The sequence below is a fragment of the Ranitomeya variabilis genome, chromosome 5 (genome assembly GCF_051348905.1).
Source record: "Ranitomeya variabilis isolate aRanVar5 chromosome 5, aRanVar5.hap1, whole genome shotgun sequence".
NCBI lineage: Eukaryota > Metazoa > Chordata > Amphibia > Anura > Dendrobatidae > Ranitomeya > Ranitomeya variabilis.
Genome location: NC_135236.1, coordinates 688382925 through 688936095, shown reverse-complemented (window position 1 = coordinate 688936095; position 553171 = coordinate 688382925). Strand labels below are relative to the sequence as shown.

Sequence of the window (553171 nt, the reverse complement as noted above, 5' to 3'; positions counted from 1 at the left end):
AGTGAGAGTGGAAGGGGGAGAGGAGGAGGGAGAAGAGTGAGAGTGGAAGGGGGAGAGCAGGGGAGAAGAGTAAGAGTGGAAGGGGGAGAGGAGGAGGAGGAAGAAGAGTGAGAGTGGAAGGGGGAAAGGAGGGGGGAGAAGAGTAAGAGTAGAAGGGGGAGAGGAGGTGGAGAAGAGTAAGAGTGGAAGGGGGAGAGGAGGGGGAGAAGAGTGAGAGTGGAAGAGGGAAAGGAGGGGGAGAAGAGTGAGAGTGGAAGGGGGAGAGGAGGGGGAGAATAGTAAAAGTGGAAGGGGGAGAGGAGGGGGAGAAGAGTAAGAGTGGAAGGGGAGAGGAGGCGGAGAAGAGTGAGAGTGGAAGGGGGAGAGGAGGGGGAGAAGAGTGAGAGTGGAAGGGGGAAAGGAGGGGGGAGAAGAGTAAGAGTAGAAGGGGAGAGGAGGCGGAGAAAAGTAAGAGTGGAAGGGGGAGATGAGGGGGAGAAGAGTGAGTGGAAGGGGGCGAGGAGGGGGAGAAGAGTGAGAGTGGAAGGGGCGAGGAGGGAGAGAGAAGAGAGTGGAAGGGGGAGAGGAAGGGGGAGAAGAGTAAGAGTGGAAGGGGGAGAGGAGGGGGGGAAGAGTAAGAGTGGAAGGGGAGAGGAGGCGGAGAAGAGTAAGAGTGGAAGGGGGAGAGGAGGAGGGAGAAGAGTGAGTGAAAGGGGGAGAGGAGGGGAAGAAGAGTAAGAGTGGAAGGGGAGAGGAGGGGGAGAAGAGTAAGAGTGGAAGGGGGAGAGGAGGGGAGAAGAGTGAGAGTGGAAGGGGGAGAGGAGGAGGGAGAAGAGTGAGTGGAAGGGGAAGAGGAGGGGGGAGAAGAGTAAGAGTGGAAGGGGGAGAGGAGGCGGGAGAAGAGTAAGAGTGGAAGGGGGAGAGGAGGGAGAGAGAAGAGAGAGTGGAAGGGGGAGAGGAGGTGGAGAAGAGTAAGAGTGGAAGGGGGAGAGGAGGGGGAGAAGAGTGAGAGTGGAAGAGGGAAAGGAGGGGGAGAAGAGTGAGAGTGGAAGGGGGAGAGGAGGGGGAGAATAGTAAAAGTGGAAGGGGGAGAGGAGGGGGGAGAAGAGTAAGAGTGGAAGGGGAGAGGAGGCGGAGAAGAGTGAGAGTGGAAGGGGGAGAGGAGGGGGAGAAGAGTGAGAGTGGAAGGGGGAAAGGAGGGGGGAGAAGAGTAAGAGTAGAAGGGGAGAGGAGGCGGAGAAAAGTAAGAGTGGAAGGGGGAGATGAGGGGGAGAAGAGTGAGTGGAAGGGGGCGAGGAGGGGGAGAAGAGTGAGAGTGGAAGGGGCGAGGAGGGAGAGAGAAGAGAGTGGAAGGGGGAGAGGAAGGGGGAGAAGAGTAAGAGTGGAAGGGGGAGAGGAGGGGGGAGAAGAGTAAGAGTGGAAGGGGAAAGGAGGCGGAGAAGAGTAAGAGTGGAAGGGGGAGAGGAGGAGGGAGAAGAGTGAGTGAAAGGGGAAGAGGAGGGGGGAGAAGAGTAAGAGTGGAAGGGGGAGAGGAGGCGGGAGAAGAGTAAGAGTGGAAGGGGGAGAGGAGGGAGAGAGAAGAGAGAGTGGAAGGGGGAGAGGAGGGGAGAAGAGTAAGAGTGGAAGGGGGAGAGGAGGGGGAGAAGAGTGAGAGTGGAAGGGGGAGAGGAGGAGGGAGAAGAGTGAGTGAAAGGGGCGAGGAGGGAAGGAGAAGAGAGAGTGAAAGGGGGACAGGAAGGGGGAGAAGAGTAAGAGTGGAAGGGAGAGAGGAGGGGGAGAAGAGTAAGAGTGGAAGGGGGGAGAGGAGGGGGAGAAGAGTAAGAGTGGAAGGGGGAGAGGAGGGGGAGAAGAGTAAGAGTGGAAGGGGGAGAGGAGGGGGGAGAAGAGTGAGAGTGGAAGGGGGAGAGGAGGGAGAGAGAAGAGAGTGGAAGGGGGAGAGGAGGGGGAGAAGAGTAAGAGTGGAAGGGGGAGAGGAGGGGGAAGAAGAGTGAGAGTGGAAGGGGGAGAGGAGGGGGAGAGAGAGGATGGAGATGGGGAGAGGAGGGTGATGGGGAGGGAGAGAAGAGGGGGTAGGGTGAGGGGGAGAAAAGGGAAAGGAGGAGGGGGGAGAAGAAGTAAAGGGGAGAATAAGGAAGGGGGAGAAGAGGGAGAGTGGGAGAAGAGGAGTAGAGGGGGAGAAGAGGGGGGAGAAAAGAGAAGAGAAAAAAGCAGGAGAAGAAGAGGGGAAAAGGGAAGCGAAGAGGAGACTAGAGGGGAAGAGGAGACTAGAGGCGAGAGAAGAGGGGAAGAGGAGACTAGAGGAGAGAGAAGAGGGGAAGAGGAGAGGAGAAGGAAGAGGAAAGAAGAGAAGAGGGAAGAGGAGAAGAGGAGAAAAGATGATAAGAGAAGAAAAGAGGGAGGAGGAGAAGAAGAGAAGAGGACAAGGTAAGAGAAGAGAATATGTAAACATGTACGTGGATGCAACAGTGCAGACAATGACGAGAAAGTGGTTCTTAATCCAACAACTATTTATTCAACTAACACAACTAAAGGGGCGACTACAGCACAATACCGGGGGTAACGCAAACAGTGAGAAAGAAACAGGTTAGGTTATAGTACAGTAGTTCTGATGAGCAGGATATTGACACAATGTTATTTACACGCGGTTTTGCGATCACCATTAAATAACTTCTATCATCAGTGATGTCTTCAAAGACGTACTGAAAGGGAATATAGATTGTGAGCCCCATTGGGGACAGCAATGATAATGTATGTAAAGCGCTGTGGAATAAGATAGCGCTAAATAAAAATAAATGTATTATACCCCAATCTAAAGGGCGTCACTGTCATAACATCTGTAGGCGTCACATGGGAGTTAATGATACTACCAACTTGACCGTAAGTCCCAGGTTGGTGAGTTACTCGCCCACTCGTCACATTGGCCACCTTCGCTACCTGAATCATGGCCCTGATCCCCACTTTGTACCGTACGTCTACACCAGAAGCGATGGCTCACACAAATATCCCACCACTGCGGCCTAGTCATGTCTTGCAGCTCAGACTCTGCTCACTCGGCTTAGCTGTCCCAGATCTGGTCCCTCTTGGCCCTTTACTTGGATCTGGTCTCTCTCAGTGTCACGGAGTTACTGCGACAGTGTGGAGCCAGAAGACTGCAGCATCTGATTGCTCCTACTCCGGCGCTGAGAACAAGCACTTCTTCATTTTAAATGTGTTTATTTCTTCTGGCAGAACAGGGGTTAATTGGCCATGTTGGAAATCCCTGTGCTCACAGTCGAGCTCAGGTAGCCACTCGTTTTCCCTTTATAATCTGGGCTCTGTTACTAATTCTCGCCAGAGCTAGCATTTGCTGCATGGCTAAGAATGGAGAGGAATTCATATGAGAAGGAGAGTTGGAGGAGTTATCAGTAACTGTTGCTTGGTTTGTATGTGCGGTAATGCCTTATCCTTCTATATTATCTCAAAACACTCTTTTTCGGTGATTACCTGTCACGACAATATGAATAAGCCAGGTTTTGAGTATATACCTAAAGGGTCCATGGCTTTTTATACACATGCTGTGGGCTTTTCCGACCCCCCCCCTTCAGCTCTGCCTAGAAAGTTCTTCTCCTCTTTCTGCCTGCAGGCAACTCGCTCCCCCCCTGCTATATAGTGTAATGTGAGACCAGCCAGCACATTCACTGAAGAATTCATATTGCTTTGTGCTGCGAAAGCCAGGGTTCTTAAACTCTTTATTCCCCCCTCCCACCTAATACCAGCCAAAACTGGTACAGAAACTGCATGGGACTCTTTGTTCTTTTAAAGTTATGTATAATGGTACCGACCAGGGCTAGAGATATAAGGATTATATATTCCAGATGTCCATCGAGAGATCTATAACTCACTTAAATTGCTAGGCGCTAAACCCAACGAATGCAAGGATCGGGTCATGTAACTACGCCATGTTTATACTTAAAAGAATGCCCTGATGTGGTGAACATCCTGATCATGGTGTCGTTCGTATATGAGGTTCATACAGCAAGTAAGAAAGGGGAGGATTCAGCCTCTTAGTGAGGTCACCACAGGGGGAGTGCCTTGGTTTTGGGCTGGGAGATAACTGAGTGGGACATCAGTCTTCACGTGTCTTTTGTCCGGGTTCTATCTGCTATACAGATGTGTGATGCATCTTGATGTGTCCCCTGAGCACAAGGTCAGCCAGGAGATGAAATGATCTAAACAAAATGTGTTTTTTCAACTTTAAAACCATTTTATTTGTAATTGTACTGTACATACGATACTTGTCTTCTTTATATCTTTTTATACGTCTGTAAATATTGCCTACCTTTTTTGGAGTAAAAAATTAAATTAAAGACTCCAGTAGCGCTTCAGAAACTGTGAATCCTGCAGCAGATACAAATACAGTGCCACCCTTCTGTATTAGTAGCTATAAACAGGTATATATATAAAAATGATCCGCGCTGGGTTCTCCAGTTTTGTAGCCACTAGATACCTCCAAAAAACAATAAGTATTTGCACCTTTTATATGACTTTAAAAACTATTAAAAAATATATTTGTGTTGTGTTTTAAAATAACTCCACCGTGGAGCACGACATTACCATAAGAAAATTCTGGTATGGTACCATACCAGAATTTTCTTATGGTAATGTCGTGCTCCACGGTGGAGTTATTTTAAAACACAACACAAATATATTTTTTAATAGTTTTTAAAGTCATATAAAAGGTGCAAATACTTATTGTTTTTTGGAGGTATCTAGTGGCTACAAAACTGGAGAACCCAGCGCGGATCATTTTTATATAAAAAATTAAATTACTAGCTTTGTCTCTCCTTGCTCTATAACGTACTGTCAGGTCCTCTGAAGTGAATTATGCTACTAATTTGGGTGGGCTCCGGACCCATTATTAAGAAATTGGAGCTGGTGGCAGTGGATTTGTCTGCTTTGTAGTGACTGGCGGCGTTGATAATTATTGTTCCCGCCTGAGTGGGAGTAGTTATATCGTCCTCGCTGCAGTGTGCCCATTAGCCAGTACAAAGTAAGGCAGCCTTTCTGTTGACTAATTATCCTAGGTGCAGTACCCTGTCTGACCTGAGGTAAGGGGGCGCCAGAGAGTTTCAAGTTCCGAACTGGAACTGGGAAGTGGGATATAGATAAATCCCCTTCAGAAAGAACCAGGGGCAACCAAACAACCCCGGTTCATGATAAATTGGTGTGAGTGGCGGGGATGATCAAAGGTATCCTCCCCGGGAACCGTGACATTACCGTATATACTCGAGTATAAGCCGACCCAAGTATAAGCCGAGAACCCTAAACTTTGCCACAAAAAACTTGGAAAACTTAATGACTCGAGTATAAGCCTAAGGTGGGAAATGCAGCAGCTAATGGTACATTTCAAAAATAAAAATAGATACCAATAAAAGTAAAATTAACTGAGACATCAGTAGGTTAAGTGTTTTTGAATATCCATATTGAATCATGAGCCCCATATCATGCTCCATACAAAGTCCACCCCATATAACGCTCCATAAAGTTTATGATGGGCCCCATAAGATGCTCCATACAAAATTCACCCCATATAATGCTCCATAAAGTTTATAATGGGCCCCATAAGATGCTTCATACAAAAATATGCCCCATATAATGCTTCATAAAGGTTGATTATGGCCCCATAAGATGCTCCATAGAAAATGTGCCCCATATAATGCTGCATAAAGGTTGATTATAGCCCCATAAGATGTTCCATAGAAATATTTGCCCCATATAATGCTGCACAAAGGTTGATTATGGCCCCATAAGATGCTCCACAGAAACATTTGCCCCATACAATGCTGCATAAAGGTTGATTATGGCCCCATAAGATGCTCCATAGAATATTGCGCCCCATATAATGCTGCACAAAGGTTGATTATGGCCCCATAATATGCTCCATAGCAGGGGTGTCAAACTGCATTCCTCAAGGGCTGCAAACAGGTCATGTTTTCAGGATTTCCTTGTATTGCACAGGTGATCATTTAATCACCTGCACAGAATGATTCCAGCACCTTGTGCAATGAGAAGGAAATCTTGAAAACACGCATGGTTTGAGGCCCTCGAGGAATGCAGTTTGACACCCCTGCTCCATAGAAACATTTGCCCCATATGCTGCCGCTGGAAATTTTAAAAAAATGACATACTTACCTCTTGTCCTGAGCAGGCGGAGACACCGGCACTTGCGATATTCACCTGTCCCCATTCCACCGCCGCGCACTGCTATGTCTTCCAGGTCTCTGCAGTGACTGTTCAGGCAGAGGGCGCTCACTAACCACGTCATCACACCCTCTGACCTGAACGTCACAGCCAGAGGACGCGGAAGACGGAGCCCAGTGGAGGAACGGGAACAGGTGAATATCGTAATGCTCACCCTCCCCCATCATACTCACCCTCTTGGTGTGGTCTGCATGTTCCTGCTTCTCCGATGCGATGATCTCTGGTGCCGGCAGCTTTTTCCTGTGTTCAGCAGTCACTGGTACCGCTCATTAAAGTAATGAATATGCGCTCCACCCCTATGGGAGTGGAGTCGCGTCCATATTCATTACTTTAACGAGCGGTACCATGTGACCGCTGAACACAGGAACAAGCTGTCGGCGCCAGAGACCATCGCAGAAGCTGCCAAGGACCGCGCCGGGAGCAGGTGAGGATGATGTTACAGAGAGATGGCCGGGGGAGAGGGGAGACAGACCGGAGGGGGTGACTCAAGTATAAGCCTAGAGGGGCACTTTCAGCCTAAAAAAAGGGCTGAAAATCTCAGCTTATACTAGAGTATATACGGTACTTTGTATCTCCGTTCATACTGCACCCACACACACAAATGATATACCATTTGAAAGGTAAAGTTGCCCCCTTCAGCAAGAAAATAGCCAAACAAACTACACATTCACGACGTGATCACAAAATACATTTTAAACATTAATTTTCATAAATCTGCAGTAAGGAAAAATGAAATGCAGGTGGCACCACACTACCCCAAAGTATACTAACACAAAGCTGAAACAAATCCTAACATTTGCCTTGGGGGCTTTCCAGCTTGTCGAACTCGTTTCCCAGCCGATTTCAGACAGGTACATATAAAATATTTTGCTAAATGTGGAAGTAGAATAAAAGTAAAACTTTACCTGTTTAAGACTTCAGCTTTAAAACTGAAGATATAAATGAAAGCAGCCTAAAAGGGACCGGACATTTTCTGAACCATGAGATTTTCCGTATTATTGGACAGTCATTGATAGTCTATCTTCCTTCTAAGGTTGCAGCTTATTGGTGACCTGGAGTCACCTCTGGTTCCAAGTAAAAAACTGCAGCGTTGACATAACTCAAAAACTGTACATTGTTTCCCGATGGGAGAGATTGGTGGAAACAACCTTACAAAAATTGAAAAAACAATCCAACTGTAGGGAAAAAAAGGTAAAATAATCTGCAGATATTCCCAATTATTATACAACTAGATGGTGGCCCGATTCTAACGCATCGGGTATTCTAAAATATGCATGTCCACGTGGTATATTGCCCAGTGATGTAGTATATTGCCCAGCCACGTAGTATATTGCCCAGTCACATAGTATATTGCCCAGTGACGTACTATACAGCACAGAGCCACGTAGTATATTGCCCAGTCTGTTGTGGTCTGGTGATTAAGGAGCGACATGCGACTAGCTCTGAGCAGGTGGTAACTATACTGACCGCAGTTCCTAATCTTAACACAGACACTAGCAGTAGCCGTGGGATGTTCCTGTCACTCCCTGGACATCTCGTCACAGCCGGAGATCTAGCTACCCCTAAAGGTAGAAACAAGAAAGCTATCTTGCCTCAGAGAAAATCCCCAAAGGATAGGACAGCCCCCAACAAATAATGACTGTGAGAGGAGAAGGAAATGACATACGTAGTATGAAACAAGATATAGCAAAGGAGGCCACTACTAGCTAGACAGAATTAGTAAAGAACAGAAAACTGTGCGGTCAGTAATAAAAACTAGAAAAAGTCCACCGCAGAGAAATGCAAAAATCTCTACACCTGACTAAAGGTGTGGAGGGCAAACTCTGCTGCCCAGAGCTTCCAGCTTAGCTCTGCTGAAATGGTCAGTGGCAGGGAAATCCTCAGAGAGCCATGACTCCAGGCTCAACAATTGACAACTGGCATTGAATTAGGGATAAGGCCAGACTAATATAGCCGAGCCAGAAAGATGATCAGTGAGAACAGCTGCTGATGCTAAATCCAAGAAGCAGCCATACCACTCAAAACCACAGGAGGGAGCCCAAGAGCAGAATTCACAAAAATGCTACTTATAACCACCGGAGGGAGCCCAAGAGCGGAATTCACAACAGTACCCCCCCTTGAGGAGGGGTCACCAAACCCTCACCAGAGCCCCAGGCCGATCAGGACGAGCCAAATGGAAAGCACGAACCAAATCGGCGGCATGGACATCGGAGGCAACCACCCAAGAATTATCCTCCTGGCCATAACCCTTCCACTTGACAAGATTGTAGCAATATGTTATATGTTCATGTGGCCTCTAGGGGTCTCACTACTTTTATGTGTGTTCTATATTCGTTTTTTGGAACTTGTTGGATGTTGTTGTACACTGGATTCTTGTAATGGAGGTTGAGACATGATGTGAATAAAGAGCCTGGAGATACTCAAAGAGTGTGATTCATGACAGGATTCATCAAACAGAACATGGTGGCAGCCGGGCACAGAACCTGCAAATTCTCAGAGCTTATATGAGGCTGGAACTGCACAGATCACTGCAACTGTAAGTACAGATTCCCTGACAGTACAGCAAAATGGAGACTGGTCTGAAGCCCCCTCAGAGACTGGATGTCACTTCATGTAATCTGTCCCAGACTTGGAGACATTGGAAGGAAGAGTTTACACTGTATGTGGATCTGACTGTGGGCCCCACTGACGACAAACGGAAAGTAAAGCTGTTTTATTACCTAATTGGGGAAAATGGCAGAGAATTAGCCCACACCTTGCTCCCAGACACAGACAACCTCCTCCTAGCAGACATTGTGCAGGCATTTGATAAACACTGTGACCCAAAGAAGAATGAGACAGTGGAAAGATATAAGTTTTTCACAAGACATCAGGAGGATGGTGAAAATGTGGACAGATATCTGACAGAGCTGAGGAGACTTGCAGAAACATGTGGCTTTGGAGAGATCAGGGACAGTCTAATCAAGGACAGAATGGTGTGTGGCATAACGGACAGTCATCTCAAAGAAAGATTACTGAGAGAGGAAGGCATGACTTTAGAGAAATGTATGCAAATCTGCAGGGCTGCGGAGCTCACACAGCACAGCCTGAAGATGATGGCAGGCACCAGTGAGAATGATGATGACAAGGTACATGCAGTATCTATGAAAGGAAAGACAGGACCAGACTACCCTATAAACACTGTCCACTGCAAGTATTGTGGGAAAAGACATGAGAGAGACAAAACCAAGTGTCCAGCATATGGGGAAACCTGCAGGTCATGTGGCAAGAAGAATCATTACACTGCTGTCTGCAGGCAGGGAAGAGGCAAACAGTACAGACAGCTCCACACTGTGACACCAGACACTGACAGTGCAGAGGACATTACATGGCTACAAATGCAGTCTACAACAGAGAGAGTCAATGTAGTCGGGCAGTCAGTAGTGAAGGATGCCAAGCAGCTTTATGCAACATTCCTGTTGGATGAGAAGCCCATTAGATTTCAGCTGGATTGTGGAGCAAGCAGCAATGTAATTTCATTTGATCTGCTAAACAAACAGGTTTCTATTGAGCCAACTGACAAGGTACTGGTGATGTACAACAAAAGTGTTCTGAAACCAATGGGGACATGTAAGCTAAAAATACGAAACCCATGTAACAGAAAGAGTTATAGAGTTGAATTTACCGTGTTACGGGGTGGTAACCATGTACCATTACTGGGAGTAAAAGCAGTTCAGGCAATGGACTTAATAAAAGTACAGTCTCAGAACATTATGTCTGTTGAAGTTGCCCAGGATATACAAAATCCAAAACTAAATGCAGAGCACAACTTGGACATGCAGAAAATAAAAGCAGAGTATGCCGATGTATTTGAAGGTGATGGGTGCTTTGAAGGTAAATATAGGCTACAAATTGACAACACAGTGCAGCCCACCAGATTACCCACAAGAAGAGTGCCTGTAGCTTTAATGCAACCGCTCAAAGTAGAACTGCAAGATCTACAGAGAAGAGGCATGATAGCACCAGTCCATAAGAGCACAGATTGGATCAGCAGTTTGGTCATAGTGCAGAAACCATCGGGCAAGTTAAGAATATGTATTGATCCTAAGCCACTCAACAAGGCGCTGAAACAAAACCATTACCCAATGCATGCCAACATTAGATGATGTCCCACCAGATTTTTCAAAGGCTAAAATATTTTCTGTATGTGATGTAAAAAATGGATTCTGGCATGTGGCCCTGACTGAAGATTCAAGTTTATTGACAACATTTTCTTCACCATTTGGACGCTTTAAATGGCTGAAAATGCCCATGGGACTAAAACCTGCTCCAGAGATATTCCAGCAGAAATTGATGCAGGCTTTGGAAGGACTTACTGGAGTGAAGACAATAGCGGATGATATCCTGGTAGTGGGAGAAGGTGAAAATATGGAATCTGCAGTCAAGGATCACGATCAGAAGATGATTCAATTTTTGGTCAGATGCAGAGAAAAAAACATAAAGCTGAATTTGGACAAATTCAAATTGAAAATGACAGAAGTGGCCTATATTGGTCATCGACTGACTTCAAATGGGGTCAGAGTGGATCCTGAAAAGGTGAGAGCAATACAAGATTTGCCTACCCCTACTGATGTTTCTGGAGTACAACGATTTTTGGGCATGGTGAATTGTCTCTCAAAATTTTTCAGACATCTGTCAGACATGTGTGAGCCACTGAGACAGCTAACCCACAAAGATGTGCGCTGGGAATGGACAGAAAGCCAGGAGACTGCTTTCCGAGCAGTAAAGAATGCCATTGCAGATACAGCAACCCTAAAGTATTTCGATCCAGATCGGGAAGTGGTGGTACAATGTGATGCTTCGGAAAAAGGCCTTGGAGCCACATTAATGCAGAACAAACAGCCAATTACATTTGCAAGCAGAGCCCTTACAACAACAGAGCAGGGATATGCGCAGATTGAGAAGGAACTACTGGCTGTGGTATTTGGGATGGAGAAGTTTCACCAGTACACCTATGGTCGACGGGTAACAGTGCAATCGGATCACAAACCATTGGAGAGCATTACAAAGAAACCATTACTAAATGCCCCAAAGAGACTACAGCGCATGCTGTTGCGACTTCAGAAATATGATGTTGACATCGGGTACTGTCCAGGAAGAGACTTACTGATTGCAGATACGCTAAGCAGAGCTTACCTTCCTAGCACAAATGAGGAGGAGGAAGACATTGATACCATCAATATGTGTAACTACCTTGCAGTGTCAAAAGAAAAGGTCAAGCAAATCCAGATTTTTACAGAGAAGGATAAAAGTCTCCAGAGTTTAAAGACTGTCATCTTGCAGGGCTGGCCAAAATACAAGCAGCATGCTCCGAGGGAAGTCTCACCATTCTAACACATAAGAGATGAATTGTCAGTGCAGCAAGGAATCATCTTTAAAGGAGACAGGGCTGTTATACCTGAAGTTCTCAGAAGAGGCATATTGAAAACATTGCACTCTTCTCACTTAGGCATGGAAGGATGCCTACGTCGTACACGAGAATCAGATTATTGCCCAGGAATGAATGACCACATAAAAAATTACATAGCACAATGTGAAATACAGTATGTGCATCCTGCAATGATAAGCAACCAAAGGAGACATTGCAACCTCATGAAATTCCACATAGGCCTTGGTCAAAAATAGGAACAGACTTGTTCACATGGAATGACAAAGAATACCTGATTACAGTGGACTATTTCTCTAACTTCTGGGAGGTTGATTTGGTGCAGGACACAAGGGCGAGAACAGTGATTAAAAAACTCAAGGCCCATTTTGCCAGGTATGGCATTCCAGATATCGTTTTCTCTGACAATGCGGCACAGTTTACGTCGGAAGAATTCAAAACTTTCAGTAAGAAATGGGAATTTGAACACCAGACGTCTTCTCCGAGATATCCTCAGAGTAATGGGAAAGCAGAGTCAGCAGTAAAAACGGCCAAAAGACTCATGCAGAAAGCTAACCAGGCGGGTGCTGATGTATATCTGTCTATACTGGATCATAGAAACACACCCACCCAAGGCCTAGACAGCAGTCCGGCACAGAGGCTCATGAGTAGGCGTACAAAGACACTCGTACCAACTGCGTGTCATCTGTTAGAGCCAAAGCTGCTGGGAAACATCGAAGCCAAATTACAGAAGAATCAAGCGAGGCAAGCTTTCTATTACAATAAATCTGCAAAGGATCTGCCTGAGCTCCAGAGAAATGACAACATTCGGCTGCAGCCAAGCAGCACATTTGACACACACTGGCAAAAGGCAAAGGTTGTCCAGAAACTGGGACCTCGGTCCTACGAAATTCTAACAGACGACGGAAGAAGACTAAGGAGGAATCGGAGATATTTGAGGAAAACGCGAGAAAGAGATGATTCATGGCCTTTTGAACAGTATCCAGACACCCAAGACAACGAGGCAGAAAGTACAAGTCAGGCACCAACAGTGACAGCTGACCATCAGGGTGAGGACTCTGGCCAGAGACAGACAATATCAGAAGAACTACCAGATGTACCAGATGTAGAAAGGGACACATCTTATATTACCAGAGCTGGCAGAATTAGCAAAAAGCCGGCGCACCTCAAGGATTATATCTAACTGGACGTACTAGGTTAATTTCTAACTTTGTCATAGTATACATTAGTTTAGTATCTTTTATTGTTCCTCCAGTTAAAAGAGAAAGGATGTAGCAATATGTTATATGTTCATGTGGCCTCTAGGGGTCTCACTACTTTTATGTGTGTTCTATATTCTTTGTTTGGAACTTGTTGGATGTTGTTGTACACTGGATTCTTGTAATGGAGGTTGAGACATGATGTGAATAAAGAGCCTGGAGATACTCAAAGAGTGTGATTCATGACAGGATTCATCAAACAGAACAAAGATACTGAAGCCTCCGCCTCGAAAAACGAGAATACAAAATTTTCTCAACCACATATTCCAACTCCCCCTCAACCAACACCAGGGCAGGAGGATCAACAGATGGAACAACGGGTACCACATATCTCCGCAACAAAGATCTATGGAAAACATTGTGGATGGCAAAAGAGGCTGGAAGGGCCAAACGAAAAGAGACTGGATTGATAATCTCAGAAATCCTATAAGGACCAATAAACCGAGGCTTAAACTTAGGGGAAGAAACCTTCATAGGAACATGACGAGAGGATAACCAGACCAAATCCCCCACACGAAGCCGAGGACCAACACAACGACGGTGGTTAGCAAAACGCTGAGCCTTTTCCTGGGACAATGTCAAATTGTCTACTACATGAGTCCAAATCTGCTGCAACCTGTCCATCACAGAATCCACACCAGGACAATCAGAAGGCTCAACCTGCCCTGAAGAAAAACGAGGATGGAAACCAAAATTACAAAAGAAAGGCGAAACCAAAAGTAGCCGAACTGGCCCGATTATTAAGGGCAAACTCGGCCAACGGCAAGAAAGCCACCCAAATCATCCTGATCAGCAGACACAAAGCATCTCAAATAGGTTTCCAAGGTTTAATTAGTTCGCTCAGTTTGGCCATTTGTCTGAGGATGGAACGCCGGAGAAAAAGACAAATTAATGCCCATCTTAGCACAAAAGGCCCGCCAAAACCTGGAAACAAACTGGGAACCTCTGTCAGACACAATATTTTCTGGAATGCCATGCAAACGAACCACATGCTGAAAAAATAATGGAACCAAATCAGAGGAGGAAGGCAATTTAGGCAAAGGTACCAAATGGACCATTTTAGAGAACCGGTCACAAACCACCCAGATAACAGACATCCTCTGGGACACAGGAAGATCCGAAATAAAATCCATGGAAATATGCGTCCAAGGCCTCTCCGGGACAGGCAAAGGCAAAAGCAACCCACTAGCACGGGAACAGCAAGGCTTAGCCTGGGCACAAGTCCCACAGGACTGCACAAAAGAACGCACATCCCGCGACAAGGAAGGCCACCAAAAGGACCTAGCAACCAAATCTCTGGTACCAAAAATCCCAGGATGACCGGCCAACACAGAACAATGGACCTCAGAAATTACCTTACTTTTGTCCATCTATCAGGAACAAACAGCTTTCCCACAGGACAGCGGTCAGGTTTATCAGCCTGAAATTCCTGAATCGCCCGCCGCAAATCAGGGGAGATGGCAGACAGAATCACCCCTTCCCTAAGAATGCCAACCGGCTCAAGGACTCCAGGAGAATCAGGCAAAAAACTCCTAGAGAGGGCATCCGCCTTAACATTCTTAGATCTTGGAAGATATGAGACCACAAAATCAAAACGGGAGAAAAACAGGGACCACCGAGCCTGTCTAGGGTTCAGCCGCTTGGCCGACTCGAGGTAAATCAGATTCTTATGATCGGTCAAGACCACAATGCAGTGCTTGGCTCCCTCAAGCCAATGTCGCCACTCCTCAAATGCCCACTTCATAGCCAACAACTCCCGATTGCCGACATCATAATTGCGTTCCGCAGGCGAAAACTTTCGGGAAAAGAAGGCACATGGCTTCATCAAGGAACCATCAGAATTCCTCTGTGACAAAACGGCCCCTGCCCCAATCTCAGAAGTGTCAACCTCAACCTGAAAAGGAAGAGAAACATCCGGCTGATGCAAGACAGGGGCAGAAGTAAATCGGCGTTTAAGCTCCTGAAAGGCCTCAACAGCCTCAGAGGACCAATTAGTCACATCAGCGCCTTTCTTCGTCAAATCGGTCAGGGGTTTAACCACACTAGAGAAGTTGGCAATGAAACGGCGATAAAAATTAGCAAAGCCCAAAAATTTCTGAAGGCTCTTCACAGATGTGGGTTGAATCCAGTCATGAATGGCTTGGACCTTAACAGGATCCATTTCTATAGACGAAGGAGAAAAAATAAACCCCAAAAAAGAGACCTTCTGAACTCCAAATAGGCACTTAGATCCCTTCACAAATAGAGCATTATCACGAAGGATCTGGAATACCATCCTGACCTGCTTCACATGAGATTCCCAATCATTGGAAAAAATCAAAATATCATCCAAATACACAATCAAGAATTTGTCAAGATAATTGCGGAAAATATCATGCATAAAGGACTGAAATACAGAAGGAGCATTAGAAAGCCCGAAAGGCATCACCAGGTATTCAAAATGGCCTTCGGGCGTATTAAGTGCAGTTTTCCATTCGTCACCCTGTTTAATACGAACAAGATTATATGCCCCTCGAAGGTCAATCTTGGTAAACCAACTAGCCCCCTTAATCCGAGCAAACAAATCAGAGAGCAAAGGTAAAGGGTATTGGAATTTGACCGTGATCTTATTAAGAAGGCGATAATCAATACAGGGTCTCAAGGAGCCATCCTTCTTGGCAACAAAAAAGAATCCCGCTCCCAATGGTGACGAAGACGGCCGAATATGCCCCTTCTCTAAAGACTCTTTAACATAGCTCCGCATAGCGGCATGCTCTGGCACAGACAGGTTGAAGAGTCGGCCCTTAGGGAACTTACAGCCAGGAACCAAGTCGATAGCACAATCACAGTCCCTATGAGGAGGAAGGGAACTGGACTTGGGCTCATCGAATACATCCTGGAAATCTGACAAAAATTCAGGAACATCAGAAGAGGGGGAAGAGGAAATTGACATTAAAGGAACGTCACTATGTACCCCTTGACAACCCCAACTAGTCACAGACATAGATTTCCAATCCAGCACCGGATTATGTTCCTGTAACCATGGAAAACCCAGTACAACAACATCATGTAAATTATGCAACACCAGAAAACGACAATCTTCCTGATGTGCTGGAGCCATGCACATAGTCAGCTGAGTCCAATACTGAGGTTTATTCTTGGCCAAAGGTGTAGCATCAATACCCCTTAAGGGTATGGGACTCTACAAAGGCTGCAAAGAAAAACCACAGCGCCTGGCGAATTCTAAGTCCATTAAGTTCAGAGCAGCGCTCGAATCCACAAATGCCATGACAGAAAAAGATGACAATGAGCAAATCAGGGTCACAGACAGGAGAAACTTAGGCTGCACAGTACTAATGGTAACAGATCTAGCGACCCTCTTAATACGCTTAGGGCAATCAGAAATAGCATGAGCAGAATCCCCACAGTAAAAACACAGCCCATTCTGACATCTGTATCCCCTCTGTTCCGCTCTAGTCAGAATCCTATCACATTGCATAGGCTCAGGATTCTGTTCAGAGGACGCTGCCATATGGTGCACCACTTTGCGTTCGCGCAGGCGCCGATCAATCTGAATGGCTAGAGACATAGACTCGCTCAAACCAACAGGCATGGGGAACCCCACCATAACATCTTTAAGGGCTTCAGAAAGACCATTTCTGAAAATTGGTGCCAGAGCGTCCTCATTCCATTTAGTGAGCACAGACCATTTTCTAAATTTCTGGCAGTATAATTCTGCCGCTTCCTGACCCTGACACAGGGCCAACAGTGTTTTCTCAGCATGCTCTACAGAGTTAGGTTCATCATACAATAATCCGAGTGATTGAAAAAATGCATCTACATTAAGCAATGCCGGATCCCCTGACTCAAGGGAGAATGCCCAGTCCTGAGGGTCACCACGCAGCAGAGAAATAACTATTTATACTTGCTGAATGGGGTCACCAGAGGAACGGGGTTTCAGAGCAAAAAACAATTTGCAGTTATTTTTAAAGTTCAAAAACTTAGTTCTATCCCCGTAAAACAAATCTGGAGTAGGAATTCTAGGCTCTAAGGCTGGAGTCTGAACAACATAATCTTGGATACTCTGAACTCTTGCAGCAAGCTGATCCACATGAGAAAACAACCCCTGAACATCCATGTCCACGCCCAAATCCACCCAGAGATTAAGAGGAAGGAAAACGACAAAATAGGCTAAAGAAAAAAAAATGGCTCAGAACTCTTTTTCTTTTCCTTATTTTGAGATGCATTCAGCTCATTTTTGGCCAGTTGTACTGTTGTGGTCTGGTGATTAAGGAGCGACATGCGACTAGCTCTGAGCAGGTGGTAACTATACTGACCGCAGTTCCTAATCTTAACACAAACACTAGAAGTAGCCGTGGGATGTTCCTGTCACTCCCTGGACATCTCGTCACAGCCGGAGATCTAGCTACCCCTAAAGGTAGAAACAGGAAAGCTATCTTGCCTCAGAGAAAATCCCCAAAGGATAGGACAGCCCCCCACAAATATTGACTGTGAGAGGAGAAGGAAATGACATACGTAGTATGAAACAAGATATAGCAAAGGAGGCCACTTCTAGCTAGAAAGAATTAGTACAGGACAGAACACTGTGCAGTCAGTTATAAAAACTAGAAAAAGTCCACCGCAGAGAAATGCAAAAATCTCCACACCTGACTAAAGGTGTGGAGTGCAAACTCTGCTGCCCAGAGCTTCCAGCTTAGCTCTGCTGAAATGGTCAGAGTGGCAGGGAAATCCTCAGAGAGCCGCGACTGGGCGTAGCAAACGCACAATGTTAGAATTTTCTTGGCGTCAAATTTCCGCCGACATACGCATGCGGATGCTTGCTGAAGGAATGCATCAAAAAAACGCATTAGTCTATGAGAACGCATAGGAATGCAAGGACATGCATTCGCTTGCGTTTGCACAAGGGTCTATATGCAGAAATCCCATGAGCTATGCCCATTAGGTGCGGCTTGTGTCCAAGAAATTCTCCTTGAAACATTTTTTCATAACAAACACATGCACATAAACAACATGAACGCATGCAAAAATGCATGCAAACACATGTAAACATTGCGTTTTTTATCAGTCATGCGTAAGTTGATGCGTATAATAAAATGCAACGTTATCATGCGTTTTGCCATGCGTTTGCGGTTGTGTACGAAACGCTGAGGACTCAACAGCAAGTGTGAACCTAACTTAAGTGCGCCAGTCCTCGGATGAGAAAGACTTTATCTCTAAATGCTCCTCGGGGGTGGTCCCAGGGTTGCTAGTGTCCCAGCACATTTTTGTGTCACATGCATTATGTAATGCCAAATAGTCATCCTCCTCGTACCTTGTGGGTGGGACACCAGCATTGGCAGGCTTAGTTCTGCAAGGCCCCTCTTGGTTAGTCTCTTCAGGAACACTCGGGCCTTCTGGTTCAGACTCTGACCTATTCTCTGGATCAGAGTGGAGTGGTAGTGTTGTTTCCCTTGGCACTGCAGATACTACCCACCATTCACCCTCATCCTCTGCAAGCCTCCGTGATGCAGAGTTCCTCTGTAATTTCGGGGGTTTAGGCACTCTCTCCCCTTCAGACACACGGGGATGAAGTATGTTGCTGTGTCACACTCTTCTTGGTGCCCCTTTTTCTTCCTCTGGTTGAACCTTATACATCAGATTCTTAGGGTGTACTCATCTCATAACTAGGGTTGAGCGAAACGGATCGGTCATTTTCATAAGTCACCGACTTTTGGCAAAGTCGGGTTTCATGAAACCCGACCCGATCCCAGCGTGGGATCGGCCATGCGGTACACGATCTTCGCGCCAAAGTCGTGTTTCATATGACGCTTAAAGCGCCATTTTTCAGCCAATGAAGGTGCACGCAGAGTGTGGGCAGCGTGATGACATAGGTCCTGGTCCCCACCATCTTAGAGAAGGGCATGGCAGTGATTGGCTTGCTTTCTGCGGCGTCACAGGGGCTATAAAGGGGCGTTCCCGCCGACCGCCATCTTACTGCTGCTGATCTGAGCGTAGGGAGAGGTTGCTGCCGCTTCGTCAGAAGCAGGGAGAGCGTTAGGCAGGGTCCACTAACCACCAAACTGCTTGTGCTGTAGCGATTTCCACTGTCCAACACCACCTTTTCTTTGCAGGGACAGTGGAGGCTCGATTTCTGTGCAACAGCTCTGTAGCTTATAAGGCTCCCTGATAGCTGCGTTGCTGTGTGTACGCCACTGTGCAAACCAACTGCTTTTTTCAAAGCACAAATCCTGTAGCTCCTTCCGTTCTGCACAGCTATCTTGTTTGTTTGTCCACACTTTTGACTTTTGTGTGCAGCACTCCATTTTATTGCTGCCTGACATACTTTTCTGAGATTACTGTAGGGAGATAGTAATTGTAGTACTTTTTTTTTTTTTTGTTATATCTCTTCAAGTCACTTTCTGCCACAGAAAATATACTCTAATACAGTGGCCCCGATTTATTCACAATTCTCCCAGAAAAAAAAAATAAAAGTGGGAGATTAAGATTGGCAAATCTGCATTAGTGCCAGTCCTGTGTGTGGCATCTGTCTTTTTTTTTCTGCCACAGAAAACCTACTGTGCAGCAGTGGGCCTGATTTCTTCACAATCTAATATATAAAGCTGAATGTATGTATGTATGGATGTATGTATGTGTGTATGTCCGGGATTGGCATCTGCACCGTTGCAGCTACAGCCACAAAATTTTGCACAGTCACACGTCTGGACCCCGAGAGCGTCATAGGCTATATTGTGAGGTGAAATTTTAACCCCGCGCTTTCCAATTCACCAAACAATTTTGCCCCTATCTACATAATGGGGAAAAAGTGAAAGGAAAAGTGTTGGAGGCAAATTAACAGCTGCCAGATGTGAACAAGGGGGACTTAAAGAATGACAGCGATGGCGCCAAACAGTATATACTGTACAGTTGCTAAGGTGGGGCCCCAACATGGGATAATCACCACACCACCACGGGGATATGAACACACACACAAAATGCGCCACACACTACCACGTGCTCGAACACATATACCACCCTCAGCGCACATTTCACCACACATACACCAACCTCGCCACATAAAAGTTGAAACACAAAAGTCGCTGCTCAAAACTCGCCACGCGCAAAACTCTCCACATGCAAAACTCGCCACACGTGCAAAACTCACCTCATGGAAAACTCGCCACACGCAAAACTTGCACACGCGGAAAAATTGCCACATGCACAAAAGTTGCAACACATGCAAAAGTTGCCTCACACAAAACTTGCACATACTCAAAAGGCACCACACATAAAACTCGCCACACGCAAAACTCGCCATTCGCAAAACTTGCTGCACACAACTTGCTACACTAACCTGTGACATGCAACTCGACACACAAAAAGTTGCTACACGCATGTCGCCACACAAAACTCATCTCACAAAAGTCGCTACATGCATATCGCCACACGCAACTCAACACACACAACGTGACACATGAAACTCGCCCTAAAACAAACACAAGTCTGGTATTATCCTTCAAAAATAAAAATCTGATTAATAAGCTGACAAACTACAAGAGCAACAAATGTACCATATAGGAATCCGGCAGCTGTCAGTCACATGACCAGTCTATTATGTGTATGTGTGAGCTAATATATACTGCCAGGGGGACGGCTTACTGTTGGCTGGGGATTTATCAGGCTGCCAATTTAGCTTACAAATACTGAGGTAAAAATACTGACCAAATAACGTGTGAACGAGGTCTAATACAGGAGGAGATGACATACAGCTATATACTATATACAGGAGGAGATGACACAGGTATATACTATTTACAGGGGAGATGACACAGGTATATACTATATACAGGAGATGACACAGATATATACTATATACAGGAGAGATGACACACAGGTATATACTATATAGAGGAGGAGATGACATACAGGTATATACTATATACAGGAGGAGATGACACACAGGTATATACTATATACAGAAGGAGATGACACACAGGTATATACTATATACAGGAGCAGATTACCTACAGGTATATAGTATATACAGGAGGAGATGACATACAGGTATATGCTATGTATAGGAGGAGATGACATACAGGTATATACTATATACAGGAGGAGATTACATACAGGTATATACTATATATAGGAGATGACATACAGGTATATACTATATACAGAGGAGATGACACACAGCAGGTATATACTATATACAGGGGAGATGACATACAGGTATATACTATATACAGGAGATGACATACAGGTGTATACTATATATAAGGGAGATGACAAACATGTATATACTGAGGTGAAAATGAGAGGTGTGAGGTGAAAATGACAAGGTGTGAGTGCAAAATGAGAGGAGTGAGGGGAAATAGTGGAGTCATCGGAAAATGACAGATGTGAGGTCGAAATGACAAGTGTTAGGGGGGAATGAGAGGAGTGAGGGGGAAAATAAGAGGAGTGAGGGGGAAAATGAGAGGTGTGAGGGAGAAAATGAGAGATGTGAGGGGGAAAATGAAAGATGTGATGGGGAAAATGGGAGGCGTGATGGGAAAATAAGAGAAGTGAGGTGCTATAACTAACCACAGATATTTACTATGCCCAGGCAACGCCGGGCTCTTCAGCTAGCTTAGATTTACAATCTCCATGCTTTTCTCATGGACAACTTTATGTGGCCTGTTCAAGAATTGGAACAGCCAAAAATCTGTTTGTCTTTGCACCTGAAGGAAAAACTAAGAATGTCGTTTATCAAAAGGCTCTCGAATAAGTAGTAGAAGATTACTTCACATTACTTGGCCAATTTAGTTAAATCTGTGTGGAATATCTCTGGTGTTGAAATATATGTTGTAAAATGCTTCTATTAGCTTAGTTTTTGCCTTTTAATAATTACATTTCTATCTATTTGTTTTGTGGTTTTTTTGTGCAGAATAAATTTTTGTTAACACATTCTATTTTGCTAACAGCAGTCATTAACCCGGGCGAAGCCGGGTAGTACAGCTAGTTATCCCATAAAACAAAAAAAAAAGTGGGAGATTAAGACTGGCAAATCTGCATTAGTGCCAGTCCTGTGTGTGGCTTCTGTCTTTTTTTTCTGCGACAGAAAACCTACTGTATAACAGTGGGCCAGATTAAATCACTTGTCTCACATATCCCCCCAAAAAATTAAAATAAAGGGAGAATAATCTTGCCAAACCTGTGCATCTGTGCGAGTGCTGTCTGTGGTATCTGTCAGTCATTTTGTGCCACAGGAACTATACCGTGATATAGTGGGCCTGATTCAATCCCTTGTCTCCCATATAAAAAAAGAAGGGACATTTCTTTTGCCAGTGTGTGCATCTGCGTCACTCCTGTTAGTGCCTGTGATGCAGTGACCCCTGTAACAGGTAGGGGGCGCTGCATGGTCTCCCCGGGATGTGCACGGAGTTGTATTGAGGCCGTGAGAATCGACCTGCAGTGATGTCAGGATCACGTGACCAGTCCATGTGATCCATTACTGTGGGTGTGGTTTCAGGTACTTAACGTGACCAGGGTGTGGGTCACGTGGTTCCTATGTGGTTCCAGTGTTTGGATCTGATTGGTCCAAGTGCAAGGTCCTGGAAGCCTGTGTAGGAAGACCTGGGAGGAGGCTTCCTGGAAAGCACATGGTTTGGACCTGGTGGCCTGGGTGTTGGACTAAGTCCTGAATAGCACCCAGACAGGCCACATGCCTCTGTCTTGGACGGTCCCAGGTGGGATGGACGTTCTGAAGACCACAGTGTGATCATGGTCCTGGACAGTCTGTGTTAGAAGCTCCTGTGAGTGTAGTCTTCTTGGTGCACCTGAGAGACTGTGGACCTGGATGATCGGTGTTGGGGAAGCTACCGGCCTTCGGTGGCTCTGGACTGACTGACGTGTGCCGGCCAGGCAAGTTGGTGAACTCCGTAAGGCAGTTTCCCCAGGAGAGAGGACTGACAAGGAGTCAGCAGACGGAGCAGGAGCTCCCATAAGGTACCTCCATAAACTGTTGGTGCTTGTAATGTGAACTGTGTGGTAACCCACGGCAACTGGTCAGTGAGGACCAGCGTGTTTAGTTGCCACAGAGCAAGGGTCTGAAACTTAAAGTGATGTCCGGGTTCAGAATGTAAATGGACTGCTCATGGTATGGTTTATGAGGCATAATAAACCGCATGGACTGTTTTGTTTTAAAAACCCGTGCCCGCGTGCTGAATACCGCGGCCAAGTGAGTGTCCCCCAATACACTCAGTAAGAATAGTCTTACATGCCATATCTGCCAGCCTCTTTATGCCAATCAAACAGTGTAGTGTAACACAGTGGGCCTGATTTTTCCCTGCATTCTCCCACACATAAAGAGGGACATTTCTATTGGCAGAGATTTGATCTGCGTCAGTCCTGTTAGTGCCATATCTGCCAGCCTCTTTCTGCCAATCAAACTGTGTAGTGTAATACAGTGGCCCTGATTTTTCACTGCATTCTCCCACAAAGAGGGACATTTCTATTGCCAGTGTTTTTATCTGCGTCACTCCTGTGAGTGCCATATCTGCCAGCCTCTTTCTGCTAATCAAACTGTCTAGTGTAACACAGTGGGCCTCATTTTTCACTGCATTCTCCCACACATAAAAAAGGGAGATTTACATTCCCAACAAGTTCACGCACACCTTGTACCTGGTTTTACAGGACCACATAACGGTTGTTAGTTTGGTAACATTTTTCCAAGAATGAGTAAGTCTGGTGGAAGAGGTCGTGGCCATGGCCGGTCATTGCCAGCTGGTAATGATGGTAATGGTGGTGGTCGTGGAGCATCAGGTGGTCGTGAGAAAAGCAGTATAGCCCCTAAGTCTCGAGTTGTTGAGCCAGCGTCATCGTCTGGCTGCACAAGGCCTCGAAGGCTCCCTTTTCTGGGAGTAGGAAAACCGCTTTTGAAGCCGGAGCAGCAGGAACAAGTATTGGCTTTCATTGCTGACTCTGCCTCTAGCTCTTTCGCCTCCTCCTCGGAAAGTGCCAAATGTCAGAGCAGTGCGTCGTCAGTGGATGCTCCCGGTCAGGAACAAGTCGCTTCCTTGTGTCCTTCACCCAGAACAACAGTGAAGGATGCGTCAGGCGACACAACTGGTTACTCCATGGAGCTATTTACACATACCGTGCCTGGGTTAGAAAGTGAAATTGTTAACAGGCCATGCCCATTACAAGATGAATCGGACATGGAGTGCACAGATGCACAGCCACAGCCAGATTATTATGCTGTTCCTTTGACTCAGATCAGAACATTGCCCTTGCAGTGTACTGATCCAGAATCTGACCCCGATGAGACTATGGAGCCCCGTCACGAACGCTATAGCACCGGCTTACACGGTGACCCAGAGGAAGGTGCACAGAACATAGAAGAGGAGGTCATAGATGACCCAGTTGTTGACCCCGATTGGCAGCCATTGGGGGACCAGGGTGCAGGCGGCAGTAGCTCTGAAGCGGAGGAGGAGGAGCCGCAGCAGGCATCAACATCGCAACAGGTTCCATCTGGCAGGCCCGTATCTGGCCAAAAACGTGTGGCAAAACCAAAACCAGTTGTAGGACAGCGTGGCCATCAGGTTAAAGTAGCTCAGTGTGCAATGCCTGAAAAGGTATCCGATAGGAAGAGTGCAGTCTGGAATTTTTTTAACCAAGATCCCAATGATCAGCGCAAAGTCATCTGTAAGAAATGCTCCAGGACCTTCAGCAGAGGTCAGAATGTTAAAAATTTAAATACAAGTTGCATGCATAGACATTTAACCACCATGCACTTGCAAGCCTGGACAAACTACCAAACGTCCCTTAACGTTGTAGCACACTCTCACAATGAAGCTAATCAGCAAGGCGACATCCCTTCCCTCACTGTAAGCCCACCGTTTACCACACCACCTGCAGGTAATGTTGCGGTTTCGTCGCAAGGCCAAAGCAGTCAGGGAATCACCAGGTTCGTGGTCGGAAAAACTGTATGTAGGGCACCATCAAGAATACCATCACCAACCCTCTCTCTGTCACCCATGTCCACCACCACCCCTCTAGATCCACCATATGCAGCTCTCCAGTCCAGCTCACCCTACATGAGACTCTCGTTAGGAAAAGGAAGTACTCATCCTCGCATCCGCGTACACAGGGTTTGAACGCCCACATTGCTAGACTAATCTCGTTAGAGGTGATGCCCTACCGGTTAGTTGAAACCGAAGCTTTCAAAGCCCTGATGGACTACGTTGTACCATGCTACGAGCTACCCAGTCGACACTTCTTTTCGAGAAAAGCCATCCCAGCCCTCCACCAGCATGTAAAAGACCGCACTGTCCATGCCCTCAGGCAATCTGTGAGTAGAAAGGTGCACCTGACAACAGATGCATGGACCAGTGGGCATGGCCAGGGGCATTACGTCTCCATCACGGCACATTGGATTAATGTGGTGGATGCAGGGTCCACAGGGGACAGTAATATTGGGACAGTTCTGCCTAGCCCACGGTCTAGGAAACAGTTGGCTGTAGGCGTTCGTTCCCCCTCCTCCTCCTCATCCTCCAGCAGAAGCGAGAGCTCGTCCACAGACCGCAGTCGCACATCCACTCCATCCGCAGCTGCCACTGTTGCACACGAGGTGTCCAATTATGGAGCAGCTAGTGGCAAGCGTCAGCAGGCTGTATTGGCAATGAAGTGTTTGGGCGACAACAGACACACTGCGGAAGTTCTGTCCGAGTTCTTGCAGCAAGAAACTCGGTCATGGCTGGGCACTGTACATCTTGACGCAGGCAAGGTAGTGAGTGATAACGGAAGGAATTTTATGGCTGCCATAGCCCTTTCACAACTGAAACACATTCCTTGCCTGGCTCACACCTTAAACCTGGTGGTGCAGTGCTTCCTGAAAAGTTATCCGGGGTTACCCAACCTGCTGCTGAAAGTGTGCAGACTTTGCTCTCACATCCGCCGTTCGCCCGTACACTCCAGCCGTATGCTCAACCATCAGCGATCGCTGAATCTTCCCCAGCACCGCCTAATAATCGATGTTGCAACAAGGCGGAACTCCACACTGCACATGCTTCATAGACTGTGCGAACAGAGGCATGCTGTTCGGCTACGTTCACACTAGCGTTGTGCGCCGTTGCGTCGGCGACGCAACGCACAACGCACGCAAAAACGCGTCAAAACGCACGCAAAAACGCTGCGTTTTGCGACGCATGCGTCGGTTTTTGCCGAAAATCGGACGCAAGAAAAATGCAACTTGTTGCGTATTCTTGGTCCGACGCTTGCGGCAAAAAAGACGCATGTGTCGCACAACGCAACAAAAAAAAACGCATGCGTCCCCCATGTTAAGTATAGGGGCGCATGACGCATGCGTCGCCGCTGCGTCGCCGACGCAAACCCTAACCCTAAGCTTAACGCTAATGTGAACGTAGCCTTCTGTATTTGTGGGAGGATGCACATACACGGGCAGGCAGTTGGATGGCAGACATGGAGTTGTCAGCTGTGCAGTGGTCGAAGCTCCAAGACCTATGTCAAGTCCTTCAGTGTTTTGAGGAATGCACACGGCTGGTTAGTGCAGACAACACCATAAAAAGCATGAGCATCCCCCTAATGCGTCTGCTGATGCAAAGTTTGACGCACATAAAGGAACAGGCGTCTGCAGCTGAGGACGAGGGAAGCCTAGATGACAGTCAGCCATTGTCTGCTCAGGGAAGTCTACAGGACGAGGTGGCGGGCGAAGAGGATGAGGAGGATGATGGGGATGACTATTTTTTGGATGAGGAAGCTTCTCAGGGGGCAATAGAAACTGCTGGCGGTGGAAGGCCGGGTTCAGGGTTTTTGAGGGAGACAAGTGACGTTGATTTGCCAGAAAGTGCTCCTCAACCCAGCATATGCACTGACTTGACAACTGGAACATTGGCCCACATGGCGGATTATGCCTTACGTATCCTCAAAAGGGACCCACGCATTATAAAAATTATGACAGATGACGATTACTGGTTGGCCTGCCTCCTTGATCCTCGCTATAAAGGCAAATTGCAAAATATCATGCCACATGAGAACCTCAAACAGATATTGGCAACCAAACAAGCTACTCTTGTAGACCGTTTGATTCAGGCATTCCCAGCACACAGCGGCGGTGATGGTTCTCACACGAGCTGTAGGGGGCAACAGGGCAGAGGTGTTAGAGGTGCACAGATCAGAAGTGGCGTAGGACAAAGGGGTTTTCTGACCAGGTTGTGGAGTGATTTCGCAATGACCGCAGACATGACAGGTACAGCAGCATCCATTCAAAGTGACAGGAGACAACATTTGTCCAGTATGGTTACTAACTATTTTTCCTCCATTACCGATGTTCTCCCCCAACCTTCATTCCCCTTTGATTACTGGGCATCCAAATTAGACACCTGGCCTGAATTGGCCGAATATGCATTGCAGGAGCTTGCTTGCCCTGCTGCTAGTGTGCTATCAGAAAGAGTATTCAGTGCTGCTGGTTCAATACTGACCGAAAAAAGGACTCGTCTGGCTACCCAAAATGTGGATGATCTAACCTTCATTAAAATGAACAACTCCTGGATTTCAAATTATTTTGCCCCACCTTTCCCGGCTGACACCTAGCTTTCCTGTAAAAAGGTCTTGCTTTGGGACTGGTGTTACTGACTGTTCCAATCTCGTAATTTGCAGCTGCTGTTTGTCCAGCATACGACATCTTTACACCTCCCTAAATGCCCTAACTCCCCCCACGGGGCCGTGGTCTCGCCACTTGTGGCAAGCACCCGTCAGAGTGCCGTTTGTCTGAAGAGGTGGGTGTGCCCACTTTTGGTCGACGGCACTGGGTCCCTCATAGTACAATGAAGGGTCTCTGGCGGGGGTGGCGCGCAACCAACGTCAGACACACCGTTGTAACATGAGGAGCCCTGGGCTTGTACCGCCGGCCAGGAGAGAGTGTCCCACCACAAGGTCAAACAGTGCTCTACCACTGGCTAAATTATCTGTCGCTGCTTCACCACTGTTTAGTCTATGCGCTGAAATCCTTCCATGCCTGGCACAGACAATAACAATTTGTTGACATGTATGATGCTAGTTAAAATAGTCGGGGGCCCTGTCCTACATTTACACCAGTAAATACTTTGCGCCAAATTACAATGTCTGAAAGTCAGCATAGGAGCACACCCCTGTACCTAAGTATGCCACCCTTTTTTTTTTTTTTTTTGGGGGGGGGGTTGGGGAGACATTAACATCTAGTTTGTTTTTGGGAGTACTTACTGTCAGACAGTCCTTCCAATTGTCCTCCACGGACCACACCAATGCTGCCTGTGTACCCCTGTAACCAATTTAAAATTGCATAGAGCCTATTTTATTATTTGAGGCCTAGGAAGCCTGTCTGCGGTCCCTCCTTCCAATTGTCCTCCACTGACCACACCAATGCTACCTGTGTACCCCTGTAACCAATTTAAAACGGCATAGAGCCAACTTTTTCAGTTAACACATACTACCTTTGTCTGTCTGCGCCACTAAATCACGCTGTCCTCCACTGAAAAAGCTGAGCTTCAACCTTCAGGCTCTCATTAAGTATTTTTAAATGTAACACTGCAATTGCCCTACTACTTGGGTTGGGGCCTAGTATCGGTGTCTGCCGCTCCTTGGTGTTCTCCTCCTCCCTGGTGTTCTCCTCCAGGTTTCCTTGTCTGAGCTTCAACCTTCAGGCTCTCATTAAGAATTTTTAAATGTAACACTGCAGTTGCCCTACTACTTGGGTTGGGGCCTAGTAACGGTGTCTACCGCTCCTTGCTGTTCTCCTCCACTGAACAAAGCAGTGCCACCTGTTTCCTACTGTTAGCAATTTAGAACTGCATTTAGCCTAGTTACTTATTTGGCCCTACTCACTGTGTCAGCCTCTCATTACAGTTGTCCTCCACTGAACAAAGCAATGCCGCCTGGTTAGTCCGGTTACCAATTTTGAACTGCATTTAGGCCACTTTATTATTTGGGCCTAGATCTGTGTTTCCTCCTCATCCTGCCCATTGCCCAGCCACTGCTAGATTAGCCCGCTGGTACATTGACCCAGACCACTACATTCCCCTTGCACTCTACACAGCCTGAATCTGACCCTGCTGAAAGTCTGGTTCCTCTTCCCGCATGTTATACCACCTTACACGGGGACAAAGAGGAAGGTGCAGGTGAAAGTGCAGGTTCCTTCATCAGGTGGGGGGGCATACTCGTTGGCGACGTCACTGGCACAGGGCTCCTCATAGTACGCAAAAGTGTCACTGCCGGTGGGAGGTGCCCCCGCCATGCAAACACACCGCCGTACTGTGAGGGGCCCTGTGCCAGTGCCAATGCGAACGAGTGGGACCCCCTGCTTGCTCAGGATCACAGCACTTGCAACGTTGCAATACTTACCTCTAACTGCTCCACCGCCGTGACGTAGTCCACGTTTCCTGGGCCCACTAAAAACTTGAACCAGCCCTATCCCCCACAACTTTAGCCAAATGACCCCCCAATTTTCAATGGCTACCTATTATTGTAAGGTAAATTAAGATTGACAAGCTTAAGTAATAAGAATTGATGTTTTTGGCATTAAAATGGGCACTGTAGGTGTTTTCCTGGCCTCCACTCACTGCCAACTATGCTTCCCCATTGACTTGCATTGGGTTTCGTGTTTCGGCGGAACAACGACCCCGACTTTTCAAGAAGATCGGCCGATTTCACTCGACTCGACTTTTGACAAAGTCGGGTTTCGCAAAACCCGACTCGACCCCCAAAAAGTAAAAGTCGCTCAACCCTACTCATAACCCATTGGGGAGTTGCCTCCCATCTGTAATTCCAACTTGTCCCTATGGTGCGTTATTTGTCTCAGCATTTGATTTCTGGGTTGTAGTTTTGTCTCCTGTATCACAGTCACACCTGGATGGCTCATCTGGAATTTCTGTTCAATGAGCCTTCTCAGCGTCTGCAGTTGATGCTGATGTTCCTGCACGTAGGTGGACAAAGATCCTGGTGTAATCTTCTTCTGAGTCAGGTTATAGCTCAGTTATTTCACAGCCATTACAGCCAAACAGCAATGTGTAGGGCGTGTTGTGGCATGAGCTCGATTGTTGTACAGCCACTCTAATTCAAGAACAAATTCAGGCCACCTCATTTTACGATCCTCTTCCAATGTCTTTAGGATCTGTAATGTTCAGCTGAAGTGTTCAGAGGCTTCATTTCCTAAGGGTGATAGGGCGTCATCCTGAACTTCTCGATGCCATAGAGTTGGTGCAACTTTTCCATGACTCTCTCCTGGAAGCATGCCCCTTGATAGGAGTGAATCCTCTTCAGGCACCCATATACCCAGATGAAGTACCAACAGATGGCATGGGCTGCTGATTCAGCCATCTGGTTCCAAATCGGGGTTACGACTGTGAACTTGGCGAAGTGGCCCATCATCACCAGGCAATACTCACAGCCATTATAAGATGGGCTAACTATGAGGTAATCACCATTAATACTTCCAGTGACTCAGATGACCGTATGACTTGTGTGGGTGCCCTCTGGAGGCTTAGTCAATTCACACTGACAGAATTTCCAACAAACTTCTTCCACCACCCGTTATAGTTGTGGCCAATACACGAGCCATTGCAGCCATTGGAAGTGTTGAAGTGCCTTCTGGAATCACTACTTGCTACATAGTCCAGAACTCTCTGGGTAACTGTATCCACCTGTATAACAAGCCATTCTTCATACAGAGTTGCTCCCATTATCTTAGCATTTGTAAGGCACTGATAGACAAGGGTACCCTCTCTTTTCTGTTGGGCTTCTGGCCTAAGATCACCCACCTCCGTAACTTTGATAGCTCTGGATCTGATCGTTACAGCTGCACCCCTTCATCTTGTGAGAGTCCCAGCACTCATTTTGGTCTTTATTCTTCCCCCGAATATTGAGAGGCCACAAGATCTGTTGCAAAGTGCCTGAAATCTATAACTCTTCATCAACAGCCAGGGCCAGGTGATCATGGGTGTGATGGGGTTTGCGACAGAGCAGAAAGAGACACCAGGCCGATAGACAATCCAACAAGATTTATTGGAACAGGGAACTAGGATAACACAAATGAAAGTAGTTGTGCAGCGTCCATAAGTAGTCCACAATGAGTCCACAATGAATCCACACAAAGGGAGCAGATCCGGGGGCGCCACCCGGCAATCCGACGCCAGGGAAATAGAAATAGTCCTTTAGTGAATTCAATGGCTCCAGCAGATGAGGGACACAACACAGTCCAACGTGGCAGCTTTTTACCCTCCACACTCTGGCACCAGGATCTCACCTCAGCATAAGGCTGGTTTCACACTTGCGTTTTGATCTGCGTTTTTTTAAAAAACGCATGTGGTGAAAAAACGCATGAAAACGCATGCAAACGGTGCATTTCTTTTTGACGCATGCGTTTTTGCGCCAAAAAAAAAAATTGCGGCAAAACGCGGCGTTTTCCCGCGTTTACATGCGTTCTTTCCCGCGTTTGCGTTTTTGAAACGCATGCTGAGAAGTGTGTGACAGCTGCCAAACATCAAAATCAACTAGAAAACACACTATTAATAGAATTAGCTAGGGTTAGGGTTAGGATCCCTAGGGTTAGGGTTAGGGGTAGCTTTTTATTAGAATGTCCTGGTCACAAGGTCACTGATAAGCCACCCCCACCACCATCAAGGTGATAAAGGGATCCAAACCCTAACCCTAACCCTACCCCTAACCCTAAGGGTTAGGATCCTAACCCTAAGGGTTAGGGTTAGGATCCCTAGGGCTAGGGTTAGGATTCCTAGGGTTACTAGGGATCCTAACCATAACCCTAACTGTTACCCTAGGGATCCTAACCCTAACCCTAAGGGTTAGGATCCTAACCCTAACGGTTAGGATTAGGATCCCTATGGTTAGGGTTAGGATCCCTAGGGTTACTAGGGATCCTAACCTTAGAGTTAGGATCCCTATGGTTAGGGTTAGGGTTTTCTTGTTTTTTTGTGTGTTTTCTTGTGTTTTTCTAGAAAAACGCATGCGTTTTTAACGCAAATAAACGCATGTGCTTAAAAACGCCGCTAGAAATTACTACAGGTTGCATTTCTGCAAAAGAACACACGCGTCAAAAAACGCATGCGTTGCTGAAAACGCGTCAAAACGCATGCGGAAAAACGCATGCGTTTTTAATGTTAAGTATAGGAAAAAAACGCATGCGTTTTTTTGCGTTTTTTAGCGCTAAAACGCAGCTTACAAAAACGCAAGTGTGAAACCAGCTTAAGATCCCAGCCCTTCCCAAGTCACCTCACAACTACAGTCTTCAGATTCGGTCCTTAAATCCAGTAGGGTGGTGAGACCTCACAATTCCATGTGGCAAAATGATCTCCAATCTCCATACACGATACCAGGATCCAGCTGCAGCAGCAGATCCTTGCCCTTCAAAGCACACAGCATCGACTAACTGAACATGTGGCTTGTTGTCCTACCACTCTTAGTATCTCTGCCCTACAAAGGGGCTGACCCCAACACCCACCCCCTTAAACATAGTTCCAAGGATTAAGAAAGTTCCAGAAACCCTGTCTGCAGCCTCTCTACAGGTTTGTGTATTGGAGATGCCCCTTGCAGAGGGGAACAAAGACAAGCATGCCCCCATCAGATACAGGGCAAGGAATGCTAATGTAAGCCTGATTAAAGTATGGTCCATGTGTACAGGCTGGGGGGACACTCTGTTACAATGGGTCTCTCTGGAGAGTGCATCCGAATGGGTGTTTTGAGCTTGAGTGTATGTGCACACGTCCGGATTTCTTGCAGAAATTTCCTGAAGAAAAACGGAAATTTTCTGCAAGAAATCCACATTTTTTTTTTTCGCGTTTTTTTAGCATTCTGCAAGCGTAATTAACTTGCAGAATGCTAAAGTTTTCCAAGCGATCTGTAGCATCGCTTGGAAAACTGACTGACAGGTTGGTCACACTTGTCAAACATACTGTTTGACAAGTGTGACCATCTTTTTACTATAGATGCAGCCTATGCAGCATCTATAGTAAAAGATAGAATGTTTAAAAATAATAAAAAAAATAAAAAAATGGTTATACTCACCTGCAGGCGTCCGTTCCTTTGGGGTGGGCAGGAGCCGTTCCCTCTCCTCTGTTACAACTTGGGTATGTTCCCCTTTATATTGGTTATGCAATACACGCTGCATATGTATATTTATGTTAACATTTCTTTACCTAGATGGCGTAGTAGATTCCATTTCCATATATTGGGTTTGGGATATACAGTATATTGGGTACTTCATGTCTCTATATATATTGCATTGTGCTATATGAGGAGTGGCGTTCGTGTCTCCCTGCGGTCCATGGTGGCCATTGGCTGTTTTATCTCTCACTGTCAGTTTCCTTTGTTACATTGGTTATCTATTTAATAAAGTTTATACTTTTTCATTATATGGATTCTCTGCACCATTTTTCCGCATTGGTTGTTTTAGGCGTCCATTCCTATAGATGGCGCTGTGGTTCAGGACCTTCCATGACGTCGCGGTCAGGTGAGCGGTCACATGACCGGTCTCGACCAATCACAAGACCGTGACATCATCGCAGGTCCTTCACCGCACACCAGCTATAGAAACCGAAGCGGCAGCGTGCAGTGGAGAGGCGGGAAGACATCGAAGGTGAGTATAGGACTATTTTTTATTTTAATTCTTTTTTTTACCACTTATATGGTGCCCAGTCCGTGGAGGAGAGTCTCCTCTCCTCCACCCTGGGTACCAACCGCACATAATCTGCTTACTTCCCGCATGGTGTGCACAGCCCCGTGCGGGAAGTAAGCAGATCAATGCACTCCTAGGTGTGCGGAATCCCCTGCAATTCCGCATTTTAATGAACATGTTGCTTTTTTTTCCACGATGCGTTTTTTTCTCGGAAAAAAAGGCTACATTTGCACAAAAAATGCGGAATACACTGAAAATAATGGGAGGCATATGTTAGCGTTTTTTTTTCGCGTTTTTATAGCAAAAAAACGCGAAAAATACTGAACGTGTGCACATGGCCTTAGCCCGAGAGGCTATCTTGTACCTGTAATAAACATTGTTGGGTGTGGACCCACTATGCCATGAACCTGGAGGGGTGTGACTAAGGCTAAGTTCACACTAGCGTTGTGCGCCGCTGCGTCGGCGACGCAACGCACAACGCACGCAAAAACGCGGCAAAACGCACGCAAAAACGCTGCGTTTTGCGACGCATGCGTCGGTTTTTGCCGAAAATCGGACGCAAGAAAAATGCAACTTGCTGCGTTTTCTTGGTCCGACGCTTGCGGCAAAAAAGACGCAAGTGTCGCACAACGCAACACAAAAAAACGCATGCGTCCCCCATGTTAAGTATAGGGGCGCATGACGCATGCGTCGCCGCTGCGTCGCCGACGCAAACCCGACGCAAATTAGCTTAACGCTAATGTGAACGTAGCCTAAGCGGCTACCTGATTTTTGCTAGAGCCTCTGTTGGTTAGGTTAGGCTTAGCTGCAGGTAGTCACCAGATACCACTCCAGTCCCCGAGACTGCAGCAGCTGACCGGAGGGACAGACGTACGGGTACATGATACAGGAGGGCAAAGACAAGACGTAGTCAATGAGCCTATTCAGCGTCTGCAGTCGATGCAGTCAAAAGGACTGAGGTCAGGCCAGGCAGCACAGTGTCAGTAAGGGTAGCTGAGATCAGCAGTGGAAAGGTCAGGTAGGGCAGGAAAACTAGCCAGGTCAGTAGCCGGCAGTGGATTACAAATGCAAACATAAACGTAGACAAACAAGGTAGAAACCAATGTTCGAGAGAGAAGTAGAAGTCAGCTGCATAATAAAGACACTGCTCGCATGGGATTGACTGGGAGAGCTGGACCTCATAATTATCTCCCAGAAGGTCCAGGATGATGGCAAGGGCATGGTGGCCCTGGGATCCAGTCATTTGGTGTTCTCACCAGCGAGTACTGGGAGGGAGACACGCCTAGTTTGTGCTTATGGTCCAGTCTGTTGAAGGAAGCTGTATCTTGACATGGTGGTGTGTATTCTGTTGGCCAGCACAGGAAACCTCAAATGCAAATTGGGCCACTGCTAGCCACAGGGATGGATAACCTGCAGACTTTGTCATTAGACCTTGCCCTCCTTTCACCTGATTTAGGAGCTACTGTTACGCCGGCCACTTATACGCCTTTAAAGTGCCATCCTACTGTGTGTTTTGCTCGGTTCTACCCAGTACCTGATTACCACTCTGAGCAGCCTTATGCTGGTTATGAGTCATATGGCGGCGCATCTGAACTCTGCAGGAATTTATATCAACTCGGTCTTGCAGCGATCGGCTTCCCGAACCTAACACCTGCTATTAGGTGATATATCAGGCAACTACACCCTCCATTGGATCCCAACCTGCTAGTACCCGTTTATGCCTTTCAGTTTTTGGTCTCCCATTATTGACCCAGCCTGTTTACCCACTCAGTTTGACTTCTCCATCCCTGACTCCGAATTTGTTTTGTGAACCCATGCTGCCTGCTCTCACCTGACTACGTTTTTGACTGTCCCTCCTGTACCTTGTACCCATGCCTCTGCCTATTTGGTCAGCTATTGCAGTCCCAGGGACTGCCCTGGAGTGGCACCTGGGGTCTATCAGCAGCCCAGCCTATCCTTGCCATCAGAGGCCTTAGCTAAGACCCAAGGAAGTCTGTCTCTTGCATTTTTTTCTCCAAACGGGGTTTTAGCCAGCTGAGAAAAATTATACTATTGGAGATCATGAGCTTCTGGTTATCAAAATGGCACTCATCTATTGGAGGGTGCCAGCTTTCCGGTACTAATATACATGGACCAAAAAAATGTGACTTTCCTCCAGTCCACCCAGCGGTTGAATCATTGTCAAGCCAGGTGAACATCGTCTTCACTCATTTTAACTTTCAATTATACTTACATCTTGCGGAGAAGAATGTCAAAGGTGATGCCCTGTCTCGATCCTTTGATATGACTGATTCTATGGAGGAGGAGCCTAAGCACATCATTGACCTGACCAGGAGTATTGAAGAAGCCTCAGTCCTTTTAAGAGACTTTTGTCCCTGCTGCCGGCCGCTGCCATATCAGTACTGGGTCAGAGCGGTCCAAGTGCTGGTCGAGTACGACAACGGGCGCGTACTAGTCTTTAGCAATTGTGGGGTCAATAATAAAAATAATTAAAAGGTTTGTGACGCCAGTTGGGATGTTTGGCCTGGTATAGCCGGACTGGATCCCAGGGGAGTTGGAGCAGGAATGGTGCAGCAGAGAATAATCAGCACTAGACAGGATAATGATCAGTTTGTACCTTTTCCTGAAATTCTGCAAACAGTCCCAGAAGCTTCCATACAATTCACATACAGGGTTTTAGTCAGGCCTGCGTGGTGAGAGTTCAGCTTCTCTGCTGTGTAGCCTGCCTGCTGCTAATCGTACCTCTGGTAAACGATTCCTTGTGCACCCAAGGGTCTAGGTAAACAGTTGCTGAATCCATGATCCCTTCCCGCAAGCAAGCAGCTCGAATCCTATGGAAAACATTTTCACTTGCAGCAGTGTCCCTGATTCTATGCACTGCTGAGCTCCTGGGCAAAAGCATACTACTGCTCGTTATGTGAAAAGCCAGCAGTCTTTCAGTTTAGCACAGACTCTGGAAGTCTCTGTGCTCTAGGGACTGAAACCCTGCCTCATGCAGCTTGTCCTGGCAGGGACTCGAGCATGCTCCTCTCCTCTGCCTGCGGACCCCCATGTTCCTACCTTTTCCTACATCTTCACTGCTCTGCACATGGCAACCTCTCAGAAGCACCTCCTCTCCCCTCTCTGGGATCCTGCACACTTCCTGGTTCAGGCAAAAGTGCAAAATATTCCAGTTAGGGATTGGGTAAAATGTGTGGATGGATTTTTTTCCCAGCAGAGAAACCAGCCCTCACCATAGCTGGCAGTACAGATAAATTATATTACACAAGCAGGCATTTTGTGGCACTACAGACACGGGCACCGCAAAGGGGAATTCTGTCATGGGGTCACGAATTCAAGTTGACTGGTCATATGGGCATTTGCAAGTCCACTGAGGTGATTTCTGATCACTTCTGGTGGCCCTTGCTGGTCAAAGATGTCTGAGACTTTGAAAACACCTGTTCACAGTGCCCCAGAAACAAGTCTTCCATGGACAAGCCTGCTGGCTTCATTTTCAGCCGATTGCTTCAGTGGCAAAATATTGCTATGGACATCACGGAAATGCTTCTCTCTGAGGGTTGAGACACCTTCTGGGTTGTGGTAGATCGTTCTCTAAGTTGGCTCATTTCATATACCTATGGCCAGTTTTCCTCCACTCCTAAGCTGGCCACACAGTTCTTCCAGCATGTAGTTTGTCTTTCTCTCCACATAATCTCTGATCAAGGAGTCCAATTCACTTCAGAGTTTTGGATAGTTCTGTGCAAGCTGCCGAATGTCCGGCTGGACTTTTCCTTCGCATACCATCCGTAGACCAATGGGCAAGTAGAACGGGTTAATCAGATTCTTAAGAACTGTCAGGATAACTGGGTACAACTATTCGCCTGGGCGGAGTTTTACTACCATAAGGACATTAGGGAGTCTTCTGGAGCATTTCCATTCTTCCATTCTTTGTGGTATACTCCTAGCCTCAAGTGCCCTTTCTTATGTCTGCTTCCTCAGGGGTACCAGCAGCTGATACTATGTATGCTGACTTTCTACTGATCTGGCAACAGACACACATACCTCCCAACTTTTGAAGATGGGAAAGAGGGAGAAAGTTTGCGGCGCGCAGCGCGGCAAATTTTAGGCCACGCCTCTGTCCACACCCATTCATAATTAGCCACACCCATATCCACGTCCCAACCACACCCATTCAGCACTGCTGATCACACTGTTTCATATACAATAATTATAAACAAAAAACCTATGGCCACACAGTGCTCCATACTGTATAATGACCGCACATGATGCTCCATACTGTATAATGACCGCACATGATGCTCCATACTGTATAATGACCGCACATGATGCTCCATACTGTATAATGGCCACACATGACGCTCCATACTGTATATTGACTGCACATGATGCTCCATACTGTATAATGACCGCACATGATGCTCCATACTGTATATTGACTGCACATGATGCTCCATACTGTATAATGACCACACATGATGCTCCATACTGTATAATGACCGCACATGATGCTCCATACTGTATATTGACTGCACATGATGCTCCATACTGTATATTGACCGCACATGATGCTCAATACTGTATAATGGCCACACATGACGCTCCATACTGTATATTGACTGCACATGATGCTCCATACTGTATAATGACCGCACATGATGCTCCATACTGTATAATGGCCACACATGATGCTCCATACTGTATAATGGCCACACATGATGCTCCATACTGTATAATGACCGCACATGATGCTCAATACTGTATAATGGCTACATGATGCTCCATACTGTATAATGGCCGCACATGATGCTCCATACTGTATAATGACCGCACATGATGCTCCATACTGTATAATGACCGCACATGATGCTCCATACTGTATAATGACCACACATGATGCTCCATACTGTATAATGGCCACACATGATTCTCCATACTGTATAATGACCGCACATGATGCTCAATACTGTATATTGGCCGCACATGATACTTCGTACCATATAATGGCCACACATAGCTACTCCTACACAAAGGGCTGCGCTCCGTACACTTTGCACACGGCTCCGCTCCGTACACCTTGTACACACACGGCTCCGCTCTGTACACCTCGCACACACACGGCTCCGCTCCGCACACCTCGCGCACACACACGGGTCTGCTCCGCACACCTCGCGCACACACACGGCTCCGCTCTGCACACCTTGTACACACGCGGCTCCGCTCCGCACACCTTGTACACACGCGGCTCCGCTCCGCACACCTCGTACACACGCGGCTCCGCTCCGCACACCTCGTACACACGCGGCTCCGCTCCGCACACCTCGCGCACACACACGGGTCCGCTCCGCACACCTCGCGCACACACACGGCTCCGCTCTGCACACCTCGTACACACGCGGCTCCGCTCCGCACACCTTGTACACACGCGGCTCCGCTCCGCACACCTCGTACACACGTGGCTCCGCTCCGCACACCTCGTACACACGCGGCTCCGCTCCGCACACACGCAGCTCCGCTCCGCACACCTCGTACACACGCGGCTCCGCTTCGCACACCTCGTACACACGCGGCTCCGCTCCGCACACCTCGTACACACGCGGCTCCGCTCCGCACACCTCGTACACACGCGGCTCTGCTACATCCACACTGTACACCTCCTGACCCCATACAAGGCATTACTTACCTCCTGCAAGACCATGTGGCAAGGTGGCAGCAAGTCCTGCAATCCATGGAGGTCCCGATCTGCCGATCATGTGACCCCTGACTCCTCCCCTCCTGTGACCTCATCACAGGTCCTGTGCTCAGAAAGCGGGCAGCCATACAAAGGGGTAAGGGCCCGGGGCATGGTTTAACTATACAAGGGGGCGTGTCGGTCCTGCTGTCTGCGTCGCGGGATTAGAACGTCCCATGCGGGAGTGCGGGGCAGAGGCTGAAAACCAGGACAATCCCGCACAATGAGGGACGGTTGGGAGCTATGGACACAGGTTTCCCCCTTTAAGGCCGTGTCTCAGATGAAGACTCCTGCAGAACAGAGGAGAGGTTTGCTGCCTCAGTATCTTTTTGGAGATCAAGTCTGGCATATTTGCCTGAAGGTGGCTTCGAACAAGTTTGCTCCCCTACCTTCGGTCCGTCCAAAATCCTCAGGCACCCTAATCCGGTGACTTACTGTCTTCAACTACCTTCGAATCTACAGATCCAAATGCCTTTCATGTCCCACACCTGAAACCAGTGGTCTTAAATCGCTTCTCGAAGCCCCATGCTATTTCTGCTACTGCTGGTCCTGAGGATTCCCAGGATGTCTTAAAAACCCTCCGTCAGGAACAATGGATCTGACAGGCGCAGCTCTTCTACTTTCATTTCTCCCTTCTCAGCAGATTTTCAGGAAACCCCCTCCCTCTAGATAGTCTCCTGGCTCTAGCTGCTGTGTGATACCACAGTTGGTCTGCAGAGCTTCAGGAAGGAAGATAAAGCTGTGTGGCTTCTCAGGCTCATTGGTCCCGAACACATCGCACTTTATAAGGTTGGTATGTAATGTTTTTAGTCATTACTATTGTTTATATAGCTTGTTTTATGAATGGATAGAGAAAGGTTTGTGGATATTTCATATAAATAAGGCAGATTTTCTTACAAATGAAAGCGTGCTTGGTGGGAGTTTTGAAATTTGTGTATATCAAAGTTATTACTTTTATGTTGAGTAAATGGGTTTGTTTTGCACCTGATAATGTGTAGTCTCTTTTATTACATCCCTATGAAGGTCTCTGATCACTTTTAGATCACTGAAATTGAGAAAATTAGATATTCTAGGCATTTTTCTAGCCTGCGCTTGACAGGCATATTGTTCCATTACGAGGTAGTGCGAATATTGTTCCTGACGGAGGGATTTATGATAAAGGCATCCTGGATTCTAAAAAGGTTCTTGGGAGGACCTTGTATTTGGTGGACTGGAAGGGATTTGGACCTGAGGAGTGTTCCTGGGAACCTATCGAGAATATCTGTTCCCCTGTCATCTTGAAAAGGTTTCTATGTCGGTAAGACCAAAAAAGGAGGAGGCGTAAAGGGGGGGAGGTACTTCTATGTCAGCGACTCTCATGCCGTCTAAGCGCCACCCTACTCGCTGTGTGTTTCGCTCTACTCCACCCAGTACCTGACCATTGCCCAGTGTTGCCTCATATGTTGGCGCAGCCGAACTCTGCAGTAATTTGTATACACTCTGTCCTGCAGAGATCTGCATCCCCGACCTATCACCGGGTAATATATTAGCTGATATATCAGACAGTTCCACCTTCCATCCCTTGCCTGAACATTGGTACCTAACCTGCTAGCACCTGTTTGTGCATTTCAAAGTTTTCTGTTTTGCACCATCAATTCGACCTGTTTACCCACCCAGTTTGACTTCTCCATCCCTGACTCCGGCTTTGTTTTGTGAATCAGGGCTGCCTACCCTGACCTCAGACTGGCTGACTATGCTTTTGACTCGCTTTCCTGTACCTCATATCCACACCTCTGACCCTACCTACAGTCAACTGCTGCCGTCCCTGGGACGGCCCTGGAGTGGAAGCTGGTGTCCACTTTTGGTCCAGCCCTTCCTCACCATCAGAGGCCCTAGTTAAGACCCAGTAGACACCTAGTCATGTCCCTCCAGGGTAGGCCTGGCCCGTGGCACATTGGGTCCACACTCACCAGTGTTTCAGCCAAATTGCATAATGCCTACATCTTTACTGCACAGACAGAGCATTAAAGTTTTATGGTCACAGCTGGTTAACTCCCTCCCACTCACAGACACCTATCCAATCTCCAAACTGTTGTGGTCTCTGCTTTGAGGATAGCCCAATGCAGAAGTCTTAATCCATATCTCCTACGCTCCACTGCCATCTTCTGGAGTGTTACAGTAACACCGACATAATCTTGTGGAAACACAAGCTCTGTATTCTACCAACCTGCACAACAGCCTCGCTCTCATCTACTATGGTCCTTTTCACACTCTGAACATGTTATATACCTTCTTGCTAATTAGACGGGACCTCTATGCCATAAACGTAAAACTTCTTTCACTACTGTGAAAAATCAGCAGATACTAAAAAGCTGAGGCCCATAAACCTCCTAACTCAGTAATATCTCTATCCCCAATTCCTCCACGATCTCCAAACGAATACCCCAAAAAGATGCCCCGACCGCTGACATGGAAAGCGAGGAGGAAGATGCCATAACATCCGATCTCTAGTCTCCAGATCGTGGTCCTGGAGGACCTAGCGGAAATCAAGAGAGCTCTGCATCTAGTCAGACACAGACGAGAAGCTCTTGAGGAACCACATGAACTTCTTGCTTTTGCCAGCCCAGCTTCAGATGCCATACAGAGCTGCCAACACCACTTAATCTGTACAGTTACTCAGATGATCAGCACTTTGTGAGTTTCCGTAGCATGCCAGAAGCCATGATAACTGGGGCTTCGACAATGCAAACCTGATGGTAACTGAACACGTACACACACAGGGCCCTTCACCCAGCTCCAAAGCCTGGGGGTCCTCCTAGAAACATCATCTGCAAATTGACAGCTAACCACACTGCCTTTTTCTGGCTTTTGCCGCTTATACTTTTCATCTGCACCAGCCACAGAATCAGGATCAGAAACTTCAAAGATGTCAATGAAGTCTACAATCTCTGGAGCATGCCAGACCTTCAAATTCCTGACTATTCTGCCACCAACAACTAGCCTCGGCTTTCGAAGATCCCCCCAAGATACATTGGAAAGAAGAAGCCCATTCCAGGAATGTTGTGCAGATGACCCCAAAGCGGATCATCATAGCCGCTGATTGACTTCTAGTCATTCTCCACTTCTACAATCACAGGGTGACCCTGTCCAAGAAGATCACCTCTCCCCAATCACGGTACCAGAGTCTGCAGACACGGGGCATCACACTCTCATCTACCCCAAGATGATAAGAATGGGTTTGTAAAGGCAGTTCTTCTTGTTACACAATTGGACAATTGGTGTGTGCTTGATGAGACTTCTGAAGGATTCTAGCTGGCCGGTGCACACTGTGCTGCCATCCACTGCCATTCATAGTGCTCCCCTCATCCACCTACAGCCCATTTATATGTTATTCCTTGATATTTCTCTACCATTATGATTAATTCTGATACGTGCTTGTACCCGCACCTAGCACTATCCTCCCCCGCAGACACAGGACTTTCAGTCTCACCACGCTCAGTCTTCTGCGGCCCCACAATAGTGATCCTTACCTATAGCACTGAAGGCTGAACGCCCCTGCAAAAAGAGACCAAACACATTACCACCTCAACAAAGATTCACATATTTACGCTCAGAGGCCCATATCAATGGTCATCAACACCCAACCTCTCCAGGCCATAGCACCTCATGTCCTCCGTGTCAGCCGTACTCTTTCGGCATTTCTCACTTCGTACGCAGTACCAGAAGAGTGTACAATAGTCAGAGACTCTATCTGAACTGCTCTCCATCAGTAATGGGCCCCACCAGGGGCTGCACTATCCCACCTCCTACATCATTACGTTAGAAACCCTGATGCAATCCATCAGGCAGAACCCCCAATTCAGGCATCACCTGTAAAACCAACGCTCACAAAACCACTGAGGCATTTGCTCATCCCTAAACCAGACGCTGCCGTTTTGGAGTTTTTATGCTAATTCTACTCCTCCAGTCAATGGTCCAATAACAGATTCCAAGCCCTCAATGTCATTGTACCCCCTAAATGCCAAAAAGCACCTAAAAATCCCACCCTTTTCACTGGCCTCAAGATGCCATCTGATTTCTGGGAGGGAACATATCTCCCCAAAATAGACAACTATTCAACCTCAACTATCAGCCCTGCACAGCCTCCATACTGGCCTCCGCAGCTCAGTCTCTTTCCTTCTTATCTTGGTTGGGAAGGAAAAACATGTCTAACTCACTAATAATCCTGAAACAAACCAGTCTCCCACAGGTCCGACCCATCCACCTTCCCAAGAAATTCTCCCATAATTTTGGAATATCTACAGTGATTACATCTGGACCAGCACAAAATCTGGCCTGTCTTATCAAATCCTCCAACGTCCATCTGACAGAGGAGGAATCGATTCTCCTTCATTGGTGAAGTTTATTCTTAAGAATCCTGAACACTCAGACAACCATCCCATGAGCTCACACAGAATCCTCTCCAGATGGCATTGTCCTCTGTTCTAAGTAACCCATGCGTAGAAGTCTCTGAACAACATCTGATGGAGATGCAGACCTCTTATAGGAGTGTTCTCACACACAACAGTGTTTCTCCCCCATCCAATCCTTCTGGCTCCAAATATACAAACATGTCGAATCAGCTTGTAAAGGGCTCCCTGTTCCCCACAGAAATGATCCTCTTATTCTCGTTACCTCCCAAGCTGTGACACAGCGTCTCAACATTGGTCACCATGCTCTTAGCAGCTGATTGTTGTCCAATCCTAACGTATTGGAAATCACAAAATTATCCCCCCATCTAGAGGATTAATAGTCAGTCAACTATCAAGACTGGAAGAAATCGGGAACAGAGAACACCGTACAAATACCAGAGGTTCCGGGACCATGTCCTCTATGAAAAGGAGATCTACGCCCTGAAGTCAGTACATATGAACCAGAGTCACCAGCACTACATAACCCCCACATTTCCCACCATCTGCCCCCACGTCACCAGACCGCCCCCCATTTAGACGCCTTTCCAATACACACGTGCTCCACAGCTCAGAAAACCGCAACCAGGACACCATGGTTCCAGCCAGAGGGATACAGATTTGAGACACTCTACAGGAAGTTAGCTTAAGGGACCATAGCCCCAGCTGGAGGAATACAGACCTGATCGATTAACCATCACTGAACCCATGGAGATGTTTGGAGAAGCCAGGTTGGAACCATCCGATCACCTGGCCCAATGGAGATATTCAGAGATGCCAGCTTCAAACAATCAGGTCACCTGGCCATGTACCTCAGTAGACTGTCAGCTTCCTAAGCTTGTTGTTACCTTCTCTCTGTGTGTACCTACCAAATGCAGGGTACCATTGTTGGGGGGCTGTTGGCACTGGAAGCCCCAAAGTTGCAACTGCTCTAATCCTGGCGAGCCAGCGGAAGGGTGAGACTCTAATTTGCACCATCTTGGGTATTTTGCTGGGACTGTTCTATATGTTGTGTGTTGGTGGTTCTACAAAGTATTGCCGCACTGCTTTATACTCAAACAGTTATCTGAGTAGTAGTATACCCACAGGGAAGGTGAGCAGGCGTTCATTGGGATGAGCAATGATCCATGCGGCCTTTCTAAAGAGAGCTGGGCCAGCGGAAGAGAGCAACCACTGACCCCCATATCTCTACACTTGGTGGCAGCAGTGGGATATTACTCAACCAGGTGGATCCGGGAGAGCTGCAGGGGACTGGTGTTTGGAGATACCGGACAAGGACTCCACAACCAGGGAGGCAGATAGTCCCAGCAGACCATATGTAAGGCATACATAGCAGGTTTTGGACGCCACAATGTCCCACCCCACCAGCTCGACCTTGAGAAAAGGACCGGAGTGGATATACAGCCTCAACAGGAAACAGCAACTACAGCAGTTGTTCCAGGTTTGACATATCGAATACAGGCCCACTGACGCTCGGTCGGATTTGATACAGGAATTGGTCCTTTGGGATTCCCAGAACATCATGGAGAATGATAAGTTTGACCAAGTAGAATTGAACTGCCTGCCAAATCTAGGATCCAGCGGCAGTCTGAAATCAAATACCCAGTTCCAAGTAGCCCGAACCCAGGAGTTGTTGGTCGCATTAGGACCCAAAGCCTTAAGCATGAGAAAGAGCTGGAGGAGTTGTTTTATTGGTACAGGCCGAACCATACCATTGAGGTGAAGAATTGTGGGGGAGGTGGTGCTACACTTATCACCTTCATCAGCTTCCAGGAACCAAGGGATGCAGAGGACGCAATGTGTGGATACGAGTTCAAATCTCACCTATTATGTGAGGAGTTACCCAGAAAAAGCCTGGGACCAGGAGAAAGATGATCGGAATCCTATCACATCTGGCTAATTAAGATGGGGGAGGACTGAGATGACATAGCATTTATTCTTAATTAAGCCATATTTTTCAGAAGGTCAAGAAACAAAGACTATTGTTCATATGAGTCTGAACGTTGACTGTTGTTGTAGATTTAATTGATGATTGTGAATTGTTGAATGGCTGCTGTTTATCTCTTATATCAGCTCCTACAGTTTATTGTGCTGCTATTTTTGGAGGACAGGGACGCAGGATTATTGAACAATCGATGTTTGCCAATATTTTGATTACCCATTATATAAGTACATGTAACTTGTTGATCTGCAAACAATGAAGGACAAACTGTGCAGATTGATTAAATACTCAAACAATGAAAGTGGACCTCATCCCACCTTCCCCCTGACCCATGGATGTTTGTCTGGAGGACAGATGTGGGTTAAAAAAGGGACCTTTATCCTTCTATAGAGAGACTCTACAGAACAGCAGTCAGAACACATGGCTCCAACAGGAGAGATACAGATTTGAGACACTCTACAGATGAGCTTAAGGGACCAAAGCCCCAGCTGGAGGAATACTGATATGATCCATTGACCATCACTGAACCCATGAAGATATTTGGAGAAGCCAGGTTGGGACCATCTCAGGTCATTCCTGAGTGTGATATGAGGCTCCTCCTGTCACGCTGGGTGAAGGATAAGTGTCATGGTTAGGACATGGTTAATGTCCTGTTCTCGCAGGGTTAATTTTGCTGGCCTCTCTTTCTATTTGGGAGTGGCAGTTATACTCACTTGAGATTAGAATTCGTTGTCAACTATACTTTCTGTTCTAGTCTGTGTGCCTGACCCCTGGAGTGTGTGCCCGGTTTGCATTTGTTTTCCTTGCTCTCAGTGCTTTACTCTGTTTGTGCTTCTGGATTTCTGACCTCTGGCTTCACTTATGACAATCCCTTGTCTCACCCCTTTGGTACTGTGATCTCCTGGCTCCGATCTTAGCTTGTTAGACAACTCTCTTGTGTTTATCCCTTCTCTGCACCCCACCATCTGGCTCTGCCCCAACCACCTCCCACTCTGTCACAAGGTTCAGGTCCTGTTTGTAACCTGGATTGTAACCCGGCATTTTGCTGAGCTCCCTTGCTGCTGTGTACAACATTTCACACAGCAGTATAACCCAAGAGTCGTGACACTATAGCTGACCCTACAGTCTTTTCCCTGGTGGGGGGGTGTTGTATGCCATGGATCCGGTACAGGCTGTCAGATCTTTTGGAACTCCTAAAGTGAACCCGCAGAACTACGACAACGAACCTCCCAAGGGTGAGCTGGCCTGGTGGACCACCCCCAATACAGGGAGTGTTAACGGCAGCCCAAGGGAGACTATTGCTGCAGAAGATGATACCCGGGGACAGGAAGTAGGAGCGGAAAAGACGCTGAACTTGCTATGACGGAGACCCAGGACAAACTGGCAATGACTGGCAGGATATGGCGGATGCTGTTATGGTCCTGGTGGTTAGGAACACATGAAATGACCTGATAGGTAAACCAGAAATAAGGACAAGCTGTGGAATAAGGACAAGCTCTGGGAATGTGGGAACTTTACTGACCGCAATCCTGATCCTATCCAAACACACTATAGGCAGCCGTGGAGCGTTCCTGACTCTGCCTAGACGCCTCTTCACAGCCTGAGAGCTAGCTTCCCCTAGAGAGAAACAAAGCCTCACTTGCCTCAGAGAAATTTCCCCCAAAGTTTAGACAACCCCCCACAAATAATAACGGTGAGTTAAGGGGAAAACACAAACATAGAAATGAAAACAGGTTTTAGCAAATGAGGCCCGCTAATAACTAAATAGTCAGAAGATAGCAAGGAATCTGTGCGGTCAGTATAAAATACTACAAAAATTATCCACGCAGAGAGTACAAAAAGACCCCCACACTGACTCACGATGTGAGGGGCGCAACTCTGCACCCCAGAGCTTCCAGCTAGCAAGAAAATAGCATATAAGCAAGCTGGACTGAACTCATCATATACTGAGAAACATTTTCAAAAAAGCAATGAGCAAAAATGAACCAGCATGAACTTAGCTTCTCCTGGAGGAGACAGGTCACAAGGGAAGTCCAGAGAGATCTGAACCAGTACTGAATACAACGACAGCTGGCAACAAGTAAAGGTCCAGGTGGAGTTAAATAGGCAGCCAGCATAGCAGAAAACGAGGCAGCTGGAGCCAGCTACAGACCAGCCGTATCACTCAAAGCCACCAGAGGGAGCCCATGAACAGAACTCACAAAGAACCACTCATGACCACAGGAGGGAGCCCGAGAACGGAACTCACAACAGGATGCCCAGGACAGACTGGATATGGCGGATGCCCAAGACAGACTGGATATGGTGGAGACACAGGTCAGGCAGGGTATGGCGGAAACAGAGGACAGGCAGGGTATGACGGACGCACAGGACAGAGCAAGGTATGAAGGGACCTGGGTCAAATGAGGATAAATGACAATCAGGCAAGGAGGCAGAGGAAGAGTTACCTTAAATAGAAGAGACGCAGAAGGACTTCTGGGTCAGGATCCTCCAGGGTCAAAGAGAGGAGAAGCGGCGCACCAGTATATCAAAAGGAGAAGTGTGCGTACGCAGAGGGAGCTGGAGTGCGAGGTGCACACACGCAGCCAGCGGAATTCCAGAAGCTGCGGTGAGTCATGAAGAGGAGAAGGAAGAACGTGCACCTGCAGGGGGAGTGCGCTGAAGCAGGTAAGTATGCCGGTGAGCGGAGAAGGGAGCGAGGGGCAGAGCAGCAGGCAGGGCAGCTGGAGCGGCGGCGCAGAGCGGCGCCGTGACAGTACCCCCCCTTACTCCCCCTCTTTCTAAGACCTGAAAGAAATCTAGCTAAAATCTGACGAGCCTGTATGTTCTCACGGGGCTCCCAAGACCTCTCCTCGGGACCAAAACCCTTCCAATCAACCAAAAAGAGGGTTCTACCTCTAGACCTTTTTATGGCAAGAATATCTTTAACCTCAAAAACATCCGGGTTGGAAACAGGCAAAGGAGTTAGAGCAGGGGAAACATGGAACTGATTGAAAACGACAGGTTTAAGAAGGGAAACATGAAAAGAGTTGGGTATGCAAAGTGAAGCAGGCAACTTCAACTTGTAGGAAATATCGTTGATACGAGCCAAATGCTCAAAGGGACCTATGTACCGTGGACCCAAGTTATATGAGGGGATCTTAAGATGAATGAACCTGGAAGACAAACATACCTTATCATCTGGCCGATAAAATGGAGGATCCAGGCGTCTCTTATCGGCATATCTCTTAATCCTGACCTGTGCCTGTTCAAGAGCGATTTTGGCCTCCTGCCAGACCCTGGTGAACTCCTCGGACAGAAGATCGGCCGCTGGCACACCCGAGACAGGAAGCACCGGCAGAGGAACTCCAGGATGTTGCCCATAAACGATGAAGGGAGATTTGGAAGAAGAGTCATTGATATGGTTATTGTACGTGAACTCGGCCCACGGAACCAAATCAGCCCAGTTATTATGATGACTATTGGAAAAATGATGGAGATAGGTCATTAGAATTTTGTTAGTGTGCTCAGCTTGTCCGTTGGTCTGGATGGTAAGCAGTAGAGAAATCCAAAGTAACATTCATCAGCTTGCATAGAGCGCGCCAGAATGGAGAGGTGAACTGGACTCCTCTATCAGAGACTATGTGTAGAGGAAAACGGTGAATCCGGAAGATGTGAGTTATAAAGATTCTTGCCAACACTGGAGTGGAAGGTAAACCAGGCAAAGGGACAAAATGAGCCATCTTGGAAAATCGATCCAAGACTACAAAAATGACCAAATGTCCAGAAGAGCGAGGAAGATCAGTAATAAAATCCATGGCGATGTGTTGCCAGGGAGCCGAAGGAACTGGAAGCGGATGCAAGAGACCAGAAGGCAGATGTCTAGGAACCTTGTTCCTTGCACAAGAAGGACATGAGGTGACAAAACTTCGGACGTCTTGTAGGAGAGATGGCCACCAATAATAGCATAGAAAAAGAAAACAAAAAGCAGCACCAAAAGAAAACAAAGGGTGCAAAAAATCCTTCCAGGTATGTATATACCAAACCTCATGCTATTGTCCAGAAAAATTAAGGCAGCACTCCAATAGAAAAAATAAAAGTGGGTTATTGGCCCATGTGCGACATTTCAGTCCAGGATGTGGACCTTTCTCAAGCAGCTGAGTGGAACCCTGTGTTAACATTTCCTCATGCAGCTGAGTGCTTCTATATAGGTCCATCAGTTTGTTTAGATCTATCGGTTAAAATCTTAGCAATGTAAAGACTTGCGCTAACATTATCTTATGTGGTGAAGTCGTGATTGATGGTCTGTTGACAAGTAATCGTTTTATTGTCAGTTTGCATCTATGTCTGCCGACCCATCATGTGTAGATTCGCTGGCGTTGGATTTAGTTAGATATACATGATAGCCAGGTGCGTTAGTGTATAGGGGGCATTACTCCACTGAGAAGGCACCACTATGTTATGTCACAATAGTGATGTGTGGTGGAGCATTTAGATGCATATGTGGTGTTATTCCTGATAGGCGGTGGATGTACATTGTTTCCTCCACTGGGTTGTATAGGGGGTGTTCCCCCGTAGAGGAGGCATTACTATGTAGCGTGACATTGGTGGCGTGTGATTGGGCGCCTGTACGCATGCGCGGTGATGCGGCGGTGGGCGTGCATTGTTTCCCTCACTGAGTAGCATCACGTGGTGATGACGTCCCGGTGGGCGGAGCCTTGGGCACCTGCACACGAGCATGGAGTACCAGATGCTGAGCTTTGAAGGGAGGTAGATCTGTCAACCCTGTTCATTGGTGAGGATACATGTGCTTTTGTCGAGCGCCCATGAGAAGCAGCTCATCTATTGGCTGGGCCGATTGTTTTGTAAACAATACATGGGTCATATTTAGTGATTGGTATGTTTAAGACATGAGGCATTGTGGGTGTGGAGATTGGTGGGCACGTATGAGGCACACATTGGTAGAATATACACATGTGGGGTAATAGGGTTGTAAACTGAACCTGATTAGCTGTGAAGTAGTGCGTTAAATGTAATATGCACTGTGATTGGTGCTTTGTTGCTATGGACACCTGGACAAGATCGCAAGTTGTTCCTCTAAAAGGAACTATATAAATTATTGATGTATTTGTAAAGAATTTTTTTACTTTACCTTGATATTTGATATGTGTATAATATGGACTTTATCTGTATGTATTTATGTGTTGTTTTAAATTATATATACTATATGGGCGGTTACTGTATGGGGATTGGTGGATGCTAATCCACTTCCTATATAAGTCCACCATTACCAATGTATTGTAAGCTTGAAAAAGACCTTGTGGTTAAACCTTGCATTTGGCAAATAAAGAAATCTTTTTTTAATATTTCACCTGGATTGGATGCTGTCCTTCATTACTTCTTTACTTTATCCGGATCCATCCGTAAGCCTGAGTCAGAGATGACATAGCCAAGGAACGGTAACGAAGATTGTTCAAAGACACAATTCTCGAGTTTGGCATAAAGATGATTCTGTCTAAGACGAGATAGGACTTGGCGGACATCTCTCCTGTGGGAAGCAAGATCCGAGGAAAACACAAGAATGTCGTCCAAATATACCACCACGCAGGAGTAGAGTAGAACCCGGAAGACATCATTCACAAACTCCTGGAACACTGCTGGAGCATTACAAAGGCCGAAAGGCATTACTAGATACTCATAGTGGCCGTCTCAGGTGTTAAAGGCGGTTTTCCACTCGCCTCCAGAACGAATACGGATTAGGTTGTAAGCTCCGCGAAGATCCAATTTCGTGAAAATTAGTGCTCCCCTAAGGCGATCAAACAACTCTGGAATAAGAGGTAGAGGATACTTGTTTTTGATCGTGAGATTGTTGAGGCTTCGGTAGTCAATACATGGACGGAGAGATCCATCCTTCTTTTTAACGAAGAAAAAACCAGCACCTGCAGGAGAGGAGGACATGCGAATAAAGCCTTAAGCCAAATTTACCTGGACATATTCAGCCATGGCCTGGGTCTCGGTTGGAGACAACAGATAGATATGACCCCGGGGTGGAGTGGAGCCTGGTACAAGATCGATTGGGCAGTCGTATGGTCGATGTGGAGGCAGGATCTCTGCTTCTTTTTTGTCGAAGACATCCAAGAAAGACAAATATGAGGAAGATAAGTTAGCAGGCACAGAAATTGGACGAGGAGGTTTTCTTGGCTAAACAGGGAGCTGGCAGTTACTCTGACAGAAGACTCCCCAGTGCAGGATTTCACCAGACCGCCAGTCAAGACAAGGCTTGTGAGTCCTCAACCAAGGAAGACCAATCAAAATAGTATGGTACAAGGAGGGCAGCACATAGAAGACGATCTTCTCCCGGTGCAGGATTCCAATTTGGAGTTCCAACTCTTCAGTAACCAAGATAAAGGACTCCTGCAGAGGTTGACCATCGACCGACGCAATCTGTCGAGGAGTCTCCAGGGATCTGACCGGAATCCGCAACCTTCTAACTGCCTCGAGTTGGGTGAAATTCCCGGCCGCCCTGGAATCTATGTAAGCAAAATCAGAAAAATGCTTATTACCCAGATGCAAAAGAACTGAAAGAGTGAGGGATTGAGAGGGTTCAGGGATACCTAGGGAGACCTCTTTTACCTGTCCTAGGTTGAGGCATTTCCCGGCCTCAAAGGACAGGAATGCAAAAGATGAGCCACACTGCCACAATAGAAATAGAGACCTTGAGCCAGTCTCTCCTTCCGGCGCTGTTCCGCCGGTTTGAGACGATCCACCTGCATGGGCTCTGGGACAGAAACAGCAGAAGTCGTCACAGGATGTGGACGGGAAGGACTCAGAGTAGCCAAAGGAAGATGAGGAACTCTCCTCTACCTAGTGGATTCTCGGGTAAGCTCTTGGAAACGTAAGTCTATGCGAGTTGCCAGGGATATAAGATCTTCCAAGGAAGTCGGAGTATCCCGGCCCGCCAATTCGTTCTTAATTCGAGACGAGAGCCCTCGCCAAAAGGCTCCCACCAATGCCTCATTGTTCCATCCTAATTCAGACGAAAGTGTGCGAAACCGAATGGCATATTGACCCACAGAAAGAGACCCCTGGTGAAGGTTAAAAAGAGACTCGTTGGTAGAGGCCAAATGACCCGGTTCATCGAATACTTTACGAAAAGTATCTAAAAAGATGGATAGTTGAGAGACAAGAGGGTCATCTCGCTCCCAGAGGCGGTTTACCCAAGCTAAAGCCTCTCCCTCTAAGTGGGAAATTACAAAGGCCACCTTTGCTCTGTCAGTAGGGTACTGCATAGGGAGCAACTCAAAATGGAGTTGGCACTGGTTCAGAAACCCCCTACATAATTTAGGATCCCCCCTGTAACAAGGTGGTTTAGCTGGCGAGGCGGTGGGTGAGAGGCTGAGGACTTAGAGGAAACAGGAGCAGGAGACTGGAGGACACGAAGACGATCATCCACGGATGCCATGAAACTAAGGATGTGGACTTGAGTGTCACGCTGCTGAGCAAGCTCCTGTTGGAGGCCTGCCAGCTGCGGAGCACTCCCAGGGTCGGAGGCCTGCAGAGACAAGACTCCATGGATTTCAACAAGGACAAGATCCTGTCCAGCTTCACCAAACTCGTAAAAAAGAGTTTTCTTTATTCACAAAACTTTTAATCATAGAGGATACAGACTTCAGCACGAGCCATATGGGTAAGAATCTCAACGCTTTTCAGGAAACTGAGCTCCCTTAAAGAGAATGCCAAGAGTGTGCAAAGCAGTCATCAAAGCAAAAGGTGGCTACTTTGAAGAACCTAGAATATAGGACATAATTTCAGTTGTTTCACACTTTTTTGTTAAGTATATAATTCCACATATGGTAATTCATAGTTTTGATGCCCTCAGTGTGAATGTACAATTTTCATAGTCATGAAAATACAGAAAAATCTTTAAATGAGAAGTTGTAATACTATTGTAGGAACTCGAGGATTCTGGTAGCGTGGGGCAATGAACAGACAGAGATGGGTTTCTTTAGTGCAAAAAGTGTATTTGTACAACAGCAGATAACACACAAAACAATATACCATAACCCGCTGTGACCTGCAATGAAACAAGTCCTTGAAACATATACAGCAAAACGGCAGAGTTCTTAAGACAGTGTCCTCAGCAAGATGATCAAAAGGTGAGTGTGGCTAGTGATGTGGTGCGGATCAAAACACTGGCGCTGCAGAAAGAGTCAAATCCTGGTATGTAGTAAATACAGGGAAGTCCAGAACAAGTCCTCAGGTTAATCCCAGGTATGACATGAACACGGGTAAGTCCAGAAATTAATTCATAAGCTGATCTCAGATGTGGCAGGAACACGGGTAAGTCCAGAAACAGGTTCACATTAAAGTATTATACTGGTGTTGGTTCCAGCAGCTCCCACCGGGGGGAGTAATGAAGGATTAAGTAGCAACACACAGTCCAGAGACACAGTTCAGAAACACAGTTCAAAAACACAGTTCTTACCAGGAGGAGTGAACCAAAGGTTAAGTTCCAAAGTCAACAGACTAAAGTTAACATGCAGAGAATGTCGAGAGCCATGGGTAGAAGCACACTAAGAATAAGCAGCTGAGCTGAAGGGGAACAGAAGCAGAATACTCCAGCAAGGAAGCTGACACCTGAGCCGGGTTTTAAACAAACGAGCAGGAAGTAGGGCAGACAAAAACAGCAAACTCCATCTTAACAAAGGGCAAGATCATTCACAAGGTGACTTGGAAAACCCGGAATAGTGACAGAAGGTGCGTCCAAACTGTTGGTCTGTATTGTATGTAATCAACTCACTGGGGCCAAATGGTTTTTTAAGCTTGACGTACGAGGGGCTTATAACCTTATAAGGATTCGAGATGGAGATGAATGGAAAACAGCATTCCTGACAACCGAGGGCTTGTTTGAAAATTTGGTTAAGCCCTTCCGTCTCACTAACACCTCTGTGTTTTCCAGAATTTCATTATTGTTGTTTTATCTGACCTGATTGGGCACTATATGGTCATTTAACTGGATGACATCTTGATATACTCACAGAACACTCAGTAACACTTACACCATCTACGTACGGATCTTATGAAACTCAGGGAGAACCATTTATACGCTAAGCTGGAGAAGTGTTCATTCTTCATGAAAGAACTGTCTTTTCTGGGTTTAATTGTATCAGGGGAGGGATTCCGCATGGATCCGGGAAGGTTCAGGCCATTTCTGATTGGGTGCAACCTTATGACCTGAAGGGACTGCAATGTTTCCTGGGCTTCGCTAATAATTATAGGAAGTTCAATAAAGGGTTTTCGCAGGTGGTGAAACTCTTGACGGACCTCACTCTCAAAGGGGCGGATATAAAAAATTGGTCCCTGGCCGCAAAAAATTCCTTCCAGATACTGAAGAAATGTTTTACTTCAGCACCTGTGTTGATACAACCCGATCCGTCAAGACCTTTTATCGTAGAGGTCAACGCTTCGGAGGTGAGGGTGGCAGCAGTGTTGTCCCAGGGTCCGTCCACCCTTACTAACCTTAAACCATGTGGCTTTTTCTCTAAAAAATTCTCTGCGGCCGAGAGAAATTATGATGTCCGCAACGGGGAATTGTTGGCAGTTAAATTGGCCTTCGAAGAATGGAGGCATTTTCTGGAGGGGGCTGTTCATCCCGTTACGGTCATTACTGATCATTAAAACCTGGCCTATATCTAGTCTGCTAAGAGATTGACCCCCAGACAGGCTCGGTGAGCACTTTTTTTTTCTCGGTTTCATTTTACCATTACATTCCAACCAGGGTCTAAAAATGTAAAGGCAGATGCCTTATCCCGAAATTTTGATTCTGTGTCCCCACCAGAACCCCCTTCCTTCATTCTTCAACTGGGAGAGATTGTGGCAGAAGTCTTATCTGAGTTAGAGAGAGATTTTGGAAGCACAAGCTCCCAGGAATAAACCCCTAGGTAAATTGTTTGTACCTGAACATTTCCATCTCACACTCCTGCAAGAATTTCATGATTCTGTGTTGAGCGCACATCCTGGGATTGCAGCTACCCAGGGGGCAGTAGCTAGGAGTTTTTGGTGGCCCTCTATGGGTATGTGTCCACGTTCAGGATTGCATCAGGATTTGGTCAGGATCTTTCATCAGTTTTTGTAAGCCAAAACCAGGAGTGGGACAATTAAAGGAAAAGTATAACAGTAACATATGCACCACTTCTGCATTTATCACCCACTCCTGGTTTTGGCTTACAAATACTGATGAAAAATCCTGACCAAATCCTGATGCAATCCTGAACGTGGACACATACCCTATGGGTACTGATATCAAAAGGTTTGTAAATACTTGTGGGGTGTGTGCTCCCTCCACGTTCAGGATTGCATCAGGATTTGGTCAGGATTTTTCATCAGTATGTGTAAGCCAAAACCAGGAGTGGAACAATTAGAGGAAAAGTATAATAGAAACATATGCTCCACTTCTGTATTTATCACCCACTCCTGGTTTTGGCTTACAAATACTGAGGTAAAATCCTGACCAAATCCTGATGCAATCCTGAACGTGGACACATACCCTAAGGGTATGTTTCCACGTTCAGGAAACGCTGCGTTTTTGACGCTGCGTTTTTCTGCTGCGTCAAAAACGCAGCGTCCAGATGTTACAGCATAGTGGATGGGATTTTATGAAATCCAGACTCCACTATGCGTTTAAAAACGCATGCGTTTTTGCCGCGAAAACGCATGCGTTGTGCGTTTTTTCAAAACGCTGCATGTTGCTACTATGAGCAAAACACGCAGGTACACCACAGGTGACCTGCCAGTGACCTCAGGTGCAGTTTTGGTCAGGATTTTACTTGCATGAAATCCTGACCAAAGACTGATGCAATCCTGAACGTGGAGACATACCCTAAGAGCTCTCTGGTCCGGCTGGCCGGGGAATTGGTACATTTGCCAATTCCAAATAAAAGGAATATAAAACAGCTCACCCGTGATGCATAAGCTGAGTTTCGGGAGCACGGACCCGCTGTGTCTAGGCGTGTAGAATCCAAGAAAAGAAAATGTCCAGCTTCACCGAATCCGTGAAAAAACGTTTTCTTTATTCACAAACTTAAACATGGAGGATACAAACTTCAGCACAAACCATATGGGTAAGAATCTCAATGCGTTTCTGGAGACTAGGCTCCTCCTTCTCCAGCCACCAGAGGGCACTGTACTCTCAGAAGGTCATTCCTGGGTGTGGTATGAGGCTCCTCCTTCTCCGGCCACCAGAGGGCACTGTACTCTCAGAAGGTCATTCCTGGGTGTGGTATGAGGCTCCTCCTCCGGCCACCAGAGGGCACTGTACTCTCAGAAGGTCATTCCTGGGTGTGATATGAGGCTCCTCCTTCTCTGGCCACCAGAGGGCACTGTGCTCTCAGAAGGTCATTCCTGGGTGTGGTATGAGGCTCCTCCTTCTCCGGCCACCAGAGTGCACTGTGCTCTCAGAAGGTCATTCCTGGGTGTGATATGAGGCTCCTCCTTCTCCTGCCACCACAGGGCACTGTACTCTCAGAAGGTCATTCCTGGGTGTGGTATGAGGCTCCTCCTTCTCCGGCCACCAGAGGGCACTGTACTCTCAGGAGGTCATTCCTGGGTGTGGTATGAGGCTCCTCCTTCTCACGCCACCAGAGGGCACTGTGCTCTCAGAAGGTCATTCCTGGGTGTGGTATGAGGCTCCTCCTTCTCCAGCCACCAGAGGGCACTGTACTCTCAGAAGGTCATTCCTGGGTGTGGTATAAGGCTCCTCCTTCTCCAGCCACCAGAGGGCACTGTGCTCTCAGAAGGTCATTCCTGGGTGTGGTATGAGGCTCCTCCTTCTCCGGCCACCAGAGGGCACTGTGCTCTCAGAAGGTCATTCCTGGGTGTGGTATGAGGCTCCTCCTTCTCCTGCCACCACAGGGCACTGTACTCTCAGAAGGTCATTCCTGGGTGTGATATGAGGCTCCTCCTTCTCCTGCCACCACAGGGCACTGTACTCTCAGAAGGTCATTCCTGGGTGTGGTATGAGGCTTCTCCTTCTCCGGCCACCAGAGGGCACTGTACTCTCAGGAGGTCATTCCTGGGTGTGGTATGAGGCTCCTCCTTCTCACGCCACCAGAGGGCCCAGTACTCTCAGAAGGTCATTCCTGGGTGTGGTATGAGGCTCCTCCTTCTCCGGCCACCAGAGGGCCCAGTGCTCTCAGAAGGTCATTCCTGGGTGTGGTATAAGGCTCCTCCTTCTCCAGCCACCAGAGGGCACTGTGCTCTCAGAAGGTCATTCCTGGGTGTGGTATGAGGCTCCTCCTTCTCTGAGCACCAGAGGGAACTGTGCTCTCAGAAGGTCATTCCTGGGTGTGGTATGAGGCTCCTCCTTCTCCGGCCACCAGAGGGCACTGTGCTCTCAGAAGGTCATTCCTGGGTGTGATATGAGGCTCCTCCTTCTCCAGCCACCAGAGGGCACTGTGCTCTCAGAAGGTCATTCCTGGGTGTGGTATGAGGCTCCTCCTCCCGCCACCAGAGGACACTGTGCTCTCAGAAGGTCATTCCTGGGTGTGGTATGAAACTCCTCCTTCTCCAGCCACCAGAGGACACTGTACTCTCAGAATGTCATTCCTGGTTTGTTATGAGGCTCCTCCTTCTCCGGCCACCAGAGGGCACTGAGCTCTCAGAAGGTCATTCCTGGGTGTGATATGACGCTCCTCCTTCTCCAGCCACCAGAGGGCACTGTGCTCTCAGAAGGTCATTCCTGGGTGTGGTATGAGGCTCCTTCTTCTCCGGCCACCAGAGGGCACTGTGCTCTCAGAAGGTCATTCCTGGGTGTGGTATGAGGCTCCTCCTTCTCCGGCCACTAGAGGGCACTGTGCTCTCAGAAGGTCATTCCTGGGTGTGGTATGAGGCTCCTCCTTCTCCAGCCACCAGAGGGCACTGTGCTCTCAGAAGGTCATTCCTGGGTGTGGTATAAGGCTCCTCCTTCTCCAGCCACCAGAGGGCACTGTGCTCTCAGAAGGTCATTCCTGGGTGTGGTATGAGGCTCCTCCTTCTCCGGTCACCAGAGGGCACTGTGCTCTCAGAAGGTCATTCCAGGGTGTGGTATGAGGCTCCTTCTCAGGCCACCAGAGGGCACTGTGCTCTCAGAAGGTCATTCCTGGGTGTGGTACGAGGCTCCTCCTTCTCCGGCCACCAGAGTGCACTGTGCTCTTAGGGGGTCATTCCTGGGTGTGGTATGAGGCTCCTCCTTCTCTGGCCACCACAGGGCACTGTACTCTCAGAAGGTCATTCCTGGGTGTGGTATGAGGCTCCTCCTTCTCCGGCCACCAGAGGGCACTGTGCTCTCAGGAGGTCATTCCTGGGTGTGGTATGAGGCTCCTCCACCTCCGGTCACCAGAGGGCACGGTGCTCTCAGAAGGTCATTCCTGGTTGTGGTATGAGGCTCCTCCTTCTTCAGCCACCAGAGGGCACTGTGCTCTTAGGAGGTCATTCCTGGGTGTGGTATGAGGCTCCTCCTTCTCCGGCCAACACAGGGCACTGTACTCTCAGAAGGTCATTCCTGGGTGTGGTATGAGGCTCCTCCTTCTCCGGCCACCAGAGGGCACTGTACTCTAAGAAGGTCATTCCTGGGTGTGGTATGAGGCTCCTCCTTCTCCGGCCACCAGAGGGCACTGTGCTCTCAGGAGGTCATACCTGGGTGTGGTATGAGGCTCCTCCTTCTCCGGCCACCACAGGGCACTGTACTCTCAGAAGGTCATTCCTGGGTGTGGTATGAGGCTCCTCCTTCTCTGGCCACCAGAGGGCACTGTGCTCTCAGGAGGTCATTCCTGGGTGTGGTATGAGGCTCCTCCACCTCCGGTCACCAGAGGGCACTGTGCTCTCAGAAGGTCATTCCTGGGTGTGATATGAGGCTCCTCCTTCTCCGGCCACCAGAGGGCACTGTACTCTCAGGAGGTCATTCCTGGGTGTGCTATGAGGCTCCTCCTTCTCCGGCCACCAGAGGGCACTGTACTCTCAGAAGGTCTTTCCTGGGTGTGGTATAAGGCTACTCCTTCTCCGGCCACCAGAGGGCACTGTGCTCTCAGAAGGTCATTCCTGGGTGTGGTATGAGGCTCCTCCTCCAGCCACTAGAGGCACTGTGCTCTCAGGAGGTCATTCCTGGGTGTGATATGATGCTCCTCCTTCTCCAGCCACCAGAGGACACTGTGCTCTCAGAAGGTCATTCCTGGGTGTGGTATGAGGCTCCTCCTTCTCCGGCCAACAAAGGGGCACTGTGCTCTCAGAAGGTCATTCCTGGGTGTGATATGAGGCTCCTCCTTCTCTGGCCAACAGAGGGCACTGTGCTCTCAGAAGGTCATTCCTGGGTGTGATATGAGGCTCCTCCTCCGGCCACTAGAGGCACTGTGCTCTCAGAAGGTCATTCCTGGGTGTGGTATGAGGCTCCTCCTTCTCCAGCCACTAGAGGCACTGTACTCTCAGGAGGTCATTCCTGGGTGTGGAATGAGGCTCCTCCTTCTCCGGCCACTAGAGGTACTGTGCTCTCAGAAGGTCATTCCTGGGTGTGGTATGAGGCTCCTCCTTCTCCAGCCACTAGAGGCACTGTACTCTCAGAAGGTCATTCCTGGGTGTGGAATGAGGCTCCACCTTCTCCGGCCACTAGAGGCACTGTGCTCTCAAAAGGTCATTCCTGGGTGTGGAATGAGGCTCCTCCTTCTCCGGCCACCAGAGGGCACTGTACTCTCAGAAGGTCATTCCTGGGTGTGGAATGAGGCTCCTCCTTCTCCGGCCAGTAGAGGCACTGTGCTCTCAGAAGGTCATTCCTGGGTGTGGAATGAGGCTCCTTTTTCTCCGGCCACCAGAGGGCACTGTACTCTCAGAAGGTCATTCCTGGGTGTGGAATGAGGCTCCTCCTTCTCCGGCCACTAGAGGCACTGTGCTCTCAGAAGGTCATTCCTGGGTGTGATATGAGGCTCCTCCTTCTTCGGCCATCAGAGGGCACTGTGCTCTCAGAAGGTCATTCCTGGGTGTGATATGATGCTAATCCTTCTCCGGCCACTAGAGGCCACTGTACTCTCAGGAGGTCATTCATGGGTGTGGTATGAGGCTCCTCCTTCTCCAGCCACTAGAGGCACTGTACTCTCAGAAGGTCATTCCTGGGTGTGGAATGAGGCTCCTCCTTCTCCAGCCACTAGAGGCACTGTGCTCTCAGAAGGTCATTCCTGGGTGTGGAATGAGGCTCCTCCTTCTCCAGCCACCAGAGGGCACTGTACTCTCAGAAGGTCATTCCTGGGTGTGGAATGAGGCTCCTCCTTCTCCAGCCACTAGAGGCACTGTGCTCTCAGAAGGTCATTCCTGGGTGTGGAATGAGGCTCCTCCTTCTCCAGCCACTAGAGGCACTGTGCTCTCAGAAGGTCATTCCTGGGTGTGATATGATTCTCCTCCTTCTACAGCCACTAGAGGCACTGTGCTCTCAGAAGGTCATTCCTGGGTGTGGAATGAGGCTCCTCCTTCTCCAGCCACTAGAGGCACTGTGCTCTCAGAAGGTCATTCCTGGGTGTGGAATGAGGCTCCACCTTCTCCAGCCACCAGAGGGCACTGTACTCTCAGAAGGTCATTACTGGGTGTGATATGATTCTCCTCCTTCTACAGCCACTAGAGGCACTGTACTCTCAGAAGGTCATTCCTGGGTGTGGAATGAGGGTCCTCCTTCTCCAGCCACCAGAGGGCACTGTGCTCTCAGAAGGTCATTCCTGGGTGTGGAATGAGGCTCCTCTTTCTCCGGCCACCACAGGGCACTGTACTCTCAGAAGGTCATTCCTGGGTGTGATATGAGACTCCTACACCTCCGGTCACTAGAGGGCACTGTGCTCTCAGGAGGTCATTCCTGGGTTTGATATGAGGCTCCTCCTTCTCTGGCCACCAGAGGGCACTGTGCTCTCAGAAGTTCATTCCTGGGTGTGATATGATGCTCCTCCTTCTCCGGCCAATAGAGGCCACTGTACTCTCAGGAGGTCATTCATGGGTGTGGTATGAGGCTCCTCCTTCTCCAGCCACTAGAGGCACTGTACTCTCAGAAGGTCATTCCTGGGTGTGGAATGAGGCTCCTCCTTCTCCAGCCACTAGAGGCACTGTGCTCTCAGAAGGTCATTCCTGGGTGTGGAATGAGGCTCCTCCTTCTCCAGCCACCAGAGGGCACTGTACTCTCAGAAGGTCATTCCTGGGTGTGGTATGAGTCTCCTCCTTCTCCAGCCACCAGAGGGCACTGTACTCTCAGAAGGTCATTCCTGGGTGTGGTATGAGGCTCCTCCTTTTCCAGCCACCAGAGGGCACTGTACTCTCAGAAGGTCATTCCTGGGTGTGGAATGAGGCTCCTCCTTCTCCAGCCACCAGAGGGCTCTGTGCTCTCAGAAGGTCATTCCTGGGTGTGGAATGAGGCTCCTCCTTTTCCAGCCACCAGAGGGCACTGTACTCTCAGAAGGTCATTCCTGGGTGTGGAATGAGGCTCCTCCTTCTCCAGCCACTAGAGGCACTGTGCTCTCAGAAGGTCATTCCTGGGTGTGGAATGAGGCTCCTCCTTCTCCAGCCACTAGAGGCACTGTGCTCTCAGAAGGTCATTCCTGGGTGTGGAATGAGGCTCCTCCTTCTCCGGCCACCAGAGGGCACTGTGCTCTCAGAAGGTCATTCCTGGGTGTGGAATGAGGCTCCTCCTTCTCCAGCCACCAGAGGGCACTGTGCTCTCAGAAGGTCATTCCTGGGTGTGATATGAGGCTCCTCCTCCGGCCACTAGAGGCACTGTACTCTCAGGAGGTCATTCCTGGGTGTGGAATGAGGCTCCTCCTTCTCCGGCCACTAGAGGCACTGTGCTCTCAGAAGGTCATTCCTGGGTGTGGAATGAGGCTCCTCCTTCTCCGGCCACCAGAGGGCACTGTACTCTCAGAAGGTTATTCCTGGGTGTGGAATGAGGCTCCTCCTTCTCCAGCCACCAGAGGGCACTGTACTCTCAGAAGGTCATTCCTGGGTGTGGTATGAGGCTCCTCCTTCTCCAGCCACCAGAGGGCACTGTGCTCTCAGAAGGTCATTCCTGGGTGTGGTATAAGGCTCCTCCTTCTCCAGCCACCAGAGGGCACTGTGCTCTCAGAAGGTCATTCCTGGGTGTGGTATGAGGCTCCTCCTCCGGCCACCAGAGGGCACTGTGCTCTCAGAAGGTCATTCCTGGGTGTGGTATGAGGCTCCTCCTTCTCCGGCCACCAGATGGCACTGTGCTCTTAGGGGGTCATTCCTGGGTGTGGTATGAAGCTCCTCCTTCTCCGGCCACCACAAAGCACTGTACTCTCAGAAGGTCATTCCTGGGTGTGTTATGAGGCTCCTCCTTCTCCGGCCACCAGAGGGCACTGTGCTCTCAGAAGGTCATTCCTGGTTGTGGTATGAGGCTCCTCCTTCTCCAGCCACCAGAGGGCACTGTGCTCTTAGGAGGTTATTCCTGGGTGTGGTATGAGGCTCCTCCACCTCCGGTCACCAGAGGGCACTGTGCTCTCAGAAGGTCATTCCTGGTTGTGATATGAGGCTCCTCCTTCTCCAGCCACCAGAGGGCACTGTGCTCTTAGGAGGTCATTCCTGGGTGTGGTATGAGGCTCCTCCTTCTCCGGCCACCACAGGGCACTGTACTTTCAGAAGGTCATTCCTGGGTGTGGTATGAGGCTCCTCCTCCGGCCACCAGAGGGCACTGTACTCTCAGAAGGTCATTCCTGGGTGTGGTATGAGGCTCCTCCTTCTCCGGCCACCAGAGGGCACTGTGCTCTCAGGAGGTCATACCTGGGTGTGGTATGAGGCTCCTCCTTCTCCGGCCACCAGAGGGCACTGTGCTCTCAGAAGGTCATTCCTGGGTGTGGTATGAGGCTCCTCCTTCTCCGGCCACCAGAGGGCACTGTGCTCTCAGGAGGTCATTCCTGGGTGTGGTATGAGACTCCTCCACCTCCGGTCACTAGAGGGCACTGTGCTCTCAGAAGGTCATTCCTGGGTGTGATATGAGGCTCCTCCTTCTCCGGCCACCAGAGAGCACTGTACTCTCAGAAATTCATTCCTGGGTGTGATATGATGCTCCTCCTTCTCCGGCCACTAGAGGCCACTGTACTCTCAGGAGGTCATTCATGGGTGTGGTATGAGGCTCCTCCTTCTCCAGCCACTAGAGGCACTGTACTCTCAGAAGGTCATTCCTGGGTGTGGAATGAGGCTCCTCCTTCTCCAGCCACTAGAGGCACTGTGCTCTCAGAAGGTCATTCCTGGGTGTGGAATGAGGCTCCTCCTTCTCCAGCCACCAGAGGGCACTGTGCTCTCAGAAGGTCATTCCTGGGTGTGGAATGAGGCTCCTCCTTTTCCAGCCACCAGAGGGCACTGTACTCTCAGAAGGTCATTCCTGGGTGTGGAATGAGGCTCCTCCTTCTCCAGCCACTAGAGGCACTGTGCTCTCAGATGGCCATTCCTGGGTGTGGAATGAGGCTCCTCCTTCTCCAGCCACTAGAGGCACTGTGCTCTCAGAAGGTCATTCCTGGGTGTGGAATGAGGCTCCTCCTTCTCCAGCCACCAGAGGGCACTGTACTCTCAGAAGGTTATTCCTGGGTGTGGAATGAGGCTCCTCCTTCTCCAGCCACTAGAGGCACTGTGCTCTCAGAAGGTCATTCCTGGGTGTGGAATGAGGCTCCTCCTTCTCCAGCCACCAGAGGGCACTGTACTCTCAGAAAGTCATTCCTGGGTGTGGAATGAGGCTCCTCCTTCTCCAGCCACCAGAGGGCTCTGTGCTCTCAGAAGGTCATTCCTGGGTGTGGAATGAGGCTCCTCCTTTTCCAGCCACCAGAGGGCACTGTACTCTCAGAAGGTCATTCCTGGGTGTGGAATGAGGCTCCTCCTTCTCCAGCCACTAGAGGCACTGTGCTCTCAGAAGGTCATTCCTCGGTGTGGAATGAGGCTCCTCCTTCTCCAGCCACCAGAGGGCACTGTGCTCTCAGAAGGTCATTCCTGGGTGTGGAATGAGGCTCCTCCTTCTCCAGCCACCAGAGGGCACTGTACTCTCAGAAGGTCATTCCTGGGTGTGATATGAGGCTCCTCCTTCTACAGCCACTAGAGGCACTGTGCTCTCAGAAGGTCATTCCTGGGTGTGGAATGAGGCTCCTCCTTCTCCAGCCACCAGAGGGCACTGTGCTCTCAGAAGGTCATTCCTGGGTGTGATATGAGGCTCCTCCTCCGGCCACTAGAGGCACTGTACTCTCAGGAGGTCATTCCTGGGTGTGGAATGAGGCTCCTCCTTCTCCGGCCACTATAGGCACTGTGCTCTCAGAAGGTCATTCCTGGGTGTGGAATGAGGCTCCTCCTTCTCCGGCCACCAGAGGGCACTGTACTCTCAGAAGGTCATTCCTGGGTGTGGTATGAGGCTCCTCCTTCTCCAGCCACCAGAGGGCACTGTGCTCTCAGAAGGTCATTCCTGGGTGTGGTATAAGGCTCCTCCTTCTCCAGCCACCAGAGGGCACTGTGCTCTCAGAAGGTCATTCCTGGGTGTGGTATGAGGCTCCTCCTCCGGCCACCAGAGGGCACTGTGCTCTCAGAAGGTCATTCCTGGGTGTGGTATGAGGCTCCTCCTTCTCCGGCCACCAGAGGGGACTGTGCTCTTAGGGGGTCATTCCTGGGTGTGGTATGAAGCTCCTCCTTCTCCGGCCACCACAAAGCACTGTACTCTCAGAAGGTCATTCCTGGGTGTGTTATGAGGCTCCTCCTTCTCCGGCCACCAGAGGGCACTGTGCTCTTAGGAGGTCATTCCTGGGTGTGGTATGAGGCTCCTCCACCTCCGGTCACCAGAGGGCACTGTGCTCTCAGAAGGTCATTCCTGGTTGTGGTATGAGGCTCCTCCTTCTCCAGCCACCAGAGGGCACTGTGCTCTTAGGAGGTCATTCCTGGGTGTGGTATGAGGCTCCTCCTTCTCCGGCCACCACAGGGCACTGTACTTTCAGAAGGTCATTCCTGGGTGTGGTATGAGGCTCCTCCTCCGGCCACCAGAGGGCACTGTACTCTCAGAAGGTCATTCCTGGGTGTGGTATGAGGCTTCTCCTTCTCCGGCCACCAGAGGGCACTGTGCTCTCAGGAGGTCATACCTGGGTGTGGTATGAGGCTCCTCCTTCTCCGGCCACCACAGGGCACTGTACTCTCAGAAGGTCATTCCTGGGTGTGGTATGAGGCTCCTCCTTCTCCGGCCACCAGAGGGCACTGTGCTCTCAGGAGGTCATTCCTGGGTGTGGTATGAGACTCCTCCACCTCCGGTCACTAGAGGGCACTGTGCTCTCAGAAGGTCATTCCTGGGTGTGATATGAGGCTCCTCCTTCTCTGGCCACCAGAGGGCACTGTACTCTCAGAAGTTCATTCCTGGGTGTGATATGATGCTCCTCCTTCTCCGGCCACTAGAGGCCACTGTACTCTCAGGAGGTCATTCATGGGTGTGGTATGAGGCTCCTCCTTCTCCAGCCACTAGAGGCACTGTGCTCTCAGAAGGTCATTCCTGGGTGTGGAATGAGGCTCCTCCTTCTCCAGCCACCAGAGGGCACTGTGCTCTCAGAAGGTCATTCCTGGGTGTGGAATGAGGCTCCTCCTTTTCCAGCCACCAGAGGGCACTGTACTCTCAGAAGGTCATTCCTGGGTGTGGAATGAGGCTCCTCCTTCTCCAGCCACTAGAGGCACTGTGCTCTCAGATGGTCATTCCTGGGTGTGGAATGAGGCTCCTCCTTCTCCAGCCACTAGAGGCACTGTGCTCTCAGAAGGTCATTCCTGGGTGTGGAATGAGGCTCCTCCTTCTCCAGCCACCAGAGGGCACTGTGCTCTCAGAAGGTCATTCCTGGGTGTGGAATGAGGCTCCTCCTTCTCCAGCCACCAGAGGGCACTGTACTCTCAGAAGGTCATTCCTGGGTGTGATATGAGGCTCCTCCTTCTCCAGCCACTAGAGGCACTGTGCTCTCAGAAGGTCATTCCTGGGTGTGGAATGAGGCTCCTCTTTCTCCGGCCACCAGAGGGCTCTATGCTCTCAGAATGTCATTCCTGGGTGTGGAATGAGGCTCCTCCTTCTCTGGCCACCAGAGGGCACTGTACTCTCAGAAGGTTATTCCTGGGTGTGGAATGAGGCTCCTCCTTCTCCGGCCACTAAAGGCACTGTGCTCTCAGAAGGTCTTTCCTGAGTGTGGTATGAGGCTCCTCCTTCTCCAGCCACTAGAGGCACTGTACTCTCAGGAGGTCACTCCTGGGTGTGGTATGAGGCTCCTCCTTCTCCAGCCACCAGAGGGCACTGTACTCTCAGAAGGTCATTCCTGGGTGTAGTATGAGGCTCCTCCTTCTCCAGCCACTAGAGGCCACTGTACTCTCAGGAGGTCATTCATGGGTGTGGTATGAGGCTCCTCCTTCTCCAGCCACTAGAGGCACTGTGCTCTCAGAAGGTCATTCCTGGGTGTGGAATGAGGCTCCTCCTTCTCCAGCCACCAGAGGGCACTGTGCTCTCAGAAGGTCATTCCTGGGTGTGGAATGAGGCTCCTCCTTTTCCAGCCACCAGAGGGCACTGTACTCTCAGAAGGTCATTCCTGGGTGTGGAATGAGGCTCCTCCTTCTCCAGCCACTAGAGGCACTGTGCTCTCAGATGGTCATTCCTGGGTGTGGAATGAGGCTCCTCCTTCTCCAGCCACTAGAGGCACTGTGCTCTCAGAAGGTCATTCCTGGGTGTGGAATGAGGCTCCTCCTTCTCCAGCCACCAGAGGGCACTGTGCTCTCAGAAGGTCATTCCTGGGTGTGGAATGAGGCTCCTCCTTCTCCAGCCACCAGAGGGCACTGTACTCTCAGAAGGTCATTCCTGGGTGTGATATGAGGCTCCTCCTTCTCCAGCCACTAGAGGCACTGTGCTCTCAGAAGGTCATTCCTGGGTGTGGAATGAGGCTCCTCTTTCTCCGGCCACCAGAGGGCTCTATGCTCTCAGAATGTCATTCCTGGGTGTGGAATGAGGCTCCTCCTTCTCTGGCCACCAGAGGGCACTGTACTCTCAGAAGGTTATTCCTGGGTGTGGAATGAGGCTCCTCCTTCTCCGGCCACTAAAGGCACTGTGCTCTCAGAAGGTCTTTCCTGAGTGTGGTATGAGGCTCCTCCTTCTCCAGCCACTAGAGGCACTGTACTCTCAGGAGGTCACTCCTGGGTGTGGTATGAGGCTCCTCCTTCTCCAGCCACCAGAGGGCACTGTACTCTCAGAAGGTCATTCCTGGGTGTAGTATGAGGCTCCTCCTTCTCCAGCCACTAGAGGCCACTGTACTCTCAGAAGGTCATTCCTGGGTGTGGTATGAGTCTCCTCCTTCTCCAGCCACCAGAGGGCACTGTACTCTCAGAAGGTCTTTCCTGGGCGTGGTATGAGGCTCCTCCTTCTCCGGCCACTAAAGGCACTGTGCTCTCAGAAGGTCTTTCCTGAGTGTGGTATGAGGCTCCTCCTTCTCCAGCCACTAGAGGCACTGTACTCTCAGGAGGTCACTCCTGGGTGTGGTATAAGGCTCCTCCTTCTCCGGCCACCAGAGGGCACTGTACTCTCAGGAGGTCATTCCTGGGTGTGGTATGAGGCTCCTCCTTCTCCAGCCACCAGAGGGCACTGTGCTCTCAGGAGGTCATTCCTGGGTGTGGTATGAGGCTCCTCCTTCTCCAGCCACCAGAGGGCACTGTGCTCTCAGAAGGTCATTCCTGGGTGTGTTATGAGGCTCCTCCTTCTCCGGCCACCAGAGGGCCCTGTACTCTCAAGGTCATTCCTGGGTGTGTTATGAGGCTCCTCCTTTTCCGGCCACCAGAGGGCACTGTACTCTCAGAAGGTCTTTCCTGGGTGTGGTATGAGGCTCCTCCTTCTCCGGCCACCAGAGGGCACTGTACTCTCAGGAGGTCATTCCTGGGTGTAGTATGAGGCTCCTCCTTCTCCGGCCACCAGAGGGCACTGTGCTCTCAGAAGGTCATTCCTGGGTGTGACATGAGGCTCCTCCTCCGGCCACCAGAGGGCACTGTACTCTCAGAAGGTCATTCCTGGGTGTGGTATGAGGCTCCTCCTTCTCCAGCCACTAGAGGCACTGTGCTCTCAGAAGGTCATTCCTGGATGTGGTATGAGGCTCCTCCTTCTCCAGCCACTAGAGGCCACTGTACTCTCAGAAGGTCATTCCTGGGTGTGGATATGAGGCTCCTCCTTCTCCGGCCACCAGAGGGCACTATGCTCTCAGAAGGTCATTCCGGTGTGTGATACGAGGCTCCTCCTTCTCTGGCCACAAGAGGGCACTGTGCTCTCAGAAGGTCATTCCTGGGTGTGATATGAGGCTCCTCCTTCTCCGGCCACCAGAGGGCACTGTACTCTCAGGAGGTCATTCCTGTGTGTGATATGACGCTCCTCCTTCTCCGGCCACCAGAGGGCACTGTGCTCTCAGGAGGTCATTCCTGTGTGTGATATGACGCTCCTCCTTCTCCGGCCACCAGAGGGCACTGTGCTCTCAGAAGGTCATTCCTGTGTGTGATATGACGCTCCTCCTTCTCCGGCCACCAGAGGGCACTGTGCTCTCAGAAGGTCATTCCTGTGTGTGATATGACGCTCCTCCTTCTCCGGCCACCAGAGGGCAATGTGCTGTCAGAAGGTCATTCCTGTGTGTGATATGACGCTCCTCCTTCTCCGGCCACCAGAGGGCAATGTGCTCTCAGGAGGTCATTCCTGGGTGTGATATGAGGCTCCTCCTTCTCCTGCCACTAGAGGCACTGTGCTCTCAGAAGGTCATTTCTGGGTGTGGTATGAGGCTCCTCCTTCTCCGGCCACCAGAGGGCAATGTGCTCTCAGGAGGTCATTCCTGGGTGTGATATGAGGCTCCTCCTTCTCCTGCCACCAGAGGGCACTGTGCTCTCAGAAGGTCATTCCTGGATGTGATATGAGGCTCCTCCTTCTCCTGCCACTAGAGGCACTGTGCTCTCAGAAGGTCATTCCTGGGTGTGGTATGAGGCTCCTCCTTCTCCAGCCACTAGAGGCCACTGTACTCTCAGAAGGTCATTCCTGGATGTGATATGAGGCTCCTCCTTCTCCGGCCACCAGAGGGCACTGTGCTCTCAGAAGGTCATTCCTGGGTGTGATATGAGGCTCCTCCTTCTCCAGACTCCAGAGGGCACTGTACTCTCAGAAGGTAATTCCTGGGTGCGGAATAAGGCTCCTCCTTCTCCAGCCACTAGAGGCACTGTGCTCTCAGAAGGTCATTCCTGGGTGTGGAATGAGGCTCCTCCTTCTCCAGCCTCCAGAGGGCACTGTACTCTCAGAAGGTAATTCCTGGGTGCGGAATGAGGCTCCTCCTTCTCCAGCCACTAGAGGCCACTGTACTCTCAGGAGGTCATTCCTGGGTGTGATATGAGGCTCCTCCTTCTCCTGCCACCAGAGGGCACTGTGCTCTCAGAAGGTCATTCCTGGATGTGATATGAGGCTCCTCCTTCTCCTGCCACTAGAGGCACTGTGCTCTCAGAAGGTCATTCCTGGGTGTGGTATGAGGCTCCTCCTTCTCCGGCCACTAGAGGCACTGTGCTCTCAGAAGGTCATTCCTGGGTGTGGTATGAGGCTCCTCCTTCTCCAGCCACTAGAGGCCACTGTACTCTCAGAAGGTCATTCCTGGATGTGATATGAGGCTCCTCCTTCTCCGGCCACCAGAGGGCACTGTGCTCTCAGAAGGTCATTCCTGGGTGTGATATGAGGCTCCTCCTTCTCCAGACTCCAGAGGGCACTGTACTCTCAGAAGGTAATTCCTGGGTGCGGAATAAGGCTCCTCCTTCTCCAGCCACTAGAGGCACTGTGCTCTCAGAAGGTCATTCCTGGGTGTGGAATGAGGCTCCTCGTTCTCCAGCCTCCAGAGGGCACTGTACTCTCAGAAGGTAATTCCTGGGTGCGGAATGAGGCTCCTCCTTCTCCAGCCACTAGAGGCACTGTGCTCTCAGAAGGTCATTCCTGGGTGTGATATGAGGCTCCTCCTTCTTCGGCCACCAGAGGGCACTGTACTCTCAGAAGGTAATTCCTGGGTGTGATATGAGGCTCCTCCATCTTCGGCCACCAGAGGGCACTGTACTCTCAGAAGGTAATTCCTGGGTGTGATATGAGACTCCTCCTTCTCCGGCCATCAGAGGGCACTGTGCTCTCAGAAGGTCATTTCTGGGTGTGGTATGAGGCTCCTCCTTCTCCGGCCACCAGAGGGCACTGTGCTCTTAGGAGGTCATTCCTGGGTGTGATATGACGCTCCTCCTTCTCCGGCCACTAGAGGCCACTGTACTCACAGGAGCTCATTCCTGGGTGTTGTATGAGGCTCCTCCTTCTCCAGCCACCAGAGGGCACTGTACTCTCAGAAGGTCATTCCTAGGTGTGATATGAGGCTCCTCCTTCTCTGGCCACCAGAGGGCACTGTGCTCTCAGAAGGTCATTCCTGGGTGTGATATGAGGCTCCTCCTTCTCCGGCCACCAGAGACCACTGTACTCTCAGAAGGTCATTCCTGGGTGTGATATGAGGCTCCTTCTCCAGCCACTAGAGGCACTGTGCTCTCAGAAGGTCATTCCTGGGTGTGATATGAGGCTCCTCCTCCGGCCACCAGAGGGCACTGTGCTCTCAGAAGGTCATTCCTGGGTGTGGAATGAGGCTTCTCCTTCTCCAGCCACCAGAGGGCTCTGTGCTCTCAGAAGGTCATTCCTGGGTGTGGTATGAGGCTCCTCCTTCTCCGGCCACCAGAGGGCACTGTACTCTCAGAAGGTCATTCCTGGGTGTGATATGAGGCTCCTCCTTCTCTGGCCACCAGAGGGCACTGTACTCTCAGGAGGTCATTCCTGGGTGTGGAATGAGGCTTCTCCTTCTCCAGCCACCAGAGGGCACTGTGCTCTCAGAAGGTCATTCCTGGGTGTGGTATGAGGCTCCTCCTTCTCCGGCCTCCAGAGGGCACTGTACTCTCAGAAGGTCATTCCTGGGTGTGGTATGAGGCTCCTCCTTCTACGGCCACCAGAGGGCACTGTGCTCTCAGAAGGTCATTCCTGGGTGTGGTATGAGGCTCCTCCTCCGGCCACCAGAGGGCACTGTACTCTCAGAAGGTCATTCCTGGGTGTGATATGAGGCTCCTCCTTCTCTGGCTACTAGAGGGCACTGTGCTCTCAGAAGGTCATTCCTGGGTATGGTATGAGGCTCCTCCTTCTCCGGCCACCAGAGGGCACTGTACTCTCAGAAGGTCTTTCCTGGGTGTGGTATGAGGCTCCTCCTTCTCCGGCCACCAGAGGGCACTGTACTCTCAGGAGGTCATTCCTGGGTGTAGTATGAGGCTCCTCCTTCTCCGGCCACCAGAGGGCTCTGTGCTTTCAGAAAGTCATTCCTGGGTGTGATATGAGGCTCCTCCATCTCCGGCCACCAGAGGGCACTGTACTCTCAGAAGGTCATTCCTGGGTGTGGAATGAGGCTCCTCCTTCTCCGGCCACTAGAGGCACTGTGCTCTCAGAAGGTCATTCCTGGGTGTGATATGAGGCTCCTCCTCCGGCCACCAGAGGGCACTGTACTCTCAGAAGGTCATTCCGGTGTGTGGTATGAGGCTCCTCCTTCTCTGGCCACAAGAGGGCACTGTGCTCTCAGAAGGTCATTCCTGGGTGTGATATGAGGCTCCTCCTTCTCCGGCCACCAGAGGGCGCTGTGCTCTCAGAAGGTCATTCCTGTGTATGATATGACGCTCCTCCTCCGGCCACCAGAGGGCACTGTGCTCTCAGGAGGTCATTCCTGGGTGTGATATGAGGCTCCTCCTTCTCCTGCCACTACAGGCACTGTGCTCTCAGAAGGTCATTCCTGGGTGTGGTATGAGGCTCCTCCTTCTCCAGCCACTAGAGGCACTGTACTCTCAGGAGGTCATTACTGGATGTATTATAAGGCTCCTCCTTCTCCAGCCGCCAGAGGGCACTGTACTCTCAGAAGGTCATACCTGGGTGTGGAATGAGGCTCCTCCTTCTCCGGCCACTAGAGGCACTGTACTCTCAGAAGGTAATTCCTGGGTGTGATATGAGGCTCCTCCTTCTCCGGCCATCACAGGGTACTGTGCTCTCAGAAGGTCATTCCTGGGTGTGGTATGAGGCTCCTCCTTCTCCGGCCACCAGAGGGCACTGTGCTCTTAGGAGGTCATTCCTGGGTGTGATATGACGCTCCTCCTTCTCCGGCCACTAGAGGCCACTGTACTCACAGGAGGTCATTCCTGGGTGTGGTATGAGGCTCCTCCTTCTCCAGCCACTAGAGGCCACTGAACTCACACAAGGTCATTCCTGGGTGTGATATGAGGCTCCTCCTTCTCCAGCCACTAGAGGCACTGTGCTCTCAGATGGTCATTCATGGGTGTGGTATGAGGCTCCTCTTTCTCCGGCCATCAGAGGGCTCTGTGCTCTCAGAAGGTCATTCCTGGGTGTGGTATGAGGCTCCTCCTTCTCCGGCCACCAGAGTGCACTGTACTCTCAGAAGGTCATTCCTGGGTGTGATATGAGGCTCCTCCTTCTCTGGCCACCAGAGGGCACTGTGCTCTCAGAAGGTCATTCCTGGGTGTGATATGAGGCTCCTCCTTCTCCGGCCACCAGAGGCCACTGTACTCTCAGAAGGTAATTCCTGGGTGTGATATGAGGCTCCTCCTTCTCCGGCCACAAGAGGGCACTGTGCTCTCAGAAGGTCATTCCTGGGTGTGATATGAAGCTCCTCCTTCTCCGGCCACCAGAGGCCACTGTACTCTCCGAAGGTCATTCCTGGGTGTGGTATGAGGCTCCTCCTTCTCCAGCCACTAGAGGCACTGTACTCTCAGAAGGTCATTCCTGGGTGTGGTATGAGGCTCCTCCTTCTCCAGCCACCAGAGGGCACTGTACTCTCAGAAGGTCATTCCTGGGTGTGGTATGAGGCTCCTCCTTCTCCAGCCACCAGAGGGCACTGTGCTCTCAGAAGGTCATTCCTGGGTGTGATATGAGGCTCCTCCTTCTCCGGCCACCAGAGGGCACTGTACTCTCAGAAGGTCATTCCTGGGTGTGGTATGAGGCTCCTTCTTCTCCAGCCACCAGAGGGCACTGTACTCTCAGAAGGTCATTCCTGGGTGTGGTATGAGGCTCCTCCTTCTCTGGCCACCAGAGGGCACTGTGCTCTCAGAAGGTCATTCCTGGGTGTGGAATGAGGCTTCTCTTTCTCCAGCCACCAGAGGGCACTGTGCTCTCAGAAGGTCATTCCTGGGTGTGATATGAGGCTCCTCCTTCTCTGGCCACCAGAGGGCACTGTGCTCTCAGAAGGTCATTCCTGGGTGTGATATGAGGCTCCTCCTTCTCCGGCCACCAGAGGCCACTGTACTCTCAGAAGGTAATTCCTGGGTGTGATATGAGGCTCCTCCTTCTCCGGCCACCAGAGGGCACTGTGCTCTCAGAAGGTCATTCCTGGGTGTGATATGAAGCTCCTCCTTCTCCGGCCACCAGAGGCCACTGTACTCTCCGAAGGTCATTCCTGGGTGTGGTATGAGGCTCCTCCTTCTCCAGCCACTAGAGGCACTGTACTCTCAGAAGGTCATTCCTGGGTGTGGTATGAGGCTCCTCCTTCTCCAGCCACCAGAGGGCACTGTACTCTCAGAAGGTCATTCCTGGGTGTGGTATGAGGCTCCTCCTTCTCCAGCCACCAGAGGGCACTGTGCTCTCAGAAGGTCATTCCTGGGTGTGATATGAGGCTCCTCCTTCTCCGGCCACCAGAGGGCACTGTGCTCTCAGAAGGTCATTCCTGGGTGTGGAATGAGGCTTCTCTTTCCCCAGCCACCAGAGGGCACTGTGCTCTCAGAAGGTCATTCCTGGGTGTGATATGAGGCTCCTCCTTCTCCGGCCACCAGAGGGCACTGTACTCTCAGAAGGTCATTCCTGGGTGTGATATGAGGCTCCTCCTTCTCTGGCCACCAGAGCGCACTGTACTCTCAGGAGGTCATTCCTGGGTGTGGTATGAGGCTCCTCCTTCTCCAGCCACCAGACGGCACTGTGCTCTCAGAAGGTCATTCCTGGGTGTGGTATGAGGCTCCTCCTCCGGCCACCAGAGGGCACTGTACTCTTAGAAGGTCATTCCTGGGTGTGATATGAGGCTCCTCCTTCTCTGGCCACCAGAGGGCACTGTGCTCTCAGAAGGTCATTCCTGGGTGTGATATGAGGCTCCTCCTTCTCCAGCCACTAGAGGCTCTGTGCTCTCAGAAGGTCATTCCTGGGTGTGGTATGAGGCTCCTCCTTCTCCGGTCACCAGAGGGCACTGTACTCTCAGAAGGTCATTCCTGGGTGTGATATGAGGCTCCTCCTTCTCCAGCCACTAGAGGCTCTGTGCTCTCAGAAGGTCATTCCTGGGTGTGGTATGAGGCTCCTCCTTCTCCGGTCACCAGAGGGCACTGTACTCTCAGAAGGTCATTCCTGGGTGTGGTATGAGGCTCTTCCTCCGGCCTCCAGAGGACACTGTACTCTCAGAAGGTCATTCCTGGGTGTGATATGAGGCTCCTCCTTCTCTGGCCACCAGAGGGCACTGTGCTCTCAGATGGTCATTCCTGGGTGTGGTATGAGGCTCCTCCTCCGGCCACCAGAGGGCACTGTACTCTCAGAAGGTCATTCCTGGGTGTGATATGAGGCTCCTCCTTCTCTGGCTACCAGAGGGCACTGTACTCTCAGGAGGTCATTCCTGGGTGTGATATGAGGCTCCTCCTTCTCCAGCCACCAGAGGGCACTGTGCTCTCAGAAGGTCATTCCTAGGTGTGTTATGAGGCTCCTCCTTCTCCAGCCACCAGAGGGCACTGTACTCTCAGAAGGTCATTCGTGGGTGTGGTATGAGGCTCCTCCTTCTCCGGCCACCAGAGGGCACTGTACTCTCAGAAGGTCATTCCTGGGTGTGATATGAGGCTCCTCCTTCTCTGGCCACCAGAGGGCACTGTACTCTCAGAAGGTCATTCCTGGGTGTGGTATGAGGCTCCTCCTTCTCTGGCCACCAGAGGGCACTGTACTCCCAGAAGGTCATTCCTGGGTGTGATATGAGGCTCCTCATTCTCCAGCCACCAGAGGGCACTGTGCTCTCAGGAGGTCATTCCTGGGTGTGGTATGAGGCTTCTCCTTCTCTGGCCACCAGAGGGCACTGTGCTCTCAGGAGGTCATTCCTGGGTGTGGTATGAGGCTCCTCCTTCTCCGGCCACCAGAGGACACTGTACTCTCAGAAGGTCATTCCTGGGTGTAATATGAGGCTCCTCCTTCTCCGGCCACCAGAGGACACCGTAATCTCAGAAGGTCATTCCTGGGTGTGGTATGAGGCTCCTCCTTCTCCAGCCACCAGAGGGCACTGTACTCTCAGGAGGTCATTCCTGGGTGTGGTATGAGGCTCCTCCTTCTCCGGCCACCAGAGGGCACTGTACTCTCAGGAGGTCATTCCTGCGTGTGGTATGAGGCTCCTCCTTCTCCAGCCACCAGAGGGCACTGTACTCTCAGGAGGTCATTCCTGGGTGTGGTATGAGACTCCTCTTCCCCTGGCCACCAGAGGGCACTGTGCTCTCCGAAGGTCATTCCTGGGTGTGATATGAGGCTCCTCCTTCTCCAGCCACCAGAGGGCACTGTGCTCTCAGGAGGTCATTCCTGGGTGTGGTATGAGGCTCCTCCATCTCCGGCCACCAGAGGGCACTGTGCTCTCAGGAGGTCATTCCTGGGTGTGGTATGAGACTCCTCCTCCCCTGGCCACCAGAGGGCACTGTGCTCTCCGAAGGTCATTCCTGGGTGTGGTATGAGGCTCCTCCTTCTCCAGCCACTAGAGGCTCTGTGCTCTCAGAAGGTCATTCCTGGGTATGGTATGAGGCTCCTCCTTCTCCGGTCACCAGAGGGCACTGTACTCTCAGAAGGTCATTCCTGGGTGTGATATGAGGCTCCTCCTTCTCCAGCCACTAGAGGCTCTGTGCTCTCAGAAGGTCATTCCTGGGTGTGGTATGAGGCTCCTCCTTCTCCGGTCACCAGAGGGCACTGTACTCTCAGAAGGTCATTCCTGGGTGTGGTATGAGGCTCCTCCTCCGGCCACCAGAGGACACTGTACTCTCAGAAGGTCATTCCTGGGTGTGATATGAGGCTCCTCCTTCTCTGGCCACCAGAGGGCACTGTGCTCTCAGAAGGTCATTCCTGGGTGTGATATGAGGCTCCTCCTTCTCCAGCCATCAGAGGGCACTGTGCTCTCAGATGGTCATTCCTGGGTGTGGTATGAGGCTCCTCCTCCGGCCACCAGAGGGCACTGTACTCTCAGAAGGTCATTCCTGGGTGTGATATGAGGCTCCTCCTTCTCTGGCTACCAGAGGGCACTGTACTCTCAGGAGGTCATTCCTGGGTGTGATATGAGGCTCCTCCTTCTCCAGCCACCAGAGGGCACTGTGCTCTCAGAAGGTCATTCCTAGGTGTGTTATGAGGCTCCTCCTTCTCCAGCCACCACAGGGCACTGTACTCTCAGAAGGTCATTCGTGGGTGTGGTATGAGGCTCCTCCTTCTCCGGCCACCAGAGGGCACTGTACTCTCAGAAGGTCATTCCTGGGTGTGATATGAGGCTCCTCCTTCTCTGGCCACCAGAGGGCACTGTACTCTCAGAAGGTCATTCCTGGGTGTGGTATGAGGCTCCTCCTTCTCCGGCCACCAGAGGGCACTGTACTCCCAGAAGGTCATTCCTGGGTGTGATATGAGGCTCCTCATTCTCCAGCCACCAGAGGGCACTGTGCTCTCAGAAGGTCATTCCTGGGTGTGGTATGAGGCTCCTCCTTCTCCAGCCACCAGAGGGCACTGTGCTCTCAGGAGGTCATTCCTGGGTGTGGTATGAGGCTTCTCCTTCTCTGGCCACCAGAGGGCACTGTGCTCTCAGGAGGTCATTCCTGGGTGTGGTATGAGGCTCCTCCTTCTCCTGCCACCAGAGGACACTGTACTCTCAGAAGGTCATTCCTGGGTGTAATATGAGGCTCCTCCTTCTCCGGCCACCAGAGGACACCGTACTCTCAGAAGGTCATTCCTGGGTGTGGTATGAGGCTCCTCCTTCTCCAGCCACCAGAGGGCACTGTACTCTCAGGAGGTCATTCCTGGGTGTGGTATGAGGCTCCTCCTTCTCCGGCCACCAGAGGGCACTGTACTCTCAGGAGGTCATTCCTGGGTGTGGTATGAGGCTCCTCCTTCTCCAGCCACCAGAGGGCACTGTACTCTCAGGAGGTCATTCCTGGGTGTGGTATGAGACTCCTCCTCCCCTGGCCACCAGAGGGCACTGTGCTCTCCGAAGGTCATTCCTGGGTGTGATATGAGGCTCCTCCTTCTCCAGCCACCAGAGGGCACTGTGCTCTCAGGAGGTCATTCCTGGGTGTGGTATGAGGCTCCTCCTTCTCCGGCCACCAGAGGGCACTGTGCTCTCAGGAGGTCATTCCTGGGTGTGGTATGAGACTCCTCCTCCCCTGGCCACCAGAGGGCACTGTGCTCTCCGAAGGTCATTCCTGGGTGTGGTATGAGGCTCCTCCTTCTCCGGCCACCAGAGGGCACTGTGCTCTCCGAAGGTCATTCCTGGGTGTGGTGTGAGGCTCCTCCTTCTCCGGCCACCAGAGGGCACTGTGCTCTCAGGAGGTCATTCCTGCTTGTGGTATGAGGCTCCTCCTTCTCCAGCCACCAGATGGCACTGTGCTCTCAGAAGGTCGTTCCTGGGTGTGGTATGAGGCTCCTCCTTCTCCGGCCACCAGAGGGCACTGTACTCTCAGGAGGTCATTCCTGCTTGTGGTATGAGGCTCCTCCTTCTCCAGCCACCAGATGGCACTGTGCTCTCAGAAGGTCGTTCCTGGGTGTGGTATGAGGCTCCTCCTTCTCCAGCCACTAGAGGCACGGTACTCTCAGGAGGTCATTCCTGGGTGTGATATGAGGCTCCTCCAGCCACCAGAGGGCACTGTGCTCTCAGAAGGTCATTCCTGGGTGTGGTATGAGGCTCCTCCACCTCCGGCCACCAGAGGGCACTGTACTCTCAGAAGGTCATTCCTGGGTGTGATATGAGGCTCCTCCAGCCACCAGAGGGCACTGTACTCTCAGAAGGTCATTCCTTGTTGTGGTATGAGGCTCCTCCACCTCCGGCCACCAGAGGGCTCTGTGCTCTCAGGAGGTCATTCCTGGGTGTGGTATGAGGCTCCTCCACCTCCGGCCACCAGAGGGCACTGTACTCTGAGAAGGTCATTCCTGGGTGTGATATGATGCTCCTCCACCTCCGGCCACCAGAGGGCACTGTACTCTCAGAAGGTCATTCCTGGGTGTGGTATGAGGCTCCTCCTTCTCCAGCCACCAGAGGACACTGTGCTCTCAGAAGGTCATTGCTGGGTGTGGTATGAGGCTCCTCCTTCTCCGGCCACCAGAGGGCACTGTACTCTCAGAAGGTCATTCCTGGGTGTGATATGAGGCTCCTCCACCTCCAGCCACCAGAGGGCTCTGTGCTCTCAGGAGGTCATTCCTGGGTGTGGTATGAGGCTCCTCCACCTCCGTCCACCAGAGGACACTGTGCTCTCAGGAGGTCATTCCTGGGTGTGGTTTGAGGCTCCTCCTTCTCCAGCCACCAGAGGGCACTGTACTCTCAGAAGGTCATTCCTGGGTGTGGTTTGAGGCTCCTCCTTCTCCGGCCACCAGAGGGCACTGTACTCTCAGAAGGTCATTCCTGGGTGTGATATGAGGCTCCTCCACCTCCGGCCACTAGAGGGCACTGTGCTCTCAGGAGGTCATTCCTGGGTGTGGTTTGAGGCTCCTCCTTCTCCAGCCACCAGAGGGCACTGTACTCTCAGAAGGTCATTCCTGGGTGTGATATGAGGCTCTTCCTTCTCTGGCCACCAGAGGGCACTGTACTCTCAGGAGGTCATTCCTGGGTGTGGTATGAGGCTCCTCCTTCTCCAGCCACCAGAGGGCACTGTACTCTCAGGAGGTCATTCCTGGGTGTGATATGAGGCTCCTCCACCTCCGGCCACCAGAGGGCACTGTGCTCTCAGGAGGTCATTCCTGGGTGTGGTATGAGGCTCCTCCTTCTCTGGCCACCAGAGGGCACTGTACTCTCAGAAGGTCATTCCTGGGTGTGATATGAGGCTCCTCCTTCTCTGGCCACCAGAGGGCACTGTACTCTCAGGAGGTCATTCCTGGGTGTGGTATGAGGCTCCTCCACCTCCGGCCACCAGAGGGCACTGTGCTCTCAGAAGGTAATTCCTGGGTGTGATATGAGGCTCCTCCTTCTCTGGCCACCAGAGGGCACTGTACTCTCAGGAGGTCATTCCTGGGTGTGGTATGAGGCTCCTCCACCTCCGGCCACCAGAGGGAACTGTGCTCTCAGAAGGTCATTCCTGGGTGTGATATGAGGCTCCTCCTTCTCTGGCCACCAGAGGGCACTGTACTCTCAGAAGGTCATTCCTGGGTGTGATATGAGGCTCCTCCTTCTCTGGCCACCAGAGGGCACTGTACTCTCAGGAGGTCATTCCTGGGTGTGGTATGAGGCTCCTCCTTCTTTGGCCACCAGAGGGCACTGTACTCTCAGGAGGTCATTCCTGGGTGTGGTATGAGGCTCCTCCTTCTCCGGCCACCAGAGGGCACTGTGCTCTCAGAAGGTCATTCCTGGGTGTGATATGAGTCTCCTCCTTCTCCAGCCACCAGAGGGCACTGTGCTCTCAGGAGGTCATTCCTGGGTGTGGTATGAGGCTCCTCCTTCTCCGGCCACCAGAGGGCACTGTACTCTCAGGAGGTCATTCCTGGGTGTGATATGAGTCTCCTCCTTCTCCAGCCACCAGAGGGCACTGTGCTCTCAGGAGGTCATTCCTGGGTGTGGTATGAGGCTCCTCCTTCTCCGGCCACCAGAGGGCACTGTACTCTCAGGAGGTCATTCCTGGGTGTGGTATGAGGCTCCTCCACCTCCGGCCACCAGAGGGCACTGTACTCTCAGGAGGTCATTCCTGGGTGTGGTATGAGGCTCCTCCTTCTCCGGCCACCAGAGGGCACTGTGCTCTCAGGAGGTCATTCCTGGGTGTGATATGAGGCTCCTCCACCTCCGGCCACCAGAGGGCACTGTACTCTCAGAAGGTCATTCCTGGGTGTGGTATGAGGCTCCTCCTTCTCCGGCCACTAGAGGCACTGTGCTCTCAGGAGGTCATTCCTGGGTGCGGTATGAGGCTCCTCCACCTCCGGCCACCAGAGGGCACTGTACTCTCAGAAGGTCATTCCTGGGTGTGATATGAGGCTCCTCCTTCTCTGGCCACCAGAGGGCACTGTGCTCTCAGAAGGTCATTCCTGGGTGTGATATGAGGCTCCTCCTTCTCCGGCCACCAGAGGGCACTGTACTCTCAGAAGATCATTCCTGGGTGTGGTATGAGGCTCCTCCTTCTCCGTCCACCAGAGTGCACTGTGCTCTTAGGAGGTCATTCCTGGGTGTTGTATGAGGCTCCTCCTTCTCCGTCCACCAGAGGGCACTGTACTCTCAGAAGGTCATTCCTGGGTGTGGTATGAGGCTCCTCCTACCCTGGCCACCAGAGTGCACTGTGCTCTCAGGAGGTCATTCCTGGGTGTGGTATGAGGCTCCTCCTCCCCTGGGCACCAGAGGGCACTGTGCTCTCAGAAGGTCATTCCTGGGTGTGGTATGAGGCTCCTCCTTCTCTGGCCACAAGAGGGCACTGTACTCTCAGAAGGTCATTCCTGGGTGTGGTATGAGGCTCCTCCTTCTCTGGCCACCAGAGGGCACTGTGCTCTTAGGAGGTCATTCCTGGGTGTGGTATGAGGCTCCTCCTTCTCTGGCCACCAGAGGGCACTGTGCTCTTAGGAGGTCATTCCTGGGTGTGATATGAGGCTCCTCCTTCTCTGGCCACCAGAGGGCACTGTGCTCTCAGGAGGTCATTCCTGGGTGTGGTATGAGGCTCCTCCTCCCCTGGCCACCAGAGGGCGCCTTATTATAAATTATTATTATTACATTTATCCTAAGTCATATTGCACGACTCGTTAAAGGGTTGATTGTGACTTGTAGGATCGCTACCTCCATCCGGTGGCGCTAGAGATCAAGTCTTCTTTTTCTCTGAACCCGTGTTCCTGGCTCGCTCCGGCTCCATGTGTCGCGGCCGTGTGACACAGCACATACATGGAGAGCCTATTTGTTGTGACAGCTGACTATCGGGAGTGCGCCAGGTGTCCGGGTTCCCCAGGCAGCTATTCGGTAAGTTATAGAACTTGCTGAATAAGGAGGGAGCCGACCATGTTCTCTAGTACAATCACTTGTCCCGGGTCGTGTCTCCCTCCGTTGCTCTTCCTGAGTATTGCAGGTGGCGATACGGCTTTTCTTATCTGTGCAGGTGGAGCAGACTTTTGTGCGAGCACATTCTTCAGGCTTCACGCGTGATTGCAGGAAGGTCATTCACCTGACAGAAGACCAGAGGCCGAAGAAGGGATCCTCCTCCCTCTAAGGAAAGGCAAATATTAGTCCCGGAAACACCTGATAGTCAGGTACAGAGCTGAGTGACGGGTGACATGCCGCCATCCCCCGCTGTCAGCGCACCGCATGCTCCGTATTGCCGGGCGGAGAACTCCTCTCCTTATCGAAGATAAATAAAAGCGAGAAAACAGTAGGACGAAAGGAACTGCACAGAAAGCGGGCGAGGAGAGGAAGCACCGGAGACGGGTAACATGACGTGTCTATATATATAATCTGTGTACAAACCAAAGGTCGTGTGTGGTATTATATGGGCACATATAAAGTATCCCCCCGTACACCGTACGCTGCCCCTATCCCCTCCACATAGACCGTACTCTGCCCCATATCCCTCCACATAGACCGTACGCTGCCCCTATCCCCTCCACAGACCATACTCTGCCCCGTCTCCCCTCCACATAGACCGTACACTGCCCCGTCTCCCCTCCACATAGACCGTACTCTGCCCCATATCCCTCCACATAGACCGTACGCTGCCCCTATCCCCTCCACAGACCGTACTCTGCCCCGTCTCCCCTCCACAGACCGTATGCTGCCCCTATCCCCTCCACATAGACCGTACTCTGCCCCATATCCCTCCACATAGACCGTACACTGCCCCATATCCCCTCCACATAGACCGTACGCTGCCCCTATCCCCTCCACAGACCGTACTCTGCCCCGTCTCCCCTCCACAGACCGTACGCTGCCCCTATCCCCTCCACATAGACCGTACTCTGCCCCTATCCCCTCCAAATAGACCGTACACTGCCCCGTATCCCCTCCACATAGACCGTACGATGCCCCTATCCCCTCCACAGACCGTACTCTGCCCCGTCTCCCCTCCACAGACCGTACCCTGCCCCATATCCCTCCACATAGACCGTACCCTGCCCGTATCCCCTCCACAGACCGTACCCTGCCCCATATCCCTCCACATAGACCGTACCCTGCCCGTATCCCCTCCACAGACCGTACACTGCCCCGTCTCCCTCCACATAGACCGTACGCTGCCCCATATCCCTCCACATAGACCGTACTCTGCCCAATATCCCCTCCACAGACCGTACACTGCCCCGTCTCCCCTCCACATAGACCGTACACTGCCCCGTCTCCCCTCCACATAGACCGTACACTGTCTGTATCCCCCCCGTAGACCGTACACTGCCCCATATCTCTCCACATAGACCGTACTCTGCCCCATATCCCTCCACATAGACCGTACTCTGCCCCATATCCCCTCCACAGACCGTACACTGCCCCGTCTCCCCTCCACATAGACCGTACACTGCCCCGTCTCCCCTCCACATAGACCGTACGCTGTCCGTATCCCGTCTGTATAAACCGTACTCTGCCCCGTCTCCCCTCCACATAGACCGTACACTGCCCCGTCTCCCCTCCACATAGACCGTACGCTGTCCGTCTCCCCTCCACATAGCCCGTACCCTGCCCCGTCTCCCCTCCACACAGACCATACACTGCCCCGTCTCCCCTCCACATAGACCGTACACTGCCCCGTCTCCCCTCCACATAGACCGTACACTGTCTGTATCCCCCCCGTAGACCGTACACTGCCCCATATCTCTCCACATAGACCGTACTCTGCCCCATATCCCCTCCACAGACCGTACACTGCCCCGTCTCCCCTCCACATAGACCGTACACTGCCCCGTCTCCCCTCCACATAGACCGTACGCTGTCCGTATCCCGTCTGTATAAACCGTACTCTGCCCCGTCTCCCCTCCACATAGACCATACACTGCCCCGTCTCCCCTCCACATAGACCGTACGCTGTCCGTCTCCCCTCCACATAGCCCGTACCCTGCCCCGTCTCCCCTCCACATAGCCCGTACCCTGCCCCGTCTCCCCTCCACATAGACCGTACACTGCCCCGTCTCCCCTCCACATAGACCGTACGCTGTCCGTATCCCCTCCACAGACCGTACCCTGCCCCATATCCCTCCACATAGACCGTACCCTGCCCGTATCCCCTCCACAGACCGTACACTGCCCCGTCTCGCCTCCACATAGACCGTACACTGCCCCGTCTCCCCTCCACATAGACCGTACCCTGCCCGTATCCCCTCCACAGACCGTACGCTGTCCGTATCCCCTCCACATAGACCGTACCCTGCCCCGTCTCCCCTCCACATAGACCGTACACTGCCCCGTCTCCCTTCCACATAGACCGTACGCTGTCCGTATCCCGTCTGTATAAACCGTACTCTGCCCCGTCTCCCCTCCACATAGACCGTACACTGCCCCGTCTCCCCTCCACATAGACCGTACGCTGTCCGTCTCCCCTCCACATAGCCCGTACCCTGCCCCGTCTCCCCTCCACATAGACCGTACACTGCCCCGTCTCCCCTCCACATAGACCGTACGCTGTCCGTATCCCCTCCACAGACCGTACCCTGCCCCATATCCCTCCACATAGACCGTACCCTGCCCGTATCCCCTCCACAGACCGTACACTGCCCCGTCTCCCCTCCACATAGACCGTACACTGCCCTGTCTCCCCTCCACATAGACCGTACCCTGCCCGTATCCCCTCCACAGACCGTACGCTGTCCGTATCCCCTCCACATAGACCGTACCCTGCCCCGTCTCCCCTCCACATAGACCGTACACTGCCCCGTCTCCCCTCCACATAGACCGTACGCTGTCCGTATCCCCTCCACAGACCGTACACTGCCCCGTATCCCCTCTGTATAGACCGTACGCTGTCCGTATCTGTGAAGGAAGCCCCTGTTCCTCCCACGTCACCAATCCGTGACGTCACTACACAGGCACAGCTCTCCGGCGCCCCCTTTGTCTCTCAGGTCAGTAAGGGAACTGCACCTAGAGCAAATGGCCGCCGGGGAGACTGCCCTGTTACCCACGCTGGGTATTCTAGGATTCGCAATCAGAGTAAAAGGATCAGCCCAAAATTAATTTATGATTTAATTGCCTTAAGGGTGCACTAGGTAATTACAAGAAATATACAATCACAATATATCAAGAGTTACAGTCAGAGTACAATATAACAACAATGATACAAGGCTTAAGGTATAAAGCTGGAGGTCACTTTACCAGGTTAGACGTCGCTTGTGGAAGCCGGGGGGCGCAGCGTTCCGCAGGTCCAAAACTTTAGTTGCCGGGCAGCCCCCAGAAAGCGTGTGCTTGCCCCCCTCTGGCTGGCATGCCCTGTTTCTTAAGTGGTCATCTTCTGTCACCCGCTCTCCACATGTTCCAGCTCTTAACCCTGCCGTGTCCCTCCCCCTGTAGCTGGGTGGGCTTAGCAATCTCCACCCCTCTGCCTCCCTGCAAGATTTATTCCAATATCTAATAAATGAGATAACTTCTCTCAGGATGATCGGATCAGCACACGGGCAGTACCAGCGCCTGTGGTTTGTTCTGCCGGTCGTACAGGGATCAAACCTGGACCCATTCGGTCCCTGTGGGAGGCTGATCTCTATATCTCGGGTTTCAGACCTCCCACAGACACAGGAGTCGCACTATTAGATGCACAATTTCTTTAGGACGAGGGGAATATTTTTATGAGCCGGTACCTCGGATTATGCGTCCATAATTCATGATTCCCTGTTGTAGACATTTTGACTGGACAGCCATAAGAGATGTGTATCCAGTGGCCACTTGACATGCGTGGTTTAATTAAGCCCCCAGGCATTTCCAAGCCCCCTGCTGATGTGGCTTCCTCCCTGAGCTTTGAAGTACCTTCTGTCATCTACACTGAGCTCAGCCGATTACCATACTAATAGGCACTATGTTCATTAGAAAAGGTGGGGGCCAGGAGCACTCCTCTCTGCAGACCTGTGACCAGGAGACAAAATGGAGTCACGCCAATCTGTGTTAGTATGCCCGTCCAAGATGGCGGCTGTTCCCTCATCACACCTCCCTGCTTTAGAGGGCGCTAGGGGGCATCACATTCCTGTGTTCCCCCGTGCGCCCTTCCGCACCTTCTCCTGGCCGGGACAACCCGTCAGCATTACCATGGTCTCTGCCCCCTCCTCTGTCTCTCCCCGAGGCTGTCTCTGCCTCCTCCTCTGTCTCTCTGAGGCAGTCTCTGCCTCCTCCTCTGTCTCTCTTTGAGGCTGTCTCTGCCCCCTCCTCTCTCTGTCTGAGGCTGTCTCTGCCCCCTCCTCCTCCTCTCTCTGAGGCTGCCTCTGTCTCCTCCTCCCTCTGTCTGAGGCTGTCTCTGCCTCCTCCTCTGTCTCTGAAGCTGTCCCTGCCTCCTCCTCTGTCCCTCTCTGAGGCCGTCTCTGCCTCTCCCTCTCTCTTTCTGAGGCTGTCCCTGCCTCCTCCTCTGTCTCTCTCTGAGGCTGTCTCTGCCTCCTTTTCTCTTTCCCTGAGGCTGTCCCTGCCTCCTCCTCTGTCCCTCTCTGAGGCTGTCTCTGCCTCTCCCTCTCTCTTTCTGAGGCTGTCCCTGCCTCCTCCTCTGTCTCTCTCTGAGGCTGTCTCTGCCTCCTCCTCTCTGTCTCTGAGGCTGTCCCTGCCTCCTCCTCTGTCCCTCTCTGAGGCTGTCTCTGCCTCCTTCTCTCTTTCCCTGAGGCTGTCCCTGCCTCCTCCTCTGTCCCTCTCTGAGGCTGTCTCTGCCTCTCCCTCTCTCTTTCTGAGGCTGTCCCTGCCTCCTCCTCTGTCTCTCTCTGAGGCTGTCTCTGCCTCCTCCTCTCTGTCTCTGAGGCTGTCCCTGCCTCCTCCTCTGTCCCTCTCTGAGGCTGTCTCTGCCTCCTTCTCTCTTTCCCTGAGGCTGTCCCTGCCTCCTCCTCTGTCCCTCTCTGAGGCTGTCTCTGCCTCTCCCTCTCTCTCTGAGGCTGTCTCTGCCTCTCCCTCTCTCTTTCTGAGGCTGTCCCTGCCCCCTCCTCTCTCTCTCTCTGAGGCTGTCTCTGCCTCTCCCTCTCTCTCTGAGGCTGTCTCTGCCTCTCCCTCTCTCTTTCTGAGGCTGTCCCTGCCCCCTCCTCTCTCTCTCTCTCTGAGGCTGTCTCTGCCTCCTCCTCTCTGTCTCTGAGGCTGTCCCTGCCTCCTCCTCTGTCCCTCTCTGAGGCTGTCTCTGCCTCCTTCTCTCTTTCCCTGAGGCTGTCCCTGCCTCCTCCTCTGTCCCTCTCTGAGGCTGTCTCTGCCTCTCCCTCTCTCTCTGAGGCTGTCTCTGCCTCTCCCTCTCTCTTTCTGAGGCTGTCCCTGCCCCCTCCTCTCTCTCTCTCTGAGGCTGTCTCTGCCTCCTCCTCTCTGTCTCTGAGGCTGTCCCTGCCTCCTCCTCTGTTTCTGAGCGGATAGGGTACCCCTAACTGTCGGTCCCTGGGCCACGCCTCCGGTGAACCCTGCTGGACCGTTACCTGGAACAGCCATCCCTGGTCCTAGACCACCCGCTCGCGGTCTGACTCCCCAGGAGGCTGTGCCGCCTGCTCCTTGAGAGCTTTCAGGCTAGCATCAGCTTCCAACGCTGCCTGAAATCCCTGACTCGATGTGGCGAGAATGGACGACACTGCCACATCCGCTGTCAGCTCCCTGGGATCTGCCTCCTGGCCGCTGTCTGACTCGGCAGCCACTTGGTCAGAGAGGGGGAAGCCTTCGGACCTCTGCAAGGCTCCTTGGGCTCCGGCGCTCCCACTCCTGGTGACAGCGGCCACGACCGCTGTGCCCACGGGTAGCGCCTGCTTCCCTCCGGCTCCTGACCAAGCCGCCGGGTCAGGCAGACTTCCCTGCCATCCTGACATCCCGGGTGTGGGGGACTCCTGCCCTGGGGTCTTACCTGGAGGCCCCTCTCCCAGGATGCCCCCTCCCCCCATGGCCTGTTCCTCTTCCTGCAGGGGCCCTAGACTCAGCAGGCTGGATTCACTTAGGGGCCCTACACTGCCCATAGCAGCCCCTCCCTCCACCTCTGAGCTCTCCCCTACAGTCTCCTCACCTGTCCTCCCTGTGAGCCCTGTGTGTGTGGTGTCAGTGTATGGATTACCCTCAGGTTTCAATCCCTCCTCCACTGTTGGAGGCACATTCAACACATCAACATTCACAGTAGAGTCATGACATTCTTGGGGAGCCGAACTTGGGGGTTCAGTGGCCACATACTGAGACACTATCCGCCCCAAATCGGTCCCAAGTAATACATTGGCAGGAATATTTGACGTTACTCCCACCTCCCGCATTCCCCTCCCGGCGCCCCAGTCCAAAAACACCTTGGCGACAGGCAGCGCCGGTTCCACGCCTCCAATTCCGGAGACTGAAAGGGTTTTTCCCGGTACCAAGTCTTGAGGGGACACCACCTCAGGACGTACCAGGGTTCGTTCAGCGCCTGTGTCCCGCAGTCCTATGACCGCTGTGCGGCCGATAGTGACGGGTTGGTAATTGTCCAGGGACCTCCCACCACCCCCTCCCACACATAAAACAGTGGACGGTTTCAGGGACAGGGATGGGGCCTTAAGACGCTGGGGACATGCAGACTTGAAGTGTCCCAGCTGGTTGCAGTGATGACAATGTCTGGGTTCTGCGCCTGGCCTGGAGAGGGCAGCAGGGGGGTACACCCCTTGCACTCTGGGGGCTGGGGAAACAGGGGCAGGATTGGGCTTACCCCCTCTCCAGGTGCAGCTGGCAGGCTTCTTCGGCTCAGGCGCCCTGTTATTGGCATACTCATCTGCCAGGGCGGCTGTAGCAGAAGCCCCCTTTGGTTTCCGGTCACGAAGGAACTGCTGGAGGTCCTCTGAGCAGTTCCACAAGAACTGCTCCGTGACGAACAGTTCCTGGACCTCCTGGCGGGTGGTGAGCGCTAGACCCGAGGTCCAGTGCTCTGCAGCTCGCAGCAACGCCCGCATGTGGTCGGTCCAGGTGTCCTTTGGGCCCCGCTGCAGGCTCCGGAACTTCTTGCGGTAGGACTCCGGGGTGAGGTTGTAGTGCTGGATCAGGGCCCGCTTGATGCTGCTGTAGTCCTGCTCCGCCCCGGCAGGTAAGTCCCCCAAAATGTCCAGGGACTTACCCCTCAAACGGGGGGTCAGGTATCTTGCCCACTGAGCCGGGGCCAGATTGTGTTGAAGGCAGGTCCTTTCAAAGGCCAGCAAGAAGGAATCCAGGTCTCCATCCTTCTCAAGCAGAGGGAAGTCCTCGGCCCGGACTTTGGAAACCCTGGACTCTGGTGGTGCTGGGGCGTCCAGCGGGAGCCCGTGTTGAGCCATCTCCAGTCGGTGCTGGCGCTCCGCTGCTCTCTCTGCCGCTGCTTGCTCTGCTGCCCGCTCTGCAGCTTTCTCTGCCCGCTCTGCAGCTTTCTCGGCCCGCTCCGCTGCCTCACGGCGTTCTGCACGCTCTTGCTCCGCCGCTTCACGGCGTTCTGCACGCTCGGCCTCCGCTGCCTTCTCTGCAGCTGCCATGAGTCTCATATAGGCGTCTTCATTACCCGCCTCGAGACGTGCCACTGCCGCTGCAACAAGGGCCTCTGATGTGGACAGGCTGGGGCGGGTAGGTGGTGGGTATTCCCTTGCCGGACTAAGCACAGGTGGCTGGCTCCTTGGGGAGTCTGGGCTGAGCTCCCCCTCGCCTTGAACAGTAAAGTCCACCACCACCTCCTCATCGACCATAGCACTGGCCTGCGCCCTCACTGCACTCCTGGTGCCCTCTGCCATCTTTGGAACCTCTGGTTACTGACACAGCTGTAACCCTGACCTTGCACACAACTTATTATATTTACACTCTGACCGTCTAGTGCTGGGCTGACCTTAAGACCCCAGCAGTGAAAGTTACCACTGGTAGCCTTTAGTGTCTGGGAGTAGGGGTCCCACGCACACTATTACTCTGATCCCACCGCTGCCACCACTGTGAAGGAAGCCCCTGTTCCTCCCACGTCACCAATCCGTGACGTCACTACACAGGCACAGCTCTCCGGCGCCCCCTTTGTCTCTCAGGTCAGTAAGGGAACTGCAGTATAGAAAACCAGCTAGAATATTGAAAGGATATATTAAATTGAATAACCAGAAAAAACGTACTATCCTTTAAAACGATATTTTATTACTATTAACTTATCTAAAATTCCAATAAATAAAACTCAATTGTATGCAATCAACATCAGCCAACTGGGTTGGGTAGGCTAGAAAAATAGGGAGAAATTAGCAAATATGCCTGACACAGTCCCTGTAGGTGGCCCTAAAGTGTCTTAAACCTACCTACCAGCGGAGGTTGGCACCCTAGAATTCGATATGGCGCCCCCGCTCACCGTCGACTGTCCCTTCTCACCCTAGTAGGGTCCTACTTGCTACCCACACCCAGGTACCCACAGACATACACACACAAATTGACCAATAGGTCACACTAACCAAAAAACGTGAAAAAGTGAAAAAGTGAAAGAAAAATTCTAAAACCACTGCAGACATTGCTGCATAATTACACTAAATAGCATGTACCCCACAGTTACCTCAAAAAAGTTTTTCGAGAAACAAAGAAAAAAAATTTTTTGGATAGTGCAGAGTTATGGGGTACAGCGGGGCACAGTTGGAGTGTGCTTAGTTAACTATTCAGAGGTCATGAGTAGTGAAGCCTCTAATAGATGTAACAGTAGGTCACTGTCTTAGTTAGTGATTGATGACCTGAAAATCATAGACAGACCAATAAGACTAATGTACAGAGTGGATCCCTAGGCAAGATAGCACCCCTCCGAAAAGGTTATCAGATATATGAGTACACTCAATGGATGTAAGTATTTTGTTGGGTGATATAGATAATACACCCTAGATTGTCCAAAAAATAAAGCAAAATATTCAACAAAGACAAAAAAAACCAACAAAATAGACCCAAATGAAAAAATTATCTGCCTTATAGGGTATCACATATAGTATTTCTCATTTAGTTTAAGGGCTAATGCACACCAGAATACAGAGATGACTGAGAACCATCCCTCATTACTCACTCTATATTAGATGATCTGATAAGCTCATATTGCTATAAGTAGCATATTTGTCTGCACTCTAGATGCCATACGAGTTCCGCATCTTATAACATAGAAAAAATCAGCAAAACATTAAACAAAATCAAAAGAAAGAAAGAAACACAACACAAATTGGTATCACATATAGTGTCTCTCAATTGCGTTAGATTAGTGCATCTATAAGCCCAAAATATCTGAGGCCAATCCCTTATAGGATATCGCATATAGTATTTCTCATTTAGTTTAAGGGCTAATGCACATCAGAGTACAGAAACAGCTGAGAACCATCTCTCATTACCCTCTCTATAATAGATAGTCTGATACACTTTTATTGCTGTCAGTAACACATTAGTCTGCACTCTAGATGCCATACGAGTTCCGCATCTTATACCATAGAAAAACTTAGCAAAAAAAAGAAAAACACAAAACAAATAGGTATCACAAAGTGTCTCTCAATATTGAGAGACACTTTGTGATACCTATTTGTTTTGTGTTTTTCTTTTTTTCTGACTTTGTTTAATATTTTGCTAAGTTTTTCTATGGTATCAGTCATCTCTGTATTCTGGTGTGCATTAGCCCTTAAACTAAATGAGAAATACTATATGTGATACCCTATAAGGCAGATAATTTTTTCATTTGGGTCTATTTTGTTGGTTTTTTTTGTCTTTGTTGAATATTTTGCTTTATTTTTTGGACAATCTAGGGTGTATTATCTATATCACCCAACAAAATACTTACATCCATTGAGTGTACTCATATATCTGATAACCTTTTCGGAGGGGTGCTATCTTGCCTAGGGATCCACTCTGTACATTAGTCTTATTGGTCTGTCTATGATTTTCAGGTCATCAATCACTAACTAAGACAGTGACCTACTGTTACATCTATTAGAGGCTTCACTACTCATGACCTCTGAATAGTTAACTAAGCACACTCCAACTGTGCCCCGCTGTACCCCATAACTCTGCACTATCCAAAAAATTTTTTTTCTTTGTTTCTCGAAAAACTTTTTTGAGGTAACTGTGGGGTACATGCTATTTAGTGTAATTATGCAGCAATGTCTGCAGTGGTTTTAGAATTTTTCTTTCACTTTTTCACTTTTTCACGTTTTTTGGTTAGTGTGACCTATTGGTCAATTTGTGTGTGTATGTCTGTGGGTACCTGGGTGTGGGTAGCAAGTAGGACCCTACTAGGGTGAGAAGGGACAGTCGACGGTGAGCGGGGGCGCCATATCGAATTCTAGGGTGCCAACCTCCGCTGGTAGGTAGGTTTAAGACACTTTAGGGCCACCTACAGGGACTGTGTCAGGCATATTTGCTAATTTCTCCCTATTTTTCTAGCCTACCCAACCCAGTTGGCTGATGTTGATTGCATACAATTGAGTTTTATTTATTGGAATTTTAGATAAGTTAATAGTAATAAAATATCGTTTTAAAGGATAGTACGTTTTTTCTGGTTATTCAGTAAGGGAACTGCACCTAGAGCAAATGGCCGCCGGGGAGACTGCCCTGTTACCCACACTGGGTATTCTAGGATTCGCAATCAGAGTAAAAGGATCAGCCCAAAATTAATTTATGATTTAATTGCCTTAAGGGCGCACTAGGTAATTACAAGAAATATACAATCACAATATATCAAGAGTTACAGTCAGAGTACAATATAACAACAATGATACAAGGCTTAAGGTATAAAGCTGGAGGTCACTTTATCAGGTTAGAGGTCGCTTGTGGAAGCCGGGGGGCGCAGCGTTCCGCAGGTCCAAAACTTTAGTTGCCGGGCAGCCCCCAGAAAGCGTGTGCTTGCCCCCCTCTGGCTGGCATGCCCTGTTTCTTAAGTGGTCATCTTCTGTCACCCGCTCTCCACATGTTCCAGCTCTTAACCCTGCCGTGTCCCTCCCCCTGTAGCTGGGTGGGCTTAGCAATCTCCACCCCTCTGCCTCCCTGCAAGATTTATTCCAATATCTAATAAATGGGATAACTTCTCTCAGGATGATCGGATCAGTACCCGGGCAGTACCAGCGCCTGTGGTTTGTTCTGCCGGTCGTACAGGGATCAAACCTGGACCCATTCGGTCCCTGTGGGAGGCTGATCTCTATATCTCGGGTTTCAGACCTCCCACAGACACAGGAGTCGCACTATTAGATGCACAATTTCTTTAGGACGAGGGGAATATTTTTTATGAGCCGGTACCTCGGACGATGCGTCCATAATTCACGATTCCATGTTTGAGACGGTTTGACTGGACAGCCATAAGAGATGTGTATCCAGTGGCCACTTGACATGCGTGGTTTAATTAAGCCCCCAGGCATTTCCAAGCCCCCTGCTGGTGTGGCTTCCTCCCTGAGCTTTGAAGTACCTTCTGCAATCTACACTGAGCTCAGCCGATTACCATACTAATAGGCACTATGTTCATTAGAAAAGGTGGGGGCCAGGAGCACTCCTCTCTGCAGACCTGTGACCAGGAGACAACATGGAGTCACGCCAATCTGTGTTAGTATGCCCGTCCAAGATGGTGGCTGTTCCCTCATCACAGTATCCCTTCTGTATAAACCGTACTCTGCCCCGTCTCCCCTCCACATAGACCGTACACTGCCCCGTCTCCCCTCCACATAGACCGTACGCTGTCCGTATCCCCTCCACATAGACCATACGCTGTCCGTCTCCCCTCCACATAGACCGTACTCTGCCCCGTCTCCCCTCCACATAGACCGTACACTGTCCGTATCCCCTCCACAGACCGTACGCTGCCTCTATCCCCTCCACATAGACCGTACACTAACCTGTATTCCCTACACATACACGTACGCTGCCCCGTATCCCCTCCACATAGACCGTACACTGCCTGTATCCCCTCCACATAGACCGTGCGCTGCCCCGTATCCCCTCCACATAGACTGTACACTTATCTGTATCCCCTCTGTATAGACTGTACGCTGCCCCGTATCCCCTCCACATAGACCGTACACTTACCTGTATCCCCTCTGTATAGACTGTACGCTGCCCTGTATCCCCTCCACAGACCGTACACAGACCCATATCTCCTTTGTATAGACCGTACACTGCATAGTTCCTGCCCAGCTTCATTCATACTATGTAACGGTTCACACCGTGCTGCCAACACTATGTCACGGATCCCAGCAGTATGTCAGGGATCTCCGGGGAGAATACCTTTATCATCCCCACAACTCACACCAATTTGTCACGAACCAGGGTTGTTTATTTGCCCCTAGTTCTTTCTGAAGGGGATTTATCTATATCCCACTTCCCAGTTCCGGGTTAGAACTTGCAGCTCTCTGGCGCCTCCTTACTCTCAGGTCAGACTAGGTACTGCACCTAGGGTAATTAGTCGCCAGCAAGGCTGCCTGCTATGTACTGCACGATGCAGCGAGGGCGATATAACTACTCCCACACAGGCGGGAACAATAATTATATTATCAACACCACGGGTTGCTGCAGTGATGCCCGATTGCACAGGACAAGGTATGCCGCCACCGGCTCCGATTGCACCAGAAGTTAACGGGTCCAGAGCCAACCCAAATCAGTAGCGTAATTCACCTCAGAGGACACAGTTCGTATAGAGCAGAACAGACAAGCTTAGTAAAATTATATATTTTACTCCGTAAAAGATAGGCAGTATTTACAAAAATATTAAAAGATATTATAAAGAAGACGAAACATGTATATTACAATTACAAATAAAAAAGGATCAACGGTGAAAATTGGACTTACGATTCTTTCATATCGTTCAATGGTACGCAGTGTGCTGGCTGGGGGAGAAGACCTTCCCCACTTATTCTCAGGTCAGATTGCACAGCCTGACTGCAGCTGAATCCCCCGGGAAAAAGACACTGCTGGAATGTGGTCTTACCAAGTTATTCTCACCCCAATCCCAGGCACTCCCCCTGTAGTGACCTCACTTAGAAGCTGAAACCTCCTCTTACTTACAATATGAAAACCATCTTTTACCCATATCTCACTGTGTGAACCTCACATAAGTACGAAACAATGCTCATGATGTTCCCCACGTCAGGGGCATTCTTTTAAGTGTAAACATGGAACCAATACATGAACTGCTTGAGGAGAAATCCACACTTTGCACTCACTGCGCCTAGCTGCTCGCGCTTTCAGTGGATGATAGGTCTACTGGTGGACATCTGAAATATGAAACTCGTGTATTTCTAGCCCAAATCAGTGCCACAATATATCAATATAATAGAACAAAGAAATCCCTGCCGTTTTTTTTGAGGGACTATACCGTTTCAGCTGGTACTAGATGGGGGAATAGTCTACTGCAGCTACAAGGGCCATAAACATTCTTTTGGGAAGAGGAAATGAGGGGTTTAAGATTCACACACACACATATCAGCAGGCAGAAGAGCTAGACAGGGGGGTCGGAGCTCGCAGCGTGTGTCTTATACAGCTATGCAGATACTCAAACAAGAAATATTCACACTATCGTGACTCCTCCCCTTTTGGAATGCGCTACAGAGGCAGAACCTCTTGGTACTCCATGCGCACCTCAGCAGGTTCACCCCGGCGGGATAACCCCTCTGCATTGCCATGCTCCCTGCTTGTTTTGTGGTGAAGTCAAACTGCTGGAGGGCAAGGCTCCAGTGTAGCAACCTTCCGTTGGTTCCACACATGGCGTTAAGCTGGCGCAGAGGGTTGTGGTCGGTCAACACCGTGAAGGGGCAACCATTACCGTGCAAGATTTGCAGGGCCCAGACTATGGCAAGGCATTTCGTCTTGACGGTGGAGTAGGCCACTTCCCTCGGCAGAAGTTTCCTGCTCAGGTACAACACAGGGTGTTCTTGGTCCTGCGAGTCAACCTGGCTGAGCACAGCACCGAGGCCAAACTCGCTGGCGTCAGACTGCACCAAGAACAGCCGACTACTGTCGACTGCTTTGAATACAGGAGCGTTGCACAGGGCTCTATTTAACGCCTGGAAGGCCCACTAACAGCCGTCGGTCCAGTCGACAATTTGGGGTAACTTCTTCCTGGTGAGGTCCGTCAAGGGTTTTGCCAGGCTACTATACACCATGTTCCAAATTATTATGCAAATGATATTTTTCTATGATTTTCCTAAATGGTCGGTGCAAATGACAAATGACAATCGGTCTAATAAAAGTCATCACCAATTAGAGTTTACATCAAATGTTATTGAAGAAACCTCCCAACGATAACACTATAATTTGCAAAATGAACAAAAACTCAAAATGCACTGTTCCAAATTATTAGGCACAGTAGAATTTCTAAACATTTGATATGTTTTAAAGAACTGAAAATGCTCATTTGTGGAATTTGCAGCATTAGGAGGTCACATTCACTGAACAAAAAAAGCTATTTAACTCCAAAACATCCCAACAGGCCAAGTTACATGGTAACATAGGACCCTTTTTTGTTGTCACCTTCACAATTCTTGCATCCATTAAACTTGTGAGTTTTTGGAGAGTTTCTGCTTGTATTTCTTTGCATGAAGTCAGGATAGCCTCCCAGAGCTGCTGTTTTGATGTGAACGTCCTCCCACCCTCATAGATCTTTTGCTTGATGATACTCCAAAGGTTCTCTATAGGGTTGAGGTCAGGGGAAGATGATGGCCACACCATTAGTTTATCTCCTTTAATGCCCATAACAGCCAATGACTCGGAGGGATTCTTTGCAGCAAGAGATGGTGCATTGTCATGAATGAAGATTTTGCTCCTGAAGGCACGTTTCTGCTATTTAAACCATGGAAGAAAGTTGTCAGTCAGAAACTCTATATACTTTACAGAGGTCATTTTCACACCTTTAGGAACCTTTAAGGGCCCTACCAGCTGTTTCTCCATTATTCCGGCCCAAAACATGACTCCTCCACCTCATTGCTGACATCGCAGCCTTGTTGGGACATGGTGGCCATCCACCTCGACACTCATCATCAGTAAACAAGACTGTTTGAAAATTAGTCTTCATGTATGTCTGGGCCCACTGCAACCGTTTCGGCTTGTAAACACTGTTTAGAGGTGGCCAAATAGTAGGTTTATGCACCACAGAAAGCCTTTGAAGGAGCCTACACCTTGAGGTTCGAGGGACTCCAGAGGCACCAGCAGCTTCAAATAACTGTTTGCTGCTTTGTAATGTATTTTGGCAGCTCTCTTAATCCAATGAATTTGTCTGGCAGAAACCTTCCTCATTATGCCTTTATTTGCATGAACTCTGTCTGTGCTCTGTTTCAGTCACAAATCTCTTCATAGTATGATGATCACTCTTAAGTTTTCTTGAACTATCTAATATTTTCATGCCTTGTCCAAGGCCTTGCACTATTTAACGCTTTTCAGCAGCAGAGAGATCATTTTTATTTCCCATATTGCTTGAAACCAGTGGCCTGCTTAATAATGTGGAACATCATTTTTTAAGTAGTTTTCCTTTAATTAGAATCACCTGGAAAACTAATTATCACATGATCCATTGAGCCCTGAGACACAATACCATCCACGAGTTTATTTGAAAAACAAAACAATTAAATCTTTATGACACTTAAATCCAAGTTGCATAATAATTTGGAACACAGTGTAGTTCTGTACGAAGCGCCTATAGTACCCTGCAGTGCCCAGGAAGGACATTACCTGCTTCTTGGTCCTGGGGGTGGGCCAGGACACAATGGCATCCACTTTCCCAGGCTCTGGTTTTATGGACTTCCCACCTACCCGGTGCCCCAGGTAGTGGACCTCTCTCATGCCCATCTGGCACTTTCACAGCTTGATGATCAGACCGGCTTGGTGAATTCGCCTGAGCACCTCCTGGAGATGCTGCAGGTGTTCATCCCAGGAGGAACTGAAGATAGCTATGTCATCCAAGTACGCCACCGCATACTTCTCCAGTCCCTGAAGCAGGTGGTTGACCATCCGCTGGAAAGTGGCAGGGGCATGCTTAATGCTGAAGGGCATGACCATGGACTCACACAGTCCAAAGGGTGTGATAAAGGCAGACCTCTCTTGCGTCTCGTGGCTCAGGGGAATCTGCCAGTATCCTCGACTCAGATCAATCATGGTCAGATATTTTGCGCCAGCTAACCGCTCAAGCAGCTCCTCGATGCATGGCATTGGGTGCACGTCAGGGGCTGTGATGGCGTTGAGCCCCCTGTAGTCCACACAGAACCGGGTTGTCCGATCCTTCTTTGACACGAGAACTACAGGTAAGGCCCAAGCGTTCTTTGAACTTTGAATCACCCCCAGCTGTAACATCTCATCGATCTCCTGGCGCATAACTTGCTGCACCTCATCGGAGATCCGATAGGGTGTTTGCCGTAGTGGGGCATGATTCCCGGTGTTCACCTCGTGGACCGCTAACATAGTCCTTCCAGCTTGGTTGGAGAACACAACCTGGAAGGGTTCCAGTGTGGTCCACAACTGCGACCGCTGGGATTCAGTTAACAAGGCACTTACCTTCACGTCCTCGATAGACCCACCGGCCTTGGCTTGGGCCAGCATGTCCAGGGGGGTCATCCTCCCCTTCTTCGGGCAGGCTGCAGACCGTTAAAACGTAAACTTCACGTTCGTGATGAGCCTTCATCATGTTGACATGAAAGGCCTTTCGCCTACCCTGAGCATGGTCAAGCGTGACCACGTAGGTGACTGGGTTGAGCTGTTGGTGGACGAAGTACGGGCCTTCCCAGGCTGCCTGAAGCTTATACTTTGGTATGGGGACCAGCACCCACACCTTTTGACCCACGTGGTAGATCCGCTCCCGGGCATTCTTGTCGTACCAGTGCTTCTGCTCATCCTGAGCCTGCGTCATGTTGTCATGTACCAACTGCGTCAAGGTCTGCATTTTGTCATGAAAGCGCATGACATACTCCACTATGGACACTTCAGAAGGGTTCGGCTCCTCTTCCTAGGATTCCCTAACCAACCCAAGGGGTCCCCGGACTCATCTGCGGTACAAGAGCTCAAAAGGGGAGAACCCCTCAATAAGCGCATAGCATGTGTGGGAGGTACCGCTCCCAGTCACTTCCTTGGGTCTCAACCAGCATGCTTAGCATCTGTTTGAGGGTATCATTGAAGCGCTCACACAAGCCATGGTCTGTGTATGATATGCACTCGATACCAGACGCTTCACCTGCATTTTCTTACAGGGAGACTCCATTTGGCGAGACATGAATTGGGTCCCTTGATCGGTAAGCATCTACCTGGGAAATCCTACACGTGAAAAGATGGCCAACAGTGCATCCCTAGTTGAGGACAGAGCCACTGCCTCTGGGTACCGGGTAGCATAGTCTACCACAGTGAGAACGTATTGCTTTCCAGAGCTGTTGGGGATGGCCAGCAGGCCCACAATGTCCACCGCGATCATCTGGAAAGGCTCCTCTATCACTGGCAAAGGGATCAGGGGAGCCTTAAGAGCAGGCCCCGCCTTCCCCAATCTTTGGCAGGTGATACAGGAGCGGCAGTAGTTTGTCACATCTGTCCCCATCTTGGGCCAATAGAAGTGTTGAGACAGCCGGGCCTTAGTTTTGCTGATCCCCAAATGTCCAGCGAGCGGGATCTCATGGGAAATCCACAACAACTCACTCCTGAATTGGTGCGGGACGACCAGCTGTCTTTCCCTCAACTACTCCTTTTGCGATTTTCCTGGTACTGTCTTCTGGTACAACTTCCCTCGTCGCCAGAACACCCTCTCCTTATCAGTCACGGAGGTGGGCGTCTCGGCAAGGTGTCTCAAATTCTCCAGGCTGGCATCTGAGTGCAGAGCGGCCTGGAACTCCTGACTAGGGGCAGCCACAAGTGACGTCAGGGTCCCTTCTCCACGGGAACCCTCTGGGACCTGCTCTGGGTCCATCTCTGGTTCAGTCATGTCTGTGACCGAGGAGGGTTCAGAAGGCAGAACGTTCTACGTTCCAGGCACTCTGACTGCGGGTGACAGCAGCTACGTAGGCTGTCTCCCCGGGGATTTCCACAGACCCTTCAGCCGTTGCTGCTATGGGTACTACCTCCCCATCCACCCCCAACATTCCAGGAGCAGTGCTACTTATGGGTCAGTTACCTTCCGCTGTGGCACCGGTCAGTTGCACAGCATCACCTTCCTCACGGTTCCCATGCATCTTTCCATTTCCCTGAGCACCATTGCTTGCTCCTGTTAGGGGTTCCTCAGCCATCCCACTCCGCGGAGTGACGTGGCTGAGCACTCCTGCACCTGTGAATACATCATTCTTAGGAAATAAATGATTATCAGGTAAAACATGAATATTTTCATCATCAGCATTATCGGTATTACCCTCGGCATTTTCAGAAACATGATTATCAGGTAGCACATGCAATTTCCCATCGCTATAGTCAGCATTCGATCGGGGAGGGGAGTCAGGGATATAGTATGCAACCATCCTCCCTAAATCAGCCCCGAATAAAACATCAGTGGGCAAGTTATCGGGTAGCTCCACTTCCTTCACCCCGCTCCCGACACCCCAATCTATATACACCCGGGCTATTGGCAGCAGACAGCTGATACCTCCAATCCCGGTGTCAGGGTTTTCCCCACAATAATCTCTTCAGGGGCCGCCAGTTTGGGTCGGATGAGGGTTCGTTCAGCCCCGGTGTCCTTGAGGCGTTGAGCAACATGGCTCCCCACGGTGATGTGCTGCACATTGTCAAACACCCTCCTATCCACCCTACCCACCAAAAGAACTGCTGCTTTAGGCCCTGGGGCCTTGGCTGGGAGGTTCCTCTGCTTCTCCTGACAGTGGGCGCTGATGTGACCAGTCCGCTTGCAGAAAAAACACTGGCGAGGGTCTGTGGTAGGTCTGATGCTGTTGGCAATGGAGACAGGGCCTCTGGTAAGTTGGCTGGCAGGGGTACTGGCATTGGTTGCAGGCTTACCCCTCTCCAGCTGGCAGTGACTGGCTTCCGCACTTCCAATCTAGGTTGGCCTCATAGGCGCTGCTTATTCACGTCTGTGGGCTCTCTGTTCATCATGAACTGTCGCACCTCAGCTGGGCACAGATGTAGAAATTGGTCTTTGATCATCAGGTCCCGCAGCTGTGCAAAGGTGGTCACTGACAGTCCTTGGGTCCACTGGTCAAAGTGGGTCCTGAGTCCATGCGCCACATCGCTGTAACTGTCATTTTGGCCACGTTGGAGGTTCCGGAACTTTCTACGGTAAACCTCAGGTGTAAGCTGGTACTTGGTTATCAGGGCCTGCTTGATGGCCTCATAGTCGTCATCTTGGTCTTGAGGAAGAGAAGCAAATGCCTCCAGAGCTTTGCCTCTTAGCCCTGGGGTCAGGTATCGGGCCCATTGGTCCCCAGGCAGCCGATACAGTCTGCAGGCTTTCTCAAATGCCCGCAGAAAAGTGTCCAAGTCCCTGTCCTTTTCCATCACAGGAAAGTGCTCCTACCGGGGTTTAGGGGTGTGAGCGCTGTTGTGCTCACCGCTGGACTGGGACAAACTCAGCCCCTGGAGTTGGGCTAACTCCAGCTGGTACTCCTGCTCCACTTGCCACTCGGCTATCTCCTGGTATTGCTGGATCAGCTGCAGACGTCCATCACAGTCGCTGGCGAGGAGTTGTTCCAAGGCTGCCGGCAGTTTGGGGTCCAATCCATCCTGATTGCAAGTAGGGCCAACATTCAGTGGTTGGACCTTTGCTCCAGCACCATTTTCGCTTATGCTGGCTTCTCCGGTCACTGGGCTCTGAGACCGTGCTTGGTCTGCTTCAAATTGTACCAGTTCTGTGACCAATTGAGCCTTGGTTTTGCCCTGAGGGTCTAGGCCGTGGTACGTGCATACTTCAACAAGAGTGTCCCTCTTCTGCTGGGTGTACCAGGCTTCTCCTTTTGTGGCCATCATTGCCAGACAAAGGATAGGATAGTGTTAAATATTAATTAATTGACTTATTCTTGGTCTTGATGCAGTATAGAGCACATTGTTTCATGCTGACGTTACAAAAGCTATTTATGTATATAGGAGCTCAGAGCATAAGTCCACTCCATATACAGGGCAACACGTGATCTGTAGAGAAGAGATATAAGTGTCTCTTAGGAGGGTGTGGGGGTCTTTTGTCACGTGGGACTGTCACCTCCCATCTTCACCTCATTCTCTCCATGGATGTCTGACGAGGAACAACAGCTGGTAGCTGCAGCCATGATGACCTTCAAACTTCAGACACACAGACCGATGGTTTCCATTCAGGACTTGGGAAAGAGGGGTAACTAATGATGATCTCTACACATGGACAATCTGTTCGTAACTATTTTCATCTGTTTTACGTTTTTGCTGCAACCTGATTTTTCTGTGGACAATTCAATAAACTACTATACTTTTTAAGTGAATATGACGACATTTTTCTTTTAAGAATAACGCACCTGGTTAAGTCCTGATTTAAATGAATGTGCAGAATAAGAATATTTAACAGATAGAAAAATGATGAGGTGGGTAGGGGGTAATCGCAAGTACACACAATTGTCTCATGACTAGTAAACACAGCTTGTTCTCCAAAACTTATTTGCGCAGATTCCTCTCCAGAACTGTGCAAGTTTTTAGTGAAAGGAATGATTGCTCAAGCCCAATCACTAATCCTCTATTATCCCACCGATCTGCCACCAATATGTCATATATCCCACTGGGATCCCACCAATCTGTCACGGTTCACGAGGAAGATACCTTTATCACCCCCACCACTCACACCAATTTGTCACAAACAGGGGTTGTTTGGTTGCCCCTGGTTCCTTCTGAAGGGGATTTATCTATATCCCACTTCCCAGTTCCGGTTTGGAACTTGCAGCTCTCTGGCACCCCCCTTACCCTCAGGTTAGTCAGGGTACTGCACCTAGGGTAATTAGTCACCAGAAGGGCTGCCTGCTATGTTCTGGCTATTGGGCACACTGCAGTGAGTGCAATGTAACTACTCCCACTCAGGCGGGAACAATAATTATCAATGCCGCCGTCGCTACAAAGCCTCCTAAACACACAGGACAAAGTATGCTGCCACCAGCTCTGATTTTCCAAAGATTATCGTGTCCGGCGCCAACCCAAATCAGTAACATAATTCACTTCAAAGGATGCGACAGTTCGTTATAGAACAAGGAGAGACAAGCTAGTAAATTGTATATTTTACTCCAAAAAACGGTAGGCAGTGTTTACAAAGTATAAAAAGATATTCTAAAGAAGACAATATCATATGTACAATACAAATTACAAATAAAATGGGATTAAAATTGAAAAGATGTCAGAACTGGTCTTTGATCATCAGGTGCCGCAGCTGTGCTAAGGTGGTCACTGACAGTCCTTGGGTCCACTGGTTAAAATTGGTCACAAGTCCATGCCCCACATCGCCGTAGCTGTCGTGTTGGCCACGTTGGAGGTTCCGGAACTTTCTATGGTAAACCTCAGGTGTAAGCTGGTACTTTGTTATCAAGGCCTGCTTGATGGCCTCATAGTCTTCATTTTGGTCTGGCGGGAGAGCAGCAAATGCCTCCAGAGCGCTGCCTCTTAGCCCTGGGGTCAGGTATTGGCCCATTCATCATTCGGCAGCCAATACTGTCTGCAGGCCTTCTCAAAGGCCCTCAAAAAAATGTCCAAGTCCTTGTCCTTTTCCATCACAGGAAAGTGCTCTGGCTGGGATTAGGGGACGGAGCGTTGCTGGACTCACTGCCCCGCATGGTAGATGGTATGGCTCTGAGTTCAGCCAGCCACAGTTCATGGTTTGTATGGGCTTGGGCCTCCCACTCTGCTCTCTTTTCCGCTTTCTTGTGGTATTGCTGGATCAGCTGCAGACATCCATCACGGTCGTCGGCGGGGAGTTGTTCCAAGGCCGCCTGCAGGTGGGGGTCCAATCCACCCCAGTTGACAGTAGGGCCAGCATTCAGTGGTTGGACCTCTGCTGCAGCACCTTTTTCACTTGTGCTGGCTTCTGCATGCACTGCGCTCTGAGAGCGGTCTTGAGCGGCTTCCCATTGCACCAGATCTGTGACCAGTTGGCTTTTGTTTTTGCCCGCAGAGTCAATCTGCTTCGACATGCACAAGGCAATAAGAGTGTCCTTGGTCTGCTTCTTATAAAAGGCCTCTCCCAGCATAGCCATGGTTGCCAATTAAAAGATAGGACAGAAAAACGAAGAGAAGGGAGGGGGTAATTGCTATACACACAATTGTCTCAGGACTAGTAAACACTGAGTTCGTTCTCCAAAACTTTTTTGCTCAAAGTCCTTGCAAGAACTGTGCAAGTTTTTAGTGAGAGGAATGATTGCTCAAACCTGATCACTAATGCTCTATTATCCCACCGCGCTGCCACGATCACCGGGGATGATACCGTTAATCATCCCCACCGCTCCCACCAATTTTTCATGAACCGGGGTTGTTTGGTTGCCCCTGGTTCTTTCTGAAGGGGATTTCTCTATATCCCACTTCCCAGTTCCGGTTTGGAACTGGCAGCTCTCTGGTCAGAAAGGGAACTGCACCTAGGATAGTTAGTCGCCAGAAAGGCTGCCTTATTTTGTACTGGCTAATGGGCACACTACAGCGAGGACAATATAGCTACTCCAACTCAGGCAGGAACAATAATTATTAATGCCGCCGATCGCTACAAAGCCTCCCCAAATGCACAGAACAAATCCGCTGCCACCAGCTCCGATTTCTTATGTAGTAATGGGTCCGGAGCCAACCCAAATTAGTAGCGTAATTCAATTCAGAGGATGTGACAGTTTGTTATAGAGCAAGGAGAAACAAGCTAGTAATTTTTGTATTTTACTCCAAAAAAAGGTAGACAGTGTTTACAAAAGGTAAAAAGATATTATAAAGAAGACAAGTCGTATATAATAATAATAATCTTTATTTATATAGCGCTAACATATTCCGCAGCACTTTACAGTTTAACAGTTTCAAACACAACAGTCATAGGTAACAACGTTAGCAATACAATAATAAAGCAAAATAAGACAACCCTGCTCGTGAGAGCTTACAATCTACAATGAGGTGGGGGAGATACAAAGTACAGGTGTGTATTTACAATGATGTATTTACAATGATGGTCCAGCCATCTTCAGGGGGTGGGGGATAGATGGAGATAGTGAATGGGCTACGCACACACAAACATAAAATGACTTTGATTAGTTAACGTGGTAGGCCTCTCTGAACAAATATGTTTTGAGCGAGCGTCTATAACTATGCAAGTTATGGATGGTCCTAATATCTTGGGGTAGAGCATTCCAGAGGATTGGCGCAGCACGGGAGAAGTCTTGGAGTCGGGAGTGGGAGGTACGGATTAGTGCAGAGGTTAGTCGAAAGTCATTTGCAGAGCGCAGCGGTCGGTTAGGCCGATAGACAGAAATGAGGGAGGAGATGTAAGGGGGTGCCGCACTGTGGAGAGCTTTGTGGGTGAGAACAAGTGCTTTGAATTGTATCCTGTAATGAATGGGCAGCCAGTGTAGTGACTGGTGAAGAGCGGATGCATCTGAGTAACAATTAGCCATATGGACAACCCTGGCTGCCGCATTAAGGATAGACTGGAGAGGGGAAAGTCGAGTAAGGGGGAGGCCAATTAATAGAGCATTGCAGTAGTCCAGGTGGGAGTGGATTAGGGTGTCAGTGAGGTTTTTTGTTGTCTCCATGGTGAGAAAAGGGTGGATTCTAGAGATGTTCTTTAGGTGTAAGCGGCACGAGCGGGCAAGAGATTGTATGTGGGAGGTGAAGGAGAGATCGGAGTCAAACATAACACCCAGACAGCGTGCCTGCTGCCAGGGTGTTATTATGGTGCCACCCACGGAGAGGGAAATGCCAGATTTAGGGAGGTTAGTAGAAGGCGGGAGCAGAAGAAGTCCAGTTTTGGAGAGGTTGAGTTTCAGATAGAGAGCGGACATGATATTGGAGACTGCAGACAAACAGTCAGTGGCTTTCTGTAGTACGGCGGGGGTAAGGTCAGGGAATGACGTGTATAGTTGTGTGTCATCAGCATAAAAATGATACTGAAAGCCAAATCTGCTGATGGTCTGTCCAATTGGGGCTGTGTAGAGAAGAGAAGGGGGCCAAGGACTGAGCCCTGAGGTACCCCAACAGTGAGAGGAAGAGGAGATGAAGTGGAGCCAGAGAACAGAACACTGAAGGAGCGGTCAGAAAGGTAGGAGGAGAACCAGGAGAGAGCAGTGTCCTTAATGCCTAGAGACTGGAGCCTAGAGAGTAGGAGAGGGTGGTCAACAGTGTCGAAAGCTGCAGAAAGGTCGAGGAGAATAAGCAGAGAGTGGTCACCGTTACATTTTGCTGTCAGAAGGTCATTGGTCACCTTGATGAGTGCAGTTTCTGTGGAATGTAGGGGGCGGAAACCGGACTGTGAAGGGTCTAGGAGGGAATGAATGGAGAGGTAACTGGTAAGGCGGGAGTAGATCAGGCGCTCCAAGAGTTTTGAGATGAAGGGGAGATTGGAGACCGGTCTGTAGTTTGTGCAGCATGGGTCGAGGGTGGTTTTTTTTAGTAATGGAGTAATGATAGAGTGTTTGAAGGAGGAGGGGAAAATGCCAGAGTGTCATGTCGGACACTGTCCAGACCAGGTCGTCTGACAGACAGCGGTAATTCCGCGTTTGACCACTGTTTGCTCATTGGCGTCGGCTAGTTTTCATCTGGCTGCTCTGGGGTTAATTTATCTGATCCTCGGATTGGAAGCTGAACTGTTATGATCCTTAGTGGCTGAGGATCACGAATAGACCAGCAAGTAAATAAACTAAGGACAAGCTCTAGGGAGATGGTAACTGGACTGATCGCAAATCTGAACCTATGCAACACAACTAGAGGTAGCCGGTGAACGTGCCTAAAAATTTCCTAGACGTCTCGAGCCAGCCTGAGGAACTAGCTACCCCTAAAGAGAAAGAGAGACCTCGCTTGCCTCCAGAGAAATAATCCCCAAAGATATAGAAGCCCCCAACAAATATTAACGGTGAAGTAAGAAGAAGGCACATACGTAGGGATGAAATCAGATTCAGCAAAAGAGGCCCACTAGTACTAAAAAGCAGAAAATAGAGCAGGGGTCTATGCGATCAATAAAAAACCCTTACAAAATATCCATCCTGAGATTTCAAGAACCCACGCACCAACTAATGGTGTGTGGGGAGAAACTCAGTCCACTAGAGCATCCAGCAAGCAAGGGAATCACATTTTAGCAAGCTGGACAAGACAACATGATAAACACTGCTGATCAAAAAATGAGCAAACAAAACTTAGCTTGTCCTGGATGGACTGGGAGCAAGGTAGTCAGAAGGAATCTGAGTAGCACTGATTACATCGACAGCCGGCAACAAGTGAAAGTAAAACAGAGCTAAATAGGAACCTCCCAGAGGATAACGAACCAGCTGATAGCCAGAGACCAGCAGGATAACAAACAAAGCCACCAGGGGGAGCCCAAAGCAAAAGTCACACCATACCACCAGTGACCACAAGAGGGAGCCTGAAAACAGAGTTCACAACAGTACCCCCCCCCTTAAGGAGGGGTCACCGAACCCTCATGAAAACCCCCAGGGCGATCAGGATGAGCCACATGGAAGGCACGAACCAAATCGGCCGCATGAACATCAGAGGCGACAACCCAAGAATTATCCTCCTGACCATAGCCCTTCCACTTGACCAAATACTGGAGCCTCCGTCTAGAAACACGAGAATCCAAGATCTTCTCCACCACATATTCCAATTCTCCCTCAACCAGCACCGGGGCAGGAGGCTCAACCGGAGGAACCACAGGTACCACATACCTCCGCAACAACGAGCGATGGAACACATTATGAATAGCAAATGATGCCGGGAGGTCCAGACGGAATGACACAGGGCCAAGGACTTCCAGAATCTTATAAGGACCGATAAACCGAGGCTTGAACTTAGGAGAGGAGACCTTCATAGGAACGAAGCGAGAAGACAACCACACCAAGTCCCCAACGCGAAGTCGGGGACCCACACAGCGACGGCGGTTGGCAAAGAGCTGAGCCTTCTCTTGTGACAACTTCAAATTGTCCACCACATGATTCCAAATCTGATGCAACCTATCCACCACAACATCCACTCCAGGACAGTCAGAAGGCTCCACCTGACCCGAGGAAAAACGAGGATGAAACCCCGAATTACAAAAAAAAGGAGAAACCAAAGTAGCAGAACTAGCCCGATTATTAAGGGCAAACTCGGCCAACGGCAAAAAAGTAACCCAGTCGTCCTGGTCAGCAGAAACAAAACATCTTAAATAAGTCTCCAAGGTCTGATTAGTTCGCTCGGTTTGGCCATTCGTCTGAGGATGGAAGGCCGACGAAAAAGACAATTCAATGCCCAACTTAGCACAAAAGGTCCGCCAAAATCTAGACACAAACTGGGATCCTCTGTCAGAAACAATGTTCTCATGAATCCCGTGCAAACGAACCACATTTTGAAAAAACAGTGGAACCAACTCGGAGGAGGAAGGCAACTTAGGCAGGGGCACCAAATGGACCATCTTAGAAAAACGATCACACACCACCCAGATGACAGACATTCTCTGAGAGACACTGAGATCTGAAATAAAATCCATGGAAATGTGCGTCCAAGGCCTCTTCGGGACAGGCAAAGGTAACAGCAAACCATTGGCACGAGAACAGCAAGGCTTCGCCCGAGCACAAATTCCACAAGACTGCACAAAGGAACGCACATCCCGCGACAAGGAAGGCCACCAAAAAGACCTGGCCACCAAGTCTCTGGTACCAAATATTCCAGGATGGCCCGCCAACACCGAAGAATGAACCTCGGAGATGACTCTGTTGGTCCATCTATCCGGGACAAACAGTCTCTCCGGTGGACAGCGGTCAGGTCTATCCCCCTGAAACTCTTGCAGCACACGTCGCAAATCTGGGGAGATGGCAGACAAAATCACCCCTTCTCTAAGGATACCAGCCGGCTCTGAATCTCCAGGAGAGTCAGGCACAAAACTCCTAGAAAGAGCATCAGCCTTCACATTCTTCGAACCCGGCAGGTACGAGACCATGAAATCAAAACGAGAGAAAAACAACGACCAACGAGCCTGTCTGGGATTCAGCCGCTTGGCCGACTCGAGATAAATCAAATTCTTGTGATCAGTCAAGACCACCACACGATGTTTAGCTCCCTCTAGCCAATGTCACCACTCCTCAAATGCCCACTTCATAGCCAACAGCTCCCAATTACCGACATCATAATTCCGCTCGGCAGGCAAAAACTTTCTTGAAAAGAAAGCACATGGCTTCATCACAAAGCCATCGGGGCTTCTCTGCGACAAAACAGCCCCCGCTCCAATCTCGGAAGCATCAACCTCCACCTGGAAGGGAAGTGAGACATCTGGCTGACATAAGACCGGAGCCGAAGAAAACCGACGCTTCAGCTCCCGAAAAGCCTCCACAGCCACAGAAGACCAATTAGTCACATCAGAACCCTTCTTGGTCAAATCCGTCAAAGGCTTAACAACGCCAGAAAAATTAGCTATGAAGCGACGGTAAAAATTAGCAAAACCCAAGAACTTCTGAAGACTCTTAACAGATGTAGGCTGTGTCCAGTCATGAATAGCCTGAACCTTGACTGGGTCCATCTCAATAGTAGAAGGAGAAAAAATGAAACCCAAAAAAGAAATCTTCTGAACTCCAAAAAGACATTTTGAGCCCTTCACAAATAAAGCATTGTCACGCAGGACCTGAAAGACCATCCTGACCTGCTTAACATGAGACTCCCAATCATCTGAAAAAACCAGAATATCATCCAGATACACAATCATAAACTTATCCAGATATGCACGGAAGATGTCATGCATAAAGGACTGAAAGACTGAAGGAGCATTAGAAAGTCCAAAAGGCATCACCAAGTACTCAAAATGGCCTTCAGGCGTATTAAATGCAGTTTTCCATTCATCACCCTGTTTTATACGCACAAGGTTATACGCACCAAGAAGATCTATCTTGGTGAACCAACTAGACCCCCTAATGCGAGCAAACAGATCAGTTAACAATGGCAAAGGATACTGAAATTTGACCGTGATTTTATTCAAAAGGCGATAATCAATACAGGGTCTCAGGGAACCATCCTTTTTAGCCACAAAAAAGAATCCTGCACCAAGAGGGGATGAGGACGGGCGAATATGTCCCTTCTCTAAAGACTCCTTTATATAACTCCGCATGGCAGCATGCTCCGGCACAGATAAATTGAAAAGTCGTCCCTTAGGAAACTTACTACCAGGAATCAAATTTATAGCACAATCACAGTCCCTATGAGGAGGTAGAGAATTGAGTTTGGGCTCCTCAAATACATCCTGGTAGTCTGACAAAAACGCAGGGACCTCAGAAGGAGTGGACGAAGCAATTGACACCACAGGAGCGTCACCATGAATTCCCTGACAACCCCAACTTGACACCGACATAGCTTTCCAATCCAGGACTGGATTATGAGTCTGCAACCATGGTAGACCCAACACGACGACATCATGCAAATTATGCAGTACAAGAAAGCGAATCACCTCCTGATGAACAGGAGTCATGCACATGATCACTTGTGTCCAGTACTGAGGTCTATTCGTAGCCAATGGTGTAGAATCAATTCCCCTTAGTGGAATAGGGAATTTTAAAGGCTCCAAATCAAAACCACAGCGCCTGGCAAATGACCAATCCATCAGACTCAGGGCGGCACCTGAATCTACAAAAGCATTAACCGGGTAAGATGACAGGGAACAAATCAGGGTAACAGACAAAATGAACTTAGGCTGTAAAGTACCAATGGTGACAGATTTATCAACCTTTTTTTTGCGCTTAGAGCATGCTGAGATTACATGAGCTGAGTCACCACAGTAAAAGCACAACCCATTTTGCCGTCTATAATTTTGCCGTTCACTTCTGGTCAGAATTCTGTCACATTGCATAGATTCAGGTGTCTGTTCAGAAGACACCGCCAAATGGTGCACAGGTTTGCGCTCCCGCAAACGCCGATCAATCTGAATGGCCAGAGTCATTGACTCATTCAGACCTGCAGGCGTAGGGAACCCCACCATGACATTCTTAATGGCTTCAGAAAGACCTTCTCTGAAATTTGCAGCCAGGGCACACTCATTCCACTGAGTAAGCACCGACCATTTCCGAAATTTCTGGCAGTACACCTCTGCTTCATCTTGCCCCTGCGAGAGGGCCAATAACGTTTTTTCAGCCTGGTTCTCAAGATTAGGTTCCTCATAGAGCAATCCAAGGGCTAGAAAAAACGCATCTACACTAAGCAATGCAGGATCCCCTGGCGCCAATGCGAAGGCCCAATCTTGAGGGTCGCCGCGCAAGAAAGAAATAATAATCTTAACTTGCTGAACGGAATCACCAGAGGAACGAGGTTTCAAAGAAAGAAACAATTTACAATTGTTCTTAAAATTCAGGAACCTAGATCTATCTCCAGAAAACAACTCCGGAATAGGTATTCTAGGCTCTGACATAGGACTGTGAACAACAAAATCCTGAATACTTTGAACCCTAGCAGCAAGATGATCCAGACTGGAAGCCAAGCTCTGGACATCCATGTCAGCAGCTGAACTCAGAGCCACACCAAGATTAAGAGGAGGAGAGAAGCTAGCCACAGCAGCTAGACACACAGCAAAAAAAAAAAATTCTCAAGGCTTCTTTTCTCCTGCTTCTGCCATGCAATTAACACTTTAAGGGCCGGCTGTACTGTTATGATCCTTAGTGGCTGAGGATCACGAATAGACCAGCAAGTAAATAAACTAAGGACAAGCTCTAGGGAGATGGTAACTGGACTGATCGCAAATCTGAACCTATGCAACACAACTAGAGGTAGCCGGTGAACGTGCCTAAAAATTTCCTAGACGTCTCGAGCCAGCCTGAGGAACTAGCTACCCCTAAAGAGAAAGAGAGACCTCGCTTGCCTCCAGAGAAATAATCCCCAAAGATATAGAAGCCCCCAACAAATATTAACGGTGAAGTAAGAAGAAGGCACATACGTAGGGATGAAATCAGATTCAGCAAAAGAGGCCCACTAGTACTAGAAAGCAGAAAATAGAGCAGGGGTCTATGCGATCAATAAAAAACCCTTACAAAATATCCATCCTGAGATTTCAAGAACTCACGCACCAACTAATGGTGTGTGGGGAGAAACTCAGTCCACTAGAGCATCCAGCAAGCGAGGGAATCACATTTTAGCAAGCTGGACAAGACAACATGATAAACACTGCTGATCAAAACATGAGCAAACAAAACTTAGCTTGTCCTGGATGGACTGGGAGCAAGGTAGTCAGAAGGAATCTGAGTAGCACTGATTACATCGACAGCCGGCAACAAGTGAAAGTAAAACAGAGCTAAATAGGAACCTCCCAGAGGATAACGAACCAGCTGATAGCCAGAGACCAGCAGGATAACAAACAAAGCCACCAGGGGGAGCCCAAAGCAAAAGTCACACCATACCACCAATGACCACAAGAGGGAGCCTGAAAACAGAGTTCACAACACTGGGCCATGCCCATTTCCTTTAAATGGTTCTCCTGATCTTTGGGCATCGCCGATTATAGCTTCTGTCTTATCCGTAGTTATCTCAGTCCGGAGTGGAGAGCTGGTTGTTAAGAATCGTACCCCTGTACTCAGGAAGCAGGGAGCCTGTTTTTTCTGTGGTAAAACTGGTCATTTTATTAATATCTGTCCTCTGCTGTTAAAGAAAAACGCAACGGCGGAAAACTTCTGAGCTCAGAGGGTGTGGAGGAGTCCAATCTGAGCTTATGTATATCCTCCTTGATGATTTCTCAGTGCATGCTCCCTGCCAAAGTTGTTGTCGCTGGCAGAGAGATACCAATCGCTATTTTTGTGGATAGTGGTTCCGCCACAAATCTCATTGATGAGGAGTTTGCACGCACAGCTGGTTTTAAGATTGAAAAACTGCCTCATCCTATCCGTGTGGTCACCATCAATTCTGCTCCTCTTCCACAGGGGGAGATTACTGAGTTCGTGGCTGAGGTTAAACTCCACATTGGGGTTCTTCATTTCGAGCAGGTCACATGTAAGGTGCTCAAGAGTCTTCCGGCACAATTGGTTCTGGGTTTTCCATGGTTGTCTACACACAACCCGGTGATTGACTGGAAAACTCAGGACATAACCCAGTGGAGTGATTTCTGTCAGGAGAATTGCCTGGCCACATGTGTGTCCGCTGTTACTTCAAGCGTTCCTGAGTCACTTCAGGATTATGTGGATGTGTTCTCTGAGAAGGGTTGTTCAGAGTTGCCGCCATACCGCTCCTATGACTGTTCTATCAGGTTTAAACCAGGGGCCAAGTTGCCTAAAGCAAGGATGTTCAACATCTCCGGTCCGGAGAGACAAGCGCTCAAGGATTACATTTCTGAAAGTTTGAGCAAAGGGTATATCAGGCCGTCATCCTCGCCGGTGGCAGCAGGGTTCTTCTTCGTGAAGAAGAAAGATGGCGGATTACGCCCGTGTTTGGATTTCAGGGAGTTGAACCAGATTACGGTTCGTGATCCATACCCTATGCCACTGATACCTGACTTGTTCAACCAGGTGGCAGGTGCTAAGTGGTTTACCAAGCTTGACCTCAGGGGGGCGTATAACCTCATAGGAGTCCGTCAAGGTGATGAGTGGAAGACGGCTTTTAATACCCCTGAGGGTCATTTTGAAAATTTGGTGATGCCTTTTGGGTTAACTAACGCACCTGCAGTGTTCCAACATTTCATCAATGATGTGTTCTCGCATGTTTTGGGGAAATTCGTTATCGTGTACCTAGATGACATTCTCATATATTCTTGCGACCGTGATGCTCATTTAGATCATGTCAGGCAGGTGTTACAGCTTCTCAGAGAGAATAAGCTGTATGCTAAACTTGAGAAATGTGTATTTTTTGCTCAAGAGTTGCCGTTCTTGGGTTATATTGTGTCTGCTTCTGGTTTTAAAATGGACGCCGCTAAGGTGCAAGCGGTGATGCATTGGGAATGTCCTGATAACCTGAAAGCACTTCAGCGGTTCCTTGGGTTTTCTAACTACTATAGGAAATTTATCAAGGATTTTTCTATCATTGCTAAACCGCTAACTGACATGACTAAAAAGGGTACCAATTTCTCCGTTTGGCCTGAGGCTGCTGTTCGCGCATTTGAATTTCTCAAGAACAGTTTTGTTTCAGCCCCCATTCTTGTGCAGCCAGACGTATCTAAACCCTTTGTCATGGAAGTCGATGCGTCTGAGGTTGGTGTGGGGGCGGTACTATCTCAAGGCTCATCCTTGAGTGGTTTGCGTCCGTGCGCCTATTTCTCCAAAAAACTGTCGTTCGCTGAACGTAACTACGATATCGGCAACAGGGAGTTGTTGGCTATTAAGTTGGCCTTTGAGGAATGGCGACATTTCTTGGAGGGGTCGGTACATCAGGTCACTGTTATTACTGACCATAAGAATCTGCTGTATTTGGAGTCTGCCAAGCGTCTGTCTCCCAGGCAGGCTCGCTGGGCATTGTTTTTCACGCCGTTCAACTTTCTTGTCACTTACAGACCAGGGTCTAAAAACACTAAGGTGGATGCTCTGTCCAGGTGTTTTCCGGGGGGAGAACCTCAGGAAGATCCAGTACCCATCCTCCAAAAGGGTGTTGTGGTTTCGGCTCTCACTACCGAGGTTGAGGCTGAGATTGCCGAGGCTCAGGAGGAGGTACCATCTGAGCTTCCCATCAACAAATCTTTTGTACCGCTTCATCTCCGCCTAAAGGTGTTGGTGGAGCATCATGATACTGTCCTGGCTGGCCACCCAGGGGTTAGAGGTACTTTGGAGTTGGTGTCACGTCGGTTTTGGTGGCCCAAAATCCGACAGGACGTGGTCTCATATGTGTCAGCTTGCACCACGTGCGCTAGGGCGAAGACACCCCGCTCCCGTCCTGTTGACACACTACTTCCTCTGGAGGTACCTAGTAAGCCATGGACGGAAATCTCCATGGATTTCATCATTGATTTGCCTCCCTCAGCTGGGAACACGGTCATTTTGGTGATTGTGGATCGGTTTTCTAAAATGTCGCACTTTGTGATTTTGCCTTCTTTACCTAACGCTAAGACTCTTGCTCAGGTGTTTGTGCAGGAGGTGGTCAGGCTTCATGGAGTTCCATCTGACATCGTGTCAGATAGGGGTACTCAGTTTGTAGCAAAATTTTGGAAAGCATTTTGCTCACGGCTGGGGATCAAGTTGTCTCATTCGTCTGCGTTTCATCCCCAGTCAAATGGTCAGACCGAGCGTATGAACCAAAATTTGGAGCAGTACTTGCGCTGCTTTGTCTCTGATAATCAGGAGGAGTGGTCTACCTTTCTTCCTTTGGCTGAGTTTGCCATCAATAATCACCGCCAGGAGTCGTCTGGGGAGTCTCCATTTTTTTGTGTTTACGGGCTACATCCTCAGTTTTGCACGTTGAGTCAGAGAGGCTCTTCCGGCGTTCCGGAGGAGGACCAGTTAGGAGCACAATTGTCATCAGTCTGGAGGAGAGTTAAACAGCGCCTGTTGAGTGTGGGTGCTAGGTACAAACGTGTGGCTGACAGTAGGCGTGTGCCAGGTCCGGACCTGAGTGTGGATGACTGGGTGTGGTTATCCACAAAAAACATAAGACTCAAGATACCATCCCTTAAATTGGGTCCACGGTTTATTGGTCCATTTAGGGTCACCGCCGTCATTAACCCAGTAGCGTACTGACTGGAGCTCCCTACGGTGTATAAAATACACAACGTGTTCCACAGGTCTCTTCTTAAGAAGGTGGTGGGTTCTGTGGACGCGGCGCCTATGCCACCTCCAGTCTTGGTGGATGGTAACCTAGAATTTGAAGTCTCCAGGGTGGTTGACTCTCGTGTGGTGCGCCGCACTTTACAATATTTGGTACACTGGCGTGGTTATGGGCCTGAGGAGAGGTCCTGGGTACCAGCCTCGGACATTCATGCGGATCGGCTGGTCAGGTGTTTTCATCGTCGCCATCCGGACAAGCCGGGTCCTGTAAGCCGTGAGGGCCCTGGGGTCCCTCGTAGAAGGTGGGGTACTGTCATGTCGGACACTGTCCAGACCAGGTCGTCTGACAGACAGCGGTAATTCCGCATTTGAACACTGTTTGCTCATTGGCGTCGGCTAGTTTTCGTCTGGCTGCTCCGGGGTTAATTTATCTGATCCTCGGAGTGGAAGCTGGGCCATGCCCATTTCCTTTAAATGGTTCTCCTGATCTTTGGGCATCGCCGATTATAGCTTCTGTCTTATCCGTAGTTATCTCGGTCCGGAGTGGAGAGCTGGTTGTTGGAGATTCGTTGCTGGTGGTGTATTTTCCTTTGTCTTATTTACTCCTTCCTATATTTGTATTTATTTTGCCCTGCACCTTTATAGTGTATTCCTGATTGACTGCAGTGTGGTGTATATTTTCCTTTATCCTTGTTTGTTATAACTGTGGGTATTGGTCTATTGCATTCACAGGGTGGTGGGTGGAGGCGTTCAGTCTAGGGCTGGATCAGGAGTCAGGGTGAGGGTGGAGGCCTGGACATGCACACCTTCAGTGTAAACTTCAGGTAGAGGGTCAGACAGGGTTTCCCTAGTCTGAGGGAAATTGCAGGGGCCCGGGTTATTAGCTCTCACCCTCCTTGTATCCCCGTGACACAGAGGAGAGGGAGAGATTAAAAATTGTAGTTAGGTGAGTTGTGACGACTGGAGAGAGAGACTGAAGGAGGTGTGAGTGAATGGGGTCGGTGGTGTATGTAGTCGGACGAGAAGAGGAGAGGATCTTGGAGACTTCTTCTGTGATGGGATCAAATGTGGAGAGTGAGCCAGGGGAGATGCAGGGAGGGATGGGAGTCATTGCACTTGGTGTCTGGGAGCGGATTTCCTGACGGATATTGTCTATTTTCTCTATAAAGTGGGAAGCCAGGTCATCAGCACAAATGTCTGTGATAGGATCTTGTGCTTTTGGCCTGAGGAGGGAGTGAAAGGTGTTAAAAAGTTTCTTGGGGTTGTTGGATAGTGAGGAGATCAGGGTGGTGTAGTAGGACTGTTTGGCGAGGTGAAGGGCAGAGTTATAGGTCCTTAACATAAATTTGAAGTGTGTGTGAAGTCTTCTGGGGTGCGAGTTTTCCTTCATAAGCGTTCAGCACACCTAGAGCATCGCTGGAGAAATCAGGTTTGCGATGTAAGCGAGGACTGTTTCACTCTGTGTTTGGAGGTTCTGAGAAGGGTTGTTCAGAGTTGCCGCCATACCGCTCCTATGACTGTTCTATCAGGTTTAAACCAGGGGCCAAGTTGCCTAAAGCAAGGATGTTCAACATCTCCGGTCCGGAGAGACAAGCGCTCAAGGATTACATTTCTGAAAGTTTGAGCAAAGGGTATATCAGGCCGTCATCCTCGCCGGTGGCAGCAGGGTTCTTCTTCGTGAAGAAGAAAGATGGCGGATTACGCCCGTGTTTGGATTTCAGGGAGTTGAACCAGATTACGGTTCGTGATCCATACCCTATGCCACTGATACCTGACTTGTTCAACCAGGTGGCAGGTGCTAAGTGGTTTACCAAGCTTGACCTCAGGGGGGCGTATAACCTCATAGGAGTCCGTCAAGGTGATGAGTGGAAGACGGCTTTTAATACCCCTGAGGGTCATTTTGAAAATTTGGTGATGCCTTTTGGGTTAACTAACGCACCTGCAGTGTTCCAACATTTCATCAATGATGTGTTCTCGCATGTTTTGGGGAAATTCGTTATCGTGTACCTAGATGACATTCTCATATATTCTTGCGACCGTGATGCTCATTTAGATCATGTCAGGCAGGTGTTACAGCTTCTCAGAGAGAATAAGCTGTATGCTAAACTTGAGAAATGTGTATTTTTTGCTCAAGAGTTGCCGTTCTTGGGTTATATTGTGTCTGCTTCTGGTTTTAAAATGGACGCCGCTAAGGTGCAAGCGGTGATGCATTGGGAATGTCCTGATAACCTGAAAGCACTTCAGCGGTTCCTTGGGTTTTCTAACTACTATAGGAAATTTATCAAGGATTTTTCTATCATTGCTAAACCGCTAACTGACATGACTAAAAAGGGTACCAATTTCTCCGTTTGGCCTGAGGCTGCTGTTCGCGCATTTGAATTTCTCAAGAACAGTTTTGTTTCAGCCCCCATTCTTGTGCAGCCAGACGTATCTAAACCCTTTGTCATGGAAGTCGATGCGTCTGAGGTTGGTGTGGGGGCGGTACTATCTCAAGGCTCATCCTTGAGTGGTTTGCGTCCGTGCGCCTATTTCTCCAAAAAACTGTCGTTCGCTGAACGTAACTACGATATCGGCAACAGGGAGTTGTTGGCTATTAAGTTGGCCTTTGAGGAATGGCGACATTTCTTGGAGGGGTCGGTACATCAGGTCACTGTTATTACTGACCATAAGAATCTGCTGTATTTGGAGTCTGCCAAGCGTCTGTCTCCCAGGCAGGCTCGCTGGGCATTGTTTTTCACGCCGTTCAACTTTCTTGTCACTTACAGACCAGGGTCTAAAAACACTAAGGTGGATGCTCTGTCCAGGTGTTTTCCGGGGGGAGAACCTCAGGAAGATCCAGTACCCATCCTCCAAAAGGGTGTTGTGGTTTCGGCTCTCACTACCGAGGTTGAGGCTGAGATTGCCGAGGCTCAGGAGGAGGTACCATCTGAGCTTCCCATCAACAAATCTTTTGTACCGCTTCATCTCCGCCTAAAGGTGTTGGTGGAGCATCATGATACTGTCCTGGCTGGCCACCCAGGGGTTAGAGGTACTTTGGAGTTGGTGTCACGTCGGTTTTGGTGGCCCAAAATCCGACAGGACGTGGTCTCATATGTGTCAGCTTGCACCACGTGCGCTAGGGCGAAGACACCCCGCTCCCGTCCTGTTGACACACTACTTCCTCTGGAGGTACCTAGTAAGCCATGGACGGAAATCTCCATGGATTTCATCATTGATTTGCCTCCCTCAGCTGGGAACACGGTCATTTTGGTGATTGTGGATCGGTTTTCTAAAATGTCGCACTTTGTGATTTTGCCTTCTTTACCTAACGCTAAGACTCTTGCTCAGGTGTTTGTGCAGGAGGTGGTCAGGCTTCATGGAGTTCCATCTGACATCGTGTCAGATAGGGGTACTCAGTTTGTAGCAAAATTTTGGAAAGCATTTTGCTCACGGCTGGGGATCAAGTTGTCTCATTCGTCTGCGTTTCATCCCCAGTCAAATGGTCAGACCGAGCGTATGAACCAAAATTTGGAGCAGTACTTGCGCTGCTTTGTCTCTGATAATCAGGAGGAGTGGTCTACCTTTCTTCCTTTGGCTGAGTTTGCCATCAATAATCACCGCCAGGAGTCGTCTGGGGAGTCTCCATTTTTTTGTGTTTACGGGCTACATCCTCAGTTTTGCACGTTGAGTCAGAGAGGCTCTTCCGGCGTTCCGGAGGAGGACCAGTTAGGAGCACAATTGTCATCAGTCTGGAGGAGAGTTAAACAGCGCCTGTTGAGTGTGGGTGCTAGGTACAAACGTGTGGCTGACAGTAGGCGTGTGCCAGGTCCGGACCTGAGTGTGGATGACTGGGTGTGGTTATCCACAAAAAACATAAGACTCAAGATACCATCCCTTAAATTGGGTCCACGGTTTATTGGTCCATTTAGGGTCACCGCCGTCATTAACCCAGTAGCGTACTGACTGGAGCTCCCTACGGTGTATAAAATACACAACGTGTTCCACAGGTCTCTTCTTAAGAAGGTGGTGGGTTCTGTGGACGCGGCGCCTATGCCACCTCCAGTCTTGGTGGATGGTAACCTAGAATTTGAAGTCTCCAGGGTGGTTGACTCTCGTGTGGTGCGCCGCACTTTACAATATTTGGTACACTGGCGTGGTTATGGGCCTGAGGAGAGGTCCTGGGTACCAGCCTCGGACATTCATGCGGATCGGCTGGTCAGGTGTTTTCATCGTCGCCATCCGGACAAGCCGGGTCCTGTAAGCCGTGAGGGCCCTGGGGTCCCTCGTAGAAGGTGGGGTACTGTCATGTCGGACACTGTCCAGACCAGGTCGTCTGACAGACAGCGGTAATTCCGCATTTGAACACTGTTTGCTCATTGGCGTCGGCTAGTTTTCGTCTGGCTGCTCCGGGGTTAATTTATCTGATCCTCGGAGTGGAAGCTGGGCCATGCCCATTTCCTTTAAATGGTTCTCCTGATCTTTGGGCATCGCCGATTATAGCTTCTGTCTTATCCGTAGTTATCTCGGTCCGGAGTGGAGAGCTGGTTGTTGGAGATTCGTTGCTGGTGGTGTATTTTCCTTTGTCTTATTTACTCCTTCCTATATTTGTATTTATTTTGCCCTGCACCTTTATAGTGTATTCCTGATTGACTGCAGTGTGGTGTATATTTTCCTTTATCCTTGTTTGTTATAACTGTGGGTATTGGTCTATTGCATTCACAGGGTGGTGGGTGGAGGCGTTCAGTCTAGGGCTGGATCAGGAGTCAGGGTGAGGGTGGAGGCCTGGACATGCACACCTTCAGTGTAAACTTCAGGTAGAGGGTCAGACAGGGTTTCCCTAGTCTGAGGGAAATTGCAGGGGCCCGGGTTATTAGCTCTCACCCTCCTTGTATCCCCGTGACACAGAGGAGAGGGAGAGATTAAAAATTGTAGTTAGGTGAGTTGTGACGACTGGAGAGAGAGACTGAAGGAGGTGTGAGTGAATGGGGTCGGTGGTGTATGTAGTCGGACGAGAAGAGGAGAGGATCTTGGAGACTTCTTCTGTGATGGGATCAAATGTGGAGAGTGAGCCAGGGGAGATGCAGGGAGGGATGGGAGTCATTGCACTTGGTGTCTGGGAGCGGATTTCCTGACGGATATTGTCTATTTTCTCTATAAAGTGGGAAGCCAGGTCATCAGCACAAATGTCTGTGATAGGATCTTGTGCTTTTGGCCTGAGGAGGGAGTGAAAGGTGTTAAAAAGTTTCTTGGGGTTGTTGGATAGTGAGGAGATCAGGGTGGTGTAGTAGGACTGTTTGGCGAGGTGAAGGGCAGAGTTATAGGTCCTTAACATAAATTTGAAGTGTGTGTGAAGTCTTCTGGGGTGCGAGTTTTCCTTCATAAGCGTTCAGCACACCTAGAGCATCGCTGGAGAAATCAGGTTTGCGATGTAAGCGAGGACTGTTTCACTCTGTGTTTGGAGGTTCTGAGAAGGGTTGTTCAGAGTTGCCGCCATACCGCTCCTATGACTGTTCTATCAGGTTTAAACCAGGGGCCAAGTTGCCTAAAGCAAGGATGTTCAACATCTCCGGTCCGGAGAGACAAGCGCTCAAGGATTACATTTCTGAAAGTTTGAGCAAAGGGTATATCAGGCCGTCATCCTCGCCGGTGGCAGCAGGGTTCTTCTTCGTGAAGAAGAAAGATGGCGGATTACGCCCGTGTTTGGATTTCAGGGAGTTGAACCAGATTACGGTTCGTGATCCATACCCTATGCCACTGATACCTGACTTGTTCAACCAGGTGGCAGGTGCTAAGTGGTTTACCAAGCTTGACCTCAGGGGGGCGTATAACCTCATAGGAGTCCGTCAAGGTGATGAGTGGAAGACGGCTTTTAATACCCCTGAGGGTCATTTTGAAAATTTGGTGATGCCTTTTGGGTTAACTAACGCACCTGCAGTGTTCCAACATTTCATCAATGATGTGTTCTCGCATGTTTTGGGGAAATTCGTTATCGTGTACCTAGATGACATTCTCATATATTCTTGCGACCGTGATGCTCATTTAGATCATGTCAGGCAGGTGTTACAGCTTCTCAGAGAGAATAAGCTGTATGCTAAACTTGAGAAATGTGTATTTTTTGCTCAAGAGTTGCCGTTCTTGGGTTATATTGTGTCTGCTTCTGGTTTTAAAATGGACGCCGCTAAGGTGCAAGCGGTGATGCATTGGGAATGTCCTGATAACCTGAAAGCACTTCAGCGGTTCCTTGGGTTTTCTAACTACTATAGGAAATTTATCAAGGATTTTTCTATCATTGCTAAACCGCTAACTGACATGACTAAAAAGGGTACCAATTTCTCCGTTTGGCCTGAGGCTGCTGTTCGCGCATTTGAATTTCTCAAGAACAGTTTTGTTTCAGCCCCCATTCTTGTGCAGCCAGACGTATCTAAACCCTTTGTCATGGAAGTCGATGCGTCTGAGGTTGGTGTGGGGGCGGTACTATCTCAAGGCTCATCCTTGAGTGGTTTGCGTCCGTGCGCCTATTTCTCCAAAAAACTGTCGTTCGCTGAACGTAACTACGATATCGGCAACAGGGAGTTGTTGGCTATTAAGTTGGCCTTTGAGGAATGGCGACATTTCTTGGAGGGGTCGGTACATCAGGTCACTGTTATTACTGACCATAAGAATCTGCTGTATTTGGAGTCTGCCAAGCGTCTGTCTCCCAGGCAGGCTCGCTGGGCATTGTTTTTCACGCCGTTCAACTTTCTTGTCACTTACAGACCAGGGTCTAAAAACACTAAGGTGGATGCTCTGTCCAGGTGTTTTCCGGGGGGAGAACCTCAGGAAGATCCAGTACCCATCCTCCAAAAGGGTGTTGTGGTTTCGGCTCTCACTACCGAGGTTGAGGCTGAGATTGCCGAGGCTCAGGAGGAGGTACCATCTGAGCTTCCCATCAACAAATCTTTTGTACCGCTTCATCTCCGCCTAAAGGTGTTGGTGGAGCATCATGATACTGTCCTGGCTGGCCACCCAGGGGTTAGAGGTACTTTGGAGTTGGTGTCACGTCGGTTTTGGTGGCCCAAAATCCGACAGGACGTGGTCTCATATGTGTCAGCTTGCACCACGTGCGCTAGGGCGAAGACACCCCGCTCCCGTCCTGTTGACACACTACTTCCTCTGGAGGTACCTAGTAAGCCATGGACGGAAATCTCCATGGATTTCATCATTGATTTGCCTCCCTCAGCTGGGAACACGGTCATTTTGGTGATTGTGGATCGGTTTTCTAAAATGTCGCACTTTGTGATTTTGCCTTCTTTACCTAACGCTAAGACTCTTGCTCAGGTGTTTGTGCAGGAGGTGGTCAGGCTTCATGGAGTTCCATCTGACATCGTGTCAGATAGGGGTACTCAGTTTGTAGCAAAATTTTGGAAAGCATTTTGCTCACGGCTGGGGATCAAGTTGTCTCATTCGTCTGCGTTTCATCCCCAGTCAAATGGTCAGACCGAGCGTATGAACCAAAATTTGGAGCAGTACTTGCGCTGCTTTGTCTCTGATAATCAGGAGGAGTGGTCTACCTTTCTTCCTTTGGCTGAGTTTGCCATCAATAATCACCGCCAGGAGTCGTCTGGGGAGTCTCCATTTTTTTGTGTTTACGGGCTACATCCTCAGTTTTGCACGTTGAGTCAGAGAGGCTCTTCCGGCGTTCCGGAGGAGGACCAGTTAGGAGCACAATTGTCATCAGTCTGGAGGAGAGTTAAACAGCGCCTGTTGAGTGTGGGTGCTAGGTACAAACGTGTGGCTGACAGTAGGCGTGTGCCAGGTCCGGACCTGAGTGTGGATGACTGGGTGTGGTTATCCACAAAAAACATAAGACTCAAGATACCATCCCTTAAATTGGGTCCACGGTTTATTGGTCCATTTAGGGTCACCGCCGTCATTAACCCAGTAGCGTACTGACTGGAGCTCCCTACGGTGTATAAAATACACAACGTGTTCCACAGGTCTCTTCTTAAGAAGGTGGTGGGTTCTGTGGACGCGGCGCCTATGCCACCTCCAGTCTTGGTGGATGGTAACCTAGAATTTGAAGTCTCCAGGGTGGTTGACTCTCGTGTGGTGCGCCGCACTTTACAATATTTGGTACACTGGCGTGGTTATGGGCCTGAGGAGAGGTCCTGGGTACCAGCCTCGGACATTCATGCGGATCGGCTGGTCAGGTGTTTTCATCGTCGCCATCCGGACAAGCCGGGTCCTGTAAGCCGTGAGGGCCCTGGGGTCCCTCGTAGAAGGTGGGGTACTGTCATGTCGGACACTGTCCAGACCAGGTCGTCTGACAGACAGCGGTAATTCCGCATTTGAACACTGTTTGCTCATTGGCGTCGGCTAGTTTTCGTCTGGCTGCTCCGGGGTTAATTTATCTGATCCTCGGAGTGGAAGCTGGGCCATGCCCATTTCCTTTAAATGGTTCTCCTGATCTTTGGGCATCGCCGATTATAGCTTCTGTCTTATCCGTAGTTATCTCGGTCCGGAGTGGAGAGCTGGTTGTTGGAGATTCGTTGCTGGTGGTGTATTTTCCTTTGTCTTATTTACTCCTTCCTATATTTGTATTTATTTTGCCCTGCACCTTTATAGTGTATTCCTGATTGACTGCAGTGTGGTGTATATTTTCCTTTATCCTTGTTTGTTATAACTGTGGGTATTGGTCTATTGCATTCACAGGGTGGTGGGTGGAGGCGTTCAGTCTAGGGCTGGATCAGGAGTCAGGGTGAGGGTGGAGGCCTGGACATGCACACCTTCAGTGTAAACTTCAGGTAGAGGGTCAGACAGGGTTTCCCTAGTCTGAGGGAAATTGCAGGGGCCCGGGTTATTAGCTCTCACCCTCCTTGTATCCCCGTGACACAGAGGAGAGGGAGAGATTAAAAATTGTAGTTAGGTGAGTTGTGACGACTGGAGAGAGAGACTGAAGGAGGTGTGAGTGAATGGGGTCGGTGGTGTATGTAGTCGGACGAGAAGAGGAGAGGATCTTGGAGACTTCTTCTGTGATGGGATCAAATGTGGAGAGTGAGCCAGGGGAGATGCAGGGAGGGATGGGAGTCATTGCACTTGGTGTCTGGGAGCGGATTTCCTGACGGATATTGTCTATTTTCTCTATAAAGTGGGAAGCCAGGTCATCAGCACAAATGTCTGTGATAGGATCTTGTGCTTTTGGCCTGAGGAGGGAGTGAAAGGTGTTAAAAAGTTTCTTGGGGTTGTTGGATAGTGAGGAGATCAGGGTGGTGTAGTAGGACTGTTTGGCGAGGTGAAGGGCAGAGTTATAGGTCCTTAACATAAATTTGAAGTGTGTGTGAAGTCTTCTGGGGTGCGAGTTTTCCTTCATAAGCGTTCAGCACACCTAGAGCATCGCTGGAGAAATCAGGTTTGCGATGTAAGCGAGGACTGTTTCACTCTGTGTTTGGAGGTTCTGAGGGTGAGGGGAGCTACTTGGTCTAGGGTGCTTCTAAGAGTGTCATTGTAGTGATGTACAGCCAGATCAGGACATGAAAAAGAAGAGATTGGGGACAACGATGAGTGTAGGGAGTCTGAAAGTGTATGAGGGTTAATGGCATGTAGATTTCTGAATGTGTGGTAGGTAGGAGAGTGCTTAATGGGGATGTTGAAGTCTCCCAGGAGAAGGGTTGGGAGTTCTGAGGACATGGAGTGCGGCAGCCAGGCAGAGAAATGGTCCAGGAAGTTGGTGGGTGAGCCTGGGGGCCGGTATATGACTGCTACTCTGAGGGAGAGGGGATGATAGAGCCTGATGGTGTGGACCTCAAAAGAAGGGAATGAGAGTGATGGAACTGGGGGTATAACCTGGAACGTGCATTGTGGGGACAAGAGTATGCCCACTCCACCACCAGGTCTGTTTGTGGGTCTTGGGGAATAGGAGAATTGTAAGCCACCATGGGAAATGGCAGCAGGGGAGACAGTGTCAGAGTCCTGGATCCAGGTTTAAGTGAGGGCCAACAGATTCAGAAAGTTGTTCAGAAAGTTGTTGTGCAGGAAAGGAAGCTTGTTACATACAGACCGTGGATTCCAAAGGGCACAATTGAAAGAGAGAGATAAGGGAATGCAAGTAATATTAATAAGGTTAGTATGGTTTTGATATGAGGTAGGGTAGCGGTTGAGGATGGGGGACCGGGGTTGGGGGAGATGTCCCCCGAAATCAGTAGGAGTAGGAAGATAAAAAGCAAGTAGTTTTTGGAAGTGTATGAAGTTTTTTTGTGCAGTGTGTTTGGGCAAGATGGGCTGAGGGTTTTCAGGAAGGTGAGAAGTGCATGGGAGCTGTACATGGGAGAGGGAAGGAGAGAGGAGCTGATGTATATGAGTAGTGGTGGAGGGGGGATTGGGCGGTGAATGTGGATTGCAAGGGAACATAGGAGGATAGGAATAAAGCACATGGATAGAAGGGAGAGTAGAGAGTGGGTTACCTGACTCCTGCCCTGACTAACTGCCATGGAATAACTGCTGTTTTACGACGCTTATCTTCGTGACGCTTTCCTTCTGGGATGCTTGCGTGCACCCCGACATGCGTGCACCCCTAAGGATGTTTCTAAATTTATAGTCCAGACTGCTGGGTCAGAAGAGATGGATTGTGGGACCAGGGTGGGGATAATTTGGCAGCTGGGGCCAGCACACCAGGGGGTGGTTAAATTATCAAACACATTGTGGCTGACAACATCTATATGCTATAACACCTTGAACAAGATATCTAGAGTGACCACAGTCATGGATATACATCAAACAGTGAGTAAAACGTACAATGCAACAAATGAATTATACCAATCATTAAGCAGGCACATTAAAATATGTTGCTAGATGCTAGAGTGGCAGATGACAGACAGCAGACAGCAAGCAGAGGGAGTTTATACCATTATAGTCTATTGCAGCAGATGAGACAGCTATCAGAGGTAGGAAGTTGCACCATTTGAATGTATTGCAGGAGACAGCAAGCAGAGGGAATTTATACCTGTGTGAAGAGAGAAGATGGATGTTAGTTCTGTGCCATGGAATAACTGCTGTATCACCACGCTTATCTTCGTGACGCTTTCCTTCTGGGACGCTTGCGTGCACCCCCACATGCGATATACAGTATAATTACAGTATACAGTACGATACGATTACGATATACACTACGATTGCAAATAAAATGGGATTAAAGTTGAAAAGAACACTTACATTATGTCATATCACCTCATGGCTGACCGTGTGCTGTGGGGGAAGGGCGAGCATATATCCAGATGCATCACCTCTGTATAGCAGCTAGACCCTGGACAAAAAACACACTCACAACTCAGCAGGGTTAAGAAATGCCCTCTCGTCGTTATATCACTGAGTGGGCTAAGTTATGAAATGCACTCCTCTTTTCTCAGAGGTATGACAAACCATTTTTTGACATGGCTCACTGTATGAACCTCGTATACGGACTACACAATGATCAGGAGGTGCACCACATTGGAGGAATTAATTTAAATGTAAACACAGCATAGTAACATGACCCACTTATGGAGAAACCCGCTCCTTGCACTCGTTGGGTTTAGCTTCTAGGGATTTCAGGGAGTTATAGATCTCTCGATGGACTTCCGGAATATATAATCCTTATATCTCTAACCCTGATCGGTGCCCATAAATACAACTTTAAAATAACAATAGAATCCCATGCTTTATGAACCAGTTTTAACCAGTATCAGGAGGGAGGGGGGAATGAGTAGTGCAGGGAGAGCCTGTCTGTCGCAGCTCAAAGCTATAAAAATTCTTGAGAGAGGGGGAACTAATGGGTTTAAGATTACACTCGCAGACACAGGAAACTGCAGCTGAGATCTCTGTATATGTAATTCAAGAAGTCAGAACTTCTTCCTATTTCCTGACACATATTATAACGTATGTACAACAGAACAAATACCTACTGGTCCCACTGCCTTACGTCCATGGAGGCAGGCGACCAGAGGGTCCCATTGCTGGCACCCATAAACGTAACTATGGGGCTCAGGCAACCGGTGGGTCCAAATCCTGACTACCCCAAAAGTATCCATGGATTTGCGATGGTCAATGGAGCAGATCTGCATTCTTTCTGCTAGTGCTTTGGTCCCCTAAGCAGGCACCCTGTAGAATGACAAATCTATGTACCTCGTGATGGAACCATGATGTCTTGGCTGCTGTCCTGTAGAGAGTCTATTGTTCTTTGGATGTCTGGATTTATTGGATGTCTGGAGGTATCTATGATTTTAATACTTAACAAATGTTCTTCAAGTCAGCATTCACAGGTAAAGGGGAAGAATAGTGAGGAAATCAACTCGCAATGTTTGATTATGTTATCTGTTTGCAGAGTTTTTCCTCTTCTGTTTTGCAAGTCAACAAACTGGCTGGCCTGGACAATTTGTAATCAGCATATCAGCAGACATCACTAGTCATCCAGGATAACAACGCAATATGGTACAGCAAATGTCAATTTACAAGTCAATATTACAGGCTTATACGAACAGAAGTCTGTCTTTTCTTGGCCAACCCCAAAGAAACACATATATTCCAGTCAACATATAGATAACATTTGTTTCCTCCTGGCTTGCTGAAAATATACATCTGGCAAATTAAGATACAATGCTAGGTCTTCACAATTGCTATGGGACACCAATTCTCAATGCGTGACGGATCCTTACCCTTTGACAAAATGTTGAAAGCTGACCTTCTTAATGATCTCGGCAGAGTGCCCGAGAAGAGACACTCATTAAACACCTGAGTCAAGAGGGAGAACAAGGAGTCCTTAAAGGTCTTAAAGAACTAGGATATTAAGCCATCTGTACATGGCGATTTTTTGGGCCTGAGCCCATTGATCACCAGTCTCACTTCCTCTTCTTTGATTGCTTCTGTCAAACAGCCCAGCGAGAGGTCAGATATCCCATTACGATCCAGTTCCCTCCAGCACAAGAGGTGCGAGTAGTATGAAATGACAACTTCCAAGATTCCTGATCTGGACCTTCTCAGGGATCTCATACTATCTATCAGCCCCGTAACTATCTTACTATTCACTGACATCTTGCAGCTTCTGTAAGGTCGGGTGAGTAGTACTTCCCATAGTCCCTCTCAAAAAGCAAACTTTCACACCTAACGTACTGACACCTCTTCAGCAAGGACTTCACACCAAAGATCTCCTTGCCGCTACCTCCAGTCGATACAAGATGCTCGAGTTTCCTCCTCAGGCTTTGATACAGGTTCAGGCTTCTGAGGTTCGAGAGTTGCCGGAAGAATCTCACCACCCAGTGTTTGAACATCTCCCACCACTCTGAGTTAGTGTTACTTAGGCCCAGTAGCGGTACCTGGCTCTGAAGAAATTCCTCAAGGGACCATCTTCCAGCTTGTTCCTCAAGCAGTGACAAATTCAGCTTCCAATAACCTCTTCCCATCCGAGGAGTCTCTAATGTTCAGAGAACACATAATCAAACAGTGATCGGAGAACTCCACCTCTACAACCGATAATGGGGAGGAGACGGCCTCCTCCTTCAAATAAAACCTGTCTATCCTAGACCTGCACTGACTACCTCTAAAAAAAGGTGAATCCCATGTGGCCTGTGTTGTGCCGGATGTGGACATCCACCAGGCGTGCCTCACTTACTATCCTGTTTAGCACAATGCAATTGTAAGCCAGCCGCTCCCCGTAACCTCCCCTATCACAGGATCTCGTGACATTGTTGAAATCCCCTTAAAGACCACCTTCTAACTTAAAAATACCAAAAGTTTGATCTTCATGAAAAGACATTTGTGGTTCCACTTGGACTTTGGATCATATATGCTAATGAGCTGAATCTCCTGTCCCCCCATAGAGACATCTAGGATCAGACATCTCCCCATTTCTAATTCGATTAATCATCTGCATTCAACCGCAGAAGTCATAAAAAGGACCGCCACCCGCTATACGGCTCGGCTGCAAGAGACCAGTAGGAGAGCCCATGCCTCAGCTCCGGCCTTGCTTTTTGCATGGTTGATAGGCCAATCAACCTGGTATCCTGCAAAAACAAAATGTCGGCATCAAGTTGAAAATGAAAGGCCGTGTACCTTGCCGCTTCTGTCTTTATGCTGGAAAAATTAATGGTTGCCAGCGTCAACGGGGTGAGTGCCGCCATCATGATTGATTGAATTAGATAGCCTTTTTCTTCCCACCCCCAACAGTTTCACCCTCTTCGTCTGACAATGATGAGCTTTTAGTGCCCTTAAGATAAACAGACTCATCCATTCTCTCCTTACATACAATCTGGCCCTTGTCTGGTGGTCCTGAGTTACTTCCTCCCAGAGGGCCTTTTATTTGTCCCCTGAGAAGAAGACCCAGCGACCTCCTGAGCCTCAACAACCTTGTCTGCAACCTCTGGGTCCCCATTCTCTCCCTCTGGAGGGGAGTCCAGGATGGCCCAGGATCGGTTAGAGAGATCCACAAGAGGGGAGGTGGCTGGACCTTCCAATGACACCTGGATCAGGGCTAGAGAGTCACAGGGGTCGCACTCCAAGTAGGAGGCTCGAGACCCGGATCTGTATCGTCCAACCCAGGTGATGTTCACACAGGAAAGTGACTCGTTACTGGTCAAAACGGTCACCTTCCTGACTGAGTTCTGGCAGGATATCGCAACAGGGAAGAAACCCTGCCATTCGGGGCGACCCCGAGCCAGCTCATGGCGAGACCAGAAAAGCTCAAGGCCCTCCGGTCTCACGAAGCTGAGATCGAAGTAGGAGGTCCCATAGGGATGGATCAAGGCGAAGATGTCATATGCCACGAAGCCCATCCCCAGCAGGAGCTCAGCAACCTTTGACCGATCAGGACAGGCATCCTTGCTTACCCACTGGAGACGGGCCACGTTCCTACGGTTACTCCTCTGCCCCGGTGTCGGCAGAGACCAGACAGTCTCTGCCCCTCTATCTCGGAAGGCGGAAAGACCGTGTCTCTCTATCCAGAAAGACAGATCAACCTCCCTCCCCTCTACATTGATGGAACTCTCCCCTCTCCTCAGGGCGTCCAGGAAGCGCTGTTGCAAGTCACCATTCTCAGGGTCACCAGACAAGGGCGCACTACTACCCCCAGCAGTGACAGCTGCTGAATAGCTTGGGGCTGAAGCCCCCGCCACCGCTGGGGGGGCAGCGGGACCACCACCTGCTTCCCCTCCACCAACACCAGTAATGCTCTCCTCATTCACTCCACCACTACTCCCATCATTTGCAACATCACTACTCCCACCATTCACTCCACCACTACTCCCACCATTCACTCCACCACTACTCCCATCATTCCCCTCACCACTTCCCATCACTTTATTACCAGTATTCTCACCACCATTTGTCCCAGTGTTCTCTGCACCTTCCACAGTAACATCCATTCCTTCCTCACTTGTGTCTGGCTTCTCTGTACTCACACCTGCTGGACCGGGGGAGGGGTGCAGAACCACACCCGTTTTCCCTTGATTGGTGCTCTGTTGTGTCTCTGGAGCTCCTTGCCCCCCTACTGCAGCAGTTTGTATTTTATTATTCTGGGCCTGCTGCTTGTTAGGGGGCGCCGCCTGCCCCGCACCCACAGACTTCGGGGTCCCGGTGTTACATTTGGGTGCTGGAGCACTCTGTCCTCCCGTCGCAGCAGGGCGCCCAGTGTTCCCTGCAGATGATTTTTCCTGCTTTTTTTTCTTTTTGGACACGCTGCTCCCCTGTCGCAGCTGCGTGCCTCTTCTCTGTTGAGGCGCACCGCGCCCCTGTCACAACAGTGCGCCCCCCTTTCGCCGCACCATGTTCCTCGGACCTGCCCCCCACAGCCCCGGCGTCGGCCGGCTCAGCCGTAGTGAGCAGGGATGGAGTCTGCCCACACCGTTCCCCTTTCGCAACGGCATGGACATCCCCCTCGCCCCCCTCAGCCCCGGTGATAACCGGCTTAGCCGCAGAGGGCAGGGAGGGAAACTCCTCGGGGTCCCCTATGTCCGGCGCCGTGAGTACCTCCACAGCCTCGGCCCCTGCACTGTTCCCTGCACAGACGGCAGCACCGCCGGACGTCCTCCTCCTCTCCCCACCTTGCCTATGCCCCGGACCCACTGCAGAGCCCGTGCCTTTAGGTTTGGTGGGGAGGGAGTACTAGATTGTAGTCTCCTGCCCCTGGTGGTGGCTGATCCCAGAGAGCAGTAGCCTCCGCAGCTGTCGCTCGCAGTGATATCTGATCTCTGGGCATCTGATGTTCCTATAATAAGCCATACAGAGGCGTCCAAGCGGCGGTGGCAGAGGAGAGTTAACGTCCAGCGTTGGAGGACAGTTAACAAATGGCGGCGGAGGAGAGGTAACGAGCGACAGCTCCGGGGTCACACGACACCACAATCCCCGCATAGAACAATAACTTTACATGGCGCCAGCACGTTCCACAGAGCAGTACACACATAAAGTACGATCCGCACCCACCTCCCCCGAATACTGGGTCCACGGGGCGAGCCCATAATCCTGCCACCTGCAGACACTCAGACTCTTGTAGACTGGTGTGTGATGTCGCCCTCGCTGCAGCTTTCTGTGTGTTCTGAGCTGAGCTCTCACATTATGGTTTAAATATAGAGAAAACAGCGGCTGCACCTGACACCACTGACAGATCAACCCTGAGGGCGAGCGCTCCACTGCCACCACCCCCATGTCATACACTCTGCTGTTACATCGCGTCTTATCCTCCAGTCACCTCCAGAGCTGCACTCACTATTCTGCTGTTACATTGTGTCTTCTCCTCCAGTCACCTCCAGAGCTGCACTCACTATTCTGCTGTTACATTGCGTCTTATCCTCCAGTCACCCCTAGAGCTGCACTCACTATTCTGCTGTTACATCGCGTCTTATCCTCCAGTCACCTCCAGAGCTGCACTCACTATTCTGCTGTTACATTGCGTCTTATCCTCCAGTCACCTCCAGAGTTGTGGCTGGTGTCTATAGTGATGGGGGAGGGGCATGTGATATTTTATTTTGGTCCTTGTAACTCCTCCTTGTTTCTGTCTTTTGCAGATTTTTTGCTCTATTTATGGATCAGCCAATAAACATCGGTTTTTCAGATCATGTGATGAACATCTGTTCAGTGGCTGAAGCCCCACAATTCCCTGCTCCTCCTGGTTTTCATCATGTGCCTGTGAATTTTTTAAATGAACCCGTTCCACCTAGGATGTATGGCACCACCCCTTCTGAGTTGTATGGCTCTGATGTGCATGGCCCCTCCCCTGCTGAGGTGTATGGCCCCTCCCCTCCTCAAACGTATGGCACCACCCCTTCTGAGTTGTATGGCTCTGATGTTTATGGCCCCTCCCCTGCTGAGGTGTATGGCCCATCCCCTGCAGATGTATATGGGCTCTCCTCTGCGGGGGTGTATGGTCCCTCCCTTCCTGAGGTGTATGGTTCCTTCTGTCCTGATTTGTATGGCCGCTCCCCTGCTGACATGTATGACCCCGCCCCTGCTGATGTATATGACCCTGCCCCTGCTGAGGTATATGGCCCCACCCCTGCTGAGCTATATGACCCTGCCCCTTCTGCTTCCTCGCTTATCTCGGTGGTGCCAGCTCCTTACGGGTTCATCACTGATAACTGGGTGGAGGAGCGGTTGTCGTGGTTTCCCCGGCCGCCATCTTTACGTGGTGAGGACACTGCTGAGGATGCGGCACCGGTCACTGGAGGCTACTGGATTGGTTTTGAGAATTGCGGGGACCTGAGCGATCCGGGCGTCCATCACATCCACAGTATCGGGGAGCACGGCCCGGCCAGGAGTGACACGTGGAGCCGTGGGAGGAGCCACACAATGGATGCCACCGCCTGGCCAGGAGAGGGGCCGTACACAGACCCCAGTGCCACGAGACGACGCTCCTTGTATGACGCTCACATGGGTGCAGCACACAGACGCGGTCAGGAGCCTCTGGTCAGTGCCAGGGAAAACACTGCTCGCTCTGGGGTTGCCATGGTAAGAGTGCAGAGTGCATGATCACATGTTACCATGGCAACTTCAGAGCAACTTAGAAGTATGGCGGTGCCGGTCATGTGACCCCTCTTTCTTTTGTTTCCTCAGACGACTGACTGGAGAATAAAGCTGCGGGAGGCTCCAGGGCGGCGGGAGCCCGAGGTCGCTGCGTTCTGTGATGCCGTCTGCCGGTACGTCTGTGTGTAAAGTTCTGGGGCGGAGTTCTCGCAGTCACGTGACAGTTGTTTCCCCGCCCTCTCTTCCAGCGTAAGGCAGGGGTTCCCCGCCTCTGACCGATCCTCCAACTCCGGGAGAATCTGGAGCGCGGCTGTTCCCTTCCCAGAAAATGTCAGCGACTCCGAGGTCGAGATCTCCATCACCGGCGCTGAACTCCACCCTGCGCTGCACATTGTCCAGAGAGGTGAGAGCGGCATGTGGGGGAGCTCTGCAGACGGGGGTGCTACGCTGTGTGTGTATATTTATCATCAGCGTCTATGCTCTATATGCGCTGTAACATACAAACATAGTCTGTTGTGAATTTGGATTCTGGGCTCCCCCGGTGGCCGCTTGTGGTATTGGACTTGTCATCCTCTTTCCTGTTTCACCTGGTTCCATCAGTAGTGGGTGTCGCTATTTAAGCTCATTTCTCTGGTGGTTTCTTGCCGGTCAACAATGTTATCTGATGCCTCTCAGTGCTTGTTCCTGCTTCTAGACAACTACTAGATAAGTTGGACTTTTGTCCATGTTTCGTTTTGCCTATTTGTTCCAGTTCACAGCTGAAGTTTTGTTACTGTGTCTGGAAAGCTCTCGTTGATCAGGGATTGCTACTCTGGCGTTATGAGTTAATGCCAGAGTTTAAGGTAATCTCTGGATGGTGTTTTATTAGTGTTTTTCTGCTGACCATGAAAGTATACTATCTGTCTTCTGCTATCTAGTAAGCGGACCTCAAATTTGCTAAGACTATTTTCCTGCTGCGTTTGTTGTTTCATCTGAACTCACCGTCATTATATGTGGGGGGCTACTGTCTTCTTTGGAATATTTCTCTAGAGGTGAGCCAGGTCTTATATTTCCCTCTGCTAGCTATTTAGGTCTTAGGCCAGAGCTGGGCATCTAGCGATAAATAGGAAATGCTACCTGGCTATTTCTAGTTGCGCGGCAGGCTTAGTTCATGGTCAGTATAGTTCCATCTTCCGAGAGCTTGTCCCTCTATAGGCTTGCTATGATCTCTGCCTGCAGAGATCACGACAGTTTGACCGGCCAAGTGTTAAAGACCCAGGTTGAGAAAGGAGAGTTATAAGAAGTCTGCTGGAATTTTTTTTTTTTTTTTTTTTTTTTTCCTCCAGTTTGCCTTGCTGCAGTCTTTTTTCTCTCTCTCCTCCTAATCTCTGTATGACTCTGTGTGCACCTGACAATAATGGATCTTCAGAGTGTAACTGCGGGTTTGAATAATCTCATCACGAAAGTACAAAATTTACAAGATTTTGTGGTACATGCTCCGGTATCTGAGCCGAGAATTCCTTTGCCGGAGTTCTTCACAGGGAATAGAGCTAGCTTCCAGAATTTCCGAAATAATTGTAAGCTTTATTTGTCCCTGAAGTCTCGTTCAGCTGGAGACCCTGCTCAGCAGGTTAGGATTGTGATTTCCTTGCTCAGGGGTGACCCTCAAGATTGGGCCTTCTCATTGCCAGCAGGGGATCCTGCGTTGCGCGATGTGGATGCGTTTTTTCTGGCCTTGGGCTTGCTTTATGAGGAACCTCATTTGGAACTTCAGGCAGAAAAAACTTTGATGGCACTATCTCAGGGGCAAGACGAAGCTGAAGTTTACTGCCAAAAATTCCGTAAATGGTCTGTGCTTACTCAGTGGAATGAGTGCGCCTTGGCGGCAACTTTCAGAGAAGGTCTCTCTGATGCCGTTAAGGATGTTATGGTGGGGTTCCCTGTGCCTGCAGGTCTGAATGAGTCCATGACAATGGCTATTCAGATTGATAGGCGTCTGCGGGAGCGCAAACCGGTGCACCATCTGGCGGTGTCTATGGAAAAGACGCCAGAAAGTATGCAGTGTGATAGAATTCTGTCCAGGAGCGAGCGACAGAATTTTAGACGGAAGAATGGATTGTGCTTCTATTGTGGGGATTCTACTCATGTTATATCAGCATGCTCTAGGCGTACAAAGAAGCTTGATAAGTCTGTTTCCATTGGCACCATTCAGTCTAAGTTTATTTTGTCTGTAACCCTGATTTGCTCTTTGTCATCCATTGCCACGGACGCCTATGTTGACTCTGGCGCCGCTCTGAGTCTTATGGATTGGTCCTTTGCCAATCGTTGTGGTTTTGATTTAGAGCCTTTGGAGACTCTTATTCCTCTGAAGGGGATTGACTCCACCCCATTGGCTAATAATAAACCACAATACTGGACACAAGTAACCATGCGTATCAATCCGGATCACCAGGAGATTATTCGTTTCCTGGTGCTGTATAATTTACATGACGATTTGGTACTGGGATTGCCATGGTTGCAGTCTCACAATCCAGTCTTGGACTGGAGAGCAATGTCTGTGTTGAGCTGGGGATGTAAGGGTATTCATGGGGACTTCCCTTTGGTTTCTATTTCGTCGTCCATTCCCTCTGAAGTCCCTGAGTTCCTCTCTGATTATCAAGACGTCTTTGACGAACCCAAGCTTGGGTCGTTACCTCCGCACCGTGAGTGCGATTGTGCCATAGATTTGATACCGGGTTGCAAATATCCAAAGGGTCGTTTGTTTAATCTGTCTGTGCCGGAACATGCTGCTATGCGGGAATATATAAAGGAGTCTTTGGAAAAGGGACATATTCGTCCATCTTCTTCTCCCTTGGGAGCTGGGTTTTTCTTTGTCTCAAAAAAGGACGGCTCTTTGAGACCATGTATTGATTATCGGCTTCTGAATAAGATCACTGTTAAGTATCAATACCCATTGCCATTGCTTACTGATTTGTTTGCTCGTATAGAGGGTGCTAAGTGGTTCTCTAAAATTGATCTTCGTGGGGCGTATAATTTGGTGCGGATCAGGCAGGGGGATGAGTGGAAGACCGCATTTAATACGCCCGAGGGCCACTTTGAGTATTTGGTCATGCCTTTTGGTCTTTCTAATGCCCCTTCAGTTTTCCAGTCTTTTATGCATGATATTTTCCGCGATTTTCTGGATAAATTTATGATAATATATCTGGATGATATTCTGATTTTTTCTGATGACTGGGACTCTCATGTCCAGCAGGTCAGGAGAGTTTTTCAGGTTCTGCGGTCTAATTCTTTATGTGTGAAGGGGTCTAAGTGCGTTTTTGGGGTCCAGAAAATTTCCTTTTTGGGGTATATTTTTTCTCCCTCTTCCATTGAGATGGATCCCGTCAAGGTGCAAGCTATTTGTGACTGGACTCAGCCCTCCTCTCTTAAGGGTCTTCAGAGATTTTTGGGCTTTGCCAACTTTTACCGCCGATTTATTGCTGGTTTTTCGGATGTCGTTAAACCACTGACTGATTTGACCAGACAAGGCGCTGATGTTGCTAATTGGTCCCCTCATGCTGTAGAGGCCTTTCAGGAGCTTAAGCACCGTTTTGCCTCTGCCCCTGTGTTGCGTCAGCCTGATGTGAATCTGCCTTTTCAGGTTGAGGTTGACGCTTCGGAGATCGGAGCTGGGGCAGTGTTGTCGCAGAAAGGTTCCGACTGCTCCGTCATTAGGCCTTGTGCCTTCTTTTCTCGCAAATTTTCGCCCGCAGAGCGGAATTATGATGTTGGGAATCGGGAGCTTTTGGCCATGAAGTGGGCGTTTGAGGAGTGGCGCCATTGGCTAGAGGGGGCTAAGCATCAGGTGGTGGTATTGACTGACCACAAAAATTTGATTTATCTTGAGACTGCCAGGCGCCTGAATCCTAGACAGGCGCGCTGGTCTTTATTTTTTTCTCGCTTTAATTTTGTGGTGTCATACCTACCGGGTTCTAAGAATGTTAAGGCAGATGCCCTTTCTAGGAGTTTTGACCCGGACTCTCCTGGTAATTCTGAACCCACAGGTATCCTTAGGGAGGGAGTAATTTTGTCGGCCGTTTCTCCTGATCTGCGGCGGTCCTTGCAAGAGTTTCAGGCGGATAGACCGGATCGTTGTCCGCCTGATAGACTGTTTGTTCCGGATGATTGGACCAGTAGAGTCATCTCTGAGGTACATTCTTCTGCATTGGCAGGTCATCCCGGAATTTTTGGTACCAGGGATTTGGTGGCAAGATCCTTCTGGTGGCCTTCCCTGTCACGAGATGTGCGAGTCTTTGTGCAGTCATGTGACATTTGTGCTCGGGCCAAGTCTTGTAGTTCTCGGGCTAGCGGACTGCTGTTGCCCTTGCCTATTCCTAAGAGGCCTTGGACACACATCTCGATGGATTTTATTTCAGATCTGCCTGTTTCCCAGAAGATGTCTGTCATCTGGGTGGTCTGTGACCGTTTCTCTAAAATGGTCCATTTGGTTCCTCTGCCCAAGTTGCCTTCTTCTTCTGAGTTGGTTCCTCTGTTTTTTCAGAATGTTGTCCGATTGCACGGTATTCCTGAGAATATTGTTTCTGACAGAGGTACCCAATTTGTGTCTAGATTTTGGCGGGCATTCTGTGCTAGGATGGGCATAGATTTGTCTTTTTCATCTGCTTTTCACCCTCAGACTAATGGCCAGACCGAGCGGACTAATCAGACCCTGGAGACATATCTGAGGTGTTTTGTCTCTGCTGACCAGGATGATTGGGTTGCTTTTTTGCCATTGGCAGAGTTCGCCCTCAATAATCGGGCCAGCTCTTCCACCTTGGTGTCCCCGTTTTTCTGTAATTCGGGGTTTCACCCTCGATTTTCCTCCGGTCAGGTGGAATCCTCGGATTGTCCTGGAGTGGATGCGGTGGTGGAGAGATTGCATCACATCTGGGGGCAGGTTATGGACAATTTGAAGTTGTCCCAGGAGAAGACTCAGCGTTTTGCCAACCGTCATCGTCGTGTTGGTTCTCGGCTTTGTGTTGGAGATTTGGTGTGGTTGTCTTCTCGTTTTGTCCCTATGAGGGTCTCTTCTCCTAAGTTTAAACCTCGGTTCATCGGCCCTTATAGAATATTGGAGATTCTTAATCCTGTTTCTTTCCGTTTGGACCTCCCTGCGTCCTTTTCCATTCATAACGTTTTTCATCGGTCGTTATTGCGCAGGTATGAGGTACCTGTTGTACCTTCAGTTGAGCCTCCTGCTCCGGTGTTGGTTGAGGGTGAATTGGAGTACGTTGTGGAGAAAATTTTGGACTCTCGTGTTTCCAGACGGAGACTCCAGTATCTGGTCAACTGGAAGGGTTACGGCCAGGAGGATAATTCTTGGGTCAATGCATCTGATGTTCATGCTTCTGATCTTGTTCGTGCCTTCCATAGGGCTCATCCTGGTCGCCCTGGTGGATCTGGTGAGGGTTCGGTGCCCCCTCCTTGAGGGGGGGGTACTGTTGTGAATTTGGATTCTGGGCTCCCCCGGTGGCCGCTTGTGGTATTGGACTTGTCATCCTCTTTCCTGTTTCACCTGGTTCCATCAGTAGTGGGTGTCGCTATTTAAGCTCATTTCTCTGGTGGTTTCTTGCCGGTCAACAATGTTATCTGATGCCTCTCAGTGCTTGTTCCTGCTTCTAGACAACTACTAGATAAGTTGGACTTTTGTCCATGTTTCGTTTTGCCTATTTGTTCCAGTTCACAGCTGAAGTTTTGTTACTGTGTCTGGAAAGCTCTCGTTGATCAGGGATTGCTACTCTGGCGTTATGAGTTAATGCCAGAGTTTAAGGTAATCTCTGGATGGTGTTTTATTAGTGTTTTTCTGCTGACCATGAAAGTATACTATCTGTCTTCTGCTATCTAGTAAGCGGACCTCAAATTTGCTAAGACTATTTTCCTGCTGCGTTTGTTGTTTCATCTGAACTCACCGTCATTATATGTGGGGGGCTACTGTCTTCTTTGGAATATTTCTCTAGAGGTGAGCCAGGTCTTATATTTCCCTCTGCTAGCTATTTAGGTCTTAGGCCAGAGCTGGGCATCTAGCGATAAATAGGAAATGCTACCTGGCTATTTCTAGTTGCGCGGCAGGCTTAGTTCATGGTCAGTATAGTTCCATCTTCCGAGAGCTTGTCCCTCTATAGGCTTGCTATGATCTCTGCCTGCAGAGATCACGACAATAGTCTAAGTTCATGCACACACCTTCTGCCCTTTGTATACAGACACTCACTGTCTGCCCTCCATATACACGCACCCACTGTCTACTCTCCGAATACATGCACACACTGCTCTCCGCATACATGCACACACTGTCTGCTCTCCGCATACATGCCCCCACTGTCTGCCCTCCTAATACATGCACACAATCTGTCCTCCGTATACACACAACCACTGTCTGCCCTCCGTATACACGCACCCACTGTCTGCCCTCCAAATACATGCACACACTGTCTGCTCTCCGCATACATGCACACAATCTGCCCTCCGTATACATGCACCCACTGTCTACCCTCCGAATACATGCACACACTGTCTGCTCTCCGCATACATGCCCCCACTGTCTGCCCTCCAAATACATGCACACAATCTGCCCTCCGTATACACGCAACCACTGTCTACCCTCCGAATACATGCACACTGTCTGCTCTCCGCATACATGCACACACTGTCTGCTCTCCACATACATGCCCCCACTGTCTGCCCTCCAAATACATTCACACAATCTGCCCTCCGTAAACACGCACCCACTGTCTACCCTCCGAATACAAGCACACAATGTCTGCCCTCCGTATTCAGGCACCCACTGTCTGCCCACCAAATACATGCCCACACTGTCTGCTCTCCAAGTACATGCACACACAGTCTGCTCTCTGCATACAAGCACCCACTGTCTGACCTCCATATACATGCACTCACTGTCTGCCCTCCGTATACACGCACCCACTGTCTGCCTTTCATATACACGCACCCACTGTCTGCCCTCCGTATACACACACACTGTCTGCCCTCAGGATACACACACTGCCTGCCCTCCGAATACACGCACACATTGTCTGCCCTCCGAATACATGCACACACTATCTGCCCTCCGTATACCTGCACACACCGTCTACCCTCCGAATACATGCACACACTGTCTGCCCTCAGTATTCACTCACAAAGCGTCTGCGCTCTGTATACATGCGCACAGCATCTGACCTCCGAAAACATGCACACTCCATCTGCCCTCAGTATACACTCCCACACCGTCTACCCTCTGTATACACTCGCACATCGTCTGCCCCCACATAGACGTGCGCACCATGTGCCCTCCGCATAGACATGTGCACGTCTCCCTCCACATAGACATGCGCAGTGATATACACGGTGTAGTATAGTGGTAGTGTATATAGTAGTGATATACACGGTGTAGTATAGTGGTAGTGTATATAGTAGTGATATACACGGTGTAGTATAGTGGTAGTGTATATAGTAGTGATATACACGGTGTAGTATAGTGGTAGTGTATATAGTAGTGATATACATGGTGTAGTATAGTGGTAGTATATATAGTAGTGATATACATGGTGTAGTATAGTGGTAGTGTATATAGTAGTGATATACATGGTGTAGTATAGTGGTAGTGTATATAGTAGTGATATACACGGTGTAGTATAGTGGTAGTGTATATAGTAGTGATATACACGGTGTAGTATAGTGGTAGTGTATATAGTAGTGATATACATGGTGTAGTATAGTGGTAGTGTATATATAGTAGTAATATACATGGTGTAATATAGTGGTAGTGTATATAGTAGTGATATACATGGTGTAGTATAGTGGTAGTGTATATATAGTAGTGATATACACGGTGTAGTATAGTGGTAGTGTATATATAGTAGTAATATACATGGTGTAGTATAGTGGTGGTGTAGTATAGTGGTAGTGTATATAGTAGTGATATACATGGTGTAGTATAGTGGTAGTATATATAGTAGTGATATACATGGTGTAGTATAGTGGTAGTGTATATAGTAGTGATATACATGGTGTAGTATAGTGGTAGTGTATATAGTAGTGATATACACGGTGTAGTATAGTGGTAGTGTATATAGTAGTGATATACACGGTGTAGTATAGTGGTAGTGTATATAGTAGTGATATACATGGTGTAGTATAGTGGTAGTGTATATATAGTAGTAATATACATGGTGTAATATAGTGGTAGTGTATATAGTAGTGATATACATGGTGTAGTATAGTGGTAGTGTATATATAGTAGTGATATACACGGTGTAGTATAGTGGTAGTGTATATATAGTAGTAATATACATGGTGTAGTATAGTGGTAGTGTATATAGTAGTGATATACATGGTGTAGTATAGTGGTAGTGTATATAGTAGTGATATACACGGTGTAGTATAGTGGTAGTGTATATAGTAGTGATATACATGGTGTAGTATAGTGGTAGTGTATATATAGTAGTGATATACATGGTGTAGTATAGTGGTAGTGTATATAGTAGTGATATACACGGTGTAGTATAGTGGTAGTGTATATATAGTAGTAATATACATGGTGTAGTATAGTGGTAGTGTATATAGTAGTGATATACATGGTGTAGTATAGTGGTAGTGTATATAGTAGTGATATACACGGTGTAGTATAATGGTAGTGTATATATAGTAGTAATATACATGGTGTAGTATAGTGGTAGTGTATATATAGTAGTGATATACATGGTGTAGTATAGTGGTAGTGTATATAGTAGTGATATACACGGTGTAGTATAGTGGTAGTGTATATAGTAGTGATATACACGGTGTAGTATAGTGGTAGTGTATATAGTAGTGATATACATGGTGTAGTATAGTGGTAGTGTATATAGTAGTGATATACAAAGATTCAAAGAAGCTTTATTGGCAGGACCAAATACACATCAGTTTTGCCAAAGCAAGTGTATAAAGGCAATAGGGATAGGGACTGTGGAGATGTTGGGTAGGAGCTGTAGGGGAGGTGGATGGGGGCAGATCCAGGGTGGGGGCTATAGTCCATGGCATAGGGGAGGTGGATGGGGGCAGATCCAGGGTGGGGGCTATAGTCCATGGCATAGGGGAGGTGGATGGGGGCAGATCCAGGGTGGGGGCTATAGTCCATGGCATAGGGGAGGTGGATGGGGGCAGATCCAGGGTGGGGGCTATAGTCCATGGCATAGGGAAGGTGGATGATGGCAGATCCATTGTGGGGGCTATAGTCCATGGCATAGGGGAGGAGGATGGGGGCAGATCCAGGGTGGGGCTATAGTCCATGGCATAGGGGAGGTGGATGGGGGTTAGATCCATTGTGGGGGCTATAGTCCATGGCATAGTGGAGGTGGATGGGGGCAGATCCAGGGTGGGGGCTATAGTCCATGGCATAGGGAAGGTGGATGGGGGCAGATCCATTGTGGGGGCTATAGTCCATGGCATAGGGGAGGAGGATGGGGGCAGATCCAGGGTGGGGGCTATAGTCCATGGCATAGGGGAGGTGGATGGGGGCAGATCCAGGGTAGGGGCTATAGTCCATGGCATAGGGGAGGTGGATGGGGGCAGATCCATGGTGGGGGCTATAGTCCATGGCATAGGGGAGGTGGATGGGGGCAGATCCAGGGTGGGGGCTATAGTCCATGGTATAGTGGAGGTGGATGGGGGCAGATCCATTGTGGGGGCTATAGTCCATGGCATAGGGAAGGTGGATGGGGGCAGATCCAGGGTGGGGGCTATAGTCCATGGCATAGGGGAGGTGGATGGGGCAGATCCAGGGTGGGGGCTATAGTCCATGGCATAGGGGAGGTGGATGGGGGCAGACCCAGGGTGGAGGCTATAGTCCATGGCATAGGGGAGGTGGATGGGGGCAGATCCAGGGTGGGGGCTATAGTCCATGGCATAGGGAAGGTGGATGGGGGCAGATCCATTGTGGGGGCTATAGTCCATGGCATCATGGCTGTCTTTCTCGCAGTCTATGACATTCGCTCACATACTGCGCTGCTATCTCCACTGCTCTCTCTTCTTCTCCCAGCAGGATATATGTCTTCTCTTCCTCCTTCATGGTGATGAAGTCCGGGAAGAGATGTGAGAGTCTCCTGAAGTGAGTGTCCCTCACTGCTGAGTATTTGGAGCAGTGTAGCAGGAAGTGGGTTTCGTCCTCTATGGCCTCCTGATCACAGTGTTGGCACAGTCTTTCCTCCCTGGGCTTGTAGTTCTGCCTGTGTCGGCCACATTCGATGGCCAGACTGTGGGCACTGAGTCTATATCGGCTCAGGATCTTGCGATCTGCGGGGTCCGGGAGTTTCTCCAGATATGGGGCCAGTCTGTAGTCTCTCTGTAGACTCCGGTACGTGTTCAGTTTCTGTGAGTTGTTGATATCATTCTTCCAGACACTGACATACCTCTCCTGGCCTTCTTCTGCCATCTTCCTGATTCCGGCTTTTGTCAGGTTGTTATGATTGGTGTTCTGGTCCGGTTGGGTTTGGCTGGGCTGTTCCGAGGGTTCTGGTTTTTCTGTTTCACCTACATGTATCAGGGCTTTATGGTGATGGGAGCTTGGATTGCTCCTATGCAGGTGAGCCCGGAATGACAGCGCCCTCTTTAGAACTGTTAGGTGTAGAGGGAATCTGCCCAGCTCGGCCCGACAAGCACTGTTGGAGGTGCTCCGATGGACCTGGAGAAGGTGCTTGCAGAATTCCAGGTGGAATATTTCTGTTGGACTGGAATCCCACCTTGACCAGTCTGGGTAGGTGTGGGGACCCCAGATTTCGCTGCCATACAGAAGGATTGGGGCGATGATGGAGTCGAAGATTTTTAGCCAGACCCTCACTGGTGGCTTCAGATGGTAGAGTTTCCTTTGGATGGCATAGAAGGTTTTGCAGGCCTTGTCTTTCAGGGTCTCTATGGCTTGTTTGAAGCTCCCTGACCGGTGAATCTCTAGGCCCAGGTAGGTATATTTGTCCGTTCCTGTGAGGTCGCAGTTGTTGAGGACAAATGATGGGTGCTGGTCTGATTTTCTCTTTCTCCTCTGGAACACCATGGTGTTGGTTTTCTTTAGGTTGACCGGTAGAGCCCAGGTGGAGCTGAATTTCTCTAGGATTTTCAGGTTGTCCTGGAGGCCTTTCTCGGTTGGTGACAGCAGCAGCAGGTCATCTGCATACAGCAGGAATTTCACCTGAGCGTCGTGGAGGGTGAGACCTGGTGCTGAGGATGATTTCAGGGCGGTAGCCAGCTCATTGATGTAAATGTTGAAGAGTGTTGGACTTAGGCTGCAGCCTTGTCTGACCCCGCGGCTCTGCTGGAAATAAGCCGTTCTTCTGCCGTTCACACTCACGCTGCAGCGGTTCTCGGTGTAGGAGCTTTTGATGACATCGTAGGTCTTTCCTCCTATTCCGCTCTCCAGCAGTTTCAGGAATAAGCCCAGGTGCCACACTGAATCAAAGGCCTTTTTAAAGTCCACAAAGCAGGCGTATATCTTCCCATTCTTTGTATTGTAGACGTGTCTCTGAATGAGGCTGTGCAGAGTGTAGATGTGGTCGGTGGTTCGGCATGAACCCTGCTTGGCTCTTGCTGAGGACATTGTACTCGGTGAGGAAGGTGAGGATCCTCTTGTTCAGGATACTGTTGAACAGTTTTCCCAGGTTGCTGCTGACACATATGCCTCTGTAGTTGGCTGGGTCATACCTGTCCCCACTCTTGTGGATGGGTGTGATGAGGCCTTGGTTCCATTTACAAGGGAAGTAGCCGGCACTCAGCACAATATTGAAGAGTTTGACCATTGCAGCCTGTATTTCTGGTGGGCTGTACTTCAGCATTTCTGGTAGGATTCCATCCAGGCCACCGGCTTTTCTACATCTTATGGAGGAGAGTCTCTCGGCTACTTCCTGTAGTGTTATAGGTGTATCCACCGGATTTTGGAAGTTTTTGATTTTTTCCTCCATTGCTTTTAGTTTCGCCATTATGTTTTCCTGCTCTTGGCTTAGTTCTTCCTTTGGAATGTCTTTATAGAGGTCTCTGAAGTATTGGAGCCAGAGGTTGCCATTTTGGATATGGGTGTTGTTTTTCTTGTCTTTGGTGCCCATGTGGTTCCATAGTTCCCAGAAGGAGTTGTCTTGGAGGGCGTCTCGGAGTTGGTTAAGCTTGGTAGAGATGTAACTCTGCTTCTTCCTCCTGAGGATGGTTTTGTACTGCCTTTGTATGAAGTCATAGCCTTCCCCCAGACCCAGGTGGTTGGGGTCTCTGTGTTTCTTGTTGGAGGCTGTTCTCAGGGTCTTCCGTACAGCTTTACATTCTTTGTCAAACCAGCCATTGACCTGTGCTTCTTTTGGTCTCTTGTAGTAGACTTTTGGTAGTGTATATACTAGTGATATACATGGTGTAGTATAGTGGTAGTGTATATAGTAGTGATATACATGGTGTAGTATGATGGAAGTATATATAGTAGTGATATACATGGTGTAGTATAGTGGTAGTGTATATAGTAGTGATATACAGGTCCTTCTCAAAAAATTAGCATATAGTGTTAAATTTCATTATTTACCATAATGTAATGATTACAATTAAACTTTCATATATTATAGATTCATTATCCACCAACTGAAATTTGTCAGGTCTTTTATTGTTTTAATACTGATGATTTTGGCATACAACTCCTGATAACCCAAAAAACCTGTCTCAATAAATTAGCATATCAAGAAAAGGTTCTCTAAACGACCTATTACCCTAATCTTCTGAATCAACTAATTAACTCTAAACACATGCAAAAGATACCTGAGGCTTTTAAAAACTCCCTGCCTGGTTCATTACTCAAAACCCCCATCATGGGTAAGACTAGAGACCTGACAGATGTCAAGAAGGCCATCATTGACACCCTCAAGCAAGAGGGTAAGACCCAGAAAGAAATTTCTCAACAAATAGGCTGTTCCCAGAGTGCTGTATCAAGGCACCTCAATGGTAAGTCTGTTGGAAGGAAACAATGTGGCAGAAAACGCTGTACAACGAGAAGAGGTGACCGGACCCTGAGGAAGATTGTGGAGAAGGACCGATTCCAGACCTTGGGGAACCTGAGGAAGCAGTGGACTGAGTCTGGTGTGGAAACATCCAGAGCCACCGTGCACAGGCGTGTGCAGGAAATGGGCTACAGGTGCCGCATTCCCCAGGTAAACAGCGGCAGAAGCGCCTGACCTGGGCTACAGAGAAGCAGCACTGGACTGTTGCTAAGTGGTCCCAAGTACTTTTTTCTGATGAAAGCAAATTTTGCATATCATTCGGAAATCAAGGTGCCAGAGTCTGGAGGAAGACTGGGGAGAAGGAAATGCCAAAATGCCTGAAGTCCAGTGTCAAGTACCCACAGTCAGTGATGGTGTGGGGTGCCATGTCAGCTGCTGGTGTTGGTCCACTGTGTTTCATCAAGGGCAGGGTCAATGCAGCTAGCTATCAGGAGATTTTGGAGCACTTCATGCTTCCATCGGCTGAAATGCTTTATGGAGATGAAGATTTCATTTTTCAGCACGACCTGGCACCTGCTCACAGTGCCAAAACCACTGGTAAATGGTTTACTGACCATGGTATTACTGTGCTCAATTGGCCTGCCAACTCTCCTGACCTGAACCCCATAGAGAATCTGTGGGATATTGTGAAGAGAAAGTTGAGAGACGCAAGACCCAACACTCTGGATGAGCTTAAGGCCGCTATTGAAGCATCCTGGGCCTCCATAACATCTCAGCAGTGTCACAGGCTGATTGCCTCCATGCCACGCCGCATTGAAGCAGTCATTTCTGCCAAAGGATTCCCGACCAAGTATTGAGTGCATAACTGAACATTATTATTTGATGTTTTTTTTGTTTGTTATTAAAAAACACTTTTATTTGATTGGCCGGGTGAAATATGCTAATTTATTGAGACAGGTTTTTTGGGTTATCAGGAGTTGTATGCCAAAATCATCAGTATTAAAACAATAAAAGACCTGACAAATTTCAGTTGGTGGATAATGAATCTATAATATATGAAAGTTTAATTGTAATCATTACATTATGGTAAATAATGAAATTTTACACTATATGCTAATTTTTTGAGAAGGACCTGTACACGGTGTAGTATAGTGGTAGCGTATATAGTAGTGATATACATGGTGTAGTATAGTGGTAGTGTATATAGTAGTGATATACACGGTGTAGTATAGTGGTAGTGTATATAGTAGTGATATACATGGTGTATTATAGTGGTAGTGTATATAGTAGTGATATACACGGTGTAGTATAGTGGTAGTGTATATAGTAGTGATATACACGGTGTAGTATGATGGTAGTGTATATAGTAGTGATATACATGGTGTAGTATGGTGGTAGTGTGTATAGTAGTGATATACATGGTGTAGTATAGTGGTAGTGTATATATAGTAGTGATATACATGGTGTAGTATGATGGTAGTGTATATATTAGTGATATACACGGTGTAGTGTGATGGTAGTGTATATAGTAGTGATATGCACGGTGTAGTATAGTGGTAGTGTATATAGTAGTGATATACACGGTGTAGTATAGTGGTAGTGTATATAGTAGTGATATACACGGTGTAGTATGATGGTAGTGTATATAGTAGTGATATACATGGTGTAGTATAGTGGTAGTGTATATAGTAGTGATATACATGGTGTAGTATAGTGGTAGTGTATATAGTAGTGATATACATGGTGTAGTATAATGGTAGTGTATATAGTAGTGATATACATGGTGCAGTATAGTGGTAGTGTATATAGTAGTGATATACACAGTGTAGTATAGTGGTAATGTATATAGTAGTGATATACATGGTGTAGTATGATGGTAGTGTATATAGTGATATACACGGTGTAGTATGATGGTAGTGTATATAGTAGTGATATACACGGTGTAGTATATTGGTAGTGTATATAGTAGTGATATACATGGTGCAGTATAGTGGTAGTGTATATAGTAGTGATATACACGGTGTAGTATAGTGGTAGCGTATATAGTAGTGATATACACGGTGTAGTATAGTGGTAATGTATATAGCAGTGATATACACGGTGTAGTATAGTGGTAGTGTATATAGTAGTGATATACATGGTGTAGTATAGTGGTAGTGTATATAGTAGTGATATACATGGTGTAGTATAGTGGTAGTGGATATAGTAGTGATATACATGGTGTAGTATAGTGGTAGTGTATATAGTAGTGATATACATGGTGTAGTATAGTGGTAGTGTATATAGTAGTGATATACATGGTGTAGTATAGTGGTAGTGGATATAGTATTGATATACATGGTGTAGTATAGTGGTAGTGTATATAGTAGTGATATACATGGTGTAGTATAGTGGTAGTGGATATAGTAGTGATATACATGGTGTAGTATAGTGGTAGTGTATATAGTAGTGATATACATGGTGTAGTATAGTGGTAGTGGATATAGTAGTGATATACATGGTGTAGTATAGTGGTAGTGGATATAGTAGTGATATATGTTCTGCCTTCCTCCACGTAGGATGCTGTGTGGATTCCAACATACGGCTAAACCTTCATCCACATCCCAGTAAACAGACTGTGTTGATGCTTAAGTCTTATTTATTAGGGTGATGATAACATAAACTATAACGTTGAACAACAATGGTGGATAGTATTCATAGTAGATGATCGAATAGTGAATGATGTTGATGTACAAAGTGGATGTTCAGTGAATAATCATAGTGGATGACTGGTGAAAAACTGTAAAGAATAACAGCATATCAGTATATGCACATACAGGGTGCAATCACATAAATAACTGGGACATTACAGCAAGAATTGTACAGAGTGCATTACACAGTAATTCCAACAGCACTGCCCTATTCTATACAAAGATGCATCTGTCTACATGCAGAGTAAACATACATTAACCTAACTGCAAGCTGCAGAGCACAATCTGCCTAACTATATCAGACTATAGGAGCTGCATAAGGCTCAGATACTAACACAAACATAAGATGCATTTAACCCTTTATAAACATACCGAGATCCGTTAGGACAGGGGTAGGAAAGTAAGTGAGACAGGAGCACGTGTGTCTCTCATCAGACCTGAGGAGAAATGGCTACTGAAGCTCATCTTCCACAAGAAGAATGAGGGCGGAACTTACCCAGAAGGCATTGCTCTTCTGAGGGAAAGTTGGAAAACAACATGAAAAGTAGGCAACTGATGACCTCCAGTGGCCACAACTTGAATAACATGACAATTAATTTATTGCACATTAAGATGGGCAGAACACTCCCCGCTTGGCGTCAACAGATGCCACAATTAGGTTCTTTTGGGGAAAATAGTAATACAAGCTCGGTAACGGGCCTGAGGAACAGTTTGTTCTCCCCAAGCTTGCACACTCTGACCTCTACTTTCCGCACTTTCCCATCTTTGCTGGGAAGGGTCTTGACGACTAGGCCGAGTGGCCACTCGTTCCGATGCGACTGACTGTCTTTGACGAGTACAACATCGCCAGATTGAATATTTGGGCGGTCTTTCTGCCACTTTGTCCTGGTTTGCAGAGTGGAGAGATACTGTTTCCTCCATCTATCCCAGAAGACGTTGGATACGCTTTGTACTTGCCTCCATTGTCGTCTGTAGAGGTCTTTGTCATTGAATTCCCCGAGTGGAGCTTTCGGGACACAGGTTTTCTGTGTGAGTAACATTGCAGGAGTAAGGATGGATGGATCTCCAGAATCACTAGAAAGTGCTGTCAGTGGCCTTGCATTCATGATGGCTGAGACCTCTGCCAAGAACGTGGTTAAACTCTCTTGTGTAAGTCTGGTGTTAGCTTGCAAGAAGATAGAGTCTAGTATTTTGCGTGCTATCCCTTGCATCCTTTCCCACGCACCTCCCATGTGAGAAGAGTGTGGTAGATTGAAAGTCCAGGTACATCCTTGCTCGCCTAGATACCTTTCCACATTAGCGATGTCCAGATTGGAAGGGATTTGGAGTTCTCTTGCCGCTCCAACGAAATTCTTACCTCGGTCAGAACGAATATGCTTCACAGGGCCTCTGATTGCGATGAAGCTTCGAAGTGCGTTTATAAAACTTGATGTGTCCATCGATTCGATTACTTCGATATGAACGGCTCTGATGGACAGACACGTGAATAGAACTGCCCAACACTTTGCTTCTGTATGTATTTTTCTAGTCTGTCGTGTAGCCACAGACCAAGGACCGAATACATCTAGTCCAACGTTGGTGAAGGGGGGTTCAGTACTGAGTCTGTCGGGTGGAAGATTGGCCATCTTCGGATTTTGGAATGTGCCCCGGAGTTTGCGACACGTAACACAGTAGTAGATGAGTTTGCTCACTCTTCTCTTAGCTCCAACTATCCATAGTCCAGCCGCCCGTAGGTTTCCTTCAGTAAACAAACGGCCTTGGTGTCTCACTAAGACATGATGATGTTGAATTAGCAGGGTTGTTACGTGATGACGTCCAGGAATTATTACCGGGTGCTTCTCTGAAACTTCTACCTCAGCTTCTTGAAGACGGCCACCGACTCTCAGCAGCCCATCCTGATCGACAATCGGATCGAGCTTCCTCAGCCCACTGACTTCAGGAATGGGTTGTCCCTTGTTGAGGTTGTCTATTTCTCTGCCATAGGTTTCTCTTTGTACGACACAAAGTATTATAACCTTGGCTCTTTCCAGGTCGGGAGCAGTAAACGCAAGCCTGCAATGATGCCAACCTTTACAAGGTCTCTGGCTATCAGGTAGTGTTGACTTGTAGGACTGGGTTACATGAAATAGACAGGCTATAGCTGGAACAAGTGACTTCCATGTGGAGAACCTGCTGAACCGGTGAGATTCGAGGTGACAGCTTGAAGTCTCTGTATGTAGAGCAGACACTTGAGGTCGGATCTCTTCATCTGTGTCTGGACCCACTAGTTCGAAAGTATCAGGCCTGCTGATGTGGGGCATCGAACGGTACAAAGAGGGAGGACCTGTGAACCATGTAGTGTCCTTCAGATAACTGGGTGCAACGGATCTAGTCGCGTGGTCCGCAGGATTGTGGTGAGTAGGTACGTAGTGTCACTGATTAGGGCCGGTGGATCTTCTTATCTGAAGTACCCGGTTGCTGACGTAGACATAGAAGCGTCGTGTCTCGTTACAGATGTACCCCAGTACCACCTTGCTATCGGTGTAGAACTCTGCATCCTTGATCTTCAGACTCATCGCATCCGAGATCAGTTCGGCCAACTCAACTGCAAGGACAGCAGCACAGAGTTCCAGTCTGGGTATCGTGTGTTCACGAAGTGGCGCCAATTTTGTCCGGCTCATAACGAACCCGATATGGCACTGTCCGCTTACGTCTATGGTTTTGAGGTACGCTACTGCTGCAATCGCTTTGACTGATGCATCACAGAAAATACAAAGTCTTTGCGTTTTGACCTCTGTGGATGGCACAGGAGCATACGGTCGTTTCACACGAAGGTTGGTCAGGGCTTCAAGAGACTTCCTCCACTCTGCCCACAGGTCAGCCTTTTCTGCTGGAAGTGGATCATCCCAATCAGTAGTGTCTTGGGTAAAGTCCCTGAGCATCAGCTTTCCTTGGATGGTGAAGGTAAAGAAATGTTCCCTTGTCTCAGGTGACTTCTGAAGCTTGTGTCTTAGGGAGATGAATCTGCTGTAGACCAATTCCCTGTTGTTGGGTAGGCGTCTCCTCTGAGGTCGAAATGGTAGAGGTGCGACCCAACTGTTCGACGTATCCTTGACTATTTGTCCATCCATGATGTCCAAGAACATCTTGTCTTCTATAGACATCGCTACCTTGTTGTCTTCCTTCGTCCTGTGGAAGACTGTACATCCTATGTGGTCTTGTTCACCTTCACAGGCGTGGTCTTCGTTGATAGGAACCGAGAAAGGGCAAGGTAGGGGAATGCTGCTCGGTAGTTCCTTTACCAGCAGACTATTGTGACACGGCTGGAAGAGAGATGGACGTCCATGTTCTAGTGTGCTGGTAAGCATACTGTTGACTGAGACCGGCTTGTGTGCTCCTCTTAGACAGACATCTCCTACAATGACCTATCCAAGGTCTTGCCTCTGAGCGTATGGAGCATTTCGGGAGCTGTTGATATATTCTCTAGTCTTGTGGACTCGTAGTATATCTCTTCCCAGAAGTAAAGCTATTGGGGCTTCTGGTTCCAACTCAGGTATCAGGTGGGCTATACGCTTCAGGTGGGGGTGATACATTGCCACCTCTGGTGAAGGTATCTCAGACCTGTTGTCAGGAATCTTGGTGCACTCCAGGATGGTCGGTAGTGACAGGTAGGTCTGGCCATCTATGGACTCCACTTTGTATCCGGTTGCTTTCCTCCCCGCCGTCTCGACGGTACCTGAACATGTCCTAAGGGAGTAGGGAGAACCGGGGCCTACAATGTTGAAGTTGTCAAAGAAGATGGACCTGGCTAAAGACCTATTACTTTGGTCATCCAAGATTGCATATATCTTGAGCGCTTTGTCTCTGTGGCCTGCTGGATAGACTCGGACAAGGCAGATTTTTGAACAGGATCTTCCTCCTGTGAGTCCCTTACAGATCTCCGTACATTTAGAGATGACCGCAGGGGTGTCTTCGTCGGTGTTCTTCTGCTTCTCATCGTGCTCCTCTGCCTGTGACAACACTCGTGGAGGTGGTCCAGAGTGCAAGGCTGTATTGTGATCCATGCTGCTGCATTCTGCACATTTCACGCTAGCTTCACAGTTCCTGGCGAAGTGAGAGGTTGTAGCACAGCATTTGAAGCAGATGTTGTTTTCCTTGAGGAAACCTTTGCGATCCTCTAAAGTCTTCTCCCTGAAGGCTCTGCACTTTAGTAGAGGATGTGGTTTCCTGTGTAGAGGACACTGCTTACTGACATCCTGAGGTTTGCTCTCTTCCGTAGGGGGCTTAGTTGTCTTGTGAGGAGGACCTGTGGAATCAATATTAGTTTTATGGACTGCCACGGGTGTCTTACTGGGTTTGACACCAGGGGTAGTGGAACATGACAGAGTGAAATCAAAACTAGGGTCATTTCTGATCTTGGCTTGCTGGGTGACAAACTCAACAAATACAGTAAAAGGAGGGAATGGTACATTATGAATTTGTTTATACCGTGAACCATGTATAATCCACCTTTCTTGAAGATTGTAAGGAAGTTTTTGTACTATTGGATTGACACCCCTAGCAGTGTCTAAGAATGCCAATCCAGGCAAGTGACCTTCCTTCTGGGCGACCTGTAACTCTATCAATAAATCACACAATTCTCTAAGCCTTTGATAACCTTTGGGCCCTATCTTAGGGAAATCCTCAATTCTTTTGAATAAAGCATTCTCTATTACTTCTATGGACCCATAGCATTCATCAAGTCTTTCCCACACTTTACGTAGACCTATGTGTGGGTATTCTATGTTAATGTCTCTTAGTCTTTTAGCATGCTCGACCGATTCAGTTCCAAGCCACTTTACCAGGAGATCTAACTCCTCACTACTAGAAAGGTCCAGTCCCTGAATGGTGTTCTGGAACGAAGCTCGTCATGACCTATAGTTTTCGGCTTTGTCAGTGAACTTTACCAGTCCTTTTGTTACCAGTTCTCGGCGGGCAAAGAACTTTGCCAAGTCTACGGTGGCTTGATCAGTGTTGGTATGAGCCGGTATGTTATAGTCATGTCTAGTGTGTGGTGCATCACCATACCTGTGAGACGCTCTTGGCTTCGGACAGTCTGCATAGTACCTTTCTGGTGAAGATGTCTCTTTAAGGTGAGGTGGGAGCTGTACCTTCTTCTCAGTGGAACGGTAGCTGTAGTCGACTCCTCTGTGCTGGACGTCTTCTTGTTTGTAGTAGCGAAGTTCGGGGTTGGATCGATGATAATCGGCGTAGGCTGATCGATGTAGTCTGTCGAGGGTGTTGTCCATACTGGAGTGTCGATGGACGTACTCTGCGACGCGCTGAGCTGGGTCTTGCTGCTCTAGATCTGTTCCAAGAACGTTGCTGCGTCCCTCATAATCAGGATCCTTCATGGCTTCCAAGTACTCTGCCTTAGGTATTGCAGCTGCTGCCTCTTTGTCTGCCATAAGTCTTTCTAGAGACACTTTCAGGCGCGCACTTTCTTCCTCTTGCTCTGCCCGCAAACGTGCGGTTTCGGCTTGCAGGCGTGCACTTTCTGCCTCTTGCTCTGCTCGCAAACGTGCGGTTTCGGCTTGCAGGCGTGCACTTTCTGCTTCTTGCTCTGCCCGCAAACGTGCATTTTCTGCTTCATGCTCTGCTTGTCTCAGCTTTAGATGCATTTCTTTCTCGGCGAAGGAGGACCTCGCTTTGGCTGCTTCAGCTTCAGCACGAGCGACAGCAGCCTGCTCTGCTAATGATGACCTGCTAGAGCTTGCTCGTGATCTCGTCTTGAGTGAGGATGTGCTGTTTCGAGACATTGTGCGCTTAGCTGCGTACTGCTGAGTGTTTTGGCGGGAAACTGAGTCTATGTGCGGTGAGCTTCCTCGTGGCGGGAATGATGTAGCTCTTCTTGGCGGGCTGCAGTATAGTTCTGCGGCTGTATGGCGGCTGCTGTGGTACCCGAATGCGGAGCAGTGTGGGTGTTAGCGGTTACCGTACAGTCTGATCAACTACAGCCTGCGACTGGCTATCAGTTTCACTGAAGGCAGCTAATCTGTTCTTGCTTTACAATCACTGCCTGCGACTTGCGGTCTCGTTTTTCACTGTTCTGCCTTCCTCCACGTAGGATGCTGTGTGGATTCCAACATACGGCTAAACCTTCATCCACATCCCAGTAAACAGACTGTGTTGATGCTTAAGTCTTATTTATTAGGGTGATGATAACATAAACTATAACGTTGAACAACAATGGTGGATAGTATTCATAGTAGATGATCGAATAGTGAATGATGTTGATGTACAAAGTGGATGTTCAGTGAATAATCATTGTGGATGACTGGTGAAAAACGAGATCCGTTAGGACAGGGGTAGGAAAGTAAGTGAGACAGGAGCACGTGTGTCTCTCATCAGACCTGAGGAGAAATGGCTACTGAAGCTCATCTTCCACAAGAAGAATGAGGGCGGAACTTACCCAGAAGGCATTGCTCTTCTGAGGGAAAGTTGGTAAACAACATGAAAAGTAGGCAACTGATGACCTCCAGTGGCCACAACTTGAATAACATGACAATTAACTTATTGCACATTAAGATGGGCAGAACAATATACATGGTGTAGTATGATGGTAGTGTATATAGTAGTGATATACACGGTGTAGTATAGTGGTAGTGTATATAGTAGTGATATACATGGTGTAGTATGGTGGTAGTGTATATAGTAGTGATATACACGGTGTAGTATAGTGGTAGTGTATATATAGTAGTGATATACATGGTGTAGTATAGTGGTAGTGTATATAGTAGTGATATACACGGTGTAGTATAGTGGTAGTGTATATAGTAGTGATATACACGGTGTAGTATAGTGGTAGTGTATATAGTAGTGATATACATGGTGTAGTATAGTGGTAGTGTATATAGTAGTGATATACACGGTGTAGTATAGTGGTAGTGTATATAGTAGTGATATACACGGTGTAGTATAGTGGTAGTGTATATAGTAGTGATATACATGGTGTAGTATTGTGGTAGTGTATATAGTAGTGATATACATGGTGTAGTATAGTGGTAGTGTATATAGTAGTGATATACACGTGTAGTATAGTGGTAGTGTATATAGTAGTGATATACACGGTGTAGTATAGTGGTAGTGTATATATAGTAGTGATATACATGGTGTAGTATAGTGGTAGTGTATATAGTAGTGATATACATGGTGTAGTATAGTGGTAGTGTATATAGTGGTGATATACATGGTGCAGTATAGTGGTAGTGTATATAGTAGTGATATACACGGTGTAGTATAGTGGTAGCGTATATAGTAGTGATATACACGGTGTAGTATAGTGGTAGTGTATATAGTAGTGATATACACGTGTAGTATAGTGGTAGTGTATATAGTAGTGATATACACGGTGTAGTATAGTGGTAGTGTATATATAGTAGTGATATACATGGTGTAGTATAGTGGTAGTGTATATAGTAGTGATATACATGGTGTAGTATAGTGGTAGTGTATATAGTGGTGATATACATGGTGTAGTATAGTGGTAGTGTATATAGTAGTGATATACATGGTGTAGTATAGTGGTAGTGTATATAGTGGTGATATACATGGTGTAGTATAGTGGTAGTGTATATAGTGGTGATATACATGGGGTAGTATAGTGGTAGTGTATATATAGTAGTGATATACACGGTGTAGTATAGTGGTAGTGTATATAATAGGATGAAACTACACATAAAGCTGGAGAGCATAACTTACACGGAGCAGCACACTGGGGGAGCTCTGTAACATTGCGGGAGCTGCGGGGAGTCTTCTGGGGGATTTGGCGGTAATTTTCTTTGCATCGTTTCTTATGATCCCCTTTGTTCTCTCCAGATTCTGTCCATGTGAAAGGTTTATTTGCAATCATTTTGCAGCAGATCGCTGACCGTCCCCTGTATCCCCCGTCACATCAGCTGCCGTCGGTCCCTCTGCAGCACTTGTACCCATCCCTGCAGCCGGCTGTGCTGCAGAGAATGCCTGGACAGGAGGCGGAGCCTGCGCTGAGTATCTGCGGCCTTGATGAGTATGTACAACCGTGAGTATCCACCATCTTTACCTAGGCGCTACCTTCACCTGCGACTTCCTGCATTGAGGGACCAGTGTAATCATACCTCCCAACTTTCGAGGAAGGGAAAGACGGACAAATTTTAGGCCACACCTCTGACCACACCCATTTCACAACTAGTCACGCCCCAACCACACCCATTTAGCACTTCTGATCACAATGTTTCGTAAACAATAATTATAAACAAAAAAAAATATGGCCACACATGACGCTCCATACTGTATAATGGCCACACATGATGCTTCATACTGTATAATGGCCACACATGATGCTCCATACTGTATAATGGCCACACATAACGCTCCATACTGTATAATGGCCACACATGACGCTCCATACTGTATAATAGCCCCAAATGATGCTGTGTACAGTGTACTGGCCCCACGTGATGCTCCATACAGTATAATGGGCCCACATGATGCTACGTACTGTATAATGGCCACACATGATGCTCCATACTGTATAATGGCTACACATGATGCTCCATACTGTATAATGGCCACACATGATGCCCCATACTGTATAATGGCCACATGATGCTCCATACTATATAATGGCCACACATGACGCTCCATACTGTATAATGGCCACATGATGCTCCATACTGTATAATGGCTACACATGATGCTCCATACTGTATAATGGCCACACATGATGCCCCATACTGTATAATGGCCACATGATGCTCTTTACTGTATAATGGCTCCACATGATGCTCCATACTGTATAATGGCCGCACACAGTGCTCCATACTGTATAATGGCCACACAAGAGGCTCAATACTGTATAATGGCCACACATAATGCTCCATAGTGTATAATGGCCACACATGATGCTCCATAATGTATAATGGCCACACAGTGCTCCATACTGTATAATGGCCACACATAGTGCTCCATACTGTATAACGGCCACACACAGTTCTCCATACTGTATAATGATCCCACTTGATGCTCAATACTGTATAATGGCCACACATGATGCTCCATACTGTATAACAGGCACACATGATGCTCCATACTGTATAATGGCCATTGGCCACACATGATGCTCCATACTGTATAATGGCCACACATGATGCTCCATACTGTATAATGGCCACACAGTTCTCCATACTGTATACTGATCCCACATGATGCTTAATACTGTATAATGACCCCCTCCTGTATGCATGGATCATATTCCCCCCTGTATGCATGGCTCATATTCCCCCTCCCCCTGTATGCATGGCTCATATTTCCCCCTCCTGTATGCATGGCTCATATCCCCCCCCGTATGCATGGCTCATATTTCCCCCTCCTTTATGCATGGCTCATATCCCCCCCCTGTATGCATGGCTCATATTTCCCCCTCCTGTATGCATGGCTCATATTCCCCCCCCCTCCTGTATGCATGGCTCATATTCCCCCTCCCCCTGTATGCATGGCTCATATTTCCCCCTCCTGTATGCATGGCTCATATTCCCCCCCTCCTGTATGCATGGCTCATATTTCCCCCCCCTTGTATGCATGGCTCATATTTCCCCCTCCTGTATGCATGGCTCATATTCCCCCCCTCCTGTATGCATGGCTCATATTTCCCCCCCTGTATGCATGGCTCATATTCCCCCTCCCCCCTGTATGCATGGCTCATATTTCCCCCTCCTATATGCATGGCTCATATCCCCCCCTGTATGCATGGCTCATATTCCCCCCTCCTGTATGCATGGCTCATATTCCCCCTCCTCCTGTATGCATGGCTCATATTCCCCCTCCTGTATGCATGACTCATATTCCCCCCCTGTATGCATGACTCATATTCCCCCCCTGTATGCATGACTCATATTCCCCCCCTGTATGCATGACTCATATTTCCCCCCCTGTATGCATGGCTCATATTCCCCCCCCTCCTGTATGCATGGCTCATATCCCCCCCCTGTATGCATGGCTCATATTCCCCCCCCATATGCATGGCTCATATTCCCCCCCTGTATGCATGGCTCATATCCCCCCCCCCGTATGCATGGCTCATATTCCCCTACCTGTATGCATGGCTCATATTCCCCCTCCTGTATCCATGGCTCATATTCCCCCCCTCCTGTATGCATGGCTCATATTCCCCCTCCCCCTGTATGCATGGCTCGTATTCCCCCCCCCCGTATGCATGGCTCATATTTCCCCCTCCTGTATGCATGGCTCATATTTCCCCCTCCTGTATGCATGGCTCATATTTCCCCCTCCTGTATGCATGACCCATATTTCCCCCCCTGTATGCATGGCTCATATTTCCCCCTCCTGTATGCATGACTCATCTCTCCACCCCACCCCACCCCCCGCTCCCATCTTGAATGGCGCGGCTTACTGTCCTCCTTCATCCCCCCTACCCTGTCCCCCCGTCCCTCATACTTACCTGTTCCTCACCGCGCGGCCGCGCCCACATCCCTCTCGCTCTGTCCCGACTCCCGGCGCAGCACCTTCTTCCTGCGTGAGCGGTCATGTGATACCGCTCATTAAGGTCATGAATATGCGCATATTCATGACCTTAATGAGCGGTACAACGCGACCGCTCATTCAGGAGCGCTGCAGAAGCCGAGACCAGGCATCGCTGGAGCAGGGTGAGTATCGTCTTCAAGGAGGGTGGGTGGGAATCGGCCGGGGGGGGGGGGGGGCGGGGTCGGTCAGGAGGTGACCCAGCTTTTAGAAAAAAAAAAAACAACAACAAACCTTGCTCAGGTGCCGCCCCCTGCATTGTCCCCGCCCTAGGCACGTGATACGGCCCTGCCGGGTGATGTACACACCTCCCAACCAGTGCGGGACAACTAATGTCCCGCCCGGGATCGCGGGGCTGACTGTCAAAATCGGGACAGTCCCGCTGGATCTGGGATGGTTGGGAGGTATGCCAGTATTAGGGTTGAACAATTAATATAATGTTCAATTCTCTAGTTGCCTACTCCTGGCCTAATGGATATTGATCATGTGCACTAAAGAAATACACCAGACACAGTCAGCTGTAACTCTCCTTGATCAATGTGTGGCTCAGCTCCAAGAAGGGAAGTTTATTAGTCAAACACAATGTTATATATCTCCTGTAAGGGGGCTCGGTTAGCTCTAAAATGGGAGTGATCGGATGTATTTCATTGGTTAGTGGGTTGGGCATGAGCAAGTCCATGGGTGGATCCATGAGGTCATCAGGGTGGGTTGGTCCGTGAGGTCATCAGGGTGGGCGTCGCTGTGGGCGGATCCATGAGGTCATCAGGGTGGGCGTCATCTTGGATACCAGAGCACACGGCATGCTGAAACAGGAAATGGCGGCCATCTTCAGTGTCTTCATTGTTCATCTTGGATACCAGAGCACACGGCTCTGGTAGAGGAGATGGCAGCCATCTTAAGTGTCTTACTTTGTCTGAGGAAAACTTATGTAAGGTTAAACAATACATGTTATAGGTTGTTTCTCCCAATTACCTTATGTGTTGAGGTTAATTAAGTATTTGATCTTATGGCTCTCCTCAACAGTCCCCCCTAAATACTTTATTAACCTTTTCTTTTATCTTGATCCCACCGTGGTTCCCTAACCCATCGATGTTAAGTGTTATTATGACATCAGAAGCTTCATGACAATATGGATGCTACTGACACCAGAGAATGTGTGACCAATTATGGGTATACTGCAGAGGTATATCAGAGCGCGTTACCAGTGTCCTCGGGACTTCCCAACCTGCTGGATCTATTACTCTCCAATCTCCCATCTCCATGGTTACTTAGAGTAAAATACCTAACCCTGATGTACACATCCTAGATCTGACCGTCTTGCCCGGGAGGGGGAATTGGAGTTTTCACCAGTTTGAGACAAGTTTTCCCTTGTGGAAAACCTCCCTTTGTAGCTGGACTTTGACAAGCAGGTCAGATCCTACTCTGTCCCTAACTGTCTAACAAGTTTATAATGTGAGAGATGGATCCAGGAGGCGCTCAGCAACCCTGACTGAAGTATGAGTAGTCAGGAGCACTTGGTAGGGACCCTTAAATCTCGACTCCAGGAATGTCTTTTCTGATGAACTTCTTTACCAGCACGTAGTCACCAGGTTGGAAAGTATGGGTACCTTCACTGGAATCTGGACCTGGATTGGATGATAAAACTCGTACATGTGTTACTGACAGTTCTTTAGTAACAATAATTACATAATTTACAAGAGTATCACTTCCTAAGGCTAGCTGTTGTGGAAAATATTGACCCAACCTTGGAGGCCCCCCAAAAAGAATCTCGAATGGTGTGAGTTTAGTAGAACCCCTTGGAGTGTTTCTGACTGAGTATAAGGCAACAGGCAAAATGTCTGTCCAAGTCTGACCTCCTAACTGGCTTTCAGTAATTTATTTTTGAAGGTGCCATTCAGTGTTTCTACTTTCCCACTGCTCTGAGGGTGATATGGAGTATGTAAACCCAAATCCGCTCCCACCAATGTCCATAGTTCCTTAGTCAGAGCAGCAGTGAATGCGGGTACTTGGTCACTCTCAATTACCTCTGGGACCCCATATCTGCATACTACTTCAGTCACCAGTCTCTTAACAGTCACTCTGGCAGTCATGTTTGTTACTGGATAGGCTTCGGGCCATCCTGAGAACATGTCAGTCACTTCCAGTACATACTCGCACTTCCCTACTTTTGGCATTCGAATGTGGTCAATCTGAATTCTCTGAAAGGGATAAAGTGGTTTAGCCAAATGTTTCTGAGTAACTTTCTGAGGCGGTGCTGGATTGCATGTTGCACACACAAGGCAGGACTTGAAATAATTCTGATTCTTGCCTCTGTGGGTGATACCGTGTGCCCATTCTGTCACTGAGGGGTACAGATTACGGGGTAGACCTTTGTGTTCACCCTCCAGACTCCATCTTCATCCTTTTTTAGCTCCTCCTTCTTGCCATGACTTCTTTTCATCATCTGATGTCTTGTCTTGATGTAGATGGATAATCCTCATAAGAGAGGCTTTAGTCCCTTCTTCAGTGTCTTGTGACACGTACACCGCTGCTTTCTCTTTCCTAAATGGATCCACAGCATAGGTTTTTGCTGTTTTGTCAGCAAAGAAGTTCCCCCTTGCTTCTGGAGAATCCAATCTCCCGTGAGCTTTGATCTTGATCACTGCAACCTCCAAAGGTAGATTCAGAGCGACCACAAGTTCTTGCATGGTAGCAGCATGTTTTACAGGAGTTCCACTGGACGTATCCTCTGGCTGCCCAGATACTGTCGAAGTCATGAGCCATTCCAAAAGCGTATCTTGAATCCGTGTAGATGTTGACCACCTTCTCCGTCGCTTCCTGACAAGCCAGCGTCAAAGCTTTAAGTTCCGCTTCTTGTGCAGACATGTGCGGTGGTAGCGATCCAGCTGAGATGATCAGGTCATGTGTAACCACGGCATATCCCGTATGGAACCTTCCTGTTTTATCTGCAAATCTGGAACCATCAGTGAAGAACATCACGTCAGCATGTGGGAGTGGGTCTTCAGACACGTTTTTCTGGGAGGCTACTTCTTCATGCATTTATTCAAGACAGTCATGATCCTCTGAGTGTGTAGAGGCATCTTCTCCGAGAGCATCAGTATCATCCACATCCCCCCTGGAAAGAGGAAGCAGCGTGGACAGTTTGAAGATGCTGCAGCGGACAAGAGTGACATTATCCGGAACCAAGAGCCAACATTGGAGTCTCATATGATGCTGTAGCGACAGGTGTTTAGGTTGAGTCTGGCCTAGAATAGCTTTTATGTCGTGTGGAGCCATTAAGAGAACCGGATGTCCTAAGATGATATCAGAAGTTTTGTCCAGAAGCATATGTGCAGCATGAACAGCTCTGAGGCAAGTCGGGGAAGCTTGAGACACAGAGTCCAGGCGGGCATAGTAGTAGCCGATTGGTCTTGTTCTCCCCCCATGTTTTTGTGCTAGGACTCCGGAAGCATGTCCTGCTACTTCACTGACAAACAAGTAAAAAGGTAGTTGATAATTTGGGATTCCAAGAGCTGGTGCAGACTGTATGGCCTGTTTAAGAGCGTAGAAAGCTTCCACGGATTTAGTACATAGTGGAAACGCTGACGTCTTGAGGTCATCGTACAATGGCTGCATCAGCTTTGAGGCATCTGGAAACCTTTGGCAACAATAATAATTGATAGGTCAGCCAACTCATCCGAGGCCCTTGTCTTAGGTTCTTGGCAGAACTCAACACCAGAGTCCCATGTCTCGTCATGCTCCTGTAGAAAGGCATCGGCTGTTTTTCTGGATCTAGAACTTGGTTCAACAGAGTAGCAGCTTGCTGGGGTGTAAACTTGACATAGATGGTGGGCTCCTCAGACATGAGCATTGGCACTGTTGGCGGTGGCACCTGAGGCGGGAGTAGAGATGGCACCGGGAGTGCAGATGTAGTCCCTTGTGTATGAGGAGCCGGAGGAGGTAACAGTCCTGGAATGAGGGGCTCTATTTGGGCAGCTCCAGTATCATGGTGTGGGCTCCAGGTGATGCAGGCAGTCTTAAAAGCTTTAACAGTCCTGTCCTCATTAATGCGAGTTATTGCTGCATGAAGTTGTTGAGCACTAACGTCTGGATGAATAGGGTCATAAGTAGGGGTCACAGTGTGTATGATCATTCTACACAGGAGATTGCCAGCTTTAGTCACCGCTATGTCCCCAACAGCTATCTGACCACATGACTCAACAATGATTTGACTGTCAGCTTGAATAGTCGCCCCTCCTGCTTCCACTATAGCTCTAGCTACACCTCTATTGTGTCCTAACCGAGAATTGGCAGCATTAACAATAGCGTCTGTCTCCATTGTTGTTATGTCACCCTTTCCCACCACTACCAGGGGTCCCTCAGGAAGTTCCTTTTCAAAAATAGGTTGCCAACATTCCCTCCCCTTTGTGCTTCCTGTGCTATTGGTATCCCCCTCCCAGATTGAGCGCCCCCCTTGATACAGTCGCTACCGTCCCATACAGGTGTGCGCTTGGCTGCGAGACAGCCTGTGAGGTACCAGGTATAGGGTTAGGTAGACTGCATGAGAGTGCTGTTGTGGAAGCATTGGGAGGAGAGGCCGCTGCTTGGAGCATCTCATGTGGGTGTGCGGCTAAATTGGCATTGGAAGTGATAGTAGAAAGGGTTGGTGCCTCATTGGAAACCACTGAGATAGGAAACATGGGTAAAGCCTTTTTATTTCCCGAAGGAATATAGTATTGGCCATCAGTGGTCATTACTGGGTAACAAGGATTTAGCGAAGTGGTGTGTAGCCTTTGTCTGAGATGTTCACCACCAGAACCAGCACATTCGCCATCCACAACATGGCTGCCGTCAGAATTACATTTGCCACCAACAAAAATGGCCGCCATCAGAATTACATTTACCACCAACAAAATGGCCGCCATCAGAATTACATTTACCACCAACAAAATGGCCGCCATCAGAATTACATTTACCACCAACAAAATGGCCACCATCAGAATTACATTTACCACCAACAAAATGGCCGCCATCAGAATTACATTTACCACCAACAAAATGGCCGCCATCAGAATTACATTTACCACCAACAAAATGGCCGCCGTTAGAATTAAATTTGCCACCAACAAAATGGCCGCCTTCAGAATTATTTTTACCACCAACAAAATGGCCGCCGTCAGAATTATTTTTACCAACAACAAAATGGCCGCCGTCAGAATTATTTTTACCACCAACAAAATGGCCGCTATTACATTTAGCACATGGCTCTGGGCCACCATTTTGGCTGCTATTACATTTAACACATTCGCCATCAACAAAATGGCCGCTATTACATTTAGCACATGGCTCTGGGCCACGATTTTGGCTGCTATTACATTTAACACATTTGCCATTAACAAAATGGCCGCTATTGCATTTAACACATGGCTCTGGGCCACCATTATACGGTGGTGGCTGCTCACAGGATATATTTTTGTAATACACAACTCAAAACTCTATTCTTTCTATTCCTTTTCTCTTCTACCCAAATTTCCAATTTTTTTTTATTTATTTTTTTTATACAGACTTTCAGAGACTCTTTCTCCTGCCCTAGCAATAGACAACAATCCATTATCTTCTAGGATACCTTTTCTTTTATCTCAAGACAAGCTTCCACTCCAGGGGCTGTAACCATCCCCCCTTCTGGCATTCCACACAATTTCCACTAATGTGCATGAGTCTAACTTGCCATCTGAATTTGGCTTAGTGCCCATACGGCAGAACTGCATTAATTTCTCCATCTTTCTATAGATACACAGTATATATATCTATCTATCAAGATAACAAACACCAAACAAACAATAAGACGGGGGAGATGACTCAAACCTGAGATTCTAAAGGGAACTCAGTCTGCAGTACTCAGTTCCTATTGCTTCTTGTCACGTGGTCCCTGTCTCACTTCCGTGCTCCGTACTTTACAAACCAATTATTCCCTACTTTGTCAAATTGCTCCCTAACTTACCGGTCCCCGTGCAGAGTCAACTCACTCGATGTCACGGGGCAAAAAAAAGAAAAACTATAAATTTAATTGGCTCGAACTGAGCCAATTCGCTCCAAGTTTCAATGAGCCGCTACACAATTTATTATGCCCGAACTGAGCCAATTCGCTCCAAGCTTTACCGGGCCCCCCTAGGCCGAGTCAATTCACTCCAGGTCCTAGTCTCTCTTATACAGAACTGAAAATCTTATCACAGGCGACAACCGTATACCACAGACAAAAATTATTTTATTTTTGTCTACACTTGCTTGCTTATCCTTCTCTAAAAAAACCTGCTTTTCCTGTTTTAACACACATTGCTTAACTTGCTCATCCTGTTCCAAACACAATGCTTCTCCTTCTGTAAACACTTGCTTCTTTTTCTTTCCTAGAAACCTGCTTTGACTGTCCTTACACAATGCTTCTCTTAACTACCAGTCATCTCCCCTCTTCACAACATGTAACAGGCAGTAGGCAACTAAAACATGTGACGTTTCTTGCAATTAAATGACCAGCAGCGGAGAGACCCTTCTGCCGTCTTACAGATACCAAGAAAACCGGACACGGTCAGGCAATCTGCACAGGATACCCCAAAGGACACAGGTAAAGACTACAGATTATAAAAATCAGCAGACTTACCGTGTTCTGTTAAGGAGGTGATCAGTCTCCAGGTTCGGGGTACTCAGTGCATCCAGCCGTTCCACTCGCCGGTCCTCACGGTTCAGGGCTCTTCCTCTGCTGGCCCCAGGTTGGGCGGCCAAATATTAGGGTTGAACAATTAATATAATGTTCAATTCTCTAGTTGCCTACTCCTGGCCTAATGGATATTGATCATGTGCACTAAAGAAATACACCAGACACAGTCAGCTGTAACTCTCCTTGATCAATGTGTGACTCAGCTCCAAGAAGGGAAGTTTATTAGTCAAACACAATGTTATATATCTCCTGTAAGGGGGCTCGGTTAGCTCTAAAATGGGAGTGATCGGATGTATTTCATTGGTTAGTGGGTTGGGCATGAGCAAGTCCATGGGTGGATCCATGAGGTCATCAGGGTGGGTTGGTCCGTGAGGTCATCAGGGTGGGCGTCGCTGTGGGCGGATCCATGAGGTCATCAGGGTGGGCGTCATCTTGGATACCAGAGCACACGGCATGCTGACACAGGAAATGGCGGCCATCTTCAGTGTCTTCATTGTTCATCTTGGATACCAGAGCACATGGCTCTGGTAGAGGAGATGGCAGCCATCTTAAGTGTCTTACTTTGTCTGAGGAAAACTTATGTAAGGTTAAACAATACATGTTATAGGTTGTTTCTCCCAATTACCTTATGTGTTGAGGTTAATTAAGTATTTGATCTTATGGCTCTCCTCAACACCAGATACAAGAGGAGTGAGGGCCCCGATCACCAGATACAAGAGGAGTGAGGGCCTCGATCACCAGATACAAGAGGAGTGAGGGCCCCGATCACCAGATACAGGAGGAGTGAGGGTCCTGAACACCAGACACAGGAGCAGTGAGGGTCCCGATCACCAGATACAGGAGCAGTGAGGGTCCCGATCACCAGATACAGGAGCAGTGAGGGTCCCGATCACCAGATACAGGGGCAGTGAGGATCCTGATCACCAGATACAGGAGGAATGAGGGCCCCGATCACGAGATACCAAGAGGAATGAGGGCCCTGCTCACCAGATACCAAGAGGAGTGAGGGCCCTGCTCACCAGATACTGGAGCAGTGAGGGCCCCGATCACCAGATACAGGAGGAGTGAGGGCCCTGACCACCAGATACAAGAGGAGTGAGGGCCCCGATCACCAGATACAGGAGCAGTGAGGTCCCGATCACCAGATACAGGAGGAGTGAGGGCCCCGACCACCAGATACAGGAGCAGTGAAGGCCTCGATCACCAGATACAGGAGCAGTGAAGGCCTCGATCACCAGATATAGGAGCAGTGAGGGCCCCGATCACCAGATACAGGAGCAGTGAGGGCCCCGATCACCAGATACAGGAAGAGTGAGGGCCCCGACCACCAGATACAGGAGCAGTGAAGGCCTCGATCACCAGATACAGGAGCAGTGAGGGCCCCGATCACCAGATACAGGAGCAGTGAAGGCCTCGATCACCAGATACAGGAGCAGTGAAGGCCTCGATCACCAGATACAGGAGCAGTGAGGTCCCGATCACCAGATACAGGAGGAGTGAGGGCCCCGATCACCAGATACAGGAGGAGTGAGGGCCCCGATCACCAGATACAGGAGCAGTGAAGGCCTCGATCACCAGATACAGGAGGAGTGAGGGCCCCGATCACCAGATACAGGAGCAGTGAAGGCCTCGATCACCAGATACAGGAGCAGTGAGGTCCCGATCACCAGATACAGGAGGAGTGAGGGCCCCGATCACCAGATACAGGAGGAGTGAAGGCCATGATAATTATTATAATTATATTAATAATAATTTTATTTCTATAGCGCCAACATATTCCACAGCACTTTACATTTTAGAGGGGACTTGTGCAGACAATAATAATAATCTCTATTTTTATATAGCGCTAACATATTTTGCAGCGCTTTACAGTTTGCACACATTAACATCACTGTCCCCTTTGGGGCTCACAATCTAAATTCCCTATCTGTATGTCTTTGGAATGTGGGAGGAAACCGGAGAACCCGGAGGAAACCCACACAAACATGGAGAGAACATACAAACTCTTTGCAGATGTTGTCCTTGGTAGGGTTTGAACCCAGGACTCCAGCTCCACTGAGCCACCGTGCTGCCTATTGGACAATAGACATTACAGCATAATAAAAAAACACATAGATCAAAACAGATACCAAGACGAGTGAGGGCCCTGCTGCTCCCAAACTTACAAACTATAGGAAAGATGGGAGACATGAGAGGGGGATGGTAACAATTGCTTTCGTTGTTCGGACCAGTCATAGTGTAAGGCTCAGGTGTTCATGTAAAGCTGCATGAACCGGTTATCGGCCTAAGTATGTAACAGTACAGACACAGAGGGCTATTAACTGCATAAAACATGTGAGAACATGATGTGAGGAACCTGGTGATGGTAAAATTTTTTAAATGGGCCACACAGGGATAGTTAGGTTAATGCGTTGAGGCGGTAGGCCAATCTGAACAAATGAGTTTTTAGGGCACGCTTAAAACTGTGGGTATTGGGGATTAATCGTATTAACCTGGGTAGTGCATTCCAAAGAATTGGCGCAGCACATGAAAAGTCTTGGAGACGGGAGTGGGAGGATCTGATTATTGAGGATGCTAACCTGAGGTCATTTGCGGAGCGGAGGGCACGGGTAGGGTGGTAGACTGAAACCAGAGAGGAGATGTAGGGTGGTGCTGAGCCATGGAGGGCACGGGTAGTTTGGTAGACTAAGACCAGGGAGGAGATGTAGGGCGGTGCTGAGCCATGGAGAGCACGAGTAGGGTGGTAGACTGAGACCAGGGAGGAGATGTAGGGTGGTGCTGAGCCATGGAGGGCACGGGTAGGGTGGTAGACTGAGACCAGGGAGATGTAGGGTGGTGCTGAGCCATGGAGGGCATGGGTAGGGTGGTAGACTGAGACCAGGGAGGAGATGTAGGGTGGTGCTGAGCCATGGAGGGCACGGGTAGGGTGGTAGACTGAGACCAGGGAGGAGATGTAGGGTGGTGCTGAGCCATGGAGAGCACGGGTAGGGTGGTAGGCTGAGACCAGGGAGGAGATGTAGGGTGGTGCTGAGCCATGGAGAGCACGGGTAGGGTGGTAGACTAAGACCAGGGAGGAGATGTAGAGTGGTTCTGATCCATGGAGGGCATGGGTAGGGTGGTAGGCTGAGACCAGGGAGGAGATGTAGGGTGGTGCTGAGCCATGGAGGGCACGGGTAGGGTGGTAGGCTGAGACCAGGGAGTGCTTTGTGGGTGAGGGTAGTAGTTTTGTACTGGATTCTGGAGTAGATGGGTAACCAGTGTAATGACTGGCACAAGGTAGAGGCACCGGTGTAACGGTTGGTGAGGAATATGATCCTGGCTGCAGCATTCAGGACAGATTGGAGTGGAGAATTTGGTAAGAGGGAGGCCAATTATTAGAGAGTTACAATAGTGCAGATGAGAATGAATAAGAGAAACAGTGAGAGTTTTTGCAGAGTTGAAAGTAAGGGTTAAATTCTAGAAATGTTTTTGAGGTGCATGATCACCCCCTTCATGTGGTGCGGCCCCTTCATGTGGTGCGGCCCCTTTATGTGGTGCGGCCCCTTCGTGTGATGCAACACATCCTGTGATGCGGCTCCTCTTTTGATGCGGCCCCTTCCTGTGATGTGGCCTCTTCCTGTGATGCAGCCCCCTCCTGTGATATGACCCCTTCTTGTGGTGCGGCTCCTTCATGTGGTGAGGCCCATGCTGTGATGCGGCCCCTTCCTGTGATGCGGCCCCTCCTTTCATGCGGCCCCTGCCTGTAATGCAGCCCCTCCTATAATGCGGTCCCCTGCCTTGATGCGGCCCCTTTCTGTGGTGCAGCCCTTTTGATATGTGGCCCATCTTGTGAAGTGGCCCCTCCAGTGATGTGGCCTCCTACTGTGATGCGTCACCTTTCCTGTGATGTGTCCCTCTTCCTGTGATGCATCCTCTTTCCTGTGATGCATCCCCCTTCCTGTAATGCGGCACCCTACCTGTGATGCGGCCCCCCTCCTATGCTTTGGCCCCCCTTCTATACTTTGGCCCCCCTTCCTGTAATTTGGCCCCCTTAATGTGATGTGGCCTCGTCCTGTGATGTGGCCCCCCTCCTATAATGAGGCCCCTCCTGTGATGTGGCCCCTCCTTTGATGTGACCCCTCCTGTGATATTGCCCCTCCTGTGATGAGGCTCCTCCTGTTATGCTGCCCCCCTCCTTTATTTCGGCTCCTCCTGTGATGTGGCCCCTCTCCTGTGATGCGGCCCTCTTCCTGTGAAGCGGCTGCTTCTGTGATGTGGCCCCTGCTGTGATGTGACCCTGTCCTGCAGATCTGCACCATTCCTGTGACATCAGGTCTAGTACTTTTCTTGTTTTTCTCCCTGTTATTTATGCGCCTGTACACACTGTGTTGTATCGTCGCCTCTGTAACATCTCTTGTGTATTTATCAGTGCTGCCGAATTGTGGGATTAATGATAGAAATGTAACAGCTTCATTCCTCTTACTCTATAAACCGCACCCTGAAACCTCTGGAGGCCCCACGTTACCAGTAACAGGCGTCCTATCGGCCTGTAGTAAACGATTAGTGGCAGCTGGATTCTCTTTGGCTATTGTTGAGCTTGACTGTAACTGTACCGGAGTATGTATATATATATATATACCTGTGTGCTGGGATCGGAGGTGTATATACTATACGGTCACTGGGAAGTGCCCAATAACCTGTCTAGTGAGAGCAGCCCCGTCCATCAATCGTCAGTCAAGTGTGTAACTATACTGATGATTGGTGGCAGCGGTGACTGTATCGGAGTATATATATACCCATGTGCTGGGATCGGAGGTGTATATATACTATACATTCACTGGGTAGCTCTACTCTGCGTTGCAGCCAATTCTCAGCTCTGCTATGCTTTGCAGCGGTATCTCAGCTATGCTCCATGCTGCCACTGTATCTCAGCTCTGCGTTGCCACTGTATCTCAGCTGCATTGCTGCAATATGTCACAGTTCACACCGTAACTGCCAACACTATGTCACGGGTCCCACCATGGTGTCAGGGATCCCGGGGAGGATATATTTATCGTCACCACCACTCACACCAATTTGTCACAAACCGGGGTTGTTTGGTTGCCCCTGGTTCCTTCTGAAGGGGACTTATCTATATCCCACTTCCCAGTTCCAGTTTGGAATTTGCAACCCTCTGGCACCCCCCTTACCCTCAGGTCAGATTAGGTACTGCACCTAGGGTAATTAGTCGCCAGGAAGGCTGCCTGCTATGTACCGGCTATTGGGCACACTGTAGCGAGGGTGATATAACTACTCCCACTCAGGCGGGAACAATAATTATCAATGCCGCCAGTCGCTACAGAGATTCCCAATCGCACAGAACAAGGTATGCTGCCACCAGCTCCGATCCAACCAACAGGTCCGGAGCCAACCCAAATCAGTGGCATGATTCACTTCAGAGGACACAAAATAAAATAGGATTAAGGTTGAAAAGAGCACACTTACAGGTTATGTCATGGTATCATCTTGGCTGGACTGTGGCTTAGGAGGATAAATACATCCAGGTGCATGGAACAGCTTTGCCAAGCTGGTGTTAGGTCGCTTCCCGGCCAAGACTGCAGGCTGGGCTAAGAGTATAGTGACTTATACTTCTGAGCTTGTGACATCACTAAAGGGCTGGTTAATGATATGCACTAATCTGATAGTTATTTACGATTTTCCAAAGTCTCAGACAAAAGAATTCCCGAGTGAGTGGGAAGGGACCACTAGTGGCTTTGCAGGATTGGTCACCTGCAGTTTAAAGCCGCACCCTGCCCACCATTAGTATCAGGTTGCCCAGTCTCTGCCATAGGCTTTGTTTCGGGTAGGAGTGAAGCAGAGGGGGGAATAAGAACAAGGGGGGTCGCAGCTGCATTGTGAGTGTGTAGAAAGCCATATCCTTCTGAAACTAACCTCACAATATGACATTTTTTGGCATTATCGTGACACTGCCATATCTCATCTCTGCGTTGCCGCCGTATCTCAGCTCTGCTCTGTGTTGTAGCCATATCTCAGCTCTGCTCTGCATCTCAGCTCTGAGTTACAGTTGTATCTCATCTCTTCTCTGTTTTGCAGCGGTATCTCATCTCTGCATTGCAGCCGTATCTCAGCTCTACTGTGCGTTGTGCCATATCTCAGCTCTACTGTGCGTTGTGCCATATCTCAGCTCTACTGTGCGTTGTGCCATATCTCAGCTCTGCTATGCATTGCCTCCGTATCTCAGCTCTGCTCTGCGTTGCCGCCATATCTCAGCTCTGCTATGCATTGCCGCCGTATCTCAGTTCTGCTCTGCGTTGCCGCCGTATCTCAGCTCTGCTATGCGTTACCTCCGTATCTCAGCTCTGCTCTGCGTTGCTGCCATATCTCAGCTCTGCTATGCATTGCCGCCGTATCTCAGCTCTGCTATGCGTTACCTCCGTATCTCAGCTCTGCGTTGCCGCCGTATCTCAGCTCTGCGTTGATGCCATATCTCAGCTCTGCTCTGCGTTGCCGCCGTATCTCAGCTCTGCGTTGCCGCCATATCTCAGCTCTGCTATGCGTTGCCTCCGTATCTCAGCTCTGCGTTGCCGCCGTATCTCAGCTCTGCGTTGATGCCATATCTCAGCTCTGCTCTGTGTTGCAGCCATATCTCAGCTCTGCGTTGCCGCCATATCTCAGCTCTGCTATGCGTTACCTCCGTATCTCAGCTCTGCGTTGCCGCCGTATCTCAGCTCTGCATTGATGCCATATCTCAGCTCTGCTCTGCGTTGCCGCCGTATCTCAGCTCTGCGTTGCAGCCGTATCTCAGTTCTGCTCTGCATTGCAGTGGTCACAGTCTGCGCAGTCACGCCGCTCTCCAGAGAAAGCGCAGTGTCCAGCTCCGGCTCCACATGGTCCGAGGTGACCCCCGGCCCCCGCTGGCCCGCACGGTATGTCCTCTTCATACAGTACAGACCAAAGGTTTGGACACACCTTCTCAGTTAAAGATTTTTCTGTATTTTCAGGACTATGAACATTGTACATTCACACTGAAGGCATCAAAACTATGAATTATCACATGTGGAATTATATACTTAACAAAAAAGTGTGAAACAACTGAAATTATGTCTTATATTCTAGGTTCTTCACAGTAGCCACCTTTTGCTTTGATGACTGCTTTGCACACTCTTGGCATTCTCTTGAGGAGCTTCAAGAGGTAGTCACCGGGAATGGTTTTCACTTCACAGGTGTGCCCTGTCAGGTTTAATAAATGGGATTTCTTGCCTTATAAATGGGGTTGGGACCATCAGTTGTGTTGTGCAGAAGTCTGGTGGATACACAGCTGATAGTCCTACTGAATAGACTGTTAGAATTCGTATTATGGTAAGAAAAAAGCAGCTCAGTAAAGAAAAACGAGTGGCCATCATTACTTTACGAAATGAAGGTCAGTCAGTCCGAAAAATTGGGAAAACTTTGAAAGTGTCCCTAAGTGCAGTGACAAAAACCATCAAGCGCTACAAAGAAACTGGCTCACATGAGGACCGCCCCAGGAAAGGAAGACCAAGAGTCACCTCTGCTTCTGAGGATAAGTTTATCCGATTCACCAGCTGCTCAGATTAGAGACCAGGACAATGCCACACACAGTTCTAGCAGCAGACACATCTCTACAACAACTGTTAAGAGGAGACTGTGCAGCAGGCCTTCATGGTAAAATAGCTGCTAGGAAGCCACTGCTAAGGACAGGCAACAAGCAGAAGAGACTTGTTTGGGCTAAAGAACACAAGGAATGGACATTAGACCAGTGGAAATCTGTGCTTTGGTCTGATGAGTCCAAATTTGAGATCTTTGGTTCCAACCACCGTGTCTTTGTGTGATGCAGAAAAGGTGAACGGATGGACTCTACATGCCTGGTTCCCACCGTGAAGCCTGGAGGAGGAGGTGTGATGGTGTGGGGGGGCTTTTCTGGTGACACTGTTAGGGGTTTATTCAAAATTGAAGGCATACTGAACCAGCATGGCTACCACAGCATCTTGCAGCGGCATGCTATTCCATCCGGTTTGCGTTTAGTTGGACCATCATTTCTTTTTCCACAGGACAATGACCCCAAACACACCTCCAGGCTGTGTAAAGGCTATCTGACCAAGAAGGAGAGTGATGGGTGCTACACCAGATGACCTGGCCTCCACAGTCACCAGACCTGAACCCAATTGAGATGCTTTGGGGTGAGATGGACCGAAGAGTGAAGGCAAAAGGGCCAACAAGTGCTAAGCATCTCTGGGAACTCCTTCAAGATTGTTGGAAGACCATTCCCGGTGACTACCTCCTGAAGCTCATCAAGAGAATGCCAAGAGTGTGCAAAGCTGTCATCAAAGCAAAAGGTGGCTACTTTGAAGAACCTAGAATATAAGACATAACTTCAGTTGTTTCACACTTTTTTGTTAAGTATATAATTCCACATGTGTTAATTCATAGTTTTGATGTCTTCAGTGTGAATGTACAATGTTCATAGTCATGAAAATACAGAAAAATCTTTAAATGAGAAGGTGTGTCCAAACCTTTGCTCTGTACTGTAGGTCTCTGCTTGCTGATCCTGACATTATATCTCTCGCAGCTGAGGGTTTGTTTCAATGTGTAGTGCAGCACAACCCTGTGTGAGGCGAACATTCCGGACTCCTGAATGCTACACTGCAACAAAAGAGAAGTTCAGCAGAGAGACTGTCTGTACTGACACACTGTAACCACCCCCAGCTGTGACACACAGCTCGTACTGTGACACCATCTTCTCTCTCACAGACGGAGGACGATCAGATGGAGCTGAGTCTCGGAGATCGCCTGGAGCACACTCAGTACTGGGACCAGCTGAGGTGAGAAAGATCCGCACTGCATTCGCCGCTTCTCCTGTCCCGGCTCCGTGTCGGAACATTATTAGGTTCTGCCTGTGGCAGGAAAGCTTGGTAGTAACTAGCATGGTCACCACTCCGGGATGCGGGGGAGAGATTACCTATATGGACACCACTCCGGGGTGTGGGGAGCGATTACCTATATGGACACCACTCTGAGGTGCTGGGGAGCCTTTACCCATATGGCCACCACTTCGGGATGCGGGGTAGCGATTATCTACAGTATATGGACACCATTCTGGCGTGAAGGTGAGCGATTACCTATATGGACACAACTCTGGGATGAGGGTGAGCAATTACCTATATGGCCACCACTCCGGGGAGCAATTACCTATATGGTCACAACTACGGGATGCGGGAAAGCAATTACCTATATGGACACCACTCTGGGGTGAGGGTGAGCGATTACCTATATGGACACCACTCTGGGGTGAGGGAGAGCAATAATCTATATGGACACCACTCCGGGGTACGAGGGAGCGATTACCTATATGGACACCACTCTGGGGTGAGGGTGAGCAATTACCTATATGGACACCACTCTGGGGTGAGGGTGAGCGATTACCTATATGGACACCACTCTGGGGTGAGGGTGAGCGATTACCTATATGGACACCACTCTGGGGTGAGGGAGAGCAATAATCTATATGGACACCACTCCGGGGTACGAGGGAGCGATTACCTATATGGACACCACTCTGGGGTGAGGGTGAGCAATTACCTATATGGACACCACTCTGGGGTGAGGGTGAGCGATTACCTATATGGACACCACTCTGGGGTGAGGGTGAGCGATTACCTATATGGACACCACTCCGGGATGCGGGGGAGCGATTACCTATATGGACACCACTCTGGGGTGAGGGTGAGCGATTACCTATATGGACACCACTCCGGGATGCGGGGGAGCGATTACCTATATGGCCACCACTCTGGGGTACGGGGGAGTGATTACCTATATGGCCATCACTCCAGGATGCGGGGGAGCGATTACCTATATGGCCACCACTCTGGGGTACGGGGGTGCGATTACCTATATGGCCACCACTCCAGGGTGCGGGGTAGCGATTACCCACTCTTGGGTGCAGAGGACCGATTGCCTATATGGCCACCACTCTGGGGTGAGGGTGAGCAATTACCTATATGGACACCACTCTGGGGTGAGGGAGAGCAATAATCTATATGGACACCACTCCGGGGTACGAGGGAGCGATTACCTATATGGACACCACTCTGGGGTGAGGGTGAGCAATTACCTATATGGACACCACTCTGGGGTGAGGGTGAGCGATTACCTATATGGACACCACTCTGGGGTGAGGGTGAGCGATTACCTATATGGACACCACTCCGGGATGCGGGGGAGCGATTACCTATATGGACACCACTCTGGGGTGAGGGTGAGTGATTACCTATATGGACACCACTCCGGGATGCGGGGGAGCGATTACCTATATGGCCACCACTCTGGGGTACGGGGGAGTGATTACCTATATGGCCATCACTCCAGGATGCGGGGGAGCGATTACCTATATGGCCACCACTCTGGGGTACGGGGGTGCGATTACCTATATGGCCACCATTCCAGGGTGCGGGGTAGCGATTACCCACTCTTGGGTGCAGAGGACCGATTGCCTATATGGCCACCACTCTGGGGTGCAGGGGAGCGATTACCTATACGGCCCCCACTCCGGGGTGCAGGGAAGCAATTACCTATACGGCCACCACTCCAGTGTGAGGGGGAGCGTTTACCTATATGGACACCACTCCGGGGTGCAGGGAAACGATTACCTATATTGCTGCCACTCTAAGGTGCGGGGGAGCGATTACCTATATGGCCCCCACACTGGTGTGTGGGGGAGCGATTAACTATATGGCCACCACTCCGGGGTGCAGGGGAGCGATTACCTATATGGCCACCACTCTGGGGTGCGGGGGAGCGATTACCAATTTGTCCGCCACTCCGGGGCCTGGGGGAGTGATTGCCTATATGGCCCCCACTCCAGGGTGTGGGGGGTGCTATTACCTATATGGCCACCACTCCAGGGTGCAGGGGAGCGATTACCCACTCTGGGGTTCTTGGGAGCGATTACCTATATGGCTGCCACTCTGGGGTGCAGGGGAGCGATTACCAATTTGGCCACCACTCCAAGGTGCGGGGGAGCGAATACCAATTTAGCCATCACTCTAGGGTGCGGGGGAGCAATTACCTATATGGCCACCACTTCGGGGTGCTGGGAAGCAATTACCTATATGGCCACCACTTCGGGGTGTGGGGGAGTGATTACCTATATGGACTCCACTCCGGGGTGTGGGGGAGCGATTACCAATTTGGCCACCACTTCGGGGTACGGGGGAGCGATTACCTATATGGCCACCACTCTGGGGTGCAGGGGAGAGATTACCTATACGGCCACCACTCCGGGGTGCAGGGAAGCAATTACCTATACGGCCACCACTCTGGTGTGTGGGGGAGCGTTTACCTATATGGACACCACTCCGGGGTGCATGGAAGCGATTACCTATATTGCTGCCACTCTTCGGTGCGGGGGAGCGATTACCTATATGGCCACCACTCCGGGGTGCGGGGGAGCGATTACCTATATGACCACCACTCCAGGGTGCTGGGAAGCGATTACCTATATGGACTCCACTCCGGGGTGTGGGGGAGCGATTACCAATTTGGCCACCACTCCGAGGTGCGGGTGAGCGATTACCCATATGGCCACCACTTCGGGGTGCTGGGAAGCAATTACCTATATGGCCACCACTTCGGGGTGTGGGGGAGTGATTACCTATATGGACTCCACTCCGGGGTGTGAGGGAGCGATTACCAATTTGGCCACCACTTCGGGGTACGGGGGAGCGATTACCTATATGGCCACCACTCTGGGGTGCAGGGGAGAGATTACCTATACGGCCACCACTCCGGGGTGCAGGGAAGCAATTACCTATACGGCCACCACTCTGGTGTGTGGGGGAGCGTTTACCTATATGGACACCACTCCGGGGTGCAGGGAAGCGATTACCTATATTGCTGCCACTCTTCGGTGCGGGGGAGCGATTACCTATATGGCCACCACTCCGGGGTGCGGGGGAGCGATTACCTATATGACCACCACTCTAGGGTGCTGGGAAGCGATTACCTATATGGACTCCACTCCGGGGTGTGGGGGAGCGATTACCAATTTGGCCACCACTTCGGGGTACGGGGGAGCGATTACCTATATGGCCACCACTCTGGGGTGCAGGGAAGCAATTACCTATACGGCTACCACTCTGGTGTGTGGGGGAGCGTTTACCTATATGGACACCACTCCGGGGTGCAGGGAAGCGATTACCTATATTGCTGCCACTCTTCGGTGCGGGGGAGCGATTACCTATATGGCCACCACTCCGGGGTGCAGGGGAGCGATTACCTATATGACCACCACTCTGGGGTACGATTACCTATATGGCTGCCACTCCGGGGTGCAGGGGAGTGATTACCAATTTGTCCGCCACTCCGGTGCACGGGGGAGTGATTACCTATATGGCCCCCACTCCAGGGTGTGGGGGGTGCTATTACCTATATGGCCACCACTCCAGGGTGCAGGGGAGCGATTACCCACTCTGGGGTTCTTGGGAGCGATTACCAATATGGCCACCACACCGAGGTGTGGGGGAGCTGGGCGATTACCATTATGGCCAGCACTCTGGGGTGTGTGGGAGCTGAGCGATTACCAATATGGCCACCACTGCGGTGTGCGGGGGAGCTGGGCAATTACCAATATGGCAACCACTCCAGGGTGCGGGAGAGCTGGGTGATTACCAATGTGGCTACCACTCCGGGGTGTGGGGGAGCTGGGCAATTATCAATGTGGCCTCCACTATATCTATCACTAGACCACAGTTTTGTCTTTCAGAAAACGTCTGTTTATCGCCATTTCACAGTACGAAAATCAGGCCCAGGACATCCTCTGTAACCAGGTAACACAAGACCTGCGGACAGCGGCCACATCTGTCATTGGTTGGTGTGGAGACATGGGGTTGGCAGGCGCCCCGGTCCACTAGCCAAAACCGCGCTGATCAGGGATCGTCCCACCGAACGCCCGCTCTCCTTCCCTGTGGTCAGAACACTACTCAGACAACACAGTTTGAGGGTAAAACAGTGTGGCAATACTTTACTGAATCACAAAACAGGCAAATCACACGTAGAGCAGTCCCAGCAAAATACCCCAAGATGGTGCACATTACAGAGTCTCACCCTTCCGCTGACTTGCCGGGATAAGTGCAGCTGGGACTTTAGAGCTTCCATGGCCTACTGCCTCATCCATTGCAAGCACACAGAGAGGAGGTAACAACAAACTTAGGAAGATGACAGTCCATTTAAGTACAAGGCCAGGTGACCAGAGGGTCACAACCTGGCTGTCTCCAAACATATCCATGGTTCAGTGATGTTCAATGTAGCAGTCCTGTATTCTTCCAGCCTGTGCTGTTGTCCCCTAAGCTGGCATCCTGTAGAATGATAATTCTGTGTCCCTCGGTATTGGAGCCATGTTGTATTGGCTGCAGTCCTGTAGAGACTCTCTGGATGTCTTGGCTGTCTCTCTGTCTCTGGTCCTTTGTCTTTTGGATGTTTAGATTTCTTGGCAGAATCTCTGTCTCACTCTGTACAGAGGCATGTAACCTAATTTTATAATTAACAAGTGTCAGTCAATCAGTATTTACAGGTGATGCTGATAAGACCAACTCGAATTGTTTGATTATGTAATCTATTTACATAGATTTTCCTCCTCTGTTGTAAAAGTCAACAAGCCGACTAGCCTGGAGAATGTGTAATCAGTAGTGATGAGCGAATATACTCGTTACTCGAGATTTCTCGAGCACGCTCGGGTGTCCTCCGAGTATTTTTAATGCTCGGAGATTTCGTTTTTCTTGCGCAGCTGAATGATTTATATCTGTTAGCCAGCATAAGTACATGTGGGGATTCCCTAGCAACCAGGCAACCAAGAAGCAAGTTTTGCAGCAAGAAAAACTAAATCTCCGAGCACTAAAAAATACTCGGGGGACACCCGAGCGTGCTCGAGAAATCTCGAGTAACGAGTATATTCACTCATCAATAGTAATCAGCATATCAGCAAACATCACTAGTCATCAAGGATAAGGGCACAATATGTTATATCAATTGTCAACCTACAAGACAATATTAGAGGTTTACACAAGCAAAAGTCTGTTTTCTTGACCAACCAGAAACACATAAATTCAAAAGTCAACATATAGATAATAGTCTGTTCTCCCTGGCTTACTGAAAATAAACATCTGGTTGCGGTGACTCCACAGTTGGGTGTAATAGTGGGAGGTGGAGTTGTAGTGTCATGACTAGACTCCTATGGACCTGATGCATAGTTTGGCCCTAAGTTCCCCCATGCTTGTCAGATGTACCGGCCCTTAAAGTGTTCTAGATATATAAAAGCCAATGTGTTCTCCTCCTCCCCCTACTCATCCTTATACACAGGAGCTCTGTGTATAGTGTATAGTGTACAGGTAATACAGGGATCACCAGTGACATTATACAAAGGAGCTCTGTATATAGTGTACAGTGTACAGGTAATACAGGGATCACCGTTGACATTATACACAGGAGCTCTGTATATAGTGTCAGGGTACAGGTAATACAGGGATCACCGTTGACATTATACACAGGAGCTCTGTATATAGTGTATCCTGTACAGGTAATACTGGGATCACCAGTGACATTATACACAGGAGCTCAGTATATAGTGTGAGTGTACAGGTAATACAGTAATCACCAGTGACATTATACACAGGAGCTCTGTATATAGTGTACAGGTAATACAAGGAACACTAGTGACATTATACACAGGAGCTCAGTACATAGTGTGAGCGTACAGGTAATATTGGGATCACCGGTGACATTATACATAGGAGCTCTGTACATGGTGTCACTGTACAGGTAATACAAGGAAAACCAGTGACATTATAAACAGGAGCTCTGTATGGTATCAGTGTATATTTAATACAGTGATCACCAGTAACATTATATACAGCTCTGTATTTAGTGTATAGTATACAGGAAATACAGTGATCACCAGGGACATTATAGACAGAAGCTCTGTATAAAGTGTATAGTATACAATTAATAAAGTCATCACCAGTGACATTATACACAAAAACTCTGTATATAGTGTATAGTGTACAAGTAATACAGTGATCACCAGTGACATTATACACAGGAGCTCTGTATATAGTGTATAGTGTACAAGTAATACAGTGATCACCAGTGACAATATACACAGGAGCTCTGTATATAGTCTCAGTGTACACATAATACAGTGATCACCAGTGACATTATACACAGGAGCTCTGTATGTAGTGTCAGTGTACAGGTAATACAGGGATCACCAGTGACATTATACACAGGAGCTCTGTATATAGTGTCAGTGTACAGGTAATACAGTGATCACCAGTGACATTATACACAGGAGCTCTGTATATAGTGTCAGTGTACAGGTAATACAGTGATCACCAGTGACATTATAAACAGGAGATCTGTATATAGTGTATAGTGTACAGGTAGTACAGTGATCACCAGTGACATTATACAAAGGAGCTCTGTATATAGTATCAGTGTACAGGCAATACAGGGATCACCAGTGACATTATACACAGGAGCTCTGCACATAGTGTCAGTGTAGAGGTAATACAGGGATCACCAGTGACATTATACACAGGAGCTCTGTATATAGTGTCAGTGTACAGGTAATACAGTGATCACCAGTGACATTATACACAGGAGCTCTGTATGTAGTGTCAGTGTACAGGTAATACAGGGATCACCAGTGACATTATACACAGGAGCTCTGTATATAGTGTCAGTGTACAGGTAATACAGTGATCACCAGTGACATTATGCACGGGAGCTCTGTATATAGTGTCAGTGTACAGGTAATACAGTGATCACCAGTGTCATTGTACACAGGAGCTCTGTATATAGTGTCAGTGTACAGGTAATACAGTGATCACCAGTGACATTATACACAGAAGCTCTGTATATAGTGTATAGTGTACAGGTAACACAGTGATCATCAGTGACATTATACACAGGAGCTCTGTATATAGTGTACAGGTAATACAGTGATTACCAGTGACATTATACACAGGAGCTCTGTATATAGTGTCAGTGTACAGGTAATACAGTGATCACCAGTGACATTATACACAGGAGCTCTGTATATAGTGTCAGTGTACAGGTAATACAAGGAACACCAGTGACATTAGACACAGGAGCACTGTATATAGTGTCAGTGTACAGGTAATACAGTGATCACCAGTGACATTATACACAGGAGCTCTGTATATAGTGTCAGTGTACAGGTAATACAGTGATCACCAGTGACATTATAAACAGGAGATCTGTATATAGTGTATAGTGTACAGGTAGTACAGTGATCACCAGTGACATTATACAAAGGAGCTCTGTATATAGTATCAGTGTACAGGCAATACAGGGATCACCAGTGACATTATACACAGGAGCTCTGCACATAGTGTCAGTGTAGAGGTAATACAGGGATCACCAGTGACATACAGGAGCTCTGTATATAGTGTCAGTGTACAGGTAATACAGTGATCACCAGTGACATTATACACAGGAGCTCTGTATGTATTGTCAGTGTACAGGTAATACAGGGATCACCAGTGACATTATACACAGGAGCTCTGTATATAGTGTCAGTGTACAGGTAATACAGTGATCACCAGTGACATTATGCACGGGAGCTCTGTATATAGTGTCAGTGTACAGGTAATACAGTGATCACCAGTGACATTATACACAAGAGCTCTGTATATAGTGTCAGTGTACAGGTAATACAGTGATCACCAGTAAAATTATGCACAGGAGCTCTGTATATAGTGTCAGTGTACAGGTAATACACTGATCACCAGTGACATTATACACAGGAGCTCTGTGTATAGTGTACAGGTAATACAGTGATCACCAGTGACATTATACACAGGAGCTCTGTATATAGTGTCAGTGTACAGGTAATACAGTGATCACCAGTGACATTATACACAGGAGCTCTGTATATAGTGTATAGTGTACAAGTAATACAGTGATCACCAGTAACATTATATACAGGAGCTCTGTATATAGTGTCAGTGTACAGGTAATACAGTGATCACCAGTGACATTATACACAGGAGCTCTGTATATAGTGTATAGTGTACAAGTAATACAGTGAACACCAGTGACATTATACACAGGAGCTCTGTATATAGTGTCAGTGTACAGGTAATACAAGGAACACCAGTGACATTAGACACAGGAGCACTGTATATAGTGTCAGTGTACAGGTAATACAGTGATCACCAGTGACATTATACACGGGAGCTCTGTATATAGTGTCAGTGTACAGGTAATACAGTGATCACCAGTGACATTATAAACAGGAGATCTGTATATAGTGTATAGTGTACAGGTAGTACAGTGATCACCAGTGACATTATACAAAGGAGCTCTGTATATAGTGTCAGTGTACAGGTAATACAGTGATCACCAGTGACATTATAAACAGGAGATCTGTATATAGTGTATAGTGTACAGGTAGTACAGTGATCACCAGTGACATTATACACAGGAGCTCTGTATATAGTGTCAGTGTACAGGTAATACAGTGATCACCAGTGACATTATAAACAGGAGATCTGTATATAGTGTATAGTGTACAGATAATACAGGGATCACCAGTGACATTATACTCAGGAGCTCTGCACATAGTGTCAGTGTAGAGGTAATACAGGGATCACCAGTGACATTGTACACAGGAGCTCTGTATATAGTGTCAGTGTACAGGTAATACAGTGATCACCAGTGACATTATACACAGGAGCTCTGTATGTAGTGTCAGTGTACAGGTAATACAGGGATCACCAGTGACATTATACACAGGAGCTCTGTATATAGTGTCAGTGTACAGGTAATACAGTGATCACCAGTGACATTATGCACGGGAGCTCTGTATATAGTGTCAGTGTACAGGTAATACAGTGATCACCAGTGTCATTGTACACAGGAGCTCTGTATATAGTGTCAGTGTACAGGTAATACAGTGATCACCAGTGACATTATACACAAGAGCTCTGTATATAGTGTCAGTGTACGGGTAATACAGTGATCACCAGTAAAATTATGCACAGGAGCTCTGTATATAGTGTCAGTGTACAGGTAATACAGTGATCACCAGTAACATTATATACAGGAGCTCTGTATATAGAGTCAGTGTACAGGTAATACAGTGATCACCAGTGACATTATACACAGGAGCTCTGTATATAGTGTCAGTGTACAAGTAATACAGTGATCACCAGTGACATTATACACAGGAGCTCTATATATAGTGTCAGTGTACAGGTAATACAGTGATCACTGGTGACATTATACACAGGAGCTCTGTATATAGTGTCAGTGTACAGGTAATACAGTGATCACCAGTGACATTATACACAGGAGCTCTGTATATAGTGTATAGTGTACAGGTAACACAGTGATCATCAGTGACATTATACACAGGAGCTCTGTATATAGTGTACAGGTAATACAGTGATCACCAGTGACATTATACACAGGAGCTCTGTATATAGTGTCAGTGTACAGGTAATACAAGGAACACCAGTGACATTAGACACAGGAGCACTGTATATAGTGTCAGTGTACAGGTAATACAGTGATCACCAGTGACATTATACACAGGAGCTCTGTATATAGTGTATAGTGTACAAGTAATACAGTGATCACCAGTGACATTATACACAGGAGCTCTGTATATAGTGTCAGTGTACAGGTAATACAAGGAACACCAGTGACATTAGACACAGGAGCACTGTATATAGTGTCAGTGTACAGGTAATACAGTGATCACCAGTGACATTATACACAGGAGCTCTGTATATAGTGTATAGTGTACAGGTAGTACAGTGATCACCAGTGACATTATACAAAGGAGCTCTGTATATAGTGTCAGTGTACAGGTAATACAGTGATCACCAGTGACATTATAAACAGGAGATCTGTATATAGTGTATAGTGTACAGGTAGTACAGTGATCACCAGTGACATTATACACGGGAGCTCTATATATAGTGTCAGTGTACAGGTAATACAGTGATCACCAGTGACATTATAAACAGGAGATCTGTATATAGTGTATAGTGTACAGATAATACAGGGATCACCAGTGACATTATACTCAGGAGCTCTGCACATAGTGTCAGTGTAGAGGTAATACAGGGATCACCAGTGACATTATACACAGGAGCTCTGTATATAGTGTCAGTGTACAGGTAATACAGTGATCACCAGTGACATTATACACAGGAGCTCTGTATGTAGTGTCAGTGTACAGGTAATACAGGGATCACCAGTGACATTATACACAGGAGCTCTGTATATAGTGTCAGTGTACAGGTAATACAGTGATCACCAGTGACATTATGCACGGGAGCTCTGTATATAGTGTCAGTGTACAGGTAATACAGTGATCACCAGTGTCATTGCACACAGGAGCTCTGTATATAGTGTCAGTGTACAGTTAATACAGTGATCACCAGTGACATTATATACAGGAGCTCTGTATATAGTGTCAGTGTACGGGTAATACAGTGATCACCAGTAAAATTATGCACAGGAGCTCTGTATATAGTGTCAGTGTACAGGTAATACAGTGATCACCAGTAACATTATATACAGGAGCTCTGTATATAGTGTCAGTGTACAGGTAATACAGTGATCACCAGTGACATTATACACAGGAGCTCTGTATATAGTGTCAGTGTACAAGTAATACAGTGATCACCAGTGACATTATACACAGGAGCTCTATATATAGTGTCAGTGTACAGGTAATACAGTGATCACTGGTGACATTATACACAGGAGCTCTGTATATAGTGTCAGTGTACAGGTAATACAGTGATCACCAGTGACATTATACACAGGAGCTCTGTATATAGTGTATATTGTACAGGTAACACAGTGATCATCAGTGACATTATACACAGGAGCTCTGTATATAGTGTACAGGTAATACAGTGATCACCAGTGACATTATACACAGGAGCTCTGTATATAGTGTCAGTGTACAGGTAATACAAGGAACACCAGTGACATTAGACACAGGAGCACTGTATATAGTGTCAGTGTACAGGTAATACAGTGATCACCAGTGACATTATACACAGGAGCTCTGTATATAGTGTATAGTGTACAAGTAATACAGTGATCACCAGTGACATTATACACAGGAGCTCTGTATATAGTGTCAGTGTACAGGTAATACAAGGAACACCAGTGCCATTAGACACAGGAGCACTGTATATAGTGTCAGTGTACAGGTAATACAGTGATCACCAGTGACATTATACACAGGAGCTCTGTATATAGTGTCAGTGTACAGGTAATAGAGTGATCACCAGTGACATTATGCACGGGAGCTCTGTATATAGTGTCAGTGTACAGGTAATACAGTGATCACCAGTGACATTATAAACAGGATATCTGTATATAGTGTATAGTGTACAGGTAGTATAGTGATCACCAGTGACATTATACAAAGGAGCTCTGTATATAGTATCAGTGTACAGGCAATACAGGGATCACCAGTGACATTATACACAGGAGCTCTGCACATAGTGTCAGTGTAGAGGTAATACAGGGATCACCAGTGACATACACAGGAGCTCTTTATATAGTGTATAGTGTACAGGTAACACAGTGATCATCAGTGACATTATACACAGGAGCTCTGTATATAGTGTACAGGTAATACAGTGATCACCAGTGACATTATACACAGGAGCTCTGTACATAGTATACATGTAATACAGTGATCACCAATGACATTATACACAGGAGCTCTGTATATAGTGTCAGTGTACAGGTAATACAAGGAACACCAGTGACATTAGACAAAGGAGCACTGTATATAGTGTCAGTGTACAGGTAATACAGTGATCACCAGTGACATTATACACAGGAGCTCTGTATATAGTGTCAGTGTACAGGTAATAGAGTGATCACCAGTGACATTATGCACGGGAGCTCTGTGTATAGTGTCAGTGTACAGGTAATACAGTGATCACCAGTGACATTATAAACAGGAGATCTGTATATAGTGTATAGTGTACAGGTAATACAGTGATCACCAGTGACATTATGCACGGGAGCTCTGTATATAGTGTCAGTGTACAGATAATACAGGGATCACCAGTGACATTATACATGGGAGCTCTGCATATAGGGTCAGTGTACAGGTAATAGAGGGATCACCAGTGACATTATACACAGGAGCTCTGTACATAGTGTCAGTGTATAGGTAATACAGTGATCGCTAGTGACATTATACACAGGAGCTCTATATAGAGTGTTCAGGTAATACAGTGATCACCAGTGACATTATACACAGGAGCTCTGTATATAGTGTATAGTGTACAGGTAATACAGTGATCACCAGTGACATTATACACAGGAGCTCTGTATATAGTGTCAGTGTACAGGTAATACAGTGATCACCAGTGACATTATACACAAGAGCTCTGTATATAGTGTCAGTGTACAGGTAATACAGTGATCACCAGTAACATTATATACAGGAGCTCTGTATATAGTGTCAGTGTACAGGTAATACAGTGATCACCAGTGACATTATACACAGGAGCTCTGTATATAGTGTCAGTGTACAGGTAATACAGTGATCACCAGTGACATTATGCACGGGAGCTCTGTATATAGTGTCAGTGTACAGATAATACAGGGATCACCAGTGACATTATACACGGGAGCTCTGCATATAGGGTCAGTGTACAGGTAATAGAGGGATCACCAGTGACATTATACACAGGAGCTCTGTATATAGTGTGCAGGTAATACAGGGATCACCAGTGACATTATATACAGGAGCTCTATATATAGTGTCAGTGTACAGGTAATACAGTGATCACCAGTAACATTATATACAGGAGCTCTGTATATAGTGTTAGTGTACAGGTAATACAGTGATCACCAGTAACATTATATACAGGAGCTCTGTATATAGTGTTAGTGTACAGGTAATACAGTGATCACCAGTAACATTATATACAGGAGCTCTGTATATAGTGTTAGTGTACAGGTAATACAGTGATCACCAGTAACATTATATACAGGAGCTCTGTATATAGTGTCAGTGTACAGGTAATACAGTGATCACCAGTGACATTATTCACAGGAGCTCTGTATATAGTGTATAGTGTACAGGTAATACAGTGATCACCAGTGACATTATGCACGGGAGCTCTGTATATAGTGTCGGATTACAGATAATACAGGGATCATCAGTGACATTATGCACAGGAGCTCTGTATATAGTGTCAGTGTACATGTAATACAGTGATCATCAGTGACATTATACACAGGAGCTCTGTATATAGTGTTAGTGTACAGGTAATACAGTGATCACCAGTGACATTATGCACGGGAGCTCTGTATATAGTGTCAGTGTACAGGTAATACAGTGATCACCAGTGACATTATACACAGGAGCTCTGTATATAGTGTCAGTGTACAGGTAATACAGTGATCACCAGTAACATTATATACAGGAGCTCTGTATATAGTGTTAGTGTACAGGTAATACAGTGATCACCAGTAACATTATATGCAGGAGCTCTGTATATAGTGTCAGTGTACAGGTAATACAGTGATCACCAGTGACATTATAGACATGAGCTCTGTATATAGTGTCAGTGTACAGGTAATACACTGATCACCAGTGACATTATACACAGGAGTTCTGTATATAGTGTCAGTGTACAGGTAATACAGTGATCACCAGTGACATTATGCACGGGAGCTCTGTATATAGTGTCAGTGTACAGGTAATAGTGGTCACCAGTGACATTATACACAGGAGCTCTGTATACAGTGTCAGTGTACAGGTAATACAGTGATCACCAGTGACATTATACACAGGAGCTCTGCATATAGTGTACAGGTAATACAGTGATCACCAGTAACATTATATACAGGAGCTCTGTATATAGTGTTAGTGTACAGGTAATACAGTGATCACCAGTGACATTATACACAGGAGCTCTGCATATAGTGTGCAGGTAATACAGGGATCACCAGTGACATTATGCACGGGAGCTCTGTATATAGTGTCAGTGTACAGGTAATACACTGATCACCAGTGACATTATACACAGGAGCTCTGTATATAGTGTCAGTGTACAGGTAATACAGTGATCACCAGTGACATTATGCACGGGAGCTCTGTATATAGTGTCAGTGTACAGATATTACAGGGATCACCAGTGACATTATGCACAGGAGCTCTGTATATAGTGTTAGTGTACATTTAATACAGTGATCACTGACATTATACACAGGAGCTCTGTATATAGTGTTGGTGTACAGGTAATACAGTGATCACCAGTGACATTACACACAGGAGCTCTGTATATAGTGTGCAGGTAATACAGGGATCACCAGTGACATTATACACAGGAGCTCTGTATATAGTGTGCAGGTAATACAGGGATCACCAGTGACATTATATACAGGAGCTCTGTATATAGTGTTAGTGTACAGGTAATACAGTGATCACCAGTAACATTATATACAGGAGCTCTGTATATAGTGTTAGTGTACAGGTAATACAGTGATCACCAGTAACATTATATACAGGAGCTCTGTATATTGTGTCAGTGTACAGGTAATACAGTGATCACCAGTGACATTATACACATGAGCTCTGTATATAGTGTCAGTGTACAGGTAATACAGTGATCACCAGTGACATTATGCACGGGAGCTCTGTATATAGTGTCAGTGTACAGGTAATAGTGGTCACCAGTGACATTATACACAGGAGCTCTGTATATAATGTTAGTATACAGTTAATACAGTGATCACCAGTGACATAATACACAGGAGCTCTGTATATAGTGTTAGTGTACAGGTAATACAGTGATCACTAGTGATATTATACACAGGAGCTCTATATAATGTGTCAGTGTACAGGTAATACAGTGATCACCAGTGACATTATACACAGGAGCTCTGTATATAGTGTCAGTGTACAGGTAATACACTGATCACCAGTGACATTATACACAGGAGCTCTGTATATAGTGTCAGTGTACAGGTAATACAGTGATCACCAGTAACATTATATACAGGAGCTCTGTATATAGTGTCAGTGTACAGGTAATACAGTGATCACCAGTGACATTATACACAGGAGCTCTGTATATAGTGTATAGTGTACAGGTAATACAGTGATCACCAGTGACATTATACACAGGAGCTCTGTATATAGTGTCAGTGTACAGGTAATACAGTGATCACCAGTGACATTATACACAAGAGCTCTGTATATAGTGTCAGAGTACAGGTAATACAGTGATCACCAGTAACATTATATACAGGAGCTCTGTATATAGTGTCAGTGTACAGGTAATACAGTGATCACCAGTGACATTATACACAGGAGCTCTGTATATAGTGTCAGTGTACAGGTAATACAGTGATCACCAGTGACATTATGCACGGGAGCTCTGTATATAGTGTCAGTGTACAGATAATACAGGGATCACCAGTGACATTATACACGGGAGCTCTGCATATAGGGTCAGTGTACAGGTAATAGAGGGATCACCAGTGACATTATACACAGGAGCTCTGTATATAGTGTGCAGGTAATACAGGGATCACCAGTGACATTATATACAGGAGCTCTATATATAGTGTCAGTGTACAGGTAATACAGTGATCACCAGTAACATTATATACAGGAGCTCTGTATATAGTGTTAGTGTACAGGTAATACAGTGATCACCAGTAACATTATATACAGGAGCTCTGTATATAGTGTTAGTGTACAGGTAATACAGTGATCACCAGTAACATTATATACAGGAGCTCTGTATATAGTGTTAGTGTACAGGTAATACAGTGATCACCAGTAACATTATATACAGGAGCTCTGTATATAGTGTTAGTGTACAGGTAATACAGTGATCACCAGTAACATTATATACAGGAGCTCTGTATATAGTGTATAGTGTACAGGTAATACAGTGATCACCAGTGACATTATGCACGGGAGCTCTGTATATAGTGTCGGATTACAGATAATACAGGGATCATCAGTGACATTATGCACAGGAGCTCTGTATATAGTGTTAGTGTACAGGTAATACAGTGATCACCAGTGACATTATGCACGGGAGCTCTGTATATAGTGTCAGTGTACAGGTAATACAGTGATCACCAGTGACATTATACACAGGAGCTCTGTATATAGTGTCAGTGTACAGGTAATACAGTGATCACCAGTAACATTATATACAGGAGCTCTGTATATAGTGTTAGTGTACAGGTAATACAGTGATCACCAGTAACATTATATGCAGGAGCTCTGTATATAGTGTCAGTGTACAGGTAATACAGTGATCACCAGTGACATTATACACATGAGCTCTGTATATAGTGTCAGTGTACAGGTAATACACTGATCACCAGTGACATTATACACAGGAGTTCTGTATATAGTGTCAGTGTACAGGTAATACAGTGATCACCAGTGACATTATGCACGGGAGCTCTGTATATAGTGTCAGTGTACAGGTAATAGTGGTCACCAGTGACATTATACACAGGAGCTCTGTATATAGTGTCAGTGTACAGGTAATACAGTGATCACCAGTGACATTATACACAGGAGCTCTGCATATAGTGTACAGGTAATACAGTGATCACCAGTAACATTATATACAGGAGCTCTGTATATAGTGTTAGTGTACAGGTAATACAGTGATCACCAGTGACATTATACACAGGAGCTCTGCATATAGTGTGCAGGTAATACAGGGATCACCAGTGACATTATGCACGGGAGCTCTGTATATAGTGTCAGTGTACAGGTAATACACTGATCACCAGTGACATTATACACAGGAGCTCTGTATATAGTGTCAGTGTACAGGTAATACAGTGATCACCAGTGACATTATGCACGGGAGCTCTGTATATAGTGTCAGTGTACAGATATTACAGGGATCACCAGTGACATTATGCACAGGAGCTCTGTATATAGTGTTAGTGTACATTTAATACAGTGATCACTGACATTATACACAGGAGCTCTGTATATAGTGTTGGTGTACAGGTAATACAGTGATCACCAGTGACATTATACACAGGAGCTCTGTATATAGTGTGCAGGTAATACAGGGATCACCAGTGACATTATACACAGGAGCTCTGTATATAGTGTGCAGGTAATACAGGGATCACCAGTGACATTATATACAGGAGCTCTGTATATAGTGTTAGTGTACAGGTAATACAGTGATCACCAGTAACATTATATACAGGAGCTCTGTATATAGTGTTAGTGTACAGGTAATACAGTGATCACCAGTAACATTATATACAGGAGCTCTGTATATTGTGTCAGTGTACAGGTAATACAGTGATCACCAGTGACATTATACACATGAGCTCTGTATATAGTGTCAGTGTACAGGTAATACAGTGATCACCAGTGACATTATGCACGGGAGCTCTGTATATAGTGTCAGTGTACAGGTAATACAGTGATCACCAGTAACATTATATACAGGAGCTCTGTATATAGTGTCAGTGTACAGGTAATACAGTGATCAGTGACATTATACACAGGAGCTCTGTATATAGTGTTAGTGTACAGGTAATACAGTGATCACCAGTGACATTATGCACGGGAGCTCTGTATATAGTGTCAGTGTACAGATAATACAGTGATCACCAGTGACATTATACACAGGAGCTCTGTATATAGTGTCAGTGTACAGGTAATACAGTGATCACCAGTGACATTATACACAGGAGCTCTGTATATAGTGTCAGTGTACAGGCAATACACTGATCAACAGTGACATTATACACAGGAGCTCTGTATATATTGTCAGTGTACAGGTAATACAGTGATCACCAGTGACATTATACACAGGAGCTCTGTATATAGTGTCAGTGTACAGGTAATACAGTGATCACCAGTGACATTATACACAGGAGCTCTGCATATAGGGTCAGTTTACAGGTAATAGAGGGATCACCAGTGACATTATACACAGGAGCTCGGTACACAGTGTCAGTGTATAGGTAATACAGTGATCGCTAGTGACATTATACACAGGAGCTCTGTATATAGTGTGCAGGTAATACAGGAATCACCAGTGACATTATATACAGGAGCTCTGTATATAGTGTTAGTGTACAGGTAATACAGTGATCACCAGTAACATTATATACAGGAGCTCTGTATATAGTGTTAGTGTACAGGTAATACAGTGATCACCAGTAACATTATATACAGGAGCTCTGTATATAGTGTTAGTGTACAGGTAATACAGTGATCACCAGTGACATTATACACAGGAGCTCTGTATATAGTGTCAGTGTACAGGTAATACAGTGATCACCAGTAACATTATATACAGGAGCTCTGTATATAGTGTTAGTGCACAGGTAATACAGTGATCACCAATAACATTATACACAGGAGCTCTGCATATAGTGTTAGTGTACAGGTAATACAGTGACATTATACACAGGAGCTCTGTATATAGTGTCAGTGTACAGGTAATACAGTGATCACCAGTAACATTATATACAGGAGCTCTGTATATAGTGTTAGTGTACAGGTAATACAGTGATCACCAGTGACATTATGCACGGGAGCTCTGTATATAGTGTCAGTGTACAGATAATACAGGGATCACCAGTGACATTATGCACAGGAGCTCTGTATATAGTGTCTGTACAGGTAATACAGTGGTCACCAGTGACATTATACACAGGAGCTCTGTATATAGTGTTAGTGTACAGGTAATACAGTGATCACCAGTGACATAATACACAGGAGCTCTGTATATAGTGTTAGTGTACAGGTTATACAGTGATCACTAGTGATATTATACACAGGAGCTCTATATAATGTGTCAGTGTACAGGTAATACAGTGATCATCAGTGACATTATACACAGGAGCTCTGTATATAGTGTCAGTGTACAGGTAATACAGTGATCACCAGTGACATTATTCACCGGAGCTCTGTATATAGTGTCAGTGTACAGGTAATACAGTGATCACCAGTGACATTATACACAGGAGCTCTGTATATAGTGTCAGTGTACAGGTAATACAGTGATCACCTTTGACATTATACACAGGAGCTCTGTATATAGTGTCAGTGTACAGGTAATTGTTATGACCCCAATGGCGAGGGTCTCAGAGATATCAGTGTTATGACCCCAATGGCGAGGGTCTCAGAGGAACGTGGAAGTCTGCAGAATACAAAAATCCAGCTCATAGGGCAGTGGTAACTGGGTTGACCATATATCTACTCCTAACGCCAACACTAGAAGTAGCCGGGGATCATTCCTACGTTGATTCTAGATGACACGCGCCAGCCGGAGAATCTAGCTACCCCTAGTAGAGGAAAACAAAGACCTTTCTTGCCTCCAGAGAAGGGGACCCCAAAGCTGGATAGAAGCCCCCCACAAATAATGACGGTGAGGTAAGAGGAAATGACAAACAGAAATGAACCAGGTTTAGCACAGAGAGGCCCGCTTACTGATAGCAGAATAAAGAAAGGTAACTTATATGGTCAACAAAAACCCTATCAAAATCCACACTGGAAATTCAAGAACCCCCGAACCGTCTAACGGTCCGGGAGGAGAACACCAGCCCCCTAGAGCTTCCAGCAAAGGTCAGGATATAGATTTGGAACAAGCTGGACAAAAATACAAAACCAAAACAAATAGCAAAAAGCAAAAGGCAGACTTAGCTGATATAACTGGAACCAGGATCAGTAGACAAGAGCACAGCAGACTAGCTCTGATAACTACGTTGCCAGGCATTGAACTGAAGGTCCAGGGAGCTTATATAGCAACACCCCTAACTAACGACCCAGGTGCGGATAAAAGGAATGACAGAAAAACCAGAGTCAAAAAACTAGTAACCACTAGAGGGAGCAAAAAGCAAATTCACAACAGTACCCCCCCCTTAGTGAGGGGTCACCGAACCCTCACCACGACCACCAGGGCAATCAGGATGAGCGGCATGAAAGGCACGAACTAAATCGGCCGCATGAACATCAGAGGCGACCACCCAGGAATTATCCTCCTGACCATAGCCCTTCCACTTGACCAGGTACTGAAGCCTCCGCCTGGAGAGGCGAGAATCCAAGATCTTCTCCACCACGTACTCCAACTCGCCCTCAACCAACACCGGAGCAGGAGGCTCAGCAGAAGGAACTACAGGCACAATGTACCGCCGCAACAAGGACCTATGAAATACATTGTGAATAGCAAACAACACAGGAAGATCCAGACGAAAAGATACAGGATTAAGGATTTCCAATATCTTGTAAGGCCCAATAAAACGAGGTTTAAATTTGGGAGAGGAGACCTTCATAGGAACAAAGCGGGAAGAAAGCCACACCAAATCCCCAACGCGTAGTCGGGGACCCACACCACGGCGGCGGTTGGCAAAGCGCTGAGCCTTCTCCTGTGACAACTTCAAGTTGTCCACCACATGATTCCAGATCTGCTGCAACCTATCCACCACAGAATCCACCCCAGGACAGTCAGAAGGCTCCACATGACCCGAAGAAAAGCGAGGATGGAAACCAGAGTTGCAGAAAAAAGGCGAAACCAAGGTGGCGGAACTAGCCCGATTATTAAGGGCAAACTCAGCCAACGGCAAGAATGTCACCCAATCGTCCTGATCAGCAGAGACAAAACACCTCAAATAAGCCTCCAAAGTCTGATTGGTTCGCTCCGTCTGTCCATTAGTCTGAGGATGGAAAGCAGACGAAAACGACAAATCAATGCCCATCCTACTACAAAAGGATCGCCAGAACCTGGAAACGAACTGGGATCCTCTGTCTGACACAATATTCTCAGGGATGCCGTGCAAACGAACCACGTTCTGGAAAAACACAGGAACCAGATCGGAAGAGGAAGGCAGCTTAGGCAAAGGAACCAAATGGACCATCTTGGAGAAGCGATCACATATCACCCAGATAACGGACATGCCCTGAGATAGCGGAAGATCAGAAATGAAATCCATGGAGATATGTGTCCAAGGTCTCTTCGGGACAGGCAAGGGCAAGAGCAAACCGCTGGCACGAGAACAGCAAGGCTTAGCTCGAGCACAAGTCCCACAGGACTGCACAAATGACCGCACATCCCTTGACAAGGAAGGCCACCAAAAGGACCTGGCCACCAGATCTCTGGTGCCAAAAATTCCCGGGTGACCTGCCAACACCGAGGAATGAACCTCGGAAATGACTCTGCTGGTCCACTTATCCGGGACAAACAGTCTGTCAGGTGGACAAGACTCAGGCCTATCAGCCTGAAATCTCTGCAACACACGTCGCAGATCCGGAGAAATAGCTGACAAGATAACTCCATCTTTAAGAATACCAACAGGATCAGCGACTCCAGGAGCATCAGGCACAAAGCTCCTAGAAAGAGCATCGGCCTTCACATTCTTTGAACCTGGTAAATACGAGACAACAAAATCAAAGCGGGAGAAAAACAATGACCAGCGGGCCTGTCTCGGATTAAGGCGTTTAGCAGACTCGAGATACATCAGATTTTTGTGATCAGTCAAGACCACCACACGATGCTTAGCACCCTCGAGCCAATGACGCCACTCCTCAAATGCCCATTTCATGGCCAACAACTCCCGATTGCCCACATCATAATTTCGCTCGGCAGGCGAAAACTTCCTAGAGAAAAAGGCACAAGGTTTCATAACAGAGCAACCAGGGCCTCTCTGCGACAAAACGGCCCCTGCCCCAATCTCCGAAGCATCCACCTCAACCTGAAAGGGAAGTGAGACGTCAGGCTGGCACAAAACAGGCGCCGAAGTAAACCGGCGTTTCAACTCCTGGAAAGCCTCCACGGCAGCAGGAGCCCAGTTAGCTACATCGGAGCCCTTCTTGGTCATATCCGTCAAAGGTTTCACAATGCTAGAAAAATTAGCGATAAAACGACGGTAGAAGTTAGCGAAGCCCAAGAACTTCTGAAGACTCTTAACTGACGAGGGCTGAGTCCAATCAAGAATAGCTCGGACCTTGACTGGGTCCATCTCCACAGCAGAAGGGGAAAAAATGAACCCCAAAAAGGGAACCTTCTGTACACCAAAGAGACACTTTGAGCCCTTGACAAACAAAGAATTTTCACGCAAAATTTTAAAGACCAACCTGACCTGCTCCACATGCGAATCCCAATCATCAGAAAAAACCAAAATATCATCCAGATAAACAATCAAAAATTTATCCAGATACTTCCGGAAAATGTCATGCATAAAGGACTGAAAAACTGAAGGCGCATTGGAGAGCCCAAAAGGCATCACCAAGTACTCAAAATGACCTTCGGGCGTATTGAATGCGGTTTTCCATTCATCACCTTGCTTAATGCGCACAAGGTTGTACGCACCACGAAGGTCTATCTTGGTGAACCACTTGGCACCCTTAATCCGGGCAAACAAGTCAGACAACAGCGGTAAAGGATACTGAAATTTGACAGTGATCTTATTTAAAAGCCGATAATCAATACAAGGTCTCAAAGATCCGTCCTTTTTTGCCACAAAAAAGAATCCCGCACCAAGAGGGGAAGAAGACGGACGAATATGTCCTTTCTCCAGAGACTCCTTGATATATGAACGCATAGCGGTATGTTCAGGTACCGACAGATTAAACAGTCTTCCCTTAGGAAATTTACTGCCTGGGATCAAATCTATAGCACAGTCACAGTCCCTATGAGGAGGCAGTGCACTGGACTCAGACTCACTGAAGACATCCTGATAATCAGACAAATACTCCGGAACTTCCGAAGGCGTAGAAGAAGCAATAGACACAGGCAGGGAATCCCCATGAATACCACGACAGCCCCAACTTGAGACTGACATAGCCTTCCAGTCCAGGACTGGATTATGGGTCTGTAACCATGGCAGCCCTAAAACAACCAAATCATGCATTTTATGTAAAACCAGGAAACGTATCACCTCGCGGTGTTCAGGAGTCATGCACATGGTCACCTGTGTCCAATACTGCGGTTTATTTGCTGCCAATGGCGTAGCATCAATACCCCTAAGAGGGATAGGATTTTCTAATGGTTCAAGAATAAAACCACAGCGCTTAGCAAATGAGAGATCCATGAGACTCAGGGCAGCACCTGAATCTACAAACGCCATGACAGGATAAGATGACAGTGAGCAAATCAAAGTTACAGACAGAATAAATTTAGGTTGCAAATTACCAACGGTGACAGGACTAACAACCTTAGTAAGACGTTTAGAGCATGCTGAGATAACATGTGTAGAATCACCACAGTAGTAGCACAAGCCATTCCGGCGTCTATGAATTTTCCGCTCATTTCTAGTCAGGATTCTATCACATTGCATTAAATCAGGTGTCTGTTCAGACAACACCATGAGGGAATTTGCGGTTTTGCGCTCCCGCAACCGCCGGTCAATTTGAATAGCCAGTGCCATAGTATCATTCAGACCTGTGGGAATGGGAAAACCCACCATAACATTCTTAATGGCTTCAGAAAGGCCATTTCTAAAATTAGCGGCCAGTGCACACTCGTTCCAATGTGTCAGCACGGACCATTTCCGAAATTTTTGGCAATACACTTCAGCCTCGTCCTGCCCCTGAGACATAGACAGCAAGGCCTTTTCTGCCTGAATCTCAAGATTGGGTTCCTCATAAAGTAAACCGAGCGCCAGAAAAAACGCATCAAGATCAGCCAATGCCGGATCTCCTGGCGCCAGCGAAAAAGCCCAATCCTAAGGGTCGCCCCGTAAGAACGAAATAACAATTTTTACTTGCTGAGCAGAATCTCCTGATGAACAGGGTCTCAGGGACAAAAACAATTTACAATTATTCACGAAATTCCTAAACTTAAACCTGTCTCCGGAAAACAGTTCAGGAATCGGTATTTTAGGTTCTGACCTAGGATTTCTGATAACATAGTCTTGTATGCCCTGCACACGAGTAGCCAGCTGGTCCACACTTGTAATCAAGGTCTGGACATTCATGTCTGCAGCAAGCATAGCCACTCTGAGGTAAAGGGGAAGGAGAAAAAAAAAACTCAGAATCTTCTTTCTTATAATCCCTCTTCTGCAATGCATTAAACATTTAATACGGGCCTGGCAAACTGTTATGACCCCAATGGCGAGGGTCTCAGAGGAACGTGGAAGTCTGCAGAATACAAAAATCCAGCTCATAGGGCAGTGGTAACTGGGTTGACCATATATCTACTCCTAACGCCAACACTAGAAGTAGCCGGGGATCATTCCTACGTTGATTCTAGATGACACGCGCCAGCCGGAGAATCTAGCTACCCCTAGTAGAGGAAAACAAAGACCTTTCTTGCCTCCAGAGAAGGGGACCCCAAAGCTGGATAGAAGCCCCCCACAAATAATGACGGTGAGGTAAGAGGAAATGACAAACACAGAAATGAACCAGGTTTAGCACAGAGAGGCCCGCTTACTGATAGCAGAATAAAGAAAGGTAACTTATATGGTCAACAAAAACCCTATCAAAATCCACACTGGAAATTCAAGAACCCCCGAACCGTCTAACGGTCCGGGAGGAGAACACCAGCCCCCTAGAGCTTCCAGCAAAGGTCAGGATATAGATTTGGAACAAGCTGGACAAAAATACAAAATCAAAACAAATAGCAAAAAGCAAAAGGCAGAGTTAGCTGATATAACTGGAACCAGGATCAGTAGACAAGAGCACAGCAGACTAGCTCTGATAACTACGTTGCCAGGCATTGAACTGAAGGTCCAGGGAGCTTATATAGCAACACCCCTAACTAACGACCCAGGTGCGGATAAAAGGAATGACAGAAAAACCAGAGTCAAAAAACTAGTAACCACTAGAGGGAGCAAAAAGCAAATTCACAACATATCAGCAAGTCTGCGAAGTACAAAAATCCAGCTCATAGGGCAGTGGTAACTGGGTTGACCATATATCTACTCCTAACGCCAACACTAGAAGTAGCCGGGGAACATGCCTACGTTGGTCGCTAGATGTCTCGCGCCAGCCGGAGTACTAACTACCCCTAGAAGAGGAAAACAAAGACCTCTCTTGCCTCCAGAGAATAGACCCCAAAAGTTGGATACAAGCCCCCCACAAATAATAACGGTGAGGTAAGGGGAAATGACAAACACAGAGATGAACTAGGTTTAGCAAAGAGAGGCCCACTCACTAATAGCAGAATGTAGTAAGATAAATTATATGGTCAACAAAATCCCTAACAAAAATCCACACTGGAGATTCAAGAACCCCCGAACCGTCTAACGGCCCGGGGGGAGAACACCAGCCTCCCTAGAGCTTCCAGCAAGGATAGGATACAGATTATGTACAAGCTGGACAAAAATGCAAAACAAAAACAATAGCAAAAAGCAAGAAAGCAGACTTAGCTTAATCAAGCAGGAACCAGGATCAGTAGACAAGAGCACTACAGATTAGCTCTGATATCAACGTTGCCAGGCATTGAACTGAAGGTCCAGGGAGCTAATATAGCAACACCCCTGACCTAACGACCCAGGTGAGCATACAAGGGATGATAGACATACCCAGAGTAAAAACACTAGTAGCCACTAGAGGGAGCCAAAAGGTAAATTCACAACAGGTAATACAGTGATACCAGTGACATTATACACAGGAGCTCTGCATATAGTGTCAGTGTACAGGTAATAGAGGGATCACCAGTGACATTACACACAGGAGCTCTGTATATAGTGTCAGTGTACAGGTAATACAGTGATCACCAGTGACATTACACACAGGAGCTCTGTACATAGTGTCAGTGTATAGGTAATACAGTGATCGCTAGTGACATTATACACAGGAGCTCTGCATATAGTGTCAGTGTACAGGTAATACAGTGATCACCAGTGACATTACACACAGGAGCTCTGTACATAGTGTCAGTGTATAGGTAATACAGTGATCGCTAGTGACATTATACACAGGAGCTCTGCATATAGTGTGCAGGTAATACAGGGATCACCAGTGACATTATATACAGGAGCTCTGTATATAGTGTCAGTGTACAGGTAATAGAGGGATCACCGGTGACATTATACACAGGAGCTCTGTATATAGTGTCAGTGTACAGGTAATACAGTTATCACCAGTGACACTATACACAGGAGCTCTGTATGTAGTGTCAGTGTACAGGTAATACAGTGATCACCAGTGACATTATACACAGGAGCTCTGTATATAGTGTCAGTGTACAGGTAATAGAGGGATCACCAGTGACATTATACACAGGAGCTCTGTATATAGTGTTAGTATACAGGTAATACAGTGATCACCAGTGACATTATACACAGGAGCGCTGTATATAGTGTATAGTGTACAGGTAATACAGGGATCACCAGTGACATTACATACAGGAGCTCTGTATATAGTGTCAGTGTACAGGTAATACAGTGATCACCAGCGATATTATACACAGGAGCTCTGTATGTAGTGTCAGTGTACAGGTAATACAGTGATCACCAGTGACATTATACACAGGAGCTCTGTATATAGTGTCAGTGTACAGGTAATAGAGGGATCACCAGTGACATTATACACAGGAGCTCTGTATATAGTGTTAGTATACAGGTAATACAGTGATCACCAGTGACATTATACACAGGAGCGCTGTATATAGTGTATAGTGTACAGGTAATACAGGGATCACCAGTGACATTATATACAGGAGCTCTGTATATAGTGTCAGTGTACAGGTAATACAGTGATCACCAGCGATATTATACACAGGAGCTCTGTATGTAGTGTCAGTGTACAGGTAATACAGTGATCACCAGTAACATTATACACAGGAGCTCTGCATATAGGGTCAGTGTACAGGTAATAGAGGGATCACCAGTGACATTATACACAGGAGCTCTGTATATAGTGTGCAGGTAATACAGGGATCACCAGTGACATTATATACAGGAGCTCTGTATATAGTGTTAGTGTACAGGTAATACAGTGATCACCAGTAGCATTATATACAGGAGCTCTGTATATAGTGTTAGTGTACAGGTAATACAGTGATCACCAGTAACATTATATACAGGAGCTCTGTATATAGTGTCAGTGTACAGGTAATACAGTGATCACCAGTGACATTATACACAGGAGCTCTGTATATAGTGTCAGTGTACAGGTAATAGAGGGATCACCAGTGACATTATACACAGGAGCTCTGTATATAGTGTTAGTATACAGGTAATAGAGGGATCATTAAACATCAAAAAACATAGACCTCTAAAAACTGACCTTTAATTAAATATTTAAAAGCTATATCACATAATAGTAGTTATCCAAAGAGTGCAAAAATTTCCAAAATGAATGTAGGAAGGGGATAATATCTTAACTAGGGCTAATCTCTCCCTGGAATGACCCTAGACTCACCCTTCCTACCAGCGGAGGTTGGCACCCAAATTTGTTGACGTAATGGTGCCCCCGCTCAACGTCGGCAGCCCTAAAGGCCCTAATGCACCCTGAAAAAATCTTACACTAAATATACACAAAAACAAAGATAATACCCAATGTGAAAATTATCTCGTAGTACCAGGAGAAATATTACAACCAAAAAATAGCACAAAAATGCCCTGTGTCTAATAATAGGGCCACAATCTGTAGTACTGATGACAATATTTGACACTACAGATTTAGGTGATAGAATCCAACCACTCTTCCTATTACACAGCTCCCTTAGGGTTTAGATAGTCTGGTAATATGCACATTCCTTGTCAGATGACCTGTTCATCAAATAATGAATGCCTGATCACGCAGTTACAAAACTATCTAAACTCTAAGGGAGCTGTGTAATAGGAAGAGTGGTTGGATTCTATCACCTAAAACTAAAATATTGTCATCGGTACTACAGATTTTGGCCCTATTATTAGACACAGGGCATTTTTTCAGTAGTATGTCTTCCACAGCCAGCAGGCCCCGTGTTTTGTCCTCCCAGAGCCATCTCCTTGTATTATGTCCCCGATAGTCAGAAACCCCAGTATATTGTCCCCCACAGCCAGCAGCCCCCAGTATTGCCTCCCACAGCCAGCAGCACCAGCCCCCAGAAGTATGTCCCTCACCGCCTACAGCTCCCAGTACTATATCCCCCAGAGACAGCAGACCCCAGTAGTATGTCCTCCACAGTCACAGCAGACCCCAGCATTGTACCACAGTCCCCCACAGCCAGCAGCCCTCAATATTATGTCCCCCACAGCCAACAGCCACAAGTAGTATGTCCAATACATACAGCCCCCAAAATGATAGTCCCCGCTGCCCCACAGCTCGCAGTCCACAGTATTGTCCCCCAGCTAGCAGCCCCCAGTATTATGTCCCCTACAGTCAGCAGAACGCAGTATTGTCCCCCAGCCAGCAGCCCCCAGTATTTATAGTCCACCACAGCTAGCAGCCCACAGTATTGTCCCCAGATAACAGCCCTCATTATTGTCCTCCACAGCCAACAGCCCCCAGTATTATGTCACCCCAGAGCAATCCCCCCATAGCCTCCACCATTTCTACCCCCATACAGTAGTAGTGTCCACCATTTCTACCCCCATACAGTAATAGCCTCCACCATTTCTGCCCCACGCAGTAATAGCATCCACCATTTCTGCCTCATACAGTAATACCGTCCACCATTTCTGCCCCCATACAGTAGTAACGTCCACCATTTCTACCCCCGTACAGTAATAGCCTCCACCATTTCTGCCTCATACAGTAATAGCGTCCACCATTTCTGCCCCCATACAGTAATACCGTCCACCATTTCTGCCCCCATACAGTAATAGCATCCACCATTTCTACCCCCATACAGTAATACCGTCTACCATTTCTGCCTCATACAGTAGTAGCGTCCACCATTTCTGCCTCATACAGTAATACCGTCTACCATTTCTACCCCCATACAGTAGTAGCGTCCACCATTTCTGCCTCATACAGTAGTAGCGTCCACCATTTCTGCCTCCATACAGTAATACCGTCTACCATTTCTACCCCCATACAGTAATACTGTCCACCATTTCTGCCCCCATACAGTAGTAACGTCCACCATTTCTGCCCCCATACAGTAATAGCATCCACCATTTCTACCCCCATACAGTAATAGCCTCCACCATTTCTGCCTCATACAGTAATACCGTCCACCATTTCTGCCTCATACAGTAATACCGTCTACCATTTCTACCCCCATACAGTAGTAGCGTCCACCATTTCTGCCCCCATACAGTAGTAGCGTCCACCATTTCTGCCCCCATACAGTAATACCGTCTACCATTTCTACCCCCATACAGTAATACTGTCCACCATTTCTGCCCCCATACAGTAATAGCGTCCACCATTTCTGCCCCCATACAGTAATACCGTCCACCATTTCTGCCCCCGTACAGTAATACCGTCCACCATTTCTACCCCATACAGTAATACCATCCACCATTTCTGCTTCATACAGTAATACCGTCTACCATTTCTACCCCCATACAGTAATACCGTCCACCATTTCTGCCCCGTACAGTAATACCGTCCACCATTTCTACCCCCATGCAGTAATAGCCTCCACCATTTCTGCCTCATAGAGTAATACCGTCTACCATTTCTACCCCCATACAGTAATACTGTCCACCATTTCTACCCCATACAGTAATAGCGTCCACCATTTCTGCCCCCATACAGTAATACCGTCCACCATTTCTGCCCCGATACAGTAAAACCGTCCACCATTACTGCCCCCGTACAGTAATACCGTCCACCATTTCTGCCCCCGTACAGTAATACCATCCACCATTTCTGCCTCATACAGTAATACCGTCTACCATTTCTACCCCCATACAGTAGTGTCCACCATTTCTGCCCCCGTACAGTAATACCGTCCACCATTTCTACCCCCATACAGTAATAGCCTCCACCATTTCTGCCTCATACAGTAATACCGTCTACCATTTCTACCCCCATACAGTAATACTGTCCACCATTTCTACCCCATACAGTAATAGCGTCCACCATTTCTTCCCCCATACAGTAATACCGTCCACCATTTCTGCCCCCATACAGTAATACCGTCCACCATTTCTGCCCCCGTACAGTAATACCATCCACCATTTCTACCCCCATACAGTAATACCGTCTACCATTTCTACCCCCATACAGTAATACCGTCCACCATTTCTGCCCCCATACAGTAATACTGTCCACCATTTCTACCCCATACAGTAATAGCGTGCACCATTTCTGCCCCCATACAGTAATACCGTCCACCATTTCTGCCCCCATACAGTAATACCGTCCACCATTTCTACCCCATACAGTAATAGCGTCCACCATTTCTGCCCCCATACAGTAATACCGTCCACCATTTCTGCCCCCATACAGTAATACCGTCCACCATTTCTACCCCATACAGTAATAGCGTCCACCATTTCTGCCCCCATACAGTAATACCGTCCACCATTTCTGCCCCCATACAGTAATACCGTCCACCATTTCTACCCCCATACAGTAATAGCCTCCACCATTTCTGCCTCATACAGTAATACCGTCTACCATTTCTACCCCCATACAGTAATAGCGTCCACCATTTCTGCCCCCATACAGTAATACCGTCCACCATTTCTGCCCCCATACAGTAATACCGTCCACCATTTCTGCCCCCGTACAGTAATACCGTCCACCATTTCTGCCCCCGTACAGTAATACCATCCACCATTTCTACCCCCATACAGGAAAGCTACGGGTCACAAGGACCCCCCAAAAAAACGACCCAATACAATCCAAATATTACTAAAGATAAATGTAACTTTATTGGTACACAATGATTATAAAAACATGACAACTGGAAAACAGGTAGGGCAAAATGACACAGGGCGTACACAGACACCACTAAAGGAGCATACAAAGGACGCACGGAGCCGGGATCAAAACAAATGACCATAAAGTAGCCTATGGACTATAAAGACCATATTGTAGTGCTGAAGAGTACTACCTTAACATACATGTACCCAGACCTCAGGCCCGAGTACCAAGAGTATAGTAAATACATACACATTACCTCAGGTGAGACAGATGGGTAGAAAGGATCCAGGGTCCGTGCGCCCTCCCCGACGCACGTTTCGGTGATTAAACCTTCCTCAGGGGGAGTGTGGAGGGAGATCAGATGTGCTAGTTTATATGTACCAACCGGAAGTGAATCCCGGTTACTAAGGAAACCTATATGCGTGTCTCTCAACATAACTAAATATAGAGGAGCGATAATTCCTAATGTGCCAAGCACCCACATAAGCACCGTACATCACCACACACCGAGACTGCACAGGGCCCTGTGACCCTCGGCGGAGAGCGCGCAACGGCGCAGACACAATGTGCAAGCACAATAAGGGAGAGACCGCGCATGCGCAGAGGCATGCAAAAGAGGGATACGCAATACTGGCAAAGGGGACGCCACAGTAACACAACTGGAGCAACAAAGAATGAATAGACAACATAACAAATTAACACAGACGGGTAACAAACTAAATATATATACGGGCATCACATGGCAGACTAAAAATCAGAAAAAGAAAACCACAAAGAAAATTAACAAAACAATGAATACATACATACATGGCCCATACAGTAATACCGTCCACCATTTCTGCCCCCATACAGTAATACCGTCCACCATTTCTACCCCCATACAGTAATACCGTCCACCATTTCTACCCCCATACAGTAATAGAGTCCACCATTTCTACCCCTATACAGTAATACCGTCCACCATTTCTACCCCCATACAGTAATACCGTCCACCATTTCTACCCCCATACAGTAGTAGTGTCCACCATTTCTACCCCCATACAGTACTAGTGTCCACCATTTCTACCCCCATACAGTAATAGAGTCCACCATTTCTACCCCTATACAGTAATACCGTCCACCATTTCTACCCCCATACAGTAGTAGCGTCCACCATTTCTACCCCCATACAGTAGTAGTGTCCACCATTTCTACCCCCATACAGTAATAGAGTCCACCATTTCTACCCCTATACAGTAATACCGTCCACCATTTCTACCCCCATACAGTAATAGAGTCCACCATTTCTACCCCCATACAGTAATACCGTCCACCATTTCTGCCCCCATACAGTAATACCGTCCACCATTTCTACCCCATACAGTAGTAGTGTCCACCATTTCTACCCCTATACAGTAATAGCGTCCACCATTACTGCCCCCATACAGTAATACCGTCCACCATTTCTACCCCCATACAGTAATAGAGTCCACCATTTCTACCCCCATACAGTAATACCGTCCACCATTTCTACCCCCATACAGTAATACCGTCCACCATTTCTACCCCCATACAGTAATACCGTCCACCATTTCTACCCCCATACAGTAATACCGTCCACCATTTCTGCCCCCATACAGTAATACCGTCCACCATTTCTACCCCCATACAGTAATACCGTCCACCATTTCTACCCCCATACAGTAATAGAGTCCACCATTTCTACCCCCATACAGTAATACCGTCCACCATTTCTACCCCCATACAGTAATACCGTCCACCATTTCTACCCCCATACAGTAATACCGTCCACCATCTCTGCCCCCATACAGTAATACCGTCCACCATTTCTACCCCCATACAGTAATACCGTTCACCATTTCTACCCCCATACAGTAGTAGTGTCCACCATTTCTACCCCCATACAGTAATAGAGTCCACCATTTCTACCCCTATACAGTAATACCGTCCACCATTTCTACCCCCATACAGTAATAGAGTCCACCATTTCTACCCCCATACAGTAATACCGTCCACCATTTCTGCCCCCATACAGTAATACCGTCCACCATTTCTACCCCATACAGTAGTAGTGTCCACCATTTCTACCCCTATACAGTAATAGCGTCCACCATTACTGCCCCCATACAGTAATACCGTCCACCATTTCTACCCCCATACAGTAATACCGTCCACCATTTCTACCCCCATACAGTAATAGAGTCCACCATTTCTACCCCCATACAGTAATACCGTCCACCATTTCTACCCCCATACAGTAATACCGTCCACCATTTCTACCCCCATACAGTAATACCGTCCACCATTTCTGCCCCCGTACAGTAATATCGTCCACCATTTCTACCCCCATACAGTAATACCGTCTACCATTTCTACCCCCATACAGTAATACCGTCCACCATTTCTGCCCCCATACAGTAATACTGTCCACCATTTCTACCCCATACAGTAATAGCGTCCACCATTTCTGCCCCCATACAGTAATACCGTCCACCATTTCTGCCCCCGTACAGTAATACCGTCCACCATTTCTGCCCCCATACAGTAATACCGTCCACCATTTCTGCCCCCGTACAGTAATACCGTCTACCATTTCTACCCCCATACAGTAATACTGTCCACCATTTCTACCCCATACAGTAATAGCGTCCACCATTTCTGCCCCCATACAGTAATAGCGTCCACCATTTCTGCCCCCATACAGTAATACCGTCCACCATTTCTGCCCCCGTACAGTAATACCGTCCACCATTTCTACCCCCATACAGTAATACTGTCCACCATTTCTGCCCCCATACAGTAATAGCGTCCACCATTTCTGCCCCCATACAGTAATACCGTCCACCATTTCTGCCCCCGTACAGTAATACCGTCCAGCATTTCTGCCCCCGTACAGTAATACCATCCACCATTTCTACCCCCATACAGGAAAGCTACGAGTCACAAGGACCCCCCAAAAAACGACCCAATACAATCCAAATATTACTAAAGATAAATGTAACTTTATTGGTACACAATGATTATAAAAACATGACAACTGGAAAACAGGTAGGGCAAAATGACACAGGGCGTACACAGACACCACTAAAGGAGCATACAAAGGACGCACGGAGCCGGGATCAAAACAAATGACCATAAAGTAGCCTATGGACTATAAAGACCATATTGTAGTGCTGAAGAGTACTACCTTAACATACATGTACCCAGACCTCAGGCCCGAGTACCAAGAGTATAGTAAATACATACACATTACCTCAGGTGAGACAGATGGGTAGAAAGGATCCAGGGTCCGTGCGCCCTCCCCGACGCACGTTTCGGTGATTAAACCTTCCTCAGGGGGAGTGTGGAGGGAGATCAGATGTGCTAGTTTATATGTACCAACCGGAAGTGAATCCCGGTTACTAAGGAAACCTATATGCGTGTCTCTCAACATAACTAAATATAGAGGAGCGATAATTCCTAATGTGCCAAGCACCCACATAAGCACCGTACATCACCACACACCGAGACTGCACAGGGCCCTGTGACCCTCGGCGGAGAGCGCGCAACGGCGCAGACACAATGTGCAAGCACAATAAGGGAGAGACCGCGCATGCGCAGAGGCATGCAAAAGAGGGATACGCAATACTGGCAAAGGGGACGCCACAGTAACACAACTGGAGCAACAAAGAATGAATAGACAACATAACAAATTAACACAGACGGGTAACAAACTAAATATATATACGGGCATCACATGGCAGACTAAAAATCAGAAAAAGAAAACCACAAAGAAAATTAACAAAACAATGAATACATACATACATGGCCCATACAGTAATACCGTCCACCATTTCTGCCCCCATACAGTAATACCGTCCACCATTTCTACCCCCATACAGTAATACCGTCCACCATTTCTACCCCCATACAGTAGTAGTGTCCACCATTTCTACCCCCATACAGTAATACCGTCCACCATTTCTACCCCCATACAGTAATAGAGTCCACCATTTCTACCCCCATACAGTAATACCGTCCACCATTTCTGCCCCCATACAGTAATACCGTCTACCATTTCTACCCCCATACAGTAGTAGTGTCCACCATTTCTACCCCTATACAGTAATAGCGTCCACCATTACTGCCCCCATACAGTAATACCGTCCACCATTTCTACCCCCATACAGTAATACCGTCCACCATTTCTGCCCCCATACAGTAATAGCGTCCACCATTTCTGCCCCCATACAGTAATACCGTCCACCATTTCTGCCCCCATACAGTAATACCGTCCACCATTTCTGCCCCCGTACAGTAATACCATCCACCATTTCTACCCCCATACAGTAATACCGTCTACCATTTCTACCCCCATACAGTAATAGCGTCCACCATTTCTGCCCCCATACAGTAATACCGTCCACCATTTCTGCCCCCATACAGTAATACCGTCCACCATTTCTGCCCCCATACAGTAATACCGTCCACCATTTCTGCCCCCGTACAGTAATACCATCCACCATTTCTACCCCCATACAGTAATACCGTCTACCATTTCTACCCCCATACAGTAATAGCGTCCACCATTTCTGCCCCCATACAGTAATACCGTCCACCATTTCTGCCCCCATACAGTAATACCGTCCACCATTTCTGCCCCCGTACAGTAATACCGTCCACCATTTCTACCCCCATACAGTAATAGCCTCCACCATTTCTGCCTCATACAGTAATACCGTCTACCATTTCTGCCCCCATACAGTAATACCGTCCACCATTTCTACCCCATACAGTAATAGCGTCCACCATTTCTGCCCCCATACAGTAATACCGTCCACCATTTCTGCCCCCATACAGTAATACCGTCCACCATTTCTGCCCCCATACAGTAATACCGTCCACCATTTCTGCCCCCATACAGTAATACCGTCCACCATTTCTACCCCCATACAGTAATAGCCTCCACCATTTCTGCCTCATACAGTAATACCGTCCACCATTTCTACCCCCATACAGTAATAGCGTCCACCATTTCTGCCCCCATACAGTAATACCGTCCACCATTTCTGCCCCCATACAGTAATACCGTCCACCATTTCTGCCCCCGTACAGTAATACCGTCCACCATTTCTGCCCCCGTACAGTAATACCATCCACCATTTCTACCCCCATACAGGAAAGCTACGGGTCACAAGGACCCCAAAAAAAAACGACCCAATACAATCCAAATATTACTAAAGATAAATGTAACTTTATTGGTACACAATGATTATAAAAACATGACAACTGGAAAACAGGTAGGGCAAAATGACACAGGGCGTACACAGACACCACTAAAGGAGCATACAAAGGACGCACGGAGCCGGGATCAAAACAAATGACCATAAAGTAGCCTATGGACTATAAAGACCATATTGTAGTGCTGAAGAGTACTACCTTAACATACATGTACCCAGACCTCAGGCCCGAGTACCAAGAGTATAGTAAATACATACACATTACCTCAGGTGAGACAGATGGGTAGAAAGGATCCAGGGTCCGTGCGCCCTCCCCGACGCACGTTTCGGTGATTAAACCTTCCTCAGGGGGAGTGTGGAGGGAGATCAGATGTGCTAGTTTATATGTACCAACCGGAAGTGAATCCCGGTTACTAAGGAAACCTATATGCGTGTCTCTCAACATAACTAAATATAGAGGAGCGATAATTCCTAATGTGCCAAGCACCCACATAAGCACCGTACATCACCACACACCGAGACTGCACAGGGCCCTGTGACCCTCGGCGGTGAGCGCGCAACGGCGCAGACACAATGTGCAAGCACAATAAGGGAGAGACCGCGCATGCGCAGAGGCATGCAAAAGAGGGATACGCAATACTGGCAAAGGGGACGCCACAGTAACACAACTGGAGCAACAAAGAATGAATAGACAACATAACAAATTAACACAGACGGGTAACAAACTAAATATATATACGGGCATCACATGGCAGACTAAAAATCAGAAAAAGAAAACCACAAAGAAAATTAACAAAACAATGAATACATACATACATGGCCCATACAGTAATACCGTCCACCATTTCTGCCCCCATACAGTAATACCGTCCACCATTTCTACCCCCATACAGTAATACCGTCCACCATTTCTACCCCCATACAGTAATAGAGTCCACCATTTCTACCCCTATACAGTAATACCGTCCACCATTTCTACCCCCATACAGTAATAGAGTCCACCATTTCTACCCCCATACAGTAATACCGTCCACCATTTCTACCCCCATACAGTAGTAGTGTCCACCATTTCTACCCCCATACAGTAATAGTGTCCACCATTTCTACCCCCATACAGTAATAGAGTCCACCATTTCTACCCCTATACAGTAATACCGTCCACCATTTCTACCCCCATACAGTAGTAGCGTCCACCATTTCTACCCCCATACAGTAGTAGTGTCCACCATTTCTACCCCCATACAGTAATAGAGTCCACCATTTCTACCCCTATACAGTAATACCGTCCACCATTTCTACCCCCATACAGTAATAGAGTCCACCATTTCTACCCCCATACAGTAATACCGTCCACCATTTCTGCCCCCATACAGTAATACCGTCTACCATTTCTACCCCCATACAGTAGTAGTGTCCACCATTTCTACCCCTATACAGTAATAGCGTCCACCATTACTGCCCCCATACAGTAATACCGTCCACCATTTCTACCCCCATACAGTAATACCGTCTACCATTTCTACCCCCATACAGTAATACTGTCCACCATTTCTACCCCCATACAGTAATACCGTCCACCATTTCTGCCCCCATACAGTAATACCGTCCACCATTTCTACCCCATACAGTAGTAGTGTCCACCATTTCTACCCCTATACAGTAATAGCGTCCACCATTACTGCCCCCATACAGTAATAGCGTCCACCATTTCTACCCCCATACAGTAATACCGTCCACCATTTCTACCCCCATACAGTAATACCGTCCACCATTTCTACCCCCATACAGTAATACCGTCCACCATTTCTGCCCCCATACAGTAATACCGTCCACCATTTCTACCCCATACAGTAATACCGTCCACCATTTCTACCCCCATACAGTAATACCGTCCACCATTTCTGCCCCTATACAGTAATACCGTCCACCATTTCTACCCCATACAGTAATAGCGTCCACCATTACTGCCCCCATACAGTAATAGCGTCCACCATTACTGCCCCCATACAGTAGTAGTGTCCACCATTTCTACCCCCATACAGTAGTAGTGTCCACCATTTCTACCCCCATACAGTAATACCGTCCACCATTTCTACCCCCATACAGTAGTAGTATCCACCATTTCTACCCCTATACAGTAATACCGTCCACCATTTCTACCCCTATACAGTAGTAGCGTCCACCATTTCTACCCCTATACAGTAATACCGTCCACCATTTCTACCCCTATACAGTAGTAGCGTCCACCATTTCTGCCCCCATACAGTTATAGAGTCCACCATTTCTACCCCCATACAGTAATACCGTCCACCATTTCTACCCCCATACAGTGGTAGTGTCCACCATTTCTGCCCCATACAGTAATAGCCTTCACCATTTCTGCCTCATACAGTAGTAGCGTCCACCATTTCTACCCCCATACAGTAATACCGTCCACCATTTCTACCCCCATACAGTAATACCGTCCACCATTTCTGCCCCCATACAGTACTACCATCCACCATTTCTACCCCATACAGTAATAGCGTCCACCATTTCTGCCCCATACAGTAGTAGCGTCCACCATTTCTACCCCATACAGTAGTAGCGTCCACCATTTCTACCCCCATACAGTAATACCATCCACCATTTCTACCCCATACAGTAATAGCGTCCACCATTTCTGCCCCCATACAGTAATACCGTCCACCATTTCTACCCCCATACAGTAGTAGAGTCCACCATTTCTACCCCATACAGTAGTAGTGTCCACCATTTCTACCCCATACAGTAATACCGTCCACCATTTCTACCCCCATACAGTAGTAGTATCCACCATTTCTACCCCTATACAGTAATACCGTCCACCATTTCTACCCCTATACAGTAGTAGCGTCCACCATTTCTGCCCCCATACAGTAATAGAGTCCACCATTTCTACCCCATACAGTAGTAGTGTCCACCATTTCTACCCCCATACAGTAATACCGTCCACCATTTCTACCCCCATACAGTAGTAGTGTCCACCATTTCTACCCCTATACAGTAATACCGTCCACCATTTCTACCCCTATACAGTAGTAGCGTCCACCATTTCTGCCCCCATACAGTAATAGAGTCCACCATTTCTACCCCCATACAGTAATACCGTCCACCATTTCTACCCCCATACAGTAATACCGTCCACCATTTCTGCCCCCATACAGTACTACCATCCACCATTTCTACCCCATACAGTAATAGCGTCCACCATTTCTGCCCCATACAGTAGTAGCGTCCACCATTTCTACCCCATACAGTAGTAGCGTCCACCATTTCTACCCCCATACAGTAATACCATCCACCATTTCTACCCCATACAGTAATAGCGTCCACCATTTCTGCCCCATACAGTAGTAGCGTCCACCATTTCTACCCCATACAGTAATAGCGTCCACCATTTCTGCCCCCATACAGTAGTAGTGTCCACCATTTCTACCCCCATACAGTAATAGCGTCCACCATTTCTGCCCCATACAGTAATAGCGTCCACCATTTCTACCCCCATACAGTAATACCGTCCACCATTTCTGCCCTCTCACAGTAATAGCGTCCACCATTTCTACCCCCCATACAGTAGTAGCGTCCACCATTTCTACCCCCATACAGTAATAGTGTCCACCATTTCTGCCCCCATACAGTAATAGAGTCCACCATTTCTACCACCATACAGTAATACCGTCCACCATTACTGCCCCATACAGTAATACCGTCCACCATTTCTACCCCCATACAGTAATAGAGTCCACCATTTCTGCCCCCATACAGTAATACTGTCCACCATTTCTACCCCCATACAGTAGTAGCGTCCACCATTTCTGCCCCATACAGTAGTAGCGTCCACCATTTCTACCCCATACAGTAGTAGCGTCCACCATTTCTACCCTCATACAGTAATACGGTCCACCATTTCTACCCCCATACAGTAATACCGTCCACCATTTCTACCCCCATACAGTAATAGAGTCCACCATTTCTACCCCCATACAGTAGTAGCGTCCACCATTTCTGCCCCATACAGTAGTAGCGTCCACCATTTCTACCCCATACAGTAGTAGCGTCCACCATTTCTACCCCATACAGTAATACCGTCCACCATTTCTGCCCCCATACAGTAGTAGCGTCCACCATTTCTACCCCCATACAGTAGTAGCGTCCACCATTTCTACCACATACAGTAGTAGCGTCCACCATTTCTACCCCATACAGTAATACCATCCACCATTTCTGCCCCCATATAGTAGTGTCCACCTTTTCTACCCCCATACAGTAGTAGCGTCCACCGTTTCTGCCCCCATACAGTAGTAGCGTCCACCGTTTCTGCCCCCATACAGTAATACCGTCCACCATTTCTACCCCCATACAGTAGTAGCGTCCACCATTTCTACCCGTACAGTAATACCGTCCACCATTTCTGCCCCCATGCAGTAGTGTCCACCATTTCTGCCCCCATACAGTAATACTGTCCACCATTTCTGCCCCCATACAGTAATAGAGTCCACCATTTCTGCCCCATACAGTAATACCGTCCACCATTTCTGCCCCATACAGTAGTAGCGTCCACCATTTCTACCCCATACAGTAATACCGTCCACCATTTCTGCCCCCATACAGTAGTGTCCACCATTTCTACCTCCATACAGTAGTAGCGTCCACCATTTCTGCCCCATACAGTAATACCGTCCACCATTACTGCCCCATACAGTAGTAGCGTCCACCATTTCTACCCCATACAGTAATACCGTCCACCATGTCTGCCCCCGTACAGTAATACTGTCCACCATTTCTGCCCCCGTACAGTAATACCGTCCACCATTTCTGCCCCATACAGTAGTAGCGTCCACCATTTCTACCCCATACAGTAATACCGTCCACCATTACTGCCCCCATACAGTAATACCGTCCACCATTTCTACCCCCATACAGTAATAGAGTCCACCATTTCTACCCCCATACAGTAATACCGTCCACCATTTCTACCCCCATACAGTAATACCGTGAACCATTTCTACCCCATACAGTAGTAGTGTCCACCATTTCTACCCCCATACAGTAATACCGTCCACCATTTCTGCCCCCATACAGTAATACCGTCCACCATTTCTGCCCCCATACAGTAATACCGTCCACCATTTCTGCCCCCATACAGTAATACCGTCCACCATTTCTGCCCCCATACAGTAATACTGTCCACCATTTCTACCCCTATACAGTAATAGCGTCCACCATTACTGCCCCCATACAGTAATACCGTCCACCATTTCTGCCCCCATACAGTAATAGAGTCCACCATTTCTACCCCATACAGTAATACCGTCCACCATTTCTACCCTCATACAGTAGTAGTATCCACCATTTCTACCCCTATACAGTAATACCGTCCACCATTTCTACCCCTATACAGTAGTAGCGTCCACCATTTCTGCCCCCATACAGTAATAGAGTCCACCATTTCTTCCCCATACAGTAGTAGTGTCCACCATTTCTACCCCCATACAGTAATACCGTCCACCATTTCTACCCCCATACAGTAGTAGTGTCCACCATTTCTGCCCCCATACAGTAATAGAGTCCACCATTTCTACCCCCATACAGTAATACCGTCCACCATTTCTGTCCCCATACAGTAATAGAGTCCACCATTTCTACCCCCATACAGTAATACCGTCCACCATTTCTACCCCCATACAGTAGTAGTGTCCACCATTTCTGCCCCATACAGTAATAGCCTTCACCATTTCTGCCTCATACAGTAGTACCGTCCACCATTTCTACCCCCATACAGTAATACCGTCCACCATTTCTACCCCCATACAGTAATACCGTCCACCATTTCTGCCCCCATAGAGTAATACCATCCACCATTTCTACCCCATACAGTAATAGCGTCCACCATTTCTACCCCATACAGTAGTAGCGTCCACCATTTCTACCCCCATACAGTAATACCATCCACCATTTCTACCCCATACAGTAATAGCGTCCACCATTTCTGCCCCATACAGTAGTAGCGTCCACCATTTCTACCCCATACAGTAATAGCGTCCACCGTTTTTGCCCCCATACAGTAGTAGTGTCCACCATTTCTACCCCCATACAGTAATAGCGTCCACCATTTCTGCCCCATACAGTAATAGCGTCCACCATTTCTACCCCCATACAGTAATACCGTCCACCATTTCTACCCCCCATACAGTAGTAGCGTCCACCATTTCTACCCCATACAGTAATAGTGTCCACCATTTCTGCCCCCATACAGTAATAGTGTCCACCATTTCTACCCCCATACAGTAATACCGTCCACCATTTCTGCCCTCTCACAGTAATATCGTCCACCATTTCTACCCCCCATACAGTAGTAGCGTCCACCATTTCTACCCCCATACAGTAATAGAGTCCACCATTTCTACCACCATACAGCAATACCGTCCACTATTACTGCCCCACACAGTAATACCGTACACCATTTCTACCCCCATACAGTAATAGAGTCCACCATTTCTGCCCCCATACAGTAATACTGTCCACCATTTCTACCCCCATACAGTAGTAGCGTCCACCATTTCTGCCCCATACAGTAGTAGCGTCCACCATTTCTACCCCATACAGTAGTAGCGTCCACCATTTCTACCCTCATACAGTAATACGGTCCACCATTTCTACCCCATACAGTAATACCGTCCACCATTTCTACCCCCATACAGTAATAGAGTCCACCATTTCTACCCCCATACAGTAGTAGCGTCCACCATTTCTGCCCCATACAGTAGTAGCGTGCACCATTTCTACCCCATACAGTAGTAGCGTCCACCATTTCTACCCCATACAGTAATACCGTCCACCATTTCTGCCCCCATACAGTAGTAGCGTCCACCATTTCTACCCCCATACAGTAGTAGCGTCCACCATTTCTACCCCATACAGTAGTAGCGTCCACCATTTCTACCCCATACAGTAATACCGTCCACCATTTCTGCCCCCATACAGTAGTAGCGTCCACCATTTCTGCCCCTATACAGTAATAGCGTCCACCATTTCTACCCCATACAGTAATAGAGTCCACCACTTCTACCCCCATACAGTAGTAGTGTCCACCATTTCTGCCCCCATACAGTAATACCGTCCACCACTTCTACCCCCATACAGTAATACTGTCCACCATTTCTACCCCCATACAGTAGTAGTGTCCACCATTTCTGCCCCCATACAGTAATACCGTCCACCATTTCTGCCCCCATACAGTAGTAGTGTCCACCATTTCTACCCTCATACAGTAATAGTGTCCACCATTTCTACCCCATACAGTAGTAGCGTCCACCATTTCTGCCCCCATACAGTAATACCGTCCACCATTTCTGCCCCCATATAGTAGTGTCCACCATTTCTACCCCATACAGTAGTAGCGTCCACCATTTCTGCCCCCATACAGTAATACCGTCCACCATTTCTGCCCCCATATAGTAGTGTCCACCATTTCTACACCCATACAGTAGTAGCGTCCACCGTTTCTGCCCCCATACAGTAGTAGCGTCCACCGTTTCTGCCCCCATACAGTAATACCGTCCACCATTTCTACCCCCATACAGTAGTAGCGTCCACCATTTCTACCCCGTACAGTAATACCGTCCACCATTTCTGCCCCCATACAGTAATACTGTCCACCATTTCTGCCCCCATACAGTAATAGAGTCCACCATTTCTGCCCCATACAGTAATACCGTCCACCATTTCTGCCCCATACAGTAGTAGCGTCCACCATTTCTACCCCATACAGTAATACCGTCCACCATTTCTGCCCCCATACAGTAGTGTCCAACATTTCTACCTCCATACAGTAGTAGCGTCCACCATTTCTGCCCCATACAGTAATACCGTCCACTATTACTGCCCCCATACAGTAATACCGTCCACCATTACTGCCCCGTACAGTAGTAGCATCCACCATTTCTACCCCATACAGTAATACCGTCCACCATGTCTGCCCCCGTACAGTAATACTGTCCACCATTTCTGCCCCCGTACAGTAATACCGTCCACCATTTCTGCCCCATACAGTAGTAGCGTCCACCATTTCTACCCCATACAGTAATACCGTCCACCATTACTGCCCCCATACAGTAATACCGTCCACCATTTCTACCCCCATACAGTAATAGAGTCCACCATTTCTACCCCCATACAGTAATACCGTCCACCATTTCTACCCCATACAGTAGTAGCGTCCACCATTTCTACCCCATACAGTAATACCGTCCACCATTTCTACCCCCATACAGTAATATTGTCCACCATTTCTGCCCCCATACAGTAATACCGTCCACCATTTCTGCCCCCATACAGTAATACTGTCCACCATTTCTACCCCCATACAGTAGTATCCACCATTTCTACCCCTATACAGTAATACCGTCCACCATTTCTACCCCCATACAGTAGTAGTGTCCACCATTTCTACCCCATACAGTAATACCGTCCACCATTTCTACCCCTATACAGTAGTAGCGTCCACCATTTCTGCCCCATACAGTAATACCGTCCACCATTTCTGCCCCATACAGTAATAGAGTCCACCATTTCTACCCCCATACAGTAATACCGTCCACCATTTCTACCCCCATACAGTAGTAGTGTCCACCATTTCTGCCCCATACAGTAATAGCCTTCACCATTTCTGCCTCATACAGTAGAAGCGTCCACTATTTCTACCCCCATACAGTAATACCGTCCACCAGTTCTACCCCCATACAGTAATACCGTCCACCATTTCTGCCCCCATACAGTAATACCATCCACCATTTCTACCCCATACAGTAATAGCGTCCACCATTTCTGCCCCATACAGTAGTAGCGTCCACCATTTCTACCCCATACAGTAGTAGCATCCACCATTTCTACCCCATACAGTAATAGCGTCCACCATTTCTGCCCCATACAGTAGTAGCGTCCACCATTTCTACCCCATACAGTAATAGCGTCCACCATTTCTGCCCCCATACAGTAGTAGTGTCCACCATTTCTACCCCCATACAGTAATAGCGTCCACCATTTCTGCCCCATACAGTAATAGCGTCCACCATTTCTACCCCCATACAGTAATACCGTCCACCATTTCTGCCCCCATACAGTAATAGCGTCCACCATTTCTACCCCCCATACAGTAGTAGCGTCCACCATTTCTACCCCATACAGTAATAGTGTCCACCATTTGTGCCCCCATACAGTAATAGTGTCCACCATTTCTACCCCCATACAGAAATACCGTCCACCATTTCTGCCCTCTCACAGTAATAGCGTCCACCATTTCTGCCCCCATACAGTAATACCGTCAACCATTTCTGCCCCCATACAGTAATAGAGTCCACCATTTCTACCCCCATACAGTAATACCGTCCACCATTTCTACCCCCATACAGTAGTAGTGTCCACCATTTCTGCCCCATACAGTAATAGCCTTCACCATTTCTGCCTCATACAGTAGTAGCGTCCACTATTTCTACCCCCATACAGTAATACCGTCCACCATTTCTACCCCCATACAGTAATACCGTCCACCATTTCTACCCCTATACAGTAGTAGCGTCCACCATTTCTACCCCCATACAGTAATACCGTCCACCATTTCTGCCCCATACAGTAATAGAGTCCACCATTTCTACCCCCATACAGTAATACCGTCCACCATTTCTGCCCCCATACAGTAATACCATCCACCATTTCTACCCCATACAGTAATAGCGTCCACCATTTCTGCCCCATACAGTAGTAGCGTCCACCATTTCTACCCCATACAGTAGTAGCATCCACCATTTCTACCCCCATACAGTAATACCATCCACCATTTCTACCCCATACAGTAATAGCGTCCACCATTTCTGCCCCATACAGTAGTAGCGTCCACCATTTCTACCCCATACAGTAATAGCGTCCACCATTTCTGCCCCCATACAGTAGTAGTGTCCACCATTTCTACCCCCATACAGTAATAGCGTCCACCATTTCTGCCCCATACAGTAATAGCGTCCACCATTTCTACCCCCATACAGTAATACCGTCCACCATTTCTGCCCCCATACAGTAATAGCGTCCACCATTTCTACCCCCCATACAGTAGTAGCGTCCACCATTTCTACCCCATACAGTAATAGTGTCCACCATTTCTGCCCCCATACAGTAATAGTGTCCACCATTTCTACCCCCATACAGAAATACCGTCCACCATTTCTGCCCTCTCACAGTAATAGCGTCCACCATTTCTACCCCCCATACAGTAGTAGCGTCCACCATTTCTACCCCCATACAGTAATAGTGTCCACCATTTCTGCCCCCATACAGTAAGTGTCCACCATTTCTACCCCCATACAGTAATACCGTCCACCATTTCTGCCCTCTCACAGTAAGAGCGTCCACCATTTCTACCCCCCATACAGTAGTAGCGTCCACCATTTCTACCCCCATACAGTAATAGTGTCCACCATTTCTACCACCATACAGTAATACCGTCCACCATTACTGCCCCATACAGTAATATCGTCCACCATTTCTACCCCCATACAGTAATAGAGTCCACCATTTCTGCCCCCATACAGTAATACTGTCCACCATTTCTACCTCCATACAGTAATACCGTCCACCATTTCTGCCCCATACAGTAGTAGCGTCCACCATTTCTACCCCATACAGTAGTAGCGTCCACAATTTCTACCCTCATACAGTAATACGGTCCACCATTTCTACCCCCATACAGTAATACCGTCCACCATTTCTACCCCCATACAGTAATAGAGTCCACCATTTCTGCCCCCATACAGTAATACTGTCCACCATTTCTACCCCCATACAGTAGTAGCGTCCACCATTTCTACCCCCATACAGTAGTAGCGTCCACCATTTCTGCCCCATACAGTAATACCGTCCACCATTTCTGCCCCCATACAGTAATAGTGTCCACCATTTCTACCCCCATACAGAAATACCGTCCACCATTTCTGCCCTCTCACAGTAATAGCGTCCACCATTTCTACCCCCCATACAGTAGTAGCGTCCACCATTTCTACCCCCATACAGTAATAGTGTCCACCATTTCTGCCCCCATACAGTAAGTGTCCACCATTTCTACCCCCATACAGTAATACCGTCCACCATTTCTGCCCTCTCACAGTAAGAGCGTCCACCATTTCTACCCCCCATACAGTAGTAGCGTCCACCATTTCTACCCCCATACAGTAATAGTGTCCACCATTTCTACCACCATACAGTAATACCGTCCACCATTACTGCCCCATACAGTAATATCGTCCACCATTTCTACCCCCATACAGTAATAGAGTCCACCATTTCTGCCCCCATACAGTAATACTGTCCACCATTTCTACCTCCATACAGTAATACCGTCCACCATTTCTGCCCCATACAGTAGTAGCGTCCACCATTTCTACCCCATACAGTAGTAGCGTCCACAATTTCTACCCTCATACAGTAATACGGTCCACCATTTCTACCCCCATACAGTAATACCGTCCACCATTTCTACCCCCATACAGTAATAGAGTCCACCATTTCTGCCCCCATACAGTAATACTGTCCACCATTTCTACCCCCATACAGTAGTAGCGTCCACCATTTCTACCCCCATACAGTAGTAGCGTCCACCATTTCTGCCCCATACAGTAGTAGCGTCCACCATTTCTACCCCATACAGTAGTAGCGTCCACCATTTCTACCCCATACAGTAATACCGTCCACCATTTCTGCCCCCATACAGTAGTAGCGTCCACCATTTCTACCCCCATACAGTAGTAGCGTCCACCATTTCTACCCCATACAGTAGTAGCGTCCACCATTTCTACCCCATACAGTAATACCGTCCACCATTTCTGCCCCCATACAGTAGTAGCGTCCACCATTTCTGCCCCCATACAGTAATAGCGTCCACCATTTCTACCCCATACAGTAATAGAGTCCACCACTTCTACCCCCATACAGTAGTAGTGTCCACCATTTCTGCCCCCATACAGTAATACCGTCCACCATTTCTACCCCCATACAGTAGTAGTGTCCACCATTTCTGCCCCCATACAGTAATACCGTCCACCATTTCTGCCCCCATACAGTAATACCGTCCACCATTTCTACCCCCATACAGTAGTAGCGTCCACCATTTCTGCCCCCATACAGTAATACCGTCCACCATTTCTGCCCCCATACAGTAGTAGCGTCCACCATTTCTACCCTCATACAGTAATAGTGTCCACCATTTCTACCCCATACAGTAGTAGCGTCCACCATTTCTGCCCCCATACAGTAATAGCATCCACCATTACTGCCCCCATACAGTAATACCGTCCACCATTTCTACCCCTATACAGTAGTAGCGTCCACCATTTCTACCCCCATACAGTAATACCGTCCACCATTTCTGCCCCATACAGTAATAGAGTCCACCATTTCTACCCCCATACAGTAATACCGTCCACCATTTCTACCCCCATACAGTAGTAGTGTCCACCATTTCTGCCCCATACAGTAATAGCCTTCACCATTTCTGCCTCATACAGTAATAGCGTCCACCATTTCTGCCCCATACAGTAATAGCGTCCACCATTTCTACCCCCATACAGTAATACCGTCCACCATTTCTGCCCCCATACAGTAATAGCGTCCACCATTTCTACCCCCCATACAGTAGTAGCGTCCACCATTTCTACCCCCATACAGTAATAGTGTCCACCATTTCTGCCCCCATACAGTAAGTGTCCACCATTTCTACCCCCATACAGTAATACCGTCCACCATTTCTGCCCTCTCACAGTAAGAGCGTCCACCATTTCTACCCCCCATACAGTAGTAGCGTCCACCATTTCTACCCCCATACAGTAATAGTGTCCACCATTTCTACCACCATACAGTAATACCGTCCACCATTACTGCCCCATACAGTAATATCGTCCACCATTTCTACCCCCATACAGTAATAGAGTCCACCATTTCTGCCCCCATACAGTAATACTGTCCACCATTTCTACCCCCATACAGTAGTAGCGTCCACCATTTCTGCCCCATACAGTAGTAGCGTCCACCATTTCTACCCCATACAGTAGTAGCGTCCACAATTTCTACCCTCATACAGTAATACGGTCCACCATTTCTACCCCCATACAGTAATACCGTCCACCATTTCTACCCCCATACAGTAATAGAGTCCACCATTTCTGCCCCATACAGTAGTAGCGTCCACCATTTCTACCCCATACAGTAGTAGCGTCCACCATTTCTACCCCATACAGTAATACCGTCCACCATTTCTGCCCCCATACAGTAGTAGCGTCCACCATTTCTACCCCCATACAGTAGTAGCGTCCACCATTTCTACCCCATACAGTAGTAGCGTCCACCATTTCTACCCCATACAGTAATACCGTCCACCATTTCTGCCCCCATACAGTAGTAGCGTCCACCATTTCTGCCCCCATACAGTAATAGCGTCCACCATTTCTACCCCATACAGTAATAGAGTCCACCACTTCTACCCCCATACAGTAGTAGTGTCCACCATTTCTGCCCCCATACAGTAATACCGTCCACCATTTCTACCCCCATACAGTAGTAGTGTCCACCATTTCTGCCCCCATACAGTAATACCGTCCACCATTTCTGCTCCCATACAGTAGTAGCGTCCACCATTTCTACCCTCATACAGTAATAGTGTCCACCATTTCTACCCCATACAGTAGTAGCGTCCACCATTTCTGCCCCCATACAGTAATACCATCCACCATTTCTGCCCCCATATAGTAGTGTCCACCATTTCTACCCCATACAGTAGTAGCGTCCACCATTTCTGCCCCCATACAGTAATACCGTCCACCATTTCTGCCCCCATATAGTAGTGTCCACCATTTCTACCCCCATACAGTAGTAGCGTCCACCGTTTCTGCCCCCATACAGTAGTAGCGTCCACCGTTTCTGCCCCCATACAGTAATACCGTCCACCATTTCTACCCCCATACAGTAGTAGCGTCCACCATTTCTACCCCGTACAGTAATACCGTCCACCATTTCTGCCCCCATGCTGTAGTGTCCACCATTTCTGCCCCCATACAGTAATACTGTCCACCATTTCTGCCCCCATACAGTAAGAGTCCACCATTTCTGCCCCATACAGTAATACCGTCCACCATTTCTGCCCCATACAGTAATACCGTCCACCATTTCTGCCCCCATACAGTAGTGTCCACCATTTCTACCTCCATACAGTAGTAGTGTCCACCATTTCTGCCCCATACAGTAATACCGTCCACCATTACTGCCCCATACAGTAGTAGCGTCCACCATTTCTACCCCATGCAGTAATACCGTCCACCATGTCTGCCCCCGTACAGTAATACTTTCCACCATTTCTGCCCCCGTACAGTAATACCGTCCACCATTTCTGCCCCATACAGTAGTAGCGTCCACCATTTCTGCCCCCATACATTAGTAGCGTCCACCATTTCTACCCCATACAGTAATACCGTCCACCATTTCTGCCCCCATACATTAGTAGCGTCCACCATTTCTACCCCATACAGTAATACCGTCCACCATTTCTGCCCCCATACATTAGTAGCGTCCACCGTTTCTGCCCCCATACAGTAATAGCGTGCACCATTTCTGCCCCATACAGTAATACCGTCCACCATTTCTGCCCCATACAGTAGTAGCGTCCACCATTTCTACCCCATACAGTAATACCGTCCACCATTTCTGCCCCCATACAGTAATACCGTCCACCATTTCTGCCCCCATACAGTAATACCGTCCACCAGGTCTGCCCCCGTACAGTAATACCGTCCACCATTTCTGCCCCCGTACAGTAGTAGCGTCCACCATTTCTGCCCCCATACAGTAGTAGCGTCCACCTTTTCGTCCCCCATATAGTAATAGTGTCCACCATTTAGGTCGTTATTACGGACAAGGTGTCGTGACCCTGTCGGGTGCTGCTATAATACTCAGCATTATCAGACTAGAGGGCATTATTATAAAGCACGGCGTGTAATCTGATGGATCTTGTTGTCAGTCTTCTGGTGTCGGCCGGGTCCTGGAAGCTGTGAAGGAGATCTGTTACCTGCTGCGCTCTGTGGAGACCCTGGAGGTGAGCGCCACCGTCAGTGCCCTGAGTGTCAGCGCACTGCAGAATTGGACCCCATCTCCACAGATGACGGGTGAGTAAATAACGGAGATCACTCTGTAACATTACACCACGCCGTGGTTTATCCGGTGCCTGGTGGTCTGTGTGTGTGGCGGTATATCTGGTCCCTGGTGGTTGGTGTATGGCGGTATATCTGGTGCCTGGTGGTCTGTGTGTGGCGGTATATTTGGTCACTGGTGGTTGGTGTATGGCGGTATATCCGGTCCCTGGTGGTCGGTGTATGGTGGTATATCCGGTCCCTGGTGGTCGGTGTATGACAGTATATCAGGTGAATAGTGCTCCATGTATGGTGGTATATCCGGTCCCTGGTGGTCGGTGTATGACAGTATATCGGGTCACTAGTGCTCGGTGTATGGTGGTATATCCCGTCCCTCGTGGTCTGTGTGTGGTGGTATATCCGGTCACTGGTGGTCGGTGTATGACAGTATATCAGGTCACTAGTGCTCCATGTATGGTGGTATATCCGGTCACTGGTGGTTGGTGTATGGTGGTATATCCGGTCCCTCGTGGTCTGTGTGTGGTGGTATATCCGGTCCCTGGTGGTCGGTGTATGACAGTATATCAGGTGAATAGTGCTCCATGTATGGTGGTATATCCGGTCCCTGGTGGTCGGTGTATGACAGTATATCGGGTCACTAGTGCTCGGTGTATGGTGGTATATCCCGTCCCTCGTGGTCTGTGTGTGGTGGTATATCCGGTCACTGGTGGTCGGTGTATGACAGTATATCAGGTCACTAGTGCTCCATGTATGGTGGTATATCCGGTCACTGGTGGTTGGTGTATGGTGGTATATCCGGTCCCTCGTGGTCTGTGTGTGGTGGTATATCCGGTCACTGGTGGTCGGTGTATGACAGTATATCAGGTCACTAGTGCTCCATGTATGGTGGTATATCCGGTCACTGGTGGTTGGTGTATGGTGGTATATCCGGTCCCTCGTGGTCTGTGTGTGGTGGTATATCCGGTCACTGGTGGTCGGTGTATGGTGGTATATCCGGTCACTGGTGGTCGGTGTATGACAGTATATCAGGTCACTAGTGCTCCATGTATGGTGGTATATCCGGTCACTGGTGGTCAGTGTATGGTGGTATATCCGGTCACTAGTGCTCTGTGTATGGTGGTATATCCCGTCTCTCTGTCAGTGTATGGCGATATATCCAGTTTCTAGTGTATGGTGGTATATCTGATCTCTGGTGGTCGGTGTATTGCAGTATATTTGGTCACTGGTGGTTGGTGTATAGCGGTATATCCAGTCCCCGGTAGTCAGTGTATGGCTGTATTTCCAGTCCCTGGTGGTCGGTGTATGGCGATATATCCGGACCTGGTGGTCGGTTATGGCGGTATATCCGGTCCCTGGTGGTCAGTGTATGGCGCTATATCCGGTCTCTGGTGGCCAGTGTATGTCATTATATCCGGTCACTGTATGGCGTTACATACGGTCTCTGGTAGTCGGTGTATGTTGGTTTATCCCTCTGTATACAAAGGCATATAACCTCTTTTTATACTTAACATATGTCCATCACACCAGCATTCATAGATAAAGGGGAAGAATGGTAATCTATTTGCATAGTTTTTCCTCCTCTATCGTAAAAGTCAACAAGCTGGCTGGCCTAGACAATGCGCAGTCAGCATATCAGCAAACATCACTAGTCATCAAGGATAAAAGCACAATATGTTACATCAAATGTTGACCTACAAGTCAATATTACAGGCTTACACAAGCGAAGGTCTGTTTTCTTGACCAACCAGACAGAAACACATAAATTCAAAAGCCAACATATAGATAACAGTCCATTGTTTCTGGCTTGCTGACAATAGCCCTCTGGTTATTTAAGATGCAATGCTGTGTACTCAGAGACGGTATATATGGTCTCCAGTGGTCGGTGTATGTTGGGATATTCGGCATCTGGTGGTTGGTGTAGACGTGGCGTTGTCAGATGCTGATATCTACCCTCTTGCCCCAGATCCAATGCAATTCTCCCTCCTGGGACTCTCCGTCGCCATCTCGAGGCTCCTCAGCATCTACAGTTGGAGTTTCCACACAGATTTCATGTGTGAGATGGACCGGACGATCTGCAGAGCAGAGGCGAGATCAGCGTTCCTCAGCTTCCGCTTATCTGCTGCTCACAATCTGCCCGAGAACTGGGTCACAAGGTCAGAGGGGAAAGGTGGCCATTAAGGGTGGAGCTTCTTATGTCATCTCGCGTCTGGTGACGTGGGGTCTCGTCTTACTGTGATGTGGGGTCTCTTCTCTTGTGGTGACGTGGGGTCTCTTGTCTTGCGGTAATGTGGGGTCTCTTGTCTTGCGGTAATGTGGGGTCTCTTGTGTTATGGTGACGTGAGGTCTCTTGTCTTGCGGTGACATAGGGTCTCTTGTCTTGCGGTGACGTGAGGTCTCTTGTTTTGCGGTGACATGGGGTCTCTTGTCTTGTGGTGACGTGAGGTCTCTTGTCTTGCGGTGATGTGGGGTCTCTTGTCTTGAGGTAATGTGGGGTCTCTTGTCTTGCGGTGATGTGGGGTCTCTTGTCTTATAGTGACGTGGGGTCTCTTGTCTTGCAGTGACGTGAGGTCTCTTGTCTTGCAGTGACGTGGGGTCTCTTGTCTTGTGGTGACGTGAGGTCTCTTGTCTTGCGGTGACATAGGGTCTCTTGTCTTGCGGTGACTTGAGGTCTCTTGTCTTGCGGTGATGTGGGGTCTCTTGTCTTGTGGTGACGTGAGGTCTCTTGTCTTGCGGTGACATAGGGTCTCTTGTCTTGCGGTGACGTGAGGTCTCTTGTCTTGCAATGACGTGGGGTCTCTTGTCTTGCAGTGACGTGGGATCTCTTGTCTTGCGGTGACGTGGGGTCTCTTGTTTTATGGTGATGTGGGGTCTCTTGTCTTGCGGTGACATGGGGTCTCTTGTCTTGCGGTGACATAGGGTCTCTTGTCTTGCGGTGACGTGGGGTCTCTTGTCTTGCAGTGACGTGGGATCTCTTGTCTTGCGGTGACGTGGGATCTCTTGTCTTGCGGTGACGTGAGGTCTCTTGTCTTGCGGTGACATGGGGTCTCTTGTCTTGCGGTGACGTGGGGTCTCTTGTCTTGCGGTGACGTGGGGTCTCTTGTCTTGCGGTGACGTGAGGTCTCTTGTCTTGTGGTAATGTGGGGTCTCTTGTCTTGCGGTGACGTGGGGTCTCTTGTCTTGAGGTAATGTGGGGTCTCTTGTCTTGCGGTGACGTGGGGTCTCTTGTCTTATAGTGACAGTCTTTTCTATGTCTCGTGCTCGTTGATTTATGCCGGGAGGAAGATCTGTCCAGAGGTGAATTCCCAGAGTGTCGCTGCTGCCAGATCCTTCTTTATCCGAGCCATCTGGGATGAGATGTAAGCGCCTGTCTGAGATAGAGATCCACTCACCAAGCTGGGGGGGTCAGGGAGGAGGGGCTGGGTTCTGGGAGGAGGGGGTCTGGGAGGAGGAGGGGCTGGGGTCAGGGAGGAAGATCAGGGAGGAGGGGCTGACGGTCAGAGAGGAGGGGCTGGGTTCTGGGAGGAGGGGCCGGTGTTGTGAATCCGCTTTTGGGCTCCCCTGGTGGTTGCTGGTGGTACTGGTGACTTGTGTGTCTTTGCTGTCTCAGTTCACCTGCTCCCATCAGTGTTTGGGAGTTTCCTATTTAGCCTTGCTCTCCAGTCATTTCCTTGCCGGTCATCATTGTAACCAGAGCCTTCGGTTGCATGTTCCTGCTACTAGTCTGCTGATCAGCTAAGTGGACTTTGTCCTTTTGTTTTGTATCTTTTGTCCAGTTTGCAGTTTTGTTATTCTCTGTAGCTGGAAGCTCTTGTGGGCTGAAATTGCCACTCCTGTGTCATGAGTTGACACAGGAGTCTTAAAGTAATTTCAGGATGGTTTTTTGATAGGGTTTTCAGTTGACCGTGAAGTCCTCTTTTGTATCCTTCTGCTATCTAGTAAGTGGACCTCTCTTTGCTAAATCTACCTTCATACTGTGTATGTCTTTTCCTCTAAACTCACCGTCATTACATGTGGGGGGCTGCTATCATCTTTTGGGGTATTTCCCTAGAGGTAAGCCAGGTCTGTTCCTTCCTCTACCAGGGGTAGTTAGTCCTCCGGCTGGCGCGTGGCATCTAGGGTTAATCAGGTATGCTCCCTGGCTACTATTAGTTGTGTGGTAGATTTAGCTCACGGTCAGCTCGAGATTCCATCACCCAGAGCTCGTCCGTTATCTTTGTGTTTTGATGTTTCCCTGCCATTGGGAATCATGACAGGCCGGGTCCTGGGAGGAGGGGGTCTGGGAGGAGGAGGGGCTGGGGTCAGGGAGGAAGATCAGGGAGGGGGGGCTGAGGGTCAGAGAGGAGGGGCTGGGTGGAGGGGCCAGGGTCTGGGAGGAGGGGCCGGTTCAGGGAGGAGGGTCTGGGGGGAGTGGCTGGGGTCAGTGCTCTGGGGTCAGTATTGGTGGTCAGTCACGTGGCCCCCTCTTTCTTGCAGGATCAGCTTCCCGCTTCCAGCCTCATCGCTGCCTTACGAGTCGATGCTGTTGCTGAGACTGTACGCGGTGACTCCCTCCTCACCCGGCGGCTCCTTCCTTGCCTGGTCCTGCCGCCCCTTGTATGATGACCAGTAAGTGCTCCTTCCCTGCTGGGCGAGGAGCTCCAACAATCCCAGAACCCACAGATCAGCGCTGACAACTCCGGACCCCGCAGATCAGCGCTGACAACCCAGACTTTGTGTTATCATTTTTGCCCTTTGATAAATTGATCACAATCATTTATAAATGTGACCGGGTGAGGGGGCACTCGATCCTACGAGGGTGGCAGCGCCTCTGTCACATGAAGCTGAATGTGTACAGGAGGGAGAATGACGGAGTCAGCCCCGGGCCACAGGACCAGCCCCCCTGGGCCACCGAGCCACAGGACCAGCCCCCCCCCCGGGTCACCGAGCCACAGGACCAGTCCCCCCTGGGCCACCGAGCCACAGGACCAACCCCCCCCGGGCCACCGAGCCACAGGACCAGCCCCCCCCGGGCCACTGAGCCACAGGACCAGTCCCCCCTGGGCCACCGAGCCACAGGACCAGCCCCACCCCCCCCGGGCCACAGGACCAGTCCCCCCCGGATCACCGGGCCACAGAGCTAGCGCCCCTTCCCTCCTGGTGTTTATCTGGGGCTGATGCAGTTCTGCTCTCGTTCCAGGCACTTTGTTCGGGGCGAGTGGCTGCTGAACATGACATCTCACACCGAGCCACCGCCTGTCATCACCCCCGGGGCACTGGAAACTTCCCTACCTACCCTGATCACTGTGCAGGTACTACAATTCCCAGCTTGCTTACTGCATATGGAGTATAAACCCTGTGGATGTGTGGCCCTGGATTACCGCCTGTTACTGATGTGTGGCCCTAGATTACGCCGATTACTGACATGTGGCCTTGGATTACCGCGTGTTACTGACATGTTGTCCTAGATTACCGCCTGTTACTGACATGATGTCCTAGGTTACCGTCTGTTACTAACATGTTGTCCTAGGTTACTGCCTGTTGCTGATGTGTGGCCCTAGATTGCCGCCTGTTACTGACATGTTTTCCTGGATTACCGCCTGTTACTGACATGTTGTCCTAGATTACCGCCTGTTACTGACATGTTGTCCTAGATTACCGCCTGTTACTGACATGATGTCCTAGGTTACCGTCTGTTACTGACATGTTGTCCTAGATTACCGCCTGTTACTGACATGTGGCCCTAGATTACCACCTGTTACTGACGTGTGGCCCTAGATTGCCGCCTGTTACTGACATGTTTTCCTGGATTACCGCCTGTTACTGACATGATGTCCTAGGTTATCGCCTGTTACTGATATGTGGCCCTAGGTTACCGCCTGTTACTGACATGTTGTCCTAGGTTACCACCTGTTACTGACGTGTGGCCCTAGATTACCGCCTGTTACTGACATGATGTCCTAGGTTACCGCCTGTTACTGATATGTGGCCCTAGGTTACCGCCTGTTACTGACATGATGTCCTAGGTTACCGCCTGTTACTGATATGTGGCCCTAGATTACCGCCTGTTACTGACATGATCATACCTCCCAACTTTAGGGGAAGGGAAAGAGGGACAAAGTCAGCGGCGCGCATAGCGCGTCGCGGCAAATTTTAGGCCACACCCATTTCACAACTAGCCACGCCCCAACCACACCCATTTAGCACTTCTGATCACAATGTTTCGTTAACAATAATTATGAACAAAAAAATATGGCCACACACGACGCTCCATACTGTACAATGGCCATTGGCCACATTATGCTCCATACTGTATAATGGCCCCACATGATGCTGCGTACAGTATACTTGCCCCACGTGATGGGGCACGTATAAAATGCCCCATAGCATAAAATACGCTGACACACCCTGACTACGGATCAATATTTTGGGGACATTTCTCCGTATTACGCCCGTAGTACGGCCGTATAATACGTGGCGTATTGTCTTACGCCGAGTGTGACGCCGGCCTTACTGGTATAATTATTATAGGGGCCAAGTCCCTTTTGTATATATCTCCCTGATATACACCGAGCACCATTTTGTGTTCATGTAATTTGTGTTATGGGTTCGACAGGGCTAAAAACATAGTAACACCCACGGAGCACATCTGCCCGGCACCAGGTCCTCCTGACCCCCGGAGTGCGCATACGTGAAGTGCGATCGAAGATTCCTGAGGCGGTGGAGTCAGAGGTGAGTAACGGGGTGAGGGGTCGGCATGCTGCTGCCGTATTTAGCATTTTGGGTGACAATACCCCTTTAACGATAACAGCGGGACCCCGGTGCCAAAGCGGGACTGTCCCGCTGAAATCGGGACGGTTGGGAGGTATGACATGATGTCCTAGGTTACCGCCTGTTACTGATATGTGGCCCTAGGTTACCGCCTGTTACTGACATGATGTCCTAGGTTACCGCCTGTTACTGATATGTGGCCCTAGATTACCGCCTGTTACTGACATGATGTCCTAGGTTACCGCCTGTTACTGATATGTGGCCCTAGATTACCGCCTGTTACTGACATGATGTCCTAGGTTACTGCCTGTTACTGATATGTGGCCCTAGGTTACCGCCTGTTACTGACATGTTGTCCTAGGTTACCGCCTGTTACTGACGTGTGGCGAGCGTTGGCGGTTTCTTGCTGCCCTTTGTCGCCGTCTCATTGTAGGTGGATTTTCCGGACTTGGACCTGGCTTTTCAGCGGCCCCTGCCTGCAGATTCTCCGTGTGCTGTCGGTGGTGAGAGCCCGGCGCTCCGGTCCCTGGCGCATCGCTGCTCCGTGCTGCTGTAAGTTCTTGTGTCGCTGCAGGATGTGGTTTGGCATGGGGAGACATCCAGTATGGCTGCCATCATGGCCCCCGTGTTGTCTTCTTTTGCCGCGGGGTCTGGGATTGCGGACAGACTGGAGGGTGAGACTGTGATGGACCCTCTGCTTCTTCTTCCCTGAGGCTGTCGGAGATGGACAGGCAAACTCTGTGGTTTTACCGTCAGAGCCCCCTCAAGCCCCCCGGCCTCCTCCCGCTGATCCTCGGCAGCGCGCCCAGCTGGGACCCACCTACTATAGCTGCCATGTACCGCGTGCTGGAGGACGGTACCTTCTGCAGCCCCCTGGAGGCACTGCCCCTGCTGAGCCCAAGGTGAGTCGGGGGTCTCCTGGCCAGCACAGTAATGTACGGGCCTCCGCTGCTGCAGAACCTCATCATCTACCTGCTTATCTGCAGCTTTGCAGACGGGCAGGTGCGGGCCGTGGCGTGCCGGGAACTGGAGCGGCTGTCGTGTGATGAGCTGATGGATATCCTGCCGCAGCTCGTCCAGGTGAGCGATTACCACCGACGTCCCCCTTCATCCAACCAGTGAGACCCCCAACATCTCCGCTGTGAACCCAGCCATCCCATTCCGAGACCCCCAACATCCCCCTGACACCCCAGTAATCCCTCACCGAGACCTCTAACATCTCCGCTGTGATCCCGACAATCCCGTGACACCACAGCCATCCCCCCGCCGAGAATCCTTCCACCCCCCGCATCTTCCCCCCGCCGTGACCCCCAACATACCCCAGCCAATACCCTGACGTCCACCCACCGAGACCCCTAACACTCACCTGCCGAGACCCAAAGCATCGCCCCTCGCCGTGACCTCCAACATCGCTCCGCTGAGACTTTCAACATCCACCTTCATCTCCCCGCCGACACCCACAATATCTCCACTCTGACCCTCTGACAACCCCCTGACACCCCAGCCATCCCCCTGCGGAGAACCTGACATCCCCCCGAGATTCCCAACATCCCCGCCGTGACCCCCGACAACCCCGGCCTCCCTCCGCAGGGAACCCGATATCCCCCGCCAAGACCCCTGACATCCCCCTGCCGAGATTCCTGCCACCCCCGTGCCGAGAACCGCCAACATGCCCCTGCCGAGAACCCCGACATTCAGAAGCCGAGACCCCAACATCCCCTTCCGCTGTACCCCCCTTCTGCTGTACCACCCCTTCCGCTGTATGCCCCTCCGCTGTACCCCCTTCTGCTGTATCCCCCTCCACTGTATCCTCCCTCCGTTGTAAACCCTCTTCCGCAGTATCCCCCCTCCACTGTATCCCGCTGTACCCCCTTCTGCTGTATCCCCCTCCACTGTATCCTCCCTCCGTTGTAAACCCTCTTCCGCAGTATCCCCCCTCCACTGTATCCCGCTGTACCCCCTTCTGCTGTATCCCCCTCCACTGTATCCTCCCTCCGTTGTAAACCCTCTTCCGCAGTATCCCCCCTCCACTGTATCCCCTCTCCGCTGTACCCCTTCTGCTGTATCCCCCTCCACTGTATCCTCCCTCCGTTGTAAACCCTCTTCCGCAGTATCCCCCCTCCACTGTATCCCCTCTCCGCTGTACCCCTTCTGCTGTATACCCCCTCCACTGTATCCTCCCTCCGTTGTAAACCCTCTTCCGCAGTATCCCCCCTCCACTGTATCCCGCTGTACCCCCTTCTGCTGTATCCCCCTCCACTGTATCCTCCCTCCGTTGTAAACCCTCTTCCGCAGTATCCCCCCTCCACTGTATCCCCTCTCCGCTGTACCCCTTCTGCTGTATACCCCCTCCACTGTATCCTCCCTCCGTTGTAAACCCTCTTCCGCAGTATCCCCCCTCCACTGTATCCCCTCTCCGCTGTACCCCTTCTGCTGTATACCCCCTCCACTGTATCCTCCCTCCGTTGTAAACCCTCTTCCGCAGTATCCCCCCTCCACTGTATCCCCTCTCCGCTGTACCCCTTCTGCTGTATACCCCCTCCACTGTATCCTCCCTCCGTTGTAAACCCTCTTCCGCAGTATCCCCCCTCCACTGTATCCCCTCTCCGCTGTACCCCCTTCTGCTGTATCCCCCTTCCACTGTATCCCCCCTCCGCTGTATCCCCCTTCCGCTGTATCCTCCTTCCGCTGTATCCCCCTTCTGCTGTATCCCCCCTCCGCTGTATCCCCCACTGCCCCAGGACCTCCGCCTGCTGTCAGTGATGATGGGAGTCGTTGTCTTTCTGCCTCTTTCTCCTTTCAGGCCGTGAAGTTTGAGTGGCGTCTGGACAGCGCTCTAGTGCGGCTCCTCCTCCAGCGCTGCCTGCAGAGTATACAGCTGGCGCACAGTGTGTACTGGTGAGGGCGGGGCTTGCAGTGTGTGCTGGTGAGGGCGGGGCTTATAGTGTGTGCTGGTGAGGGCGGGGCTTACAGTGTGTGCTGGTGAGGGCGGGGCTTACAGTGTGTGCTGGTGAGGGCGGGGCTTAATGTGAGGGTGGGGCTTAATGTGTGCTGGTGAGGGTGGGGCTTATACTATGTGTATTGGTGAGGGCGGGGCTTTATGATTGCACCGACACCAGGAGGCGCAGTCCATGCTCTTGGTTTTGCCCCTCTCTCTCTCTCGCCCGCAGGCTGCTGACAGACGCCGCTTCTGAGCCTCATTACCGTGGCTGGTATCAGCGGCTTCTGAGTGCCGTCCATCACTGCGTTGGCCGAGCCGTCAGCGACCAACTCTCCAGACAGAAGAGGCTGATGGGAATCCTGGGAGACGTCGCGGAGGCCGTGAGAAATTCTCCAGAGGAGAAGAGGCAGGTGAGGAGTGACTACTGTCCTCCGTGCTTTACACTGCTGCCGTCCTCCGTGCTTTATACTGCTGCCGTCCTCTGTGCTTTACACTGCTGCCGTCCTCCGTGCTTTACACTGCTGCCGTCATCTGTGCTTTATACTGCTGCCGTCATCTGTGCTTTATACTGCTGTCCTCCGTGCTTTACACTGCTGCCGTCATCTGTGCTTTATACTGCCGTCCTCCGTGCTTTACACTGCTGCCGTCCTCCGTGCTTTACACTGCTGCCGTCCTCCGTGCTTTATACTGCTGCCGTCCTCCGTGCTTTACACTGCTGCTGTCCTCCGTGCTTTATACTGCTGCCGTCCTCCGTGCTTTATACTGCTGTCCTCCGTGCTTTATACTGCTGCCGTCCTCCGTGCTTTATACTGCTGCCGTCCTCCGTGCTTTATACTGCTGCCGTCCTCCGTGCTTTATACTGCTGCCGTCCTCCGTGCTTTATACTGCTGCCGTCCTCCGTGCTTTACACTGCTGCCGTCCTCCGTGCTTTACACTGCTGCCGTCATCTGTGCTTTATACTGCTGCCGTCATCTGTGCTTTATACTGCTGCTGTCCTCCGTGCTTTACACTGCTGCCGTCCTCCGTGCTTTACACTGCTGCCGTCCTCCGTGCTTTACACTGCTGCCGTCCTCCGTGCTTTACACTGCTGCCGTCCTCCGTGCTTTACACTGCTGCCGTCATCTGTGCTTTATACTGCTGTCCTCCGTGCTTTACACTGCTGCTGTCCTCCGTGCCTTATACTGCTGCCGTCCTCCGTGCCTTATACTGCTGCCGTCCTCCGTGCTTTACACTGCTGCCGTCCTCCGTGCTTTACACTGCTGCCGTCATCTGTGCTTTATACTGCTGTCCTCCGTGCTTTACACTGCTGCTGTCCTCCGTGCTTTACACTGCTGTCCTCCGTGCTTTATACTGCTGCTGTCCTCCATGCTTTACACTGCTGCTGTCCTCCGTGCTTTACACTGCTGCCGTCCTCCGTGCTTTACACTGCTGCCGTCCTCCGTGCTTTATACTGCTGTCCTCCGTGCTTTATACTGCTGCCGTCCTCCGTGCTTTACACTGCTGCCGTCCTCCGTGCTTTATACTGCTGCCGTCCTCTGTGATTTATACTGCTGCCGTCCTCCGTGCTTTGTACTGCTGCCGTCCTCCGTGCTTTATACTGCTGCCGTCCTCCGTGCTTTATACTGCTGCCGTCTTCTGTGATTTATACTGCTGCCGTCCTCCGTGCTTTGTACTGCTACCGTCCTCCGTGCTTTACACTGCTGCCGTCCTCCGTGCTTTATACTGCTACCGTCCTCCGTGCTTTATACTGCTGCCGTCCTCCGTGCTTTACACTGCTGCCGTCCTCCGTGCTTTACACTGCTGCCGTCCTCCGTGCTTTATACTGCTGCCGTCCTCCGTGCTTTATACTGCTGCCGTCTTCTGTGATTTATACTGCTGCCGTCCTCCGTGCTTTACACTGCTGCCGTCCTCCGTGCTTTATACTGCTGCCGTCCTCCGTGCTTTATACTGCTGCCGTCTTCTGTGATTTATACTGCTGCCGTCCTCCGTGCTTTACACTGCTGCCGTCATCTGTGCTTTATACTGCTGCCGTCATCTGTGCTTTATACTGCTGTCCTCCGTGCTTTACACTGCTGCCGTCATCTGTGCTTTATACTGCTGTCCTCCGTGCTTTACACTGCTGCTGTCCTCCGTGCTTTACACTGCTGTCCTCCGTGCTTTATACTGCTGCTGTCCTCCATGCTTTACACTGCTGCTGTCCTCCGTGCTTTACACTGCTGCCGTCCTCCGTGCTTTACACTGCTGCCGTCCTCCGTGCTTTATACTGCTGTCCTCCGTGCTTTATACTGCTGCCGTCCTCCGTGCTTTACACTGCTGCCGTCCTCCGTGCTTTATACTGCTGCCGTCCTCTGTGATTTATACTGCTGCCGTCCTCCGTGCTTTGTACTGCTGCCGTCCTCCGTGCTTTATACTGCTGCCGTCTTCTGTGATTTATACTGCTGCCGTCCTCCGTGCTTTGTACTGCTACCGTCCTCCGTGCTTTACACTGCTGCCGTCCTCCGTGCTTTATACTGCTACCGTCCTCCGTGCTTTATACTGCTGCCGTCCTCCGTGCTTTACACTGCTGCCGTCCTCCGTGCTTTACACTGCTGCCGTCCTCCGTGCTTTATACTGCTGCCGTCCTCCGTGCTTTATACTGCTGCCGTCTTCTGTGATTTATACTGCTGCCGTCCTCCGTGCTTTACACTGCTGCCGTCCTCCGTGCTTTATACTGCTGCCGTCCTCCGTGCTTTATACTGCTGCCGTCTTCTGTGATTTATACTGCTGCCGTCCTCCGTGCTTTACACTGCTGCCGTCATCTGTGCTTTATACTGCTGCCGTCATCTGTGCTTTATACTGCTGTCCTCCGTGCTTTACACTGCTGCCGTCATCTGTGCTTTATACTGCTGTCCTCCGTGCTTTACACTGCTGCTGTCCTCCGTGCTTTACACTGCTGTCCTCCGTGCTTTATACTGCTGCTGTCCTCCGTGCTTTACACTGCTGCCGTCCTCCGTGCTTTACACTGCTGCTGTCCTCCGTGCTTTACACTGCTGCCGTCCTCCGTGCTTTACACTGCTGCCGTCCTCCGTGCTTTATACTGCTGTCCTCCGTGCTTTATACTGCTGCCGTCCTCCGTGCTTTACACTGCTGCCGTCCTCCGTGCTTTATACTGCTGCCGTCCTCTGTGATTTATACTGCTGCCGTCCTCCGTGCTTTGTACTGCTGCCGTCCTCCGTGCTTTATACTGCTGCCGTCTTCTGTGATTTATACTGCTGCCGTCCTCCGTGCTTTGTACTGCTACCGTCCTCCGTGCTTTACACTGCTGCCGTCCTCCGTGCTTTATACTGCTACCGTCCTCCGTGCTTTATACTGCTGCCGTCCTCCGTGCTTTACACTGCTGCCGTCCTCCGTGCTTTACACTGCTGCCGTCCTCCGTGCTTTATACTGCTGCCGTCCTCCGTGCTTTATACTGCTGCCGTCTTCTGTGATTTATACTGCTGCCGTCCTCCGTGCTTTATACTGCTGCCGTCCTCCGTGCTTTGTACTGCTGCCGTCCTCCGTGCTTTATACTGCTGCCGTCCTCCGTGCTTTATACTGCTGCCGTCCTCTGTGCTTTATACTGCTGCCGTCCTCCGTGCTTTATACTGCTGCCGTCTTCTGTGATTTATACTGCTGCCGTCCTCCGTGCTTTGTACTGCTGCCGTCCTCCGTGCTTTATACTGCTGCCGTCCTCCGTGCCTTATACTGCTGCCGTCTTCTGTGATTTATACTGCTGCCGTCCTCCGTGCTTTACACTGCTGCCGTCCTCCGTGCTTTATACTGCTGCCGTCCTCCGTGCTTTATACTGCTGCCGTCTTCTGTGATTTATACTGCTGCTGTCCTCCGTGCTTTACACTGCTGCCGTCCTCCGTGCTTTATACTGCTGCCGTCCTCCGTGCTTTATACTGCTGCCGTCCTCCGTGCTTTATACTGCTGCCGTCCTCCGTGCCTTATACTGCTGCCGTCCTCCGTGCTTTACACTGCTGCCGTCCTCCGTGCTTTACACTGCTGCCGTCCTCCGTGCTTTACACTGCTGCCGTCCTCCGTGCTTTACACTGCTGCCGTCCTCCGTGCTTTACACTGCTGCCGTCCTCCGTGCTTTACACTGCTGCCGTCCTCCGTGCTTTACACTGCTGCAGTCCTCCGTGCTTTATACTGCTGCCGTCCTCCATGCTTTATACTGCTGCCGTCCTCCGTGCTTTATACTGCTGCCGTCTTCTGTGCTTTACACTGCTGCCGTCCTCCGTGCTTTACACTGCTGCCGTCCTCCGTGCTTTACACTGCTGCCGTCCTCCGTGCTTTACACTGCTGCCGTCCTCCGTGCTTTATACTGCTGCCGTCTTCTGTGCTTTATACTGCTGCCGTCCTCCGTGCTTTACACTGCTGCCGTCCTCCGTGCTTTACACTGCTGCCGTCCTCCGTGCTTTACACTGCTGCCGTCCTCCGTGCTTTATACTGCTGCCGTCCTCCGTGCTTTACACTGCTGCCGTCCTCCGTGCTTTACACTGCTGCCGTCCTCCGTGCTTTACACTGCTGCCGTCCTCCGTGCTTTACACTGCTGCCGTCCTCCGTGCTTTACACTGCTGCCGTCCTCCGTGCTTTATACTGCTGCCGTCCTCCGTGCTTTGTACTGCTGCCGTCCTCCGTGCTTTATACTGCTGCCGTCCTCTGTGCTTTACACTGCTGCCGTCATCTGTGCTTTATACTGCTGTCCTCCGTGCTTTACACTGCTGCCGTCATCTGTGCTTTATACTGCTGCTGTCCTCCATGCTTTACACTGCTGCTGTCCTCCGTGCTTTACACTGCTGCCGTCCTCCGTGCTTTACACTGCTGCCGTCCTCCGTGCTTTACACTGCTGCCGTCCTCCGTGCTTTATACTGCTGTCCTCCGTGCTTTATACTGCTGCCGTCCTCCGTGCTTTATACTGCTGCCGTCCTCCGTGCTTTATACTGCTGCCGTCTTCTGTGATTTATACTGCTGCCGTCCTCCGTGCTTTGTACTGCTGCCGTCCTCCGTGCTTTACACTGCTGCCGTCCTCCGTGCTTTACACTGCTGCCGTCCTCCGTGCTTTATACTGCTGCCGTCCTCCGTGCCTTATACTGCTGCCGTCCTCCGTGCTTTACACTGCTGCCGTCCTCCGTGCTTTACACTGCTGCCGTCCTCTGTGCTTTACACTGCTGCCGTCCTCCGTGTTTTACACTGCTGCCGTCCTCCGTGCTTTACACTGCTGCCGTCCTCCGTGCTTTACACTGCTGCCGTCCTCCGTGCTTTACACTGCTGCAGTCCTCCGTGCTTTATACTGCTGCCGTCCTCCATGCTTTATACTGCTGCCGTCCTCCGTGCTTTATACTGCTGCCGTCTTCTGTGCTTTATACTGCTGCCGTCCTCCGTGCTTTACACTGCTGCCGTCCTCCGTGCTTTACACTGCTGCCGTCCTCCGTGCTTTATACTGCTGCCGTCTTCTGTGCTTTATACTGCTGCCGTCCTCCGTGCTTTACACTGCTGCCGTCCTCCGTGCTTTACACTGCTGCCGTCCTCCGTGCTTTACACTGCTGCCGTCCTCCGTGCTTTATACTGCTGCCGTCCTCCGTGCTTTACACTGCTGCCGTCCTCCGTGCTTTACACTGCTGCCGTCCTCCGTGCTTTACACTGCTGCCGTCCTCCGTGCTTTACACTGCTGCCGTCCTCCGTGCTTTACACTGCTGCCGTCCTCCGTGCTTTACACTGCTGCCGTCCTCCGTGCTTTATACTGCTGCCGTCCTCCGTGCTTTGTACTGCTGCCGTCCTCCGTGCTTTATACTGCTGCCGTCCTCTGTGCTTTACACTGCTGCCGTCCTCCGTGCTTTACACTGCTGCCGTCCTCCGTGCTTTATACTGCTGCCGTCCTCCGTGCTTTGTACTGCTACCGTCCTCCGTGCTTTATACTGCTGCCGTCCTCCGTGCTTTATACTGCTGCCGTCCTCCGTGCTTTATACTGCTGCCGTCCTCCGTGCTTTATACTGCTGCCGTCCTCCGAGCTTTATACTGCTGTCCTCCATGCTTTATACTGCTGCCGTCCTCCGTGCTTTATACTGCTGCCGTCCTCCGTGCTTTACACTGCTGCTGTCCTCCGTGCTTTACACTGCTGCCGTCCTCCGTGCTTTATACTGCTGTCCTCCGTGCTTTACACTGCCGTCCTCCGTGCTTTATACTGCTGCCGTCCTCCGTGCTTTACACTGCTGCCATCCTCCATGCTTTGTACTGCTGCCGTCCTCCGTGCTTTATACTGCTGCCGTCCTCTGTGCTTTACACTGCCGTCCTCCGTGCTTTATACTGCTGCCGTCCTCCGTGCTTTATACTGCTGCCGTCCTCCGTGCTTTATACTGCTGCCGTCCTCCGTGCTTTATACTGCTGCCGTCTTCTGTGCTTTATACTGCTGCCGTCCTCCGTGCTTTGTACTGCTGCCGTCCTCCGTGCTTTATACTGCTGCCGTCCTCCGTGCTTTATACTGCTGCCGTCCTCCGTGCTTTATACTGCTGCCGTCCTCCTTGCTTTGTACTGCTGCCGTCCTCCGTGCTTTATACTGCTGCCGTCCTCCTTGCTTTGTACTGCTGCCGTCCTCCGTGCTTTATACTGCTGCCGTCCTCCGTGCTTTATACTGCTGCCGTCCTCCGTGCTTTGTACTGCTGCCGTCCTCCGTGCTTTATACTGCTGCCGTCCTCCGTGCTTTATACTGCTGCCGTCCTCCGTGCTTTATACTGCTGCCGTCCTCCTTGCTTTGTACTGCTGCCGTCCTCCGTGCTTTATACTGCTGCCGTCCTCCGTGCTTTATACTGCTGCCGTCCTCCGTGCTTTGTACTGCTGCCGTCCTCCGTGCTTTATACTGCTGCCGTCCTCCGTGCTTTATACTGCTGCCGTCCTCCTTGCTTTGTACTGCTGCCGTCCTCCGTGCTTTGTACTGCTGCCGTCCTCCGTGCTTTATACTGCTGCCGTCCTCCGTGCTTTATACTGCTGCCGTCCTCCGTGCTTTATACTGCTACCGTCCTCCATGCTTTATACTGCCGTCCTCCGTGCTTTATACTGCTGCCGTCCTCCATGCTTTATACTGCTACCGTCCTCCGTGCTTTATACTGTCGTCCTCCGTGCTTTATACTGCTGCCGTCCTCTGTGCTTTACACTGCTGCCGTCCTCCGTGCTTTATACTGCTGCGGTCCTCCGTGCTTTATACTGCTGCCGTCCTCCATGCTTTATACTGCTGCCGTCCTCCGTGCTTTATACTGCTGCCGTCCTCCGAGCTGCTGTCCTCCATGCTTTATACTGCTGCCGTCCTCCGTGCTTTATACTGCTGCCATCCTCCATGCTTTATACTGCTGCCGTCCTCCGTGCTTTATACTGCTGCCGTCCTCCATGCTTTATACTGCTGCCGTCCTCCATGCTTTATACTGCTGCCGTCCTCCATGCTTTATACTGCTGCCCTCCATGCTTTACACTGCTGCCGTCCTCCGTGCTTTATACTGCTGCCGTCCTCCGTACTTTGTATTGCTGCCGTCCTCTATGCTTTATACTGCTGCTGTCCTCTCTGCTTTATACTGCTGCCGTCCTCCGAGCTTTATACTGCTGTCCTCCATGCTTTATACTGCTGCCGTCCTCCGTGCTTTATACTGCTGCCATCCTCCATGCTTTATACTGCTGCCGTCCTCCGTGCTTTATACTGCTGCCATCCTCCGTGCTTTATACTGCTGCCGTCCTCCATGCGTTATACTGCTGCCGTCCTCCATGCTTTATACTGCTGCCCTCCATGCTTTACACTGCTGCCGTCCTCCGTGCTTTATACTGCTGCCATCCTCCATGCTTTATACTGCTGCCGTCCTCCGTGCTTTATACTGCTGCTGTCCTCTATGCTTTATACTGCTGCCGTCCTCTATGCTTTATACTGCTGCCGTCCTCTATGCTTTATACTGCTGCCGTCCTCCATGCTTTGTACTGCTGCCGTCCTCCATGCTTTATACTGCTGCCGTCATCCGTGCTTTACACTGCTGCCGTACTCCATGCTTTATACTGCTGTCCTCCGTGCTTTATACTGCTGCCGTCCTCCATGCTTTATAATGCTGCCGTCCTCCATGCTTTATACTGCTGCCGTCCTCCGTGCTTTGTACTGCTGCCGTCCTCCGTGCTTTATACTGCTGCCGTCCTCCGCCGTGCTTTACACTGCTGATCCCCTCCCCGAGGATAAGGAGCAGAAAATCCTGCGCGGAGTCTGCAACACCAGCAACGGGAGATAATGGGAGTTCTGCTCCAACTGCTAGAAAGAACAATTATCCGATGACTACTCCCCTCGCTGGCTGAGGATACCCCCAAATCTGTGATTCCTTAGGGATAAGGGGATTTATCAACATGGCCATGTCTGCAGCTCTGCAGCTGACTGGAGGATAACACATGATGTAACAGGAGAATAGTGAGTGCAGCTCTGGAGGTGACTGGAGGATAAGACATAATTTAAGAGCATGGCATTGTGTCTCTGGTGTGACTTCTAGGGTGAGGTTCTGTCGCTCTTCTCTTCTGTGACTTCCACTGCTCCTTTGCTGTCCTTCCCTCATGTAGAGTGACAGCTGCGCTCTCATTATCCGCAGGAAGCTCTGAAGCTCGGACTCCACAAAATTCACCAGTTCTTTGAAGAAGTTCCAAATTGTCGACTTCCTCTGAACCCAGCAATCGTGGTGAAAGGAATCGACAAAGATGTAAGAAATGGAAAATGGAAGTAGTGTTCACCAGCAGAATAGTGAGTGCAGCTCTGGGGTATTATACGGGATGTAACTCAGGATCAGTAATGTAATGTATGTACACAGTGACTGCACCAGCAGAATAGTGAGTGCAGCTCTGGACTATAATACAGGAGGTAACTCGGGATCAGTAATGTAATGTATGTACACAGTGACTGCACCAGCAGAATAGTGAGTGCAGCTCTGGAGCATAATACAGGATGTAACTCAGGATCAGTAATGTATGTATACAGTGACTGCACCAGCAGAATAGTGAGTGCAGCTCTGGGGTATTATACGGGATGTAACTCAGGATCAGTAATGTAATGTATGTACACAGTGACTGCACCAGCAGAATAGTGAGTGCAGCTCTGGGGTATTATACGGGATGTAACTCAGGATCAGTAATGTAATGTATGTACACAGTGACTGCACCAGCAGAATAGTGAGTGCAGCTCTGGGGTATTATACGGGATGTAACTCAGGATCAGTAATGTAATGTATGTACACAGTGACTGCACCAGCAGAATAGTGAGTGCAGCTCTGGAGTATAATACAGGATATAACTCAGGATCAGTAATGTAATGTATGTACACAGTGACTGCACCAGCAGAATAGTGAGTGCAGCTCTGGGGTATAATACAGGATGTAACTCAGGATCAGTAATGTAATGTATGTACACAGTGACTGCACCAGCAGAATAGTGAGTGCAGCTCTGGGGTATTATACGGGATGTAACTCAGGATCAGTAATGTAATGTATGTACACAGTGACTGCACCAGCAGAATAGTGAGTGCAGCTCTGGGGTATTATACGGGATGTAACTCAGGATCAGTAATGTAATGTATGTACACAGTGACTGCACCAGCAGAATAGTGAGTGCAGCTCTGGGGTATTATACGGGATGTAACTCAGGATCAGTAATGTAATGTATGTACACAGTGACTGCACTAGCAGAATAGTGAGTGCAGCTCTGGAGTATAATACAGGAGGTAACTCAGGATCAGTAATGTAATGTATGTACACAGTGACTGCACTAGCAGAATAGTGAGTGCAGCTCTGGGGTATAATACAGGGTGTAACTCAGGATCAGTAATGTAATGTATGTACACAGTGACTGCACAGCAGGAAGAGGTGGAGCCTGCTTGCCGTGTGCTCTGTGTGCTGCGTAGAGAGAGCTCCTGGGAAGGGAGGTAAACTTTTTCATCCAGGACTTTTTGTCTGCCCCCTTCCCAGGAAAGAAGGCTCATTTTGGGACTGGCCTCCGGGGCTGGGCCCCCGGCTCCCGCCTCCCGGTCCAAGCCGGCGGGGGGTGGGAGGACTCCAACTCCGGCTAGGGCCACAAGATCTGGCCAAGGATCAGGCAAGGGATCCAGTATGAAGACCCGTAGGACCCCTGAGGCCGCGGCGGCTCCTTCCCCCGGAGGTAGGCCGAGTACGAGCAGGGGTGCTGCAGTGGTGCCCCTTGGTTGGGGTACTAAGGCGGCTAGAGAATCCGCCGTGGGCTATGGTTCACGCATCCATGCGCACCTCTGCGAGTATGAGGACGCCTCAAGGAAGCTAAAATCCCTCTGGGGGGAGTTGAGGGTAGCTAAGGAGAGGTCTGACAGGGCCTCCGGCAATAGGAAGGCCGAGCTATCCGCCGCGGTCAAGAAGATCAAACAATCCATACAAGACCTGGAAAGCCGGAGGTGTGAGATCCTGGATGGCAGCGGGCCCTTCCGTGAAAAGCTGGAGAACGACGACCGGTTCAGAGCCATGACCGGTGGGGCTCCGGAGGGGTCACGGAGCTCCGGCCAGGTGGTGGAGGAGGATGATGAGGAATGCGAGGAGGAGGTCGCGCCCTACCCACCGCCTGGTGGCCTGGTAAGAGATCTCCAGGCGTCGCATAGCGGGATAGCCCCCGAGCAGGTGGCTCTCCCGTCAGATTCTGGCCCTTCAGGGGACAGCGGGAGCGAGGGGGAGGATGAGGATGGTGGTAGTAGCAGCGAGGGGGGCTGCCTCGTCATGCAGCAGATCCGGCAGATCGAGTCCCCGGTCCGTTTTAACCAGCTGAGGTTCGGGGATGAGATCTGTGAGGACGAGGCAACCAGGAGGGGGATGAAGAGAAAGGCAAAGAAAAGTAAGAAGAAAACATCTACTGTGGAGAAATATGTGTATGTCCCCCTCTCTGGGGCCCCCCGATCCCGCTGTGCGGCACCCGCTACCCACCCCGGCTCGGACTCTGTTGTGGGTCCGCAGCGGGGGAGCGGGGAGATTACAGGCCATGACACGCAGGGCGCTGCCTCTGTTTGTGGTAACGGAGGGGGTAGTGATGTGTCTGATATGGAGCATGGTGTGGAAGGTGGCCCAGCGGTGGGCAAGAGAGTGGCAGCCGGGACCGCATCTCTGGCGGTGAGCGCTGGGGTGTCTGGGTCCCCCACTTACGGATCCGCTAAATCTGGATCGCTTCTGGGGGCCCGGGCACCTAGTAAAGTAAAGGGGGAGGGGCCTGCGGCTCCGGCATTACAGGCTCATAAAAAGAAAATGGTGGGGCCTCCCCTGGCGGGGTCTGCGGTGAAGTCGGGGTCTCCTGCATTGGGGGCACCGCCGCTGGTGGATGATGAGGGGGAGTGGCCTAGCCTGGGGCCGGCCGCTGGAGTTGCTGTGGCCAGGCTGTTTGTGGCCCAGGGTGTGGTGGTGGGGGGTGCTGTGCCTCAGGGGACTGGTACCGCTGGGGGGATTCCTGGGGGTGGATCCAGCTCTGGGTCGGCTCTGGGGGTCCCGCTGCGGCCGGTCTCAGGGGGTGTGGCCTCCTCGGCACCCGCTGCCCATGTAGGAGCAGCTTTAGAAAGCTCTGCTGTGCGGCTGAAGGCTGGGGGCGTGGCTTCCCAAAGAAAGGAAAAAAAAATGGTCTTAGCCAGCAATGGAGCAGGGACTGCAGCAGATAGCAGCAAGGGCGCCTGCCTGGTGGGGTCCCCTGAGTCTGGGGGCTTACCTGTGGTGGGGGCTCCGGTGACAAGGCAGGATGGAGCTGGAGGTGGGTCTGCTCCTGGCTTCCTACCTGCCAGTGAGGGAGGAGACTCTGTGCCTGCTGTGGTGGAAAGTCACGCTGTGCTGCATAAGTCCTATGGCAGCAGGACTCTTAAAGAGACAGCAGCGCTGTGTGTGTCAAACCCCCCAGCAGGGAAGATGCCACCAGTAGGTGGCGGTAGCAGTGAACCTGGAAATACCCAAAAGGTGAGGCAAAATAAAACTGACCCCAGTGTGCATGTGAGTGAGAGTGGGGTGACTGATGGAGTGGATGAGGAGGGTGCGGGTATGGAAGTGTCTATGGTTGAGGATGCGAGTGGCAGTGCGTCTAAGGTGGCAAGTGTGAGTACGGTGTCTGATGGTAGTGGGAGAAGGGGGGAGGGGGCCGGTCCATCTGCCCCCCCAGCCACAGGTTCTCGGAGTTATTCGGGGGTGGTAGCTGGAGCCCCGGGGTCTAGTCAGGGGGTTTCCTCGCCTCTGGATCTCAGGGATAGCGTTTTGCGGCGCCGCTTCCTGGAGGCCCTCAAAAAGGGAGAACGGACGATCGAAGTAGAGGGAAGAGTGGTGGACTTGGCCTTTTGGCTGGATAGACACGGCCAGGCTGCCTTCCAAGATAAAAGGGAAGGGGAAACGGTTTGGTCCCTCCCGACAGCCGGGCAGGGGGTGGCCAGGCGGAATGTGGTCCGTCTTCGGTGGAGGGGCAGTGAAGCGTGCCCGCCAAGGGCGAGGGTTGTGGAGCTCCTTCTGAAGATGGACTTCAGGGCGACGGACATCTTTGCCCTGATTCATCCGTTTGGCACCTCCTTCTTCGATGTCAGTTTTGTTCGGCCAGAGGGCTTGGAGCTTTTCTGGTCGAATTTCGAACTGGCAAAGGGGGAGCCCGGCTGGCGAGACTTTGCCGTGCAGGCGGTGTCTCGCCAAAATAGTGTAAAGAGGGTGACCGTTCTGACAAGTAACGAGTCACTCTCTGGGGTCGACATAATGACGTGGCTTTCCCGTTATGGGGAAGTCACCGAGGTCCCTAAAAAAAATAGGGACGAGTTTGGCATTTGGTCAGGGGGCTGGACCTTCATGGTAAAGTTGAAGGTTTCAGGAGGTACGGTCACCCACATCCCTTCCTCAGCATTTCTGGGGAGGGACAGAATCCAGATCTTCTACCAGGGGCAACCGAAGGTCTGCCACAGGTGCGGTGATCCCCGCCACTTCAGCGCAGGCTGCAAGGTACAGAAATGTGCCTTGTGTGGCGGGGTAGGCCATCTTGCCGCGGCCTGTGGTGACATTAGGTGTCACCTGTGTGGTGACCTTGGTCACCCGTATAGCCGCTGCCCCCGTTCCTTTTCCAGCACCATCTCTGGCCCGGCAGGGGGGAGCCAAGGGGGGGTCCCCGGTGGTGCAACTTCTGCTGTGGCTGAGGGTGGAGGCATGAGGGGAGCTGAGGGGTCGGTGAGGAAAGGCGAGGCTGGTACATCTGCCCACCAGTGGCAACAGGTGAGGAGCCGTAAGGGCAGGGGGCAGGATAAGCCTCAGGCAACTGGGGTGATGACTGCCCCCACCCTGGAGACGGCAGCCGAAGCCTCTGAGGCCCTGGGGGAGAAGGCGGTGAGCGAGGAGATCCGGAGGATGGAGAGGGAGGAGTTGGCTGCTTCTGATAACTCTTCCCAGTATGAAAGTCTGGATGAAGAGGTGGTGGAGCAGCCTAAAAAAACGGGTGACAATCGTACCAGTAAGAGTCAGAAGAAGAGGAAGAACAAGGCTAAAAAATCTAAGCCCCCCCCCCTGGCCACTGGGGTGCCTACGGAAGGGCTCGCTGACTCCCCTCTGATCCCCCTCTCCAATCGGTTCCAAGCCCTCGATGACTCTGCTGTGTCGGAGGTCGGGGGTGAGGGGCCGGTCGCAACATCTGGGGTGCCTTCGGGGAGTGGTGAGGTCTGTCCTCCGGGGGATTCACACTCCTCTGGAGGGGGGACTACCTCGGGGTCCAGGGGCAAGGAATCTATTTCTGGGAAATCCAGTGCTATAAAGGAGGATATGGACACCTCGGTATCTTTAAAGAGGAGGGGTGAGTCGGGCTCTTCCTCAGAAGGGGAGAGGAAAACAGGGGGTACGGTTAAAAAACAGGCCATCTAACTCAATCACCCATGATGGCGGAACCTACCCCGTTGACTCTGGCGTCGATTAATGTCGCCAGCATAAAGTCAGATACGGCTAGATTTACGGCCTTTGATTTTTTCACCCGGGTTGAGGCTGATATTTTATTTTTGCAGGAGACCAGACTAACAGACCTGGGGTCCATCTACAAAGCAAAGAGGGAATGGAGGAGTGGGCCCTCATACTGGTCTCTTGCGGCCGAGCCGTATAGCGGGGTAGCGGTCCTTTTTAAGACCGTGGAGGTGGAATGCAGACGGGTGATCGAGGTAGAAATGGGGAGATGTTTGGTCCTTGACGTCTTCATGAGGGGACAGGAGCTTCGGCTCATCAATATCTATGGCCCACAATCCAAGTGGGACCGTAAATGTCTCTTCCTGAGGATCAAGCCCTATCTTTTTACGAGCCGGCAGGTGGTCTTCGGTGGGGATTTTAATACTGTAACCAGACTCCGTGATAGGGGAGGCCCCGGAGACCGGCTGGCTTATGATAGCGTAGCCTTGAATAGCATAGTAAGCGAAGCTCGCCTGGTGGATGTCCACATCCGGCACACCCCAGGTCACGGGGGTTTCACCTTTTTTAGGGGAAGCAGTAGGTCTAGGATAGATAGGTTTTTTTTAAAGGAGGAAGCCGTCTCTTCTGCAGTGTCCGCTGTTGAGGTGGAGTTCTCCGATCACTGTTTCATTTTCTTTACTTTGAATGTTACAGAGACCCCCCGGATGGGGAGAGGCCTATGGAAGCTGAATTCGTCCCTTCTGGAAGAGGCGGAAGTAAGACAGTCCTTTGAGGAATTTCTTCAGAGCCAGGTACCTCTCTTGGGTCTTTGTAGCAGTAAGTCTGAGTGGTGGGAGATCTTCAAAAGAAGGGTCGCAGGGTTCTTCCGTCAGCTCTCGAGCCTCAGAGGCCTGAACAGGTACCGCCTGTATCGGGAGCTGGGGAGGAAACTCGAGCAGCTCGTCTCGACTGGAGGGGACCGAGAGGAAATCTCCAGGGTGAAGACCTTGCTCAAGGGGTGCCAGTATGATAGGCACACATCCTTGGTTTTTGAGAGGGATTTCGGGAGGTACCGCTCGCCCGACCCTTACAGAAACTGCAGGTTGTCAGTGAATTGTAAGATGGTGAGAGGACTGATTGACAGTACGGGGTCCCTGAACAGATCCAAATCAGGGATCCTGGAGGTGGTCAGATCCTTCTACTTGCACCTCTTGGGGAGGAGGGATCCTGATCGGGATGAGATGTCGGCTTTCCTGACTGAAACCATCCCTGAGCCAGGGGATGACCCCTCTCTTCATGTTTTGGCAGAAGCAATCAGGGAAGAGGAAGTGAGACGGGCGATTGATGGGCTCCGGCCCAAAAAGTCGCCCGGTCCGGATGGCTTAACATCCGAGTTCTACAAGACTTTTAGGGACTCTTTGGTCCCCCTCTTGACTGAGGTTTTTAATGAGTGCCTCTCCTCGGGCATTCTACCCAGTTCAATGAGGAAGTCAGCCCTGATTATCCTGTCAAAGGGTAAAGACTCGTCCCGTATTGAGAATTGGCGTCCCATAGCGCTTCTCAATACGGACCGAAAGGTTCTGGCAAAGGTGCTTTTTAATCGGCTGGTGCAGTTTGCGCCCCGGCTCCTTTCGGGGGCCCAGCACTGCTCTGTTCCAGGCCGCAGTACATTTAGTGCTGTGCTCGGTGTCCGGGAGGCAGTGGAGCAGGGCAGGGCAGGTCACTGGAAGGGGTACTTGCTGTCCTTAGACCAGGCGAAGGCCTTTGACCGGGTTAACCATGAGTACCTCTGGTCCGTCCTTCTGAGGTATGGTCTGCCTGGGAGGTTTGTTGATTGGTTGAGAGTTTTATACAATGGGGCAGAGACTTTTCCGCTCGTGAACGGTTGGGTCGGACACCCTTTTGAGGTGAGGTCTGGTGTCCGCCAGGGCTGTCCTCTGAGCCCGCTGTTATACGTGTTTGCGATCGACCCCCTTTTAAGGAGGGTGGAGCGTGGACCGTTGGTGGGAGTCAGGATGGACCAGGCGGAGCCAGAGGCCGCCTTGAGGGTAGTGGCGTACGCTGATGATGTTTCCCTTTTTGTATCCTCGAGAGAGGAGGCAGATTGGGTGATGTCTGAGGTTGAACGCTACTCGGTGGCATCCGGTTCCATGATCAACCGGGACAAGTGTGAGAGTCTCTGGCTGGGAGGGGGAGATCCAAGTTTTGATCTCCTGGACACCCTTCCAGGGCCTCAGGCCACAGCAAAAATATTAGGCATCAGTTTCGGCCCGGGGGACTATCCCCAGCAAAACTGGGAGGGCAGACTTAAGATTGCCGCCCAGAAGGTGGATCAGTGGAAGGGTTGGTCTTTGACCCTAAGGGAAAGGGTTAGTCTTGCCAAGGGCTATTTGCTTCCTTTGCTAATATATTTGGGCAGCGTCTGCATCTTGCCAGAGCCTCTTTGGACACGGGTCTACAGCCTGTTTTTCCAATTGTTATGGGGAAATAGGCTGAACCTAATCAAGAGGGAGGTCACGTACCGCACGAGGAGACTAGGAGGGTTGGGTATGGTCAACCCAGTGGTGTTTCTAGTAAACACCTTTCTTAAGGCAAACATCGCCAACCTCTGGTCAGAGAGGGCTCCTCTGTGGGTATTCTCCTGTAGGGGGTGGTTTCGGCCTTTCTTCCAGGAATGGGAGACAGGAGGGCAGGTAAAGGACCTTCGAACACCTCATGGGCATCTTCCGGCTTATGCTACCCCGGTTCTGAAGGTGATCCGTCGGTGGGGTCTGGGAGTGTGGGAGATCAGGACCATGTCGAGAAGGTTACTTGACAATAGGGTCCTGTTGACCCACTTTCAGAAGCCCCTGGCGCTCAGGGATTGCCCAAGCTGGGATCTGGAGGTAGGGCTCGGGTTATTGAACTCTAAGCGGATCCCCTTGAAGTTTTGGGACTTGGCTTGGCGCTGCTTCCATGGGAAGCTGTATGTGAGGGACAACCTGAAGTGCAGATGCTCTGATGACCGGGATTGTCCCCGCGAAGAGTGTGGCGGTATGCTTGAAAGCATGGAGCATTTCCTGCTTCGGTGTCCCTTTAATACAGAGGTCTACAGCAGGGTGGGTGCTTCCATTGGCTGGCCTAGGCTGGCAGGCCTTTCCTATGCGGAGTGGGCCTATGGGGCATTCAGGTCCCTTGGTGGCCGAGATCGGGGCACTGTTTTCTTAGTTAGTTTAGTAACTAGGTTCCACACGTGGAATGCACGGTGTCTAGTGTCTACTCAGCGGAAAGTCCTCCCCAGGGAAGAGGTGATTAGGAACATCCTGGGTGACCTGGCAAAAGTGCGCTTGCTGGAGTTTGAGAGGCTGGGTGCAGGGAGGGCCTCTCTTCTTTGGAGGGGTTTCTCCTTTAATGTGCCCTAGGGAGAGTTAGGTTCTGTGTGCCTGTGATAGGGTTGAGTTAGTCTTTTTTATCTTTTTATCTTTATTTTGTAGGGTCAGATAGATGTGTAGGGACAGGGAGGGACAGATAGGGACAGTCTTTAGGGACAGGTAGTTAGTATTAGGTTGGTAGTGAGGGTCAGTGAGGGACAGGTAGGGGCAGGTAGGGAGAGATTAGTAGGGCTATAGGGACAGGATTTTTTCTTTTGTGTTGTTAGGGAGGGTCAGGGTGATGTGCGGTAGATTAGGGTGAGAGCCTCTATGGTCTCCAGTTCCTGGTGGTGGGCTGTAACCCTCACTTATAGATTTTTGTTTTGTAATTGGTAACCCGGGTATAGGGCTTGCAAGCATTGAACTTGGGCCTGTTCTTTGGTCATGGTTAAGGTGTGTATTGGTTATTATTATGTTATTATTGATTATATGTTATTATAAGGTTGTATATATGTTACATGTGTACTATGATGCGTGTAGGGGGGATTTAGTTTAGGTGGGGTGGGGGGTTTCTTGGGGGGTGGGGGGATGGGTTTTGGAGAATGGACGTCCGGCGGGATGCCAAGAAGAGGAAAAAAGGGCCATAAACTTCTGTGGACCTTGTTGTATAGTGAAGGCCACAAACTTTCGTGGGACCTTGTGTGATAGGCCACAAACTCTCGTGGGACCTTGTGTGATAGGCCACAAACTCTCGTGGGACCTGGTGTGATAGGCCACAAACTTTCGTGGGACCTTTGGGGGAATGGTGGTGGTTTAGTTTAGGAGGTAAAAAAATAAAAATAAAAATAAAAATAATAAAAAAAAAATAATATATGATTAAGTTTTGGCCAGGTGGCCTATTTGCTTTCTTTAGGGCAGTTGGCCGACTTTTGTTTATTTTTCTAGGGATGAATGCATGGGTATGTGTGTATGAGGGAAAAAGGTACAAGGGGAGAGGAAAAAGGATATAGGTTGAGGTCTCTTCCCTTGCTGGGGGTATTAATGAAATGGAGGAACATTTTGTTTGTATAAATATGCTGGACATTGGACTTTTGGGGACTGTGAATAATTTGTTTTGTTATTGAGTTTGTCTGTAAGCTTTGTTTTGTACTTTTATAATAAAAAAGAGATACAGGATGTAACTCAGGATCAGTAATGTAATGTATGTACACAGTGACTGCATCAGCAGAATAGTGAGTGCAGCTCTGGGGTATAATACAGGATGTAACTCAGGATCAGTAATGTAATGTATGTACACAGTGACTGCACCAGCAGAATAGTGAGCGCAGCTCTGGGGTATAATACAGGATGTAACTCAGGATCAGTAATGTAATGTATGTACACAGTGACTGCACCAGCAGAATAGTGAGTGCAGCTCTGGGGTATAATACAGGATGTAACTCAGGATCAGTAATGTAATGTATGTACACAGTGACTGCACCAGCAGAATAGTGAGCGCAGCTCTGGGGTATAATACAGGATGTAACTCAGGATCAGTAATGTAATGTATGTACACAGTGACTGCACCAGCAGAATAGTGAGTGCAGCTCTGGAGTATAATACAGGATGTAACTCAGGATCAGTAATGTAATGTATGTACACAGTGACTGCACCAGCAGAATAGTGAGTGCAGCTCTGGGGTATTATACGGGATGTAACTCAGGATCAGTAATGTAATGTATGTACACAGTGACTGCACCAGCAGAATAGTGAGTGCAGCTCTGGGGTATTATACGGGATGTAACTCAGGATCAGTAATGTAATGTATGTACACAGTGACTGCACCAGCAGAATAGTGAGTGCAGCTCTGGAGTATAAAACAGGATGTAACCCAGGATCAGTAATGTAATGTATGTACACAGTGACTGCACCAGCAGAATAGTGAGTGCAGCTCTGGGGTATAATACAGGAGGTAACTCAGGATCTGTAATGTATGTATGTACATAGTGACTGCACCAGCAGAATAGTGAGTGCAGCTCTGGAGTATAATACAGGATATAATGCAGGATCAGTAATGTAATGTATGTACACAGTGACTGCACCAGCAGAATAGTGAGTGCAGCTCTGGAGTATAATACAGGATGTAACTCAGGATCAGTAATGTAATGTATGTACACAGTGAGTGCACCAGCAGAATAGTGAGTGCAGCTCTGGAGTATAATACAGGATGTAACTCAGGATCAGTAATGTATGTACAGTGACTGCACCAGCAGAAAAGCGAGTGCAACTCTGGAGGATAATGCAGGATGTAACTCAGGATCAGTAATGTAATGTATGTACACAGTGACTGCACCAGCAGAATAGTGAGTGCAGCTCTGGAGGATAATGCAGGATATAACTCAGGATCAGTAATGTAATGTATGTACACAGTGACTGCACCAGCAGAATAGTGAGTGCAGCTCTGGGGTATAATACAGGATGTAACTCAGGATCAGTAATGTAATGTATGTACACAGTGACTGCACCAGCAGAATAGTGAGTGCAGCTCTGGAGTATAATACAGGATGTAACTCAGGATCAGTAATGTAATGTATGTACACAGTGACTGCACCAGCAGAATAGTGAGTGCAGCTCTGGAGTATAATACAGGATGTAACTCAGGATCAGTAATGTAATGTATGTACACAGTGACTGCACCAGCAGAATAGTGAGTGCAGCTCTGGAGTATAATACAGGATGTAACTCAGGATCAGTAATGTATGTACACAGTGACTGCACCAGCAGAATAGTGAGTGCAGCTCTGGAGTATAATACAGGATGTAACTCAGGATCAGTAATGTAATGTATGTACACAGTGACTGCACCAGCAGAATAGTGAGTGCAGCTCTGGAGTATAATACAGGAGGTAACTCAGGAACAGTAATGTATGTACACAGTGACTGCACCAGCAGAATAGTGAGTGCAGCTCTGGAGTATAATACAAGAGGTAACTCAGGATCAGTAATGTAATGTATGTACACAGTGACTGCACCAGCAGAATAGTGAGTGCAGCTCTGGGGTATAATACCGGATGTAACTCGGGATCAGTAATGTATGTACACAGTGACTGCACCAGCAGAATAGTGAGTGCAGCTCTGGGGTATAATACCGGATGTAACTCGGGATCAGTAATGTATGTACACAGTGACTGCACCAGCAGAATAGTGAGTGCAGCTCTGGGGTATTATACGGGATGTAACTCAGGATCAGTAATGTAATGTATGTACACAGTGACTGCACCAGCAGAATAGTGAGTGCAGCTCTGGAGTATAATACAGGAGGTAACTCAGGATCAGTAATGTAATGTATGTACACAGTGACTGCACCAGCAGAATAGTGAGTGCAGCTCTGGGGTATTATACGGGATGTAACTCAGGATCAGTAATGTAATGTATGTACACAGTGACTGCACCAGCAGAATAGTGAGTGCAGCTCTGGGGTATAATACAGGAGGTAACTCAGGATCAGTAATGTAATGTATGTACACAGTGACTGCACCAGCAGAATAGTGAGTGCAGCTCTGGGGTATAATACAGGAGGTAACTCAGGATCAGTAATGTATGTACACAGTGACTGCACCAGCAGAATAGTGAGCGCAGCTCTGGGGTATAATACAGGAGGTAACTCAGGATCAGTAATGTAATGTATGTACACAGTGACCGCACCAGCAGAATAGTGAGTGCAGCTCTGGGGTATAATACAGGAGGTAACTCAGGATCAGTAATGTAATGTATGTACACAGTGACTGCACCAGCAGAATAGTGAGTGCAGCTCTGGAGTATAATACAGGATGTAACTCAGGATCAGTAATGTAATGTATGTACACAGTGACTGCACCAGCAGAATAGTGAGTGCAGCTCTGGGGTATTATACGGGATGTAACTCAGGATCAGTAATGTAATGTATGTACACAGTGACTGCACCAGCAGAATAGTGAGTGCAGCTCTGGTGTATAATACAGGAGGTAACTCAGGATCAGTAATGTAATGTATGTACACAGTGACTGCACCAGCAGAATAGTGAGTGCAGCTCTGGGGTATTATACGGGATGTAACTCAGGATCAGTAATGTAATGTATGTACACAGTGACTGCACCAGCAGAATAGTGAGTGCAGCTCTGGGGTATAATACAGGATGTAACTCAGGATCAGTAATGTAATGTATGTACACAGTGACTGCACCAGCAGAATAGTGAGTGCAGCTCTGGAGTATAATACCGGATGTAACTCAGGATCAGTAATGTATGTACACAGTGACTGCACCAGCAGAATAGTGAGCTCAGCTCTGGGTGACAGTTTTCTACTGTGATGTTTCCTCTCTTTCAGTCCTGCTCTTTCTATAAATCTAACGCAAAGCCTGTGAAGATTTCCTTCATTAACGCCGATCCGGAGGGTCCGAACATCCACGTCCTGTACAAGGTGCGCTGCTGGCTCCTTCTTGCCGGTTTTGCTTATTTATCCTTTATCTGCGTTTCCTCTGGTGTTTTGCTTGTTTTCATCCTGACCCGTCTGTTTCAGGAATATAATGCGAGGACTGGCACAGGGGCAGCAGGACCGGGGGCCGTGCGTCAGCCGCCTTACCCTGCGTGCCGCCTCCTGCAGCCGCTGCAGTGTATGTTGGTGCGGTGGTCGGGTCTGCCACCTCTGATGTCTCCTTATCTGTGTAGGTGGGAGATGACCTGAGGCAGGACATGCTGGTCCTCCAGATGGTGGCGCTCATGGACAGAATCTGGCTGCATGAGGGACTGGACCTGCGGATGATCAGCTACAAATGTGTGTCCACCGGCCGCAGGCGAGGTCAGCAACCAGGGGAGGACGGCGGACAGACCGCGCTCACTGCTGCCGGACGAAGGACAGACCGCACTCACTGCTGCCGGACGACGGACAGACCGCACTCACTGCTGCCGGACAACGGACAGACCGCGCTCACTGCTGCCGGACGACGGACAGACCGCTCTCACTGCTGCCGGACAGCGGACAGACCGCACTCACTGCTGCCGGACGACGGACAGACCGCACTCACTGCTGCCGGACGACGGACAGACCGCACTCACTGCTGCCGGACGACGGACAGAACGCACTCACTGCTGCCGGACGACGGACAGACCGCACTCACTGCTGCCGGACAGCGGACAGACCGCGCTCACTGCTGCCGGACAGCGGACAGACTGCACTCACTGCTGCCGGACGACGGACAGACCGCACTCACTGCTGCCGGACAACGGACAGACCGCGCTCACTGCTGCCAGACAACGGACAGACCGCGCTCACTGCTGCCGGACGACGGACAGACCGCATTCACTGCTGCCGGACAACGGACAGACCGCACTCACTGCTGCCGGACAGCGGACAGACCGCGCTCACTGCTGCCGGACAACGGACAGACCGCGCTCACTGCTGCCGGACAACGGACAGACCGCGTTCACTGCTGCCAGACAACGGACAGACCGCGCTCACTGCTGCCGGACGACGGACAGACCGCGCTCACTGCTGCCGGACGACAGACAGATCGCGCTCACTGCTGCCGGACAACGGACAGACCGCTCTCACTGCTGCCGGACAACGGACAGACTGCGCTCTGCTGCCGGACAACGGACAGTCCTCACTCACTGCTGCCGGACAACGGTTAGACCGCTCTCACTGCTGCCGGATGAGGGACAGACCGCGCTCACTGCTGCCGGACGGTGGACAGACCGCACTCACTCCTGTCGGACAACGGAGAGACCGCGCTCACTGCTGCCGGACGACGGACAGATCGCGCTCACTGCTGCCGGACAACGGACAGACCGCTCTCACTGCTGCCGGACAACGGACAGACTGCGCTCTGCTGCCGGACAACGGACAGTCCTCACTCACTGCTGCCGTACGACTGACAGACCGCGCTCACTGCTGCCGGACAACGGACAGTCCTCACTCACTGCTGCCAGACAACGGTCAGACCGCTCTCACTGCTGCCGGATGAGGGACAGACCGCGCTCACTGCTGCCGGACAGTGGACAGACCGCACTCACTCCTGTCGGACAACGGACAGACGGCGCTCACTGCTGCCGGATGAGGGACAGATGGCGCTCACTGCTGCTGGACAACGGACAGACCGCACTCACTGCTGCCGGACAACGGTCAGACCACACTCACTGCTGCCGGACAGTGGACAGACCGCACTCACTGCTGCCGGACAACGGACAGACCGCACTCACTGCTGCCGGATGAGGGACAGACGGCGCTCACTGCTGCCGGACAACGGACAGACCGCACTCACTGCTGCCGGACAACGGACAGACCGCACTCACTGCTGCCGGACAACGGACAGACTGCACTCACTGCTGCCGGATGAGGGACAGATGGCGCTCACTGCTGCTGGACAACGGACAGACCGCACTCACTGCTGCCGGACAACGGTCAGACCACACTCACTGCTGCCGGACAGTGGACAGACCGCACTCACTGCTGCCGGACAACGGACAGACCGCACTCACTGCTGCCGGAAGAGGGACAGACGGCGCTCACTGCTGACTGATGACAGACAGACCACGCTCGCTGCTGACTGACGACGGACAGACCACGCTCGCTGCTGGTGGAGGATGATGACATAGTATTAGTAGTGGTGGAAGATGATGAAGTAGTAGTGGAAGATGATGAAGTAGTAGTAGTAGTAGTGGAGGATGATGATAGTGGTGGAAGATGATGACATAGTAGTAGTGGAGGATGATGACATAGTAGTGGTGGAGGATGATGATAGTGGTGGAGGATGATGACGTAGTAGTAGTAGTGGTGGAGGATGATGATGTAGTAGTAGTAGTGGTGGAGGATGATGATGTAGTAGTAGTGGACGATAATGACGTAGTAGTGGAGGATGATGACGTAGTAGTAGTAGTAGTGGTGGAGGATGATAACAGTAGTAGGGGAGGATGATGACGTAGTAGAGGTGGAGGATGATGATAGTGGTGGAGGATGATGACATAGTAGTAGTAGTAGTGGTGGAGGATGATAAAGAAGTAGTAGTAGTGGTGGAGGATGATGACTGTCACGATAATATGAATATGCCATGTTTTGAGTATATACCTAAAAGGTCCATGGCTTTTCAGACACACGCTGTGGGCTATTCTGACCCCCCCTCTTCACTGTCTAGAAAGTTCTTCTCTCTTAGCCTGCAGGCAACTCTCTCCCCCCTGCTATATAGTGTAATGTGAGCCCAGCGTGCCAGCTCCACTGAGGACTTTTTATGGCTTTGTGCTGCGAAGGCCAGTCCTCTCCCTAAACCCCTCATCCCCTCTCCCGCCTGATACCAGCATAACTGGTGCAGCAAATTCCAAACTGCATGGGACTCTTTTCTTCTTGAAAAGTTATGTATACTGGCACCGATCAGGGATAGCGAGATAAAAGTTACACATTCCGGATGTCCACTGAGAGATCTACACTGTGTGCAGAATTATTAGGCAAGTTGTATTTTAGAGGATTATTTTTATTATTGATCAACCACTATGTTCTCAATCAACCCAAAAGACTCAAATATCAAAGCTTAATATTTTTGGAAGTTGGAGTGGGGTTTTTTAGATTTGGCTACCTTAGGAGGATATCTGTTTGTGCAGGTAACTATTACTGTGCAGAATTATTAGGCAACTTAATAAAAACCAAATATATTCCCATCTCACTTGTTTATTTTCACCAGGTAAACCAATACAACTGCACAAAATTTAGAAATAAACATTTCTGACAGGCAAAAACAAAACCCCCCCAAAATGAGTGACCAATATAGCCCCCTTTCTTTCTGATGACACTCGGCAGCCTCCATCCATAGATTCTGTCAGTTGCTTGATCTCTTTACGGCCAACATCGCGTGCAGCAGCCACCACAGCCTCCAGACACTGCTCTGAGAGGTGGACTGTTCTCCCTCCCTGTAGATCTCACAGGTTCTCTATGGGGTTCAGATCAGGTGAACAAGGGGGCCATGTCATTATTTTTTCTTCTGTGAGACCTTTACTGGCCAGCCGCGCTGTGGAGTAGTTGGAGGCATGTGATGGAGCATTGTCCTGCATGAAAATCATGTTTTTCTTGAACGATACCGACTTCTTCCTGTACCACTGCTTGAAGATGTCTTCCAGAAACTGGCAGTAGGTCTGGGAGTTGATAATAATAATAACCTTTATTTATATAGCGCCAACATATTCCGCAGCGCTTTACAGCTTCAAACACAACAGTTATAAGTAAAAATGTTAACAATACAATAATTAAAGCACAATAAGCCGCCCCTGCTGGTGAGAGCTTACAATCTACAATGAGGTGGGGGAGATACAAAGTACAGGTGTGTATTTACAATGATGGTCCGGCCATCTTCAGGGGGTGGGGGGTAGATGAGATAGTGAATGGGCTACACACACACAAACATAAAATGACCTTGATTAGTTAATGTGGTAGGCCGCTCTGGACAAATGTGTTTTGAGCGAGCGCCTAAAACTATGCAAATTGTGGATGGTCCTAATTTCTTGGGGTAGAGCATTCCAGAGGATTGGCACAGCACGGGAGAAGTCTTGGAGTCGGGAGTGGGAGGTTCAGATTAGTGCAGAGGTTAGTCGAAAAGTAATTTGCAGAGCGCAGAGGTTGGTTAGGCCGATAGACAGAAATGAGGGAGGAGATGTAAGGGGGTGCCGCACTGTGGAGAGCTTTGTGGGTGAGAACAAGTACTATGAATTGTATCCTGTAATGAATGGGCAGCCAGTGTAACAACTGGCGAAGAGCGGACACGTCCGAGTAACGATTAGCCAGATGGACGACCCTGGCTGCTGCATTAAGGATAGACTGGAGAGGGGAAAGTTGAGTGAGGGGGAGGCTAATTAATAGAGCGTTACAGTAGTCCAGGCGGGAGTGGATCAGGGCGACAGTGAGGGTTTTTGTTGTTTCCATGGTGAGAAAAGGGCGGATTCTAGAGCTGTTCTTTAGATGTAAGCGACATGAGCGGGCAAGAGATTGTATATGGGAGGTGAAGGAGAGATCGGAGTCAAACATAACACCCAGACAGCGCGCCTGCTGCCGGGGTGTTATTATGGTGCCACCCACGGAGAGGGAGATGTCAGATTTAGGGAGGTTAGTAGAAGGCCGGAGCAGAAGAAGTTCAGTTTTGGAGAGGTTGAGTTTCAGATAGAGAGCGGACATGATGTCAGAGACTGTGGACAGACAGTCAGTGGCGTTCTCTAGTACAGCGGGGGTAAGGTCAGGGGATGACGTGTATAGTTGTGTGTCATCAGCGTAAAGATGGTACTGAAAGCCAAATCTGCTGATGGTCTGTCCAATTGGGGCCGTGTAGAGGGAGAAGAGAAGGGGGCCAAGGACTGAGCCCTGAGGTACCCCGACAGTGAGAGGAAGAGGAGATGAAGTGGAGCCAGAGAACAGAACACTGAAGGAGCGGTCAGAAAGATAGGAAGAGAACCAGGAGAGAGCAGTGTCCTTAATGCCTAGTGACTGGAGCCTAGAGAGTAGGAGAGGGTGGTCAACCGTGTCAAAAGCTGCAGAAAGATCGAGGAGAATGAGCAGAGTGATCGCCGTTATATTTTGCTGTGAGAAGGTCATTGGTCACCTTGATGAGTGCAGTTTCTGTCGAATGTAGTGGCGGAAACCGGACTGTGAAGGGTCTAGGAGGGAATGAGTGGAGAGGTAACGGGTAAGGCGGGAGTAGACTAGGCGCTCCAGGAGTTTTGAGATGAAGGGGAGATTGGAGACCGGTCTGTAGTTGTTTGTGCAGGATGGGTCGAGGGTGGGTTTCTTTAGTAATGGAGTAATGATAGAGCGTTTGAAGGAGGAGGGGAAAATGCCAGAGGAGGGGGAGAGATTAAAGATTGTAGTTAGGTGAGTTGAGTTGAACTTCACTCCATCCTCAACCCGAAAAGGTCTCACAAGTAGTGTTGAGCGATACTTTCCGATATCGGAAAGTATCGGTATCGGAAAGTATCGGCCGATACCGTAAAAATATCGGATCTAATCCGATACCGATCCCCGATCCCAATGCAAGTCAATGGGACGAAAATATCGGAATTAAAATAAACCCTTTATAAACTTGTAGGTTCATTCTACATGAAGGAAAACAACTAAGAATAATGTAGGATGTATTGGGGGACGTGGCGGAGACATTAAAGGCACAGAGGTTTAGCCCAATGTAATAGAATAGCAGGTTTTTTTTTTTTTTATGACGTTCGGCGGTAGAAAGATTTTGACTATGTTAATTTTTTTTTATTTTGTCAGATATTGATGTTTCACTACTTCCACGCCCTTCACCTTCTTTTTTACTTCTCCCACACTTTCTTCTTCGTTATCCTCATCATCAGCTTCTTTGACATCAACTTCTTCACCTTATTCATCTTCTTCTTCATCTTCTACCTATTATTTTTTTTCTTACATTGTTCATATTCTTTTTATTTTACTATTATCTTCATCATATTCAACTTCTTCATCATATTCTTATTTGTGACAGGCATTCCCGTAGTTGTTATCTATAAAAGTTTGAAGATTACACCTTCCGTTCTGCCTGTCACAAAAGAGTTACATTTGTCCGCGTTCAGTTTGGCCTGCAGCATCAGGCTTTATCCAGGGGCACCACGAGGAGGAACAGACTCACCCCCATACACTGCTTAGTCTTCTTCTGCTTATAATTTAGATAATATTTTTTGCTCTGATATTTAGTGTTATGCTTAATGTTCTTCTGCTCTTTGTTCTGCAGCCTCTTGTTCTTCTGCTTCTCGGTCTTCCAGGTCGTCGTCGTCTCCAGGGTCGTCGTCTCCGGGGTCGTCGTCATCGGGGTGGTCTTCAGGGTCGTCGTCTCCGGGGTCGTCGTCATCGGGGTGGTCTTCGGGGTCATCGTCTCCAGGGTCGTCGTCATCACGGTGGTTGTCGTCTCTGGTGTCGTCGTCATCTTAGGGGTGGTCTTCCGGGTCATGGTGTTTAGTCTCTTGAACTTGGAAATGTAGCAGAAGGTACAAGAAGGCTGAGAAAATGCCGAGAACCAGCTGATGGAACTGGAACTCGGATGGCTACCCGAAGGTCCAAGAGCCAATGGAACTACCGAGGACCAGCTGACGTTACTGGAACCCGGTTACTAAGCAGGAGGTACCCGTGCCTGAAAGCACTACCAAGGACCACCTGACGTTGGTGGAACTCGGATACCCAGAGGGAGGCACCTAAGCCAAAGGCTCTGCCCGGAACCAGCTGACGGTACTGGAACCAGGATGGGGAGCAGAAGGTACAAGAGCAAAAGACACTGCCGAGAACCAGCTGACGGTGTTGGAACCCGGATGGGTAGCCGAAGGTCCAAGAGCCAATGGAACTACCGAAGACCAGCTGACGTTACTGGAACCCGGTTACTAAGCAGGAGGTACCCGTGCCTGAAAGCACTACCAAGGACCACCTGACGTTGGTGGAACTCGGATACCCAGAGGGAGGCACCTAAGCCAAAGGCTCTGCCCGGAACCAGCTGACGGTACTGGAACCAGGATGGGGAGCAGAAGGTACAAGAGCAAGTGTCTGCGTGGCTTTTGCAGGACACGATGCCGGCTGCACAGCAGGGGAACAGCTGGCGGTGCTGAACCCCACTGACACATTGGCTGGTGTTTTTCTCTGTGCAGCTGGCAGTACCGGGCCCCAACTGGCGGTGTTAGAGCCCGGGGTGAGCAGGAGGAGGAGATGGAGCAGAGTGTAGGCCGAAGCCTGCACTGGCGGCAGCTTTGGGTCTGTTGTGCCTGCGTGGCTGTTGCAGGACACGTTGCCGGCTGCACAGCAGGGGAACAGCTGGCGGTGCTGAACCCCACTGACACATTGGCTGGTGTTTGGCTCTGTGCAGCTAGCAGTACCGGGCCCCAACTGGCGGTGTTGGAGCCCGGGCTCTGCAGGGGGAGCAGAGTGTAGGCCGAAGCCTACTTGAACCAATTTCAAAGGTAACCTTTAACCCCCCCTCAGGGGTTACAAAGTAGAAGAGCCACAGCTTATGCAGCAGTAGTGGTGCACAAGTCAAAGGTTGCTCTTTTAATTTTTCTCCTTGCACACGCTGAATGAAACACGTATAACATTTAGCCCTTTATACAGTCAAACTGTGTTGGAGGCGCGAGTTCCCTTTGTAATGAGACGCAGCACAGATGTCAAGAATCCCACCTTGGTGCTGGGTGCAGCCTCCTGAGCGTTGCTATTTGCTGTACAGGAGTCTGCGCTGTCGTGTTATCCCCTGGCCTAGCGCTGTTAGCGCTGCCCATCTTCTGACCTCATTTAATGTCGGCCGCTGCGGTTCGCGATGACCATGAATCCCAGCCCCGCGGTGTCTTTACATTGTTAAAACACTGCGGGGCTGTGATTCATGGCCTGGCGCAGCACATATGTTGGCCTCTCGCACTCGGGTCCTTACACCCGCTTCAGACTGTGCGGCGTCATCTGATCCCTTATCGCATGCCACGGCCATGAAGCCGCACAGTCTGAAGAAGGCGGAAGGAGATGAGGGACAGGCGAACTGATGCACTGATCATGCCCATCAATCACACCCTCGCAGTCCCAAGAAATAAGACACCGAGGGGCGTTGTGTGGGTCAGGGCGGCCGCAGAGGCGCAGCCAGCCAAACAATGATGCCAGAAGACGGGCAGCGCTACCAAGGGGGTTGCAGCGTGTCATTACAAAGGAAAGTCACACCACCGGGACGGTTAAATGGTCACACAGAGGACACATTTCAGACGTGTTTTCAGTTCCACATGTGCGAGGAGAATACGTTTATGAGCCACCTTGCACACATGCAGCATTACCGCTGTACAAGGTGGCTGGATAACGTAAAAACGCCTGGGGGAGGGGGGACAGGTTCCCTTCAATTTCAGTTCTTGTGTCTGCGTGGCTTTTGCAGGACACGATGCCGGCTGCACAGCAGGGGAACAGCTGGCGGTGCTGAACCCCACTGACACATTGGCTGGTGTTTTTCTCTGTGCAGCTGGCAGTACCGGGCCCCAACTGGCGGTGTTAGAGCCCGGGGTGAGCAGGAGGAGGAGATGGAGCAGAGTGTAGGCCGAAGCCTGCACTGGCGGCAGCTTTGGGTCTGTTGTGCCTGCGTGGCTGTTGCAGGACACGTTGCCGGCTGCACAGCAGGGGAACAGCTGGCGGTGCTGAACCCCACTGACACATTGGCTGGTGTTTGGCTCTGTGCAGCTAGCAGTACCGGGCCCCAACTGGCGGTGTTGGAGCCCGGGCTCTGCAGGGGGAGCAGAGTGTAGGCCGAAGCCTACTTGAACCAATTTCAAAGGTAACCTTTAACCCCCCCTCAGGGGTTACAAAGTAGAAGAGCCACAGCTTATGCAGCAGTAGTGCTGCACAAGTCAAAGGTTGCTCTTTTAATTTTGCTCCTTGCACACGCTGAATGAAACACGTATAACATTTAGCCCTTTATACAGTCAAACTGTGTTGGAGGCGCGAGTTCCCTTTGTGATGTGACGCAGCACAGCCGTCATTCTTACCCCCTTGGCGCCGTGCGCCGCCTCCTCAGCGTTGTTTGAATCAGTCCCGGAGCCTGCGCTCTTAGGTTAGCCCTTGGCCATGCACATATTTTGCGCTGCCCGTCTTCTGACATCATTTGGTGTCAGGCTGGCTGCGCCTGTGCGGCCGCGCTGGCCGAGAGCCCGCCTCGTACTGTCTTCTGATTTAATCCCACTGGGGGCCAGAGATCCATGGACATGCGCAGTGCATATCTGAACCTCCACCTCTCACTCCCCTCCCTACGGCTTCTTCTGACTGTGCGGTGTCACGGCCGTGGCATGCTATTAGGGACCAGCTGACACCGCACAGTTTGAAGAAGCCGTAGGGAGATGAGTGAGAGGTGGAGGTTCAGATATGCACTGCGCATGTCCATGGATCTCAGGCCCCCAGTGGGATTAAATCAGAAGACAGTACGAGGCGGGCTCTCGGCCAGCGCGGCCGCACAGGCGCAGCCAGCCTGACACCAAATGATGTCAGAAGACGGGCAGCGCAAAATATGTGCATGGCCAAGGGCTAACCTAACAGCGCAGGCTCCGGGACTGATTCAAACAACGCTGAGGAGGCGGCGCACGGCGCCAAGGGGGTAAGAATGACGGCTGTGCTGCGTCACATCACAAAGGAAAGTTCCACCTACCGGACGGTATCACGGTAGGAGGGGACACTTTTCATAAGTGTTAGTATCAGCATGTGCAAGGAGCACCACGAAAAGAAGCACTTTTTCCCTTTGCATCATTACTGCTGCACAAGGTGGCTCCTTCAGTAACAAACGCCTGGGGGGGGGGGACAGGTTCCCTTAAATTTAACTTGTTGTGCCTGCGTGGCGGTCGCAGTACACGTTGCCGGCTGCACAGCAGGGGAACAGCTGGCGGTGCTGAACCCCACTAACACATTGGCGAGGCGTTTTGCTCTGTGCGGACAGCACTTCTGGACGGCAACTGGCGGTGTTGGAGCCCAGGGACAGGTGGAGGAGGTAGGAAGAGGTAGGAGGGATTGCCACACACACAGCTGGGGAACAGCTGACGTTACTGAACCCCAATAACAGAGGAGCGACTGTTGACTGTGCGTACAGCACTTCTGGACGGCAACTGGCGGTGTTGGTGCCCAGGGACAGGTGGAGGAGGAGGAGGTAGGAGGGATTGCCACACACACAGCAGGGGAACAGCTGACGTTACTGAACCCCAATAACAGAGGAGGGACTGTTGACTGTGCGTACAGCACTTCTGGACGGCAACTGGCAGTGTTGGAGCCCAGGGACAGGTGGAGGAGGAGGAGGTAGGAGGGATTGCCACACACACAGCAGGGGAACAGCTGACGTTACTGAACCCCAATAACAGAGGAGCGACTGTTGACTGTGCGTACAGCACTTCTGGACGGCAACTGGCGGTGTTGGAGCCCAGGGACAGGTGGAGGAGGAGGAGGTAGGAGGAGGTAGGAGGGATTGCCACACACACAGCAGGGGAACAGCTGACGTTACTGAACCCCAATAACAGAGGAGCGACTGTTGACTGTGCGTACAGCACTTCTGGACGGCAACTGGCGGTGTTGGAGCCCAGGGACAGGTGGAAAAGCAGAGGAACACAATGTAGGCCGAAGCCTGAGAAAGTCGAAAGGGAACCTTTAACCCTCCCCCAAGGCGTTTGTAGCTGAAAGAGCCAGCTTGTGCAGCACAAAAGATGCAAAAGGAAAAGGTGGCTCTTTTCATCACGCTCCTTGCAAACACAGAACTAAACACTTATAAAATGTGTCCCCTGAAACCGTGAAACCGTCCTGGAGGTGGGACTTTCCTTCATAATGTGACGCAGCACAGCCGTCATTCCTACCCCCCCGGCGCCGCGCACCGGCTCCTCAGCGTTGTTTGATTCCGTCCCGGAGCCTGCGCTGTTAAGTTATCCCTTGGCCAGGCACACTTAGCGCTGCCCATCTTCTGACATCATTTGGTGTCAGGCTGGCTGCGCCTGTGCGGCCGCGCTGGCCGAGAGCCCGCCTCGCAGTGTCTTCTGATTTTATCCCACTGGGGGCCTGGGATCCATGGCCATGCGCAGTGCATATCCTCGCCTCTCACTCCCCTCCCTACGGCTTCTTAAGACTGTGCGGTGTCACGACCGTGGCATGCTATTAGGGACCAGCTGACACCGAACAGTCTGAAGAAGCCATAGGGAGATGAGTGAGAGGTGGAGGTTCAGATATGCAATGCGCATGTCCATGGATCCCAGGCCCCCAGTGGGATTAAATCAGAAGACACTGCGAGGCGGGCTCTCGGCCAGCGCGGCCGCACAGGCGCAGCCATCCTGACACCAAATGATGCCAGAAGACGGGCAGCGCTAAGTGTGCCTGGCCACGGGATAACATAACAGCGCAGGCTCCGGGACGGAATCAAACAACGCTGAGGAGCCGGGGCGCGGCGCCGGGGGGGTAGGAATGACGGCTGTGCTGCGTCATATTACGAAGGAAAGTCCCACCTCCGGGACTGTTTTACGGTATCAGTGGACACATTTTATAAGTGTTAAGTTCTGCAAGGAGCTAAACCAAAATAGCTACCTTTTCCTTGTGCAGCATTACTGCTGCACAAGGTGGCTCTTTCAGTAACAAACGCCTTGGGGGGGGGGGACAAATTCCCTTACATTTCAGTTGTTGTGTCAGCGTGGCGGTCGCATGACACATTGCCGGCTACACAGCTGGGGATCAGCTGACGTTACTGAAACCCAATAACACTGGGTCGTATGTTTTGACTGTGCAGACGGCACTTCTGAGCCTCAACTGGCGGTGTTGGAGCACAGGAATTTAAGTTCAGGTGGTAGAAAGATGAACACAACAGGAGACCTGGATAACGTATACAGTGACCTAATTATTTAATCAGGAGGAGGAGTGGCAAATTCCTGCGAGATCCAGGCCTTGTTCATTTTCAGGAAAGTAAGCCGGTCAACGTTATCGGAGGATAGTCGCATGCGACGGTCAGTTAGTACACCACCTGCAGCACTAAAGACACGTTCCGATAATACACTGGCCGCAGGGCAAGACAGCACCTCCAATGCATACTGGCTTAGCTCTGGCCATGTATCCAGCTTTGAGACCCAAAACTTGAAAGGGGAAGAGCCGTCTGGGAGTACAGCAAGAGGGCAAGACATGTAGTCTGTCACCATCTGACGGAACCGTTGCCTCCTGCTGACTGGAGCCGTCTGTGATGGTGTAGACTTTTGTGGGGGGCACAGAAAACTGTGCCACAGTTGGGCCATACTGGTCTTGCCTTGGGCAGAGGCACTGCTTCTGCTCCCTCTTTGTGCAGAGCCTCCTCCACTGCCTGGACGCACTGAGCTGCTTTGTAATGCACTAGCAGCACTTCTCTCAGTTGGAATGGAGAAGATGATGGAATTGACCAGTGTGTCTTGGTACTCCCGCATTTTTCGCTCCCGGTTCAACGGTGTGATGAGGCTTTCTACGTTGTCCCGGTAGCGAGGATCGAGGAGGGTGAACACCCAATAATCAGACATGTTGAGAATGTGGGCGATGCGGCGGTCGTTTCTCAGGCACTGCAGCATGTAATCCACCATGTGCTGCAGACTGCCAACTGCCCAAGAAACGCTGTCCCCTGCTGGAGGCGTGATCTCTGCCTGCTCGTCATCACCCCACCCTCGCTGTACACACTGAGTACTGGACAATTCGGTAACTCCCTCCTCTGGACGGACGTCTTCCTCCTCCATTGACTCCTCCTCATCCTCCTCACAAACTGTCCCCTGCCTACGCGTTTGTGAGGAACCACGTGGCGCTGACTGTCCAGAAGATGATGGAAATGCTGAATCCTCATCCTCCACCTCTTCCACAACATCATCCCTTAGCGCTTGCAGTGATTTTTCAAGCAGGCAGATAAGGGGGACAGTCATGCTGACTAGTGCATCATCTGCACTCGCCATCCGCGTGGAATAATCAAAGGGACGCAAAACCTGGCAGACGTCATTCATAGTGGCCCACTCTGTGGTTGTGAAGTCTGTACGGCGCTGACTGCGACTTTTTTGCGCCTGAAGCAGCTGGTACTCCATTACAGCTTGCTGCTGCTCACACAACCGCTCCAACATATGTAACGTGGAATTCCACCTGGTAGGTAGGTCACATATGATGCGATGTTCCGGCAGGCGGTGTCGGCGCTGCAGAGCCGCAATGCGCGCTTTTGCCGTGGTGGAACGCCGCAAGTGAGCACACTCTAGGCGGACCTTGTGCAGCAGTGCATCAAGATCCGGATAGTCCCTCAAAAAGCTCTGCACGACCAAATTGAGCACATGTGCCAGACATGGGATGTGAGTGAGGTTGCCGAGGCCCAGAGCTGCCACCAGATTTCGGCCATTATCACACACTACCATGCCTGGCTGGAGATTCGCTGGCACAAACCACACATCGCTCTCCTGCTTGATGGCATTCCAGAGCTCCTGCGCTGTGTGGCTACGATTCCCCAAAAAAATTAATTTCAACACGGCCTGTTGACGTTTGGCCACGGCTGTGCTCATGTCGGTCGTAACAGGTAAACGTTCATCACGGGTCCAGGTGGAGGTGGACTGTGACGGCTCCTGCAGCGATGATTCTGAGGAACTGGTGTAAGAGGAGGAGTCAATGCGTACAGAATGGATTCCTGCAATCCTTGGAGTGGGCAGGACACGTCCTGCGCCACTCGCACGGTCTGTACCCGGCTCAACGACATTAACCCAATGGGCAGTGAGGGAAAGGTATCGCCCCTGTCCATGGTGACTGGTCCACGCATCGGTGGTGAGGTGGACCTTGCTACTGACGGCGTTCAGTAGCGCGTGTTTTATGTGTCCCTCCACATGCTTGTGCAGGGCAGGGACGGCTTGCCTGCTGAAGTAAAAGCGGCTGGGCACATTGTACTGTGGGACTGCCAATGACATCAAGTCACGGAAGCTGTCAGTCTCCACCAGCCTGAATGACAGCATTTCCAGTGACAGAAGTTTGGCAATGCCTGCAGTCAGAGCCTGTGCTCGTGGGTGGTTTGACGAGAAAGGCCGCCTTTTCTCCCATGCCTGTACTACCGATGGCTGTAGACTGGGCTGGGAGTGTGTGGATGACTGGGAAAGTGGTGCTGCGGGTGGAATTACAGCGGGTCTCTGGACAACAGGGCCAGAGGTTCTTCCACGGTGATCCTGGGAGGAAGCCGAACCAGCTGCGTGTGAGCTAGAGGAAGAGGCAACACGAGCTGAAGAGGTGGTAGCTGCCGCTGTTGGTTGGCCTAGCTCATCAGTGTGTTTTTCTAACTCCGCCGGGTGCCTGTTGCGCACATGTTTCCACATGTTGGAGGTATTGAGGTTGCTGACATTTTTCCCTCTTTTGACTTTTTGATGACACACCTTGCATCTGACATAGCAAATGTCATCTGCAACTGTGTCAAAAAAGGACCAGGCACTGCAAGTCTTGGGAGCGCCCTTTTTGGCTTTTGGAAGAGACATGCTCCTAACGGGTGCCAAAGCGGAGGCTGCAGGATCCGCAGTCTTCCCCCTCCCTCTCCCTCTTTGGGCCGTACGGGGAATCTCTTCCTCAGAGCTGCTCCCACCACCTTCCTGTCCCTCACGCCAAGATGGGTCAAGGACCTCATCATCTACACTACCCTCTGCCCCCAACTGCTCCTCCTGGGTAGTCTCAGCAGCAGAGCACGCACCAGTAAGTGGCACCTGAGTGTCATCATCAGCTGATGCGGCCTGCGATGTGGTGACCAGAGCCACTGGCCCACCCGCCTCTTCAGAGGAAGACAGAAAAAGCTGTTGGGCATCACTGCACCCTGCCTCTTCTTCCATTTCTCCAATGCTGCTTGGCTGGCCCCCTGTTTCCAAGCCAAGAGATTCAGAGAACAGAAGTAGAGACGGCTCCTGTCCTGGGCTCTCTGTCTGCCTGGGCAATTTGGCAGGTGGTGAAGAGACAGATGGCTGCTCTCCAGTGCTCTGTGTCTGAGAGGATGTGGCACTAATTGAAGTTGATGCATTAGCTGCCATCCATCCGACAACGGCTTCAATTTGTTCTTCACGCAGCAGTGGTGTACGGCGCTCTGCGACAAAGCTGCGCATGAATGACTGTTCCCTTGTGAAAGTGGGTGCTGATGAGTCACCGGTGCCCGCAGCAGGCACAGAATCCCCACGTCCCCTCCCTGCTCCGCGCCCACGCCCACGTGCCTTACTCACTGCCTTCTTCATCTTGGTTGACTGATAAAGATAAGCAGAAAAGTACTAACGGCTTTGTGTGCTTATTCCTGAACAACTCCTAACAGGTATAAGAAACACTAATTTTCTAAAGTGTGGACTAGACTTTAATATGAGCTAATGTGGCCTACACAAATGTAAAGTGGTGTAACTGGTGTGTTTGGTGAACTTTATTATTTATTTATTTTTTGGGGGCTGAACTGACAACGGATAGAGCTGCAGTCACACGGAGACCGTGCAGACAGACGTAAACGGCGCTGCAAGGCCCAAAAACCCTCCTCTACGTTATCCTATGTAGTGTTTTTCCACAAGTTAGCTGGAGACGGGTGGAAAGACACTAATAGGAATTTTATGAAAAAATGTGCAGCAGCCTGCACTACTTAAAACAAAATGAAAATTGATTTGGCGGTATGACGCAGTGAACAACCCTGAGCTGGAGACAACCAGGCTACGGCTGCTCACAGACTACAGGGCGAGCTGCAGTCACACGGAGACCGTGCAGACAGCCGTAAACGGCGCTGCAAGGCCCAAAAACCCTCCTCTACGTTATCCTATGTAGTGTTTTTCCACAAATTAGCTGGAGACGGGTGGAAAGACACTAATAGGAATTTTTTGAAAAAATGTGCAGCAGCCTGCAGTACTTAAAACAAAATGAAAATTGATTTTTCGGTATGACGCAGTGAACAACCCTGAGCTGGAGACAACCAGGCTATGGCTGCTCACAGACTACAGGGCGAGCTGCAGTCACACGGAGACCGTGCAGACAGCCGTAAACGGCGCTGCAAGGCCCAAAAACCCTCCTCTATGTTATCCTATGTAGTGTTTTTCCACAAATTAGCTGGAGACGGGTGGAAAGACACTAATAGGAATTTTTTGAAAAAAAAAAAAAAAGAAGACTACACTACTTGGAAAAAAAAAGAACAGTATGAGGCAATGAACCACCCTCCCTGAACTGAATACAACCAGCTATGGATGGCCTATGTGGCTGCACTCAGACTAGAGAGTGGGCTGCACTCACACACACACACACACAGACCTTGCAGATCGCTGTGAAAACAGTGCTACAAGGCAAAAGCAAGGTGAATAGTAGGTGAACACAGCGGTTGCTAAATTAGCCTTTGGAAAGCACAAAGAAGCAAATCGCTATCTCTAAACTGTCCCTCAGTCAGCAAACAGCGTCCTGTCACTAACTGAATTCACAGCAGAGTGATCGCAAAATGGCGCCAGCGACTTTTAAACTGCATCATGACATCATTTCAGCAGCCAATCACAGCCTTGCCAGTAGTTTCATGCCCTCCATGCTAAACAGGATGTGCCCACACTTGGAATCATTCTCATTGGCTGAATTTCTGCATTTTGAATCTGGGAACTTCCGATTCCGGTATCCGATACGCGGCAAGTATCGGAATCCCGGTATCGGAATTCCGATACCGCAAGTATCGGCCGATACCCGATACTTGCGGTATCGGAATGCTCAACACTACTCACAAGTTCATCTTTGATACCAGCCCATACCAGTCCCCCACCTCCACCTTGCTGGCGTCTGAGTCGGAGTGGAGCTCTCTGCCCTTTACTGATCCAGCCTCTGGCCCATCAAGAGTCACTCTCATTTCTTCAGTCCATAAAACCTTTGAAAAGTCAGTCGTAAGATATTTCTTGGCTTAGTCTTGACGTTTTATCTTATGTTTCTTGTTCAAAGGTGGTCGTTTTTCAGCCTTCCTTACCTTGGCCATGTCCCTGAGTATCGCACACCTTGTGCTTTTTGTTACTCCAGTAACGTTGCAGCTCTGAAATATGGCAAAACTGGTGGCAAATGGCATCTTGGCACCTTCACACTTGATTTTCCTCAATTCATGGGCAGTTATTTTGCTCCTTTTTTGCCCAACACGCTTCTTGCCACCCTGTTGGCTATTTGCCATGAAACGCTTCATTGTTCAGTGATCACGCTTCAAAAGTTTGGCAATTTTAAGACTGCTGCATCCCTCTGCAAGACATCTCACAATTGTGGACTTTTCAGAGCCCGTCAAATCTCTCTTCTAACCATTTTGCCAAAGGAAAGGAAGTTGCCTAATAATTAAGCACAGCTTATATAGGGTTTTGATGTCATTAGACAACACCCCTCCTCATTACAGAGATGCACATCACCTGATTTACTTCATTGGTAGTTGGCTCTCAAGCCCGAACAGCTTGGAGTAGGACGACATGTATGAAAAGGATCATGGGATCAAAATACAACTTGCCTAATAATTCTGCACACAGTGTATAACTCACTGAAATTGTTAGGAGCTAAACCCAATGAAATGCAAGGAACGGGTTTCTCCGTAAGCGGGTCATATACCTACGCCGTATTTAGACTTAAACGAACCCCCCTGACGTTGTGAACATCCTGGAGATGAAATGATCTGAACGAAATGTAAGTGCTTTTTTCAGCTTTAAACCCATTTTATTTGTAATTGTACTGTACATACGATACTTGTCTTCATAATATCTTTTTATGCTACTATAAACACTGCCTACCTTTTTTTGGAGTAAAATATATAAAATTACTAGCTTTGTCTGTCCTTGCTCTATAACGAACTGTCACATCCTCTGAAGTGAATTACGCTACTAATATAGGTTGGCTCCGGACCAGTTATTAATTAAATCGGAGCTGGTGGCAGCGGATTTGTCCTGTGTGTTTGGGAGGCTTTGTAGCGACGGGCGGCGTTGATAAATATTGTTCCCCCCTGAGTGGGAGTAGTTATATCGCCCTCGCTGCAGTGTGCCCATTAGCCAGTACAAAGTAAGGCAGCCTTTCTGGCGACTAATTATTCTATGTGCAGTACCCTGTCTGACCTGAGGGTAAGGGGGGTGCCAGAGAGCTGCAAGTTCCAAACCGGAACTGGGATATAGATAAATCCCCTTCAGAAAGGAACCAGGGGCAACTAAACAACCCCAGTTCATGACAAATTGGTGTGAGTGGTGGGGAAGATAAAGATATCCTCCCCGTGAACTGTGACAATGACGTAGGACGTAGTAGTAGTGCTGGAGGATGATGACATAGTAGTAGTAGTAGTGCTGGAGGATGATAAGGTAGTAGTAGTGGAGGATGATGTAGTAGTAGTAGTGGTGGAGGATGATGACATAGTAGTGGTGGTGGAGGATGATGACATAATAGTAGTGGTGGAGGATGATGACTTAGTAGTAGTGCTGGAGGATGATGATGTAGTAGTAGTAGTAGTAGTGCTGGAGGATGATGACGTAGTAGTACTAGTGGTGGAGGATGATGATAGCGGTGGAGGATGATGACATAGTAATAGTAGTGGTGGAGGATGATGACGTAGTAGTAGTGTTGGTTGATGATGACTGTTTCCTCCTCTTATCCTTCTCCCAGGATTGATCCATCTGGTTCCGGACTCTACACCTTTGGCAAAGATCCAGCACCAGTCCGGGCTCCTCGGGTCCCTGAAGGACTCGTCTATCAGGAAGTGGTTCCAGAACAAGCAGACGGTACGGCCCCCACATCTCGCCACTCTCTCCGTAAGCAATGGTCCAGCAGACAAGTGTTGGGGGCAACTCGTGACAACACAAGGAGAGACCAGCAGTAACCCTCAGGAGCCCCCACAGTCCGCAGGGTGCTGGGGGCCACAGCTGGCCGGCCAGAGGAGAGCCTTGTCAGTAGGTAGAGGTCATGATTTGGTATCTGGGAAGACTCGGCACAGAGGGTGACCATGAAAATGTGGGCACATGTGGAGGGTGGGCAAGCATCTTGTGTGGGGTATTAGGTGGGCAGTCTGTGAGTGGGACCCGTGTTCGTGTAGGTCTATAGGTGGACAGCCGGTAAGCGAGTGCATCCAGCAGGTGGGTACAGGAGGTACTGGGTAGATCCAGCGGGTGAGTACAGGAGATACTTGGGTACATCCACCAGGTGGGTAAAGGAGGTACTTGGGTACATCCAGCAGGCGGGTACAGGAGGTACTTGGGTACATCCGGCAGTTGGTTACAGGTGGTACTTAGATACATCTGGCAGTTGGGTACAGGTGGTACTTGGGTACATCCAGCAGGCGGTTACAGGATGTACTTGGGTACATCCGGCAGTTGGGTACAGGTGGTACTTGGATACATCTGGCAGTTGGGTACAGGTGGTACTTGGATACATCTGGCAGTTGGGTACAGGTGGTACTTGGGTACATCCAGCAGGCGGGTACAGGAGGTACTTGGGTACATCCGGTAGTTGGGTACAGGTGGTACTTGGATACATCTGGCAGTTGGGTACAGGTGGTACTTGGATACATCTGGCAGTTGGGTACAGGTGGTACTTGGGTACATCCGGCAGGTGGGTACAGCCGATAGTCGGGTACATCCGGCAGGTGGAGCAGCCGGTAGTCGGGTACATCCGGCAGGTGGAGCAGCCGATAGTCTGGTACATCCGGCAGGTGGAGCAACCGATAGTCAGGTACATCCGGCAGGTGGGTGCAGCCGATAGTCGGTACATCCGGCAGGTGGAGAAGCCGATAGTCGGGTATATCCAGCAGGTGGTGCAGCCGGTAGTCAGGTACATCCGGCAGGTGGTGCAGCCGGTAGTCAGGTATATTCAGCAGGTGGTGCAGCCGACCTGGCTGGTCATCGGGTCCATCTGGTAGTCGGGTCCATCCGGTAGTTGGGTACAGCCAGCAGGCGCCACACTAAGTCCCTGTCTTTTGCACATGCTCAGTTGGGTAAGGCTCCTCCTCTTCCTCCCCAGGCCTCTGACAACTTCCTGTGCTCCTGCGCCGGTTGGTGCGTTGTCACGTTCGTCCTCGGGGTCTGTGACCGGCACAGCGACAACATCCTCCTCACCGGCTCTGGACACATGTTTCATATCGATTTCGGAAAGTTTTTGGGCCACGCTCAGATGTTTGGGAAAATTAAAAGGTGAGAAGTGAAGTAACGAATGGTGCTCTGAGACCACAGACCAATGCAAGTCTGTGCAGCATGGAGAGGCAGTCTACTGTACAGCAGATCATGCAAGTCTGTGCAGCATGGAGAGGCAGATAATACATTACTATGGGGAGGGGTCAAAGCGTCCACCATGTAAAGTGTCGAACACAAACGCATGCAGCATGGTGTGCCCCCCCCGCAGGCAGCACTGTATCTCTCCCCCCAATAAGCAGCATGGTGTCCCCTGTGATGAGGTAAGCGACAGAGCAGGAAGAGACACCAGGCCGATAAACAATCCAACAAGATTTATTGGAGCAGGGAACTGGGACAACACAAATGAGGGTAAGGCTAGGTTCACATTGCGCTAGGGGAGTCCGTCTAACAGATACGTTTTTAAGTAGTGAAAACGCAATGTAACGGACATTGTAACGCACCCATAGACTTGCATTGTCTGACGCATCGTGTCACATGCCTAAATTGGCATGCGTTTGCCACATTACTTTTTTTATGACGGACCTTGGAACACGGCTTGCAGCGTTTTCGGGTCCGGTCAAGCTAACGCAAGACTATCGGAAAGCGTCTATTCTGCCATTGAAAGCTATTGCAAACGCAGCCAGACGCAAATCATGCAAATTTCCAAATAAAACCATACGTTTGAATTACGTTAATGAGGGTGGTCCATGTGGTCATGTGACAGGAAATATGATTTCACCCACACCCGACACTGACAAAAGGGAAAAAAAAAAGAGAACAACTTTATTGACAGTGCCAAACGCAGACAAACGGATGCTTCACGAACGGACATCAGAATGACATAAACGCTGGCACGTGCGTTAACCCAAGCGTCAACGTGAAGCCAAATTTTCAAGAAATTTGGCTCTTTTCTGTACATGCGTTTAACGGATCCGTTTAATTGTATGTACTTAACGCAATGTGAACCTAGCCTAATACTGCAGCGTCCATAATGAGTCCACAAAATGGGCCCACTATGAGTTCACAATGAGTTCACACAATGGGAGCCGATCCGGGGCGCCACCCGGTAATCCAATGCCAGGGAAATATAGAAATAGTCCTTGGATGAGTTCAGTGGATCCAAAAGATGAGGGACAACACAGTCCCACGTGGCAGCTTCTAACAATACGCACGGTCACTGGGATCTCGCCTCAACATAAGATCTCAGCCCTTCGCAGGTCACCACCAACAACAGTCTTTAGATTGAGTCCTCAAATCCAGTAGGGTGATGAAACATCACAATTCTATGTGGCAAATGACCTCCGATCTCCATACGTGGCACAGAACCTGGCCGCAGCTGCAGATCCTCACCCTTCAAAGCAAGCACACAGCATCAACCAACTGAACGTGTGGCTTAGGGTACTGTCACACTCTGCAACTTTCCAACGATCACGACCAGCGATACGACCTGGCCGTGATTGTTGGAAAGTCGTTGTGTGGTCGCTGGAGAGCTGTCACACAGACCGCTCTCCAGCGACCAACGATGCCGAAGGCCCCGGGTAACCAGGGTAAATATCGGGTTACTAAGTGCAGGGCCGCACTTAGTAACCCGATGTTTACCCTGGTTACCATCGTAAAAGTAAAAAAAAACAAACCGTACATACTCACATTCCGGTGTCCGTCAGGTCCCTCGCCGTCCGCTTCCCGCACTGACTGAGTGCCGCCGTAAAGTGAAAGCAGATCATAGCGGTGACGTCACCGCTGTGCTCTGCTCTTACTTTCCGGCCGGCAGTCAGTCAGAGCGGGAAGCAGACTGCGAGGGACCTGACGGACACCGGAATGTGAGTATGTACTGTTTGATTTTTTTTACTTTTACGATGGTAACCACGGTAAACATCGGGTTACTAAGCGCGGCCCTGCGCTTAGTAACCCAATGTTTACCCTGGTTACAAGCGAACGCATCGTTGGATCAGTGTCACACACACCGATCCAACGATGACAGCGGGAGATCCAGCGACGAAAGAAAGTTCCAAACGATCTGCTACGACGTACGATTCTCAGCAGGGTCCCTGATCGCTGCTGCGTGTCAGACACTGCGATATCGTAACTATATCGCTAGAACGTCATGGATCGTACCGTCGTAGCGACAAAAGTGCCACTGTGAGACAGTACCCTTATTGTCCTACCACTCTTGGGATCAGCCCCCTTGAACATAGATATTACTATTATTATTTTTATTTATTTATATAGCACCATTAATTCCATGGTGCTGTACATGAGAAGGGGTTACATCAAAATACAAATATTACTTACAGTAAACAAAACTGACAATGACAGACTGGTACAGAGGGGAGAGGACCCTGCCCTTGCGGGCTTAAGGTACCGTTACACTAAACGATTTACCAACGATCACGACCAGCGATACGACCTGGCCGTGATCGTTGGTAAGTCGTTGTGTGGTCGCTGGGGAGCTGTCACACAGACCGCTCTCTCCAGCGACCAACGATCAGGGGAACGACTTCGGCATCGTTGAAACTGTCTTCAACGATGCCGAAGTCCCCCTGCAGCACCCGGGTAACCAGGGTAAACATCGGGTTACTAAGCGCAGGGCCGCGCTCAGTAACCCGATATTTACCCTGGTTACCATTGTAAAAGTTAAAAAAACAACAGTACATACTCACATACTGATGTCTGTCACGTCCCCCGGCATCCACAGGGTTAAAACTGCTTTCGGCAAGAGCGCTGGTAATGCACGCGCTGCTGCCGAGAGCTTCCCTGCACTGGCTGTGTCAGCGCCGGTAGTAACAGCGGTGACGTCACCGATGTGCTCTGCTTTACGGCCGGCGCTGACACAGTCAGTGCAGGGAAGCTCTCGGCAGCAGCGCGTGCATTACCAGCGCTCTTGCCGAAAGCAGTTTTAACCCTGTGGATGCCGGGGGACGTGACAGACATCAGTATGTGAGTATGTACTGTTGTTTTTTTAACTTTTACAATGGTAACCAGGGTAAATATCGGGTTACTAAGCGCGGCCCTGCGCTTAGTAACCCGATATTTACCCTGGTTACCAGTGAAGACATCGCTGGATCGGCGTCACACACGCCGATCCAGCGATGACAGCAGGTGATTAGCGACCAAAAAAAGGTCCTGATCATTCCCATCGACCAACGATCTCCCAGCAGGGGCCTGATCGTTGGTCGCTGTCACACATAACGAGATCGTTAGCGGGATCGTTGCTACGTCACCAAAAGCGTGACGTTGCAATGATATCGTTAACGATCTCGTTATGGGTGACTCAGCCTTTACATTCTACAGGATTATAAAGGATTAAAAATGTTCCAGAAACCCTGTCTGCAGTCTGTCTACAGGTTTGAGTATTGGAGACGCCCCCTGCAGAGGGGAACAAAAGACAAGCATGCCCCCACCAGATACAGATGCCCCCACCAGATACAGGGCAAGGAATGTTAATGTAAGCCTGATGACAGTATGGTCCATGTGTACAGGCTGGGGGGACACTCTGTTACAACCCCTTCCCCCTCAAGTAGTGTACAGACTAGTGAGCTCAACAGGTCGCTTGTCAAGTACACATAGACATGGCTGACAAAACTCATGGCTCTTGTTTGGACAATCCATTAGCATTTTGGTGTTGGCTGCCTCTTTTATATTGTATGGGGAAGTTGTAAGGTTGAAGGCCGGGCTCCATTTTACATCCTCTTGTACTTAAACTCTGCTTTCTGTACGCACAAATCGGCATTGTAATTCTCTCACATCATTTCCTAAGACAATATCCGCAGGCAGGCCACTCATCACCCCAACCACGAATTGCTTGACCCCAAAGCCAAAGTCCAGTTCTACGCTTGCTTTTAGGATATTCCTCCATTGGCCTCCATCTAATTCAATGGTAATCCCAGGTCCATGCTGTATTGCCTCTGGCCGAACCACTCTGGGATCAGCTATGGTGAGAAATGCCCCAGAGTCACAAAAACCAAGAACTCTCTGACCTTCCAGAACGACCTCCTGTAAGTGCTTTCTTTGAGGATTAGAGGAACAAGTGGCTGTGGCCTGCACCCCATAAACCCCTAATGGTCGAACTTGGGTGTCTGAGCTATTAGGCAAATCAATTTGTAGGGGTGGCACCTCTTACTCCATTGTATTTGGCTGTAAATAATTGATAGGCCAATTTGTTGTAAGGTCATTCTTCAATTGACCCTGAGGGCAGGTGTCTTGCAGATGCCCAGTCTGCCCACATCGGTAACATCTGCACTGTATTGCAGAACTTCCCATTTGCACTCTGGGGACGGAGGTAAGGTAACCTGGAGGCTGATATCCATGTGAGGGTGCATGAGGTGGTTGTTGGGGTTGAGACCGACTTCTCCACTTGATAGCTGGGCATGTGGCCTGCAGATGCCCATATCCATAACACCTGCATACCAGGATTTGGGGGAGAAAACCCAAGAAGTGGACCCTCTGGGTTGCGGCTTCAGAGCCTCCGAGGACGAGCGGACCAGATGAAGCCACCCCCTGTACAGGGAGTGTTTGGAACAGGCCCAAGGAGGATGAAACCGCAACTGTCGGAGACAAAGGGGTGACTAAGGGCTAAGTCAAAGGAGAAGAGAGGACGAGGTAAATACAGGACCACCGAGGTGGCAGAGACAGCAGAGACACAGGGCAGACAGGAACGGAAGAGACACAGGACTGACCGGAATGGCAGAGACACAAGGCAGGCAGGAATGGCAGTGACACAGGGCAGGCAGGAACGGCAGAGAACACAGGGCTGACCGGAATGGCAGAGAAACAAGGCAGGCAGGAACGGCAGAGGACACAGGGCTGACCGGAATGGCAGAGACAATAAGAATAGAACAAGGCAGAGTCACAGCGAAGGAAACAGAGACAGGGAGCCAGAAGAACCTAAAGAAGTGCCAGCAAGAAAGCCAGTGACAATAGAGATACAAAGGCGTCTTACCAGAGTCCCAACGGTGAAAGGAGCGCATCTGCGCATGCGTGGCCCACTGAAGCGACGAGCGCCAATGAACCCGGACGGAGAAGAGCAAGGAGCAGCGTCGGGATCGCGCCGGCCGGAGAGGTAAGTATTAGGCGGCATGACAGTACCCGCTATCTTACTCCCCCTCCCTTTAATACTGGAAAGGAACCTCCTCAAGATAAGAGGAGCATTGATATTCTCTAGGGGTTCCCAAGATCTCTCCTCAGGACCGAAACCTTTCCAATCAATTAAATAACAGATTTTCTGGCGAGAATATCCTTAACTTCAAAAGAACCATCAGAAGTACTGGGTTGAGGAAAGTGAGACGGAGCAGAATGAAAATGATTAAAAATTGCAGGTTTGAGGAGTGACACACGAAAAACATTGGGAATGTGCAACGAAGCAGGTAACTTCAACTTGTATGCTACATCATTGATACGACTAGAAATCTCAAAGGGACCGATGTAACGTGGATCTAACTTTTGAGAGGGAATCTTGAGTCTGATGTAGCGTGAGGACAGCCAGACTTTATCGCCAGGATGATACGGAAGAGCATCTAAACGCTTCTTGTCAGCGTACTTTTTCATTCTGCTATTAGCCTTCTCAAGCGGCTCTTTAGTCTCCTGCCAAATTTTAGAAAATTCCAAGGACAAGGAATCCGCCTCCAGTACACCCGAGGTGGGGACTACAGGGAGAGGAATGCAGGGATGTTGCCCAAAAACTACAAAAAAAGGAGACTTAGACGAGGATTCACTAGTGATTATTGTAGGCGAATTCTGCCCATGGCAGAAGAGAAACCCAGTCATTTTGATGAGCATTGGTGAAATGCCGAAGGTAAGACATGAGAACTTGATTCAGGCTATGTGCACACGTTGCGGAATAGGCTTAGGAATTTCTGGTGCGGATTCTGCCTCTCCTGGCAGAAAACGCACCTGCGTTTTTTTGTGCGGTTCCGCAGCGTTTTTTTGTGCGTTTTTGCTGCAGTTTTCTTGCGGATTTGCTGCGTTTTTTACCCCTGCGTTTTTCTATAATGGAATGGGAACAAAAACGCTGCAGATTCACAAAAAAGAAGTGACATGCTACTTCTTTTAAAGCGCAGCGTTTCCGCAGCGGATTTTCCGCAAAGTGTGCACAGCATTTTTTTTTCTCATTGATTTACATTGTACTGTAAATCAATTGCAGATCTGCATTTCTGTACTGCAAAAAACGCTGCGGATCCGCAGAGAATCCGCAACGTGTGCACATACCCTCACACGCTCCACTTGACCGTTGGACTGAGGATGATATGTGGAGGAGAAATCCAGCGATACTTTCATTAATCCGCAAAGGGCTCTCCAGAAATGGGAGGTTAACTGGACTCCTCGGTCAGACACAATATCCGTGAAGGAATCCGTGAAGTCGAAAGACTTGATGTAAAAAGATCTTCGCCAAGTCAGGAGCGGAAGGCAAACCAGGCAAGGAGATGAAGTGGGCCATCTTGGAAAATCTATCCACAACCACCAAAATAACGGTGCAATTTGAGGAGCGCGGTAAATCGGTGACAAAGTCCATTGCAATATGACTCCAAGGAACAGAAGGCACAGGAAGCGGATGCAGGAATCCCGAAGGTAGCTGCCAAGGAACTTTGTCTCTGGCACAAGAAGAACAGGAAGCGATAAAATCCAGGACATCTTGGCAAAGTGATGACCACCAATAATGGTGAGAAATCAGGGAAAGGGTCATCTTGCCCCCAACGTGTCCGGCAAACTAGGAGGAATGACCCCATCGAAAGACTTTCATCTTGTCACGATTTGACACGAAGGTCTTTCCCGGTGGAGGAGTGATCACGTTCAAGGGAGCTACGGAAATGATCTTAGCAGGATCAACAATATGCGCAGATCTCTCCTCTTCATCCAGTGGTTGAAAAGACCTAGATAGAGCGTCGGCCTTGATGTTTTTATTACCAGGTCGAAAATGCAGCTCGAAGTCAAAATGTCCGAAGAACAAGGACCAACTGGCTTGCCGAGGATTCAGCCTTTGGGTGGACTGAACGTAGGCCAGATTTTTGTGATCCATAAAAATGATGAAAGGATGAACGGCCCCTTCAAGAAGGTACTGCCACTCCTCCAAGGCCAATTTAATGGCCAACAGTTCCTTGTCTCCAATGGAATAATTACGTTCAGAAGGAGAGAATGCTTTAGAGAAAAAACCACAAGAGACTAAACGACCAGAGTTAGGGTACTGTCTCACAGTGGCACTTTTGTCGCTACGACGGTACGATCCGTGACGTTCCAGCGATATCCATACGATATCGCTGTGTCTGACACGCAGCAGCGATCAGGGACCCTGCTGAGAATCGTACGTCGTAGCAGATCGTTTGGAACTTTCTTTCGTCGCTGGATCTCCCGCTGTCATCGTTGGATCGGTGTGTGTGACACCGATCCAATGATGCGTTCGCTTGTAACCAGGGTAAACATCGGGTTACTAAGTGCAGGGCCGCGCTTAGTAACCCGATGTTTACCCTGGTTACCATCGTAAATATAAAAAAAAAAAAACAGTACATACTCACATTCCGGTGTCCGTCAGGTCCCTTGCCGTCTGCTTCCCACTCTGACTGACTGCCGGCCAGAAAGTAAGAGCAGAGCACAGCGGTGACGTCACCGCTGTGATCTGCTTTCACTTTACAGCGGCACTCAGTCAGAGCGGGAAGCGGACTGCGAGGGACCTGACGGACACCGGAATGTGAGTATGTACTGTTTGTTTTTTTTTACTTTTACGATGGTAACCAGGGTAAACATCGGGTTACTAAGCGCGGCCCTGCGCTTAGTAACCCGATGTTTACCCTGGTTACCCGGGGCCTTCGGCATCGTTGGTCGCTGGAGAGCTGTCTGTGTGACAGCTCTCCAGCAACCACACAACGACTTTCCAACGATCACGGCCAGGTCGTATCGCTGGTCGTGATCATTGGAAAGTTGCAGAGTGTGACAGTACCCTTAGACCTCTGTAAAAGAACCGCTCCAGCTCCAATAGTGGACGCATCTACTTCAAGAATAAACGGTCTATTGGTATCCGGTCGATGAAGCACTGGGGCTGCAGCAAATCCTTGTTTCAAGGTTTGGAAGGCGATCTCAGCCTCTGGAGGCCAGTGATTAGGGTCGACCCCCTTATGAACAAGAGGTGAAATTGGTTTAGTCAAGGAGGAAAAATGAGGGATAAATTGCCTATAATAATTGGCAAAGCCAAGAAATCGCTGGATAGCCTTCACTCCTAGAGGACATGGCAGACACCTTCTAAGGATCCATCTTCAGGCCATCCTTAGAGACGACTTAACCCAGGAAGGGTACGGAAGACTGTTCAAAGACACATTTCTCAATCTTTGCGAAAAGATAATTCTCCCTTAAATGTAGTAAGACTCGACAAACGTCTCGTCGGTGAGTAGATAAATCTGGAGAGAAGACGAGGATGTTGTCTAAGTAGACTACGACACTGGAATAGAGAGAATCTCGAAAAATATCATTAACGAATTCTTGGAATACAGCAGGAGCATTGCAAAGGCAATGGCATAACCAAATACTCATAGTGACCGTCACGGGTGTTGAATGCGGTCTTCCACTCGTCTCCTGCGCGAATACGGACTAAGTTATAGGCTCCTCGAAGGTCAAGCTTGGTAAAAATTAGCGCTCCCCTCAGGCGGTCAAAGAGTTCTGGAATGAGAGGCAATGGGTATTTATTATTCACAGTAATGTTGTTTAGCCCTCTGTAGTCAATACATGGATGAAGAGTACCATCCTTCTTCTTTACGAAAAAGAAACCCGCTCCGGCAGGAGACGAAGATTTTCGAATGAAGCCTTTGGCGAGATTCTCCTGAACATACTCCAACATGGCTTGAGTCTGTGCAGGAGAGAGAGGATAGATTCTTCCTCTTGGAGGAGTGGTACCAGGTACGAGGTCTATTGGGCAGTCGTAGGGACGATGTGGTGGAAGACTCTCAGCCTCCTTGTCAAAAACATCCACATAGGAGCAATAAACAGAGGGCAACCCCGAAGGAATAGAGAGGGGACACCAACAGGATGCATCGGCAGCAGACGAGTCTGACAGGAATCTCCCCAACGTAAAATATCACCCTTATGCCAATCTAAGAAGGGTTCGTGGATCCGCAACCACGGAAGACCAAGAAGAATAGGATGGGAGATATTGGCTAAAACAAAAAACGTAATTCTCTTCCTATGAAGAGCCCCTACCTGAAGCTCTACCAACTGCGTAACTTGGGTTATGTCTCTTGCACGGGCTTTCCGTCGACAGAAGCGAGAAAGAGGGGATTTTCTAAAGTCCTAACAGGGACAGAAAATTTAATAACCTCCTCTAACCTAATAAAATTTCCTGCAGCGCCTGAGTCTACATAGGCCTCTAAAGAAAAACATTTATCATGTACATGCAACAAGACAGACAGAGTGAGAGGTAGAGAGGTTTCACATGCACCTAGGGAGGCCTCGCTTTCCTGTCCTAGGCGGAGGAGTTTTCCGGATGATCAGGACAGGCTCGGAGAAGATGGGAGGAGCTTCCACAGTAATAACAGAGACCCTGGGTGCGTCTCTGCTTGCGATGTTGTTCAGAAAGTTTAAGGCGATCAACTTGCATCGGCTCTGGGGCCGATACAGAAGCAGACACCCTGAGACGTGGACTGAGAGGTCTACGAGAAAACGCTGGAGGACGAGGAAATCTTCTCTCAAGAGCTCATTCCTGAAAGAGAAGGTCTATATGAGTGGGCAAAGCAATTAAATCTTCCAAAGTAGTTGGGAGTATCTCGACCAGCCAATTTATCCTTAATATGACTGTATAGCCCCCTCCAGAAAGCCCCTACTAATGCTTCATTATTCCAACCTAAATCAGAAGATAAGGTCCGAAACTGGATAGTGTATTGCCCCACAGTTAAGGACCCCTGCTGTAAATTGAACAAAGACTCAGTGGTAGAGTCCAGGCGACCTGGTTCATCGAATACTCGACGAAATGTCTCCAAAAAAGAAGTCAACTGAGTGACCACGGGGTCATCATGCTCCCAAAGAGGATTTACCCATGCCAAGGCATCACCTTCCAAATGCGAAATAATAAAGGCCACCTTGGCCTGGTCAGTAGGGTATTGCAGAGGGAGCTCAAAATGGAGACGGCATTGATTTAGAAAGCCCCGACATAGTTTGGGATCTCCATTAAATCGAGGAAGCTTGGCCAGACGGGGAGGTGGGTGAGGAGTCAAAACTGGAGTAGGAACAGACGCGGCTGACTGTAAAGAAAGTAGATGGCTGTCGACAGATGCCATGTAACCTAGGATAAGAAACTGAGTATCCCGTAGCTGAGCCAGTTCTTGTTGCAAACTGGCCAGCTGAGAGGCATTTTCCGGATCTGAGGACTGAAGAGCGGAGAGACGAGAGTCCATAGATTTCATAAAGGACATCATCCGGGTCTGATTCTCTCGCAAGAAAACAAGTTATTTCTGGGCAGCTGAAGCTCCAGCGGGATCCATGGCCTTTGTATACTATCAGGATTTAGGGGAGAAAACCTGAGAAGTGGAGCCTCTGGGTCGCGGCTTTAGAGCCTCCGAGGACGAGCGGACCAGATGAAGCCACTCCCTGTACAGGGAGTGTTTGGAACGGGCCCAAGGAGGATGAAACCGCAACTGCCGGAGCCATAGGGGTGACTAAGGGCTAAGCCAAAGGAGAAGAGAGGACGAGGTAAAGACAGAACCACCGAGGTGGCAGAGACACAGTGCAGACAGGTACAGCAGAGACACAGGACTGACCGGAATGGCAGAGACACAAGGCAGACAACAATAGATACAAAGGCGTCTTACCAGAGTAGACGCAGGGAAGAAATACCCGATGGGCGCCGCCATATTCGGGCGGAGCCACCAGTTCACAAACTCCCAGAAGCCCCAGCAGTGAAAGGAGCGCATCTGCGCATGCGCGGCCCACTGAAGCGAGGAGTGCCAGTGAACCCAGATGGAGGAGAGTGAGGAGCAGCATCGGGATCACGCCGGCCGGAGAGGTAAGTATTAGGCGGCGTGACACTGCGCTCTACTACTTTCTCTCCTTGTCGCATTTCATAGGAGGCAGGACTTTTTGGAAGGTGAGTCACATGGGTATCACCATGAGGTGGTTGTCTAGTGGGACAGCAAACTTTGGGGATTGAAGGACAAGACACCACTGGTGGTGGGGTGCTGGTAGTTTTTACTCCATCCTCCAGTAATTTTTTCCACTGAGGCTTGATGGTGAGAGCCTCATCAACTAAAGTGGCAGCTCGTTCTACTGTCGCTGGTTTTCTCTCATGCACCCATTCCCATATCTCAGCGGGGCATTTGGCGTAAAACTGCTCTTTTAGTATGACCTGGAGAAGAGTATCCCAAGTTAAGGCCCCTTCTCCCTCCAGCCAGCGATGACATACTTGTTTAAGCCTGCGGGCATACATCTTGAAATATACTTCCCCATCACAGGCTAAGGAGCAGAAATGGGTCCTGTAAGTGTCTGGGGTAACGGCATAATGTTCTAGAATGGCTCCTCTTTTACATCCCCATACTCACAGTTCCACTGGGGGTCCATAGCTCTGTAGGCTTCGGCAGCTCCACCCTCTAAGAGCCCCACTAGATGTCTGACTCGCTCCCTTTCCGGGACTTCCATTAATCGACATTGATGTTCAAAGTCCTGGAAGAAGCTCTGGGGAATTCTCTCATGGTGGATGCTGTGGATAGGGTTAGGGTGCTTCCAGCTGCTTCCACAGTGAGCTGTCTCTCCAGCAATGCCCTCTCTTGAGCTCTACGAATGGCCTCCATCTTATATTCTATGGTGACCTCATCTCCAAGCAATGCCATCTCCTTTTCGTACCACACAACCCACTGACTTTTTTGGGTATTTACCTGCAGCTCCTGTCTTTCCTCCCTTTGCTGTGGGAATCCTTCAGTGCCATCTGGCAGGCAAGCTCCTTCCAAAGCCTTAATTAGTTGGTCCTTGGTCAGTCCTTTGTAGCAGACTCCTAATTCACGGAACTTTGTTTGTAAACTCCCCACAGTCCAGTTTTTTTAATCCTGAGGTTCCGGTTCCAGTTCCAGACATTGATGAGTCGCTGTCCTCCATTCTTTCTGCTCTGATCCCGCTGCTGCCACCAGTTTGTGACGGGGTATGCGACAGAGCAGGAAGAGACACCAGGCCGATAAACAATCCAAGATTTATTGGAGCAGGGAGCTGGGGTAACACAAATTAAGGTAATTCTGCAGCGTCCGTAATGAGTCCACAATGCGCCCACAATGAGTCCACACAAAGGGAGCAGATCTGGGGGCGCCACCCAGTAATCCGACGTCAGGAAAATAGAAATAGTCCTTGGATGATTTCAATGGATCCAGCACATGAGGGACACAACACAGTCCCTTGTGGCAGAATCGAGCAATACGCACGGTCACCGGGATCTCGCCTCAGCATAAGATCCCAGCCCTTCGCAGGTCACCACCAACAAGTCTTTAGATTCAGTCCTTAAATCCAGCAGGATGATGAGACATCACAATTCTATGTGGCAAATGATCTTCAATCTCCATACATCGCACAGAACCTTGCCGCAGCTGCAGATCCTCTCTCTTCAAAGCAAGCACACAGCAACAACCAACTGAACATGTGGCTTATTGTCCTACCACTCTTGGGATCAGCCCCCTTGAACATAGCTGCAAGGATTAAGGGTATGTGCACACGTTGTGGATTTGCCTCTGGAATTTTTTGTGCAGATTCTGCATCTCTTGGCAGAAAACGCAGGAGCTGATTTGATTTGTTTTTTTATGCAGATTTACTGTGGATTTTTATAATGGAATGGGTACAAAAACGCTGCAGATCCGCACAAATAAATGACATGCTCCTTCTTTTGATCCGCAGCGTTTTCCGTGCGGAATTTTCCGCACCATTAGCACAGCAATTTTTTTTTACATTGATTTACATTGTACTGTAAATCATTTGCGGATCTGCAGCGTTTCTGCACGGAAAAAAATGCTGCGGATCCGCAGTAGACCCGCAACGTGTGCACATAGCCTAAGAATGTTCCAGAAGCCCTGTCTACAGGTTTGTGTATTGGAGATGCCCCCTGCAGAGGGGAACAAAGCCACAAGTGCCCTCACCAGATACAGGACAAGGAATACTAATGGAGGCCTGATGACAGTGTGGTCCACATTTACAGACTGGGGGACACTCTGTTATATCTCCCCCCCCACAGGTGGCACGGTGTCCCCCTCCTTCCCCAGCAGGCAGCATGGTGTCGTCCTTCCCCCCCCTTTCCTCCTGCAGACAGCACAGTGCTCCCCCCTACAGGCGGCACAGTGTCCCCCCCCCCCCCTGTAGGCAGCACGGTGTTTCTACCTGGCAGCACGGTGTTTCTCCCCAGTAGGCAGCACTGTGTCCCCCCCAGCAGGCAGCACTGTGTCGGCAGCACGGTGTCTCCCCCCAGTAGGCAGCACTGTGTCCCCCCCCCAGCAGGCAGCACTGTGTCGGCAGCACAGTGTGTCCCCCCCCCCGCAGGCAGCAGTGTCCCTTCCCCTGCAGGCGTCATGGTGTCTCCCCCCAGCAGGCAGCACTGTGTCCCCCCCAGCAGGCAGCACTGACCCCCCTGCAGGCAGCACTGTGTCCCTTCCCCTGCAGGCAGCATGGTGTCTCCCCCAGTAGGCAGCACTGTGTCCCCCCCCCCCCCCCGCAGACAGCACTGTGTCCCTTCCCCTGCAGGCAGCACGGTGTGTCCCCCCTGCAGGCAGCACTGTGTCCCCCCAGTAGGCAGCAGTGTCCCCCCCCCCCCCCCCCCCGCAGGCAGCATGGTGTCTCCCCCACCACAGGAAGGTGGTTTATTTCTTGTGGTGTATTGGTACTTTATGCTAATGAGCAATTCTCTTTACCCATACAATTCGGCGGCCTCCAGGGACCGGGCTCCGTTCATATTCACCACAGAGATGGAGTCGTTCATCACGCAGGAGGGCCGGTGCCCGCAGCGCGCCCAGGACTTCGTGGAGCTCTGCTGCTGTGCCTACAACTTGATCCGCAGGCACAGCCGCCTGCTCCTCGGCCTCCTGGAACTGGTGAGCCATGTGTGCCCCTCCTCCCTGACTACCCTGCCAGCGCTGTGCTCCAGGGGTTGTCAGGACCTATGTTTCCCCGCAGATGCTGCAGGCCGGGCTCCCAGAGCTGTGCACGGTGGAGGATCTGCGGTACGTCCACGAGAAGCTGCGCCCGTCTGACTCCGACCTGGAGGCCGCCCATTACTTCACCAGGTACGGGTGAGAGTAGTATGGCGACCAGCGCTGCACCGTGTCTGACCGCACCTGACATGCATGTTTCATTCTGCAGAAAAATCAAGGAAAGTTTGGAGAGTCCATCCGTGAAGCTGAACTTCCTGATCCACGCATTCGCCAACATGACACCGTCCGACCTGAGTGGGAAGAGCGAAGCTGTCACCCCGTCCCTGTCCAAATTTATCCGGAGAGCGGCAGCAAAGGGCGTACAGAAAGTCCAGAAGGCGGTATGTAGTCTGCAGAGGCTATGCAACTAGTGTGAAGGCTATGGAGTACGTGGTGGTGGCTTAAGGCCTTGGCTACAGCGCCAGGCCTTCATTAGTGGAGGAGCGAGGTGACACATCCTCAGAGGTGGAGTAGGATGACAGTTCGTTAGTGGTGGAACAGGGTGATGCATCCTCAGTGGTGGAGCAGGATGACAGGTCATTAGTGGCAGAGAGGGTGATTAATACTCGGCGGTGGAGCAGAATGACAGATCGTCAGTGGTGCAGCGGGGTGATGAATCCTCGAGGGTGGAGCAGGGTGACAGGTCGTCATTGGAGGAGGTGATGGATCCTTGGGGGTGGAGCAGGATGACAGGTCGTTAGTGCAGGAGCGGGTTGATAAGTCCTCAGTGGTGGAGGATAACAGGTCGTTGGTGGAACGAGGTGATGAATCCTCAGGGGTGGAGTAGGATGACAGTTCGTTAGTGGTGGAACAGGGTGATGCATCCTCAGTGGTGGAGCAGGATGACAGGTCATTAGTGGCAGAGAGGGATGATTAATACTCGGCGGTGGAGCAGGATGACAGATCGTCAGTGGTGCAGCAGGGTGATAAATCCTCGGGTGGAGCAGGATGACAGGTCGTCATTGGTGGAGGTGATGAATCCTTGGGGGTGGAGCAGGATGACAGGTCATTAGTGCAGGAGCGGGTTGATGTGTCCTCAGCGGTGGAGGATGGCAGGTCGTTGGTGGAGCGAGGTGATGAATCCTCAGGGGTGGAGCAGGATGACAGGTTGGTGGTGGAGCAGGGCGATGCATCCTTTGTGGTGAAGCAGGATGACAGGTCGTTCATGATGGAGTGAGGTGACACGTCCTTGGTGGTGCAGCAGGATGACAGGTCATTAGTGGGGGAGCAGGTTGACACGTCCTAGGTGGTGGAGGATGACAGGTCGTTAATGGCAGAGCAAGGTGATGTGTCCTCAGTGGTGGAGCAGATTGACAGGTTGCTAGTGGTGGATTGAGGTGGTGCGTTCTTGTTGGTGGAGCAGGCTGACAGGTCATTAGTGGTGGAACGGGGTGATGCGTCCTAGGTGGAGGAGCAGGATGACATGTCATTAGTGGTGGAGTAGGGTGATGCGTCCTCGGTAGAGGAGTAGGATGACAGGTCATTAGTGGTGGAGCGGAGTGATGTGTGCTTGGGGGTGGAGCAAGATGACAAGTCGTTGGTGGCAGAGCGGGGTTATGCTTCCTCGGTGGTGGAGCAGTATGACAGGTCGTTAGTGGCAGAGCGGGGTTTTGCATCCTCTGTGATGGAGCAAGATGACAGTTCGTTAGCGGTGGAGCAGTATGACAGGTCGTTAGTGGCAGAGCAGGGTTTTGCATCCTCTGTGATGGAGCAAGATGACAGTTCGTTAGCGGTGGAGCAGGCTGATGCATGCTCGGTGGACATGTGGTGGCCTTGGTTGGGTGACACAGGACTTGGGATGTCACGTTGATCGCTCAGCGTCTTCAGTTACATCGTTCATATGGTTGAAAAAAGACAAATGTCCATCAAATTCAAATGAGACACGATGCCCACGGTGGAGCATGATTTTCCGCTGACTACACAGATGGGACTGATACATTGCAAGTCTCTCTGCAGCAGACGTCGCTATTGATGAATGAGTATACTCATTGCTCGGGTTTTCCAGAGCACACTCGGGTGGTCTCCAAGTATTTGTGACTCTTCAGAGATTTAGTTTTTGTTGACTCAACTGCATGATTTACAGCTTCTAGCCAGCCTGAGTACATGTGGGGGTTGCCTGGTTGATAGGAAATCCCGACATGTAATCAAGCTGTCTAGTAGCCGCAAATCATGCAGCTGCGGAAAGAAAAACAAATTCTCCGAGCTGTCACAAATACTCGGAGACCACCCAAGCGTGCTCAGGAATACCCGAGCAACGAGTACACTCACTCATCACTAGACTTCTCCATCACACCCAGGGCTGAGACTCCACATATCCCCATTTATCAAGATGTTGATCATCTCTGCTCCATGGGGTCCCATGTCATCACATCCACTCGCCATGTTGCTGGCATCGTTCACCAGTTGCCCTTTGCCTACACCCATGAGGTTGGAGATTCCTGGGATCTCAGATGTTTTAATCATCCTTATTCCTGCTGGGAGGGTCTTCCGCCCCCATGGTCCTCTGTATCAGGTGGAGTACAAGCCTGCGGTTAGTCAGAGCATTGCATGTTACCAATGATCCTAATAGGTCATGTGATTGTCAGGCAGGTCGTCGGTCATGTGATTATTAGTGATGAGCGAGTGTACTCGTTGCTCGGGTGACATCCGAGTATTTATGACTACTCGGAGATTTAGTTTTCATCGCCTCAGCTGAATGATTTACAGCTACTAGCCAGGGTGAGTACATGTGGGGTTTGTCTGGTTGCTAGGGAATCTCCACATGTAATCAAGCAGGCTAGTAGCTGTAAATCATTCAGCTGAGGCAATGAAAACTAAATCTCCGAGCACAAAAAAATAGTCGGAGGTCACCCGAGCGTGCTAGGAAAACCCGAGCAACGAGTACACTCGCTCATCACTAGTGATAATAAGTTTTTGTGCCCCAGATTTTGATTGTCTGTTCTGTTTCCTTAGAGTGGGCGGATCCTTGGCGAGCTCGGAGTGCTTGGTGGCACTGAGCCGGTGGGTACAGCAGGTAAGTATCTAGTCTGTTAGATGATTATTGCACACACACATACAGATATATGTTATCATTGTTGACTGTTTCCTCTCTTGGTAGACTGTGAGCGGAGTGTTCAGCTTCATGTTTCGTTCTCGGCCCCCCGGCTCTGCGTTCTGCTGAAACACCTGAGGAATATTGTAAGTGATCTTACGAATCCTCCACTACCACTTGACCCCCTCTTCCACTTTTCCCCTGATGCCGTGCAGCTGAGCCCAGTGTGCGCATTAATGGGGAGTCTGTGGATTTTCTGCTTTCAGTACCTGCCAGATGGGTCGGAGCCAAGCTCAAGCGTCATCATCTCCCTACACACCAGAACCTGCCAAATATCCAGCCACAAAGTCAAGTCCCAGGCACGGACATGTGCCCCCATTTTCAACCAGCTGGTAAGTACTATCAGATGACCAGAGGTGACGCTCCACTACCCCTGTGGTTGTGGTTCCTCCGATGGTCCGGTATGACCTGGGAAATAACACCGCTCGTCCTCTGCCACAGCTGCAGTTCTCGGTCCCGCAGTTGGATGGTTACTTCCTGAGGATCCTGGTGCAGAGCAGAGGAACGTCACTCGGACAGCTGAGGCTCCCGCTGGGCACCGTCCGACTAAAGGAAGACATCTGGTACCACTTGGGAGCCTAAGCCGCCACCAGAGGGAACGTGGCACAATGCAGCAGATAGGAGGTTCATACAGATGTGGGGCACAGACGCTCAGGACCCCAGGAGGAGCCCACAAGCCACTTCTGAGGACCTCGGGAGGCGCCCACAAGCCACTTTTGAGGAGCCCACAAGCCACTTCTGACACTGTAACTGGCCACTCTCCGGGACTACAGGTGACGCAGCCATTCTATGTGAATTTCATTAGTGAATGGCAGCTCGCAGGAACGTCACATCATAATAGACGAGGCAGAATATTACATAGTATACTCAAAGGGTGCTCTAGTCCGCTGGCCTGAGAATGAACCAGGGCTCATCCCACCGAACACCCGCTCTCCTTTAACCATGGGCAGAACACTACTCACACAACACTGGGTGAGGGTAAAACAGTGTGGCAATACTGTATTGAATCACAAAACAGGCAGATAACAGGTAGAGCAGTCCCAGCACAATAACCAACATGGTGCAAATTACAGAATCGCACCCTTCTCCAGACTCGCTGGGATAATAGCAGCTGTGACTTCAGAGCTCCCAGGGCCAACTACCCCACTTGTGGCACACACAGAGAGGCGGTAACAACAAGTTTAGGATAACAGTCCAGTGAGGTACAAGGCCAGGTGACCATAGGGTCACAACCTGGCTTCTCCGAACATCTCCATGGAGCCAGGTGACCAGTGGGTCCACATCCTAACCTCCCCAAACATTTCCATGGGTTCAGTGATAGTCAATGGAGCAGATCTGCATTCTTTCAGCTCACATCTAGTGATGAGCGAGTATACTCGTTGCTCGGGTGATCTCCGAGTATTTGCTAGTGTTCAGAGATTAAGTTTTCATCGCGGCAGCTGAATGATTTACAGCTATTAGCCAGGATGAGTACAGCTGGGGGTTGCCTGGTTGCTAGAGAATCCCCACATGTAATCAAGCTGGTTAATAGCTGTAAATCATGCAGCTGCGGTGATGAAAACTAAATCTCCGAACTCTAACAAATACTCAGAGACCACCCGAGCAACGAGTACACTCGCTCATCACTACTCACATCCTGTAGAATGACAAATTTGTGTCCCTTGTGATGGAGCCATTATCTGGCTGCTATCCTTTTACGGTGTTCCTGGCTGTGGTTTTGCAAAGAGTATCTGGTTCTTTTTTTATACCCACATCTGTGTTTCATGTCATCTTCTGTTTTGCAAATCAACAAACCACAGGACCCACATAGTGGTCAGTCAACATATTATCAAACCTAAAGTGTTCACTGACCCTGTGTCCCTATCTGTCACACAGTCACTCTCTGGGGATTACATGTGATTTATACTCTCTGGGGATTACACATCGCACAGAATCACTCTCTTGTGAATACACGTCACACACAGTCACTCTCTGGGGATTACATGTGATTTATACTCTCTGGGGATTACACATCGCACACAATCACTCTCTTGTGAATACACGTCACACACAATCACTCTCTGGGGATTACATATACTATGGGGATTACAGGTTACACACAATCACTCTCTGGGGATTATATGTGATATATATTCTATGGGGATTACATATCACACACAGTCACTCTCTGGGGATTACATGTGATTTATACTCTCTGGGGATTACACATCGCACACAATCACTCTCTTGTGAATACACGTCACACACAATCACTCTCTGGGGATTACATATACTCTGGGAATTACAGGTTACACAAAATCACTCTCTGGGGATTATATGTGATATATATTCTATGGGGATTACATGATATATTTAATCTCTGGGGACTAAACATCACATGCAGTTACTCTCTGTGTGTAACATGTAATACCCAGTCACTCTGGGGATTACATGCGTTCAGATCCGGACTGGCCATCTGGCAATTCTGGCAAATGCCTGAAGGGCCTGTCTGGTCAAGGGCCACCTTGTCTGTTACGTTGTTAACAGAACCGTTGTTTTCAAGATACCCATACTGGTAAGAGTTGTGATGGAGGTATCATTAGAAATATTGGTCTTATAGAAAATCTTCCTTTCCTCCATCCAGAGTAATATTAGTAATATATCCCATCTGGTTATTGGGGACGGGGACAATATGGGCCTGTGTGATTTCAAATGCCAGGGCTGAATTTCAGCCGCAGTCCGTACCTGCATGCGTTATACACTCTCAGGGGATTACACGTCACACACAATCACTCTGGGGATTACACGTCACACACAATCACTCTCTGGGGATTACACGTTACACACCATCACTCTGGGGATTACACGTTACACACAATCACTCTCTGGGGATTACACGTTACACACCATCACTCTGGGGATTACATGTGATATATACTCTATGGGGATTACATGAAATATTTAATCTCTGGGGATTACACGTCACACACAATCACTCTCTGGGGATTACACGTCACACACAATCACTCTCTGGGGATTACACGTCACACACAATCACTCTCTGGGGATTACACGTTACACACCATCACTCTGGGGATTACACGTTACACACCATCACTCTGGGGATTACACGTCACACACAATCACTCTCTGGGGATTACACGTTACACACCATCACTCTGGGGATTACACGTCACACACAATCACTCTCTGGGGATTACACGTTACACACCATCACTCTGGGGATTACACGTTACACACAATCACTCTCTGGGGATTACACGTTACACACCATCACTCTGGGGATTACATGTGATATATACTCTATGGGGATTACATGAAATATTTAATCTCTGGGGATTACACGTTACACACCATCACTCTGGGGATTACACGTCACACACAATCACTCTCTGGGGATTACACGTCACACACAATCACTCTCTGGGGATTACACGTTACACACCATCACTCTGGGGATTACACGTTACACACCATCACTCTGGGGATTACACGTCACACACAATCACTCTGGGGATTACACGTCACACACAATCACTCTCTGGGGATTACACGTTACACACCATCACTCTGGGGATTACACGTCACACACAATCACTCTCTGGGGATTACACGTTACACACCATCACTCTGGGGATTACACGTTACACACAATCACTCTCTGGGGATTACACGTTACACACCATCACTCTGGGGATTACATGTGATATATACTCTATGGGGATTACATGAAATATTTAATCTCTGGGGATTACACGTTACACACCATCACTCTGGGGATTACACGTCACACACAATCACTCTCTGGGGATTACACGTCACACACAATCACTCTCTGGGGATTACACGTTACACACCATCACTCTGGGGATTACACGTTACACACCATCACTCTGGGGATTACACGTTACACACCATCACTCTGGGGATTACACGTCACACACAATCACTCTCTGGGGATTACACGTTACACACCATCACTCTGGGGATTACACGTCACACACAATCACTCTCTGGGGATTACACGTTACACACCATCACTCTGGGGATTACACGTTACACACAATCACTCTCTGGGGATTACACGTTACACACCATCACTCTGGGGATTACATGTGATATATACTCTATGGGGATTACATGAAATATTTAATCTCTGGGGATTACACGTTACACACCATCACTCTGGGGATTACACGTCACACACAATCACTCTCTGGGGATTACACGTCACACACAATCACTCTCTGGGGATTACACGTTACACACCATCACTCTGGGGATTACACGTTACACACCATCACTCTGGGGATTACACGTCACACACAATCACTCTCTGGGGATTACACGTTACACACCATCACTCTGGGGATTACACGTTACACACCATCACTCTGGGGATTACACGTTACACACCATCACTCTGGGGATTACATGTGATATATACTCTATGGGGATTACATGAAATATTTAATCTCTGGGGATTACACGTTACACACCATCACTCTGGGGATTACACGTCACACACAATCACTCTCTGGGGATTACACGTCACACACAATCACTCTCTGGGGATTACATGTGATATATACTCTATGGGGATTACATGAAATATTTAATCTCTGGGGATTACACGTCACACATTCACTCTCTGGGAATAACATGTAATATATAATCTACAGTCACTCTCTGTGGATTTCACGTGATATACAAGTGCTTCTCACAAAATTAGAATATCATCAAAAAGTGAATTTATTTCAGTTCTTCAATACAAAAAAGTGAATCTCGTATATTATATGGAGTCATTACACACAGAGTGATCTATTTCACGTGTATATTTCTGTTAATATTGATGATTTGGGTTTTCATTGGCTGTAAGCCATATAGTCATTATCTCAGTAAATTAGAATACTTTATAGCACCAGATTGAAAAATGATTTAGGCTCCTTTTGCATGAATTAGTGCATCAATGCGGCGTGGCATAGAGGCGATCAGCCTGGGCCCTGCTGAGGGGTTATGGAAGCCCAGGTTGCTTTGATAGCAGCCTTCAGCTCCTCTCCATTGTTGGGTCTGGTGTTTCTCATCTTCCTCTTGACAATACTCCATAGATTCTCTATGGGGTTAAGGTCAGGCGAGTTTGCTGCCAATCAAGCCCAGTGATACTGTTGTTTTTACACCAGGTATTGGTACTTTTGACAGTGTGGACAGGGGCCAAGTCCTGCTGGAGAATGACATTTCCATCTCCAAAAAGCTTGTCTGCAGAGGGAAGCATGAAGTGCTCTACAATGTCCTGGTAGATGGCTGCGCTGACTTTGGTCTTGATAAAACCCAGTGGACCTACACCAGGAGATGACATGGCCCCCCAAACCATCACTGATTGTGGAGACCTCACACCAGACCTCCAGCAGCTTGGATTGTGGCCTCTCCACTCTTCCTCCAGACTCTGGGACCTTGGACCACTGACAACAGTCCAGTTGTTTTTCTCCTTGGCCCAGGTGAGACGCTTCTGGCGTTGTCTATTGGTCATGAGTGGCTGACACAAGGAATGTGACACTTGTAGCCCATGTCCTGGAGACATCTGTGTGTGGTGGCTCTTGAAGCAATGACTCCAGCAGCAGTCCACTCCTTGTGAATCTCCCACAAATTTTTGAATGGGCTTTTTTTATTATTATTATTATTATTATTTATTTCTATAGCACCATTGATTCCATGGTGCTGTACATGAGGAGGGGTTACATACAAATTACAGGTATCACTTACAGTAAACAAACTAACAATCACAGACTGATACAGAGGGGCGAGGACCCTGCCCTTGCGGGCTTACATTCTACAGGATGGTGGGGAAGGAGACAGTAGGTCGGGGGTTGGAGGAGCTCCGGTGTTGGTGAGGCGGTAGCTCCGTCGTGGTGAGGAGGCAGCGGGGTCAGTGCAGGCTGTAGGCTTTCCTGAAGAGATGAGTTTTCAGGCTGTCTGAAGGATCCGAATGTGGTTGATAGTCGGACGTGTTGGGGCAGAGAATTCCAGAGGATGGGGGATATTCGGGAGAAGTCTTGGAGGAGGTTGGATGAGGAGCGGATAAGTGTGGAGGAGAGAAGGAGGTCTTGGGAGATCCGGAGATTACGTGAGGGAAGATATCGGGAGATTAGGTCAGAGATATATGGAGGAGACAGGTTATGGATGGCTTTGTAGGTCAGTATTAGTAATTTGCACTGGATACGCTGAGGGAATGGGAGCCAGTGAAGGGATTTGCAGAGGGGGGAAGCGGAGGAGTAGGGAGGAGAGAGATGGATTAGTCGGGCAGCAGAGTTAAGGATGGACTGGAGAGGTGCAAGGGTGTTAGCGGGGAGGCCGCAGAAAAGGCGGGAGATAACAATCCTTTCAAGACTGTGGTTATCCCGGTTGCTTGTGCACCTTTCTCTACCACACTTTTTCCTTCCACTCCACTTTCCATTAATATGCTTGGATACAGCACTATGTCAACAGCCGGCTTCTTCAGCAATGACCTTTTGTGGCTTAAGGTACCGTCACATTAGGCGACGCTGCAGCGATATAGACAACGATGCCGATCGCTGCAGCGTCGCTGTTTCGTCGTTGTGTGGTCGCTGGAGAGCTGTCACACAGACGGCTCTCCAGCGACCAACGATGCCGAAGTCCCCTGGTAACCAGGGTAAACATCAGGTTACTAAGCGCAGGGCCGCGCTTAGTAAACCGATGTTTACCCTGGTTACCAGTGTAAATGTAAAAAAAAAAAAACAAACACTACATACTTACATTCCGGTGTCTGTCGGGTCCCCCGGCGTCCACTTCCCTGCACTGTAAGCGCCGGCCCTAAAGCAGAGCGGTGACGTCACCGCTGTGCTCTGCTTTACGGCCGGCCGGCGCTTACACAGTGCAGGGAAGCGGACGCCGGGGGACCCGACAGACACCGGAATGTAAGTATGTAGTGTTTGGTTTCTTTTACATTTACAATGGTAACCAGGGTAAATATCGGGTTACTAAGCGCGGCCCTGCGCTTAGTAACCCGATGTTTACCCTGGTTACCAGTGAAGACATCGCTGAATCCGCGTCACACACACAGATCCAGCGATGTCAGCGGGTGATCCAGTGACGAAATAAGGTGCTGGCCTTCTAGCTCCGACCCCGGCGTCCGCTTCCCTGCACTGTAAGCGCCGGCCCTAAAGCAGAGCGGTGACGTCACCGCTGTGCTCTGCTTTACGGCCGGCCGGCGCTTACACAGTGCAGGGAAGCGGACGCCGGGGACCCGACAGACACCGGAATGTAAGTATGTAGTGTTTGGTTTCTTTTACATTTACAATGGTAACCAGGGTAAATATCGGGTTACTAAGCGCGGCCCTGCGCTTAGTAACCCGATGTTTACCCTGGTTACCAGTGAAGACATCGCTGAATCCGCGTCACACACACAGATCCAGCGATGTCAGCGGGTGATCCAGCGACGAAATAAGGTGCTGGCCTTCTAGCTCCGACCAACGATGTCACAGCAGGATCCTGATCGCTGCTGCGTGTCAAACACAACGATATCGCTATCCAGGACGCTGCAACGTCACGGATCGCTATCGTTATCGTTGTTAAGTTGTTCAGCGTGAAGGTACCTTCTCCCTCCTTGTGGAGTGTGTCAGTGACGTCTTCTGGACATCTATCAGGTCAGCAGTCTTCCCCATGATTGTGGAGCTACTGAAACAGACCAAGGGACCTTTATAAATGCTTAGGAAGCCTTTACAGGTATTTTTTGTTCATTCTAATTTACTGAGATAATGAGATCTGTGTTTTCATTGGCTGTAAGCCATAATCATCTACATTAGCAGAGATAAACACATGAAATAGATCACTCAGTGTGTAATGACTATATAATATACGAGTTTCACATTTTTTATTGAAGAACTGAAACAAATTTGCTTTTTGATGATATTCTAATTTTGTGAGAAGCCCCTGTATACTCTCTAGACTAGAGATTGCACACAATCACTCTCTGGGGATCTCTGTAAGATACAATATTGTTACGCATATTAACATAGTTAACTTAGCAAGGTCGAAAAAAGCCATTTGTCCACCCAATTCAGCCTATATTTCGTCAGAATAAATCCCCAGATCTACGTCCTTCTAAAGACCCTGGAGATTACTCGTTACACACAATCCCAGCTATTGCTGTAGTTTTATAAGTAGCCTTTCCTTGGGAATTATGTCTCTGGAGATCACATCTTGTACGTGGCTGCTCTTTGGGGTTTGCATCTATTTGTTTTTGGATGGTTTTTACATCAAGGATTTCGATGCAGGATTTGAGCTTCTCTGGTTACTCCGGGCTGTGATTTCTTTCGTTCCTAACATTTCAATATTTAAATGGTTTTGTAAAAAAGTTCATTGGTATGATTGGCCACTTCTCAGGGACTACACCATATAATCGGCAACCCCTCGAGGACTACACCACATAATCGGCTGCTCTCTGGGGATTGCACCACATAATCGGCAACCCCTCGAGGACTACACCACATAATCAGCCGCCCCTTGGTGATTACTCCACAAAAACGGCTGCATCATATATGAATGTTCTAAAAAGTAACCATTACTGACTACCACATTGTTTGTTCTTGATTTCTTTTAGTGTTTCTTAAAGCCAGAGAGTTGCCATTTGAAATGACTTTAGTTTTGTGCCATGTCTGTGATCCGCTTTTATATAAAAAAATAAACAACTGAATGAACATCCTCGAAGGCCGGTGATTCCATCATTTTTGCCAGGGGTTGTATATGCCTCTCTGGTTGCGGAGCACTGGACGGTATCTATATACACCAGTCCCCTGCAGCTCCACAGGATCCGCCAGGCTGAATAGTATGCTGCCACCAAGTGTCGAGACACAGGGGTCAGTGGGTGCTTTCGTCTGCTGGCCTGAGACCACGTCGACCAGGGCTCATCCCACTGAATGCCCACTCTCCTTTTACCATGGGCGTAACACTACTCAGACAACACAGGGTGAGGGTAAAACAGTGTGGCAAAAATTTATTGAACCACAAAACAGGCAAAAAACACATAGAACCGTCCCAGCAAAATAACCAAGATGGTGCAAGTTCCAGAGGCTCAGCCTTCCGCAGACTCGCTGGGATGAGAGCAGCTGGGACTTCAGAGCTTCCAGGGCCGCCTAACCCACCAGTGGCACGCACAGAGCGAAGGTAACGAGAAGCTTAGGAACATGACAGTCCATTGAGGTGTGAGGCCAGGTGACTGGATGGTCACATCCTGGCTTCTCCGAATGTCTCCATGGACTCAGGTGACCAGTGGGTCCCAATCATGGCTTCCCCAAATGTATCCATGGCCCTCAGGTGAATAGGGAAGGCAGGATTTGGACCCACCGGACGTCGTATCCATGAGTTCAGTGACAGTTAACGGAGCAGATCTGTATTCTTTCAGCCGGGGCCGTGGTCCCCTAAGCTGGCATCCTGTAGAATGTTAAATCTGTGTCAATTGTGATTTGAGCCATGATGTCTCAGCTGCTGTCCTTTAGAGTGTTCCTGGCTGTGGTTTTGTAAACAGTCTCTGATTCACCTTGCAGAATGATATAAATCCCTTTTTATACTCACTTATATCAAGAATAAACTTTTAAGACAACAGTCTATGGTTTTTGACCTACTGGTTATAGACATCTGGATAATTAAGATTAAATTCTTTGTCGTCACACATGGTATGATTGGCTGCTCTCCAGAGATATCTTACTTACTTGATGAAGCCAAGGCGGTGAAACGCGCGTCGAGGCTCCTGCGTGTCCCACCTGCACTTTAGTTATGAGATGTCTCAAGGTAATGTCATTTTATATTATTCGCTGTTTGAATAATCATTATGCCCTGAGACACTTATGCTGATATTACTGCTCTTGGCCTACAGCAGTTTAGTGTAAAGGAAGCACCTTTTCTACATGCTCTTTTCAATAGAAAAGTCATCATCAGGCTCCATATTGTATTCCCTGTTCACACTGCTAACTCCAGACGCCAAGCAATTCACAAAGCAGCACAACTTCAAACATAAGTGCGGAGGATCTCCGGGGACACGAGGCTTCCTCCATCCGGTGCGATACAGTTAGCTCCATCTTCATTTACACTGGAGTTTTAGCTGCTGTTTTCCCTCAAAATATCACCGGGATCTCACTACATAATAGATATTACCGGTCACTGATAATAGAGATCACTACATAATAGATATTACCGGTCACTGATAATAGAGATCACTACATAATAGATATTACCGGTCACTGATAATAGAGATCACTACATAATAGATATTACCGGTCACTGATAATAGAGATCACTACATAATAGATATTACCAGTCACTGATAATAGAGATCTCACTACATAATAGATATTACCGGTCACTGATAATAGATCTCACTACATAATAGATATTACCGGTCACTGATAATAGAGATCTCACTACATAATAGATATTACCAGTCACTGATAATAGAGATCACTACATAATAGATATTACCAGTCACTGATAATAGAGATCACTACATAATAGATATTACCGGTCACTGATAATAGAGATCTCACTACATAATAGATATTACCAGTCACTGATAATAGAGATCACTACATAATAGATATTACCGGTCACTGATAATAGAGATCACTACATAATAGATATTACCGGTCACTGATAATAGAGATCACTACATAATAGATATTACCGGTCACTGATAATAGAGATCACTACATAATAGATATTACCAGTCACTGATAATAGAGATCACTACATAATAGATATTACCGGTCACTGATAATAGAGATCACTACATAATAGATATTACCGGTCACTGATAATAGAGATCACTACATAATAGATATTACCGGTCACTGATAATAGAGATCACTACATAATAGATATTACCGGTCACTGATAATAGAGATCTCACTACATAATAGATATTACCGGTCACTGATAATAGAGATCACTACATAATAGATATTACCGGTCACTGATAATAGAGATCTCACTACATAATAGATATTACCGGTCACTGATAATAGAGATCACTACATAATAGATATTACCGGTCACTGATAATAGAGATCACTACATAATAGATATTACCGGTCACTGATAATAGAGATCTCACTACATAATAGATATTACCGGTCACTGATAATAGAGATCTCTACATAATAGATATTACCGGTCACTGATAATAGAGATCTCACTACATAATAGATATTACCGGTCACTGATAATAGAGATCTCACTACATAATAGATATTACCGGTCACTGATAATAGAGATCTCTACATAATAGATATTACCGGTCACTGATAATAGAGATCTCACTACATAATAGATATTACCGGTCACTGATAATAGAGATCTCACTACATAATAGATATTACCAGTCACTGATAATAGAGATCACTACATAATAGATATTACCAGTCACTGATAATAGAGATCACTACATAATAGATATTACCGGTCACTGATAATAGAGATCACTACATAATAGATATTACCGGTCACTGATAATAGAGATCACTACATAATAGATATTACCGGTCACTGATAATAGAGATCACTACATAATAGATATTACCAGTCACTGATAATAGAGATCACTACATAATAGATATTACCGGTCACTGATAATAGAGATCACTACATAATAGATATTACCGGTCACTGATAATAGAGATCACTACATAATAGATATTACCGGTCACTGATAATAGAGATCACTACATAATAGATATTACCGGTCACTGATAATAGAGATCTCACTACATAATAGATATTACCGGTCACTGATAATAGAGATCACTACATAATAGATATTACCGGTCACTGATAATAGAGATCACTACATAATAGATATTACCGGTCACTGATAATAGAGATCACTACATAATAGATATTACCGGTCACTGATAATAGAGATCTCACTACATAATAGATATTACCGGTCACTGATAATAGAGATCTCTACATAATAGATATTACCGGTCACTGATAATAGAGATCTCACTACATAATAGATATTACCGGTCACTGATAATAGAGATCTCACTACATAATAGATATTACCGGTCACTGATAATAGAGATCTCTACATAATAGATATTACCGGTCACTGATAATAGAGATCTCACTACATAATAGATATTACCGGTCACTGATAATAGAGATCACTACATAATAGATATTACCGGTCACTGATAATAGAGATCTCACTACATAATAGATATTACCAGTCACTGATAATAGAGATCACTACATAATAGATATTACCAGTCACTGATAATAGAGATCTCACTACATAATAGATATTACCGGTCACTGATAATAGAGATCTCACTACATAATAGATATTACCGGTCACTGATAATAGAGATCTCACTACATAATAGATATTACCGGTCACTGATAATAGAGATCTCTACATAATAGATATTACCGGTCACTGATAATAGAGATCACTACATAATAGATATTACCGGTCACTGATAATAGAGATCACTACATAATAGATATTACCGGTCACTGATAATAGAGATCTCTACATAATAGATATTACCGGTCACTGATAATAGAGATCACTACATAATAGATATTACCGGTCACTGATAATAGAGATCACTACATAATAGATATTACCAGTCACTGATAATAGAGATCTCACTACATAATAGATATTACCAGTCACTGATAATAGAGATCACTACATAATAGATATTACCGGTCACTGATAATAGAGATCTCACTACATAATAGATATTACCGGTCACTGATAATAGAGATCACTACATAATAGATATTACCGGTCACTGATAATAGAGATCTCTACATAATAGATATTACCGGTCACTGATAATAGAGATCACTACATAATAGATATTACCGGTCACTGATAATAGAGATCTCTACATAATAGATATTACCGGTCACTGATAATAGAGATCTCTACATAATAGATATTACCGGTCACTGATAATAGAGATCACTACATAATAGATATTACCGGTCACTGATAATAGAGATCACTACATAATAGATATTACCGGTCACTGATAATAGAGATCTCTACATAATAGATATTACCGGTCACTGATAATAGAGATCTCACTACATAATAGATATTACCGGTCACTGATAATAGAGATCACTACATAATAGATATTACCGGTCACTGATAATAGAGATCTCACTACATAATAGATATTACCAGTCACTGATAATAGAGATTTCACTACATAATAGATATTACCGGTCACTGATAATAGAGATCACTACATAATAGATATTACCGGTCACTGATAATAGAGATCTCTACATAATAGATATTACCGGTCACTGATAATAGAGATCACTACATAATAGATATTACCAGTCACTGATAATAGAGATCTCTACATAATAGATATTACCGGTCACTGATAATAGAGATCACTACATAATAGATATTACCGGTCACTGATAATAGAGATCACTACATAATAGATATTACCGGTCACTGATAATAGAGATCTCACTACATAATAGATATTACCGGTCACTGATAATAGAGATCTCACTACATAATAGATATTACCGGTCACTGATAATAGAGATCACTACATAATAGATATTACCGGTCACTGATAATAGAGATCTCACTACATAATAGATATTACCAGTCACTGATAATAGAGATTTCACTACATAATAGATATTACCGGTCACTGATAATAGAGATCACTACATAATAGATATTACCGGTCACTGATAATAGAGATCTCACTACATAATAGATATTACCGGTCACTGATAATAGAGATCTCACTACATAATAGATATTACCGGTCACTGATAATAGAGATCACTACATAATAGATATTACCGGTCACTGATAATAGAGATCACTACATAATAGATATTACCAGTCACTGATAATAGAGATCTCTACATAATAGATATTACCGGTCACTGATAATAGAGATCACTACATAATAGATATTACCGGTCACTGATAATAGAGATCACTACATAATAGATATTACCGGTCACTGATAATAGAGATCTCACTACATAATAGATATTACCAGTCACTGATAATAGAGATCACTACATAATAGATATTACCGGTCACTGATAATAGAGATCTCTACATAATAGATATTACCGGTCACTGATAATAGAGATCACTACATAATAGATATTACCGGTCACTGATAATAGAGATCACTACATAATAGATATTACCGGTCACTGATAATAGAGATCACTACATAATAGATATTACCGGTCACTGATAATAGAGATCACTACATAATAGATATTACCGGTCACTGATAATAGAGATCACTACATAATAGATATTACCGCTCACTGATAATAGAGATCTCTACATAATAGATATTACCGATCACTGATAATAGAGAGATCACTACATAATAGATATTACCGGTCACTGATAATAGAGATCTCACTACATAATAGATATTACCAGTCACTGATAATAGAGATCACTACATAATAGATATTACCGGTCACTGATAATAGAGATCTCACTACATAATAGATATTACCGGTCACTGATAATAGAGATCACTACATAATAGATATTACCGGTCACTGATAATAGAGATCTCTACATAATAGATATTACCGGTCACTGATAATAGAGATCTCACTACATAATAGATATTACCGGTCACTGATAATAGAGATCTCACTACATAATAGATATTACCGGTCACTGATAATAGAGATCTCACTACATAATAGATATTACCGGTCACTGATAATAGAGATCTCACTACATAATAGATATTACCGGTCACTGATAATAGAGATCTCACTACATAATAGATATTACCGGTCACTGATAATAGAGATCTCTACATAATAGATATTACCGGTCACTGATAATAGAGATCTCACTACATAATAGATATTACCGGTCACTGATAATAGAGATCTCACTACATAATAGATATTACCGGTCACTGATAATAGAGATCTCACTACATAATAGATATTACCGGTCACTGATAATAGAGATCTCACTACATAATAGATATTACCAGTCACTGATAATAGAGATCTCTACATAATAGATATTACCGGTCACTGATAATAGAGATCTCTACATAATAGATATTACCGGTCACTGATAATAGAGATCACTACATAATAGATATTACCGGTCACTGATAATAGAGATCTCACTACATAATAGATATTACCAGTCACTGATAATAGAGATTTCACTACATAATAGATATTACCGGTCACTGATAATAGAGATCACTACATAATAGATATTACCGGTCACTGATAATAGAGATCTCACTACATAATAGATATTACCGGTCACTGATAATAGAGATCTCACTACATAATAGATATTACCGGTCACTGATAATAGAGATCTCACTACATAATAGATATTACCGGTCACTGATAATAGAGATCTCACTACATAATAGATATTACCGGTCACTGATAATAGAGATCACTACATAATAGATATTACCAGTCACTGATAATAGAGATCTCACTACATAATAGATATTACCGGTCACTGATAATAGAGATCTCACTACATAATAGATATTACCGGTCACTGATAATAGAGATCACTACATAATAGATATTACCGGTCACTGATAATAGAGATCACTACATAATAGATATTACCAGTCACTGATAATAGAGATCTCACTACATAATAGATATTACCGGTCACTGATAATAGAGATCTCACTACATAATAGATATTACCGGTCACTGATAATAGAGATCACTACATAATAGATATTACCAGTCACTGATAATAGAGATCACTACATAATAGATATTACCGGTCACTGATAATAGAGATCAGTACATAATAGATATTACCGGTCACTGATAATAGAGATCACTACATAATAGATATTACCGGTCACTGATAATAGAGATCTCACTACATAATAGATATTACCGGTCACTGATAATAGAGATCTCACTACATAATAGATATTACCGGTCACTGATAATAGATCTCACTACATAATAGATATTACCGGTCACTGATAATAGAGATCACTACATAATAGATATTACCAGTCACTGATAATAGAGATCTCACTACATAATAGATATTACCGGTCACTGATAATAGAGATCACTACATAATAGATATTACCAGTCACTGATAATAGAGATCACTACATAATAGATATTACCAGTCACTGATAATAGAGATCTCACTACATAATAGATATTACCGGTCACTGATAATAGAGATCTCACTACATAATAGATATTACCAGTCACTGATAATAGAGATCTCACTACATAATAGATATTACCGGTCACTGATAATAGAGATCACTACATAATAGATATTACCGGTCACTGATAATAGAGATCTCACTACATAATAGATATTACCGGTCACTGATAATAGAGATCTCACTACATAATAGATATTACCGGTCACTGATAATAGAGATCACTACATAATAGATATTACCGGTCACTGATAATAGAGATCACTACATAATAGATATTACCAGTCACTGATAATAGAGATCACTACATAATAGATATTACCGGTCACTGATAATAGAGATCTCACTACATAATAGATATTACCGGTCACTGATAATAGAGATCACTACATAATAGATATTACCAGTCACTGATAATAGAGATCTCACTACATAATAGATATTACCAGTCACTGATAATAGAGATCACTACATAATAGATATTACCAGTCACTGATAATAGAGATCACTACATAATAGATATTACCGGTCACTGATAATAGAGATCTCACTACATAATAGATATTACCGGTCACTGATAATAGAGATCTCTACATAATAGATATTACCGGTCACTGATAATAGAGATCACTACATAATAGATATTACCGGTCACTGATAATAGAGATCTCTACATAATAGATATTACCGGTCACTGATAATAGAGATCTCACTACATAATAGATATTACCGGTCACTGATAATAGATCTCACTACATAATAGATATTACCGGTCACTGATAATAGAGATCACTACATAATAGATATTACCGGTCACTGATAATAGAGATCACTACATAATAGATATTACCGGTCACTGATAATAGAGATCACTACATAATAGATATTACCGGTCACTGATAATAGAGATCACTACATAATAGATATTACCGATCACTGATAATAGAGATCACTACATAATAGATATTACCGGTCACTGATAATAGAGATCTCACTACATAATAGATATTACCGGTCACTGATAATAGAGATCTCTACATAATAGATATTACCGGTCACTGATAATAGAGATCTCTACATAATAGATATTACCGGTCACTGATAATAGAGATCTCACTACATAATAGATATTACCGGTCACTGATAATAGAGATCTCTACATAATAGATATTACCGGTCACTGATAATAGAGATCTCACTACATAATAGATATTACCGGTCACTGATAATAGAGATCTCACTACATAATAGATATTACCAGTCACTGATAATAGAGATCTCACTACATAATAGATATTACCGGTCACTGATAATAGAGATCTCACTACATAATAGATATTACCGGTCACTGATAATAGAGATCTCACTACATAATAGATATTACCGGTCACTGATAATAGAGATCACTACATAATAGATATTACCGGTCACTGATAATAGAGATCACTACATAATAGATATTACCGGTCACTGATAATAGAGATCACTACATAATAGATATTACCGGTCACTGATAATAGAGATCTCTACATAATAGATATTACCGGTCACTGATAATAGAGATCACTACATAATAGATATTACCAGTCACTGATAATAGAGATCACTACATAATAGATATTACCGATCACTGATAATAGAGATCACTACATAATAGATATTACCGGTCACTGATAATAGAGATCTCACTACATAATAGATATTACCGGTCACTGATAATAGAGATCACTACATAATAGATATTACCAGTCACTGATAATAGAGATCACTACATAATAGATATTACCGATCACTGATAATAGAGATCACTACATAATAGATATTACCGGTCACTGATAATAGAGATCACTACATAATAGATATTACCGGTCACTGATAATAGAGATCTCACTACATAATAGATATTACCGGTCACTGATAATAGAGATCTCACTACATAATAGATATTACCGGTCACTGATAATAGAGATCTCACTACATAATAGATATTACCGGTCACTGATAATAGAGATCTCACTACATAATAGATATTACCGGTCACTGATAATAGAGATCTCACTACATAATAGATATTACCGGTCACTGATAATAGAGATCTCACTACATAATAGATATTACCGGTCACTGATAATAGAGATCACTACATAATAGGTATTACCGGTCACTGATAATAGAGATCTCACTACATAATAGATATTACCAGTCACTGATAATAGAGATCTCTACATAATAGATATTACCGGTCACTGATAATAGAGATCTCACTACATAATAGATATTACCGGTCACTGATAATAGAGATCTCACTACATAATAGATATTACCGGTCACTGATAATAGAGATCACTACATAATAGATATTACCGGTCACTGATAATAGAGATCACTACATAATAGATATTACCGGTCACTGATAATAGAGATCTCTACATAATAGATATTACCGGTCACTGATAATAGAGATCTCACTACATAATAGATATTACCAGTCACTGATAATAGAGATCTCTACATAATAGATATTACCGGTCACTGATAATAGAGATCTCACTACATAATAGATATTACCGGTCACTGATAATAGAGATCACTACATAATAGATATTACCGGTCACTGATAATAGAGATCACTACATAATAGATATTACCGGTCACTGATAATAGAGATCACTACATAATAGATATTACCAGTCACTGATAATAGAGATCTCACTACATAATAGATATTACCGGTCACTGATAATAGAGATCTCACTACATAATAGATATTACCGGTCACTGATAATAGAGATCACTACATAATAGATATTACCAGTCACTGATAATAGAGATCACTACATAATAGATATTACCGGTCACTGATAATAGAGATCTCTACATAATAGATATTACCGGTCACTGATAATAGAGATCACTACATAATAGATATTACCGGTCACTGATAATAGAGATCACTACATAATAGATATTACCAGTCACTGATAATAGAGATCACTACATAATAGATATTACCAGTCACTGATAATAGAGATCACTACATAATAGATATTACCGGTCACTGATAATAGAGATCACTACATAATAGATATTACCGGTCACTGATAATAGAGATCTCACTACATAATAGATATTACCGGTCACTGATAATAGAGATCACTACATAATAGATATTACCGGTCACTGATAATAGAGATCTCACTACATAATAGATATTACCGGTCACTGATAATAGAGATCTCTACATAATAGATATTACCGGTCACTGATAATAGAGATCTCTACATAATAGATATTACCGGTCACTGATAATAGAGATCTCACTACATAATAGATATTACCGGTCACTGATAATAGAGATCTCTACATAATAGATATTACCGGTCACTGATAATAGAGATCTCACTACATAATAGATATTACCGGTCACTGATAATAGAGATCACTACATAATAGATATTACCAGTCACTGATAATAGAGATCACTACATAATAGATATTACCGGTCACTGATAATAGAGATCACTACATAATAGATATTACCGGTCACTGATAATAGAGATCACTACATAATAGATATTACCGGTCACTGATAATAGAGATCACTACATAATAGATATTACCAGTCACTGATAATAGAGATCTCACTACATAATAGATATTACCGGTCACTGATAATAGAGATCACTACATAATAGATATTACCGGTCACTGATAATAGAGATCTCTACATAATAGATATTACCGGTCACTGATAATAGAGATCACTACATAATAGATATTACCGGTCACTGATAATAGAGATCACTACATAATAGATATTACCGGTCACTGATAATAGAGATCTCACTACATAATAGATATTACCGGTCACTGATAATAGATCTCACTACATAATAGATATTACCGGTCACTGATAATAGAGATCACTACATAATAGATATTACCGGTCACTGATAATAGAGATCTCACTACATAATAGATATTACCGGTCACTGATAATAGAGATCTCACTACATAATAGATATTACCAGTCACTGATAATAGAGATCTCACTACATAATAGATATTACCGGTCACTGATAATAGAGATCTCACTACATAATAGATATTACCGGTCACTGATAATAGAGATCTCACTACATAATAGATATTACCGGTCACTGATAATAGATCTCACTACATAATAGATATTACCGGTCACTGATAATAGAGATCACTACATAATAGATATTACCAGTCACTGATAATAGAGATCTCACTACATAATAGATATTACCAGTCACTGATAATAGAGATCACTACATAATAGATATTACCGGTCACTGATAATAGATCTCACTACATAATAGATATTACCGGTCACTGATAATAGAGATCACTACATAATAGATATTACCGGTCACTGATAATAGAGATCACTACATAATAGATATTACCGGTCACTGATAATAGAGATTTCACTACATAATAGATATTACCAGTCACTGATAATAGAGATCTCACTACATAATAGATATTACCAGTCACTGATAATAGAGATCTCACTACATAATAGATATTACCGGTCACTGATAATAGAGATCTCACTACATAATAGATATTACCGGTCACTGATAATAGAGATCACTACATAATAGATATTACCAGTCACTGATAATAGAGATCACTACATAATAGATATTACCGGTCACTGATAATAGAGATCACTACATAATAGATATTACCAGTCACTGATAATAGATCTCACTACATAATAGATATTACCGGTCACTGATAATAGAGATCACTACATAATAGATATTACCGGTCACTGATAATAGAGATCTCACTACATAATAGATATTACCGGTCACTGATAATAGAGATCACTACATAATAGATATTACCGGTCACTGATAATAGAGATCTCACTACATAATAGATATTACCGGTCACTGATAATAGAGATCACTACATAATAGATATTACCAGTCACTGATAATAGAGATCACTACATAATAGATATTACCGGTCACTGATAATAGAGATCACTACATAATAGATATTACCAGTCACTGATAATAGATCTCACTACATAATAGATATTACCGGTCACTGATAATAGAGATCTCACTACATAATAGATATTACCGGTCACTGATAATAGAGATCACTACATAATAGATATTACCGGTCACTGATAATAGAGATCTCACTACATAATAGATATTACCAGTCACTGATAATAGAGATCTCACTACATAATAGATATTACCGGTCACTGATAATAGAGATCTCACTACATAATAGATATTACCGGTCACTGATAATAGAGATCTCACTACATAATAGATATTACCGGTCACTAATAATAGAGATCTCACTACATAATAGATATTACCGGTCACTGATAATAGAGATCACTACATAATAGATATTACCGGTCACTGATAATAGAGATCACTACATAATAGATATTACCGGTCACTGATAATAGAGATCTCACTACATAATAGATATTACCGGTCACTGATAATAGAGATCACTACATAATAGATATTACCGGTCACTGATAATAGAGATCTCACTACATAATAGATATTACCGGTCACTGATAATAGAGATCTCTACATAATAGATATTACCGGTCACTGATAATAGAGATCTCTACATAATAGATATTACCGGTCACTGATAATAGAGATCTCACTACATAATAGATATTACCGGTCACTGATAATAGAGATCTCTACATAATAGATATTACCGGTCACTGATAATAGAGATCTCACTACATAATAGATATTACCGGTCACTGATAATAGAGATCACTACATAATAGATATTACCAGTCACTGATAATAGAGATCACTACATAATAGATATTACCGGTCACTGATAATAGAGATCACTACATAATAGATATTACCGGTCACTGATAATAGAGATCACTACATAATAGATATTACCGGTCACTGATAATAGAGATCACTACATAATAGATATTACCAGTCACTGATAATAGAGATCTCACTACATAATAGATATTACCGGTCACTGATAATAGAGATCACTACATAATAGATATTACCGGTCACTGATAATAGAGATCTCTACATAATAGATATTACCGGTCACTGATAATAGAGATCACTACATAATAGATATTACCGGTCACTGATAATAGAGATCACTACATAATAGATATTACCGGTCACTGATAATAGAGATCTCACTACATAATAGATATTACCGGTCACTGATAATAGATCTCACTACATAATAGATATTACCGGTCACTGATAATAGAGATCACTACATAATAGATATTACCGGTCACTGATAATAGAGATCTCACTACATAATAGATATTACCGGTCACTGATAATAGAGATCTCACTACATAATAGATATTACCAGTCACTGATAATAGAGATCTCACTACATAATAGATATTACCGGTCACTGATAATAGAGATCTCACTACATAATAGATATTACCGGTCACTGATAATAGAGATCTCACTACATAATAGATATTACCGGTCACTGATAATAGATCTCACTACATAATAGATATTACCGGTCACTGATAATAGAGATCACTACATAATAGATATTACCAGTCACTGATAATAGAGATCTCACTACATAATAGATATTACCAGTCACTGATAATAGAGATCACTACATAATAGATATTACCGGTCACTGATAATAGATCTCACTACATAATAGATATTACCGGTCACTGATAATAGAGATCACTACATAATAGATATTACCGGTCACTGATAATAGAGATCACTACATAATAGATATTACCGGTCACTGATAATAGAGATTTCACTACATAATAGATATTACCAGTCACTGATAATAGAGATCTCACTACATAATAGATATTACCGGTCACTGATAATAGAGATCTCTACATAATAGATATTACCAGTCACTGATAATAGAGATCTCACTACATAATAGATATTACCGGTCACTGATAATAGAGATCTCACTACATAATAGATATTACCGGTCACTGATAATAGAGATCTCTACATAATAGATATTACCAGTCACTGATAATAGAGATCTCACTACATAATAGATATTACCGGTCACTGATAATAGAGATCTCACTACATAATAGATATTACCGGTCACTGATAATAGAGATCACTACATAATAGATATTACCAGTCACTGATAATAGAGATCACTACATAATAGATATTACCGGTCACTGATAATAGAGATCACTACATAATAGATATTACCAGTCACTGATAATAGATCTCACTACATAATAGATATTACCGGTCACTGATAATAGAGATCACTACATAATAGATATTACCGGTCACTGATAATAGAGATCTCACTACATAATAGATATTACCGGTCACTGATAATAGAGATCACTACATAATAGATATTACCGGTCACTGATAATAGAGATCTCACTACATAATAGATATTACCGGTCACTGATAATAGAGATCACTACATAATAGATATTACCAGTCACTGATAATAGAGATCACTACATAATAGATATTACCGGTCACTGATAATAGAGATCACTACATAATAGATATTACCAGTCACTGATAATAGATCTCACTACATAATAGATATTACCGGTCACTGATAATAGAGATCTCACTACATAATAGATATTACCGGTCACTGATAATAGAGATCACTACATAATAGATATTACCGGTCACTGATAATAGAGATCTCACTACATAATAGATATTACCAGTCACTGATAATAGAGATCTCACTACATAATAGATATTACCGGTCACTGATAATAGAGATCTCACTACATAATAGATATTACCGGTCACTGATAATAGAGATCTCACTACATAATAGATATTACCGGTCACTAATAATAGAGATCTCACTACATAATAGATATTACCGGTCACTGATAATAGAGATCACTACATAATAGATATTACCAGACACTGATAATAGAGATCACTACATAATAGATATTACCGGTCACTGATAATAGAGATCTCACTACATAATAGATATTACCGGTCACTGATAATAGAGATCTCACTACATAATAGATATTACCGGTCACTGATAATAGAGATCACTACATAATAGATATTACCGGTCACTGATAATAGAGATCTCACTACATAATAGATATTACCAGTCACTGATAATAGAGATCTCACTACATAATAGATATTACCGGTCACTGATAATAGAGATCTCACTACATAATAGATATTACCGGTCACTGATAATAGAGATCTCACTACATAATAGATATTACCGGTCACTAATAATAGAGATCTCACTACATAATAGATATTACCGGTCACTGATAATAGAGATCACTACATAATAGATATTACCAGTCACTGATAATAGAGATCTCACTACATAATAGATATTACCGGTCACTGATAATAGAGATCTCACTACATAATAGATATTACCGATCACTGATAATAGAGATCACTACATAATAGATATTACCGGTCACTGATAATAGAGATCACTACATAATAGATATTACCGGTCACTGATAATAGAGATCTCACTACATAATAGATATTACCGGTCACTGATAATAGATCTCACTACATAATAGATATTACCAGTCACTGATAATAGAGATCTCACTACATAATAGATATTACCAGTCACTGATAATAGAGATCACTACATAATAGATATTACCAGTCACTGATAATAGAGATCTCACTACATAATAGATATTACCGGTCACTGATAATAGAGATCACTACATAATAGATATTACCGGTCACTGATAATAGAGATCTCACTACATAATAGATATTACCGGTCACTGATAATAGATCTCACTACATAATAGATATTACCAGTCACTGATAATAGAGATCACTACATAATAGATATTACCAGTCACTGATAATAGAGATCTCACTACATAATAGATATTACCGGTCACTGATAATAGAGATCTCACTACATAATAGATATTACCGGTCACTGATAATAGAGATCACTACATAATAGATATTACCGGTCACTGATAATAGAGATCTCACTACATAATAGATATTACCGGTCACTGATAATAGAGATCTCTACATAATAGATATTACCGGTCACTGATAATAGAGATCTCACTACATAATAGATATTACCAGTCACTGATAATAGAGATCACTACATAATAGATATTACCGGTCACTGATAATAGAGATCACTACATAATAGATATTACCGGTCACTGATAATAGAGATCTCTACATAATAGATATTACCGGTCACTGATAATAGAGATCTCACTACATAATAGATATTACCGGTCACTGATAATAGAGATCACTACATAATAGATATTACCAGTCACTGATAATAGAGATCTCACTACATAATAGATATTACCGATCACTGATAATAGAGATCACTACATAATAGATATTACCAGTCACTGATAATAGAGATCACTACATAATAGATATTACCGGTCACTGATAATAGAGATCTCACTACATAATAGATATTACCGGTCACTGATAATAGAGATCTCTACATAATAGATATTACCGGTCACTGATAATAGAGATCTCACTACATAATAGATATTACCAGTCACTGATAATAGAGATCACTACATAATAGATATTACCGGTCACTGATAATAGAGATCACTACATAATAGATATTACCGGTCACTGATAATAGAGATCTCTACATAATAGATATTACCGGTCACTGATAATAGAGATCTCACTACATAATAGATATTACCGGTCACTGATAATAGAGATCACTACATAATAGATATTACCGGTCACTGATAATAGAGATCACTACATAATAGATATTACCGGTCACTGATAATAGAGATCTCACTACATAATAGATATTACCGGTCACTGATAATAGAGATCACTACATAATAGATATTACCAGTCACTGATAATAGAGATCACTACATAATAGATATTACCGGTCACTGATAATAGAGATCACTACATAATAGATATTACCAGTCACTGATAATAGAGATCACTACATAATAGATATTACCAGTCACTGATAATAGAGATCACTACATAATAGATATTACCGGTCACTGATAATAGAGATCACTACATAATAGATATTACCGGTCACTGATAATAGAGATCTCTACATAATAGATATTACCGATCACTGATAATAGAGATCTCTACATAATAGATATTACCGGTCACTGATAATAGAGATCACTACATAATAGATATTACCGGTCACTGATAATAGAGATCTCTACATAATAGATATTACCGGTCACTGATAATAGAGATCACTACATAATAGATATTACCGGTCACTGATAATAGAGATCACTACATAATAGATATTACCAGTCACTGATAATAGAGATCACTACATAATAGATATTACCGGTCACTGATAATAGAGATCTCACTACATAATAGATATTACCGGTCTCTGATAATAGAGATCTCTACATAATAGATATTACCGGTCACTGATAATAGAGATCTCTACATAATAGATATTACCGGTCACTGATAATAGAGATCTCTACATAATAGATATTACCGATCACTGATAATAGAGATCTCTACATAATAGATATTACCGGTCACTGATAATAGAGATCACTACATAATAGATATTACCGGTCACTGATAATAGAGATCTCTACATAATAGATATTACCGGTCACTGATAATAGAGATCACTACATAATAGATATTACCGGTCACTGATAATAGAGATCACTACATAATAGATATTACCAGTCACTGATAATAGAGATCACTACATAATAGATATTACCGGTCACTGATAATAGAGATCTCACTACATAATAGATATTACCGGTCTCTGATAATAGAGATCTCTACATAATAGATATTACCGGTCACTGATAATAGAGATCACTACATAATAGATATTACCGGTCACTGATAATAGAGATCTCACTACATAATAGATATTACCGGTCACTGATAATAGAGATCTCACTACATAATAGATATTACCGGTCACTGATAATAGAGATCTCACTACATAATAGATATTACCGGTCACTGATAATAGAGATCTCACTACATAATAGATATTACCGGTCACTGATAATAGAGATCACTACATAATAGATATTACCGCTCACTGATAATAGAGATCACTACATAATAGATATTACCGGTCACTGATAATAGAGATCTCACTACATAATAGATATTACCGGTCACTGATAATAGAGATCACTACATAATAGATATTACCGGTCACTGATAATAGAGATCACTACATAATAGATATTACCGGTCACTGATAATAGAGATCTCACTACATAATAGATATTACCGGTCACTGATAATAGAGATCTCACTACATAATAGATATTACCAGTCACTGATAATAGAGATCACTACATAATAGATATTACCGGTCACTGATAATAGAGATCACTACATAATAGATATTACCGGTCACTGATAATAGAGATCTCACTACATAATAGATATTACCGGTCACTGATAATAGAGATCACTACATAATAGATATTACCGGTCACTGATAATAGAGATCACTACATAATAGATATTACCGGTCACTGATAATAGAGATCTCACTACATAATAGATATTACCGGTCACTGATAATAGAGATCACTACATAATAGATATTACCAGTCACTGATAATAGAGATCACTACATAATAGATATTACCGGTCACTGATAATAGAGATCTCACTACATAATAGATATTACCGGTCACTGATAATAGAGATCACTACATAATAGATATTACCAGTCACTGATAATAGAGATCTCACTACATAATAGATATTACCGGTCACTGATAATAGAGATCTCTACATAATAGATATTACCGGTCACTGATAATAGAGATCTCACTACATAATAGATATTACCGGTCACTGATAATAGAGATCACTACATAATAGATATTACCGGTCACTGATAATAGAGATCACTACATAATAGATATTACCGATCACTGATAATAGATCTCACTACATAATAGATATTACCAGTCACTGATAATAGATCTCACTACATAATAGATATTACCAGTCACTGATAATAGAGATCACTACATAATAGATATTACCAGTCACTGATAATAGAGATCTCACTACATAATAGATATTACCAGTCACTGATAATAGAGATCTCTACATAATAGATATTACCGGTCACTGATAATAGAGATCTCTACATAATAGATATTACCAGTCACTGATAATAGAGATCTCTACATAATAGATATTACCGGTCACTGATAATAGAGATCTCACTACATAATAGATATTACCGGTCACTGATAATAGATCTCACTACATAATAGATATTACCAGTCACTGATAATAGATCTCACTACATAATAGATATTACCAGTCACTGATAATAGAGATCACTACATAATAGATATTACCAGTCACTGATAATAGAGATCTCACTACATAATAGATATTACCAGTCACTGATAATAGAGATCTCTACATAATAGATATTACCGGTCACTGATAATAGAGATCTCACTACATAATAGATATTACCGGTCACTGATAATAGAGATCTCACTACATAATAGATATTACCGGTCACTGATAATAGATCTCACTACATAATAGATATTACCAGTCACTGATAATAGATCTCACTACATAATAGATATTACCAGTCACTGATAATAGAGATCACTACATAATAGATATTACCAGTCACTGATAATAGAGATCACTACATAATAGATATTACCGGTCACTGATAATAGAGATCACTACATAATAGATATTACCGGTCACTGATAATAGAGATCTCACTACATAATAGATATTACCGGTCACTGATAATAGATCTCACTACATAATAGATATTACCAGTCACTGATAATAGATCTCACTACATAATAGATATTACCAGTCACTGATAATAGAGATCACTACATAATAGATATTACCAGTCACTGATAATAGAGATCTCACTACATAATAGATATTACCAGTCACTGATAATAGAGATCTCTACATAATAGATATTACCGGTCACTGATAATAGAGATCTCACTACATAATAGATATTACCGGTCACTGATAATAGAGATCACTACATAATAGATATTACCAGTCACTGATAATAGAGATCACTACATAATAGATATTACCGGTCACTGATAATAGAGATCTCACTACATAATAGATATTACTGGTCACTGATAATAGAGATCTCACTACATAATAGATATTACCGGTCACTGATAATAGAGATCTCACTACATAATAGATATTACCAGTCACTGATAATAGAGATCACTACATAATAGATATTACCGGTCACTGATAATAGAGATCACTACATAATAGATATTACCAGTCACTGATAATAGAGATCACTACATAATAGATATTACCGGTCACTGATAATAGAGATCTCACTACATAATAGATATTACCGGTCACTGATAATAGAGATCACTACATAATAGATATTACCAGTCACTGATAATAGAGATCACTACATAATAGATATTACCGGTCACTGATAATAGAGATCACTACATAATAGATATTACCGGTCACTGATAATAGAGATCTCACTACATAATAGATATTACCAGTCACTGATAATAGAGATCTCACTACATAATAGATATTACCAGTCACTGATAATAGAGATCTCACTACATAATAGATATTACCGGTCACTGATAATAGAGATCACTACATAATAGATATTACCGGTCACTGATAATAGAGATCTCACTACATAATAGATATTACTGGTCACTGATAATAGAGATCTCACTACATAATAGATATTACCGGTCACTGATAATAGAGATCTCACTACATAATAGATATTACCAGTCACTGATAATAGAGATCACTACATAATAGATATTACCGGTCACTGATAATAGAGATCACTACATAATAGATATTACCAGTCACTGATAATAGAGATCACTACATAATAGATATTACCGGTCACTGATAATAGAGATCACTACATAATAGATATTACCGGTCACTGATAATAGAGATCACTACATAATAGATATTACCAGTCACTGATAATAGAGATCACTACATAATAGATATTACCGGTCACTGATAATAGAGATCTCACTACATAATAGATATTACCGGTCACTGATAATAGAGATCTTACTACATAATAGATATTACCGGTCACTGATAATAGAGATCACTACATAATAGATATTACCGGTCACTGATAATAGAGATCACTACATAATAGATATTACCGGTCACTGATAATAGAGATCACTACATAATAGATATTACCGGTCACTGATAATAGAGATCTCACTACATAATAGATATTACCGGTCACTGATAATAGAGATCTCACTACATAATAGATATTACCAGTCACTGATAATAGAGATCACTACATAATAGATATTACCAGTCACTGATAATAGAGATCACTACATAATAGATATTACCGGTCACTGATAATAGAGATCTCACTACATAATAGATATTACCGGTCACTGATAATAGAGATCTCACTACATAATAGATATTACCAGTCACTGATAATAGAGATCACTACATAATAGATATTACCGGTCACTGATAATAGAGATCACTACATAATAGATATTACCAGTCACTGATAATAGATCTCACTACATAATAGATATTACCAGTCACTGATAATAGAGATCACTACATAATAGATATTACCGGTCACTGATAATAGAGATCTCACTACATAATAGATATTACCGGTCACTGATAATAGAGATCTCACTACATAATAGATATTACCGGTCACTGATAATAGAGATCTCACTACATAATAGATATTACCGGTCACTGATAATAGAGATCACTACATAATAGATATTACCGGTCACTGATAATAGAGATCTCACTACATAATAGATATTACCGGTCACTGATAATAGAGATCTCACTACATAATAGATATTACCGGTCACTGATAATAGAGATCTCACTACATAATAGATATTACCGGTCACTGATAATAGAGATCTCACTACATAATAGATATTACCAGTCACTGATAATAGAGATCACTACATAATAGATATTACCGGTCACTGATAATAGAGATCTCACTACATAATAGATATTACCGGTCACTGATAATAGAGATCTCACTACATAATAGATATTACCGGTCACTGATAATAGAGATCTCACTACATAATAGATATTACCGGTCACTGATAATAGAGATCTCACTACATAATAGATATTACCGGTCACTGATAATAGAGATCACTACATAATAGATATTACCAGTCACTGATAATAGAGATCACTACATAATAGATATTACCGGTCACTGATAATAGAGATCTCACTACATAATAGATATTACCGGTCACTGATAATAGAGATCACTACATAATAGATATTACCAGTCACTGATAATAGAGATCACTACATAATAGATATTACCGGTCACTGATAATAGAGATCTCACTACATAATAGATATTACCAGTCACTGATAATAGATCTCACTACATAATAGATATTACCAGTCACTGATAATAGAGATCTCACTACATAATAGATATTACCGATCACTGATAATAGAGATCTCACTACATAATAGATATTACCAGTCACTGATAATAGAGATCTCACTACATAATAGATATTACCGGTCACTGATAATAGAGATCTCACTACATAATAGATATTACCGGTCACTGATAATAGAGATCACTACATAATAGATATTACCGGTCACTGATAATAGAGATCACTACATAATAGATATTACCGGTCACTGATAATAGAGATCACTACATAATAGATATTACCGATCACTGATAATAGAGATCTCACTACATAATAGATATTACCGGTCACTGATAATAGAGATCACTACATAATAGATATTACCAGTCACTGATAATAGAGATCTCACTACATAATAGATATTACCAGTCACTGATAATAGAGATCTCACTACATAATAGATATTACCGGTCACTGATAATAGAGATCTCACTACATAATAGATATTACCGGTCACTGATAATAGAGATCACTACATAATAGATATTACCGGTCACTGATAATAGAGATCACTACATAATAGATATTACCGGTCACTGATAATAGAGATCACTACATAATAGATATTACCGATCACTGATAATAGAGATCTCACTACATAATAGATATTACCAGTCACTGATAATAGAGATCTCACTACATAATAGATATTACCGGTCACTGATAATAGAGATCTCACTACATAATAGATATTACCGGTCACTGATAATAGATCTCACTACATAATAGATATTACCGGTCACTGATAATAGAGATCACTACATAATAGATATTACCGGTCACTGATAATAGAGATCACTACATAATAGATATTACCGATCACTGATAATAGAGATCTCACTACATAATAGATATTACCGGTCACTGATAATAGAGATCTCACTACATAATAGATATTACCGGTCACTGATAATAGAGATCACTACATAATAGATATTACCGGTCACTGATAATAGAGATCACTACATAATAGATATTACCAGTCACTGATAATAGAGATCACTACATAATAGATATTACCGGTCACTGATAATAGAGATCACTACATAATAGATATTACCGGTCACTGATAATAGAGATCTCTACATAATAGATATTACCAGTCACTGATAATAGAGATCACTACATAATAGATATTACCGGTCACTGATAATAGAGATCACTACATAATAGATATTACCGGTCACTGATAATAGAGATCACTACATAATAGATATTACCGGTCACTGATAATAGAGATCTCACTACATAATAGATATTACCGGTCACTGATAATAGAGATCACTACATAATAGATATTACCGGTCACTGATAATAGAGATCACTACATAATAGATATTACCAGTCACTGATAATAGAGATCACTACATAATAGATATTACCGGTCACTGATAATAGATCTCACTACATAATAGATATTACCAGTCACTGATAATAGAGATCACTACATAATAGATATTACCGGTCACTGATAATAGAGATCTCACTACATAATAGATATTACCAGTCACTGATAATAGAGATCACTACATAATAGATATTACCAGTCACTGATAATAGAGATCACTACATAATAGATATTACCGGTCACTGATAATAGAGATCTCACTACATAATAGATATTACCGGTCACTGATAATAGAGATCACTACATAATAGATATTACCGGTCACTGAATAGAGATCACTACATAATAGATATTACCGGTCACTGATAATAGAGATCACTACATAATAGATATTACCGCTCACTGATAATAGAGATCTCACTACATAATAGATATTACCGGTCACTGATAATAGAGATCACTACATAATAGATATTACCGGTCACTGATAATAGAGATCTCACTACATAATAGATATTACCGGTCACTGATAATAGAGATCACTACATAATAGATATTACCGGTCACTGATAATAGAGATCACTACATAATAGATATTACCGGTCACTGATAATAGAGATCACTACATAATAGATATTACCGGTCACTGATAATAGAGATCTCACTACATAATAGATATTACCGGTCACTGATAATAGAGATCACTACATAATAGATATTACCAGTCACTGATAATAGAGATCTCACTACATAATAGATATTACCGGTCACTGATAATAGAGATCACTACATAATAGATATTACCGGTCACTGATAATAGAGATCTCACTACATAATAGATATTACCGGTCACTGATAATAGAGATCACTACATAATAGATATTACCGGTCACTGATAATAGAGATCTCACTACATAATAGATATTACCGGTCACTGATAATAGAGATCACTACATAATAGATATTACCGGTCACTGATAATAGAGATCACTACATAATAGATATTACCGGTCACTGATAATAGAGATCTCACTACATAATAGATATTACCGGTCACTGATAATAGAGATCTCACTACATAATAGATATTACCAGTCACTGATAATAGAGATCTCACTACATAATAGATATTACCGGTCACTGATAATAGAGATCACTACATAATAGATATTACCGGTCACTGATAATAGAGATCTCACTACATAATAGATATTACCGGTCACTGATAATAGAGATCTCACTACATAATAGATATTACCAGTCACTGATAATAGAGATCACTACATAATAGATATTACCGATCACTGATAATAGAGATCTCACTACATAATAGATATTACCGGTCACTGATAATAGAGATCTCACTACATAATAGATATTACCAGTCACTGATAGTAGAGATCTCACTACATAATAGATATTACCGGTCACTGATAATAGAGATCTCACTACATAATAGATATTACCGGTCACTGATAATAGAGATCACTACATAATAGATATTACCGGTCACTGATAATAGAGATCTCACTACATAATAGATATTACCAGTCACTGATAATAGAGATCTCACTACATAATAGATATTACCAGACACTGATAATAGAGATCTCACTACATAATAGATATTACCGGTCACTGATAATAGAGATCACTACATAATAGATATTACCAGTCACTGATAATAGAGATCTCACTACATAATAGATATTACCGGTCACTGATAATAGAGATCACTACATAATAGATATTACCGGTCACTGATAATAGAGATCACTACATAATAGATATTACCGGTCACTGATAATAGAGATCTCACTACATAATAGATATTACCGGTCACTGATAATAGAGATCTCACTACATAATAGATATTACCGGTCACTGATAATAGAGATCACTACATAATAGATATTACCGGTCACTGATAATAGAGATCTCACTACATAATAGATATTACCGGTCACTGATAATAGAGATCTCACTACATAATAGATATTACCGGTCACTGATAATAGAGATCTCACTACATAATAGATATTACCGGTCACTGATAATAGAGATCTCACTACATAATAGATATTACCGGTCACTGATAATAGAGATCACTACATAATAGATATTACCGGTCACTGATAATAGAGATCACTACATAATAGATATTACCGGTCACTGATAATAGATCTCACTACATAATAGATATTACCGGTCACTGATAATAGAGATCTCACTACATAATAGATATTACCAGTCACTGATAATAGAGATCTCACTACATAATAGATATTACCGGTCACTGATAATAGAGATCACTACATAATAGATATTACCAGTCACTGATAATAGAGATCTCACTACATAATAGATATTACCGGTCACTGATAATAGAGATCACTACATAATAGATATTACCAGTCACTGATAATAGAGATCTCACTACATAATAGATATTACCGGTCACTGATAATAGAGATCTCACTACATAATAGATATTACCAGTCACTGATAATAGAGATCACTACATAATAGATATTACCGGTCACTGATAATAGAGATCACTACATAATAGATATTACCAGTCACTGATAATAGAGATCACTACATAATAGATATTACCGATCACTGATAATAGAGATCTCACTACATAATAGATATTACCAGTCACTGATAATAGAGATCACTACATAATAGATATTACCAGTCACTGATAATAGAGATCTCACTACATAATAGATATTACCGGTCACTGATAATAGAGATCACTACATAATAGATATTACCAGTCACTGATAATAGAGATCACTACATAATAGATATTACCGATCACTGATAATAGAGATCTCACTACATAATAGATATTACCAGTCACTGATAATAGAGATCACTACATAATAGATATTACCAGTCACTGATAATAGAGATCTCACTACATAATAGATATTACCAGACACTGATAATAGAGATCTCACTACATAATAGATATTACCAGTCACTGATAATAGAGATCACTACATAATAGATATTACCAGACACTGATAATAGAGATCTCACTACATAATAGATATTACCGGTCACTGATAATAGAGATCACTACATAATAGATATTACCGGTCACTGATAATAGAGATCACTACATAATAGATATTACCAGTCACTGATAATAGAGATCTCACTACATAATAGATATTACCGGTCACTGATAATAGAGATCTCACTACATAATAGATATTACCGGTCACTGATAATAGAGATCACTACATAATAGATATTACCGGTCACTGATAATAGAGATCTCACTACATAATAGATATTACCGGTCACTGATAATAGAGATCTCACTACATAATAGATATTACCAGTCACTGATAATAGAGATCTCACTACATAATAGATATTACCGGTCACTGATAATAGAGATCTCTACATAATAGATATTACCGGTCACTGATAATAGAGATCTCACTACATAATAGATATTACCGGTCACTGATAATAGAGATCACTACATAATAGATATTACCGGTCACTGATAATAGAGATCACTACATAATAGATATTACCGATCACTGATAATAGAGATCTCTACATAATAGATATTACCAGTCACTGATAATAGATCTCACTACATAATAGATATTACCAGTCACTGATAATAGATCTCACTACATAATGGATATTACCAGTCACTGATAATAGAGATCTCACTACATAATAGATATTACCGGTCACTGATAATAGATCTCACTACATAATAGATATTACCAGTCACTGATAATAGAGATCTCACTACATAATAGATATTACCGGTCACTGATAATAGATCTCACTACATAATAGATATTACCAGTCACTGATAATAGAGATCACTACATAATAGATATTACCAGTCACTGATAATAGAGATCTCACTACATAATAGATATTACCGGTCACTGATAATAGAGATCACTACATAATAGATATTACCGGTCACTGATAATAGAGATCACTACATAATAGATATTACCAGTCACTGATAATAGAGATCTCACTACATAATAGATATTACCAGTCACTGATAATAGAGATCTCTACATAATAGATATTACCGGTCACTGATAATAGAGATCTCTACATAATAGATATTACCGGTCACTGATAATAGAGATCTCACTACATAATAGATATTACCAGTCACTGATAATAGAGATCACTACATAATAGATATTACCGGTCACTGATAATAGAGATCACTACATAATAGATATTACCGGTCACTGATAATAGAGATCACTACATAATAGATATTACCGGTCACTGATAATAGAGATCACTACATAATAGATATTACCGGTCACTGATAATAGAGATCTCACTACATAATAGATATTACCGGTCACTGATAATAGAGATCTCACTACATAATAGATATTACCGGTCACTGATAATAGAGATCACTACATAATAGATATTACCGGTCACTGATAATAGAGATCTCACTACATAATAGATATTACCGGTCACTGATAATAGAGATCACTACATAATAGATATTACCAGTCACTGATAATAGAGATCACTACATAATAGATATTACCGGTCACTGATAATAGAGATCACTACATAATAGATATTACCGGTCACTGATAATAGAGATCTCACTACATAATAGATATTACCGGTCACTGATAATAGAGATCTCACTACATAATAGATATTACCGGTCACTGATAATAGAGATCTTACTACATAATAGATATTACCGGTCACTGATAATAGAGATCACTACATAATAGATATTACCGGTCACTGATAATAGAGATCACTACATAATAGATATTACCGATCACTGATAATAGAGATCTCACTACATAATAGATATTACCAGTCACTGATAATAGAGATCACTACATAATAGATATTACCAGTCACTGATAATAGAGATCTCACTACATAATAGATATTACCGGTCACTGATAATAGAGATCACTACATAATAGATATTACCAGTCACTGATAATAGAGATCACTACATAATAGATATTACCGATCACTGATAATAGAGATCTCACTACATAATAGATATTACCAGTCACTGATAATAGAGATCACTACATAATAGATATTACCAGTCACTGATAATAGAGATCTCACTACATAATAGATATTACCAGACACTGATAATAGAGATCTCACTACATAATAGATATTACCAGTCACTGATAATAGAGATCTCACTACATAATAGATATTACCGGTCACTGATAATAGAGATCTCACTACATAATAGATATTACCGGTCACTGATAATAGAGATCACTACATAATAGATATTACCGGTCACTGATAATAGAGATCTCACTACATAATAGATATTACCGGTCACTGATAATAGAGATCTCACTACATAATAGATATTACCGGTCACTGATAATAGAGATCACTACATAATAGATATTACCAGACACTGATAATAGAGATCTCACTACATAATAGATATTACCGGTCACTGATAATAGAGATCACTACATAATAGATATTACCGGTCACTGATAATAGAGATCACTACATAATAGATATTACCGATCACTGATAATAGAGATCTCTACATAATAGATATTACCAGTCACTGATAATAGATCTCACTACATAATAGATATTACCAGTCACTGATAATAGATCTCACTACATAATAGATATTACCAGTCACTGATAATAGAGATCTCACTACATAATAGATATTACCGGTCACTGATAATAGATCTCACTACATAATAGATATTACCAGTCACTGATAATAGAGATCTCACTACATAATAGATATTACCGGTCACTGATAATAGAGATCACTACATAATAGATATTACCGGTCACTGATAATAGAGATCACTACATAATAGATATTACCAGTCACTGATAATAGAGATCTCACTACATAATAGATATTACCAGTCACTGATAATAGAGATCTCTACATAATAGATATTACCGGTCACTGATAATAGAGATCACTACATAATAGATATTACCGGTCACTGATAATAGAGATCACTACATAATAGATATTACCGGTCACTGATAATAGAGATCACTACATAATAGATATTACCGGTCACTGATAATAGAGATCACTACATAATAGATATTACCGGTCACTGATAATAGAGATCACTACATAATAGATATTACCGATCACTGATAATAGAGATCTCACTACATAATAGATATTACCGGTCACTGATAATAGAGATCACTACATAATAGATATTACCGGTCACTGATAATAGAGATCTCACTACATAATAGATATTACCGGTCACTGATAATAGAGATCTCACTACATAATAGATATTACCGGTCACTGATAATAGAGATCTTACTACATAATAGATATTACCGGTCACTGATAATAGAGATCACTACATAATAGATATTACCGGTCACTGATAATAGAGATCTCACTACATAATAGATATTACCGGTCACTGATAATAGAGATCTCACTACATAATAGATATTACCGGTCACTGATAATAGAGATCACTACATAATAGATATTACCGGTCACTGATAATAGAGATCTCACTACATAATAGATATTACCGGTCACTGATAATAGAGATCTCACTACATAATAGATATTACCGGTCACTGATAATAGAGATCACTACATAATAGATATTACCAGTCACTGATAATAGAGATCTCACTACATAATAGATATTACCGGTCACTGATAATAGAGATCACTACATAATAGATATTACCGGTCACTGATAATAGAGATCTCACTACATAATAGATATTACCAGTCACTGATAATAGAGATCACTACATAATAGATATTACCGGTCACTGATAATAGAGATCTCACTACATAATAGATATTACCGGTCACTGATAATAGAGATCACTACATAATAGATATTACCGATCACTGATAATAGAGATCTCACTACATAATAGATATTACCAGTCACTGATAATAGAGATCACTACATAATAGATATTACCGGTCACTGATAATAGAGATCTCACTACATAATAGATATTACCGGTCACTGATAATAGAGATCACTACATAATAGATATTACCGGTCACTGATAATAGAGATCACTACATAATAGATATTACCGGTCACTGATAATAGAGATCACTACATAATAGATATTACCGGTCACTGATAATAGAGATCTCACTACATAATAGATATTACCGGTCACTGATAATAGAGATCTCACTACATAATAGATATTACCAGTCACTGATAATAGAGATCACTACATAATAGATATTACCAGTCACTGATAATAGAGATCACTACATAATAGATATTACCGGTCACTGATAATAGAGATCTCACTACATAATAGATATTACCGGTCACTGATAATAGAGATCTCACTACATAATAGATATTACCGGTCACTGATAATAGAGATCTCACTACATAATAGATATTACCAGTCACTGATAATAGAGATCACTACATAATAGATATTACCGGTCACTGATAATAGAGATCTCACTACATAATAGATATTACCAGTCACTGATAATAGAGATCACTACATAATAGATATTACCGGTCACTGATAATAGAGATCTCACTACATAATAGATATTACCGGTCACTGATAATAGAGATCACTACATAATAGATATTACCAGTCACTGATAATAGAGATCTCACTACATAATAGATATTACCGGTCACTGATAATAGAGATCACTACATAATAGATATTACCAGTCACTGATAATAGAGATCTCACTACATAATAGATATTACCGGTCACTGATAATAGAGATCTCACTACATAATAGATATTACCGGTCACTGATAATAGAGATCACTACATAATAGATATTACCAGTCACTGATAATAGAGATCTCACTACATAATAGATATTACCGATCACTGATAATAGAGATCTCACTACATAATAGATATTACCAGTCACTGATAATAGAGATCTCACTACATAATAGATATTACCGGTCACTGATAATAGAGATCACTACATAATAGATATTACCGGTCACTGATAATAGAGATCACTACATAATAGATATTACCGATCACTGATAATAGAGATCTCACTACATAATAGATATTACCAGTCACTGATAATAGAGATCTCACTACATAATAGATATTACCGGTCACTGATAATAGAGATCTCACTACATAATAGATATTACCGGTCACTGATAATAGAGATCACTACATAATAGATATTACCGATCACTGATAATAGAGATCTCACTACATAATAGATATTACCAGTCACTGATAATAGAGATCACTACATAATAGATATTACCGGTCACTGATAATAGAGATCTCACTACATAATAGATATTACCGGTCACTGATAATAGAGATCTCACTACATAATAGATATTACCGGTCACTGATAATAGAGATCACTACATAATAGATATTACCGGTCACTGAATAGAGATCACTACATAATAGATATTACCGGTCACTGATAATAGAGATCTCTACATAATAGATATTACCAGTCACTGATAATAGAGATCTCACTACATAATAGATATTACCGGTCACTGATAATAGAGATCACTACATAATAGATATTACCAGTCACTGATAATAGAGATCTCACTACATAATAGATATTACCGGTCACTGATAATAGAGATCTCACTACATAATAGATATTACCGGTCACTGATAATAGAGATCACTACATAATAGATATTACCAGTCACTGATAATAGAGATCTCACTACATAATAGATATTACCGGTCACTGATAATAGAGATCTCACTACATAATAGATATTACCGGTCACTGATAATAGAGATCTCACTACATAATAGATATTACCTGTCACTGATAATAGAGATCTCACTACATAATAGATATTACCGGTCACTGATAATAGAGATCTCTACATAATAGATATTACCGGTCACTGATAATAGAGATCTCACTACATAATAGATATTACCAGTCACTGATAATAGAGATCACTACATAATAGATATTACCGATCACTGATAATAGAGATCTCACTACATAATAGATATTACCGGTCACTGATAATAGAGATCACTACATAATAGATATTACCGGTCACTGATAATAGAGATCACTACATAATAGATATTACCAGTCACTGATAATAGAGATCACTACATAATAGATATTACCGGTCACTGATAATAGAGATCTCACTACATAATAGATATTACCGGTCACTGATAATAGAGATCTCACTACATAATAGATATTACCAGTCACTGATAATAGAGATCTCACTACATAATAGATATTACCGGTCACTGATAATAGAGATCACTACATAATAGATATTACCGGTCACTGATAATAGAGATCTCACTACATAATAGATATTACCGGTCACTGATAATAGAGATCTCACTACATAATAGATATTACCAGTCACTGATAATAGAGATCACTACATAATAGATATTACCGGTCACTGATAATAGAGATCACTACATAATAGATATTACCGGTCACTGATAATAGAGATCACTACATAATAGATATTACCAGTCACTGATAATAGAGATCACTACATAATAGATATTACCGGTCACTGATAATAGAGATCACTACATAATAGATATTACCAGTCACTGATAATAGAGATCTCACTACATAATAGATATTACCGGTCACTGATAATAGAGATCTCACTACATAATAGATATTACCAGTCACTGATAATAGAGATCACTACATAATAGATATTACCGGTCACTGATAATAGAGATCTCACTACATAATAGATATTACCGGTCACTGATAATAGAGATCTCACTACATAATAGATATTACCGGTCACTGATAATAGAGATCTCACTACATAATAGATATTACCAGTCACTGATAGTAGAGATCTCACTACATAATAGATATTACCAGTCACTGATAATAGAGATCTCACTACATAATAGATATTACCGGTCACTGATAATAGAGATCACTACATAATAGATATTACCGGTCACTGATAATAGAGATCACTACATAATAGATATTACCAGTCACTGATAATAGAGATCACTACATAATAGATATTACCAGTCACTGATAGTAGAGATCTCACTACATAATAGATATTACCAGTCACTGATAATAGAGATCTCACTACATAATAGATATTACCAGTCACTGATAATAGAGATCTCACTACATAATAGATATTACCGGTCACTGATAATAGAGATCTCACTACATAATAGATATTACCGGTCACTGATAATAGAGATCTCACTACATAATAGATATTACCGGTCACTGATAATAGAGATCACTACATAATAGATATTACCGGTCACTGATAATAGAGATCTCACTACATAATAGATATTACCGGTCACTGATAATAGAGATCTCACTACATAATAGATATTACCGGTCACTGATAATAGAGATCACTACATAATAGATATTACCGGTCACTGATAATAGAGATCTCACTACATAATAGATATTACCGGTCACTGATAATAGAGATCACTACATAATAGATATTACCGGTCACTGATAATAGAGATCACTACATAATAGATATTACCGGTCACTGATAATAGAGATCTCACTACATAATAGATATTACCGGTCACTGATAATAGAGATCTCACTACATAATAGATATTACCGGTCACTGATAATAGAGATCACTACATAATAGATATTACCGGTCACTGATAATAGAGATCTCACTACATAATAGATATTACCGGTCACTGATAATAGAGATCACTACATAATAGATATTACCAGTCACTGATAATAGAGATCTCACTACATAATAGATATTACCGGTCACTGATAATAGAGATCACTACATAATAGATATTACCAGTCACTGATAATAGAGATCTCACTACATAATAGATATTACCGGTCACTGATAATAGAGATCTCACTACATAATAGATATTACCGGTCACTGATAATAGAGATCACTACATAATAGATATTACCAGTCACTGATAATAGAGATCTCACTACATAATAGATATTACCGGTCACTGATAATAGAGATCTCACTACATAATAGATATTACCGGTCACTGATAATAGAGATCTCACTACATAATAGATATTACCGGTCACTGATAATAGAGATCTCTACATAATAGATATTACCGGTCACTGATAATAGAGATCTCACTACATAATAGATATTACCGGTCACTGATAATAGAGATCTCACTACATAATAGATATTACCAGTCACTGATAATAGAGATCTCACTACATAATAGATATTACCGGTCACTGATAATAGAGATCACTACATAATAGATATTACCGGTCACTGATAATAGAGATCTCACTACATAATAGATATTACCGGTCACTGATAATAGAGATCTCACTACATAATAGATATTACCAGTCACTGATAATAGAGATCACTACATAATAGATATTACCGGTCACTGATAATAGAGATCTCACTACATAATAGATATTACCGGTCACTGATAATAGAGATCTCACTACATAATAGATATTACCGGTCACTGATAATAGAGATCACTACATAATAGATATTACCAGTCACTGATAATAGAGATCTCACTACATAATAGATATTACCGGTCACTGATAATAGAGATCACTACATAATAGATATTACCGGTCACTGATAATAGAGATCACTACATAATAGATATTACCGGTCACTGATAATAGAGATCTCACTACATAATAGATATTACCAGTCACTGATAATAGAGATCTCACTACATAATAGATATTACCGGTCACTGATAATAGAGATCACTACATAATAGATATTACCAGTCACTGATAATAGAGATCTCACTACATAATAGATATTACCGGTCTCTGATAATAGAGATCACTACATAATAGATATTACCGGTCACTGATAATAGAGATCACTACATAATAGATATTACCGGTCACTGATAATAGATCTCACTACATAATAGATATTACCGGTCACTGATAATAGAGATCTCACTACATAATAGATATTACCGGTCACTGATAATAGAGATCTCACTACATAATAGATATTACCGGTCACTGATAATAGATCTCACTACATAATAGATATTACCGGTCACTGATAATAGAGATCACTACATAATAGATATTACCGGTCACTGATAATAGAGATCACTACATAATAGATATTACCGGTCACTGATAATAGAGATCACTACATAATAGATATTACCAGTCACTGATAATAGAGATCACTACATAATAGATATTACCGGTCACTGATAATAGAGATCTCACTACATAATAGATATTACCGGTCACTGATAATAGAGATCTCACTACATAATAGATATTACCAGTCACTGATAATAGAGATCACTACATAATAGATATTACCGGTCACTGATAATAGAGATCACTACATAATAGATATTACCAGTCACTGATAATAGAGATCTCACTACATAATAGATATTACCAGTCACTGATAATAGAGATCTCACTACATAATAGATATTACCAGTCACTGATAATAGAGATCACTACATAATAGATATTACCGGTCACTGATAATAGAGATCACTACATAATAGATATTACCAGTCACTGATAATAGAGATCACTACATAATAGATATTACCGGTCACTGATAATAGAGATCTCACTACATAATAGATATTACCGGTCACTGATAATAGAGATCTCACTACATAATAGATATTACCGGTCACTGATAATAGATCTCACTACATAATAGATATTACCGGTCACTGATAATAGAGATCACTACATAATAGATATTACCAGTCACTGATAATAGATCTCACTACATAATAGATATTACCGGTCACTGATAATAGAGATCACTACATAATAGATATTACCGGTCACTGACAATAGAGATCTCACTACATAATAGATATTACCAGTCACTGATAATAGAGATCACTACATAATAGATATTACCGGTCACTGATAATAGAGATCACTACATAATAGATATTACCAGTCACTGATAATAGATCTCACTACATAATAGATATTACCAGTCACTGATAATAGAGATCACTACATAATAGATATTACCGGTCACTGATAATAGAGATCTCACTACATAATAGATATTACCGGTCACTGATAATAGAGATCTCACTACATAATAGATATTACCGGTCACTGATAATAGAGATCTCACTACATAATAGATATTACCGGTCACTGATAATAGAGATCACTACATAATAGATATTACCAGTCACTGATAATAGAGATCTCACTACATAATAGATATTACCGGTCACTGATAATAGAGATCTCACTACATAATAGATATTACCGGTCACTGATAATAGAGATCACTACATAATAGATATTACCGGTCACTGATAATAGAGATCTCACTACATAATAGATATTACCAGTCACTGATAATAGAGATCTCACTACATAATAGATATTACCAGTCACTGATAATAGAGATCACTACATAATAGATATTACCAGTCACTGATAATAGAGATCTCACTACATAATAGATATTACCAGACACTGATAATAGAGATCTCACTACATAATAGATATTACCAGTCACTGATAATAGAGATCACTACATAATAGATATTACCAGACACTGATAATAGAGATCTCACTACATAATAGATATTACCGGTCACTGATAATAGAGATCACTACATAATAGATATTACCAGTCACTGATAATAGAGATCACTACATAATAGATATTACCGGTCACTGATAATAGAGATCTCACTACATAATAGATATTACCGATCACTGATAATAGAGATCTCACTACATAATAGATATTACCAGTCACTGATAATAGAGATCTCACTACATAATAGATATTACCAGTCACTGATAATAGAGATCTCACTACATAATAGATATTACCGGTCACTGATAATAGAGATCTCACTACATAATAGATATTACCGGTCACTGATAATAGAGATCACTACATAATAGATATTACCGGTCACTGATAATAGAGATCACTACATAATAGATATTACCGATCACTGATAATAGAGATCTCACTACATAATAGATATTACCGGTCACTGATAATAGAGATCACTACATAATAGATATTACCGGTCACTGATAATAGAGATCACTACATAATAGATATTACCAGTCACTGATAATAGAGATCTCACTACATAATAGATATTACCGGTCACTGATAATAGAGATCTCTCTACATAATGGATATTACCGGTCACTGATAATAGAGATCTCACTACATAATAGATATTACCGGTCACTGATAATAGAGATCTCACTACATAATAGATATTACCGGTCACTGATAATAGAGATCACTACATAATAGATATTACCGGTCACTGATAATAGAGATCTCACTACATAATAGATATTACCGGTCACTGATAATAGAGATCTCACTACATAATAGATATTACCGATCACTGATAATAGAGATCTCACTACATAATAGATATTACCGGTCACTGATAATAGAGATCTCTACATAATAGATATTACCGGTCACTGATAATAGAGATCACTACATAATAGATATTACCGGTCACTGATAATAGAGATCTCTACATAATAGATATTACCAGACACTGATAATAGAGATCTCACTACATAATAGATATTACCGGTCACTGATAATAGAGATCTCACTACATAATAGATATTACCGGTCACTGATAATAGAGATCTCTACATAATAGATATTACCGGTCACTGATAATAGAGATCACTACATAATAGATATTACCGGTCACTGATAATAGAGATCACTACATAATAGATATTACCAGACACTGATAATAGAGATCTCACTACATAATAGATATTACCGGTCACTGATAATAGAGATCTCACTACATAATAGATATTACCGGTCACTGATAATAGAGATCTCACTACATAATAGATATTACCAGTCACTGATAATAGAGATCTCACTACATAATAGATATTACCGGTCACTGATAATAGAGATCTCTCTACATAATGGATATTACCGGTCACTGATAATAGAGATCACTACATAATAGATATTACCGGTCACTGATAATAGAGATCTCACTACATAATAGATATTACCGGTCACTGATAATAGAGATCACTACATAATAGATATTACCAGTCACTGATAATAGAGATCTCACTACATAATAGATATTACCGGTCACTGATAATAGAGATCTCTCTACATAATGGATATTACCGGTCACTGATAATAGAGATCACTACATAATAGATATTACCGGTCACTGATAATAGAGATCTCACTACATAATAGATATTACCGATCACTGATAATAGAGATCTCACTACATAATAGATATTACCGGTCACTGATAATAGAGATCTCTACATAATAGATATTACCGGTCACTGATAATAGAGATCACTACATAATAGATATTACCGGTCACTGATAATAGAGATCTCTACATAATAGATATTACCGATCACTGATAATAGAGATCTCTACATAATAGATATTACCGGTCACTGATAATAGAGATCACTACATAATAGATATTACCGGTCACTGATAATAGAGATCACTACATAATAGATATTACCAGTCACTGATAATAGAGATCTCACTACATAATAGATATTACCAGTCACTGATAATAGAGATCTCACTACATAATAGATATTACCGGTCACTGATAATAGAGATCTCACTACATAATAGATATTACCGGTCACTGATAATAGAGATCACTACATAATAGATATTACCGGTCACTGATAATAGAGATCACTACATAATAGATATTACCGGTCACTGATAATAGAGATCACTACATAATAGATATTACCGATCACTGATAATAGAGATCTCACTACATAATAGATATTACCAGTCACTGATAATAGATCTCACTACATAATAGATATTACCGGTCACTGATAATAGAGATCTCACTACATAATAGATATTACCGGTCACTGATAATAGAGATCTCACTACATAATAGATATTACCGGTCACTGATAATAGAGATCTCACTACATAATAGATATTACCGGTCACTGATAATAGAGATCTCACTACATAATAGATATTACCGGTCACTGATAATAGAGATCTTACTACATAATAGATATTACCGGTCACTGATAATAGAGATCTCACTACATGATAGATATTACCGGTCACTGATAATAGAGATCTCACTACATAATAGATATTACCGGTCACTGATAATAGAGATCACTACATAATAGATATTACCGGTCACTGATAATAGAGATCTCACTACATAATAGATATTACCGGTCACTGATAATAGAGATCTCACTACATAATAGATATTACCAGTCACTGATAATAGATCTCACTACATAATAGATATTACCAGTCACTGATAATAGAGATCACTACATAATAGATATTACCGGTCACTGATAATAGAGATCACTACATAATAGATATTACCAGTCACTGATAATAGAGATCACTACATAATAGATATTACCAGTCACTGATAATAGAGATCTCACTACATAATAGATATTACCGGTCACTGATAATAGAGATCTCACTACATAATAGATATTACCGGTCACTGATAATAGATCTCACTACATAATAGATATTACCGGTCACTGATAATAGAGATCTCACTACATAATAGATATTACCGGTCACTGATAATAGAGATCACTACATAATAGATATTACCAGTCACTGATAATAGAGATCTCACTACATAATAGATATTACCGGTCACTGATAATAGAGATCACTACATAATAGATATTACCGGTCACTGATAATAGAGATCACTACATAATAGATATTACCGGTCACTGATAATAGAGATCTCACTACATAATAGATATTACCGGTCACTGATAATAGAGATCACTACATAATAGATATTACCAGTCACTGATAATAGAGATCACTACATAATAGATATTACCGGTCACTGATAATAGAGATCTCACTACATAATAGATATTACCGGTCACTGATAATAGAGATCTCACTACATAATAGATATTACCGGTCACTGATAATAGAGATCACTACATAATAGATATTACCGGTCACTGATAATAGAGATCTCACTACATAATAGATATTACCGGTCACTGATAATAGAGATCTCACTACATAATAGATATTACCGGTCACTGATAATAGAGATCTCACTACATAATAGATATTACCGGTCACTGATAATAGAGATCACTATATAATAGATATTACCGGTCACTGATAATAGAGATCTCACTACATAATAGATATTACCAGTCACTGATAATAGATCTCACTACATAATAGATATTACCAGTCACTGATAATAGAGATCACTACATAATAGATATTACCGGTCACTGATAATAGAGATCACTACATAATAGATATTACCGGTCACTGATAATAGAGATCTCACTACATAATAGATATTACCAGTCACTGATAATAGAGATCTCACTACATAATAGATATTACCGGTCACTGATAATAGAGATCACTACATAATAGATATTACCGGTCACTGATAATAGAGATCACTACATAATAGATATTACCGGTCACTGATAATAGAGATCTCATTACATAATAGATATTACCGATCACTGATAATAGAGATCTCACTACATAATAGATATTACCAGTCACTGATAATAGAGATCTCACTACATAATAGATATTACCGGTCACTGATAATAGAGATCTCACTACATAATAGATATTATCGGTCACTGATAATAGAGATCACTACATAATAGATATTACCGGTCACTGATAATAGAGATCTCACTACATAATAGATATTACCGGTCACTGATAATAGAGATCACTACATAATAGATATTACCAGTCACTGATAATAGAGATCACTACATAATAGATATTACCGGTCACTGATAATAGAGATCACTACATAATAGATATTACCGGTCACTGATAATAGAGATCACTACATAATAGATATTACCAGTCACTGATAATAGATCTCACTACATAATAGATATTACCAGTCACTGATAATAGAGATCTCACTACATAATAGATATTACCAGTCACTGATAATAGAGATCACTACATAATAGATATTACCGGTCACTGATAATAGAGATCTCACTACATAATAGATATTACCGGTCACTGATAATAGAGATCACTACATAATAGATATTACCGATCACTGATAATAGAGATCTCACTACATAATAGATATTACCGGTCACTGATAATAGAGATCTCACTACATAATAGATATTACCGGTCACTGATAATAGAGATCACTACATAATAGATATTACCGGTCACTGATAATAGAGATCTCACTACATAATAGATATTACCGGTCACTGATAATAGAGATCTCACTACATAATAGATATTACCGGTCACTGATAATAGAGATCACTACATAATAGATATTACCAGTCACTGATAATAGAGATCTCACTACATAATAGATATTACCGGTCACTGATAATAGAGATCTCACTACATAATAGATATTACCGGTCACTGATAATAGAGATCACTACATAATAGATATTACCGGTCACTGATAATAGAGATCTCACTACATAATAGATATTACCGGTCAGTGATAATAGAGATCACTACATAATAGATATTACCGGTCACTGATAATAGAGATCACTACATAATAGATATTACCGGTCACTGATAATAGAGATCACTACATAATAGATATTACCGGTCACTGATAATAGAGATCTCACTACATAATAGATATTACCGGTCACTGATAATAGAGATCTCACTACATAATAGATATTACCGGTCACTGATAATAGAGATCACTACATAATAGATATTACCGGTCACTGATAATAGAGATCACTACATAATAGATATTACCGATCACTGATAATAGAGATCACTACATAATAGATATTACCGGTCACTGATAATAGAGATCTCACTACATAATAGATATTACCGGTCACTGATAATAGAGATCACTACATAATAGATATTACCAGTCACTGATAATAGAGATCTCACTACATAATAGATATTACCGGTCACTGATAATAGAGATCTCACTACATAATAGATATTACCGGTCACTGATAATAGAGATCACTACATAATAGATATTACCGGTCACTGATAATAGATCTCACTACATAATAGATATTACCGATCACTGATAATAGAGATCTCACTACATAATAGATATTACCAGTCACTGATAATAGAGATCACTACATAATAGATATTACCGGTCACTGATAATAGAGATCACTACATAATAGATATTACCGGTCACTGATAATAGAGATCTCACTACATAATAGATATTACCGGTCACTGATAATAGAGATCTCACTACATAATAGATATTACCGGTCACTGATAATAGAGATCACTACATAATAGATATTACCGGTCACTGATAATAGAGATCACTACATAATAGATATTACCGATCACTGATAATAGAGATCTCACTACATAATAGATATTACCAGTCACTGATAATAGAGATCACTACATAATAGATATTACCGGTCACTGATAATAGAGATCTCACTACATAATAGATATTACCGGTCACTGATAATAGAGATCACTACATAATAGATATTACCGGTCACTGATAATAGAGATCACTACATAATAGATATTACCGGTCACTGATAATAGATCTCACTACATAATAGATATTACCAGTCACTGATAATAGAGATCACCACATAATAGATATTACCGATCACTGATAATAGAGATCTCACTACATAATAGATATTACCGGTCACTGATAATAGAGATCTCACTACATAATAGATATTACCGGTCACTGATAATAGATCTCACTACATAATAGATATTACCGATCACTGATAATAGAGATCACTACATAATAGATATTACCGGTCACTGATAATAGAGATCTCACTACATAATAGATATTACCAGTCACTGATAATAGAGATCTCACTACATAATAGATATTACCGGTCACTGATAATAGAGATCACTACATAATAGATATTACCGGTCACTGATAATAGAGATCTCACTACATAATAGATATTACCGGTCACTGATAATAGATCTCACTACATAATAGATATTACCGATCACTGATAATAGAGATCTCACTACATAATAGATATTACCGGTCACTGATAATAGATCTCACTACATAATAGATATTACCGATCACTGATAATAGAGATCTCACTACATAATAGATATTACCGGTCACTGATAATAGAGATCTCACTACATAATAGATATTACCGGTCACTGATAATAGAGATCACTACATAATAGATATTACCGGTCACTGATAATAGAGATCACTACATAATAGATATTACCGGTCACTGATAATAGAGATCTCACTACATAATAGATATTACCGGTCACTGATAATAGAGATCACTACATAATAGATATTACCGGTCACTGATAATAGAGATCTCTACATAATAGATATTACCAGTCACTGATAATAGAGATCTCACTACATAATAGATATTACCGGTCACTGATAATAGAGATCTCACTACATAATAGATATTACCGGTCACTGATAATAGAGATCTCACTACATAATAGATATTACCGGTCACTGATAATAGATCTCACTACATAATAGATATTACCGATCACTGATAATAGAGATCTCACTACATAATAGATATTACCAGTCACTGATAATAGAGATCACTACATAATAGATATTACCGGTCACTGATAATAGAGATCACTACATAATAGATATTACCGGTCACTGATAATAGAGATCTCACTACATAATAGATATTACCAGTCACTGATAATAGAGATCTCACTACATAATAGATATTACCGGTCACTGATAATAGAGATCACTACATAATAGATATTACCGGTCACTGATAATAGAGATCACTACATAATAGATATTACCGATCACTGATAATAGAGATCTCACTACATAATAGATATTACCAGTCACTGATAATAGAGATCACTACATAATAGATATTACCGGTCACTGATAATAGAGATCTCACTACATAATAGATATTACCGGTCACTGATAATAGAGATCTCACTACATAATAGATATTACCGGTCACTGATAATAGAGATCACTACATAATAGATATTACCAGTCACTGATAATAGAGATCTCACTACATAATAGATATTACCGATCACTGATAATAGAGATCTCACTACATAATAGATATTACCGGTCACTGATAATAGAGATCTCTACATAATAGATATTACCAGTCACTGATAATAGAGATCACTACATAATAGATATTACCGGTCACTGATAATAGAGATCTCACTACATAATAGATATTACCGGTCACTGATAATAGATCTCACTACATAATAGATATTACCGGTCACTGATAATAGATCTCACTACATAATAGATATTACCGGTCACTGATAATAGAGATCACTACATAATAGATATTACCGGTCACTGATAATAGAGATCTCACTACATAATAGATATTACCAGTCACTGATAATAGAGATCTCACTACATAATAGATATTACCGGTCACTGATAATAGATCTCACTACATAATAGATATTACCGGTCACTGATAATAGAGATCACTACATAATAGATATTACCAGTCACTGATAATAGAGATCTCACTACATAATAGATATTACCGGTCACTGATAATAGAGATCTCACTACATAATAGATATTACCGGTCACTGATAATAGAGATCTCACTACATAATAGATATTACCGGTCACTGATAATAGATCTCACTACATAATAGATATTACCGGTCACTGATAATAGAGATCACTACATAATAGATATTACCAGTCACTGATAATAGAGATCTCACTACATAATAGATATTACCAGTCACTGATAATAGAGATCACTACATAATAGATATTACCGGTCACTGATAATAGAGATCACTACATAATAGATATTACCAGTCACTGATAATAGAGATCACTACATAATAGATATTACCAGTCACTGATAATAGAGATCTCACTACATAATAGATATTACCAGTCACTGATAATAGAGATCACTACATAATAGATATTACCGGTCACTGATAATAGAGATCACTACATAATAGATATTACCAGTCACTGATAATAGAGATCACTACATAATAGATATTACCGGTCACTGATAATAGAGATCACTACATAATAGATATTACCGGTCACTGATAATAGAGATCTCACTACATAATAGATATTACCGGTCACTGATAATAGAGATCACTACATAATAGATATTACCGGTCACTGATAATAGAGATCACTACATAATAGATATTACCAGTCACTGATAATAGAGATCACTACATAATAGATATTACCGATCACTGATAATAGAGATCTCACTACATAATAGATATTACCGGTCACTGATAATAGAGATCACTACATAATAGATATTACCGGTCACTGATAATAGAGATCTCACTACATAATAGATATTACCGGTCACTGATAATAGAGATCACTACATAATAGATATTACCGGTCACTGATAATAGAGATCTCACTACATAATAGATATTACCGGTCACTGATAATAGAGATCTCACTACATAATAGATATTACCGGTCACTGATAATAGAGATCACTACATAATAGATATTACCAGTCACTGATAATAGAGATCTCACTACATAATAGATATTACCGGTCACTGATAATAGAGATCTCACTACATAATAGATATTACCGGTCACTGATAATAGATCTCACTACATAATAGATATTACCGGTCACTGATAATAGAGAGATCACTACATAATAGATATTACCGGTCACTGATAATAGAGATCTCACTACATAATAGATATTACCGGTCACTGATAATAGAGATCTCACTACATAATAGATATTACCGGTCACTGATAATAGAGATCTCACTACATAATAGATATTACCGGTCACTGATAATAGAGATCTCACTACATAATAGATATTACCGGTCACTGATAATAGAGATCACTACATAATAGATATTACCGATCACTGATAATAGAGATCACTACATAATAGATATTACCGGTCACTGATAATAGAGATCACTACATAATAGATATTACCAGTCACTGATAATAGAGATCACTACATAATAGATATTACCAGTCACTGATAATAGAGATCACTACATAATAGATATTACCGGTCACTGATAATAGAGATCACTACATAATAGATATTACCGGTCACTGATAATAGAGATCACTACATAATAGATATTACCAGTCACTGATAATAGAGATCACTACATAATAGATATTACCAGTCACTGATAATAGAGATCTCACTACATAATAGATATTACCGGTCACTGATAATAGAGATCTCACTACATAATAGATATTACCGCTCACTGATAATAGAGATCTCACTACATAATAGATATTACCGGTCACTGATAATAGAGATCACTACATAATAGATATTACCGGTCACTGATAATAGAGATCACTACATAATAGATATTACCGGTCACTGATAATAGAGATCTCACTACATAATAGATATTACCGGTCACTGATAATAGATCTCACTACATAATAGATATTACCGGTCACTGATAATAGATCTCACTACATAATAGATATTACCGGTCACTGATAATAGAGATCACTACATAATAGATATTACCGGTCACTGATAATAGAGATCACTACATAATAGATATTACCGGTCACTGATAATAGAGATCACTACATAATAGATATTACCAGTCACTGATAATAGAGATCTCACTACATAATAGATATTACCGGTCACTGATAATAGAGATCTCACTACATAATAGATATTACCGGTCACTGATAATAGAGATCTCACTACATAATAGATATTACCGGTCACTGATAATAGAGATCTCACTACATAATAGATATTACCAGTCACTGATAATAGAGATCTCACTACATAATAGATATTACCGGTCACTGATAATAGAGATCTCACTACATAATAGATATTACCGGTCACTGATAATAGAGATCTCACTACATAATAGATATTACCAGTCACTGATAATAGAGATCAGTACATAATAGATATTACCGGTCACTGATAATAGAGATCACTACATAATAGATATTACCGGTCACTGATAATAGAGATCACTACATAATAGATATTACCAGTCACTGATAATAGAGATCTCACTACATAATAGATATTACCAGTCACTGATAATAGAGATCACTACATAATAGATATTACCGGTCACTGATAATAGAGATCACTACATAATAGATATTACCAGTCACTGATAATAGAGATCTCACTACATAATAGATATTACCGGTCACTGATAATAGAGATCACTACATAATAGATATTACCGGTCACTGATAATAGAGATCACTACATAATAGATATTACCGGTCACTGATAATAGAGATCACTACATAATAGATATTACCGGTCACTGATAATAGATCTCACTACATAATAGATATTACCGGTCACTGATAATAGAGATCTCACTACATAATAGATATTACTGGTCACTGATAATAGAGATCTCACTACATAATAGATATTACCGGTCACTGATAATAGAGATCTCACTACATAATAGATATTACCGGTCACTGATAATAGAGATCACTACATAATAGATATTACCGGTCACTGATAATAGAGATCTCTACATAATAGATATTACCGGTCACTGATAATAGAGATCACTACATAATAGATATTACCGATCACTGATAATAGATCTCACTACATAATAGATATTACCGGTCACTGATAATAGAGATCACTACATAATAGATATTACCAGTCACTGATAATAGAGATCACTACATAATAGATATTACCGATCACTGATAATAGAGATCACTACATAATAGATATTACCGGTCACTGATAATAGAGATCACTACATAATAGATATTACCGGTCACTGATAATAGAGATCACTACATAATAGATATTACCGGTCACTGATAATAGAGATCTCACTACATAATAGATATTACCGATCACTGATAATAGAGATCTCACTACATAATAGATATTACCGGTCACTGATAATAGAGATCTCTACATAATAGATATTACCGGTCACTGATAATAGAGATCACTACATAATAGATATTACCGATCACTGATAATAGAGATCACTACATAATAGATATTACCGGTCACTGATAATAGAGATCACTACATAATAGATATTACCGGTCACTGATAATAGAGATCTCACTACATAATAGATATTACCGGTCACTGATAATAGAGATCACTACATAATAGTTATTACCGGTCACTGATAATAGAGATCTCACTACATAATAGATATTACTGGTCACTGATAATAGAGATCTCACTACATAATAGATATTACCGGTCACTGATAATAGAGATCACTACATAATAGATATTACCGGTCACTGATAATAGAGATCACTACATAATAGATATTACCGGTCACTGATAATAGAGATCTCACTACATAATAGATATTACCGGTCACTGATAATAGAGATCACTACATAATAGATATTACCAGTCACTGATAATAGAGATCACTACATAATAGATATTACCGGTCACTGATAATAGAGATCACTACATAATAGATATTACCGGTCACTGATAATAGAGATCACTACATAATAGATATTACCGGTCACTGATAATAGAGATCTCACTACATAATAGATATTACCGGTCACTGATAATAGAGATCACTACATAATAGATATTACCGGTCACTGATAATAGATCTCACTACATAATAGATATTACCGATCACTGATAATAGAGATCACTACATAATAGATATTACCAGTCACTGATAATAGAGATCTCACTACATAATAGATATTACCGGTCACTGATAATAGAGATCACTACATAATAGATATTACCGGTCACTGATAATAGAGATCTCTACATAATAGATATTACCGGTCACTGATAATAGAGATCACTACATAATAGATATTACCGGTCACTGATAATAGAGATCTCACTACATAATAGATATTACCGGTCACTGATAATAGAGATCTCTACATAATAGATATTACCAGTCACTGATAATAGAGATCACTACATAATAGATATTACCGGTCACTGATAATAGAGATCACTACATAATAGATATTACCGGTCACTGATAATAGAGATCTCACTACATAATAGATATTACCGGTCACTGATAATAGAGATCACTACATAATAGATATTACCGGTCACTGATAATAGAGATCTCACTACATAATAGATATTACCGGTCACTGATAATAGAGATCTCACTACATAATAGATATTACCGGTCACTGATAATAGAGATCACTACATAATAGATATTACCGGTCACTGATAATAGAGATCTCACTACATAATAGATATTACCAGTCACTGATAATAGAGATCTCACTACATAATAGATATTACCGGTCACTGATAATAGAGATCACTACATAATAGGTATTACCGGTCACTGATAATAGAGATCACTACATAATAGATATTACCGGTCACTGATAATAGAGATTTCACTACATAATAGATATTACCGGTCACTGATAATAGAGATCACTACATAATAGATATTACCGGTCACTGATAATAGAGATCTCACTACATAATAGATATTACCGGTCACTGATAATAGAGATCACTACATAATAGATATTACCGGTCACTGATAATAGAGAGATCTCACTACATAATAGATATTACCGGTCACTGATAATAGAGATCACTACATAATAGATATTACCGGTCACTGATAATAGAAATCACTACATAATAGATATTACCGGTCACTGATAATAGAGATCACTACATAATAGATATTACCGGTCACTGATAATAGAGATCACTACATAATAGATATTACCGGTCACTGATAATAGAGATCACTACATAATAGATATTACCGGTCACTGATAATAGAGATCTCACTACATAATAGATATTACCGGTCACTGATAATAGAGATCACTACATAATAGATATTACCGGTCACTGATAATAGAGATCACTACATAATAGATATTACCGGTCACTGATAATAGAGATCACTACATAATAGATATTACCGGTCACTGATAATAGAGATCTCACTACATAATAGATATTACCGGTCACTGATAATAGAGATCACTACATAATAGATATTACCGGTCACTGATAATAGAGATCTCACTACATAATAGATATTACCGGTCACTGATAATAGAGATCACTACATAATAGATATTACCAGTCACTGATAATAGAGATCTCACTACATAATAGATATTACCGGTCACTGATAATAGAGATCACTACATAATAGATATTACCGGTCACTGATAATAGAGATCACTACATAATAGATATTACCGATCACTGATAATAGAGATCTCACTACATAATAGATATTACCGGTCACTGATAATAGAGATCACTACATAATAGATATTACCAGTCACTGATAATAGAGATCACTACATAATAGATATTACCGGTCACTAATAATAGAGATCTCACTACATAATAGATATTACCGGTCACTGATAATAGAGATCTCACTACATAATAGATATTACCGGTCACTGATAATAGAGATCACTACATAATAGATATTACCAGTCACTGATAATAGAGATCTCTACATAATAGATATTACCGGTCACTGATAATAGAGATCACTACATAATAGATATTACCGGTCACTGATAATAGAGATCACTACATAATAGATATTACCAGTCACTGATAATAGAGATCTCTACATAATAGATATTACCGGTCACTGATAATAGAGATCACTACATAATAGATATTACCGGTCACTGATAATAGAGATCACTACATAATAGATATTACCGGTCACTGATAATAGAGATCTCACTACATAATAGATATTACCAGTCACTGATAATAGAGATCACTACATAATAGATATTACCGGTCACTGATAATAGAGATCACTACATAATAGATATTACCGGTCACTGATAATAGAGATCACTACATAATAGATATTACCGGTCACTGATAATAGAGATCACTACATAATAGATATTACCGGTCACTGATAATAGAGATCACTACATAATAGATATTACCGGTCACTGATAATAGAGATCTCACTACATAATAGATATTACCGGTCACTGATAATAGAGATCACTACATAATAGATATTACCGGTCACTGATAATAGAGATCACTACATAATAGATATTACCGGTCACTGATAATAGAGATCACTACATAATAGATATTACCGGTCACTGATAATAGAGATCACTACATAATAGATATTACCGGTCACTGATAATAGAGATCACTACATAATAGATATTACCAGTCACTGATAATAGAGATCACTACATAATAGATATTACCGGTCACGAATAATAGAGATCTCACTACATAATAGATATTACCGGTCACTGATAATAGAGATCTCACTACATAATAGATATTACCAGTCACTGATAATAGAGATCACTACATAATAGATATTACCGGTCACTGATAATAGAGATCTCACTACATAATAGATATTACCGGTCACTGATAATAGAGATCTCACTACATAATAGATATTACCAGTCACTGATAATAGAGATCACTACATAATAGATATTACCGGTCACTGATAATAGAGATCACTACATAATAGATATTACCGGTCACTGATAATAGAGATCTCACTACATAATAGATATTACCGGTCACTGATAATAGAGATCACTACATAATAGATATTACCAGTCACTGATAATAGAGATCTCACTACATAATAGATATTACCAGTCACTGATAATAGAGATCACTACATAATAGATATTACCGGTCACTGATAATAGAGATCTCTACATAATAGATATTACCGGTCACTGATAATAGAGATCTCACTACATAATAGATATTACCAGTCACTGATAATAGAGATCACTACATAATAGATATTACCGGTCACTGATAATAGAGATCTCTACATAATAGATATTACCGGTCACTGATAATAGAGATCTCACTACATAATAGATATTACCAGTCACTGATAATAGAGATCACTACATAATAGATATTACCGGTCACTGATAATAGAGATCTCTACATAATAGATATTACCAGTCACTGATAATAGAGATCACTACATAATAGATATTACCGGTCACGAATAATAGAGATCTCACTACATAATAGATATTACCGGTCACTGATAATAGAGATCTCACTACATAATAGATATTACCGGTCACTGATAATAGAGATCTCACTACATAATAGATATTACCGGTCACTGATAATAGAGATCTCACTACATAATAGATATTACCGGTCACTGATAATAGAGATCTCACTACATAATAGATATTACCGGTCACTGATAATAGAGATCTCACTACATAATAGATATTACCGGTCACTGATAATAGAGATCTCACTACATAATAGATATTACCGGTCACTGATAATAGAGATCTCACTACATAATAGATATTACCGGTCACTGATAATAGAGATCTCTACATAATAGATATTACCAGTCACTGATAATAGAGATCTCACTACATAATAGATATTACCGGTCACTGATAATAGAGATCACTACATAATAGATATTACCGGTCACTGATAATAGAGATCACTACATAATAGATATTACCGGTCACTGATAATAGAGATCTCACTACATAATAGATATTACCGGTCACTGATAATAGAGATCACTACATAATAGATATTACCGGTCACTGATAATAGAGATCTCACTACATAATAGATATTACCAGTCACTGATAATAGAGATCACTACATAATAGATATTACCGGTCACTGATAATAGAGATCACTACATAATAGATATTACCGGTCACTGATAATAGAGATCTCACTACATAATAGATATTACCGGTCACTGATAATAGATCTCACTATATAATAGATATTACCGGTCACTGATAATAGAGATCACTACATAATAGATATTACCGGTCACTGATAATAGAGATCACTACATAATAGATATTACCGGTCACTGATAATAGAGATCTCACTACATAATAGATATTACCGGTCACTGATAATAGAGATCACTACATAATAGATATTACCGGTCACTGATAATAGAGATCACTACATAATAGATATTACCGGTCACTGATAATAGAGATCTCACTACATAATAGATATTACCGGTCACTGATAATAGAGATCACTACATAATAGATATTACCGGTCACTGATAATAGAGATCTCACTACATAATAGATATTACCGGTCACTGATAATAGAGATCTCACTACATAATAGATATTACCGGTCACTGATAATAGAGATCACTACATAATAGATATTACCGGTCACTGATAATAGAGATCACTACATAATAGATATTACCGGTCACTGATAATAGAGATCTCACTACATAATAGATATTACCGGTCACTGATAATAGAGATCACTACATAATAGATATTACCGGTCACTGATAATAGAGATCACTACATAATAGATATTACCGGTCACTGATAATAGAGATCACTACATAATAGATATTACCGGTCACTGATAATAGAGATCACTACATAATAGATATTACCAGTCACTGATAATAGAGATCACTACATAATAGATATTACCGGTCACTGATAATAGAGATCACTACATAATAGATATTACCGGTCACTGATAATAGAGATCACTACATAATAGATATTACCGGTCACTGATAATAGAGATCACTACATAATAGATATTACCGGTCACTGATAATAGAGATCTCACTACATAATAGATATTACCGGTCACTGATAATAGAGATCACTACATAATAGATATTACCGGTCACTGATAATAGAGATCTCACTACATAATAGATATTACCGGTCACTGATAATAGAGATCACTACATAATAGATATTACCGGTCACTGATAATAGAGATCACTACATAATAGATATTACCAGTCACTGATAATAGAGATCTCACTACATAATAGATATTACCGGTCACTGATAATAGAGATCTCTACATAATAGATATTACCGGTCACTGATAATAGAGATCTCACTACATAATAGATATTACCAGTCACTGATAATAGAGATCACTACATAATAGATATTACCGGTCACTGATAATAGAGATCTCACTACATAATAGATATTACCGGTCACTGATAATAGAGATCACTACATAATAGATATTACCGGTCACTGATAATAGAGATCACTACATAATAGATATTACCGGTCACTGATAATAGAGATCACTACATAATAGATATTACCGGTCACTGATAATAGAGATCTCACTACATAATAGATATTACCAGTCACTGATAATAGAGATCACTACATAATAGATATTACCGGTCACTGATAATAGAGATCACTACATAATAGATATTACCGGTCACTGATAATAGAGATCACACTACATAATAGATATTACCGGTCACTGATAATAGATCTCACTACATAATAGATATTACCGGTCACTGATAATAGAGATCACTACATAATAGATATTACCGGTCACTGATAATAGAGATCTCACTACATAATAGATATTACCGGTCACTGATAATAGAGATCTCACTACATAATAGATATTACCGGTCACTGATAATAGAGATCACTACATAATAGATATTACCGGTCACTGATAATAGAGATCTCACTACATAATAGATATTACCGGTCACTGATAATAGAGATCACTACATAATAGATATTACCGGTCACTGATAATAGAGATCACTACATAATAGATATTACCGGTCACTGATAATAGAGATCACTACATAATAGATATTACCGGTCACTGATAATAGAGATCTCACTACATAATAGATATTACCAGTCACTGATAATAGAGATCACTACATAATAGATATTACCGGTCACTGATAATAGAGATCTCACTACATAATAGATATTACCGGTCACTGATAATAGAGATCTCACTACATAATAGATATTACCGGTCACTGATAATAGAGATCACTACATAATAGATATTACCGGTCACTGATAATAGAGATCACACTACATAATAGATATTACCGGTCACTGATAATAGATCTCACTACATAATAGATATTACCGGTCACTGATAATAGAGATCTCACTACATAATAGATATTACCGGTCACTGATAATAGAGATCACTACATAATAGATATTACCGGTCACTGATAATAGAGATCTCACTACATAATAGATATTACCGGTCACTGATAATAGAGATCTCACTACATAATAGATATTACCGGTCACTGATAATAGAGATCTCTACATAATAGATATTACCAGTCACTGATAATAGAGATCTCACTACATAATAGATATTACCGATCACTGATAATAGAGATCTCACTACATAATAGATATTACCGGTCACTGATAATAGAGATCACTACATAATAGATATTACCGGTCACTGATAATAGAGATCTCACTACATAATAGATATTACCAGTCACTGATAATAGAGATCACTACATAATAGATATTACCGGTCACTGATAATAGAGATCTCACTACATAATAGATATTACCGGTCACTGATAATAGAGATCTCACTACATAATAGATATTACCAGTCACTGATAATAGAGATCACTACATAATAGATATTACCGGTCACTGATAATAGAGATCTCTACATAATAGATATTACCGGTCACTGATAATAGAGATCTCACTACATAATAGATATTACCGGTCACTGATAATAGAGATCTCACTACATAATAGATATTACCAGTCACTGATAATAGAGATCTCACTACATAATAGATATTACCGGTCACTGATAATAGAGATCTCACTACATAATAGATATTACCGGTCACTGATAATAGAGATCTCACTACATAATAGATATTACCAGTCACTGATAATAGAGATCTCACTACATAATAGATATTACCAGTCACTGATAATAGAGATCTCACTACATAATAGATATTACCGGTCACTGATAATAGAGATCTCACTACATAATAGATATTACCGGTCACTGATAATAGAGATCACTACATAATAGATATTACCGGTCACTAATAATAGAGATCACTACATAATAGATATTACCGGTCACTGATAATAGAGATCACTACATAATAGATATTACCGGTCACTGATAATAGAGATCTCACTACATAATAGATATTACCGGTCACTGATAATAGAGATCTCACTACATAATAGATATTACCAGTCACTGATAATAGAGATCTCTACATAATAGATATTACCGGTCACTGATAATAGAGATCACTACATAATAGATATTACCGGTCACTGATAATAGAGATCACTACATAATAGATATTACCAGTCACTGATAGTAGAGATCACTACATAATAGATATTACCGGTCACTGATAATAGAGATCACTACATAATAGATATTACCGGTCACTGATAATAGAGATCACTACATAATAGATATTACCAGTCACTGATAGTAGAGATCACTACATAATAGATATTACCGGTCACTGATAATAGAGATCTCACTACATAATAGATATTACCGGTCACTGATAATAGAGATCACTACATAATAGATATTACCGGTCACTGATAATAGAGATCACTACATAATAGGTATTACCGGTCACTGATAATAGAGATCTCACTACATAATAGATATTACCGGTCACTGATAATAGAGATCACTACATAATAGATATTACCAGTCACTGATAATAGAGATCTCACTACATAATAGATATTACCGGTCACTGATAATAGAGATCACTACATAATAGATATTACCGGTCACTGATAATAGAGATCACTACATAATAGATATTACCGGTCACTGATAATAGAGATCTCACTACATAATAGATATTACCAGTCACTGATAATAGAGATCACTACATAATAGATATTACCGATCACTGATAATAGAGATCTCACTACATAATAGATATTACCGGTCACTGATAATAGAGATCTCACTACATAATAGGTATTACCGGTCACTGATAATAGAGATCTCACTACATAATAGATATTACCGGTCACTGATAATAGAGATCTCACTACATAATAGATATTACCGATCACTGATAATAGAGATCTCACTACATAATAGATATTACCAGTCACTGATAATAGAGATCACTACATAATAGATATTACCGGTCACTGATAATAGAGATCACTACATAATAGATATTACCAGTCACTGATAATAGAGATCTCACTACATAATAGATATTACCGGTCACTGATAATAGAGATCTCACTACATAATAGATATTACCGATCACTGATAATAGAGATCTCACTACATAATAGATATTACCGGTCACTGATAATAGAGATCACTACATAATAGATATTACCGGTCACTGATAATAGAGATCTCACTACATAATAGATATTACCGGTCACTGATAATAGAGATCACTACATAATAGATATTACCGGTCACTGATAATAGAGATCTCTACATAATAGATATTACCAGTCACTGATAATAGAGATCACTACATAATAGATATTACCGGTCACTGATAATAGAGATCACTACATAATAGATATTACCGGTCACTGATAATAGAGATCTCACTACATAATAGATATTACCGGTCACTGATAATAGAGATCACTACATAATAGATATTACCAGTCACTGATAATAGAGATCACTACATAATAGATATTACTGGTCACTGATAATAGAGATCTCACTACATAATAGATATTACCAGACACTGATAATAGAGATCTCACTACATAATAGATATTACCGGTCACTGATAATAGATCTCACTACATAATAGATATTACCGGTCACTGATAATAGAGATCTCACTACATAATAGATATTACCGGTCACTGATAATAGAGATCTCACTACATAATAGATATTACCGGTCACTGATAATAGAGATCACTACATAATAGATATTACCGGTCACTGATAATAGAGATCACTACATAATAGATATTACCGGTCACTGATAATAGAGATCTCACTACATAATAGATATTACCGGTCACTGATAATAGATCTCACTACATAATAGATATTACCGGTCACTGATAATAGAGATCACTACATAATAGATATTACCGGTCACTGATAATAGAGATCACTACATAATAGATATTACCAGTCACTGATAATAGAGATCACTACATAATAGATATTACCGGTCACTGATAATAGAGATCTCACTACATAATAGATATTACCGGTCACTGATAATAGATCTCACTACATAATAGATATTACCGGTCACTGATAATAGATCTCACTACATAATAGATATTACCGGTCACTGATAATAGATCTCACTACATAATAGATATTACCGGTCACTGATAATAGAGATCTCACTACATAATAGATATTACCGGTCACTGATAATAGAGATCACTACATAATAGATATTACCAGTCACTGATAATAGAGATCACTACATAATAGATATTACCGGTCACTGATAATAGAGATCTCACTACATAATAGATATTACCGGTCACTGATAATAGAGATCACTACATAATAGATATTACCGGTCACTGATAATAGAGATCACTACATAATAGATATTACCAGTCACTGATAATAGAGATCTCACTACATAATAGATATTACCGGTCACTGATAATAGAGATCTCACTACATAATAGATATTACCGGTCACTGATAATAGAGATCTCACTACATAATAGATATTACCGGTCACTGATAATAGAGATCTCACTACATAATAGATATTACCAGTCACTGATAATAGAGATCTCACTACATAATAGATATTACCGGTCACTGATAATAGAGATCTCACTACATAATAGATATTACCGGTCACTGATAATAGAGATCTCACTACATAATAGATATTACCAGTCACTGATAATAGAGATCAGTACATAATAGATATTACCGGTCACTGATAATAGAGATCACTACATAATAGATATTACCGGTCACTGATAATAGAGATCTCACTACATAATAGATATTACCGGTCACTGATAATAGAGATCTCACTACATAATAGATATTACCAGTCACTGATAATAGAGATCTCACTACATAATAGATATTACCGGTCACTGATAATAGATCTCACTACATAATAGATATTACCAGTCACTGATAATAGAGATCACTACATAATAGATATTACCAGTCACTGATAATAGAGATCACTACATAATAGATATTACCGGTCACTGATAATAGAGATCTCACTACATAATAGATATTACCGGTCACTGATAATAGAGATCTCACTACATAATAGATATTACCGGTCACTGATAATAGAGATCACTACATAATAGATATTACCGGTCACTGATAATAGAGATCACTACATAATAGATATTACCGGTCACTGATAATAGAGATCACTACATAATAGATATTACCGGTCACTGATAATAGATCTCACTACATAATAGATATTACCGGTCACTGATAATAGAGATCTCACTACATAATAGATATTACTGGTCACTGATAATAGAGATCTCACTACATAATAGATATTACCGGTCACTGATAATAGAGATCTCACTACATAATAGATATTACCGGTCACTGATAATAGAGATCACTACATAATAGATATTACCGGTCACTGATAATAGAGATCTCTACATAATAGATATTACCGGTCACTGATAATAGAGATCACTACATAATAGATATTACCGATCACTGATAATAGATCTCACTACATAATAGATATTACCGGTCACTGATAATAGAGATCACTACATAATAGATATTACCAGTCACTGATAATAGAGATCACTACATAATAGATATTACCGATCACTGATAATAGAGATCACTACATAATAGATATTACCGGTCACTGATAATAGAGATCACTACATAATAGATATTACCGGTCACTGATAATAGAGATCACTACATAATAGATATTACCGGTCACTGATAATAGAGATCTCACTACATAATAGATATTACCGATCACTGATAATAGAGATCTCACTACATAATAGATATTACCGGTCACTGATAATAGAGATCACTACATAATAGATATTACCGATCACTGATAATAGAGATCACTACATAATAGATATTACCGGTCACTGATAATAGAGATCACTACATAATAGATATTACCGGTCACTGATAATAGAGATCTCACTACATAATAGATATTACCGGTCACTGATAATAGAGATCACTACATAATAGTTATTACCGGTCACTGATAATAGAGATCTCACTACATAATAGATATTACTGGTCACTGATAATAGAGATCTCACTACATAATAGATATTACCGGTCACTGATAATAGAGATCACTACATAATAGATATTACCGGTCACTGATAATAGAGATCACTACATAATAGATATTACCGGTCACTGATAATAGAGATCTCACTACATAATAGATATTACCGGTCACTGATAATAGAGATCACTACATAATAGATATTACCAGTCACTGATAATAGAGATCACTACATAATAGATATTACCGGTCACTGATAATAGAGATCTCACTACATAATAGATATTACCGGTCACTGATAATAGAGATCACTACATAATAGATATTACCGGTCACTGATAATAGATCTCACTACATAATAGATATTACCGATCACTGATAATAGAGATCACTACATAATAGATATTACCAGTCACTGATAATAGAGATCTCACTACATAATAGATATTACCGGTCACTGATAATAGAGATCACTACATAATAGATATTACCGGTCACTGATAATAGAGATCTCTACATAATAGATATTACCGGTCACTGATAATAGAGATCTCACTACATAATAGATATTACCGGTCACTGATAATAGAGATCTCTACATAATAGATATTACCGATCACTGATAATAGAGATCTCACTACATAATAGATATTACCGGTCACTGATAATAGAGATCTCTACATAATAGATATTACCAGTCACTGATAATAGAGATCACTACATAATAGATATTACCGGTCACTGATAATAGAGATCACTACATAATAGATATTACCGGTCACTGATAATAGAGATCTCACTACATAATAGATATTACCGGTCACTGATAATAGAGATCACTACATAATAGATATTACCGGTCACTGATAATAGAGATCTCACTACATAATAGATATTACCGGTCACTGATAATAGAGATCTCACTACATAATAGATATTACCGGTCACTGATAATAGAGATCACTACATAATAGATATTACCGGTCACTGATAATAGAGATCTCACTACATAATAGATATTACCAGTCACTGATAATAGAGATCTCACTACATAATAGATATTACCGGTCACTGATAATAGAGATCACTACATAATAGGTATTACCGGTCACTGATAATAGAGATCACTACATAATAGATATTACCGGTCACTGATAATAGAGATCTCACTACATAATAGATATTACCGGTCACTGATAATAGAGATCACTACATAATAGATATTACCGGTCACTGATAATAGAGATCTCACTACATAATAGATATTACCGGTCACTGATAATAGAGATCACTACATAATAGATATTACCGGTCACTGATAATAGAGAGATCTCACTACATAATAGATATTACCGGTCACTGATAATAGAGATCACTACATAATAGATATTACCGGTCACTGATAATAGAGATCTCACTACATAATAGATATTACCGGTCACTGATAATAGAGATCACTACATAATAGATATTACCGGTCACTGATAATAGAAATCACTACATAATAGATATTACCGGTCACTGATAATAGAGATCACTACATAATAGATATTACCGGTCACTGATAATAGAGATCACTACATAATAGATATTACCGGTCACTGATAATAGAGATCACTACATAATAGATATTACCGGTCACTGATAATAGAGATCACTACATAATAGATATTACCGGTCACTGATAATAGAGATCTCACTACATAATAGATATTACCGGTCACTGATAATAGAGATCACTACATAATAGATATTACCGGTCACTGATAATAGAGATCTCACTACATAATAGATATTACCGGTCACTGATAATAGAGATCACTACATAATAGATATTACCGGTCACTGATAATAGAGATCACTACATAATAGATATTACCGGTCACTGATAATAGAGATCACTACATAATAGATATTACCGGTCACTGATAATAGAGATCTCACTACATAATAGATATTACCAGTCACTGATAATAGAGATCACTACATAATAGATATTACCGGTCACTGATAATAGAGATCACTACATAATAGATATTACCGGTCACTGATAATAGAGATCTCACTACATAATAGATATTACCGGTCACTGATAATAGAGATCACTACATAATAGATATTACCAGTCACTGATAATAGAGATCTCACTACATAATAGATATTACCGGTCACTGATAATAGAGATCACTACATAATAGATATTACCGGTCACTGATAATAGAGATCACTACATAATAGATATTACCGATCACTGATAATAGAGATCTCACTACATAATAGATATTACCGGTCACTGATAATAGAGATCACTACATAATAGATATTACCAGTCACTGATAATAGAGATCACTACATAATAGATATTACCGGTCACTGATAATAGAGATCTCACTACATAATAGATATTACCGGTCACTGATAATAGAGATCACTACATAATAGATATTACCAGTCACTGATAATAGAGATCACTACATAATAGATATTACCAGTCACTGATAATAGAGATCACTACATAATAGATATTACCGGTCACTAATAATAGAGATCTCACTACATAATAGATATTACCGGTCACTGATAATAGAGATCTCTACATAATAGATATTACCGGTCACTGATAATAGAGATCACTACATAATAGATATTACCGGTCACTGATAATAGAGATCACTACATAATAGATATTACCAGTCACTGATAATAGAGATCACTACATAATAGATATTACCGGTCACTGATAATAGAGATCTCTCTACATAATAGATATTACCGGTCACTGATAATAGAGATCACTACATAATAGATATTACCGGTCACTGATAATAGAGATCACTACATAATAGATATTACCGGTCACTGATAATAGAGATCACTACATAATAGATATTACCGGTCACTGATAATAGAGATCACTACATAATAGATATTACCGGTCACTGATAATAGAGATCACTACATAATAGATATTACCGGTCACTGATAATAGAGATCACTACATAATAGATATTACCGGTCACTGATAATAGAGATCACTACATAATAGATATTACCGGTCACTGATAATAGAGATCACTACATAATAGATATTACCGGTCACTGATAATAGAGATCACTACATAATAGATATTACCAGTCACTGATAATAGAGATCACTACATAATAGATATTACCGGTCACGAATAATAGAGATCTCACTACATAATAGATATTACCGGTCACTGATAATAGAGATCTCACTACATAATAGATATTACCAGTCACTGATAATAGAGATCACTACATAATAGATATTACCGGTCACTGATAATAGAGATCACTACATAATAGATATTACCGGTCACTGATAATAGAGATCTCTACATAATAGATATTACCAGTCACTGATAATAGAGATCACTACATAATAGATATTACCGGTCACTGATAATAGAGATCACTACATAATAGATATTACCGATCACTGATAATAGAGATCACTACATAATAGATATTACCGGTCACTGATAATAGAGATCACTACATAATAGATATTACCGGTCACTGATAATAGAGATCACTACATAATAGATATTACCGGTCACTGATAATAGAGATCTCACTACATAATAGATATTACCGGTCACTGATAATAGAGATCTCACTACATAATAGATATTACCAGTCACTGATAATAGAGATCTCACTACATAATAGATATTACCAGTCACTGATAATAGAGATCTCACTACATAATAGATATTACCGGTCACTGATAATAGAGATCTCACTACATAATAGATATTACCGGTCACGAATAATAGAGATCTCACTACATAATAGATATTACCGGTCACTGATAATAGAGATCTCACTACATAATAGATATTACCGGTCACTGATAATAGAGATCTCACTACATAATAGATATTACCGGTCACTGATAATAGAGATCTCACTACATAATAGATATTACCGGTCACTGATAATAGAGATCTCACTACATAATAGATATTACCGGTCACTGATAATAGAGATCTCACTACATAATAGATATTACCGGTCACTGATAATAGAGATCTCTACATAATAGATATTACCAGTCACTGATAATAGAGATCTCACTACATAATAGATATTACCGGTCACTGATAATAGAGATCACTACATAATAGATATTACCGGTCACTGATAATAGAGATCACTACATAATAGATATTACCGGTCACTGATAATAGAGATCTCACTACATAATAGATATTACCGGTCACTGATAATAGAGATCACTACATAATAGATATTACCGGTCACTGATAATAGAGATCTCACTACATAATAGATATTACCAGTCACTGATAATAGAGATCACTACATAATAGATATTACCGGTCACTGATAATAGAGATCACTACATAATAGATATTACCGGTCACTGATAATAGAGATCTCACTACATAATAGATATTACCGGTCACTGATAATAGATCTCACTATATAATAGATATTACCGGTCACTGATAATAGAGATCTCACTACATAATAGATATTACCGGTCACTGATAATAGAGATCACTACATAATAGATATTACCGGTCACTGATAATAGAGATCACTACATAATAGATATTACCGGTCACTGATAATAGAGATCTCACTACATAATAGATATTACCGGTCACTGATAATAGAGATCACTACATAATAGATATTACCGGTCACTGATAATAGAGATCACTACATAATAGATATTACCGGTCACTGATAATAGAGATCACTACATAATAGATATTACCAGTCACTGATAATAGAGATCACTACATAATAGATATTACCGGTCACTGATAATAGAGATCACTACATAATAGATATTACCGGTCACTGATAATAGAGATCACTACATAATAGATATTACCAGTCACTGATAATAGAGATCACTACATAATAGATATTACCGGTCACTGATAATAGAGATCACTACATAATAGATATTACCGGTCACTGATAATAGAGATCACTACATAATAGATATTACCAGTCACTGATAATAGAGATCACTACATAATAGATATTACCGGTCACTGATAATAGAGATCACTACATAATAGATATTACCGGTCACTGATAATAGAGATCACTACATAATAGATATTACCGGTCACTGATAATAGAGATCACTACATAATAGATATTACCGGTCACTGATAATAGAGATCTCACTACATAATAGATATTACCGGTCACTGATAATAGAGATCACTACATAATAGATATTACCGGTCACTGATAATAGAGATCTCACTACATAATAGATATTACCGGTCACTGATAATAGAGATCACTACATAATAGATATTACCGGTCACTGATAATAGAGATCACTACATAATAGATATTACCAGTCACTGATAATAGAGATCTCACTACATAATAGATATTACCGGTCACTGATAATAGAGATCTCTACATAATAGATATTACCGGTCACTGATAATAGAGATCTCACTACATAATAGATATTACCAGTCACTGATAATAGAGATCACTACATAATAGATATTACCGGTCACTGATAATAGAGATCTCACTACATAATAGATATTACCGGTCACTGATAATAGAGATCACTACATAATAGATATTACCGGTCACTGATAATAGAGATCACTACATAATAGATATTACCGGTCACTGATAATAGAGATCACTACATAATAGATATTACCGGTCACTGATAATAGAGATCTCACTACATAATAGATATTACCAGTCACTGATAATAGAGATCTCACTACATAATAGATATTACCGGTCACTGATAATAGAGATCACTACATAATAGATATTACCGGTCACTGATAATAGAGATCACTACATAATAGATATTACCGGTCACTGATAATAGAGATCACTACATAATAGATATTACCGGTCACTGATAATAGAGATCACACTACATAATAGATATTACCGGTCACTGATAATAGATCTCACTACATAATAGATATTACCGGTCACTGATAATAGAGATCACTACATAATAGATATTATCGGTCACTGATAATAGAGATCTCACTACATAATAGATATTACCGGTCACTGATAATAGAGATCTCACTACATAATAGATATTACCGGTCACTGATAATAGAGATCACTACATAATAGATATTACCGGTCACTGATAATAGAGATCTCACTACATAATAGATATTACCGGTCACTGATAATAGAGATCACTACATAATAGATATTACCGGTCACTGATAATAGAGATCACTACATAATAGATATTACCGGTCACTGATAATAGAGATCACTACATAATAGATATTACCGGTCACTGATAATAGAGATCTCACTACATAATAGATATTACCAGTCACTGATAATAGAGATCACTACATAATAGATATTACCGGTCACTGATAATAGAGATCTCACTACATAATAGATATTACCGGTCACTGATAATAGAGATCTCACTACATAATAGATATTACCGGTCACTGATAATAGAGATCACTACATAATAGATATTACCGGTCACTGATAATAGAGATCACACTACATAATAGATATTACCGGTCACTGATAATAGATCTCACTACATAATAGATATTACCGGTCACTGATAATAGAGATCTCACTACATAATAGATATTACCGGTCACTGATAATAGAGATCACTACATAATAGATATTACCGGTCACTGATAATAGAGATCTCACTACATAATAGATATTACCGGTCACTGATAATAGAGATCTCACTACATAATAGATATTACCGGTCACTGATAATAGAGATCTCTACATAATAGATATTACCAGTCACTGATAATAGAGATCTCACTACATAATAGATATTACCGATCACTGATAATAGAGATCTCACTACATAATAGATATTACCGGTCACTGATAATAGAGATCACTACATAATAGATATTACCGGTCACTGATAATAGAGATCTCACTACATAATAGATATTACCGGTCACTGATAATAGAGATCTCACTACATAATAGATATTACCGGTCACTGATAATAGAGATCTCACTACATAATAGATATTACCAGTCACTGATAATAGAGATCACTACATAATAGATATTACCAGTCACTGATAATAGAGATCTCTACATAATAGATATTACCGGTCACTGATAATAGAGATCTCACTACATAATAGATATTACCGGTCACTGATAATAGAGATCTCACTACATAATAGATATTACCAGTCACTGATAATAGAGATCTCACTACATAATAGATATTACCGGTCACTGATAATAGAGATCTCACTACATAATAGATATTACCGGTCACTGATAATAGAGATCACTACATAATAGATATTACCAATCACTGATAATAGAGATCTCTACATAATAGATATTACCGGTCACTGATAATAGAGATCTCACTACATAATAGATATTACCGGTCACTGATAATAGAGATCACTACATAATAGATATTACCGGTCACTGATAATAGAGATCTCACTACATAATAGATATTACCAGTCACTGATAATAGAGATCTCACTACATAATAGATATTACCGGTCACTGATAATAGAGATCACTACATAATAGATATTACCGGTCACTGATAATAGAGATCACTACATAATAGATATTACCGGTCACTGATAATAGAGATCTCACTACATAATAGATATTACCGGTCACTGATAATAGAGATCTCACTACATAATAGATATTACCGGTCACTGATAATAGAGATCTCACTACATAATAGATATTACCAGTCACTGATAATAGAGATCTCACTACATAATAGATATTACCGGTCACTGATAATAGAGATCTCACTACATAATAGATATTACCGGTCACTGATAATAGAGATCACTACATAATAGATATTACCGGTCACTGATAATAGAGATCACTACATAATAGATATTACCGGTCACTGATAATAGAGATCACTACATAATAGATATTACCGGTCACTGATAATAGAGATCACTACATAATAGATATTACCAGTCACTGATAATAGAGATCTCACTACATAATAGATATTACCGGTCACTGATAATAGAGATCACTACATAATAGATATTACCGGTCACTGATAATAGAGATCACTACATAATAGATATTACCGGTCACTGATAATAGAGATCACTACATAATAGATATTACCGGTCACTGATAATAGAGATCACTACATAATAGATATTACCAGTCACTGATAATAGAGATCTCACTACATAATAGATATTACCGGTCACTGATAATAGAGATCACTACATAATAGATATTACCAGTCACTGATAATAGAGATCACTACATAATAGATATTACCGATCACTGATAATAGAGATCTCACTACATAATAGATATTACCGGTCACTGATAATAGAGATCTCACTACATAATAGGTATTACCAGTCACTGATAATAGAGATCTCACTACATAATAGATATTACCGGTCACTGATAATAGAGATCTCACTACATAATAGATATTACCGGTCACTGATAATAGAGATCTCACTACATAATAGATATTACCAGTCACTGATAATAGAGATCTCTACATAATAGATATTACCGGTCACTGATAATAGAGATCACTACATAATAGATATTACCGGTCACTGATAATAGAGATCACTACATAATAGATATTACCGGTCACTGATAATAGAGATCTCACTACATAATAGATATTACCAGACACTGATAATAGAGATCTCACTACATAATAGATATTACCGGTCACTGATAATAGAGATCACTACATAATAGATATTACCGGTCACTGATAATAGAGATCTCACTACATAATAGATATTACCGGTCACTGATAATAGAGATCTCTACATAATAGATATTACCAGTCACTGATAATAGAGATCACTACATAATAGATATTACCGATCACTGATAATAGAGATCTCACTACATAATAGATATTACCAGTCACTGATAATAGAGATCACTACATAATAGATATTACCGGTCACTGATAATAGAGATCACTACATAATAGATATTACCGGTCACTGATAATAGAGATCACTACATAATAGATATTACCGGTCACTGATAATAGAGATCTCACTACATAATAGATATTACCGATCACTGATAATAGAGATCTCACTACATAATAGATATTACCGGTCACTGATAATAGAGATCACTACATAATAGATATTACCGGTCACTGATAATAGAGATCTCACTACATAATAGATATTACCGGTCACTGATAATAGAGATCACTACATAATAGATATTACCGGTCACTGATAATAGAGATCTCTACATAATAGATATTACCGGTCACTGATAATAGAGATCACTACATAATAGATATTACCAGTCACTGATAATAGAGATCTCACTACATAATAGATATTACCGATCACTGATAATAGAGATCTCACTACATAATAGATATTACCGGTCACTGATAATAGAGATCACTACATAATAGATATTACCGGTCACTGATAATAGAGATCACTACATAATAGATATTACCAGTCACTGATAATAGAGATCACTACATAATAGATATTACCGGTCACTGATAATAGAGATCACTACATAATAGATATTACCGGTCACTGATAATAGAGATCACTACATAATAGATATTACCGGTCACTGATAATAGAGATCTCACTACATAATAGATATTACCGGTCACTGATAATAGAGATCACTACATAATAGATATTACCAGTCACTGATAATAGAGATCACTACATAATAGATATTACTGGTCACTGATAATAGAGATCTCACTACATAATAGATATTACCAGACACTGATAATAGAGATCTCACTACATAATAGATATTACCGGTCACTGATAATAGATCTCACTACATAATAGATATTACCGGTCACTGATAATAGAGATCTCACTACATAATAGATATTACCGGTCACTGATAATAGAGATCTCACTACATAATAGATATTACCGGTCACTGATAATAGAGATCTCACTACATAATAGATATTACCAGTCACTGATAATAGAGATCACTACATAATAGATATTACCGGTCACTGATAATAGAGATCACTACATAATAGATATTACCGGTCACTGATAATAGAGATCACTACATAATAGATATTACCGATCACTGATAATAGAGATCTCACTACATAATAGATATTACCGGTCACTGATAATAGAGATCACTACATAATAGATATTACCGGTCACTGATAATAGAGATCTCACTACATAATAGATATTACCAGTCACTGATAATAGAGATCTCACTACATAATAGATATTACCGGTCACTGATAATAGAGATCACTACATAATAGATATTACCGGTCACTGATAATAGAGATCACTACATAATAGATATTACCGGTCACTGATAATAGAGATCACTACATAATAGATATTACCGGTCAGTGATAATAGAGATCACTACATAATAGATATTACCGGTCACTGATAATAGAGATCACTACATAATAGATATTACCGGTCACTGATAATAGAGATCACTACATAATAGATATTACCGGTCACTGATAATAGAGATCACTACATAATAGGTATTACCAGTCACTGATAATAGAGATCACTACATAATAGATATTACCGGTCACTGATAATAGAGATCACTACATAATAGATATTACCGGTCACTGATAATAGAGATCACTACATAATAGATATTACCGGTCACTAATAATAGAGATCACTACATAATAGATATTACCGGTCACTGATAATAGAGATCTCACTACATAATAGATATTACCGGTCACTGATAATAGAGATCTCACTACATAATAGATATTACCAGTCACTGATAATAGAGATCACTACATAATAGATATTACCAGTCACTGATAATAGAGATCGCTACATAATAGATATTACCGGTCACTGATAATAGAGATCACTACATAATAGATATTACCGGTCACTGATAATAGAGATCACTACATAATAGATATTACCAGTCACTGATAATAGAGATCTCACTACATAATAGATATTACCAGTCACTGATAATAGAGATCGCTACATAATAGATATTACCGGTCACTGATAATAGAGATCACTACATAATAGATATTACCGGTCACTGATAATAGAGATCACTACATAATAGATATTACCGGTCACTGATAATAGAGATCTCACTACATAATAGATATTACCGGTCACTGATAATAGAGATCACTACATAATAGATATTACCGGTCACTAATAATAGAGATCACTACATAATAGATATTACCGGTCACTGATAATAGAGATCACTACATAATAGATATTACCGGTCACTGATAATAGAGATCTCACTACATAATAGATATTACCGGTCACTGATAATAGAGATCTCACTACATAATAGATATTACCAGTCACTGATAATAGAGATCACTACATAATAGATATTACCAGTCACTGATAATAGAGATCGCTACATAATAGATATTACCGGTCACTGATAATAGAGATCTCACTACATAATAGATATTACCGGTCACTGATAATAGAGATCTCACTACATAATAGATATTACCGGTCACTGATAATAGAGATCTCACTACATAATAGATATTACCAGTCACTGATAATAGAGATCTCACTACATAATAGATATTACCGGTCACTGATAATAGAGATCTCACTACATAATAGATATTACCGGTCACTGATAATAGAGATCTCACTACATAATAGATATTACCAGTCACTGATAACAGAGATCACTACATAATAGATATTACCGGTCACTGATAATAGAGATCACTACATAATAGATATTACCGGTCACTGATAATAGATCTCACTACATAATAGATATTACCAGTCACTGATAATAGAGATCTCACTACATAATAGATATTACCAGTCACTGATAATAGAGATCACTACATAATAGATATTACCGGTCACTGATAATAGAGATCACTACATAATAGATATTACCAGTCACTGATAATAGAGATCTCACTACATAATAGATATTACCGGTCACTGATAATAGAGATCTCACTACATAATAGATATTACCGGTCACTGATAATAGAGATCACTACATAATAGATATTACCAGTCACTGATAATAGAGATCTCACTACATAATAGATATTACCGGTCACTGATAATAGAGATCTCACTACATAATAGATATTACCGGTCACTGATAATAGAGATCTCTACATAATAGATATTACCGGTCACTGATAATAGAGATCTCACTACATAATAGATATTACCAGTCACTGATAATAGAGATCACTACATAATAGATATTACCGGTCACTGATAATAGAGATCTCACTACATAATAGATATTACCGGTCACTGATAATAGAGATCTCACTACATAATAGATATTACCGGTCACTGATAATAGAGATCACTACATAATAGATATTACCGGTCACTGATAATAGAGATCTCACTACATAATAGATATTACCGGTCACTGATAATAGAGATCACTACATAATAGATATTACCGGTCACTGATAATAGAGATCTCACTACATAATAGATATTACCGATCACTGATAATAGAGATCACTACATAATAGATATTACCGGTCACTGATAATAGAGATCTCACTACATAATAGATATTACCGGTCACTGATAATAGAGATCTCACTACATAATAGATATTACCGGTCACTGATAATAGAGATCACTACATAATAGATATTACCGGTCACTGATAATAGAGATCTCACTACATAATAGATATTACCGGTCACTGATAATAGAGATCTCACTACATAATAGATATTACCAGTCACTGATAATAGAGATCACTACATAATAGATATTACCGGTCACTGATAATAGAGATCACTACATAATAGATATTACCGGTCACTGATAATAGAGATCACTACATAATAGATATTACCGGTCACTGATAATAGAGATCACTACATAATAGATATTACCGGTCACTGATAATAGAGATCTCACTACATAATAGATATTACCGGTCACTGATAATAGAGATCTCACTACATAATAGATATTACCGGTCACTGATAATAGAGATCACTACATAATAGATATTACCGGTCACTGATAATAGAGATCTCACTACATAATAGATATTACCGGTCACTGATAATAGAGATCTCACTACATAATAGATATTACCGGTCACTGATAATAGAGATCTCACTACATAATAGATATTACCGGTCACTGATAATAGAGATCACTACATAATAGATATTACCGGTCACTGATAATAGAGATCACTACATAATAGATATTACCAGTCACTGATAATAGAGATCTCACTACATAATAGATATTACCGGTCACTGATAATAGAGATCACTACATAATAGATATTACCGGTCACTGATAATAGAGATCACTACATAATAGATATTACCAGTCACTGATAATAGAGATCACTACATAATAGATATTACCGGTCACTGATAATAGAGATCTCACTACATAATAGATATTACCGGTCACTGATAATAGAGATCTCACTACATAATAGATATTACCAGTCACTGATAATAGAGATCGCTACATAATAGATATTACCGGTCACTGATAATAGAGATCTCACTACATAATAGATATTACCGGTCACTGATAATAGAGATCACTACATAATAGATATTACCGGTCACTGATAATAGAGATCACTACATAATAGATATTACCGGTCACTGATAATAGAGATCACTACATAATAGATATTACCGGTCACTGATAATAGAGATCACTACATAATAGATATTACCGGTCACTGATAATAGAGATCACTACATAATAGATATTACCGGTCACTGATAATAGAGATCTCACTACATAATAGATATTACCAGTCACTGATAATAGAGATCACTACATAATAGATATTACCGGTCACTGATAATAGAGATCTCACTACATAATAGATATTACCGGTCACTGATAATAGAGATCTCACTACATAATAGATATTACCAGTCACTGATAATAGAGATCACTACATAATAGATATTACCGGTCACTGATAATAGAGATCACTACATAATAGATATTACCGGTCACTGATAATAGAGATCTCACTACATAATAGATATTACCAGTCACTGATAATAGAGATCACTACATAATAGATATTACCGGTCACTGATAATAGAGATCTCACTACATAATAGATATTACCGGTCACTGATAATAGAGATCTCACTACATAATAGATATTACCGGTCACTGATAATAGAGATCACTACATAATAGATATTACCGGTCACTGATAATAGAGATCACTACATAATAGATATTACCGGTCACTGATAATAGAGATCTCACTACATAATAGATATTACCAGTCACTGATAATAGAGATCACTACATAATAGATATTACCGGTCACTGATAATAGAGATCTCACTACATAATAGATATTACCGGTCACTGATAATAGAGATCTCACTACATAATAGATATTACCGGTCACTGATAATAGAGATCACTACATAATAGATATTACCGGTCACTGATAATAGAGATCACTACATAATAGATATTACCGGTCACTGATAATAGAGATCACTACATAATAGATATTACCAGTCACTGATAATAGAGATCACTACATAATAGATATTACCGGTCACTGATAATAGAGATCACTACATAATAGATATTACCGGTCACTGATAATAGAGATCACTACATAATAGATATTACCGGTCACTGATAATAGAGAGATCTCACTACATAATAGATATTACCGGTCACTGATAATAGAGATCACTACATAATAGATATTACCAGTCACTGATAATAGAGATCACTACATAATAGATATTACCGGTCACTGATAATAGAGATCACTACATAATAGATATTACCGGTCACTGATAATAGAGATCACTACATAATAGATATTACCGGTCACTGATAATAGAGATCTCACTACATAATAGATATTACCAGTCACTGATAATAGAGATCACTACATAATAGGTATTACCGGTCACTGATAATAGAGATCACTACATAATAGATATTACCGGTCACTGATAATAGAGATCACTACATAATAGGTATTACCGGTCACTGATAATAGAGATCTCACTACATAATAGATATTACCGGTCACTGATAATAGAGATCACTACATAATAGATATTACCGGTCACTGATAATAGAGATCACTACATAATAGATATTACCGGTCACTGATAATAGAGATCACTACATAATAGATATTACCAGTCACTGATAATAGATCTCACTACATAATAGATATTACCGGTCACTGATAATAGAGATCTCACTACATAATAGATATTACCGGTCACTGATAATAGAGATCTCACTACATAATAGATATTACCAGTCACTGATAATAGAGATCTCACTACATAATAGATATTACCGGTCACTGATAATAGAGATCTCACTACATAATAGATATTACCGGTCACTGATAATAGAGATCACTACATAATAGATATTACCAGTCACTGATAATAGAGATCACTACATAATAGATATTACCGGTCACTGATAATAGAGATCTCACTACATAATAGATATTACCAGTCACTGATAATAGAGATCTCACTACATAATAGATATTACCGGTCACTGATAATAGAGATCTCACTACATAATAGATATTACCGGTCACTGATAATAGAGATCACTACATAATAGATATTACCAGTCACTGATAATAGAGATCACTACATAATAGATATTACCGGTCACTGATAATAGAGATCTCACTACATAATAGATATTACCGGTCACTGATAATAGAGATCTCACTACATAATAGATATTACCGGTCACTGATAATAGAGATCTCACTACATAATAGATATTACCGGTCACTGATAATAGAGATCACTACATAATAGATATTACCGGTCACTGATAATAGAGATCTCACTACATAATAGATATTACCGGTCACTGATAATAGAGATCACTACATAATAGATATTACCGGTCACTGATAGTAGAGATCACTACATAATAGATATTACCAGTCACTGATAATAGAGATCACTACATAATAGATATTACCGGTCACTGATAATAGAGATCTCACTACATAATAGATATTACCGGTCACTGATAATAGAGATCACTACATAATAGATATTACCGGTCACTGATAATAGAGATCACTACATAATAGATATTACCAGTCACTGATAATAGAGATCTCACTACATAATAGATATTACCGGTCACTGATAATAGAGATCTCTACATAATAGATATTACCGGTCACTGATAATAGAGATCTCACTACATAATAGATATTACCAGTCACTGATAATAGAGATCTCACTACATAATAGATATTACCGGTCACTGATAATAGAGATCACTACATAATAGATATTACCGGTCACTGATAATAGAGATCTCACTACATAATAGATATTACCGGTCACTGATAATAGAGATCACTACATAATAGATATTACCGGTCACTGATAATAGAGATCACTACATAATAGATATTACCAGTCACTGATAATAGAGATCACTACATAATAGATATTACCGGTCACTGATAATAGAGATCTCACTACATAATAGATATTACCAGTCACTGATAATAGATCTCACTACATAATAGATATTACCGGTCACTGATAATAGAGATCACTACATAATAGATATTACCGGTCACTGATAATAGAGATCACTACATAATAGATATTACCGGTCACTGATAATAGAGATCTCACTACATAATAGATATTACCAGTCACTGATAATAGAGATCACTACATAATAGATATTACCGGTCACTGATAATAGAGATCACTACATAATAGATATTACCGGTCACTGATAATAGAGATCTCACTACATAATAGATATTACCGGTCACTGATAATAGAGATCACTACATAATAGATATTACCAGTCACTGATAATAGAGATCACTACATAATAGATATTACCGGTCACTGATAATAGAGATCACTACATAATAGATATTACCGATCACTGATAATAGAGATCTCACTACATAATAGATATTACCAGTCACTGATAATAGAGATCTCACTACATAATAGATATTACCGGTCACTGATAATAGAGATCACTACATAATAGATATTACCGGTCACTGATAATAGAGATCTCACTACATAATAGATATTACCGGTCACTGATAATAGAGATCACTACATAATAGATATTACCAGTCACTGATAATAGAGATCACTACATAATAGATATTACCGGTCACTGATAATAGAGATCACTACATAATAGATATTACCGATCACTGATAATAGAGATCTCACTACATAATAGATATTACCAGTCACTGATAATAGAGATCTCACTACATAATAGATATTACCGGTCACTGATAATAGAGATCACTACATAATAGATATTACCGGTCACTGATAATAGAGATCTCACTACATAATAGATATTACCGGTCACTGATAATAGAGATCTCACTACATAATAGATATTACCAGTCACTGATAATAGAGATCTCACTACATAATAGATATTACCGGTCACTGATAATAGAGATCACTACATAATAGATATTACCGGTCACTGATAATAGAGATCTCACTACATAATAGATATTACCGGTCACTGATAATAGAGATCACTACATAATAGATATTACCGGTCACTGATAATAGAGATCACTACATAATAGATATTACCGGTCACTGATAATAGAGATCTCTACATAATAGATATTACCAGTCACTGATAATAGAGATCACTACATAATAGATATTACCGGTCACTGATAATAGAGATCACTACATAATAGATATTACCGGTCACTGATAATAGAGATCACTACATAATAGATATTACCAGTCACTGATAATAGAGATCACTACATAATAGATATTACCGGTCACTGATAATAGAGATCACTACATAATAGATATTACCGGTCACTGATAATAGAGATCTCTACATAATAGATATTACCAGTCACTGATAATAGAGATCACTACATAATAGATATTACCGGTCACTGATAATAGAGATCACTACATAATAGATATTACCGGTCACTGATAATAGAGATCTCTACATAATAGATATTACCAGTCACTGATAATAGAGATCACTACATAATAGATATTACCGGTCACTGATAATAGAGATCACTACATAATAGATATTACCGGTCACTGATAATAGAGATCACTACATAATAGATATTACCGGTCACTGATAATAGAGATCTCACTACATAATAGATATTACCGGTCACTGATAATAGATCTCACTACATAATAGATATTACCGGTCACTGATAATAGAGATCTCTACATAATAGATATTACCGGTCACTGATAATAGAGATCACTACATAATAGATATTACCGGTCACTGATAATAGAGATCACTACATAATAGATATTACCGGTCACTGATAATAGAAATCACTACATAATAGATATTACCGGTCACTGATAATAGAGATCACTACATAATAGATATTACCGGTCACTGATAATAGAGATCACTACATAATAGATATTACCAGTCACTGATAATAGAGATCACTACATAATAGATATTACCGGTCACTGATAATAGAGATCACTACATAATAGATATTACCGGTCACTGATAATAGAGATCACTACATAATAGATATTACCAGTCACTGATAATAGAGATCACTACATAATAGATATTACCGGTCACTGATAATAGAGATCACTACATAATAGATATTACCGGTCACTGATAATAGAGAGATCTCACTACATAATAGATATTACCGGTCACTGATAATAGAGATCACTACATAATAGATATTACCGGTCACTGATAATAGAGATCTCACTACATAATAGATATTACCAGTCACTGATAATAGAGATCACTACATAATTGATATTACCGGTCACTGATAATAGAGATCACTACATAATAGATATTACCGGTCACTGATAATAGAGATCTCTACATAATAGATATTACCGGTCACTGATAATAGAGATCTCACTACATAATAGATATTACCGGTCACTGATAATAGAGATCACTACATAATAGATATTACCGGTCACTGATAATAGAGATCACTACATAATAGATATTACCGGTCACTGATAATAGAGATCTCACTACATAATAGATATTACCGGTCACTGATAATAGAGATCTCACTACATAATAGATATTACCAGTCACTGATAATAGAGATCACTACATAATAGATATTACCGGTCACTGATAATAGAGATCTCACTACATAATAGATATTACCGGTCACTGATAATAGAGATCACTACATAATAGATATTACCGGTCACTGATAATAGAGATCACTACATAATAGATATTACCGGTCACTGATAATAGAGATCACTACATAATAGATATTACCGGTCACTGATAATAGAGATCACTACATAATAGATATTACCGGTCACTGATAATAGAGATCACTACATAATAGATATTACCGGTCACTGATAATAGAGATCTCACTACATAATAGATATTACCGGTCACTGATAATAGAGATCTCACTACATAATAGATATTACCGGTCACTGATAATAGAGATCTCTACATAATAGATATTACCAGTCACTGATAATAGAGATCACTACATAATAGATATTACCGGTCACTGATAATAGAGATCACTACATAATAGATATTACCAGTCACTGATAATAGAGATCACTACATAATAGATATTACCGGTCACTGATAATAGAGATCTCACTACATAATAGATATTACCGATCACTGATAATAGAGATCACTACATAATAGATATTACCAGTCACTGATAATAGAGATCACTACATAATAGATATTACCGGTCACTGATAATAGAGATCTCACTACATAATAGATATTACCAGTCACTGATAATAGAGATCACTACATAATAGATATTACCGGTCACTGATAATAGAGATCTCACTACATAATAGATATTACCAGTCACTGATAATAGAGATCACTACATAATAGATATTACCGGTCACTGATAATAGAGATCACTACATAATAGATATTACCGGTCACTGATAATAGAGATCTCACTACATAATAGATATTACCGGTCACTGATAATAGAGATCTCACTACATAATAGATATTACCAGTCACTGATAATAGAGATCACTACATAATAGATATTACCGGTCACTGATAATAGAGATCTCACTACATAATAGATATTACCGATCACTGATAATAGAGATCACTACATAATAGATATTACCAGTCACTGATAATAGAGATCACTACATAATAGATATTACCGGTCACTGATAATAGAGATCTCACTACATAATAGATATTACCAGTCACTGATAATAGAGATCACTACATAATAGATATTACCAGTCACTGATAATAGAGATCACTACATAATAGATATTACCGGTCACTGATAATAGAGATCTCACTACATAATAGATATTACCAGTCACTGATAATAGAGATCACTACATAATAGATATTACCGGTCACTGATAATAGAGATCTCACTACATAATAGATATTACCAGTCACTGATAATAGAGATCACTACATAATAGATATTACCAGTCACTGATAATAGAGATCACTACATAATAGATATTACCGGTCACTGATAATAGAGATCACTACATAATAGATATTACCGGTCACTGATAATAGAGATCTCACTACATAATAGATATTACCAGTCACTGATAATAGAGATCACTACATAATAGATATTACCGGTCACTGATAATAGAGATCTCACTACATAATAGATATTACCGGTCACTGATAATAGAGATCACTACATAATAGATATTACCAGTCACTGATAATAGAGATCACTACATAATAGATATTACCGGTCACTGATAATAGAGATCACTACATAATAGATATTACCGGTCACTGATAATAGAGATCTCACTACATAATAGATATTACCGGTCACTGATAATAGAGATCTCACTACATAATAGATATTACCGGTCACTGATAATAGAGATCACTACATAATAGATATTACCGGTCACTGATAATAGAGATCTCACTACATAATAGATATTACCGGTCACTGATAATAGAGATCTCACTACATAATAGATATTACCGGTCACTGATAATAGAGATCTCACTACATAATAGATATTACCGGTCACTGATAATAGAGATCTCACTACATAATAGATATTACCAGTCACTGATAATAGAGATCACTACATAATAGATATTACCGGTCACTGATAATAGAGATCACTACATAATAGATATTACCGATCACTGATAATAGAGATCTCACTACATAATAGATATTACCGGTCACTGATAATAGAGATCTCACTACATAATAGATATTGCCGGTCACTGATAATAGAGATCACTACATAATAGATATTACCGGTCACTGATAATAGAGATCTCACTACATAATAGATATTGCCGGTCACTGATAATAGAGATCACTACATAATAGATATTACCGGTCACTGATAATAGAGATCACTACATAATAGATATTACCGGTCACTGATAATAGAGATCTCACTACATAATAGATATTACCGATCACTGATAATAGAGATCACTACATAATAGATATTACCGGTCACTGATAATAGAGATCACTACATAATAGATATTACCGGTCACTGATAATAGAGATCTCACTACATAATAGATATTACCAGTCACTGATAATAGAGATCACTACATAATAGATATTACCGGTCACTGATAATAGAGATCTCACTACATAATAGATATTACCGGTCACTGATAATAGAGATCACTACATAATAGATATTACCGGTCACTGATAATAGAGATCTCACTACATAATAGATATTACCAGTCACTGATAATAGAGATCACTACATAATAGATATTACCGGTCACTGATAATAGAGATCTCACTACATAATAGATATTACCGGTCACTGATAATAGAGATCACTACATAATAGATATTACCGGTCACTGATAATAGAGATCTCACTACATAATAGATATTACCGGTCACTGATAATAGAGATCTCACTACATAATAGATATTACCAGTCACTGATAATAGAGATCACTACATAATAGATATTACCGGTCACTGATAATAGAGATCACTACATAATAGATATTACCGGTCACTGATAATAGAGATCTCACTACATAATAGATATTACCGGTCACTGATAATAGAGATCTCACTACATAATAGATATTACCAGTCACTGATAATAGAGATCACTACATAATAGATATTACCGGTCACTGATAATAGAGATCTCACTACATAATAGATATTACCGATCACTGATAATAGAGATCACTACATAATAGATATTACCAGTCACTGATAATAGAGATCACTACATAATAGATATTACCGGTCACTGATAATAGAGATCTCACTACATAATAGATATTACCAGTCACTGATAATAGAGATCACTACATAATAGATATTACCAGTCACTGATAATAGAGATCACTACATAATAGATATTACCGGTCACTGATAATAGAGATCTCACTACATAATAGATATTACCAGTCACTGATAATAGAGATCACTACATAATAGATATTACCGGTCACTGATAATAGAGATCTCACTACATAATAGATATTACCAGTCACTGATAATAGAGATCACTACATAATAGATATTACCAGTCACTGATAATAGAGATCACTACATAATAGATATTACCGGTCACTGATAATAGAGATCTCACTACATAATAGATATTACCAGTCACTGATAATAGAGATCACTACATAATAGATATTACCGGTCACTGATAATAGAGATCTCACTACATAATAGATATTACCGGTCACTGATAATAGAGATCACTACATAATAGATATTACCAGTCACTGATAATAGAGATCACTACATAATAGATATTACCGGTCACTGATAATAGAGATCACTACATAATAGATATTACCGGTCACTGATAATAGAGATCTCACTACATAATAGATATTACCGGTCACTGATAATAGAGATCTCACTACATAATAGATATTACCGGTCACTGATAATAGAGATCACTACATAATAGATATTACCGGTCACTGATAATAGAGATCTCACTACATAATAGATATTACCGGTCACTGATAATAGAGATCTCACTACATAATAGATATTACCGGTCACTGATAATAGAGATCTCACTACATAATAGATATTACCGGTCACTGATAATAGAGATCTCACTACATAATAGATATTACCAGTCACTGATAATAGAGATCACTACATAATAGATATTACCGGTCACTGATAATAGAGATCACTACATAATAGATATTACCGGTCAGTGATAATAGAGATCTCACTACATAATAGATATTACCGGTCACTGATAATAGAGATCTCACTACATAATAGATATTACCGGTCACTGATAATAGAGATCACTACATAATAGATATTACCGGTCACTGATAATAGAGATCACTACATAATAGATATTACCGGTCACTGATAATAGAGATCTCACTACATAATAGATATTACCAGTCACTGATAATAGAGATCACTACATAATAGATATTACCGGTCACTGATAATAGAGATCACTACATAATAGATATTACCGGTCAGTGATAATAGAGATCTCACTACATAATAGATATTACCGGTCACTGATAATAGAGATCACTACATAATAGATATTACCGGTCACTGATAATAGAGATCTCACTACATAATAGATATTACCAGTCACTGATAATAGAGATCACTACATAATAGATATTACCGGTCACTGATAATAGAGATCTCACTACATAATAGATATTACCGGTCACTGATAATAGAGATCACTACATAATAGATATTACCGGTCACTGATAATAGAGATCACTACATAATAGATATTACCGGTCACTGATAATAGAGATCACTACATAATAGATATTACCAGTCACTGATAATAGAGATCACTACATAATAGATATTACCGGTCACTGATAATAGAGATCTCACTACATAATAGATATTACCGGTCACTGATAATAGAGATCACTACATAATAGATATTACCGGTCACTGATAATAGAGATCTCACTACATAATAGATATTACCGGTCACTGATAATAGATCTCACTACATAATAGATATTACCAGTCACTGATAATAGAGATCACTACATAATAGATATTACCGGTCAGTGATAATAGATCTCACTACATAATAGATATTACCGGTCACTGATAATAGAGATCTCACTACATAATAGATATTACCAGTCACTGATAATAGAGATCTCACTACATAATAGATATTACCAGTCACTGATAATAGAGATCTCACTACATAATAGATATTACCGGTCACTGATAATAGAGATCACTACATAATAGATATTACCGGTCACTGATAATAGAGATCTCACTACATAATAGATATTACCAGTCACTGATAATAGAGATCACTACATAATAGATATTACCGGTCACTGATAATAGAGATCACTACATAATAGATATTACCGGTCACTGATAATAGAGATCTCACTACATAATAGATATTACCGGTCACTGATAATAGAGATCACTACATAATAGATATTACCGGTCACTGATAATAGAGATCTCACTACATAATAGATATTACCGGTCACTGATAATAGAGATCTCACTACATAATAGATATTACCGGTCACTGATAATAGAGATCACTACATAATAGATATTACCGGTCACTGATAATAGAGATCACTACATAATAGATATTACCAGTCACTGATAATAGAGATCTCACTACATAATAGATATTACCGGTCACTGATAATAGAGAATACTACATAATAGATATTACCGGTCACTGATAATAGAGATCACTACATAATAGATATTACCGGTCACTGATAATAGAGATCTCACTACATAATAGATATTACCGGTCACTGATAATAGAGATCTCACTACATAATAGATATTACCGGTCACTGATAATAGAGATCTCACTACATAATAGATATTACCGGTCACTGATAATAGAGATCACTACATAATAGATATTACCGGTCACTGATAATAGAGATCACTACATAATAGATATTACCAGTCACTGATAATAGAGATCTCACTACATAATAGATATTACCGGTCACTGATAATAGAGATCACTACATAATAGATATTACCGGTCACTGATAATAGAGATCACTACATAATAGATATTACCGGTCACTGATAATAGAGATCACTACATAATAGATATTACCAGTCACTGATAATAGAGATCACTACATAATAGATATTACCGGTCACTGATAATAGAGATCACTACATAATAGATATTACCAGTCACTGATAATAGAGATCACTACATAATAGATATTACTGGTCACTGATAATAGAGATCTCACTACATAATAGATATTACCAGTCACTGATAATAGAGATCTCACTACATAATAGATATTACCGGTCACTGATAATAGAGATCACTACATAATAGATATTACCGGTCACTGATAATAGAGATCTCACTACATAATAGATATTACCGGTCACTGATAATAGAGATCTCACTACATAATAGATATTACCGGTCACTGATAATAGAGATCACTACATAATAGATATTACCGGTCACTGATAATAGAGATCTCACTACATAATAGATATTACCGGTCACTGATAATAGAGATCTCACTACATAATAGATATTACCAGTCACTGATAATAGATCTCACTACATAATAGATATTACCGGTCACTGATAATAGAGATCTCACTACATAATAGATATTACCGGTCACTGATAATAGAGATCTCACTACATAATAGATATTACCGGTCACTGATAATAGAGATCTCACTACATAATAGATATTACCGGTCACTGATAATAGAGATCTCACTACATAATAGATATTACCAGTCACTGATAATAGATCTCACTACATAATAGATATTACCGGTCACTGATAATAGAGATCTCACTACATAATAGATATTACCGGTCACTGATAATAGAGATCTCACTACATAATAGATATTACCGGTCACTGATAATAGAGATCACTACATAATAGATATTACCGGTCACTGATAATAGAGATCACTACATAATAGATATTACCGGTCACTGATAATAGAGATCTCACTACATAATAGATATTACCGGTCACTGATAATAGAGATCACTACATAATAGATATTACCGGTCACTGATAATAGAGATCACTACATAATAGATATTACCAGTCACTGATAATAGAGATCACTACATAATAGATATTACCGGTCACTGATAATAGAGATCACTACATAATAGATATTACCGATCACTGATAATAGAGATCTCACTACATAATAGATATTACCGGTCACTGATAATAGAGATCTCACTACATAATAGATATTACCAGTCACTGATAATAGATCTCACTACATAATAGATATTACCGGTCACTGATAATAGAGATCTCACTACATAATAGATATTACCGGTCACTGATAATAGAGATCTCACTACATAATAGATATTACCGGTCACTGATAATAGAGATCTCACTACATAATAGATATTACCAGTCACTGATAATAGAGATCTCACTACATAATAGATATTACCAGTCACTGATAATAGATCTCACTACATAATAGATATTACCGGTCACTGATAATAGAGATCTCACTACATAATAGATATTACCGGTCACTGATAATAGAGATCTCACTACATAATAGATATTACCGGTCACTGATAATAGAGATCACTACATAATAGATATTACCGGTCACTGATAATAGAGATCACTACATAATAGATATTACCGGTCACTGATAATAGAGATCTCACTACATAATAGATATTACCGGTCACTGATAATAGAGATCACTACATAATAGATATTACCGGTCACTGATAATAGAGATCACTACATAATAGATATTACCAGTCACTGATAATAGAGATCACTACATAATAGATATTACCGGTCACTGATAATAGAGATCTCACTACATAATAGATATTACCGGTCACTGATAATAGAGATCACTACATAATAGATATTACCGGTCACTGATAATAGAGATCACTACATAATAGATATTACCAGTCACTGATAATAGAGATCACTACATAATAGATATTACCGGTCACTGATAATAGAGATCTCACTACATAATAGATATTACCAGTCACTGATAATAGAGATCACTACATAATAGATATTACCGGTCACTGATAATAGAGATCACTACATAATAGATATTACCGGTCACTGATAATAGAGATCTCACTACATAATAGATATTACCAGTCACTGATAATAGAGATCACTACATAATAGATATTACCGTTCACTGATAATAGAGATCACTACATAATAGATATTACCGGTCACTGATAATAGAGATCTCACTACATAATAGATATTACCGGTCACTGATAATAGAGATCACTACATAATAGATATTACCGGTCACTGATAATAGAGATCTCACTACATAATAGATATTACCAGTCACTGATAATAGAGATCACTACATAATAGATATTACCGGTCACTGATAATAGAGATCACTACATAATAGATATTACCGGTCACTGATAATAGAGATCTCACTACATAATAGATATTACCGGTCACTGATAATAGATCTCACTACATAATAGATATTACCGGTCACTGATAATAGATCTCACTACATAATAGATATTACCGGTCACTGATAATAGAAATCACTACATAATAGATATTACCAGTCACTGATAATAGAGATCACTACATAATAGATATTACCGGTCACTGATAATAGAGATCACTACATAATAGATATTACCGGTCACTGATAATAGAGAGATCTCACTACATAATAGATATTACCGGTCACTGATAATAGAGATCACTACATAATAGATATTACCGGTCACTGATAATAGAGATCTCACTACATAATAGATATTACCAGTCACTGATAATAGAGATCACTACATAATAGATATTACCGGTCACTGATAATAGAGATCTCACTACATAATAGATATTACCGGTCACTGATAATAGAGATCACTACATAATAGATATTACCGGTCACTGATAATAGAGATCACTACATAATAGATATTACCGGTCACTGATAATAGAGATCTCTACATAATAGATATTACCGGTCACTGATAATAGAGATCTCACTACATAATAGATATTACCGGTCACTGATAATAGAGATCACTACATAATAGATATTACCGGTCACTGATAATAGAGATCTCACTACATAATAGATATTACCAGTCACTGATAATAGAGATCACTACATAATAGATATTACCGGTCACTGATAATAGAGATCTCACTACATAATAGATATTACCGGTCACTGATAATAGAGATCTCACTACATAATAGATATTACCGGTCACTGATAATAGAGATCACTACATAATAGATATTACCAGTCACTGATAATAGAGATCTCACTACATAATAGATATTACCGGTCACTGATAATAGAGATCACTACATAATAGATATTACCAGTCACTGATAATAGAGATCTCACTACATAATAGATATTACCGGTCACTGATAATAGAGATCACTACATAATAGATATTACCGGTCACTGATAATAGAGATCTCTACATAATAGATATTACCGGTCACTGATAATAGAGATCTCACTACATAATAGATATTACCGGTCACTGATAATAGAGATCACTACATAATAGATATTACCGGTCACTGATAATAGAGATCTCACTACATAATAGATATTACCGGTCACTGATAATAGAGATCTCACTACATAATAGATATTACCGGTCACTGATAATAGAGATCACTACATAATAGATATTACCGGTCACTGATAATAGAGATCTCACTACATAATAGATATTACCAGTCACTGATAATAGAGATCACTACATAATAGATATTACCGGTCACTGATAATAGAGATCACTACATAATAGATATTACCGGTCACTGATAATAGAGATCTCACTACATAATAGATATTACCGGTCACTGATAATAGATCTCACTACATAATAGATATTACCGGTCACTGATAATAGATCTCACTACATAATAGATATTACCGGTCACTGATAATAGAAATCACTACATAATAGATATTACCGGTCACTGATAATAGAGATCTCACTACATAATAGATATTACCGGTCACTGATAATAGAGATCACTACATAATAGATATTACCGGTCACTGATAATAGAGATCACTACATAATAGATATTACCGGTCACTGATAATAGAGAGATCTCACTACATAATAGATATTACCGGTCACTGATAATAGAGATCACTACATAATAGATATTACCGGTCACTGATAATAGAGATCTCACTACATAATAGATATTACCAGTCACTGATAATAGAGATCACTACATAATAGATATTACCGGTCACTGATAATAGAGATCACTACATAATAGATATTACCGGTCACTGATAATAGAGATCTCTACATAATAGATATTACCGGTCACTGATAATAGAGATCTCACTACATAATAGATATTACCGGTCACTGATAATAGAGATCACTACATAATAGATATTACCGGTCACTGATAATAGAGATCTCACTACATAATAGATATTACCAGTCACTGATAATAGAGATCACTACATAATAGATATTACCGGTCACTGATAATAGAGATCTCACTACATAATAGATATTACCGGTCACTGATAATAGAGATCTCACTACATAATAGATATTACCGGTCACTGATAATAGAGATCACTACATAATAGATATTACCAGTCACTGATAATAGAGATCTCACTACATAATAGATATTACCGGTCACTGATAATAGAGATCACTACATAATAGATATTACCAGTCACTGATAATAGAGATCTCACTACATAATAGATATTACCAGTCACTGATAATAGAGATCACTACATAATAGATATTACCAGTCACTGATAATAGAGATCACTACATAATAGATATTACCGGTCACTGATAATAGAGATCACTACATAATAGATATTACCGGTCACTGATAATAGAGATCACTACATAATAGATATTACCGGTCACTGATAATAGAGATCTCTACATAATAGATATTACCGGTCACTGATAATAGAGATCTCACTACATAATAGATATTACCGGTCACTGATAATAGAGATCACTACATAATAGATATTACCGGTCACTGATAATAGAGATCTCACTACATAATAGATATTACCGGTCACTGATAATAGAGATCTCACTACATAATAGATATTACCGGTCACTGATAATAGAGATCACTACATAATAGATATTACCGGTCACTGATAATAGAGATCACTACATAATAGATATTACCGGTCACTGATAATAGAGATCACTACATAATAGATATTACCGGTCACTGATAATAGAGATCACTACATAATAGATATTACCGGTCACTGATAATAGAGATCTCACTACATAATAGATATTACCGGTCACTGATAATAGAGATCTCACTACATAATAGATATTACCGGTCACTGATAATAGAGATCACTACATAATAGATATTACCGGTCACTGATAATAGAGATCACTACATAATAGATATTACCGGTTGTCACGATTCACACCGTGACTGTCAAGATCCCTTAGCCGCTGCCTACAATATGTCACGGATTGGGGTGACCTTAGACCAGCAGACGGCTATCACATGTGCAGGGGGCTTATCCTAGTTATCCCTCCACTGCCACAATGTGATGAAAAAAAAAACACACACGAGGCTATTGACCTCTTAGTTTACAGCAGGGGCTTATTTTAGGTATCCCACTGCTCTTCAGTATACCATGAACTGCAGGGATTTGTGTCTATCCCGCTTACAGTTCCACTTAACACTTGCAGCTCTCTGGCGCCCCCCTTACTCTCAGGTCAGATTAGGTACTGCACCTGGGGTAATTAGTCGCCAGAAAGGCTGCCTGCTATGTACTGGCTATTGGGCGCACTGCAGCAACGCGATAACTACTCCCACTCAGGCAGGAACAATAATTATCAAGCCGCAGTCGCTACAGGGACCCCCAAAAGCTGGCACACGGTCGCTGCCACCAGCTCCAATTGAACGGGTCTGGAGCAAACCCCAAAAAAAAACAGTAGCGTAATTCCCTTCAGAGACAGGGTACGGTTTAGGGCAGGAAGAACGAACTAGTATTAAATAATATACCCCATAAATGATTTTTAGGCAGTGTTTATAAAAATATTTTACAAAGATGTTACAAATGAGACAATTGCAAATATGTACAAGGTAATTATAAAAATAAAAGGATTAAATGAAGAAAAGGTAACACTCACATATTCTCAGATCATTGCATTGCAGGCTAGGCTAGGAGAGCTTTCCATCTATCCCAGTGCATTGGCACTCGCAGTCTGGTCGCTTCAGGTAAAAACTCACAACTCTGCTCTCTTGGATGCCTGCCAGCACTTAAAACCTACAGTCTGTGACCTCACAGAAAGGGCTTGGTTTTCCAACTCCTCCTACCTCTTTGGTTTCACTAACTGGGCATTAAATATATCTGATGCCCGTAACTTCGCTACAGAACATAAAATAATCGCACCATACCCATCGTTCATCTCATAGTATCGTGGGCATTCCGATGAGATCAAATATGTCCTATTTGTCACGCACACTGACAGAGAAATCCCTACCTCTGTACCAGATGGAGCTACAAGCCTGTGATTAGAGTGATGCGTAGATCCTCCGAGTGTGATTATGACGATATATTTTGGTGTTCGTAACTTAAACGGTTTGCATAATATCTTCCAAAAACAGAACAAAGACCTTCCATGCGTTCTAGAAGTTTCTCTAACAGTTCCTGCTAACACAAATTTCTCTTGCAGCTATGCTAGTCGTAAATACCTTTCGTCAATAAAACTCCCCCACAAGGCAAGCTCTTCTACACAGACAGATAGAAACACAGGGAAGGAAAGAGAACCAGAGAGAGGGGGGGGGGGTTTAGCCCCCGCATGCTAGCAAGAAAACTAACTTATGATATTTCATACCATATCGTGACACCTCCCCCTTTTGGCGTGCGCTACGGCGGCAGGACCTCTCGGTATGCCTCCATGCGCACCTCCGTGGGTTCACCCTGGCGGGAGAGTCCATCTGCATTACCATGCTCTTTGCCCGCTTTGTGTTTAACGGTGAAGTCAAATTGCTGAAGGGCAAGGCTCCAGCGTAGCAACCTGCCATTGGTTCCACACATGGTGCTTAGCCAGCGCAGAGGGTTGTGGTCGGTCACCACGGTGAAGGTGCGACCGTACAAGTAGGGCTGCAAGTGCTGCAGGGCCCAGACTATGGCCAGGCACTCCTTCTCAATGGTGGAGTAGGCCACTTCCCTCGGCAAAAGTTTCCGGCTCAGGTACAACACGGGGTGCTCTTGGTCCTCCGAGTCAACCTGGCTGAGCACAGCACCAAGGCCAAACTCACTGGCGTCAGTCTGTACCAAGAACGGTCAACTGCTGTCGACGGCTTTCAACACCGGGGCGTTGCACAGTGCTGTTTTCAACGCCTGGAAGGCCCCCTCACAGCCATCTGTCCAGTTGACGATGTGGGGTAGCTTCTTCCTGGTGAGGTCCGTCAAAGGTTTTGCCAGGCTACTATAGTGCTGCACGAAGCGCCTATAGTACCCTGCAGTGCCCAGGAAGGACATCACCTGTTTCTTGTTCCTGGGAGTGGGCCAGTTCACGATCACGCCCACTTTGTCAGGCTCTGGCTTTAGGGTGTTTCCACCTACCCGGTGCCCCAGGTAGTGAACCTCCCTCATGCCCATCTGGCACTTTCCCGGCTGGATAGTCAGTCCTGCTCGGTGAATTCGCCCGAGCACCTCTTCGAGATGCTGCAGGTGTTCATCCCAGGAGGGACTGAAGATGGCAATGTCATCTAAGTACGCCACAGCGTACTTCTCCAGTCCCTGAAGCAGGAGATTGACCATCCGCTGGAAAGTGGCAGGGGCATTCTTCATGCCGAAGGGCATGACCGTGGACTCGTACAGTCCAAAGGGTGTGATAAAGGCGGACTTCTCCTGCGCCTCGGGGCTCAGGGGAATCTGCCAGTATCCGCGACTCAGATCCATTATTGTCAGGTATTCTGCGCCAGCTAACTTCTCAAGCAGTTCCTCGATGCGCGGCATTGGGTGCGCGTCAGAGGCTGTAATGGCGTTGAGCCCCCTGTAGTCCACGCAGAACCGGGTGGTCCGGTCCTTCTTTGGCACGAGAACTACAGGTGAGGCCCACGCGCTCTTTGACCGTCGAATCACCCCCAGCTGTAACATCTCATCGATCTCCTGGCGCATAATCTGCTGCACCTGGTCAGAGATTCGATAGGGTGTTCGCCGTAGTGGGGCGTGATTCCCGGTGTCCACCTCGTGGACGGCTAACTCAGTCCGTCCAGGCCGGTTGGAGAACACGACCCGGAAGGGTTCCAGCATGGTTTGCAACTGCAACCGCTGTGGTTCATCTAGCGAGGCGCTTACCCCCACGTCCTCAATGGACCCACGGGCCTTGGCTTGGGCCAGCATGTCCAGGAGGGTGTCTTCCTCCCCGTCTTCGGGTAAGCTGCAGACCGGTAGGACGAAAGGTTCACGTTCGTGATGAGCCTTCATCATGTTGACGTGAAAGGCCTTTCGCCTACCCCGAGTGTGGTCAAGCGTGACCACATAGGTGACCGGGTTGAGCTGTTGGTGGACGACGTACGGGCCGTCCCAGGCTGCCTGAAGCTTATCCGTTGGTACAGGAACCAGCACCCACACCTTTTGACCCACGTGGTAGGTCCGCTCCCGGGCGTTCTGGTCGTACCAGTGCTTCTGATCAGCCTGAGCCTGCGTCATGTTGTCATGCACCAACTGCGTCAAGGTCTGCATCTTGTCACGGAAGCGCATGACATACTCCACTATGGACACTTCAGAAGGGTTCGGCTCCTCTTCCCAGGATTCTCTTACCAACCCAAGGGGTCCCCGGACTCGCCTGCCGTACAGGAGCTCGAAGGGGGAGAACCCCGTCGAGGCCTGCGGAACCTCTCTGTAAGCGAATAGCAGGGGTGGGAGGTACCGCTCCCAGTCGCGCCCTTGTGTCTCAACCAGCATGCGTAGCATCTGTTTGAGGGTACCATTGAAGCGTTCACACAAGCCATTGGTCTGTGGGTGATATGCACTCGATACCAGGTGCTTCCCCTGCATTTTCTTACAGAGAGCCTCCATTAGGTGAGACATAAATTGGGTCCCTCGATCAGTAAGCATTTCCCTGGGAAATCCTACACGTGAAAAGATGGCCAACAGGGCATCCGCCACCTTATCTGCCCTAATTGACGACAGAGCTACTGCCTCTGGGTACCGGGTAGCGTAGTCTACCACAGTAAGAATATATTGCTTTCCAGAGCTGCTGGTGACGGCCAGCGGGCCCACAATGTCCACCGCAATCCTCTGGAAAGGCTCCTCTATCACTGGCAAAGGGATCAGGGGAGCCTTAAGAGCAGGCCCCGCCTTCCCCACTCTTTGACAGGTGACACAGGAGCGGCAGTAGTTTGACACATCTGTCCCCATCTTAGGCCAATAGAAGTGTTGAGACAGCCGGGCCTTAGTTTTGCTGATCCCCAAGTGGCCAGCTAGTGGGATCTCATGGGCAATCCGCAACAACTCACCCCGGAATTGCTGCGGGACGACCAGCTGTCTTTCCCTCAACCACTCCTTTTGTGATTCTCCGGGTACTGTCTCCCGGTACAACCTTCCTCCTTCCCAGAACACCTTCTCCTTATCAGTCTCGGAGAATGACGTCCCGGCGAGTTGTCTCAAACTCTCTAGGCTCGCATCTGTGTGCAGAGCGGCCTGAAACTCCTGGCTAGGGGAAGCCAGAAGCGACGTCAGGGTCCCTTGCCCACGGGAGCCCTCTGGGACCTGCACTGGGTCCACCTCTGGTTCAGTCACACTGATGACTGAGGAGGGTCCGGAAGGCAGACAGGTATCTGCGTTCCGGGCACTCTGACTGCGGGTGACAGCAGCTACGTAGGCTGTCTCCCCGGGGGTTTCTACAGACCCATCAGCTGACGCTGCTATGGGCTCTACCTCCCCATCCTCCCCCATTACCTCAGGAGCATTGCTACTTAGGGGCCAGTTACCTTCCTCGGTGGCACTGGTCAATTTCATGGCGTCACCTGTCTCACGGTTCCCATGTATCTCCCCATTTCTTGTAGCACCGACACTTGCCCCTGCTAGGGGTTCCTCAGCCGTCTCACTCCGCAGAGCGACGTGGCTGAGCACTCCTGTACCTATGGACACATCAACTTTCACAGAAACATCATTATCAGATACAGTTGGCCCAGGTACAGCATTTTCACCATCAATCCTAGGGAAAAAATGGTTAGCAGATGCATCACTACAAGATAAAGCATGGTCAGGTAACACATGCGATTTCCCATCATCATCATCATCATCATCATCCCCAGGGTTAACTTTACCCTCATTAGTAGATTGGGGAGGAGGGTCATCCACGAAGTATGCAACCAACCTCCCCAAATCAGTCCCCAACAAAACATCAGTGGGCAAATTATCAGACAGCCCCACTTCCTTCACCCCGCTCCCAGCACCCCAATTAATAAAAACCCGGGCCATTGGCAAGGGACAGCTGATGCCCCCAATCCCAGTGACAGTTAGGGTTTTCCCCGGAATGATTTCTTCAGGGGCCGCCAGTTCGGGTCGGATGAGGGTTCGTTCAGCCCCGGTGTCCTTGAGGCCTGTAGCAACACGACCTCCCACAGTGACGGGCTGTACGTTGTCACACACCCTCCCAACCACACCACCCACCAAAAGAACGGCTGCATTAGGCCCTGGGGCCTGGGATGAGGGGTTCTTCTGCCTGGCTGGACATTGGTGACTGAGGTGTCCAGTCTGCCTGCAGTGGTAACACTGGCGAAGTTCGGTGGTAGGTCTGGTGCTGTTGGCCACGGGGACAGGACCTCTGGTGTGTTGGCTGGCAGGGGTACTGGCGTTGGCTGCAGGCTTACCCCCTCTCCAGCTGGTGGTGACTGGCTTCCGCACTTCCGATCTACGGTTGGCCTCATAGGCATCGGCAATCTGCGCTGCTTTCGTCACATCGTTGGGTTCTCTGTCCATCACGAACTGTCGCACTTCAGTTGGGCAAAGACGGAAGAACTGGTCTTTGATCATCAGGTCTCGCAGCTGTGTAAAGGTGGTCACTGACAGTCCTTGGGTCCACTGGTCAAAGTGGGTCCCCAGTCTATGCACCACATCACTGTAACTGTCGTGTGGGCCACGTAGGAGGGTCCGAAACTTTTTACGGTACACCTCGGGTGTAAGCTGGTACTTAGCTATGAGAGCCTGCTTGATGGCCTCATAGTCACCATCTTGTTCTTGAGGGAGTGCAGCAAACGCCTCCAGAGCTTTTCCTCTCAGCCCTGGTGTCAGGTACCGTGCCCATTCTTGTGTAGGCAGCTGGTACTGTCTGCAGGCTTTCTCAAAGGCCCGCAGAAACGTGTCCAAGTCCCCATCCTTTTCCATAACAGGAAAGTGGTCGGGCCGGGGCTTTGGTGTCTGAGCGCTGCTGGGCTCACGACTGGACTGGGACGACCCCTGCATTTGCAGTCGGGCCATCTGCAGCTGGTACTCCCGCTGCGCTTGGGCCTCTCGCTCGGCTCGCTGGGCCTCTCGCTCAGCTCGGGCCTCAGCCTCCTGCCGGTATTGCTGAATCAGCTGCCGACGTCCCTCATGGTCGTCAGTGGGGAATTCTTTCAAGGCCGCCTGCAGGTGGGGGTCCAATTCGCCCGGATTGCTAACAGGGCCAGCATTCAGTGGTTGGACCTCTGCTGCAGCACCATGTTCGCTGGTGCTGGCATCTGCGGCTTCTGGGCTCTGTGAGTGGTCTAGAGCGGCTTCCCATTGCATCAGGACTGCGACCAGTTGGCTTTTGTTTTTGTTTGCATAGTCAATGTGCTGTGACTTGCACAAGGCCACAAGGGTGTCTTTGGTCTGCTGCTCATAAAAGGTTTCTCCCAGCACAACCATGGTTGCCAAATAAAAGATAGGATAGAAAAACGAAGAAAAAGGGAGGGGATAATTACCAGTACACAATTGTCTCACAACTAATAAACACTGAGTTCGTTCTCCAAACTTATTTGCGCAGAGTTCTCGCAAGAACTTTCTGCAAGTTTTTAGTGAGAGGAATGATTGCTCAAACCAAATCACTAATGCTCTAATATCCCACCGCCTTGCCACCAATATGTCACGATTCACACCGTGACTGTCAAGATCCCTTAGCCGCTGCCTACAATATGTCACGGATTGGGGTGACCTTAGACCAGCAGACGGCTATCACATGTGCAGGGGGCTTATCCTAGTTATCCCTCCACTGCCACAATGTGATGAAAAAAAAACCACACACGAGGCTATTGACCTCTTAGTTTACAGCAGGGGCTTATTTTAGGTATCCCACTGCTCTTCAGTATACCATGAACTGCAGGGATTTGTGTCTATCCCGCTTACAGTTCCACTTAAACCTTGCAGCTCTCTGGCGCCCCCCTTACTCTCAGGTCAGATTAGGTACTGCACCTGGGGTAATTAGTCGCCAGAAAGGCTGCCTGCTATGTACTGGCTATTGGGCGCACTGCAGCAACGCGATAACTACATAACTACTCCCACTCAGGCAGGAACAATAATTATCAAGCCGCAGTCGCTACAGGGACCCCCAAAAGCTGGCACACGGTCGCTGCCACCAGCTCCAATTGAACGGGTCTGGAGCAAACCCCCCAAAAAAACAGTAGCGTAATTCCCTTCAGAGACAGGGTACGGTTTAGGGCAGGAAGAACGAACTAGTATTAAATAATATACCCCATAAATGATTTTTAGGCAGTGTTTATAAAAATATTTTACAAAGATGTTACAAATGAGACAATTGCAAATATGTACAAGGTAATTATAAAAATAAAAGGATTAAATGAAGAAAAGGTAACACTCACATATTCTCAGATCATTGCATTGCAGGCTAGGCTAGGAGAGCTTTCCATCTATCCCAGTGCATTGGCACTCGCAGTCTGGTCGCTTCAGGTAAAAACTCACAACTCTGCTCTCTTGGATGCCTGCCAGCACTTAAAACCTACAGTCTGTGACCTCACAGAAAGGGCTTGGTTTTCCAACTCCTCCTACCTCTTTGGTTTCACTAACTGGGCATTAAATATATCTGATGCCCGTAACTTCGCTACAGAACATAAAATAATCGCACCATACCCATCGTTCATCTCATAGTATCGTGGGCATTCCGATGAGATCAAATATGTCCTATTTGTCACGCACACTGACAGAGAAATCCCTACCTCTGTACCAGATGGAGCTACAAGCCTGTGATTAGAGTGATGCGTAGATCCTCCGAGTGTGATTATGACGATATATTTTGGTGTTCGTAACTTAAACGGTTTGCATAATATCTTCCAAAAACAGAACAAAGACCTTCCATGCGTTCTAGAAGTTTCTCTAACAGTTCCTGCTAACACAAATTTCTCTTGCAGCTATGCTAGTCGTAAATACCTTTCGTCAATAAAACTCCCCCACAAGGCAACCTCTTCTACACAGACAGATAGAAACACAGGGAAGGAAAGAAAACCAGAGAGAGGGGGGGGGGTTTAGCCCCCGCATGCTAGCAAGAAAACTAACTTATGATATTTCATACCATATCGTGACACCGGTCAGTGATAATAGAGATCTCACTACATAATAGATATTACCAGTCACTGATAATAGAGATCTCACTACATAATAGATATTACCGGTCACTGATAATAGAGATCACTACATAATAGATATTACCGGTCACTGATAATAGAGATCACTACATAATAGATATTACCGGTCACTGATAATAGAGATCTCACTACATCAGTCTATTACTGAGACAAGCAGCATCCGGACTGTGAATATTAATGTGCAGCTCCTGTCGGTGTTAATCACAGATTAGATATGTCGGTATGTCACTAATTACTCTGTGTACACTCACGTTTACATCACCATATACTTGTGATTCAGCCTTTAATTAGGGAGTGACCTCAGAGTATTTCTACTCCTGGACCCATGAGGCTTCGTTACACAAAACCACTGTCGTCCTACCTGCCCCGCACACCGCTACTACGTCCATAAACTGAGGGGATTACACCACAAAAAACTGCCGCTCTCTTAAAATTACACCACATAGTTACATAGTTATTAAGGTTGAAGGAAGACTGTAAGTCCATCTAGTTCAACCCATAGCCTAACCTAACATGCCCTAACATGTTGATCCAGGGGAAGGCAAAAAAAACCCCATGTGGCAAAGAGTAAGCTCCACCATGGGGAAAAAAATTCCTTCCCGACTCCACATACGGCAATCAGACTAGTTCCCTGGATCAACGCCTTATCAAGGAATCTAGTGTATATACCCTGTAACATTATACTTTTCCAGAAAGGCATCCAGTCCCCTCTTAAATGTAAGTAACGAATCGCTCATTACAACATCATACGGCAGAGAGTTCCATAGTCTCACTGCTCTTACAGTAAAGAATCCGCGTCTGTTATTATGCTTAAACCTTCTTTCCTCCAGACGTAGAGGATGCCCCCTTGTCCCTGTCTCAGGTCTATGATTAAAAAGATCATCAGAAAGGTCTTTGTACTGTCCCCTCATATATTTATACATTAACATAAGATCACCCCTTAGCCTTCGTTTTTCCAAACTAAACAGCCCCAAGTGTAATAACCTATCTTGGTATTGCAGACCCCCCAGTCCTCTAATAACCTTGGTCGCTCTTCTCTGCACCCGCTCCAGTTCAGCTATGTCTTTCTTATACACCGGAGACCAGAACTGTGCACAGTATTCTAAGTGTGGTCGCACTAGTGACTTGTATAGAGGTAAAATTATATTCTCCTCATGAGCATCTATGCCTCTTTTAATACATCCCATTATTTTATTTGCCTTTGTAGCAGCTGCCTGACACTGGCCACTGAATATGAGTTTGTCATCCACCCATACACCCAGGTCTTTTTCATTGACGGTTTTTCCCAGAGTTTTAGAATTAAGCACATAGTTATACATCTTATTACTTCTACCTAAGTGCATGACCTTACATTTATCCCCATTAAAGCTCATTTGCCATTTATCAGCCCAAGCTTCTAGTTTACATAAATCATCCTGTAATATAAAATTGTCCTCCTCTATATAGATTACCCTGCAGAGTTTAGTGTCATCTGCAAATATTGAAATTCTACTCTGAATGCCCCCTACAAGGTCATTAATAAATATGTTAAAAAGAAGAGGGCCCAATACTGACCCCTGTGGTACCCCACTGCTAACCGCGACCCAGTCCGAGTGTGCTCCATTAATAACCACCCTTTGTTTCCTATCCCTGAGCCAGCTCTCAACCCACTTACACATATTTTCCCCTATCCCCATTACTCTCATTTTATGTAACAACCTTTTGTGTGGCACCGTATCAAAAGCTTTGGAAAAGTCCATATACACTACATCTACTGGGTTCCCTTGGTCCAGTCCGGAACTTACCTCTTCATAGAAGCTGATCAAATTAGTCTGACATGAGCGGTCCCTAGTAAACCCGTGCTGATACTGGGTCATAAGGTTATTCCTCCTCAGATACTCCAGTATAGCATCCCTTAGAATGCCCTCCAGGATTTTACCCACAGTAGAGGTTAAGCTTACTGGCCTATAATTACCGAGTTCAGTTTTTGCCCCTTTTTTGAATATTGGCACCACATTTGCTATACGCCAGTCCTGTGGTACAGACCCTGTTATTATGGAGTCTTTAAAGATTAAAAGTTGTCTGCTCTCTGGGGATTAAACCCATAATGAGAGTACAGCACATAATTGATTATTCTCTGGAGATTTTATCATATAATTGGCTGCTATCTAGCGATTACACCACATAATCCTTCGTTCTCCGAAGGTTACACTACATGATTGCCCGCTCTCCGGAGATTACACCAGGTTATCGGCTGTTCTCCGGAGATTACACCAGGTTATCGGCTGTTCTTTGGAGATTACACCAGGTTATTGGCTGCTCTCCGGAGATTACACCAGGTTATCGGCTGCTCTCCGGAGATTACACCAGGTTATCGGCTGTTCTCCGGAGATTACACCAGGTTATCGGCTGCTCTCCGGAGATTACACCAGGTTATAAGCTGTTCTCCGGAGATTACACCAGGTTATCGGCTGTTCTCTGGAGATTACACCAGGTTATCGGCTGTTCTCTGGAGATTACACCAGGTTATCGGCTGGTCTCCGGAGATTACACCAGGTTATCGGCTGTTCTCCGGAGATTACACCAGGTTATCGGTTGCTCTCCGGAGATTACACCAGGTTATCGGCTGGTCTCTGGAGATTACACCAGGTTATCGGCTGTTCTCTGGAGATTACACCAGGTTATCGGCTGTTCTCTGGAGATTACACCAGGTTATCGGCTGGTCTCTGGAGATTACACCAGGTTATCGGCTGTTCTCCGGAGATTACACCAGGTTATCGGCTGTTCTCTGGAGATTACACCAGGTTATCGGCTGGTCTCTGGAGATTACACCAGGTTATCGGCTGTTCTCCGGAGATTACACCAGGTTATCGGCTGCTCTCCGGAGATTACACCAGGTTATAAGCTGTTCTCCGGAGATTACACCAGGTTATCGGCTGTTCTCTGGAGATTACACCAGGTTATCGGCTGTTCTCTGGAGATTACACCAGGTTATCGGCTGGTCTCTGGAGATTACACCAGGTTATCGGCTGTTCTCCGGAGATTACACCAGGTTATCGGTTGCTCTCCGGAGATTACACCAGGTTATCGGCTGGTCTCTGGAGATTACACCAGGTTATCGGCTGTTCTCTGGAGATTACACCAGGTTATCGGCTGTTCTCTGGAGATTACACCAGGTTATCGGCTGTTCTCCGGAGATTACACCAGGTTATCGGCTGTTCTCCGGAGATTACACCAGGTTATCGGCTGCTCTCCGGAGATTACACCAGGTTATCGGCTGCTCTCCGGAGATTACACCAGGTTATCGGCTGTTCTCCGGAGATTACACCAGGTTATCGGCTGGTCTCTGGAGATTACACCAGGTTATCGGCTGTTCTCCGGAGATTACACCAGGTTATCGGCTGTTCTCCGGAGATTACACCAGGTTATCGGCTGCTCTCCGGAGATTACACCAGGTTATCGGCTGTTCTCCGGAGATTACACCAGGTTATCGGTTGCTCTCTGGAGATTACACCAGGTTATCGGCTGTTCTCCGGAGATTACACCAGGTTATCGGCTGTTCTCCGGAGATTACACCAGGTTATCGGCTGCTCTCCGGAGATTACACCAGGTTATCGGCTGCTCTCCGGAGATTACACCAGGTTATCGGCTGTTCTCTGGAGATTACACCAGGTTATCGGCTGCTCTCCGGAGATTACACCAGGTTATCGGCTGTTCTCCGGAGATTACACCAGGTTATCGGCTGCTCTCCGGAGATTACACCAGGTTATCGGCTGTTCTCTGGAGATTACACCAGGTTATCGGCTGCTCTCCGGAGATTACACCAGGTTATCGGCTGTTCTCCGGAGATTACACCAGGTTATCGGCTGCTCTCCGGAGATTACACCAGGTTATCGGCTGTTCTCTGGAGATTACACCAGGTTATCGGCTGCTCTCCGGAGATTACACCAGGTTATCGGCTGTTCTCCGGAGATTACACCAGGTTATCGGCTGCTCTCCGGAGATTACACCAGGTTATCGGCTGCTCTCCGGAGATTACACCAGGTTATCGGCTGTTCTCTGGAGATTACACCAGGTTATCGGCTGTTCTCTGGAGATTACACCAGGTTATCGGCTGCTCTCCGGAGATTACACCAGGTTATCGGCTGTTCTCTGGAGATTACACCAGGTTATCGTCTGTTCTTTGGAGATTACACCAGGTTATCGGTTGCTCTCTGGAGATTACACCAGGTTATCGGCTGGTCTCTGGAGATTACACCAGGTTATTGGCTGTTCTCTGGAGATTACACCAGGTTATCGGCTGCTCTCCGGAGATTACACCAGGTTATCGGCTGTTCTCCGGAGATTACACCAGGTTATCGGTTGCTCTCTGGAGATTACACCAGGTTATCGGCTGGTCTCTGGAGATTACACCAGGTTATCGGCTGTTCTCTGGAGATTACACCAGGTTATCGGCTGTTCTCTGGAGATTACACTAGGTTATCGGCTGCTCTCCGGAGATTACACCAGGTTATAAGCTGTTCTCTGGAGATTACACCAGGTTATCGGCTGCTCTCCGGAGATTACACCAGGTTATCGGCTGTTCTCCGGAGATTACACCAGGTTATCGGTTGCTCTCTGGAGATTACACCAGGTTATCGGCTGGTCTCTGGAGATTACACCAGGTTATCGGCTGTTCTCTGGAGATTACACTAGGTTATCGGCTGCTCTCCGGAGATTACACCAGGTTATAAGCTGTTCTCTGGAGATTACACCAGGTTATCGGCTGCTCTCCGGAGATTACACCAGGTTATCGGCTGTTCTCTGGAGATTACACCAGGTTATCGGCTGTTCTCTGGAGATTACACCAGGTTATCGGCTGTTCTCTGGAGATTACACCAGGTTATCGGTTGTTCTCTGGAGATTACACCAGGTTATAAGCTGTTCTCTGGAGATTACACCAGGTTATCGGCTGCTCTCCGGAGATTACACCAGGTTATCGGCTGTTCTCCGGAGATTACACCAGGTTATCGGTTGCTCTCTGGAGATTACACCAGGTTATCGGCTGTTCTCTGGAGATTACACCAGGTTATCGGCTGTTCTCTGGAGATTACACTAGGTTATCGGCTGCTCTCCGGAGATTACACCAGGTTATAAACTGTTCTCTGGAGTTACACCAGGTTATCGGCTGTTCTCTGGAGATTACACCAGGTTATCGGCTGCTCTCCGGAGATTACACCAGGTTATAAGCTGTTCTCTGGAGATTACACCAGGTTATTGGCTGTTCTCTGGAGATTACACCAGGTTATCGGCTGTTCTCTGGAGATTACACCAGGTTATCGGCTGCTCTCCGGAGATTACACCAGGTTATCGGCTGTTCTCTGGAGATTACACCAGGTTATCGGTTGTTCTCTGGAGATTACACCAGGTTATCGGCTGTTCTCTGGAGATTACACCAGGTTATCGGTTGTTCTCTGGAGATTACACCAGGTTATCGGTTGTTCTCTGGAGATTACACCAGGTTATCGGCTGTTCTCTGGAGATTACACCAGGTTATTGGCTGTTCTCTGGAGATTACACCAGGTTATCGGCTGCTCTCTGGAGATTACACCACACATATTCAGCCGCTCTCTGGGGAATACATATATTGTATGACTTTACATTTGGGTTTCATTATGGACAGGGAATCATTTTGCTTTTTACATTTCACTATTTAAGTGACAATTGAAATCTATAAATTTGATGTTTTTTGTGTTTTCTTCAGTCAGATCCAGAGCTGCATTCACAATTCTGCAGGTTGCTGCCGCATCTGACATGTACAGTTGAAGGGGTTAAATTAAGGGCACATACACCTGGATGGTGTCACGATATGGTATGAAATATCATAAGTTAGTTTCTTGCTAGCATGCGGGGGCTAAAACCCCCCTCTCTCTTTTTCTCTTTCCTTCCCTGTGTTTCGATCTGTCTGTGTAGAAGAGCTTGCCTTGTGGGGGAGTTTTATTGACGAAAGGTATTTACGACTGGCATAGCTGCAAGGGAAATTTGTACTAGCAGGAACTGTTAGAGAAACTTCTAGAACCATGCGGTCCTTTGTTCTGTTATTGTGAGATATTAGACAAACTATTTAGGATAGTAGAATGATAAATACATATTCTTGATCTCCATCGAAGCATCTACCCATCACTCTAAACACAGTCGTCTAACTCCATCGGGGGAAGAAGTAGGGATTGCTCTGTAAATAATAGGACATATTTGATCTCATAAGAAAGCTCATGTTAATACAAGCTGAATGCTGGGTGTGATATGATTCTGATATGTACTGGAACGGAGTTATAAGCATTAGACCAATTTGTATTCAAAGTACTCAGACTGAAAGGTAGGAGGATCTGGAAAAGCCAGCCCTTTCTGTGAGGTCACAGGTTATAAAGTTGCTGGCAGGCTTCCAGGGGGGGAGTTGTGAGTTTTTACCTGAAGCGACCAGACTGCGAGTGCCAATGCACTGGGATAGATGGAAAGCTCTCCTAGCCTAGCCTGCAATGCAATGATCTGAGAATATGTGAGTGTTACCTTTTCTTCCTTTAATCCTTTTATTTTCATAATTACCTTGTACATATTTGCAATTGTCTCATTTGTAACATCTTTGTAAAATATTTTATAAACACTGCCTAAAAATCATTTATGGGGTATAATATTTAATACTAGTTCGTTCTTCCTGCCCTAAACCGTACCCTGTCTCTGAAGGGAATTACACTACTGTTGTGGGGTTAGCTCCAGACCCGTTCAATTGGAGCTGGTGGCAGCGACCGTGTGCAGGCTTTTGGGGGTCCCTGTAGCGACTGCGGCTTGATAATTATTGTTCCTGCCTGAGTGGGAGTAGTTATCGCATCGCTGCAGTGTACCCAATAGCCAGTACATAGCAGGCAGCGTTTCTGGCGACTAATCACCCTAGGTGCAGTACCTAATCTGACCTGAGAGGAAGGGGGGCGCCAGAGAGCTGCAAGGTTTAAGTGGAACTGTAAGCGGGATATACACAAATCCCTGCCGTTCATGGTATACTGAAGAGCAGTGGGATACCTAAAATAAGCCCCTGCTGTAAACAAGAGGTCAGTAACCTCGTGTGTGTTTTTTTTTCATCACATTGTGGCAGTGGAGGGATAACTAGGATAACCCCCCTGCACATGTGATAGCCGTCTGTTGGTCTAAAGTCACCCCAATCCGTGACATATTGTGGGCAGCGGCTAAGGGACCTTGACAATTGGTGACAGTCACGGTGTGAATCGTGACATATTGGTGGCAAGGCGGTGGGATATTAGAGCATTAGTGATTTGGTTTGAGCAATCATTCCTCTCACTAAAAACTTGCAGAAAGTTCTTGCGAGGACTCTGCGCAAATAAGTTTGGAGAACGAACTCAGTGTTTATTAGTTATGAGACAATTGTGTACTGGTAATTATCCCTTCCCTTTTTCTTCGTTTTTCTATCCTATCTTTTATTTGGCAACCATGGTTGTGCTGGGAGAAACCTTCTATGAACAGCAGACCAGAGACACCCTTGTTGCCTTATGCAAGTCACAGCACATTGACTATGCAAGCAAAAGCAAAAGCGAACTGGTCGCAGCCCTGATGCAATGGGAAGCCGCTCTAGACCACTCACAGAGCCCAGAGGCCGCAGAAGCCGGCACAAGCGAACATGGTGCTGTCGCAGAGGTCCAACCACAGAATACGGGCCCTACTGGCAACCAAGGGGGCGCAGACCTCCTCCTGCAGCTGGCTCTGCAACAATGCCCCGCAGATGACCTAGAGAGACGTCTGCAGCTGATCCAGCAATACCAAGAGCGAGCCGAGCGAGAGGCCCGAGCAGAGCGAGAGGCCCAGCGAGCCGAGCGAGAGGCCCGAGCAGAGCGAGAGGCCCAGCGAGCCGAGCGAGAGGCCCAAGCGCAGCGGGAGTACCAGCTGCAGATGGCCCAACTGCAAATGCAGGGGTCGCCTCAGAGCCGTGAGCCCAGCAGCGCTCAGACACCAAAGCCCCGGCCCGACCACTTTCCGGTTATGGAAAAGGATGGGGACTTGGACACTTTTCTGCGGGCCTTTGAGAAAGCCTGCAGGCAGTACCAGCTGCCTACACAAGAATGGGCACGGTATCTGACACCAGGGCTGAGAGGAAAAGCTCTGGAAGCGTTTGCTGCACTCCCTCAAGAACAAGATGGTGACTATGAGGCCATCAAGCAGGCTCTGATAGCCAAGTACCAGCTTACACCCGAGGTGTACCGTAAAAAGTTTCGGACCCTCCAACGTGGCCCACACGACAGTTACAGTGATGTGGTGCATGGTCTGGGGACCCACTTTGACCAGTGGACCCAAGGACTGTCAGTGACCACCTTTGCACAGCTGCGAGACCTGATGATCAAAGACCAGTTCTTCCGTCTTTGCCCAACTGAGGTGCGGCAGTTCGTGATGGACAGAGAACCCAAAGACATGACGAAAGCAGCGCAGATTGCCGATGCCTATGAGGCCAACCGTAGATCGGAAGTGCGGAAGCCAGTCACCTCCAGCTGGAGAGGGGGTAAGCCTGCATCCAACGCCAGTACCCCTGCCAGCCAACACACCAGAGGTCCTGTCCCCGTGGCCAACAGCACCAGACCTACCACCGAACTTCGCCAGTGTTACCACTGCAGGCAGACTGGACACCTCAGTCACCAATGTCCAGCCAAGCAGAAGAACCCCTCATCCCAGGCCCCAATGCAGCTGTTCTTTTGGTGGGTGGTGTGGTTGGGAGGGTGTGTGACAACGTACAGCCCGTCACTGTGGGAGGTCGTGTGGCTACCGGCCTCAAGGACACCGGGGCTGAACGAACCCTCATCCGACCCGAACTGGCGGCCCCTGAAGAAATCATTCCGGGGAAAACCCTAACTGTCACTGGGATTGGGGGCATCAGCTGTCCCTTACCGATGGCCCGGGTTTTTATTGATTGGGGTGCCGGGAGCGGGGTGAAGGAAGTGGGGCTGTCTGATAATTTGCCCACTGATGTTTTGTTGGGGACTGATTTGGGGAGGTTGTTTGCATACTACGTCCCTGACACCCCTCCCCAATCTGCTAATAAGGGTAACGTTAACCCTGATGATGATGATGATGATGATGGGAAATCGCATGTGTTACCTGACCATGCTTTATCTTGTAATGATGCATCTGTTAACCATTTTTTCCCTAGGATTGATGGTGAAAATGTTGTACCTGTGCCAACTGTATCTGATAATGATGTTTCTATGAAAGTTGATGTGTCCGTAGGTACAGGAGTGCTCAGCCACGTCGCTCTGCGGAGTGAGACGGCTGAGGAACCCCTAGCAGGGGCAAGTGTAGGTGCTACCGGAAATGGGGAAATACATGGGAACCGTGAGGAAGGTGATGCCATGCAATTGACCAGTGCCACCGAGGAAGGTAACTGGCCCATAAGTAGCAATGCTCCTGAGGTAATGGGGGTGGATGGGGAGGTAGAGCCCATAGCAGCATCGGCTGATGGGTCTGTAGAAACCCCCGGGGAGACAGCCTACATAGCTGCTGTCACCCGCAGTCAGAGTGCCCGGAACGCAGATAACTGTCTGCCTTCCGGACCCTCCTCAGTCATTATTATGACTGAACCAGAGGTGGACCCAGAGCAGGTCCCAGAGGGCTCCCGTGGGGAAGGGACCCTGACGTCGCTTCTGGCTTCCCCTAGCCAGGAGTTTCAGGCCGCTCTGCACACAGATGCGAGCCTAGAGAGTTTGAGACAACTCGCCGGGACGCGCTTCTCCGAGACTGATAAGGAGAAGGTGTTTTGGGAAGGAGGAAGGTTGTACCGGGAGACAGTACCCGGAGAATCACAAAAGGAGTGGTTGAGGGAAAGACAGCTGGTCGTCCCGCAGCAATTCCGGGGTGAGTTGTTGCGGATTGCCCATGAGATCCCGCTAGCTGGACACTTGGGGATCAGCAAAACCAAGGCCCGGCTGTCTCAACACTTCTATTGGCCTAAGATGGGGACAGATGTGTCAAACTACTGCCGCTCCTGTGTCACCTGTCAAAGAGTGGGGAAGGCGGGGCCTGCTCTTAAGGCTCCCCTGATCCCTTTGCCAGTGATAGAGGAGCCTTTCCAGAGGATTGCGGTGGACATTGTGGGCCCGCTGGCCGTCTCCAGCAGCTCTGGAAAGCGATTTATTCTTACTGCGGTAGACTACGCTACCCGGTACCCAGAGGCAGTAGCTCTGTCGTCAACTAGGGCAGATAAGGTGGCGGATGCCCTGTTGGCCATCTTTTCACGGGTAGGATTTCCCAGGGAAATGCTTACTGATCGAGGGACCCAATTTATGTCTCACCTAATGGAGGCTCTCTGTAAGAAAATGCAGGTGAAGCACCTGGTATCGAGTGCGTATCACCCACAGACCAATGGCTTGTGTGAACGTTTCAATGGTACCCTCAAACAGATGCTACGCATGCTGGTTGAGACACAAGGGCGCGACTGGGAGCGGTACCTCCCACACCTGCTATTCGCTTACAGAGAGGTTCCGCAGGCCTCGACGGGGTTCTCCCCCTTCGAGCTCCTGTACGGCAGGCGAGTCCGGGGACCCCTTGGGTTGGTAAGAGAATCCTGGGAAGAGGAGCCGAACCCTTCTGAAGTGTCCATAGTGGAGTATGTCATGCGCTTCCGTGACAAGATGCAGACCTTGACGCAGTTGGTGCATGACAACATGACGCAGGCTCAGGCTGATCAGAAGCACTGGTACGACCAGAACGCCCGGGAGCGGACCTACCACGTGGGTCAAAAGGTGTGGGTGCTGGTTCCTGTACCAACGGATAAGCTTCAGGCAGCCTGGGAGGGCCCGTACGTCGTCCACCAACAGCTCAACCCGGTCACCTATGTGGTCACGCTTGACCACACTCGGGGTAGGCGAAAGGCCTTTCACGTCAACATGATGAAAGCTCATCACGAACGTGAACCTTTCGTCCTACCGGTCTGCAGCGCACCTGAAGAAGGGGAGGAAGACACCCTCCGGGACATGCTGGCCCAAGCCAAGGCCCGTGGGTCCATTGAGGACGTGGAGGTAAGCGCCTCGCTAGATGAACCACAACGGTTGCAGTTGCAAACCATGCTGGAACCCTTCCGGGTCGTGTTCTCCAACCGGCCTGGAAGGACTGAGTTAGCCGTCCACGAGGTGGACACCGGGAATCACGCCCCACTACGGCGAACACCCTATCGAATCTCTGACCAGGTGCAGCAGATTATGCGCCAGGAGATCGATGAGATGTTACAGCTGGGGGTGATTCAACGGTCAAAGAGCGCGTGGGCCTCACCTGTAGTTCTCGTGCCAAAGAAGGACCGGACCACCCGGTTCTGCGTGGACTACAGGGGGCTCAACGCCATTACAGCCTCTGACGCGCACCCAATGCCGCGCATCGAAGAGCTGCTTGAGAAGCTAGCGGGCGCAAAATACCTGACAATAATGGATCTGAGTCGCGGATACTGGCAGATTCCCCTGAGCCCCGAGGCGCAGGAGAAGTCCGCCTTTATCACGCCCTTTGGACTGTACGAGTCCACGGTCATGCCCTTCGGCATGAAGAATGCCCCTGCCACTTTCCAGCGGATGGTCAATCTCCTGCTTCAGGACCTGGAGAAGTACGCCGTGGCGTACTTAGATGACATTGCCATCTTCAGTCCCTCCTGGGATGAACACCTGCAGCATCTCGAGGAGGTGCTCGGGTGAATTCACCGAGCAGGACTGACTATCAAGCCGGGAAAGTGCCAGATGGGCATGAGGGAGGTTCACTACCTGGGGCACCGGGTAGGCGGAAACACCCTAAAACCAGAGCCTGACAAAGTGGGCGTGATCGTGAACTGGCCCACTCCCAGGACCAAGAAACATGTGATGTCCTTCCTGGGCACTGCAGGGTACTATAGGCGCTTCGTGCAGCACTATAGTAGCCTGGCAAAACCTTTGACGGACCTCACCAGGAAGAAGCTACCCCACATCGTCAACTGGACAGATGGCTGTGAGGGGGCCTTCCAGGCGTTGAAAACAGCACTGTGCAACGCCCCTGTGTTGAAAGCAGTCGACAGCAGTCGACCGTTCTTGGTACAGACCGACGCCAGCGAGTTTGGCCTTGGTGCTGTGCTCAGCCAGGTTGACTCGGAGGACCAAGAGCACCCCGTGTTGTACCTGAGCCGGAAACTTTTGCCGAGGGAAGTGGCCTACTCCACCATTGAGAAGGAGTGCCTGGCCATAGTCTGGGCCCTGCAGCGCTTGCAGCCCTACTTGTACGGTCGCACCTTCACCGTGGTGACCGACCACAACCCTCTGCGCTGGCTAAGCACCATGTGTGGAACCAATGGCAGGTTGCTGCGCTGGAGCCTTGCCCTTCAGCAATTTGACTTCACCATTAAACACAAAGCGGGCAGAGAGCATGGGAATGCAGATGGACTCTCCCGCCAGGGTGAACCCACGGAGGTGCGCATGGAGGCATACCGAGAGGTTCTGCCGCCGTAGCGCACGCCAAAAGGGGGAGGTGTCACGATATGGTATGAAATATCATAAGTTAGTTTCTTGCTAGCATGCGGGGGCTAAAACCCCCCTCTCTCTTTTTCTCTTTCCTTCCCTGTGTTTCGATCTGTCTGTGTAGAAGAGCTTGCCTTTTGGGGGAGTTTTATTGACGAAAGGTATTTACGACTGGCATAGCTGCAAGGGAAATTTGTACCAGCAGGAACTGTTAGAGAAACTTCTAGAACCATGCGGTCCTTTGTTCTGTTATTGTGAGATATTAGACAAACTATTTAGGATAGTAGAATGATAAATACATATTCTTGATCTCCATCGAAGCATCTACCCATCACTCTAAACACAGTCGTCTAACTCCATCGGGGGAAGAAGTAGGGATTGCTCTGTAAATAATAGGACATATTTGATCTCATAAGAAAGCTCATGTTAATACAAGCTGAATGCTGGGTGTGATATGATTCTGATATGTACTGGAACGGAGTTATAAGCATTAGACCAATTTGTATTCAAAGTACTCAGACTGAAAGGTAGGAGGATCTGGAAAAGCCAGCCCTTTCTGTGAGGTCACAGGCTGTAGGTTATAAAGTTGCTGGCAGGCTTCCAGGGGGGGAGTTGTGAGTTTTTACCTGAAGCGACCAGACTGCGAGTGCCAATGCACTGGGATAGATGGAAAGCTCTCCTAGCCTAGCCTGCAATGCAATGATCTGAGAATATGTGAGTGTTACCTTTTCTTCCTTTAATCCTTTTATTTTCATAATTACCTTGTACATATTTGCAATTGTCTCATTTGTAACATCTTTGTAAAATATTTTATAAACACTGCCTAAAAATCATTTATGGGGTATAATATTTAATACTAGTTCGTTCTTCCTGCCCTAAACCGTACCCTGTCTCTGAAGGGAATTACGCTACTGTTGTGGGGTTAGCTCCAGACCCGTTCAATTGGAGCTGGTGGCAGCGACCGTGTGCAGGCTTTTGGGGGTCCCTGTAGCGACTGCGGCTTGATAATTATTGTTCCTGCCTGAGTGGGAGTAGTTATCGCATCGCTGCAGTGTACCCAATAGCCAGTACATAGCAGGCAGCGTTTCTGGCGACTAATCACCCTAGGTGCAGTACCTAATCTGACCTGAGAGGAAGGGGGGCGCCAGAGAGCTGCAAGGTTTAAGTGGAACTGTAAGCGGGATATACACAAATCCCTGCAGTTCATGGTATACTGAAGAGCAGTGGGATACCTAAAATAAGCCCCTGCTGTAAACAAGAGGTCAGTAACCTCGTGTGTGTTTTTTTTTCATCACATTGTGGCAGTGGAGGGATAACTAGGATAACCCCCCTGCACATGTGATAGCCGTCTGCTGGTCTAAAGTCACCCCAATCCGTGACATATTGTGGGCAGCGGCTAAGGGACCTTGACAATTGGTGACAGTCACGGTGTGAATCGTGACAGATGGTAAAGCTACATGGCTGTTTTTATTGCAGGCCGGTGCCATCGCAGCAGGCGGCGGTCACTGATAAAAGACGTGCACAAACAGGGCGGCGGGCGACAGCGATTGTCCGTACTTGTTCAGCAGAGGAATGATACGATATCCTGCAAAGAAAGAGCGAAACGTGAGCTGATCATGTGATGGCGGCGGTAATAGTGCGCGCAGGTGATGGCGGCGGTAATAGTGCGCGCGCAGGTGATGGCGGCGGTAATAGTGCGCGCGCAGGTGATGGCGGCGGTAATAGTGCGCGCAGGTGATGGCGGCGGTAATAGTGCGCGCAGGTGATGGCGGCGGTAATAGTGCGCGCAGGTGATGGCGGCGGTAATAGTGCGCGCGCAGGTGATGGCGGCGGTAATAGTGCGCGCAGGTGATGGCGGCGGTAATAGTGCGCGCGCAGGTGATGGCGGCGGTAATAGTGCGCGCGCAGGTGATGGCGGCGGTAATAGTGCGCGCGCAGGTGATGGCGGCGGTAATAGTGCGCGCAGGTGATGGCGGCGGTAATAGTGCGCAGGTGATGGCGGCGGTAATAGTGCGCGCAGGTGATGGCGGCGGTAATAGTGCGCGCAGGTGATGGCGGCGGTAATAGTGCGCGCAGGTGATGGCGGCGGTAATAGTGCGCGCAGGTGATGGCGGCGGTAATAGTGCGCGCAGGTGATGGCGGCGGTAATAGTGCGCGCAGGTGATGGCGGCGGTAATAGTGCGTGCAGGTGATGGCGGCGGTAATAGTGCGCGCAGGTGATGGCGGCCAGGTCGCTCCCTTCTCACATCTTGAGCTCAGCGTGAGCGGTGGATTTACAGCACAGATCAGTACGTGGCGTCTGCGCCGGGTGCAGATAACGGTGGGAGCACAGCAAACATGGTGCTATCAATACAGAACAGTAGCGCCATCTTACCCTGCGGCTGCGGGCAGGGGTGTGGCTACAAGGCATGCCATGTGACCCAGCTCATTAGCATTACACTGTCTCTAATGACTCCTGTGAGGGGTGTGGCCAGAGGCTGTTACCCCAGGAAGAAGTATGTGACCCCCCAGATGCAGCATCAGCTAGAAGGAAATATGTGACCCAAATGCTGGATCAGCGACTGGTGGCTCACCGGACCAGTGTCCGTCACAAGGGAAAGTAAGATTAGTGATGTGATATGTCCAGACTGTCTGAAGAGAGGTGTTTATAAATGTAAGGGCTAGATATTAACTGCATCTACCGGGGTAGTGCATTCCAGAAAACTGAGGCAGCACAAGAGAAATCTTGGAGACAGAAGTGGGAGCTTCAGATTGTACAAAATATTAGATCAGGTACAGAATGTAGAGCACAGGCAGGGTCGAAGGCAGAGATGAGGAGGAGATGTAGGGCGGTGCAGCACTGTGGAGAGGACAGGTAGGTGATAAAGAGATGAGGAGGAGATGTAGGGTGGTGCAGCACTGTGGAGAGGACAGGTAGGTGGTAGAGAGATGAGGAGGAGATGTAGGGCGGTGCAGCACTGTGGAGAGGATGGGTAGGTGGTAGAGAGATGAGGAGGAGATGTAGGGCGGTGCAGCACTGTGGAGAGGACGGGTAGGTGGTAGAGAGATGAGGAGGAGATGTAGGGCGGTGCAGCACTGTGGAGAGGACGGGTAGGTGGTAGAGAGATGAGGAGGAGATGTAGGGCGGTGCAGCACTGTGGAGAGGATGGGTAGGTGGTAGAGAGATGAGGAGGAGATGTAGGGTGGTGCAGCACTGTGGAGGGGATGGGTAGGTGGTAGAGAGATGAGGAGGAGATGTAGGGCGGTGCAGCACTGTGGAGAGGATGGGTAGGTGGTAGAGAGATGAGGAGGAGATGTAGGGCGGTGCAGCACTGTGGAGAGGACAGGAAGGTGGTAGAGAGATGAGGAGGAGATGTAGGGTGGTGCAGCACTGTGGAGAGGATGGGTAGGTGGTAGAGAGATGAGGAGGAGATGTAGGGCGGTGCAGCACTGTGGAGAGGACGGGTAGGTGGTAGACAGAGAAGAGGGGCAGATGTAGGGCGGTGCAACCCTGTAGAGAGGACGGGTAGGTGGTAGAGAGGTGAGAAGGAGATGTAGGGTAGTGCAGCACTGTGGAGAGGACGGGTAGGTGGTAGAGAGATGAGGAGGAGATGTAGGGTGGTGCAGCACTGTGGAGAGGACGGGTAGGTGGTAGAGCGATGAGGATGAGATGTAGGGGGGCCACACTGTGGAGAGGATGGGTAGATGGTAGAGAGATGAGGAGGAGATGTAGGGTGGTGCAGGACTGTGGAGAGGACGGGTAGGTGGTAGAGAGATGAGGAGAAGATGTAGGGGGGCCACACTGTGGAGAGGACGGGGAGGTGGTAGAGAGATGAGGAGAAGATGTAGGGGGGCCACACTGTGGAGAGGACTGGTAGATGGAAGGCAGAGATGAGGAGGAGATGTAGGGCAGTGCAGCACTGTGGAGAGGACGGGTAGGTGGAAGGCAGAGATGATGAGATGTAGGGTGGTGCAGCACTGTGGAGAGGATGGGTAGGTGGAAGGCAGAGATGATGAGATGTAGGGTGGTGCAGCACTGTGGAGAGGACGGGTAGGTGGTAGAGAGATGAGGATGAGATGTAGGGCGGTGCAGCACTGTGGAGAGGACGGGTAGGTGGTAGAGAGATGAGGAGGAGATGTAGGGTGGTGCAGCACTGTGGAGAGGATGGGTAGGTGGTAGAGAGATGAGGATGAGATGTAGGGGGGCCACACTGTGGAGAGGATGGGTAGATGGTAGAGAGATGAGGAGAAGATGTAGGGGGGCCACACTGTGGAGAGGACGGGTAGGTGGTAGAGAGATGAGGAGAAGATGTAGGGCAGTGCAGCACTGTGGAGAGGATGGGTAGGTGGAAGGCAGAGATGATGAGATGTAGGGCGGTGCAGCACTGTGGAGAGGACGGGTAGGTGGTAGAGAGATGAGGAGATGTATGGTGGTGCAGCACTGTGGAGAGGACGGGTAGGTGGTAGAGAGATGAGGAGATGTAGGGTGGTGCAGCACTGTGAAGAGGATGGGTAGGTGGTAGAGAGATGAGGAGGAGATGTAGGGTGGTGCAGCACTGTGGAGAGGATGGGTAGGTGGTAGAGAGATGAGGAGGAGATGTAGGGCGGTGCAGCACTGTGGAGAGGACGGGAAGGTGGTAGACAGAGAAGAGGGGCAGATGTAGGGCGGTGCAACCCTGTGGAGAGGACGGGTAGGTGGTAGAGAGGTGAGAAGGAGATGTAGGGTAGTGCAGCACTGTGGAGAGGACGGGTAGGTGGTAGAGAGATGAGGAGGAGATGTAGGGTGGTGCAGCACTGTGGAGAGGACGGGTAGGTGGTAGAGAGATGAGGATGAGATGTAGGGGGGCCACACTGTGGAGAGGATGGGTAGATGGTAGAGAGATGAGGAGGAGATGTAGGGTGGTGCAGGACTGTGGAGAGGACGGGTAGGTGGTAGAGAGATGAGGAGAAGATGTAGGGGGGCCACACTGTGGAGAGGACGGGTAGGTGGTAGAGAGATGAGAAGATGTAGGGGGGCCACACTGTGGAGAGGACTGGTAGATGGAAGGCAGAGATGAGGAGGAGATGTAGGGTGGTGCAGGACTGTGGAGAGGACGGGTAGGTGGTAGAGAGATGAGAAGATGTAGGGGGGCCACACTGTGGAGAGGACGGGTAGGTGGTAGAGAGATGAGGAGAAGATGTAGGGGGGCCACACTGTGGAGAGGACTGGTAGATGGAAGGCAGAGATGAGGAGGAGATGTAGGGTGATGCAGCACTGTGGAGAGGATGGGTAGGTGATAGACAGAGATGAGGAGGAGATGTAGGGCAGTGCAGCACTGTGGAGAGGATGGGTAGGTGGAAGGCAGAGATGATGAGATGTAGGGCGGTGCAGCACTGTGGAGAGGACGGGTAGGTGGAAGGCAGAGATGATGAGATGTAGGGCGGTGCAGCACTGTGGAGAGGATGGGTAGGTGGAAGGCAGAGATGATGAGATGTAGGGCGGTGCAGCACTGTGGAGAGGACGGGTAGGTGGTAGAGAGATGAGGAGGAGATGTATGGTGGTGCAGCACTGTGGAGAGGATGGGTAGGTGATAGACAGAGATGAGGAGGAGATGTAGAGCTGTGCAGCACTGTGGAGAGGATGTGGCTCACCGGTCGAGTGTCAGTTGCAGAGAAATATGTGGCTCACCCTTCCCCAAAACACCTTACCTCTGCTCATACTGGTCACTGGCAGCGTATATTGGCCTAAGAATTCACTGGGTAGAATGGAGTACTGGTCTTCCACGGAGACTCGGAGCAAGGCCAGCTCCGGGAGATGCACGGAGAAGGTCAGAGACTGGTTCCAGAAAGGGTTTAATGCTGAAAAGATCAATAAAGATGCAGATAAACTCTTCACATCCTGAGACTGGGAAAGGAGGTGATCAGTATAGAAGGACGGTAGACAGATGTGGCCCTTGTACACGACCAGTGTCTGGTGGCCCCTGAGACTGGGAACGGTGGTGATCAGTATAGAAGGACAGTACAGGGAACGGAAGGTTGATGGTCTGTAAGGAACCTTGTGCTGTTTCTGTGACTGAACTGGACGGACTGAGCAAAGTTGTGTTGTTGAAACTGGAATTGGACTCTGCCTGTCATTACGTGGTGCTTAAAGGACGGGACCCCCCAGCAGACCGAGATGGACCCTAATGTGCAAGTAAGTGGACCACCAAGTGCACCACAGAAGGGACAACGTGGTTATGAGACGGAGGGCCAGGGTGTGCCAGTACTGCCACGACTACCCCCCTGGCCCCCGTTTCACTTGGCGTAGTACAGCAGGATTTGGAAACCTTGCAATGTGAAGATGCCTTTAATGTGACAAAGATGGCGGAAAATGGCATGGAGACTGAAGACCACTCCAACTCCACCCTTCGTGGGTGTTCTGACCTGAAAATGGTGTGAAATTCCGCCTGGCAGAGACAGGGGCCCAAGCCTGAGATGCATCCCTCGGTGAGGGGTGCCCGCCCATGGTGTGCGCGATGGAAGAAAGTAAAGTCTCGCCCCTTGCAGCAGATTCCCGAAGAAAGGGCGAAGTCCGATGCTGAACGGGTAGAAGCTGTGGGGAGTTTGCGATGACTACTGGCCCACCGGGTTCCCAGTACCTGCAGAAGAACGGAGCTAGCGGCTGCCAGAGCCGGAGCGTCATCATCGTGGGCTGGAGGAGGCCGGCGGACCGGAAACAGAACCTGCCCCGGAGGAGCCAGAGGGCACAGCAGCTGTGGAGGAGGAATCGGATGGTCGTGGAATCATCATGGCCTGGATGCTGGAGCGGCAGGAGCAGGACGACGGGCAGATGATGGTGAGTGAAACCCAGTTCCAAGCTCTGGAGTGTCGGTCCGTGTTCAGTGGCACCCAATCCCTCGGTCCATCCCTTTATCATCCAGGAGCGGAGGGTCCCTTCCCATCCCCGGGCAGGCCGCATGGATCGCAGGGGTAATCGAGCGAAAGAAACAGCAGGAGGAGACCTGGGTGGAACTGCTCTGACCAGGAGAGGACGCAATGGCTGGATGGCATACCCGTGGCCTACTCGTACATACTAACCCATCGCATGGGTATGGCTTCATCCGCCAGGTGGGCACAGATGACAAAATATGTTAATGCCAGTTCCGTAAAGTTTGAGTGACCCCTGAGGGAAGGAGACTGGGTCTCTTTTAATAAATAGGATGGACCTCGGGGGTATTTCGCTGTGGCCGTCAGTTTGTGCCCGGAGGATGACCTGGAGATATATGCGTGCCCGGAAAAGACATAGTCTGACCCCTGCCCACTGAACGACCAAGGCCTGCCTATCCCCTGCCACTGCGGCCAGGAAACACAACACATCACGGCCGGTCTGAACTGAGGTGTCCTCTGGACCGTGGGAAAAAGCCGGTGATGATGTCACCGCTGGTGAACGATGCTGCGCTCCATGCAGCTCATTCACCAGTGGTTTCCAGCCGGGACAGTCGCTTCTTGGCACCGTCCTGGTTGAAAACTATTTAGCCCCCAGGCTTGGATTACAGCGTAGGACACAAGGACGGCCAGGTATGGTATACTGTGGGTTTACTATTTTACTTTTATTACAGGAGATCGAGGGCATCGGGGAATTAGCTGTTGCAGTATGGTTTAATTTAGAACATAAAAGGAGTCTGTGTAATTTTTGAAAATAAAGGGCTTTATTCTGGCCGTGTCTTTATTTAACATTACAACTATAGGATTAGTAATGGGGGTGTCTTATAGAGACATCTCCATTACTAAGCCGTGGGCTTGATGTCACCTGAAAGGTGACATCAACCCCACAAATATTACCCCACTTGCCACCGCTACAGGGCAACTGGGAAGAGCCGGACAAAGCACCAGAAAAGGCGCATCTAATAGATGTGCCTTTTCTGGGCAGCTGCAGGCTGCTGTTTTAGACTGGGGGGGGGCTATATCAATGGCCCCTTAGCAGTCTGAGAATAGCAGCCCCAGCTGTGAGCTTTAGCAAAACTCCTTGTCAAAAATGGGGGGCCTCATGCCTTTTTTGTATAATTTAAATCATTTAAAAAAAACAGCGTGGGGACCCCTCTATTCTTGATAACCAGCCTTGTAGAAGCTGACAGTGAGGGTTGCAGCCCCCAGCTGTGAGTTTTGTCTGGTTGGTTAATAAAATAAGGGGGCACCCACGTGAGGTTTTTCATTAATTTATTTCCGAACGATTGCAGCCAGCGGCTGTGGAATAATACCCCGATCATCCGCGCCTACTATCACGGTTATTAGCGGCAGCAGGTGTCGGATGATGGGGATAACAGTCCCAAAAGCCCCCACCTGCTGTTGTTCGGACTTTAATATAAAGCTCATCATTCTCCTCTGATCGCCAGCAGAGCAGGGGAGAATGATGACAGCCGGGGAACAGTGCTTACTGCAGCACTTCTTCCCCGGCGGCTGTCTGTATGATACTGATGCGGCACACGTAGTACACACACAGACACATATCTCCGGTACCACAAAATACGGACGTGTGAAACCGGCCTCAAAATGTAAAGGCGTTAGGTTTCAGAATGATCCGTAGTAAGGCTGTTATAGTATATTACACAGGGGTTGTTTTTATTTATTTGCACATATGGTTTTACAGGTTTTGTGGGCATTTTCTGTGTTTCTTCTGTTCTGCTGGGAGGAGTGACTTCATGTTCCAGGACTATTTGGTTGCAATCACCTGTGATTCTCTATATCAGGGGCCCTGTAATTTCCTGCTAGCACAGGACACATTGAAGCGCAGCTAGCGCGAAACGGCCGTCGTCCACAGAAGGGATCCGCTCCTCCCCCGCTGTACCCATGTTATGGACTAAATAAAGGAATGTTTTACCAGATGGTGAGTGCCACCCTTTTTTTTTCTTTTTTTGGACTATAAGTGATATTAAAAGTGCTACCAGCGGACACCAGCAGAGGGCGACATTACCAGTGCTACCAGCAGACACCAGCAGAGGGCGACATTACCAGTGCTACCAGAGGACACCAGCAGAGGGCGACATTACCAGTGCTACCAGAGGACACCAGCAGAGGGCGACATTACCAGTGCTACCAGCAGACACCAGCAGAGGGCGACATTACCAGTGTTACCAGCAGACACCAGCAGAGGGCGACATTACCAGTGCTACCAGCAGACACAGGCAGAGGGCGACATTACCAGTGTTACCAGCGGACACCAGCAGAGGGAGACATTACCAGTGTTACCAGCAGAGGGCGACATTACCAGTGTTACCAGCAGACACCAGCAGAGGGCGACATTACCAGTGTTACCAGCGGACACCAGCAGAGGGCGACATTACCAGTGTTACCAGCAGACACCAGCAGAGGGCGACATTACCAGTGTTACCAGCAGACACCAGCAGAGGGCGACATTACCAGTGCTACCAGAGGACACCAGCAGAGGGCGACATTACCAGTGCTACCAGCAGACACCAGCAGAGGGCGACATTACCAGTGTTACCAGCAGACACCAGCAGAGGGCGACATTACCAGTGCTACCAGCAGACACAGGCAGAGGGCGACATTACCAGTGTTACCAGCGGACACCAGCAGAGGGCGACATTACCAGTGTTACCAGCGGACACCAGCAGAGGGCGACATTACCAGTGTTACCAGCGGACACCAGCAGAGGGCGACATTACCAGTGTTACCAGCGGACACCAGCAGAGGGCGACATTACCAGTGCTACCAGCGGACACCAGCAGAGGGAGACGTTACCAGTGTTACCAGCGGACACCAGCAGAGGGCGACGTTACCAGTGCTACCAGCGGACACCAGCAGAGGGCGACATTACCAGTGTTACCAGCGGACACCAGCAGAGGGCGACATTACCAGTGCTACCAGCGGACACCAGCAGAGGGAGACATTACCAGTGTTACCAGCGGACACCAGCAGAGGGCGACATTACCAGTGTTACCAGCAGACACCAGCAGAGGGCGACATTACCAGTGTTACCAGCAGACACCAGCAGAGGGCGACATTACCAGTGTTACCAGCAGACACCAGCAGAGGGCGACATTACCAGTGCTACCAGCGGACACCAGCAGAGGGAGACATTACCAGTGTTACCAGCGGACACCAGCAGAGGGCGACATTACCAGTGTTACCAGCGGACACCAGCAGAGGGCGACATTACCAGTGCTACCAGCGGACACCAGCAGAGGGCGACATTACCAGTGCTACCAGCGGACACCAGCAGAGGGCGACATTACCAGTGTTACCAGCAGACACCAGCAGAGGGCGACATTACCAGTGTTACCAGCAGACACCAGCAGAGGGCGGCATTACCAGTGCTACAGCGGACACCAGCAGAGGGCGACATTACCAGTGCTACCAGCGGACACCAGCAGAGGGCGACATTACCAGTGTTACCAGCAGACACCAGCAGAGGGCGACATTACCAGTGTTACCAGCAGACACCAGCAGAGGGCGACATTACCAGTGTTACCAGCAGACACCAGCAGAGGGCGACATTACCAGTGCTACCAGCGGACACCAGTAGAGGGCGACATTACCAGTGCTACCAGCGGACACCAGCAGAGGGAGACATTACCAGTGTTACCAGCAGACACCAGCAGAGGGCGACATTACCAGTGTTACCAGCAGACACCAGCAGAGGGCGACATTACCAGTGCTACCAGCGGACACCAGCAGAGGGTGACATTACCAGTGTTACCAGCGGACACCAGCAGAGGGAGACATTACCAGTGTTACCAGCGGACACCAGCAGAGGGCGACATTACTAGTGTTACCAGCAGACACCAGCAGAGGGCGACATTACCAGTGCTACAGCGGACACCAGCAGAGGGCGACATTACCAGTGCTACCAGCGGACACCAGCAGAGGGCGACATTACCAGTGCTACCAGCGGACACCAGCAGAGGGCGACATTACCAGTGCTACCAGCGGACACCAGCAGAGGGCGACATTACCAGTGCTACCAGCGGACACCAGCAGAGGGCGACATTACCAGTGTTACCAGCGGACACCAGCAGAGGGCGACATTACCAGTGTTACCAGCAGACACCAGCAGAGGGCGACATTACCAGTGTTACCAGCAGACACCAGCAGAGGGCGACATTACCAGTGCTACCAGCGGACACCAGCAGAGGGCGACATTACCAGTGTTACCAGCAGACACCAGCAGAGGGCGACATTACCAGTGTTACCAGCAGACACCAGCAGAGGGCGACATTACCAGTGCTACAGCGGACACCAGCAGAGGGCGACATTACCAGTGCTACCAGCGGACACCAGCAGAGGGAGACATTACCAGTGTTACCAGCGGACACCAGCAGAGGGCGACATTACTAGTGTTACCAGCAGACACCAGCAGAGGGCGACATTACCAGTGCTACCAGCGGACACCAGCAGAGGGCGACATTACCAGTGCTACCAGCGGACACCAGCAGAGGGCGACATTACCAGTGCTACCAGCGGACACCAGCAGAGGGCGACATTACCAGTGCTACCAGCGGACACCAGCAGAGGGCGACATTACCAGTGCTACCAGCGGACACCAGCAGAGGGCGACATTACCAGTGTTACCAGCGGACACCAGCAGAGGGCGACATTACCAGTGCTACCAGCGGACACCAGCAGAGGGCGACATTACCAGTGCTACCAGCGGACACCAGCAGAGGGCGACATTACCAGTGTTACCAGCGGACACCAGCAGAGGGCGACATTACTAGTGTTACCAGCAGACACCAGCAGAGGGCGACATTACCAGTGCTACAGCGGACACCAGCAGAGGGCGACATTACCAGTGCTACCAGCGGACACCAGCAGAGGGCGACATTACCAGTGTTACCAGCAGACACCAGCAGAGGGCGACATTACCAGTGTTACCAGCAGACACCAGCAGAGGGCGACATTACCAGTGTTACCAGCAGACACCAGCAGAGGGCGACATTACCAGTGCTACCAGCGGACACCAGTAGAGGGCGACATTACCAGTGTTACCAGCGGACACCAGCAGAGGGCGACATTACCAGTGTTACCAGCAGACACCAGCAGAGGGCGACATTACCAGTGCTACCAGCGGACACCAGCAGAGGGAGACATTACCAGTGTTACCAGCAGACACCAGCAGAGGGCGACATTACCAGTGTTACCAGCAGACACCAGCAGAGGGCGACATTACCAGTGCTACCAGCGGACACCAGCAGAGGGAGACATTACCAGTGTTACCAGCGGACACCAGCAGAGGGCGACATTACTAGTGTTACCAGCAGACACCAGCAGAGGGCGACATTACCAGTGCTACAGCGGACACCAGCAGAGGGCGACATTACCAGTGCTACCAGCGGACACCAGCAGAGGGCGACATTACCAGTGTTACCAGCAGACACCAGCAGAGGGCGACATTACCAGTGTTACCAGCGGACACCAGCAGAGGGCGACATTACCAGTGTTACCAGCGGACACCAGCAGAGGGCGACATTACCAGTGTTACCAGCGGACACCAGCAGAGGGCGACATTACCAGTGTTACCAGCAGACACCAGCAGAGGGAGACATTACCAGTGTTACCAGCAGACACCAGCAGAGGGCGACATTACCAGTGTTACCAGCGGACACCAGCAGAGGGCGACATTACCAGTGTTACCAGCAGACACCAGCAGAGGGCGACATTACCAGTGCTACCAGCGGACACCAGCAGAGGGCGACATTACCAGTGTTACCAGCAGACACCAGCAGAGGGCGACATTACCAGTGCTACCAGCGGACACCAGCAGAGGGCGACATTACCAGTGTTACCAGCAGACACCAGCAGAGGGCGACATTACCAGTGTTACCAGCAGACACCAGCAGAGGGCGACATTACCAGTGCTACCAGCGGACACCAGTAGAGGGCGACATTACCAGTGCTACCAGCAGACACCAGCAGAGGGCGACATTACCAGTGCTACCAGCGGACACCAGTAGAGGGCGACATTACCAGTGCTACCAGCGGACACCAGCAGAGGGCGACATTACCAGTGCTACCAGTGGACACTGTGGGCTCGGGTTGGCGGTACACTGTGGGCTCTGGTTGGCGGTACGCTGTGGGCTCGGGTTGGCGGTACACTGTGGGCTCAGGCTGGCGGCACACTGTACGTTCAAGATGGCGGCACACTGTGGGCTCTGGTTGGTGGTACAATGTGGGCTCGGGTTGGCGGTACGCTGTGGGCTCGGGTTGGCGGTACGCTGTGGGCTCGGGTTGGCGGTACAATGTGGGCTCGGGTTGGCGGTACGCTGTGGGCTCGGGCTGGCGGCACCTGTGGGCTCGGGTTGGCGGTACACTGTGGGCTCGGGTTGGCGGTACACTGTGGGCTCGGGTTGGCGGTACACTGTGGGCTCGGGTTGGTGGTACAATGTGGGCTCGGGTTGGCGGTACGCTGTGGGCTCGGGTTGGCGGTACACTGTGGGCTCGGGTTGGCGGTACACTGTGGGCTCGGGTTGGTGGTACAATGTGGGCTCGGGTTGGCGGTACGCTGTGGGCTCGGGTTGGTGGTACAATGTGGGCTCGGGTTGGCGGTACGCTGTGGGCTCGGGTTGGCGGTACACTGTGGGCTCGGGTTGGCGGTACGCTGTGGGCTCGGGTTGGCGGTACACTGTGGGCTCGGGTTGGCGGTACGCTGTGGGCTCGGGTTGGTGGTACAATGTGGGCTCGGGTTGGCGGTACGCTGTGGGCTCGGGTTGGCGGTACACTGTGGGCTCGGGTTGGCGGTACACTGTGGCCATTGTGGGGTTCTCCAGCAGCTGTACCATTGTGTGCATTCGGCCACTGTAGCCATCACTTACAGTTGTTCTTCACTGCCGTCGTCTTCTTCTGCCGCCCGTCGTCCGCCCCGCCATAGATCTCCGCCATCACCGTCAGGCTGGTGGTGTTGGTCTTGGACAGGCTTCCATGTGGCAGGAAGAAGCCGCTGATCACCTGGAAAACACGGAGAGCAGGGGTGCTAAGGAGCAAGGGGCCACAGAGGATCAAGAGGCTCCAGGGGAGCGAGGGGCCACAGAGGAGTGAGGGGCCACAGAGGAGCGAGGGGCCGCAAAGGAGCGAGGGGCTACACAAAAGCAATGGGCCCCAGAGGGGCAATGGACCACATAGGAGCGAGGAGCTATAGATTATTATTAAGGGGCTCCAAAGCAGCGAGGGGCCGCAGAGGAGCGAGGGGCAAAAGAGGAATGAGGGGCCAGAGGAGCGAGGGGCCACAGAGGAGCGAGGGGCCACAGAGGAGCGAAAGGCAGCAGTAAAGAGTTATTACAGCACGGTACCAACATTGTTTCTGAGGGCTGCAGCCTCAACCCCTCATACTCTGCGGTGTACAGGTGGAGGGGGACTCAGTGATACCTTAATGGTGTAGAGCAGGGGACGTGTGCTCCGGTGGAGGGGGACTCTGTGATACCTTAATGGTGTAGAGCAGGGGACGTGTGCTGCGGTGGTGGGGGACTCGGTGATACCTTAATGGTGTAGAGCAGAGGCAGTGTGCTGCGGTGGAAGGGGACTCTATGATACCTTAATGGTGTAGAGAAGAGGCCGTGTGCTGCGGTGGTGGGGGACTCTGTGATACCTTAATGGTGTAGAGCAGAGGACGTGTGCTCCGGTGGAGGGGGACTCTGTGATACCTTAATGGTGTAGAGCAGGGGACGTGTGCTGCGGTGGTGGGGGACTCAGTGATACCTTAATGGTGTAGAGCAGAGGCAGTGTGCTGCGGTGGAGGGGGACTCAGTGATACCTTAATGGTGTAGAGCAGAGGCAGTGTGCTGCGGTGGTGGGGGACTCGGTGATACCTTAATGGTGTAGAGCAGGGGACGTGTGCTCCGGTGGAGGGGGACTCTGTGATACCTTAATGGTGTAGAGCAGGGGACGTGTGCTGCGGTGGTGGGGGACTCGGTGATACCTTAATGGTGTAGAGCAGAGGCCGTGTGCTGCGGTGGAGGGGGACTCTATGATACCTTAATGGTGTAGAGAAGAGGCCGTGTGCTGCGGTGGTGGGGGACTCGGTGATACCTTAATGGTGTAGAGCAGAGGACGTGTGCTCCGGTGGAGGGGGACTCTGTGATACCTTAATGGTGTAGAGCAGGGGACGTGTGCTGCGGTGGTGGGGGACTCGGTGATACCTTAATGGTGTAGAGCAGAGGCCGTGTGCTGCGGTGGAGGGGGACTCAGTGATACCTTAATGGTGTAGAGCAGGGGACGTGTGGTGCAGTGGAGGGGGACTCGGTGATACCTTAATGGTGTAAAGCAGAAGCAGTGTGCTGCGGTGGAGGGGGACTCTGTGATACCTTAATGGTGTAGAGCAGGGGACGTGTGCTGCGGTGGAGGGGGACTCGGTGATACCTTAATGGTGTAGAGCAGGGGCCGTGAGCTCCGGTGGAGGGGGACTCGGTGATACCTTAATGGTGTAGAGCAGAAGCAGTGTGCTGCGGTGGAGGGGGACTCGGTGATACCTTAATGGTGTAGAGCAGAGGCCGTGTGCTGCGGTGGAAGGGGACTCGGTGATACCTTAATGGGGTAGAGCAGAGGCAGTGTGCTGCGGTGGAGGGGGACTCGGTGATACCTTAATGGTGTAGAGCAGGGGACGTGTGCTGCGGTGGTGGGGGACTCGGTGATACCTTAATGGTGTAGAGAAGAGGCCGTGTGCTGCGGTGGAGGGGGACTCGGTGATACCTTAATGGTGTAGAGCAGAGGTAGTGTGCTGCGGTGGAGGGGGACTCGGTGATACCTTAATGGTGTAGAGCAGGGGACGTGTGCTCCGGTGGAGGGGGACTCTGTGATACCTTAATGGTGTAGAGCAGGGGACGTGTGCTGCGGTGGAAGGGGACTCGGTGATACCTTAATGGTGTAGAGCAGAAGCAGTGTGCTGCGGTGGAGGGGGACTCTGTGATACCTTAATGGTGTAGAGCAGGGGACGTGTGCTGCGGTGGTGGGGGACTCGGTGATACCTTAATGGTGTTGAGCAGAGGCAGTGTGCTGCGGTGGAGGGGGACTCGGTGATACCTTAATGGTGTAGAGAAGAGGCCGTGTGCTGCGGTGGAGGGGGACTCGGTGATACCTTAATGGTGTAGAGCAGGGGACGTGTGCTCCGGTGGAGGGGGACTCTGTGATACCTTAATGGTGTAGAGCAGGGGACGTGTGCTGCGGTGGTGGGGGACTCGGTGATACCTTAATGGTGTAGAGCAGAGGCCGTGTGCTGCGGTGGAAGGGGACTCGGTGATACCTTAATGGTGTAGAGCAGAAGCAGTGTGCTGCGGTGGAGGGGGACTCTGTGATACCTTAATGGTGTAGAGCAGGGGACGTGTGCTGCGGTGGTGGGGGACTCGGTGATACCTTAATGGTGTAGAGAAGAGGCCGTGTGCTGCGGTGGAGGGGGACTCGGTGATACCTTAATGGTGTAGAGAAGAGGCCGTGTGCTGCGGTGGAGGGGGACTCGGTGATACCTTAATGGTGTAGAGAAGAGGCCGTGTGCTGCGGTGGAGGGGGACTCGGTGATACCTTAATGGGGTAGAGCAGAGGCAGTGTGCTGCGGTGGAGGGGGACTCGGTGATACCTTAATGGTGTAGAGCAGAAGCAGTGTGCTCCGGTGGAGGGGGACTCGGTGATACCTTAACGGTGTAGAGCAGAAGCAGTGTGCTCCGGTGGAGGGGGACTCGGTGATACCTTAATGGTGTAGAGAAGAGGCCGTGTGCTGTGGTGGAGGGGGACTCGGTGATACCTTAATGGTGTAGAGCAGAAGCAGTGTGCTGCGGTGGAGGGGGACTCGGTGATACCTTAATGGGGTAGAGCAGAGGCAGTGTGCTGCGGTGGAGGGGGACTCGGTGATACCTTAATGGGGTAGAGCAGAGGCAGTGTGCTGCGGTGGAAGGGGACTCGGTGATACCTTAATGGGGTAGAGCAGAGGCAGTGTGCTGCGGTGGAGGGGGACTCGGTGATACCTTAATGGGGTAGAGCAGAGGCCGTGTGCTGCGGTGGAGGGGGACTCAGTGATACCTTAATGGTGTAGAGCAGAGGCAGTGTGCTGCGGTGGAGGGGGACTCGGTGATACCTTAATGGTGTAGAGCAGGGGCCGTGTGCTGCGGTGGAGGGGGACTCGGTGATACCTTAATGGTGTAAAGCAGGGGACGTGTGCTGCGGTGGAGGAGGACTTGGTGATACCTTAATGGGGTAGAGCAGAGGCCGTGTGCTGCGGTGGAGGGGGACTCGGTGATACCTTAATGGTGTAGAGCAGAAGCAGTGTGCTGCGGTGGAGGAGGACTTGGTGATACCTTAATGGTGTAGAGCAGAAGCAGTGTGCTGCGGTGGAGGGGGACTTGGTGATACCTTAATGGTGTAGAGCAGAGGCCGTGTGCTGCGGTGGAGGGGGACTCGGTGATACCTTAATGGTGTAGAGAAGAGGCAGTGTGCTGCGGTGGAGGAGGACTTGGTGATACCTTAATGGGGTAGAGCAGAGGCCGTGTGCTGCGGTGGAGGGGGACTCGGTGACACCTTAATGGGGTAGAGCAGAGGCCGTGTGCTGCGGTGGAGGGGGACTCGGTGATACCTTAATGGTGTTGAGCAGAGGCAGTGTGCTGCGGTGGAGGGGGACTCGGTGATACCTTAATGGTGTAGAGAAGAGGCAGTGTGCTGCGGTGGAGGAGGACTTGGTGATACCTTAATGGGGTAGAGCAGAGGCCGTGTGCTGCGGTGGAGGGGGACTCGGTGACACCTTAATGGTGTAGAGCAGAGGCCGTGTGCTGCGGTGGTGGGGGACTCGGTGATACCTTAATGGTGTAGAGCAGGGGACGTGTGCTGCGGTGGAGGGGGACTTGGTGATACCTTAATGGTGTAGAGCAGGGGACGTGTGCTGCGGTGGAGGGGGACTCGGTGATACCTTAATGGTGTAGAGCAGGGGACGTGTGCTGCGGTGGAGGAGGACTCGGTGATACCTTAATGGTGTAGAGCAGGGGCCGTGAGCTCCGGTGGAGGGGGACTCGGTGATACCTTAATGGGGTAGAGCAGGGGACGTGTGCTGCGGTGGAGGGGGACTCAGTGATACCTTAATGGTGTAGAGCAGGGGACGTGTGCTGCGGTGGAGGGGGACTCGGTGATACCTAATTGGGGTAGAGAAGAGGCTGTGTGCTCCGGTGGAGGGGGACTCAGTGATACCTTAATGGTGTAGAGCAGGGGACGTGTGGTGCAGTGGAGGGGGACTCGGTGATACCTTAATGGGGTAGAGCAGGGGCCGTGTGCTGCGGTGGAGGGGGACTCAGTGATACCTTAATGGTGTAGAGCAGGGGACGTGTGCTGCGGTGGAGGGGGACTCGGTGATACCTAATTGGGGTAGAGAAGAGGCTGTGTGCTCCGGTGGAGGGGGACTCAGTGATACCTTAATGGTGTAGAGCAGGGGACGTGTGGTGCAGTGGAGGGGGACTCGGTGATACCTTAATGGGGTAGAGCAGGGGCCGTGTGCTGCGGTGGAGGGGAACTCGGTGATACCTTAATAGTGAAGATCAGTGGCCGTGTGCTGCATTGGGGGGCGCTCTCCTCACTCAGCAGATATTCTGGCTTCAGGACGTATCCGCAGCCTCCGTTATCCAGGAACTTCCCGTCCTGCAGATCCATGGCAATCCCCGGAGTCTGGAAATTCAGCGCGACTGCGGAGATGCGGAGGAGAGCACAGGATAACAATGCTGGGAGGGCGACACAATGTATCAGTGCAGAGAGGGTTGTACCCACCCATCTGACAGCCCACGTTCCAGAATTCCGAGGGGCAGAAGTTGGAGGAACCGGTCCGGGATCCTTTAGGGTAAATCCGGGTGAGGAACCTGCAGGTGTGATGGACGAACTCCGGGGCTGTTGGTGAAGAGGAGACGTACGGTTATTGTCACCTTCGATGGGATCCAGTGACCTGACACCCCAAGATGTCTCCTGAACCCAAATCATCCCCCGACCCCAGCGATGTCCCCCGAACCAAGCTCATCACCCCTGACACCAGCGATGTCCCCCGACCCCAAATCATAACCACCAACCCCTAGCGATGTCCCCTGACCTCAAATCATCACGCCCGACCCCAAATCATCACCATGTACGCTGACCACAAATTATCACTCCGACCGCTAGTCACACTTGACACCTCAGTCATCATCCCTGACTGTCAGGAAATAGGACAAAGGTTCTGATTACTTCAATTACACATACAGCGCTCTCAGCTGCAGTTTCCTGTGCCTGTGTGTAATCCTAAACCCTTCATTTCCCCTTCCCTCAGGAATGTTTATGGCTTGGCGCTGCGAAAACCAGACTCTGTGTAAAACTCCTCATTCCCCCCTCCCATCTGATACTGGCTGAAACTGGTACAGCAAGCATGGCATTCTTTGTTCTAGTAAAGCTAGGTATATTGGCACCGATCTAGGCTAGAGATATAAGGATTATATATTCCGGATGTCCATTGAGAGATCTATAACTCACTGAAATCGCTAAGAGCTAAACCCAATGAGTGCAAGGAGTGGGTTTCTCTGTAAGCAGGTTATGTAACTACGCCGTGTTTACTCTTAAAAGATTCCCCCCGGTGTGGTGCACTTGCTGATCATTATGTCGTTCATATTCGAGGTTCATACAGCGAGCTATGTATAAAAAATGGTTTGTCACAGCTCTAAGAAAGGGGAGGATTCAGCCCTGAGAGAGGTCACCACAGGGGGAGTGCCTTGGTTTTAGGCTGGGAAATAAGTGAGTGAAGCAGCAGTCTTCCATTGTCTTTTTTCCGGGGTCTAGCTGCTAGACAGGAGTGATGGATTTGGATATATGCTCGCCCATCCCCCACAGCACACGGGCAGCCATGAGATGAAATGACATAACGAAATGTGTGTTCTCTTCAACTTTAATCCCATTTTATTTGTAATCGTACTGTACATACGATACTTGCCTTCTTTATAATATCTTTTTATACTTCTGTGAACACTGCCAACATTTTTTGGAGTAAAATATATAAGATTACTAGCTTTGCCTCTCTTTGCTCTATAATGTACTGTCACGTCCTCTGAGGTGAATTACGTTACAAATCTGGGTTGGCTCCGGACCTGTTAATAATTAATAAATCGGAGCTGGTGGCAGCGGATTTGTCCTGTGCGTTTGGGAGGCTGGGTAGCGACAGACAGCATTGATAATTATTGTTCCCGTCTGAGTGGGAGTAGTTATATCGTCCTTGCTGCAGTGTGCCCATTAGCCAGTACAAAGTAAGGCACCTTTCTGGTGAACAATTATTTTAGGTGCAGTACCAGGTCTGACCTGAGGGTAACGGGGGCGCCAGAGAGCTGCAGGTTCCAAACAGGAACTGGGAAGTGGGATATAAATAAATCCTTAATCCTTAACAAAGAACCAGGGACAACCAAACAACCCCGGTTCATGACAAATTGGTGTGAGTGGCGGGGATGATACAGGTACCCTCCCCGTGAACAGTGACATATTGGTGGCAGAGCGGTGGGATAATAGAGCATTAGTGATCTGGTTTGAGCAATCATTCCTCTCACTAAAAACTTGCACAGTTCTTGCGAGGACTTGGCGCAAAAAAGTTTTGGAGAACAAGCTCAGTGTTTACTAGTCCTGAGACTATAGTGTGTACTTGCCATTACCCCCTCCCTTTCTCTTTCTATCCTTTTATTTGGCAATGATGGCTGCAAAAGGAGAAGCCTGGTACACCCAGCAGAAGGACACTCTTGTTGGAGTATGCACGTACCACGGCCTGGATCCCCATGGAAAAACCAAAGCTCAATTGGTCACGGAACTGATGCGATTTGAAGAAGACCAAGCCCGGCCTCAGGGTCCAGCAGACGCAGAAGCCAGGACCAGAGAAAATGGTGCTGCAGCAGAGGTCCAACCACTGAATGCTGGCCCTTCTAGCAACCAGGATGGATTGGACCCCCACCTGCTGGTGGCCTTGGAACAACGCCCCGCCGACGACCGTTATGGACATCTGCAGCTGATCCAGCAATACCATGAGAAAGCGGAAAAGCGAGACGCGGAGAGAGCCCAGCGAGAGGCCCAAGCTCGGAGGGAACATGAACTGCGGCTGGCCCAACTCAGAGTCGTACAATATACCACGCAGAGCAGTGAGTCCAGCAAAGCGCAGTTCCCTAAACCCCGGCCAGAGCACTTTCCTGTGATGGAAAAGGACAGGCACTTGGACACTTTCCTGCGGGCCTTTGAGAAAGCCTGCTGACAGAATTGGCTGCCAGATAACCAATGGGCCCGATTCCTGACCCCAGGGCTAAAAGGCAAAGCTCTGGAGAAGTTTGCTTATGTCCCGACAGACCAAGATGAAGATTATGAGGCCATCAAGCAGGCCCTGATAACCAAGTACCAGCTTACACCTGAGGTTTACCGTAGAAAGTTCAGGAACCTCCAATGTGGCCCACATGACAGTTATAGCGATGTGGTGCATGGACTCAGGACCCACTTTGACCAGTGGACCCAAGGACTGTCACACAGTTTGTGACACACTTTGCACAGCTGCGGGACCTGATGATCAAAGACCAGTTCTTCCATCTTTGCCCAGCTGTGGTGCAACAGTTCGTGATGGACAGAGAACCCAAAGACGTGACTAAAGCTGCGCAGATTGCCGATGCCTATGAGGCCAACCGTAAATCGGAAGTGCGGAAGCCAGTTACCGCCAGCTGGAGAGGAGGTAAGCCTGCATCCAACGCCAGTGCCCCTGCCAGCCAACTTACCAGAGGCCCAGTCCCCGTTGCAAACAACACCAGACCTACCAGCGACCTTCGCCAGTGCTTTTTCTTCAAACGGACTGGTCATATCAGTGCCAACTGTCCGGAGAAGCAGAGGAACCTCACAGCCAAGGCCACAGGGCCTAATGCAGCAGTTCTTTTGGTGGGTGGGGCGGTTGTATGACAATGTGCAGCATGTCACCATGGGGGGCCATGTCGCTCAAGGTCTCAAGGACACCGGGGCTGAACAGACCCTCATCCAACCCGAACTGGTGGCCCCTGAAGACATAATTCCGGGGAAAACCCTGACTGTCACCGGGATTGGGGGCATCAGCTGTCCCCTGCCAATGGCCTGGGTGTATATAGATTGGGGTGCCGGGAGCAGGGTGAAGGAAATGGGGCTGTCTGATAACTTGCCCACTGATGTTTTATTGGAGACTGATTTGGGGAGGATGGTAGCATATTATGTCCCTGACTCACCTCCCCGATCGAATGCTGATGATAGCGATGGGAAATTGCATGTGTTACCTGACAATGCTTTACCGATTAATGATGTACCTGATAATCATTTTTAAGAAAATGCCGAGGGTAATACTGATGATGCTTGTGGTGAAATATGCATAAATTAATATGTGTGCAGCGAACCATGTATAGGTTTATTGTATGACTAGTAATAATGTAACATCTGTCCTGAAGGCTGCAGGTCTCACCCAGGTGTTAATATGTATTTTCTTGAGAAGGCAGTCTACTGTCTAAGATCTCACCAGGGGGTCGTGCTGGGAACCAAGAACAAAGGGAACATTTGACACCTCCTAGCTCTTTAAAGAGAGACGTCAATTACAGCCTGACACTATCTATCTTGAGGGAAGCTTTACACAAAGAATCTCAGAGAAAATAATATATTCATTGGGGAAGCGGCCATGGTCCAATCAAAAACAAGAAATTAGAATATTAACCTGAGGGGCTGGTCTAGAAATCTGACCTCCAGAGTAAAGCTATAAATTAGGCCTGTATACATAGAATCGTGTTCACATGTGAGGGCAGCCTGGGAAGCTGATGTGATCCAGTCTATATTCATCATACCCTCAGGGAGCAGAAGCAGACTACAAGTTAGCTATTTCTGTAAGTTTTCTCCTGTTTATTTTATACTGTGTTGCATACCTGTATGTCTTTTTATTACCATAATTTTATATTCTCTCTTACTGTAAGCACGGAACCTTTTTGTATTAAATCATAAAACTTTAACAGTTGAACCTTGTATGTTCTAAAGAATCCATAGCCTAAGGTGTGTGAGCCTTATGACTGGTAGACAGTATTAGTAATAGTCTGGAACTCATCGCTTGTGTTTCGGTGAGTGGTGGCAGCGTGTATGAGCAGGTGTGTGGCCTGGGGTCGGTGTGTGATTTATGCTCCCACTACAGCATAGGACAGAGGTTGAATGCTGGACTGAGAGTGGGGAGATAGATTAACCCTTGCAGGCACTACCCCAAGTCACGTGCTTAGAGCGGTCACGTGACGAATTAGTGACAGCACGGAGAGGGATCCGTGACAATGCTGATGATGAAAATGTGCATGTGTTACCTGATAACCATTTATTTCCTAAGGATGATGTGTTCACAGGTGCAGGAGTGTTTAGCCATGTCACTCTGTGGGGTGAAATGACTGAGGAACCCCTAACAGGAACAAGCGATGGTGCTAAGGGAAATGGGGAGATGCATGGGAACCATAAGGAAGGTGATGCCGTGGAATTGACCAGTGCCACAGAGGAAGGTAACTGCCCCATAAATAGCACTGCTCCTGGGATGTTATGGGTGGATGGGGAGGTAGTACCCATAGCAGCGCCGGCTGATGGGTCTGTGGAAATCCCCGGGGAGTCAGACTATGTAGCTGCTGTCACCCGCAGTCAGAGTGCCTGGAACGCAGATAATGTTCTGCCTTCTGGACCCTCCTCAGTCACAGGAGTGACTGAACCAGAGATTGACCGAGAGCAGGTCCCGTGGGGAAGGGACCCCGACGTCGCTTCTGGCTGCCCCTAGCCAAGAGTTCCAGGCCGCTCTGCACTCAGATGCGAGCCTGGAGAATTTGAGACACCTCGCCGAGACGCCCACCTTCGTGACAGATAAGGAGAGGGTGTTCTGGGAACGAGGGAGGTTGTATCGGGAGACAGTACCCAGAAAATCCCAAAAGGAGTGGTTGAGGGAAAGACAGCTGGTCGTCCCGCACCAATTCAGGGTTGTTGTGGATTGCCCATGAGATCCCACTCGCTGGACACTTGGGGATCAGCAAAACTAAGGCCCGGCTGTCTCAACACTTCTATTGGCCCAAGATGGGGACAGATGTGACAAACTACTGCCGCACCTGCATCACCTGTCAAAGAGTGCGGAAGGCAGGGCCTGCTCTTAAGGCTCCACTGATCCCTTTGCCAGTGATAGATGAGCCTTTCCAGAGGATCACGGTGGACATTGTGGGCCCGCTGGTCATCCCCAGCAGCTCTGGAAAGCAATATATCCTCACTGTGGTAGACTACGCAGCCCGGTACCCAGAGGCAGTGGCTCTGTCCTCAACTAGGGCAGATAAGGAGGTAGATGCACTGTTGGCCATCTTTTCACGGGTACGATTTCCCAGGGAGATGCTTACCGATCAAGGGACCCAATTCACGTCTCGCCTAATGGAGGTTCTCTGTAAAAAAATGCAGGTGAAGCGTCTCGTATTGAGTGCGCATCAACCACAGACCAATGGCTTGTGTGAGAGCTTCAATGGTACCCTCAAACAGATGCTACACATGCTGGTTGAGACCCAAAGACGTGACTGGGAACGGTACCTCCTACACCTGCTATTCGCTTACCGACAGGTTCCACAGGCCTCAACGGGGTTCTCCCCCTTCGAGCTCCTGTACGGCAGGCGAGTCCAGGGAAAAGGAGCTGAACCCTTCTGAAGTGTTCATAGTGGAGTGTGTCATGCGCTTCCATGACAAAATGCAGTTGGTGCATGACATGACGCAGGCTCAGGCTGATCAGAAGCATTGGTAAGACCAGAACGCCCGGGAGCGGACCTACCAGGTGGGGCAAAAGGTGTGGGTGCTGGTCCCTGTCACGATTCCCACCGTGCTGACACCACTATGTCACGGATCAGGTGTGACCTTTGGCCAGCAAACGGCTATCACATGTGCAGGGGGGCTTATCTTAGTTGTCCCTCCACTGCTACAATGTGATGAAACACAAAAAAGGCTATTGACCTATCAATTTACCGCAGGGGCTTATTTTAGTTATCCCACTGCTGCTACAATATCACGAACTGCAGGGATTTATGTATATCGTATATCCCGCTTTCCAGTTCCGGTTGGGAACTTGGAGCTCTCTGGCGCACCCTTACCCTCAGGTCATATTAGGTACTGCACCTGGGGTAATTAGTTGCCAGAAAGGCTGCCTGCTATGTACTGGCTATTGGGCATGCTGCAGCGAGGGCGATATAACTACTCCCACTCAGGCAGGAACAATAATTATCAATGCCGCCGTCACTACAACGACTCCCAAATGCACAGAACAAGGTATGCTGCCACCAGCATCGATTACACGGGTCCGAAGCTAACCCAAAACAGTAGCGCAATTCACTTCAGAAGACTTAGGCTATGTTCACACGATCCTTTTTTCGCTGCGGATCCGCAGCGGATTTGCAGCTGCGGATCCGCAGACGTTTTCCATGCAGGGTACAGTACAATGTTACCCTATGGAAAACGAAATCCGCTGTGCCCACTATCCTTTTTTCGGCTTGAAAATCAGCGCGGATTTTCAGCGGAAAAAAAGAAGTACCATGTAAATTCTGTCTGCGGATTCCGCAGCGGGTTTCCACCTGCACCAATAGGAAAATGCAGCTGGAAACCCGCAGTGGAATCCGCAGTAGAAAAAGGACTGAAAACTGCAGTGAAAACCACCGCAGGTTTTGCACTGCGGTTTTCACAAATCAGGACCTGAAAAATCCGCAGCGAAAAAAGGATCGTGTGAACAAGCCCTTAGGGTACATTTTAGAGCAGGAGAACTAAACTAGTAATTATAAATTTTACTCCATAAAAAGACTAGGCAGTGTTTATAAAAGGCATCTAAAGATATTACAATATGAGACAAAGTATGTACAAAGCAATTATAAAATAAACATGGATTAAAGAAAGATAAACTCACATTTGCTTAGATCATTTCAGGCAAACCATGCTGGTAGGCGGAGCCCGAAATGTCCCAATGCATCAGGGAGGCTGTCTGTATTGAAGTCCCAGGCACGAATGAAGGCTGGGTCGAGTGCAGCAACTTATAACTGCAGGCTTGTGACATCACTAAAGGGGTTTGAGTTACCATCGCCCTCCACTCCCCTCAGATGTACAGTTTTTACCAACAATACTTATAATTCTCATATCTTAGCTTGAGAACATGTCAGAATCACAGCACACCCATCATTCATCTTATTTTAAAATTGGCTTTCTAATGATACCAAATTCGTCCTAGTTGTTCCACACGGTTCCGGAGAAATCCGCACTTTGTACTCGTTGTGTTTAGCTGCCCGCGCTTACAGTGTTTGACAGATCTACCTATGGAAGTTAGTAATATATACTCCTTATTTTCCTAGCCCAAATCGGTGACCCAATATCTTATTATAATAGAACAAAGAACCTCATGTCTTTTGAGAGAGACTAGACCAGTTTCAGCTGGTACTGGAGGGAGATTTGTGAGGCTACAGGAGCAAAAAAATTCCTGTGGTGGGGGCCATGATGGATTTGGGATCCACACACACACAAACATCTCAGCAAGCAGAAACACAGAGAGAAGGGGGGTCAGCGCCCACAGAATGTGTGCTAACAGGGAAAACTAAAAATCATATTATACATTATCATCGCAGTCCCCTTACCACAGGATAAGTTTCAGGCAGTCTGGGAAGACCCGTATGTCATCCACCAACAGCTCAACCCGGTCACTTACGTGGGCACGCTTGACCAAGCTCGGGGCAGGCGAAAGGTCTATAGAGGTTGTGGAGGTAAGCGCCTTGTTAACCGAACCCCAGCGGTCGCAGTTGCAGATCACGCTGGAACCCTTCTGGGCCGTGTTCTCCAACCGACCTGGAAGGACTGAGTTAGCGGTCCACGAAATGGACACCGGGAAACATGCCCCACTACGGCGAACACCCTATCGGATCTCCGACGAGTTGCAGCAGGTTATGCGCCAGGAGATCGATGAGATGTTACAGCCGGGGGTGATTCAACGGTCAAAGAGCGCGTGGGCCTCACTTGTAGTTCTCGTGCCAATGAAGGATCGGACCACCCGGTTTTGCGTGGACTACAGGGGGCTCAACATCATCGCAGCCTCTGACGCGCACCCAATGCCACGCATCGAGGAGCTGCTTGAGCAGTTAGCTGTCGCAGAATATCTGACCATAATGGATCTGAGTCGAGGATACTGGCAGATTCCCCTGAGCCCCGAAGCACAGGAGAAGTCTGCCTTTATCACACCCTTCGGACTGTACGAGTCCATGGTCATGCCCTTCGGCATGAAGAATGCCCCTGCCACTTTCCAGTGGATGGTCAACCACATGCTTCAGGACTGGAGAAGTACGCGGTGGCGTACTTGGATGACATTGCCATCTTCAATTATTCCTGGGACAAACACCTGCAGCATCTTCATGAGGTGCTCAGGTGAATTCACCTAGCCGGTCTGACCATCAAGGTGGGAAAGTGCTAGATGGGCATGAGAGAGGTCCATTACCTGGGGCACCGGGTAGGTGGGAGCTCCATAAGGCCAAAGTTTGGGAAAGTGGACGCGATCGCGTCCTGGCCCATCCCCAGGACCAAGAAACAGGTGATGTCCTTCCTGGGCACTGCAGGGTACTATAGGCGCTTCGTGCAGAACTATAGTAGCCTGACAAAACCCTTGACGGACCTCACCAGGAAGAAGCTACCCCAAACAGTCAACTGGACCGACGGCTGTGAGGGGGCTTTGAAAACGGCCCTGTGCAACTCTCCCATGTTACAAGCAGTCGACAGCAGTCAACCTGGTGCAGACCGACGCTAGCGAGTTTGACCTCGGTGCTGTGCTGAAGCATGTGGTTGACCATCCGCTGGAAAGTGGCAGGGGCATTCTTCATGCCGAGGGGCATGACCGTGGACTCGTACAGTCTGAAGGGTATGATAAAGGCGGACTTCTCATGCGCCTCGGGGCTCAGGGGAATCTGCCAGTATCCCCGACTCAGGTCCATTAAAGACAGATATTTTGCGCAAGCTAACCGCTCAAGCAGCTCCTCGATGCGTGGCATTGGGTACGCGTCAGAGGCTGTGATGGCGTTTCTTTGGCACGAGAATTACAGGTGAGACCAATGCACTCTTTGACCGTTGAATCACCTCCAACTGTAACATCTCATCGATCTCCTGACGCATAACCAGCTGCACCTCGTCGTAGATCCAATAGGGTGTTCGCCGTAGTGGGGCATGATTCCCGATGTCCACCTTGTGGACCACTAACTCAGTCCTTCCAGGTCGGTTGGAGAACACAGCCCGGAAGGGTTCCGGCGTGATCCGCAACTACGAACGCTGGGGTTCGGTTACCAAGGTGCTTACCTCCACGTCCTCGATGGACCCACTGGCCTTGGCTTGGGCCAGCATGTCCAGCAGGGGGTCTTCCTCCCAGTCTTCGGGCAGGCTGCAGATCGGTAGGACGAAAGGTTCACGTTTGTGATGTGCCTTCATCATGTTGACGTGAAAGGCCTTTGGCCTACCCCGAGCGTGGTCAAGCGTGACCACATAGGTGACTGGGTTGAGCTGTTGGTGGACGACGTATGGCCCTTCCCAGGCTGCCTGAAGCTTATCCTTTGGTACAGGGACCAGCATGAACACCTTTTGACCCACCGGGTAGGTCCGCTCTCGGGCGTTGTGGTCGTACCAGTGCTTCTGATCAGCCTGAGCCTGCGTCATGTTGTCATGCACCATCTGCGTCAAGGTCTGAATTTTGTCACGGAAGCGCATGACATACTCCACTATGGACACTTCAGAAGGGTTCGGCTCCTCTTCCCAGGATTCCCTTACCAACCCAAGGGGTCCCCGGACTCGCCTGCCCTATGGGAGCTTGAAGGGGGAGAACCGCATCGAGGCCTGCGGAACCTCTCGGTAAGCGAATAGCAGGTGTGAGAGGTACCACTCCCTGTCGCGTCCTTGGGTCTCATCCAGAATGCGTAGCATCTATTTGAGGGTACCGTTGAAGCGCTCACACAAGCCATTGGTCTGTGGGTGATAAGCACTCAATACCAGATGCTTCACCTGCATTTTCTTACAGAGCGCCTCCATTAGGTGAGACATGAATTGGGTCCCTTGATCGGTAAGCATCTCCCTGGGAAATCCTACCAGTGAAAAGATGGCCAACAGTGCATCCGCCACCTTATCCACCCTGTTTGAGGACAGAGCCACTGCCTCTGGGTACCGGGTAGCGTAGTCTACCACAGTGAGGACATATTGCTTTCCAGAGCTGCTTGGGGACGGCCAACGGGCCCACAATGGCTCCGCGATCCTCTGAAAAAGCTCCTCTATCACTGGCAAAAGGATCAGGGGAGCCTTAAGAGCAGGCCCCGCCTTCCCCACTCTTTGGCAGGTGATACAGGAGCAGCAGTAGTTTGTCACGTCTGTCCCCATCTTGGGCCAATAGAAGCGTTGAGACAGCCGGGCTTTAGTTTTGCAGATCCCCAAGTGTCCAGCGAGTGGGATCTCATGGGCAATCCGCAACAACTCACCCCTGCATTGCTGCGAGACGACTAGCTGCCTTTCCCTCAACAACTCCTTTTGGGATTTTCCGGGAACTGTCTCCCAGTACAACCTTTTTCGTTCCCAGAACACCCTCTCCTTATCAGTCACAGAGGTGGGCGTCTCAACGAGGTGTCTCAAATTCTCCATGCTTGCATCTGAGTGCAGAGCAGCCTGGAACTCCTGGCTAGGGGCAGCCAGAAGCGACGTCAGGGTCCCTTCCCCACGGGAACCCTCTGGGACATGCTCTGAGTCCATCTCTGGTTCAGTCATGCCTGCGACTGAGGAGGGTCCAGAAGGCAGAACGTTATCTGCGTTCCGGGCACTCTGAATGCGGGGGACAGCAGCTACGTAGGCTGTCTCCTCAGGAATTTCCCCAGACCCATCAGCCGGCGCTGCTATGGGCTCTACCTCCCCATCCACCCCCAACATCCCAGGAGCAGTGCTACTTATGGGGCAGTTACCTTCCTCTGTGACACTGGTCCGTTGCACGGCATCACCTTCCTCACGGTTCCCGTGCATCTCCCCATTTCCCTAAGCACCGTCGCTTAATCCTGATAGGGGTTCCTCAGCCATCCCACCCTGCAGAGTGACGTGGCTGAGCACTCCTGCCCCTGTGAATACATCATTCCTAGGAAACAAATGGTTATCAGGTAAGACATGCACATTTTCATCATCAGCAGCATCAGTATTACAGTCAGCATTTTCAGAGAAACGATTATCAGGTACATCATTACTCGATAAAGCATGGTCAGGTAACACATGCGATTTCCCATTGCTATCAGCATTCGATCGGGGAGGGGAGTCAGGGACATAGTATGCAACCATTCTCCCCAAATCAGTCCCCAATAAAACATCAGTGGGCAAGTTATCGGACAGCCCCAATTCCTTCACCCCGCTCCCGGCACCCCAATCTATATACACCCGGGCCATTGGCAGGGGACAGCAGATGCCCCCAATACAGGTGACAGTCATGGCTTTCCCCTGAATAATCTCTTTGGGGGCCGCCAGTTCGGGTCGGATGAGGGTTCGTTCAACCTTGAGGCCTGTAGCGACATGGCCTCCCACGGTGACGTGCTGCACGTTGTCACACACCCTCCCAACCACCCCACCCACCAAAAGAACTGCTGCATTAGGCCCTGGGACTTTGGCTGGGGGGTTCTTCTGCTTCTCTGGACAGTGGGCGCTGATATGACCAGTCCGCTTGCAGGAAAAACACTGGCGAAGGTCGATGGTAGGTCTGGTGCTGTTGGCAACAGGGACAGGGCCTCTGGTGTGTTGGCTGGCAGGGGTACTGATCTTGCTTGCAGGCTTACTCCCTCTCCAGCTGGCGGTGACTGGCTTCCGCACTTCTGATTTACGGTTGGCCTCATAGGCATCGGCAATCTGCGCTGGTTTAGTCACGTCTTTGGGCTCTCTGTCCATCACGAACTGTCGCACCTCAGCTGGGCAAAGATGTAAGAACTGGTCTTTGATAATCAGGTCTCCCAGCTGTGCAAAGGTGGTCACTGACAGTCCTTGGGTCCACTGGTCAGAGTGGGTCCGGAGTCCATGCACCACATCGCTATAACTGTCGTGTGGGCGACATTGGAGGTTCCGGAACTTTCTGCGGTAAACCTCAGGTGTAAGCTGGTACTTTGTTATCAGGGCCCGCTTGATCACCTCATAGTCTTCATCTTGGTCTGGCGGGAGAGAAGCAAACGCCTCCAGAGCTTTGCCTTTAGCCCTGGGGTCAAGTATCGGGCACATTGGTTATCCGGCAGCTGGTACTGTCTGAATTCTTTCTCAAAGGCCCGCAGGAAAGTGTCCAAGTCCCCATCCTTTTCCATCACAGGAAAGTGCTGTGGTCGGGATTTAGGGATCTGAGCGCTGCTGGGCTCACGGCTGGACTGGGACGACCTCGGTCCCTGGAGTCAGGCTAACTCCAGCCGGAGCTTCCGCTCCGCCTCCCGCTCGGCTCTCTGCGCCTCCCACTGGGCTTCTGCTTTCACTTGGCATTGCTGGATCAGCCTCAGACGTCCATCACGGTTGTCGGCGGGGAGTTGTTCCAAGGCCACCAGCAGGTGGAGGTCCAATCTGCCCTGGTTGCAAGTAGGGCAGGCATTCAGTGGTTGGGCCTCTGCTGCAGCATCAATTTCTCTGGTCCTGGCTTCTGCGTCTGCTGGACCCTGAGGCCGGGCTTGGTCTTCTTCAAATCGCATCAGTTCCGTGACCAATTGGGTCTTGGTCTTGCCATGGGGGTCCCGGCCATGGTACGTGCATATTCCAACAAGAGTGTCTCTTCTGCTTATACCTGTCTTCTCCTTCTACGGCCAACATTGCCAAATAAAAGATAGGATCGAAAAACAAAGAGAAAGGGATAGGGGAAATTGCAAGTACGCATGGTATAGTCTCAGGACTAGTAAACACTGAGCTTGCTCTTCAAAACTTTTTTTATTCACAGAGTCCTCTCCAGAACTGTGCAAGTTTTTAGTGAGAGGAATGATTGCTCAAACCCAATAACTAATGCTCTATTATCCCACCGCTCTGCCATCAATATGTCACTGTTCACGGGGAGGATACCTTTATCATCCCCACCACTCACACCAATTTGTCACGAACCGGGGTTGTTTGGTTTCACCTGGTTCCTTTCTGAAGGGGACTTATCTATATCTCACTTCCCAGTTCCGGTTTGGAACTTGCAGCTCTCTGGCGTCCCCCTTACCCTCAGGTCAGACAGGGCACTGCACCTAGGATAATTAGTTGCCAGAAAGGCTGCCTTACTTTGTACTGGCTAATGGGCACACTGTAGCGAGGGCGATATAACTACTCACACTCAGGCCGGAAAAATAATTATCAACACCGTCCGTCGCTACAAATCCTCCCAAACGCACAGGACACATCCACTGCCACCAGCTCTGATTTCTTAATTAATAACGGGTCCGGAGCCCACCCAAATTAGTAGCGTAATTCACTTCAGAGGACGTGACAGTACGTTATAGAGCAAGGAGAGACACAGCTAGTAATTTTATACATTTTACTCCAAAAAAGGTAGGCAGTGTTTACAGAAGTCTAAAAAGATATTATAAAGAAGACAAGTATCGTATGTACAGTACAATTACGAATAAAATGGGATTAAAGTTGAAAAAAACACTTACATTTCGTTCATATTTCATCTCATGGCTGAGCGTGTGCTGTGGAGGAGGCGCACACATACCTGAGCTCTGCGCAAGTTTCTGAGGGGAAGTTGTATCTGAGTTCTGTGCTACCTCAGGGGAAGTCGTATCTGAGTTCTGCGCTACCTCAGGGGAAGTCGTATCTGAGTTCTGCGCTTCCTCAGGGGAAGTTGTATCTGAGTTCTGCGCTTCCTCAGGGGAAGTCGTATCTGAGTTCTGCGCTACCTCAGGGGAAGTTGTATCTGAGTTCTGCGCTTCCTCAGGGGAAGTCGTATCTGAGTTCTGCGCTACCTCAGGGGAAGTCGTATCTGAGTTCTGCGCTTCCTCAGGGGAGGAGTCAGTGTAACACCAAGGACGTACCTGAGCTCTGCACGAGTTTCTGCGCTTCCTGTTCTGACAGAGAATTAGTCTCATAAAATTTCTGATTTTGTCTGGAATATTGGAAACTGATGAACTTCTTAGATTTGGTGTAAATGACGAGATCTGAGAGCTGCATGGACATCATCATCTTCTGCTGCTGAGAGAAACACAAGGAAGTCACAGTGATGGATCTGATACCGATGATCTGAGCCGATTATAGTACAAATTACTGTCCTGTGCTGACCCTAATCTGATCCCTAAACTGAATCAGCCTGGTGGCTGCTGTTATAGTTGTCACATTAATGTAAGAAATGTCATAATGTGAGATTAGTTCTAGAAAGTACCATGTCAGACACAAACTGCGGCTTCGACCCCCCTTTCCCCCCCCCCTGCATTAGCTCATACCACAAAGCCCTATGGCAGAGACACCGTGCAACTTGATACTAATGTATGAGCAGGGTGTGGCTTTTAAACTGCAGGCGACCAATCCTGTAAAGCCACTCACCCTCCCTCTCCCCTGCTATATAGTGTAATAGGAGACCAAGGTGCATAAGTCCCTCCCTCCTTCCAGGAATGCTTTTGTCTGGGGACTCTAAAAACGTAAATTCTAAGAAAAGAGTGCATATCGTTACTCAGCCCACTTAGTGAGGTCACGGCGAGAGGGCATATCTTACGCCTGCTGAGTTGTGTTTTAGTCTTGGTCCAGGAAGCGAGCTAACAACAGCTCCGCACAGCTGTGCTAATGCACCTGCATGTATCTCCTGAGCACACGGCCTCCATGATGATATGAAAATGATCTGAACGACCTGTAAGTGTTCTATTCAATGTATTTCCTTTTTTTTTTTTTTTGTAATTTGCAATGTACGCATGATTTTGTCTTCTTAGTAATACCTTTTATACTTTGTAAACACTGCCTAACTATTTATGGAGTAAAATATATAATTTACCAGCTGTCTCTTGCTGCTCTATGAACAAACTGTCACTTCCTCTGAAGTGAATTACGCTACTGATTTGGGTTGGCTCTGGACCCGTTAACCTTTGGTGGAATCGGAGCTGGTGGCAGCATACTTTGTTCTGTGCGATTGGGAATCTTTGGAGTGACTGGCGGCATTGATAATTATTGTTCCCGACTGTGTGGGAGTAGATATATTGCCCTAACTGCAGTGTGCCCAATAGCCGGTAGATAGCAGGCAGCCTTTCTGGCGACTAACTAGGTGCAGTACCTAATTTGACCTGATTGTAAAGGGGGCACCAGAGAGCTGCAAGTTCCAAACCGGAACTGGGAAGTGGGATATAGATAAATCCCCTTCAGAAGGAACCAGGGGCAACCTAACAACTCCGGTTCGTGACAAATTGGTGTGAGTAGTGGGGACGGTAAAGATATCCTTCCTTGGAATCCCTGACATATTGTTAAATATTTAGAATTGAGAGTCCTCAGTGGTTGAGGTTTTTTCTATCTACTGGCTAACACGGTACCAAGATATATTTCTTTCCTGTATGACATATTGTTGGGATTCGTGACATATCGTTGGCTGCACAGTGTGAACCGTGACGATAGTCATCAAGCAGGAGGCTCAGGATGAGCAGATATGATTCTCCCACATCTCTTGATTACGGATGTTTCCCATTATTAGTAGCCCTTTTTTTGTGTGCTGAACATCGTAGAATTCCCAACAGACAGAAGCTGTAGGATGAGCAGGTTGTGTGCCGCAGATTATTATAAAAGGAAATGTCACTAATGCGATTCTAGAAATGGATTTAATTGCTGAATTATCCTACGCGAGATGACGGCAAACGTAAGGGATCCGAGGGGAGATCCTGGAGCAAAACACAGATTTTCTGCCCTGTATGTGACACATTTGGGATTGGCTATTAGCGAGAGCTATAATTATAGTCACCGACCAATCACACTTTCAATGGAGCGATGGACGTAGTGAGGAGGAAGAGGTTCATGTCAAATCGCAGGCAGGAAGCGGCTCATCCCAAGACAAGCCCTGCTCCTGAGGAGCCGTCTCAGTCTACTAAGGAGCTGATTTTATGGAGGAGAGAAGCAACAAGTCTAAGAACCTACACTGTTTACCCTCTCAGACTCATCAGGCTCTATGACAGGATTGGTAAACTGACCTCAATGTGTAAACTTGTCCGAAAAGAGAAAAATCCGGGGCATTTAGAGAATGAAGTGATGGGAGCAGAGGGTGAGGAGAGTTGGAAAAGTGGAGGGGTCAGTGGCGACAAGTAGAGGTACAGAATGAGGAGCAGAGAGGGTGTAGTGGGGGAGAAGCAGAGGTACAGGATGAAGAGCAGAGAGGGTGTAGTGGTGGAGAAGCATAGGTACAGGATGAGGAGTAAACAGGGTGTAGTGGGTGAAAAGCAGAGGTACAGGGTGAGGAGCAGAGAGGGTGTAGTGGGTGAAAAGCAGAGGTACAGGATGGAAACAGAGGTACATGATGAGGAGCAGAGAGGGTGTAGTAGGGAGAAGCAGAGGAACAGGATGAGGAGCAGAGAGAGTGTAGTGGGTAAGAAGCAGAGGCACAGGATGAGGAGTAGAGAGGGTGTAGTGGGTGAGAAGCAGAGATACAGGATGAGGAGCAGAGAGGGTGCAGTGTGTGAGAAACACAGATACAGGATGCGGAGCAGAGAGGGTGTAGTGGGTGAGAAGCAGAGGTACAGAATGAGGAGCAGAGACGGTTAGTGGGTGAGAAGCAGAGGTACAGAATGAAGAGCAGAGGTGAGGAGCGGAAAGGAGCCCAGGGCGAGGAGTGGAAAGGAGCCCAGGGTGAGAAATGGAGGAGAGCCCAGGACGAGGAGTGGACGGGGATCCAGGGCGAAGAGTGGCGGGTTGAACAGGGCGAGGAGCAGAGGGGAGGACAGGGCGAGGAGGACAGGGCGAGAAGCGAAAGGGAAGACAGGGCGAGGAGCGAAGGGGTGGACAGGGTGAGGAGCGAAGGGGTGGACAGGGCGAGGAGCGAAGGGGAGGACAGGGCGAGGAGCGAAGGGGAGGGCAGGGCGAGGAGCGAAGGGGAGGACAGGGCGAGGGGCGAAGGGGAGGACAGGGAGGGGAGCCCAGGGCGAGGAGTGGAAAGGAGCCCAGGGTGAGAAATGGAGGAGAGCCCAGGACGAGGAGTGGACGGGGATCCAGGGCGAAGAGTGGCGGGTTGAACAGGGCGAGGAGCAGAGGGGAGGACAGGGCGAGGAGGACAGGGCGAGAAGCGGAGGGGAGGACAGGGCAAGAAGCGGAGGGGAGGACAGGGCGAGGAGCGAAAGGGAAGACAGGGCGAGGAGCGAAGGGGAGGACAGGGCGAGGAGCGAAGGGGAGGACAGGGCGAGGAGCGAAGGGGAGGACAGGGCGAGGAGCGAAGGGGAGGGCAGGGCGAGGAGCGAAGGGGAGGACAGGGCGAGGGGCGAAGGGGAGGACAGGGCGAGGAGCGAAGGGGAGGACAGGGCGAGGAGCGAAGGGAAGGACAGGGCGAGGAGCGAAGGGAAGGACAGGGCGAGGAGCGAAGGGGAGGACAGGGCGAGGAGCGAAGGGGAGGACAGGGCGAGGAGCGAAGGGGAGGACAGGGCGAGGAGCGAAGGGGAGGACAGGGCGAGGAGCGAAGGGGAGGACAGGGCGAGGAGCGAAGGGGAGGACAGGGCGAGGAGCGAAGGGGAGGACAGGGCGAGGAGCGAAGGGGAGGACAGGGCGAGGAGCGAAGGGGAGGACAGGGCGAGGAGCGAAGGGGAGGACAGGGCGAGGAGCGAAGGGAAGGACAGGGCGAGGAGCGAAGGGGAGGACAGGGCGAGGAGCGAAGGGGAGGACAGGGCGAGGAGCGAAGGGGAGGACAGGGCGAGGAGCGAAGGGGAGGACAGGGCGAGGAGCGAAGGGGAGGACAGGGCGAGGAGCGAAGGGAAGGACAGGGCGAGGAGCGAAGGGGAGGACAGGGCGAGGAGCGAAGGGGAGGACAGGGCGAGGAGCGAAGGGGAGGACAGGGCGAGGAGCGAAGGGGAGGACAGGGCGAGGAGCGAAGGGGAGGACAGGGCGAGGAGCGAAGGGGAGGACAGGGCGAGGAGCGAAGGGGAGGACAGGGCGAGGAGCGAAGGGGAGGACAGGGCGAGGAGCGAAGGGGAGGACAGGGCGAGGAGCGAAGGGGAGGACAGGGCGAGGAGCGAAGGGGAGGACAGGGCGAGGAGCGAAGGGGAGGACAGGGCGAGGAGCGAAGGGGAGGACAGGGCGAGGAGCGAAGGGGAGGACAGGGCGAGGAGCGAAGGGGAGGACAGGGCGAGGAGCGGATGGGAGGACAGGGCGAGGAGCGGATGGGAGGACAGGGCGAGGAGCGGAGGGGAGGACAGGGCGAGGAGCGGAGGGGAGGACAGGGCGAGGAGCGGAGGGGAGGACAGGGCGAGGAGCGGAGGGGAGGACAGGGCGAGGAGCGGAGGGGAGGACAGGGCGAGGAGCGGAGGGGAGGACAGGGCGAGGAGCGGAGGGGAGGACAGGGCGAGGAGCGGAGGGGAGGACAGGGCGAGGAGCGGAGGGGAGGACAGGGCGAGGAGCGGAGGGGAGGACAGGGAGCGGAGGGGGAGGACAGGGCGAGGAGCGGATGGGAGGACAGGGAGCGGATGGGAGGACAGGGAGCGGAGGGGAGGACAGGGTGAGGAGCGGAGGGGAGGACAGGGCGAGGAGCGGAGGGGAGGACAGGGCGAGGAGCGGAGGGGAGGACAGGGCGAGGAGCGGAGGGGAGGACAGGGCGAGGAGCGGAGGGGAGGACAGGGCGAGGAGCGGAGGGGAGGACAGGGCGAGGAGCGGAGGGGAGGACAGGGCGAGGAGCGGAGGGGAGGACAGGGCGAGGAGCGGAGGGGAGGACAGGGCGAGGAGCGGAGGGGAGGACAGGGCGAGGAGCGGACGGGAGGACAGGGCGAGGAGCGGAGGGGAGGACAGGGCGAGGAGCGGAGGGGAGGACAGGGCGAGGAGCGGAGGGGAGGACAGGGCGAGGAGCGGAGGACAGGGCGAGGAGCGGAGGGGGAGGACAGGGCGAGGAGCGGATGGGAGGACAGGGAGCGGATGGGAGGACAGGGAGCGGAGGGGAGGACAGGGCGAGGAGCGGAGGGGAGGACAGGGCGAGGAGCGGAGGGGAGGACAGGGCGAGGAGCGGAGGGGAGGACAGGGCGAGGAGCGGAGGGGAGGACAGGGCGAGGAGCGGAGGGGAGGACAGGGCGAGGAGCGGAGGGGAGGACAGGGCGAGGAGCGGAGGGGAGGACAGGGCGAGGAGCGGAGGGGAGGACAGGGCGAGGAGCGGAGGGGAGGACAGGGCGAGGAGCGGAGGGGAGGACAGGGCGAGGAGCGGAGGGGAGGACAGGGCGAGGAGCGGAGGGGAGGACAGGGCGAGGAGCGGAGGGGAGGACAGGGAGCGGATGGGAGGACAGGGCGAGGAGCGAAGGGAAGGACAGGGCGAGGAGCGAAGGGAAGGACAGGGCGAGGAGCGAAGGGGAGGACAGGGCGAGGAGCGAAGGGGAGGACAGGGCGAGGAGCGAAGGGGAGGACAGGGTGAGGAGCGAAGGGGAGGACAGGGCGAGGAGCGAAGGGGAGGACAGGGCGAGGAGCGAAGGGGAGGACAGGGCGAGGAGCGAAGGGGAGGACAGGGCGAGGAGCGAAGGGGAGGACAGGGCGAGGAGCGAAGGGGAGGACAGGGCGAGGAGCGAAGGGGAGGACAGGGCGAGGAGCGAAGGGGAGGACAGGGCGAGGAGCGAAGGGGAGGACAGGGCGAGGAGCGGATGGGAGGACAGGGCGAGGAGCGGATGGGAGGACAGGGCGAGGAGCGGAGGGGAGGACAGGGCGAGGAGCGGAGGGGAGGACAGGGCGAGGAGCGGAGGGGAGGACAGGGCGAGGAGCGGAGGGGAGGACAGGGCGAGGAGCGGAGGGGAGGACAGGGCGAGGAGCGGAGGGGAGGACAGGGCGAGGAGCGGAGGGGAGGACAGGGCGAGGAGCGGAGGGGAGGACAGGGCGAAGAGCGGAGGGGAGGACAGGGCGAGGAGCGGAGGGGAGGACAGGGCGAGGAGCGGAGGGGAGGACAGGGCGAGGAGCGGAGGGGAGGAGCGGAGGGGAGGACAGGGCGAGGAGCGGAGGGGAGGACAGGGCGAGGAGCGGAGGACAGGGCGAGGAGCGGAGGGGGAGGACAGGGCGAGGAGCGGATGGGAGGACAGGGAGCGGATGGGAGGACAGGGAGCGGAGGGGAGGACAGGGTGAGGAGCGGAGGGGAGGACAGGGCGAGGAGCGGAGGGGAGGACAGGGCGAGGAGCGAAGGGGAGGACAGGGCGAGGAGCGAAGGGGAGGACAGGGCGAGGAGCGAAGGGGAGGACAGGGCGAGGAGCGAAGGGGAGGACAGGGCGAGGAGCGAAGGGGAGGACAGGGCGAGGAGCGAAGGGGAGGACAGGGCGAGGAGCGAAGGGGAGGACAGGGCGAGGAGCGGATGGGAGGACAGGGCGAGGAGCGGATGGGAGGACAGGGCGAGGAGCGGAGGGGAGGACAGGGCGAGGAGCGGAGGGGAGGACAGGGCGAGGAGCGGAGGGGAGGACAGGGCGAGGAGCGGAGGGGAGGACAGGGCGAGGAGCGGAGGGGAGGACAGGGCGAGGAGCGGAGGGGAGGACAGGGCGAGGAGCAGAGGGGAGGACAGGGCGAGGAGCGGAGGGGAGGACAGGGCGAGGAGCGGAGGGGAGGACAGGGCGAGGAGCGGAGGGGAGGACAGGGCGAGGAGCGGAGGGGAGGACAGGGCGAGGAGCGGAGGGGAGGACAGGGCGAGGAGCGGAGGGGAGGACAGGGCGAGGAGCGGAGGGGAGGAGCGGAGGGGAGGACAGGGCGAGGAGCGGAGGGGAGGACAGGGCGAGGAGCGGAGGACAGGGCGAGGAGCGGAGGGGGAGGACAGGGCGAGGAGCGGATGGGAGGACAGGGAGCGGATGGGAGGACAGGGAGCGGAGGGGAGGACAGGGTGAGGAGCGGAGGGGAGGACAGGGCGAGGAGCGGAGGGGAGGACAGGGCGAGGAGCGGAGGGGAGGACAGGGCGAGGAGCGGAGGGGAGGACAGGGCGAGGAGCGGAGGGGAGGACAGGGAGCGGAGGGGAGGACAGGGAGCGGAGGGGAGGACAGGGAGGGGAGCCCAGGGCAAGGAGTGGAGGGGACCATAAGGTGAGGAATGGAGTGTGGACAGATGGCAAGAAGCAGAATGGGGAAAGAGGGAGAGGAGCGGAAAGGGGAGAAGGAGCACACAGGCCAGATTTAAGCTCCTGGGGTCACCTGTTCGGTTTTGGACACTGGGCTTCGTTGCAACAGTTTTGCCAAGAATCTTCTCTTCTTTAAATCCTCTTTTCCATAATCCTCACCCTGCTCCTTATACTCTGCGACCCGGCCGTTGGCGATGGGTAACGGCCGCAGGATTGTGTCCTTCAGGAGCCCCACCTTCTTGTCTTTTATTAGGATTTTACCTTTCAGTGCCTGTAATTAGAGAAAATATAAATTAGGATGTAGCACAGAAAGTTCTATGGGGAGGACCCCCGGCATCATATACATACCCCCATATATACAGTGGTGTGAAAAAGTGTTTGCCCCTTCCTGATTTCCTAGTCTTTTCTTGATTCTCACACTTAAATGTTTGCGATCACCAAACAAATCTAAATAATCAATGAAGATAACACAAGTAATCACAAAATGCAGTTTATAAATGAAGCTCTTTAATATTAACCCCTTAGTGACAGAGCCAATTTGGTACTTAATGACCGAGCCAATTTTTACAATTCTGACCAGTGTCACTTTATGAGGTTATAACTCTGGAACGCTTTATCGGATCCCGCTGATTCTGAGATTGTTTTTTCGTGACATATTGTACTTCAAGTTAGTGGTAACATTTCTTCGATATTACTTGCGATTATTTATGAAAAAAACGGAAATATGGCGAAATTTTTTAAAATTTTGCAATTTTCAAACTTTGTATTTTTATGCCCTTAAATCAGAGAGATATGTCACGAAAAATAGTTAATAAATAACATTTCCCACATGTCTACTTTACATCAGCACAATTTTGGAAACAAAATTTTTTTTTGTTAGGGAGTATAAGGGTTAAAATTTGACCAGCAATTTCTCATTTTTACAACACCATGTTTTTTTTAGGGACCACATCACCTTTGAAGTGATTTTGAGGGGTCTATGTGATGGAAAATACCCAAGTGTGACACCATTCTAAAAACTGCACCCCTCAAGCTGCTCAAAACCACATTCAAGAAGTTTATTAACCCTTTACGTACTTCACAGGAACTGAAACAATGTGGAAGGAAAAAATGAACATTTAACTTTTTTTTGCAAACATTTTACTTCAGAACCATTTTTTTAAACTTTCACAAGTGTAAAAACAGAAATTTAACCACAAATTTTGTTGTACAATTTCTCCTGAGTACGCCGATACCCCATATGTGGGGGTAAACCACTGTTTGGGCGCACCGCAGAGCTTGGAAGAAAAGGAGTGCCGTTTTACTTTTTCAATGTAGAATTGGCTGGAATAGAGATCGGACGCCATGTCACGTTTGGAGAGCCCCTAATGTGCCTAAACAGTGGAAACCCCCCACAAGTGACACCATTTTGGAAACTAGACCCCTTAAGGAACTTATCTAGATGTGTGGTGAGCACTTTAAACCCCCAAGTGCTTCACAGAAGTTTATAACGTAGAGCCGTGAAAATAAAAAATCACATTTTTTCTACAAAAATGATCTTTTTGCCCCTAAATTTTTATTTTCACAAGGGTAACAGGAGAAATTAGACCACAAAAGTTGTTGTTCAATTTCTCCTGAGTACGCTGATACCCCATATGTGGAGGTAAACCACTGTTTGGGCGCACCGCAGAGCTTGGAAGAGAAGGAGTGTCGTTTTACTTTTTCAATGTAGAATTGGCTGGAATTGAGATCGGACGCCATGTTGCGTTTGGAGAGCCCCTGATATGCCTAAACAGTGGAAACCCCCCACAAGTGATACCATTTTGGAAACTAGACCCCTTAAGGAACTTATCTAGATGTGTGGTGAGCACTTTGAATGCCCAAGTGCATCACAGAAGTTTATAATGCATAGTTGTGAAAATAAAAAATATATTTTTTTTAACAAAAAAGATTTTTTAGCCCCCAAGTTTTTATTTTCACAAGGGTAACAAGAGAAATTGGACCCCAAAAGTTGTTGTCCAATTTGTCCTGAGTATGCTGGTACCCCATATGTGGGGGTAAACCACTGTTTGGGCGCATGGCTGAGCTCGGAAGGGAAGGAGCGCCGTTTTGGAATGCAGACTTTGATAGAATTGTCTGCTGGCGTTATGTTGCGTTTGCAGACCCCTAATGTACCTAAACAGTAGAAACCCCCAACAAGTGACCCCATTTTGGAAACTAGACCCCCCAAGGAACTTATCTAGATATGTGGTGAGAACTTTGAATGCCCAAGTGCTTCACAGAAGTTTATAATGCAGAGTAGTGAAAATAAAAAATATATTTTTTTCCCACAAAAAAGATTTTTTAGCCCCCAAATTTTTATTTTCACAAGGGTAACAAGAGAAATTGGACCCCAAAAGTTGTTGTCCAATTTGTCCTGATACCCCATATGTGGGGGTAAACCACTGTTTGGGCACACGGCAGTGCTCGGAAGAGAAGGAGCGCCATTTTGGAATTCAGACTTTGATAGAATTGTCTGTGGGTGTATGTTGCGTTTGCAGAGCCCCTGATGTACCTAAACAGTAGAAACCCCCCACAAGTGACCAAATTTTGGAAACTAGACCCCCTAAGGAACTTATCTAGATATGTGGTGAGAACTTTGAATGCTCAAGTGCTTCACAGAAGTTTATAATGCAGAGTAGTGAAAATAAAAAAATATTTTTTTTCCCACAAAAAAGATTTTTAGCCCCCAAGTTTTTATTTTCACAAGGGTAACAGGAGAAATTGGACCCCAAAAGTTGTTGTCCACTTTATCCCGAGTACGCTGATGCCCCATACGTGGGGGTAAACCACTGTTTGGGTGCACGGCACAGCTCAGAAGGGAGGGAGCACCATTTGACTTTTTTAGCGCAAAATTGTCTGTCGTGTTTGGAGACCCCCTGATGTACCTAAACAGTGGAAACCCCCCAATTCTAACTCCAACACACCCCTAACCCTAATCTCAACCCGATCCATAATCCTAATCACAACCCTAACGATAATCACAACCCTAACCCCAAAACAGCCCTAATCTCAACTCTAACCATAACCCTAATCAAAACCCTAAATCCAACACACCCCTAACCCTAATCTCAACCCTAACCTCAAACCTAACCCTAATCCCAATACACCCCTAACCCTAATCCCAACCCTAACCTTAACCCTAATCCCAACCCTAACCCTAATCCCAACCCTAATCCCAAACGTAACCCTAATCCCAACCGTAACCCTAATACCAACCCTAATCCAAACCCTAACCCTAATCCCAACTCTATCTCTAACTTTAGCCCCAACCCTAACCCTAATTTTAGCCCCAACCCTAGCCCTAACCCTAACTTTAGCCCCAATCCTAACCCTAAGCTTAACCCTAACCCTAGCCCTAACTTTAGCCCCAACCCTAACCCTAAGGCTACTTTCACACTTGCGTCGTGTGGCATCCGTCACAATCCGTCGTTTTGGACAAAAAACAGATCCAGCAAATGTGCCCACAGGATGCCTTTTTTGCCCATAGACTTGTATTACCGACGGATGGCCACACGTCGCGTCCATCGTGCACTGGATCCGTTGTGTTTTGGCGGACCGTCGTCACAAAAAAAGTTCAATGTAACCTTTTTTTTGTACGTCGCGTCCGCCATTTCCGCGCATGCGTGGCCGTAACTCTGCCCCCTCCTCCCCAAGACATAGACTGGGCAGCGGATGCGTTGAAAAACTGCATCCACTGCCCACGCTGTGCACAATTTTCACAACGTGCGTCGGTACGTCGGGCTGACGCATTGCGACCGCCCCGTACCGACGCAAGTGTGAAAGAAGCCTAAGGCTACTTTCACACTAGCGTCCTACTCGGCCCATCGCAGTGTGTCGGGCCGACGTACCGACGCTAGCGTTGTAAGCGCCGCACAACGGGTGCAGAGGATGCTGTTTTTTCAACGCATCCGCTGCCCCATTGTGAGGTGCGGGGAGGCGGGGGCGGAGTTCTGGGCACGCATGCGCGGTCGGAAATGGCGGACACGTCGCACAAAAAAAGTTACATGTAGCGTTTTTTTGTGCCGACGGTCCGCCAAAACACGACGCATCCGTCGCACGACGAATGCGACGTGTGGCAATCCGTCGCAATGTGTCGCTAATGCAAGTCAATGGAGAAAAAAATGCATCCTGCAAGCACTTTTGCAGGATGCGTTTTTTCTCCAACGACGCATTGCGACGGAAGCCAAAAAACGCTAGTGTGAAAGTAGCCTAACCCTAAATTTAGCCCCAACACTAACCCTTAATTTAGCCCCAGCCCTAACCCTAGCCCTAACCCTAACCCTAATTTTAGCCCCAACTCGTCTCTCCTGCCGGCCGGCAGATGGCAGCAGATGGCGGGCGCACTGCGCATGCGCCCGCCATTTTCTTTGCAGAGGAAGAAGCCGGCCGGCAAGAGGAGACGCAGGAGGACCCGGGGACACCGGGTGAGTATGATAGGGTCCCCGAATCCCCCTATTTCTCTGTCCTCTGATGTGCGATCACATCAGAGGACAGAGAATTACAGATCGCTTTTTTTTTTTTTTTTTTTTTGCGGTCGCCGGTAAACAGTTAATTACCGGCGATCGCAAAACAGGGGTCGGTAAAAACCGACCCCGATCATGCTCTTTGGGGTCTCGGCTACCCCCGGGCAGCCGAGACCCCAAAGATCTTCCGGGTGCCGGGCGTACTGCGCATGCGCCCGCCATTTTTTCCCGGAAAAAAGATGGCGGCGCCCATCGGGAGCCACGAGGAGCACCGGGGGAGATAGGTGAGTATTGGGGGGCTATTGGGGGCCACTATTTCTCTGTCCTCCGATGTGCGATCACATCGGAGGACAGAGAAATTAAATGGCAAATCGCGTTTTTTTTTTTTTGTTGCGACCGCCGGTAAACGGTTAATTACCGGCGATCGCAACTCGGGGGTCGGTAAAACCCCCCCGAATCATGTTCTCTGGGGTCTCGGCTACCCTCGGCAACCGAGACCCCAGAGAAAATCCGACTCTGGGGGGCGCTATTCACTTTTTCCACAGCGCCGTTAATTAACGGCGCTGTGGTTTAAGTACCCTTAACTGCCGCCGTTAAAAGGCGTATCGGCGGTCGTTAAGGGGTTAAGGGAAAAAGAAATCCAAACCTACAGGGTCCTGTGTGAAAAAATGATTGCCCCTAAATCTGGTTGGGCCGCCCTTAGCAACAACTGCAATCAAGTGTTTGCGATAACTGTCAATGAGTCTAATGCAACGCTCTGGAGGGATTTGGCCCATTCATCTTTGCCGAATTGTTGTCATTCAGCCACATTTGAGGGTTTACGGGCATGAACCGCCGTTTTAGTCATGTCACAGCATCTCAATCAGATTAAGGTCAGGACTCTGACTAGACCACTCCAAAGTCTTAATTTTGTTGTTTTTAAGCCATTCAGAGGTGGACTTGCTGGTGTGTATTGGATCATTGTCCTGCTGCATAGCCCAAGTGCTCTTCAGCTTCATGTCACGAGCAGATGGTCGGACATTCTCCGTCAGAGTTTTTTGATAGACAGCAGAATTCATGGTTCCATTTCCCACAGCATTTCTTCCAGGTCCAGAAGCAGAAAAACAGCCCCAGAACATAACACTACCTCCACCATATTTTACTGTTGGTATGATGTTACTTTTCTGAAATGCTGCATTACTTCTACACCACATGTAATGGGACAGACACCTTCCAAAAAGATCACCTTTTGTCTCATCTGTACACAGAGTATTCTCCCAAAAGTCTTGGGGATCATCAAGATGTTTTCTGGCAAAACTGAGACGAGTCTTTATGTTCTTATTGCTCCGCAGTGGTTTTCTTCTTGGAACTCTGCCATGCAGGCCATTTTTTCCCAGTCTCTTTCTTAGGGCTCATTTCCACATGCGAGAGACAAAACGGTCCGATTAACGGACCGAAAAAACTGAGAAAAATCATGCGATTGTCATGCGAGTGTCATGCGATTTTTTATCGCAACATCCGTATTGCTGTCCGATTTTTACGCACCGGTGTCCTTTGAAAAGCCGGTAATTCAGCGCGATGTTCAGTAAAATCACACTGAAGGGTTAGAGTAGATATATACACATAGAATGTGTGTGTGTATATGTATATATATATATATATATGTATATATATATATATATATATATATATATATATATATATATATATATATATATATATATATATATATATATATATATATATATATATATATATATATATGTCAGTGAGACACCTATATATGTATATTTAATGCAGCGCTAGATAGCATAAAAGCCACTAATTCAATTGCCGGCTTTTGCTTTCTCCTTCACAAACCCGACAGGATATGAGACATGGATTACATACAGTAAACCATCTCATATCCTTTCTGTTATTACATATTCCTCTTCACTAATGTAAGAAGTGTTTGTGTGTCAAATTTGGGGGCTCTAGCTATTAAATTAAAGGGTTAAATCGCGGAAAAAATTGGCGTGGGCTCCCGCACAATTTTCTCCGCCAGAGTGGTAAAGCCAGTGACTGAGGGCAGATATTAATAGCCTAGAGAGGGTCCATGGTTATTGCCCCCCCCTGGCTACAAACATCTGCCCCCTGCCACCCCAGAAAAGGCACATCTGGAAGATGCGCCTATTCTGGCACTTGGCCACTCTCTTCCCACTCCCGTGTAGCGGTGGGATATGGGGTAATGAAGGGTTAATGTCAGCTTGCTATTGTAAGGTGACATTAAGCCAGATTAATAATGGAGAGGCGTCAATTATGACACCTATCCATTATTAATCCAAAAGTAGGAAATGGTTAATAAAACACACACACATTATTACAAAGTACTTTAATGAAATAAAGACACAGGGTGTTGTAATATTTTATTCTCTTAATCCACCTGAAGACCCTCGTTCTGTTAAAAAGTAAAAATAAAAAATCAACAATATCCCATACCTTCCGATGATCAGTCACGTCCCACGATGTCAATCCATCTGAAGGGGTTAAATCATTTTACAGCCAGGAGCTGTGCTAAAGCAGCTGTGCTCGTGGATGTAAAACCCCAGGGAATGAATGGAAAGCAGGGGAATGTCCTGTAGTTACCTTGAGTCGCGGTGATGCGCCCCCTGCTGGATGAACTCACATGAACTCGAGCGTGGGAAAAGTTCCCACGCTCGAGTTCATATGAGGACATCCAGCAGGGGGCGCATCACCGCGACTCAAAGTAACTACAGTACATTCCCCTGCTTTCCATTAATTCACAAGATTTTACAGACAGGAGCGACTGCATTAGCACAGCTCCTGGCTGTAAAATGATTTAACTCCTTCAGATGGATTTACATCGTGGGATGTGACTGATCATCGGAAGGTATGGGATATTGTTGATTTTTTATTTTTACTTTTTTACAGAACGAGGGTCTTCAGGTGGATTAAGAGAATAAAATATTACAACACCCTGTGTCTTTATTTCATTAAAGTACTTTGTAATAATGTGTGTGTGTTTTATCAACCATTTCCTACTTTTGGATTAATAATGGATAGGTGTCATAATTGACGCCTCTCCATTATTAATCTGGCTTAATGTCACCTTACAATAGCAAGCTGACATTAACCCTTCATTACCCCATATCCCACCGCTACACGGGAGTGGGAAGAGAGTGGCCAAGTGCCAGAATAGGCGCATCTTCCAGATGTGCCTTTTCTGGGGTGGCTGGGGGCAGATGTTTGTAGCCAGGGGGGGCCAATAACCATGGACCCTCTCTAGGCTATTAATATCTGCCCTCAGTCACTGGCTTTACCACTCTGGCGGAGAAAATTGTGCGGGAGCCCACGCCAATTTTTTCTGCGATTTAACCCTTTAATTTAATAGCTAGAGCCCCCAAATTTGACACACAGACACTTCTTACATTAGTGAAGAGGAATATGTAATAACAGAAGGGATATGAGATGGTTTACTGTATGTAATCCATGTCTCATATCCTGTTGGGTTTGTGAAGGAGATAGCAGAAGCCGGCAATTGAATTAGCGGCTTTTATGCTATCTAGCGCTGCATTAAATATAAATATATATATATATAGGTGTCTCACTGACATATAAATATGTATATATACCTATTCTATGTGTATATATCTACTCTATTCTAACCTGTCAGTGTGATTTTACTGTACACCGCGCTGAATTGCCGGCTTTTCAAAGGACACCGGTGCGTAAAAATCAGACAAAACTCGCATGGTGCGAGTGCTGTGCAATTTTTTTTCTCGCACCCATTGACTTACATTGGTGAGTCTCGTCCGAGAATCGCAGCATGCTGCGATTTTTTTCTCAGTCCGATTACGGCTGAGAAAAAAATCGCAAAATGAAAAGACACCTATTGAATAACATTGGTCAGAGTGCAATCCAATTTTTTATCGGATTGCACTCGTCCGTTTTCCTCGCAAGTGGAAATGAGCCCATAGGGTGGAGTCATGAACACTGACCTTAGCTGAGGCAAGTGAGGCAGTTCTTTGGATGTTGTTGTGGGGTCTTTTGTGACTTCTTGGATGATTCGTCTCTGCGCTCTTGAGATAATTATGGTTGTCCGGCCACTCCTGGGAACGTTCACCACTGTTCCATGTTCTCGCCATTTGTGGATAATGGCTCTTTACTGTGGTTCGCTGGAGTCTCAAAGCTTTAGAAATGACTTTATAACCTTTCCAGAATGATAGATCTCATTTACTTTGTTTCTCATTTGTTCCAGAATTTCTTTGGATCGCGGCATGATGTCTAGCTTTTGAGCACCTTTAGGTCTACTTCACTTTGTCAGGCAGGTCCTATTTTAGTGATTTCTTGACTGAGAGCAGATGTGGCAGTAATCAGGCCTGGGTGTGGCTAGGGCATGTGATCTTAGCTTCCCAAAGATGTGATAAACCACAGCTAATTTAGGTTTTAGGGGGGAGGGGCAATCACTTTCTCACACAGGACCCTGTAGGTTTGGATTTCTTTGTCTCTTAATAATAAAGACCTTCATTTATAAATAAACTGCATTGTGTGATTACTTGTGTTATCTTTGTCTAACATTTACATTTATTTGGTGATCTGAAACATGTAAGTGTGAGAAATATACAAAAAAAGGAAATCAGGACGGGGTGAACCCTTTATCACACCACTGTATATGTACCCCAGGATGTAATAGACATGATGGGGCTGCTGTCCCTGGTGAGGAGGTGAACATCCTCTTCCCGTGATCTCGTCTCCTCTTGTCTCAGGACATTTCCTCCAATCAGTGAATCACATCATGTTCCCTATCTTCACCTAAAGAACTTCTGCAGCAGCTGTGGCAGTCCAGGACCCTGTGTGCATCCTAATCATATTTTATTGGGGGACTTTGCATTAGATGCCCTCCCCTCGCTCATCTCTCACCTCTCCTCTCCTTCTCTCCTCACCTCTCCTTCTCTCCTCACCTCAGGGGATGGCAGGACTCTGGAGAATGAATTGCAGAGGGTCATGGAGAGCAGCGTTTCGCCCAGGATGGTCCTCAAGTGTTTGGCCATTACCTCCTGCTGCCGGGGTGAGCAGTGATTTTCCAGGGACAGGATGAGCGGATATGGAGAGGCCTGGAGGGAAAGAATGGGAGACAGAGGGGTGTCAGCACAGGGCAGAGCACAGATCCCAGACATTAGGGGTCCATGTGGTCATTCAGGGAGCATCATCCACCCCTACTATATGGCAGCACTACATGTACACTATATGGGGGTACTACAAGTACAAGGAAAGGTCGGGATATAACAGCTGCAGGATATATGGGATTTAGTCCATAGATCAAAAGAACCAGCAATGATCGCAAGTAATCAATAGCGGAAAAGGAAATGGGGCACAAAGGAGTTCTGCTCCTACTGTCCTGACCCTTCTACGGGGCACGCATCTGTCCTGACCACACCACGGGGCACGCATCTGTCCTGACCACACCACAGGGCACGCATCTGTCCTGACCACACCACGGGGCATGCATCTGTCCTGACCACACCACGGGGCACGCATCTGTCCTGACCACACCACAGGGCACGCATCTGTCCTGACCTCACCACAGGGCACGCATCTGTCCTGACCACACCACAGGGCACGCATCTGTCCTGACCACACCATGGGGCACACATCTGTCCTGACCACACCACAGGGCACGCATCTGTCCTGACCACACCACAGGGCACGCATCTGTCCTGACCACACCACGGGGCATGCATCTGTCCTGACCACACCACGGGGCACGCATCTGTCCTGACCACACCATGGGGCACGCATCTGTCCTGACCACACCATGGGGCACGCATCTGTCCTGACCACACCACAGGGCACGCATCTGTCCTGACCACACCACAGGGCACGCATCTGTCCTCACCACACCACGGGGCACGCATCTGTCCTGACCACACCACAGGGCACGCATCTGTCCTGACCACACCACAGGGCACGCATCTGTCCTCACCACACCACGGGGCACGCATCTGTCCTGACCCTTCTACGGGGCATGCATCTGTCCTGACCACATCACAGGGCACGCATCTGTCCTGACCACACCATGGGGCACGCATCTGTCCTGACCACACCATGGGGCACGCATCTGTCCTGACCACACCACGGGGCACGCATCTGTCCTGACCTCACCACAGGGCACGCATCTGTCCTGACCACACCACAGGGCACGCATCTGTCCTGACCACACCATGGGGCACGCATCTGTCCTGACCACACCATGGGGCACGCATCTGTCCTGACCACACCATGGGGCACGCATCTGTCCTGACCACACCACAGGGCACGCATCTGTCCTCACCACACCACGGGGCACGCATCTGTCCTGACCCTTCTACGGGGCATGCATCTGTCCTGACCACATCACAGGGCACGCATCTGTCCTGACCACACCATGGGGCACGCATCTGTCCTGACCACACCATGGGGCACGCATCTGTCCTGACCACACCACGGGCACGCATCTGTCCTGACCACACCACGGGGCACGCATCTGTCCTGACCTCACCACAGGGCACGCATCTGTCCTGACCTCACCACAGGGCACGCATCTGTCCTGACCACACCACGGGGCACGCATCTGTCCTGACCACACCACGGGGCACGCATCTGTCCTGACCCCACCACAGGGCGCACATCTGTCCTGACCACACCATGGGGCACGCATCTGTCCTGACCACACCACGGGGCACGCATCTGTCCTGACCACACCATGGGGCACGCATCTGTCCTGACCACACCATGGGGCACGCATCTGTGCTGACCTCACCACAGGGCACGCATCTGTCCTGACCACACCACGGGGCACGCATCTGTCCTGACCACACCACGGGGCACGCATCTGTCCTGACCTCACCACAGGGCACGCATCTGTCCTGACCACACCATGGGGCACGCATCTGTCCTGACCACACCACAGGGCGAGCATCTGTCCTGACCACACCACAGGGCAGGCATCTGTCCTGACCTCACCACAGGGCACGCATCTGTCCTGACCACACCACGGGGCACGCATCTGTCCTGACCACACCATGGGGCACGCATCTGTCCTGACCACACCACGGGGCACGCATCTGTCCTGACCACACCACGGGGCACGCATCTGTCCTGACCACACCATGGGGCACGCATCTGTCCTGACCACACCATGGGGCACGCATCTGTCCTGACCTCACCACAGGGCACGCATCTGTCCTGACCTCACCACAGGGCACGCATCTGTCCTGACCCCACCACAGGGCGCACATCTGTCCTGACCCCACCACAGGGCGCACATCTGTCCTGACCACACCACGGGGTACGCATCTGTCCTGACCACACCATGGGGCACGCATCTGTCCTGACCACACCACAGGGCACGCATCTGTCCTGACCCCACCACAGGGCGCACATCTGTCCTGACCCCACCACCACGGGGAGCATGGGAGCATTTGTCCTGACCCCACAACGGGGAGCGCATCTGTCCTGACCCCTCCACCAAGGGGAGCGCATCTGTCCTGACCCCACCACAGGGAGTGCATCTGTCCTAATGGTTTAACATTATTCCCAAGAACAAAGTGGATTTTAATCATTAGATCTTGTAATGGACATTGGATTTGTTAATATAAAATATATTATTATTTATAATGTGCCTCCACCCCACCCCGCCGTGTCCTGAGTAATGGGTGGGTCTGACTGTGCAGGGACCTGAACGGCACACGCCACAGCTCCTGAGCAGGGGAGGGAAGAAGAGAAGTTACACGCAGGTCAGCAGGGCCTCACAGCTAATTCTTCCTTTGAGGTAACACATTTCCCTGCTTGTTTTGTCACAGGAGCGAGTGTCTCAGCATTCTGATCTCATCATAAATCAAGAAAGTGACATCTTAACTAAGCAGCAGCCAAAACTTCACCACGCTCACCTGATTTATGGTGGGCTCAGGAAGCAGAATCACTCCCTCCTGTGATAAAACAGGCAGGAAATATGTTGCTTGAGAAAGTAGCAACTGCAAGCCACTGCTATGCCATCTGTATAATCAGGCATGCCCTCCCTCCCATCCAGCAGCTGTGGTATGTGCCGTCCAGCTCCCTGCATTGTCAGACGCAGCCATTACATAGGACACCGAGGGGGGATATTATTTGGTGATTTCACCACTTAATGTTATTCCACGCTCAATTGATTACAATGTACATCATAGGTGTGAAAAGTCAGCCCCGCTAGCACTATAGCCCTAGGCTGGTGGTGGGCGCAGTATGGCGCTAAGACATGAGCGCAGTATGGCGCTATTACTGTATAACGCACGGCGGCACTGACCTGGAAGGCGTACTGCCCGATGACAGAGATGACGGCCTTGAAGGACAGCCTGTTAATCAGAGTGTATCCGTGATAGACAACAGGCTCATCTGCCTCTCCATCCCAGCAGTCAATCTCCAGACAGCGGCAGCCACGCAGGAGAGCGCTACATGTAGAGAGGAGGAAAGTATGGGATCCTCACAGGAGAGCACGACGTGTGGAGAGGAGGAAAGTATGGGATCCGCACAGGAGAACACGACGTGTGGAGAGGAGGAAAGTATGTGATCCCCACAGGAGAGCACGACGTGTGGAGAGGAGGAAAGTATGGGATCCCCACAGGAGAGCACGACGTGTGGAGAGGAGGAAAGTATGGGATCCCCACAGGAGAGCCCGATGTGTGGAGAGGAGGTAAGTATGGGATCTCCACAGGAGAGCACGAAGTGTGGAGAGGAGGAAAGTATGGGATCCCCACAGGAGAGCACGACGTGTGGAGAGGAGGAAAGTATGGGATCCCCACGGGAGAGTACGACGTGTGGAGAGAAGGAAAGTATGGGATCCCCACAGCAGAGCACGACGTGTGGAGAGGAGGAAAGTATGTGATCCCCACAGGAGAGCAAGACGTGTGGAGAGGAGGAAAGTATGGGATCCCCACAGGAGAGCACGACGTGTGGAGAGGAGGAAAGTAAGTGATCCCCACAGGAGAGCACGACATGTGGAGAGGAGGAAAGTAAGCGATCCCCACAGGAGAGCACAACATGTGGAGAGGAGGAAAGTAAGTGATCTCCACAGGAGAGCACGACATGTGGAGAGGAGGAAAGTATGTGACCTCTTCAGGAGAATGACATGTGGAGAGAAATCCCTCTATTTTCAGACCTCTTTTACTATTTCAGACGCCCGTCATTCCCGCAGCCCTGGGGTAGATGGTGGGTTGCAATGAGTACCTGCTGTACGCATACAGATGACTCTGGCCCACGATCTGGTTGGACAGCAGGTAGGTGTTGTGGGAGGAGGAGATGTAGTAGCTGGTCAGTGGCTGAGTCATGTCCTGATAAACCTGGCAGTGCTCCTTCTGCAGGATATGAACGTCCTCTGAAGTCATCAACCTGGTGAACCCTTCTATGGTCAGGTAGTTGTCCCTCCGGGCTGAAAGAGGTCGGGATCATTCACAGGAATGGGGCAACGCACTATATTACTGGTACATTATCTTATCCTCCAGTCACCTCCAGAGCTGTACTCACTATTTTGCTGTTACATCATGTCTTATCCTCCAGTCACCCCCAGAGCTGCACTCACTATTCTGCTGTTACATCATGTTTAATCCTCCAGAGCTGCACTCACTATTCTGCTGTTACATCATGTTTAATCCTCCAGAGCTGCACTCACTATTCTGCTGTTACATCAGGTCTTATCCTCCCGTCAGTTCCAGAGCTGCACTCACTATTCTGCTGTTACATCATATCTTATCCTCCAGTCACCTCCAGAGCTGCACTCACTATTCTGCTGTTACACCATGTCTTATCCTCCAGATCTGCACTCACTATTCTGCTGTTACATCATGTCTTATCCTCCAGTCACCTTCAGAGCTGCGCTCACTATTCTGCTGTTACATCGTCTCTCATCCTCCAGTCACCTCCAGAGCTGCGCTCTCTGCCATCGTGCTCTTACCTTCCGCCATCAGCTCGTGTTTGTGGATCAGTCGCTGTGCGGCCTCCTCTGTGGCGGTGGCCTGGCACTGCTCGTTCTGGAGGAACTCTCGCAGTCTCTGTGATGAGAGGGTGGTGTGTTCCTTGGACAGCTGGTGGAAGAGCTGCAGCAGCTCCGGCCGGTGGACCAGCGTCTTGTAGATGGACTTGAAGCCGCTGATGGGGATGAGGCCGGTTCTGCCGGGATCCTCCTGCTGCGTGAAGACCCAGAAACAGAGCAAAAGTAAGCTGGGATCCAGAATGTTCCCCGAAGCAGAGAGCAACCGACAGTCATCAGTGCTGGCGATAGGAGACAGGCGGCAGTGGCCGGAGGCGAGGTCACCACAGTGGACCCTGCCCATCACCGCCGCCATGGGATCACCCGGACACGAGTCACATGGTGTACAGCCACGTACGAGTGGAAGAAACCACCATCATCATCAACACCATCATCATCACCAACGACATCATCATCATCGACAGCATCATCATCACTGACACCATCATCACCATCATCATCATCAACACCAGCATCATCAGACACCACCACCATCACCAGAGATGATGACCGTTTCTTACCTTCATCAGGAATTTCAGATGTTGGGTTTCAGTGGTGACATTTAACCCCTTCAGCGTGTCCACCACGTCCTGGTGAGTCATTAGCCCGCGGCGCTCTCCTGCTCTGGAGCTCACCCCTCTGCACATTGTATTAAGAGATCAACAAAGGTCCATGGCCCCAGGAGCTGTGACATCATCATCAGTACTACCATAGGCGTCCGCTGTCCACCTACACCCTCCCCTCCTCATCAGTACTACCATAGGCGTCCGCTGTCCACCTACACCCTCCCCTCCTCATCAGTACTACCATAGGTGTCCTCTGTCCACCCACACTCTCCCCTCCTCATCAGTACTACCATAGGTGTCCTCTGTCCACCCACACCCTCCCCTCCTCATCAGTACTACCATAGGTGTCCTCTGTCCACCCACACCCTCCCCTCCTCATCAGTACTACCATAGGTGTCCCTCTGTCCACCTACACCCTCCTCTCATTAGTACTACCATAGGTGTCCTCTGTCCACCCACACCCTCCCCTCCTCATCAGTACTACCATAGGTGTCCTCTGTCCACCTACACCCTCCTCTCATCAGTACTACCATAGGTGTCCTCTGTCCACCCACATCCTCCCCTCCTCATCAGTACTACCATAGGTGTCCTCTGTCCACCCACACCCTCCCCTCCTCATCAGTACTACCATAGGTGTCCTCTGTCCACCCACACTCTCCCCTCCTCATCAGTACTACCATAGGTGTCCTCTGTCCACCCACACCCTCCCCTCCTCATCAGTACTACCATAGGTGTCCTCTGTCCACCTACACCCTCCCCTCCTCATCAGTACTACCATAGGTGTCCTCTGTCCACCTACACCCTCCCCTCCTCATCAGTACTACCATAGGTGTCCTCTGTCCACCCACACTCTCCCCTCCTCATCAGTACTACCATAGGTGTCCTCTGTCCACCCACACCCTCCCCTCCTCATCAGTACTACCATAGGTGTCCGCTGTCCACCCACACCCTCCCCTCCTCATCAGTACTACCATAGGTGTCCTCTGTCCACCTACACCCTCCCCTCCTCATCAGTACTACCATAGGTGTCCTCTGTCCACCCACACTCTCCCCTCCTCATCAGTACTACCATAGGTGTCCTCTGTCCACCCACACCCTCCCCTCCTCATCAGTACTACCATAGGTGTCCTCTGTCCACCCACACTCTCCCCTCCTCATCAGTACTACCATAGGTGTCCTCTGTCCACCCACACCCTCCCCTCCTCATCAGTACTACCATAGGTGTCCTCTGTCCACCCACACCCTCCCCTCCTCATCAGTACTACCATAGGTGTCCTCTGTCCACCCACACTCTCCCCTCCTCATCAGTACTACCATAGGTGTCCTCTGTCCACCCACACCCTCCCCTCCTCATCAGTACTACCATAGGCGTCCTCTGTCCACCCACACCCTCCCCTTATCAGTACTACCATAGGTGTCCTCTGTCCACCCACACTCTCCCCTCCTCATCAGTACTACCATAGGTGTCCTCTGTCCACCCACACCCTCCCCTCCTCATCAGTACTACCATAGGTGTCCTCTGTCCACCCACACTCTCCCCTCCTCATCAGTACTACCATAGGTGTCCTCTGTCCACCCACACCCTCCCCTCCTCATCAGTACCATAGGTGTCCTCTGTCCACCCACAACCTCCCCTCCTCATCAGTACTACCATAGGTGTCCTCTGTCCACCCACACCCTCCCCTTATCAGTACTACCATAGGTGTCCTCTGTCCACCCACACTCTCCCCTCCTCATCAGTACTACCATAGGTGTCCTCTGTCCACCCACACCCTCCCCTCCTCATCAGTACTACCATAGGTGTCCTCTGTCCACCCACACCCTCCCCTTATCAGTACTACCATAGGTGTCCTCTGTCCACCCACACCATCCCCTCTTCATCAGTACTACCATAGGTGTCCTCTGTCCACCCACACTCTCCCCTCCTCATCAGTACTACCATAGGTGTCCTCTGTCCACCCACACCCTCCCCTCCTCATCAGTACTACCATAGGTGTCCTCTGTCCACCCACACCCTCCCCTCCTCATCAGTACTACCATAGGTGTCCTCTGTCCACCCACACTCTCCCCTCATCAGTACTACCATAGGTGTCCTCTGTCCACCCACACCCTCCCCTCCTCATCAGTACTACCATAGGTGTCCTCTGTCCACCTACACCCTCCCCTCCTCATCAGTACTACCATAGGTGTCCTCTGTCCACCCACACACTCCCCTCCTCATCAGTACTACCATAGGTGTCCTCTGTCCACCCACACCCTCCCCTCCTCATCAGTACTACCATAGGTGTCCGCTGTCCACCTACACCCTCCCCTCCTCATCAGTACTACCATAGGTGTCCTCTGTCCACCCACACCCTCCCCTCCTCATCAGTACTACCATAGGTGTCCTCTGTCCACCCACACCCTCCCCTCCTCATCAGTACTACCATAGGTGTCCTCTGTCCACCCACACTCTCCCCTCATCAGTACTACCATAGGTGTCCTCTGTCCACCCACACCCTCCCCTCATCAGTACTACCATAGGTGTCCTCTGTCCACCCACACCCTCCCCTCCTCATCAGTACTACCATAGGTGTCCTCTGTCCACCCACACCCTCCCCATCAGTACTACCATAGGTGTCCTCTGTCCACCCACACCCTCCCCTCATCAGTACTACCATAGGTGTCCTCTGTCCACCCACACCCTCCCCTCCTCATCAGTACTACCATAGGTGTCCTCTGTCCACCCACACCCTCCCCTCCTCATCAGTACTACCATAGGTGTCCTCTGTCCACCCACACCCTCCCCTCCTCATCAGTACTACCATAGGTGTCCTCTGTCCACCCACACCCTCCCCTCCTCATCAGTACTACCATAGGTGTCCTCTGTCCACCCACACCCTCCCCTCCTCATCAGTACTACCATAGGTGTCCTCTGTCCACCTACACCCTCCCTTCCTCATCAGTTCTACCATAGGTGTCCTCTGTCCACCCACACCCTCCCCTCCTCATCAGTACTACCATAGGTGTCCTCTGTCCACCCACACCCTCCCCTCCTCATCAGTACTACCATAGGTGTCCTCTGTCCACCCACACCCTCCCCTCCTCATCAGTACTACCATAGGTGTCCTCTGTCCACCCACACTCTCCCCTCCTCATCAGTACTACCATAGGTGTCCTCTGTCCACCCACACCCTCCCCTCCTCATCAGTACTACCATAGGTGTCCTCTGTCCACCCACACCCTCCCCTCCTCATCAGTACTACCATAGGTGTCCTCTGTCCACCCACACCCTCCCCTCCTCATCAGTACTACCATAGGTGTCCTCTGTCCACCTACACCCTCCCTTCCTCATCAGTACTACCATAGGTGTCCTCTGTCCACCCACACTCTCCCCTCATCAGTACTACCATAGGTGTCCTCTGTCCACCCACACCCTCCCCTCCTCATCAGTACTACCATAGGTGTCCTCTGTCCACCGACACCCTCCCCTCCTCATCAGTACTACCATAGGTGTCCTCTGTCCACCCACACCCTCCCCTCCTCATCAGTACTACCATAGGTGTCCTCTGTCCACCCACACCCTCCCCTCCTCATCAGTACTACCATAGGTGTCCTCTGTCCACCTACACCCTCCCTTCCTCATCAGTACTACCATAGGTGTCCTCTGTCCACCCACACCCTCCCCTCATCAGTACTACCATAGGTGTCCTCTGTCCACCCACACCCTCCCCTCCTCATCAGTACTACCATAGGTGTCCTCTGTCCACCCACACCCTCCCCTCCTCATCAGTACTACCATAGGTGTCCTCTGTCCACCCACACTCTCCCCTCCTCATCAGTACTACCATAGGTGTCCTCTGTCCACCCACACCCTCCCCTCCTCATCAGTACTACCATAGGTGTCCGCTGTCCACCCACACCCTCCCCTCCTCATCAGTACTACCATAGGTGTCCTCTGTCCACCTACACCCTCCCCTCCTCATCAGTACTACCATAGGTGTCCTCTGTCCACCCACACTCTCCCCTCCTCATCAGTACTACCATAGGTGTCCTCTGTCCACCCACACCCTCCCCTCCTCATCAGTACTACCATAGGTGTCCTCTGTCCACCCACACTCTCCCCTCCTCATCAGTACTACCATAGGTGTCCTCTGTCCACCCACACCCTCCCCTCCTCATCAGTACTACCATAGGTGTCCTCTGTCCACCCACACCCTCCCCTCCTCATCAGTACTACCATAGGTGTCCTCTGTCCACCCACACCCTCCCCTCCGTACTGAAACGCATCATACCCTCCCCTCTGGAGCATCCCCCACACGCTCCCCTCTTCGGGGCGACCTCATTCGCGTGCCCTCCCCTCCCCACTCGCACGCCCTCCCCTCTGGGGCATCCCCCACACACCCTCCCCTCTCCAGGGTGTCCCCAACACCCTCCCCTCCGGGGTGTCCCCCACGGATGGCCAGTAACGGGAGGATACTTGTGGTCCATGCTGGCTGCTCTGCATGCGTCCTCCTAACTGGCTGATTTACTGCAGGCGGAATCTGGTGACATCACACACGTGGCGATGATGTCATAGTAGAAGCTGCAGCACATTCTGCTCCTGAAATACTCTGTTCTGCTGATACAGCTGCGCCAATGTCCCTTCCCCTACAAGAAGGAGCTGCTGAGGGAGAAGAACAGGAGAAGAAACTCCCCTGTGTGGCCCCTGAGGGCCCAATCTGAGAGTGTATGGTCAGGACGCAACTCACTGCTGCTGGGGCACCGCTGTGACACTGATGACAGGCAGGGGGCGCTGCACGGCCTGCTCCCCAAACATCCCCCACATCAGTGCGGAGCGCACAGACCGCAGCACCCGCTATACGGTGACATCATACATACAGGCTACACCGAGCAGCCACTGCCCATAGCAACCAGAGCACAGGAGCCGCTGCCCATAGCAACCAGAGCACAGGAGCCACTGCCCATACAACCAGAGCACAGGAGCCACTGCCCATACAACCAGAGCACAGGAGCCACTGCCCATAGCAACCAGAGCACAGGAGCCACTGCCCATAGCTACCAGAGAACAGGAGCCACTGCCCATAGCAACCAGAGCACAGGAGCCACCGCCCATAGCAACCAGAGCACAGGAGCCACTGCACCCGCTATACGGTGACATCATACATACAGGCTACACCGAGCAGCCACTGCCCATAGCAACCAGAGCACAGGAGCCACTGCCCATACAACCAGAGCACAGGAGCCACTGCCCATACAACCAGAGCACAGGAGCCACTGCCCATAGCAACCAGAGCACAGGAGCCACTGCCCATAGCAACCAGAGAACAGGAGCCACTGCCCATAGCAACCAGAGCACAGGAGCCACTGCCCATAGCAACCAGAGCACAGGAGCCACTGCACCCGCTATACGGTGACATCATACATACAGGCTACACCGAGCAGCCACTGCCCATAGCAACCAGAGCACAGGAGCCACTGCCCATAGCAACCAGAGCACAGGAGCCACTGCCCATGGCAACTGGAGAACAGGAGCCACTGCCCATAGCAACCAGAGCACAGGAGCCACTGCCCATAGCAACCAGAGCACAGGAGCCACTGCCCATGGCAGCTGGAGAACAGGAGCCACTGCCCATAGCAACCAGAGCAAAGGAGCCACTGCCCATAGCAACCAGAGCACAGGAGCCACTGCCCATGGCAACTGGAGAACAGGAGCCACTGCCCATAGCAACCAGAGCACAGGAGCCACTGCCCATAGCAACCAGAGCACAGGAGCCACTGCCCATAGCAACCAGAGCACAGGAGCCACTGCCCATGGCAACTGGAGAACAGGAGCCACTGCCCATAGCAACCAGAGCACAGGAGCCACTGCCAATGGCAACCAGAGAACAGGAGCCACTGCCCATAGCAACCAGAGCACAGGAGCCACTGCCCATAGCAACCAGAGCACAGGAGCCACTGCCCATAGCAAACAGAGCACAGGAGCCACTGCCCATAGCAACCAGAGCACAGGAGCCACTGCCCATGGCAACTGGAGAACAGGAGCCACTGCCCATAGCAACCAGAGCACAGGAGCCACTGCCCATAGCAACCAGAGCCACTGCCCATAGCAACCAGAGCAAAGGAGCCACTGCCCATAGCAACCAGAGCACAGGAGCCACTGCCCATAGCAACCAGAGCACAGGAGCCACTGCCCATAACAACCAGAGAACAGGAGCCACTGCCCATAGCAACCAGAGCACAGGAGCCACTGCCCATAGCAACCAGAGCCACTGCCCATAGCAACCAGAGCACAGGAGCCACTACTCATAGCAGCAGAGCACAGGAGCCACTGCCCATAGCACCCAGAGCACAGGAGCCACTGCCCATAGCACCCAGAGCACAGGAGCCACTGACCATAGCAACCAGTGCACAGGAGCCACTGCCCATAGCAACCAGAGCACAGGAGCCACTGACCATAGCAACCAGATGACAGGAGCCACAGCCCATAGCAACCAGAGCACAGGAGCCACTGACCATATACACCAGAGAACAGGAGCCACTGCCCATAGCAACCAGAGAACAGGAGCCACTGCCCATAGCAACCAGTGCACAGGAGCCACTGCCCATAGCAACCAGAGCACAGGAGCCACTGACCATAGCCACTGACCATAGCAACCAGATAACAGGAGCCACAGCCCATAGCAACCAGAGCACAGGAGCCACTGCCTATGGCAACCAGAGCACAGGAGCCACTGCCCATAGCAACCAGAGCACAGGAGCTCCCCATATATCCATCCTGGCCCCTTATCCTGGTTTCATTCTGTGTCTGCGCTTTTAAGGGCCCGCGCCCCCCAAAAAACGCAGGCTTTTTTTTTTTTCTCTTCCTCTCCTTCTTCCACTGCCAAGGGCCCACCGGGAATTTCCCCGATACCTCGGCAGGCCAGTCCAACCCTGGATATAGTATATTTCGACTTCAGCAAAGCATTAAACTATCTCATATTGTCACGATTCACACCGCAACTGTCAAGATCCCTTAGCCGCTGCCCACAATATGTCACGGATCGGGGTAACTTTAGACCAGCAGACGGCTATCACATGTGCAGAGGGGCTTATCCTAGTTATCCCTCCACTGCCACAATGTGATGAAAAGAACACACAGAAGGTTATTGACCTCTTAGTTTACAGCAGGGGCTTATTTTAGGTATCCCACTGCTCTTCAATATACCATGAACTGCAGGGATTTGTGTATATCCCGCTTACAGTTCCACTTAACACTTGCAGCTCTCTGACGCCCCCCTTACTCTCAGGTCAGATTAGGTACTGCACCTAGGGTCATTGGTCGCCAGAAAGGCTGCCTGCTATGTACTGGCTATTGGGCGCGCTGCAGCGACGCGATAACTACTCCCACTCAGGCAGGAACAATAATTATCAAGCCGCAGTCGCTACAGTGAAACCCAAAGGCCTGCACAGTACACGGTATCACTGCCACCAGCCTCGATTAGACGGGTCCGAAGCAAACCCCAAAACAGTAGCGTACTTTCCCTTCAAGAGACAGGGTACGTTTTTAGAGCATGGAGAAATAACTGGCATGAAATAATATACCCATAAAGTTTATGCAGTGTTTATCAAAATTTTTTACAAAGATGTTACAAGTGAGACAATTGCAAATATGTACAAGGTAATTATGAAAATAAAGGGATTAAAGGAAGAAAAGATAACTCACATGTTCTTAGTTCATATCAGTTCAGGCAAACACCATGCTAGGGGGGAGGGCTCCCAAAAATCCCAATGCATGAGGTACAGCTCTTCAGGTCAGACCCACATGTTCTTCCAGCAACAGACTCACTGCTGGAGTCCGGCCAAAACAGTTATAGCTTAACCTGGTGACATCACCAAAAAGGCTGGCTATCCCAGTCCCTCCTCTCTCTGCATTCTGACTAAGTATAAGCTAAATCTTTCTAAGACTTGTAATTCCGCTGCTGAACATATCATCATCGCACCATACCCCTCATTCATCTCGTATTATCGCTGGCATTCTAGTGAGATCAAATATGTCCTATTTGGGATGTATATTTACAGAGAAATCCCTACTTCTTCCCCTGATGGAGTTAAAAGCTCATGTTTAGAGTGATGGGTAGCTCCTTCGATGGAGATTACAAATATATGTTTTCGTGGTCTTAACATAAACGATTTGCCTAATATCTTCCAAAAACAGAACAAAAGACTTTCATGATTCTAGAAGCTTCTAGTCCAGTGATACCTGGACACGAGCTTACACGTAAGGAAATGCCGGTCGTAAATGCCTTTCTTCAATAAAACTCCCCTCTCACATACATTGGCAAGGCAGCTCTTGGCTGAGTGAAAGGGAAGGGGGGTTTTTAACCCACAGCTTGCTAGCAACAGAACTAAACTTATATGATATTTCATACCATATCGTGACACCTCCCCCTTTTAGCGTGCGCTACGGCGGCAGAACCTCTCGGTATGCCTCCATGCGCACCTCCGTGGGTTCACCCTGGCGGGACAGTCCATCTGCATTCCCATGCTCCCTGCCCGCTTTGTGTTCAATGGTGAAGTCAAATTGCTGAAGGGCAAGGCTCCAGCGTAGCAACCTGCCGTTGGTTCCACACATGGTGCTTAGCCAGCGCAGAGGGTTGTGGTCGGTCACCACTGTGAAGGTGCGACAGTACAAGTAGGGCTGCAAGCGCTGCAGGGCCCAGACTATGGCCAGGCACTCCTTCTCGATGGTGGAGTAGGCCACTTCCCTCTGCAAAAGTTTCCGGCTCAGGTACAACACGGGGTGCTCTTGGTCCTCCGAGTCCACCTGGCTGAGCACAGCACCAAGGCCAAACTCGCTGGCGTCGGTCTGTACCAAGAATGGTCGACTGCTGTCGACTGCTTTCAACACAGGGGCGTTGCACAGTGCTGTCTTCAACGCCTGGAAGGCCCCCTCACAGCCATCTGTCCAGTTGACGATGTGGGGTAGCTTCTTTCTGGTGAGGTCCGTCAAAGGTTTTGCCAGGCTACTATAGTGCTGCACGAAGCGCCTATAGTACCCTGCAGTGCCCAGGAAGGACATCACCTGTTTCTTGTTCCTGGGAGTGGGCCAGTTCACGATCACGCCCACTTTGTCAGGCTCCGGGTTCAGGGTGCCTCCGCCTACCCGGTGTCCCAGGTAGTGGACCTCCCTCATGCCCATCTGGCACTTTCCCGGCTTGATAGTCAGGCCTGCTTGGTGAATTCGCCCGAGCACCTCCTCGAGATGCTGCAGGTGTTCATCCCAGGAGGGACTGAAGATGGCAATGTCATCTAAGTACGCCACAGCGTACTTCTCCAGTCCCTGAAGCAGGAAATTGACCATCCGCTGGAAAGTGGCAGGGGCATTCTTCATGCCGAAGGGCATGACCGTGGACTCGTACAGTCCAAAGGGTGTGATAAAGGCGGACTTAACCTGCGCCTCGGGGCTCAGGGGAATCTGTCAGTATCCGCGACTCAGATCCATTATTGTCAGGTATTTTGCGCCAGCTAACTTCTCAAGCAGCTCCTCGATGCGCGGCATTGGGTGCGCGTCAGAGGCTGTAATGGCGTTGAGCCCCCTGTAGTCCACGCAGAACCGGGTGGTCCGGTCCTTCTTTGGCACGAGAACTACAGGTGAGGCCCACGCGCTCTTTGACCGTCGAATCACCCCCAGCTGTAACATCTCATCGATCTCCTGGCGCATAATCTGCTGCACCTGGTCAGAGATTCGATAGGGTGTTCGCCGTAGTGGGGCGTGATTCCCGGTGTCCACCTCGTGGACCGCTAACTCAGTCCTTCCAGGCCAGTTGGAGAACACAACCCGGAAGGGTTCCAGTGTGGTTTGCAACTGCAACCGCTGTGGTTCATCTAGCGAGGCGCTTACCTCCACGTCCTCAATGGACCCACGGGCCTTGGCTTGGGCCAGCATGTCCAGGAGGGTGTCTTCCTCCCCTTCTTCGGGTGCGCTGCAGACCGGTAGGACGAAAGGTTCACGTTCGTGATGAGCCTTCATCATGTTGACGTGAAAGGCCTTTCGCCTACCCCAAGTGTGGTCAAGCGTGACCACATAGGTGACCGGGTTGAGCTGTTGGTGGACGACGTACGGGCCCTCCCAGGCTGCCTGAAGCTTATCCGTTGGTACAGAAACCAGCACCCACACCTTTTGACCCACGTGGTAGGTCCGCTCCCGGGCGTTCTGGTCGTACCAGTGCTTCTGATCAGCCTGAGCCTGCGTCATGTTGTCATGCACCAACTGCGTCAAGGTCTGCATCTTGTCACGGAAGCGCATGACATACTCCACTATGGACACTTCAGAAGGGTTCGGCTCCTCTTCCCAGGATTCTCTTACCAACCCAAGGGGTCCCCTGACTCGCCTGCCGTACAGGAGCTCGAAGGGGGAGAACCCCGTCGAGGCCTGCGGAACCTCTCGGTAAGCGAATAGCAGGTGTGGGAGGTACCGCTCCCAGTCACGCCCTTGAGTCTGAACCAGCATGCGTAGCATCTGTTTGAGGGTACCATTGAAGCGTTCACACAAGCCATTGGTCTGTGGGTGATACGCACTCGATACCAGGTGCTTCACCTGCATTTTCTTACAGAGAGCCTCCATTAGGTGAGACATAAATTGGGTCCCTCGATTAGTAAGCATTTCCCTGGGAAATCCTACCCGTGAAAAGATGGCCAACAGGGCATCCGCCACCCTATCTGCCCTAGTTGACGACAGAGCTACTGCCTCTGGGTACCGGGTAGCGTAGTCTACCACAGTAAGAATATATCGCTTTCCAGAGCTGCTGGAGACGGCCAGCGGGCCCACAATGTCCACCGCAATCCTCTGGAAAGGCTCCTCTATCACTGGCAAAGGGATCAGGGGAGCCTTAAGAGCAGGCCCCGCCTTCCCCACACTTTGACAGGTGATACAGGAGCGGCAGTAGTTTGACACATCTGTCCCCATCTTAGGCCAATAGAAGTGTTGAGACAGCCGGGCCTTAGTTTTGCTGATCCCCAAGTGTCCAGCTAGCGGGATCTCATGGGCAATCCGCAACAACTCACCCCGGAATTGCTGTGGGACGACCAGCTGTCTTTCCCTCAACCACTCCTTTTGTGATTCTCCGGGTACTGTCTCCCGGTACAACCTTCCTCCTTCCCAGAACACCTTCTCCTTATCAGTCTCGGAGAATGACGTCCCGGCGAGTTGTCTCAAACTCTCTAGGCTCGCATCTGTGTGCAGAGCGGCCTGAAACTCCTGGCTAGGGGAAGCCAAAAGCGATGTCAGGGTCCCTTCCCCACGGGAACCCTCTTGGACCTGCTCTGGGTCCACCTCTGGTTCAGTCACACTGATGACTGAGGAGGGTCCGGGAGGCAAACAGTTATCTGCGTTCCGGGCACTCTGACTGCGGGTGACAGCAGCTACGTAGGCTGTCTCCCCGGGGGTTTCTACAGACCCATCAGCCGACGCTGCTATGGGCTCTACCTCCCCATCCACCCCCGTTACCTCAGGAGCATTGCTACTTATGGGCCAGTTACCTTCCTCGGTGGCACTGGTCAATTGCATGGCATCACCTTCCTCACGGTTCCCATGTATCTCCCCATTTCCGGTAGCACCGACACTTGCCCCTGCTAGGGGTTCCTCAGCCGTCTCACTCCGCAGAGCGACGTGGCTGAGCACTCCTGTACCTATGGACACATCAACTTTCACAGAAACATCATTATCAGATACAGTTGGCACAGGTACAACATTTCCCCCATCAATCCTAGGGCAAAAATGGTTAACAGATGCATCATTACAAGATAAAGCATGGTCAGGTAATACATGCGATTTCCCATCATCATCATCAGGGTTAACGTTACCCTTATTAGCAGATTGGGGAGGGGTGTCAGGGACGTAGTATGCAAACAACCTCCCCAAATCAGTCCCCAACAAAACATCAGTGGGCAAATTATCAGACAGCCCCACTTCCTTCACCCCGCTCCCGGCACCCCAATCAATAAAAACCCGAGCCATCGGTAAGGGTCAGCTGATGCCCCCAATCCCAGTGACAGTTAGGGTTTTCCCCGGAATGATTTCTTCAGGGGCCGCCAGTTCGGGTCGGATGAGGGTTCGTTCAGCCCCGGTGTCCTTGAGGCCTGTAGCAACATGACCTCCCACAATGACAGACTGTACGTTATCACACCCCCTCCCAGCCACACCACCCACCAAAAGAACTGCTGCATTAGGCCCTGGGGCCTGGGATGAGGGGTTCTTCTGCTTGGCTGGACATCGGTGACTGAGGTGTCCAGTCTGCCTGCAGTGGTAACACTGGCGAAGTTCGGTGGTTGGTCTGGTGCTGTTGGCCACGGGGACAGGACCTCTGGTGGGTTGGCTGGCAGGGGTACTGGCGTTGGCTGCAGGCTTACCCCCTCTCCAGCTGGTGGTGACTGGCTTCCGCACTTCCGATCTACGGTTGGCCTCATAGGCATCGGCAATCTGCGCTGCTTTCGTCACGTCTTTGGGTTCTCTGTCCATCACGAACTGTCGCACCTCAGTTGGGCAAAGATGGAAGAACTGGTCTTTGATCATCAGGTCTCGCAGCTGTGCAAAGGTGGTCACTGACAGTCCTTGGGTCCACTGGTCAAAGTGGGTCCCCAGTCCATGCACCACATCACTGTAACTGTCGTGTGGGCCACGTAGGAGGGTCCGGAACTTCTTACGGTACACCTCGGGTGTAAGCTGGTACTTGGCTATGAGAGCCTGCTTGATGGCCTCATAGTCACCATCTTGTTCTTGAGGGAGGGCAGCAAACGCCTCCAGAGCTTTTCCTCTCAGCCCTGGTGTCAGGTATCGTGCCCATTCTTGTGTAGGCAGCTGGTACTGCCTGCAGGCTTTCTCAAAGGCCCGCAGAAAAGTGTCCAAGTCCCCATCCTTTTCCATAACAGGAAAGTGGTCGGGCCGGGGCTTTGGTGTCTGAGCGCTGCTGGGCTCACGGCTCTGGGCAGTGGAAGGCGTCCCCCCCTGCCGGAGCATCTCCAGTTCATGTTCTCGCTGGGCTTGGCGCTCGGCTCGCTGGGCCTGGGCCTCTCGCTCGGCTCGCTGGGCCTCTCGCTCGGCTCTCTCTGCCTCTCGCTGGGCCTCTCGCTCGGCTCTCTCTGCCTCTCGCTGGGACTCTCGCTCGGCTTGCTCCTGGTATTGCTGGATCAGCTGCAGACGTCTCTCTAGGTCATCTGCGGAGCATTGTTGCAGAGCCAGCTGCAGGCGGAGGTCTGCGCCCCCCTGGTTGCCAGTAGGGCCCGTATTCAGTGGTTGAACCTCTGCTGCAGCACCACGTTCGCTGGTGCTGGCATCTGCGGCTTCTGGGCTCTGTGAGTGGTCTAGAGCGGCTTCCCACTGCACCAGTTCAGCGACCATTTGAGTCTTGGTCTTGTTCTGGGGGTTCAGGCCATGGTACATGCATATCCCAGCAAGAGTGTCTTTCTTCTGCTGGGCGTACCAGGCTTCTCCTTTCGCCGCCATGGTTGCCAAATAAAAGATAGAATAGAAAAACGAAGAGAAAGGGAGGGGATAATTACCAGTACACAATTGTCTCACAACTAATAAACACCGAGTTCGTTCTCCAAACTTATTTGCGCAGAGTTCTCGCAAGAACTTTCTGCAAGATTTTAGTGAGAGGAATGATTGCTCAAACCAAATCACTAATGCTCTAATATCCCACCGCCTTGCCACCAATATGTCACGATTCACACCGCGACTGTCAAGATCCCTTAGCCGCTGCCCACAATATGTCACGGATCGGGGTAACTTTAGACCAGCAGACGGCTATCACATGTGCAGAGGGGCTTATCCTAGTTATCCCTCCACTGCCACAATGTGATGAAAAGAACACACACAAGGTTATTGACCTCTTAGTTTACAGCAGGGGCTTATTTTAGGTATCCCACTGCTCTTCAATATACCATGAACTGCAGGGATTTGTGTATATCCCGCTTACAGTTCCACTTAACACTTGCAGCTCTCTGACGCCCCCCTTACTCTCAGGTCAGATTAGGTACTGCACCTAGGGTCATTGGTCACCAGAAAGGCTGCCTGCTATGTACTGGCTATTGGGCGCGCTGCAGCGACGCGATAACTACTCCCACTCAGGCAGGAACAATAATTATCAAGCCGCAGTCGCTACAGTGAAACCCAAAGGCCTGCACAGTACACGGTATCACTGCCACCAGCCTCGATTAGACGGGTCCGAAGCAAACCCCTAAACAGTAGCGTACTTTCCCTTCAAGAGACAGGGTACGTTTTTAGAGCATGGAGAAATAACTGGCATGAAATAATATACCCATAAAGTTTATGCAGTGTTTATCAAAATTTTTTACAAAGATGTTACAAGTGAGACAATTGCAAATATGTACAAGGTAATTATGAAAATAAAGGGATTAAAGGAAGAAAAGATAACTCACATGTTCTTAGTTCATATCAGTTCAGGCAAACACCATGCTAGGGGGGAGGGCTCCCAAAAATCCCAATGCATGAGGTACAGCTCTTCAGGTCAGACCCACATGTTCTTCCAGCAACAGACTCACTGCTGGAGTCCGGCCAAAACAGTTATAGCTTAACCTGGTGACATCACCAAAAAGGCTGGCTATCCCAGTCCCTCCTCTCTCTGCATTCTGACTAAGTATAAGCTAAATCTTTCTAAGACTTGTAATTCCGCTGCTGAACATATCATCATCGCACCATACCCCTCATTCATCTCGTATTATCGCTGGCATTCTAGTGAGATCAAATATGTCCTATTTGGGATGTATATTTACAGAGAAATCCCTACTTCTTCCCCTGATGGAGTTAAAAGCTCATGTTTAGAGTGATGGGTAGCTCCTTCGATGGAGATTACAAATATATGTTTTCGTGGTCTTAACTTAAACAATTTGCCTAATATCTTCCAAAAACAGAACAAAAGACTTTCATGATTCTAGAAGCTTCTAGTCCAGTGAAACCTGGACACGAGCTTACACGGCAGGAAATGCCGGTCGTAAATGCCTTTCTTCAATAAAACTCCCCTCTCACATACATTGGCAAGGCAGCTCTTGGCTGAGTGAAAGGGAAGGGGGGTTACTAACCCACAGCTTGCTAGCAACAGAACTAAACTTATATGATATTTCATACCATATCGTGACACATATTATCCTTATTGACAAAATGACCAAGTATGTGATTGACAAGGCTACGGTTAGGTGGATTCATAACTGGCTCAGTGATCATACCAAAGAGTGGTAATAAATGGTTGTACATGCAATTAGTAAAGTGTTTCAAGATGGGCACCACAAAGCTCTGTACTAGCCCCAGAGTTACTAATGGGGTACCACAAGGCTCTGTACTGGCCCCAGTGTTACATGTAGGGTACCACAAGGCTCTGTCCTGGCCACAGTGTTACAAGTGGGGTACCACAAGGCTCTGTCCGGGCCCCAGTGTTACAAGTGGGGTACCACAAGGCTCTGTCCTGGCCCCAGTATTACAAGTGGGGTACCACAAGGCTCTGTCCTGGCCCCAGTGTTACAAGTGGGGTAACACAAGGCTCTGTCCTGGCCCCAGTGTTACATGTAGGGTACCACAAGGCTCTGTCCTGGCCACAGTGTTACAAGTGGGGACCACAAGGCTCTGTCCTGGCCCCAGTGTTACATGTAGGGTACCACAAGGCTCTGTACTGGCCCCAGTGTTACTACTGGGGTACCACAAGGCTCTGTCCTGTCCCCAGTGTTACAAGTGGGGCACCACAAGGCTCTGTCCTGGCAACAGTGTTACATGTAGGGTACCACAAGGCTCTGTCCTGGCCACAGTGTTACAAGTGGGACCACAAGGCTCTGTCCTGGCCCCAGTGTTACTAGTGGGGTACCACAAGGCTCTGTCCTGGCCCCAGTGTTACTAGTGGGGTACCACAAGGCTCTGTCCTGGCCCCAGTGTTACTAGTGGGGTACCACCAGGCTCTGTCCTGGCCGCAGTGTTACACGTGGGGTACCACAAGGCTCTGTCCTGGCCGCAGTGTTACACGTGGGGTACAACAAGGCTCTGTCCTGGCCCCAGTGTTACAAGTGGGGTACCACAAGGCTCTGTCCTGGCCCCAGTGTTACAAGTGGGGTACAACAAGGCTATGTCCTGGCCCCAGTGTTAAAAGTTGGGTACCACAAGGATCTGTTCTGGCCCCAGTGTTACAAGTGGGGTACCACAAGGCTCTGTCCTGGCCCCAGTGTTACAAGGGGGCACTACAGGGCTCTGTCCTGGCTCCAGTGTTACAAGTAGGGTACAACAAGGCTCTGTCCTGGCCCCAGTGTTACAAGTAGGGTACAACAAGGCTCTGTCCTGGCCACAGTGTTACAAGTAGGGTACAACAAGGATCTGTCCTGGCCCCAGTGTTACAAGTGGGTTACCACAAGGCTCTATCCTGGCCGCAGTGTTACACGTGGGGTACAACAAGGCTCTGTCCTGGCCACAGTGTTACACGTGGGGTACCACAAGGCTCTGTCCTGGCCCCAGTGTTACAAGTTGGGTACCACAAGGCTCTGTTATGGCCCCAGTTTTACAAGTGGAGTACCACAAGGCTCTGTCCTGGCCCCAGTGTTACAAGGGGGCACTACAAGGCTCTGTCCTGGCTCCAGTGTTACAAGTAGGGTACAACAAGGCTCTGTCCTGGCCCCAGTGTTACAAGTAGGGTATAACAAGGCTCTCTCCTGGCCACAGTGTTACAAGTAGGGTACAACAAGGCTCTGTCCTGGCCCCAGTGATAAAAGTAGGGTACAACAAGGATCTGTCCTGGCCCCAGTGTTACAAGTGGGGTACCACAAGGCTCTGTCCTGGCCCTAGTGTTACAAGTGGGGTACCACAAGGCTCTGTCCTGGCCGCAGTGTTACACGTGGGGTACAACAAGGCTCTGTCCTGGCCCCAGTGTTACAAGTGGGGTACAACAAGGCTCTGTCCTGGCCCAAGTGTTACAAGTTGGGTACCACAAGGCTCTGTTCTGGCCCCAGTGTTACAAGTGGGGTACCACAAGGCTCTGTCCTGGCCCCAGTGTTACAAGGGGGCACTACAGGGCTCTGTCCTGGCTCCAGTGTTACAAGTAGGGTACAACAAGGCTCTGTTCTGGCCCCAGTGTTACAGGTAGGGTACAACAAGGCTCTGTCCTGGCCCCAGTTACAAGTAGGGTACAACAAGGCTCTGTCCTGGCCCCAGTGTTACAAGTGGGTTACCACAAGGCTCTGTCCTGGCCCCAGTGTTACAAGTGGGTTACCACAAGGCTCTATCCTGGCCGCAGTGTTACACGTGGGGTACAACAAGGCTCTGTCCTGGCCACAGTGTTACACGTGGGGTACCACAAGGCTCTGTCCTGGCCTCAGTGTTACAAGTAGGGTACAACAAGGCTCTGTCCTGGCCCCAGTGTTACAAGTTGGGTACCACAAGGCTCTGTTCTGGCCCCAGTTTTACAAGTGGGGTACCACAAGGCTCTATCCTGGCCGCAGTGTTACACGTGGGGTACAACAAGGCTCTGTCCTGGCCACAGTGTTACACGTGGGGTACCACAAGGCTCTGTCCTGGCCCCAGTGTTACAAGTGGGGTACAACAAGGCTCTGTCCTGGCCCCAGTTTTACAAGTGGGGTACCACAAGGCCCTGTCCTGGCCCCAGTGTTACAAGGGGGCACTACAGGGCTCTGTCCTGGCTTTAGTGTTACAAGTAGGGTACAACAAGGCTCTGTCCTGGCCCCAGTGTTACAAGTAGGGTACAACAAGGCTCTGTCCTGGCCCCAGTGTTACAAGTAGGGTACAACAAGGCTCTGTCCTGGCCACAGTGTTACAAGTAGGGTACAACAAGGCTCTGCCCTGGCCCCAGTGTTACAAGTAGGGTACAACAAGGATCTGTCCTGGCCCCAGTGTTACAAGTGGGGTACCACAAGGCTCTGTCCTGGCCCCAGTGTTACAAGTGGGGTACCACAAGGCTCTGTCCTGGCCCCAGTGTTACAAGTGGGGTACCACAAGGCTCTGTCCTGGCCGCAGTGTTACACGTGGGGTACAACAAGGCTCTGTCCTGGCCCCAGTGTTACAAGTGGGGTACCACAAGGCTCTGTCCTGGCCCCAGTGTTACAAGTGGGGTACCACAAGGCTCTGTCCTGGCCCCAGTGTTACAAGGGGGCACTACAGAGCTCTGTCCTGGCTCCAGTGTTACAAGTAGGGTAGCCACTGTAGCCACTGCCCATAGCAACCAGAGCACAGGAGCCACTGCCCATAGCAGCCAGAGCAGAGGAGCCACTGCCCATAGCAACCAGAGCACAGGAGCCACTGCCCATAGCAACCAGAGCACAGGAGCCACTGCTCATAGCAACTAGAGAACAGGAGCCACTGCCTATGGCAACCAGAGCACAGGAGCCACTGCCCATAGCAACTAGAGAACAGGAGCCACTGCCCATGGCAAATAGAGAACAGGAGCCACTGCCCATAGCAACCAGAGCACAGGAGCCACTGCCCATAGCAACCAGAGCACAGGAGCCACTGCCCATAGCAACCAGAGCACAGGAGCCACTGACCATAGCAACCAGAGCACAGGAGCCACTGCCCATAGCAACCAGAGCACAGGAGCCACTGCCCATGGCAACTAGAGAACAGGAGCCACTGCCCATGCCAACTAGAGAACAGGAGCCACTGCCCATAGCAACCAGAGCACAGGAGCAACTGCCCATAGCAACCAGAGCACAGGAGCCACTGCCCATAGCAACCACAGCACAGGAGCCACTGCCCATGGCAACCAGAGAACAGGAGCCACTGCCCATGGCAACCAGAGCACAGGAGCCACTGCCCATGGCAACTAGAGCACAGGAGCCACTGCCCATAGCAACCAGAGCACAGGAGCCACTGCCCAAGGCAACCAGAGAACAGGAGCCACTGCCCATAGCAACCAGAGAACAGGAGCCACTGCCCATGGCAACCAGAGAACAGGAGCCACTGCCCATAGCAACCAGAGAACAGGAGCCACTGCCCATAGCAACCAGAGCACAGGAGCCACTGCCCATAGCAACCAGAGCCACTGCCCATAGCAACCAGAGCACAGGAGCCACTACTCATAGCAGCAGAGCACAGGAGCCACTGCCCATAGCAACCAGAGCACAGGAGCCACTGACCATAGCAACAAGAGCACAGGAGCCACTGCCCATACAACCAGAGCACAGGAGCCACTGCCCATAGCACCCAGAGCACAGTAGCCACTGCCCATAGCACCCAGAGCAAAGGATCCACTGACCATAGCAACCAGAGCACAGGAGCCACTGCCCATAGCAACCAGAGAACAGGAGCCACTGCCCATAGCAACCAGTGCACAGGAGCCACTGCCCATAGCAACCAGAGCACAGGAGCCACTGACCATAGCAACCAGATGACAGGAGCCACAGCCCATAGCAACCAGAGCACAGGAGCCACTGACCATAGCAACCAGAGAACAGGAGCCACTGCCCATAGCAACCAGAGCACAGGAGCCACTGCCCATAGCAACCAGAGAACAGGAGCCACTGCCCATAGCAACCAGTGCACAGGAGCCACTGCCCATAGCAACCAGTGCACAGGAGCCACTGCCCATAGCAACCAGTGCACAGGAGCCACTGCCAATAGCAACCAGAGCACAGGAGCCACTGACCATAGCAACCAGATAACAGGAGCCACAGCCCATAGCAACCAGAGCACAGGAGCCACTGCTTATGGCAACCAGAGCACAGGAGCCACTGCCCATAGCAACCAGAGAACAGGAGCTCCCCATATATCCATCCTGGCCCCTTATCCTGGTTTCATGGAGAGAGACAGAGACACCGAGACAGAAAAAAAAAAAAAAAAAGATTCCTCTTATCTTCCTGCGCTCCCAGCCCGGGCGGCGTCCTCCTCCTCCTCTGCAGGTCCGGCGCGCACATAGTAAAATGGCCACCGTCCTAGCAGAAGCTGGTGGCTGATGTGCGCCCATTGCATGCAGCGCATGACACTGATGTCTTATGCCGGTGACGACGGGTGCAAACTTGACAAATACGATCGTAACGTACGACGCTGCGGTTCAGGTAATGAACGCTGCGTGCACGCGCCCCTGCACATTCTCTGTCTGCGCTTTTAAGGGCCCGCGCCCCCAAAAAACGCAGGCTTTTTTTTTTTCTTTTTCTCTTCCTCTCCTTCTTCCACTGCCAAGGGCCCACCGGGAATTTCCCCGATACCTCGGCAGGCCAGTCCAACCCTGGATATAGTATATTTCGACTTCAGCAAAGCATTAAACTATCTCATATTATCCTTATTGACAAAATGACCAAGTATGTGATTGACAAGGCTACGGTTAGGTGGATTCATAACTGGCTCAGTGATCATACCAAAGAGTGTTAATAAATGGTTGTACATGCAATTAGTAAAGTGTTTCAAGATGGGCACCACAAGGCTCTGTCCTGGCCCCAGTGTTACAAGTGGGGTACCACAAGGCTCTGTCCTGGCCCCAGTGTTTCAAGAGGGGCACCACAAAGCTCTGTACTGGCCCTAGTGTTACTAATGGGGTACCACAAGGCTCTGTACTGGCCCCAGTGTTACATGTAGGGTACCACAAGGCTCTGTCCTGGCCACAGTGTTACAAGTGGGGTACCACAAGATTCTTTCCTGGCCCCAGTATTACAAGTGGGGTACCACAAGGCTCTGTCCTGGCCCCAGTGTTACAAGTGGGGTAACACAAGGCTCTGTCCTGGCCCCAGTATTACAAGTGGGGTACCACAAGGCTCTGTCCTGGCCCCAGTATTACAAGTGGGGTACCACAAGGCTCTGTCCTGGCCCCAGTGTTACATGTAGGGTACCACAAGGCTCTGTCCTGGCCACAGTGTTACAAATGGGGAACACAAGGCTCTGTCCTGGCCCCAGTGTTACATGTAGGGTACCACAAGGCTCTGTACTGGCCCCAGTGTTACTACTGGGGTACCACAAGGCTCTGTCCTGTCCCCAGTGTTACAAGTGGGGAACCACAAGGCTCTGTCCTGGCCACAGTGTTACATGTAGGGTACCACAAGGCTCTGTCCTGGCCACAGTGTTACAAGTGGGACCACAAGGCTCTGTCCTGGCCCCAGTGTTACTAGTGGGGTACCACAAGGCTCTGCCCTGGCCCCAGTGTTACTAGTGGGGTACCACCAGGCTCTGTCCTGGCCGCAGTGTTACACGTGGGGTACCACAAGGCTCTGTCCTGGCCGCAGTGTTACACGTGGGGTACAACAAGGCTCTGTCCTGGCCCCAGTGTTACAAGTGGGGTACCACAAGGCTCTGTCCTGGCCCCAGTGTTACAAGTGGGGTACAACAAGGCTATGTCCTGGCCCCAGTGTTAAAAGTTGGGTACCACAAGGATCTGTTCTGGCCCCAGTGTTACAAGTGGGGTACCACAAGGCTCTGTCCTGGCCCCAGTGTTACAAGGGGGCACTACAGGGCTCTGTCCTGGCTCCAGTGTTACAAGTAGGGTACAACAAGGCTCTGTCCTGGCCACAGTGTTACAAGTAGGGTACAACAAGGCTCTGTCCTGGCCACAGTGTTACAAGTAGGGTACAACAAGGATCTGTCCTGGCCCCAGTGTTACAAGTGGGTTACCACAAGGCTCTGTCCTGGACCCAGTGTTACAAGTGGGTTACCACAAGGCTCTATCCTGGCCGCAGTGTTACACGTGGGGTACAACAAGGCTCTGTCCTGGCCACAGTGTTACACGTGGGGTACCACAAGGCTCTGTCCTGGCCCCAGTGTTACAAGTTGGGTACCACAAGGCTCTGTTCTGGCCCCATTGTTACAAGTGGGGTACCACAAGGCTCTGTCCTGGCCCCAGTGTTACAAGGGGGCACTACAGGGCTCTGTCCTGGCTCCAGTGTTACAAGTAGGGTACAACAAGGCTCTGTCCTGGCCACAGTGTTACAAGTAGGGTACAACAAGGCTCTGTCCTGGCCACAGTGTTACAAGTAGGGTACAACAAGGATCTGTCCTGGCCCCAGTGTTACAAGTGGGTTACCACAAGGCTCTGTCCTGGACCCAGTGTTACAAGTGGGTTACCACAAGGCTCTATCCTGGCCGCAGTGTTACACGTGGGGTACAACAAGGCTCTGTCCTGGCCACAGTGTTACACGTGGGGTACCACAAGGCTCTGTCCTGGCCCCAGTGTTACAAGTTGGGTACCACAAGGCTCTGTTCTGGCCCCAGTTTTACAAGTGGGGTACCACAAGGCTCTGTCCTGGCCCAGTGTTACAAGGGGGCACTACAGGGCTCTGTCCTGGCTCCAGTGTTACAAGTAGGGTACAACAAGGCTCTGTCCTGGCACAGGTGTTACAAGTAGGGTATAACAAGGCTCTGTCCTGGCCACAGTGTTACAAGTAGGGTACAACAAGGCTCTGTCCAGGCCCCAGTGTTACAAGTAGGGTACAACAAGGATCTGTCCTGGCCCCAGTGTTACAAGTGGGGTACCACAAGGCTCTGTCCTGGCCCCAGTGTTACAAGTGGGGTACCACAAGGCTCTGTCCTGGCCGCAGTGTTACACGTGGGGTACAACAAGGCTCTGTCCTGGCCCCAGTGTTACAAGTGGGGTACCACAAGGCTCTGTCTTGGCCCCAGTGTTACAAGTGGGGTACCACAAGGCTCTGTTCTGGCCCCAGTGTTACAAGTGGGGTACCACAAGGCTCTGTCCTGGCCCCAGTGTTACAAGCGGGCACTACAGGGCTCTGTCCTGGCTCCAGTGTTACAAGTAGGGTACAACAAGGCTCTGTCCTGGCCCCAGTGTTACAAGTAGGGTACAACAAGGCTCTGTCCTGGCCACAGTGTTACAAGTAGGGTACAACAAGGCTCTGTCCTGCCCCAGTTACAAGTAGGGTACAACAAGGATCTGTCCTGGCCCCAGTGTTACAAGTGGGTTACCACAAGGCTCTGTCCTGGCCCCAGTGTTACAAGTGGGTTACCACAAGGCTCTATCCTGGCCGCAGTGTTACACGTGGGGTACAACAAGGCTCTGTCCTGGCCACAGTGTTACACGTGGGGTACCACAAGGCTCTGTCCTGGCCCCAGTGTTACAAGTGGGGTACAACAAGGCTCTGTCCTGGCCCCAGTGTTACAAGTTGGGTACCACAAGGCTCTGTTCTGGCCCCAGTTTTACAAGTGGGGTACCACAAGGCTCTATCCTGGCTGCAGTGTTACACGTGGGGTACAACAAGGCTCTGTCCTGGCCACAGTGTTACACGTGGGGTACCACAAGGCTCTGTCCTGGCCCCAGTGTTACAAGTGGGGTACAACAAGGCTCTGTCCAGGCCCCAGTGTTACAAGTTGGGTACCACAAGGCTCTGTTCTGGCCCCAGTTTTACAAGTGGGGTACCACAAGGCCCTGTCCTGGCCCCAGTTTTACAAGGGGGCACTACAGGGCTCTGTCCTGGCTCCAGTGTTACAAGTAGGGTACAACAAGGCTCTGTCCTGGCCCCAGTGTTACAAGTAGGGTACAACAAGGCTCTGTCCTGGCCACAGTGTTACAAGTAGGGTACAACAAGGCTCTGCCCTGGCCCCAGTGTTACAAGTGGGGTACAACAAGGATCTGTCCTGGCCCCAGTGTTACAAGTGGGGTACCACAAGGCTCTGTCCTGGCCCCAGTGTTACAAGTGGGGTACCACAAGGCTCTGTCCTGGCCCCAGTGTTACAAGTGGGGTACCACAAGGCTCTGCCCTGGCCACAGTGTTACACGTGGGGTACAACAAGGCTCTGTCCTGGCCCCAGTGTTACAAGTGGGGTACCACAAGGCTCTGTCCTGGCCCCAGTGTTACAAGGGGGCACTACAGGGCTCTGTCCTGGCTCCAGTGTTACAAGTAGGGTACAACAAGGCTCTGTCCTGGCCCCAGTGTTACAAGTAGGGTACAACAAGGCTCTGTCCTGGCCCCAGTTACAAGTAGGGTACAACAAGGATCTGACCTGGCCCCAGTGTTACAAGTGGGTTACCACAAGGCTCTGTCCTGGCCCCAGTGTTACAAATGGGGTACAACAAGGCTCTGTCCTGGCCCCAGTGTTACAAGTTGGGTACCACAAGGCTCTGTTCTGGCCCCAGTTTTACAAGTGGGTTACCACAAGGCTCTGTCCTGGCCCCAGTGTTACAAGTGGGTTACCACAAGGCTCTATCCTGGCCGCAGTGTTACACGTGGGGTACAACAAGGCTCTGTTCTGGCCACAGTGTTACACGTGGGGTACCACAAGGCTCTGTCCTGGCCCCAGTGTTTCAAGAGGGGCACCACAAAGCTCTGTACTGGCCCCAGTGTTACTAATGGGGTACCACAAGGCTCTGTACTGGCCCCAGTGTTACATGTAGGGTACCACAAGGCTCTGTCCTTGCCACAGTGTTACAAGTGGGGTACCACAAGGCTCTGTCCTGGCCCCAGTGTTACAAGTGGGGTACCACAAGGCTCTGTCCTGGCCCCAGTGTTACAAGTGGGGTACCACAAGGCTCTGTCCTAGTCCCAGTGTTACAAGTGGGGTACCACAAGGCTCTGTCCTGGCCCCAGTGTTACATGTAGGGTACCACAAGGCTCTGTCCTGGCCACAGTGTTACAAGTGGGGACCACAAGGCTCTGTCCTGGCCCCAGTGTTACATGTAGGGTACCACAAGGCTCTGTACTGGCCCCAGTGTTACTACTGGGGTACCACAAGGCTCTGTCCTGTCCCCAGTGTTACAAGTGTGGCACCACAAGGCTCTGTCCTGGCCACAGTGTTACATGTAGGGTACCACAAGGCTCTGTCCTGGCCCCAGTGTTACAAGTGGGACCACAAGGCTCTGTCCTGGCCCCAGTGTTACTAGTGGGGTACCACAAGGCTCTGTCCTGGCCCCAGTGTTACTAGTGGGGTACCACCAGGCTCTGTCCTGGCCCCAGTGTTACTAGTGGGGTACCACCAGGCTCTGTCCTGGCCGCAGTGTTACACGTGGGGTACCACAAGGCTCTGTCCTGGCCGCAGTGTTACACGTGGGGTACAACAAGGCTCTGTCCTGGCCCCAGTGTTACAAGTGGGGTACCACAAGGCTCTGTCCTGGCCACAGTGTTACAAGTGGGGTACCAAAAGGCTCTGTCCTGGCCCCAGTGTTACAAGTGGGGTACCACAAGGCTCTGTCCTGGCCTGTTGTGGATTCTGTTTGTGGGCTCCCTCTGGTGGTTACTGCTGGTACTGGGTGACTTTGGTGGGTTGCGGCCTTTGGTTTCCACCTGTCCATCAGTGGCTGGGTGTTTCCTATTTTACCTGGCCTTTCTGTCATTTCCCTTGCCGGCTATCAATGTGTTCAGATGTGCTCTGTTTGGTTCCTGCCTACCTGCTCCCAGATCTTTCAGGATAAGCTAAGTGCTGATTTTCAGTTGTTTGGTTTTTGGTCCAGCTTGCTTAGAATGTCTCTATGCTAGCTGATTGCTCTAGTGTTCTGAGGTTCTCCCCATGTGCCATGAGTTGGCACATGGGTTCTTGTAATCTCAGGATGGTATTTTTGATTAGGGTTTTTTGCTGACCGCTCAGTCCCCTTTTGTATCATTCTGCATTCTAGTTTTCAGCGGGCCTCTATTTGCTAAAGCTATATACATCATCTCTATGTGTGTGCCTTCCTCTCATTTCACCGTCAATACATGTGGGGGGCAACTATACCTTTGGGGTTAATTCCTCTGGAGGCAAGTGAGGTCTTTGTTTTCTCTGCAGTACTAGTTAGCTCTTAGGCTGGTGCGTGGCGTCTAGAACCAACGTATGCACGCTCCCTGGCTATCTCTAGTTGCGTTTGGTCAGGCGTAGGGCAGCGGTCAGCCCAGGTTCCATCACCCTAGAGCTCGTCCGATATTTGTTATACTTCGCTTGTCCTGTGCTATCCCTCGCCATTGGAGATTCATGACACTGGCCCCAGTGTTACAAGTGGGGTACCACAAGGCTCTGTCCTGGCCCCAGTGTTACAAGTGGGGTACCACAAGGCTCTGTCCTGGCCCCAGTGTTACATGTAGGGTACCACAAGGCTCTGTCCTGGCCACAGTGTTTCATGTAGGGTACCACAAGGCTCTGTACTGGCCCCAGTGTTACTACTGGGGTACCACAAGGCTCTGTCCTGTCCCCAGTGTTACAAGTGGGGCACCACAAGGCTCTGTCCTGGCCACAGTGTTACATGTAGGGTACCACAAGGCTCTGTCCTGGCCCCAGTGTTACAAGTGGGACCACAAGGCTCTGTCCTGGCCCCAGTGTTACTAGTGGGGTACCACAAGGCTCTGTCCTGGCCCCAGTGTTACTAGTGGGGTACCACAAGGCTCTGTCCTGGCCCCAGTGTTACTAGTTGGGTACCACAAGGCTCTGTTCTGGCCCCAGTTTTACAAGTGGGGTACCACAAGGCCCTGTCCTGGCCGCAGTGTTACAAGGGGGCACTACAGGGCTCTGTCCTGGCTCCAGTGTTACAAGTAGGGTACAACAAGGCTCTGTCCTGGCCCCAGTGTTACAAGTAGGGTACAACAAGGCTCTGTCCTGGCCACAGTGTTACAAGTAGGGTACAACAAGGCTCTGCCCTGGCCCCAGTGTTACAAGTAGGGTACAACAAGGATCTGTCCTGGCCCCAGTGTTACAAGTGGGGTACAACAAGGCTCTGCCCTGGCCCCAGTGTTACAAGTAGGGTACAACAAGGATCTGTCCTGGCCCCAGTGTTACAAGTGGGGTACAACAAGGCTCTGTCCTGGCCCCAGTGTTACAAGTGGGGTACCACAAGGCTCTGTCCTGGCCCCAGTGTTACAAGGGGGCACTACAGGGCTCTGTCCTGGCTCCAGTGTTACAAGTAGGGTACAACAAGGCTCTGTCCTGGCCCCAGTGTTACAAGTAGGGTACAACAAGACTCTGTCCTGGCCACAGTGTTACAAGTAGGGTACAACAAGGCTCTGTTCTGGCCCCAGTTACAAGTAGGGTACAACAAGGATCTGTCCTGGCCCCAGTGTTACAAGTGGGTTACCACAAGGCTCAGTCCTGGCCCCAGTGTTACAAGTGGGTTACCACAAGGCTCTATCCTGGCCGCAGTGTTACACGTGGGGTACAACAAGGCTCTGTCCTGGCCACAGTGTTACACGTGGGGTACCACAAGGCTCTGTCCTGGCCCCAGTGTTACAAGTGGAGTACAACAAGGCTCTGTCCTGGCCCCAGTGTTACAAGTTGGGTACCACAAGGCTCTGTTCTGGCCCCAGTTTTACAAGTGGGCTACCACAAGGCTCTGTCCTGGCCCCAGTGTTACAAGTGGGTTACCACAAGGCTCTATCCTGGCCGCAGTGTTACACGTGGGGTACAACAAGGCTCTGTCCTGGCCACAGTGTTACACGTGGGGTACCACAAGGCTCTGTCCTGGCCCCAGTGTTTCAAGAGGGGCACCACAAACCTCTGTACTGGCCCCAGTGTTACTAATGGGGTACCACAAGGCTCTGTACTGGCCCCAGTGTTACAAGTGGGGTACCACAAGGCTCTGTCCTGGCCCCAGTGTTACAAGTGGGGTACAAAAAGGCTCTGTCCTGGCCCCAGTGTTACAAGTCGGGTACCACAAGGCTCTGTTCTGGCCCATGTTACAAGTGGGGTACCACAAGTCTCTGTCCTGGCCCCAGTGTTACAAGGGGGCACTACAGGGCTCTGTCCTGGCTCCATTGTTACAAGTAGGGTACAACAAGGCTCTGTCCTGGCCCCAGTGTTACAAGTAGGGTACAACAAGGCTCTGTCCTGGCCACAGTGTTACAAGTAGGGTACAACAAGGCTCTGTCCTGGCCCCAGTTACAAGTAGGGTACAACAAGGATCTGTCCTGGCCCCAGTGTTACAAGTGGGTTACCACAAGGCTCTATCCTGGCCGCAGTGTTACACGTGGGGTACAACAAGGCTCTGTCCTGGCCACAGTGTTACACGTGGGGTACCACAAGGCTCTGTCCTGGCCCCAGTGTTACAAGTGGGGTACAACAAGGCTCTGTCTTGGCCCCAGTGTTACAAGTTGGGTACCACAAGGCTCTGTTCTGGCCCCAGTTTTACAAGTGGGGTACCACAAGGCTCTATCCTGGCCGCAGTGTTACACGTGGGGTACAACAAGGCTCTGTCCTGGCCACAGTGTTACACGTGGGGTACCACAAGGCTCTGTCCTGGCCCCAGTGTTACAAGTGGGGTACAACAAGGCTCTGTCCTGGCCCCAGTGTTAAAAGTTGGGTACCACAAGGCTCTGTTCTGGCCCCAGTTTTACAAGTGGGGTACCACAAGGCTCTGTCCTGGCCCCTATGTTACAAGGGGGCACTACAGGGCTCTGTCCTGGCCGCAGTGTTACACGTGGGGTACAACAGGGCTCTGTCCTGGCCCCAGTGTTACAAGTGGGGTACCACAAGGCTCTGTCCTGGCCCCAGTGTTACAAGTGGGGCACAACAAGGCTCTGTCCTGGCCCCAGTGTTACAAGTTGGGTACCACAAGGCTCTGTTCTGGCCCCAGTGGTACAAGTGGGGTACCACAAGGCTCTCTCCTGGCCCCAGTGTTACAAGGGGGCACTACAGGGCTCTGTCCTGGCTCCAGTGTCACAAGTAGGGTACAACAAGGCTCTGTCCTGGCCCCAGTGTTACAAGTAGGGTACAACAAGGCTCTGTCCTGGCCACAGTGTTACAAGTAGGGTACAACAAGGCTCTGTCCTGGCCCCAGTTACAAGTAGGGTACAACAAGGATCTGTCCTGGCCCCAGTGTTACAAGTGGGTTACCACAAGGCTCTGTCCTGGCCGCAGTGTTACACGTGGGGTACAACAAGGCTCTATCCTGGCCACAGTGTTACACGTGGGGTACAACAAGGCTCTGTCCTGGCCACAGTGTTACACGTGGGGTACCACAAGGCTCTGTCCTGGCCCCAGTGTTACAAGTGGGGTACAACAAGGCTCTGTCCTGGCCCCAGTGTTACAAGTTGGGTACCACAAGGCTCTGTTCTGGCCCCAGTTTTACAAGTGGGGTACCACAAGGCTCTATCTTGGCCGCAGTGTTACACGTGGGGTACAACAAGGCTCTGTCCTGGCCACAGTGTTAAACGTGGGGTACCACAAGGCTCTGTCCTGGCCCCAGTGTTACAAGTGGGGTACCACAAGGCTCTGTCCTGGCCACAGTGTTACAAGTAGGGTACAACAAGGCTCTGCCCTGGCCCCAGTGTTACAAGTAGGGTACAACAAGGATCTGTCCTGGCCCCAGTGTTACAAGTGGGGTACCACAAGGCTCTGACCTGGCCCCAGTTTAACAAGTGGGGTACCACAAAGGCTCTGTCCTGGCCCCAGTGTTACAAGTGGGGTACCACAAGGCTCTGTCCTGGCCGCAGTGTTACACGTGGGGTACAACAAGGCTCTGTCCTGGCCCCAGTGTTACAAGTGGGGTACCACAAGGCTCTGTCCTGGCCCCAGTGTTACAATGGGGCACTACAGGGCTCTGTCCTGGCTCCAGTGTTACAAGTAGGGTACAACAAGGCTCTGTCCTGGCCCCAGTGTTACAAGTAGGGTATAACAAGGCTCTGTCCTGGCCACAGTGTTAGAAGTAGGGTACAACAAGGCTCTGTCCTGGCCCCAGTTACAAGTAGGGTACAACAAGGATCTGTCCTGGCCCCAGTGTTACAAGTGGGGTACCACAAGGCTCTGTCCTGGCCCCAGTGTTACAAGTGGGGTACCACAAGGCTCTGTCCTGGCCCCAGTGTTACAAGTGGGGTACCACAAGGCTCTGTCCTGGCCGCAGTGTTACACGTGGGTTACCACAAGGCTCTGTCCTGGCCCCAGTGTTACAAGTGGGTTACCACAAGGCTCTATCCTGGCCGCAGTGTTACACGTGGGGTACAACAAGGCTCTGTCCTGGCCCCAGTGTTACAAGTGGGGTACAACAAGGGTCTGTCCTGGCCCCAGTGTTACAAGTGGGGTACCACAAGGCTCTGTCCTGGCCCCAGTGTTACACGTGGGTTACCACAAGGCTCTGTCCTGGCCCCAGTGTTACAAGTGGGTTACCACAAGGCTCTATCCTGGCCGCAGTGTTACACGTGGGGTACAACAAGGCTCTGTCCTGGCCCCAGTGTTACAAGTGGGGTACAACAAGGCTCTGTCCTGGCCCCAGTGTTACAAGTTGGGTACCACAAGGCTCTGTTCCGGCCCCAGTTTTACAAGTGGGTTACCACAAGGCTCTATCCTGGCCGCAGTGTTACACGTGGGGTACAACAAGGCTCTGTCCTGGCCCCAGTGTTACAAGTGGGGTACAACAAGGCTCTGTCCTGGCCCCAGTGTTACAAGTTGGGTACCACAAGGCTCTGTTCTGGCCCCAGTTTTACAAGTGGGGTACCACAAGGCTCTGTCCTGGCCCCAGTGTTACAAGGGGGCACTACAGGGCTCTGTCCTGGCTCCAGTGTTACAAGTAGGGTACAACAAGGCTCTGTTCTGGCCCCAGTTTTACAAGTGGGGTACAACAAGGCTCTGTCCTGGCACCAGTGTTACAAGTAGGGTACAACAAGGCTCTGTCCTGGCCACAGTGTTACACGTGGGGTACCACAAGGCTCTGTCCTGGCCCCAGTGTTACAAGTGGGGTACAACAAGGCTCTGTCCTGGCCCCAGTGTTAAAAGTTGGGTACCACAAGGCTCTGTTCTGGCCCCGGTTTTACAAGTGGGGTACCACAAGGCCCTGTCCTGGCCCCAATGTTACAAGGGGGCACTACAGGGCTCTGTCCTGGCTCCAGTGTTACAAGTAGGGTACAACAAGGCTCTGTCCTGGCCCCAGTGTTACAAGTAGGGTACAACAAGGCTCTGTCCTGGCCACAGTGTTACAAGTAGGGTACAACAAGGCTCTGCCCTGGCCCCAGTGTTACAAGTAGGGTACAACAAGGATCTGTCCTGGCCCCAGTGTTACAAGTGGGGTACCACAAGGCTCTGTCCTGGCCCCAGTGTTACAAGTGGGGTACCACAAGGCTCTGTCCTGGCCCCAGTGTTACAAGTGGGGTACCACAAGGCTCTGTCCTGGCCCCAGTGTTACAAGTGGGGTACCACAAGGCTCTGTCCTGGCCGCAGTGTTACACGTGGGGTACAACAAGGCTCTGTCCTGGCCCCAGTGTTACAAGTGGGGTACCACAAGGCTCTGTCCTGGCCCCAGTGTTACAAGGGGGGAACTACAGGGCTCTGTCCTGGCTCCAGTGTTACAAGTAGGGTACAACAAGGCTCTGTCCTGGCCCCAGTGTTACAAGTAGGGTACAACAAGGCTCTGTCCTGGCCACAGTGTTACAAGTAGGGTACAACAAGGCTCTGTCCTGGCCCCAGTTACAAGTAGGGTACAACAAGGATCTGTCCTGGCCCCAGTGTTACAAGTGGGTTACCACAAGGCTCTGTCCTGGCCCCAGTGTTACAAGTAGGGTACAACAAGGCTCTGTCCTGGCCACAGTGTTACAAGTAGGGTACAACAAGGCTCTGCCCTGGCCCCAGTGTTACAAGTAGGGTACAACAAGGATCTGTCCTGGCCCCAGTGTTACAAGTGGGGTACCACAAGGCTCTGTCCTGGCCCCAGTGTTACAAGTGGGGTACCACAAGGCTCTGTCCTGGCCCCAGTGTTACAAGTGGGGTACCACAAGGCTCTGTCCTGGCCCCAGTGTTACAAGTGGGGTACCACAAGGCTCTGTCCTGGCCGCAGTGTTACACGTGGGGTACAACAAGGCTCTGTCCTGGCCCCAGTGTTACAAGTGGGGTACCACAAGGCTCTGTCCTGGCCCCAGTGTTACAAGGGGGGAACTACAGGGCTCTGTCCTGGCTCCAGTGTTACAAGTAGGGTACAACAAGGCTCTGTCCTGGCCCCAGTGTTACAAGTAGGGTACAACAAGGCTCTGTCCTGGCCACAGTGTTACAAGTAGGGTACAACAAGGCTCTGTCCTGGCCCCAGTTACAAGTAGGGTACAACAAGGATCTGTCCTGGCCCCAGTGTTACAAGTGGGTTACCACAAGGCTCTGTCCTGGCCCCAGTGTTACAAGTGGGTTACCACAAGGCTCTATCCTGGCCGCAGTGTTACACGTGGGGTACAACAAGGCCCTGTCCTGGCCCCAATGTTACAAGGGGGCACTACAGGGCTCTGTCCTGGCTCCAGTGTTACAAGTAGGGTACAACAAGGCTCTGTCCTGGCCCCAGTGTTACAAGTAGGGTACAACAAGGCTCTGTCCTGGCCACAGTGTTACAAGTAGGGTACAACAAGGCTCTGCACTGGCCCCAGTGTTACAAGTAGGGTACAACAAGGATCTGTCCTGGCCCCAGTGTTACAAGTGGGGTACCACAAGGCTCTGTCCTGGCCCCAGTGTTACAAGTGGGGTACCACAAGGCTCTGTCCTGGCCCCAGTGTTACAAGTGGGGTACCACAAGGCTCTGTCCTGGCCGCAGTGTTACACGTGGGGTACAACAAGGCTCTGTCCTGGCCCCAGTGTTACAAGTGGGGTACCACAAGGCTCTGTCCTGGCCCCAGTGTTACAAGGGGGCACTACAGGGCTCTGTCCTGGCTCCAGTGTTTCAAGTAGGGTACAACAAGGCTCTGTCCTGGCCCCAGTGTTACAAGTAGGGTACAACAAGTCTCTGTCCTGGCCACAGTGTTACAAGTAGGGTACAACAAGGCTCTGTCCTGGCCCCAGTTACAAGTAGGGTACAACAAGGATCTGTCCTGGCCCCAGTGTTACAAGTGGGTTACCACAAGGCTCTGTCCTGGCCCCAGTGTTACAAGTGGGTTACCACAAGGCTCTATCCTGGCCGCAGTGTTACACGTGGGGTACAACAAGGCTCTGTCCTGGCCCCAGTGTTACACGTGGAGTACCACAAGGCTCTGTCCTGGCCCCAGAGTTACAAGTGGGGTACAACAAGGCTCTGTCCTGGCCCCAGTGTTACAAGTTGGGTACCACAAGGCTCTGTTCCGGCCCCAGTTTTACAAGTGGGTTACCACAAGGCTCTGTCCTGGCCCCAGTGTTACAAGTGGGTTACCACAAGGCTCTATCCTGGCCGCAGTGTTACACGTGGGGTACAACAAGGCTCTGTCCTGGCCACAGTGTTACACGTGGGGTACCACAAGGCTCTGTCCTGGCCCCAGTGTTACAAGTGGGGTACCACAAGGCTCTGTCCTGGCCCCAGTGTTACAAGTTGGGTACCACAAGGCTCTGTTCTGGCCCCAGTTTTACAAGTGGGGTACCACAAGGCTCTGTCCTGGCCCCAGTGTTACAAGGGGGCACTACAGGGCTCTGTCCTGGCTCCAGTGTTACAAGTAGGGTACAACAAGGCTCTGTCCTGGCCCCAGTGTTACAAGTAGGGTACAACAAGGCTCTGTCCTGGCCCCAGTGTTACAAGTAGGGTACAACAAGGATCTGTCCTGGCCCCAGTGTTACAAGTGGGGTACCACAAGGCTCTGTCCTGGCCCCAGTGTTACAAGTGGGGTACCACAAGGCTCTGTCCTGGCCCCAGTGTTACAAGTGGGGTACCACAAGGCTCTGTCCTGGCCGCAGTGTTACACGTGGGGTACAACAAGGCTCTGTCCTGGCCCCAGTGTTACAAGTGGGGTACCACAAGGCTCTGTCCTGGCTCCAGTGTTACAAGTGGGGTACCACAAGGCTCTGTCCTGGCCGCAGTGTTACAAGTGGGGACCAGAAGGCTCTGTCCTGGACCCAGTGCTACAAGTGGGGTACCACAAGGCTCTGTCCTGGCTACAGTGTTACAAGTGGGGACCAGAAGGCTCTGTCCTGGCCCCAGTGCTACAAGTGGGGTACCACAAGGCTCTGTCCTGGCCGCAGTGTTACAAGTGGGGACCAGAAGGCTCTGTCCTGGCCCCAGTGCTACAAGTGGGGTACCACAAGGCTCTGTCCTGGCTGCAGTGTTACAAGTGGGGACCAGAAGGCTCTGTCCTGGCCCCAGTGTTACAAGTGGGGACCACAAGGCTCTGTCCTGGCCCTATTGTTACAAGTGGGGACCACAAGGCTCTGTCCTGGCCCCAGTGTTACAAGTGGGGTACCACAAGGCTCTGTCCTGGCCCCAGTGTTACAAGTGGGGTACCACAAGGCTCTGTCCTGGCCGCAGTGTTACACGTGGGGTACAACAAGGCTCTGTCCTGGCCCCAGTGTTACAAGTGGGGTACCACAAGGCTCTGTCCTGGCCGCAGTGTTACAAGTGGGGTACCACAAGGCTCTATCCTGGCCCCAGTGTTACAAGTTGGGTACCACAAGGCTCTGTTCTGGCCCCAGTTTTACAAGTGGGGTACCACAAGGCTCTGTCCTGGCCCCAGTGTTACAAGGGGGCACTACAGGGCTCTGTCCTGGCTCCAGTGTTACAAGTAGGGTACAACAAGGCTCTGTCCTGGCCCCAGTGTTACAAGTAGGGTACAACAAGGCTCTGTCCTGGCCCCAGTGTTACAAGTAGGGTACAACAAGGATCTGTCCTGGCCCCAGTGTTACAAGTGGGGTACCACAAGGCTCTGTCCTGGCCCCAGTGTTACAAGTGGGGTACCACAAGGCTCTGTCCTGGCCCCAGTGTTACAAGTGGGGTACCACAAGGCTCTGTCCTGGCCGCAGTGTTACACGTGGGGTACAACAAGGCTCTGTCCTGGCCCCAGTGTTACAAGTGGGGTACCACAAGGCTCTGTCCTGGCTCCAGTGTTACAAGTAGGGTACAAGGATCTGTCCTGGCCCCAGTGTTACAAGTGGGGTACCACAAGGCTCTGTCCTGGCTCCAGTGTTACAAGTGGGGTACCACAAGGCTCTGTCCTGGCCGCAGTGTTACAAGTGGGGACCAGAAGGCTCTGTCCTGGACCCAGTGCTACAAGTGGGGTACCACAAGGCTCTGTCCTGGCTACAGTGTTACAAGTGGGGACCAGAAGGCTCTGTCCTGGCCCCAGTGCTACAAGTGGGGTACCACAAGGCTCTGTCCTGGCCGCAGTGTTACAAGTGGGGACCAGAAGGCTCTGTCCTGGCCCCAGTGCTACAAGTGGGGTACCACAAGGCTCTGTCCTGGCTGCAGTGTTACAAGTGGGGACCAGAAGGCTCTGTCCTGGCCCCAGTGTTACAAGTGGGGACCACAAGGCTCTGTCCTGGCCCTATTGTTACAAGTGGGGACCACAAGGCTCTGTCCTGGCCCCAGTGTTATTCAACATTTGTATAAATGATCTAGATATGGGAACTGACGGTAAACTGATCAAATTTGCAGACTATGCAAAGCTAGGAGGGATAGCTAACACTAGAGAAGACAGAGAAATGATTCAGAAGGATCTAGAGAAGCTTGAACAATGGACAGAGACTAATAGAATGGTATTTAACCATTCTAAAAAAAAATGCAAGATTCTACATCAGGGCAGGAAAAACGAAAATTATATCTACAGAAAGTGAGGAATAGAATTAAGCAACAGCACATGTGAAAAAGACATGGGTATACTAATAGATAACAGACTGCACAGGAGTCATCAGTGTGATGCAGCAGCAAAAAAGGCAAACACAGTTTTAAGAGAAGCATAGAGTCTAGATGATGTGCAGTAATTATCCTCCTTTACTCCTCTTTGGTCAGGCCTCATCTGGAATGCTGAGTCCAGTTCTGGACACCACATTCTAAAAAAAGACATAAAAAACTGGAGCAAGTTCAGAGAAGAGCGACCAGAATGGTCATCGGTCTGCAAACCATGTCCTATGAGGAACGGTTAAGATCTGGGAATGTTTAGCTTGCAAAGAAGACTGAGAGGAGACTTTATAGCTGTCTACAAATATATGAGGGTCTGTCACAGTGTAGAGGGATCATCTTTATTCTCATCTACACATGGAAACACGAGAAGCAATGGAATGAAACTGAAAGGGAGAAGATATAGATTAGATATTAGAAGGCTGACAGTGAGGGTGATCAATGAGTGGAAGGGGTGGCCATGAGAGGTGGTGAGCTCTCCTTCAATGGAAGCCTTCACATAGAGGCTGGATAGACATCTGTCTGAGATAGTTTAGTGACTGCTGCATTGAGCAAGGGGTTGGACACGATGACCCCGGGGGTCCCTTCCAACTCTGACAGTCTAGGATTAACAGTAATTCTGATCAGGGTTGCCAACACTTTTACATGCCACTGTATGTGCAATACATAGCATGTTGTGGGGGCCCATGTGGACCTTCATATTTTCTATGCCCCACAATATTGGTCTCCACCTGCTGATTAGGGCCACACATTGTAAACTCCCTGTGAGTGGCGGCAATAATGATGGGAATCTCGGTGCCTCCAAGTGGCGTCATACAGGACCCAGAGAACGGATTTACTGTTCTTCAGCCAAAGCGTCACCAAGAGCAAAAACTCATTCATCTACTACATAATTATAGGCCACATCTGAAGACAAGCGACCAGAGCCTCATAAAACACGAGGAGCGACGCACCCGGCCCCACCTCACCCAAACACGGTCACATAGGATGAAACCATGGAGGTCAAGAACGTTCTCACTTCCGACATCCTCTGTCTCTGGATTATCTACAAACCACGTTAACATTTCTTTTAAGAAGAGCATCCAGTCCTTATGTAAGAGCTGTTATAGTATCGGCCATTACTAACTCCTGTCTGACTGCTCTAACTGTGAAGAACCCTTTCATAGTCAGCGCCGGAATCACCTTTCTTCTACACGTAATGAGTGTCCTCTGGTCCTTAATATGGTCCCTGTCATCCTGCTCCTGAAAGTCAACCAGAAACAAAAACTACCAATCTGACCCCAACATCTCCAGAACAGCCCATCCCCTAAAAATGTAACCACTATAAAACTGCTACTATATACAAGAATATAACTACTATAATACTGCCCCCTATGTACAAGAATATAACTACTATAATACTGCTCCTATGTACAAGAATATAACTACTATAATACTGCTCCTATGTACAAGAATAACTACTATAATACTGCCCCTATGTACAACAATATAACTACTATAATACTGCCCCTATGTAGAAGAATATAACTACTATAATACTGCCCCCTATATACAAGAATATAACTACTATAATACTGCTCCTATGTACAAGGATATTACTATAATACTGCCCCTACGTACAAGAATATAACTATTATAATACTGCCCCTATGTACAAGAATATAACTACTATAACACTGCTCCCTATGTACAAGAATATAACTACTATAATACTGCCCCTATGTACAAGAATATAACTACTATAAAACTGCTACTATATACAAGAATATAACTACTATAATACTGCCCCCTATGTACAAGAATATAACTACTATAATACTGCTCCTATGTACAAGAATATAACTACTATAATACTGCTCCTATGTACAAGAATATAACTACTATAATACTGCCCCTATGTACAACAATTTAACTACTATAATACTGCCCCTATGTAGAAGAATATAACTACTATAATACTGCCCCCTATATACAAGAATATAACTACTATAATACTGCTCCTATGTACAAGGATATTACTATAATACTGCCCCTACGTACAAGAATATAACTATTATAATACTGCCCCTATGTACAAGAATATAACTACTATAATACTGCCCCCTATGTACAAGAATATAACTACTATAATACTGCTCCTATGTACAAGAATATAACTACTATAACACTGCTCCCTATGTACAAGAATATAACTACTATAATACTGCCCCTATGTACAACAATATAACTACTATAATACTGCCCCTATGTACAACAATATAACTACTATCACACTGCCCCCTATATACAAGAATATAACTACTATAATACTGCTCCTATGTACAAGAATATAACTACTATAATACTGCCCCTATGTACAAGAATATAACTACTATAATACTGCCCCTATGTACAAGAATATAACTACTATAATACTGATCCTATATACAAGAATATAACTACTATAATACTGCCCCTATGTACAAGAATATAACTATAATACTGCCCCCTATGTACAAGAATATAACTACTATATTACTGCCCCCTATATACAAGAATATAACTACTATAATACTGATCCTATATACAAGAATATAGCTACTATAATACTGCTCCTATATACAAGGATACAACTACTATAATACTGCTCCTATGTACAAGAATATAACTACTATAATAGTGCCAAGTACAAGAATATAACTACTATAATACTGTCCCCATGTAGAAGAATATAACTACTATAATACTGCCCCTATGTACAAGAATATAACTACTATAATACTGTCCCTATGTACAGAATATAACTACTATAATACTGCCCCTATATACAAGAATATAACTACTATAATACTGCCCCTATGTAGAAGAATATAACTACTATAATACTGCCCCTATATACAAGAATATAACTACTATAATACTGCCCCTATGTACAAGACTATAACTACTATAATACTGCCCCTATGTACAAGAATATAACTACTATAATACTGTCCCTATGTACAGAATATAACTACTATAATACTGCCCCTATATACAAGAATATAACTACTATAATACTGCCCCTATATACAAGAATATAACTACTATAATACTGCCCCTATATACAAGAATATAACTACTATAATACTGCCCCTATATACAAGAATATAACTACTATAATACTGCCCCTATATACAAGAATATAACTACTCTAATACTGCCCCTATATACAAGAATATAACTACTATATTACTGCCCCTATATACAAGAATATAACTACTATAATACTGCCCCTATGTACAAAAATATAACTACTATAATACTGCTCCTATGTACAAGAATATAACTATGATACTACTGCTCCCTATATACAAGAATATAACTACTGTAATACTGCTCCTATGTACAATATAACTACTATAATACTGCTCCTATGTACAAGAATATAACTACTATAATACTGCTCATATGTACAGGAATATAACTACAATACTGCTCCTATGTACAAGAATATAACTACTATAATACTGCCCCCTTATGTGCAAGAATATAACTACTATAATACTGCTCCTATGTACAAGAATATAACTACTATAATACTGCCCTTATATACAAGAATATAACTACTATAATACTGCTCCTATGTACAAGAATATAACTATGCTACTACTGCTCCCTATATACAAGAATATAACTACTATAATACTGTCCCCTATGTACAAGAATATAACTACTATAATACTCTCCCTATGTACAAGAATAACTACTATAATACTGCCCCTATGTACAATATAACTACTATAATACTGCTCCCTATGTACAAGAATATAACTACTATAATACTGCTCCTATGTACAAGAATATAACTACTATAATACTGCTCCTATGTACAAGAATATAACTACTATAATACTGCTCCTATGTACAAGAATATACCTACTATAATACTGCTCCTATGTACAAGAATATAACTACTATAATACTGCTTCTATGTACAAGAATATAACTACTATAATACTGCCCCTATGTACAAGAATAGAACTACTATAATACTGCTATGTACAAGAATATAACTACTATAATACTGCCCCCTATATACAAGAATATAACTACTATAATACTGCCCCTATGTACAAGAATATAACTACTATAATACTGCTCCTATGTACAAGAATATAACTTCTATAGTACTGCCCTATATACAGTGTCTTGCGAAAGTATTCGGTCCCCTGGAACTTTTCAACCTTTTCCCACATATCATGCTTCAAACATAAAGATACCAAATGTGAATTTTTGGTGAAGAATCAACAACAAGTGGAAAACAATTGTGAACCATTCCATTGTAGATTTTGCTTTTTGTTTTGGATCATTGTCTTGCTGGAAGACAAATTGCCATCCTATGAGGATCCTGTCGGCACCGGCGCACTGCCACGGCTGACTCACTCACACTGAGGGAGAGCCCGGGGTCAGATGCCGCAGGGAAAGCTGAGGCAGACGGGACCTGAGCAGCGTGCTGAGTATGACAAAGAACAGAAGGACCTACGATCATGTGACCACAGGGGGCGGGGCTTAGCGTCCTGCTGCTGGAGATGAGTGCAGGATTCTACATGGAACCTGAAGTAGAGGAGAGGGGAACTCAGGTCGGACAGGCGGGGGTCATACACGGAGAGGGCGGCGCGGTACAGAAGGGGTGAGCACAGAATAGTCAGAACGTAAGCAAGGAGTCATACACGGAGATAGCAGCGCAGTACAAGAGGGACAGGCAGAACTCGAAACGGGGACAGAACCAGATCAGAACCAGACAAACAAAGTAGCACAGGCACAAAGCACAGACACAGGCACAACAGGGTCACACACACTCGGCCAAGGGTCAGAGTATAAGCGACGAGGAATGAGCAAACAATGAGGCTATAAGAAGCCTCCCAGAATCCCATAGTGAGGCCGTCCAGATTAATCTCTGAACTGCCTAATCCCACAAACTATGCAGATCATGACTCGTCCCAGTCTCAGGTCTTTTGCAGAATCCAACAGGTTTTCTTCAAGAATGGTCCTGTATTTGGCTCCATCCATCTTCCCATCAATTTTAACCATCTTCCCTGTCCCTGTTGAAGAAAAGCAGGTCCAAACCATGATGCTGCCACCACCATGTTTGACAGTGGGGATGGTGTGTTCAGGGTGATGAGCTGTGTTGCCTTTACACCAAACATATCGTTTGGCATTGTTGCCAAAATGTTTGATTTTTGGTTTCATCTGACCAGAGCACCTTCTTCCACATGTTTGGTGTCTCCCAGATGGCTTGTTGTTTATGGATATCTTTGAGAAATGGCTTTCTTCTTGCCACTGTTCCATAAAGGCCAGATTTGTGCAGTGTACGACTGATTGTTGTCCTATGGACAGACTGTCCCACCTCAGCTGTAGATCTCTGCAGTTCCTCCAGAGTGATCATGGGCCTCTTGGCTGCATCTCTGATCAGTCTTCTCCTTGTTTGAGATGATAGTTTAGAGGGACGGCCGGGTCTTGGTAGATTTGCAGTGGTATGATACTCCTTCCATTTCAATATGATCCTTGCACAGTGCTCCTTGGGATGTTTAAAGTTTTGGAAATCATTTTGTATCCAAATCCGGCTTTAAACTTCTCCACAACAGTATCACGGACCTGCCTGTTGTGTTCCTTGGTCTTCATGATGCTCTCTGTGCTTCAAACAGAACCCTGAGACTATCACAGAACAGGTGCATTTATACGGAGACTTGATTACACACAGGTGGATTATATTTATTATCATTAGGCATTTAGGACAATATTGGATCATTCAGAGATCCACAATGAACTTCTGCACTGAAAGTAAAGGGGCAGAATAATATTGCACGCCCCACTTTTCAGTTTTTAAATTTCCACAAAAATTTAAAATAACCAATAAATTTAGTTCAACTTCACAATTGTTTTCCACTTGTTGTTGATTCTTCACCAAAAATTTACATTTGGTATCTTTATGTTTGAAGCATGATATGTGGGAAAAGGTTGAAAAGTTCCAGGGAGCCAAATACTTTCACAAGGCACTGAACAAGAATATAACTACTATAATACTGTCCCCTAGCTTTTTACTCAAGTAGTGATTTGATGAAGCTGCAGTTATATATACTGTATACTTGTTAGACAAGATTGGAGCTTTGTGGTTTGGGAAAGTTCTTACTATTAACCTCTGAGAGACCAGACAGTAGTGATCCTCCTCCTCTTCTCAGCGGTTGTGTGGAGGATGAGGGAGGTGATAGTCCCTCAGCTCAGCGGCGGCTGCTGAATATTCATTCTGGTCAGATTCCGCGCAGACAACAAAGTCTCCGATCATCTGCTCATCAGCTCCGATCAGTTGTTTCCGCAGGCGAGGAGTCAGGTTGTCAGCGCTCACCTTCAGCTGTCATTGCGGCTGCTGGGAATCTCCAGACGCTGCAGCTTCTATCAACAATTTAATCAGCAAAGAGTCGGATACAGCGCTGTGCAGACCATGCACTGGGAACCGCAACCACGAGGTGACCTGGACAAGAGCCTGACACCAGAACATCCCAGAGCTGCTACCAAATGGGCCCTGGAGCCAGCGAGACATGATGTAACAGCAGAATAGTGCGTGCAGCTCTGGAGGTGACTGGAGGGTAGCTACCTCCTAGTCTCCATCCCGCTACATTTGTCATATGAGAATCCTTCTGCACAATCTCCTTTTCGGTCACATTTTGTGACTCTTCTTCCTGGCAGTCCCTGGTCATTTAGTTTTGCGCCTCTTCTTCCTGGCAGTCCCTGGTCATCTAGCTTTGCGCCTCTTCTTGCTCGCAGTCACTTAGTTTCGCTCCACAGCTTGCTCGCAGTCACTGGTCATTTAGCTTTGCGCCTCTTCTTCCTGGCAGTCAATGGTCATTTAGTTTTGTGATTCTTCTTCCTATCAGTCACTGGTCACTTAGTTTCAATTCTCTTCTTCCTGGCAGTCCCTGGTCATTTAGTTTTGCGCCTCTTGTTCCTGGCAGTCCCTGGTCATCTAGCTTTGCGCCTCTTCTTGCTCGCAGTCTCTTAGTTTCGCTCCACAGCTTGCTCGCAGTCACTGGTCATTGAGTTTTGTGCCTCTTCTTCCTGGCAGTCACTGGTCATTTAGCTTTGCACCTCTTCCTCCTTGCAGTCACTGGTCATTTAGTTTTGTGATTCTTCTTCCTATCAGTCACTGGTCACTTAGTTTCACTCCTCTTCTTCCAGGCAGTCACTGGTCATTTAGCTTTGCGCCTCTTCCTCCTGGCAGTCACTGGTCATTTTGTTTTGCACCTGTGATACTTCATTCTCTCTGTTGTAGCCTCATAAGAGACGAAACAGTAATAAAAACTCTTCTTTTTATGTTTAAATCCTTTATTTCTTTGTCCCCTCAAAATGTGTTTTTTAATATGTAAAAGAGTATGTTTTGTGTGCAAAGGATTACAAGACGCATGGTTCCTCCCACGTATGAGGAATGCGGCCACTGTGTCATTCGTGATTGGCTGTCTCTCGTGATGTGGTCCGTCCTCGAAGTTTGGACAGTGATGCCGGTCTGGCCATTTGATAGCCTGGTGCCTTTAAATGAGGTGTCCAGAATCAACCGACAACCAGGGATGTGAACATGGCCATAAGGAGGGATTTGTGGACCTTCACGCATTTCTCATTGCACTGGAAATAGTCATGGCAGTGAGGCTGGTCAGTCAATCTGTTCAGATCTCTCTGGATTCCTGCGGTTTATCCACCCTCCATGTGGAGTTCTTGTAATTTATGAGCCTGCGGACCCATGATCAATCTATGTAAATGGTGGAGAACACGACACTCGCGGTTATCTGTACCTTACAAGGTTATTAAATGACAGTGGTGAAAAGTTATCAGTGCGGCCACCATCTTCCCATAAATCAATGTCACATCCTGAAGACGAGGCCAAAAATGTGAGACCGGTAAATCCTGCATAATATCTACCGGAGCGTCAGGGGGTTGTCCAGACCCCTGTAGTTTCCAGGTTCCTGCACTTTCTGACCAGTCAGGCCCAGGCTCTCCACACGACACAACTGTTCGTCACGCCGATCGCAGATATCTGCTCTGTCATATCATCCACATTATTCCCGACGCTGCGTCTTTCAGGATCTTGGCCACATTTATCTCTTGTGGTGCTAAAGAATTATTTGTCAAAGAATGATATAAGAGTAATGGCAAAATGAACCCTGGAGCCCCGCACTGCTGGAGTCACGATACAAGAGGCCCTCAGAAGCAGGGCACAGTCACTGCTGGTGACCGCAGGTAGACACACGAGACAGCTGTCCCAGTTGTATCCCTCACTGGACAAGGAACACTGAAATAGGATGGATGAGGTCTTAGTTGCTTGGATTGATGAGGTCCTGGTCCCAGTTCACTGGATGAGGTCCTGGTTGGTTGCTTAGATGAGGCCTTGGATTGTTGGATGAGGTTCTGATTGGTTAGAGGAGATCCTGGTTGGCTGGATGAGATCCTAGTTGGTTGGTGAGGTCCTGGTTGGTTGGTAAGATGAAGCCTTGAATGGCTGTATGAGGTCCTTGTTACTGGGTTGTATGAGGTCCTGGTTGCTTGGTTGTATGCGGTCCTAGGTGCTTGGCTGAGTGAGGTCCTGGTTGCTTGGCTGGATAGAGGTGCTGGATGAGGTCCTGCTTGGTTGGCGAGGTTCTGGTTGGTTGGCGAGGTTCTGGTTGTGCGATTGGATGAGGTCCTGGTTGGTTGGCGAGATTCTGACTGGTTGGATGAGGTCCTGGTTGTGCGATTGGATGAGGTCCTGTATGCTTGGCTGGATGAGGTACTGGTTGCTTGGTGATGTCCTGGATGCTTGATTAGATGAGGTCCTGGTTGCATAGTTGGTTGAGGTGCTGGTTGCATGAGATATTGATTGGATGTATGAAATCCTGCATGGCTAGATGAGGTCCTAGTTGCTTGATTGGATGAGTTCCTGTTGCTTGGATGGGCGAGATCCTGGTTTCATGGTTAAATAAAGTTATGGATGCTTGGCTGGATGTGATCCTGGTTGGCCGGATGAGTTCCTGTTTGTTTGGAGAGATGAGGCCTTGGTTGGTTAGATGAGGTGGTCCTGGCTGGTTGGACAAGGTCTTGGTTCTTTGGATGAGGTTCTGGTAGCATGGTTGGTTGGATGAGGTCCTGGTTGCTTAGTTGGATGAGGTGCTGGTTGCATGGTTAGATAAGGTCCTGGTTGGCTGGAGTACTGCTATATCCAGTATACAGATCATTACTTTGCTTCCCCGTTGTGTCCTCACTGGAAAAATGTTCATATTCATAACACATAGACCCCAGGGGCAGAGGAGGCCATGGGGTGGAGAGGGCATGGTGCCAAACATTGTCAGTGCGTCCACTATCGTGATAAAGACTTTCTCACGTCAGATCCGGGTTATGCTCTTCTCCACACAATGGACCCTCTCATCCCCAAAATATCTGCGCTGAGCTCCAGGCGAAACCAGGGAGAACAATCTACAATTATCTGTAGGTAGAAGGCAGGGAAGGCGGCCGGGGCTCCAGATACATGCACCTCTGCAATCTCCTGCTCATCTTCCGCTTAGGGTTCATTCACACTGGTGTCTAAGTGCTCGTTCACATTCTCATACAGGAGTGACTCTCTCGTTGTCTGTGTACAGTGCGGTTTCTTACTCAGCAGCTATTAATCCTTTACACGAACATTTAGCTTTTCCCACATTACATTCTCTAAAGTATCTGTGACCGTTGGACGCGACACTGATCTCTGTGCGTAGCGAAATGCTTTTCTCTTACGGTATGATCTCGGAGTGAAATTGCAGCTGAATAGAGCAGACGAAAACTGCAGAACTGCGCGGCCTCATTGAATAACATTGGTCCGATTTTCCAGTGTGAGCGAGCCCTAACTCTCTGAGACCCACATATAGCATCAGCTCGCTGCTCTCCTGACATCCTCTGTGCTGCTGACGATCCTGCTCCACTATTTAACACTAAATAGGACGCTTGTTGTGCTGACAACCCCCAGTATGCTCCGCAGCACTTTTGACCCTTTGTATCCCCCCAGCTGCTCTGACTGATCTGGGCAGCACATGTGGACCAGGCAGAAAGTGTACCGGGCGGCACTCGTAGGACCGAGAGGCACTCGTGGACCGGGCGGCACCGCCATCCCTTGAGTTATGTTCTCTTTCCAGCACAAAGTCAAGAACCTTGACTGGTGGGAGTCCTGAGGGGTCGCAGAGTCCCAACCAGGTGGAAGAAGAGGATGAGGTATGCAAGGAGATCAGGAGGATGGAGAAGGAGTTAGCTGATCCCGATAATTCCTCCCAATATGAAAGTTTGGAAGAGGAGATTGTGGAGCACCCTAGAGAAAAAGGTGGAAGTACCAAATATAAAAAAAGTAAGAAGAGGGTAAAAAAATCCTTCCCAACCGTGAGAGTGTCCAAGGAAGGCTCCCCGACTCCTCTCTGATCGCCCTCCACAACAGAGTCCAAGCCCTCGATGACTTTGCTGAGAGAGGATGGGAGTAAGTAGTCGGGGGCAACATCTAATGGGTTTTCGGGGGGTGGCGGGGTCCGTCCTCCAGAAGATGTACATCCCTTCTGGAGGGGGAAATTCCCCTGGAGTCCAGGAATCAAAAGTGTCCCTGGAAGGAAGGGTCGGGCCGGATACCACACATACATATACCAGTGGTACAGATACTCCAGTGGTACAAACATACACCAGTGATTCACCAGTGGTACACCCATACATCAGTAATTCCCCAGTGGTACACACATACACCAGTGATTCACCAGTGGTACACCCATACATCAGTAATTCACCAGTGGTACACACATACACCAGTGGTGCACACATACACCAGTGATTCACCAGTGGTACACACATACACCAGTGATTCACCAGTGGTACACACATACACCAGTGATTCACCAGTGGTACACACATACACCAGTGATTCACCAGTGGTACACACATACACCAGTGATTCACCAGTGGTACACACATACACCAGTGATTCACCAGTGGTACACACATACACCAGTGATTCACCAGTGGTACACACATACACCAGTGATACACACGTACACCAAAGATACACCAGTGATTCACCAGTGGTACACACATACACCAGTGATACATAAGTACACCAAAGATACACACATACACCAGTGATTCACCAGTGGTACACACCTACACCAGTGGTACACACACACACACACACACACACACACACCAGTGATTCACCAGTGGTACACACATACACCAGTGAATCACCAGTGGTACACACATACACTAGTGGTACACACATACACTAGTGATTCACCAGTGGTACACACATACACCAGTGATTCACCAGTGGCACACACATACACTAGTGGCACACACGTACACCAAAGATACACACGTACACCAAAGATACACACATTCACCAGTGGTACACACAAACATCAGTCACACACAGTCATACACCAGTGATACACACATACATTAGTCACATACACCAGTGATGCACACGTACATTAGTCACATACACCAGTGATACACACGACATTAGTCACAAAGACCTGTGATACACACATACATCAGTCACACACCAGTCAGAGTGGTAGTTTCCTCCCGATGCCGCCTGAACACCTGTGGAACCAGTTTCTGGAGTGACGGCTAGGATCAGCAGAGCCTTTATATGGAGTCTGGAGGATCTCGTCTGGTTTGTTGCTTTGAGACATAATTATTACTGATCACATTTCAGGGGACAGAATAATGTGGGAACGCCTCGCACTCCGGCTCTTACATATCAGGTTTATGGATGGGTGCGTGATGCTTGCTGGCAAGCTGATGAGGCCTCACCATGAAGGGCTGAAGGAATACAATGCCGCCATGCCTCATAGCCATAGACCCGGCTGTGCAGCTTGCATCAGGGCCCAGTGCCCGCCAGTACGTCGCCATCTGTACTTTGACTGAGGATGTGTGAAGCCAAACTAGGATTTATCCAACAGTTTACCATAGATATCTGGAGTATTTGAAAGGTCACAATTTTTTGACCAACTTGCAGATGCAAATCAAGTTATGGTGTTTTCTCTAATTCAGAGAAAACAGACTTCCGGCCAGGGACCAAGGCTGGAGCTCAGGCTAGTCTGGCTCTTCGAAGTATTGCTAAAGGTGATTGACAGGTTTCGCCATGTGTACACACAATGGAGTGTCTGTTACAGGCTCAAAAAGGCTACCTCAGGCAGACTTGACACATGGCACTGCGTTCGGCAGATTCCTGATGAACCCTGATCCTCCACCCTTTATCCCCCGTACAGTGATCAGGTCTTATAACAGGGTCCATCTGATTACTTCCACAGAAGGGCTGCTGTCAGAGGAGCAAACCAGAGGCCGGAGTGGTCATAACACGAGGTCAAAACTAAAAAGTCAAGTCAGGCCAAAATCAGGAGGCAAGCGGGTGGTGGAACACAAGCCCAAAACTTTTACAACTTAGTCCTTAGAGGGGTCCATTTATCAGACAAGATATACCCCAGAAATATGTACCTATCTGATGTGGCCATAATATCAGGAAGCCATCCAGAGAGGACCACATGGTCGCCCCTCAACATTCAGAATAACAGGAGGCCATTACGGAGCCAGAAATATATTAGTACGGGGGGGAATCACAGATCTTTAGACACTTGGGCATCAACAAATTTGGCGGCAGAACCACAAACAATGAAGACCTGAAGCCGCAGATTCCTCTAGATAAGACAGACAGGTAACAACAATTTGCAGAATAACAGGGGGGCATCCTCGGTCTCACATAGGCAGAGTTAGGAGATGGGAACTAACATTTGGTCAGAGAATCCAGAATGAAACATGGTGCAGGGCCGGACCGTTCATCCGTGAGTCGGTGGCCTGGAGTCTCATCCTCAGCAGGACGTCACCCTTGGATTGTTCCCACAGAAGGGCTGCAGGCCGGAGGAGCAAGCCAAAGGCAAGAGATCTTCGTGTGAAGTAAAAACCAAGAAGTTACATCAGGGACAAAATCAGGAGGCAAGCCTGTGGTCGAAATACAATCTGAGGTCAGACAACAGGATACACAGACTACCGTTACACAAGAGCAAAATATGGAAGAGGGCAGGCCTAGGTGCACTAACAACTGTCTGCTGGGATCTACATAGAGAGGAGACGCCATCGCTGCCAGCAGAGAGCTGATTACATACCAGCTCACTGCAGCCAAACACAGGTGGACAGGAAAAGAGACAACTGGTCTCAGCAATCTAAGAAATGAACTACCACATATATACGCTGCCGACGTCCAGCAATGGCCTCGATATTAGTGCGTCCTGAGCCCAACTGCCAGGGCAGGCCATGCAGCAGGGCGTTCAGTCTGGATTTATGGTCCCAATATATTCTTATCCTTTACTGCAGCCGGCTGACAAAATGAGTAATATTACTGCTAACACTCAGTCGTCACCCAATAGTGACCCGTCCAGGAGCGGAAAGCCAAAAGTACGGCCCTAATGTTATCACTGGTGTACAGACCACAAAGGCCACTATTCCTCTATCACTGCTGACAACCAGGGTGTGCACATGTGTGAGGTTGTCAGCACCCCCTCCTGGTGATCGGTGCTGGCAGTGGGATTATATCTGCCATCTAAATACTGGTAGGATGAAGCCCCCATCGGACGCAAGGTGCAGGAATGTCTCATCACCAGACGGAATCTGCAACTGCTACGAGACAATGCGGTTACTATGGAAACAGCGGTAACTAATGTGCCAGACATCAGACTGTCAGCTCCGGGGCCCAGCAGTCTCATCTGACAGCAAACTTTCAGCTCCGGGGCCCAGCAGTCTCGTCTGACATCAGACTGTCAGCTCAGGGGCCCAGCAGTCTCGTCTGACAGCAAACTGTCAGCTCAGGGGCCCAGCAGTCTCGTCTGACAGCAAACTGTCAGCTCAGGGGCCCAGCAGTCTCGTCTGTCATCAGACTGTCAGCTCCGGGGCCCAGCAGTCTCGTCTGACAGCAAACTGTCAGCTCAGGGGCCCAGCAGTCTCGTCTGACAGCAAACTGTCAGCTCAGGGGCCCAGCAGTCTCGTCTGTCATCAGACTGTCAGCTCCGGGGCCCAGCAGTCTCGTCTGTCATCAGACTGTCAGCTCCGGGGCCCAGCAGTCTCGTCTGTCATCAGACTGTCAGCTCAGGGGCCCAGCAGTCTCGTCTGACAGCAAACTGTCAGCTCCGGGGCACAGCAGTCTCGTCTGTCAGACTGTCAGCTCCAGGACCAAGCAGTCTTGTCTGTCATCAGACTGTCAACTCTAGAGGCCGCAGAACACATGACCTACAACCCCCATCATCAGACTGTGTTGTCTACCATCTGTACAGATCGCACAGGAAGTGAGAAGTGCAGAGAGAAACTTCTTCCTACCAGCGGCGATACTGAGGGCCCTACAGAGCATGTGGCACACCAGCCAACCTGAATAAGCAGTGCTGCAGCATAAAGCATGGGGAAGAGGCAGATCACATCACACTTCAGTAGTCATCGCTGCGCCCCCCCGGTGTGTGAGCGGAGCTCCGCTGGGGCAGTGAACAAGGCTTAGTGCTCCATGGATACGATGTAGGCCTGCGAACGAGCCGGCGGCGGCAGTGACACACAATGGGGCCCGAGAAGGACGCCCCGACCCTGCATGGAGCATAATCTAGTGGAGCGCAGCGGATGGAGGCGCCGATCTGCAGACTCTGCTATGGCCATTTCTTATGCCGGTCACACTGTTGTCAGGAGGGGGCTGCAGATACAATGTACCCCCACAAGATGGAGACGTGTAGTGACCAAAAACTTCAGGCTGAGATTTGACAGGAGCTGAGAAGGAATCAGAGCGCAGAGGAGATAATCATCTTCTCTTCTGACAAGTCTGGACGGAGTCCATCCCTGAGCGGCCACATTCCTCTGCCTAGCTAAATACATCTCATAGGTATCACATACATCCACTGTACCGCAGCCGCATCTGTCCTATCACTATGTCCCCAGAGAACGAGGACGCCCCCGATGTCCCCAGAGAACAAGGACGCCCCTGATGTCCAGAGAACGAGGACACCCTCAATATCCCCAGAGAACGAGGACGCCCTCGATGTCCCCATTTAACCCCTTCCCGACCCATGACGCCTATGCGGCGTCATGGAATGATCGCATCCCTGCAGATCGGGTGAAAGGGTTAATTCCTATTTTACCCGATCTGCAGGGAGAGGGGGAGTTGTACTTCAGCCTAGGGGGGGTGGCTTTGCCCCCACGTGGCTACGATCGCTCTGATTGGCTGTTGAAAGTGCAACAGCCAATCAGAGCAATTTGCAATATTTCACCTATGAAAATGGTGAAATATTGCAATCCAGCCATGGCCGATGCTGCAATAGCATCTGCCATGGCTGGAAATCATGTACTGGCCCCCCCCACCGCCCCCGATCTCCTCCCCAGTCGTCCGTTATGTGGCCCGGTCCTCTCCGTCCCCCTGTTCGCTCCCCCGTGCTCCTGTCCGCTCCCCCGTGCTCCTGTCCGCTCCCCCCGTCCTCCGATCCCCCCCCCTGTGCTCCGATCCACCCCCCCACCACCCCCTCATACTTACCGATCCTCCCGGTGTCCGGCCGTCTCCTCGCTGGGCGCCGCCATCTTGGAAAATGGCGGGCGCACGCTCAGTACGCCCGCCGAATCTGCAGGCTGGCAGATTCGTTACAGGTACATTTTGATCGCTGTGGTAGGTTCTACCACAGCGATCAAAATAAAAAAATAATAAATAAACCCCCCCCTTTATCACCCCCATAGGTAGGGACAATAATAAAATAAAGAAAATATTTTTTTTTCTTTTACCACTAGGGTTAGGGTTAGAACTAGGGGTAGGGTTAGGGGTAGGGTTAGGGTTACGGGTAGGGTTAGGGTTAGGGGTAGGGTTATGGCATGTGCACACAGAGCGGATCGGCCGCGGATCCGCAGCGGATCGGCCGCGGATCGGCCGCGGATCGCAGCGGATCCGCAGCGGATCGGCCGCGGATCGCAGCGGATCGGCCGCGGATCCGCAGTGGATCCGCAGCGGATTGGCCGCGGATCTGCAGCGGATTGGCCGCGGATCCGCAGCGGATCGGCCGCGGATCCGCAGCGGATCGGCAGCGGATCCGCAGCAGATTGGCCGCGGATCCGCAGCAGATTGGCCGCGGATCCGCAGCGGATTGGCCGCGGATCTGCAGCGGATCCGCAGCGGATTGGCCGCGGATCTGCAGCGGATTGGCAGCGGATTGGCCGCGGATCCGCAGCGGATTGGCAGCGGATTGGCCGCGGATCCGCAGCGGATTGGCCGCTGCGAATTCGAAGCAGTTTTCCATCAGGTTTACAGTACCATGTACACCTAAGGAAAACCAAATCTGCTGTGCCCATGGTGCGGAAAATTCCGTGCAGAAACGCTGCATTGTATTTTCCGCAGCATGTCAATTCTTTGTGCGGATTCCGCAGCGGTTTACACCTGTTCCTCAATAGGAATCCGCAGGTGAAATCCGCACAAAAAAACACTGGAAATCTGCTGTAAATCCGCAGGCAAAACGCAGTGCCTTTTACCTGCAGATTTTTCAAAAATCGTGCGGAAAAATCTCACACGAATCCGCAACGTGGGCACATACCCTTAGGGTTAGGGTTGGAATTAGGGCTAGGGTTGGAAATAGGGTTAAGAATAGGCTTGTGGTTAGGGTTACGGATAGGGTTAGGGGTGTGTTGGGGTTACAGTTGTGGTTAGGGTTGGGATTAGGGTTACGGTTGGGATTAGGGTTAGGATTAGGGTTGGAATTAGGGTTACGGTTGTGTTGCGGTTAGGGTTGTGGTTAGGGGTGTGTTGGGGTTAGGGTTGTGATTAGGGTTATGGCTACAGTTGGGATTAGGATTAGGGGTGTGTTGGGGTAAGTGTTGAAGTTAGAATTGAGGGGTTTCCACTGTTTTAGGCACATCAGGGGTCTCCAAACGCAACATGGCGCCACCATTGATTCCAGCCAATCTTGCGTTCAAAAAGTCAAATGGTGCTCCCGCCCTTCCAAGCCCCGACGTGCGCCCAAACAGTGGTTTACCCCCACATTTGGGGTACCAGCGTACTCAGGACAAACTGGGCAACAACTGTTGGGGTCCAATTTCTCCTGTTACCCTTGCAAAAATAAAAAATTACTTGCTAAAACATAATTTTTGAGGAAAGAACAATTATTTTTTATTTTCACGGCTCTGCGTTATAAACTTCTGTGAAGCACTTGGGGGTTGAAAGTGCTCACCACACATCTAGATAAGTTCCTTCGGGGGTCTAGTTTCCAAAATGGGGTCACTTGTGGGGTGTTTCTACTGTTTAGGCACATCAGGGGCTCTGCAAATGCAATGTGACGCCCGCAGACCATTCCATCAAAGTCTGCATTTCAAATGTCACTACTTCCCTTCCGAGCCCTGACGTGTGCCCAAACAGTGGTTTACCCCCACATATGGGGTATCAGCGTACTCACAACAAACTGGGCAACAAATATTGGGGTCCAAATTCTCCTGTTACCCTTGTGAACATAAAAAATTGCTTGCTAAAACATCTTTTTTGAGGAAAGAAAAATGATTTTTTATTTTCACGGCTCTGCGTTGTAAACTTCTGTGAAGCACTTGGGGGTTGAACGTGCTCACCACACATCTAGATAAGTTCCTTGGGGGGTCTAGTTTCCAAAATGGGGTCACTTGTGGGGGGTTTCTACTGTTTAGGCATATCAGGGGCTCTGCAAACGTAACATGATGCCCGCAGACCATTCCATCAAAGTCTGCATTCCAAAACGTCACTACTTCCCTTCCGAGCCCCAGCGTGTGCCCAAACAGTGGTTTACCCCCACATATGGGGTATCAGCGTACTCAGGAGAAACTGGACAACAACTTTTGGGGTCCAATTTCTCCTGTTACTCTTGCAAAAATAAAAAATTCTGGGCTAAAAAAATATTTTTGAGGAAAGGAAACACATTTATTATTTTCACGGCTCTGCGTTATAAACTTCTGTGAAGCACTTGGGGGTTCAAAGTGCTCACCACACATCTAGATAAGTTCCCTTGGGGGTCTAGTTTCCAAAATGGAGTCACTCGTGGGGAGTTCCTACTGTTTAGGCACATCAGGGGCTCTGCAAATGCAACCTGATGCCCGCAGAGCATTCCATCAAAGTCTGCATTTCAAAACGTCACTACTTCCCTTCCGAACCCCGACGTGTGCCAAAACAGTGGTTTACCCCCACATATGGGGTATCAGCGTACTCAGGAGAAACTGGACAACAACTTTTGGGGTCCAATTTCTCCTGTTACTCTTGCAAAAATAAAAAAATTCTGGGCTAAAAAAATATTTTTGAGGAAAGGAAACACATTTTTTATTTTCACGGCTCTGCGTTATAAACTTCTGTGAAGCACTTGGGGGTTCAAAGTGCTCACTACACATCTAGATAAGTTCCCTTGGGGGTCTAGTTTCCAAAATGGAGTCAATTGTGGGGAGTTCCTACTGTTTAGGCACATCAGGGGCTCTGCAAACGCAACCTGACGCCCGCAGAGCATTCCATCAAAGTCTGCATTTCAAAACGTCACTACTTCCCTTCCGAACCCCGACGTGTGCCAAAACAGTGGTTTACCCCCACATATGGGGTATCATCGTACTCAGGAGAAACTGGAAAACAACTTTTGGGGTCCAATTTCTCCTATTACCCTTGGGAAAATAAAAAATTGTGGGCTAAAAAATCATTTTTGAGAAAAGAAAAATTATTTTTTATTTTCATGGCTCTGCGTTATAAACTTCTGTGAAGCACTTGGGGGTTCAAAGTGCTCACCACACATCTAGATTAGTTCCTTGGGAGGTCTAGTTTCCAAAATGGGGCCACTTGTGCGGGAGCTCCAATGTTTAGGCACACAGGGGCTCTCCAAACGCGACATGGTGTCCGCTAATGATTGGAGCTAATTTTCCATTCAAAAAGCCAAATGGCGTGTCTTCCCTTCCGAGCCCTGCCGTGCGCCCAAACAGTGGTTTACCCCCACATATGGGGTATCATCGTACTCAGGACAAACTGGACAACAACATTTGGGGTCCAATTTCTCCTATTACCCTTGGGAAAATAAAAAATTCTGGGCTAAAAATCATTTTTGAGGAAAGAAAAATTATTTTTTTATTTTCACGGCTCTGCGTTATAAACTTCTGTGAAGCACCTGGGGGTTATAAGTGTTTACTATGCATCTAGATAAGTTCCTTGGGGGGTCTAGTTTCCAAAATGGGGTCACTTGTAGGGGAGCTCCAATGTTTAGGCACACAGGGGCTCTCCAAACGCGACATGGTGTCCGCTAACGATTGGAGCTAATTTTCCATTCAAAAAGTCAAATGGCACGCCTCCCCTTCCGAGCCTTGCCGTGCACCCAAACAGTGGTTTACCCCCACATATGAGGTATCGGCATACTCAGGAGAAATTGCCCAACAAATTTTAGGATCCATTTTATCCTGTTGCCCATGTGAAAATGAAAGAATTGAGGCTAAAAGAAATTTTGTGTGAAAAAAAAGTACTTTTTCATTTTTGCGGATCAATTTGTGAAGCACCTGGGGGTTTAAAGTGCTCACTATGCCTCTAGATGAGTTCCTTGGGGGGTCTACTTTCCAAAATGGGGTCACTTGTGGAGGAGCTCCAATGTTTAGGCACACAGGGGCTTTCCAAACGCGACATGGTGTCCGCTAACGATGGAGATAATTTTTCATTCAAAAAGTCAAATGGCGCTCCTTCCCTTCCGAGCCTTACCATGTGCCCAAACAGTGGTTTACCCCCACATGTGAGGTATTGGTGTACTCAGGAGAAATTGCCCAACAAAATTTAGGATCCATTTTATCCTGTTGCCCATGTGAAAATGAAAAAATTGAGGCTAAAATAATTTTTTCGTGAAAAAAAAGTACTTTTTCATTTTTACGGATCAATTTGTGAAGCACCTGGGGGTTTAAAGTGCTCACTATGCTTCTAGATAAGTTCCTTGGGGGGTCTAGTTTCCAAAATGGGGTCACTTGTGGGGGAGCTCCAATGTTTAGGCACACGGGGGCTCTCCAAACGCGACATGGTGTCCGCTAAAGATTGGAGCCAATTTTTCATTGAAAAAGTCAAATGGCGCTCCTTCCCTTCCGAGCCCTGCCGTGCGCCCAAACAGTGGTTTACCCCCACATATGAGGTATCAGCGTACTCAGGACAAATTGGACAACAACGTCCGTGGTCCAGTTTCTCCTTTTACCCTTGGGAAAATAAAAAAATTTTTGCTAAAATATCATTTTTGTGACTAAAAAGTTAAATGTTCATTTTTTACTTCCATGTTGCTTCTGCTGCTGTGAAACACCTGAAGGGTTAATAAACTTCTTGAATGTGGTTTTGAGCACCTTGAGGGGTGCAGTTTTTAGAATGGTGTCACTTTTGGGTATTTTCAGCCATATAGAACCCTCAAACTGACTTCAAATGTGAGGTGATCCCTAAAAAAAATGGTTTTGTAAATTTTGTTGTAAAAATGAGAAATCACTGGTCAAATTTTAACCCTTATAACTTCCTAGCAAAAAAAAAATTTGTTTCCAAAATTGTGCTGATGTAAAGTAGACATGTGGGAAATGTTATTTATTAACTATTTTGTGTCACGTAACTCTCTGGTTTAACAGAATAAAAATTCAAAATGTGAAAATTGCGAAATTTTCAAAATTTTTGCCAAATTTCCGTTTTTTTCACAAATAAACTCAGAAATTATCGACCTAAATTTACCACTAACATGAAGCCCAATATGTCACGAAAAAACAATCTCAGAATCGCTAGGATCCGTTGAAGCGTTCCTGAGTTATTACCTCATAAAGGGACACTGGTCAGAATTGCAAAAAACGGCAAGGTCATGAAGGGGTTAACAAGGACACCCTCGAAATCCCCAAAGAACGAGAAGGACGTCCCTGATGTCACCAGAGAACGAGGCGGACGCTCCGATGTCACCAGAGAACGAAGAGGACTCCCCTGATCTCATCAGCGAACAAGGAGGACGGCTCCGATGTCACCAGAGAACGAGGAGGACGCCCCTATGTCACCAGAGAAAAAGAACAGCCCCCGATGTCATCAGAGAACGAGGAGGATGCTCCCGATGTCACCAGAAAACAAGGAGCACATCCCCAATTGATGTCACCAGAAAACGAGGCGGACACCCCTGATGTCACCAGAGGAGGAGGACACCCCCGATGTCACCAGAGAACGAGGAGGACACCCCCGATGTCACTAGAGAACGAGGAGGACACCCCCGATGTCACCAGAGAACGAGGAGGACACCCCCGATGTCACCAGAGAACGAGGTGGACACCCCTGATGTCACCAGAGAACGAGGAGGATGCCCCTAATCTCATCAGCGAACAAGGAGGACGGCCCTGATGTCAGCAGAGGACGAGGACGCCCCAAATGTCACTAGAGAATGAGAACACACGTCAACAGAGAACGAGGTCATCCCAGATGTCACCATAGAACAAGAACGTTCCTGATGTCATTAGATAACAAGGACACCCCTGATGTCGCCAAAGAACGAGGACACCCCAGATGTCACCAAACGAGGAAACCCCTGATGTAACCAGAGAACGAGGAGGACAGCCCTGATATAACCATAGAATGAGGACACCTCAGATTTAACCATAGAACCACGAGGACATCCCTGATGGCACAGAAGATCCAGGAGGACATCCTCATGTAACCAGAGAATGAGGACACCCCTGATGTTAGGGGAGAATGAGGAGGACACCCCTGATGTACAGTAATCAGGGAATGAGAACCACCCTTGATGTCTCCAGAGAAAAAGGACACCCCTCATGTCACCAAAGAATGAGGACACCCGATGTACAGTAGCCAGAGAATGAGGACACCCCTGATGTCAGAGAACCATCGCTGATGTCATCAGAGAATGATGAGGATGCCCCTGATGTCACCAGAGAACGAGGACACTCTTGATGTAACCAGAGGTCCAACAGAGCAATCCTGGTGTCACAGGAGATTCAAATGGATACCCCTTATGTCAGCAGAGAACGAGGACAATCCTGATGTAACCGGAAATGCTGGAGGACAGCCCTGAGGTAGTGAACACTTGGGATGTTACAGGAAAACAAGGTGGACACCGATGTAAACAAACATTTATGAGGATACCCCGATGTAACCGGAGATACAAGAGGATGTCCCTGATGTAACTGGAGAACAAAGACAACCCTGATGCCATAGGGATCCAAGAGGACACCCCTGAGGTAACCAAATATCTGAGGACAACCCTGAGGTAACAAAAGATCCAAGAGGGCACCCATGTGGTAACCAAAAGTTCAGGGCAACACCCCTGAAGTTTTTAGGTTAGCTCCTGATAAGTCATGGCTGCGTAGGAACTACAAGTTTCACCAAACGGTTATGAGAGTGGGTACTGGAACGAATCCCAATGTATCTTACAATGAATGTCCAATTTCAACAAGAAAGATATATATCTTGGTACTGTGTTAGCCAGTAGATAGAAAAATATTTAGAATTGAGAGTCCTCAGTGGTTGATACCTTTTAATGGCTAACTGAAAAGATGGTAACAAATTGCAGCTTTGGAGACTATGGAGGTCCCTTCATCAGGCAAAGACTAACACAAATTCTGAAAAAACACATTTATGCACAATACAGCCCAGAAAAAATGCCATAGATAAGACAGGTGACGTGAAGCAGAAGTAACATTATGTGAGAGTGCTAAAATGTTTATGTCCAATTTCAACAACAAACAGAACAAAACCTAAATATCAGCAATAAAAAACAAACACCAAATGAGAAATTGTCTGCCTCAGCTGTCAATCATTTTGGCACCGCCTGTTCACTCAGTGAGCCTCTATTTCTGTTGCTGCTGCATTCATCTGACTGCAGAAATCTAGGTGCCCTCTGCCAAAATAATCAGACTCAAAGAATGGGATGGATTTCTTTTTGCAGAGACTTTTGTAATACACCTGTGGTGTGAATTTACCCCCAGGGCAGGCGGACGCTATAAAAGGCATTGCCCACTCTGAGAACTCCTCTAACTGGCCGACCTGTCCATCTACATGTCATGGTCAGCCATTCCCTCCACACTGCTGCAGACCACCTCTGGACACCAACAGGGTGTGTGTGATGCATGGCGTACACTGCCTACAGGATATCAGAATGGTGGTGCATGCCAGACTTGGTGATCAGTTCAGAGGAACAAGAGGCATCAAATTCATTCAGCGAGAGTCTCTATCAGCAGCCGGGGGTCAGAGGAAAAAAATAAAAAAAATCGGCTACAGACGGACTAGTGTGCACAGCAACGTATGACACTTGTTGTTCCACCCACTACTCAAAAAGATGGTGGAACTGGCGAAACCAGTGTAAAAACACACTTTAGCTGTGCAACTACAAAATGTGAACAAATTAGGCAACATCTCAAGCAGGTTTCTGTGAAAACTGGCCTCCTCCAGTGTCGGGACTGTGGGGGGAAGGGGGATACTCCTGTGCAGATGTGGCCTCCTCTTGTGGTGGGGATTCGGCCACTTCCTGTGCTGGAGATGTGGCCTCCTCTTGTGGGGGAATTCAGCTTTTTCCTGTGCGGGAGATGAGGCCTAGTGTGGGGGGATGTGGCCTCCTCTTGTGGGGGGATTCAGCCTTTTCCTGTGTGGGAGATGTGGCCTCTTCTTGTGGGGGGGGACCAGGCCTTTTCCTGTGCGGGAGATGTGGCCTCCTCTTGTGGTGGGGATTCGGCCACTTCCTGTGCTGGAGATGTGGCCTCCTCTTGTGGGGGAATTCAGCTTTTTCCTGTGCGGGAGATGAGGCCTAGTGTGGGGGGATGTGGCCTCCTCTTGTGGGGGGATTCAGCCTTTTCCTGTGTGGGAGATGTGGCCTCTTCTTGTGGGGGGGGACCAGGCCTTTTCCTGTGCGGGAGATGTGGCCTCCTCTTGTGGTGGGGATTCGGCCACTTCCTGTGCTGGAGATGTGGCCTCCTCTTGTGGGGGAATTCAGCTTTTTCCTGTGCGGGAGATGAGTCCTAGTGTGGGGGGATGTGGCCTCCTCTTGTGGGGGGATTCAGCCTTTTCCTGTGTGGGAGATGTGGCCTCTTCTTGTGGGGGGGGACCAGGCCTTTTCCTGTGCGGGAGATGTGGCCTCCTCTTGTGGTGGGGATTCGGCCACTTCCTGTGCTGGAGATGTGGCCTCCTCTTGTGGGGGAATTCAGCTTTTTCCTGTGTGGGAGATGAGGCCTCGTGTGGGGGGATGTGGCCTCCTCTTGTGGGGGGATTCAGCCTTTTCCTGTGCGGGGGATGTTGCCTCCTCTTGTGGGGAGACTCGGCCATTTCCTGTGCGGGAGATGTGGCCTCGTGTGGGGGGGATTCGGCGTTTTCCTGTGCAGGAGATGTGGCCTCCTCTCGTGGAGGGATCTGAACGTGTAATGCTATAAAAGCCCCACAGCACAGATGAAGAACTACAGAGGCCTCTGCTACTTGTAGTCCAGCAATGAGTGTCTCCCCATGGAGGGTCACATGGGGCAGCACGGCAGGTAAATCCGGTTATGGTGGGCTATCCTGTCCAGCGTGTGAAGAATCATGACAAGATTCATCACTGTCATATACTTTGTGTACTCACCACATTCAACATCTCCGCTTGCTGTCAGTCGCTGGTAGGTTCTCCGCTCTCAGACCGCTCACCAGTTTTAGTGATGATCAGTTTTTCAGATCAGGAGACAATGCAAAATTGTGACCGATGACCCCCAATAAAACACAGCATAGCATGGACCCCACCATTACCACTGTGTGGGTCAGTGTGGCCACAGGGGGCAGTACATCACAACTGTTTGGACCTCTGGATTCTTTTTATTAGGTACTGCTCTCTGCCCTAAGCACAAGTACCAGCAAACATATTCCTAGCTAGAGGCTACATGTCTCCTAACACAAGGGGTAAGGGAAGGGGTCCTGGGGTGATATTAGGGTCAGGGAAGAGGTCATAGCAGGGTAAGGGAAGAGGTCCTGGGGTGATATCGGGGTCATTATGGTCATGGAAGGGGTCCTGGGGGTGAGCACGGTCGGTGTGGGGGGCGAGCGCACAGTCGGTGTGGGGGGTGAGCGCACAGTCGGTGTGGGGTGAGTCTAGGTTCACATTAGCGTTTATGTGCGCAGCATATCATCTGCATCAGCTTACAAATGATAAAAAGAGCGCTGCGTGTGCATGAGTTTGCTTTATTTATGTAATCTTACGTACCTGTAATGTTTGCCGACTTTGAAAATAAAACACTTCTAGTGAAACACCCGTTATAAGTTACCTCAACAATACACAGGTGTGCGTTAGTGGCGCATAAAGACACAAAGAAAACACAGTGATTGTGCAAACAAAAGAGAATTTTTATTTAACAATAAAATCATAAATTAGCTTTGGGGTACGTTAGAGGGCGATATATTATGTACGTTGGGATGTGTGGAGCTGGGATGAGTGGCTACCATGAGTGGATGACGAAGGTGTTCCAGGGGAAGGGCCTATCAAATGCATGGGGTCTGGGAGGTCATGCATCGGAGTAGACACATTAGGAGAGGAATCGCGGGAATGGAGAGACACATCGGAAGGGAGTGACATTAGAATACAGACACATTGGGAGGTGAGGGTGTATGGACAGTTTTGGGGCAACGTTTGGTGCTCCTAGTCTTCCTCTTCTGGCAGTGCTGTAGAGAGCTGGTACTGGGCATGTTTCCGTTTTTTTTCCGTGGGTGTGTGGGAGTGGTGGCTTGAGGCTGGCATGCTGCAGGACTCAGCATGGTGGTGGCTTGAGGCTGGCGTGCTGCAGGACTCGGCATGGTGGTGGCTTGAGGCTGGCGTGCTGCAGGACTCGGCATGGTGGTGGCTTGAGGCTGGCGTGCTGCAGGACTCGGCATGGTGGTGGCTTGAGGCTGGCGTGCTACTGGACTCGGTACGGTGGTGTAGCTGGGTAGTGATGGAATAGCCCTGGTGTCCAGCGGTGGTGGTGAACCATAGGTCGCGGTCTTCTGCAACTGCCCTTGATGCCGTGTAGAAAATGCCATGTGTGGCTGCTGGTAGTACTGGGACTGCTGCATTGCCTGGCAGGCCTGCATCACATTCAGCTGGAGCTCAGTCGTAAGGTTTTCCAACATGCCCCGCTCTATAGCAGAAAAAAAAAAATGTTGTGCCGATCTCTGAAGGTCACCTTCCAGGTGGTCAAGGCGTTGGTTGACAGACTGGAAAATGGGTTCACCCATGTGAACACACTTTTCCAGGAAATCTCCAATTGCCTTCAGCCCATTCTGGAAGACCGAGCCTAAGTGAAGAAACTCGGGCATGAGGCATCAGGCCCACTGCCGCTGGCAAGAAGACCCCCAAAAAAACTGTCAGAGGACTATGAGAGGGGATAACCTGTTGGACTGGCTGCCTGTTCCCCAGCCTGTGAAGCATGCCCACTTGCTGCATCGCTGGTGGATGACTGGGCCTGTTCATTGGCTGGTCGATGAGGGGCTGCTCCAACAGAGAATAATCCATGTTCGGTGGTGCTGCTCCAGGTTCTGTGTGGAAAAGAAATGAAAAACATTACAATAAACATTTTAAAAGCTCCAACATTTATCCTGTGGAATTAAAAAAAAATCAGATGTATACCATGGAATACAACACAAAAATACTTACGTTCGATGACCAACCGCAGGCTGCAGGAAGGAGAGCATACGATGGTACTTGCATTTTCCTATTTTTTGAGCAGCACCAATTGGAACTTGGTTCTCCTCTCTCATGTCCTTATTGAAGCAATCCTTCACTGAACGCCAACGGACTTTTACTGTCTTCACTGTGAAGGGGGGGGGGGGGGACTTGTAAAACAATGCACCTTTTACAGGTTCACTGCCGCATCAGACCATATTGCAATACTTGGCGTGGCTGTGTCCCAATCATCCAACAGCGATTTGGCCACTTCGTCCCACAATAGCCGAATCACCACGGTGTCTGAGTGCTGCAGATCACGGGTGTTCCACAACGGTACACGCTGTTGCACCAGCATTATCAGGCTGTCATTGTCAATAGTGCCTTCCTCACGTTCTGAAACATAGAAATCAAAGAAACACATTAGTCATATACTTGTATAAAACACTTACCGTATATACTCGAGTATAAGCCGAGATTTTCAGCCCAAAACAATGGGCTGAAAGTGCCCCTCTCGGCTTATACTCGAGTCATGGAAGGGGGGGTCGGTGGGTGAGCGACGACGGTCACATAATCACCTGCTCCTGGAGCGGTCCCATGGTCTCCGGCGCCTTCTTCCTCTGTTCAGCGGTCACGTGGTACCGCTCATTAAAGTAATGAATATGGACTCCAGTCCCATAGGGGTGGAGCCGCATATTCATTACTGTAATGAGCGGTACCAATGACCACTCAATACAGGAAGAAGCTGCGGGCACCGGAGACCATCTGTCCGGAGATGCTGCCAGGGACCGCGCCGGGAGCAGATGAGTATTAAATATTCACCTGTCCCTTGTTCCAGCGTCGGCGCCGCTCCTTCTTCCGCGTCCTCTGCAGTGACTGTCCAGGTCAGAGGGCACGATGACGTATTAGTGTGCGCGCCGCCCTCTGCCTGAACAGTCAGTGCGGAGAGAAGGGACGCTGAGGTGAGTATGTCATTTTTTTTTTTTATTGCAGCAGCATTATATGTGGCACATTGTTATATGGAGCGTCTATGGGGCCATACTGAACTGTATGGAGCATTATATGGGGCATATTTGTATATGGAGCATCTATGGGGCCATAATGAACTGTATGGAGCATTACATGGGGCATATTTGTATATGGAGCATCTTATGGGGCCATAATGAACTGTATGGAGCATTACATGGGGCATATTTGTATATGGAGCATCTTATGGGGCCATAATGAACTGTATGGAGCATTACATGGGGCATATTTGTATATGGAGCATCTTATGGGGCCATAATGAACTGTATGGAGCATTATATGGGGCACATTAGTATATGGGGCACATTAGTATATGGAGCATCTTATGGGGCCCATCATGAACTGTATGGAGCATTATATGGGGCTCCTGATTCAATATGGATGTTCAAAAACACTTAACCTACTGATGTTTTAATTAATTTTACTTGTATTGGTATCTATTTTTATTTTTGACATTTACCGATACCTGCTGCATTTCCCACCCTGGGCTTATACTCGAGTCATTAAGTTTTCCCAGTTTTTTGTGACAAAATTAGGGAGGTCGTCTTATACTCGAGTATATACGGTAAAACAAAACATTCAAGAATACTTACCCGCCGTCTTTCCACCTGAGGAACTTGGGCCCGAGTCAACTGCTCCTGCTCTAAGGCACTGGACTGTTCTGTAAAGGAAATACATGATTTTACCACGTGTCATATTGACAGTCAATACATACCTGTCAGTATAGCAAATGTCCTCACTTCATCAGTCTCCTGTGGGAGGCATTCTGTTCTTCACTGGAGGACATCTTTGAAGAAGGCTGCAAGAGACACGCATACAGACTGCAGTGACATTTTCATAGCTTCTATACATCCGGAGTCTTCACAGCAGATCCACTGGCTTGCATCTAGAGTCTTGAGAGTCCTGAACTTCCTTTGCCCTCACCCCCTCTTATACCCTTTGTAGTCTGAAGTATGCACGCATATCAAACACGTCCTTGCGTACCAATGCGTTCCCATACACTCTTACGCATGCAGACGATCAAGCAATATTGGATGCATCAAAAAATGCAACATATTGCGTTCGCCAGACAGCGAAATGGCACATGCAAAAGATATGTCCACATGCGGATCATATGCTGCGCACAGAAACGCTAATGTGAACCCGGTGTGGGGGGGGGAGAGCACGGTCGGTGTGTGTGTGTGTGTGGGGGGGAGAGCACAGTCGGTGTGTGTGTGGGGGGTGCACAGTCGGTGTGTGTGTGTGGGGGGAGAGCACAGTCGGTGTGTGTGTGTGTGGGGGGAGAGCACGGTCGGTGTGTGTGTGTGTGGGGGGAGAGCACGGTCGGTGTGTGTGTGGGGGGAGAGCACGGTCGGTGTGTGTGTGGGGGGAGAGCACGGTCGGTGTGTGTGTGGGGGGAGAGCACGGTCGGTGTGTGTGGGGGGAGAGCACGGTCGGTGTGTGTGTGGGGGGAGAGCACGGTCGGTGTGTGTGTGTGGGGGGAGAGCACGGTCGGTCGGTGTGTGTGTGTGGGGAGAGCACAGTCGGTGTGTGTGTGTGGGGAGAGCACAGTCGGTGTGTGCGTGTGTGGGGGGAGAGCACAGTCGGTGTGTGTGTGTGGGGAGAGCACAGTTGGTGTGTGTCACGATCCCTTCGCCGCGGCCAGCAGTTTGTCACAAAATCCCCAGGGATTCCTGACCGTGACTGTCACCCCTACGTCATGGATCGGGGTGGCTTTAGGCCAACAGACGGCTATCACATGTGCAGGGGGGCTTATCTTCGTTATCCCTCCACTCCACAATGTGATAAAAGACACACACAAGGCTATTGACCTCTTAGTTTACAGCAAGGGCTTATTCTAGGTATCCCACTGCTCTTCAATATACCATGAACTGCAGGGATTTATGTATCCCACTTACAGTTCCACTTAAACCTTGCAGCTCTCTGGCGTCCCCCTTACTGTCAGGTCAGATTAGATACTGCACCTAGGGTAATTGGTCGCCAGAAAGGATTGGGCACGCTGCAGCGACGCAATAAACTACTCCCACTCAGGCAGGAACAATAATTATCAATGCCGCAGTTGCTGCAAAGTCACCCAAAGGCCTGCACACGGTAGTGCCGCCACCAGCTTCGATTAAACGGGTCCGAAGCTAACCCAAAACAGTAGCGTAAATTCCCTTCAAGAGACAGGGTACGTTTAGAGCATGAACTAGTATGAAATATTATACTCAAAGTTTATGCAGTGTTTATAAAAAGTTCTATAAAGAGGTGACAATATGAGACAATTGCCCTTATGTACAAGCTAATTATAACATAAAGAGGATTAAAGGAGAAAAGATAACACTCACATGTTCTTAGTTCATATCAGTTCAGGCAAAAACCATGCTGGTGGGCGGAGCTCCCAAAAATCCCAATGCATGAGGTACAGCTCTTCAGATCAGACTCACATGTTCTTCCAGCAACAGACTCACTGCTGGAGTCCGGCCAAAACAGTTATAGCTCAGCTTGGTGACATCACCAGAAAGGGCTGGCTATCCCAGACCCTCCTACTTTTTCAGTTTTACTAACTGTGCATTAAATATATCTGATGCCCGTAACTTCGCTACCGAACATGTCATCATCATACCCCACCCAGCATTCATCTCGTATTATCGCTAGCATTCTAGGGAGATCAAATATGTCCTATTTGGGATGTATATTTACAGAGAAATCCCTACTTCTTTCCCAGATGGAGTTAGAAACTCATCTTTAGAGTGATGGATAGCTCCACCGAGGGGCAGTAAGAATATATAGTCGTGTTCTTAACTTAAATGGTTTGCCTAATATCTTACAAAAACCAAAGAACTTTCATGGATTCTAGAAGTTTCTAGTCCAGTTTTAGCTGGCCAAGAGCTTACACGGCAGGAAATGCCGGTCGTAAATACCTTGGCTCTCATAAAACCCCCACACTCTCTGAGAAGGAAAGCTAAATCCTGAAGTAATGGGAAGGGGGGGTTTTGAGCCCAGTGTCTGCCATGTGTTCTTGGGGACCATGGTCAGAAGTGCAAAAATCCCTCAGCTGGTGCTAACAGGCAGGGAAACTAAACTTATATTTCATACCATATCGTGACAGTGTGTGTGTGGGGGGGGGAGAGCACGGTCGGTGTGTGTGTGGGGGAGAGCACGGTCGGTGTGTGTGTGGGGGAGAGCACGGTCGGTGTGTGTGTGGGGGAGAGCACGGTCGGTGTGTGTGTGGGGGACAGCACGGTCGGTGTGTGTGTGGGGGACAGCACGGTCGGTGTGTGTGTGGGGGACAGCACGGTCGGTGTGTGTGTGGGGGACAGCACGGTCGGTGTGTGTGTGGGGGACAGCACGGTCGGTGTGTGTGTGTGGGGGACAGCACGGTCGGTGTGTGTGTGGGGGACAGCACGGTCAGTGTGTGTGTGTGGGGGAGAGCACGGTCAGTGTGTGTGTGGGGGAGAGCACGGTCGGAGTGTGTGTGAAGAGCACGGTCGGTGTGTATGTGTGGGGGAAGAGCACGGTCGGTGTGTGTGGGGGAAGAGCACGGTCGGTGTGTGTGGGGGGGAAGAGCACGGCCGGTGTGTGTGTGTGTGTGTGTGTGTGTGTGTGTGTGGGGGGAGAGCACGGTCGGTGTGTGTGTGGGGGAGAGCACGGTCGGAGTGTGTGGGGGAAGAGCACGGTCGGTGTGTGTGGGGGGGAAGAGCACGGCCGGTGTGTGTGTGTGGGGGGAGAGCACGGTCGGTGTGTGTGTGGGGGAGAGCACGGTCGGTGTGTGTGTGTGGGGGAGAGCACGGTCGGTGTGTGTGTGGGGGAGAGCACGGTCGGTGTGTGTGTGGGGGAGAGCACGGTCGGTGTGTGTGTGGGGGAGAGCACGGTCGGTGTGTGTGTGGGGGAGAGCACGGTCGGTGTGTGTGGGGGGGAGAGCACGGTCGGTGTGTGTGGGGGGGAGAGCACGGTCGGTGTGTGTGTGGGGGGGAGAGCACGGTCGGTGTGTGTGTGTGTGTGTGTGTGGGGGGAGAGAACGGTCGGTGTGTGTGTGTGTGGGGGGAGAGCACGGTCGGTGTGTGTGTGTGTGTGGGGGGAGAGCACGGTCGGTGTGTGTGTGGGGGGAGAGCACGGTCGGTGTGTGTGTGTGTGTGTGTGTGTGGGGGGAGAGCACGGTCGGTGTGTGTGTGTGTGTGTGGGGGGAGAGCACGGTCGGTGTGTGTGTGGGGGGAGAGCACAGTCGGTGTGTGTGGGGGGAGAGCACAGTCGGTGTGTGTGGGGGGAGAGCACAGTCGGTGTGTGTGGGGGGAGAGCACAGTCGGTGTGTGGGGGGAGAGCACAGTCGGTGTGTGTGTGGGGGGGAGAGCACGGTCGGTGTGTGGGGGGAGAGCACGGTCGGTGTGTGGGGGGAGAGCACGGTCGGTGTGTGTGTGGGGGAGAGCAGTCGGTGTGTGTGTGGAGGGCACGGTCGGTGTGTGTGTGGGGGAGAGCAGTCGGTGTGTGTGTGGAGGGGGGGGAGCACGGTCGGTGTGTGTGTGGGGGGGAGGGGAGCACGGTCGGTGTGTGTGTAGGGGGGGAGAGCACGGTCGGTGTGTGTGTAGGGGGGGAGCACAGTCGGTGTGTGTGGGGGAGAGCACGGTCGGTGTGTGTGGGGGAGAGCACGGTCGGTGTGTGTGGGGGAGAGCACGGTCGGTGTGTGTGGGGGAGAGCACGGTCGGTGTGTGTGTAGGGGGGAGAGCACGGTCGGTGTGTGTGTGTGTGGGGGGAGAGCACAGTCGGTGTGTGTGTGGGGGAGAGAGCACGGTCGGTGTGTGTGGGAGAGCAGTCGGTGTGTGTGTGGGGGAGAGAGCACGGTCGGTGTGTGTGTGGGGGAGAGCACGGTCGGTGTGTGTGGGGGAGAGCACGGTCGGTGTGTGTGGGGGAGAGCACGGTCGGTGTGTGTGGGGGAGAGCACGGTCGGTGTGTGTGGGGGAGAGCACGGTCGGTGTGTGTGGGGGAGAGCACGGTCGGTGTGTGTGTGTGTGGGGGGAGAGCACAGTCGGTGTGTGTGTGGGGGAGAGAGCACGGTCGGTGTGTGTGTGTGGGAGAGCAGTCGGTGTGTGTGTGGGGGAGAGAGCACGGTCGGTGTGTGTGGGGGAGAGCACGGTCGGTGTGTGTGTGGGGGAGAGCACGGTCGGTGTGTGTGTGGGGGAGAGCACGGTCGGTGTGTGTGTGGGGGAGAGCACGGTCGGTGTGTGTGTGGGGGAGAGCACGGTCGGTGTGTGTGTGGGGGAGAGCACGGTCGGTGTGTGTGTGGGGGAGAGCACAGTCGGTGTGTGTGTGGGGGAGAGAGCACAGTCGGTGTGTGTGTGGGGGAGAGCACAGTCGGTGTGTGTGTGGGGGAGAGAGCACAGTCGGTGTGTGTGTGGGGGAGAGCAGTCGGTGTGTGTGTGGGGGAGAGAGCACGGTCGGTGTGTGTGGGGGAGAGCACGGTCGGTGTGTGTGGGGGGGGAGAGCACGGTCGGTGTGTGTGTGGGGGAGAGCACGGTCGGTGTGTGTGTGTGGGGGGGGAGCACGGTCGGTGTGTGTGGGGGGGAGAGCACGGTCGGTGTGTGTGTGTGTGGGGGGGGAGGGGAGCACGGTCGGTGTGTGTGTGGGGGGGGGGGGGAGAGAGCACGGTCGGTGTGTGTGGGGGAGGGAGGGGAGCACGGTCGGTGTGTGTGTGTGGGGGGGGAGAGAGCACGGTCGGTGTGTGTGGGGGAGGGAGGGGAGCACGGTCGGTGTGTGTGTGTGGAGGGAGAGCAGTGTGTGTGTGTGTGTGTGTGTGTGTGTGTGTGTGTGTGTGTGTGTGTGTGTGTGTGTGTGTGTGTGTGTGTGTGTGTGTGTGTGTGTGTGTGTGTGTGTGTGTGTGTGTGTGTGTGTGTGTGTGTGTGTGTGTGTGTGTGTGTGTGTGTGTGTGTGGTGAGATCACGGTCACGCAGCTCCCTCGTCCTCTCGCAGATCTGTCACCTCAGAATGAGCGGGAAGGCGGACGATACTTGTGGGGGCGTGGCTAGAATGCCCTCAGTGAAAGCCGCGCTCTGTGATTGGCCGGCTACTGCCAGTGAGCGGGAGCGCGCTGCGCGGTCTGTCCCAGCAGGCAGTGCGCGTCCCCGCTCCGTGACAGACATGGCGGCGGATCCGAGCCTGGAGTGGGTCAGCTCCCTGCCCTGGGCGTGGGGCTACGGCATCTCCGCGGGCGGCAGAGTCTTCTTCATCAAGTAACCGGGGCTCCGGGGGGAGGAGAGGAGACTGCGGCCCGGACCGCGCTCACTCATGTGTCTGCTCTCCCCACAGTGAGGAAGCCCAGAGCACGACCTGGCTGCACCCGGCCACCGGGGAGACCGTGCTGACCGGACACCGGAAGAGCCCCGGTGAGTGCGAGCGGGCCCCGTATACAGCTGTGCGCGCCCCGTCTGTACAGCTGTGCGCGCTCCCCCCTCTATACAGCTGTGTGCGTGTGCCCCCTCTTATACAGCGCTGTGTGCGTGTGCCCCCTCTATACAGCTGTGTGTGTGCACCCCCGTATACAGCTGTGTGCGTGTGCCCCCCGTATACAGCTGTGTGTGTGCACCCCGTATACAGCTGTGTGTGTGTGTGTACCCCCGTATACAGCTGTGTGTGTGTGTGTACCCCCGTATACAGCTGTGTGTGTGTGTGCACCCCCGTATACAGCTGTGTGTGTGTGCCCCCCGTATACAGCTGTGTATGCGTGTGCCCCCTCTATACAGCTGTGTGTGTGCACCCCCGTATACAGCTGTGTGTGTGTACCCCCGTATACAGCTGTGTGTGTGTACCCCCGTATACAGCTGTGTGTGTGTGTGCACCCCCGTATACAGCTGTGTGTGTGTGTGCACCCCCGTATACAGCTGTGTGTGTGCACCCCCGTATACAGCTGTGTGTGTGTGTGTGCACCCCCGTATACAGCTGTGTGTGTGTGTGCACCCCCGTATACAGCTGTGTGTGTGTGTGCACCCCCGTATACAGCTGTGTGTGTGTGTGCACCCCCGTATACAGCTGTGTGTGTGCACCCCCGTATACAGCTGTGTGTGCACCCCCGTATACAGCTGTGTGTGCACCCCCGTATACAGCTGTGTGTGCACCCCGTATACAGCTGTGTGTGCACCCCGTATACAGCTGTGTGTGCACCCCGTATACAGCTGTGTGTGCACCCCGTATACAGCTGTGTGTGCACCCCGTATACAGCTGTGTGTGCACCCCCGTATACAGCTGTGTGTGTGTGCACCCCCGTATACAGCTGTGTGTGTGTGCACCCCCGTATACAGCTGTGTGCGTGTGCCCCCCGTATACAGCTGTGTGCGTGTGCCCCCCGTATACAGCTGTGTATGCGTGTGCCCCCTCTATACAGCTGTGTGTGTGTGCACCCCGTATACAGCTGTGTGTGTGTGCACCCCCGTATACAGCTGTGTGTGTGTGCACCCCGTATACAGTGCTGTGTGCGTGCTCCCCCTCTATACAGCTGTGTGTGTGTGTGCACCCCTGTATACAGCTGTGTGTGTGTGTGCGCACCCCCGTATACAGCTGTGTGTGTGTGTGTGCACCCCCGTATACAGCTGTGTGTGTGTGTGTGTGCGCACCCCCGTATACAGCTGTGTGTGTGTGCGCACCCCCGTATACAGCTGTGTGTGTGCGCACCCCCGTATACAGCTGTGTGTGTGTGCGCACCCCCGTATACAGCTGTGTGTGTGTGTGCGCACCCCCGTATACAGCTGTGTGTGTGTGTGCGCACCCCCGTATACAGCTGTGTGTGTGTGTGCGCACCCCCGTATACAGCTGTGTGTGTGTGTGCGCACCCCCGTATACAGCTGTGTGTGTGTGTGCGCACCCCCGTATACAGCTGTGTGTGTGTGTGCGCACCCCCGTATACAGCTGTGTGTGTGTGTGCGCACCCCCGTATACAGCTGTGTGTGTGTGTGCGCACCCCCGTATACAGCTGTGTGTGTGTGCGCGCCCCCGTATACAGCTGTGTGTGTGCGCGCGCCCCCGTATACAGCTGTGTGTGTGCGCGCCCCCGTATACAGCTGTGTGTGTGTGCGCGCCCCCGTATACAGCTGTGTGTGTGTGCGCGCCCCCGTATACAGCTGTGTGTGTGTGCGCGCCCCCGTATACAGCTGTGTGTGTGTGCGCACCCCCGTATACAGCTGTGTGTGTGTGTGCACCCCCGTATACAGCTGTGTGTGTGTGTGTGTGCGCGCCCCCGTATACAGCTGTGTGTGTGTGCGCGCCCCCGTATACAGCTGTGTGTGTGTGCGCGCCCCCGTATACAGCTGTGTGTGTGTGCTCGCCCCCGTATACAGCTGTGTGTGTGTGCGCACCCCCGTATACAGCTGTGTGTGTGTGCGCACCCCCGTATACAGCTGTGTGTGTGTGCGCACCCCCGTATACAGCTGTGTGTGTGTGCGCGCCCCCGTATACAGCTGTGTGTGTGTGCGCGCCCCCGTATACAGCTGTGTGTGTGTGCGCACCCCCGTATACAGCTGTGTGTGTGTGCGCACCCCCGTATACAGCTGTGTATATACAGTGCAGTGTAGATAGTTAGGTCCATATATATTTGGACAGAGACATTTTTCTAATTTTGGTTATAGACATTATCACAATGAATTTTAAACAGAACAATTCAGATAATAATAATAATAATAATAATAATAATAATAATAATAATAATAATAATAATTATTATTTTTATAGCGCCAACATATTCCGCAGCGCTTTACAGTTTAAGGCCATGTGCACACGTTCAGGATTTTTAGCGTTTTTTTCGCGTTTTTTCGCTATAAAAACGTGATAAAAACGCGAAAAAAACGCTAACATATGCCTCCTATTATTTACAAGGTATTCCGCATTTTTTGTGCAAATGTTGCGATTTTTTCCGCGAAAAAATCGCATAGCGGAAAAAAAAGCAACATGTTCATTAAAAATGCGGAATTGCAGGGGATTCCGCACACCTAGGAGTCCATTGATCTGCTTACTTCCCGCACGGGGCTGTGCACACCATGCGGGAAGTAAGCAGATTATGTGCGGTTGGTACCCAGGGTGGAGGAGAGGAGACTCTCCTCCACGCACTGGGCACCATATAAGTGGTCAAAAATAAGAAATAAAATAAAAAATAGTCCTATACTCACCCTCGATGTCCCGCGCAGTGTTCCCGCTGCACGCTGCCGTTCGGTTCCTGTAGCTGATGTGCGGCGAAGAACCTTGCCGATGACGTCACTGTCCTGTGATTGGTCGTGAGCGGTCATGTGACCGCTCACGTGACCGTGACGTCACGGAAGGCCCTGTGCGCACAGACCAGCTATAGGAAGAGGAGCCGGACGCCGCTGATGAGATGTCTGGGTGAGTATAAGCATTTTTTTATTTTTTTTATTATTTTTAAACATTCTATCTTTTACTATAGATGCTGCATAAGCTGCATCTATAGTAAAAAGTTGGTCACACTTGTCAAACAGTATGTTTGACAAGTGTGACCAACTTGTCAGTCAGTTTTCCAAGCGATGCTACAGATCGCTTGGAAAACTTTAGCATTCTGCAAGCTAATTATGCTTGCAGAATGCGAAAAAACCGGAAAAAAAACGCAAAAAAAAAAATGCGGATTTCTTGCAGAAAATTTCCGGTTTTCTTCAGGAAATTTCTGCAAGAAATCCGCAACGTGTGCACATGGCCTAACAGTTTCAAACACAAGTCATAGGTAACAACGTTAACAATCTAATATATAAAGCTGAATGTGTGTGTGTGTGTATGTATGTATGTATGTATGTATGTCCGGGATTGGCATCTGAACCGTAGCAGCTACAGCCACAAAATTTTGCACAGTCACACGTCTGGACCCCGAGAGCGTCATAGGCTATGTTGTGAGGTGAAATTTTAACCCCGCGCTTTCCAATTCACCAAACAATTTTGCCCCTATCTACATAATGGGGAAAAAGTGAAAGGAAAAGTGTTGGAGGCGTCGCAGCTACAGGCACAAAATTTTGCACAGTCACACGTCTGGACCCTGAGAGCGTCAAAGCTATATTGTGAGGTGAAATTTTAACCCCGCGCTTTCCAAGTCACCAAACAATTTTGCCCCTATCTACATAATGGGGAAAAAATGAAAGGAAAAGTGTTGGAGGCAAATTAACAGCTGCCAGATGTGAACAAGGGGGACTTAAAGAATGACAGCGATGGCACCAAAGAGTATATACTGTACAGTTGCTAAGGTGGGGCCCCAACATGGGATAATCACACCACCACGGGGATATGAACACACACACAAAATGCGCCACACACTACCACGTGCTCGAACACATATACCACCCTCAGTGCACATTTCACCACACATACACCAACCTCGCCACATAAAAGTAGAAACACAAAAGTCGCCGCTCAAAACTCGCCACGCGCAAAACTCTCCACATGCAAAACTCGCCACACGTGCAAAACTCGCCACACGCAAAACTTGCACACGCAGAAAAATTGCCACACGCAGAAAAATTGCCACATGCACAAAAGTTGCAACACATGCAAAAGTTGCCTCACACAAAACTTGCACATACTCAAAAGGCACCACACATAAAACTCGCCACGCGCAAAACTCGCCATGCGCAAAACTTGCTGCACACAACTTGCTACACTAACCTGTCACATGCAACTCGACACACAAAAAGTTGCTACACGCATGTCGCCACACAAAACTCATCTCACAAAAGTCCCTACATGCATGTCGCCACACGCAACTCAACACACACAACTTGACACACGAAACTCGCCCTAAAACACACACAAGTCTGGTATCCTTCAAAAATAAAAATCTGATTAATAAGCAGACAAACTACAAGAGCAACAAATGTACCATATAGGAATCCGGCAGCTGTCAGTCACATGACCAGTCTATTATGTGTATGTGTGAGCTAATATATACTGCCAGGGGGTGGGCTTACTGTTGGCTGGGGATTTATCAGGCTGCCATTTTAGCTTACAAATACTGAGGTAAAAATACTGACCAAATAACGTGTGAACGAGGGCTAATACAGGAGGAGATGGCATACAGCTATATACTATATACAGGAGATGACACACAGGTATATACTATTTACAGGGGAGATGACACACAGGTATATACTATATACAGGAGGAGATGACACACAGATATATACTATATACAGGAGAGATGACACACAGGTATATACTATATAGAGGAGGAGATGACATACAGGTACATACTACATACAGGAGGAGATGACATACAGGTATATACTATATACAGGAGGAGATGACACACAGGTATATACTATATACAGGAGCAGATTACCTACAGGTATATAGTATATACAGGAGGAGATGACACAGGTATATGCTATGTATAGGAGGAGATGACATACAGGTATATACTATATACAGGAGATGACACACAGATATATACTATATATAGGTGAGATGACACACAGGTATATACTATATACAGGAGATTACATACAGGTATATCTAATATATAAAGCTGAATGTGTGTATGTATGTATGTGTGTATGTCCGGGATTGGCATCTGTACCGTCGCAGCTACAGCCACAAAATTTTGCACAGTCACACGTCTGGACCCCGAGAGCGTCATAGGCTATGTTGTGAGGTGAAATTTTAACCCCGCGCGTTCCAATTCACCAAACAATTTTGCTCCTATCTACATAATGGGGAAAAAGTGAAGGGAAAAGTGTTGGAGGAAAATTGACAGCTGCCAGATGTGAACAATGAGGACTTAAAGAATGAGAGCGATGGCGACAAAGAGTATATACCGTACAGTTGCTAAGGTGGGGCCCCGACATGGGATACTCACCACACACGGGGATATGAACACAAACACAAAATGCGCCACACACTACCACGTGCTTGAACACATATACCACCCTCAGCACACATTTCACCACACACACACACCAACCTCGCCACATAAAAGTCGAAACACAAAAGTCACCACTCAAAACTCGCTACATGCAAAACTCGCCATATGCAAAACTAGGCTCACGCAAAACTCGCCACACGTGCAAAACTCACCTCATGGAAAACTCACCTCATGCAAAACTTGCACACACAGAAAAATTGCCACATGTACAAAAGTTGCACCACATGCAAAAGTTGCCTCACACAAAACTTGCACATACTCAAAATGCACCACACATAAAACTCGCCACGCGCAAAACTCGCCATGCACAAATCTTGCTGCACACAACTTGCTACACTAACCTGTCACATGCAACTCAACACACAAAATGTTGCTACACGCATGTCGCCACACAAAACTCATCTCACAAAAGTCGCTACATGCATGTCGCCACACGCAACTCAACACACACAACTTGACACATAAAACTCGCCCTAAAACACACACAAGTCTGGTATTGTCCTTCAAAAATAAAAATCTGATTAATAAGCAAACTACAAGAGCAACAAATGTACCATATAGGAAATACGGCAGCTGTCAGTCACATGACCTGTCTATTATGTGTATGTGTGAGCTAATATATACTGCCAGGGGGGAGGGCTTCCTGTTGGCTGGGGATTTATCAGGCTGCCAATAGCAACCAATCACAGCTCAGCTTCTATTTTGCTACAGTTAATTAACCTGAGCTCTGATTGGTTAATATAGGCAACAAAGACATTCTCAGTATAACAAAGCTAATATATGTTGTGAAATGCTTCTATTTGCTTAGTTTTTGCCTTTTAATAATTACATTTCTATCTATTTGTTTTGTGGTTTTTGTGTGCAGAATAAATTTTTGTTAACACATTCTATTTTGCTAACAGCAGTCATTAACCCGGGCGAAGCCGGGTAGTACAGCTAGTACAGTAATAAAGCGCAATAATCCGCCCCTGCTGGTGAGAGCTTACAATCTACAATGAGGTGGGGAGATACAAAGTACAGGTGTGTATCTACAATGAGGGTCCAGCCATCTTCAGGGGGTGGGGGGTAGATGGGGTTAGTGAATGGGCTACACGCACACAGATGCAGTTGAAGTTCAGACTTTCAGCTTTCATTTGAGGGTATCCACATTAAAATTGGATGAAGGGTTTGAGTTTCAGCTCCTTAACATGTGCCACCCTGTTTTTAAAGGGACCAAAAGTAATTGGACAATTGACTCCAGGCTATTTCATGGACAGGTGTGGGCAATCCCTTCGTTATGTCATTCTCAATTAAGCAGATAAAAGGCCTGGAGTTGATTTGAGGTGTGGTGCTGCATTTGGAAGGTTTTGCTGTGAAGTAAACATGCGGTAAAGGAGCTCTCCATGCAGGTGAAACAAGCCGTCCTTAAGCTGCGAAAACAGAAAAAACCCATCCGAGATATTGCTACAATATTAGGAGTGGGACAATCTACAGTTTGGTACATCCTGAGAAAGAAAGAAAGCACTGGTGAACTCTTCAATGCAAAAAGACCTGGGCGCCCACGGAAGACAACAGTGGTGGGTGATCGCAGGATAATCTCCATGGTGAGGAGAAATCCATTCACAACAGCCAACCAAGTGACCAACACTCTCCAGGAGGTCGGCGTATCACTATCCAAATCTACCATAAAGAAGGTTCACTGCACGGTGCAAGCCACTCATAAGCATCAAGAGGAAAAAGGCTAAAAAACATCTAAAAAAGCCGCACAGTTCTGGAAGAACATTCTGTGGACAGATGAAACCATGATCAACCTCTACCAGAATGATGGAAAGAGAAAAGTATGGCGAAGGCGTGGTCCAGCTCATGATCCAAAGCATACCACCTCATCTGTAAAACACGGCGGAGGCAGTGTGATGGCTTGGGCATGCATGGCTGCCAGTGGCACTGGGTCACTAGTGGTTATGGATGATGTGACACAGGATGAATGAATTCTGAGGTCTTCAGAGCCGCCATACTGTGTGCTCAGATCCAGCCAAATGCAGCCAAACTGATTGGTCTTCGTTTCATACTACAGATGGACAATGACCCAAAACATGAAGCCAAAGCAACCCAGGAGTTTATTAAAGCAAAGAAGTGGAATATTCTGGAATGGCCAAGTCAGTCACCTGATCTCAACCCAATTGAGCAGCATTTCACTTGTTAAAGACTAAACTTCAGACAGAAAGGCCACAAACAAACAGCAACTGAAAACCACTGCAGTGAAGGCCTGGCCGAGCATCAAAAAGGAGGAAACACAGCGTCTGGTGATGTCCATGAGTTCAAGACTTCAGGCAGTCATTGCCAACAAAGGGTTTTCAACCAAGTACTAGAAATGAACATTTTATTTAAAATTATTTAATCTGTCCAATTACTTTTGGTCCCTTTAAAAACAGGGTGGCACATGTTAAGGAGCTGAAACTCCTAAACCCTTCAACCAATTTTAATGTGGATCCCCTCAAATGAAAGCTGAAAGTCTGAACTTCATCTGCATCTGAATTGTTTTGTTTAAAATTCTTTGTGATAATGTCTATAACCAAAATTAGAAAAATGTTGTCTCTGTCCAAATATATATGGACCTAACTGTATTTTCCCTCTATACGGCGATGTATAGATTTGTGCTCCCTCTGTATACTGCCGCCTGTGTGTATGTATGTGTGTGTCCCCCCCCCCCCACCATATACAACATAACAAGTATTAGTGACGAGTAAAGGAAATGATACGGGGTGTAGTAATTATTGTACAGATGTAAATCTGAATATTGTGCATTAATATTCAGCCCCCTGTAGTCTGATGCTCCTAAATAACATCCTGAGTGACCGATCGCCCCCTGAAGTCACATCGTTAGTACACTGCCTCCCCCCGGGTGTGATTCCTCCTCAGTATAATGACAGCTGTTCTGTGAAGGCCTCAGAGGTTTGTGTGAGAACATCAGGGATCATGAAAACCAAGGAGCCCACCAGACAGGTCCGGGATAAAGTGGGGGAGAGGAGGAAAGCAGGGTTAGGTTATAGAAAATAGCCCAAGCTCTGAACATCTCACGGAGCATCAATCCATCATCCAAACATGGAGGGAGTATGACCCAACTGCAAACCTACCAAGACATGGCCGTCCACCTAACCTGACATCCCAAGGAAGGAGAGAATTAATGAGGGAAGCAGACAAGATGCCCATGGTCACTGGAGGAGCCGCAGATCCACAGGGGGAGAATCTGTCCATAGGAGAACTACTAGTCGTGTACTCCACAAATCTGCCCTTTATGGAAGAGGAGCAAGTGGAAAGGCATTGTGGAAGCCATAAGAAGTCCCATGTAAGGGACACAGTGAGTATGTGGTGGAAAACTAACACTGCACATCACCCTGAAAACACCGTCCTCACTGTCACACGTGGTGGCAGCATCATGCTGTGGGGAGGCTTTTCTTCAGCAGTGGCAGGGAAGCTGGTCAGAGGTGATGGGTCGATAGATGTAGCTAAATACAGGACGATCCTGGAGGAGAACCTGTTAGAGACAGCAAAAGTCTTGAGACTGGGGCGTAGGTTCACCTTCCAGCATGGGAACAGCCCTCAACATCCTGCCAGAGCCACCATGGAAGGCTTAGAGCGGAACAGTCACCGTCCAGACCCAAATCCCAGAGAATCTGTGACGAGACGGGAAAATGACTGATCAGACGTCACTGAGCGAGAGCGTGGGGGCAAAATGTCACCTCTAGATGGGCAAAGCTGGAGAGACAGACCCCAAAGACTGCAGAGAAAGGAGAGACAGACCCCAAAAGACTGCAGAGAAAGGTGGGAGAGACAGACCCCAAAAGACTGCAGAGAAAGGTGGGAGAGACAGACCCCAAAAGACTGCAGAGAAAGGTGGGAGAGACAGACCCCAAAAGACTGCATCAGTGACTGCAAAGAAAGGTGGTCCTATAAAGTACTTACTACGGGGGGGGGGTGCTGAATACTAATGCACAGCACACCGTTCAGATTTAAATCTGTACAATAATTAGTACACCCTGTATCATTTCCTTCACTCGTCACTAATGCTTGTTACTTTGTGTCACAGAAAATTCCAATAAAATACATAGAAGTTTGTGACTAAAATGGAAAAAATGTGGAAAAGTTCATGTGGTGTGAAGACTTTTTCAGGACACTATGTAGATATCTGCCCCCTATATACATGAGTTTACTGTGTACAGTCGTTCTGCTGGTGTGTGGAGAGAACACCCAGACTGTCTGGTGAGTTCTGAGGTATAGTGGAGGCATTGTATGGTGAGATTTGAGGTCTAGTGGTGGCATTGTATGGTGGTGAGCTTTGAGGTCTAGTAGCGGTACTGTATGGTGGTGAGCTCTGCAATCTAGTGGTGGCACTGTATGGTGGTGAGCTGTGAGGTCTAGTGGTGGCATTGTATGGTGGTGAGCTCTGAGGTCTAGTGGTGGCATTGTATGGTGGTGAGCTCTGAAGTCTAGTGGTGGTGAGCTGTGAGGTCTAGTGGTGGCATTGTATGGTGGTGAGCTGCGAGGTCTAGTGGTGACATTGTATAGTGGTGAGCTCTGAGGTCTAGTGGTGGCATTGTATGGTGACATCTGCGGTCTTGGTTGCACTGTATGGTGGTGAGCTGCGAGGTCTAGTGGTGGCACTGTATCGTGGTGGCACGATATGGTGGTGGGTCTAGTGGTGACATTGTATGGTGGCGAGCTCTGAGGTCTTGTGGTGGCATTGTATGGTGGTGAGCTGTGAGGTCTATTGGTGGCATTATATGGTGGTGAGCTGTGAGGTCTAGTGGTGGCATTGTATGGTGGTGACCTCTGCGGTCTATTGGTGGCACTGTATGGGGGTGAGCTCTGCGGTATAGTGGTGGCATTGTATGGTGAGTCCTGAGGTCTAGTGGTGGCACTGTATGGTGGTGAGCTGAGGTCTATTGGTGGCATTGTATGGTGGTAAGCTGTGAGGTCTAGTGGTGGCATTGTATGGTTGGTGGCACTATATGGTGGTGAGCTCTGCGGTATAGTGGTGGCACTGTATGGCGTTGAGCTGCGAGGTCTAGCAGTGGCATTGTGTTGTGATGAGTTCTGAGGTCTAGTGGTGGCATTGTATGGTCGTGAGCTCTGCGGTTTAGTGGTGGCACTGTATGGTGGTGAGCTGTGAGGTCTAGTGGTGACATAGTATGGTGGTGAGCTCTGCGTTTTATTGGTGGCACTGTATGGTGGTGAGGTCTAGTGGTGACATTGTATGGTGGTGAGGTATAATGGTGGCACTGTATGGTGGTCTATTGGTGGCATTGTACGGTGGTGAGCTCTGCGGTCTAGTGGTGGCATTGTATGATGGTGACCTCTGCTGTCGGTGGCACTGTATGGTGGTGAGTTCTGAGGTCTAGTGGTGGCACTGTATAGTGGTAACCTCTGAGGTCTAGTGGTGACATTGTATGGTGACCTCTGCTGTCTATTGGTGGCACTGTATGGTGGTGAGCTCTGCGGTATAGTGGTGGCATTGTATGGTGGTGAGGTCTAGTGGTGGCATTGTATGGTGGTGAGCTGTGAGGTATGGTGGTGAGGTCTATTGGTGGCATTGTATGGTGGTGAGCTCTGCTGTCTGTTGGTGGCACTGTATGGTGGTGAGCGGTGAGGTCTAGTGGTGACATGGTATGGTGGTGAGCTCTGAGGTATAGTGGTGGCACTGTATGGTGGTGAGGTATAGTGGTGGCATTGTATGGTGGTGAGGTATAGTGGTGGCATTGTATGGTGGTGAGCTCTGCGTTTTATTGGTGGCACTGTATGGTGGTGAGGTCTAGTGGTGGCATTGTATGGTGGTGAGGTATAATGGTGGCACTGTATGGTGGTCTATTGGTGGCATTGTACGGTGGTGAGCTCTGCGGTCTAGTGGTGGCATTGTATGATGGTGACCTCTGCTGTCGGTGGCACTGTATGGTGGTGAGTTCTGAGGTCTAGTGGTGGCACTGTATAGTGGTAACCTCTGAGGTCTAGTGGTGACATTGTATGGTGACCTCTGCTGTCTATTGGTGGCAC

General features: G+C 47.2%; 6 protein-coding genes across 15 annotated transcripts in view; 2 read left to right on the top strand and 4 right to left on the bottom strand.

The window, feature by feature from the left end:
• The first annotated feature begins 81789 nt into the window (after positions 1-81789).
• On the top strand, positions 81790-296790 carry PIK3C2G (phosphatidylinositol-4-phosphate 3-kinase catalytic subunit type 2 gamma). Its single transcript, XM_077267271.1, has 31 exons — positions 81790-81844; positions 81981-82306; positions 132633-133530; positions 133678-133760; positions 133836-133990; positions 157064-157265; positions 173257-173359; positions 175203-175273; positions 179215-179278; positions 226525-226669; positions 228618-228807; positions 229888-230010; positions 231128-231259; positions 231831-231942; positions 233835-233953; positions 234115-234303; positions 234388-234481; positions 236205-236299; positions 236572-236752; positions 244970-245077; positions 257943-258035; positions 258284-258413; positions 276666-276781; positions 278016-278185; positions 292032-292188; positions 292271-292380; positions 292457-292628; positions 295240-295300; positions 295385-295464; positions 295585-295710; positions 295820-296790. The coding sequence occupies exons 3-31, from the start codon at positions 132649-132651 to the stop codon at positions 295958-295960; spliced, it is 4404 nt and encodes a 1467-aa protein (XP_077123386.1). The 5' UTR covers positions 81790-81844; positions 81981-82306; positions 132633-132648; the 3' UTR covers positions 295961-296790.
• Positions 296791-303336: 6546 nt separating this feature from the next.
• On the bottom strand, positions 303337-403759 carry LOC143775184 (uncharacterized). Its single transcript, XM_077263026.1, has 2 exons — positions 401453-403759; positions 303337-303375 (listed from the first exon to the last, which is right to left on the bottom strand). The coding sequence occupies exons 1-2, from the start codon at positions 402824-402826 to the stop codon at positions 303337-303339; spliced, it is 1413 nt and encodes a 470-aa protein (XP_077119141.1). The 5' UTR covers positions 402827-403759.
• A 14721-nt stretch (positions 403760-418480) lies between these two features.
• PLCZ1 (phospholipase C zeta 1) lies at positions 418481-477123 on the bottom strand. Of its 5 annotated transcripts, none has more exons than XM_077267266.1 (13): positions 476689-477123; positions 472185-472302; positions 471589-471820; positions 470865-471066; positions 469945-470089; positions 466568-466738; positions 457235-457432; positions 449972-450128; positions 435714-435830; positions 435474-435667; positions 430799-430931; positions 422700-422849; positions 418481-418617 (listed from the first exon to the last, which is right to left on the bottom strand). In XM_077267266.1, the coding sequence occupies exons 1-13, from the start codon at positions 476697-476699 to the stop codon at positions 418535-418537; spliced, it is 1911 nt and encodes a 636-aa protein (XP_077123381.1). In that variant the 5' UTR covers positions 476700-477123; the 3' UTR covers positions 418481-418534. The 5 variants fall into 5 exon arrangements, with proteins under 5 accessions (XP_077123381.1, XP_077123382.1, XP_077123383.1 ...); XM_077267267.1 differs by having other exon boundaries at positions 449972-450125; positions 476689-477120; XM_077267268.1 differs by having other exon boundaries at positions 466586-466738; positions 476689-477119.
• On the bottom strand, positions 476782-485628 carry LOC143775183 (uncharacterized). The gene is made up of 2 exons (XM_077263025.1): positions 484500-485628; positions 476782-476858 (listed from the first exon to the last, which is right to left on the bottom strand). Exons 1-2 carry the CDS (start codon positions 485626-485628, stop codon positions 476782-476784), a joined length of 1206 nt encoding a protein of 401 aa, XP_077119140.1.
• Positions 485629-533021: 47393 nt separating this feature from the next.
• On the bottom strand, positions 533022-536332 carry LOC143774114 (uncharacterized). Its single transcript, XM_077261418.1, has 3 exons — positions 536013-536332; positions 535866-535933; positions 533022-534642 (listed from the first exon to the last, which is right to left on the bottom strand). Exons 1-3 carry the CDS (start codon positions 536057-536059, stop codon positions 534437-534439), a joined length of 321 nt encoding a protein of 106 aa, XP_077117533.1. The 5' UTR covers positions 536060-536332; the 3' UTR covers positions 533022-534436.
• Positions 536333-541316: 4984 nt separating this feature from the next.
• PLEKHA5 (pleckstrin homology domain containing A5) overlaps positions 541317-553171 on the top strand; it is a 189823-nt gene continuing 177968 nt past the window's right edge. For all 6 annotated transcript variants that reach the window (XR_013215985.1, XM_077267264.1, XM_077267260.1 and 3 more), the window contains exons 1-2: positions 541317-541475; positions 541552-541628. Coding sequence is in view for 5 of the 6 variants with exons in the window: in XM_077267264.1 (XP_077123379.1) it covers positions 541384-541475; positions 541552-541628 (169 nt within the window). In the remaining variant the exon portion in view is untranslated. The remainder of the gene's footprint in view (positions 541476-541551; positions 541629-553171) is intronic.

Bases quoted from the DNA above. Each gene is read 5' to 3' on its own strand.
- PIK3C2G (XM_077267271.1), top strand. From the start codon at position 132,649: ATGGATCAGCCAATAAACATCGGTTTTTCAGATCATGTGATGAACATC. The intron at 175,274-179,214 runs GTGAGAAAGATC...TTTGTCTTTCAG, and splicing joins CAGTACTGGGACCAGCTGAG to AAAACGTCTGTTTATCGCCA. The intron at 230,011-231,127 runs GTAAGCGCCTGT...TCTTTCTTGCAG, and splicing joins CGAGCCATCTGGGATGAGAT to GATCAGCTTCCCGCTTCCAG.
- LOC143775183 (XM_077263025.1), bottom strand. From the start codon at position 485,628: ATGTACCATGGCCTGAACCCCCAGAACAAGACCAAGACTCAAATGGTC. The intron at 476,859-484,499 runs GTTACCACTGCA...TCCTTCTTGTAG, and splicing joins AACCACCGAACTTCGCCAGT to GGGAAGGGACATTGGCGCAG.
- PLCZ1 (XM_077267266.1), bottom strand. The intron at 466,739-469,944 runs GTCAGTGCCGCC...CTTTCCCTCCAG, and splicing joins TCGGGCAGTACGCCTTCCAG to GCCTCTCCATATCCGCTCAT. The intron at 418,618-422,699 runs GTAAGGTGTTTT...CTTTCTTTGCAG, and splicing joins AGTGACCAGTATGAGCAGAG to GATATCGTATCATTCCTCTG.
- LOC143774114 (XM_077261418.1), bottom strand. From the start codon at position 536,059: ATGTCCTCCAGTGAAGAACAGAATGCCTCCCACAGGAGACTGATGAA. The intron at 535,934-536,012 runs GTGAGGACATTT...TTTCCTTTACAG, and splicing joins TCCCACAGGAGACTGATGAA to AACAGTCCAGTGCCTTAGAG. The intron at 534,643-535,865 runs GTAAGTATTCTT...TCTATGTTTCAG, and splicing joins CTCAGGTGGAAAGACGGCGG to AACGTGAGGAAGGCACTATT.
- LOC143775184 (XM_077263026.1), bottom strand. From the start codon at position 402,826: ATGGTTGTGCTGGGAGAAACCTTTTATGAGCAGCAGACCAAAGACACC. The intron at 303,376-401,452 runs GTCACTGGGATT...TGTATCTTACAG, and splicing joins TTCCGGGGAAAACCCTAACT to AGATCCCCAGAGAGTGATTG.